Below are 478,233 nucleotides of genomic sequence, written 5' to 3'. Positions count from 1 at the left end.
CCGGTGGGGGTAATCCCGGCCACATGGGGACCGCAGACACAGAGGAGGGAGCTCCCTGTGATGCTTCCCAGCAATTGCAGAGGCTGTTTATGTGGGATCCGCCAGCAGACAGACGCAGGGAACGGCTAGCCCATGCGTGGGGGGACACTCTGCGCCCAACCTTTGACCCGCGGTGGTCGGAGCTGCGGACGGTCTGTCCGGATGGCCTTGGAGCCAATGCCAAGGCCGCTCGACCTCCGGATGAGGTGGGCACCCGGAGGAACTTGTCCCCACCGCTGTGAACCCGACAGGGCTGGGGGGTACGCGCCTCCGGTGGACCAGTGGCTTCGGGGCCGTGCGGCTCTGGCCCAGTAGCAGCGGCCGGCGATGGGAGAGGCACACAGAGCGGACCTTGAACCTGCTGGGGTACTGGAGGTACGGGGGAGGTGCAGGGGACACTGGGCATGTGGACTCTTTGGGTGGAGGGGCCGCAAACGCTCAGGATGCCCCCGAGTGCCCACCGGGCCGCGGTGCGTACGGGGGGAGGCCTGTGCCAGTCTGGGGGGCCGGCCGGGACCGGGCACCCGGAGAGATGGAGGGGCACTGGTTGCATCCTGACCTGTGTGGGTGACCCGGACACGCCACATGACTAGGCATCCCACACAGCCAGCCAGACTTTGCAACACTTCCACCTGCACACAAAGCTTGGATGGAACGGTCAAGCTCCTGATAATGCCACTGGAACTCATTCACTGAATCACAGGATGCTGATAAGGCCCTGGATAATCGTTTTTGTTATTCTGAAGCTCGAACCAGTTTTGCTAAGGCTACTTATGCCATTGTTTCCTTTTGTTATTTAGGCTTAGTTCAAATTATGACCATGCTATTTACATTTCAAAGCCCCCTAGAGCCCCCGCTTAATGCCGTTTATTTTTGTTGACTAGATAGCCAGATGGATGTAAAACATAATGTAGGTTAAAATGCTAACACTTTCCATTAGGAAGACGCACGCTACACATGTAGCTACACGTCACTATTACTGTGGTCACAACAGCTAACCTAAGGATTTTCTTAAACGCCCAGATTACACAACAACGCGCTCTCACAGCGAACCACGCACACTAGGAAAGAGCCCAAGCATACTATAGGCCTATATGGCTTACATACTAGACGCAGCCTTAAGATACGCATGTCGATACGGAAAATAAATGCCTAGTTACCAGCAGAAATTGCACAAATTGTTTTGCTTAGAAAGGCTAAAATGCCTCGACAGGAGCTAAAGTCTACTATTAATAGCTTACACACTAACAGCTAGCGTAACGTACTAGCTAATATATTTGAGTTGATTATAAATACATAAAATAGGTAGATAAGACCCAGACCAGGCGGCTAGGACATAATACTATGTTTATACTCCTTACCAAATGATTACTGGAATCTGTGTACATGCATCATCTAGATGTTGCCTGGGTAATTAACCAGATAAATGATACTAATGGCCTACGTATAGTTATAATGGTTGTTATACAGCGCTAGTATACTGCCTTCTCACGCTTGGTCTGAACCCTAGCCATTTTCGCGAAGTTAATACACGACTAACCTACAACACGGTATGATTGCTGAGAATTATAGGCCTCTGCGCAGGAAACCATAGGATACCTTTATTAATCTATGCAATAAGTGCCTCATACGACTAGGCATGACTAGGAGGAATTCACAGCCAGCATAATGCGTACATATGCCGATTGAATGCGTGTGGCATCTTAACTCTCGCAAAGTTTAGGTACATTACAACTACATTTACTTAACTGCCTGTTTATTGTGATGTCTATGCCTCTGCGCAGGCAACCACATGTTACTTTCATGAATCCACAATGAGCCTGCTCACACTTTATTGCGACTCCAATAAAAATATTCAAAACAAAATATACTTACTATAGGTGGAGCAGACTAACTGCTCTTTGATTTAGGCATGGATGGTATAATCCCCTCCTAGGATTATTTTGTGGGTTAAGTAGAGAGGTAGGATGCCAGGTATAAGGTTAAAACTGATAAAACTAAAAATTATATGGCTTTCAACAAACAGTAGGGTAGCCAAAAATACGTTATTCAACATAAAACCACGAATTGCATTTACACTTATTATCTTTGTATTACTTTGAAAAGACTGCAACGATTTGTCTTGTAATGAAGGAATCGTTAAAGACAGACTATTTATACGCGTGAAACAGATCTTAGAGTACATGCACTTTGATAAAGCCTGTGGAAGAAATCTGTTGGTGTTTTAATGCTATACAGTGTGTTGTTTTGGGGTAATTTAAATTTTGTATTTTGATCTGTTGTGACAAAATGATAAGGGTTTTCGTCTTTTTTTTTGTTTTGCTGCCAGCGTTGTCTTTCTTTCATGCTATATTCTAAAATTTGAATTTACTTTGAATTTCTGACCAATTTCACTTTCGTGATAAATGCTCCGTGTCTGCACGCCACCACAGCTGGTGGTTTTATTGGTTGACTGTTTGGGAGGGATGGTAATCCAATCATGCTATGATTTGCATTGTCCCGTTTCTTTTCAGTACACCCTCCATCATTCCACCTGCCTCCATCATGCCTTCTGATGTTCTATGGATTCTCACTGCAGCCCTGTTTGCCACATCCCTGATTGGGTTAGTAACTAACGGCTTTGTGTTGGGGGTGAACTTTAAGGACTGGGTCCATTCTGGCTCTTTTGCATCCTCTGACCGCTTAATTTGTTATCTGGCCTTATCAAACCTCTTTCTGCAATGCTGGGCAGGGGCAGACTGGATAAGCCACCTCTTTCTGATCAAAGGGTGGCTCTGTAATATAACCTATGCCCTGAAAATGATGTCTCTTTCCTACAGCCTGTTACTGAGTGCATGGTTGTGCGTTTTCTACTGCGTTCGGATTGTGGTTTTCAGAAACTGCCTCTTGCGCAGGATTCAAAGACACACCAAGAGTTCCTATCTGCACATTATCTCGTTTTCCATCCTATTGTGCATGATTATGGGATTGCCACTGGCATGGTATGGTCAGGACAATGCCGTATTTACTAACTCTACAGACAGCGTAAGGGAATACTCTTATATAAATGTGTACCGAGTTTTCCTTCTGATATTTGGGTACACAATGCCGCTCTCTTGGGTGATACTTTCGGCTGCTTTCATATTGAAGTCCCTTGCAATACACGTGAGACGAATGCGCATCACCATTGAAACCGGACGCAAAACATATGTTGAAGCCCATTTGCGTGCCTTTTACACAGTGCTTTGTTTGTTACTACTCTACTTTGTAATATTTGTATCCTCCGTTCTAATCTTAAGTGATATTTTCCCACAGGATGACCCTAAACTAGTTACCTGTCACTTAGTGATAATTATGTATTCACCTTTGCAGAGTATCGTGATGCTTAGAGGGAACAGTAAATTAAGGAAGGCGTCTAATGACACTATAAGAAAACTGCTCCGATTGAAAGTTTAAAATGGCTGCCTGCTAACACAAGGACATCGGATACTCACAGACTAACTAATAGAGACTAGCTACTCCCACCAGAAAGAATAATTACACATAGAAATTAACAGCTAGGGCCTCTCCTTATTATATCTATCTATTTCAGACTCAAACCTCCTATTGTGACCACTCACACATCTGATAATGGCTTCCAGGCTGGGCTTTTGGGTGCCAGAGACTTTACCAAGTACACCATATCGCTCACACCTCAAGCACACTAACAGGTTCATTCACTAAGGTGATAAATGAAAATTAATTTCAAATATGAGCCCAAAGTAGCTGAAGTGATAAGGTAGCGAGTCTTTTGAATTTTTCTAGTTCTGCTTTTCTGAACTTTATTTGAAATAGAGAACGGCTGCTCATATTCTGCAGTGAGTACATCTTGCCTCATTGATTAGCGAGAATGGTAATGGCTGCCAATATTCTGCAGTGAGTACATCTTGCCTCATTGATTAGCGAGAATGGTAATGGCTGCCAATATTCTGCAGTGAGTACATCTTGCCTCATTGATTAGCGAGAATGGTAATGGCTGCCAATATTCTGCAGTGAGTACATCTTGCCTTATCAAAGGGAGGAATCAGCTATGAATTATAATTCTAAGAAAGAGAAACGTTCCCCACATTCTACGGCTCCAGCACTTGCTCACATCCAACAGAGAGAACAGGCAGACCTGCAAGGCCCAACATGTAGTACATTCCAGGGTTCCTATAATCGTTCTCCAGAGATGGAATTGGGCCATACTGAATGGTGTGCACATCCCATAAACGTCTGTACAGCAAGGCGCCATGGGACAATAACATGCCCCTTTGTAGTTGATTTGTTGATTTCTATGTAATGAACTAGACTTTGATATATAGTTTATTTGTCTGTGTTCGTGTTGTAACATTTGCGTGTTTAACATTTTCATCACTGGTTTACTTTCATTGAAAAGAAAAAAAAACAACCTATAAACTTTTTTTTTTTTTTTTTAAATACATATACAGGGAAATTTTTTTTAAACCTGGAAATGTTAGGAATTAGCTGGGGTGGAAAAATATCCGAATTGGGCAAAAGTTTACATTTCTGGTATTTGGGCTTAAAATTGCAAGGTTTTAATTTATAGATTGCTGTTCTTTTATTAAAAAATATTTATATGTATTAAAAATTATATTGATGAAAATGCAAATAATGCTTTATATTTTTTTAACTTTCTCATCCAATGTAGTAAAAAAAAAAAATAAAGAGGGGAGGGGGAGGGAGTGTATCACTTGTATTGGAAAACATCATAAAGCAGAGAGCTGGCCTAAAGGTAGGTCCTCAGCTGATGTAGAACTACAACACCCATGATGCATTGCCAGCTAGGGATCCACCTTTTGTCCATTTTGTACTGGGGATAGTCTGAAATGGAGGCATTATGGATGACATTTATCGGGGTCATTATATGAATTTGGGGTTCAGGGGAGAGGTGGGATTATTTTGGTAGAGGGCATGAAGTGGGCTCCACAAACAGGACGGTACATCACGCGATCAGACGCCATTTCCAACTGAATAGGCGCCGCCCGTTAAATGACGCTAAAACACGCTTCCTGCTGGTCTCCATGGTAACCAAGGACGCGCACCATCACTTCCTGGAGGACTCGTTGCCATAGAAACACACTGCGCTGCACAGTAAGTACAGGCAAATATACTATCTGTCCCAAATACCGAACCCCATCTTTCCATAGCAACCCCCAGACTGATAACACCCCACTGTATAATAACCCCAATACTGATAACACCCCACTATATAATAACCCCCAGACTGATAACACCCCACTGTATAATAACCCTCAGACTGATAACACCCCACTGTATAATAACCCCCCAGACTAACACCCACTATATAATAACCCCCAGACGGATAACACCCCACTATATAATAACCCCAATACTGATAACACCCCACTATATAATAACCCCAATACTGATAACACCCCACTGTATAGTAACCCCCAGACTGATAACACCCCACTATATAATAACCCCAATACTGATAACACCCCACTGTATAATAACCCCCAGACTGATAACACCCCACTATATAGTAACCCCCAGACTGATAATACCCCACTATATAATAACCCCAATACTAATACCACAACACTTTATAATAACCCCCAGACTGATAATACCCCCACTTTGTAATAACCCCAAGACTGATAATACCCCACTATATAATAACCCCAAGACTGATAACACCCCACTATATAATAACTCCTGACCTCTACCAATAACCAATGCTCATGTTCTCTGTCATCGTGGCCTCTGTACTATTTCACAGAGCATTAGCAAAGGCTCTCACTTTCCCTACTGCTCCCCATTATCCTCATTGTATATTCCAACTTTTCCTCCTAGAACATGTCTGATGCTGAGGATGAAGTGCTTGAGGAAGAGGAGCAGGAAACAGAGGAACCGCAGTCGGGGGCCAATCCAGATGTGACACTGGATCCTGACGACAATGAGGAGGAAGAAAAGGAGAAAGAGGAAGAGGGGGCAGAGGAGCCAGAACCAGAGGAGGAGGTGAGAAGAAGGGTTCATTTTGAAAATGATAAGTGCATAGCATTATAAAAGCCATACACTACTTAGATCAAACAAGGAGATCTTAGTGATTCTCTCACCTCTCTATTAAAATATATAGCTGCAGCTACTGAACACAATAACTCCTTGAGTGACCAGAGTAAATTAGAACATCATGGTCTTGTTATAACGTAAGATAGATTTATCTCCATGCAAGAGTCTAATTGAAGCACAGTACACCCAGATCTTCATGTCAGAGATTTCCTCAACCTTATTTCATAGTATCTAGATGCCAATGCTGTGGGGATATTTATGGGATAATATTAGTAAACAGTTGAGAATTGCCCACTATTTCAATTCTCAGATCCCAAAGATCGTTATCGTGTAAGTGAAATGTATTCCATATAAATAAAAATCACAATTTGTTATAAAGATAGGTACAATTTATTGTGACAAATTAAATAATAATAATATGTAACATGCGTGATAATAATCAATGAATATTTAGTATAACATAAGTATGCAATACAAATGGCAATACATTTCGCTGGCTAACACAGTATAGAATCTACAACATTAGCTGTCAAGAGAAGATTTATGACGGTAGTTCACAGAAACGAAAATGAAACTTACACACAGACACAGAGCTTGCAGCTTAAGGCCATAAAACTTAGCTAACAGTTAGAATAACCCTTTCAATGCTGGCTAGACCTCCTATGTAATTAAGACCTATTTTCATGTGATTTTAAATAAAATAACATTTAAACCAGCTCATTAGTCATTTCCTGGAACCATCCAATAAGAGTAATCTACCATGTTCTATAAGCAGAATCTTAACTTGCCTAAACAGATATTTTATCTTATTTTAGAGCAAATCAATACACCTGGATAAATATCACGATATGCTAACATGTGATATATCACATTAATATATATAATTATTCCTTTCTATCTGCAGAATAGATTGCTTAATTATATATTCTTTAGTAACTAAGATTTCTAAATAACAAAATCTGATCGTGATTTATCCAGTCATATATCATGCTATTAATTTTTTTTAATTAAATTAGATTAATTAAATGAAACCAGTATAATTACCAGTTGAGTAGATATTTTTATCAGATTAGTAGGTAGTCTCAGGAACTGAATGGATGTGTGATTGGTGTGTAAGAACTCTGAGTGCCCTGGAGTGGATATCTGTTATGGATTTCTCTGCATTGTCCCGACTGCCCACCTCTTTGCTTCTTTGCTTCCTTTTGCATTTCTCTCTCTTCCCTTTGTCTTAACTTTTAAAGGGAAAATTCACTAGGTGATAGACCAATAGAAAACTGGAAATGTGGTTACCTTCCAGATAGCAATTTAAGTATTTGGTCTATAGAGGGCAGTCTCGTCCCACTAAACATTCCTATCCAGGAAAGAGTTAACTTTTCCTGGTGGCTATTTTGACGTCATTTAGCTTATCTTTATGGATGTCTATAACTTAAGTTTTCTGTCAGTTCAAAGAGTTTCTTTGGTCTTTCTTCAGACTATGTGTCTGGCAAATTCTGCTATAATTTCTAATATGACAGTTATAACTAAATATGACCCCTAAACTTACAATGGGATCTTATACAATATCGAAAGTAAAATTAAATTATTTAATCTTCTCTGTCATAAATGTCTGGGTTTAGAATTAATTATATTCCATTAGCATTTAGACAGTCTGTCCATCCCCCGTTCTCATTTCTTATCAATTTGGTTTGTATATACTAAGCATTCCTTAGCTCTGGCAAAGTGGTTAGTTTTACAGAAGGGATAGAAATCTTGTGTCTTTTGTTAGCTTGAAATCCAAAATGGAGTCTACTCTGTTCAGAGTGATTCAGGCAATATACACTTTTAACTTCTATCATAGCACAAAATGTCTGCCGATATAAATACCCTGACAATGCCTTAATAAACCATTATCTGCATGCCCGGGTCTTGTTGGTGCTTACTACTTCCCACGTCACCATACTTTTGTACAACTTATTTCCATGCTAAAACTTCTTGAAGTGTAGAACACCCTTTACATGCACTTCAAGTACTTAACAAACTTGAACCTTAGTACATAATTATTTCCTCCCAGAGCCTTGATGAAGCTTTGTGCATGCTCATCGCTTTGTCAAGACATGCTTGTCTCCATGCTAGAGCTTCCCTTAACCTAAATACATATGTTATCTCTATACCAGAGGCTCAGGCTGAACCTACACCCCCATATTACCAAACTTACCCTAATCTACTCATAACTCCAATCAGAACCTTGTTGTATGTAAGGATACCCCATACTAATATTGCCAGAAGCTGGTGAACCTTGGTAACCCCATATTTCCAAATCTCCCAGCCAGGAAAGGTGTTCCTCCATACTAGAGGTATATTCTCAGTGTTTAACATTTTATTGGGGGTACATATAAATAAATCCATGTTTCATTAGGTTATGGGGTGTTTATTGCAGTTTAGTGTTTTGTGTTTGACTTGATGTCACTATTTACTTTTGTTTTGGACATAGCCCCCACACGTTCCCATCACAGAGGAAATGCTGAATGAAGGGTTGTCACTACTCTGTAAGACAGGAAATGGATTGGCTCATGCCTTCGTCAAACTGGAAGTTAAAGAAAAGTAAGTATCAGTAAAAGCATCTGAGGGTTATCCATAACAGGCTAGCCCCTTGCCATTATAATTATATTCCATATCTCACTCACCTATAGCCCACTCACTCTGTACTTTACTTAAACTCTACATCTGCTTCACAAACTCTGTACAATACTTAAACTCTACATCTGCTTTACACACTCTGTACTTTACTTAAACTCTACATCTGCTTTACTCACTCTGTACTTTACTTAAACTCTACATCTGCTTTACTCACCCTGTACTTTACTTAAACTCTACATCTGCTTTACACACTCTGTACCTTAGTTAAACTCTACATCTGCTTTACTCACCCTGTACTTACTTAAACTCTACATCTGCTTTACAAACTCTGTACAATACTTAAACTCTACATCTGCTTTACACACTCTGTACTTTACTTAAACTCTACATCTGTTTTATACACTCTGTACCTTAGTTAAACTCTACATCTGCTTTACACACTCTGTACCTTATTTAATCTCTACACCTGCTTTACATACTCTGTGCCTTAGTTAAACATTACACATAATTTACACACTCTGTACCTTAGTTAAACTCTACACATGATTTACACACTCTGTACCTTAGTTAAACATTACACATGATTTACACACTATGTACCTTAGTTAAACTCTACACCTGATTTACACACTCTGTACCTTAGTTAAACATTACACATGATTTACACACTCTATACCTTAGTTAATATCTACACCTGCTTTACACACTCTGTACCTTAGTTAAACACTACACCTGCTTTACACACTCTGTACCTTAGTTAAACTCTACACCTGCTTTACACACTCTGTACCTTAGTTAATCGCTACATCTGCTTTACACACTCTGTACCTTAGTTAAACTCTACACCTGCTTTACACACTCTGTACCTTAGTTAATCTCTACACCTGCTTTACACACTCTGTACCTTAGTTAATCTCTACACCTGCTTTACACACTCTGTACCTTAGTTAATCGCTTCATCTGCTTTACACACTCTGTACCTTAGTTAATCGCTACATCTGCTTTACACACTCTGTACCTTAGTTAATCGCTACATTTGCTTTACACACTCTGTACCTTAGTTAATCGCTACATCTGCTTTACACACTCTGTACCTTAGTTAATCTGTACACCTGCTTTACACACTCTGTACCTTAGTTAATCTCTACACCTGCTTTACACACTCTGTACCTTAGTTAATCGCTACATTTGCTTTACACACTCTGTACCTTAGTTAATCTGTACACCTGCTTTACACACTCTGTACCTTAGTTAATTTGTACACCTGCTTTACACACTCTGTACCTTAGTTAATCTCTACACCTGCTTTACACACTCTGTACCTTAGTTAATCGCTACATCTGCTTTACACACTCTGTACCTTAGTTAATCGCTACATCTGCTTTACACACTCTGTACCTTAGTTAATCTCTACACCTGCTTTACACACTCTGTGCCCTAGTTAAATATTACACGATTTACACACTCTGTACCTTAGTTAAACTCTACACCTGCTTTACACACTCTGTACCTTAGTTAAACATTACACACTATTTACACACTATGTACCTTAGTTAATCGCTACATCTGCTTTACACACTCTGTACCTTAGTTAATCGCTACATTTGCTTTACACACTCTGTACCTTAGTTAATCGCTACATTTGCTTTACACACTCTGTACCTTAGTTAATCGCTACATCTGCTTTACACACTCTGTACCTTAGTTAATCGCTACATCTGCTTTACACACTCTGTACCTTAGTTAATCGCTACATTTGCTTTACACACTCTGTACCTTAGTTAATCGCTACATCTGCTTTACACACTCTGTACCTTAGTTAATCTGTACACCTGCTTTACACACTCTGTACCTTAGTTAATCTCTACACCTGCTTTACACACTCTGTACCTTAGTTAATCTGTACACCTGCTTTACACACTCTGTACCTTAGTTAATCTCTACACCTGCTTTACACACTCTGTACCTTAGTTAATCGCTACATCTGCTTTACACACTCTGTACCTTAGTTAATCGCTACATCTGCTTTACACACTCTGTACCTTAGTTAAATATTACACGATTTACAAACTCTGTACCTTAGTTAAACTCTACACCTGCTTTACACACTCTGTACCTTAGTTAATCGCTACATCTGCTTTACACACTCTGTGCCTTAGTTAAACATTACATGATTTACACACTCTGTACCTTAGTTAATCTCTACACCTGCTTGACACACTCTGTACCTTAGTTAATCTCTACACCTGCTTTACACACTCTGTACCTTAGTTAATCTCTACACCTGCTTTACACACTCTGTACCTTAGTTAATCGCTACATCTGCTTTACACACTCTGTACCTTAGTTAATCTCTACACCTGCTTTACACACTCTGTACCTTAGTTAATCTCTACACCTGCTTTACACACTCTGTACCTTAGTTAATCGCTACATCTGCTTTACACACTCTGTACCTTAGTTAATCTCTACACCTGCTTTACACACTCTGTACCTTAGTTAATCGCTACATCTGCTTTACACACTCTGTACCTTAGTTAATCTCTACACCTGCTTTACACACTCTGTGCCTTAGTTAAATATTACACGATTTACACACTCTGTACCTTAGTTAAACTCTACACCTGCTTTACACACTCTGTACCTTAGTTAAACATTACACACTATTTACACACTATGTACCTTAGTTAATCGCTACATCTGCTTTACACACTCTGTGCCTTAGTTAATCTCTACACCTGCTTTACACACTCTGTACCTTAGTTAATCTGTACACCTGCTTTACACACTCTGTATCTTAGTTAATCTCTACACCTGCTTTACACACTCTGTACCTTAGTTAATCTCTACACCTGCTTTACACACTCTGTACCTTAGTTAATCGCTACATCTGCTTTACACACTCTGTACCTTAGTTAATCGCTACATCTGCTTTACACACTCTGTACCTTAGTTAATCTCTACACCTGCTTTACACACTCTGTACCTTAGTTAATCTCTACACCTGCTTTACACACTCTGTACCTTAGTTAAACTCTACACCTGATTTACACACTCTGTGCCTTAGTTAAACATTACATGATTTACACACTCTGTGCCTTAGTTAATGTCTACACCTGCTTTACACACTCTGTACCTTAGTTAATCTCTACAAATGCTTTACACACTCTGTACCTTAGTTAATCTCTACACCTGCTTTACACACTCTGTACCTTAGTTAAACTCTACACCTGATTTACACACTCTGTGCCTTAGTTAAACATTACATGATTTACACACTCTGTGCCTTAGTTAATGTCTACACCTGCTTTACACACTCTGTACCTTAGTTAAACTCTACACCTGATTTACACACTCTGTGCCTTAGTTAAACATTACATGATTTACACACTCTGTGCCTTAGTTAATGTCTACACCTGCTTTACACACTCTGTACCTTAGTTAATCTCTACACCTGCTTTACACACGCTGTACCTTAGTTAATCGCTACATCTGCTTTAAACACTCTGTACCTTAGTTAAACTCTACACCTGATTTACACACTCTGTGCCTTAGTTAAACATTACATGATTTACACACTCTGTACCTTAGTTAAACTCTACACCTGCTTTACACACTCTGTACCTTAGTTAATCTCTACACCTGCTTTACACACTCTGTACCTTAGTTAATCGCTACATCTGCTTTACACACTCTGTACCTTAGTTAATCGCTACACCTGCTTTACACACTCTGTACCTTAGTTAAACTCTACACCTGCTTTACACACTCTGTACCTTAGTTAATCGCTACACCTGCTTTACACACTCTGTACCTTAGTTAATCGCTACATCTGCTTTACACACTCTGTGCCTTAGTTAATCTCTACACCTGCTTTACACACTCTGTACCTTAGTTAATCGCTACACCTGCTTTACACACTATGTACCTTAGTTAATCTCTACACCTGCTTTACACACTCTGTACCTTAGTTAATCTCTACACCTGCTTTACACACTCTGTGCCTTAGTTAAACATTACACGATTTACACACTCTGTACCTTAGTTAATGATTACACCTGCTTTACACACTTTGTACCTTAGTTAATCGCTACATCTGCTTTACACACTCTGTACCTTAGTTAATCGCTACATCTGCTTTACACACTCTGTACCTTAGTTCATCTCTACACCTGCTTTACACACTCTGTACCTTAGTTAATCGCTACACCTGCTTTACACACTCTGTACCTTAGTTAATCGCTACATCTGCTTTACACACTCTGTGCCTTAGTTAATCTCTACACCTGCTTTACACACTCTGTACCTTAGTTAATCTCTACACCTGCTTTACACACTCTGTGCCTTAGTTAAACATTACACGATTTACACACTCTGTACCTTAGTTAATCGCTACATCTGCTTTACACACTCTGTACCTTAGTTAATGTCTACACCTGCTTTACACACTATGCACATTGTAAACATGCTTTTTCTCTGGAAATTAGTTTCATACACCCTGCAACTTACGTAAACACGCTGCATTTTACCTACTCAGACATTTTACCGTACACTTTCAACCTTATTTAAATACTCTTCATCTTACACTCCCTCTGCACTTTACTTACACACGCTAGATAATTAATTCCATTTTCATATATTTGTAACGCTCATACACGCACATTTTTTACATTACCTATTTCTAAGTCGCTGGATGATGTTGTGAAGCTGCCCATGGCTTAATTTTACCTTATTTTATATGTTATTACCTACTTGTTTTGATTAGTGTCACACTCTGCTACACACTACTTACACATTGTACACCTTATCTGCACGCAGACTGCACCTTATACTATGAGCCTTATTTACACATTCGGTACCTTTTTCTGCACTTTACCACACTCTTCATCTCACTTTCACTCTTCACCTCACTTAGACACACACTCTCTCTACCTTATTGACACACACAACACCTTATTTGCAGACAGTGTGCACCTTATTAAACTTACTTACAAGTATGTTACACCTTATTATCTTCCACATACCACAGAGTCCTGTCCTGCAACCATTATATTATCTCCATATATCACTTGCTCTGCCGTTGTGTTGTACACAGATTGCAGACACTTGCCCTACAGTCTAGAATCACCAATATCTATGTATATGTTGCTGATAGTGTCCCTAGTCCACTACATAATCGTGTCATGCAGCCAGTCTTTCTAATATTGCAGTATATCACTGCCATTTCCATGGTGGTGCATCCAAGTTACACAACTGTGCCCTGCATTCTATACTTCTAATATATCAGTGTATATATGGCAGTTTCCCTGGAGAGTTCTCTCAGCAACTACTCAGGGCTGCAGAGTAACCCTTGTTACTGTTCTCATTATTGCCTCAAACATATGGTCTAGCCCCTTGTTTGGTTTACTTTTAAACAATATCTTCTGTTTTCCATTACAGAGAACTGACTGACATCTCGCCTGTACAATCCTTTATTCACCTACGATATGTGGATTTTTCCCAGAATGCTCTACGGGACATCTCCCCCCTAGCGGCTCTTACTCACCTTTTAAGTCTGCGGTTGGATCAAAATCAACTTCTCAATGTGGCAGGGTTGGGAGAGCTTCCTTACCTGCAAATTGCCAGCCTGGCACAGAATCGCATTCAAACATTGCAAGGACTGGCACTGCCACGCCTGGAATCACTCAACTTAATAGGTTAGTATTGGTCTCAACTGGATCTGCGTTTATATATACAGTATATACATGTGTGTGTATAAACTTGGAGATCATATTATGCTTCACTGTTATGTATCTTTTATTTTACACAATATTTTAGGTTAGGGTTAGTGTTAAAGGGACACTATAGTCACCCAGACCACTTCAGCTCAATGAAGTGGTCTGGGTGCCAGGTCCCTCAGGTTTTAACCCTTCACATGTAAACATAACAGTTTCAGAGAAACTGCTATGTTTACATTTGGGGTTAATCCAGCCTCTAGTGGCTGTCTTCCGGACAGCCACTAGAGGCTCATCTGCAACGCTGGAGGCGAATTGAGAAATGCTTTCCTATGGACACTTTGAATGCGCGCGCGGCATTTGCCGCGCATGTGCATTCGGCTCCAGTGACGTCGGACGGGGAGGAGAGGTCACCAGCGCCCGGCGCTGGATTAAGGTAAGCTGCTGAAGGGGTTTTAACCGCTTTGTTTTCCTGACACTATAGTGATCCTTTAAGGTGGTGTAGAGGTTAATGGTTAGGGTTAAGGTACAGTAGGGGTTAAACTGTAGTGTAGAGTGTAGTGCCCTATTGGACACTATAGGTTTCTGGCCCCCAAATGCAGGGTGTTAAAAAGGCAAATTTACTTATGTTTTCTACATCGCTGCGCCAGTTTCTGTGTCTGGCACCGCCTCCTTGGTGAGATCATCAAAATCAATGATCTTAAATGCTTTCCCAGAGGAAAGCATTGGGAGACTAGTGCCCATGCGCTCCAAAACACTAAAAATCAAATGGTCTGGTGGTTTTGTAGAACAACAATGTTTCTAGCTGCAGGGTGAGGGAGAGGGGATGTGCAATATATATGTCCTAGTGCTACTCCAGATTAGCATAAATTGCTGTCCATGATGGTAGCTGATGTCAGGTATCACTGAAAGTGCAAAACTCACTAACCCTGGCAAGACAGGCTTGTACTTTAGATAAACTCAAACAACCTTCATGCATTAGTACATATTTCAGACCCAAGCTTTTCTCACTCTGTGTAGGGAATGAGTTGCGTACTGTAGACAGCCTGGACTGCAGTAAGCTCTGCAGCTTACACACATTGGAACTGCGAGGGAATCAACTGCAGAGCACAGCTGGACTGAACCTACCCAACTTACGGGAGCTCTATCTGGTGAGGGCACGAATATAGTGCGAGTGAATCAAAATAGTGTGAGAGAATGAAAGTGTATATGCACTAGACGGCTGAGAGTTGTAGGGTTGTTCTTTAAACTGTAAATTGTCAAAACTTATCAGGACATTGCACATTTTAAGACAAATGGCTGATGTGGAATATAGCTGAGATGGAGAATTTAGCCATGTTGGCTATTCTGGTTTAAAACTCGCAATTGGTCATTCCTGGTGTAGAGAATCACCTTGTATGTGTGAATGAATTCTGTATAGAAATCTGTAGTGAACAAACCCTTTATGCATTCAGAATGTGGGTTTGTGTGAATTAAGGCTTTGTGCGTTCAGAATGAAGACTGCATGGGGGGTATGATTGAAAGATGTGCGTTAAGAGTGTTTGTGCGTGGATGTGTGAATGAGAAAGATGTGTGGATGTGAATCAGGATGTGTGAATGAATGTAATATGGGGATTGGGACATTTTTAATGCAATATATGCATTGGAAATGTGTTTCTAATATAACAAAACAGGTCACTGGCTCTGGCAAGAAACAACAGAACACCTAGCTACACGGCAGACTTAAAGTGAAGGAGTCCTTTAATTAAAGAAGCTGGTTCTCTAGTTGTAATCCAACCCCAGGATATAGTACTGAAGCCATGTAGCAGCTGGCAGGAGCAGAGTTCCGAGATGCATTGCTACTTGGATGTATTGAAAACAACTCATATTTTCATTTTTGTTAAAAATATACATTATTTAAATATGTTTAGACAGCATATTAGCTTAGCAAATTTCAGAGACAGAGTGTGTTGACACACATTTTTAACACCTAAATCATCTAACACCTTTCAATCTGGATTCTGCTTAATCATATGGATATGGAAATTGGCTGTGGGTGTGTGACTAAGGCTTTGTGTGAAGTTCAGCATTTGTGTATGGAAAATAAAGCTCTGTGTCTGAAGGCTGTGTGTGCGTTATTAAAAACTTAGTGTGTATGTGTATGAATGCAGGGCATATTTATGTGAATGAAAAGTTTCTGTGTGTGTGTGCATGAATGATAAACTGTGTGTGAATGATACCTGCCTATGTTTATGTGAATGAAGTGTGTGTGTGTGTGTGTGTATGAATGAAGCTCATACACAATGCAAATTTGATTGCATGAAGGTTGCTAGTGTGCTTGCTTGATGAGGATCTTTATCTTCCAGGCTCAAAATAATATTAAAAGTTTGGAGGGTCTGGAGTATCTTGTACATCTAACCAGCCTCCACCTTCGAGACAACCAGCTTGAGACTCTGGATGGGTTCTCAGAGAAGATGCAGGCCTTACAGTACCTTAATATCCGGTAAGTGATTAAATCTTAATAGCTACAAGTTATTTGCTTACGGTGGTAGTCTGTGTAAGAGCTGGTGTAGCACAGAAATAGCCTGGTAACAGGGCCACAAATGGAGTGTATGTATTAATCAAGAAAAGTGTGGTGATACCTTGTATTATTATGAGGCATAGCTTCAGATCATATCAAGTCTGGGATGGAGTGATGCAGGCAATGCAAATATAACAACCTTTCATGGTGGATGTGGAATTAGGCAGAGTGGGAGAGAAGACATGAGATGCCTGCTGGGATCTGGACAGCAGGTGTGAATGGATGAGTAACATAACTTGCACAAACACATGAGGATGAATGGGGGAAAAAAGAAGGATCAAAAACATTGCAGATAATACACAAGACTAAAGTATTTAGTGATACAACTTACACCAATATGAGTACATAAATCATAACAGATAATAGAGCTGGTCAAATATGGCCTCGTAAGTCAGCAAAAAGAGATCATATGATATACGTTTATATTCCAACAGGGTAACTCACTAACCGAAATAGCCAAATTGAAAATAGATTATTTTGTTTCTGATTCAGCTATTTTGCCATAAAATATGAAATTCTTTTTAAATTCCCAGTAAATAAATCTGTTAGTGTGTCTAGCCATACCATGCGTTTGTTCATGTTCAAGTACCATTTTCATCTAATTTGCTTCCGTATATTAACTTTGAAATAAATGAACTTTTCACTAAAATGGAGATCTTGAGAAATGACAATTATCATGGTTCACTAAACCTGAAACTGTGAACTGAAATAGGAATTCCAAATTTTAGGTCAAAAATAGCGAAACTGGGAAAACTGTCCAACTCAGCGATTTATCAAGCTCCCCAATGTATGCTTCGCTCAGTGCGTTTTTTATTCTTCACTCTTTTATTCTTCACTCTCTCCACCTTCAGGGGTAACTTGATTAGCAACCTGCTAGAGATCCCCAAGCTGCAGTGTCTCCCGATGCTGCGGGCACTCGTATTACGTGAGAATCCATGTGATGAAGAAGATGGCTATCGTATGGAGGTCCTCATTGCGCTGCCTAACCTGCAGCGGCTTGATAAGGAATTCTTTGAGGAGGAGGAGAGGATGGAGGCAGCAGAAACATTGAAAACAAGACTGGAGGAGAAGGTAATGAACAGGCAAATTCATGGGGCTGTTTAACTGTTGTACAGCGCTGTGGAATATGTTTGCTTAATATAAACCAGCTACAATTATGTGCATGTAAATTAGTAGGTTATTCTTATGTATATATACAATTTGGGATGAACATTAAAACCGCAGTAGAAAGAGACAGACTGGCTGATTGAGAGTATTAATGTGTGAAAAGGTTCAGCTGCATGTTTGCTGTCACAGAGCACTGGCTATAAGCATAAAGTTAAGAAGGTACGACTGTATGCATATGGGATAGTAGGTGGACTGGTTATCCGTAAAGGTGCTGAGAGCGTGCTGTGTGATAGCAGGTTTGGTAGATGACTAGCTGCGTGCATCCCAGCACAGTGAACTGACTGCATGGTCACAAGTACAGAGCGGATTGGCTACATTTAACAAATGTAAAGGAGAACTGGATATCTCCTAAAAGCTGGATGGACATAATGCTGCGTGTTTACAGGTGCAGAGGAGGGATTGTCTATGTGTGCTCACAGAATGGATACATGTGTGCGTGTGTCATTATATGTACTATATTTATTGCTTACCTCCTCATTATGTCACTATACTGTGATTTGAATTACAGATGGAAGAATCAATGACAGAATAAAGCTGGACTTAGATCTCACAGGAAGGAGTGGTTTATACAACCACGCATTAAACGTCTTGCATAAGTGAGATTCTGACAATCTCTGGCACAAGAAGAGTTAATTCGGAGAAGCTGGTCAGGTCACTGACAGTACAAGGCAGGAGATGTTAAAAGTGAAATTTCTATCCAGTGAACAGTGTGTGTGTGTCTCAGTGGTAAACCATCTTCACCACAAAGTTTACAATCTTAATTATACAATACTCTGTCCCACAGAGCTTATAATCTATTTATAGGAGATCCTATTCCACTGAGCTTACATTCCACTTATAGGAGACTCGTTCCCACTCAGATTACATACTAGAACAAAATGCGAGATTGAATACTACAGAGCTAACACTTCAGCATGCAATGGGAAACCTCAGCCCACAGAGCTTACACCTTAGTGATGGAATAGGTGTCTTTCTCCAAAGAGCTTCATTTCCGAGTTCCAATGCAACAATATATTGGTTTTCCCAAATAATGTCAAATGTCAATGTGCCAAGAAGAATCTGGAAGATTGTGTTAAACACCACCTCGCTGCAGCCACTTCCTGTACTTGTGAGAGCTCAATGAAGAAGCTGCAAATCCTCCATGTGAAAAGATAAATTATCCATAAGGCATATATTATCAACCTATGATTGTTGTATTTAATTGTTACAAAAAGTCCACAACAAGGTTCCTGTGACGTATTAGGTAAGTTTTATGGTCTGTCATATTATCGTGAAAGATATATTATACGATAAATCGGTCGCACGTATTAAACTATGAGTTTCTGTTTTCCACTGTTGTCATTAAGTTTTACCACGTAGCCACTAATTGCTTAAGTGTCTGCGGATAACCATAGCAGCTGTTTCCAAACTCCACAATCACAATGTTAGTACATTGAAAGAAAGAATATCTCAGTACAGACCACCATGAATAAATCAAAGGCAGAGCTACCTCGGTCAAGTTTGTCATTTTTCCAAACCATCACTAGTGGCGGCTTTGAGAAAAAGATCCTCCATAGACATCAGTGTTGTCCTCTCGTGCATGCGTAGATTATATTCTGGGTGAAAGGCCAAAGATTTACTAACAACCAATCAAATTGGAGATCCACAATGTGGGTGGAATATAACCTGGTGGAGACAGTTATAGAGGTGGGCTAGAGTAAGACAAAAGAGGAAATGGTGACTTAAACATTTACTCTGCCAGGAAGCTACACAAACCTGTTTGCAAAGTTTGATTGAAGAAGAGTATTTCAAAACATTTGCGTCTTCCGTTAGCACGCTAATACGGTGATATGCTTAGCTCATAAAGCAGAAAAGAGGGTCTCTTATTATATACGGAGCAGAAATCAAAACATATGTAACGCGTTATGTGGATTGAGACAGTGTAAAACTTTACCAATCTGGCAATTTTGACCAACAACATTTGCAATTCATATAAACATAGAATGTGACGGCAGATAAGAACCATTCGGCCCATCTAGTCTGCCCAGTTTTCTAAATACTTTCATTAGTCCCTGGCCTTATATTATAGTTAGGATAGCCTTATGCCTATCCCACGCATGCTTAAACTTCTTTACTGTGTTAACCTCTACCACTTCAGCTGGAAGGCTATTCCATGCATCCACTACCCTCTCAGTAAAGTAATACTTCCTGATATTATTTTTAAACCTTTGTCCCTCTAATTTAAGACTATGTCCTCTTGTTGTGGTAGTTTCTCTTCTTTTAAATATAGTCTCCTCCTTTACTGTGTTGATTCCCTTTATGTATTTAAAAGTTTCTATCATATCCCCCAATTCCTTGGTTAATTCCGATCGATTCATGTTTAATGAATAAAAACCCAATGAATGTGAGGATTTTTTTTATTTAGTAGTAGGTGAAGATTCCTAAAGGACATTTGCAGAGCAATCTAACAGCTTGAAATAAGTACACTAAAATAATTATTTCAGGTATTTTCACCCCCACAGTCAGCATATTCTATGGAAGACAGTTTCCTTAAATGTAGGTACTTTGACTTTGCTAACTAGCTCTCAGATCAGTAGTAAGGAGAATGGCAGAGCATCAACATATGGTAAAAAGTAACTAACTATTGCAGTATCAAATAATATAATGCACACACATACACCCACACTGGAGTAAAGACACATAACACACATTTACAAGCAGGTTAGTACAGATTTATTATTAAAGGGACACTACAGGCATTAGAACAACTTTAGCTTAAATAAGCAGTTGGTTTTCACTGATTAATTCTTTGCCATTTAGGAGTAGAGTGACTTTTGTTTTTGTTTATGCAGCCCTAGCCACACCTCCTCTGACTTAGACTCACACAGCCTGCATGAAAAAAATAGTTAAATTTTTCAATCAGATGTTAAAGGGAAATTCCAGTGCCAGGAAAGCAATCCGTTTTCCTGGCACTGCAGGTTTCCTCTCCCTCCCACCCCCCAGTTGCTGAAGGGGTGAAAACCCCTTCAGTAACTTACTGTCAGGGTACCTGTAGTCTCTACCTCAGAGGAGGTGAGAGACTTAGACGTTTATCCTCCCAGAGGGGTTGTTTCTTCCGTTCCTCGCGGTTCTCTCGGCCATTTACAAGCCGACCGCGAGGGATCCACTTCCTTATATGACGCGACGCTCAGTAGTCGACGTCATGACGCCAACCCGGGTCGACCTGTCAGTTAAGTCCCGAGCACTAATCAGGACTCGTCGGGGGCGTGATTACCCTCTAGAATCAAGGTATAAAGTAAAACTTTCGGCATCTGCTCATTGCCCTGTCGTGGTTCTAGCCTGTCTAGTCACTCAGTGCTCTTGTATTCTAGTTGTCTCTTTGGTTCTGACCCGGCTTGTTTGTACTACCCTGTTTATCTCTGTTACCCTTTGACTCGGCTTGTCTCTCGCTTACCTGTCCTCTCGTTCCCTCGACCTCGGCTTGTTCCTAGACCATTCTCTACTTACTCCTTACGTTAAGTCCGGCCATTCTAAGGTCCGGTATACGTACCTACCACCTGTTTGTACTCTGCGTGTTGGATCCCTGTCCCGATCCTGACATTACGACAGGGCCAATGGATCCTGCAGGTACAAACACTCAGGTTGGTCCTTCTGACTCTAGGTTCGACGCCATGGATCACAGAATGGACCAGATGGCTCTAGCACTACAGGCGTTACTATCTCGTTCTGGTAATCAACCAGAGGAGATGCGTAATACTTCTATCTCTCCTGTGAGTTCAGGTCTAGAGGTAGCCACTGTAGGTGCTTCTTCCCGTATCACTCCACCTGTACGTTATGGTGGTTCTCCAGAGAAGTGTCGTGGTTTCTTAAACCAAATAGGTATCCATTTCAAATTACAACCCCGCTCCTATCCTACAGATAGGGCGAAGGTTGGATTTATTATCACATTACTTGTTGAGAAAGCTTTGAGATGGGCCAATCCATTGTGGGAAAATGATAATCCGTTAGTATATAATTATAATGCCTTTGTAGCTGCTTTCAGAAGAACTTTTGACCCTCCAGGTAGAAAGGTCAATGCAGCTAGATTACTGTTGCGCCTTAGACAAGAAAACCGAACACTTGTGGATTATGCACTAGAGTTCAGGTCCTTGGCGGCAGAGGTTAAGTGGAATGAACAGGCTTATATAGATGTATTTTTAAACGGGTTATCAGACATAATCCTTGACGAGGTTGCTACTAGAGAGCTTCCTGAAAATTTGGAGGATTTAATTTCTTTTATTTCTCGCATTGACGAACGTTTAAGAGAGAGGCAGAACACTCGAGAGAGAAACCGTAGACCTTCCTTTAAACTAGCTCCTTCATTTCAAAGTTCTGAATCCACAACCTCACTTTTTCCAGAACCTATGCAGATAGGCAATACTCGCCTCTCAGAAGAAGAGAGACAGTACAGGAGAAGGGAGGGGTTGTGTATGTACTGTGGAGTCAGAGGTCATTTACGCCTAAATTGTCCTAATCGCTCGGGAAACGCTCGCACCTAAGTTTCTCTAGAGGACAGGCCTTGGGTGTTTCTATTTTGTCCTCTAATCTTAATTATAAAGATCACAGGCTTCTGCTACCCGTTTCTTTAACTTGGGAGAAGGGAGTACTAGAAACTATGGCATTGATAGATTCCGGAGCTGCTGAGAGCTTTATCGACCAAGTTTTTGTTACCAAACACGCTATCCCATCCCAGTTAAGGGAGACACCCTTGGCCGTTGAGGCCATAGATGGTAGACCTTTAGTTGAGCCTGTTATTTTCCGTGAAACCATACCCGTTAAATTAACTGTTGGTATCTTACACAAGGAAGACATACCTTTATTGCTTATTTCTTCTCCTTCTGTTCCCATAGTCCTGGGGTACCCTTGGTTAAAAAAACATAACCCTATTATTGATTGGGAATTAGGGGAGATAATCTCATGGGGTCAGGGTTGTCAGGACAGGTGCTTACGGACAGTGTCACCGCTTTGCGCAGTTAACACACCGATTAATTCTACCTACTCTACAGAGGTACAAATACCGCCCCTGTACCTGGATTTAAAGGCAGTATTTGACAAAAAGAATGCTGATACTTTACCTCCACACAGGTCTTTTGATTGTAAGATTAATCTACTACCTGAAACTATGCCCCCCAGGGGTAATGTATATCCTTTGTCCACTAAAGAGAACTTAGTCTTAGAGGAGTATATTCGTGAGAACCTTGAAAAAGGATTCATTAGGAGATCCTCCTCTCCTGCCGGGGCTGGGTTTTTTTTTGTTAAAAAGAAGGATGGTACACTAAGACCTTGCATTGATTATCGAGGTTTGAACAAAATAACCATTAGAAATGCCTACCCAATTCCTTTGATTACCGAGCTCTTTGATCGTCTAAAAGGCTCCAAGATTTTCACCAAGTTAGATCTCAGAGGGGCGTATAACTTGGTGAGAATTCACCAGGGACACGAGTGGATGACGGCGTTCAATACCCGTTCTGGGCACTATGAATACACAGTAATGCCTTTTGGCCTCTGTAATGCACCGGCAGTATTTCAGGACCTGATCAATGAAGTTCTTAGGGAATTTCAACATGACTGCGTTATTGTATATCTGGATGATATACTTATACACTCTAGAGAGATTGAGACTCACCACAGACAAGTCAGAAGGGTATTGCGCAAGCTTCTTCAACATGGCCTGTACTGCAAATTGGAGAAATGCAGCTTTGACCAATCCCAGATAAACTTTCTTGGTTATGTGATTTCTGGGGAAGGGTTTAAGATGGACCCGGATAAGCTCCAGTCCATTTTGGATTGGCCTTTACCCAGGGGCCTCAAGGCCATTCAGAGGTTTATTGGATTCTCCAACTATTATAGGCGCTTCATTAAGGGTTACTCTTCAATTATAGCTCCTATTACCAATATGACCAGACAGGGGGCTGACACTAAGAACTGGTCTACTGAAGCCCTTCTTGCCTTCAAAACACTCAAGGAACGGTTTGCTTCTGCACCAATTTTAGTTCACCCTGATACGACTCTGCCTTTCCTACTCGAGGTAGACGCCTCAGAGACAGGTATAGGTGCTATCCTGTCCCAAAGGTTAGGTGTGGATAAGCCCTTACATCCATGTGGTTTTTTTTCCAAGAAACTATCAGGCCCTGAGAGCAGATATGACATTGGTGACAGGCAACTACTAGCAGTTATCATGGCTTTAAAGGAGTGGAGACATTTATTGGAGGGCACCTTACATCCTGTTACTATTTTGACAGACCACAAGAACCTGTCCTATATTGGGGAGGCCAATCGCTTGTCCTCCAGGCAAGCTCGTTGGTCTTTATTCCTCACGCATTTCAATTACGTGCTCACTTATAGACCTGGTTCTAAGAATTCTAAAGCCGATGCTTTGTCTCAACAATATGAACCTTCTGCGATATCTGAGCCGGTTTTGTCTTCTATAGTACCCAGGTGCAATATTATCGCCAACACGAGTCTTACGATTCACTCTCCGTTGCTTGGTCAGATCATGAAGTTGCAGCATCTGGCGCCTAGACAGACTCCTGGGGCAAGGCATTTCGTTCCTCCTGAACTCCAACTGGAACTCTTACAGTGTTTTCACAACAGTAAGGCGGCTGGGCATCCGGGTATTCGCAAGACATGTTCCTTGATCTCTAAAGATTTCTGGTGGCCTTCTTTACGGAAGGATATTAGGGATTTCATCGGAGCATGTGAGGTCTGTATGAAGACTAAGCAACCTCATACGCTTCCATGTGGGTTGTTACATCCCTTGAACATTCCAGAGAGACCATGGTCCTGTTTGGCTATGGACTTCATTGTAGATTTGCCTGTTTCTAAAAAACAGACTGTGATCCTCACGGTGGTTGATAGGTTTACTAAGATGGCTCATTTCGTGCCCTTAACTAAACTCCCGACTTCTCCTGAATTGGCGGAGATATTCGCGAGAGAGATTTTTCGCTTACATGGGATACCTTCCGAAATTGTTTCCGATAGAGGTTCCCAATTTGTTTCACGTTTTTGGAGATCCTTCTGTTCTCAACTAGGCATCAAATTGAATTTTTCTTCTGCCTATCACCCTCAGTCTAACGGAGCTGCTGAACGTACCAATCAAAAGATTGAACAATATTTGCGTTGTTTTGTTTCTGAACACCAGGACGATTGGGTCGGTTTGATTCCTTGGGCGGAGTTTGCACACAATAATCTCGTTTGTGATTCTACTCGTTCCAGTCCCTTCTTCATGAATTATGGCTTTCATCCTTCCATTCTTCCCTCGGTTTCTCCTTCCCAAGGGGTACCGTCGGTTGATGTTCATGTTGCCAATTTGAGGAAGTTGTGGGATCAGACTCGACAAATTCTCCTACATAATTCCATGTTGTTCAAGAAACACGCTGATAAGCACAGAAGGGCGGCTCCGGTTTTTGTTCCAGGTGATAGGGTATGGTTGAGTACTAGAAACATTAGTTTGAAGGTTCCTTCTATGAAATTCGCTCCTCGTTACATTGGCCCTTACAGGGTTCTGACTCGAATTAACCCAGTTGCGTATCGCCTAGCTCTTCCAGCTGCCTTATGCATTCCTAACTCCTTTCATGTTTCTTTACTGAAACCGCTAGTCTGTAACAGATTTTCCTCCACTATATCCTCTCCTCGCTCTGTTCAGGTTGAGGGTCAGGAGGAGTATGAAATCAACTCCATCATCGATTCTCGAATCTCCCGGGGGAAGTTACAATATCTTATTGACTGGAAGGGATATGGTCCTGAGGAGAGGACTTGGGTACCTCAGGAGGATGTACATGCTCCTCGCCTCCGCAGGGCTTTTCACTCCCATTTTCCATCTCGTCCCGGTTCCTTCCGCCTGGTGGGCGTTTCTGAGAGGGGGGGTACTGTCAGGGTACCTGTAGTCTCTACCTCAGAGGAGGTGAGAGACTTAGACGTTTATCCTCCCAGAGGGGTTGTTTCTTCCGTTCCTCGCGGTTCTCTCGGCCATTTACAAGCCGACCGCGAGGGATCCACTTCCTTATATGACGCGACGCTCAGTAGTCGACGTCATGACGCCAACCCGGGTCGACCTGTCAGTCAAGTCCCGAGCACTAATCAGGACTCGTCGGGGGCGTGATTACCCTCTAGAATCAAGGTATAAAGTAAGGCTTTCGGCATCTGCTCATTGCCCTGTCGTGGTTCTAGCCTGTCTAGTCACTCAGTGCTCTTGTATTCTAGTTGTCTCTTTGGTTCTGACCCGGCTTGTTTGTACTACCCTGTTTATCTCTGTTACCCTTTGACTCGGCTTGTCTCTCGCTTACCTGTCCTCTCGTTCCCTCGACCTCGGCTTGTTCCTAGACCATTCTCTACTTACTCCTTACGTTAAGTCCGGCCATTCTAAGGTCCGGTATACGTACCTACCACCTGTTTGTACTCTGCGTGTTGGATCCCTGTCCCGATCCTGACACTTACCTGAGGCAGTGACGATGTCCCTCGTCACTGCTTCCTCCTCTGCGCCGCTCCTCCTTCTGACTCCGTCGGCCGGTGGGCGAGACTGATCCCGCCCACCGGCCGAGGAGACCTAATGCGCATTCGCGGCGCCTTAATGCTCCCCATAGGAAAGCATTGAAAATGCATTTCAATGCTTTCCTATGGGGAAATGAGCGACGCTGGAGGTCCTCACACAGCGTGAGGACGTCCAGCGACGCTCTAGCACTAGCTAGGAACCAGGAAGTGCCCTCTAGTGGCTGTCTAGTAGACAGCCACTAGAGGTGGAATTAACCCTGCAAGGTAATTATTGCAGTTTCTAAAAAAACTGCAATAATTACACTTGCAGGGTTAAGAGTAGTGGGAGTTGGCACCCAGACCACTCCAATGGGCAGAAGTGGTATGGGTGCCTGGAGTGTCCCTTTAACTTGCTTTAGATGTTTTTATCCCCTGCACTGTTACTTGAACTTTAATCACACGTGACCTCAGCTGGGTCAAGAAGGCTATTAACAGAGAAGTAAATCCAAAATTCTAAATTAAACAAACTGCACAATAAAGGAAGTTTAAACAGTAGATGTTTCTTTACAGGAAATGTTTAGGAAAGCAGTGCAAGTCACATACAGGGAGGTGGGACTAGGGCTGCATAAACAAAGTGATTTCACTCCTAAATGGCAGATAATTGAGCAGTGAAATTGCAAGGGTATGATCTGTGCACCAAAACTGCTTCATTAAACTTGTTGTAAAAGTTGTTTTGGTGCCTATAGTGTCCCTTTAACACATTTATACACACAGAAAAACAGCTGTTTAAACACCACCCCACATGGGCAAAGCTATATAAAGCCAAACACAAACACTCCAAATAGTACTGATATATAAAAACAAGCATATAAACAGAAGTGTACATATTTATAAACAATTACACATATACACTCGGACTATATTTATAAACAGAAACACATATAAACTGACAAATATAGTCATTAACATACAGTAATACGGTTATACAAAACATCTCCTGGTCAGGTAGTTACATATAGAGACAAATAAAAATAGTCATTCACAGTGAATTATCTGAAATTCAGAGTGAATTATTTTTTAGATTTTTTTCCCCCAATTTACCTATTTTGGCCTAAAATTTGAAATTGACTTTGTTACACTTGACGAATTTGTAAATAACTGATGATGGAGAAATTCCCCATTATCCTCCCTAGAAAGCCATATTACAGAGCTTCAAAGAGTAATATTGTAACTTCTGGAAGGTATGTGAGTGTGTTTATGAGTGTCTGTCTGTGTTTGTGTGTGTCTCTCTGTCAGTCAGTGAGTGTTTGTGTCTGTCAATGAGTGTGTGTGTCAAATCAGTGTGTGTCTTTCGGTGAGTGTGTGTTTCAAATCAGTGTGTATGTCTTTCTGCCAGTGAGTGTATATGTTTAGTTGGCCTGGGAAAGGTGTTTTACTCACCCCTTTTCCCATGCTGGGCTGTTATCACCACAGCTGGCCTCACCTCCATGGCTGAGATCATCAAACTTGACGATCTCAGCCAATCCAATGCTACCCTATAGAAAAACATTGTGAGACTGTTGCACATGCACGGCAAAGTGCCATGCTGCTCAATCAACTTCTCCTCATAGAGATGCATTGAATTAATGCATCCCTTTGGGGAGCATTAACATAGGTTTATGAAAAATACAAACGTAAAACTCGTAGGTTAAAAAAACCCAGGAAGCACTTCTAGAGGCCGTCTGAGTGACTGTCACTAGATGTGTTACCAGACAGCAATGTAAACACTGCCTGTAGTCTGAAAAGTCAGCGTTTACATTGAAAAGCGTACAGGGACAGTATATAGACTTCAGAACAACTACATTAAGCAGTAGTGATTCTGGTGACTATAGTGTCCCTTTAAGAATTGTAATTTTGACGTTGAAAAATCTGGCTCCAAACTTTTTTAGCTGGCTCCAAAAATTTCAAGCAAATTTGTCAAGCCCTGCATTATATTACATAGCAACTACTGGTGGTATGCACATTATATTACATAGTACCTTCTGGATGGTATACACATTATATTACATAGCACCTTCTGGTGGTATACACATTATATTACATAGTATCGTCTGGTGGTATACACATTATATTACATAGTATCGTCTGGTGGTATAAACATTATACATGTGGTCCTCATTTTACGACCGCTCGCACTTACGACCAGCTCTCTAGCATAAGTGCGAGCCGTCATGGGGATTCCCTGCTCTGCTGCATTTGTCTATATTTTGTGAAATTTCCCCGAACATAAACAAGCGCACCAGAGCAGAGAATCCTTCAACTCCTCACTTACGACCAATCCGTTCTACGACCGGGTCATAAGAACGGAACCAGGTCGGTAAGTGAGGAGTACCTGTATTACATAGTACCTTCCCATGGTATACACTTTATATTACATAGTATCTTCTGGTGGTATACACATTATATTACATAGTAATGCATGCTACTTTACCGACAAGATTGAACAGCTAAGGAAATAATTCTCCCCACCCTGCCTTTCTCTTTCTCACCCACATGTAAATCATGCCTTTCCTACCTTTCAGACTTTTTCCACAGCTACTGCACAAGAGGTGGCTGCGCTTTTCTTTGCTCTCACCCGACCACTTGCCTGCTTGATCCTGTCCCATCTCACCTTATCAGATCTCTCTCTCCTTGTCTTGTGCCTTTCTTAACACACATCTTCAACAACTCTCTCTCTTCTGGCAATGTCACTGCTGCCCTTAAACATGCCACTGTAGTACCTATCCTGAAAAAACATCTCTCAACCCGTCCTCTCCCTCTATCGTCCCATATCCCTGCTCCCTTTTTCCTCAAAGCTTCTGGAAAGACTTGTCTCACTTTATCAATTCCAAATCTCTCCATGACCCTCTTCAATCTGGCTTCTGCCCCCTCCACTCTACTGAGACTGCTGTTATCAAAATTACTATCGCAGCTAAATCCAAAGGCCACTACTCCATACTAATCTTCTTGACCTCTCTGCTGCCTTTGACACCGTTGATCACGCTCTCCTTCTTCTAACTCTTCAATCACTCGGTCTCTGTCCTCTCGTGGTTTTCCTCTCATCTTTACCGACGCTCATTCAGTGTCTACTTTTCTAATGATACCTCCTCCCCTCGTCCTGTCTCGGTTGGAGTCCCCCAAGGCTCTGTCCTTGGTCCCCTTCTATTTTCTCTTTATATTGCCTCTCCTATTTCACTCTCCCTTCAAGTTAGTGGTATCCACATCAGTCCATCCTTGCAAGCGCGCTGTCTTGGTGTAATACTTAATTCTGGCCTCAACTTTGAGCCTCACATCCAGCATGTTACCAAGTCCTGTAGATTCCTTAAAAACATAGTCCACACCCGCACCTTTCTTACACAAGATGCTACTAGGAGCTGGTCCATGCTTTAGTAATTTCCTGCATGGATTATTGTAACCCTCTCCTAATTGGTCTTCCCAGAAGCCGTATTGCCCTGCTACAGCCTTTAATGAATGTTGCCGCCAGACTGATTTTCCTCTCTAGTCGGTCCTCTCGCACCACACTCCTCTGTCAGTCCTTACATTGGCTTCCTGTATCCTATAGGAGTCAATTCAAAGTGCTAACCCATACATTTAAAGCATTGAACAATTCTAGCCCCTCTTATATCTCTTCACCGATCCATAGGTATGCCCCTTCTCTGTCTCTCCGCTCTGCCCATGACCTTCTCCTGTCCGCTGCTCGCACCCGTAAGGCCAACTCACGCTTGCAGGACTTCTCGCGGGCAGCTCCCTTCCTATGGAATAGCCTGCCTTTCGCCAACAGACTCCCCCCTAGTCTTCAATCGTTTAAGAAGTGCCTTTAAACCCCATCTCTGTAGGAAACCTTATGGTCTCCCAGACTAACCTCTACCTCACATACATGTCTCTTGCTCTCTCCTAAAGAGCAGCACTCTACTCTCTCCTCCAGCTCTGCTTCACTCCCACCTTATTTGATTGCTATTTCCTGTCTAATTTGTTTTATAACCCAACTCCTATAGACTGTAAGCTTGTTTGAGCAGGGTCTTCTTCAACCTATAGTTTCTGTAAGTTTTCTTAGCAATAATAATAATAATAATAATAATAATAAGTCCTGGTGGTATACACATTATATTACATAGTATCTTCTGGAAGGTATACACATAATATTACAAATAAACTTCTGGTGGTATACACAATATATTACATAGTACTTTCTGGTGGTATACACAATATATTACATAGTACTTTCTGGTGGTTTACACAATATATTACATAGTACTTTCTGGCGGTATACACAATATATTACATAGTACTTTCTGGCGGTATACACAATATATTACATAGTACTTTCTGGTGGTTTACACAATATATTACATAGTACTTTCTGGTGGTTTACACAATATATTACATAGTACTTTCTGGGGGTATACACAATATATTAAATAGTACTTTCTGGTGGTTTACACAATATATTACATAGTACTTTCTGGTGGTATACACAATATATTGCATAGTACTTTCTGGTGGTATACACAATATATTACATAGTACTTTCTGGCGGTATACACAATATATTACATAGTACTTTCTGGTGGTATACACAATATATTACATAGTACTTTCTGGTGGTATACACAATATATTACATAGTACTTTCTGGTGGTATACACAATATATTACATAGTACTTTCTGGTGGTATACACAATATATTACATAGTACTTTCTGGTGGTATACACAATATATTACATAGTACTTTCTGGTGGTATACACAATATATTACATAGTACTTTCTGGTGGTATACACAATATATTACATAGTACTTTCTGGTGGTTTACACAATATATTACATAGTACTTTCTGGCGGTATACACAATATATTACATTTACATAGTACTTTCTGGTGGTATACACAATATATTACATAGTACTTTCTGGTGGTATACACAATATATTACATAGTACTTTCTGGTGGTATACACAATATATTACATAGTACTTTCTGGTGGTATACACAATATATTACATAGTACTTTCTGGAATCGATGGAACTCAACATGTCAGAGATACTGTGTCCTAGCATAAAGTTTGTTTTTTAAAACTTGCCTTATGATATATATAACATACAGCACCCAAATTATGTAAATGATACCAGGGTGCCAACAGATCCTTCAATAGTAACAATGTATACTAAACAAAACGTCTGCAGAACTCCATCACCTAGACCAGGGCTGCCCAAAAGGTATATCCCAAGATGTGAAACTACAACTCCCACAATGCTTTGCATGACTTTAGAATGGCTTTAGGATGTCAAAGCATCATGGAAGCTGTAGTTTTAAAACATCTGGGGATCTACCTTTTGTGCAGCCCTGACCTATACGTTTCCCAGTATGTAGGGGTCTCCACTGCATTGAGGAAGGGCTGTTGCAATAAAGTTGTTTTTTCTTAGGAGGGCCTGACAAATATAATGGAATTTTCCAACCAATGGGGAAAATGATATAAAGAGCCACTGGTCCATAAAACAGTACAGTACTATGGACTCAGCCGTCTAAACTGAGACGTGATAGATCCGCTTTACGTTATACTTTCAGGGGGAAGAAATCGAAACCAACTTCACCTTAATTAATAGTTTTTAATAAAGAATAATGTTTGTTAAATATTTAGATAGAAACCAATAATAATACATGAAAAGGCACGCACAAACAAATTGATCAAGACAAACACATTCACAAATCGACATACCAGTATGTAAACAAACAGAGGCATACAACCACAGAAGAACACATGCAGACAAACAAATACAAATATATGAATGCAAAAGCAAACACAGATATACCAGTATAGAAATACTCAGTTATGCAAAACACATACAAGTGTTTTTATTTTTATTTATTTATTACTGGCATTTTTAAAGCGCCAACATATTCAGCAGCGCTGTACAATTAGATAAATACAGACAGATTCGTCAAGGTATACAAACATTCACAGATGCCAAGAACTTACAGATGTACAAACATGAAAACACACGCATATGGATATAAATGCATACAGACTACAACATACACAAACATGTAACAAACACACTATTACATAGAAACATAGAATGTGACGGCAGATAAGAACCATTCGTCCCATCTAGTCTGCCCAGTTTTCTAAATACTTTCATTAGTCCCTGGCGTTATCTTATAGTTAGGATAGCCTTATGCCTATCCCACGCATGCTTAAACTCCTTTACTGTGTTAACCTCTACCACTTTAGCTGGAAGGCTATTCCATGCATCCACTACCCTCTCAGTAAAGTAATACTTCCTGATATTATTTTTAAACCTTTGTCCCTCTAATTTTAGACTATGTCCTCTGGTTGTGGTAGTTTTTCTTACAGATCTTACAGATATAAACACGAATGCTGATCCTGCCGATGGAAACCAACACTCCGGGTTTCTGTTTGTGCTTGAAATTACAGAAACAGAGGGGAGATTGAGGGTAAATACAGAGTTAAAGTGAAGTAGACGGAGAGAGGAGATGAAGAGCTAGATAGATTGAGAAAATGGGAGAGAGCGGAGAGGCAGAGAGCGAAAGGCAGGGGAAAATAGAAAGCTAAGAACAGAAAAGGGAGGAGTGAAGGAGAGAGGCTGAGAGGAGGGGAGAGATCATAAAGGAGACACCTCAGTCACTCTGTCTTTTCCCCTCCCTCATGTCTTTCTCCCCCTCACCAGCTCTGCCTCTGAAAGGAGGAGAGAAATAAAGAGAAAGGATCTGCAATACTGAAAATATTGCTGCGAAATACAGCGAAGCAGGAGTCTGTCTGTCTGTCGAACCCCCTCTAACAGCGTCTGCTCCATCTCTCCTCCCTCTGCGCTCTTACAGAGAACGGAAAGAGGATGACAGGGAGGGAGACAGGGGCTCAGCAGCTACATCAAGACAGACACATGCACAGAAAGGGAGGGAGGTGACCAGAGAGGGAGGAACTAGCAGGAGGGGAAGGCGGGAGGGAGCAGGAGAGGGTGGGAGGGGGGGGTGAGAGGAGGTAAAAAAAAAAAAAAAAAACGTCTTTTGTGGGATTTTCACTGCACAGCGGATTAAAAAAAAAAAAGAAAAGGAAAAAAAAAAAAAGAAAGCTTTTTCCGTCTCTTCAGCTTGGTGGCTGGTCCCTCGCCCTCTCTCTCCTGGCCTGAGCCAGCAGCGCAGGAACCCTCACCACAATGCTCTGCTGCGGCTCCGGCGCCGATCTGCCACTTGGCCCTGGACAACGAGCATCACCGGCTGAGTCTGTAATGTTACAAATATAAAAAGAGAGAAGAGGTCAAGCACCACATTTCCAGGATCCTTTGTTAGGTGGGTGACAGGGTTTCTGGATCATTCTACACACTCCAGAGTGGAGCCGGGAATAGACATGTAAAGGCACACGTATGTGCACAGGGAGACACAGCACGCTGCAGCTCACAGCCAGCAGCACCACACACATACACACACACACTACACACAGGACATTAAGCACACACAGACATACAAAGATATACACATGCACACACCCCCTCCTGTGGGATCTCGGAGCACACACCCCCAGCTCAGTTATCTGTCTGGCACCAACATACACAGCTGCGCAGTACAGGCATGGGAGGGGGGGAGGGGGAGAAAGTGTGAAGAGCAAAGATTCCAATATACTCACTGTACTCACAAGAGCTTGCACTCACCATGTATGTGACACTTAAGCAGAAGTCCAAGAACACACACATCTGTGTATCAGGCTATAACTGGTACAGTGTAAATATAAAAAGGCCTTACCCACAGAGCTTGCAATTCATGTAAACTCTCTATAACCTTTATTACTATGCACCCCCATATTTTGGGTCACAATCATCAGGACACATAATGGATAAGGGGAACTTCATATAGCACCCAGTATGTGTGTGTGTATATATATATATATATATATATATATATATATATATATATATATATATATATATATATATATATATATATATATATATATATATATATATATGTATGTATATATATATATATATATAAAAACACACACATTTACACTTTTTTTGTGTGCGTTTATGTGAATTATGAATTTGAGAATGCTGCTCAGAATCTAGGTTACATGATGTGTTTTAGGGTGCTAAGAATGCGGGTTACACAATATGTTTTAGAGTGCAAGAAGTGTGGGGTACACATGCATATTATCGCTTTGTATATGGTGTCTGTGACATCTTATTTTAGGGTACAGCTTAGTATGTGAATTTTGTACAGCCGTCTGGGGTGCTGCTCGCTGTGTTGTGTTTATGCTAGTTTTAGGGTGCTATTCAGTATGTGGGTTTTATGCTATGGTTTTGGGTGCTGCTCAACATGTTGTTTATGTGCTATGTTGGGGTGTTGCTTAATATGTGCATTATGTGCTGTTTTTACATTTTAAGGGGGGGCTGCACAGTTTTTCAAATGTATGAACTGATTGGAGATGTTGCTCAGTATGTTAGTGTTTTGGGGTGCTGCTAAGTATGTGAATTATTTGCGATATTCTGGGGGCTGCTTAGTACGTGGGTTATATGTTATGTTTTAGGGTGTTGCTCAGTATGGGGGTAACATTCTATGCTTTAGGGGTACTGCTCCAAATGTTAATTGTATGCACTGTTTTGGGGTGCTTGTCAACATGTGGCTTATCTTTTGCTAGGTGCTATGTTTTGGGATGCTGCTCAGGATGTAGGTTAGATACTATGATTTAGGGGTGGTGCTCAGTATGTGAATTGCATGCATTGTTTTGGGGTGCTGCTCAGTATGTGGGTTACAGGCTATGTTTTGGAGTGTTGCTCAGTAGGTGGGTAATGTGCTTTTTTTGGGGGTGCTTCTCAGGATGCAGTTTACATGCTATGATTTTGGGGTGCTGCTTGGTATGTGTTTTATCTTATGTTTTGGGTTGCAATTCAGTGGATTATGTGCCATGATTTGGGGTGTTGCACATTATATGGATTATTACAGTGAAGATTTTGGGTGATGCTCCATATATGCTATTTTTTGAGAAGCACATCTGTGTGTATTTAATGTGCAGTGTTTTGTGTTTTTGTTCAATAGGGGAATGTGATATTTCGTATGCTCAGTAAGTGATTTGTTTGTTTATTTTGGGGTGCTGCTTATTTTTTTTAGAGGTGCTGAGTATGTGGTATGCATACCATTTTTGGATTTCAGTACATGAGCTATATTTTGGGGTGCTACTCAAAATGTGGGTTATGTGATACTTTTTGGAGTGCTGTTTAGTATGAGTTACATGACATGTTTTGGGTGCTGTTCAGTATGGAGTGATAGTTATGTGTTATATTTTGGGGTGCAGCTACATTATTTATTTATTTATAACGTATTTTACCAGGAAAGATACATAGAGATTTCTCTCGTTTTCAAGTATGTCCTGGGTCCACAAAACATTGCATTGATACAATAGGGTACAATAAAATACAAAAACAATTAGTGAGGAATGCGCTATGCTTAGGGGTGCAAGTTAGTATAAGGGTTATGTGTTATATTTTGGGGTGCAGCTTCACTTGTGAGTGATGTGCATAGACATGCAGTTCAGGCGTGGGTTATTATGAACTATATTTTGGGATTGTGTTCAGTATGTGGGTTATTGTGTTGTGGTTATGGTTGCTGCTCAGTATTTATAATGTGCTGCTCATGATGCAGGTCATGTGATATAAGTGGTGGGCTGCGCAAGCTATATTTTGGGATTATGATGTCTTGGGGGGCTGCTCAATAATTATACTAAATACTGTTTTCTGTGTTTTGTGGTGCTCAATGCATACATCATCCAGCGGCCAGTGTTTTTGAGATGCTGCTGTGTATGTGGGTTATGTGCTATGGTGTATTACTCAGTACTTGTGGCATGTTTTGGGGTACTATGGGTTATGGATTTTGAGGGGTGCTCAGTATTTTCTTTATATGGTATGTTTTAGGGGATCTGTTCAGTATGTTGCTTGTATCGTATGTTTTAGGAAATTCTCTCAGTATGTTGTAAAGCTTTGGAGGTGATTACCTTATGTGCTTTTGGGTGCTAACTATAGTTTTAAAAAAATGAGTTATACTTTGAAATGCTTCCCAGTATATTTAATATGAGCTAATTTGCAGTGTTACAGTACTTAGTTATATGCTTTATTTTGGGGTGTTACTCAGTATGTGGGTTATGTGCTTGGTTTGGGGGTGTTACTCAGTATGTGGGTTATGTGCTTGGTTTGGGGGTGTTAAGTCAGTATGTGGGTTATGTGCTTTATTTGGGGGTGTTACTCAGTATGCGGGTTATGTGCTTGGTTTGGGGGTGTTACTCAGTATGTGGGTTATGAGTTTGGTTTGGGGGTGTTACTCAGTATGTGGGTTATGTGCTTGGTTTAGGGGTGTTACTCAGTGTGTGGGTTATGTGCTTTATTTGGGGGTGTTACTCAGTATGTGGGTTATGAGTTTGGTTTGGGGGTGTTACTCAGTATGTGGGTTATGAGTTTGGTTTGGGGGTGTTACTCAGTATGTGGGTTATGTGCTTGGTTTGGGGGTGTTACTCAGTGTGTGGGTTATGTGCTTTATTTGGGGGTGTTACTCAGTATGTGGGTTATGAGTTTGGTTTGGGGGTGTTACTCAGTATGTGGGTTATGAGTTTGGTTTGGGGGTGTTACTCAGTATGTGGGTTATGTGCTTGGTTTGGGGGTGTTACTCAGTATGTGGGTTATGAGCTTGGTTTGGGGGTGTTACTCAGTATGTTGGTTATGAGCTTGGTTTGGGGATGTTACTCAGTATGTGGGTTATGTGCTTGGTTTGGGGGTGTTACTCAGTATGTGGGTTATGAGCTTGGTTTGGGGGTGTTACTCAGTATGTGGGTTATGTGCTTGGGTTGGGGGTGTTACTCAGTATGTGGGTTATGAGTTTGGTTTGGGGGTGTTACCCAGTATGTGGGTTATGTGCTTGGATTAGGGGGTGTTACTCAGTATGTGGTTTATGTGCTTTATTTGGGGGTGTTACTCAGTATGTGGGTTATGTGCTTGGGTTGGGGGTGTTACTCAGTATGTGGGTTATGTGCTTGGTTTGGAGGTGTTACTCAGTATGTGGGTTGAGTTTGGTTTGGGGGTGTTACCCAGTATGTGGGTTATATGCTTGGATTAGGGGGTGTTACTCAGTATGTGGGTTATGTGCTTGGTTTGGGGGTGTTACTCAGTATGTGGGTTATGTGCTTGGTTTGGGGGTGTTACTCAGTATGTGGGTTATGAGTTTGGTTTGGGGGTGTTACTCAGTATGCGGGTTATGTGCTTGGTTTGGGGGTGTTACTCAGTATGTGGGTTATGTGCTTGGTTTGGGGGTGTTACTCAGTATGTGGGTTATGAGTTTGGTTTGGGGGGTGTTACTCAGTATGTGGGTTATGTGCTTTATTTGGGGGTGTTACTCAGTATGCGGGTTATGTGCTTGGTTTGGGGGTGTTACTCAGTATGTGGGTTATGAGTTTGGTTTGGGGGTGTTACTCAGTATGTGGGTTATGTGCTTGGTTTAGGGGTGTTACTCAGTATGTGGGTTATGTGCTTTATTTGGGGGTGTTACTCAGTATGTGGGTTATGAGTTTGGTTTGGGGGTGTTACTCAGTATGTGGGTTATGAGTTTGGTTTGGGGGTGTTACTCAGTATGTGGGTTATGTGCTTGGTTTGGGGGTGTTACTCAGTATGTGGGTTATGTGCTTGGATTAGGGGTGTTACTCAGTATGTGGGTTATGTGCTTGGTTTGGGGTGTTACTCAGTATGTGGGTTATGAGTTTGGTTTGGGGGTGTTACTCAGTATGCGGGTTATGTGCTTGGTTTGGGGGTGTTACATAGGATGTGGGTTATGAGCTTGGTTTGGGGGTGTTACACAGTATGTGGGTTATGAGCTTGGTTTGGGGGTGTTACTCAGTATGTGGGTTATGAGTTTGGTTTGGGGGTTTTACTCAGTATGCGGGTTATGTGCTTGGTTTGGGGGTGTTACTTAGGATGTGGGTTATGAGCTTGGTTTGGGGGTGTTACTCAGTATGTGGGTTATGAGCTTGGTTTGGGGGTGTTACTCAGCATGTGGGTTATGAGCTTGGTTTGGGGGTGTTACTCAGTATGTGGGTTATGAGCTTGGTTTGGGGGTGTTACTCAGTATGTGGGTTATGAGCTTGGTTTGGGGGTGTTACTCAGTATGTTGGTTATGAGCTTGGTTTGGGGATGTTACTCAGTATGTGGGTTATGTGCTTGGTTTGGGGGTGTTACTCAGTATGTGGGTTATGAGCTTGGTTTGGGGGTGTTACTCAGTATGTGGGTTATGTGCTTGGGTTGGGGGTGTTACTCAGTATGTGGGTTATGAGTTTGGTTTGGGGGTGTTACCCAGTATGTGGGTTATGTGCTTGGATTAGGGGGTGTTACTCGGTATGTGGTTTATGTGCTTTATTTGGGGGTGTTACTCAGTATGTGGGTTATGTGCTTGGGTTGGGGGTGTTACTCAGTATGCGGGTTATGTGCTTGGTTTGGAGGTGTTACTCAGTATGTGGGTTGAGTTTGGTTTGGGGGTGTTACTCAGTATGCGGGTTATGTGCTTGGATTAGGGGGTGTTACTCAGTATGTGGGTTATGAGTTTGGTTTGGGGGTGTTACCCAGTATGTGGGTTATATGCTTGGATTAGGGGGTGTTACTCAGTATGTGGGTTATGTGCTTGGTTTGGGGGTGTTACTCAGTATGTGGGTTATGTGCTTGGTTTGGGGGTGTTACTCAGTATGTGGGTTATGAGCTTGGTTTGGGGTGTTACTCAGTATGTGGGTTATGAGTTTGGTTTGGGGGTTTTACTCAGTATGCGGGTTATGTGCTTGGTTTGGGGGTGTTACTTAGGATGTGGGTTATGAGCTTGGTTTGGGGGTGTTACTCAGTATGTGGGTTATGAGCTTGGTTTGGGGGTGTTACTCAGTATGTGGGTTATGAGCTTGGTTTGGGGGTGTTACTCAGTATGTGGGTTATGAGCTTGGTTTGGGGGTGTTACTCAGTATGTGGGTTATGAGTTTGGTTTGGGGGTTTTACTCAGTATGCGGGTTATGTGCTTGGTTTGGGGGTGTTACTTAGGATGTGGGTTATGAGCTTGGTTTGGGGGTGTTACTCAGTATGTGGGTTATGAGCTTGGTTTGGGGGTGTTACTCAGTATGTGGGTTATAAGCTTGGTTTGGGGGTGTTACTTAGGATGTGGGTTATGAGCTTGGTTTGGGGGTGTTACTCAGTATGTGGGTTATGAGCTTGGTTTGGGGGTGTTACTCAGTATGTGGGTTATGAGCTTGGTTTGGGGGTGTTACTCAGTATGTGGGTTATGAGCTTGGTTTGGGGGTGTTACTCAGTATGTGGGTTATGAGCTTGGTTTGGGGGTGTTACTCAGTATGTTGGTTATGAGCTTGGTTTGGGGATGTTACTCAGTATGTGGGTTATGTGCTTGGTTTGGGGGTGTTACTCAGTATGTGGGTTATGAGCTTGGTTTGGGGGTGTTACTCAGTATGTGGGTTATGTGCTTGGGTTGGGGGTGTTACTCAGTATGTGGGTTATGAGTTTGGTTTGGGGGTGTTACCCAGTATGTGGGTTATGTGCTTGGATTAGGGGGTGTTACTCGGTATGTGGTTTATGTGCTTTATTTGGGGGTGTTACTCAGTATGTGGGTTATGTGCTTGGGTTGGGGGTGTTACTCAGTATGCGGGTTATGTGCTTGGTTTGGAGGTGTTACTCAGTATGTGGGTTGAGTTTGGTTTTGGGGTGTTACTCAGTATGCGGGTTATGTGCTTGGATTAGGGGGTGTTACTCAGTATGTGGGTTATGAGTTTGGTTTGGGGGTGTTACCCAGTATGTGGGTTATATGCTTGGATTAGGGGGTGTTACTCAGTATGTGGGTTATGTGCTTGGTTTGGGGGTGTTACTCAGTATGTGGGTTATGTGCTTGGTTTGGGGGTGTTACTCAGTATGTGGGTTATGAGCTTGGTTTGGGGTGTTACTCAGTATGTGGGTTATGTGCTTGGGTTGGGGGTGTTACTCAGTATGTGGGTTATGAGTTTGGTTTGGGGGTGTTACTCAGTATGTGGGTTATGAGTTTGGTTTGGGGGTGTTACTCAGTATGCGGGTTATGTGCTTGGATTAGGGGGTGTTACTCAGTATGTGGGTTATGAGTTTGGTTTGGGGGTGTTACCCAGTATGTGGGTTATGTGCTTGGATTAGGGGGTGTTACTCAGTATGTGGGTTATGTGCTTTATTTGGGGGTGTTACTCAGTATGTGGGTTATGTGCTTGGTTTGGGGGTGTTACTCAGTATGTGGGTTATGTGCTTGGATTAGGGGGTGTTACTCAGTATGTGGGTTATGTGCTTTATTTGGGGGTGTTACTCAGTATGTGGGTTATGAGTTTGGTTTGGGGGTGTTACTCAGTATGTGGGTTATGTGCTTGGTTTGGGGGTGTTACTCAGTATGTGGGTTATGTGCTTGGATTAGGGGTGTTACTCAGTATGTGGGTTATGTGCTTGGTTTGGGGGTGTTACTCAGTATGTGGGTTATGAGCTTGGTTTGGGGGTGTTACTCAGTATGTGGGTTATGTGCTTTATTTGGGGGTGTTACTCAGTATGTGGGTTATGAGCTTGGTTTGGGGGTGTTACTCAGTATGTGGGTTATGTGCTTGGTTTAGGGGTGTTACTCAGTATGTGGGTTATGAGTTTGGTTTGGGGGTGTTACTCAGTATGCGGGTTATGTGCTTGGATTAGGGGGTGTTACTCAGTATGTGGGTTATGTGCTTGGTTTGGGGGTGTTACTCAGTATGTGGGTTATGTGCTTGGTTTGGGGGTGTTACTCAGTATGTGGGTTATGAGCTTGGTTTGGGGGTGTTACTCAGTATGTGGGTTATGTGCTTGGGTTGGGGGTGTTACTCAGTATGTGGGTTATGAGTTTGGTTTGGGGGTGTTACTCAGTATGTGGGTTATGAGTTTGGTTTGGGGGTGTTACTCAGTATGCGGGTTATGTGCTTGGATTAGGGGGTGTTACTCAGTATGTGGGTTATGAGTTTGGTTTGGGGGTGTTACCCAGTATGTGGGTTATGTGCTTGGTTAGGGGGTGTTACTCATTATGTGGGTTATGTGCTTTATTTGGGGGTGTTACTCAGTATGTGGGTTATGTGCTTGGTTTGGGGGTGTTACTCAGTATGTGGGTTATGTGCTTGGATTAGGGGGTGTTACTCAGTATGTGGGTTATGTGCTTTATTTGGGGGTGTTACTCAGTATGTGGGTTATGAGTTTGGTTTGGGGGTGTTACTCAGTATGCGGGTTATGTGCTTGGTTTAGGGGTGTTACTCAGTATGTGGGTTATGTGCTTGGTTTGGGGGTGTTACTCAGTATGTGGGTTATGTGCTTGGATTAGGGGTGTTACTCAGTATGCGGGTTATGTGCTTGGATTAGGGGGTGTTACTCAGTATGTGGGTTATGAGTTTGGTTTGGGGGTGTTACCCAGTATGTGGGTTATGTGCTTGGTTAGGGGGTGTTACTCATTATGTGGGTTATGTGCTTTATTTGGGGGTGTTACTCAGTATGTGGGTTATGTGCTTGGTTTGGGGGTGTTACTCAGTATGTGGGTTATGTGCTTGGATTAGGTGGTGTTACTCAGTATGTGGGTTATGAGTTTGGTTTGGGGGTGTTACTCAGTATGTGGGTTATGTGCTTGGTTTGGGGGTGTTACTCAGTATGTGGGTTATGTGCTTGGTTTGGGGGTGTTACTCAGTATGTGGGTTATGTGCTTGGATTAGGGGTGTTACTCAGTATGTGGGTTATGTGCTTTATTTGGGGGTGTTACTTAGTATGTGGGTTATGAGCTTGGTTTGGGGGTGTTACTCAGTATGTGGGTTATGTGCTTGGTTTGGGGGTGTTACTCAGTATGTGGGTTATGTGCTTGGATTAGGGGTGTTACTCAGTATGTGGGTTATGTGCTTGGTTTGGGGGTGTTACTCAGTATGTGGGTTATGAGCTTGGTTTGGGCGTGTTACTCAGTATGTGGGTTATGTGCTTTATTTGGGGGTGTTACTTAGTATGTGGGTTATGTGCTTGGTTTGGGGGTGTTACTCAGTATGTGGGTTATGTGCTTGGTTTGGGGGTGTTACTCAGTATGTGGGTTATGTGCTTGGTTTGGGGGTGTTACTCAGTATGTGGGTTATGTGCTTGGTTTGGGGATGTTACTCAGTATGTGGGTTATGTGCTTGGTTTGGGGGTGTTACTCAGTATGTGGGTTATGTGCTTGGTTTGGGGATGTTACTCAGTATGTGGGTTATGAGTTTGGTTTGGGGTGTTACTCAGTATGTTGGTTATGTGCTTGGTTTGGGGGTGTTACTCAGTATGTGGGTTATGTGCTTGGTTTGGGGTGTTACTCAGTATGTGGGTTATGAGTTTGGTTTAGGGGTGTTACTCACTATGTGGGTTATAAGCTTGGTTTGGGGGTGTTACTCAGCATGTTTGTTATGAGTTTGGTTTGGGGGTGGCACAAGAGTTTTGTCACTTCCCACAGCCACTGCTAGTGAGAGAGCTGTTGGCATAGGGCATTCTCCCACTCATCACTAGACAGTATCTATGGAGGCTTCCATGGTCCTGTGGGATCCTCCATAGACATTACACTGACATGAGCTCATGGCAGACGAAGGCCAGGAACTGAAGATAAAATATGTCGGTGCCCGCAGGGGACAGAATCAGGTAAGTATAATTTACCATTACCTCACCCCTGGGCCATCACAACCCATAAACCGATGCCACCATTGGGAGTTTTTGTAAAATATGCAAAGACCCCTGAAGGTGACAGATCAGCTTAGAGGGTTAGTCCCTGACCACACAGGACAAAGGTCATACTTTTTGAAGTTTTAGTATTAGTATTAAAGAACCACTATAGTGCCAGGAAACCATACTCATTTTCTTGGCACTACAGTGCCCTGAGGGTGCCCCCACCCTCAGGGTCCCCGTCCCGCCGGGCTGGATGGAGAGGTAGGGGTTAAACTTACCTCTTTCTCCAGCGCACGCGCATTCAGCCAGTCTCATAGCAAAGCATTTACAATGCTTTCCTATGGACGCTGGCGTCTTCTCACTGTGATTTTCACAGTGAGAAGCACGCAAGCGCCTCGAGACAGCAACTAGAGGCTGGATTAACCCAAATATAAACATATGGAGGCGTCATTCGTGTTTAGTTGGGATACAGTTTACACTCACAAAGATAATACTAAAATGACAATTCAAAATGTATTTCAAATTCAAGTACAAAGTTGCCAAGATGGAAAAATGTTTTACGGTTGGCTACTCTGGCCTTAAATTTGAGTGCTGCCCAGGATTTGATGTTTACATGATGTGTGTTTGAGGTGTATTTCAATATGTGGATGTATATGTTATATTTTTGGGTGGGTTGGGTAATATGTTTTGGAGTGCAGTTTGGAATATATTTTGAGTGAAATATCCTATTGATGCTAATATGCTGAATATACACTGCTTGGCCAAAAATAAGTCGACGCCCCCACAAAAAGGTCACACACTCTAATATTTAGTTGTACCACCTTTAGCTTTGATTACCGCACGCATTCGCTATGGCATTGTTTCGATAAACTTCTGCAATGTCACAAGATTTATTTCTGTCCAGTGTTGCATTAATTTTTCACCAAGATCTTGTATTGATGATGGGAGAGTCGGACCACTGCGCAAAGCCTTCTCCAGCACATCCCAAAGATTCTCAATGGGGTTAAGGCCTGGACTCTGTGGTGGCCAATCCATGTGTGCAAATGATGTCTCATGCTCCCTGAACCACTCTTTCAAAATTTGAGTCTGATGAATCCTGGCATTGTCATCTTGGAATATGACCGTGCCATCAAGGAAGAAAAAATCCATGTATGGATTAATCTGGTCATTTAATATATTCAGGTAGTCAGCTGAACTCATTCTTTGGGCACATAATGTTGCTGAACCTAGACCTGACCAACTGCAGCAACCCCAGATCATAGCACTTCCCCCACAGGCTTGTATAGTACGTACTAGGCATGATGGGTGCTAGGGATCGACAGATATAGATTTTTTAGAGCCGATACCGATAATCTGTGAACTTTCAGGCCGATAGCCGATAATTTACAGATATTCTGTACATTTACCATTTTAAAAAAAACAAAAAACTATTTCTACACAAATCTACTGTTAACTGAAAATGTTTATTATTTATTTTTTTGCACATTTTTTTTTAATAAAGTAAATGTACAAAATATACATGCCAGTCAGAATTTTTTATGTTTTCAAGAATATATGTGTGAATATATGTGTGCGTAGTGGAAGCAGTGAGAAGCATTAATATCAGCACAGATTCTGTGCTGATATTAATGCCGGTGGAAGTTTGGAAATCTCCAGATATGAAATCAGCAGAGGGTTGGCGACTTTTGGGCGCCATGCACCTCAGCACTCGTAGTCCCCGCTCTGTGACATTACGTGGTCTTCCATTTCATGGATGAGTTGCTGCTGTTCCTAAACGCTTCCAATAATACCACTTGCAGTTGACCGTAGAATATCTAGGAGGGATAAAATTTCACGCACTGACTAATATTTGCTTATTATTGCAAACGTGGCATCTTATCACACAGTATGAATTCACTGATCTCTTTAGAACTACCAATTATCCACCCCACAAATATTTGATAATGCAGACTGCATAGTTAGGTGAATGATTTTATACACCTGTGGCAATGAGTCTTTTTGAAATACCTGAATTCAATAATTAAGAGGTAATTAAAGGGACACTTCAGGCACCCAGACCACTTCTGCTCATTGGAGTGGTCTGGGTGCCAACTCCCACTACCCTTAACCCTGCAAGTGTAATTATTGCAGTTTTTTTTAAACTGCAATAATTACCTTGCAGGGTTAAGTCCTCCCCTAGTGGCTGTCTATTAGACAGCCACTAGAGGGAACTTCCTGCTTCATAGCACAGGTTTTCTGTGCTAGAGCGTCGCTGGACATCCTCACGCTGTGTGAGGACCTCCAGCGTCGCTCTATTCCCCATAGGGAAGCATTGAAATTCATTTTCAATGCTTTCCTATGGGGTGCGCTAATGCGCATGCGCGGCATTGCCGCGCATGCGCATTAGGTCTCCTCGGCCGGCGGGCGAGATCAGTCTCGCCCACCGGCTGACGTAAGCAGAAGGAGGAGCGGCGGGGGAGGAGGAAGCAGCGACGTGGGACCTGTCGCTGCCTCTGGTAAGTCACTGAAGGGGTTTTCACCCCTTCAGCAACTGGGGATTGGGGGGTGGGAGGGAGAGGGACCCTCCAGTGCCAGGAAAACTGATCGTTTTCCTGGCACTGGAGTTTCCCTTTAAGAGGTGTGTCCCAATACTTTTGTCCATATAGTGTATATATGTATTCATTTTTACAAGGCTTACTATTGGGTAGAATAAAGGGCGTTTATGATAATTTATTATGCCCGCTTATCAAAACAAATTAGAAAATGGGTAATAAAATGGGGGTGAAGAACTTTGAGATTATTTTTTTATATTTTGCTTGCAAAGAGATTGAAGGGTTAGGTGTAGGTTCTACCTGGGGATTAATATATGTTTTTATTACTTTATTTAGTGGGAATGGGTTTATTAAAAATTAAATGCCCAAGATGGTATGAAGGGGGTTGGGGTAGGTATATTAACTTGGCATCCCCTTGTTTTGTATACGTGAGGTGGGGTCTTCACAGGTTCGCTGCTAGTAGGCTTAGTTCTCTTTTCCCTAATGTATACAGGTACTGACATAAACAGGGCTCTATGAAAAATCCATATACCTCCCACTCCAGATCACATAGGTAAATGATTTTATTGCTCTCTATCCAGTTCTATTACCTACCACCTCACCGCACTTGATGCAGCCTTGAGCTTGCTATGTGTGGTAGGAATCCATAATTACTGCAGATCTTTGCCATTCTCTACCACCGCACTGACAGAGTTATGCTAGTCCATACACATTCAGGCCCTGGGAACAACCCCATATTTTATCATTTATTTTTTGTAGTACAGTCAGGTCTACCTAGTGGCAACACGAACTAGGATTCTTTTTTCTTAGTCAACAGGCATTTTTGCTGATTATTGCAGCATTTTTAATTTGCATTCCTATGGGGACGTCTGCGTATGGGGACGTCTACTCAGTGAAGTGGAAGTGCCTCCACTGGCTGTCAGTGTCACAGTCACTAGAGGTGTGATAAAACCTTCAAGGCAAACACTGCGGTTAGTGCAGCACTCCCAGACTGCCACATTGGTGGGAGTTTTAGTTCTGGAGAGCATCTGCCACCATTAAAGGACCACTATAGTGCCAGGAAAACACTCGTTTTCCTGGCACTGTAGTGCAATGAGGGTGCCCCCACCCTCAGGGACCCCCTCCCGCCGGGCTGGGTGGAGAGGAAGGGGTTAAACTTACCTCTTTCTCCAGCGCCGGGCGGGGAACTCTCCTCCTCCTCCTCTCCGGCTGAATGCGCATGCGCGGCAAGAGCCGCGCGCGCATTCAGCCAGTCTCATAGGAAAGCATTATCAATGAGACAGCCACTGGAGGCTGGATTAACCCAAATATAAACATAGCAGTTTCTCTGAAACTGCTATGTTTATAGAAAAAAGGGTTAACCCTAGCTGGACCAGGCACCCAGACCACTTCATTAAAGGACCACTCTAGGCACCACAGCTTAATGAAGTGGTCTGGGTGCCAGGTCCAGCTAGGGTTAACTAATTGTTTTATAAACATAGCAGTTTCAGAGAAACTGCTATGTTTATCAATTAGTTAAGCCTTCCCCTATTTCCTCTAGTGGCTGTCTCACTGACAGCCGCTAGAGGCGCTTGCGTGATTCTCACTGTGAAAATCACAGTGAGAGCACGCAAGCGTCCATAGGAAAGCATTATGAATGCTTTCCTATGTGACCGGCTGAATGCGCGCGCAGCTCTTGCTGCGCGTGCGCATTCAGCCGACGGGGAGGAACGGAGGCGGAGAGGAGGAGGAGAGCTCCCCGCCCAGCGCTGGAAAAAGGTAAGTTTTACCCCTTTTCCCCTTTCCAGAGCCGGGCGGGAGGGGGTCCCTGAGGGTGGGGGCACCCTCAGGGCACTCTAGTGCCAGGAAAACGAGTATGCTTTCCTGGCACTAGAGTGGTCCTTTAAGCTGAAGTGGTCTGGGTGCCTATAGTGGTCCTTTAAGCCCAGCAGTAGAAATTCATAAACCACTTGTAAAGCGATATCATAGAATCCCTCAATTAATACCATTATGTATATAATAACAGACACTTTCTCTCTCTCTCATATTATCCTTATTGTAATTTTTTAGGTAATAGAAATAATCATATCACGATATAGGCCTCAATGTAATAATCCTAATGATTCAATACTGTTACAAAGCTTTTGCCAAATTATTCATATTAAAATGTTTTGTTTTTTTTAATTTTCACCTTTTAATTAAATTATCTGAAAATCTTTCAGATGCCTCCATATACAATCTGCTATATACAATGAATGATTGCTGAGTCCTTTATAACGTACTGTACACACACACACACACTCTCTGCTTGGCTGCTCTAGTAAGGAAGGTTTCCTGCTAAATCCAGAGGTCACCCATCCTCCATTACATAGAAAGTATCTACCTTAAAAGCAGGTATGGCAGCCAGGGAGATCTATCACTCACAGTGTGCATGGTCATTGGTCTCTCAGCTCAGGCGCCATCACTCACACTCCAATTCCATGTGCACTCAGCAGAGGATACACTGTACATAGAGAGCATGGGAGGGAGGGGCCACCACACCCTCTCTAACCCTGGGTACTATCACAGTGTAATAATTATATAGGGTGATTATTATTATAAACAGTGTAATATTTATATAGGGCGATTATTATTATTACAGACAGTGTAATATTCATATATAGTGATTATTATTACAAACAGTGTAATATTTATAAATAGTGCCTGTTATTGTTACATCATGTAATATTTATGTAGAGTTATTATTATTATTACAAACAGGGTAATATTTATATGTAGTGATTATTATTACAAACAGTGTAATATTTACATAAAGTGATTATTATTACAAACAGTGTAATATTTATATATATAGTGATTATTATTACAAACAGTGTAATATTTATATAGGGCGATTATTATTATTACAAACAGTGTAATATTCACATATAGTGATTATTATTACAAACAGTGTCATATTTATATATAGTGATTATTATTACAAACAGTGTAATGTTTATAAATAGTGCCTGTTATTGTTACATCATGTAATATTTATGTAGAGTTATTATTATTATTATTATTACAAACAGGGTAATATTTACATAAAGTGATTATTATTATTACAAACAGTGTAATATTTACATATAGTGATTATTATTATTATTATTACAAACAGTGTAATATTTATAATTTGTGATTATTATTATTATTATTATTACAAACAGTGTAATATTTATATATAGTGATTATTATTACAAACAGTGTAATATTTATATAGAGTGATTATTATTATTACAAACAGTGTAATATTTATATATAGTGCCTGTTATTATTACAAACAGTGTAATATTTACAATTTGTGATTATTATTATAAACATGGTAATATTCATATAGAGTTATTATTATTATTACAAACAGTGTAATATTTATATATAGTGCCTGTTATTATTACAAACAGTGTAATATTTATATATAGTGCCTGTTATTATTACAAACAGTGTAATATTTACAATTTGTGATTATTATTATAAACATGGTAATATTTATAGAGTGATTATTATTACAAACAGTGTAATATTCATATATAGTGATTATTATGACAAACAGTGTAATATTTATAAATAGTGCCTGTTATTGTTACATCATGTAATATTTATGTAGAGTTATTATTATTATTATTACAAACAGGGTAATATTTACATAAAGTGATTATTATTATTACAAACAGTGTAATATTCATATATAGTGATTATTATTACAAACAATGTCATATTTATATATAGTGATTATTATTACAAACAGTGTAATATTTATAAATAGTGCCTGTTATTGTTACATCATGTAATATTTATGTAGAGTTATTATTATTATTATTACAAACAGGGTAATATTTACATAAAGTGATTATTATTATTACAAACAGTGTAATATTCACATATAGTGATTATTATTACAAACAATGTCATATTTATATATAGTGATTATTATTACAAACAGTGTAATATTTATAAATAGTGCCTGTTATTGTTACATCATGTAATATTTATGTAGAGTTATTATTATTATTACAAACAGGGTAATATTTACATAAAGTGATTATTATTATTACAAACAGTGTAATATTTACATATAGTGATTATTATTATTATTATTACAAACAGTGTAATATTTATAATTTGTGATTATTATTATTATTACAAACAGTGTAATATTTATATATAGTGCCTGTTATTATTACAAACAGTGTAATATTTACAATTTGGGATTATTATTATAAACATGGTAATATTTATAGAGTGATTATTATTACAAACAGTGTAATATTTATATGTAGTGATTATTATTATTGCAAACAGTGTAATATTCATATAGAGTTATTATTATTATTATTACAAACAGTGTAATATTTATATATAGTGCCTGTTATTATTACAAACAGTGTAATATTTACAATTTGTGATTATTATTACAAACACAGTAATATTTATATAGAGTGATTATTATTACAAACAGTGTAATATTTATTAGGGAAGGACCGATTATCGGTTTTCCTGATATTATCTGCCAATATTCCTTGGCCCGTCTCTCATTTATTCTCTGTCTGCTTGCAGAAATTTCATATACCTGTCTCAGGCACTAACCAGCCACTCTAAGGACCGGTACGTGTACCTTTACTGTTTCCTTTAGGTTTGCCTGTTAGGGTAACTCTATTCCTGACATTTATATAGTATATGATATTACCACCAGTGCTGTCTTATTATTATTATTATTATTATCGCCATTTATATAGCGCCAACAGATTCCGTAGCGCTTTACAATATTATGAGAGGGGGGATTTAACTATAAATATGACGATTACAAGAAAACATACAGGAACGATAGGTTGAAGAGGACCCTGTTCAAACTAACTTACAGTCTACAGGAATTGGGGTATAAAATACATTAGGCAGGAAATAGCAATCAAATAAGGTGGGAGTGAAGCAGAGCTGGAGGAGAGAGTAGAGTGCTGCCCGTTAGGAGAGAGCAAGAGACAGGTATGTATGGTAGAGGTTACTTTTGGAGGCCATAAACTTTCCTAAAGAGATGGTTTTAAGGCTCTTCTTAAACGATTGAAGACATGGGGAGAGTCTGATAGCGGTAGGCAGGCTATCCCATAGGAAGGGAGCCGCCCGCGAGAAGTCCTGCAAGCGTGAGTTGGCCATACGGATGCGAACAACGGGCAGAGCAGAGAGACCGTGAAGGAGCATACCTATGGATCTGTGAAGAGATATAAGAGGGGCTAGAATTGTTCAGTGCTTTATAGGTATGGGTTAGCACTTTGAATTGACTCCTATAGGATACAGGAAGCCAATGTAAGGACTGGCAGAGGGGTGAGGTGTGAGAGGACCGACTAGAGAGGAAAATCAGTCTGGCGGCAGCATTCATTACAGACTGTAGAGGGGCAATACGGCTTTTGGGAAGACCAATTATGAGAGAGTTACAATAATCCATGCAGGAAATTACTAGAGCATGGACAAGCTCCTTGGTAGCATCTTGCGTAAGAAAGGGGCGGATGCGGGCTATGTTTTTAAGATGGAATCTACAGGATTTGGCAACATACTGGATGTGAGGCACAAAGGTGAGGCCAGAGTCAAGAATGACGCCAAGATAGTTTGCAAGGATGGACTTATGTGGATATCACTAACTTGAAGTGATAACGAAAGACGAGGATCAGTATTAGGAGGAGGCAAGACAAGGAGCTCAGTTTTAGAGAGATTTAGTTTCAGAAAGCGGAAGGACAACCAGTCAGAGATGGAAGAAAGGCAAGCAGTGACACGTTGCAGGACAGCAGGGAAGAGGTCCAGCGAGGAGAGCTATATCTGGGTGTCATCAGCGTACAGGTGGTAGTGGAATCCAAAAGAGGTAATAAGTTTGCCAAGAGAGGCAGTATAAAGAGAAAATAGAAAGGGACCAAGGACAGAGCCTTGGGGGTATCCAACTGAGACAGGATGAGGGGAGAAGGTATAATTAGAAAAGAAGACACTGAATGAGCATTGGGAAAGATATGTGCAGTGTGTGAGGGGTGCATTATCTGTGAGGGGTGATGTGTGTGTAAGGAGTGCTATGTGTGAGGCATGCTGTGTGTGTGTGCGGATGTGCATTGAGTGTGTGTCAGACGCGCATTGTATGTCAGGGCCGCATTGTGTGTCAGGGGCGCATTGTGTGTGTGAGTGGTGCTATGTGTGTGTGAGGGATGATTAGTGTGTGTAAGGGTGCATTGTATGTAAATGGTGCATTGTGTGTGAGGGGTGCATTGAGTGTGTGTCAGAGGCGCATTGTGTGTGTGAGTAGTGCTATGTGTGTGTGTGAGGGTTCCTGTGTGTGTAAGGGGTGCATTGTGTGTGAATGGTGCAGTGTGTATGTAAGGGGTGCAGTGTGTGTGTGCGGTGTGCTGTGTGTGTAAGGGATGCTGTGTGTGTAAGGGATGCTGTATGAGTGTGTATGCTCGCGGGAGGAATCTACAGCCTTCTGGGTCAGAGCAACTTTAAATCTGCAGGTCTTTCCTGGGGTATTTCTGATAGACATGTGCAATTTGTATTTAAATTTGGCCGAATTTCGGAAGTGCCGAACCAAACCGCCGAAGTCCTTAACTGCCGAATTTCGGAAGTGTTGAACCGAATTGCCGAAGTGCTTCGGAGTTCTGAAGAGTGGCAAAACAGGAGAGGGAGGGAAAGTTAAGGGAATGATGATAGGAATCTAACCCTAACTCTACCTCTACCCCTAATCCTACCCCTAACCTAGTACATATATATATATATATATATATATATATATATATATATATATATAAACCATCCAAATGAAATAGGCTGCTCTCCGGGCTTAAAAGTTCCAATCTTTATTTAAAGTTGATTAACCCCTTAAGGACCAAACTTCTGGAATAAAAGGGAATTATGACGTGTCACACACGTCATGTGTCCTTAAGGGGTTAAAAAATGCGACCAACGTTTCGGTCCCCGATCGGGACCTTCTTCAGGGTCAAATTCAACAGGACAATACATCAAATTACAAATACTTACAATATATACCATTGATAATTAAGGGAATTACTCACCAGTGTGTTTGCCGCCTAGCCCGCCAACACCAAGTGTACTTCCGGGTATGCGCGCGCAACTCTGAACGTGCCCCACCTCCCGTCACGTTATCGTGCGTGTATAGAGACCTGGGTAACCGGAGACTGCGGTTTCCATGGTGACAGTAAACAATGTGAAATGTGAATGAATCAGGATATGTTCCCATGAAATAATGTAAGGGGAACATGGATCTAAAGTGCTTAATAGTGCATAAGTTATGGAGATAACATTTAAAGTTTTATATTCATCTAGTGTAAAGTGTATAATTATCTAGAAAAATGTATAATTATCTAGAAAAAGGTGCTTTGGATAAAGTGTATACCAGGTAGCCGATGTATATATATATATATATAAAGTGCCCAGTGCCAAAAAACTACAAAATCAGTGCTAAAAGTGAACCACGCTAATTAAAGTGCTACCAAGTACTATATACTTCTAAAGCCCATAATACCTAAAGGTACAAATGTTTAAATACTATACATAAATACATGTAAACTAAAAACATTATAACTAAAAACATTATAGCTGACTGGATATTACTACAAGAAAGAATGGTAAGTAATGTTTTCATTGAGTCCCAGAGGCGACACCGTGTTTAATTGGTTAATCCAAAACGCCTCTCTTTGGAGCAATAGTCTACCTCTGTTACCCCCTCTCCGGGGGGGAGGAATATGGTCTATCCCAATGAACTTTAGGGATGCCAAAGGGTGCTTTTTATCCAAAAAGTGCTGAGCAACAGGTTTATCTGTTTGTCCATCCCTATACGCCAACCTTATACTTGACCGGTGACCCCTAATCCTCTCGCATAGGGGTGTTTCTGTCTTTCCCACGTAGTGTAGGCCACACGGGCATACCAATTTATAAACCACGTAAGGAGTTTTGCAAGTTATGGTGTGTCTTATATCATAGACCTTGTTGGTGTGTGGGTGGTTGAACTTTTTTGCCGCAATCATGTGCCCACAAGTCACACATCCTAAACATCGAATGCATCCCCTAATGTTGTGCTTGTCCACTTTGGAGTAACTTTCCACTGGGTCGGTATGCACCAACATGTCCTTGAGGCTTTTACCCCTCCTGTAGCATAACAGGGGTTTCTCCCTAAAAATCTTCGGTAAGGTTTCATCCAAGACAACCATTCTCCAATTATCTTTAACAATTGCTGTCAATTCACTTGAGGTATTATGAAACGTCATAGGGAATACCATCCTCCGTGTGGGATCCTTAGTGGTAGGTACCGGAGCCATCTTAGCTTTCAACAGTGCCTGTTCCAACTCCCGACGGTCATAGCCTCTATCCAGGAACTTTTCTGTCATGGCCTGCAATTGTAACTCGGCTTTATTTATATCCGAGTTATTACGAATAACTCTTTGGAATAGCGCCTTGGGAATGGATTTTTTCAACGGGGCTGGGTGTGCACTATCCGCATGCAGCAGAGTGTTGCGATCTGTTGGTTTTGAAAATAACGTATGTTGTATTTCCTTAGATTCAAATGTGAGTTCCAGATCCAAATACTGTACACTAACTTCACTGATGTTAGCCGTGAATTTAATAGTTGTTTGCAGTAAGTTGAGCTCCTCTATCATAGAATATGCTTCACTGCAACTACCCCTCCAGATTATCAACAGGTCATCTATGAAGCGGTAGTAACCAATAATCTTATCCCTGTAGGGGGTCAAAATGTATGTTTGCTCGTATACGTACATGTACGCATTAGCGTACATTGGGGCCATGGCTGACCCCATCGATGTCCCCGCAACCTGCAAGTACCACCGATCCTCGAATCTGAAGTAGTTGTTATACAGCACCAAAGATAAAAGTTCCAATGTAAATTCAATCATGGGACCTTGGTAAACCGTAGAGCCACATAACACTTGTCGCATTGCTTCAATGCCATCTGTGTGGGGAATAACCGTGTATAGGCTTTTGACGTCCATAGTAATGAATATAGGAGATTGGTCTCCAAACTCCAATTTCTTGATTTTATGCAAGAGGGTCTGTGTGTCTTTAATACAAGTGTCCAACTCTTCCACAGGTCCTTTAACCCCTTAAGGACACATGACATGTCTGACACGTCGTGATTCCATTTTATTCCAGAAGTTTGGTCCTTAAGGGGTTAAACATATGGTCTAACCACTGTGCTATGGGCTCTAAGATGCCCCCAATAGCAGACACTATGGGGCAGTCCGGGGGTTTATACATACTCTTGTGGATTTTTGTTATACTGTATATGATGGGAGTCCGAGGGTGTTGTTTATTCAAAAATGTATGTAGATCTTGACTGATGTATCCAGCTCTGAGGCCCATGTCAATAACATCAGAGATCTTCCTTTGTATTCCTACAGTGGGATCACCCGATAAAGGGCGATAGGTGTTCAAGTCTTGGAGCTGGTGATTAAGATCCTCCGCGTAATCCGTGTAATTCATAAGGACCACGCCGCCACCTTTGTCCGCTGAGCGGATAACTATAGTGCGGTCTTTAGATAAACTGTCGAGGAGTTTTCGCTCCTTTTTGCTGATGTTGTGTCTCTTATTGTGCCGTTTAGATATTGCCTCTTGTGTCATCTTGGATGTAGTAGCAAGAAATGTCCTAATGGATGGTTTATTAGTTTGTGGATCGAATGTGGACTTGGCTTTAAATTTCTCCAAGCCCCCTGGCGTTGGCATTGGCTTATTTTGGTTAATATTATGAAAAAACTCTTTGAGCCTCATATTCCTACCGAACTGGAATAAGATGGCTCCGGTACCTACCACTAAGGATCCCACACGGAGGATGGTATTCCCTATGACGTTTCATAATACCTCAAGTGAATTGACAGCAATTGTTAAAGATAATTGGAGAATGGTTGCCTTGGATGAAACCTTACCGAAGATTTTTAGGGAGAAACCCCTGTTATGTTACAGGAGGGGTAAAAGCCTCAAGGACATGTTGGTGCATACCGACCCAGTGGAAAGTTACTCCAAAGTGGACAAGCACAACATTAGGGGATGCATTCGATGTTTAGGATGTGTGACTTGTGGGCACATGATTGCGGCAAAAAAGTTCAACCACCCACACACCAACAAGGTCTATGATATAAGACACACCATAACTTGCAAAACTCCTTACGTGGTTTATAAATTGGTATGCCCGTGTGGCCTACACTACGTGGGAAAGACAGAAACACCCCTATGCGAGAGGATTAGGGGTCACCGGTCAAGTATAAGGTTGGCGTATAGGGATGGACAAACAGATAAACCTGTTGCTCAGCACTTTTTGGATAAAAAGCACCCTTTGGCATCCCTAAAGTTCATTGGGATAGACCATATTCCTCCCCCCCGGAGAGGGGGTAACAGAGGTAGACTATTGCTCCAAAGAGAGGCGTTTTGGATTAACCAATTAAACACGGTGTCGCCTCTGGGACTCAATGAAAACATTACTTACCATTCTTTCTTGTAGTAATATCCAGTCAGCTATAATGTTTTTAGTTATAATGTTTTTAGTTTACATGTATTTATGTATAGTATTTAAACATTTGTACCTTTAGGTATTATGGGCTTTAGAAGTATATAGTACTTGGTAGCACTTTAATTAGCGTGGTTCACTTTTAGCACTGATTTTGTAGTTTTTTGGCACTGGGCACTTTATATATATATATATATATACATCGGCTACCTGGTATACACTTTATCTAAAGCACCTTTTTCTAGATAATTATACATTTTTCTAGATAATTATACACTTTACACTAGATGAATATAAAACTTTAAATGTTATCTCCATAACTTATGCACTATTAAGCACTTTAGATCCATGTTCTCCTTACATTATTTCATGGGAACATATCCTGATTCATTCACATTTCACATTGTTTACTGTCACCATGGAAACCGCAGTCTCCGGTTACCCAGGTCTCTATACACGCACGATAACGTGACGGGAGGTGGGGCACGATCAGAGTTGCGCGCGCATACCCGGAAGTACACTTGGTGTTGGCGGGCTAGGCGGCAAACACACTGGTGAGTAATTCCCTTAATTATCAATGGTATATATTGTAAGTATTTGTAATTTGATGTATTGTCCTGTTGAATTTGACCCTGAAGAAGGTCCCGATCGGGGACCGAAACATTGGTCGCATTTTTTAATCAACTTTAAATAAAGATTGGAACTTTTAAGCCCGGAGAGCAGCCTATTTCATTAGGATGGTTTATCTTTTTGGAGCCCAGGTCTGGCGCCCGGCATTGGCTTATGGTACACGTGAGTGCTGGGGATTTCAAGTATTTTTTATATATATATATATATATATATATATATATATAGGTCTACTGGCACTGTATGTTATATGTAGGAGAAAGGTCTACTGGCACAGTATGTTTTATAGAGGAGATAGGTCTACACTGTATGTTATGTATAGTAGATAGATCTACAAGCGCTGTATGCTATATATAGGAGATAGGTCTACTAGCACTGCATGCTATATGTATGAGATTGGTCTAATGGCACCGCATGTTATATATAGGAAATAGATCTTCTAGCACTGTATGTTATATATAGGAGATAGATCTACTAGCGCTGCATTTTATATCTAGGAGATAGGTCTAATAGCACTGTAAGTTATATATAGGAGATGGGTCTACTGGCACAGTATGTTATATATAGGCCTGAGTGTCTGTATGCCAGCCAGAGTGTGTGTGAGCCTGTCAGAGTGAGTGTGTATGTGAGCCTGTCAGAGTGTGTGTGCAAGCCTGTCAGTTTGTGTGTTTGCGAGCATGTTGTCAGAGTGAGTGTGCAAACCTGTCAGTGTGTGTGTGTACGTTTAGGTACCTGCCCCCTCCGATCGCATGATGAAGGTGTTTTTACTCACTCATTCTTTATGATCTCAGCTAAGCCGATGCTTTCCCTTAGGAATGCACTGGGAGGATTCTGTGCATCTCCTCATATAGATGCATTGAATTAATGAATCTCTATGAGGAACATTCAGCGCCTCCATGCAGATCTTGGAGACACTAAACGTGGGTTCTAGACGTGGTGCAGCAGTGACCCAGCACTCTCCAGTGACCGTCTGAGTGACTGTCGCTAGAGGTGTTACTAAACAGCAATGTAAACACTGCATTTTTTACTGAAAAGGCAGTGTTGACACTGAAAAGCCTGCAGGGACAGGCTGTAGACACCAGGACAACTACTTCTAGCAGTAGTGGTTCTGGTGACTATAGTGTCCCTTTAGGAATTGCATTTTTCTTGTTGAAAATGACTGGCATCTAACTTTTTTAGCTGGCTCCTAAATTCCAAATAAATTTGTCAAGCCCTGTTATATACATTAAACAGACGTCTATTGATCTTTCTATGTTAATGTACCTTTACTGTGAGCACATTATACATTGTGCTCATTTTGTACTAAATTTACACAAATTATGTTTTTCTTCATCAGGGATTCGTAAATTTGTTCTCAAATTCCTCTCAACGCAACCAGTGGGATCAATAAGCTATCAGGGGGTTTATGTTTTCAGATACCTGCGGGGGAAATGGGGCCAAGCGACCCTGCAATATGAAAACTCGTCAGAACAAAGACTCAGTGAGTATAAGCATGCATACTATTCACACTCAGTGAAAGACCCAGGTACTGTGTAAGATTAAAGACAGAGCAAGATTTAGACACAAACACCACATCAGAGATAAACCTAGGCTCAAACCCAAACAACACATCATAGATAGAGCGAAGCGTAGACCCAAACACCACATAAGAAACAGAGCTAGGCTCAGACCCAAACACCAAGCCAGAGACAGAGCTAGGCTCAGACCCAAACACCATGTCAGAGACAGAGCTAGGCCCAGACCCAAACACCAAGTCAGAGACGGACCTAGGCTCAGACCCAAACACCAAGTCAGAGACAGAGCTAGGCTCAGACCCAAACACCAAGTCAGAGACAGAGCTAGGCCCAGACCCAAACACCATGTCAGAGACAGAGCTAGGCCCAGACCCTAATACCAAGTCAGAGACAGAGCTAGGCCCAGACCAAAACACCAAGTCAGAGACAGAGCTAGGCCCATATCCAAACGTTAAGTCAGAGACAGAGCTAGGCTCAAACCCAAACACAAAGTCAGAGAAAAGCTAGGCTTAGACCCAAATACCATGTCAGAGACAGAGCTAGGCCCAGACCCAAACACCAAGTCAGAGACAGAGTTTCGCCCAGACCCAAACACCAAGTCAGAGACAGAGCTTCGCCCAGACCCAAACACCAAGTCAGAGACAGAGCTAGGCTCAGACCCAAACACTAAGTCAGAGGCAGAGCTAGGCTCAAACCCAAACACCAAGTCAGAGACAGAGCTAGGCTCAAACCCAAACACCAAGTCAGAGACAGAGCTAGGCCCAGACCCAAACACCATGTCAGAGACAGAGCTAGGCCCAGACCCAAACACCAAGTCAGAGACAGAGCTAGGCCCAGACCAAAACACCAAGTCAGAGACAGAGCTAGGCCCAGACCCAAACACCAAGTCAGAGACAGAGCTAGGCCCAGACCCAAACACCATGTCAGAGACAGAGCTAGGCCCAGACCCAAACACCAAGTCAGAGACAGAGCTAGGCCCAGACCAAAACACCAAGTCAGAGACAGAGCTAGGCTCAGACCCAAACACTAAGTCAGAGGCAGAGCTAGGCCCAGACCCAAACACCATGTCAGAGACAGCGCTAGGCCCAGACCCAAACACCAAGTCAGAGACAGAGCTAGACTCAAACCAAAACACCAAGTCAGAGACAGAGCTAGGCCCAGACCCAAACACCATGTCAGAGACAGAGCTAGGCCCAGACCCAAACACCAAGTCAGAGACAGAGCTAGGCCCAGACCAAAACACCAAGTCAGAGACAGAGCTAGGCCCAGACCCAAACACCAAGTCAGAGACAGAGCTAGGCCCAGACCCAAACACCATGTCAGAGACAGAGCAAGGCCCAGACCCAAACACCAAGTCAGAGACAGAGCTAGGCCCAGACCAAAACACCAAGTCAGAGACAGAGCTAGGCTCAGACCCAAACACTAAGTCAGAGGCAGAGCTAGGCTCAAACCCAAACACCAAGTCAGAGACAGAGCTAGGCTCAGACCCAAACACTAAGTCAGAGGCAGAGCTAGGCTCAAACCCAAACACCAAGTCAGAGACAGAGCTAGGCCCAGACCCAAACACCATGTCAGAGACAGCGCTAGGCCCAGACCCAAACACCAAGTCAGAGACAGAGCTAGGCTCAAACCCAAACACCATGTCAGAGACAGAGCTAGGCCCAGACCCAAACACCATGTCAGAGACAGAGCTAGGCCCAGACCCAAACACCAAGTCAGAGACAGAGCTAGGCCCAGACCAAAACACCAAGTCAGAGACAGAGCTAGGCCCAGACCCAAACACCAAGTCAGAGACAGAGCTAGGCCCAGACCCAAACACCATGTCAGAGACAGAGCTAGGCCCAGACCCAAACACCATGTCAGAGACAGAGCTAGGCCCAGACCCAAACACCAAGTCAGAGACAGAGCTAGGCCCAGACCAAAACACCAAGTCAGAGACAGAGCTAGGCCCAGACCCAAACACTAAGTCAGAGACAGAGCAGCTAGGCCCAGACAAAACACCAAGCCAGAGACAGAGCTAGGCCCAGACCCAAACACCAAGTCAGAGACAGAGCTAGGCCCAGACCCAAACACTAAGTCAGAGACAGAGCTAGGCCCAGACAAAACACCAAGCCAGAAACAGAGCTAGGCCCAGACCCAAACACTAAGTCAGAGACAGAGCCAGGCCCAGACTCAAACACTAAGTCAGAGAAAAGCTAGGCTTAGACCCAAATACCAAGTCAGAGACAGAGCTTCTCCCAGAGCCAAACACCAAGTCAGAGACAGAGCTAGGCTCATACCCAAACACCAAGTCAGAGACAGAGCTAGGCTCAGACCCAAACACTAAGTCAGAGACAGAGCTAGGCTCAAACCCAAACACCAAGTCAGAGACAGAGCTAGGCCCAGACCCAAACACCATGTCAGAGACAGCGCTAGGCCCAGACCCAAACACCAAGTCAGAGACAGAGCTAGGCTCAAACCCAAACACCAAGTCAGAGACAGAGCTAGGCCCAGACCCAAACACCATGTCAGAGACAGAGCTAGGCCCAGACCCAAACACCAAGTCAAAGACAGAGCTAGGCCCAGACCAAAACACCAAGTCAGAGACAGAGCTAGGCCCAGACCCAAACACCAAGTCAGAGACAGAGCTAGGCCCAGACCCAAACACTAAGTCAGAGACAGAGCAGCTAGGCCCAGACAAAACACCAAGCCAGAGACAGAGCTAGGCCCAGACCCAAACACCAAGTCAGAGACAGAGCTAGGCCCAGACCCAAACACTAAGTCAGAGACAGAGCTAGGCCCAGACCCAAACACTAAGCCAGAGACAGAGCTAGGCCCAGACCAAAACACCATGTCAGAGACAGAGCTAGGCCCAGACCCAAACACCAAGTCAGAAACAGAGCTAGGCCACGACCCAAACACCAAGTCAGAGACAGAGCTAGGCTCAGACCCAAACACTAAGTCAGAGACAGAGCAAGGCCCAGACCCAAACACCATGTCAGAGACAGAGCTAGGCCCAGACCAAAACACCAAGTCAGAGACAGAGCTAGGCCCAGACAAAACACCAAGTCAGAGACAGAGCTACGCCCAGACCCAAACACCAAGTCAGAGAGAGAGAACTAGGCCCAGACCCAAACACCAAGTAAGAGAGAGAGAACTAGACCCAGACCCAAACACAAAGTTAGAGAGCCCAGACCCAAACACAAAGTCAGAGAAAAGCTAGGCTTAGACCCAAATACCATGTCAGAGACAGAGCTAGGCCCAGACCCAAACACCAAGTCAGAGACAGAGCTACGCCCATACCCAAACACCAAGTCAGAGACAGAGCTATGCCCAGACCCAAACACCAAGTCAGAGAGAGAGAACTAGGCCCAGACCCAAACACCAAGTAAGAGAGAGAGAACTAGGCCCAGACCCAAACACAAAGTTAGAGAGCCCAGACCCAAACAAAAAGTCAGAGAAAAGCTAGGCTTAGACCCAAATACCATGTCAGAGACAGAGCTAGGCCCAGACCCAAACACCAAGTCAGAGACAGAGCTTCGCCCAGACCCAAACACCAAGTCAGAGACAGAGCTTCGCCCAGACCCAAACACCAAGTCAGAGACAGAGCTAGGCTCAGACCCAAACACTAAGTCAGAGGCAGAGCTAGGCTCAAACCCAAACACCAAGTCAGAGACAGAGCTAGGCCCAGACCCAAACACCATGTCAGAGACAGCGCTAGGCCCAGACCCAAACACCAAGTCAGAGACAGAGCTAGGCTCAAACCCAAACACCAAGTCAGAGACAGAGCTAGGCCCAGACCCAAACACCATGTCAGAGACAGAGCTAGGCCCAGACCCAAACACCAAGTCAGAGACAGAGCTAGGCCCAGACCAAAACACCAAGTCAGAGACAGAGCTAGGCCCAGACCCAAACACCAAGTCAGAGACAGAGCTAGGCCCAGACCCAAACACCATGTCAGAGACAGAGCAAGGCCCAGACCCAAACACCAAGTCAGAGACAGAGCTAGGCCCAGACCAAAACACCAAGTCAGAGACAGAGCTAGGCTCAGACCCAAACACTAAGTCAGAGGCAGAGCTAGGCTCAAACCCAAACACCAAGTCAGAGACAGAGCTAGGCTCAGACCCAAACACTAAGTCAGAGGCAGAGCTAGGCTCAAACCCAAACACCAAGTCAGAGACAGAGCTAGGCCCAGACCCAAACACCATGTCAGAGACAGCGCTAGGCCCAGACCCAAACACCAAGTCAGAGACAGAGCTAGGCTCAAACCCAAACACCATGTCAGAGACAGAGCTAGGCCCAGACCCAAACACCATGTCAGAGACAGAGCTAGGCCCAGACCCAAACACCAAGTCAGAGACAGAGCTAGGCCCAGACCAAAACACCAAGTCAGAGACAGAGCTAGGCCCAGACCCAAACACCAAGTCAGAGACAGAGCTAGGCCCAGACCAAAACACCAAGTCAGAGACAGAGCTAGGCCCAGACCCAAACACCAAGTCAGAGACAGAGCTAGGCCCAGACCCAAACACCATGTCAGAGACAGAGCAAGGCCCAGACCCAAACACCAAGTCAGAGACAGAGCTAGGCCCAGACCAAAACACCAAGTCAGAGACAGAGCTAGGCTCAGACCCAAACACTAAGTCAGAGGCAGAGCTAGGCTCAAACCCAAACACCAAGTCAGAGACAGAGCTAGGCTCAGACCCAAACACTAAGTCAGAGGCAGAGCTAGGCTCAAACCCAAACACCAAGTCAGAGACAGAGCTAGGCCCAGACCCAAACACCATGTCAGAGACAGCGCTAGGCCCAGACCCAAACACCAAGTCAGAGACAGAGCTAGGCTCAAACCCAAACACCATGTCAGAGACAGAGCTAGGCCCAGACCCAAACACCATGTCAGAGACAGAGCTAGGCCCAGACCCAAACACCAAGTCAGAGACAGAGCTAGGCCCAGACCAAAACACCATGTCAGAGACAGAGCTAGGCCCAGACCCAAACACCAAGTCAGAGACAGAGCTAGGCCCAGACCCAAACACCAAGTCAGAGACAGAGCTAGGCCCAGACCAAAACACCAAGTCAGAGACAGAGCTAGGCCCAGACCCAAACACTAAGTCAGAGACAGAGCAGCTAGGCCCAGACAAAACACCAAGCCAGAGACAGAGCTAGGCCCAGACCCAAACACCAAGTCAGAGACAGAGCTAGGCCCAGACCCAAACACTAAGTCAGAGACAGAGCTAGGCCCAGACAAAACACCAAGCCAGAAACAGAGCTAGGCCCAGACCCAAACACTAAGTCAGAGACAGAGCCAGGCCCAGACTCAAACACTAAGTCAGAGAAAAGCTAGGCTTAGACCCAAATACCAAGTCAGAGACAGAGCTTCTCCCAGAGCCAAACACCAAGTCAGAGACAGAGCTAGGCTCATACCCAAACACCAAGTCAGAGACAGAGCTAGGCTCAGACCCAAACACTAAGTCAGAGACAGAGCTAGGCTCAAACCCAAACACCAAGTCAGAGACAGAGCTAGGCCCAGACCCAAACACCATGTCAGAGACAGCGCTAGGCCCAGACCCAAACACCAAGTCAGAGACAGAGCTAGGCTCAAACCCAAACACCAAGTCAGAGACAGAGCTAGGCCCAGACCCAAACACCATGTCAGAGACAGAGCTAGGCCCAGACCCAAACACCAAGTCAAAGACAGAGCTAGGCCCAGACCAAAACACCAAGTCAGAGACAGAGCTAGGCCCAGACCCAAACACCAAGTCAGAGACAGAGCTAGGCCCAGACCAAAACACCATGTCAGAGACAGAGCTAGGCCCAGACCCAAACACCAAGTCAGAAACAGAGCTAGGCCACGACCCAAACACCAAGTCAGAGACAGAGCTAGGCTCAGACCCAAACACTAAGTCAGAGACAGAGCAAGGCCCAGACCCAAACACCATGTCAGAGACAGAGCTAGGCCCAGACCAAAACACCAAGTCAGAGACAGAGCTAGGCCCAGACAAAACACCAAGTCAGAGACAGAGCTACGCCCAGACCCAAACACCAAGTCAGAGAGAGAGAACTAGGCCCAGACCCAAACACCAAGTAAGAGAGAGAGAACTAGACCCAGACCCAAACACAAAGTTAGAGAGCCCAGACCCAAACACAAAGTCAGAGAAAAGCTAGGCTTAGACCCAAATACCATGTCAGAGACAGAGCTAGGCCCAGACCCAAACACCAAGTCAGAGACAGAGCTACGCCCATACCCAAACACCAAGTCAGAGACAGAGCTATGCCCAGACCCAAACACCAAGTCAGAGAGAGAGAACTAGGCCCAGACCCAAACACCAAGTAAGAGAGAGAGAACTAGGCCCAGACCCAAACACAAAGTTAGAGAGCCCAGACCCAAACAAAAAGTCAGAGAAAAGCTAGGCTTAGACCCAAATACCATGTCAGAGACAGAGCTAGGCCCAGACCCAAACACCAAGTCAGAGACAGAGCTTCGCCCAGACCCAAACACCAAGTCAGAGACAGAGCTTCGCCCAGACCCAAACACCAAGTCAGAGACAGAGCTAGGCTCAGACCCAAACACTAAGTCAGAGGCAGAGCTAGGCTCAAACCCAAACACCAAGTCAGAGACAGAGCTAGGCCCAGACCCAAATACCATGTCAGAGACAGCGCTAGGCCCAGACCCAAACACCAAGTCAGAGACAGAGCTAGGCTCAAACCCAAACACCAAGTCAGAGACAGAGCTAGGCCCAGACCCAAACACCATGTCAGAGACAGAGCTAGGCCCAGACCCAAACACCAAGTCAGAGACAGAGCTAGGCCCAGACCAAAACACCAAGTCAGAGACAGAGCTAGGCCCAGACCCAAACACCAAGTCAGAGACAGAGCTAGGCCCAGACCCAAACACCATGTCAGAGACAGAGCAAGGCCCAGACCCAAACACCAAGTCAGAGACAGAGCTAGGCCCAGACCAAAACACCAAGTCAGAGACAGAGCTAGGCTCAGACCCAAACACTAAGTCAGAGGCAGAGCTAGGCTCAAACCCAAACACCAAGTCAGAGACAGAGCTAGGCTCAGACCCAAACACTAAGTCAGAGGCAGAGCTAGGCTCAAACCCAAACACCAAGTCAGAGACAGAGCTAGGCCCAGACCCAAACACCATGTCAGAGACAGCGCTAGGCCCAGACCCAAACACCAAGTCAGAGACAGAGCTAGGCTCAAACCCAAACACCATGTCAGAGACAGAGCTAGGCCCAGACCCAAACACCATGTCAGAGACAGAGCTAGGCCCAGACCCAAACACCAAGTCAGAGACAGAGCTAGGCCCAGACCAAAACACCAAGTCAGAGACAGAGCTAGGCCCAGACCCAAACACCAAGTCAGAGACAGAGCTAGGCCCAGACCAAAACACCAAGTCAGAGACAGAGCTAGGCCCAGACCCAAACACCAAGTCAGAGACAGAGCTAGGCCCAGACCCAAACACCATGTCAGAGACAGAGCAAGGCCCAGACCCAAACACCAAGTCAGAGACAGAGCTAGGCCCAGACCAAAACACCAAGTCAGAGACAGAGCTAGGCTCAGACCCAAACACTAAGTCAGAGGCAGAGCTAGGCTCAAACCCAAACACCAAGTCAGAGACAGAGCTAGGCTCAGACCCAAACACTAAGTCAGAGGCAGAGCTAGGCTCAAACCCAAACACCAAGTCAGAGACAGAGCTAGGCCCAGACCCAAACACCATGTCAGAGACAGCGCTAGGCCCAGACCCAAACACCAAGTCAGAGACAGAGCTAGGCTCAAACCCAAACACCATGTCAGAGACAGAGCTAGGCCCAGACCCAAACACCATGTCAGAGACAGAGCTAGGCCCAGACCCAAACACCAAGTCAGAGACAGAGCTAGGCCCAGACCAAAACACCAAGTCAGAGACAGAGCTAGGCCCAGACCCAAACACCAAGTCAGAGACAGAGCTAGGCCCAGACCCAAACACCATGTCAGAGACAGAGCTAGGCCCAGACCCAAACACCAAGTCAGAGACAGAGCTAGGCCCAGACCAAAACACCAAGTCAGAGACAGAGCTAGGCCCAGACCCAAACACTAAGTCAGAGGCAGAGCTAGGCTCAAACCCAAACACCAAGTCAGAGACAGAGCTAGGCTCAGACCCAAACACTAAGTCAGAGGCAGAGCTAGGCTCAAACCCAAACACCAAGTCAGAGACAGAGCTAGGCCCAGACCCAAACACCATGTCAGAAACAGCGCTAGGCCCAGACCCAAACACCAAGTCAGAGACAGAGCTAGGCTCAAACCCAAACACCAAATCAGAGACAGAGCTAGGCCCAGACCCAAACACCATGTCAGAGACAGAGCTAGGCCCAGACCCAAACACCAAGTCAGAGACAGAGCTAGGCCCAGACCAAAACACCAAGTCAGAGACAGAGCTAGGCCCAGACCCAAACACCAAGTCAGAGACAGAGCTAGGCCCAGACCCAAACACTAAGTCAGAGACAGAGCAGCTAGGCCCAGACAAAACACCAAGCCAGAGACAGAGCTAGGCCCAGACCCAAACACCAAGTCAGAGACAGAGCTAGGCCCAGACCCAAACACTAAGTCAGAGACAGAGCTAGGCCCAGACCCAAACACTAAGCCAGAGACAGAGCTAGGCCCAGACCAAAACACCATGTCAGAGACAGAGCTAGGCCCACACCCAAACACCAAGTCAGAAACAGAGCTAGGCCACGACCCAAACACCAAGTCAGAGACAGAGCTAGGTTCAGACCCAAACACTAAGTCAGAGACAGAGCAAGGCCCAGACCCAAACACCATGTCAGAGACAGAGCTAGGCCCAGACCAAAACACCAAGTCAGAGACAGAGCTAGGCCCAGACAAAACACCAAGTCAGAGACAGAGCTACGCCCATACCCAAACACCAAGTCAGAGACAGAGCTATGCCCAGACCCAAACACCAAGTCAGAGAGAGAGAACTAGGCCCAGACCCAAACACCAAGTAAGAGAGAGAGAACTAGGCCCAGACCCAAACACAAAGTTAGAGAGCCCAGACCCAAACACCAAGTCAGAGACAGAGCTAGGCCCAGACCAAAACACCAAGTCAGAGAGAGAGCTAGGCCCAGACCCAAACACCAAGTCAGAGAGAGAGCTACGCCCAGACCAAAACACCAAGTCAGAGACAGAGAACTAGGCCCAGACCCAAACACAAAGTTAGAGAGCCCAGACCCAAACACAAAGTTAGAGACAGAGCTAGGCCCAGACAAAACACCAAGCCAGAAACAGAGCTAGGCCCAGACCCAAACACTAAGTCAGAGACAGAGTCAGGCCCAGACTCAAACACTAAGTCAGAGAAAAGCTAGGCTTAGACCCAAATACCATGTCAGAGACAGAGCTAGGCCCAGACCCAAACACCAAGTCAGAGACAGAGCTTCTCCCAGAGCCAAACACCAAGTCAGAGACAGAGCTAGGCTCATACCCAAACACCAAGTCAGAGACAGAGCTAGGCTCAGACCCAAACACTAAGTCAGAGGCAGAGCTAGGCTCAAACCCAAACACCAAGTCAGAGACAGAGCTAGGCCCAGACCCAAACACCATGTCAGAGACAGCGCTAGGCCCAGACCCAAACACCAAGTCAGAGACAGAGCTAGGCCCAGACCCAAACACTAAGTCAGAGACAGAGCTAGGCCCAGACAAAACACCAAGCCAGAAACAGAGCTAGGCCCAGACCCAAACACCAAGTCAGAGAGAGAGAGCTAGGCCCAGACCCAAACACAAAGTTAGAGACAGAGTTTGGCACAGACCCAAACACCAAGTCAGAGAGAGAGAGCTAGGCCCAGACCCAAACACCAAGTCAGAGACAGAGCTAGGCCCAGACCCAAACACTAAGTCAGAGACAGAGCTAGGCTCAGACCCAAACACTAAGTCAGAGACAGAGCAAGGCCCAGACCCAAACACCATGTCAGAGACAGAGCTAGGCCCAGACCAAAACACCAAGTCAGAGACAGAGCTAGGCCCAGACAAAACACCAAGTCAGAGACAGAGCTATGCCCATACCCAAACACCAAGTCAGAGACAGAGCTATGCCCAGACCCAAACACCAAGTCAGAGAGAGAGAACTAGGCCCAGACCCAAACACAAAGTTAGAGAGCCCAGACCCAAACACCAAGTCAGAGACAGAGCTAGGCCCAGACCAAAACACCAAGTCAGAGAGAGAGCTAGGCCCAGACCCAAACACCAAGTCAGAGAGAGAGCTACGCCCAGACCAAAACACCAAGTCAGTGACAGAGAGCTACGCCCAGACCAAAACACCAAGTCAGTGACAGAGAACTAGGCCCAGACCCAAACACAAAGTTAGAGAGCCCAGACCCAAACACAAAGTTAGAGACAGAGCTAGGCTCAGACCCAAACACCAAGTCAGAGAGAGAGAGCTAGGCCCAGACCCAAACACAAAGTTAGAGACAGAGTTTGGCACAGACCCAAACACCAAGTCAGAGACAGAGCTAGGCCCAGACCCAAACACTAAGTCAGAGACAGAGCTAGGCCCAGACAAAACACCAAGCCAGAAACAGAGCTAGGCCCAGACCCAAACACTAAGTCAGAGACAGAGCCAGGCCCAGACTCAAACACTAAGTCAGAGAAAAGCTAGGCTTAGACCCAAATACCAAGTCAGAGACAGAGCTTCTCCCAGAGCCAAACACCAAGTCAGAGACAGAGCTAGGCTCATACCCAAACACCAAGTCAGAGACAGAGCTAGGCTCAGACCCAAACACTAAGTCAGAGACAGAGCTAGGCTCAAACCCAAACACCAAGTCAGAGACAGAGCTAGGCCCAGACCCAAACACCATGTCAGAGACAGCGCTAGGCCCAGACCCAAACACCAAGTCAGAGACAGAGCTAGGCTCAAACCCAAACACCAAGTCAGAGACAGAGCTAGGCCCAGACCCAAACACCATGTCAGAGACAGAGCTAGGCCCAGACCCAAACACCAAGTCAAAGACAGAGCTAGGCCCAGACCAAAACACCAAGTCAGAGACAGAGCTAGGCCCAGACCCAAACACCAAGTCAGAGACAGAGCTAGGCCCAGACCAAAACACCATGTCAGAGACAGAGCTAGGCCCAGACCCAAACACCAAGTCAGAAACAGAGCTAGGCCACGACCCAAACACCAAGTCAGAGACAGAGCTAGGCTCAGACCCAAACACTAAGTCAGAGACAGAGCAAGGCCCAGACCCAAACACCATGTCAGAGACAGAGCTAGGCCCAGACCAAAACACCAAGTCAGAGACAGAGCTAGGCCCAGACAAAACACCAAGTCAGAGACAGAGCTACGCCCAGACCCAAACACCAAGTCAGAGAGAGAGAACTAGGCCCAGACCCAAACACCAAGTAAGAGAGAGAGAACTAGACCCAGACCCAAACACAAAGTTAGAGAGCCCAGACCCAAACACAAAGTCAGAGAAAAGCTAGGCTTAGACCCAAATACCATGTCAGAGACAGAGCTAGGCCCAGACCCAAACACCAAGTCAGAGACAGAGCTACGCCCATACCCAAACACCAAGTCAGAGACAGAGCTATGCCCAGACCCAAACACCAAGTCAGAGAGAGAGAACTAGGCCCAGACCCAAACACCAAGTAAGAGAGAGAGAACTAGGCCCAGACCCAAACACAAAGTTAGAGAGCCCAGACCCAAACAAAAAGTCAGAGAAAAGCTAGGCTTAGACCCAAATACCATGTCAGAGACAGAGCTAGGCCCAGACCCAAACACCAAGTCAGAGACAGAGCTTCGCCCAGACCCAAACACCAAGTCAGAGACAGAGCTTCGCCCAGACCCAAACACCAAGTCAGAGACAGAGCTAGGCTCAGACCCAAACACTAAGTCAGAGGCAGAGCTAGGCTCAAACCCAAACACCAAGTCAGAGACAGAGCTAGGCCCAGACCCAAATACCATGTCAGAGACAGCGCTAGGCCCAGACCCAAACACCAAGTCAGAGACAGAGCTAGGCTCAAACCCAAACACCAAGTCAGAGACAGAGCTAGGCCCAGACCCAAACACCATGTCAGAGACAGAGCTAGGCCCAGACCCAAACACCAAGTCAGAGACAGAGCTAGGCCCAGACCAAAACACCAAGTCAGAGACAGAGCTAGGCCCAGACCCAAACACCAAGTCAGAGACAGAGCTAGGCCCAGACCCAAACACCATGTCAGAGACAGAGCAAGGCCCAGACCCAAACACCAAGTCAGAGACAGAGCTAGGCCCAGACCAAAACACCAAGTCAGAGACAGAGCTAGGCTCAGACCCAAACACTAAGTCAGAGGCAGAGCTAGGCTCAAACCCAAACACCAAGTCAGAGACAGAGCTAGGCTCAGACCCAAACACTAAGTCAGAGGCAGAGCTAGGCTCAAACCCAAACACCAAGTCAGAGACAGAGCTAGGCCCAGACCCAAACACCATGTCAGAGACAGCGCTAGGCCCAGACCCAAACACCAAGTCAGAGACAGAGCTAGGCTCAAACCCAAACACCATGTCAGAGACAGAGCTAGGCCCAGACCCAAACACCATGTCAGAGACAGAGCTAGGCCCAGACCCAAACACCAAGTCAGAGACAGAGCTAGGCCCAGACCAAAACACCAAGTCAGAGACAGAGCTAGGCCCAGACCCAAACACCAAGTCAGAGACAGAGCTAGGCCCAGACCAAAACACCAAGTCAGAGACAGAGCTAGGCCCAGACCCAAACACCAAGTCAGAGACAGAGCTAGGCCCAGACCCAAACACCATGTCAGAGACAGAGCAAGGCCCAGACCCAAACACCAAGTCAGAGACAGAGCTAGGCCCAGACCAAAACACCAAGTCAGAGACAGAGCTAGGCTCAGACCCAAACACTAAGTCAGAGGCAGAGCTAGGCTCAAACCCAAACACCAAGTCAGAGACAGAGCTAGGCTCAGACCCAAACACTAAGTCAGAGGCAGAGCTAGGCTCAAACCCAAACACCAAGTCAGAGACAGAGCTAGGCCCAGACCCAAACACCATGTCAGAGACAGCGCTAGGCCCAGACCCAAACACCAAGTCAGAGACAGAGCTAGGCTCAAACCCAAACACCATGTCAGAGACAGAGCTAGGCCCAGACCCAAACACCATGTCAGAGACAGAGCTAGGCCCAGACCCAAACACCAAGTCAGAGACAGAGCTAGGCCCAGACCAAAACACCAAGTCAGAGACAGAGCTAGGCCCAGACCCAAACACCAAGTCAGAGACAGAGCTAGGCCCAGACCCAAACACCATGTCAGAGACAGAGCTAGGCCCAGACCCAAACACCAAGTCAGAGACAGAGCTAGGCCCAGACCAAAACACCAAGTCAGAGACAGAGCTAGGCCCAGACCCAAACACTAAGTCAGAGGCAGAGCTAGGCTCAAACCCAAACACCAAGTCAGAGACAGAGCTAGGCTCAGACCCAAACACTAAGTCAGAGGCAGAGCTAGGCTCAAACCCAAACACCAAGTCAGAGACAGAGCTAGGCCCAGACCCAAACACCATGTCAGAAACAGCGCTAGGCCCAGACCCAAACACCAAGTCAGAGACAGAGCTAGGCTCAAACCCAAACACCAAATCAGAGACAGAGCTAGGCCCAGACCCAAACACCATGTCAGAGACAGAGCTAGGCCCAGACCCAAACACCAAGTCAGAGACAGAGCTAGGCCCAGACCAAAACACCAAGTCAGAGACAGAGCTAGGCCCAGACCCAAACACCAAGTCAGAGACAGAGCTAGGCCCAGACCCAAACACTAAGTCAGAGACAGAGCAGCTAGGCCCAGACAAAACACCAAGCCAGAGACAGAGCTAGGCCCAGACCCAAACACCAAGTCAGAGACAGAGCTAGGCCCAGACCCAAACACTAAGTCAGAGACAGAGCTAGGCCCAGACCCAAACACTAAGCCAGAGACAGAGCTAGGCCCAGACCAAAACACCATGTCAGAGACAGAGCTAGGCCCACACCCAAACACCAAGTCAGAAACAGAGCTAGGCCACGACCCAAACACCAAGTCAGAGACAGAGCTAGGTTCAGACCCAAACACTAAGTCAGAGACAGAGCAAGGCCCAGACCCAAACACCATGTCAGAGACAGAGCTAGGCCCAGACCAAAACACCAAGTCAGAGACAGAGCTAGGCCCAGACAAAACACCAAGTCAGAGACAGAGCTACGCCCATACCCAAACACCAAGTCAGAGACAGAGCTATGCCCAGACCCAAACACCAAGTCAGAGAGAGAGAACTAGGCCCAGACCCAAACACCAAGTAAGAGAGAGAGAACTAGGCCCAGACCCAAACACAAAGTTAGAGAGCCCAGACCCAAACACCAAGTCAGAGACAGAGCTAGGCCCAGACCAAAACACCAAGTCAGAGAGAGAGCTAGGCCCAGACCCAAACACCAAGTCAGAGAGAGAGCTACGCCCAGACCAAAACACCAAGTCAGAGACAGAGAACTAGGCCCAGACCCAAACACAAAGTTAGAGAGCCCAGACCCAAACACAAAGTTAGAGACAGAGCTAGGCCCAGACAAAACACCAAGCCAGAAACAGAGCTAGGCCCAGACCCAAACACTAAGTCAGAGACAGAGTCAGGCCCAGACTCAAACACTAAGTCAGAGAAAAGCTAGGCTTAGACCCAAATACCATGTCAGAGACAGAGCTAGGCCCAGACCCAAACACCAAGTCAGAGACAGAGCTTCTCCCAGAGCCAAACACCAAGTCAGAGACAGAGCTAGGCTCATACCCAAACACCAAGTCAGAGACAGAGCTAGGCTCAGACCCAAACACTAAGTCAGAGGCAGAGCTAGGCTCAAACCCAAACACCAAGTCAGAGACAGAGCTAGGCCCAGACCCAAACACCATGTCAGAGACAGCGCTAGGCCCAGACCCAAACACCAAGTCAGAGACAGAGCTAGGCCCAGACCCAAACACTAAGTCAGAGACAGAGCTAGGCCCAGACAAAACACCAAGCCAGAAACAGAGCTAGGCCCAGACCCAAACACCAAGTCAGAGAGAGAGAGCTAGGCCCAGACCCAAACACAAAGTTAGAGACAGAGTTTGGCACAGACCCAAACACCAAGTCAGAGAGAGAGAGCTAGGCCCAGACCCAAACACCAAGTCAGAGACAGAGCTAGGCCCAGACCCAAACACTAAGTCAGAGACAGAGCTAGGCTCAGACCCAAACACTAAGTCAGAGACAGAGCAAGGCCCAGACCCAAACACCATGTCAGAGACAGAGCTAGGCCCAGACCAAAACACCAAGTCAGAGACAGAGCTAGGCCCAGACAAAACACCAAGTCAGAGACAGAGCTATGCCCATACCCAAACACCAAGTCAGAGACAGAGCTATGCCCAGACCCAAACACCAAGTCAGAGAGAGAGAACTAGGCCCAGACCCAAACACAAAGTTAGAGAGCCCAGACCCAAACACCAAGTCAGAGACAGAGCTAGGCCCAGACCAAAACACCAAGTCAGAGAGAGAGCTAGGCCCAGACCCAAACACCAAGTCAGAGAGAGAGCTACGCCCAGACCAAAACACCAAGTCAGTGACAGAGAGCTACGCCCAGACCAAAACACCAAGTCAGTGACAGAGAACTAGGCCCAGACCCAAACACAAAGTTAGAGAGCCCAGACCCAAACACAAAGTTAGAGACAGAGCTAGGCTCAGACCCAAACACCAAGTCAGAGAGAGAGAGCTAGGCCCAGACCCAAACACAAAGTTAGAGACAGAGTTTGGCACAGACCCAAACACCAAGTCAGAGAGAGAGCTAGGCCCAGACCCAAACACCAAGTCAGAGACAGAGCTAGGCCCAGACCCAAACACTAAGTCAGAGACAGAGCTAGGCCCAGACCCAAACACAAAGTTAGAGACAGAGTTTGGCACAGACCCAAACACCAAGTCAGAAAGAGAGCTAGGCCCAGACCCAAACACCAAGTCAGAGACAGAGCTATGCCCAGACCCAAACACCAAGTCAGAGAGAGAGAGCTAGGCCCAGACCCAAACACAAAGTTAGAGACAGAGTTTGGCACAGACCCAAACACCAAGTCAGAGAGAGAGCTAGGCCCAGACCCAAACACCAAGTCAGAGACAGAGCTATGCCCAGACCCAAACACCAAGTCAGAGAGAGAGAGCTAGGCCCAAACCCAAACACAAAGTTAGAGACAGAGTTTGGCACAGACCCAAAAACCAAGTCAGAGAGAGAGCTAGGCCCAGACCCAAACACCAAGTCAGAGACAGAGCTAGACCCCGACCCAAACACAAAGTTAGAGATAGAGTTTGGCCCAGACCCAAACACAAAGTTAGAGAGAGAGCTAGGCTCAGACCCTAACACAGTTAGGGATCAGGTTTCAGACCCAAATAGTTTGATATACCATTTAGAGTTAAAAACATACCTGACCTGACCTCAGATCCAGACACTGTGAGTCAGTGGCAATCAAAGCTGGACTCAGAACTGTGACATCACTCAAAACCCCAGAGACAGAGCGGGTCATAGACTCAAACATTGTGACATCATCACACAGTGAGTCAGAGGTAGAGCTGTGTAGATACCCAAACTCTGTGACATCACACTGAATGTCAGAGACGGAACTCTTCAGTACAGTCATTAAATCTGGTATAGGAATGAGTTTCACAGCTACAGTCAGTGAGTTGGATATTGGAATACATATGATTTTCTATCTCTAAAACAGGATGTGGTCACAGGCCATGGATAAAAATAAGGAGATGCAGATAAAGAAATTTATTCACTAAAGAGCTGCAATAAATTGACATTTAAAAAAAAATGTAAGCCAACATAAGCATGGAAATATCCATCCATTTAGCAAGATTTCCTATTTGTTTTCCACACCTGTTTTCCAGTTCAGCAAAATTCCATGTGCAGTGAATAAATCCCTTGTTGTCATACTTTGAGTTATCCTAGACTAGATGTAGCTTCTGGAGTACATGACCCCTGTACCAGCAGCTACAGCCCCGTCTCTATGTAGGGAGATCTGCATAGTGGTATGGGTTGGAGAGTCCTGGCCACTTTGGCATTAAGTAGAATAGTTTGAGAGAAATGAATGTAGACAAATGAAATGAAACTAAGGATCCTGGTGGAGTCATGAACCTCACAGTGCTGATGCTGGAAAGTGCAATTTTCAAAAAACAAAGAATAGGAATTTCAAAAATATAAAGTTTCAATAGAGGATTCTCCACTCACCATAGGTTGTTACACATACAATGGTATGAGATTGATCACTTGAATGGAATGAGATTTATAATAACCTGTAGAGCAAATTTCATCTATATATAGTGTGTTAAAGAAGGCCTGGGCACAGTGTGCATGGATAAGCTTACACAGAAGGACATGAAAATTTTCCTCCATGATGTTTGATTTGTCTTCCTGGGAAGATGTCGATGAGGAGCGGTAGGAGAAAGGAGAGTGTGGGCCCCCGGGAGGAACGCAGAGCTAGGCTCAAACCCAAACACCAAGTCAGAGACAGAGCTAGGCCCAGACCCAAACACCATGTCAGAGACAGCGCTAGGCCCAGACCCAAACACCAAGTCAGAGACAGAGCTAGGCTCAAACCCAAACACCATGTCAGAGACAGAGCTAGGCCCAGACCCAAACACCATGTCAGAGACAGAGCTAGGCCCAGACCCAAACACCAAGTCAGAGACAGAGCTAGGCCCAGACCAAAACACCATGTCAGAGACAGAGCTAGGCCCAGACCCAAACACCAAGTCAGAGACAGAGCTAGGCCCAGACCCAAACACCAAGTCAGAGACAGAGCTAGGCCCAGACCAAAACACCAAGTCAGAGACAGAGCTAGGCCCAGACCCAAACACTAAGTCAGAGACAGAGCAGCTAGGCCCAGACAAAACACCAAGCCAGAGACAGAGCTAGGCCCAGACCCAAACACCAAGTCAGAGACAGAGCTAGGCCCAGACCCAAACACTAAGTCAGAGACAGAGCTAGGCCCAGACAAAACACCAAGCCAGAAACAGAGCTAGGCCCAGACCCAAACACTAAGTCAGAGACAGAGCCAGGCCCAGACTCAAACACTAAGTCAGAGAAAAGCTAGGCTTAGACCCAAATACCAAGTCAGAGACAGAGCTTCTCCCAGAGCCAAACACCAAGTCAGAGACAGAGCTAGGCTCATACCCAAACACCAAGTCAGAGACAGAGCTAGGCTCAGACCCAAACACTAAGTCAGAGACAGAGCTAGGCTCAAACCCAAACACCAAGTCAGAGACAGAGCTAGGCCCAGACCCAAACACCATGTCAGAGACAGCGCTAGGCCCAGACCCAAACACCAAGTCAGAGACAGAGCTAGGCTCAAACCCAAACACCAAGTCAGAGACAGAGCTAGGCCCAGACCCAAACACCATGTCAGAGACAGAGCTAGGCCCAGACCCAAACACCAAGTCAAAGACAGAGCTAGGCCCAGACCAAAACACCAAGTCAGAGACAGAGCTAGGCCCAGACCCAAACACCAAGTCAGAGACAGAGCTAGGCCCAGACCAAAACACCATGTCAGAGACAGAGCTAGGCCCAGACCCAAACACCAAGTCAGAAACAGAGCTAGGCCACGACCCAAACACCAAGTCAGAGACAGAGCTAGGCTCAGACCCAAACACTAAGTCAGAGACAGAGCAAGGCCCAGACCCAAACACCATGTCAGAGACAGAGCTAGGCCCAGACCAAAACACCAAGTCAGAGACAGAGCTAGGCCCAGACAAAACACCAAGTCAGAGACAGAGCTACGCCCAGACCCAAACACCAAGTCAGAGAGAGAGAACTAGGCCCAGACCCAAACACCAAGTAAGAGAGAGAGAACTAGACCCAGACCCAAACACAAAGTTAGAGAGCCCAGACCCAAACACAAAGTCAGAGAAAAGCTAGGCTTAGACCCAAATACCATGTCAGAGACAGAGCTAGGCCCAGACCCAAACACCAAGTCAGAGACAGAGCTACGCCCATACCCAAACACCAAGTCAGAGACAGAGCTATGCCCAGACCCAAACACCAAGTCAGAGAGAGAGAACTAGGCCCAGACCCAAACACCAAGTAAGAGAGAGAGAACTAGGCCCAGACCCAAACACAAAGTTAGAGAGCCCAGACCCAAACAAAAAGTCAGAGAAAAGCTAGGCTTAGACCCAAATACCATGTCAGAGACAGAGCTAGGCCCAGACCCAAACACCAAGTCAGAGACAGAGCTTCGCCCAGACCCAAACACCAAGTCAGAGACAGAGCTTCGCCCAGACCCAAACACCAAGTCAGAGACAGAGCTAGGCTCAGACCCAAACACTAAGTCAGAGGCAGAGCTAGGCTCAAACCCAAACACCAAGTCAGAGACAGAGCTAGGCCCAGACCCAAATACCATGTCAGAGACAGCGCTAGGCCCAGACCCAAACACCAAGTCAGAGACAGAGCTAGGCTCAAACCCAAACACCAAGTCAGAGACAGAGCTAGGCCCAGACCCAAACACCATGTCAGAGACAGAGCTAGGCCCAGACCCAAACACCAAGTCAGAGACAGAGCTAGGCCCAGACCAAAACACCAAGTCAGAGACAGAGCTAGGCCCAGACCCAAACACCAAGTCAGAGACAGAGCTAGGCCCAGACCCAAACACCATGTCAGAGACAGAGCAAGGCCCAGACCCAAACACCAAGTCAGAGACAGAGCTAGGCCCAGACCAAAACACCAAGTCAGAGACAGAGCTAGGCTCAGACCCAAACACTAAGTCAGAGGCAGAGCTAGGCTCAAACCCAAACACCAAGTCAGAGACAGAGCTAGGCTCAGACCCAAACACTAAGTCAGAGGCAGAGCTAGGCTCAAACCCAAACACCAAGTCAGAGACAGAGCTAGGCCCAGACCCAAACACCATGTCAGAGACAGCGCTAGGCCCAGACCCAAACACCAAGTCAGAGACAGAGCTAGGCTCAAACCCAAACACCATGTCAGAGACAGAGCTAGGCCCAGACCCAAACACCATGTCAGAGACAGAGCTAGGCCCAGACCCAAACACCAAGTCAGAGACAGAGCTAGGCCCAGACCAAAACACCAAGTCAGAGACAGAGCTAGGCCCAGACCCAAACACCAAGTCAGAGACAGAGCTAGGCCCAGACCAAAACACCAAGTCAGAGACAGAGCTAGGCCCAGACCCAAACACCAAGTCAGAGACAGAGCTAGGCCCAGACCCAAACACCATGTCAGAGACAGAGCAAGGCCCAGACCCAAACACCAAGTCAGAGACAGAGCTAGGCCCAGACCAAAACACCAAGTCAGAGACAGAGCTAGGCTCAGACCCAAACACTAAGTCAGAGGCAGAGCTAGGCTCAAACCCAAACACCAAGTCAGAGACAGAGCTAGGCTCAGACCCAAACACTAAGTCAGAGGCAGAGCTAGGCTCAAACCCAAACACCAAGTCAGAGACAGAGCTAGGCCCAGACCCAAACACCATGTCAGAGACAGCGCTAGGCCCAGACCCAAACACCAAGTCAGAGACAGAGCTAGGCTCAAACCCAAACACCATGTCAGAGACAGAGCTAGGCCCAGACCCAAACACCATGTCAGAGACAGAGCTAGGCCCAGACCCAAACACCAAGTCAGAGACAGAGCTAGGCCCAGACCAAAACACCAAGTCAGAGACAGAGCTAGGCCCAGACCCAAACACCAAGTCAGAGACAGAGCTAGGCCCAGACCCAAACACCATGTCAGAGACAGAGCTAGGCCCAGACCCAAACACCAAGTCAGAGACAGAGCTAGGCCCAGACCAAAACACCAAGTCAGAGACAGAGCTAGGCCCAGACCCAAACACTAAGTCAGAGGCAGAGCTAGGCTCAAACCCAAACACCAAGTCAGAGACAGAGCTAGGCTCAGACCCAAACACTAAGTCAGAGGCAGAGCTAGGCTCAAACCCAAACACCAAGTCAGAGACAGAGCTAGGCCCAGACCCAAACACCATGTCAGAAACAGCGCTAGGCCCAGACCCAAACACCAAGTCAGAGACAGAGCTAGGCTCAAACCCAAACACCAAATCAGAGACAGAGCTAGGCCCAGACCCAAACACCATGTCAGAGACAGAGCTAGGCCCAGACCCAAACACCAAGTCAGAGACAGAGCTAGGCCCAGACCAAAACACCAAGTCAGAGACAGAGCTAGGCCCAGACCCAAACACCAAGTCAGAGACAGAGCTAGGCCCAGACCCAAACACTAAGTCAGAGACAGAGCAGCTAGGCCCAGACAAAACACCAAGCCAGAGACAGAGCTAGGCCCAGACCCAAACACCAAGTCAGAGACAGAGCTAGGCCCAGACCCAAACACTAAGTCAGAGACAGAGCTAGGCCCAGACCCAAACACTAAGCCAGAGACAGAGCTAGGCCCAGACCAAAACACCATGTCAGAGACAGAGCTAGGCCCACACCCAAACACCAAGTCAGAAACAGAGCTAGGCCACGACCCAAACACCAAGTCAGAGACAGAGCTAGGTTCAGACCCAAACACTAAGTCAGAGACAGAGCAAGGCCCAGACCCAAACACCATGTCAGAGACAGAGCTAGGCCCAGACCAAAACACCAAGTCAGAGACAGAGCTAGGCCCAGACAAAACACCAAGTCAGAGACAGAGCTACGCCCATACCCAAACACCAAGTCAGAGACAGAGCTATGCCCAGACCCAAACACCAAGTCAGAGAGAGAGAACTAGGCCCAGACCCAAACACCAAGTAAGAGAGAGAGAACTAGGCCCAGACCCAAACACAAAGTTAGAGAGCCCAGACCCAAACACCAAGTCAGAGACAGAGCTAGGCCCAGACCAAAACACCAAGTCAGAGAGAGAGCTAGGCCCAGACCCAAACACCAAGTCAGAGAGAGAGCTACGCCCAGACCAAAACACCAAGTCAGAGACAGAGAACTAGGCCCAGACCCAAACACAAAGTTAGAGAGCCCAGACCCAAACACAAAGTTAGAGACAGAGCTAGGCCCAGACAAAACACCAAGCCAGAAACAGAGCTAGGCCCAGACCCAAACACTAAGTCAGAGACAGAGTCAGGCCCAGACTCAAACACTAAGTCAGAGAAAAGCTAGGCTTAGACCCAAATACCATGTCAGAGACAGAGCTAGGCCCAGACCCAAACACCAAGTCAGAGACAGAGCTTCTCCCAGAGCCAAACACCAAGTCAGAGACAGAGCTAGGCTCATACCCAAACACCAAGTCAGAGACAGAGCTAGGCTCAGACCCAAACACTAAGTCAGAGGCAGAGCTAGGCTCAAACCCAAACACCAAGTCAGAGACAGAGCTAGGCCCAGACCCAAACACCATGTCAGAGACAGCGCTAGGCCCAGACCCAAACACCAAGTCAGAGACAGAGCTAGGCCCAGACCCAAACACTAAGTCAGAGACAGAGCTAGGCCCAGACAAAACACCAAGCCAGAAACAGAGCTAGGCCCAGACCCAAACACCAAGTCAGAGAGAGAGAGCTAGGCCCAGACCCAAACACAAAGTTAGAGACAGAGTTTGGCACAGACCCAAACACCAAGTCAGAGAGAGAGAGCTAGGCCCAGACCCAAACACCAAGTCAGAGACAGAGCTAGGCCCAGACCCAAACACTAAGTCAGAGACAGAGCTAGGCTCAGACCCAAACACTAAGTCAGAGACAGAGCAAGGCCCAGACCCAAACACCATGTCAGAGACAGAGCTAGGCCCAGACCAAAACACCAAGTCAGAGACAGAGCTAGGCCCAGACAAAACACCAAGTCAGAGACAGAGCTATGCCCATACCCAAACACCAAGTCAGAGACAGAGCTATGCCCAGACCCAAACACCAAGTCAGAGAGAGAGAACTAGGCCCAGACCCAAACACAAAGTTAGAGAGCCCAGACCCAAACACCAAGTCAGAGACAGAGCTAGGCCCAGACCAAAACACCAAGTCAGAGAGAGAGCTAGGCCCAGACCCAAACACCAAGTCAGAGAGAGAGCTACGCCCAGACCAAAACACCAAGTCAGTGACAGAGAGCTACGCCCAGACCAAAACACCAAGTCAGTGACAGAGAACTAGGCCCAGACCCAAACACAAAGTTAGAGAGCCCAGACCCAAACACAAAGTTAGAGACAGAGCTAGGCTCAGACCCAAACACCAAGTCAGAGAGAGAGAGCTAGGCCCAGACCCAAACACAAAGTTAGAGACAGAGTTTGGCACAGACCCAAACACCAAGTCAGAGAGAGAGCTAGGCCCAGACCCAAACACCAAGTCAGAGACAGAGCTAGGCCCAGACCCAAACACTAAGTCAGAGACAGAGCTAGGCCCAGACCCAAACACAAAGTTAGAGACAGAGTTTGGCACAGACCCAAACACCAAGTCAGAAAGAGAGCTAGGCCCAGACCCAAACACCAAGTCAGAGACAGAGCTATGCCCAGACCCAAACACCAAGTCAGAGAGAGAGAGCTAGGCCCAGACCCAAACACAAAGTTAGAGACAGAGTTTGGCACAGACCCAAACACCAAGTCAGAGAGAGAGCTAGGCCCAGACCCAAACACCAAGTCAGAGACAGAGCTATGCCCAGACCCAAACACCAAGTCAGAGAGAGAGAGCTAGGCCCAAACCCAAACACAAAGTTAGAGACAGAGTTTGGCACAGACCCAAAAACCAAGTCAGAGAGAGAGCTAGGCCCAGACCCAAACACCAAGTCAGAGACAGAGCTAGACCCCGACCCAAACACAAAGTTAGAGATAGAGTTTGGCCCAGACCCAAACACAAAGTTAGAGAGAGAGCTAGGCTCAGACCCTAACACAGTTAGGGATCAGGTTTCAGACCCAAATAGTTTGATATACCATTTAGAGTTAAAAACATACCTGACCTGACCTCAGATCCAGACACTGTGAGTCAGTGGCAATCAAAGCTGGACTCAGAACTGTGACATCACTCAAAACCCCAGAGACAGAGCGGGTCATAGACTCAAACATTGTGACATCATCACACAGTGAGTCAGAGGTAGAGCTGTGTAGATACCCAAACTCTGTGACATCACACTGAATGTCAGAGACGGAACTCTTCAGTACAGTCATTAAATCTGGTATAGGAATGAGTTTCACAGCTACAGTCAGTGAGTTGGATATTGGAATACATATGATTTTCTATCTCTAAAACAGGATGTGGTCACAGGCCATGGATAAAAATAAGGAGATGCAGATAAAGAAATTTATTCACTAAAGAGCTGCAATAAATTGACATTTAAAAAAAAATGTAAGCCAACATAAGCATGGAAATATCCATCCATTTAGCAAGATTTCCTATTTGTTTTCCACACCTGTTTTCCAGTTCAGCAAAATTCCATGTGCAGTGAATAAATCCCTTGTTGTCATACTTTGAGTTATCCTAGACTAGATGTAGCTTCTGGAGTACATGACCCCTGTACCAGCAGCTACAGCCCCGTCTCTATGTAGGGAGATCTGCATAGTGGTATGGGTTGGAGAGTCCTGGCCACTTTGGCATTAAGTAGAATAGTTTGAGAGAAATGAATGTAGACAAATGAAATGAAACTAAGGATCCTGGTGGAGTCATGAACCTCACAGTGCTGATGCTGGAAAGTGCAATTTTCAAAAAACAAAGAATAGGAATTTCAAAAATATAAAGTTTCAATAGAGGATTCTCCACTCACCATAGGTTGTTACACATACAATGGTATGAGATTGATCACTTGAATGGAATGAGATTTATAATAACCTGTAGAGCAAATTTCATCTATATATAGTGTGTTAAAGAAGGCCTGGGCACAGTGTGCATGGATAAGCTTACACAGAAGGACATGAAAATTTTCCTCCATGATGTTTGATTTGTCTTCCTGGGAAGATGTCGATGAGGAGCGGTAGGAGAAAGGAGAGTGTGGGCCCCCGGGAGGAACGCAGAGCAAGGGGACGAGCCTCACCTGGAGCAATCAGCACTTCGAGTAGTGACAGCAAAAGTGAGAAAGCAAGGCCAAGTGGAAAGGTGATGGTGAGTATAGGAGAGTAAACTGGGAAGAAAGACTGCAGCTGGGTAGAAGCACGACCATAGAACTAGGAGAGGAAATGGTGAGGGAGAAGGGTGGTGTTTGTACTGACATGATGGTGGTGATTATTTCATTGATAAGGTTAGTCAATGCTGAGGAATGGATGTTGATGGACCTTAGACTGATGAGGTAATTAGGAGAAGGCATTGTGATTGCCAAGGCTATGGTAATGAAGGGATGACAGTACTAGTAAGAAGGTGGAGTTGTACTGAAACTGGAGCAGAAGGTGCTATAGGAGTTGGTAAAGGGGTGTATTGAAGTTAGGTAAGAAATAAAGAGAGCTACCTGGAGCTATGAAATAGGTTGCTAAAAGAACTAGGGATGTAGTAGTGATACAATTTAGGGAGGGGAATGTGATAGAGAAGAGGTGCTAATAGATATAGTGGTGGGGTGTTGGTAATGATTTTGGAGATGGGATGATAATAGAGCTAGGAAGATGGGATGGTGATAGAATTTAGCGAGGGGTTGCTTATAGAGCTAAGGATGAGATGGTGATAAAGCTATGGAGGATATTCCATTTCGATCAAGATGTTTTTTGAGCTACAGTACCAAATTAGCCAGTATCAAATAAGAGGTGGTGATTGAGCCAGGGATGGAATGTTGTTGCCGTTTGACAAGTATGTGGTGATAGAGTTAGAGATAGAATGTTGGTGCAATTTGATAAGGAGGTGGTGATAAAGCCAGGGGTGGAATGTTAGTGCAGTTTCACGAGGAGGTGGTGATAAAGCAAGGGGTGGGGTGTTCATTCAGTTTGATGAGGATTTGGTGATTTAGCTAGGGATGAGATCATGGTGCAGTTTGATGAGGAGGTGGTGATAAAGCTAGGGATCAAGTTGATAGTGATAGAACTTGATGATGATGTGATAATAGAGTTCTTGGTTCAGTTTGGCAATGGGGTGCTGATAGAGCTAGGGAGGTGATGGGTTTTAGGGAAGGAGTTAGGAATATGCTGGTGATGAAATTTGGTAAGTGGGTTGGTAACATAACTAGTGAGCTGGCTGTTATGGAGATGGAAGAGAGAATACAGGTAAAGCCGGGGGTAGGTAGTAATGGTTTTGGGGTGAGGTAGTGGTGATAGAAGATTGGTTGGTGATGAATCTTCAAGCTGACAATTTTAACACTGCTTAAAAACAAAATGGTTGATGGAGCTGCCAGTGTGGAATAAAAGAAAAATGCAATTTTTTTTTTCCCCCTCATAGAAGGGACGGATGGATGATTCTGTATCTAAGAGCAGTAAACGAGACAGAGTAAAAGATTCATCTGAGAGTGAGGGAGAAGCAGGGAAAACCGAAAAGAAAGTAAAGATGGAGGTAAGGTTCTCATTCGTATAAGGAGAAGATTACTAGAATGTAAAAAAGTAATTTACTCCATCAAATGTTTCACATCTTGGACATGAAAATCCATTCAGAATAAGTGCTAGAGTTCCATGTAGGATGAGAAATCAGGATGGTCAGAAATGAAGGCTTAAAGATCGTTATCGTGTAAGTGAAATGTATTCCATATAAATAAAATCACAATTTGTTATAAAAATAGATACAATTTATTGTGACAATTTAAATAATAATAATATGTAACATGCGTGATAATAATCAATGAAAATTCAGTATAACATGAGTATGCAATACAAATGGCAATACATTCCAATGGTTAACACAGCCAATTGTCAAGACAAAGATTTATGATGGGCTTCACAGAGAAACTTTCTTTCACACAGCTTGCAGCATAAGGCCATAAAACTTAGCTAACAGTTAGAATAACCCTTTCAATGCTGGCTAGACCTTCTAGGTAATTAAGATCTATTCTCATGTAATTTTAAATAAAATAACATTTAAACCAGCTCATTAGTCATTTCCTGGAACCATCCAATAAGAGTAATCTACCATGTTCTATAAGCAGAATTTTAACTTGCCTAAACAGATATTTTATCTTATTTTAGAGCAAATCAATACACCTGGATGAATATCACGATATGCTAACATGTGATAAATCACATAAATACATAATTATTCTAATTCCAGCTGCAGAATGGAATGGTTATAACTATATACTTCTTAGTTAACTAAGATTTCTAAATATCGAAATCTGATCATGATTTATCCAGTCATATATCATGCTATTAGAAAAATTTGAATTAATTTAGATTAATTAAATGAAACCAGTATAATTACCAGTTGAGTAGACATTCTCATCAGATGTTCTCAGGTAGCTAAGTGTCAAGGAATGTTTCTTTCTCACTCTGACTCTGCTTTTCTTTCTTAGCCTGCTTCCGACTCTTTGACCTCTTACCCCGACTGCTCACTCCTTTGCTTCCTTCGCTCCTCTCTCTTCCCTTTGTCTTAACTTTTAAAGGGAAAAATTCTCTGTTCGTCACTAGGTGATAGACCAATAGAAAACTGGAGGTGTGGTTACCTTCCAGATAGCAATTTAAGTATTTGGTCTATAGAGGGCAGTCTCGTCCCACTAAACATTCCTATCCAGGAAAGAGTTAACTTTTCCTGGTGGCTATTTTGACGTAATTTAACTTATCTTTATGGTTATCTATAACTTAAGTTTTCTGTCAGTTCAAAGTGTTTCTTTAGGCTTTCTTCAGACTATGTGTCTGACCTCTAAATTACAATGGGATCTTATACAATATCGAAAGTAAAATTAAATTACCGTATTTAATCTTCTCTGTCACAAATGTCTGGGTTTAGAATTTTTTCTATTCCATTAGCATTTAGACAGTCTGCCCATCCCCCATTCTCATTTCTTATCACTTGATTTGTATATACAAACATTCCTAAGCTCCCAGCTCAGTAGTTAGCTTTACAGAAAGGATAGAAATCTTGTGTCTTTTGTTAGCTTGAAAATAACAAAATGGAGTCTGCTCTGTTCAGAGTGACTCTGACAATATACATTTTAATTTCTATCATAGCACAAAATGTCTGCCGATATAAATACCCTGACAACTTAATGAACATGCACAGTATATGGATATATTTAAAGGACAGTTCAACTACAGCTCCCTTGTTTGCTTCCCGGTGACAACAACTATTTTGGAGAAACACTGAAGGTTATGGCCTTAATTTTAATATTTTTCCATAAGCTTTTCAAATGATTTAATATGTTTGGATATATATATACCGTATATACTCGAGTATAAGCCGAGTTTTTCAGCACATTTTTTGTGCTGAAAAACCCCAACTCGGCTTATACTTGAGTCACTGTCTGTATTATGGCAATTTACATTGCCATTATACAGACTGGGGGCTGTGTGCGGTTACTTACCTCTCCTGCAGCTCCTGTCAGCTCCCTCCTCCTCCGCGGTGGTCCGTTCAGCACCTCTGTCAGCTCCCAGTGTAAGTCTCGCGAGAGCCGCGGGGACATAGTGCGGCTCTCGCGAGACTTACAGTGTGAGCTGACAGAAGAGCTGCACGGACCGGCGCGGAGGAGAAGGGAGCTGACAGGAGCTGCAGGAGAGGTAAGTGCTCTCTGCCAGCCCCCTTCCCCTCACTGAACTGCCAATGCCACTGGACCACCAGGGAAGGAGAGCCCCCCTCCCTGCCATGTATCAAGCAGGGAGGGGGGACGAAAAAAAAAATTAATAATAATAATAAAATAATAATAAAAATAAATAAATAAGAATATAACCCCCCCAAAAATTAAAATAATAATAATAAAAAAAATATTAAAAATGCCCACCCCCCACCAAGGCTCTGCATCACACTCTGCATCACACACACACACACACTGCACTCATACACACACTGCATTCACACACACACACTGCACTCATACACACACACTGCATTCATACACACACACTGCACTCATACACACACTGCATTCATACACACTGCATTCATTCACACACACTGCACTCATACACACACTGCACTCATACACACACACTGCATTCATACACACACACACTGCACTCATACATACACACTGCACACACTGCACTCATACACACACTGCACTCATACACACACACTGCATTCATACATACACACTGCACTCATACACACACTGCACTCACACACACACACTGCAGTCATACACTAATACACACTGCACTCATACACACACTGCACTCATACACACACACTGCACTCATACACACACTGCACTCATACACACACTGCACTCATACACACACTGCACTCATACACACACACTGCATTCATTATATACACACACTGTAAATAAATAATCAATTAATATCATTTTTTTAGGATCTAATTTTATTTAGAAATTTACCAGTAGCTGCTGCATTTCCCACCCTAGTCTTATACTCGAGTCAATACATTTTCCCATTTTTTTTGGGTAAAATTAGGGGCCTCGGCTTATATTCAGGTCGGCTTATACTCGAGTATATACGGTATATATTTTATTTTAATTGATTTTCAAAAATGTTCAAATTGCAAAAATTATATTGTACATAAATTATTTCAGTTAATCATAAAATATTTTTTTTAAATATTAAATCATTGGAAGAGCTTGTCCAAAAATATTCAATTTAGGCCTAGGTTTGAGGAGCAAAACTACAACTAATTAGCTAAGCCAAAAGCTAGCATTTGCTTTATGTCTTTTGAAGAACGCTTAATATTAGTGCGTGTAACCTCTATATGTAACCTCTATAATATATTCTTTTGTTTCATATTGCAGTCGCTATAGCTCACCATATTGACCCATTTAATTCCTCTTAAAAAATGCACCCTAATCGTAACTTCCTCTGTTATTTAGTGTTAACCCTTTGTATAACTTATTGGGTTACTCCATGTTGCAGCTCCTCATAACTCCTGCTGTTTCTCAATGTTATACCTCCCTATAACTTCTCCTTACTCCTTGTTATACCTCCCTTTAACTCCTCCTGTTAGTCCATTCTATTCCTTCTTATAACTCCTCCTGTTACTCCATGCTATACCTCCCTATAACTCCGCCTGTTACTCCATGTTATACCTCCCCATAACTCTGCCTTTTACTCCATGTAACACCTCCCTATAACGCCTCCTGTTACTCCATGTTATGTGCCTAATGCTTCTTTATAGCTCTCTACTGTACTCCATATCATTATTTCCTATGAATCCTAATGAATCATGAATCCTAATGAATCACCACTCCCTATAAAACCTCTTCTACTGCCCATTTGTTTAAAGTAAACCTTCTTAATAAAGTAATAGAGTGCATGTGTAGTAATCTATAAACACACACTTTCTTTGCAGTCTCCTGAGGTCCCACGTCCCCCACCAGATGAGGAAAGCCTGGATGGCCAGAGCTGTAATGAGGATGGTGGCAGCGACCCACGTGACATTGACCAGGATAACCGTAGCACATCTCCAAGTCTGCACAGTGGAGATAGCGAGAGTGATGCCTCTTCTGTTCCATCCCCAAAATCCTTCCCATCTTTATACAGGGGGCCTAACTCACCTCAGCCCCCAAGCTCGCCAATTCCTGAGGTTCCTATTCTGCCACCCACCTCTCAAGCCCCACAACCAGTTTCACAAAATGAACTTCCAACTGCCCGAAGCTATCAAGCCCCACACCTTCCACAACTATATCCCAGCAACAGTGGGGTTGTGAAAGCTGGGCCTCAACAACCTGCGCAGGCAAAGCCACCTCCTACCACACCCATAGCAGGTTTGGGCTCTCCTAGACCCCAGCAGGGTTCTCCCACCGCCTCTGCTAGTGTGTCTACCTGCTCTTCGTCCTCTACATCTTATCCTCATGTGTCTCACAACCTTCCACCTCCCCCTGCACTGCGTCCTCTAAATGCCTCCCCTGGACTTTCTCCACAAGTAGGAGAAAAGGCTGGACAACCTCTACCTCCTGCACCATGTACCCTCCGGTACCCACCTTACCCAAGCCAATACCCATCTGGTTATCCCCACCCCTACCCACCACAAGGCAAATATGGACAGCCTCAACCAGGTCCACACCAAACATGGGCTCAAAGTGGCATAAATTACAGTCGAAGTGGCGGTGGTCCCCATTACCCTCAACCGCCTCCCCAGAATGGACAAGTGGGTGGTGGACAAAATATTGCTGGCGGATTCACAGCCTCCCACCATGGTGGCACCAGAACTCAGTCCCCTCTTAATAACCACCCTCCACATCCAATACCTCCTGCTGGGCATATTCAGTCAGCAGGGTCCCAGGGCAGTGTTCTACACACACATGGAGGGGCTACAACAGCCAGGGGGCAGTCCCCTAACCATCCCTCAACAAATCCACATCATCCCCACATCCTGCCAAACAGAGGGCGCTCCCCCACTTCACAGAGTACTCTGCCTCCTAGTGGCACACCTCAAACAGGACACCACCCACCTCAGATTCAGCCAGGGGGGCTTATTTCATCAAATGCACCCCTTCAAAGCAGCGGGCAGCATACAGTTGCAGGAGGAGGAAATGGTGGTGGACAATCACCTGCACCAACTAACTCTTCCCATATTCTACCCCAACCCTCTTCTGGAGGGGGTAATTTAGGGTTCCCATCACAGACAGAGAACCAACAGCCCACACATCCCATTTATCAGCCTCATTCTTCCCCTTCAGTTTGTAACTATCCCAACAATTCTCAAGCGTATAATACTAATTACCCTTTCCAAGGCTATAAGGGGCCACCTCCACCTGCTCCTCCCTACAAAAGTGGGCCTCCACCGCCTTATAAGGCAGGATCTTTTCCAACCTCTACCCCACCCCCTCTCCCTTCCCAAAGTTATAAGGAGACTTCACCTCCATCCTCTGCACCTCCTCCTGCACCTCCTGCACCTCCTCCACCAGCTCCTACAGCGGTACAAATAAAACAGGAACCTCCTGAAGAGTGTGAAGGGGAAGGAGAAAGTCCAGTCCCACCAGTCACCAGCCCCTCTCCACCACCAAAGCTTGTGGACACACCAAGTCATGCCAGCCAGTCTGCCAGGTAAGGATATGAGACCATGACGATGGTTTATAGGCAAGTTGCAGGAGATAAAAAATAAATGAAAACTTGAATGGTAAGGATTACAAGAATTAGGAAATTACACAATAGGCACTACTATTCTTAAAGCTCAAGTTCAGAGGCTTGGAGGTTTCCATAGCTAGGAAGACCCTTTGAGCATACAATGGGAAACCTGGATTAATAATAGATCTTATTGTGCACACGGGATGTCTGCTACAACACATGTGGTCGTTATGCTACTTTAGATAAGTACTTATCTAATTAAGCACAAATATAGTTGTTATAATTAAACTTAACTTATAATTAAGCACAAATGTCTAAGGCAGGGGTTGCCAACGCAGTCCTCAAGTACCCCCTACCAGTCCAGGATTTAGGGATTACCCTGTTGTGTCAAAAGTGTTTGTTTTTTCTTTTTCTAAAAACACCTTAAACACAACTAGGTAATCCCTAAATTCTGGACTGTTAGGGGGTACTTGAGTCACTTGAGGACTGGGTTGGGTTGGGTTGGGTTTTGAACCACTGGTCTAAGGGGTTGTTATATGTAGAGGCTCAGAATAGCGAAATTTTTAACTTGTTTCCCCTTCCTCCAAATCAATATTTCCTCTGATTTGTCTGTTTTGCACAATTTTTGTACCACAAGGTTTAACAAGCACCTGGACCGTGGTTATAACTCCTGTTGCCGGACCGATCTTTATTTTGTGCCCCTTGAAGGCTCCAAGCTGTCCAAAAAACGCTCTGAACAAATAGAAAGAGCACGAAGAGAGAGTGAACAGAGAGCTCGCGAAGAGCGTGACCGCGAGCGTGAGAGGGAGCGTGAGCTGGAGAGGAACGCGGTGAGCGATTCAAGTCTTCATGTCATCCTGGAATCAAGTGTTTTTTTCTTCTTGAATGTAGTGACCATAAGACCTAATTTGGCCCTGTATATTTTTGATAAGCACCTAGTTTATAAAAAGCCCTCACACCACCTGTTCTGTATGACAAGAGTTTTGTGTCTTTCATCCAGTTATATCTGTATGTCCCTTAGGATCCACATTTTATCTAACATGTATACATCTAGCTCTTTGCTTATATCCAGTACAGTATCTATAATTCATCAAAGTGGAAATTTACGGATCACTACCAACGCATTAAAAGATGCCCTTTGTACCTTAGAGGAGTATATGGAGACAGAACTTCTTTCCATGGCCAGCTCCATGCGCTGGAGCCACCTTCCACCATTGTTATACTTCACCCAAATTTAAATATGTTTTTACAAAAAACATGTAACTATATTTATCTTAGCGAATAGCGACCTTTACAGATGCAATCCACCCTTTTCTGGATTGTTTTCACTAGTCCACCACTAGGTTTCATCTGGTTATGGCATCTATACTGGCTTTAAACTGTAATATATATTGTAGAATGTAGATAGATAGACATATCACTTCATTATATGACACCACAAATTGGGGATAACAGGAGTCAGACAAATATTAATAACCTGCTTCCTCCTTTTCATTTTAGAAAATGGAGTCTCGCTCTCATGACTGCCCTCAGCTCTGTCCTCAACAGCCTCCTCATCACCCCTCTTTAACTATGCCATCTCCATCCTCAGCACCCTCACGGCCTCCTCACTTTGAACCTCCTGGAGCTGTGGCTGCTGTTCCTCCTTATCTGGGTCCTGATACTCCTGCCCTTCGCACCCTTAGTGAATATGCTCGTCCCCATGTACTTTCACCAGCTGGACGAGCTCCACAGCCTGGACACCCACCTCACCACCCTTTCTACCTACCCCTAGGAGACCCACTTCTTGCCTATAACCTTCCTGCTGTGTTTGCAAGTGACCCTTCAAGGGCTGAGCGTGAGCTTAGGGAGAGGCTGAAGCCTGGGTATGAAGTTAAACCAGGGGAGCTGGATACCCTTCACCCATCCTCCCTTCCTCTCCCACCTCCTCCAGCATCACACCATCAACCTCCACAACCTCCTCCATCTGCTGCAGGTGTACCTCCTCAAATGGGGTTACATCCTGCTTTCACTTATCATCATGGGCAACACGCACATGCTCATGCCCTAGAAAGAGAGAGATTGACCTTGGGGGCTGCTGGTGGAGGACCTGGTGGAGCACCTGGAGGACCTGGAGCAGCGGGGGGTGGCCGTGGAGAGCTGTCCTATGCAGAGCGTCTGGCTGCAGAGCGGCAGCATGCTGAAAGAGTGGCGGCTCTGAGTGGAGATCCTCTCACAAGACTCCAAATGCTGAATGTGACCCCTCATCATCATCAGCATTCACACATTCACTCCCACTTACACCTACACCAGCAGGATGCTATCCATGCAGGTGAGTGCTGCAGTAGAGTAAAAAGTAGAGATTGGCATGGTCAACCATTTATTTGGATTTTTGAACGTAGGGATAAGGCTCTCTTCATATCATTAGGAGATTTATCAAAGTGTCATGCTCTGAAAAGCAGAGCAAAACTGTAAAGGTGGTTTAATCGTCAATGGAACATTTCTGCTAATTCCATTGTTTTTTTATGGTAATTGGCCCACCTTTCAGAAAATGACAATTTAATAAATCTCCTTGAGAGCATCAGTTTGTTTCTGTCTCTCAAACAAACATTTGCTATTCATCCTGCACTGTAGAAATATCTGGCACTATATAAATAAAATATTATTTTTGACTCTCCTCTCTCTCCGATCTAGCCTCTGCTGCTGTGCACCCCCTTATGGATCCACTAACTTCAGGATCCCATCTCACACGGATCCCATATCCTGCAGCTGGTCTACCAAATCCCCTGATTCCCCACCCCTTGCACGACAGTGATGTGCTACGGCAGCAAATCTTTGGTGAGCGAGAGAATCAGGTCATATATAATGTATTAATTACTATTTCATATAGTATGTAATCTTTATTGAGCTTCAATCAAAATTATTGTATTCCCAAGAGTAAGTGAATTGCTACCCGGTGACTTAAGCAGTGCTGTAAATAATATTATCCAGAATCAGCATAGTGCTCATTCAATAACTCAGTGGTTGTCCTATAAACAGTTTTAGAAACTCAGATGTTGTCCTAGAAAGAATCCAGAAGTTATCAGTAAAACATTTGGGGGATTTTATACTTTGTTGGTGGATTAGGCGGAGGTTAGGTGGATAATCTGAAAAGTTGGCAGTGAAACAGGTGGAGAATCTCAGATCCAGTGGAACATGTGGACAAGTCCAGATGTTTTCGGTGAAATAGGTGGAGAACTCAGAGGTTGTTAAAGGAACAGGAAGAGAAAGTGAGACCTTTTTTGTAGAACAGGTAGAGAATTTTAGAGACTGTCGATAAAACAGGTAGGGAATGTAACACGTTTTTAGTGGAATGGGTGGAGAATATAAGAGGTCGTCAGTGAAGCAGGTGGAGAATCTAAGAGGTAATCTATCAGTGGAACAGGTGGGGAATATTTTATGATGTATGGGGAATTCCCTAGAGAAAATTAGGAAAACAGGTGGAGAATTTCGGAGATAGTCAGGGAGCAGGTGGAGAATCTAAGAGGTGATCTATCAGTGGAACAAGTGAGGAATCTTTTATATTGTATGGGGAATTCCCTAGAGATAATTAGGAAAACAGGTGAAGAATCTCGGAGATGGTCAGGGAGCAGGTGGATAATCTAAAAGGCTGTTCGTGTATATCTCAGAACTTGTTAATTGCATGGGCAGAGGAATTTCTAAGTGGGAAAGATGTAGGACCTGAAACAATTGGACACTGTTTTAGCGAGGAGTATGCTATATCTCCATATTCAAGCTTTAGAACCTGAGCCTGTGGGGTTATTAAAAACCTTTGGTTACAGATATCCAGACAGCAATACACCCCCATTTTTTATTGTATTTCTGTAGTTTTTTTTTTTTACATGGTGTATTTGCAGATTATCAGAAGTAAAATGCATTCTAGGTGCTGCTATATAAGGATTAATTGAGATATCTAGGCAATAAAATGTTTGTTTAGATGCCTTTTCATACAGTGTTCTAACTTTTTTTTTCCACAGATATCCAGACTGTAACACTCTGCCCCCCATTTTATATGACATTTTCTGTATTGTTCTAAACAGTTAATATCTAGTTATACTGTCTGTAAAACATTCCCCTGGAATAGGTGAGATTTTCTGTAATGTTATAAACACTTTATTTACAGGTATCCAGACAGTAAAACACTCCAATTGTTTTATATGTAATTTTTCTGTTGGATTATAAATGGTTTATTTACAGATATCCAGACACTAAAAAAACTCCCCTGGTTTAGATGACAGTTTCTGCAGTGTTATAAATGGTTTATTTATATTGTTCCCTGGGTTCAGCGCATAACAGAATGGAGGGGGCCCGCCATCCGGTCACAAGGCACTGTCAGTCAACTGCAGCGAGAGGTAAATTAAGTGTGGGTGCACGGGCTGGGCGGCCCAGGCCCATGTCATACCCCTGGCCCCTAGGCGACCATTTTACATTTCCTTCTGGTTAATCTGGCTATTATAGAGAGAGAGAGGCTGTATCCAGCTGTAGGAGGGGCTATAATGATGGGCTATACAAAGCAATAGGGGGTTATAATGATAGCTTACATATGGCGTAATAGAAGGGGCTATAAAAAGGGCTATATGTAGCAGAAGGAATGACTAAACTAGTTACATGACCACATAAAATGTCACTATAGCCCTTCCTACTGGGGTACTAGGAAGGGTTTTAGAGACGGGTTATGGGGAACAATAGGAGGGGTTAAAGTGATGTGTAATGTGGGGCAGTAGGAGGGGCTAAATTGTTGCGTTATGTTGAATCGTGGGAACGGGTACAGTAATACATTATACAGAACAGTAAAAGGGGTTATAGTGATACATTATATGGAGCAGTAAGTGGGGTTATAGTGATACATTATATGGAGCAGTAAGTGGGGTTATAGTGATACATTATACAGAACAGTAAAAGGGGTTATAGTGATACATTATACGGAGCAGTAAGTTGGGTTATAGTGATACATTATACGGAGCAGTAAGTGGGGTTATAGTGATACATTATACAGAGCAGTAAGTGGGGTTATAGTGATACATTATACAGAACAGTAAAAGGGGTTATAGTGATACATTATACGGAGCAGTAAGTGGGGTTATAGTGATACATTATACGGAGCAGTAAGTGGGGTTATAGTGATACATTATACGGAGCAGTAAGTGGGGTTATAGTGATACATTATACAGAGCAGTAAGTGGGGTTATAGTGATACATTATACAGAACAGTAAAAGGGGTTATAGTGATACATTATATGGAGCAGTAAGTGGGGTTATAGTGATACATTATATGGAGCAGTAAGTGGGGTTATAGTGATACATTATACAGAACAGTAAAAGGGGTTATAGTGATACATTATACGGAGCAGTAAGTGGGGTTATAGTGATACATTATACGGAGCAGTAAGTGGGGTTATAGTGATACATTATACGGAGCAGTAAGTGGGGTTATAGTGATACATTATACGGAGCAGTAAGTGGGGTTATAGTGATACATTATACGGAGCAGTAAGTGGGGTTATAGTGATACATTATACGGAGCAGTAAGTGGGGTTATAGTGATACATTATACGGAGCAGTAAAAGGGGTTATAGTGATACATTATATGGAGCAGTAAGTGGGGTTATAGTGATACATTATACGGAGCAGTAAGTGGGGTTATAGTGATACATTATACGGAGCAGTAAGTGGGGTTATAGTGATACATTATACAGAACAGTAAAAGGGGTTATAGTGATACATTATACGGAGCAGTAAGTTGGGTTATAGTGATACATTATACGGAGCAGTAAGTGGGGTTATAGTGATACATTATACGGAGCAGTAAGTGGGGTTATAGTGATACATTATACGGAGCAGTAAGTGAGGTTATAGTGATACATTATACGGAGCAGTAAGTGAGGTTATAGTGATACATTATACGGAGCAGTAAGTGGGGTTATAGTGATACATTATATGGAGCAGTAAGTGGGGTTATAGTGATACATTATATGGAGCAGTAAGTGGGGTTATAGTGATACATTATACGGAGCAGTAAGTGGGGTTATAGTGATACATTATACGGAGCAGTAAGTAGGGTTATAGTGATACATTATACGGAGCAGTAAGTGGGGTTATAGTGATACATTATACGGAGCAGTAAGTGGGGTTATAGTGATACATTATACGGAGCAGTAAAAGGGGTTATAGTGATACATTATATGGAGCAGTAAGTGGGGTTATAGTGATACATTATACGGAGCAGTAAGTGGGGTTATAGTGATACATTATACGGAGCAGTAAGTGGGGTTATAGTGATACATTATACGGAGCAGTAAGTGGGGTTATAGTGATACATTATACGGAGCAGTAAGTGGGGTTATAGTGATACATGATACGGAGCAGTAAGTGGGGTTATAGTAATACATTATATGGAGCAGTAAGTGGGGTTATAGTGATACATTATACGGAGCAGTAAGTGGGGTTATAGTAATACATTATATGGAGCAGTAAGTGGGGTTATAGTGATACATTATACGGAGCAGTAAGTGGGGTTATAGTAATACATTATATGGAGCAGTAAGTGGGGTTATAGTGATACATTATACGGAGCAGTAAGTGAGGTTATAGTGATACATTATACGGAGCAGTAAGTGAGGTTATAGTGATACATTATACGGAGCAGTAAGTGGGGTTATAGTAATACATTATATGGAGCAGTAAGTGGGGTTATAGTGATACATTATACGGAGCAGTAAGTGGGGTTATAGTGATACATTATACGGAGCAGTAAGTGAGGTTATAGTGATACATTATACGGAGCAGTAAGTGGGGTTATAGTGATACATTATATGGAGCAGTAAGTGGGGTTATAGTGATACATTATATGGAGCAGTAAGTGGGGTTATAGTGATACATTATACGGAGCAGTAAGTGGGGTTATAGTGATACATTATACGGAGCAGTAAGTGGGGTTATAGTGATACATTATATGGAGCAGTAAGTGGGGTTATAGTGATACATTATATGGAGCAGTAAGTGGGGTTATAGTGATACATTATATGGAGCAGTAAGTGGGGTTATAGTGATACATTATATGGAGCAGTAAGTGGGGTTATAGTGATACATTATACGGAGCAGTAAGTGGGGTTATAGTGATACATTATATGGAGCAGTAAGTGGGGTTATAGGGATACATTATACTGAGCAGTAAGTGGGGTTATAGTGATACATTATATGAAGCAGTAAGTGGGGTTATAGTGATACATTATACGGAGCAGTAAGTGGGGTTATAGTGATACATTATATGGAGCAGTAAGTGGGGTTATAGTGATACATTATATGGAGCAGTAAGTGGGGTTATAGTGATACATTATACGGAGCAGTAAGTGGGGTTATAGTGATACATTATACGGAGCAGTAAGTGGGGTTATAGTGATACATTATACGGAGCAGTAAGTGGGGTTATAGTGATACATTATACGGAGCAGTAAGTGGGGTTATAGTGATACATTATATGGAGCAGTAAGTGGGGTTATAGTGATACATTATATGGAGCAGTAAGTGGGGTTATAGTGATACATTATATGGAGCAGTAAGTGGGGTTATAGTGATACATTATATGGAGCAGTAAGTGGGGTTATAGTGATACATTATATGGAGCAGTAAGTGGGGTTATAGTGATGCATTATACGGAGCAGTAAGTGGGGTTATAGTGATACATTATACGGAGCAGTAAGTGGGGTTATAGTGATACATTATATGGAGCAGTAAGTGGGGTTATAGTGATACATTATATGGAGCAGTAAGTGGGGTTATAGTGATACATTATACGGAGCAGTAAGTGGGGTTATAGTGATACATTATATGGAGCAGTAAGTGGGGTTATAGTGATACATTATATGGAGCAGTAAGTGGGGTTATAGTGATACATTATATGGAGCAGTAAGTGGGGTTATAGTGATGCATTATACGGAGCAGTAAGTGGGGTTATAGTGATACATTATATGGAGCAATAGGAGGGGCTATAGTGACATCTTATGTGGAGCAGAAGGAGGAGTTATAGCGATGCCTTGTGTGAACTAGTAATAAACGTATGTGGATATTAGATGCACTAAGCATTAGAGAGCAACTGAAGGATTGTGTATTCTAAATGATTGTACTTATGAGTGCATCTCTCTCTCAGCCTCTCCCTACAGGGACCTCCCGAGCTCCTTGTCTGCTCCCCTCTCTGCCGCTCACCAGCTGCAAGCGATGCATGCGCAGTCAGCAGAACTACAGCGCCTTGCCCTGGAGCAACAGCACTGGTTACAGACGCACCACCCCTTGCAGGGAGTCCCTCTCCCTGGGCAAGAAGATTACTACAGGTGAGGCTCCTCCTCGGGCCTATCAATGACCTTGTAAGCGGCACTGTCATTATTTTATCTTTCAGATTTCTTTTTATTTTTACATCATTGTATCTTAATGATTGTAATTCCCTTGAAGTCACCTTTATTTTGAACTATTTGTTTTTTGCAATGGATCTCAATGCCTGGGTGACTCTATTCTGTTGTCCTCTATTCATGATATCTGCAGTTTGACCTACTGTGCATATCTCCCCAGTGTCCCAATTTAGCAGGGACAGTCTCTATTGTGAGCCCAAATTCCCTGTCCATCTTTTCTAACATATTATTGGTGTGTCTGAGTGTATTACAGAGCTCCACAGCAATAATACTCCCAGTAATGTGTCTGAGTGTATTACAGAGCTCCACAGCAATAATACTCCCAGTAATGTGTCTGAGTGTATAACAGAGCTCCACAGCAATAATACTACCAGTAATGTGTCTGAGTGTATTACAGAGCTCCACAGCAATAATACTCCCAGTAATGTGTCTGAGTGTATAACAGAGCTCCACAGCAATAATACTACCAGTAATGTGTCTGAGTGTATTACAGAGCTCCACAGCAATAATACTCCCAGTAATGTGTCTGAGTGTATAACAGAGCTCCACAGCAATAATACTCCCAGTAATGTGTCTGAGTGTATTACAGAGCTCCACAGCAATATAACTCCCAATAATGTGTTTTAAAACATACTGATTTCTTTACTCATTTATTTTAGTTGAACGACACATTACTGGGAGTGTTATTGCTGTTTTATGTATGTCCCTATTATAGAAAAAAAATGGACATAGAAGAGAAAAGAGGAATTTGGGGCCAACATATGGAGACTTGGGAGGTATGGGTATGTTTGGTGGGATACATTTGAAAAATGGATTGAAATAATGCTTTACTTAAAGGAAAACTGTCACCTTTCATCAAAGTTTTAAAAATACATAGATTTTGTAAATGAAGTATATGTAAACAAAATGATGAAAACTAATCCATAAGAAAATATTCCCTATTTATCTGAATTATAAATAAAAGCTAAGGTGAATTAAAATAATTATTAATATATAAATAAATCCTGCACAATAACAGATCGTATTTAACCCTGTCATCCCTGTATCTATATAAACCAATTTTTCCATTTTTTTTTATTGCAGTCATTTGAAGAAGGAAACAGATAAAACTCTGTAATGCTGGGTCAGAAGTCATTTCATTGATTAATGGCATCTGAATGGTTAAGAGAGTAAGACCAAGGAAAAGGCTGCAGAGTTGAAGCTGCAATCTTCTAAGGTTTCAGAAGAGACACCCCATGAGAGAGAGAGACACTGCGCAACAGAGAGACAACCCATGACGGAGAGACATGTTACAACAAGGATACCCCATGACAGTGAGACATCCTAAAACAGAGATCCCATGACAAAAATAGAGCTCACGACAGTGATACATCCTAGAACAGAGACAACCTAAAACAGAGACACCTTACGAAAAAGACACCCCACGACAGAGAGAGACCTCGTGACAGCGATAATTCCTCAAACAGAGATTTCCTGAAACAAAACCACCCCACATTACAGATAAACATTCTGTCACACAGAGACACCCTATTAGAGACATTCTAAAGATTAAGAGACACTCCATAAAATCCTGTGATAGAGACATCATGCAAAAAAGAAACACCCACTGATAGAGGCACACTCTGCAACAGACACCCCTGGACAGAGAGACATTTCATGACAGGACAGATTGCCATGATAGAGATACACCCTCCCACTGCACAGACACTTGATGACAGAGTTACATCCTACAAACTGACACTCCAAAACAGAGAGACATGCTGCAACTGAGACAACTTAAGACAAAGAGACACCCCACAAAAGACACATGCTTGGCTGCTGAGAAACATCCCGTGACAGAGAGACATTGTGCAATAAAGAGACGCCCTACAACTGAGATTTGACCTGAAAATGTGAGACAAACCCTGACAGAGAAATGTACTACAACACAGAGAACAACAAACACACACACACACTGACAAAGAAAGACATATATTGATAGGGAGACATCCCATGACAAAGATACACCAACTAAAAGACACCCCATGACAGAGAGGCTCCCTGTAACAGAAAGACACCACAGAGACTCCTGACTGACACGCTGTAGCAGACATTTTGAGACAGACACCTTCTGGCAGACATGCACTGCGTGACTGACACCCTGTGACAGACACCTTGTGACAGATATACACTGTGTGATAGACACTGTGTGACTGACACTGTGTGACTGACACACTGTGACAGTCATGCCCTGTGTGACAGCCATCCTGTAACAGACAGATATTGTGTGACAAACACTCTGTGACCTGTGAAAAAGCTACAGCCTTTTCATCAGCCTCAGATTGAACAGACAAACACCCTATGATAAAAAACATTGTGTGACAGACACCTTGTGACAGACATATATTGTATGACAGACATTGTGTGACAGACATTTTGTTACAAACCCTCCATAACAGAGAACCAAGGATGGTTCAAAAGAGATGCACACTATAAAAGAGAGCAAACCATCCTTTGATTGCAGGTGTAAAAAGCTGCCATCCTGTGGACTTGAGAAGGCTTCACTTCCTTTTAAAAGATGGATCCTAAATGTTGCAGTGTTTTTATTAGAACACATGAGACATATCTGCCTACCGGCTGAACGTGTCACCTCGAGATGTCCTCTAACATCATCAGCTCTACACAGGAATCCATTACCAGGGAGGACATATGATAAGGGGCGTCATATGACACAAATTGGGACATAACGGAAAGAAATGGACAGAGAGACCCCTAATGACACCTCCATTTTACCTTGTGGTCAAGCAAGTCAGCTACTGGCAGAGACATCCAATGACAAAAAAAGTGACAGCTTGTTATATGAAACCAACAGTCTCTTCAACATTATCAAGTTTTTGTATGTAATGTCCACTAAATGCGTGTCTGGGTATGAATGATCTGGCCTCACAACCCCTGGGAACGTATGTCTCGGTCTGAATAATAGCACTCTCACAATCCCTCAATCACATGTCTGGGTGTGAATAATATTGCCCTCTGAACCCCTTAAATGTATGTGTGGGTGTGAATAATATTGTCACCGCTGATTGGACTGTATGTGTGGGTGTGAATAACATTGTCACAACTGATTAGACCGTATGTGTGGGTGTGAATAATATTGACAACGCTGATTGGACTGTATGTGTGGGTGTGAAAAATATTGTCACTGCTGATTGGACTGTATGTGTGGGTGTGAATAATATTGTCACAACTGATTAGACTGTATGTGTGGGTGTGAATAATTTTGTACTCACAAACTCTCTCAATGGAAGTCCGATGTGAATTGTATCATCTTGACAACCCCTTTGGAAAGTATGTGTGGCTGTTTATAAGATTGTCGTAACAACCACATGCAATATATGTCCAGGCGTGAAATGTACGCCCGTGTGTGACTGATATCTGCTTTGTGACATGTGTATCAGGCTGACAATAATGTTGGTGAACTTTATGTGACTCAGCACCAGAACCCATACCAAGCCTATTTGCACTGCTTCACCAGACCTCACTATTCACCCTTATATAGGCCCCTTACTACTTGTCCTCATGGCATACGCCTTCACCCCAGAGCTTACTATCTTTGCACTGGTACCCACACATCGGCCATCACCATTTAACCATTAATATCTGCATTTGAATTTAGTATCCACACTCCTTGTATTGGTATCCATATAGGCCTTACCCACTCACTCTCTTGGTATTGGCTCCTGTACATGGGCACCATACCTCACTATTCATCCAGACACTGCCATCATTATTTACTTGCCTTGATTGGTACACTCACTGGTCCATACTAATCAGCCTCCTGTAACCTACATACACATTGGCCCTCACTAGTCACCTTCCTAGCTCCACCACGCACTGTGGCCTCAATATTCATCCTTCTTGTGTCACCCACCTGGCACTGCCCCCCTGGCCATTTCTATTTACCCTGTGGGTATCAACAACCATACCAGTCTCATCCTCCTGAAAACACCAGTCATGCTGGACCCCACTCTTAACCTTCCAGACACCAACGCGTTATTTTTCCTGCAGCCACGGTCATTTAAACCGGGCATCACTGCTCACGCTTGTGGCTTTGGCACCCATACTATCCACACTATTCGCCGTACTGGTATCAGCACTGACCATAACTATTCACCCTTTTTTTACCTTCATAATATCGGGACCCACTTAGCCCCCGATTATTCACCAATTAATAATTTTGATAGTTTCCCAAATTACGCCTGATTTATTTTATAAATGCATAGCAAACCATGGACAAGAATCACCACATTGTTTCAGAATGAGTAGTTGGACATCATTGGATTCATATGTGTCTTGAGTTTGTACAGATCAGTATAAGTGTGCGTGTCCATTAACCTGTATATATTTGTATGTGTGTGCACTATTGTAACTTGTACATATATATATATGTGCGTGTGTGTGTACCCAAGCATCTTGTACATATATGTGTATGTGTGTGTGTGTGTATATATATATATATATGTGTGTGTGTGTGTGAGTGCACGCATGTAAGTGTGCAAATGTGTTTGTGTGTTTAGGAATGTATCTATGCGTGTGTGTGTGTGTGTGTGCGCGTGTGTAAGAAGCAGGGGATGTGAGTGTCTGTGGAAATATAATTGTATAAATATATATGGATATAATTCCTTTCCATCAGCCAGGATCCTCCCGTTTTGTACGCTTCCCTCCTCCTGCGCCTATGCACAATGACTTGAAACGGACATTTGTGTAATATGCAGAGGGGGCTCAAATAAAGTGAACAAGCACTTAAATCTGTGTGTGTAAATAATAAAATAAAATCTTCCGTAGAGATCAGCCTCCAGTTAGAGGTGCAATATACATTACACCAAGACCAACACACTGTGCATATGTGATGAACCTGAATCTAAAACTAAAACCAGATTAGTAGTATTACTAGTAGAAAGGTAAGGGCTCTGTAACCATCGTACAGCACCATGAACATTAGAGACATTACTATTATTCCCAGTAGGGCTGGGCTCACTGCCAACACTATGGACATTGACATATAAAGCTGTTAGTATAGGCTGCTGCAGAGCAGGACTCTCTAAACTCACTAAACTGGGAAATTTGGGAAAATCATGGATTGTGAATTAAAGGACAAAATGTCAATTTAGTGAGTAACCCAGGGACTGAGCTATTTTGTATCACAGGACTGTAATTATTATTATTATTATTATTATGATCATTAATATGGATTCTGCCATTGATATACAGAAATATCATCATTAGCAATCTGTGTACTGCACTACAGACACTGTTGGCGACACACACACACACACACACACAGAGAATGGCAATGCTGGCTGCATAGCAGGATTTATTAACCCAATATTTGTGTACAAGGACCTCTGAATCATTATACACAGCACGGTGGTGTAATAGTAAACCTTCCCACTGCAGACAATGTGCCTTTAAGAACCTCCCCACCTCCACTCCGGCTACAACGTGAGCAGCTCCGGTCTCCTAGCAACACTTCGTGAGAGGGAGGGGCGGGGTGCCTCGAGAGATAGCCTGATGACGCAACGCTTTTTAGCCAATCGTGCAAGACAAATTTGCATATAACAAAATGTCGAATTCTGAAAGCCTTTTGAGATTTTTATATATTTTACTAAGAAAAAAAAATTATTTTAAGCAGATAATTTTACGTTTAGGTGTCGCAGATTGAAAGATTGACAAAACAGTAATTTACTAATGTCTCTCCGCAATCTTTATACGGGATTGTTGGAGCTGGGTTCTGTGAGCTGACGTCTTTTGGTAGTGATTATAGCTCTTTTGCTTTTTGTCTAGTAGGTTCCTGCGGGTAGCGGGAACCACCCCATCTACTGGTTAAAAAAATAGAATGAGATGTGAATAAGATTTCGTTAAACATTTACTAGAACACAACGTTCTGTAAATATGTTACTGAACATTCTGAGATCGAACCTTTTCGAAAACTTTGTGAGTTTAGATTTACTCGCTAATATATAGTTGGTGAAATTACCATTGTTGTCTAATGAACTAAACATTACGTAGACGAGCATTATTTATATTTACCAGTTCAGCGAGTTATGGCTTCTATTACATTCTCAGTTTTAGAAATATCCCTGCAAGTGATATAATAGTGAATTCGGCAGCCGAAATGAAAAATCTCTGCTAGGCTGCTAGAAATTCTAATTTGTGGGTTTTTTTTTTAATCTAAAACTTGAACTTTACGGTCAGATTTATTCACTAACGTGAGAATTGCTGGGGATTCAAAGTGACTTTAAAATGTTAAGGCCAACATAGCCAAACTAGAAAGCGGATTCATTTCGACAATTTGATTATTTTGGCCTAAATGTTTAGATTCTCTTTGCATTCCCAGCAATTTTCAGTTTAGTGAACAACCCAGTTTGATTCCTGACAATTTACAATGAATTAGGTAAATAATCCTGGGTTTATTCACCAATAACGACAAAAGACACGATATAGCCCAAGATGCGTTAACTGGAAATAAATCTGAATATATAGAATTTGTCCCTCCTCAGACGGTCTGTATTTTACATACACTGATTAAACCATACATTGGAATGGAATCATCCTGAGAGATGATGTTTCTGCAGTTCTCCCAGAATGCCTTGCTGTATATGCAGATGAGCAGACAGGTAGCATGTTTCAGCTAAATTCATGTAGAATCTTTTGCCATTCTCCTGGGTCAATGGATTAAATCCCCTCCTGCACTACATGGAACATACCGCAGGGAACCACTTTTCTTGTGCAGACCATCAGCTGGGCGATACACTGGGTCCAGCATTGGGGTTGCTGTTCTGACCAGACCCCACGTTTAGCTATTGCTCAATCTGTAACTCCCACCAGCCCAAGGCAGCACTTTGACAGCCAACACAAGATCCAAGACCCTGTTTCAATAAAACAAATAGGACTGACACCTTTTTATTTTGTATAAATAATTGTTGCTATAAAATGGTATAAAAAGAAATATATATTCAATCTAGCTATACAAATTATATACAGTAAATGATGTGTGTTTTCCATCTAAACGACGGATGTCATGGGAGAACAAACAGGGGAAAATAGAAAGACAATCTTTGATGTTTTTAGAATAAATCTATCTATAATAATAATAATAATAATAATAATAATAATACCGGCCATTAGAGGGTTAATTACATATTACCCAGACGCCTTTGCTGTGGCTGACGTGCAATATGACCTCCGGCAGGTAGAGGGCGCGCTCATCACCGGTCTCTGGCAGCAAACCGGAACCCGCTGCTCCATGTCCCAAACATACAGGGGTTTAGTATAGAATAGGCACCTATTGTAGAAGGTATGGGGATTAATGGTCAGACGGAGAGACAGACTGACTGCTGTTACTGTATAGAGAGAGAGACAGACTGGTATTACTGTGTATATATATAGAGAGAGAGACAGACTGACTGCTGTTACTCTATAGAGAGAGAGACAGAGACAGGCAGACAGACTGACTGACTGCTGTTACTGTATATATATATATAGAGATAAACTGACTGCTATTACTGTATAGATAGAGACAGACTGACTGCTGTTACTCTATAGAGAGAGAGAGACAGACTGACTGCTGTTACTCTATAGAGAGAGAGAGAGAGACAGACTGACTGCTGTTACTCTATAGAGAGAGAGAGAGAGACTGACTGCTGTTACTGTATATATATCTATATAGAGAGAGAGAGACTGACTGCTGTTACTGTATATATATCTATATAGAGAGAGAGACACTGACTGCTATTACTGTATATATAGAGAGAGAGACACAGACTGACTGCTATTACTGTATATAGAGAGAGAGAAACTGACTGCTATTACTGTATATATAGAGAGAGAAACTGACTGCTATTACTGTATAGAGAGAGAGAGACTGACTGCTATTACTGTATATAGAGAGACAGACTTCTATTACTGTATAGAGAGAGACTGCCATTACTGTATATATAGAGAGAGACAGACTGACTGACTGCTATTACTGTATATATAGAGAGACAGACTGCTATTACTGTATATATAGAGAGAGACAGACAGACTGACTGCCATTACTGTATATATATATAGAGAGAGACTGACTGCTGTTACTGTATATATAGAGAGACAGACTGCTATTACTGTATAGAGAGAGAGACAGACTGACTGCTATTACTGTATATATAGAAAGAGACAGACTGACTGTTATTACTGTATATATATAGAGAGAGACAGACTGACTGCTATTACTGTATAGAGAGAGACAGACTGACTGCTATTACTGTATAGAGAGAGAGAGACTGACTGCCATTACTGTATAGAGAGACAGGCAGACTGCCATTGCTGTAAAGAGAGAGAGACAAACTGATATTACTGTATATTTATTTATAAAACATTATTTATTTATAAAATATTTTTCCAGAAAAGATACATTGAGATTTCTCTTGTTTTCAAGTATGTCCTGGGTATAGAGAGAAAGACAAACTGCTATTACTGTATAGAGAGAGACAGACTGCTATACTGTATAGACAGAGACAGACTGTCTGCCATTACTGTATAAAGAGAGAGACAGACTTGTATTGCTGTATAGACAGAGACAGATTGCTATTACTGTATAGTGAGATTTACTGACTGCTATGGCTGTATAGACAGAGAGAGACAGACTGCTATTACTGTATGGAGTGAGAGACGGACTGCCATTACTGTATAGAGAGAGAGAGAGAGCTACTGATATCACTGTATAGACAGACAGGTTGCTATTACTGTATAGAGAGACTTACTGACTTCTATTACTGTATGGAGAGAGACAGACTGCTATTACTGTATAGAGAGAGACAGACTGGTAATTTTGTAGAGAGTTGGAGACAGGCAGGCAAGCAGACAGACAGCTGCTGTGTTGATAGGGTGTATATTATATACAGTATGGAGATGGATGTTCAGACCGACACACTGACTACTGCAGAGTGAAAGACTGGCAAGCAGAAAGACTGCTGCCATATACAGAGACAATCAAGCAGCCATACTGCTACTGTAAAGAGAGCTACACTATGTTGAAAAACTTGAACTTGAACATTTGTATGTATCTACCTACAGAAACTGTGTACCAATCAACTAATAGTGAAATGTCCAGCCTTCAACGTCCTGCACCACAGTCACAGACAGTGTCACTCACACTGGAGCAGGTGAAAGGTGAGTTAAAGATCGGTGCACCAGGGACCATGTTTATACAGACTGGCTGCCAGTGTTCATGTGTGTAAGCTTCTTGTTTATACAGACTGACTGCCAGTGTGCATGTGTGTAAGCTGCATGTTTATACATACTGACTGCCAGTGTGCATGTGTGTAAGCTGCATCTTTATACATACTGACTGCCAGTGTGCATGTGTGTAAGCTGCATGTTTATACAGACTGACTGCCAGTGTGCATGTGTCTGTAAGCTGCATGGTTGCTATGGGATTTATAGCCTACAGTAGCTGGATCATTATAGGTTACCAATCCATCTCTGTAGGTTAAAGGGACACCATAGTCACCTGAACAACTTCAGCTTAATGAGGTTGTTCAGGTGAGAACTATAGCTCCCTGCAGCCTTCCTCATGTAAACACTGTATTTTCTGAGAAAATACAATGTTTACATTGAAAGCTAGGAAGACCTCCAGTTGCAGTCACTCAGAGTGAACCAGAGGGACTCAGATCTGCTGTGCACGAGCATCCTGTGATTCAGTATCTCCTCCTCATTGATTCAATTAATCTCTATGAGGAGATGCCGATTGGCCAGGGCTGTGTTTGAATCATGCTTGCTCTGCCTCTGATCTGCCTCCTTGTCAGTCTAAGCCAATCCTATGGGGAAGCACTATGATTGGATCAGGCTATCACATGTCAGCAGACTGCTTGGTTTTCCTGAGTCTAACAGCATGCAGATTTACAGCTTCTGGCTTGAATACAGTAAGATTTTGACTATATTTAAGGAGGCATGAGTGGCCCAAGGGGGCTAGATGGCCGTGTTAACACTATAGGGTCAGGAATACATGTAGTTGCACTGGTGACTATAGTGTCCCTTTAATATATAGATTGCCATAGCTGCAGATTTAGCTGGAAAGGATGAGTCAGTCAGTTGCCTTGAAGGTGAAAAGGTGCGGTAATCAACAATTTGTGTGTGTAAGTTTTAATTTTCCAATACTGTTTTCCCTTATTTCTGTGTATTGTCCAGGGAGCTGTTAGCTATTTGACAATTATTGGCAAGAGCTGTTCAAAATATTCGAACATGCATATTTATAATAAAAAAATAGTCATAGTCACAGCAGAACGTGTTCGAGAAGCATAATATTCATAGTGAACTCAATAGAAAGCAGGCAGTGATGGCAGTTTGCTGTTTGTTTATCTACAATAATTTATTTAAAAAAAAAACAGAAACACAAGAAAAAGGGCTGCACCTAAGATATACACTGACAATATTAAACCCCTATTTATAGATATAAAAACAATAAAATAGTCCCTAGTCAAGTGAAAGCTTCTTGTCTTGGAAGAGTATGTAGGCTAGGTTTCAGAGTTCCTTGGTATAACCCATACATAGCATAAAAAAACAAAAAGCGGAAAACTACAATAGTGCAAGTTGTCAACTAAAAACAGAGTGGATGTTGTAAAATTACGATGGGTTACTCACATTTAGTGGAGCTATAGCCTGCTCCATTGTGTAGAGAGTATAATGGTATAATCCCCACTTACATGATATGATGCAAGTAGGTGTTCACAATGGGAAAGTTGCCAGAAACCCAGAAGAGAATAAAAAAGCAACAAATAGTGCTCTCTATAGGATAAAAAATGGCTTAAAATAAAAATAATTTATACTCACAAAGGTAGGGCAGACCAACTGCTCTATGAATTAGACTCTGGTGGTATGATCCCCACCTAGGATACTTTAGAGTGGATAGAAAATAGAAAATGCCAGGAGCTTTTAAATACCTATATACTCGAGTATAAGTCGAGTTTTAAAGCACATTTTTTGTGCTGAAAAACCCCAAGTTGACTTATACTCGAGTCAATTGTCTGTATTATGGCAATTTACATTGCCATAATACAGGCAGGGGGCTGTGTAGGAGGGGGGCTGGCAGGGAGCTCTTACTTACCTCTCCTGCAGCTCCTGTCAGCTCCCTCCTCCTCCACGCCGGTCCGGTCAGCACCTCTTTCAGCTCCCAGTGTAAGTCTCGCGAGAGCCGCGGGGTCATAGCGCGGCCGCGAGACTTACAGTTGGAGCTGACAGAGGTGCTGACCGGACCGGCGCAGAGGAGGAGAGAGCTGACAGGAGCTGCAGGAGAGGTAAGCGCTCTCTGCCAGCCCCCCTCCACTGAACTGCCAATGCCACTGGACCACCAGGGAGTGAGAGCCCCCCTCCCTGCCATGTATCAAGCAGGGAGGGGGGACGAAAAAAATAATAATAAAATAATATTAAAAATAATTACCGTATTTATTCGAGTATAACGCGCATTTTTTTTAACCGAATTTTAATTTAAAATTAAGGGTGCGCGTTATACTCGAATAAATATACCTTCCAGGACCGCCAGGCTCATTACAAGCCCGGCGGTCCTGGGGGGGTGGGCAGCAAGCGTTTACTCACCTCCGTGCAGCTCCTCCAGCTTCCCAGTGTAAATCTCGCGAGACCTGCGGCCAGCTCTGACGCTCTGACGTCGGGTCTCGCGAGATTTACACTGGGAAGCTGGAGGAGCTGCACGGAGGTGAGTAAACGCTTGCTGCCCACCCCCCCAGGACCGCCGGGCTTGTAATTAGCCCTGCGATCGGTTTTTTTTATTCGAGTATAACAAGCACCCTAATTTTAGATTAAAAATCGGTATAAAATTTTATACCGATTTTTAATCGAAAATTAGGGGTGCGCGTTATACACGTGTGCGCGTTATACTCGAATAAATACAGTATATATAAAAAAAAAATAATAATAATATAACAAAAAAATTAACCCCTTAAGGACACGTGACATGTCATAATTCCCTTTTATTCCAGAAGTTTGGTCCTTAAGGGGTTAAAATAATAAAATAAAAAATGCCCACCCCGCCACCAAGGCTCTGCAACACATACACAAACACACACTGCATCACAGACACTCACACTGCATCACAGACACTCACACTGCATCACAGACACTCACACTGCATCACAGACACTCACACTGCATCACAGACACTCACACTGCATCACAGACACTCACACTGCATCACAGACACTCACACTGCACTCATACACACACACTGCACTCATACACACACACACACTGCACTCATACACACTGCACTCATACACACACACACACACACACACTGCACTCATACACACACACACACTGCACTCATACACACACACACACTGCACTCATACACACACACACACTGCACTCATACACACACACACACACACACTGCACTCATACACAAACACACACTGCATTCATACACACACACTGCACTCATATACACACACTGCACTCATACACACACACACACACTGCATTCATACACACACACTGCATTCATTATATACACACTGTAAATAAATATTACATTAATATAATTTTTTTAGGATCTAATTTTATTTAGAAATTTACCAGTAGCTGCTGCATTTCCCACCCTAGTCTTATACTCGAGTCAATAAGTTTTCCCAGGTTTATACTCTAGTATATACGGTAAATAAAATGTAATTGGCACAGTACACAAGTAAAGTCAACAAAAATCCTTCATTAAATAAAATACAAAATAGTAACATCCACAACGCGTTTCACCAACAAAGCTTTATCAAATGGAACTTTTTTTCCCCTAGTATTTAGTTTTTTATCCATTTGCTATCTGTACAATGCATTTTGTATGTTTTTTTGTTCTGTAGTGTTGCCGTATGTTAACGTCCAATCTGTGTAACTTGAAGCTGTTTGGGTCCTGTGTTCAGCCATACTCTTGACTTGTTATCACAGTAAAACGGACAATAATGTTACTTCTTTTTAAGAAGTCAACTTGACGACATATACCTATTCATACTGTCGGGCTTCCCCTCATTGCCCATCTATTTCTTGGACACGCATCACGTCTTCATGCTGATGGGCAGTATTTGAGAAGTACTGCTCTGTGCTATGTATCATTCATAGTTTATGTATGATTAATTAAGTTTTTTGAAGGAGCTACTCTGGTGTACCACCCATCAACATGAAGAAGTGAACATTGTCCAGGAAACAGGGTGGTGGATAAGGCAGCCATATGCCCAGCTCATGTTGAGCAGGCGACAGCAGTGAGAGTTTAGTGGATAAAGAGTTACGGTATGTTTTTAGAACTTTAACTACAGTCATTCTAGGGAAGTGAGGCAACTTTGGGCAAATCATTACTCTGAGAAATGAGTTACTATGTGATGCTCTTCCCCTTTTCCTTCAATAGCATATTTTATCTAATGTTGTAGAAAGTTTTATTTTAAATCCGAGTTTCTCAAACAAGTCCTCAAGACCCACCAACAGTCCAGGTTTTTTAGTATCTCCATTGGTATAAAACAGGGAAATACATAAATCCTGGACTGTTGGTGGGCCATGAGGACTGGTTTGAGAACCACTGTTTTAAAATGCTTTTTTTGTTCTATGTATTCTATTTCCGTTTCTTTGTTATGACTAAAGTTTTGTTTATTGTTTTTATTTATTTATAAGTCTTTTTCAGGTTTATTTTTTATTTTTTCTGTTTAAGATTGTGGCATTTGAAAGTCCAACTCTTGCATTATTAGTGATTTCGACATGTTTCCCAGTATTTCTCCATTTCTTTGTGATTGTGAAACTGACTGCTTCTAGACAGAGAGAATTTGTTCTGGAGTGAAAGCTGCCTTTAGTGTAAAAACTTTTTTTTTTTTTTAGCATTTTGGAAAGATTTTTTTAATTTTATTCAAAAACAATAACTGTCAAATTAGAACACTGTTCGACCCAATGTGTATGTAAATGGATGAAGGAATCTGTCATAGACTAAAGGTAAGGATGAGTTTTTCTATTTTCTTTCTTTATTTCTTGTTTCTTCTTTTTTTTTTTTTAACATATACTTCATTTAAAAAAACGACAATTTCCTTTCAAAACTTGAGAAATGGATTATTATATTAAAATATAGTTATGAGTTATCACCTGTCCTTTAAATAGCGAGGGTTTTTAGTATTTTGGTGGCTTGAGGCTTCCATGTTCTCTCCCATTCTCTTACATGTCTGATCTTATTAATAGAGGCGTTGGGGGAAGTCCTAGATGCTTTACAGTCCCCAGCAGGCAGTGCCCGTCTAGAGGAAGCACGAGAAAGCTCTGGGAATGATCTGGGAAAGGTACTTCAGCTACTTCTGCCAACGGCTGTACAAATTCAACAAGATGTCCTGCAGAACTATGGATTCAGCCCTGATGGGGAGGGTAAGTAAATGAAGTGAATGAGTTAGGGGTCACATGGGCTGAGTGCCTTGCGGGGTAAGGATTAAGTTTAAAGATGAGTGTATGGGAAGAAAAGGTTAAGGGTAATATGTGTAAGAAAGGGTTAATGTAGTGGGCAAATAGGTAAATCCCCATCTGTTGCAGAAAAACCATCCCTAAGAAATCACAAAGCATTGTTGGAGATGTGACTTTTGCCCTCCTCTAGGGTATGGGTGAGAATACACGTGAGTGAGTGTAGGGAATAGGATAGAGAGGATATAGGTTGAAAGGGTAAGATTGGAATACTGGGTAAAATATAGGGTGGCTGGATATCTTAAAATATGTTAGGGGTGTAGTGCAACGTGAGTGAATGGGATAGATTGGATGAAAGGTGACTGAATGTGGAAGACAATTCTAAGATGGGTTGATGGGTAAGTGACTGAGGTAGATTGAGCTAGAGGTAGGTTGAAAGGCAAGTGTATGGAGGTAAATGGGTGTGGAGTGGGTTGAAGAGTGAGTTGATGATGGTGAATGAGAATAGGCTATGGGCGGGTAGAAGAGTGAGTAGATAAGGGAGTCTGTTGGGATGGCATAAAGGGGCCAGAATGTGAATGGCTACAAGGTGTGTTTGAGGGTAATCACTGCAATGTTTTCTCACCATCTGTAGGTGTTCTCAGGTTTGCTCGCCTTGTGAAGTCCTTTGAGTCTCAGGACCCCGAGATTGCAGCCATGTCCAACAAGCTGAAATCCTTCTTTCTACCTCCATTACCCCTTCCTCCACATGCCGGGCATCCAGTCCCATCATCCTGAACTCCGGAATAGCAAAGTATCTTCAAACTAGACTTTTTCTCCATTCCCGAGTCCCCAGCTGTTTCAAACCCTTCCCAGTCGTTTAAGTGTTAATACCTGTCCTATTATTAAATGTTTCTATTTATCTTCTGTACAGAATTGCAATCTCTCCTTATAACCCTGCTTCCAAAACGCCTTTGCAAAATCAAGGTTTGTTTTATACTGGGCAGGTTTGGATTGATATAGTATGGTCCAAAAAAAAAAAAAAAAAGCTGAAGTCTGTATATTGGTCTCACATACGATGCAGGGAAAGTATGTGATTGTTATATTCACTTCAGCAGGGTCCTATATCCTATATCATGTAGCATGGGATTCTATGCTCCAAAAAGTTTAAGAAAGTGGCAGTTCGGAGGTTAATTCCGAATTAGCAAACTCTCCTAGTGGCAGCGTAAGGACTGTGCTACTGAAAATTGTTGAAAGGTATGTTTCATAATCCTATTGATTGTGCAGTGTCTGTTTGAGGCCATCATTACTTTTTTCTTTGGTAATGACAGTGTGTGAGTTAATGGCCCTGTAATGGGGTGGGCTGTAATATTTCACTTGCCTCTAATGGTTGAGCTTAGCTGTACAACATTTCATTTCCAAAAAGTGGAATATTCAATAGCACATTAGTGCGCTTTTATTAACTGCTGGATAGCCACTAGGGGGCTCTATTGGGTTTTTAAATTATATCCTGCATCAAGTAATCAAACTCATTACTCTAACTGGACCCCTTGAGTAGCCCATAGATTTCTTTCCTGCAGCAAGTTCATGATTCTTACAATGAGGGAGCATTCTTCATGCACTGTCCATCAGTATGTAGATGTGATGGCAGCTTTGATAGTCCTAGTTTTTCCTGTGGTTAGGACATTGTTACTTACCATCTATTGCTGCTGTCTACAGAAGGATGTGCTTGTTTTTGGTTTTACTTGTATATGCAAATCACAGTTCCACAACAGTGAAGACTGTTCATTTTCTTAACTTCCTAATACGTGGTTTCCTCAGGATTATCCAAAGAACACGCTGGAATATATCAATGCTGACTTGACTGTTCATAATTTAGAGAGACGTTGGGCAAGAACTACAGAAGTAGCAGTAATAGAATAATTGGGACTGTCACCATGGAAACCAGGCCAATGTTACTCAAATTGTAGAACTTTGCACAATTAGTTTTTCTATTGGAAACACTCCTGTAAATCTCTATTGTATCTTTTCTTATACAGAACTGATTTGTTAAAGGGGCCAGGAGTGCCCAGCAGGCCCCAGGTAAGGTGTCAAACCTTTTACAAACAGTTTTATTACTTACAGTAGGAAGCGCCAAGGCACTACGGACATCATAACCACTACAGCACACTGTAGAGGTTATGGTGCTGGGAATGTTACTTTTACAGATAAAATGTATCGGCGTCTGTTTTCCAGATCACTCAGTTTTTGCAGGTTGTACATTGTGCAGGATCATTAATATTGCTACATGGTATCGTGAACTTCCACTTGCTTATTTTTCATTGTTTATATTCTGGTCTATTTATCACACACACTGCATATTTTACTCACCTGACTACGTTTGTTGTACTGTCTGTATTAAGCATATTGTATATCCCACATTTTACATGCACTGTGCACATTCCACTCTCTGTTCTGTGTGTTGCATTGCATATTGTACTGTACAATTTTTTTTGGCTTTACTCAATGACACATCGCAAACACCCACTAAGATATACACTTTCATTGCATATACACCCAAAACACACACATATTCAATGCAGATAATGTACAGCTGGTGGTGGCAGCATGATTGTTAAATGTTCATTCCATAATAGGTCCCCCCCTTATTGTAATTTAGGGCTCCCACCTGCAGCTCATGGGTGGAGGTCGGCGGAGGACAATAGGTCTCTTCATCCCCCCCCCCCTCATTGTCTTTAGGGCCCACATCCGCTGCTCGGGGGGGCCTTCATCTACCCACACAAAGATGGCGGCGCCCAGGACCTAGGTCCGCGCACAAAATAAAGATTTAAAAAAGGTAATATGGGGGGCCTAGGGCATATGGGTATTACTAGGGGGGAAATTAGATGTAGTGGAGTTGGGGGGGGGGGGGGGGGAGGGGGAGGGCAGGGGGGATGCAGCCATGACAGTGCCACTTTAATTTTAAAAAGTGTCAATTTCTATGAAAATATGCACTTTTTGCAAAATGAAAAGAAGAGGACACACTCTTCACACATAAAGCTGTTCATCAAGCTGAAATGCTTTAGGGGTCTGGAGAGTCCCTTTAACCCTGCATTCTTTGTGAATTAACCTGGTGCTTAGTCAGTATGTTGTTAGACAAGGTGACTCTCGGGTGGCTCAGTTTACCTATAGCATCCCTAATTTGGGGAATTTCCTAGTGGAGGAGGAAGAAGCGTGTCCTTATTAATAACATTTTGCAGCTGCTACACAAGCAGTAACGAAATGCCTGGGAGTAGAATAAAAAAAAAACAAAAAAAATTATTGTGTTTTTTTTCTTGGTGTTTTACACACTAAGCACACGACACACTGCTTATTACTCTCTCTGCTTTTTGCATTACATACTCTAATACTCTTATCTGTCTCTCTGTATTACACACTATCGACATTGTTTATTATTATTTTATTGCTGATATAGCGCCAGCAAATTCCATAGCGCTGTACAATATTTACTAAAGGTGCCACTTTTTCATTAAAGTGAGAATTGTCAAATTCAAAGTGAATTTCTAATTTAAGACACATATAGCCAAATGTGAAGCACTTCTCACTTTATTAAAAAAACCCAGTTTGTGATCAGTGGCCCTCTGGGAAGTGTTACAACTATCAGCAGAAAATAATCACAAGTCAATAAATGTTAAAGGTTTTACTGATCAGTGACCAAAATGATTAAGACAAGCATGGAAATATGCCCTACGTATATCCCAGCCTCCCCTCTGTATATTGCACATTCTGCTATCTGTTTTGCACACTGTATATCCAACTCTCTGCTCTGTGTTTCCCAGCCTCCCCTCTGTATATTGCACATTCTGCTATCTGTTTTGCACACTGTATATCTGTATCCCAGCCTCCCCTCTGTATATTGCACATTCTGTTATCTGCTTTGCACACTGTATATCCGACTCTCTGCTCTGTGTATGCCAGTCTCCGCTCTGTATATTGCACATTCTGCTATCTGTTTTGCACACTGTATATACGACTCTCTGCTCTGTATATCCCAGCCACCCCTCTGTATATTGCACATTCTGCTATGTGTTTTGCACACTGTATATCTGACTCTGCTCTGTGTATACCAGCCTCCCCTCTGTATATTGCACATTCTGCTATCTGTTTTGCACACTGTATATCCAACTCTCTGCTCTGTATATCCCAGCCACCCTCTGTATATTGCACATTCTGCTATCTGTTTTGCACACTGTATATCCAACTCTCTGCTCTGTGTTTCCCAGCCTCCCCTCTGTATATTGCACATTCTGCTATGTGTTTTGCACACTGTATATCCGACTCTCTGCTCTGTGTATGTAAGTCTCCGCTCTGTATATTGCACATTCTGCTATGTGTTTTGCACACTGTATATCCGACTCTCTGCTCTGTGTACCCCAGGCTCCCCTCTGTATATTGCACATTCTGCTATCTGTTTTGCACACTGTATATCCGACTCTCTGCTCTGTATATCCCAGCCTCCCCTCACTGTATTGCACATTCTGCTATCTGTTTTGCACACTGTATATCTGACTCTCTGCTCTGTGTATGCCAGCCCCTTCTCTGTGTCTTTATGGGGGTGGAAGTGCATTCATTTTTTGTATATTGTTCCCCTGGGGGAGTCTGGCAAATTCAGGGTGCGGCCAACAATTCTTGCTAGATTTATGTTTTAAAAAAAATTCTGTACCCTAGATTCACTTTGTTTTTTAATTGCCTTGGGCCCTAATAGACATTTTCCACACTCTGAATGCTTTAAATCTTATATATATAGAGGGATGCTCACTAAATTGTGCAGTCCGGACAAGTGGATGTTTTAGGCTAAAAATTAACATTTTGATTAAATAGCTCAGTTCTGCACTTTGTCTCCCTGCTAAATGTGTGTATTTCCCTGCATTCTGTCTGTGTGCGCGTATATCCCTGCATTCTGTCTGTGTGCGCATATATCCCTTCATTCTGTCTGTGTGAGCGTATATCTCTGCATTCTGTCTGTGTGCGCGTATATTTCTGCATTCTGCCTGTGTGCGCGTATATCCCTGCATTCTGTCTGTGTGCGCGTATATCCCTGCATTCTGTCTGTGTGCGCGTATATCCCTGTATTCTGTCTGTGTGCGCGTATATCCCTGCATTCTGTCTGTGTGCGCGTATATCCCTGCATTCTGTCTGTTTGCGCGTATATCCCTGCATTCTGTCTGTGTGCGCGTATATCCCTGCATTCTGTGTGTGTGCGCGTATATCCCTGCATTCTGTGTGTGTTCGCGTATATCCCTGCATTCTGTCTGTGTGCGCGTATATCCCTGCATTCTGTCTGTGTGCGCGTATATCCCTGCATTCTGTCTGTGTGCGCGTATATCCCTGCATTCTGTCTGTGTGCGCGTATATCCCTGCATTCTGTCTGTGTGCGCGTATATCCCTGCATTCTGTCTGTGTGCGCGTATATCCCTGCATTCTGTCTGTGTGCGCGTATATCCCTGCGCGTTGGGGGAAGTCCTAGATGCTTTACAGTCCCCAGCAGGCAGTGCCCGTCTAGAGGAAGCACGAGAAAGCTCTGGGAATGATCTGGGAAAGGTACTTCAGCTACTTCTGCCAACGGCTGTACAAATTCAACAAGATGTCCTGCAGAACTATGGATTCAGCCCTGATGGGGAGGGTAAGTAAATGAAGTGAATGAGTTAGGGGTCACATGGGCTGAGTGCCTTGCGGGGTAAGGATTAAGTTTAAAGATGAGTGTATGGGAAGAAAAGGTTAAGGGTAATATGTGTAAGAAAGGGTTAATGTAGTGGGCAAATAGGTAAATCCCCATCTGTTGCAGAAAAACCATCCCTAAGAAATCACAAAGCATTGTTGGAGATGTGACTTTTGCCCTCCTCTAGGGTATGGGTGAGAATACACGTGAGTGAGTGTAGGGAATAGGATAGAGAGGATATAGGTTGAAAGGGTAAGATTGGAATACTGGGTAAAATATAGGGTGGCTGGATATCTTAAAATATGTTAGGGGTGTAGTGCAACGTGAGTGAATGGGATAGATTGGATGAAAGGTGACTGAATGTGGAAGACAATTCTAAGATGGGTTGATGGGTAAGTGACTGAGGTAGATTGAGCTAGAGGTAGGTTGAAAGGCAAGTGTATGGAGGTAAATGGGTGTGGAGTGGGTTGAAGAGTGAGTTGATGATGGTGAATGAGAATAGGCTATGGGCGGGTAGAAGAGTGAGTAGATAAGGGAGTCTGTTGGGATGGCATAAAGGGGCCAGAATGTGAATGGCTACAAGGTGTGTTTGAGGGTAATCACTGCAATGTTTTCTCACCATCTGTAGGTGTTCTCAGGTTTGCTCGCCTTGTGAAGTCCTTTGAGTCTCAGGACCCCGAGATTGCAGCCATGTCCAACAAGCTGAAATCCTTCTTTCTACCTCCATTACCCCTTCCTCCACATGCCGGGCATCCAGTCCCATCATCCTGAACTCCGGAATAGCAAAGTATCTTCAAACTAGACTTTTTCTCCATTCCCGAGTCCCCAGCTGTTTCAAACCCTTCCCAGTCGTTTAAGTGTTAATACCTGTCCTATTATTAAATGTTTCTATTTATCTTCTGTACAGAATTGCAATCTCTCCTTATAACCCTGCTTCCAAAACGCCTTTGCAAAATCAAGGTTTGTTTTATACTGGGCAGGTTTGGATTGATATAGTATGGTCCAAAAAAAAAAAAAAAAAGCTGAAGTCTGTATATTGGTCTCACATACGATGCAGGGAAAGTATGTGATTGTTATATTCACTTCAGCAGGGTCCTATATCCTATATCATGTAGCATGGGATTCTATGCTCCAAAAAGTTTAAGAAAGTGGCAGTTCGGAGGTTAATTCCGAATTAGCAAACTCTCCTAGTGGCAGCGTAAGGACTGTGCTACTGAAAATTGTTGAAAGGTATGTTTCATAATCCTATTGATTGTGCAGTGTCTGTTTGAGGCCATCATTACTTTTTTCTTTGGTAATGACAGTGTGTGAGTTAATGGCCCTGTAATGGGGTGGGCTGTAATATTTCACTTGCCTCTAATGGTTGAGCTTAGCTGTACAACATTTCATTTCCAAAAAGTGGAATATTCAATAGCACATTAGTGCGCTTTTATTAACTGCTGGATAGCCACTAGGGGGCTCTATTGGGTTTTTAAATTATATCCTGCATCAAGTAATCAAACTCATTACTCTAACTGGACCCCTTGAGTAGCCCATAGATTTCTTTCCTGCAGCAAGTTCATGATTCTTACAATGAGGGAGCATTCTTCATGCACTGTCCATCAGTATGTAGATGTGATGGCAGCTTTGATAGTCCTAGTTTTTCCTGTGGTTAGGACATTGTTACTTACCATCTATTGCTGCTGTCTACAGAAGGATGTGCTTGTTTTTGGTTTTACTTGTATATGCAAATCACAGTTCCACAACAGTGAAGACTGTTCATTTTCTTAACTTCCTAATACGTGGTTTCCTCAGGATTATCCAAAGAACACGCTGGAATATATCAATGCTGACTTGACTGTTCATAATTTAGAGAGACGTTGGGCAAGAACTACAGAAGTAGCAGTAATAGAATAATTGGGACTGTCACCATGGAAACCAGGCCAATGTTACTCAAATTGTAGAACTTTGCACAATTAGTTTTTCTATTGGAAACACTCCTGTAAATCTCTATTGTATCTTTTCTTATACAGAACTGATTTGTTAAAGGGGCCAGGAGTGCCCAGCAGGCCCCAGGTAAGGTGTCAAACCTTTTACAAACAGTTTTATTACTTACAGTAGGAAGCGCCAAGGCACTACGGACATCATAACCACTACAGCACACTGTAGAGGTTATGGTGCTGGGAATGTTACTTTTACAGATAAAATGTATCGGCGTCTGTTTTCCAGATCACTCAGTTTTTGCAGGTTGTACATTGTGCAGGATCATTAATATTGCTACATGGTATCGTGAACTTCCACTTGCTTATTTTTCATTGTTTATATTCTGGTCTATTTATCACACACACTGCATATTTTACTCACCTGACTACGTTTGTTGTACTGTCTGTATTAAGCATATTGTATATCCCACATTTTACATGCACTGTGCACATTCCACTCTCTGTTCTGTGTGTTGCATTGCATATTGTACTGTACAATTTTTTTTGGCTTTACTCAATGACACATCGCAAACACCCACTAAGATATACACTTTCATTGCATATACACCCAAAACACACACATATTCAATGCAGATAATGTACAGCTGGTGGTGGCAGCATGATTGTTAAATGTTCATTCCATAATAGGTCCCCCCCTTATTGTAATTTAGGGCTCCCACCTGCAGCTCATGGGTGGAGGTCGGCGGAGGACAATAGGTCTCTTCATCCCCCCCCCCCTCATTGTCTTTAGGGCCCACATCCGCTGCTCGGGGGGGCCTTCATCTACCCACACAAAGATGGCGGCGCCCAGGACCTAGGTCCGCGCACAAAATAAAGATTTAAAAAAGGTAATATGGGGGGCCTAGGGCATATGGGTATTACTAGGGGGGAAATTAGATGTAGTGGAGTTGGGGGGGGGGGGGGGGGGAGGGGGAGGGCAGGGGGGATGCAGCCATGACAGTGCCACTTTAATTTTAAAAAGTGTCAATTTCTATGAAAATATGCACTTTTTGCAAAATGAAAAGAAGAGGACACACTCTTCACACATAAAGCTGTTCATCAAGCTGAAATGCTTTAGGGGTCTGGAGAGTCCCTTTAACCCTGCATTCTTTGTGAATTAACCTGGTGCTTAGTCAGTATGTTGTTAGACAAGGTGACTCTCGGGTGGCTCAGTTTACCTATAGCATCCCTAATTTGGGGAATTTCCTAGTGGAGGAGGAAGAAGCGTGTCCTTATTAATAACATTTTGCAGCTGCTACACAAGCAGTAACGAAATGCCTGGGAGTAGAATAAAAAAAAAACAAAAAAAATTATTGTGTTTTTTTTCTTGGTGTTTTACACACTAAGCACACGACACACTGCTTATTACTCTCTCTGCTTTTTGCATTACATACTCTAATACTCTTATCTGTCTCTCTGTATTACACACTATCGACATTGTTTATTATTATTTTATTGCTGATATAGCGCCAGCAAATTCCATAGCGCTGTACAATATTTACTAAAGGTGCCACTTTTTCATTAAAGTGAGAATTGTCAAATTCAAAGTGAATTTCTAATTTAAGACACATATAGCCAAATGTGAAGCACTTCTCACTTTATTAAAAAAACCCAGTTTGTGATCAGTGGCCCTCTGGGAAGTGTTACAACTATCAGCAGAAAATAATCACAAGTCAATAAATGTTAAAGGTTTTACTGATCAGTGACCAAAATGATTAAGACAAGCATGGAAATATGCCCTACGTATATCCCAGCCTCCCCTCTGTATATTGCACATTCTGCTATCTGTTTTGCACACTGTATATCCAACTCTCTGCTCTGTGTTTCCCAGCCTCCCCTCTGTATATTGCACATTCTGCTATCTGTTTTGCACACTGTATATCTGTATCCCAGCCTCCCCTCTGTATATTGCACATTCTGTTATCTGCTTTGCACACTGTATATCCGACTCTCTGCTCTGTGTATGCCAGTCTCCGCTCTGTATATTGCACATTCTGCTATCTGTTTTGCACACTGTATATACGACTCTCTGCTCTGTATATCCCAGCCACCCCTCTGTATATTGCACATTCTGCTATGTGTTTTGCACACTGTATATCTGACTCTGCTCTGTGTATACCAGCCTCCCCTCTGTATATTGCACATTCTGCTATCTGTTTTGCACACTGTATATCCAACTCTCTGCTCTGTATATCCCAGCCACCCTCTGTATATTGCACATTCTGCTATCTGTTTTGCACACTGTATATCCAACTCTCTGCTCTGTGTTTCCCAGCCTCCCCTCTGTATATTGCACATTCTGCTATGTGTTTTGCACACTGTATATCCGACTCTCTGCTCTGTGTATGTAAGTCTCCGCTCTGTATATTGCACATTCTGCTATGTGTTTTGCACACTGTATATCCGACTCTCTGCTCTGTGTACCCCAGGCTCCCCTCTGTATATTGCACATTCTGCTATCTGTTTTGCACACTGTATATCCGACTCTCTGCTCTGTATATCCCAGCCTCCCCTCACTGTATTGCACATTCTGCTATCTGTTTTGCACACTGTATATCTGACTCTCTGCTCTGTGTATGCCAGCCCCTTCTCTGTGTCTTTATGGGGGTGGAAGTGCATTCATTTTTTGTATATTGTTCCCCTGGGGGAGTCTGGCAAATTCAGGGTGCGGCCAACAATTCTTGCTAGATTTATGTTTTAAAAAAAATTCTGTACCCTAGATTCACTTTGTTTTTTAATTGCCTTGGGCCCTAATAGACATTTTCCACACTCTGAATGCTTTAAATCTTATATATATAGAGGGATGCTCACTAAATTGTGCAGTCCGGACAAGTGGATGTTTTAGGCTAAAAATTAACATTTTGATTAAATAGCTCAGTTCTGCACTTTGTCTCCCTGCTAAATGTGTGTATTTCCCTGCATTCTGTCTGTGTGCGCGTATATCCCTGCATTCTGTCTGTGTGCGCATATATCCCTTCATTCTGTCTGTGTGAGCGTATATCTCTGCATTCTGTCTGTGTGCGCGTATATTTCTGCATTCTGCCTGTGTGCGCGTATATCCCTGCATTCTGTCTGTGTGCGCGTATATCCCTGCATTCTGTCTGTGTGCGCGTATATCCCTGTATTCTGTCTGTGTGCGCGTATATCCCTGCATTCTGTCTGTGTGCGCGTATATCCCTGCATTCTGTCTGTTTGCGCGTATATCCCTGCATTCTGTCTGTGTGCGCGTATATCCCTGCATTCTGTGTGTGTGCGCGTATATCCCTGCATTCTGTGTGTGTTCGCGTATATCCCTGCATTCTGTCTGTGTGCGCGTATATCCCTGCATTCTGTGTGTGTTCGTGTATATCCCTGCATTGTGTGTGTGTGTTTTAGGCTAAAAATTAACATGCTGATAAAATAGCTCAGTTCTGCACTTTGTCTCCCTGCTAAATGTGTGTATATCCCTGCATTCTGTCTGTGTGTGCGTATATCCCTGCATTCTGTCTGTGTGCGTGTATATCCCTTCATTCTGTCTGTGTGTGCGTATATCCCTGCATTCTGTCTGTGTGCGCGTATATCCCTTCATTCTGTCTGTGTGCGCGTATATCCCTTCATTCTGTCTGTGTGCGCGTATATCCCTTCATTCTGTCTGTGTGCGCGTATATCCCTTCATTCTGTGTGCGCATATATCACTTCATTCTGTCTGTGTGCGCGTATATCCCTTCATTCTGTCTGTGTGCGCATATATCGCTTCATTCTGTCTGTGTGCGCGTATATCCCTTCATTCTGTCTGTGTGCGCGTATATCGCTTCATTCTGTCTGTGTGCGCGTATATCCCTGCATTCTGTCTGTGTGCGCGTATATCCCTTCATTCTGTCTGTGTGCGCGTATATCCCTTCATTCTGTCTGTGTGCGCGTATATCCCTTCATTCTGTCTGTGTGCGCGTATATCCCTTCATTCTGTCTGTGTGCGCGTATATCCCTTCATTCTGTCTGTGTGCGCGTATATCCCTTCATTCTGTCTGTGTGCGCGTATATCCCTTCATTCTGTCTGTGTGCGCGTATATCCCTCCATTCTGTCTGTGTGCGCGTATATCCCTGCATTCTGTCTGTGTGCGCGTATATCCCTTTATTCTGTCTGTGTGCGCGTATATCCCTTCATTCTGTCTGTGTGCGCGTATATCCCTGCATTCTGTCTGTGTGCGCGTATATCCCTGCATTCTGTCTGTGTGCGCGTATATCCCTGCATTCTGTCTGTGTGCGCGTATATCCCTGCATTCTGTCTGTGTGCGCGTATATCCCTGCATTCTGTCTGTGTGCGCGTATATCCCTGCATTCTGTCTGTGTGCGCGTATATCCCTTCATTCTGTCTGTGTGCGCGTATATCCCTTCATTCTGTCTGTGTGCGCGTATATCCCTTCATTCTGTCTGTGTGCGCGTATATCCCTTCATTCTGTCTGTGTGCGCGTATATCCCTTCATTCTGTCTGTGTGCGCGTATATCCCTTCATTCTGTCTGTGTGCGCGTATATCCCTTCATTCTGTCTGTGTGCGCGTATATCCCTTCATTCTGTCTGTGTGCGCGTATATCCCTTCATTCTGTCTGTGTGCGCGTATATCCCTTCATTCTGTCTGTGTGCGCGTGTATCCCTTCATTCTGTCTGTGTGCGCGTGTATCCCTTCATTCTGTCTGTGTGCGCGTGTATCCCTTCATTCTGTCTGTGTGCGCGTGTATCCCTTCATTCTGTCTGTGTGCGCGTGTATCCCTTCATTCTGTCTGTGTGCGCGTGTATCCCTTCATTCTGTCTGTGTGCGCGTGTATCCCTTCATTCTGTCTGTGTGCGCGTGTATCCCTTCATTCTGTCTGTGTGCGCGTGTATCCCTTCATTCTGTCTGTGTGCGCGTGTATCCCTTCATTCTGTCTGTGTGCGCGTGTATCCCTTCATTCTGTCTGTGTGCGCGTGTATCCCTTCATTCTGTCTGTGTGCGCGTATATCCCTTCATTCTGTCTGTGTGCGCGTATATCCCTTCATTCTGTCTGTGTGCGCGTATATCCCTGCATTCTGTCTGTGTGCGCGTATATCCCTGCATTGTGTGTGTGTGTGCGCACACGCACGCGCATACATCCCTGCGTTTTGTGTGCGTATATCCCAGCAATCTGTGTGTGAATATCCCTGCATTCTGTTTGTGAATGTGTGTATGTATCCCTGCACTATTGGGGGGGTGCATGTATATTCCTACACTCTGCTCTCCAGGGTTCATTCAGTAAATTATGAATTAGAAAGCCGATTTGTAAAATTTGGGTTAAAATAGCTCTCACTGTACCTGAGTAGGTTAGATTCAGATCGGATCATTTTGCCTGAATTTACCAGCTGGTTTTCAGTTATCTACAATGCACTGTTTATTGAACAAATCCTCATTCCCTAGCTATTGTGCGTATGTCTCTGTACTGTGTTCTCCACCCTGCAGTGTCTATACTGTGTGTGTTTTTTTTTTTAATCTTTGCTCTGTGCTCTCTCCAGAGCCCAGCCTATTGTGTGTTTGCCCTGCATTGTATTTTTCAGCCTGCTGGGGTTTATTTGGTAAACACCAAATTTCAGTGAATTAGAAACTGAATCTCAATATTCAGGCAAAAATAGCCAAGCTGCGACTGCAGAAAATTTCAAGATTTTCGAAATGCAGTTTTCAAATTAATATAGTTCGTGGTTTAGTGAATAAATCTGTCAGGGTTATTTACTAAACTGAGAATTCAAAGTGAATTTTTAAATTTTCAAAATAGCTGTACTGCAAAGCTTCTCTGCCCATACATTTGAAATTCACTTTGAATTCTCAGCTTAGTAAATATGCACTGTATATGTGTGCATCCCTGTAATATGTCCCCCCAGACGTCTGTGTATTTAACCCTGTGGGGTATGAATGCTTCACCCCGCATTGTGTTCCACTGCATTCTGCAAGGGTATGGCCTTGCATTGTGTGTTTAACCTGAACTGCGTTTCCCAGATCGTCTGTTGCTACATTGTGTTCCCAACCTATTGCGTGCAACATTGCGCTGTGTTCTACAGCTGGCTGTGTGCATGTGTGGCCATGCAATTAGGGATTTGACAGACAATTGTAGTTCTATAGATTTCTGTTTTAGTTGATTTAAAAAAATGACAAAATGTGTTATGAAAGACAGTATGCAGATAATTGATCTATGTCATTATATTACTATGTTTTACAAATACAATAGGATGTGTTTGTGATTGTGAAATATTTGCTTGGACAGAAACTGATATTTATTTAGTCACGTGTTGGATTACATTTTAAAGGTAGAAACACTCGGTTGTCTACTCTAATAATCCTAGTGTAGAAATCTGAGCATAGACCAGAGATCTAGGGGACTAAATGTATGTATAATGATTTGATTATTTCAGGGGGTGTATACATTTAAGTAGTATACCACTCTAATGTTGGGATACATATTTGTCCCTGTAATATCCTGCTTTGCCTCCTCCTGGATTATCCTTGCAGGATTAAAAAAAGGAAAAAAGGTCAGTGCAGAGCTGTGCTCATTGGCTGTGAGTAAGGCCGTATATCGGGTCTTGCTTAGCTCAGTGAAGACATCTGGTGCCTGGGGGTTTGACAAATTACTCTGAGTGAGTGGCAGTAGGCTGTAGTGGTTATGATGCTTGGAGTGTTAATTTATTGATAAATAATAACTTCTTGGCGTGGCTGACCGTGCATCTGCTTAGACGGATTTCAGTGGAGCTCCACATCTACTCAGCGTTAAAGCCGACTTTATTACAGTCACAAGCTCCGCAGAGACCTCTGCACAATCTCACCCCCCCTGCAGAAGACATTCCCAAATTGTCTGATGTGTCTACACTGCCAGCACCTCCCAAGATGACGAATGCTACGAGGTCTGTGGAGGAGGCCTCAGAGTAGTCCCTGGAGGATAAGGAGTTATTTACCTCTCCCCGGCAGAGTAAAGTTACCAGTAGGGATATCAAAAAAGCTGCCCATGAATCTCCTACCATCTAAACAGACCAAAGCAGTGCGACTGGACGGCATGTTCCAAGTGCTGAAACCGATGACCGCGCCAACTGCAGCACATTCGTACCTAATAATCCGTGCGGCTGCACGGGGGAAGACTCCCCTATCATTTGAGGGTGCCATAGGGTGGCGTAAGACCCTGCAACCGCTCTTACAACTGCTTAGCAATAAGAGCTTCCAATGCAGATGGGGGACCCCAAATCTGATTTCATTCACACATCAGGGAACGACATACCGAGCTCTGGCTTACTAGGAACTGGACCCACACCTATGTGCAGCGGGCCTGATCTCAACTCCACGCGTAGAGGGGACAAACCTCTCCCGACTGAACCCTTCTACAGTGGTCGAGTTCATTCCACGAGCATCCAGGCGATTACCACCTCCATGAGAGGAGACCTGAGGGGCTATAACTTTGATAGGATTATCTGAACTACCAAGGTACTGCCAAGACTGAAACCCCCCAGAAGTAGCTTGAAGCTAATAATGCTCTGCTCTGTTTCTTTACGATTTCTTCATTGTTAACAGATGATCTCTTTTCTGTTTCCCTATTATTATTGCCATTTATATAGCGCCAACAGATTCTGTAGCGCTTTACAATATTATGAGAGAGGGGATTTAACTGTAAATAGGACAATTACAAGAAAACTTACAGAAACGATAGGTTGAAGAGGACCCTGCTCAAACGAGCTTACAGTCTATAGGATTATATATTTTCTGTTCTCTGATGATCGTATGGGTCCCATTGACCTAGTTAACATTTACTCAGTACACGTACACCCTCATGTACCTTGGACTTACCATCCTATTTCTTGGTATACAGTACTCTGTCAGGGGCTTATCTGGCCTTATTTATACCTGTTCATCCCCCTCCCCCCACTGACACCTGACACCAGATGGCATATTACACATGTAGCATCAGGTGCGTGGTGACTCCCTGCTGCGGACTAATATAGCCTACTGAGTACCTAAACCCTATGTTGTACCTTTCATTTCTGGCAAGGGACCTATTAGCTGAACTGTGTACCTTATATCAAACACATTACACAAGCTTTCCTTATATGACTCCTTGACTTAATATCACACTTTACATGTCTATTTCTCATACCAGCTATGGCACACCCTCTAACTTAATCTGCATCTAGACATGACTGGCACACACAATGAAACTACCACTGTATCTTTTAAAATAAAAACTGTGCTTTTGTTACCTTTGCCATACCAATGTTTATATTTGTTTATTAATATGCCTATACCTGAAGTTGTGGCATTGTTTACACAACAAAAATAAGAACAAGAATTATATATAAAAAATAAAATAAGGAAGCTGCTCCTGGATTGGTGCAGAAGGCCGAGCTACAGAAAGCCCAAAAGGAGATGGGAGCTATCCAACAGAAGATCAAAGGATGGAGGAGAGAGAGAAAAGCTCAGGACGACCATCTACAGACCACTAAGACCCACTTACCCCACAGGTCCAACGATTACACTGAGCGGTGGCCTCAATGGAATCCCAGCATAGGTGTAATATCCACCTGCGGGGAATATAAGAGGTGGTAAAAGGAGAAGCATTACTGCCCTGTACTTAAAGGCTTGTCGCTTCTATGGGCCTAAAAGAAGGAGCAGACCCCTCCATGCTACTTATAGCATTCCGTGTACGCAAGGCTGCAACAGCTCCGGCTGAAGCACCCAGTGACACAATTATTGTTACCAGAGACATAGCAGGGTGACCTGCCATTATGGCCCGATCCAGAGCACTGAGTAGTATGAAGTTTGAAGATGAAGATGGTGACATTCTTCAGTGGACGTGCAAAAAAATTTAATAAAATATAAAGTTTAAACAAATAAATAACTTCTCTGGGTTCTGGAGACATTAATATACCACATTCTTGAGATTTATCACAATGGTGGAATTCATTTCACATCATAAATTCGCTCCAATAAATATTTACACAAAAGAGGAGTAGCCATTCATAACATGCAGGTAATGGTATATATCCCTAAAACATTTTTAATGTTGCAGTCTAATGCTACAACTATTTTTTTTTATTATTTTTTTCCCAACATCAATTTACACTCAATACCCCATAATGACAAATCAAGCAATAAAATATTTTTGAAACTTTGCAAATGTATTAAAAATAAGAAAAAAACACACCAAAACATCTCAATTTCTCTGGATCATCTTTGAGATGTGTCTATTCTTTGATTGGATATGATGCACACACCTGTCTCTATAAGGTCTCCCCGTAAATACATATCAGAGCACAAACCAAGCCATGAGGTCAAAGGAACTCTGTGGAAGAAGTTTAGAACAACCAGGACTCAATCAGGGGAGAAGGGCCTTGGTAACAGAGGTGACCAAGAAACCATTGGGGACTCTGAGCTTCAGAGATCGTGTGTAGATGGGAGTAACTTGCAGAAGCTGAGCTATCGCTGACGCACTCCACTGATCTGGCCTTTTCAGCATACTAGCAAGAAAGTAACCTATATGTATATGGGGGTACACTGGCGTTGCGGCAGTTTTATGCTATGTATGACCATGTGCTGTAACTAAATCCCCATTCATTTTATGTCAGGTGTATAAAATTGAAGAAAAAACAAATATTAAACTTTGTGAGCTTTGAAGTTGTCATTTAGTAAGTGAGTGGATCTTGTGTACTATATAAATATATAACAAGTACTATATAAATAAAATATGCTGCACTGTACCTTCCTCTACTGTTAACCTGTAAAGTGCTAAGTACACCTGTTATTGCTTTATAAATAAAATATACATACACTGTATACCTATTGCACTTACCGAACCTTCCTCTACTGTAATGTAACTGGTAGAGCAGTAAGTATACCTATTAGTGCTATATAAACAAAATATACATACACTGTATACCTCTTGCACTTACTGTACCTCCTACTGTAATGTAACTTGTAAAGTGCTGATTACACCTGTTAGTGCTACATTAAAAAACACACTGTATACCTACTGCACTCACTGTACCTCCCTCTACTGTATTGTAACCTGTAGAGTGCTAAGTACATCTGTTAGAGCTACGTCAATAAAATACACAGACTGTATGCCTACTGTACCTCCCTCTAATGTAATGTAACCTGTAGAGTGCTAAGTACACCTGTTAGAGCTACATAAATAAAATACACAGACTGTATGCCTACGGTACCTCCCTCTACTGTAATATAACCTGTAAAGTGCCTGCCTGTGTTTCTGTCACTGCAGTGTGTGTGTGTGTGTAGCTAGTTTGAAGTTACACAATGTCTGAAGTGACCTGTGAAAAAGAGAAGTGGAAACACAGAACAAGAGCTTCCTGTGCTAGGGACAGAAAGAGCGAGAGGGGAGGACAGAGAGAGATACAGAGTGAGGCAGAGTGACACAGGTAGAGAGAGTGAGACGGTTTAGGAGAATGTGAGAATCTGAGAGATCGTTTGTTAATTCTGCAGGGAGTCCTTGTAACAGGAGATCTATTGAGAAGGATAAGGAAATAGATCTGTAGCAGCTTTCTGAACTTGTGAGTGAGAGAAGGAAGAAGAGAAAGAGGAAGAAACTGTAGCAGGAGATACACACTGAACAGAGACGGACAGACTTCAGCTGAAGACACACACACAAGACCTGCAGAATGGTCAGGTGAGAGCTCAGAACGTGTCTCTGACTGTCAGTAACTATAGTCTCATGTTCTCTCCCTGTCTCCTACCTGTTCTACTCGAGAGAAAGTTATTGTTTTTTTTTGTCTAGGTTTGTAAATATTTGTAAGTATTTGACAGTTGCTTGTTTCAAACTGCCAGCAGATCTCTCTTTAGGCTGCTGGGTGATCTCAACAGACTGTTTCTATATTCTGCTTAAACTGCTGGGTGATCTGACAAGAATGTGGGGTGGTCTATTTAGACTCCTGTGTGATAAGTATAAGTTCATAATCCATAGAGACATGGGCTGCAGATAACCCTGTGTTATGCAAGTTGTGCCATGTTCGTGAATGACTCACGTAGAACTAATCCTCGCTACACCAATATCAACACGGGCAGGCCATGTGTAGCTGTTACTCTAGCGTAGACCCACTAGTTAAAGTTCTGTTACTCCGGTGTGGCTTCACAGTATGTGTTCCAGTTACTGCAGGGCAACTCAGATGTTGCCTTCTTACCCAAACGTTGATATATGTCAGATGTAGCCTAGTTACCCCTGTGTGTACATGCTAGATGTAGCCTAGTTACCCCAGAGTGGACAGATTACATTAGCCTAGTTACCCCAGAGTGGACATGTTAGATGTAGCCTAGTTACCCCGGAGTGGACATGTTAGATGTAGCCTAGTTACCCCGAAGTGGACATGTTAGATGTAGCCTAGTTACCCCGGAGTGGACATGTTAGATGTAACCTAGTTACCCCCCCCCCCCCCTGTGGGCAGACTATATGTAGCCTACATAGCGTGGGCTGATCAGATGTACCTTAGTTACTACTGTCTGAGACATTACTTAGCTACCCCAGTGTTGACTGTTCAGGTGTGGCCTAGTTACCTTAGCGTGGACAGATCAGATGTGTCTACTTACTTCCGTGTGGACAGATCAGATGTGTCCTACTTACCTCAGCATGGACAGTTGGGTGGTCCGAAATTTGTCTATGTGGTGTTTCATTTCAGATGAATTTCAGCCATGCAAACGATTTGGAAAAAACTAAAGATAGAGAAAATGGGGCAATCTGTTTACAGAAATATATACATAATATCGGTATTATCTAATTATTTTTGAGTTCACTGGTATACACATATTCCTGCCATTTGGTAATAGATGAAGTGAGAAGTAACCATTCGAGGGGAAAAAAGGAAACACAAAAAAAACATTTACAGCATATATTTTCTATATATATAGATAATTGTTATAACTGCTCCTTCCATTTCCATCTATTGGTCATTTCTATGTAATCTGTGAATACAGTTAATACATTGTGGCTTTCCCCGAACCACCAGTCATCTTTTTTTTGCATTATGGGTGGAACTTCGAATCACAAAACAAATAAAACTGCTCATTCATTGTCGTTTGCTTTGTGATATGTCCATATGCTGTTTTGAAGTTCTGAGAGTTGGGTAATTCGCCGATCTCCCAAAATTCGGTTGAATTGCAAATAGTTGGGAACTAAATAACAAAAAGTCAAGGCCAGACGTAACCTATTTTATATAGTGCGTGCATACCAGTGGTTTCATATTTACCCATGTCTGGACAGGCCAATTCTAGCCTTTGTTTTACTACAGTGGGCAGCCCAGGTGTAATTTAGGTGCCTCAAAGTGGACTTATCTGATGTAAGTTTGGATACATCAGATGAACACTTGTTACCCCTGACTTTATCTGGATGTGCATGATCTTGATGCATTCTAGCTATTTTTTGATTTCTGCAAAACAGAAAAACGTGTTTTGGCCAAAGCACTTCATGCCATAAAATGTACAAAAATCCAGGATGGCAGAATTTTGTGCGTGTGGTAGTTCATCTCAACGGAATTTGGCCGTCTAAAAAAGATTTGTGATAACGAATCAGATGAACCAAAATGTTATGTTTCTATTTTTTTTTCCCCAAGTACATAATTAAGCATATTTTCCCGCCATCTAGTTCACGGATGAAGTGAGTAAAAGTAACCAATAGAGAAAATAAGAAGAGCTGTAATAAATCTATACATTTATTAAATGTATAGAAATATAGATTTTTTTTTTTTTTTTTTTATTCAGATCTGTGGATAAATCAACATTTAGTGAAGGTCCCCATATCATCAACCATAATTTTATTTCCATTCTTTTTGCGCCTAGGGGTGGGCATTGCATTATAACTCAAATGTCCATTGTGCAATTAGTTCATTTTGTTATTAGTGTAAATGGCCGTTCAGAAATTGGCAATTTGTATGATCACCCAGTCAGACCAAACTTAGTCAAATTTCAGTTTGTAACTAAATAAATCTCCAAGTCTAGTTATTTTGAGTTTAACACTTGAACATCAATGTACAAGAGTTATTTCTGGTTTAAAAAAAAAAAAAGGCAAATTGTGCTTTAAGGTAGCATTTCAGGACTCGTGGTCTAGTAAATGCTTCCTCTTTTATTAGCATTGAGGAATTGATCCATTCAAACTATTCGGTTGCATTTAAATGTTGTCAGCTAAAACGAGACCTGTTCGATTCTTTAATTCGGCTCCAAAATACTGTATTGTATCAGTTCAGAATGTGACATTACTTCAAAAATGTTTTTAACAAAAACACTTGTTTACTAATTTCACTGTAATCTCTACAGTTATTTACACCCCTATAATCATTCAACTGTTTTACTTTAAAATCTCACAATCTATATAGCTATGTATTTAGGCTTAAATAGAAAAAATATCTTCTATAATCTCAGCTTGTTTTTGTTCTGCAATTTGTATATTACAAATATAATTACAAAAAGTTGATGTTCAGGAAGTAAACCCCTTTCTATTTCTAAGTTCCAGGTTGTTTTTTTTATGCAATGTATAGGATTATTAAGTAAATTGTTTAAAAAAAATACAGAGAGAAATAAAAGGCCAAATTGCAAGAATCGATGTAAAAAAATAAAAATAAAATTCTAATTCTAGCTTAACTAGAGAATTCAGCTGTTTTAACCCACGCTTTTGCAGCTTAATTTTCAAATCACCACAAATCATCACTGAATGAATAAACACTGAAGTGATTCAAACATGATTAAATCAGATTTAATCACCTAATTTCCTATGGAAAAAAAGACCAAAAAAAAAAAAACCTATTAAAGGACCACTCTAGTGCCAGGAAAACATACTCGTTTTCCTGGCACTAGAGTGCCCTGAGGGTGCCCCCACCCTCAGGGACCCACTCCCGCCGGGCTCTGGGGGGAGGAAGGGGTTAAACTTACCTCTTTCTCCAGCGCCGGGCGGGGAGCTCTACTCCTCCTCCTCTTCTTCCTCGCGACGTCATCGGCTGAATGCGCATGCGCGGCAGGAGCCGCGCTCGCATTCAGCCGGTCGCATAGGAAAGCATTCATAATGCTTTCCTATGGACGCTTGCGTGCTCTCACTGTGATTTTCACAGTGAGAAGCACGCAAGCGCCTCTAGCGGCTGTCAGTGAGACAGCCACTAGAGGCTCTGGAGGCTGGCTTAACCCTCAGAATAAACATAGCAGTTTCTCTGAAACTGCTATGTTTATTAAAAAAAGGGTAAAAGCTAGCTGGACCTGGCACCCAGACCACTTCATTAAGCTGAAGTGGTCTGGGTGCCTAGAGTGGTCCTTTAAGAAAGCACACCATGTTTTGAACCAATGTTTTGAAGGACACTATCGTCACCGGAACACTACAGCTAATGTAGTTGTTCTGGTGTCTATAGCCTGTCCCTGCACACTTTTCAATGTAAACCCTGACCTTACATGCCAGTGTTTACATTGCTGGCTAGTAACACCTCTAGTGGCAGTCACTCAGTCAGCCACTAGAGGTGCTTCCTGTGTCAGTGCTGAACTATGTGCAGCACCTACATTAAGTGTCTCCACACTCTGCATGGAGTCGCTGAACGCTAACCATCGAGATGCGTTGAATTAATGCATCTCTATGAGGAGATGGTTGGCGCAGCACAGCATTTTGCTGCCCATGCATGATAGCCTCCCAATGCTTTCCTATGATGACCTCAGCCCAGGAGGCAGACCCAGCGTAGCATGGGCGAAAACGTGAATTTAATACCTTTTCATGTACACTAAAATGTTAGGAATACATCTTTGTTTGTGTTTTGTAGTGTTCCTTTAAACCTGAAGAATAAAAGGCATTTAGGTGATTGAAGAACACATGTTGGGGATAATGTATAAATAAATTTTTTTTGCAAAATAGGTTTTTGCAAAATACATTTTATGTAAATAAAAATGTTGCGGTTGTGACTCAGTTGGTGCCGTGTTCAATTGCTAGTGTATATACGTTACTCCAAAATTAAAACCAAAAAGTGTGGCAAAAGATATAAATAAATACAATTGGTTCAAACATGTTGGTTAAATGAAAATCGTTATGCAGACGATCCTGGCATTTAAACAAATTAATTGTTCTTTATCATTTTGGCACTCTGTGTTAAAAAAAGAGATGGAAAATTGTGTTGTTTATTTCTGACCACTGTGGCAGGCTTTTCGTGACTGGTGCAAATGTTTAAAACATAGAGTTTCTACAGAGTTTTCCACTAACTTCCTAATTGTAAAAATAACTTGTCTATTTTAGTCTACAATTTGCAACTGGCTCTTCAGTCCACTACAGCTCAGTGTTTAGTGAATAAATATTTTCTATGAAACTTATCAGTAAGAATACATTCTAGTTGCGCCAGAAGCCGATCCAGTCACCATTCATTGGCATTGGAGAGTACAAGCTGACCCCTCTCAGCCAACGAATCACACACGGTGTATGAAAATGTGCCCAGAATTGACATTAGCCAGCCCGACGCTGGCCGAGGTGAAGTTACATTATCTTACAGAGTACAGGGCTGCTGCTCCTGCTTTATGTGCTGGGGATATCCGATCTTACATCATTCTCCCAGTGCCGCCGTGCAGGAGTGAAAAGGGGGCTGCTAGCGTCCTCACATTTGTTCACCTATTTTTATACATCGTTTGTGACAAAATTCCAGAACAGTTCCTAAATGAGTTATTTATTTTGGGCAGGTGACACGCTGCTACTTCTTTACTGAGGGTTACATTTTGTTAATAAGCAGAAATTCTAACAGTAAATTTTAGTACATAGCCCTCTTGTTTCTTTCTGCTTCCTGTATATTCTGCCTGTAATATTGTCTGCACATAAAGAGTTAATGCAAAGTGAGCAAAGCAAGATGCCCAATATGCAAATGTGACCTTTCCCTGTCTTTATATAATTTATTTAATTTTGCTTCATTTTATATAATTAACTTGTGCAAGTTTCAGTGATGATCATTTTCCATGCGTTGTTATGACACTGTCTTATATATTACATGTGTACCGTGTGTTGATCATCTCAATGCATGGACTTTGAGTGGTTGTTAACTTCTGACAGCAATAGGAGATAGGAGGCAGTATATATACATTGTATCCTATTTACCTGTGTGCATAAATACCTCACTGACAGTTACTAGAGGGGACAGGCCAGATGAACAGGCCATAGATTTGTCAGGTGTGGCCTAAATACCCCACTATACACATGGCAACTGTAGTCTATTAACCAGCTCAGAAAAGCTAGTCAAAGCCTAATTGTCTCTCCAAGGACATACCTGTGATGAACGATTAGACGTAGCCTAGTTACCAAATAAGAAGGATTAGACATAGCCTAGAAACCAGTGATGGAAGCTTAGATGTAGACTAGTTACCAGTGATGGAAGACTAGATGTAGCCTAGTTACCAGTAGTGAAAGACTAGACGTAGCCTGGATACCAGTGATGAATGCTTTGACATAGCCTAGTTACCCGTGATGAATTATTAGACGTAGCCTAGTTACCAGTGATGAATGATTTAATGTAGCTTAGCTACCAGTTATTAAAGACTAAATGTAGCCTGGTTACCAGTGATGAAAGATTAGATATAGCCTAGCCTAGTTAGCAGTGATGAAAGACTAGATATAGCCTAGTTAGCAGTAACAAAAGATTAGATATAGCCTAGTTAGCAGTGATGAAAGACTAGATATAGCCTAGTTAGTAGTGAAGAAAGATTAGAAGTAGCTTTGATACCAGTGATGAAATATTACACATAGCCTAGTTGCCTGTGATGAAAGACTAGATATAGCCTACTTAGCAGTGAAGAAAGATTAGTTATAGCCTGGTAAGCAGTGAAGAAAGATTAGATATAGCCTAGTTAGCAGTTAAGAAAGATTAGATATAGCCTAGTTAGCAGTGATGGACGATTAAATGTAGCCTAGTTAGCAGTATTGAAAGATTAGATATAGCCTAGTTAGCAGTGATGAAAGATTAGATGCAGCCTAGTTAGCAGTGATGAAAGATTAGATGCAGCCTAGTTAGCAGTGATCAAAGATTAGATGTAGCCTAGTTAGCAGTGAAAAAAGATTAGATATAGCCTAGTTTGCAGTGATAAAAGATTAAATGTAGCCTAGTTAGTAGTGAAGAAAGATTAGTTATAGCCTGGTAAGCAGTGAAGAAAGATTAGATATAGCCTAGTTTGCAGTGAAGAAAGATTAGTTATAGCCTGGTAAGCAGTGATGCAAGACTAGATGTAGCCTAGTTAGCAGTGATGAAAGACTAGATATAGCCTAGTTAGCAGTGAAGAAAGATTAGATATAGCCTAGTTAGCAGTCATGAAAGATTGGATGTAGCCTAGTTAGCAATGATGAAAGATTAGATATAGCTTAGTTAGCAGTGATGAAAGACTAGATATAGCCTAGTTAGCAGTGATGAAAGATTAGATATAGCCTAGTTACCAGTATGAATAGACCGGATATTTCAATTTGTGCCGTGTTCTGAAAATTAGTGCAAGGATGCGGTCCCCAATGGAATGTGCCTGTCAGTTCCTCTGGTTTCCATAGTGATTTCTCCCTTTTAGCTACCACTTTTTAGAATACCACACTTTGATAAATCTCCTCCTATGACTAGAATCTCTAGTAAAAAGACAGAACTAGGCAGTTCATCGAGTGCAGTGTAAAGGAATAGTGCTGGGAATATTACCCGAGTTTGGAGTAAAGGTACTGTGCAAGGAACATTATTCGTTTGGTGTAAAGGGACAATGCTGGTTCTGCAACCAGGGTCTGATGTAAATAAACATCCGGCATGTATCACCATATTCTACTATGAAAGGACAACGTTGACAATGCTTATATCTGTTGTGAAGCGATGCTGCCATTATTATCCCCAGCATCTGATATCAAAGCACAGGTGTGCGTGCTTTGCTTACTATTATTTACTATCATAATCCCACTAAACCACACATTGCCTCTATTTCATCCAAAACATTCTCCAAACACTTCACTTGTCTCTCCAAGGCTCAGCATTCCTCCCACACTGGCAATCTCTCCAAACCTAGAATTATATCTCCAAAACTCACATTTCCCCTGACATCAAACAATCTCTCAAAATCTCCCCCTAACTTCAAAACCCATAATCTCCCCCCGAGAAATATTTCTCTTAACGCGGCTTTACCAGTTTGCAGGTTTTGCTTTTAAATGAATTCATTTTTGTCCCTCAATTTCTCCTTTGTTTTTTTTTTTTTTTGTTTGTATTTAGTTTTTTTTTTTTTTACATTCGCATTATTTTTTTTTAGTTACTAGGGGCTACTTTTTCTCAATTTTGGAAATAGGCAGAGCTTAATCAAAGTTCCAATTCAGATGCTAAGCTAATTTACCCACAATCCTTAAGTGAAAAGAATCCCGCGGAATGACAAACTGCAGACTTCATGAACAGAGGAGATCAAAATGGTAGCACCTAGGTGTTAAGACTCCTGGCATAAGCTAAAGAATAAATAAAGTGATAAATAGAAATAAAGGCAAATGGCAAAGAGGGTCACTATAGTCACCTGAACAACTTTAGCTTAATGAAGCATTTTTGGTGTATAGAATATGCCCCTGCAGCCTCACTGCTCAATCCTCTGCCATTTAGGAGTTAAATCCATTTGTTTATGAACCCTAGTCACACCTCCCTGCATGTGACTTGCACAGCCTTCCATAAACACTTCCTGTAAAGAGAGCCCTATTTAGGCTTTCTTTATTGCAAGTTCTGTTTAATTAAGATTTTCTTATCCCCTGCTATGTTAATAGCTTGCTAGACCCTGCAAGAGCCTCCTGTATGTGATTAAAGTTCAATTTAGAGATTGAGATACAATTATTTAAGGTAAATCACATCTGTTTGAAAGTGAAACCATTTTTTTTTTTTATCATGCAGGCTTTGTCAATCATAGCCAGGGGAGGTGTGGCTAGGGCTGTATAAACAGAAACAAAGTGATTTAACTCCTAAATGACCGTGAATTGAGCAGTGAAATTGCAGGGGAATTATCTATACACTAAAACTGCTTTATTTAGCTAAATTAATTTGGGTGACTATAGTGTTCCTTTAACCCCTTAAGGACCAAACTTCTGGAATAAAAGGGAATCATGACATGCCACACACGTCATGTGTCCTTAAGGGGTTAAGATACAAGGGACATAAGGAAAGAAAAACTGAAAAAAACAATGACCGAGCAACTTTAAACTCACATTTCTTCCAAACACTACATTATCTCCCCTTTCACATTTTCTCTAGTTTCTACAATTTCTCTAGAACTATATTTCCTGGTTTCTTTAGTCTTAATTAACTCTTGTTTCACTCCGGTTTACTCATTGCTTCTTCCAGATCAATTAGCAATTTACCTTGCATCTGATTAAATTTTTCTGTCCCTTCACTTGGTAGTCATCATCTTTCTTCTCTGCTTAAATCAGGTGGTTCCACAGGGATATTTCTGGATTGGAGGCCGAGGCACGCCTGAAAGCTCGAGGAGTTCATGGAAGTTTTCTAGTCCGACCCAGTAAAAAGAAACCAGAAGACTTCTCATTGTCTGTCAGGTACAAAACCAAAATATTTGGATACAAGGATGGGGTGATTTGCGCACACAATGGTGTATAGTTTTCTTTGGTATTATACCTAGATATTATAAACAAAAAAGACCATTATAGGACAGTATGTATATAGAAAATTATAAGTGAGAAGTAACTTGGAACACTCACAATATTTAAAGCCCATGTAAGTCGGCTCTAAACTATAATGGAATTTTCATCAATCCAATGTAGATGCAGAGAAAGGTACAGGTCCCCAGAAGGTAGAAATATTCCTCTGGCTAGCGATACAGGAACCACATGTAAGGTAGTTTTTTTTGTTTTTTTTAAATTCTTTATTTTTTGCTGTGCAAATTAGGACAAATGGGCCCGTGGTGCCACAACAGCAGTCCCAGGCTAAACAATGAAATACATTTTCAACATTTTCAACATTTTCAATATAGATCCTGCAAATTTTTAAATATAAGTGGTGTGGCTTTGGTCGGAGAGGGTATGCATGGCTTGACAGAGCTTATATTACATACCCATTAAGTTTAGCATACCGATAGTGTAAAGCTGGGTACAACTAGTAGATCTAATAAACTTGACAACGTAAGTAGTTTATTGTAGCTTAGATTGTGGGAGACGGGTTACCCATCTACTGATTCTTTATTACAGGTGTAATTAGTTGTCACCGTGACTATTGCTGAATTTAGGGGTGCAACGCCTGGCTATCGAGTTGCCTATGTAACCGGCTAGTGACTCTATCGCGGGTGGGGGAGATTAGTAGTACGCAGTCGAGTGACCGCTCATAGGAGATATGGGTGAGTTACTGTATCAAGAGTCTTACTGTGTGGGGTAAATGTGAAGAACACATGCGTGTAGCATATTAAACTGGGGAAGGTAAGTATGGCATGTCTCAGTGTGGGGTTCAGGTGGTAACTGCTGCCAACGTCGCCGGAGGGGGCCTCTGCGGGACGAAAGTTGTCACTTTTGCTAATTCCCAGTGATGTGCTGCAGGTTCGGTCATTTGGGGTCTGTCTGGTATCAGTGAGTCTGTCAGAAGTCCCAATGTGGTCAATAGGACCGTTGCTGCTGTCATATCGTGGACTGCATGTCGGTTTTCTCCATGGATGATTAGCAGTGTGCGATTCAGTCGCCAGCGGTACTGGATGCCTTTCTGCCGGAGGAGAGCACCTCCTGAGAGGTCTGGGTAAAAGGTAAGTTGCATTCCTTCAAAGTTATAGGGGTCCTGGTTCTTGAGGGCTGTGAGAATTGCTGCTTTATCTCTGCCATTGTGGAGGTGGACTATCAGGTCTCGCGTAGCTGCTGCAGAGGCCTTTGGTGGTTTAGGGATGCGGAAGACTTGGCCTGCCGCGTGGATAGTAACGCCAACATGAGGCGTCTCAGCATGTGTGGCAGTTCCTCCGTGGGTATGGCCTCTGGGATGCCCCTGATTTTCAGATTGTTCTTTCGTCACGTGTCTTCCATCGTAGCAAATCGGTGGTCGTATAGTTCGTTCTGCTTTTGGAGCCCCCAGTTCGTTTGTTGCATGGAGGCTATTTGTTGCGCGTGTTCCCCAGTTGTAGATTCCACAGTACTGATCTGGCCCGTTAGGCCTTGGAGGTCCGCGCGCAGGTTTGCCACGTCGGCCAGAATATTCTTTTGTAAGTCTGCCAACAGGACTTTAAGCACCACCCTTGTGACTGGAGCTTTGTCCGAGCTGCTATATTTTGAGGTTGATGTCAGTTTAGCTGGCAGTTCTTCATCTTCCTCTCCCAGAGACAGTTCATTTCGACAGGTCTGAGTAGGCCTCAGGGTAGTCGCCCATTTTGGGCCTGCTTGCTCTTTGTGCTTGTCGCAGGAGGTCGCCGATGTCGTGGCCCGGCGAGGTTTGTCGGGTTTCAGCTTCTTGGTTTTTCGACCCATGTTGTGATGCGGGTCTTCCCTGCCCCTGCTGTCATTCCGATCGGGCAGTACTATTGATAATAAGGGTAACTCTTTTGCAATGTCTCGGAGCTCTAAGATAGTTCAGCCATTCACTTCAACCGCTTGGCCACGCCCCAAAAGGTAGTTTTAAAACTTTTATTAGAGTAAAAAGTAATAAAAACAAGCACAACGCTTCCTCAGGTGCATGACCAAAACACACTTCATGTGTAGATGTGTATGGTGATACTTGGCAAATATGAGCCTGTTGTTTGCCGTCATGGCTTGTAAGGGAGCACCAGGTGGATTGAATGTCAGGTTGAGGAGGCCACTGAGCTTCCGCCAGTCACTTTCTTTAGCGTAACCTTGAGGACTACTGTATAAGATCTTCTATTTCCTCTACCTGGCCTGATAGGAGGTTGCAAGTGTAGAGCATTGAGACTGGGTAGAGAATAAAGACACTCACAAGAGCAAAAGGTGGGAGACCAGTCTTCAAAAGGGGAAATTAGAAACTCAAAAGAGGGGAAAATGTGCAAAAGAATAGGTAAGAGGGGAAAAGGGGGGGATTAAGAGACACACAGACGTAGATGTATTTTAGGTGACGGCAAAATGTGTCTTCGTCTGTGTAGATAAAAATCCTTGCACTTGTCCATGTTTGCAGTCATTTCAATTATCGACAAAAATAGTTAAGTACGTACTGCGTTTTCTTCAAAAAGGCAACTGTGCAGTGGAAAACAGATTTGAGGATATTTTTGAAGAATGCTTCGTTATTAGGCTTTATAAATTAGAATCTGGTACCCAGCATGGTTTACATTATGGACAGTAAAGTCTAGGAGTAGTCTGATCAATGGACCATTGTTGCCCAGATAGGCAAAATCCATTGTGTGTTCCAGGTTCAACAAATCTGGTTAGCATCTAATATGAAAAATAACAACTTGACCATCACCTTATTTTACCAGGGTCCACATTACTGTCCGCTATAGCTGGTAATGTGAGGGATTTGTAAGGTTGCATAAACTGAGACAGACAGATGGTAATTTGATAAATGAAGATCGAACTAGAACAGATAGTTGTCTGAATCTTTAGCTCGTGATCTACACTAGAGGAGAAAGTAGAGCAAACATTGAGGGTACTGTATAAACATTGGATGGAATGTGCCTGCTGGGTCCTCTCGTTTCCATGGTGACTGCCCCACTTTTAGTACATTAGACCACTTTTCAGAATACAACACTTTGAATACATAAACCTTATTATTGTACTCTGTCTTATGTTGTGCCAAATGAATTTATACAGGATTATTCAATAAAGTGAGAATTCAAGGTAAATTTAAAGTGAATGTCAAATTTAAGGTTAAAATAGCCAAACTGGAAAAATCCTCTAAATCAGCTATGGTTTCAGTTCGACTGCTCTGGTCTTAAGTTTGAAATTCTCTTTGAATTCACTTGGAATTCTAATTTTGGTGAATGGCCCTGACAGTGCATTGAATTCAGCATTTCAAAAGTATCTGATATTTTATCTTAAACTAGACCTAGTTCATTTCTGGACAGATATTATTTTTCCGTCCTATAAACAGTGTGAAATGGGGTCTTCGCCTCCAAAATCAGAAGACCACAAAACCACCAGGAAGTCCTGCCACAGATGGCATACACAGAGATAAAATAAGAAAATCTTCTTTATTGTTCCGTATAACGAAAGCAACACGTACAGCTATTAATCTGGATGTAGTACTGATATATTATAAAATGTGTGTTATAGGTCTCTAAGATGCTGTCGGGTCCAGTTAGCACAGTTAAGTTGGATTCTTAATATCTGCAACTATTGTAAAAGAGATGGTGATCACGGATTAGAAGTCCTTTAAGGTAGTTGGGCTTAATGACAACAGACACTCTGTATACCTGCCAACAAGTTCTAATAGGTTTAAACAGGAGTGAGTCCAAGTCAGGACACCAGAAATCAGAATAAACAGAATACACCAGTCAAATGTTCAGGCAACAGACAGGTAATTCTAAGAATAAACTGTGGTCAGGAGTACAGAAACCAGAAACTAGCCATGTCAAGTAACAGTAATTCAGAGAATTTCTAAAAATATATACTATACTAAATTCTCAGAGAGGTAAACCACAAACGGTCACTAAGCCTAGTGGTTACTGACTTCATGTAGGCCTTCATCAGGCTTGCCTAGTGATTGGTTTTCATTCGTAAAAAAAAAAAAAAAAAAGGCAAATGTAACTAATCAGGAGACGCACCATCAGAGGGCCTAGCATGGCGCACAGCATCAAGGTATCTGCGTGTATGACTGATACATGGGTAGAGCATCCAGGAACAAACATGCTGGTGGAACGAAGAAATGGAACACTCGCATGTGGTGATGAAGATCGCTGAACAGAACACATGTGAGCATGCTTTAACAATGTGTAAATGTGTGCTTACCATTTAGTTTGGGTGATTAGAGCCAGACGGTAAGGGGATGCATGGATTAAAAAGCTCAGATTGCGATGGAAGGTTCTTTATAGAAATCTGGTGGCTAAGGTGCCAGGTAAGTGGCACATGGCTTGTCTAAGCAGTTGAGGTTTCAGAGAGCATTTCACCTTGGGTAGTCTCTGATGTAGCAAGAATGAATCCTGGCTGCAGGTCCAGGATGGGAGGACAAAAGAGTTATGGGCAGAACCAAGATGGCAGTTGGGAGAACCTTTTTCTGAAGGTAATGATTAACAGATGAATGTACAGTCAGCATTGTTTATTGGCGCTAAATAATGCAAGATTTAACTGGGTCTAATGGTGAAATCCATAATGGATGGAAGACGGGATCAGTAGTGGAGGAGACGGACAACTAAGTTTAAGTTTAGTGAGACAAAACAAAAATAAAGAATGTTTATATTTTATATTTTTTATGTTGCAGCCTTATGCTACAGTTGTTTAAACTTTTTTCCCCTAATCCATGCATTCCCTTACCTTCTATCCCTAACCTACCAACTAAATAGTAAACTCACATTCATACAATGTTAAATCATGTCTGCGTGCGTTTGGTAAGACGATTTTCACCATGCCAGTGCACCATCTCTTCTGTTCGCCAGCATGTTTGTTGCCGAGTGCTCTTCAATGTGAAATAAATTGAAGGATCCGAATATTAGCTTAATCTACATACACATACCATATCTACATACACATACAGCTAGCTCCGCAAAATGGACTAGAAAAGACTTCTAAAAAAGAAATGAAAAAAGTACCATTGTGAGTAAATATTATCTATATCCTTGTAGAGTGGAGGATTCGGTGACACACATTCGTATTCAGAACACGGGCGATTACTATGATCTATATGGCGGGGAGCAGTTTGCCACGCTGCCTGAGCTGGTGGAGTATTACATGGCACAACAGGGGAGCCTGCAGGACACAGATGGAAACCTCATCCAACTCAAATACCCTCTGAACTGTTCTGACCCAACCAACGAAAGGTAAGGAAAGCCAATGTCAAAGGTAAATACAACTACTAGTGCATCAGGTCTGCACCACAAAGATCCAGATACTTTGACCTTCTCACCGCTGCCCCAAGTACGTAACCTGCTGGGTGTATAACGTATTGCCCCAGGAATTTACCTGCGCACCCTAGCAGGCCACTCATTTCCCCCCGGGAGATTGCTTATTTTTGCAGACAGATGACTCATTCTCTCAGGGAGATAGCCTTGTGCCCCAGGAAAGAAACCTCATTGCCCCTGTCAACTAACCTGAAATTCCAGGCAAATATTCTACCAATAGATTTTCCAGGCAGACAGAATCCCCACATTGTGCTGCACACTTTCGTGCCTTTAGATTGTAAGCTTGTTTGGGCAGGACTTTTTCCCCCTACTGTTCCCGTATGTCAAACTTGTTTTGTTAGAATTAAGTGTTTTGTTTTTTTTTTACCTTTTATACAGCGCTGTGGAATTTGTTGGAGCTATATAAGTAATTGTAATTGTGTTACCTGTTTGAACTGCAGTGATACATTTTGGACATACGATTTCCACAGGTCTATATTCTTCTATTTCTTTACTATCTCTAATATAATCTATCATATCCATTTCACTGCACATCAAACAGGGACGGTGTTACTCGTGTAATCAGGAATGTGGAGAACTGGCAATAATCCTGACACTGTGTACACTGTAGTGTGATACTCTTGCAGGGAACGATGCATGCTGGGATGGATTTAGCAATTTTTGTTTTGGCAGAGTTCCCTGCTCACCTGTTGCACTATGTAATACTGTTTAGTAATCACTTTGTACAGCAATCATACTGTAACAGAGCACTTAATAAATAATAGTCTGTGTTGTGACTTTCGCCATTGTGAGTGAGAATTTGATTTTCACAAGTCCATCCTAACCCTACTCCTCAATGCGACGATTTCTGGACTTCAGAGTTGGTTTAATGCCTTGCGTTGATGGTTTAGTGAAACCAAAGACCCAAAGCCTGCACGCAGTCTTTTTATATTCATTGAGCCTTCCCTTTCACATTTATGAAATGTGCCCTGTTTTTCCATGTATAGGACACCCCCATATATAAGACGACCCCTATTTTTGGAGTCCAAAATTAAGAAATCATTATTTTTTTTATTTTTTTTTAATTCTTTATTTTTGTGTGCACAAGTTTAACAGACAATTGTTTTTCCCAATGCCCTAACAGCACTGGCAAGACAGTTAATTGGATAACGCATATTAGTTACAAGGCATTTGAGTATACTGCACATTTTTTTTTGTAAACAATATAAATTACAGGCTAAGCTGAACATGTCTAGATTAACTTTTAGACAAGAGAGACTAGGCTATACAAACTCCTAGGCATGTTGATTGAGGTATTGAGAGTAGTTCACTCGGTGATAGGAAATGCTGTGTCTGGATTGCTTCCCAACCCTGTGCTGCAGAAAGTGGAGAGGTGGAGGTATTAAGAGTAAGCCCATAATGTGTAGCTTGTCAGCATGCGAGTTGCCAGCATGTGCTCTGAAGGTATAGTGTTTGTACTCGTGTTTTAATGGGTTAACATAGAGAACGCAAATGTTGCCTAGTGTCTACGATGAAGTATGACGTGTGTTTTACACATTTTAAACAGGCATATAAGAAATCTGGTATTTTTTTTTTTTTTTCTCTCTGACAGGCTAGGTAGTTTTACCCTGCTAGGAACTGTTATATCTTAGGTTACTCTGGCATGTTAGGCGGACCAATCATGTTGAAAACAATTATATATCAGGCTACTCTGTCAAGGGAAACAGAACCCGCTAAACGTTATATATATATATTACGCTACTCTGACTGGTCAGGCAAGCACACCATGCTAAATAACATTTTATATATTGGGCCTCTCTGGAAAGCCAGGGAGACAGATCATACCAAGAACATCTACATGTTAGGTCACTCTGGCATGCCCAGCATCAGCTGCCTCCAAGTCCTGTAGGTTGCCTCCTTTAATATATCAAGGCAGGCAGGGTTTGGTGGTGGCCTGCAGCGTCCAGACTTTGTGCCTTCTGTGTCGGCTATCAGCCTTCTCCCTTCTGGGGCTGAGTTGGTGAGTCCGTCGCTTCAGGGATGACAGCTGGAAAGGTGGCTGTAGTGTACGGGTGCAGGATGCGCTCTCGGTTCTCCGATGTGCTGGAGCCTTCTGTGGGCTGAGAGGGGCCTCGTCGCCGGTCGGCTGTCAGTATGCCGTGTGGCGTCTTCATCGCTGGTCGGAGTGTGGTGTGGGGCGCGGCATTTTGTATGGGGGATCAGCTCTCCGGTATATCTGAGGTGCTAGTTTCTGTGTAGTTCTTTGTAGTGGGTTCTTCTTTGATGCGGGTGTTGGTTTGCCGTGCCCCCGTTTCTGCCGCTTGATACTGGCCTGTTCTTGTGTCGGAGCTTCAGTCCAGTACTGTGCCCCTTGAGGTAAGCACTGTGCTGGGGCACTCTGAAGGGTGCCTACAAGTGGCTGTTGTGGGAAGTAGGTTGGCTCGCTCCTGGCAGCTGTGCCATGTGTTGTGAGCATCTGTGTGCCGTGTTTTCTCTCCCTGGGTTCGGTGCACGTGGCATCCGCCATCTTAGGTGGGACACCCAGGCCGCCATTCAAGCTGGTAACACTGCTGGGCTTTAGTTGCTTTGTTGCTCTCCGAGACACAGGGTGGGGGCCGGATCACCCCCACCGGCCCAGAGGGGGGGGGGGGGGGGGGGGGACAGGACCAGGTCCTCGCCAGTCTGGGCCTCTGGCCAGGCACTGTCAGGCAGGATAGTGGGGCAGCGGTCATCCGCCTCACTCACTGCCGGAGAAGGCCCAATCTGGAGCGACAGTTTCTCCCCCAGGGGACTGCAACTCGAGGAGTCAGCCTCTCCCTGGATCCAGTGTTCCCAGCACCCTGAGGACTGGTGCTGTTGATCTGCCATCCCGGAATCGTGAATCGTGTTTTAGAAGCTTATAGTGTGGGAAAGTGCAGGAGCTGAGGTTGCTTGCGACCATCCAGCTCGGCGGTCTGGCCCCGCCCCCAAGAAATCATTATTTTAAACATCAAATAGAACAACTTTGATATTTTAGAGGTGACTTCTGAGGAGAACTTCACACTTCTGATTCTCATGCCTCTCCTCTGCTATGGTACTCTGTGAAGTTAATGGATCTATAGTGCATGCTGGGAGACTACAGCTCCCACAATACAGCAGGTGGTGTGAGGTCATGCTGGGACATCACAGTAGTATTCCCTCTTCTCCCTGATCCCCATTTCATCCCACATAAATATAAATCAGAAAGCAAGACCTACCTGAGGTGGAGTAATACCTTTATATGGCTGCTCCTTTTATGGTGTGGCATGTCTCAAGAGCTCCATTGGTGATAATTGCTGATGTCTGCTGCAGCTCCCACACATATAGGTACCTCTTCCCCTTGCATTCAGAAGTGCATCGGAGGGAGGGAGGCCAGGGAGGGAGGCCAGTGACATTCCGTGTACAAGACGACCCCCAATTTTAGACTAAACATAGTATTATACATGGAAAAATACAGAAACTCTATAGATAGAGTTACAGTCAAGCATTTCTAAATGTAGGTGACCATCTGCCCTGGCATAAGATGTGGGTCAACAGATTGGTTCATAAGTCACATAATGTATAAAACAGAGTCTAAAAGACTTACAGGATACTAAAGTTCACAACCAGTAAATATTGTTTATTTAGCAGAATTACTAATACATTTGGAGAGATGGATAAATGTATAGTGTTTAGTCACAATTACGGTAACTTTGAAAACATTTGTCTATATATAAAATAATTACTGCAGATGATTTAATAAGGTCAGTGGCCGCGGTATTTTTAGGAAACTTTCTGTAGACCGTTTTTACGCTCAAACCTCAAAGACCTCAGGAAATAGAAAGCAGTAAAATGAAATGTTGCACGTTTTCAGATGAAGTTTAAATATAGATCATCACATTTGGACTTACAAACATATTTATACTGCGTTAATACCCCCCAAACCATGGCATTTCCTTGCAACATTTGTAGCACTTCTAAGGCACTTTTAATGAATTAATGATCAACGAGACTTCTTTTTACGCCTTCTGAGTAATGCTAGCACACACCATAGCTCTCCAGGTGCCAATTTATTAATCACACCAATTTTTTCCTTCCAACGGTAAACTGACCACACGATCGGAGCCGTGGAATCAAAATTATCACCTGCCTGTCTCCAATGCTTTATTATTGTCTGCCATCTGTTTACCACACAACCTTCCCTCCACCTCTACGAAGGTACCAAACAATCTGAAAAGGAGTATAAGGCTACAATGGCCAATACTATGATTCTATTCTTGCAAACAGTGTCCTTCACTGAAAGAACCTTTTATAGCACGCACGGCACCTAATATTTGGATACACACAGGTTGCAAGGTTTTGCAGCTAGTGATCAGCCTGTGCATACTGGAAGTATCAGTCTATAAAAGGCAGCTTGATAAAGAATTTCTTTAAAGTCAGGTAGATGAAAAAGAGATAAGGAGATGTTGAAATAACTGCGGAGGGACAGATCCAACAGGTGAACCACGTTTATTGACAACGAACTCTCCATATACCACTCTGTCACAATACACTGCGTGTACCGCAACAATGACAAAATATACTGTAATTATCACAATATTCATGGGAAATATAACATGACTTGGAAGTGTTAGTACAAAGGGAATGTAATTTTTATAAAGCGTACATGTACTCTTTGTGTGTGTGGACTATTTCTGCAGTGTATGTGCGCACAAAGCACTCATAATTCCAAAGGTAAATTTATAGGCAGAAAAGTCCCTATTTTGGCTAATCCCTAGTCTCCCTTTATAGAGCCTAACGACTCTCTTTTAGGAGCTCCGTATTGCTGGTGTGTCGGGTTTATAAGAGCCTTACAACAATAAAACCTACAGTAATGTGTCTTACTATAAACGTGTTCAGTAATCAGCCTGTGTAAACTAAAGATACCATGTTCAACTACTTTAAAGGTTATCAGTTGCTCATAAAGTCACATAAACTGTTTCAGAACTTCCTGCGATATTTAACTTTTTAATAAGCTTGAGCATTATTTCTTCATGCTAAGTGTCTGGGCAAATGTTTGGCGTCTGCATTCTGTCTGTGCAGCATATCTGTGCGCTACAGTGTGTGTGTGCATGCAGTGTGTCTGTGCGCCACTGTCTGTGTATGCATAGTGCACCATGAGTGTGCATGCAGTGTGTCTGTGCGCCACTGTCTGTGTATGCATAGTGCACCATGAGTGTGCATGCAATGTGTCTGTACGCCACTGTCTGTGTATGCATAATGCACACTGAGTGTGTATGCAGTGTGTCTGTACGCCACTGAGTGTGTATGCAGTGTGTCTGTGCGCCACTGTCTGTGTATGCATAGTGCAGTCTGAGTGTGCATGCAGTGTGTCTGTGCGCCACTGTCTGTGTATGCATAGTGCACACTGAGTGTGCATGCAGTGTGTCTGTGCGCCACTGTCTGTGTATGCATAGTGCAGTTTGAGTGTGCATGTAGTGTGTCTGTGTATGCATAGTGCAGTCTGAGTGTGCATGCAGTGTGTCTGTGCGCTACTGTCTGTGTATGCATAGTGCACACTGAGTGTGCATGCAGTGTGTCTGTGTATGCATAGTTCAGTCTGAGTGTGCATGTAATGTGTCTGTGAATGCATAGTGCACACTGAGTGTGCATGCAGCATGTCTGTGTATTATTTCTACATTAGAGATTGCAGTCATACTGCCATACCGGGTATAATGTTTATAACTAGATTACCTGAATGTACTTTGCTTTCTTATCCACTGAATCTCTCGACCCTGAGCAGCAAAAGAACAAGGAGAGCAATGTATTACTTCTAACGTCTGTGTAGGGGAAGGAATACCTTCCAGGTGTTGCTGTCACCTACTTTAGATACAGAATTCAGGCCCGAGCTAATGTACAGGGTTTAAAACAACAGGTCCCTGTCATTTCGCAAAAAAGGGAAGAGAGGTATAAATCTGGTATAGCGGAGAGAGATAGAGATCACAGGGGGATAACTGTCTATTACTGGTACATGCAAATAAACTCAGCAATAATACTTTTAATATATAACTCGTATACGAGGAGCTGAAATGTTTCCAACAGCCCGGTATTATCGTGTAGCTGGAATGCCATTTATGGCTGAGCGAATCTTGGATGTATGTCCTGGGAATACTGTGGAGTTAAAGGACAAAAAATGTCACGAATGGGAAATTGTGTTTTGAAACATTACAGGAGTCTGATGTAAGACATCATCGTTCTTAGCTTTTTACCTAGAGTTCCAAGTTAAGAGCTTTACATTGGATTGGTGACCCATTTTTTGACTATAAAAATAGCGCCTTATTTTTTATTTGTTATATAAGGTATACTAAAAAAATTCTGCAAAGCGCATTCAATAGGCAATACTTGTGTCTAGGAGGTCTCCATAACATTGGAAAATGCTGCAACGCTACGTTACAGGGACACTATAGTCACCAGAACAACTACAGCTTATTGAATTTGTTCTGTTGAGTAAAATCATTACCTTCAGGCTTTTTGCTGTGGACAGTCATTTCAGAGAAAATGCAGTGTTTACATTACAGCCTAGTGATAACTTCACTGGCCACTCCTCAGTTGGCTGTTAGAGATCCTTCCTGGGTCATGGCTGCCTAAAATGCATCCAAACATTCAGTATATCCTCCCTCTGCATGCAGACACTGAACTTTCCTCATAGAGATTCATTGATTCAATTCATTTCTATGAGGAGATGCTGATTGGCCAGGGCTGTTTGAATCATGCTGGCTCTGCCCCGATCTGCCTCTTTGTCAGTCTCAGCCAATCCTATGGGGAAGCATTGTGATTGGATCAGGCCACCACTTCTGATGATGTCAGCAGACAGCTTGTTTTTTTTGAGGCAAACAGCATGCAGAGCTCAGCTTCAGGCTTGAAAACAAGTAGGATTTTGCTATATTTAAGGAGGCATGAGGGGCCCAGGGGGGCTAGATGGTGGTTTTAAAACTATAGGGTCAGAAATGCATGTTTGTGTTCCTGACCCTATAGTGTTCCTTTAAGCCATTAATTTGGGCATTTCACCGGGACCTGATGAATATGACATGTCTGATTGAGACAGAAGAGACCCACTAAAATGGTTTGTGTCCTGACCTGGGGGTTTAGATCAAATCCATAGATCAAATCCATATAATCCATATAATCCAAGTACACAGAGAGAATCTAGAGTTTAATGAGTGGCCACATCAAGTGACATCCTAGCCAAAGTGCCAAGGGGAACATTTTGTGAGGTGACATGAATTGGAAGAGTACATAAAGCCCTTCAAAGCTCACGGTGAAGCAGATTGTCCCTAAAGAATGGAACACTCAAATTAACAAAGTATAATATTGGGAATTGAATTCTGCATGACCTACTATTCCGCTGAGTTCTGAGTGCACAGGTGATATTTGTTAAGGAGCCACAGATATAACAAACTCCTACGCCATGCATTTAATTAGTTCCCATGCTCCTTCCGTGGCATCGTGGAAATAAAGGCAGCTGACACTATGGTGTTGCAAGAAACACCCCAACTCACTTATTCATTAAAGTCAGAATTGCCTTGAATTCAGAGTGAATTTAAAAATTTAGGTCAACATAGCTGATTTGGAAAAATTCTGTAGTTGAGTTTTGTGTTGTTTAGCTATTTTGACCTTAAATTTGAATTATCCTGACAGTGTAACGTTAGTGCTGCTTCTAATGCTGAGCATCCGTTCTGCACTGTCCCAATTGTGTTACGGCATGGGGTAAGGTTGTATGCCTCATCTTGCAGGTTTAGGTAGGTACCCAATAACTATAAGCCCCAAAGCCCAAGAACCTAAGCTTAAAATACGACCTTAAAGAAACACTATAGTGACAGGAATACAAACATATCCCTGTCACCATAGCTGTGAAAACCTAGTTTTAGCCACTGGCCTTTTTGTCAGCTAAGGGAAAGGTCAGTTTACTTAACTTTATTCCAGAGTAGCATGGGTCCAGCACAGCTGGCCTCGTCCCTGCAAAATTGATGATCTCCGCTAATCCAATGCTTTCCCCATAGGAAAGCATGGGGAGACTATTAAGCATGCGCATCAAAATGCCACACTGCGTCAATTAGAATATATTCATAGAGATGCATTGAATAAATACATTTCTATGAGTAACGTTAAACGTCTCTATGCAAATCACATTGTGTAGCACTGCCCCAGAAAGCACCTCTGAGTGGTAGCATTTGAGTGACTGCCACTAGAGGTGTTACCAGGCACCAGTGTAAAAAGTGTATTTTCTCTGAAAAGGCAGTGTTTACATAAAAATGCCTGCAGGGACAGGATATACAGACCAAAGCAACCACATGAAGCTGTTCTGGTGACTATGGTGCCCCTTTAACACACAAGCAATTTTCATACAATGCAGTCAAAGGAATGTATCTGCCAAAAGTCACTAGTCACTGATAAAATGCCCATGAAGTTGCCCAAAATGTAAGCTCCCCCTGCTTTCAAACAGTACAGGAAGTTTCAATGCATCATATTATTCCTGCGGTGAATCAACTCTACTATTTCACTGTCAGCGTTACATTAGACTGATCAAGTATGCTGTAGCAGTTATAATTTTTTTTGCATTCTTTTGCCATTCTTTTTTAAATTCTTTATTTTTCTTGTGCATAGTTTAACAACGGGTATGTAGAGCCACGACAGCTTCTACAGGCATTTCCATAACATTACAAAGCGTGGCAGGTTAGACGGCACATTTTTTATATTACATGAAAATATCACTTTCAAAGACATTAGAGACAGTGGGGAGCGATTAACCAACAATTTCTATTATTTTGTATCTATAACTCTGGATTAATATTATAAGTGCTGCAAGTTTTGCTATGTATGCAGTATATTCATTCGTTCTGTACATCCTGTTCAGTGTCGCTGATTTTTAAACCTCTTAAACAGACTATGGGACCCACATATAACATGTGCACAGTGTTACTTATCCAGCAGGCACGTGGTTTATAGCACCTAAGATCAGTACTTGTAATATTTATAAACTAAGGTTGTGGAGTGTCTTTGTGATGTATAACACTGGCAGAAATGTCCATAATTGTGTAGATACCATTCATTTGAGCCTTTGTGGCAGTTATAGGGATAATCGTTATATCCGAACGTCACAGATAGACACTCTCATTTTTTAACTGCTTGTAATTGAACCTAGGAATAATAAACTTAAATTGAATCACCACGTCTTCCTTTTAAAGGACAACTCACGTCATTTTGATCATAATTAAAAAAATATTGGCTCTAATATTCGGTGGAACTGCTAATAAACATATTTATAAGCACATGAATATCTGCATACTGGAAAATAGTATGTGGGCGATTGTAACCATGCCAAAAACTGGAATATTTGGCCAGGCTTACAGCTGTCCAAACCAGGCCCTCAAAGAGCTGCTAGATTGGGTGAGGTCCGGATTTGTACGAGCTGGTCATGTTCTTAGAAAAATTACTGATCTCGGCAAATCGATGGACATTGTCAAACAGTGGTAGGAAAGGGCTTTCTCCAAACTGCTGCACAAATTGAGAAGGACCAACTTGACTAGAATGCCATTGTGTTAGGTAGAGATTTAGATGTTGATGATATTGGGGTAACCACCTTTAGTAGTGCTGGGCAAATGATTTCAAAAGGAAAGGCCTCAGGCAGACCTGGACCCCTATTGCTTGCGTTTTAGAAGTGTGGTCATCTAGCAGTAGGTTTGAAATACAATTAGATTCATATAGGCTTTTTATCTGCAGTGACCTTAGGGTGCTTTGGCCTAAGAAAGAGTTCATAGTACCGAAATTCCCTGGGGAGCGCTACATACAATCTGTAATTGATGCATTAGCTGACATTCACTGAGTTCTACTGCCAGTGTCTGTGTTTGATGGTTTTACAGCTGTGTTTATTATTTTATACACCTGTCAGCAATGGGTGTAGTCACTAATTAGAGCGAGGTATCCACACGTACTGTCTCCGTAACGTGTTTTAAAATGCTCACAGTGTTAAAGAAACACTCCACGCACTTAAAGCTCTTTCCAAAATACTTGATCGCTTAAGTACTTTATTTGTCTGGAGTCTGTCATTTTCTTGACAGTCTAAAAAAGTGTAAATTTCAATAGAAATTTTTATAACTGAAGGGGAAACCACCTGCCTGTCTGTCACTTATAGCTAACTGAAGTGGCATGCAGGCTGTGCCACAGCTCATTGAGAAGCATAGGAAAGCCGCGATCACATGCGCATGCTCATTGCACCAGCAGAGAGGCTCCTCAATTAATTGGAAGCCTATGATTAGCGTAAACTCTGGCGCAGACTGAATGCATCTGTCAGGGAAAGAGGGAGAGAGCTTGGAAAGCCTTCAGACAGCAGATCTGTAGCTTTTGCAAGCTGTTTTTTTTTTCATATACCCACCCCCTAAAAGTACAGTAATAAATACATGTATAGAAGATGGATGAATTAGGCGCTCGCTATATGGTAAAAGTAGGCAGCAGTAACCAATACAAGGAACCCCAACCTTGTAGGAAAGTAACGTGAAAAAAAGAAAGGAGGAAACCGCGCCCTAAATATAAAGAAATATACAAATATACAAAGTGTATACGTACACAATGGTAGAAGTAATGGTCTTTGTTATAATATAACCTCAACGAGAAAAAAACACATACAAAATAATAGTGTAGTATATCAAATATAGTGGATATGTGAATGAGTAATTAAGATATTTTTCACTCACATTTCACAGAGCTGACTAGAAGCTCTGCCGTTAGTGCGCGTGGACGGAATAATCCCCGTCTTAGGATATAGATGGAGCAGTATAAGTCTTGACCGTCTCAGGTGGGGTGATATATGGAAAAACAGAAAATTCCAAATAGTGCAGTATATACTGGTAAGATGAGTGAATAAAAAATGTAAAAATTTGGTACTCACATTTACTAGAGCAGAACTTGCTCTAGTTTTTGTAGCATAGGTGGTATAGTCCCCACCAAGGAGCCGGGTATATGTGAAGAAACAGAAAATAGCATATGGTGCAGTATGTTCTGTCAAAGGCTTCTTCAGAAGTGTCACTTCTGAAGAAGCCTTTGACAGAACATAGGATATAGTGCAGTATGTTCCGGATTATTCCGTCCACGCGCACTAACGGCAGAGCTCCTAGTCAGCTCTGTGAAATGTGAGTGAAAAATATCTTAATTACTCATTCACATATCCACTATATTTGATATACTACACTATTATTTTGTGTTTTTTTCTCTTTGAGGTTATATTATAACAAAGACCATTACTTCTACCATTGTGTACGTATACACTTTGTATATTTGTATATTTCTTTATATTTAGGGCGCGGTTTCCTCCTTTCTTTTTTTCAAGTAATAAATACATGAATACTGTATTTGGGGGCAGATCTACCGAATTGTTAAACAAAAATCCACTGGAGTGTTCCTCTGAACATGTGGAACGATCTTTTAGATACACATTCAGAGTATTATCTTGCAGTGGATCAAGCTCAAATGCTTTAGGTGTTTGCAACACACATAGGAACCATAATATATATGTTTATTAACATTCAACAGGAAGGAAGAAGATATATACAAGATTTATTTCAATCACCTTGGAAAAAACTCAAAAAAGCAACCAAAAGTTTGTTAGTGGAGACTAATAATAAGATTAAAAGGAGTTACGTGTCTGGGTGTCTAAAGCGAGTGGAAGCGCCCTGGTGCTCGCTAGTATAGGATGCTGGATGGTACGCTGCGCAATATGCGAGGTGTAAGTTTATCTATTATAGAATGGTTGATTGAGAGTGGTGCTAGCCACCCTACCAGGTTATCCTTATGGAAGGAGGCGGGATGATTATGCCAAAGCGCTTTTAAGTGTTGAGCGTAGGTAGGGGCTTGTATGGGGCTAAGTGATAGAAAAATTGATCATAAACTTAGGTACATGAGAGCAAGATTATAGCAGGAGTCCAACAGGTTAAATAAGGTCTGTAGTGTCATCTACATAGCTGCATTATACGTGTCATTCCATGAAACCCGCAGAGAGAGATTTTGAAAAATTTAAGTGAAATAAAACAGTGAAGGAAACATAAAATACTTTGAGTCCTGTAATCTGGCATGTGGTTGGCGGAAGGGTGGCATGGTCAGGGAGTCCAGCGTCAGCCTATGCCCCTGATTGTGTAGGGATAACGGCTGTCTATGGATTGTTCAGTGCTGGAGCTGAGCATGGCTGTCTGGTGGAGCTGTAGCTCAGTCTCTGGGGTGTTGTGATCCAGATCCAAGGCAAGGAGCACTGTCATGTGCTGTGAGCCAAGTGCTTTGGTAAGCCTGTGTATGAGTCGCTTGGTGATGTTCAGGGTGGTCTGGTTGCCTGTTGGTCGGCTGTACCTCTGCGTACCTCTCCTCACGTCAGCTTGGGTATAGCAGCAGCTTCGAGCCGGCAAGCACTGGAGTAATGTGTCGTAGGGATCCCTCCTGTCAGGCTGCCTCATGTAGGTATGCAGTATTCGCCTTGCATGTGTCAGGGCCTTAGCCATTGAGTGAAAAAAGATGGCGTTGTTCCCGTTGCGAGCTGGTGGGTTTGCGTTTTCCGCCATTTTGGTCGGGCCCCATGGTTTGATTAGCTTGGTTTCTTGTGCGGTTCGGGCTGCAGGGTGTGGGCTGGGATCACCCCCACTGGCCTGGGGGGGGGGGGGGAGTCCATGGGAGTCTAGCACGATACCGTCGGGCAGGATAGCAGGGCAGCGGCCGTCCATCCCGCTCACCGCCTGAGTAGACCCCATCCTGTGGGGACGACTGTTATTGTTTCAAGGGACTAAAACAGTAAATTGCAAGCCTCTCCTCTGAGCCAGTGCTTCCCTGTGCATCGGACCACGGCTGCTGGTCGTTAATCAAGTATAAATATAGCTTTTTTAAGGCTTAAAGTCTGAAGATTGCAGGAGCTGTTGGTTTATGCGACCGGTCAGGCCCCGCCCCCAGTACTTGAAGAATTTGAAGCCAAAACACAAGAAACACCATCAATAATTTTATTAACAGACTTCTTAATTTGTCTTTAAAGGACAACTATCATCAAATTTTCACTTCTCATTTAAAAAAAATATACATTATTACTTTTAATGAAACCTAATGTTTTGTTTTCTTAAAATATTGTATTTTTTTATTTTTTTTAATCTCACTGTTTTATCTGGCTGAGCTTGTCAGACTCTACCAATATATGTATGTAGTACACTTCAATAAAACAAGAAGAGGAAATTTGATGTCAATTGTCCTTTAAGAATCAAACTATTTTCGAAATGGTTTGTCACTTTCCTGGGTCTCCTAGGCAACATCACAGATATTTTTAAAACTGCATTATTCTGCATTATTATATCAGTTTTGTCCATGTTTGGCAGAATTCATTGACTGAGAGCCTTAATTGATGTTCTCAGCCAATGGATTAAGTTGTATAGGGACACAATTGGTATATGTGATGCAGAGAGGCAAATGGCTCTTCAGGAATATCGGTGAAAAGGGGTCGGTACACGGTTCTCCAACTCAAGTTTATGTCAAATCATTGGAAAATGGCTTGGCACCTAATCATGGCATGGATACAGGGATCTCCTGGTAGCATGACCTCCATAGCAGGTGACAGTGATTATGGTGCCCCTTTATGAGATAAACTGCTTGTAGGCTTATGTCTATTCCTAAATCAAACCCCATGTGTTTTTTATTATACCTAAATTAAATATGTGATCTTTAGACTGCTGGAACAAGTGTTTTTTTGTGTGTTTTGCAAACTGGCTAGCTAGATGAAAGGTAACGCCACTGCCTTAAAATTGAGATGCCCAAATTCAAATCCTGGTCAGACCACCCTACAGTAAGTGTTCTCGGGCACGATATATACCCACCTACCTCAAATGCTCATCGATAGTAAGTTTGTTTGATCAGAGACTTCTTCAACCCTTTCAATAATTGTACAACTCTGCAAAATATGTTGGCAATATAGAAATGCCAATAATAACATTTTTGGTGTTCTGAAGATAATTTATATTATTCTATCATCATCATCATCATCCGTGTGTTTTGTAAAATACTAATTAATACCGGGGTTTTCAGAGTCAAAAAACAATCTGAACTGTTTGTGTGCAGGATGAGGTCAGGCCTCAGTCTACTGTCTTTTTTTGTTGGTATTTTTTTTTTTTTAAACTAAGGAAGTGAAATAAAAATATATTTAGACGGTTTATTTTCGTCTCTTGTTCTCATACGTTCGCTGGTTTAGAACAGAGAGCTTTCATCTTCCAACAAAACCAAAAATGTACTATCCGAGAACACAATTATCCACACACACATTGCAGAACCCCACACCAGAGAATTAAATCCTGCAATGCAATATACTAACCGAAAAAGGACTACTCCTGGTCTATTACAACCAATTAGACTATCCTTCTGTATATCCCATACATCCCATACTGTCCTAAACCGTGATAGCCTTTACTGCTTCATCTGAAACACTGACACTGGTATCGACTACTCTTTTTATACCTAAATATTTTAACTGGAATTCTATTATAAGTATCTGCTGCTCTTTCTATATCACTAAGTTAGCCTTTATGGTTTCTACTGGAAGGCTGTTCCCACCATGGTTGATCTTGCCACAGTGCAGGAACTTGTGAGTCCTTCAGTGTAACATATTCATCTTCACCTTGCGACATTGATAGTGATTGCCTTGCCAACAGGTGCGGTGGTGCCGTTCAGCGGCCATGCGTCAATATGTCTGATCCCTGCAGCCTGTTGATGGACGGCGCCCGCTGCGGATCTACCCCAATTTGTAACCCCATGTCCACCCATGGCATGGACGACGTCAAAATGTGCGTGACGTCACGCAAAGGATGCACACGCACGTTCTGGGGTCAAAGACCGGTTACGGACAATCGGATCCACAAGAGGGGTATTTAAACTCATCTATTTCTTCAGTCATGGTTTTCCTTAGTGGTTGTCCAAGAGTGCGTTCCTGATAGTTTGTTTCTGGTTATTGACTTTGGCTTCATTTGACTTCTCTGTATTCTGGTATCCTTGACTTTTGGCTTTCCCTCATCGTGTTGTCTCTTTCTGTGTCTCCAACCTCGGCAAGTATTCTGACTATTCTTGGGTACATTAAATCTGGCCATTCTAAAGCCTGGTAAGACATTACCTATTAGTCCTAGCTGTGACACAGTTCTACGTGCTAGATCAACTAGTAATCCTGACATTGAGAAGTTTGCACTGAATTCTATAGGGTTTCAGTCCAGAATTCCAATTGGCTGGAGATTTAAACCCAAGCATTTACAAAGTATGGGAAGGTTCCAGGATGTACAGGCTGCTCTTTAGGAAGGCCACATATCAGGGACTAAGATGAACATAACATGATGGGGCTTGTAATACTTCACCAAGAGGAGATTTACTTTTTGCCCATCTCTTGCATTTAGGGATATTTCAAGCATATATTTTTGTGGTGTTTTCTTTTTTTGCTTTCTTTTTGTACTTTACATAGAAATTAGTATGAAATGTATGTAGGATTATTTCAAACAGTGTCTCACAGCTCTCCCCAGGTGAATGAATTCACTATGTTGCTGACATTTACGTTGCAGTGTCAATAGTCAGTGTGGACACAAAGTGAAAAAACATCCTAATAAGACTCATGTATGTGTATGTGGATATACAACTTATCCATAAAAATTGCAATATGGCAAAGGGAACACATCACTTAACTGTGTGATGCCAAGAACGGGCTGAGCAGTTAGAGAAAGGAAGGAGTTAATGGGAACAATGTCTGAAGAAAGCCTGGATGGGAGGTTGATGTGAATGTGGTGCATGGCATTGGCGTGATAAACAATAATTATCTCTCTCTTTCATTCTTCTTAATACTGGCATCTACTTCCAATGCCAGCTAATCCTCAACCTACACTCAACTGCATTGCCATCATTCACACTTCCATCATCATATATGTCTTCCCTGACCTTGCCATCAGTTTACTCCACCATGACATCATTCCCACCTCCATCATCCTATCTCTTCGCTGACCTTGCCATCAGTCTACTCCACCATGACATCATTCCCACCTCCATCATCCTATCTCTTTCCTGACCTTGCCATCAGTCTACTCCACCATGACATCATTCCCACCTCCATCATCCTATCTCTTCCCTGACCTTGTCATCAGTCTACTCCACCATGACATCATTCTCACCTCCATCATCCTATCTCTTCCCTGACCTTGTCATCAGCCTACACCACCGTGACATCATTACCGCCTCTCTCGTCCTATCTCTTCCCTGACCTTGTCATCAGTCTACACCACCGTGACATCATTACCACATCTCTCGTCTCTCTCCTTTCTCGGTACTTCTCAGTATTTCCTTAAATTTCTTCACTTCCTTAATATCTCCTAAACCCACTCAAATCACTCTTTCCCACCTCCCAATCTTTCTCTCTCTGCCCGTCTCACTTCCCTCAGTACCATCTCTCCATTACATCAACTTCTCTCCTTCCCACGCCTCATCACTCTCCCTGTGCTCCTTCTTCCAACTACCTACACAATCTCCCCTCAACCCTCTATTACTCCCCACAAATCTACTTCTCCATAATACCACTCCACCTCACTGCTTCCTAACTCTCTTGCTGTCTTTACCCAACACTATTCAACCATCTTCAAACATCTGCTAGAAAACCATACAACCAACAGTTCTCTTATCCCACTTTTCTTATTTATCCCCAATTCCTCCACCCTACCTCTTTTATCTTCTCATCTGCTAATCTCCCCTGCTCCATTCATCGTCTTCTACTTCTATTCTTACTTCCTCCTTATCACCTCTTTTTTTCATTGATCACACAAATAACCATCTTTCTCTCCTCTTCTCCCCAACTTTCACTTCTCTTTCCCCTCATTCTCTTCTATTTTTCCTTCCAGTCCTTTCCACAACCCTTAAATCCTTTAATCGGCATGTTTCCACCTTTCTCTGTCTATCTCAGTCTCCTCTTCCCTCCTTCACAGCTCACCATATCTCTTGTACCCCAATCCTTCTCCCACTAGTAATCCCCCCTTGCTGATTATCCCCCCCCCCCCCCTTGCTAAGACACCCTACTGCTCTGTATCTCCGGCCCCCACCACACTGCTGAGCTCCCATGCGTCAGTTTCCTTGCTTCTTCCTCCTTGTGGTTGGAAAATTTACTGTTATGAAATAACTTGTCACTGAATTTTCCATCATGTGACTTTTCACAACTCAGCCACAAACACCCATCCCTTTCGACTAAACCTTTTTGGCCATTCGCAGTACCACATCACACACAGTGCAACACGTATTCTATAGAGTGTCACAACATGCAAAATCGTGTACCTTGTCTTAACGCACGCAAAATAGACGCCAGGGATCAGGTTAAGGGCCAGGCTGGAAAATGAGGGTAACTTTTTCCTAAATGCAAAACTTAATCTGAAACTGTAATGCGAATTTATTACAAGGATAAAGAATACTTTATAAAAAAAATATGCATTTTATCAGTCCATATCCATGGGTACATAGATACATGTAGAACAATATGACTATTATAGATGTGTCTACTGTGTCATACATTTACATGATATGACAGCTGCTTCCCCAAACAGTACTGTACAAAAAAAATATGTTTCTAGGTAAATTTATACAGAAATACCATACATAGACTGATATTCGTCACAGATTTCAAAGTTACTGGAAGAGAAAAAATAATATAAGAGGTTAAAAAAAGACTAATAATAATGACCGTTACTACCATTACCATAATTCACATAAAAAAATAAGTGAAAACTGTTTGGTTTTTATTAGTAAGTTAATTTGGAGATGATGTATTTAACCTTTAGCCTACAGAATTAAATACAATGAGATTTATAAGTCACATTTGAGATTTATGACCATTTTAAAAATGTTGTATACCGCTCAATTTTCTACACTTCATTAGTACAACTATCCTCTAGCACCACAGCTAATGCTTAAAAAGACACAGACAAGGTGTGGTGGAATCTCGGTAAAAATAAATTTAGTAGGCCGAGATTACCACGTGGCATGTGTACGTGCATATGCTGACGTATCGATCAGTTAGTTGCACGTGGCAAGATACGATCAGTAGTGTACGGAGCATGTGCAAGAATACAGGATATAGTATTCCCCCTCCTCCATTGTGCTGGACAAGCCATGCGGTCAAACAGGAAGTTAATTCTTATTTGGGTTGATTGGTTAAGAGAATGTGCGGGTGGAGCTTAATATGGGAGGAGTTATATGCCTATATAAGGAGCCTGCACTATTGTCCGGGGCTCAGACTTTGCTGTATTTTGGTGACGCTAGTCCCTCTGAGTCCCGATCGGTGATCCAATAAAGAATCTCTTCCTTCCTGAAGAAACCTGTGTCCATCTCTCTGTGCTTGGCTTCCGTCAGTTTCTCCGGTATCATTTGGTGCGTTGGCCGGGAAGCTCATCGTTCAACGGTAGCTGAGAGGCAGAGGCGTGAGACGGTCTATCTTTGCCCACGTTCTCTACGGCTGCACCCCTGAACTTCTGCGTGGACCTCCCTTCGTCTCGGCGCCACTGGTCTGTTGTCCAGGAGATCATCGGCCTCTACGTGAGAAGTGCTGGGGTGTCCCCGTCGATGAGTGTGAACTCAGGTTCAGGAACGAGGAGGTAAGACAACTGCTGTTTTAGACGTCAGGACCCGCTAGGGGTATACCGATTGTGCGGTAGGCCCAAAGGGGTTTTTGAATCTGTATCTGCCCCCTCTGTCGGAGGGAAGGAGCGAAGGCGCACCGCTCGATCGAACGCTCTTTAGTCAGACCGTTTGATTTGGTTAGTCAGGCGGGGTCCTGGTGTAAATAGCCCTAGCCGGACACCGGTGTCTTGTCTAGACTAGCGTTCTAGGGTGTATATTACGTTCGCTAGGTCGGAGGGACCGGGAGACTAAGCGGCGCCTGTGTAAATTCGGTTCGCTAGTTCTCATCCTATCTGGGCTAAGTGGGAAGGCGTGTAAATTTGGAACCCACTAGACTTTTGATAGTACGACTAAGAGGCGCCTGTGTAAATTCGGTTCTCTAGCTCGTTGTATAGTGCGACTAAGAGGCGCCTGTGTAAATTCGGTTCTCTAGCTCGCTATATATGTGGTGATTGGGCAGTGTGGCTAACCAAAACGGGTGTATATAGTTTTAGGTAGTCCATTCAAGGTACTGGCCAATAGTTTAGTTGGGAGTTGTAAATGTGTTAACGATTGTTTTAGTAAAGTGTATATCTTGTTAGATAGCGCGAGCTCAGCCGTCTAGCGAGAGTGTTAATAGTGTGTTGCTGTATTATAGTGCACGGTACCATAACCCTGTATATTTACTGACATTGTATAATAAGTACTAATCATTGTCGTCCATTGCATGTTTAACACCATAACCACTAATAATTGTATTGTGACCTTAACTTGTGCTTTGACCTATGCTAACCGTACTGTAACCGCTATTTGTAAAAGACGATGTTACTGGGGTGTGTTATAGACGGGTAATTCGTATATAGAGAATTATAGCGTGGGTGACTGTATAGTTACGCCAAAGGGCATAATATTGATTATATAGTGACTGGTGTAACAGCTGTGTGTGTACGGGAATTCCCTGAGTGTTTATTGTTATTGTGTACGTTTCACTTGGTAACCGTACCACGTGGTGCTGTTGCCAGAGGAAACGGGTGTGACTGTTGAATAGTACGCGTGTATAGTAATCGTTGTCGACGACGTTCCATTGTTAAATATGGGTGCGTCGCAGTCAACGATTCCGGATCCCTTAGGATGTATGGTTAAGAATTTTAAAAAGGGATTCAAAGTTTGTGATTTTGGGGTTAAGATGTCTCCTGTTCGTTTGGTCACTTTGTGTACTAGGGAGTGGCCTACTTTGGTTGCGGCATGGCCGCCACGTGGCAGTTTGGATCCAACTCTGGTACAGCGCTTACACGTGGCTGTATCAGGTAGGCCTGAACTTTACGGCCAGTTTCCCTATATTGACTGTTGGAGACAGGCCGTAAATGACTCGCCAAAATGGCTCCAGACATGCCACGAGGAGCAGTGTCGCCTCATGGTAGCTAGGACTTGTTCGTCCACTAGGACTGGTGTTAGGCCCATTTTGGACACGCCCCCTGAGTCCGAGATCCCTTTGCCGCCCCCTTACTTTCCGTTAAGAAGAAGTGACGCAAACGCAGGAAGTCCTGCACCCCTCCCCTCATTACCCTCATCCACTTCCGCTTCCTCCTCCAGTACAGGATCCACCCCCCCTCGTACTAAATCTCCCCTTCCGGAACCAGAACCCACCCCCATTAAAAACGAATATCCTGATTTGGCGCCACTTCAGACTTCCGGTCAAGCTTCATCTAGCTCGGCCCGAAGTGTTTTATTTACGACCTTTTCCCAAAACCAACCTCCCACATCCCCATACCCTATCTCTCCCCGACCGGAACCCATGACTGACGCCTCTCTACGTAGCCCCATCCAAACCCGACAGTTGACTGGTGCCCAACAATTAAAGCACTATCAGATGCCTCTTCGCCTAAATCCCGGGTCAGCTTATATCGATGCCGCAGGTCAAATGGCACACGCTGACCCAGTCTTCGTATATGTCCCATTTACCACTACCGACCTTTTAAACTGGAAGACCCATAATTCCTCGTATACTGAGAAACCACAAGCCATGACTGATCTGTTCACCTCAATAGTACAGACGCATAATCCGACATGGGCTGATTGCCAGCAGTTACTAATGACTTTATTTAACAATGAGGAAAGGACAAGAATAAATCAAGCAGCCATTAAAGCATTAGAAGATAGAGCCCGTGCTTTGAACCAAGCTAATCCAGCAGCATGGGCCGCAACACACTATCCCAACACTGATCCCGATTGGAAAGTAAATGGTGCTGATATGGTTCAACTCAGAGCCTATAGAGACGCTATAATTGCTGGCATGAAAGCCGGAGGAAAGAAAGCCATTAACATGTCGAAGACAGTTGAGGTGATTCAGAAAAGCGATGAAGCGCCCAGTGTCTTTTATGACCGATTATTGGAGGCGTACCGCTTGTACACCCCCTTTAATCCGGAAGACGCAGACAATTCCCGAATGGTTAACTCCGCCTTTGTCAGCCAAGCATACGGAGATATTAAGCGCAAGCTACAAAAGTTAGAAGGGTTTGCAGGTATGTCAATCTCCCAACTAATGGAGGTAGCTAATAAGGTCTATATGAATAGGGAAACAGAAAGCAAGAAAGAGGAGGAGCGCAAGATGCGTAAAAAGGCTGATATGCTAGCGGTAGCGATCGCAGGCGTAGATAAACGGGGCCCAGATAGAGGCAATAATAGATGGAGTAGGGAGCCTTTGAGTAGGGATCAGTGTGCGTATTGCAAGGAAGAAGGGCATTGGAGGAATGAATGTCCGCAAAGAGAGCAGTACGAGAGAGACCAACCCAGGGCAGGCTACGGAAACTTTAGAGGCAGAGCGAGAGGTAGAGGAGGTCCCGGAGGGAGTAATGGTTATAGAGGGAGTAATGGGAACAGAGGAAGTGTTAGGGAAGACAGGTATATTCCAGCAGCGCAAAGGTCCCGCGATAGAGAAGGTAGGGACTTCGTAGGATTGGCTGACACGGTCATGGAGGACTATTGATACCGACCGGGCTCCATCCCCCTTGGTCGAGCGGAGCCTATGGTCGATGTATCAATAGGGGGAAAAAGGAGTGCGTTCATGATCGACACTGGTGCTGAACATTCAGTGGTGACTAATCTAGTTGCTCCTCCATCTGGAAGGACTATTACTGTGATAGGAGCAACTGGAAGAAGTGCTGAAAGACCGGTTCTTAAAAGTCGACTCTGTACATTGGGAGGCCACGTAGTAAAACACCAATTCCTTTATATGCCTGAATGTCCAGTCCAATTGCTGGGACGTGATATGCTATCAAAATTACAAGCGCAGATTACGTTCCTACCAAATGGAACAACATCCTTAAAGTTTAATGGACCTTCAGGTATTATGACTTTATCCGTACCAAAGGAAGAAGAGTGGCGACTTTATACAGTGTTGACTAGCCAAAACCCTAGGAGTGATGAGACATTGTTTAACATACCAGGAGTTTGGGCAGAGAACAACCCACCAGGACTGGCCCGCAATATTCCACCTATAAAAATTGAACTGAAACATGGGGTTTATCCAGTGAGCCTAAGACAATACCACATCCCACAGAAGGCTAAGAAGAACATCCAATCCTATCTGGATAAGTTCATACGGTATGGTATCCTAAAATTCTGTACTTCCCCCTGGAACACCCCATTGCTGCCTGTTCAAAAGCCCGGTACAGATGAGTATCGACCTGTGCAGGACTTAAGAGCAGTCAATGATGCGGTTGTTAGCATACATCCAGTTGTACCCAATCCATATAACCTGCTTGCTTTAATTCCGGGCGGGGCTACTTACTTCACAGTCTTAGATCTCAAAGATGCCTTCTTTTGCCTCCGAATTGCCGCAGAAAGTCAATGTATTTTCGCTTTCCAATGGGAGAACGCTGTAACGGGCTCAAAACGCCAAATGACTTGGACAAGACTGCCCCAAGGGTTTAAAAATTCACCTACCCTATTTGGTTCAGCCCTAAGTCAAGATCTACTGGATTTCGAGTCTATCCCAGGAGAGTGTGTATTGTTACAGTATGTAGATGACTTGTTGATAGCAGCAGTTACAAAAGAAATCTGTCCGCAAGCAACGCACGATCTACTACACATTCTCTGGAAGGCAGGATACAAAGTGTCTAGAAAGAAGGCTCAGTTGTGTTTGCCAACTGTCAAGTATCTGGGATTCCATATCTCTGAAGGTCAAAGAATTATGGGGCCAGAGAGAAAAGAAGCTGTCTGCCAAATACCAATACCCAAGAATAGAAGACAAGTGCGAGAATTCTTGGGGGCAGCAGGCTTCTGTAGGATATGGATTCCCAGCTATGCGATACTGGCAAAACCTCTGTACGCAGCCATCAAAGGTACAGAGCACGACCCCTTCTTATGGACCCAAGAACAGCAAACGGCATTTGAAGATGTAAAGAAGGCTTTGATGAGTGCCCCAGCATTAGGTCTACCTGATCACACACGACCATTCTACTTATATGTACACGAGCAAAGAAGAATGGCTGTGGGAGTATTGACACAGTACTTGGGATCATGGCAAAGACCTGTTGCCTACATGTCTAAGCAACTGGATGCAGTGGCCAGCGGACTTCCACCTTGTCTAAGAGCCGTAGCTGCAGCCGCCCTGCTAGTAGCTGAAGCCGATAAACTCACTCTGGGTCAAGAACTTTATGTACGAGTCCCACATGCAGTACAGACGTTGTTGGATTACAAAGGAAATCATTGGTTTAGTAACAGCCGTATGACCAAGTATCAAGCAATGTTGTGTGAAAACCCAAGAGTGCATTTAGAGACTGTAAACACCTTAAATCCAGCTACCCTTTTGCCACAACCTACTGAAAGTCAACATGATTGTTTGGAAGTAATGGATGAAGTATTCTCAAGTAGACCAGATCTTCGTGATTTTCCCATCCAGAACCCCGATGTTCAATATTACACCGACGGCAGTAGTTATGTGAAAGAAGGGATCCGCTATGCAGGATATGCAGTAACAACAATAGACAAGGTGATAGAAGCTCGGCCACTGGCGAAAGGAACATCAGCACAAAAGGCAGAATTGATAGCACTGACACGAGCGTTACAATTGGCTGAAGGTTTAAGAGTAAACATCTATACGGACTCTAAGTATGCGTTTTTAACCACTCATGCCCACGGAGCTTTGTATAAAGAAAGAGGACTACTGAATTCAGAAGGCAAAGAAATCAAATACGCAGCCGAAATCCTACAACTATTGGAAGCAGTGTGGGAGCCGAAAGAAGTCGGTATCATACATTGTCGAGCGCATCTGAGAGGAGATGGTGATGTAACCAAAGGAAATCGGATGGCAGATAGTGCAGCTAAGCGTGCTGCTGAATCAGGAAGACAGGAGTATGTGGGGCATATAGCTGCTCTTATACCAACTCCACTGTCCCAATGGACTCCAGTTTATACAGCTCAAGAAGAGGAGTGGTTAAAGACTGAACCGGGAAAGTATCTGGAGAACAAGTGGTATCAGCTAGAAGATGGAAGAATAGTTATACCAGCATCGCTAGCGGTAGAAATTGTCCAAAATTATCATAACGGGACACATTCTGGGAGAGACAGTACTGAAGAATCTCTCAGGAAACATTTCTACATACCAAGATTGTCCAACTTGACTCAGGCCATTGTACGCAAATGTGTAACGTGTGCTAAGAATAATGCAAGACAAGGACCAGTAAAGCCACCAGGAGTCCAGTTTATGGGGGGACTCCCCATGTCCGATCTACAAATAGACTTTACAGTGATGCCTAAATCGGGTGGACATCGTTACCTGCTGGTAATTGTGTGCACCTATTCAGGCTGGGTAGAAGCATGTCCTACTCGTACAGAGAAAGCAGGAGAAGTTGTGAGATTCCTGCTACGAGAAATAATACCCCGATATGGACTACCCTGTTCTATAGGATCGGACAATGGTCCAGCTTTTGTTCACCAGTGCCTACAACAACTGACTCATATGCTTGGTATAAAGTGGAGGCTTCATACTGCATATAGACCCCAGAGCTCTGGTAAGGTAGAGAGAATGAATAGAACTATAAAGAACCAGTTGGCTAAAATGTGTCAGGAAACCCAACTTAAGTGGAACGTTCTCTTACTTATAGCTCTATTGCGAATCCGCAGTACCCCTACCAGAAGGATGGGCCTCTCTCCTTTTGAAATTATGTATGGGCGACCACCTCCCGTACTTGGTAACTTAAGGGGGGATTTGAGTCAGTTGGGAGAAGGAATTACCCGGCAGCAGGTTGTAGAGTTGGGTAAGACTATGGAGGAGGTACAGAAATGGGTACAAGATAGATTACCTGTGAATATTTATCCCCCTGTTCATAGTTATCATCCAGGAGACCAAGTGTGGATTAAAGAGTGGAATAATGTACCGTTAGGGCCCAAGTGGAGAGGTCCTTATGTTGTTCTTTTGTCTACCCCTACAGCGATAAAAGTAGCAGAAGTGACTCCGTGGATACATCACTCCAGGGTTAAACCAGCAGCAGTCGATTCTTGGCAAGTTACAGCAGATCCAGAGAATCCCTGCAAGATCCGGTTGAAACGCACTACTCAGTCGGAGTAACGAGGAATTATTGTGGATTACAAATTTTATTGTTACAGGTGTGAGTGAGAAGGCCATAATAAAGCCTGTCCGCTTACCATCACATAGTGTATAAGCCAGGAAAGTCTCGAAGGGACACCTGTGAAGACGAGCAGAACTCCATTCCCTGCAGCCCTCACATCCTGGAAGCTGAGGTTCCATCGCACGGACGAAGACTGAGGATGACGGCGAAAGATGTGCTTTTGATTGTGTTTATTTACATGTGTTTTTATATTCAGGAAGGTAGAGGTACCGACACTCCTAGCTGTGAGGTATGCATTAAGACTACGAGAACAGGTAACCATATTTCCCAAACCCTAATTTGGCATTCACAATACGAGTGTAAAGGAGAGGTATCAAGATGTAGATACTTAAATATAGACTATAGTGTGTGCCATTTAGGAGTAGGAGAACCTAAGTGCTTCAGTCCAGAGTATCAGCCTCGTACAATTTGGTTGACTCTCAGGAATGGAGATCCTCAGGGGACCCTAATTAATAAGACGGTATTAGAATCCGTACATTCTTCGGGTGTTCTGCTATTTGATGCGTGTAAAGCGATATCGAGTGGTAGAAAGCCGTGGAATGTATGTGGGGATCTTAGATGGGAGAGGACGTATGGGTCTAACGATAAATACATTTGTCCCAGTAGCAAAAATAAATATGTGAGTCCTAGATGCCCAAATAAAGACTATAACTTTTGTCCATATTGGTCTTGTGTGGGGTGGGCGACTTGGGGACAGACAGTAGATAAAGACATGATAGTGACTAAGTTGCCGACTAGCCCATATTGTAAGTCTATGGAATGTAACCCAGTCCATATACTTATTAATAACCCCGACAAGTTCTTAGATAAGTATGGAAATTTATTTGGGTTTCAGATATACGGGACGGGTTTAGATCCTGGGACATTATTGTTTATAGGAATAGAGACTGATACGGTATCCTCCCAGACTCATCAAGTATACCATTCCTTTTACGAAGAGATGAGTATAGATAATAAGATCCCCCATAATGCTAAAAACCTGTTCATTGATCTAGCTGAAAGTATTGCCGGTAGTCTTAATGTTACCAACTGCTATGTGTGTGGAGGTACTAACATGGGAGACCAATGGCCTTGGGAAGCAAAGGAGGTAATGTCCGGTTCTGAGGCAGTTGACCAACTAATATCTACACAAGCCGATTATCATATGAGTGTTAGAGGTAAATCTGAGTGGAGATTAAAGACCTCCATCATAGGTTATGTTTGCATAGCAAGGAAAGGAATAATGTATAATACTTCTGTAGGAGAATTAACTTGTCTAGGGCAAAAAGCTCATGATGATGATACAAAGAATACAACTTGGTGGTCGGCTTCAAATGTCTCAGAACCATCTAACCCGTTTGCTAGATATGCCAATTTAAAGGACGTGTGGTTTGATCTATCCATCACATCTACCTGGAGAGCCCCAGCAAATTTGTACTGGATCTGTGGTAAGAAGGCCTATTCGGAGTTGCCACAGGACTGGGAAGGGGCATGTGTGTTGGGTATGCTCAAACCATCCTTCTTCTTGTTACCGATTGAAACAGGTGAGACTTTAGGTGTTAAAGTGTATGATGTGAATCATAGGAAGAAAAGGGGACCCATAGAGATAGGCATCTGGGAAGATAATGAATGGCCTCCCCAGCGTATCATAGACTATTATGGGCCAGCCACGTGGGCTGAGGATGGTACCTTTGGTTATAGAACCCCTATTTATATGCTCAACCGTATTATAAGATTACAGGCGGTGGTTGAGATTATCACAAATGAGACATCACAAGCGCTCAATCTTCTAGCGAAGCATAACACCAGGATGAGGACAGCAGTCTACCAAAATAGATTAGCCTTGGATTACCTTTTGGCAGTAGAGGGAGGTGTATGTGGGAAGTTTAACCTAAGCAATTGCTGTCTTCAAATAGATGACGAAGGGCAAGCAATAGCTGAGCTTACTAGCCATATGGTTAAACTAGCGCATGTGCCTACTCAGGTATGGAAAGGGTACAATCCAAGTAGTTGGTTTGGTAGCTGGTATGAGTGGTTTGGAGGGCTTAAGGCAGTGGTAGGTGGAGTCCTACTGATTTTACTGTTGTGTTTACTCCTACCGTGTCTTATACCCTTAGTAGTTAGGTCTGTGCAAAGCCTGATAGGAAGTATAGCAGAGAGGAAGGCTGCTGCACAGATAATGGCGATTTATAAGTATAAGGCTTTAGATCAAGGAGAATCAATGCAGGAAGATGAGTGTTAAAAGATTCACATCATAAGATAAGTCTGGTCTGGTTCAAGGTAACTTGCGGTGTAAGCAAAACTAAGGTTATGTGATGCCTCAAGTAATTGTAAAATATCAAGAGGCATCAAAGGGGGGAATGTGGTGGAATCTCGGTAAAAATAAATTTAGTAGGCCGAGATTACCACGTGGCATGTGTACGTGCATATGCTGACGTATCGATCAGTTAGTTGCACGTGGCAAGATACGATCAGTAGTGTACGGAGCATGTGCAAGAATACAGGATATAGTATTCCCCCTCCTCCATTGTGCTGGACAAGCCATGCGGTCAAACAGGAAGTTAATTCTTATTTGGGTTGATTGGTTAAGAGAATGTGCGGGTGGAGCTTAATATGGGAGGAGTTATATGCCTATATAAGGAGCCTGCACTATTGTCCGGGGCTCAGACTTTGCTGTATTTTGGTGACGCTAGTCCCTCTGAGTCCCGATCGGTGATCCAATAAAGAATCTCTTCCTTCCTGAAGAAACCTGTGTCCATCTCTCTGTGCTTGGCTTCCGTCAGTTTCTCCGGTATCAAAGGCACTTTATGCAAATGAACTTCCCAACATTCCTTTGTGTTACAAAATATTAGGTTTAGTGCCCATGATTTGCTATCCTCTCTGTAGCAGATACTACAGGTACTACTGCTTCTGAGTGCAAACAAATGACAACCTGGCTGTGAGTCCTCTACTTAAAGGACCACTATAGGCACCCAGACCACTTCAGCTCAATGAAGTGGTCTGGGTGCCAGGTCCATCTAGGGTTAACCCTGCCTGCTGTAAACATAGCAGTTTCAGAGAAACTGCTATGTCTACATATGGGTTAATCCAGCCTCTAGTGGCCGTCTCATTGACAGCCGCTAGAGGCGCTTCTACGCTTCTCACTGTGATTTTCACAGCGAGAAGACGCCAGCGTCCATAGAAAAGCATTGAGAATGCTTTCCTATGGACTGACTGAATGTGCGCATGGCTCTTACCACGCATGCGCATTCAGCCGGTGACGTCAGAAGAGGGAGGAGAGTCCCTAGCGCCGTTGATTTCATAGAAATAAATTATAGGAAAATCTAAAAGAATTAGCACTATCAAAAAAAGCAGAGTTCGTTATTGGGTTCAGTCAGTAGATGGAAGATAATTTTTATTTATACTACTACTGACACTATCTGGAAACTTTGCATAATTTCCAAAGTCCCCTGATGGTGACATCACCGCTGGGGGTTAAGTGGATGGGAAGAAGGGCAAGCAAAGGTGAGTTTTACATACCTGAACCTCTCCCTCATGGGCCCTGCCATCTGGCGGGTCCCCTTCTGCTCCTGGCGTATCAGCTGCCAGGATCCCACGTCACTGCTGTACTCTCGCGCATGCACGTTGGATCTTCCATAATTAAAGCTAATTTTCCTGCAGCCATCACTGCTGTTCAGTAAAATTCCAACACAATCAATATAAGTATTTCATAAAGTTTCTATCTTTATCAAATACCATTTTGCGGGGAATGGGGTGACGGTGCTGCTTTAAACATATGAACAGCAATATAGTAAGCTGAATTAATTATAAAACATGAACATTTGCAGAACCTCTAATATAAATATGACGCCTATTTGTGGTACTAGAATGGGCAGACTCATGTCCAGAGGAGCTAGACTTCCCTCTACTGGCCAGATATGGAACTTTGTTTAACCTTCCTACTTCACTGGAAGTCCATTCCAGGTGTTCACTACTCTTTAAATAACATTGTTGGCTTTTAACGCTTCGTCTGGAATGTTATTCTAGGTATCTACTACTTTATTTAATAACATTGGTAGCTTTTACCACTTTCAATGAAAGGCTGCTACAGACACAGGAGCTAAATAAACTTTCAATGAGGATCGATGAAGCATGTCACATTTTCATATTGTTATCATTATGACCCACTCTCCTCCCTGCATTTCCTGATTAACCCACTTGATGTTACAATAAGACTGCGGTTAATAATTACTGTTTATTGCAGACATCGTTTCTTGCTTTCCTAGCAGATGCCGTTTTCTCGGTGGTTGATAGCGCTGTGGGATGTTGTGTAAACATCTTGTAGTATGAGCATGGAAACAAAATGACTGAATGCAACGCAGTTAGTGATAATGACATTTAGTCCATAAAGCCTCACTCGCCCTATACTCTATGAATAATTGCCAGCCTATGTAGAGGGAAGGAATTCTCTGTCAGAATCTACTGGTCACTGATTTAATGCCTGTAAGTCAGCTTAAAATGTTGTCTCACCCTATGCTTACAAACACTACAGGGAGTTTCAATGGGTCATACAATTCATACAGTCAGGGAGAGTTCAGGATGTTGTAATCAATGTTAGCATTACATTAGCAGTGACTGATAAAGATTTAGATAAGAATTTAAAAATATCTTTATTTAGAAATGTATGATTTCACTGTATTTACTGTATGTGGGCAGTATGCTTAAATGCAGACATTATTTTTGCATCCTGCTGCCATTTTTAGTAAGCTGTGCTGCAAGTAATGCATTTAAGGTGCTTACAAATACCTGTAAGCAAGACATTTAACATTTTTATTTATCTATTTGTGTCACAATTTCTTGAAAACGTGAAAATTGCATTTTTTTCAAAAATAGTTAAAGGGTAAAGAAGAAACAATATGTAGAAAGTGTAATAACACACATAGAATAAATGAAGTTCCAACACCAACCAAAGTGAGCATTAACAGGAATTAGGCCAAAACAGTCAAACTGAAAACAGAATTAAAGGGACTCTCCAGTGCCAGGAAAATAATCAGTTTTCCTGGCACTGCAGGCCCCCTCTGTCAGGGTACCTGAGGTCTCTACCTTTGAGAAGGGTAGAGACTTAGTTGTTTATCCGTCTAGACACGCCATATCTACCGTTCCTCGCGGTTCATCCAGTCATTCTAACGCTGGCCGCAAGGGATCCGCTTCCTTTTCTAACATGACGCTCGATACGTGACGTCTTGACGCTATCCCGAGCGACCTGCCACTCTATTGGCTTTATCCAATCAGCAACCAGCTGAGGCGTGTCTACTCTCCGGACTCAGGGTATTTAAGCTTGCTTATCTCGTCAGCTCATTGCCCTGTCGTGGTTCTAGCTTGTCTAGTCACTCAGTGCTCTTGTATTCTAGTATTCTCTTTGGTTTTGACCCGGCTTGTTGTACTATTCTGCTTATCTCTGTTATCCCTCTGACCCGGCTTGTCTCTCGCTTACCTGTCTTCTCGTTCCCTCGACCTCGGCTTGTCTCTGACTATTCTCTGTTATTCTATGTACGTTAGTCCGGCCATTCTAAGGCCCGGTATACGTACCTTTCTACTGTTTGTACTCTGCGTGTTGGATCCCTGTCCCGATCCTGACATTACGACAGGGCCAATGGATCCTGCAGGTACAAACAGTCAGCTTGGTTCTTCCGACCCCAGGTTTGATGCCATGGAACACAGGATGGATCAGATGGCTCTAGCACTACAGGCGCTATTGTCTCGTGCTAGTAACCCACCAGAGGAGACACGTACTCCTTCGATCTCTCCTGTAAGTTCAGGCCTAGAAGTAGCTACTGTTGGGGCTTCTTCTCGTATTACTCCACCAGTACGTTATGGCGGTTCTCCTGAGAAGTGTCGTGGCTTTTTGAACCAGATCAGCATCCATTTCGAATTACAACCCCGCTCCTATCCTACAGATAGAGCGAAGGTTGGATTTATTGTTACGTTACTCATTGAAAAGGCTCTGCGATGGGCTAATCCTTTATGGGAGAATGATAACCCGTTAGTCTATAACTATAATGCCTTTGTAGCTGCTTTTAAAAGAACTTTTGACCCCCCTGGTAGGAAGGTCAATGCAGCTAGATTACTGTTGCGCCTTAGACAGGAAAATCGAACACTTGTGGATTATGCACTAGAGTTCAGATCCTTGGCGGCAGAGGTTAAGTGGAACGAACAGGCTTATATAGATGTATTTTTAAATGGGTTATCAGATGTAATCCTTGACGAAGTCGCTACTAGAGAGCTCCCTGAGAATTTGGAGGATTTAATTTCTTTTATCTCTCGCATTGATGAACGCTTAAGAGAGAGGCAGAACACTCGAGATAGGACTCATAGACCCTCCTTTAAACTAGCTCCTGCATTTCGAAATTCTGAGATCGAAACCTCACGTTTCCCTGAGCCTATGCAGATAGCTAATACTCACCTCACAGAGGAGGAGAGACAGTACAGGAGAAGGGAGGGTTTATGTATGTACTGTGGAGACAGAGGTCATCTACGCCTAAATTGTCCCAATCGTTCGGGAAACGCTCGCACCTAAGTTTCTCTAGAGGACAGGCCTTGGGTGTATCTATTTTGTCCTCTGTTCACAATTATAAAGATCACAGGCTTCTGCTACCCGTTTCTTTGACTTGGGAGAAGGGAGTAGTAAAAACCATGGCTTTGATTGATTCTGGAGCTGCTGAGAGCTTTATCGATCAAGTTTTTGTTAACAAGCATACTATCCCATCCCAGTTAAGGGAGACACCTCTGGCCGTTGAGGCCATAGATGGTAGACCTTTACTTGAGCCTGTTATTTTCCGTGAGACCATACCTATTAATTTAACTGTTGGTATCTTGCATGAGGAAGACCTACCCCTCTTGATCATTTCCTCTCCTTCTATTCCCATAGTCCTGGGGTACTCCTGGTTAAAGAAACATAACCCTATCATTAATTGGGAGTTAGGGGAGATAATCTCATGGGGTCAGAATTGTCAAGAGAAATGTTTGCGGAAGGTCTCGCCCCTTTGCTTGGCGAACACGTCGGCTAACTCCTCTAATCCTACAGAGACTCAAATACCACCTCAGTACCTGGATTTAAAGGCAGTATTTGATAAAAAGAGAGCCGATACTTTACCTCCACACAGATCCTTTGATTGCAAGATTAACCTACTCCCTGGTACCATGCCTCCCAGGGGTCATGTATACCCGTTATCTACTAAAGAGAATTCAGTTCTAGAGGAGTATATTCACGAGAATTTAGACAAGGGATTCATTAGGAGATCCTCCTCCCCTGCCGGGGCTGGATTTTTTTTTGTTAAAAAGAAGGATGGTTCACTTAGGCCTTGTATTGACTATCGAGGTTTGAACAAGATAACCATTAGGAATGCTTATCCCATTCCTTTGATCACCGAACTCTTTGATCGTTTAAAGGGTTCTACTATTTTCACCAAGTTAGATCTCAGAGGGGCATATAACTTGGTGAGAGTCCAGCAGGGACACGAGTGGATGACGGCGTTCAATACTCGTTACGGTCACTATGAATATACAGTTATGCCTTTTGGGTTATGTAATGCACCGGCTGTATTCCAGGATCTGATAAATGAGGTTCTTAGGGAATTTCAGCAGGAGTGTGTTATTGTATACCTGGACGATATACTCATACATTCTAGAGAGATTGAGACTCACCACGAACAGGTCAGAAGGGTTTTGCACAAACTTCTTCAACATGGTCTGTACTGCAAATTGGAGAAATGTAGTTTCGACCAATCCCAAGTAAATTTCCTCGGTTATGTGATCTCTGGGGAGGGATTTAAGATGGACCCGGATAAGCTCCAGTCCATTCTGGATTGGCCTCTACCCAAGGGTCTCAAGGCCGTTCAGAGATTTATTGGGTTCTCCAATTACTATAGGCGCTTTATTAAGGGTTATTCTTCTATTATTGCGCCCATCACCAATATGACCAAACAGGGGGTTGATACTAAGAATTGGTCTACGGAAGCTCTCCTTGCTTTCAAAACTCTCAAGGAGCTTTTTGCTTCCGCCCCAATTTTAGTTCACCCTAATACCACTCTTCCTTTCCTACTTGAGGTAGACGCCTCGGAGACTGGCGTAGGTGCTATCCTATCCCAAAGGCTAGGTGTGGATAAACCATTACATCCATGTGGATTTTTTTCTAAAAAATTGTCTGGTGCTGAGAGCAGATATGACATTGGTGACAGAGAACTACTAGCTGTTATCAAGGCTTTAAAAGAATGGAGACATTTATTGGAAGGGACATTACATCCTGTTACTATTTTAACGGATCACAAGAACTTGTCCTATATTGGAGAGGCCAAGCGATTGTCTTCCAGGCAAGCTCGTTGGTCGTTATTCCTCACCCATTTCAACTACGTTCTTACTTATAGGCCTGGTTCAAAGAATTCTAAAGCCGATGCTCTATCTCGCCAATATGAACCTTTGGCTTCTTCTGAACCGGTTCTGTCCTCTATAGTACCCCAATGCAACATTATTGCTAACACAAGTCTCAAAATCCAGTCTCCGTTGCTTGCCCAGATCTTGAACTTACAGCATCTGGCACCTGGACAGACTCCTGAGGGAAGAAAATTTGTTCCTCCTGAACTCCAACTGGAGCTCTTACAGTGTTTCCACGAAAGCAAGGTGGCTGGTCATCCTGGCATTCGCAAGACTTATTCCCTGATCTCCAAGGATTTCTGGTGGCCTTCCTTACGAAAGGATATTAAGGAGTTCGTCGGAGCTTGCGAGACTTGTACCAGGACTAAACAGCCTCACGCATCTCCTTGTGGTTTGTTGCTCCCCTTGGACATTCCTGAGAAACCATGGTCCTGTTTGGCCATGGACTTTATTGTGGATTTACCTGCCTCCAAGAGACAGACTGTTATTCTCACGGTGGTGGATAGATTCACTAAGATGGCTCATTTTGTGCCGTTGCCTAAACTCCCCACGTCTCCTGAATTGGCGGAGATTTTTGTAAGAGAAGTTTTTCGCTTACATGGGATACCTTCTGAAATCGTTTCTGATAGAGGCTCTCAATTTGTCTCACGATTCTGGAGATCCTTCTGTTCTCAATTAGGTATCAAATTTAACTTTTCCTCTGCATATCACCCTCAGTCTAACGGAGCCGCTGAGCGTACTAATCAAAAGATTGAACAATATCTGCGCTGCTTTGTTTCCGAACACCAGGATGATTGGGTCGGTTTGATTCCTTGGGCAGAGTTCGCACACAATAATCTCGTTTGTGATTCTACTCGTTCCAGCCCCTTCTTCATGAACTATGGCTTTCATCCCTCCATTTTTCCTTCGGTCTCTTCTTCCCAAGGAGTACCGTCGGTTGATGATCATGTCGCCAATCTGAAGAAGTTGTGGGATCAGACTCGTCAAATTCTTCTGCATAATTCTATGTTGTTCAAAAAACACGCTGATAAACACAGAAGGGCGGTTCCAGTTTTTGTTCCTGGGGATAGAGTATGGTTGAGTACTAAGAACATTCGTTTAAAAGTTCCCTCTATGAAATTTGCGCCTCGGTACATAGGTCCTTACAGGGTTTTGTCTCGTATCAACCCGGTTGCGTATCGCCTAGCTCTGCCGTCGGCCTTACGCATTCCCAACTCCTTTCATGTGTCTTTGCTGAAACCACTGATTTGCAACAGATTCTCCTCTACGGTTTCCTCGCCTCGTTCGGTTCAGGTGGACGGTCAGGAGGAGTACGAGGTCAACTCCATTATCAATTCCCGATTTTCCCGGGGAAGATTACAGTATCTGGTCAACTGGAAGGGATATGGTCCCGAGGAGAGGAGCTGGGTACCTCAGGAGGACGTCCATGCTCCTCGTCTCCGCAGGGCGTTTCACTCCCGCTTCCCATCTCGTCCCGGTTCATTCCGCCCGGTGGGCGTATCTGAGAGGGGGGGTACTGTCAGGGTACCTGAGGTCTCTACCTTTGAGAAGGGTAGAGACTTAGTTGTTTATCCGTCTAGACACGCCATATCTACCGTTCCTCGCGGTTCATCCAGTCATTCTAACGCTGGCCGCAAGGGATCCGCTTCCTTTTCTAACATGACGCTCGATACGTGACGTCTTGACGCTATCCCGAGCGACCTGCCACTCTATTGGCTTTATCCAATCAGCAACCAGCTGAGGCGTGTCTACTCTCCGGACTCAGGGTATTTAAGCTTGCTTATCTCGTCAGCTCATTGCCCTGTCGTGGTTCTAGCTTGTCTAGTCACTCAGTGCTCTTGTATTCTAGTATTCTCTTTGGTTTTGACCCGGCTTGTTGTACTATTCTGCTTATCTCTGTTATCCCTCTGACCCGGCTTGTCTCTCGCTTACCTGTCTTCTCGTTCCCTCGACCTCGGCTTGTCTCTGACTATTCTCTGTTATTCTATGTACGTTAGTCCGGCCATTCTAAGGCCCGGTATACGTACCTTTCTACTGTTTGTACTCTGCGTGTTGGATCCCTGTCCCGATCCTGACACCCTCTCCCTCCCACCTCCCAATCCCCGGTTGCTGAAGGGGTGAAAACCCCTTCAGTGACTTACCAGAGGCAGCGACATGTCCCACGTCGCTGCTTCTTCCTCCGTCGCCGCTCCTCCTTCTGACTGCGTCGGCCTGTGGACGAGACTGATCCCGCCCGCATGCGCATTAGAACTCTCCGTAGGAAAGCATTGAAAATGCTTGTCAATGCTTTCATATGGAGAATTGAGCGATGCTGGAGGTCCTAACACAGCGTGAGGACATCCAGCGACGCTCTAGCACAGGTTTCCTGTGCTATAATCCAGGAAGTGCCCTCTAGTGGCTGTCTCGTAGACAGCCACTAGAGGTGGAGTTAACCCTGAAATGTAATTATTGCAGTTTATAAAAAACGCAACAATTACACTTGCAGGGTTAAGGGTAGTGGGAGTTGGCACCCAGACCACTCCAATGGGCAGAAGTGGTCTGGGTGCCTGGAGTGTCCCTTTAAATTGGAGAATAATTCAAATTTGGCTACTTTGGTCTAAATTTTGAAATCCTCTTTGAATTCCTTGAAATGTTTACTTCATTAACCCCTTAAGGACACATGACATGTGTGACATGTCATGATTCCCTTTTATTCCAGAAGTTTGGTCCTTAAGGGGTTAAATAACACTGCAAAATGTGCAGTCATAATTCAAAATAATTCCTAATAACCCTTATGATGGCATTTTATCTGCGGTCAGTTTTCCATCCCATGTATGCCTCCATCTTTGCATCTAGTATTAGACCCTCTCCGAAATAAGTGCAACTATGTAATTCGCACGCCATTCGGATTTATTTATTGTTTTAATGTAAAATGAGTAATACCTGCAAATGGGTCATTCTCATACTTGTTTAATATCTAGTATCTAGCTTTTTAACCCCTTAAGCACCAAACTTATGGAGTAAAAGGGAATCATGACATGTCACACATGCCATGTGTCCTTAAGGGGTTAAATGTGTTTTTTTTCTTCTTCTAACCGCAACCTTATTGTCGTTATTCCTAAGAATATGATTTAAAATGAAAGAAATCTCAGTGTATTCTATCAAACACTTTCTAAATAAAGAAAACAGCATTAACATGTTCCTATAGCACTAAATACGTTTAAGAGGGGGATAAAATGAGTAGGTTGCTAGGCAACTGTTTGCAGGCATTCTGACTTGTACAATAGAGAGGAATAGGATAGAGAGGTTTACCATAGAGACCTATGCATGTATTAGACACAATGCAAGTTTGGTCTTTTTTTGTTTTGTTTAAACTAAATTGCAGTGAATTTAAATATTTGCCTCCTTTGAGACTTTTATATAACCCTTTACTTTGATGTTTGTTGCCATGGTCTCCTCCCAGAAGAATTTTGTTTTTATTTATTTTGGTATTTAATATTTTTTACATGAAAACAATATCTACATAGAGTTATTCATTAAACTGGCCCTTGTGAAAGTAGTGGAAATCATCTAAATTCTAACAGTGTGCCAATTCTACAACTTTGGCAAATATTTGAAATTTCCGATTAGTTACCAGTTTATTACTTTGTGAGAGTTGTCATGTTCTCAAGATGGTCCAGAGATGCAGAAACACACCTCCCAAGTGTTCCTTTTAAGGAGGAACAGTCCCTATTTTGGGTCCAAAACCCACTTTTTTATCTTAATGTCTCTTAGGAGCTACACGTGGTTGGTGTGTCTGCGCGTATAACAGAGCTCCACAGCAATAATACTCCCAGCTATGTGTCTGAGTGTATAACAGAGCTCCACAGCAATAATACTCCCAGTAATGTGTCTGAGTGTATGACAGAGCTCCACAGCAATGATACTCCCAGTAATGTGTCTGAGTGTATAAAATAGCTCCACAGCAATGATACTCCCAGTAATGTGTCTGAGTGTATAAAATAGCTCCACAGCAATGATACTCCCAGTAATGTGTCTGAGTGTATAAAATAGCTCCACAGCAATGATACTCCCAGTAATGTGTCTGAGTGTATAAAATAGCTCCACAGCAATGATACTCCCAGTAATGTGTCTGAGTGTATAACAGGGCTCCACAGCAATAATACTCCTTAGTAATGTGTCTTTAAACTACAATAAATGTGTTTAGAAATCAGTTTGTGTAAATAAGATACAATGTTCTTGTTCTAAATTACATTTTAGTTGCATAAATAGTTTTTAGTAAGTCACAAAAATATGACCCACACTCACATAGCTAAAATTAAAGTGTCCCTCTTTTAACATTTGAAATGTTGGGGGGAATGCAAAAACAATAAAGTCTTTTTTTTTTTTAAATAACATATACAGAATAATGATTAACAAGTATTACAGGTTTTGTTTAAGAATTGGATCATTCTTTAGAGATTTGAAGGGCTATTCACTAAAGAGAGAAATTGGTGGGAATTCACAAAGAATTTTAAATTTAAGGGTAAAGTAGCCGACCTGCAAGAATTCTCCATGTCAGCTATTCTTCCAGTTCAGCTACTTTGTCCTTAAATCTGAAATCCACTTTTAATTTCCAACAATTCTAACTTTGGTAAATAACCGTGCTGATGTTTTCTGGAAGGATGTGGTGCTCAATATGAGAAAATGCATTGACCGCTTCCTTATTATAGCAGGGAACAGAGAGCAAGGTACTGTAAGCAATCCTTCAAATTAATGGGCTGTGGGGAGTGAGGCTGATATTCAGGGCCGTCTATAATATGAATAGGACCCTGGGCAAAGCATTTTCTTGGGCCCCCTAGGCCCTGACCCTTGCCCCCCCCCCCCAATTACGCCCAACCCCCAATCACACTGACAGACCTTCTGACACATACACACACAGACAGATAAATTAAAACATTCGCAGATACATACTGACACACATACACTGACACACAAATATATACTTATATACATTCAGACATACTGACACACAGACACATTCACTGACAGATATACTGAAACACACACAGACATATACACTGACAGATGTATTGACACACACACAGGGATACTGACACACACAGACATACTGACACACACAGGCATACCAACATACACACCGACAGGCATGCTGACACACACACACACACTGACATACACACAGACATACTGATATACACACACAAACATACTGACACACACACGCACACAGACATACTGACATACACACACACACACACACACACACAGACATACTGACATACACACACAAACATACTGACATACACATACACACACAGACATACTGACACACACACACACAGACATACTGACATACACAGACACTGACATACACACACAGACATGACACACACACACAAAGACATACTGACACACACACACACATGCATACTGACATACACACACAGACATACTGACACACACACACAGACATACTGACATACACACACAAACATACTGACACGCACACAGAGACATACTGACATACACAAACATACTGACACACACAGACAGACATACTGACACACACACACAAACATACTGACACACACACAGACATACTACTGACAAACACACACACACATTTAGCCACCATCCGGGTTCTTACCTTTTCCTGGAGGGTGGTTTCCCTGGGGTCCAGTGGCAGGCTGAGGCAGATGGGAGTTCTCCTCTGGAACTCCCCTCCTCCTGCCTTTCTCCTCCCGCGCGGCTATTATCTCCGGTGGGAGGAAGTGACGCGCGGCACTCACTTCCTCCCAGCCGGTACAGGAAGGGGCCCGGTCGCGCTATTTAAGCGTAACAGCGCCCGACTGGGCCCCTGCTCACACATGCTTACCGGGTGGCCCTTAGTGCATGGGCCACCCGGAGGGCCTCCTTAATTGGCGGGCTGGGTACATGGGGGCAGCGCAAATCGCGGGGCCCACGGGGCAGCTGCTCTGGGGCCCCCCAGGAGCAACTGGGCCCGGGGCAGCTGCCCCGTTTGCCCCGCGCTAAAGACGGCCCTGCTGATATTGCCTGGGTGATATGGGAACTTCCTGGACGTGTGGGTAGGAACCTGGCAAGTCAAAGGTAAACCTACAACTGAGTTTTTGTCTTAGAAACATCGAAACATAGAATGTGATGGCAGATAAAAACCATTCGGCCTATCTAGTCTGCCCAATTTTCTAGATACTTTTATTAGTCCCTAGCCTTATCTTATAGTTAGGATAGCCTTATGCCTATCCCACGCATGCTTAAACTCCTTTACTGTGTTAACCTCTACCACTTCAGCTAGAAGGCTATTCCATGCATCCACTACCTCTCAGTAAAGTAATACTTCCTGATATTATTTTTAAACCTTTGTCCCTCTAATTTAAGACTATGTCCTCTTGTTTTACTAGTTTTTCTTCTTTTAAATATAGTCTCCTCCTTTACTGTGTTGATTCCCTTTATGTATTTAAATGTTTCTATCAGATCCCCCCGTCTTGTCTTTCCTCTAAGCTATACATGTTAAGATCCTTTAAACAAAATTATTTTTTAATTATTTTAATTGTAATACGTCACAATGATGAGTAGTGTAATCACATTTATGGAAAATTATAGAGAATGTTCTGTATACTGAAACTTACAATAACAGCGTTTATAAAGGGTTTGCTTCTGAGTAAAGCACCAGATATTGTATCCAAACGTGTAGACCAAATTAAAGGTTGATGTCTAACCACAGTTTAAGCTATATAGAGGAGCTAGTTTGGTAACAGAGGCTTTTATGCTGCGTATTTTGTGCCGTGGGTTCTGAAATCTTAGTATAATGATCTTATGGATTTATTTCTTCTTCAATTGTAAATTCATCTAATTTTTTAAATTGTATATATTGCGATATGTTCGCAACGACTTGCTGATTTTAGCCAAAAGTGGGTGAGATTGAATAAAATGTCACTTGAACTGGAGACTGGTTTCAAATCAGCTATTGCGGCTTCCGTTTTACAAGTCACGGGTAAATTCGCCATGTCTCCCCCCCCATTATATACATTGTTTAGCTAAGCAGTATTTTATTTTGTGGTCAAACAGAGCCACCTAGTGGAAAATGGGATAATCACTATGAGCACAAATAATGCACAATAAGAAATGCCAGTGATTGTGAGAATTGTTTTTTAAAAGTTCCAGGTTGTGGATCAAAACATTATTAAAGTACATACATTTTATTATTTTCTTTTTTTTTCTTGTATAATAATAATAAAATCGATGTTCAAAATCTTTGACCATTTATTTAATTCTGAGTATTTGATGGGATTCCACCCATGAGAAGTTGTTTTGTTGCACGTTTTCTCCTTCTCGTAGACAGCAAGTCAGACTTTCACTTTCATAAATGTGTCTGTTTCGTATAATTACCCATAATTGCCAAAAATAAAAGTGATATTAGGAACATAGAAACATAGAATGTGACGGCAGATAAGAACCATTCGGCCCATCTAGTCTGCCCAGTTTTCGAAATACTTTCATTAGTCCCTGGACTTATCTTATAGTTAGGATAGCCTTATGCCTATCCCACGCATGCTTAAACTCCTTTACTGTGTTAACCTCTACCACTTCAGCTGGAAGGCTATTCCATGCATCCACTACCTCTCAGTAAAGTAATACTTCCTGATATTATTTTTAAACCTTTGTCCCTCTAATTTAACACTATGTCCTCTTGTTGTGGTAGTTTTTCTTCTTTTAAATATAGTCTCCTCCTTTACTGTGTTGATTCCCTTTATGTATTTAAATGTTTCTATCATATCCCTCCTGTCTCGTCTTTCCTCCAAGCTATACATGTTAAGATCCTTTAAACAGCTGGTTACTCATTAATGGGCTTACCTTTACTCCTTACTCCTATTGTGTACCAGAGCGCTGTTTATACTATAGGCTATTGGATCCTGTACGTGTTAAGGCTTCCTTAGGGATACTGTGCCTCTACCTAAACCCCATTTTGCTAAATATTGTCTCCTCTCTATGGTACCACAACCACTGTGAGACACTATCCCTGTCCATTTGATTGATTCTTTAGTAATCGTGTTATTTATACTGTGCTCCTATGGGCTATATCCAGTGATTTATCTCCAGTTGTACTATTATTGTACTTCACAATATCACGGGCTCCCACTACACTACTTTATCTAAGATTACTATTAGATCCAGCCAAAAGTTTTTTACTAGGTGTTGGTTTTCATTGTTTCACGCATTATTCTGGTGTGTTATTATATATATTTTTTCTAATAAAGGTTTTTCCTATTTATGTGACGTCCCAATTTAGGAGGTATTCCCTAGTGGATCTGTGTTCCCACCTGCTTTATGCAAGTTGGTTTCATATTCCACTTGTCTTTTTCTGTGCCTATTGTATTCGGGGTTAAGCCCCTTATACCTCCTGTAACCCTACTTAGGTATTGGTGGTGGAGTTCTCCACTACCGATTCCTCCTCTTTTTTTCATGTTAAGATCCTTTAACCTTTCCTGGTAAGTTTTATCCTGCAATCCATGAACCAGTTTAGTAGCCCTTCTTTGAACTCTCTCTAAGGTATCAATATCCTTCAGAAGATATGGTCTCCAGTACTGTGTACAGTACTCCAAGTGAGGTTTCACCAGTGTTCTGTACAATGGCATGAGCACTTCCCTCTTTCTACTGCTAATACCTCTCCCTATACAACCAAGCATTCTGCTAGCATTTCCTGCTGCTCTGTTGTCTGCCTACCTTTAAGTCATCAGAAATAATCACCCCTAAATCCCTTTCCTCAGATGTTGAGGTTAGGACTCTATCAAATATTCTGTACTCTGCCCTTGGGTTTTTACGTCCAAGATGCATTATCTTGCACTTATCCACATTAAATGTTGCCACAACTCTGACCATTTTTCTAGTTTACCTAAATCATTTGCCATTTTGCTTTTCCCTCCTGGAACATCAACCCTGTTACATATCTTAGTATCATCCGCAAAAAGACACACCTTGCCATCAAGACCTTCTGCAATATCACTAATATATATATATTATATAATATATAATATAATATATAATATCATATATATAAATATTAAAGAGAATGGGTCCAAGTACAGATCCCTGAGGTACCCCACTGGTGACAAGCCCAAGCTTCGAATATACTCCATTGACTACAACCCTCTGTTGCCTGTCACTCAGCCACTGCCTTACCCATTCAACAATATTGGAATCCAAACTCAAAGATTGCAGTTTATTGATAAGCCTTCTATGTGCAACAGTGTCAAAAGCCTTACTGAAATCTAGGTAAGCAATGTCTACTGCACCACCCTGATCTATAATTTTAGTTACCCAATCAAAAAAATCAAAAAGATTAGTTTGGCATGATCTCCCTGAAGTAAACCCATGTTGTCTCTGATCTTGAAATCCATGTGCTTTTAGATGTTCAACAATCCTATCCTTTAACATGGTTTCCATCACTTTCCATCACAGTAAGGCTCACAGTAAGGCTTACTGGCCTATAGTTGCCCGACTCCTTCCTACTACCTTTCTTGTGAATGGGCACAACATTCGCTAACTTCCAATCTTCTGGGACTACTCCTGTTAACAATGATTGGCTAAATAAATCTGTTAATGGTTTTGCTAGTACACCACTAAGCTCTTTTTTTTTTTTTAATTCTTTATTTTTGTAGTGCAAGGATGAACAGACATGTTGAAGAAGACATGGATTATAATTGCATTAAATTTACATCAATACAATATTGCTTATCCTGTTGTGGTTCGTGGTAGCATTGCACTCTTTTTTTTTTTTAGTTAACTTGTGTGAATACGAATAAGAGTTCACTTTTGCAGTGGGTTGTTTGTCAGGGTTCTCACATGCTGTAGTAGTTTCGAGGGTAGGTCAGGTAAGGTAGGGTGGGCTTTGTGCCGGGTTCGTTGTCTAGTGAGGTGTCTAGGCTTGATCTGTGTGGTAAATACCGTGTTCAAAGGGGCTATGAGGTGTGCCTCGGGTTGTGTCGGGTTAGTCTTTTCGGCCTTGTCGGGTCTAGCCCCGTTTTGCGTGATTGGTCGTGGAGGTGGGTACCTTGCGGGGAAAGGGAGAGTTTGGGGATTGCTTCCTACGTCCGTGTAGACGGAGACTGTATGCTGTCAGCCCTGGAGTGGGGGAAGTCCCTTCTATGTCATTAGAGTAAGCCCGTCCTGTTTTACCTTTCTCTTCCCTCTGGGCCCTCTGCTCTCCGGTGGGTCTATTGGTGGGAGGTCGGTCTTGTGGCCTCCGGGGGGAGGAGGTGGGTTGCACCCGTGTGCGGTGGGGCCCAGGGGTAGGTCTCGGTGGTATGAGGGTTTGTGGGTAGGAGTGCAACCCTCCTCTACCTGTACCTCGGTTTCCTATACTTATGTGGTGGAGAGTGACTGTTACTTGCGTGAGCGATTGAGTGTTGCGGGCGTGGCCGTGTGCGCGTTTCCCCAAAACTCTGGAGTGGGGGGGTGGAGGGGTGGAGGGGTTGTCGGGTGCTTTTTGTGAGTACCGTGGTAGGGTAACAATAAAACAAATATATCAGCGAGAAACGAGAAATAACAAAATAAGCTACACAGAGTAAAATTACGAGCAACTGAAAGTAAGAAAGAAATTGTTATACATAGACTGTTCGTCTATGGCTCAGTCCCTTATTTGTGCATGAGCTGGTTCAGAGTTATCCCCTATTCAGGTCTCCGATGAGGAATTGCTCCACTGTCGCGGTACAAAGGGGGTCACCGTGTCGGGGTTCCATGATCCGTGCGTGGTGGTGCCCGGGGTGTTGTGGACAGGTGCTTCCATCCCTAAGGCCGTGTAGAGTGCCTGCGCCTCCGTGGGTGCCTGGATTACGTGGGTAGCTCCATTTTGGGTGACGAGTAGGGTGCCTTGTGTTCCCCAGCGGTATGGCACTCCCTTGTTCCGGAGGTGAGTGGTAATGGGGCCCATTTGTCTGCGCCACTGCAGTGTTGCTCTTGTTAGGTCTTGAAAGAAGTTTAGTGAGGCGTCTTCAAACTGCAGTGGGGTTTTGCCTCGTATTGCCGCCATAATAAGGCCTTTGTCGTTTGCTGAGACGCATCGGATGATTACATCCCTTGGCTCAGGGGCAGAGGACCTGGTTATGCTGGTGAGTCGGAAAATGCCATCCAGCGTGATTTTCTTGGCTACCGCTGATGGGAGTAGAGCTGCCAGTAGCCTCCTGACATAGTGTGGGAGTTCTTCAGCTCCCACTGCTGCTGGAATGCCTCTTATTTTTATATTGTTCCGTCGCAGTTGGTCTTCGAGGTTTGTCAGCCGTTGTTGCAGTGCCTGGTGGTGGTTGTTGAGCTGTTGTACTGGGGTCTTGAGACGGGATATTTCTGTTTGCACATCCTGGATGTTTCCCTCCATGGCCTGGATGCGATCTGTGTTTGCCTGTATTTCCGTGCGTACACGTGCAAGGTCGGCAGCCATCATTTTGTGGAGGTCTGCGAGGAGTAATTTAAGGTCACCTTTAGTGGTCGGTGCCATGCTATCCTCTTGCTGTAGGCTGAGGGATGTCTCAGGGTGGGGTGATTGCCCGGTATCCTTGTCTCCGCTCCCGGTTCGCGGAAGTGGAGTCGCTGTGGTGTAGGCGGCCTCCATTGTTGGTGTCTTTGGGGCTGCGGGTTTTTGGAGCATAACTCCTATGTCCCTGTCAGGTTTTTGAGTCCGTCGTTTCATTGTGGGGTCGTCTGGCAGCGGGGATGACCAGAGCTGCTCCGGGGAGCCTGTGCTGTGTACTCCAATGAGGGAGTCGAGGAAAGAGTTTAGGCCTTGAGGCGTCTGATTGCGGTAGGCCCCAGATCTGCGCTTCTGCCTGTTTTTCCCCGGGGTGTACTGAAAGGGCATCTGTCGATGCGGGGTGAAGCCCTGAGTTCAGTTTTCGTATTTTTGTAGTTGGATGGCGTGTCGGGTAGGGGATATTTGGTAGATTTTGTTGGGCCTGCAAGGAACTCAAAGAAATGGCGACCGTTCAGTTTCATGCGTTGGCCACGCCCCCCCACTAAGCTCTTTTAATAGCTTTGGGTGTATTCCATCAGGTCCCATTGACTTATTTGTCTATTAAATGCTATAGGGTATGGTTATGGAGTAATAGGAGGAGTTATAGGGAGAGGTTATATGGAGTAAAAGGAGTTATAGGGAGAGGTTATATGGAGTAATAGGAGTTATAGGGAGAGGTTATATGGAGTAATAGGAGGAGTTATAGGGAGAGGTTATATGGAGTAATAGGAGGAGTTATAGGGAGAGGTTATATGGAGTAATATGAGTTATAGGGAGAGGTTATATGGAGTAATAAGAAGGGTTATAGGTAGCAGTTATACAGTGTAATGGGAGGGATTTCAGTTAGTAGTTATATAGGGTAATTCGAGGGGTAATAGGTAGCAGTTATATAGGGTAATGAGAGGGGTTACAGGTAGAGGTTATATAGGGTAATGAGAGGGGTTACAGGTAGAGGTTATATAGGGTAATGAGAGGGGTTACAGGTAGAGGTTATATAGGGTAATGAGAGGGGTTACAGGTAGAGGTTATATAGGTTAATGTGAGGGTTACAGGTAGCAGTTATATAGGGTAATGAGAGGGGTTATAGGTAGCCGTTATATAGGTTAATGTGAGGGTTACAGGTAGCAGTTATATAGGGTAATGAGAGGGGTTACAGGTAGAGGTTATATAGGGTGATGGGAAGGATAAAAGGTAGTAGTTATATGGAATAATGAGGAGTTAAAGCAAGGATTATATGTAGTAATAGGAGTTTAGAAGCCATAGGACAATAGGAGATGTTCTGGCAGAAGGTTTATGATGCAATATGAAGTTTCCTGAAGACCTTACATAGAATTAAAACATTTAATTTTGTCCTGTGCTTCCACAGGTGGTATCATGGCTATGTCTCCGGCTCCGACTCTGAAAGGCTGCTACAGGACCAGGGCGAGCCATGGACATTTCTGGTGAGAGAGAGTCGCAGTAACCCCGGAGACTTTGTGATCTCCGTTCTGACCGAGGAGCAGAGAGATGGACATTACAAAGTAACGCACATCAAAATATACTGCCAGGTATAATCTGTGTATAGCCTGCAATGTACAGTGATCACGAGAGGGAGGGGGAACATGGGTTATTGCTTATCCTGGCCAATAGCATACAGGGGTTGTAGGCTGCTGCCTCTGAGCATATAAAGTGCACCGATCCCAAAATACAAATCTATATACCCCCTATAATATGCACCAATCCTATAATACAAATCTATATACCCTCTATAATGTGCACCGATCCTATAATACAAATCTATATACCCTCTATAATGTGCACTGATCCTATAATACAAATCTATATACCCTCTATAATGTGCACCGATCCTATAATACAAATCTATATACCCTCTATAATGTGCACCAATCCTATAATACAAATCTATATACCCTCTAATGTGCACCAATCCTAGAATACAAATCTATATACCCTCTATAATGTGCACCGATCCTATAATACAAATCTATATACCCTCTATAATGTGCACCGATCCTATAATACAAATCTATATACCCTCTATAATGTGCACCGATCCTATAATACAAATCTATATACCCTCTATAACGTGCACCGATCCTAGAATATAAATCTATATACCCTCTATAATGTGCACCGATCCTATAATACAAATCTATATACCCTCTAATGTGCACCAATCCTAGAATACAAATCTATATACCCTCTATAATGTGCACCGATCCTATAATACAAATCTATATACCCTCTATAATGTGCACCGATCCTATAATACAAATCTATATACCCTCTATAATGTGCACCGATCCTATAATACAAATCTATATACCCTCTATAATGTGCACCGATCCTAGAATATAAATCTATATACCCTCTATAATGTGCACCGATCCTATAATACAAATCTATATACCCTCTATAATGTGCACCGATCCTATAATACAAATCTATATACCCTCTATAATGTGCACCGATCCTATAATACAAATCTATATACCCTCTATAATGTGCACCGATCCTATAATACAAATCTATATACCCTCTATAATGTGCACCGATCCTATAATAAAAATCTATATACCCTCTATAATGTGCACCGATCCTATAATGCAAATCTATATACCCTCTATAATGTGCACCGATCCTATAATACAAATCTATATACCCTCTATAATGTGCACCGATCCTATAATACAAATCTATATACCCTCTATAATGTGCACCGATCCTATAATACAAATCTATATACCCTCTATAATGTGCACCGATCCTATAATACAAATCTATATACCCTCTATAATGTGCACCGATCCTAGAATACAAATCTATATACCCTCTATAATGTGCACCGATCCTAGAATACAAATCTATATACCCTCTATAATGTGCACCGATCCTAGAATACAAATCTATATACCCTCTATAATATGCACCGATCCTATAATACAAATCTATAAACCCTCTATAATGTGCACCGATCCTATAATACAAATCTATATACCCTCTATAATGTGCACCGATCCTATAATACAAATCTATATACCCTCTATAATGTGCACTGATCCTATAATACAAATCTATATACCCTTTATAATGTGCACCGATCCTAGAATATAAATCTATATACCCTCTATAATGTGCACCGATCCTATAATACAAATCTATATACCCTCTATAATGTGCACCGATCCTATAATACAAATCTATATACCCTTTATAATGTGCACCGATCCTATAATACAAATCTATATACCCTCTATAATGTGCACTGATCCTATAATACAAATCTATATACCCTTTATAATGTGCACCGATCCTAGAATACAAATCTATATACCCTCTATAATGTGCACCGATCCTATAATACAAATCTATATACCCTCTATAATGTGCACCGACCCCCGTAATACTAATAATATGATTTCCATACTCTCTGTGTGAGATCACTGGAGTTACTATATTTTTGCTTATGTAAGGACCACACAGCATACAATGTATTGGTGACTCACGCTGTCTCTGCAGGGCGGCAAATACTATCTCGGAGATGTAAAGTTTGATTCCCTTACTGATCTTATAGAGGAATACAGGAAGAAACACATAGAGGAAATGTCTGGAACCCATGTGTTCTTGAAAAAGGTGAGTGTGAGCACTAGCAAGCAGTGTGTGCAGCTCTTTAACATCAAATGCCAAAGATCCCCAGTAATCTCTGTTTTGGGGTTTCCACTGCCCCTAAACCTTTCGCTGCCAGCCTGCCACCGACCTGGGCTACACAATATGCCCCACTCAGCATACACAGGGGAATATTTATTAACAGAATTATCTAGCTGTTACCATTATCAAATTCTGCCTTTCTCCATCTGTTTTTGCTGTTGATCCAAAAAAGACAAAAAAAAACCTGTTTGAAGCCTTTCCAATTGTTCAACAAACTAGGAAAAAAATCCTTCTCAAACCCAGAATGACAGTCAGATCTCTCCATGGATCAAGAAGCTGTAACCCCACTTATTAAAAGTTATATGAATCTTGTATTTTTGCAAGTGTTCATCCCGTTGCTGTTTAAACTTCTGTACAGAGTCTGATAAAATCACCTATTCAGGCAGAGAATTCCACGTCCTTATTGTTCTTATTGTAAAAAATCCTTTCCTTTGCCTTCGCCTAAATCTCCAGTTTAAACGCGTGACCTTGTGTCCTATGTACAGTCCTGTTTATGAATAGATTTCCAAACAATGGTTTTTATTGGCCCCCAAATATATTTGTATAATGCAATCATATCCCCTCGCGTTTTACTGAACTAAACAGATTTAAATTTGTTAACCTTTCTTCATAATTAAAATGTTCCATTCCTTTTAGAATGTTTTTATCCCGTCTCTGCACTCCTTCTAGTTCCATGATATCCTTCTTTAGAACAGTTGCCCAAAATGACACAGCATATTCAAGATGTGGTCTTACCAGTGATTTTTAAAGAGGCAAAATGATATTCTCATCCTGAGAATTTATGCCCTTTTTTATACATGACAAAACCTTACTGGCTTTAACCACTGCTGAATAACATTGCACATTGTTGCCTAGTTTGTTGTTTATAACAATTCTCAAATCCTTCTTGTGTTTTGTTATCCCTAATTCAATACGGTTTAGGGCAGTTATGGCGAACCTTTTTGAGCCCGAGTGCCCAAACTGCAATACATGCCAACTTTTTTTCCCTCAAAGTGCCAACACGACAATTAAACCTGAATACTGAGGTTTACGTTTAGAAAAAAACTACTCGTACAGTTAACAACTTTTGTTTTAAAAGAAGAACACAACATAGAGTTAAATTATACAAATTTTAAATCATGATATAAATTAAGCTTATATTAGTATCTCCAACAAATGCAATACATACACACAGACTGCTGAACACATTCACACACCGAGACATAGACAGACTGCTAAATACACACACAGTCCGCTAAATACACGCACACTGCTGAGTACGCAGTCTGCTGAATACACGCACGCAGTCTGCTGAATACACAAAGACTGCTGAACACACACATATGCTGCATTGAGCGGTGCAGTGTATGTGTCTGTGTGTAATGTTGTGTGTGGGGTGGTGGGGTGCTGTGTGTGGGGGGTTGGGGTGCTGTGTGTGGGGGGTTGGGGTGCTGTGTGTGGGGGGTTGGGGTGCTGTGTGTGGGGGGGTTGGGGTGCTGTGTGTGGGGGGTTGGGGTGCTGTGTGTGGGGGGTTGGGGTGCTGTGTGTGGGGGGTTGGGGTGCTGTGTGTGGGGGGTTGGGGTGCTGTGTGTGTGTGGGGGATTGGGGTGCTGTGTGTGTGTGGGGGATTGGGGTGCTGTGTGTGTGTGGGGGATTGGGGTGCTGTGTGTTGGGGGGAAAGGGTGCTGTGTGGGGGGGGGAAAGGGTGCTGTGTGGGGGGGGGGAAAGGGTGCTGTGTGGGGGGGGGAAAGGGTGCTGTGTGGGGGGGGGAAAGGGTGCTGTGTGGGGGGGGGAAGGGTGCTGTGTGGGGGGGGGAAGGGTGCTGTGGGGGGGGGGGGAGGGTGCTGTGGGGGGGGGGAAAGGGTGCTGTGTGGGGGGGGAAAGGGTGCTGTGTGGGGGGGGGAAAGGGTGCTGTGGGGGGGGGGAAAGGGTGCTGTGTGGGGGGGGAAGGGTGCTGTGTGGGGGGGGAAGGGTGCTGTGTGTGGGGGGGGAAGGGTGCTGTGTGTGGGGGGGGGAAGGGTGCTGTGTGTGGGGGGGGGGAAGGGTGCTGTGTGTGGGGGGGGAAGGGTGCTGTGTGTGGGGGGGGGAAAGGGTGCTGTGTGTGAGGGGGGGAAAGGGTGCTGTGTGTGGGGGGGGGAAGGGTGCTGTGTGTGTGGGGGGGGGGGAAAGGGTGCTGTGTGTGTGGGGGGGAAAGGGTGCTGTGTGTGTGGGGGGGGAAAGGGTGCTGTGTGTGGGGGGGGAAAGGGTGCTGTGTGTGTGGGGGGGAAAGGGTGCTGTGTGTGTGGGGGGGGGAAAGGGTGCTGTGTGTGTGGGGGGGGGAAAGGGTGCTGTGTGTGTGGGGGGGGGAAAGGGTGCTGTGTGTGTGGGGGGGGAAAGGGTGCTGTGTGTGTGGGGGGGAAAGGGTGCTGTGTGTGGGGGGGAAAGGGTGCTGTGTGTGTGGGGGGGGAAAGGGTGCTGTGTGTGGGGGGGGGGGGAAAGGGTGCTGTGTGTGTGGGGGGGGAAAGGGTGCTGTGTGTGTGGGGGGGGAAAGGGTGCTGTGTGTGTGGGGGGGGAAAGGGTGCTGTGTGAGGGGGGGAAAGGGTGCTGTGTGTGGGGGGGGAAAGGGTGCTGTGTGTGGGGGAGGAAAGGGTGCTGTAGGTAGGGGTGCTGTGTGTGGGGGTGCTGTGGATAGGGGTGCTGTGTGTAGGGGGGTAGGGTTGCTGTGGGTGCTGGGGTAGGGGTGCTGGGGGTAAGTGGGGTAGGGGTGCTGGGGGTAAGTGGGGTAGGGGTGCTGGGGGTAAGTGGGGTAGGGGTGCTGGTGCTGTGGGTAAGGGGGTAGGGGTGCTGGGGGTAGTGGGGGTAGGGGTGCTGGGGGTAGGGGTGCTGGGAGTAGTGGGAGTAGGGGTGCTGGGGGTAGGGGTGCTATGGTAGGGGTCTGTTGGTAAGGGGAGTAGGGGGTGCTGGGGGTAAGTGGGGTAGGGGTGCTGGGGGTAGTGGTGCTGTGGGTAAGGGGGTAGGGGTGCTGTGGGTAGTGGAAGTAGGGGTGCTGGGGGTAGTGGGGGTAGGGGTGCTGGGAGTAGTGGGAGTAGGGGTGCTGGGCGTAGGGGTGCTATGGTAGGGGTCTGTTGGTAAGGGGAGTAGGGGGTGCTGTAGGTAAGGGGGGTAGGTAATTAAATCAGTAACCCCCCCTTCCCTTCTTGTTACCTTTGGTGAAGGGGAGGGGGGAACACAGCCATCCCTGGTGGTCCGGTGGTGTTATGCAGGACAGGACAGGTCCTGCAGCTCTCCTGTCCTCCCGCGCGATGCTGTGTGGAGCGTTGCCATGGTAACGCGCGGCAACGCTCCACACAGCTCGAGGGAGGACAGGAGAGCTGCTTCCTCGATCCCTCCCCCCCTGCTTCCGGTCCTGCCGACACGGAAGCAGAGTAGGCGCCTGCCGTTTCGGGCAGGCAGGCGCCTACTCTGCAGTGATGGCAAACCTATGGCCGCGTGCCCACAGAGAGGGCCCGGCGTGCCACCTGTGGCACGCGTGCCATAGGTTCGCCATCACTGGTTTAGGGTATACGTTGCTTGTGCATTCTTTACCAGATGTATGCCCTTTGCCCTGGTGTGTAATAAACATTATGTTACAATTGGTTGACATCCCCTGTTTTCAGATTATACCTAGTGAGCCAACTGGGCTGTTTCAGCGTGTAATGGTTCTGTTGGTTTCTGTACGTAAAAAAAGCAAACGGTATTAAAGAGTTTGCTTTCGGTGAATTTATGTCCCTTTTGATCTAACCTCCTGTAAAGTTCTGTATTTAAATGATAGTAAACTTCATGTAGTGTTAAAAATAATTAAGAATACATTTGGTAAACACCTTAATCAGATCCTTCCCAGTTTCAGAGGTGTTTTTATTGCTTTTTGGAAACTCCATATTGTACGCAATAAGCTTTGCGAGAATACCTGCTAACATGTGGAGATGTCACCAACTTGAAAACTCGTCTCGCTCTGATTTGGGCCGGAAATTACTTTGTAAAAAATGTCTAACCTTTCATTGAAGTATAATGTGTTGCCATGGTCATTCTCTGTTCTTTCAGCCGTACTATTCCACCAGAATTAATGCAGCTGACATAGAAAACCGCATGAAAGAACTGGATAAAAAATTAGACAAACAGGAGACCTCAAAGGCTGGGTTTTGGGAAGAGTTTGATGTAAGTAGCTGACAATGTTATAGCAGAAAGCATCTATCTATCTATCTATCTACCTACCTACCTACCTATCTATATTTGTTATGGGAATTTTTGGCAGTATAGCAGTTGCCGGCAGTATAGCAGTTGCCGGCAGTATAGCAGTTGCTGGCAGTTTAGCAGTTGCTGGCAGTTTAGCAGTTGCCGGCAGTTTAGCAGTTGCCGGCAGTTTAGCAGTTGCCGGCAGTTTAGCAGTTGCCGGCAGTATAGCAGTTGCCGGCAGTTTAGCAGTTGCCGGCAGTTTAGCAGTTGCCGGCAGTTTAGCAGTTGCCGGCAGTTTAGCAGTTGCCGGCAGTTTAGCAGTTGCCGGCAGTTTAGCAGTTGCCGGCAGTTTAGCAGTTGCCGGCAGTTTAGCAGTTGCCGGCAGTTAAGTATTTGCAGGCAGTTTAACAGATGCCATGAGTATTGTACTTGTTTGTTATTTATTATTTATTTATAACTGTTACTGCTTGATTATAACAGTTGCCAGCAGTATATTAATTGGTGTATATTAATTATGTAATTGTTTTTTTAAAGGAATTTACCAGGAGTAATACATTTTCTCATTATGTTGGAGAGTGTTATTACTACAATTGTTGTGTGGATATGCACTTTCTGTTCTTTATTATCGCTACTCAAAGTTGATCTTTCACTTAATTCAGTGGATTCCTGATGTCTGTCTTTCCCAACAGGATTATCTTTTATCGCTATACCATCTCTTTTTGTCTGTTTCCTTCTTTCTTTCCGCTTCCTGTCCCAATATTTCCTTCTTTTCCTGTCCCTTTAAATCTATCCTCCCTCTCTCTTGTGTCTCTGTCTTCCTTTCCTTAATTTATCTATTCCTCTGTGCTGCTCACATTGAATTCTTGGATGCATGGCATTACCAGATTGTCAAAGAATATGGCATCTTTTACTCTATTAATCAAGTTTTTCCTTCTTCTACGGACCTCCTCTCTCCAATCCGAAGCTTATTTCACCTTTTCCAATCTGTCCTCGCGCAGGCTCTTCAGAAGCAGGAATCCAAGTTACTCTATGACAGAAAAGAAGGTCAAAGACCAGAAAACAAGAGCAAAAACCGATACAAGAACATCCTACCCTGTGAGTGATCGCCTGCCCTGCTACTAGACCTTCTCATACCAACTGATCTTTAACCCATCTCTAATTCTGACCCAATCATCAACATCACTCTTTCTTTGACCAATGCTGAAGGTCACATTGATCTTGATCTTACACCAAGTTTTATTCTGACCCCAATTCGGCACGATCTCTACTTCCTTTTCCCCAAATCACCTTTTCTCCTTCACAACCACATCAGTCCATATCACTCCTTCCTCCTTCCTTATTTATTTTCCTTTCACTCAATTATTGCACTTTGTTCCTTCACTTTCATTCGCTATCTTAATCTATTCTCATTTCGTTGAGTTCTTCCATGCACTAATTCCTCACTCTTTCTCCCCCTTCTTCAGTTGACCACACACGAGTTATATTAAGAAGCAGAGACAAGAATATTCCTGGATCAGACTATATCAACGCCAATTATGTGACGGTGAGAGATGTTATTGGACTAGAGAGACAGAGAATAGGAACTTAAAGCTGTCTATAAGTTATACAGGGGATTACGTCACGCATATTATGGTGACACAAGAGTGGACAAAACTGAGAGAGGAATAGTCTCCAAATTGGTTAAATGTCATTAGAATTCACTTTTTGTGAATAGCCCCTAATGACTGGCGCGCTGTGGGGTGTAAATGTTGGGATTCTTAAACGATTCCATAATATGTCAATAGAAGCTGATATTTGCAGATGGCATAAAACTAGGAAAGGTAGCAAAATTTGTGCAGGCGATTGTCTACAGAAAGGTAACTGTTAGGAAAAACGCGAATGAGAAGGACTTGGGAGACGCACTGGACAACAAAGTGCAATGTCATCGGCCCTGATGCATACAGGAAATACATAGTGGAGAAACAGAAGCATTATTTGATTTATCCTCTTATCCCTATACTGTCTGCCAGATGTAAAGGACGGACCTTATAACAATGATTGACACGGAGCTAAAATGGAGGCGCACAGTTGTAGTGCAGACGTGTGGACTTCTGCATTACATTTTATTTTCACATCTCACAAATACAAATCAGTTAAATATAGGGGATGAGTAAATGTAATATTACACATTATTGGACTGCTCTCTTTTAAGGACTAAAAGCATTTTATACTGACGTCACTATCTGATCCTTAAAGGGACACTCCAGACTTTAGCTTGCTGAAAAGCTTTATATGAAATTTATTTCAATTTGGATATAGTGCAGATATCAATAGAAACTGACACTTTTCTGGCTGTTGAAGTGGACAACAGGTCCTTTTACTTCCTGGTTTGGTTAGCTTATTTGCACTGAACTCACGAAGCAGGAATTGCCCAGAGCACCTGCCTTGTAAAGACTTCTCATTGAGCTGCATTGGAAAGTCTGTGATTGGACAGCCACAGAAAGTCTGGACGGGGTTAGAAGGGGAGGGCTTGCAAAGGCTTCAGACCAGAGAAACGCAGGTTTTGTAGGCTGTGTTTAGATATAACTCCAATGATAATATTCTTAATTAAATGCATGGATGTTTTCATTTGAGCTATATCTAGTAAAGAGTGAATTTTATTTATTTTGTCTTTTGGGAAGTGAAGTGTCCCTTTGAAGAACCTGTGCCAGCATTGAATGCCATGTATGTTTACAATGTTCAGCTTTGTACAGATTTGTTGCTGGATATGAGAGGGATTGTGATCAAGCATATTATATTATACATTATATCATACTATGGTTAAAACAGAATTCCATTATCAATTAATTGTTGGGAAGCAGTAGGAATGTAACAATAAAGTCATTTTTATTTCTTGCAGGCTGTGAATTTTTTAAATAATTTTACCCACATGTTTTTATAGTGAATTTGTTGCACTATATAAGGTTCCTAAATAAAATCAGTTCTGATAGTGACCTCTAGTGGTTAAATAGTAGAATTTGCCAAATAACACAACACTTTTTATTATGTTGGTGTAATTTTCTATATTATTATTATTATTTTATTATTTATATAGCGCCAGAAAATTCTGCAGAGCTGTACAATGGGTATATGTAACGTTACTTGTCAGGGTTTTCCAGAGTCCGCGTCCACTCCTGAACCATCTATCCTATCAGTGCCTCGACGTCTTCTGATGCCAAATACTGACCTTCTAAATCTATTTACCAGTCTTGGTCCTTATTTCATTCTAATAATGTTCATATTATATACCCAGCATTAATTCATATGAACAAGTAACACAACTCAAATCCCCTATTTAAATCCTTGCCTACATGGGTACAGTGCCCTTCTATGGCCTTATCTTGACCAAATAGCAGTTTTTTTTGCCCCTGCTTCGTTCTTATATTTGCAATCCTCTGATATTTCTTGACTTGCCTTATCAGTATCATTATGTTCAAGCTCTCATTGACCTGGGCATTTCCTTTGACTACAATGTCCTTTTTTCGTCACAACCTATTGTTTAAATAAAGTCACAGTTCCAGAACGTACTGATGATATTGATTGATCCTGGAAAGCAGGTGATGGGTAGTAGTGTGTGTCCATTAAAGTGAATTTGCCATTCTGAGTAGATTTCAAGTTGGATTAGAGAAGAGCTGAAAATGTACATTGATCTGGTAAAGTGGTTGATATTGTGATATAGACTCATTTTGTGACCTTGACGGTTCTCCTCATTGCAGAATCAGCTTTGGGGTGATGGAGAGCCCCCAAAACGTTTCATCGCATGCCAGGGGTGTCTGGCCGCAACCACAGGCGATTTCTGGGAGATGGTCTGGCAAGAAAACAGCCGTATCATCGTCATGACAACAAAGGAAATTGAGAAAGGCCGGGTGAGATAAAGCCTTTACTTTTGCTCACAGTAACACAGTAACCACTCAACATTCATACTTATAAAAACATATTATACTCCCAATGACCCTAACACATTAACATGGTAATAAATGTCAATTGACTCTCATATACTCAGGATAATAAATGTCCATTCATGCACATATACTCAGGATAATAAATGCCCATTGACTCTCATATACTCAGGATAATAAATGTCCATTCATGCACATATACTCAGGATAATAAATGTCCATTGACTCTCATATACTCAGGATAATAAATGTCCATTGACTCTCATATACTCAGGATAATAAATGCCCATTCATGCACATATACTCAGGATAATAAATGCCCATTGACTCTCATATACTCAGGATAATAAATGTCCATTGACTCTCATATACTCAGGATAATAAATGTGCATTGACTCTCATATACTTAGGATAATAAATACCCATTCAGTCTATTATTCACAATAACAAGCTTCACTCTCCCTTTCTCATAGTAACATATTTATTCTGTTTACGAATATTAATACCTGTAACCAGGGCTGCCATCAGAAATTTTTGGGCCCCTGACACTGCTCAAGATCTGGGCCCCCGGGGACAGCCCCGAGTCCACCCACAAGGATGAAGTGTGTGTGTGCGTGTATAGTGGATGTAGAATGTGTGTCATGGATGCAGTGTGTATAGTGGATGTAGAATGTGTGTAGTGGATGCGGTATGTGTATCATGGATGCAGTGTGTGTAGTGGATGCGGTATGTGTGTCATGAATGCAGTGTGTATAGTGGATGCAGTGTGTATAGTGGATGCAGTGTGTATGTCATGGATGCAGTGTGTATAGTGGATGCAGATTGTATGTTTTGTGTAGTGTATGTAATGTTTGCATGCATGCATTAGATGCAGAGTGTGGGTGTAGTGAATGTAGGTGTGTGTATAGTGAATGCAGAGTGTTTGTTTTTATAGTGTATGTAGTGTGTTTAGTGAATGTAGTGTGCTTGTAGTGAATGTAGTGTGTTTGTAGTGAGTGCAAAGTGTGTTCAGTGAATGTAGTATGATTGTAGTGAATGCAAAGTGTGTATAGTGAATGCAAAATGTGTATAGTGGATGTAGTGTGTTTGCAGTGAGTGCAAAGTGTGTATAGTGAATGTAGTGTGATTGTGGTGAATGCAGAGCGTGTATAGGGAATATAGTGTGTTTGTAGTGAGTGCAAAGTGTGTTTAGTAAATGTAGTGTGCTTGTAGTGAAAGCAACGTGTGTATAGTGAATGTAGTGTGTGTGTGTGTGTGTGTAGTGCAAAGTGTGTTTAGTGAATGTAGTGCAGAGTGTGTTTAGTAAATGTAGTGTGTTTGTAGTGAGTGCAGAGTGTGTATAGTGAATGTAGTGTGATTGTAGTGAATGCAAAGTATGTATAGTGAGTGTAGTGTGTTTGTAGTGAGTGCAAAGTGTGTATAGTGCATGTAGTGTGATTGTAGTGAAAGCAAAATGTGTATAGTGAATGTAGTGTGTGTAGTACAGAGTGTGTTTAGTAAATGTAGTGTGATTGTAGTGAGTGCAACATGTGTATAGTGAATGTAGTGTGTGTGTGTGTGTAGTGCAGAGTGTGTTTAGTGAATGTAGTGTGTGTGTAGTGCAGAGTGTGTTTAGTGAATGTAGTGTGTGTAGTGCAGAGTGTGTTTAGTGAATGTAGTGTGTGTAGTGCAGAGTGTGTTTAGTGAATGTAGTGTGTGTAGTGCAGAGTGTGTTTAGTGAATGTAGTGTGTGTGTGTAGTGCAGAGTGTGTTTAGTGAATGTAGTGTGTGTGTGTAGTGCAGAGTGTGTTTAGTGAATGTAGTGCAGAGTGTTTAGTGAATGTAGTGTGTGTGTAGTGCAGAGTGTTTAGTGAATGTAGTGTGTGTGTGTGTGTGTGTAGTGCAGAGTGTGTGCTTGTAAGGATGCAGTGTGTGTGTAAAATAGGGGGGAGGGGAGTATTTTTTATTTATTTGTGTATATTTAAATTGTATTCCCCCCTCCCTGGTTCTTACCTTGCCAGGGAGGGGGGAGATCGCATTCCCTGGTGGTCCAGTGGCATTGTGGAGGGAGCCAGCTGCGGTAAATTGCAGAGAGGGGGCCCAGCACACACTGTCTTCCTTTCCAGCTCCTCTCTGACTAACTCTCGCGAGACCTGCCTGCGTGCTGTGAATAGTGTTGCCATGGTAACCAGTGGCAACGCTGTTCGGCCGCAGGAAAGTTAGACAGCTGGAAAGGAAGACAGCGTGTGCTGCTGAGCCCCTTCTCTGCAATTTACAGGTAGCGGGGGCCCTCAGTGCACATATATATAGCGAAAATATATATATGCACATAAGGAATGTAGGGCTCGGACTGCCAGAGTAGTCTGGGCCCCGCAAGACCGCCGGGCCCATGACAACTGTTATGGTTGTAATGCCCTGATGGCGGCCCTGCCTGTAACCTACTTCTCCGTCATATTCAAATTAACCCCTCACCTTATTCTTACTCAGACCAAATGTGTACCATACTGGCCAGACTTTGGGGAAGATGGAAAAGATTTTGGAAGATTTTGGGTTCAACTACTTAATGAACATGAAGCACAGGGTTATAAAGTCCGCACTCTGCGACTGTCTCCTCTGGAAAAGGTAAATGTGACCCTTGAATTAAGGGCACAATCTGCCCGGTGTGTCTCCTATTCCTGCTCATACTGTTGCTATTCTGTCAGGATTATTTTTGCATTGCAGTACTGTTAATTTGTTCATTGGTATGTTCCTCAGCGTGATGCTATCCGGGATATCATCCACTACCAGTATCTTACATGGCCTGATCACGGGGTCCCTGCAGACCCTGGCGGTGTCCTCAGTTTCTTGGGAGAAGTTAACCGCATGCAGGAGAGTATTCCCAGGGCGGGCCCTATTGTTGTTCACTGCAGGTATCCGAAACAATTCCTACAGTCTGCTCCATTAAAAATAATTATCCTTCCTGTAGTACCCTGAATGCTGACCATATATAAAAAATTTTTATAAATGTGACCTTTAAATCCTTACTGTTCTCTCTTTCTGCACAGCGCTGGGATTGGACGCACTGGAACCATTATAGTCATCGATATGTTGGTTGATATGATTCAAATGAAAGGTGATAAAGCCTCACTCCTCTCAAATAATTATCCATTTTCCATCTTCATTTCTGTTACACTAATACTTATTCATCACTAACATCTTTTTCAATTTTAAGCTCTTCCCTCAGCATTCCTTTCACACATTATTTCCTCCAGGTGTAGACACTGACATAGATGTACAGAAGACCATCCAGATGGTGCGTAGCCAACGGTCGGGCATGGTACAGACGGATGCCCAGTATAAATTTATCTATTTAGCCATCGCACAATTCATAGACTCACAAAAATACAAGATGAAGGCACTGGAGGTATGAGACGCATTGGGAAATGTGGGGAGTAAATGAGAGAGGCATGCTTTAAGCTTGGGAGACCAGATTTAGAATGTTGGGAACTTGTCTATAGTTCTACGTGTATTACGGATAAAATATGGTAATAGGGATTGATGTTATACTTTCAAACAGGACTCAAAAGTCTCAGAGGCAGAGTACGGGAACCTGAGTCACTCTCTATCCAAGATGAAGGTTGCCCGGACACCAGTAAAGTAAGATGTGGAGATGTGTAATTAAAATAGATCTTTCTGGTCTTTTTGCATACCTGTCCAACTGATATATCTTATTTATTATAGGCCACCGGAAGAGGGTACTGTTTATGAAAATCTAAATGCTAGAAAAGATAAGAAGGAAAAGGTTAATAAGAAAACGTCTTCAGAGAGGGAGAAACCCAGATCATCGCTGAAAAAGAAGTAACCTGAAGGTGAGAGAAGAATAGGAAGGGGACAAAAATGGGTAGAATTGTGGTATGGTAGAAGACATGAGTTTGAAGTAATGGGGAGATGAGGCTGAAGAAAGAGTGAAGCAGGACCCGGGTGGGAGGAGACAACAGGCTGTGAGGTGGATAGGTACACAAATCTAAAGGTTAGAGGAGAAATTGGGAAGGGGCAAGAGGCCATCGTTACAGTGAGATGGGTTCTGCACTAAGTGTTGGTGTAAAGTTTACGTTAAAGGGACACTATAGTTACCAGTACCACTACAGCTTATTGCATTTGTTTTGGGGAGTATAATCATTCCCTTCAGGCTTTTTGCTTTATATACAGTTTTCAGAGAAAAGACAGTGTTAACATTATAGCCTAGGGATACCTCCATTGGCCGCTCCTTAGATGGCTACTAGAGGTGCTTCCTGGGGCAGTGCTGCACAATGTGACTGCCATTCAGTGTCTCCACCCTCTGCATACAGACACTGAACTTTCCTCATAGAGATGCATTGATTTAATTCATCTCTATTAGGAGATGCTGATTCACCAGGGCTGTGTTTGGCTTGTGCTAGCTCTTCCCAGATCTGCCTCCTTGTCATTCTCAGCCAATCCAGTGAATTCCCATAGGAACACCACTTCTGAGGATGTCAGCAAAGCAGGCACCTGCAGCCTGGAATAAATAATATTTTATTATATTAAGGGGGTCAATATGGTTGGTTTAACACTATAGGGTCAGGAACATAAACATGTATTCCTGACCCTATAGTGCTCCTTTAACCATCAAATTCTTAAACAAATTAGGCATTTAACAATCAGGTCTTAAAATGAATACATAACAAATATGACATAGTTGCGATAGGTATACCTTGAACATTAGCACTCGGTAAGTGTTTGGCCATGGACATTAAAAGCGAGTTTTATTCTTACGAGTATATGTGTTTGTACAATGGTAAAGTTGTAAATAACAGAAATTTTTAACAAAAGTGCAGTATGTTGCAGGAAACACCTAACCAAGCTAATTTTATCACCTTGTATTGTTATTTTAGATCCGCCCTATGAGGGTTTTTACTCATTTTTCTTTAGATGCGTAATCCAGTGTGGAGTATTAGTAAAGTAGTGAATGTATATTGAGAGTCCCAGTATAGATACCTAGTAGAAGGGGAGTGAAGTATAGGACAGAAAAGAATCAGAGAAAGTGACAGGATGAGAAGAGTTCCTGGTCGCTGTTGGCAGCGTGTGTCGGGGAGGCAAGTAGGGGCGACAGTGAGCAGCAAGGCATAACCAAACGGGGCCCTAGGGACAAAACACAGCCCGGATGGAGAAGCGTCGGGGCACGATAGGCCCCATATTCCACCACCCACCCTGAGGCCCCACACATTTTTGAGTTCTTTTTATTTTGGTGCACTGCATGTGTACTAATTATTATTATCTGCAAAAATGTGAAATCACATGTTATGTAAGGTAGACATATAGGATTTTAAATGGAAGCCCTAAAAAAAAAAAAAAAAAAAAAAAAAAAAAAAGAAGGATGGGGGACACTTGAAGAGAAACCTTAAATCATGATGGAACAAACCTATAGCCTAAATTCAAGGTTTGGTTTTAAAACGTGGACAATTACCTCCATTCTGCTTGTGAGAGATTAATGGAACAAACCCTTAATGTGCTATACAAAATCAGGGTTAATAGTAATTCCTTATTTTTCCCTTGCAGGTCTACCTGGTGCTAACACACCTGGGTATCAAGACTCCACACAGTATTTGGCATCTCTGCTTTCTGTATAAACCGACTGCTGTTAGTTCTCCCCCCCTCCTCCTCCTCCCTGGATCTAACTGGAAAATGTTTCACAGACTCTGAAGCTAATTGTTATTTAATAAAGTATGAAACAAAGTGTGTGAACAGTGTGTGTTACATGAATTAAACTCTTTGTGCAGCATGTCCGAATGAACCAGGGAAGCTATAATGCCACGATTTGCCTGAGCATTCGGATGGTGCTTTAAAGTGGAAAATGTATTCATACTTACCGTAATTTTCTTTTCCTGGCTATTATTCATGGCAGCATATACATAATGGGTTAGCTCCTCCCCTTACAGCCGATAGGACAGGAATAAAACAAACCTTTAAAAGGAGTACCCATGTAGAGGTCCCTCAGTCAGTAACAAGCTCCTACAGAAGAAGCAAAACCAACAGTGGGTGGGTAGTGTATGCTGCCAGGAAAAAAAAATTACGGTAAGTATGAATTAATCTTCCTGTTTCCTGGCTAATCGTGGCAGCATATACACATGGGAATACCCAAGCTTACCAGGGAGGGACATAAACATACATAACTGGCAAACAAATAATCAGAACAATTCAACATAGATTAGAAGATTGAACTGAGTTAAGGACGTGACGTCCAAATTGTGCCAAATTGACACCATGGAAGCTCCTGCTAGAGGTTTGAATGGCGGTCTAATCAGAACCTGTAAGACCAGAGGTAGGTCACATATGGACTTCAACACCCTCAGTGCAGGCTTGAATCTAATTGCTTCTTACCTGAAGCAAAGCATAAAAGGTTCCAATGCTCAATGGGTACCCATCCATGTGTAAAATGCTAATCTGTGTTCCTCTAGAGCAGGGGTAGGCAACCTTCGGCTCTACAGATGTTGTGGACTACATCTCCCTTGATGCTTTGCCAGCAATATGGCTGTAAAAGCATTATGGGAGATGTAGTCCAAAACATCTGTAGAGCCGAAGGTTGCCTACCCCTGCTCTAGAGTGTTATAATTCAGACCATATCAAAGCCTGATTGAGGAGTAATTCCAACCTCTATTCTTGAGACCAACAGACAAATGCATGCCAAGTTTGTAATCTGTAAAGTATTTATAGGGCTGTAAGAGGATCTTTATGACCGTCTCAGGGATGCCTATACTTCTAGAGACACCAGCCTCAACCCCAGAGCTTAAGGATCTTGGTGTGTCAAGGGACCCTGTAATAGGTCAGGATGTACGGGAATATCCCTTGGAGGTTCCAGATTCATCTTACTCATCATAGGAGTTTAGAGTCTTCGTAGCCTTCCACCGTCTCCTTTGAAATTGGAAGTTCTCTTCTGAGATAATGCTAAAGGTCTAGGCCGATTGGAATGATAGTAAGCATCCTTGAGATAGAGATAAGGAACTTGTCCTTCCAAATTGCTGGGGATATGGATCTGATTTACTCCATCCCGAAGGCTCTGTCATTCAGCCTATTGTTGGCCCTTCTTAGGTCCAGTATAGACTTCCATGTGCCTTTATTTTTAGCATCAGAAGAGAGGCGAACATTGACCCAGGAACCGCTCTTGTTAAAGGACCACTCTAGTGCCAGGAAAGCATACTCGTTTTCCTGGCACTAGAGTGCCCTGAGGGTGCCCCCACCCTCAGGGTCCCACTCCCGCCCGGCTCTGGAAAGGGGAAAAAACGTACATTTTTCCAGCGCTGGGCGGGGAGCTCTCCTCCTCCTCTCCGCCTCCGTTCCTCCCCGTCGGCTGAATGCGCACGCGCGGCAAGAGCTGCGCGCGCATTCAGCCGGTCACATAGGAAAGCATTCATAATGCTTTCCTATGGACGCTTGCGTGCTCTCACTGTGATTTTCACAGTGAGAATCACGCAAGCGCCTCTAGCGGCTGTCAGTGAGACAGCCACTAGAGAATTAGGGGGAAGGCTTAACTAATTGATAAACATAGCAGTTTCTCTGAAACTGCTATGTTTATAAAACAATTAGTTAACCCTAGCTGGACCTGGCACCCAGACCACTTCATTAAGCTGAAGTGGTCTGGGTGCCTAGAGTGGTCCTTTAAGGGACCTAAGAAATCACATCTTGGTCCAGAAGGTTTCATAAATACTCCTTTGGTGTTATACCTTTGAGTCATCTGTCTGAATTCTCTTGTTGGTATAGACTCCCCTGTGTTTGAAGAAAATAATCCAGTCTATATCCATCTGGACTATGGATACCACCCAAGACTCCAGAATGTGATGAGCCCAGGTATGTCTGATCAGAAAAAATAATGCTCCTAGTACTGGAGGACAGACACAAATTCACTGCTGAAGAGCAAAATGACTGCTTCATAGCTCTATTAGAATCTTGAAAGGCAGGTTACCAACTGCCACGAGTTACCTCTGGAGTCTACCCTGCAGGGTCAGTAATTCCATGTATCTCAGAAATACTGGTCACCGGAGGTTTTCCTGTCTAACCCCAAGGAGCTGGATTCTTAGATCTTCAGTCCTGAGGTACAAATACCTTGCAGCCCTCAGCTGCCTTTTAATGAATTCATCAAAAGCTTTCCCAAATGCTGTAGATAAAGCCATTTGTTCAAGAGAATATCCTAGTTACAACTCAGGAAGCTTCTGTGAAGAAGTCACTTGTAACCTGAAGACTCCAGACTGCATTTTCAATCTTGGCTCTTAATATCTCTATCCACAGTAGCATTTAGATCTTTAAACACTATTTTCATGGTTCTAGAAACAGCAGTGAAAACTACAGCTGGATGACAAATTGCATCAGCAGGCGTATAAATTTGGACAGGTCTGCGTCCACTTTTGATCCATAGGCTTGCGTAAAAGCCGAGTTGTCAAGCGGTAGCCTCATCCCACCTGTCATGTGGCTGCACCGGTATAGGTGATGCTGAAGCAGCTACCTTATGGAGACAGTCAGTACATAACGGTTTTCTTACACTGCTTTCTCACCAAAACATGGTGTACATTCAGTATATACCTTGCAACTTTCCTTTGTAAGCTATGCCAGCATGTCCTAGCTATAGGTGAAGCTGAAGAAGTTACCTTCTGAAGACAGGCAATGCCTAACAGTTTTCCTACCACTAAATTTCCATCACCATCAGAACATAGGTGTAGATTCAGACATAAAATGAACCAAAAAAAAATAAATTACATGTGGCGAAGTATAAAAAGTACAAAAGGGCACTGTCAAATTCTATAACCATGAAAACAGTCAAACAGATTAAACTGGCTGAAACAGCTCTTACCCCTGTCTGGAGAACCTGCAAATACTTTCCAAATAGGTTTGGGATGTATACAGTAAATTTCCCTCCATTTTAGGTACTTACTGGCAATTGCCCTCATCCAAGATGGCTGCCGCAATCTGTATTCCCATAATGCAAGTCATCACTATTGGGCCTTTAAGGCACAAACTGCACATGCGCGGGCGTCTTCCAAGTGCATTTATTGGCTAGAGACTGGGGAGAGAGCTCGGTCTGCAGCATACATAGCCCCTGAACACCCAGGGAACCGGGAATAAATCACCGGGACCGAGGGGGGAAGCATAAAGTAAAAGTGCCTCCAAGGTTATAAATAGGCAACAAGGTGCAAAAAATAACCAAAGTTAAAGGCATCACAGCATAAGGCAGTAAAGGCACAGCTGTCTAATGCACCACAGTTTAAATGCATTACAGCATAAGGCACAGCTTATCCAGTTTCCAGTTTAACCCCTTAAGGACCAAACTTCTGGAATAAAAGGAAATCATGACAGGTCACACGTCATGTGTCCTTAAGGGGTTAAAAGAAATCAGAGTGTAAAAGTACTATAGTATAAACACACCACAGTATACAGGCACCATAGCAAAAACAAAAAGTAATGAAGAGAAAAAAAATCTACAAGTCCATGAGTAAAGGGAGCAAAAAGGCTCACATCCTAAGGGCTGTAGGACAGGAAAAAGACTGAGGGACCTATGCAGGGATACGCCTTTTAAAGGTTTGTTTTATTCCTGTCCTATCGGCTGTAAGGGGAGGAGCTAACCCATGTGTATATGCTGCCATGATTAGCCAGGAAATATCTTTTCCCAGTGCCAAAGGGGTAAGGAGTGCAAATCAAACCTCTGGCTCATGCAGAATGCATTAATCAAATTAACCCTTTAAGACCGGAGGGCGTACTATTACGCCCTATTTTAAGTATCTCTAAACGCCGCCGGGCGTAATAGTACGCCCTCCGGTCTTTTGTTACTTACCCGGTCGCCAGCGATCGCGGTTGGGGGGACTCCCAGAGAGCCCCCCGCGGCACGTCCTTCCTCCTGGGGGGCTTCCCGGCCATGTGAGAGTGAGGTCCTTGCGAGGACCTCACAATCACATGGCCGGGATAGCTGGCTCAGGCATTGCCAGCAGGGGGAATGCCTGTAATGACAGGTAGTCCCGCTGCTGGCTGGAAATAAATTGAAATTAAACTAATCAGTGTAAAAAAAAAAACCAATAATAATATACTTAGATCATATATATATATAGTATTTATATATATGATCTAAGTATATTATATATACACACACATACATACACTGTCTATGTGTATTTTACTATTTATATATATATATATATATATATATATATATATATATATATATCTCAAATAAAAAATTATGTAAATACGTTAAAAAATAAAATTACAAAAATAATTAAAAAAAATAATTAAAAAATATATAGATGTGTGTTATTTCGTTCTAACTGTATTGTGATGATTATATATCTATATATATTTATATCAAAATACACATAGAACAAATAATATATATATCTATATACATAAATATATACGTATATATCACTATATATATAAATAAGAATAGTTAAAAAAAATTATATATATACACACACACACACATATATATATATATATATATATAAAAATATATATATATACATACATATATTAATTCTACACATATATTTATGTAATATTTTTACATAATTAGGTATCTTAATTAATTACAATTAGCGGGACCTGCGTGACAACCCATGCCGAAAGTATAGGGAATTTAATTTGCTAGCACTATATTTAACCCTATAACTTTCCAAGACACCATAAAACCTGCACATGGGGGGTACTGTTCTACTCGGGAGACTTCGCTGAACACAAATATTAGTGTTTCAAAACAGTAAAATGTATTACAACGATGATATCGCCAGTAAAAGTGAAGTTTTTTGCATTTTACACGCACAAACAGCGCTTACTCGGACGATATTATTGCTGCAATACTTTTTACTGTTTTGAAACACAAATATTTGTGTTCAGCAAAGTCTCCCGAGTACAACAGTAGCCCTCATGTACAGGTTTTATGGTGTTTTCAAAAGTTACAGCGTCAAATATAAGGCTTGTGTTTCATTTTTTTCACATTAAAATTCGCCAGATTGGTTACGTTGCCTTTGAGACCCTATGGTAGCCCAAGAATGAAAATTACCCCTATGATGGCATACCATTTGCAATAGTAGACAACCAAAGGTATTGCAAATGGGGTATGGCCAGTCTTTCTTAGTAGCCATTCGGTCACAAACACTGGCCAAAATTTGCGTTTTTTGCATTTTTCACACACAAACAAATACTAACGCTAACTTTGGCCAGTGTTTGTGACCAAATGGCTACTAAAAAAGACTGGACATACCCCATTTGCAATACCATGGGTTGTCTACTATTGCAAATGGTATGCCATTATGGGTGTACATTTTATTCCTGGGGTACTATACAGTCCCAAAGGCAACGTAACCAATCTGGCGAATTTCAAATGTAACGTGCTATATTTGACCCTGTAACTTCCCAAAATACCATAAAACCTGTACATAGGGGGTACTGTTTTACACATGAGACTTTGCTGAATACAAATATGTGTATTATTTTATTGCAGTAAAAGCAAACAGTATTATGACATTGACAGTTAAAATGTCATGTAGAACTAAAAAAATAACAAAAACTATATTCGCCCATTTTTTTTTCATATTAAATTATGTTTCATAGCTAAATATTTGATATTAAATGAAAGCCCTGTTTCCCCTGAATAAAATGATATATAATAAGGGGGGGTGCATTTAAAATGAAAGAGGTGAATTACAGTTGGACAGACATATAGCGCAAATGCCAGGTTTTGTTTACGTTTTGTTCACAACGTGTACATTTGGCTCAGTCCTTAAGGGGTTAAATAAACCAAGGTTTAGATGCATTAAAACCAAACACTGACCTCTTCCAGTATTTTGTATAACAGAATTGTAAATATTCATGTTAATGTTGATGCTTGACTATTTTTAACTTTGATTGACAGCAGACAGAAGCTGGCTATTATTTCCCCAACTATACAGGATACTTATGATTGGAGTACAAATTCCAAACTTTATCTTCCTGCATCGCTCCTGCAGAATTGATATCAAATCCATCACTAAACACAATGCCCGAATATTACTCCAGACTACAGGGCGCCACAATCACTAGAATCTATGTAAATGCTAAGTAGGAAAATCCCATAAATGAATAAATAACAATTGGTGGAAATCCAAAAAATCCACTTTAAGAACAATAAAATATAATAATGTGACCTGCGCAGTGCATGCAGGAATATAAAATGTAATGTAAAATATTAAACAGCCAAATGGCCAAGAACCCCTAAGGACAGCAGCTATAAACTCACAGAAGCCTTCAAATATAATAAGGTGCCAAGTGCTAAAGTGCAAAATGCTTGATGTTATAGCTTCAAAAGTGGACACCAATACTGACAAATAAAGTGCTTACAGGAGACAAAAAACTGCTCTGCTGTGCAGATTTAAAAGAAGAAAAGGACCGGTGCGAATCCAGCAAGCTCCTGAGGAAGTCGAGATCGACGAAACGCGTTGAGCACCCACAAGATCCCTGCACTTTCGGCACAGCAGTTTTTTGTCTCCTGTAAGCACTTTATTTGTCAGTATTGGTGTCCACTTTTGAAGCTATAACATCAAGCATTTTGCATTTTTGCACTTTAGCACCTGGCACCTTATTATATTTGAAGGCTTCTGTGAGTTTATAGCTGCTGTCCTTAGGGGTTCTTGGCCATTTGGCTGTTTAATATTTTACATTACATTTTATATTCCTGCATGCACTGCGCAGGTCACATTATTATATTTTATTGTTCTTAAATAAAGTGGATTTTTGGGATTTCCACCAATTGTTATTTATTCATTTATGGGATTTTCCTACTCAGCATTTACATAGATTCTAGTGATTGTGGCGCCCTGTAGTCTGGAGTAATATTCGGGCATTGTGTTTATTGTGTATAGAGGTTGGGAGTGACCTCATGACAGTGGCTTGCCCACACTAGCTTTGTGACTAATCATCACCTTCACCACCCGCCAATTTACTTTTATTCAAATCCATCACTGACCACTATGTGGACCTACAGTGTCTGCTGGAACTCCACTCTCACCCACTCTCCCCTCGTGGAGGCAACAATGGTATAGGGGCTGAATAAACATAGAAAAAATGAGGTCTGCACTTCCAGTTGTAGTGAGCACCAATGTGCTTATGTTCTTCAAATAAATGCTTGGTAGCACATTGGAACATACTACAACTGGAAGCACAGACCTCATTTTTTCTATGTTTATTTAGTTTACTCTGCTGGATCTACAGTGGGAGGAGCTGTAGCTCAGGAGAAACTATTCATATTTTCAAACCTTTTGGTATTGCAATTACCTGTGCCTCTACTCCTTTTCTCTATGCTGGCATAAGGGCTGAATAATAAGCAGCTAGTTTAAGCAGAGCAGGGGGTCACGTTTCCCAGATCATATCTGCAGGTTGAACACATGACGGCAACATTACCACTATGCTGGCTACTTCATTTCTTTTTTTTTTTCTCCAGCGGCCCTTTTGCTTCCTATTTAGGCTTCCTTATAAATACATGGGTGATATTTACCAGAATATTAGTGAGCATATAGGCACGTCCTATACACAGTATCCAAGCTGAATAAGAGTGCTGCTAATCACTATACTTCACGCTACAGCCCTGAGGGCCGAGGGAAATTAATGGCTAACATTCGTGGACGTCTCCCCAATACTACTGGCCAATAACAGGACCAAGATCAAAAACAAATCAGCTATGACTGCAGTGCATCTCTTTACAACAACATTTCCTGACAATTCAGTAACTAACACTGCCAGCGCGTGCAGAAAATATCCCCACTATAGAAGCACAGTGGTCACATAGTAAGATTTTGTATTAACTTTTGCAATTCAAAATAATTTCACAGAAAACAAATCAATTTCAATGAGTTCTTTTATATAAATTTCACACTGATAAACATATCAGGCATAATCCAGATTTCAGTTGGAGGGGTGTAGACCATCGGGCACCTCCTCTTAAATTGGGGGTCTCCCCACTGCATGGGAATGGTAATTGGGGTGAGTGGTCAGATGACGTACTACGTGGCCTGCTCAATCTGCGCTCTTCATTTCTTTGGAGGTTTGATAAGCAAACTGTCACTGCAAAGAGAAGTAAAGGTGTGAACTAGAGACTGGGAAAGAGTCACAAGCAAGGGAAAGGGAGGAGAGGAACCAACTAGCAACAGAGGATCTGTGAATGGGGTACATGCTAGGCAATCAGAGGAGACCGGGATTCAAAGAAAAAGGAGCAGAATAAATTTAATGTCAAGAACGGATAAGATTCTCGAGCAGGGACTGAGGGACAACTGTAGGTTATAAAAGTAAGGTAGGTTTTGAGATAGCAAAGATAAATATTAGGGAAAGGTGAGATCTGAAAGGGTGAAGGGAGATAAAAGGAGGAGGTAGAGTGTTACTTACCTTCCACTGCAATGTAGAGAATTGAAAACAAATGTGGGGAAAAAAAAGGATAAAAACAAATTAACAGAGAACAAAATAGTTTGGTATCCATCTAGATATTTGCATATAATACGAGTAATACAATGGGATGGATTGGTGTCAGACATGTGAAGTCAGAGTGATTTTATTAGTCCAGTGATTCAGATGAAATATATTTGGATATACCAGTATATTTTAATTACATTTTTATTGCAATCTAAGTTTTGGAAATAAACATTTGTCCATTATCTCTCTTACCAACTCTGAATTATTCTTTTTACCATTTCTAGAGCGCCAACTTATTCCGCAGTGCTTAATTAAATCATGTCCGTGTTTAAGTTTGGTCAGAAATGCTTAAGACATGATACAAATTACTGCCACACAACATTATCTTTCAGTCAGGACTATTATAGATACATTATAAAAAATGGGACGTTTTGGGTTCAGTATAGAGATCAAGATACATTACAGTCCAGTGCCCATTACCTGGTAAATCGGTCATCCTGCAGATTTAGCACAAGGTTGTCTGAATTCAGATATACGCGGTTCTGTGAAGCTGCAATCTGCAAGACAATAAGAATGAGACAGGATGGTGAAAGGTTAAAGTGACACTATAGTCACCAGAACAACTACAGCTTATTCAATTTGTTCTGGTGAGTAGAATCATTCCCTTAAGGCTTTTTTCTGTAAACACCGTCTTTTCAGAGAAAATGCAGTGTTTACATTACAGCCTAGTGATAACTTCACTGGTCACTCCTCAGATGGCTATTAGAGGTCCTTCCTGGGTGCTTCCTAAAATGCATCCAAACATTCAATATCTCCTCCCTCTGCATGCAGACACTGAACTTTCCTCAGAGATTTATTGATTCAATTCATCTCTATGAGGAGATGCTGATTGGCCAGGGCTGTGTTTGAATCATGCTGGCTGTGCCCCTGATCTGCCTTCTTGTCAGTCTCAGCCAATCCTATGGGGAAGCATTGTGATTGGATCAGGCTACCACTTCTGATGATGTCAGCAGGCAGGTCTAAAGGAAACCGTGACAAAGCAAGCAGCTCCAGACTTGAATACAAGTAAGATTTTACAATATTTAGGGAGGCATGAGGGGACCAAGGTGGCTAGAGGGTGGTTTTAACCCCATAGGGTCAGGAATACATGTTTGTGTTCCTGACCCTATAGTGCTCCTTTAATAATGTGTCCACTAAGCGGATGTTTGTACACTTGGGGTCTTGGCACATCCAAGTATAGGATGGCATAAAGGAATAAAGACCCAGCACAAGGAGGTGGAAATGGAAGGTAACAGGACTCTGGTATGGTATTTGCACTAACCGTCTTTGAGATGCTCTGTGCTGCTCGTATCCGACGTAGCTTCAGGTATCCAGGATTTTTACTAAGTGCATCACCAATGTATAAAATAATGTCAAGGATAACATGAAATAAAGGAGGCATAACAGGTGCTTCTAATAGAGTATTTCACGTACAAGCCTTTCAGGAAATGTAGTAAAGGAACACTCCAAACACCATAAGTACTGCAGCCTGCTGTAGTGTTTATGGTGCCAGGAGTGCCCTGGTACCTTCCCATAGTAATCAAAATAACTTGTCATAATTAAAATATACAATAGTTGGAACTAGTGAAATATGGTGCTACTATCACCTGTGTGGATGACTCAACGCACACAAAAAAGTGCAACAATGTAAAATAATAAAATGTTCAGAGCACTCAATGGGTATAAAGTTACCAATAGTATATATGAATACAATCCTAAAAAAAAGAAAGAAAGAGACCATAGGGTAATACAGTCTGCACATATATTAAAACCACATATTATTGGTCCAACTTACATGTTTCTGAGCCACTTAGAAAAAGCTGGCTCAGACTAGAAGTCTAAAGCGGAGAAAACCGCAAATGCAGTGGGTTCCTTTTGAAGTCAGGATGTCTCCCGGTCAACTCAACAATGGTTACCTTCAAAAATCCAGGTTGCAGGATCAAGATAAACATGTTTTATTTATATAGCATCAAGATTTAAAATTGTATAAAAAGCAGGATAAGTCTTGAAATATGATTTGAATATAGTTTGAAAAAATTCCACGTGGAGTGCTCCATTCATTAAGTTTGCAATAGATATAGAGATTATATATAGATATATAGTTTTTTTTATTATTATTTTTTTTTTTAACAGCAGTATATTCCTACCATCCCATGCAGACAGTGGCAGTGTATAACTCCACACTTTTCACCTGATGGAGTCCTCTGAATACCATATAATGTGCTGTATTTTGGCCCCTAGCAGGCAAGGTAAGAGGGACGAACATAAACACAGCAAAACAGCTTTAAAAACAAAATAAAACCAACAAGAAAGATAGCAGAGAGCTCACAGACAGCACAACTCCGAGACACCCCCAAACAATTCCACAAAGTCTGGGACCCGTGGTTAGAGGGAGATACAACCATCCCCTGGTAACCTGCCCACATTGACAGGGAATCAGTCGACAGTACGACAAACACCTAAGACGCTAACACACGATTCTTAACAGACACACCACAACCCTAACATTTAACTCCACACACCCTCGGTCCCCTTTCGGCCCGAGCATAAGGGCGCCGCGACCCGGGTGGTCCACGGGTTGCAACCCTAACCTAAACCCCAACCCCCCAAACTCAGGTTACCTACGTTAACGCCAGTCAACCTACTCAGTCCCACTACTCCAGCCATCCACAACACAAACAGACGCAACGCACACCCACGAACCAGGGAGACACACAGACGAACACCTAACCACTACCTGAAATGACGAGCCCGGAACAGGGGGCCCAAAACCGGGGTTCAATGGAAAGATCACCAAGGAGACCACCGTTGGCACCCCCCTACAACAGGAGACCGATGGACCCGACAATAGGACCTGCAACTGGGCCGCCTTCGGGACCCATTCCAGACACTCATAGAGCAAACCACCAAACCCGGTGAACCAACGGGCACAACCCGGAGACACACCTTCGAACAAGCCAGTTCGCCTAGAATAAAGCAATTGATCGAAGATCAATAGCAACTTTGACGGGATAATACACTTTCACCCCACTCGGACACATGACCTGAACAGACTCCCCCCTCCCCACCCCAAAAGTATCCTCACACTGAGGTAATACAGGTATACACGGCCACAGATACATGAATGACAAGGGGACAACGCATCAAACCTGGACTACTACCCATTGTCAAACTGCTAACATATCCAACTGTACTAAAATATATCAAAGCGTACCCTGCGATGGTACAAATTTGAACGGATGGTACTGTTATACCCCACCCCCACCTCTTCTTTTCTGTATCCCCTTCCCTGCATATTGGTATATATATACAAAACCAATAAAGAATTATAAAAAAATAAATAAAACAAAATAAAAAAATTAAACCAGTTAAGGATATCATTTTGGCTGCTGTTGCCTCTCCTTCAGCTTGGACAATCTTCTGTTTCTGATCCTGGTATGCCTTCTCCACCAAGAATTGGGCTCTCTGCGCCTCTTGCTGAGCTGTGAGCATCCAGAGAGGAGGAAAGAGACAAAAGGAAAGAGTCAGTGATATCAAGGAGCTAACAGCATGATCATGGGGGAAGGAGTCTGAAAAGTGAACCGAGATGGGGTGTGATCAAGAGAGAACACCTGGGAAATGAGTTGTGGTTGTGCCAGTGGGACAGATTGGGGAAGGTATCATGGAGATTGTGCAGAATAGGGAGACAGAGTTTGGAATAACCTGGAGAGAAGAAACAGGGATAATAAGGAGACTGGGGACCCTAAAAAGCAGAGTGATACCTACCGACTTGCTTGGACTCCACAGCTGCTGTGTATTCCCGACTGAAGCTCAGTTCAGTGATTGCAACATCGTCCAGGATCAAATTGAAATCTTTTGCTCGATCTGTCAGCTCTCGTCGTATAAGGAGTGAGACCTGTGAAGGGGTAGAACCAAAATATTGAAAGAGCAGAGTTTGGAATTTTAAGTCCTAAACTACTATCCAATCTGAAGTTATTTGCACCATAAATCACACTCATAAAGCATTTTTTATTCATTCCACAAGAGTGTAATTTCATGGCATGTTTAGATATAGGACGTAAGCATCACTTTATATCTTCTTTAAACTGCAATATAGCCAGGAATAGAATCATGTCATCATTAGTCAGGGGATATCCAACCCAATCAGTCAGGGCCTAACAGCTAACAGTAGTACCAGTGTTTAAAATTAACCTGTAATTGAATTTTTCTAGTTTGCATAATTCTCTTTTTTTGTGATACTCACCTCCTGCTAAACCGTTCCAGCGCCGCCGCCACCACCCCTCTGTGGGCTGCAACCTGTCCCAGTTTGGCAAGCCTCATATTGCTTCCCAACAGCACCCTGTTATTACACTAATCCAAGGGAAACTCATTACAATGCTGTACCAACTATTTGAGGGATACAGCTGTAAGCAAAAGAATACAATACAGTTACAATATAGAAAGTGATACTGTGCAACGGTCACACACTCGAGAAATAATGATGTTTCAGACACCTAATCGAGTCAACTGCCCGTCTGAACCACTTATCTCTGCTTCTCATATAGATAGATAGAGTAGTATTGATGGAATCGCTTTAGCATATTACAGGGTACAGAAGTATTGATAATATCACCTTAGCACTTTATGGAATTCAGATTTATGAAAAGGAGTAGCTTAATTATGTTTAAATAATTTTTTACACATAACACTGTAAATCTAGAATTTATTATGCATGAAATAGGGTAGTCCATATGAAATCCATACTTGGCACTACCTACTAAGTAACAAGGCCTGTATGTTTTAACAGGCATACAATACAGGAACCATATAGAAGCACACTAGCCATAAGGGGACAGAGCATGGTACAAGTTATAGAAGTGCCCTTATTTCCATTATAGAACTTCCTTAAGTATATATATATATATATATATATATATATATATATATATAAAAAACCATTGGGACAATTGTAAGGAATTTATAAGCACATTGTAATTGAGGGCTTAGGGGCCTTTACGCACTTTTAGGATGGTACTAGGAAATTCATGGAGATATGGTATAGGGTAGTAGAGAATTTATTTTTGTATTAAGATTCAAACTTTAGATGGACTATATGTTAACCACACATTGAGTTAGTTTAGGTGGTGTTAAGCATAAGGAGGGTTAGAGCATTAGCACTCTAAAGAAATACATCTACTTTTCTATGTATGTGTATTATAGGCAATTCGTATAAATTGATAGGTTTTGTATAAATAGAGCACTGTGGACTTTGAAGCCGAGGGGAATTTTATTCTTTATGTGTGATATATAGATAGTTGTGGTTGCTGCCGAAATGTATATTTTGTAGAAATATCGCTTTATTGGATTAATTTAAATCCTATGTGGTGAAACACAAGCAAATATTTTAAAGCATAAGGTCGCATGATCAGGAACCCTCAATCAACATTGGAACGCATGCCAGATCGCAAACCCGGTCAGTGGAATACACTCAAGTAATACATTTGAATTATATACAGCTGGAAGGAGGCAGGGCAGAGAGTGAGACAGTGATTGGTGCATATTGGAGAGGCAAGGAAATACAACTACAGACAAAACAATAAGGAAGAAAGAAACAGCACTATTCATATGGAATTTGGGGTGGAAGGTGGTATTCTGTATTATTGCGGTTCTTGAGGAAGCCTGCTAGTGGAAAAACGCGTTGGACCAATTGGTTTGATTATACATTTCTTTATATAAATTATTTTGCCATACATCTCGTTGGTGTCCTTGAGAGAAGCAGAGATAAGTGGTATGGATGGGCAGTTGGCTCAAGCCCCCCCATACATCAGGGTAGGCCTTTTAATGAACTGAGACATCATTATTGCTCGTGAGAACAGCTATAGAACAGTGCCACTTTCTATATTGTAGCTATGTTACACTTTGTTGGGTATTTCTATCGCTTACAGGTGTATCCCAAATAGTTGGTATAGCATTGTTGATAGGGAGACTACTGGGATGTCTTCTGGGGAAGCTGCTGACATATTCCCACACATCAAGACAAACTATCAGCTAAGTACAATTCTATTGGTGGTGGGTGAACTATACATATTTTGTTTCTTCAGAAACTAATAACATGATTGTAACAAACCTTACAAACTGCAAGAGAACAGCCAGTGGAGTCTATGCTAATAGCCTGAGTAACAGGAGGTGGGCACAATTTTCAAAGTGTTTTCTTTTAAAATCTACACATTGTTAGCTATTTTGTTAGCAAAATGTGTAGATAGTTAAAAAGAGGAATTCAATTACATTACAGGATCACTATAGGGTCAGGAACACAAACATGTATTCCTGACCCTATAGTGCCAGTGGTGTATCCTGGTTTTGTGCTGCCCTAGGCAGGACAAAACTCAGGCCCCCCCCCCAACCCTTCCCCCCCCCGTCCCGCCTTCTAAATACACACACACACAAATTCACTGACAGATACGCATACACTAGCTAACAGACACACACACACACCCACTAGCAGACACACACTCACTAGCAGACACACACTCACTGTCAGACACACACACTCTCTGATATATAATATAATATATATATATAATATATAATATATATATATATAATTTAATATAATATATAATATATATATATAATTTAATATAATATATATAATATAATATATTTAATATAATATATATATATATATATAATATAATATATATATATAATATAATATATATATATATAATATAATATATATAATATAATATATAAATAATATATATATAATAATATATATAATAAATATATAAAATATATATATATAAAATATATATAATAATATATATATAACAATATATATATAACATATTATATAATATATATATATATAATATAATATTATATATTATATATATATATATAATATATATATAATATAATATTATATATATATAATATTATATATATATAATATAATATAATATAATATATAATATTATATATATATATAATATAATATATTATATATAATATAATATAAATATTATATATATATAATATAATATATAATAATATAATATATATATATAATATAATATAATATATATATATAATATAATATAATATAATAATATAATATATATATAAAATAATATAATATATATAATATATATAATATATTATATATTATAATATATATATAATAATATATATATAAATAATATATAAATAATATATATATAATAATATATAATAATAATATATTAAATAATATATATATAATAATAATATATAAATAATAATAATATATAAATAATATATATATAATAATATATATATATTATATAATATATATATAAATAATATATATATATATATATATATATATATATAATAATATATAAATAATATATATATAATAATAATATATATATATATATATAATATATAAATAATATATATATAATAATAATAATATATATATATATATAATAATATATTATATATATATATATATATATATATATATATATATATAATATAATTAATTTAATCTACCCCCCCCAGCCTCCTTACCTTTGGGAATGCTGGGGGGGGGTTTCTTTACCTCCCTGGGGTCTAGTGGGGCTGCCGGTCGGGCTGCTGGGGTGGTTGCTGGGCGGGCGGCTGGCGAGGGAGCTCTTCCTCTGAGCTGTCTGCTCAGCTCCCTCGCGCGCCGCAGAGTGAGGCTGGGAGCCGGAAGATGACGTCATCTTCCGGCTCCCAGCCTCACTCTGCGGCGCGCGAGGGAGCTGAGCAGAGAGCTCAGAGGAAGAGCTCCCTCGCCAGCCGCCCGCCCAGCAACCACCCCAGCAGCCCGACCGGCAGCCCAGTTAGCCGCAAGGCTAACAAGGCATTTGCCCTGGGCATTTGGGGGCGGCGTTTTTTGCCGCCCCCTGGAAAATGCCGCCCAAGGCAAATGCCTTGTTTGCCTCGCGGCTAATACGCCCCTGTATAGTGCTAAACCCCCCATATAGGTGGCTTGCCCCCACTTAGCCCCCCCCTATAAAAGTTTAAAACTCACCTTATTTCCAGCGTCGCGCGGGTCCTGCCGGCGCTGGCTCTGCCCCCATTGTGACATCAAAACGGACAATTTTTTGCCAGTCCAATACTTTCCCATAGGGAAAGCAATGGATTGGCTAATATCGACATGGGGCGGGGCCAAATGCTGTTTTGGCCAATCAGGACCTCCTCATAGAGGAAAATTCATGGCAGGGCTGCTTACTGTGCATCCCTGAGCCAGGAAGCCCCTCCAGTGGCCATCTAAGGAGTGGGCACTTGGAGGTGTCCCTAGGGGCAATGTTTCTCTCTCCCTCTAAGTTAAAAAGTACAATGAAGGTGCCATTTAAGAACTATTTTATGGATTTATTCTGTTCTGTTTTGAATTTCGTCATACAATTAGTTTTATTGCTTTACTGTCCTTTGGTTATTTACTGTGATTTTTCCTATTGCATGTTTGGTAGCAAGTGGAGAGGGTGCCTACTAGTCATTTTTGCAGATCCATCACCCGGCTTATTTAACACTTACTTGGGCTCTCTGTGTTATAAGCTGCGATGCGTTGAACTTTGCCACAACGCTCTTTAAGACTTCGTTCACAATGGAAGGAAGGACTCGCTCGTCATAATCCAGGCCGAGACGCTGGTATAGAGTGGGCAGCTCAGCTGCCAATGGACGTGACAGGACACGCAGGGTAATGTTCACCATCTGCAAGTCTGACATATGGGAAAAGTCACTACAAAACACTAGATAAAAGATACATGAAACAATAAATTGGAACAATTTCCCCTCCATTCTTTGTGCCAAGATTAGCAGGTCCAAGGTTCAGAATAATCTCCATGTCCAGCAGATAGTGTAACATTGCTCCAAACTATTTACTTCTTTGGTATGAGTCATCTAAATATGAATACAACACAGCCTGCCATACCACAACAACACAGCCTGCCATACCACAACAACACAGACATAGAATATTTACCTTTGGAGCCAGTTGGGGATGAAATTTTCCGTGGTTTTGCTCTGATATCAAAGATAACAGGATACTGGAACCAGGGAATCCTACAAGTCAAAGTACAAGGATAAGTAGGAGGACGTTTCCCAATATACAGGGAATAATATTTCACCAGCAGGTCTCCCATAGACGTAGTCATTAGACCGTAATGGACATTGCTGGCATACAGGTTTAAAGTTCACAATCAATGCACTGTCTCAAAGCAATAACTGGTCTTTTAGTGATTACTGCACCTGAAATGAAGACCCTCAGCGAGGATAATGTCTTTCTGCACACCTCCAATACGGTTAAAGAAAATGGCTCTCTGCCCTCCCTCCACTGAGAAGAAAACAAGGAGTAAGACTTTGGAGCATAATAGGGAGGCAATGCAGTTTAGAAAGGGCAGACAGTGTTACAGTAATAATAGTATAGAATGTACAGGGCAGCAGGCGGTGAATGTACTAGGAGGCAGTTACATAGGGGGGCAGGCATTGTAGGCAGAGATGATATAGGAAAGCAGGAGGTGATGGCAGGGATTATGTAGGAAGAGATTATAAAAGGCTGCAAAGACTTATAGCAATGGGATGCATTACATGGGGGATCATATAGTGTAGAGCAGCAACTGGCAGGGAATACACCGGGCGGCAGGCAGGCTACTATACAGGACGGCAGGCAGTACGCAGGGCAGCACCTGGCGGGGAGTACGCAGGGCGGCAGGCAGCACCTGGCGGGGAGTACGCAGGGCGGCAGGCAGCACCTGGCGGGGAGTACGCAGGGCGGCAGGCAGCACCTGGCGGGGAGTACGCAGGGCGGCAGGCAGCACCTGGCGGGGAGTACGCAGGGCGGCAGGCAGAGGCTTGTGGGGATTATACACGGGGCAGGCAGTGATTACACAAGGCGGCATGCTGGCGGTGATTAAACAGGACGGCAGACGGTGATTATGGAAACCAGACAATGGCTAGAAGAGCTATACAATACTATACAGACCTGTAAAAACAGACTCCTTTACTGCATATGCTGCAGCCCCTGCCCCAAGCAGCAGTTTTAATGCTGTTCCCATCCCACGGGGTCCAGCAGGAAGACGGCCTGCAAAATCTTTTAAGTTCTGTGCCATGGTCTGTGAAAATAAAATGATATAATAAGAGACATTAATTTCACAGCTCTAAATGTACAGTATCTAGGAATGGGTCTGCCTTTACCATCAATGACTTTCCTGTCTAACATGGTCATTAACCCTTATATCACTGTGCTTTGTCCCTCTCTGTAACACCCACTTCTTTGTGGACAATATTACCAAAATCCATCATTGTACTTATTGAAGTAATCTGTGTGACAGCAGGGCGTTGAAGAGTAATAAATTGGTGCAGAGTGGTCGAGTGACCATACCAATATACGAGGGACATGCCCTGTGACACAGTGTGGTTAATAGGTTTAAGGACTAAAACACATTAACTGGAGAGGGTGCAATAAGAAGGCAGAGGGATAGAATTGAAAAGTGGAAAAGAAAAGTGACCTTGGGAGAAGATTAGTGGAACTGTGAAGAGAAAGGGTGACAGAGAAGGTCTAATAGTGAGGGGAGAGGTCTAGTGACAATGTGAATATGTAGTCTAGTGACAGAAAGAGGGCAAGTGACAGAAAGAGGGCAAGTGACATTGGGAACAAGTAAATGTACTGATGACCTTGAAGGGAGCTGATGACATTGAAAGCTCCACTTCTTCACCCTAAGAATATGGCCATCTTCATATTTTAGAGCTAATTTAGAAAATGATTCTTTACTATCAGCCTGTACTTTAGCAGTACAGCTGCCTGAAGACAGGTGAGAATCTCCCTAGCCCATTCCTCCAACATGCTACTGAGATTTAGAAATTTACTTCAGAACAGATTTCAATCAGTTAAAGAGACACCATAGGCACCAAAAAAACTTTAGTTTAATGAAGCAATTTTGGTGTACAAAATCCTGCACCTGCATTTTCACTGCTCAATTCTCTACCATTTATGAGTTAAATCATGTTTCGGTTTAGGCAGCCCAAGGCTCACCTCCCCTGGCTGTGACTCACACAGCCTGCATAAAAAAAATGGTTTCACGTTCAATCAGATGTTACGTTACTTTAGACGTCTTTATAGCCTGCTCTGTAAACTCAACATTACTCACATACAGGAGGCTCCTGCGGTGTCTAGAACAGAGTCACAGGCATGGAGGTGTGGCTAGGGCTGTATAAAGAAAGTGATTTAACTCCTAAATGAATGAGAATTGAGCAGTGAGATTGATGCATGATCTAAACAAAAAAAAATTTATGGTGCCTGTATAGTGCTCCTTTAACCCCTTAAGGACGGCGGGCGTGCTATGGACGGTCACATGGACGGAATAGCAGTCCATAGCAGTGCCAGCAGGGGGAGTGCCTGGAATGACATATACATGATATGTATGATACATATACACACACATACATAACTCTACGGATATATTTATGTAATATTTTTACATAATTATGGTATTTTATTAATTACAATTTGCGGGACCTGCCTGATAACCCAGGCAGAAAGTACAGAGAATTTAATTTGCTAGCACTATATTTAACCCTGTAACTTTGCAAGACACCATTAAACCTGTACATAAGGGGTACTGTTTTACTCGGGAGACTTTGTTGAACACATATATATAATTCAAATACAAAACAGTAAAATGTATTACAACGATGAGATCATCAGTGAAAGTGACGTTTTTTGCATTTTTCACACACAAACGGCACTTAACTGACAATATAATTGTTGTGATATGTTTTATGGTTTTGAAACACTGATATTTGTGTTCAGCGAAGTCTCCTGAGTGTTACAGTACCGCTCATGTACAGGTTTTATGGTGTTTTCAAAAGTTACAGAGTCAAATATAAAAATTGTGTTTCAGTTTTTTCACATTAAAATTTGCCAGATTGGTAGCCCAGGAATGAGAATTACCCCATGACAAGTCACGGTATTGAAAAAGGGGTATGTACAGTCTTTTTTTTAGTAGCCATTTAGTCACAAACACTGGCCAAAATTGGCGTTCAAACTAGTTTTTTGCATTTTTTACACACACACACACACACACACAAATATTAACGCTAACTTTGGCCAATGTCTTTTAACCCCTTTGCTGCCAGAGGCAGCATCATTTGTCAATCCAGAATAAATGAAGCGGGCTGGCTGATGTAATTTCTAGGCATATTGGACATCTGTCGTCAGGACACAGTATGCTGGAGCTAGGTATCCAACGGTGGCACTGCCCCCCTGTCCACGTTACCCATGTCCTCCCTAATATCCCCCTCTCCTTCAGCAAAACGGAATGACAACAGCAGAGGAGGATTGGGGTGAGGGCAGTGAGGGGGGAGGGGGTGGGGGGATATAGAGAGAGATGACCAGGATAGGAAGGGATATTCTAACCAAAGGCATTGTCTCAATACAACATACAGTAAATAAAAAATGAAAAAGACAATTGTGCCATTTGTGAAATCCCTAGAACTGATTTCTATTTAATCTCAAGGTCTTCCAATTGAACTTTGTGTGAAAGAGAGAAATGTTGATTGGCTTAGTTTTACTTTATTTTGCTTTTTTACAATAATGCTGGATCCTTTTGAGTAGGATCCAGTATAGGAGAAGAATATCTATTGAGTAAAGTAAGATGCAGCTAGTTTTCAGTCTTATTTACTATTAACTAGTTTTCCTATGTAAAGATGGGTTACATAGTTGCTATTTCGATGTATGCAATAATGCTGAGCATGTGATGTACTGAACCGGATCAGAGGTGGTCCAGCGTGGCCGGCTGGGAAGAAGCTCTTGCCCTGTTATCTACTATTTTATTCATTTTTATTAATACGTTATTTTTAATGGAGTAAAGGTTTTAAGAGGGGACTTTCACCAAGAGGTGAGTAAATGGTAGATGGCCATGTGAGAGATTAAAGGGCTACTGCAAGTACCATGACCACTTCATTTTTCAGTGGTCATGGTGCAAGTATCCTGTATGTGCAGTATTTCAATATAAAATGCTGCACACACAATTTTATGTTACTGTTGGGGTTGTAACTCCTTCTCTGGCAACTTTTGTTAGCCAGTCTGTAATAAGAGTTGGCTAATGTTAATAATTCTCTGCACAGAGCTGTTCAGCCGGCATTCAAACAGGACGGGCCCAGGAAAAAAGCTAACCATTCCAAGACGGAATGCCCACTTAGTGGGGACAGCGCCAGGCTACTCTCAGCTCTCTGTAATGGTTATGATGCTTTCAGTAATCCTTTGATAGTAAAGTTTGAGATTCCACCTGTATAGAAATGTCACTGGAAAATGAAAGGTGTTAAGATTACCGACAAGACTGACATATACCAACGGACTTTAGAAAGGACACCGATAGACACAAGAAATGGAAGAAATGTGTTACCCAACAGGAAGACAAAGAAAATAATGCAAACCTATACAACAAGTGACTCTAGAACTGAAAGTGGTCTTCAGTCATGAAACATTGAAATTCAGTGAATTAAAAACTGAAATGCAAGATTTAGGCAAAAATTGCATATTTGGAAAAACATATCCTTCCATATATATTCCTATAGTCACACAGCTTCCGCCTGCCAGGGACGGGAGAAACACAGCTTCCGGGAGAAACATGGCTATTCCTGCCAGGGACGGGAGGCACACCGCTACTCCCGCCAGGGACGGGAGAGAAACATGGCTACTCCCGCCAGGGACGGGAGAGAAACATGGCTACTCCCGCCAGGGACGGGAGAGAAACATGGCTACTCCCGCCAGGGACGGGAGAGAAACATGGCTACTCCCGCCAGGGACGGGAGAGAAACATGGCTACTCCCGCCAGGGACGGGAGAGAAACATGGCTACTCCCGCCAGGGACGGGAGAGAAACATGGCTACTCCCGCCAGGGACGGGAGAGAAACATGGCTACTCCCGCCAGGGACGGGAGAGAAACATGGCTACTCCCGCCAGGGACGGGAGAGAAACGGCTACTCCCGCCAGGGACGGGAGAGAAACGGCTACTCCCGCCAGGGACGGGAGAGAAACGGCTACTCCTGCCAGAAATAATAAAAATATCTAATAATATGATGGACATCATAAATACTGACAGGAATTGGGGAAACAATGTTAGTACTTTAGTTAGTACTCCAAGAAAAAAAGAGTGATAATACTAATATTATCAACAACAGGAGTAATAACGTTGCGACATGTAGTGATGAAAATAATTATGCAATTATTAATAACAGCAGCTATGCGATTACAGGTAGGAATAGAAGTAATAATAATAAAACCAGCAATAGGAGTAATACTTCTAATACCACCAGTAATGTTAAAGGATAGGATTGTTGAACATCTAAAAACACATGGATTTCAAGATCAGAGACAACATGGGTTTACTTCAGGGAGATCATGCCAAACTAATCTTATTGATTTTTTTGATTGGGTAACTAAAATTATAGATCAGGGTGGTGCAGTAGACATTGCTTACCTCGATTTCAGTAAGGCTTTTGACACTGTTGCACATAGAAGGCTTATCAACAAACTACAATCTTTGAGTTTGGATTCCAATATTGTTGAATGGGTAAGGCAGTGGCTGAGTGACAGGCAACAGAGGGTTGTAGTCAATGGAGTATATTCGAAGCTTGGGCTTGTCACCAGTGGGGTACCTCAGGGATCTGTACTTGGACCCATTCTCTTTAATATTTTTATTAGTGATATTGCAGAAGGTCTTGATGGTAAGGTGTGTCTTTTTGCGGATGATACTAAGATATGTAACAGGGTTGATGTTCCAGGAGGGATAAGCCAAATGGAAAATGATTTAGGTAGACTAGAAAAATGGTCAGAGTTGTGGCAACTGACATTTAATGTGGATAAGTGCAAGATAATGCATCTTGGACGTAAAAACCCAAGGGCAGAGTACAGAATATTTGATAGAGTCCTAACCTCAACATCTGAGGAAAGGGATTTAGGGGTGATTATTTCTGATGACTTAAAGGTAGGCAGACAATGTAATAGAGCAGCAGGAAATGCTAGCAGAATGCTTGGTTGTATAGGGAGAGGTATTAGCAGTAGAAAGAGGGAAGTGCTCATGCCATTGTACAGAACACTGGTGAGACCTCACTTGGAGTACTGTACACAGTACTGGAGACCCTATCTTCAGAAGGATATTGATACCTTAGAGAGAGTTCAAAGAAGGGCTACTAAACTGGTTCATGGATTGCAGGATAAAACTTACCAGGAAAGGTTAAAGGATCTTAACATGTATAGCTTGGAGGAAAGACGAGACAGGGGGGATATGATAGAAACATTTAAATACATAAAGGGAATCAACACAGTAAAGGAGGAGACTATATTTAAAAGAAGAAAAACTACCACAACAAGAGGACATAGTCTTAAATTAGAGGGACAAAGGTTTAAAAATAATATCAGGAAGTATTACTTTACTGAGAGGGTAGTGGATGCATGGAATAGCCTTCCAGCTGAAGTGGTAGAGGTTAACACAGTAAAGGAGTTTAAGCATGCGTGGGATAGGCATAAGGCTATCCTAACTATAAGATAAGGCCAGGGACTAATGAAAGTATTTAGAAAACTGGGCAGACTAGATGGGCCGAATGGTTCTTATCTGCCGTCACATTCTATGTTTCTATGTTTCTATAAGTAATAGGAGTAACAATGCTAATACTAATACCACCAGTAATAGCAATAATAATAACACCACCAGCAATAGTAGTAATACTAATACCACCAGTAACAGGTAACAATGCTAATACCACTGGTAATAGCAATAATAACACTAATACCACCAGTAACAGGAGTAATAATGCCAATACCACCAGTAACAGGAGTAATAATGCCAATACCACCAGTAACAGGAGTAATAATGCCAATACCACCAGTAACAGGAGTAATAATGCCAATATCACCAGTAACAGGAGTAATAATGCCAATACCACCAGTAACAGGAGTAATAATGCCAATACCACCAGTAACAGGAGTAATAATGCCAATACCACCAGTAATAGGAGTAATAATACTAATACCACCAGTAATAAGAGTAACAATACTAATACCACCAGTAATAGGAGTAATAATACTAATACCACCAGTAATAGCAATATTAATACTAATACCACCAGTAATAGGAGTAAGAATACTAATACCACCAGTAATAGAGGTAATAATACTAATAACACCAGTAATAGGAGTAATAATACTAATACCACCAGTAATAGGAGTAATAATACTAATACCACCAATAACAGGTGTAATAATACCAATACCAACAATAACAGGTGTAATAATACTAAAACCACTAAGAATAGGAGTAACAGTACTGTCACCGCTCACCTCTGCGTCTCACGTGCTGCTCCTGCCAGTAAAGGACACCGGAAGTGCTTCCCCTAATCTCCGGCTCGGCTACCTCCTGTCACCAAGCACAGCAGTTCCGGCCCGGAAGCCAGAGTCTGCCCAGATTCTGTTCCACACGCAAGATGGCGGAACACCGGCGCCGGAAGTAGAATGAATCCTCACTTTCCGGGACAACAAACATGGCGGCGCCCAAGTTGCCCATGAGTGTGAAATCCACAGAAAACGATGGAGAAATCAGTTTACCACCCAGTAAACGGAGGAAAGAAAAGAGGCTTATAGTGTTACTGGAGGGAGCTAGCCTGGAGACCGTGAGGGTAAAAATACTCTGTTAATACCACTAACCTTCCATACCCCCTCCCTGTGTGATCCTCGTGTTACTGGAGGGAGCTAGCCTGGAGACCGTGAGGGTAACAATACTCTGTTAATCCCACTAACCTTCCATACCCCCTCCCTGTGTGATCCTCGTGTTAGTGGAGGGAGCTAGCCTGGAGACCGTGAGGGTAACAATACTCTGTTAATACCAATAACCTTCCATACCCCCTCCCTGTGTGATCCTCGTGTTACTGGAGGGAGCTAGCCTGGAGACAGTGAGGGTAACAATACTCTGTTAATCCCAATAACCTTCCATACCCCCTCCCTGTGTGATCCTCGTGTTACTGGAGGGAGCTAGCCTGGAGACCGTGAGGGTAACAATACTCTGTTAATACCACTAACCTTCCATACCCCCTCCCTGTGTGATCCTCGTGTTACTGGAGGGAGCTAGCCTGGAGACCGTGAGGGTAACAATACTCTGTTAATACCACTAACCTTCCATACCCCCTCCCTGTGTGATCCTCATGTTTCTGGAGGGAGCTAGCCTGGAGACCGTGAGGGTAACAATACTCTGTTAATACCACTAACCTTCCATACGCCCTCCCTGTGTGATCCTCGTGTTACTGGAGGGAGCTAGCCTGGATACCGTGAGGGTAACAATACTCTGTTAATACCACTAACCTTCCATACCCCCTCCCTGTGTGATCCTCGTGTTACTGGAGGGAGCTAGCCTGGAGACCGTGAGGGTAACAATGCTCTGTTAATACCACTAACCTTCCATACTCCCTCCCTGTATGATCCTAGTGTTACTGGAGGGAGCTAGCCTGGAGACCGTGAGGGTAACAATACTCTGTTAATCCCACTAACCTTCCATACCCCCTCCCTGTATGATCCTAGTGTTACTGGAGGGAGCTAGCCTGGAGACCGTGAGGGTAACAATACTCTGTTAATACCACTAACCTTCCATACCCCCTCCCTGTGTGATCCTCATGTTACTGGAGGGAGCTAGCCTGGAGACCGTGAGGGTAACAATACTCTGTTAATACCACTAACCTTCCATACCCCCTCCCTGTGTGATCCTCGTGTTACTGGAGGGAGCTAGCCTGGAGGCCGTGAGGGTAACAATACCCTGTTAATACCACTAACCTTCCATACCCCCTCCCTGTGTGATCCTCGTGTTACTGGAGGGAGCTAGCCTGGAGGCCGTGAGGGTAACAATACTCTGTTAATACCACTAACCTTCCATACCCCCTCCCTGTGTGATCCTCGTGTTACTGGAGGGAGCTAGCCTGGAGGCCGTGAGGGTAACAATACTCTGTTAATACCATTAACCTTCCATACCCCCTTCCTGTGTGATCCTCGTGTTACTGGAGGGAGCTAGCCTGGAGACCGTGAGGGTAACAATACTCTGTTAATACCACTAACCTTCCATACCCCCTCCCTGTGTGATCCTCGTGTTACTGGAGGGAGCTAGCCTGGAGGCCGTGAGGGTAACAATACTCTGTTAATACCACTAACCTTCCATACCCCCTCCCTGTGTGATCCTCATGGTAACAATACTCTGTTAATACCACTAACCTTCCATGCCCCCTCCCTGTATGATCCTAGTGTTAGTGGAGGGGCTGACCTGGAGACAGCATGTTTAATAATACCCCCTTCCAGTACCCTGCTTATCTTTACATATAGCTCTCATAGTATTACTGGGTGGGGATCCTTGATACCATGTGGGTAATTATTGCACATGGTGGAATCCAGAAACATCTGGGATACTATGGTTGCCATCATTGCTTTATACTCCACTATGTGACCATCCATAAAATGTTAGTAGGGAGCTACAACCAGGATACACAACATGCAGATACTACTCCATTATATGCTCCAGTTATTACAACTAACTCCACTCCCTCTTACAGCCCACATTGTGTCACTAGAGGGGTCCTTGCAGTAACAATCATGTAAAACAATTATTACTTTATATAAGGCTCTGATATTCTTTGCATACTTTTAGTAGCTGCACACATTGATTTGGGCTAACTTTACAACAGCACTAGTTGTGACCTCTTGTATTAGGATTAAGGTTTGCTTTAGAGTTAAAGCTATTTAAAGATATAACCTAACTGCATATCTGATTGTAACAATACATGTTATGCTAATACCCTGTTTTGGATCTATAGTAAGATCCATAGCCGTTAGTGTAATCTTAGCAAATGTTGCAGACCCATGCCAGTCAGCCCCATTAAAACATAATTAGCTTGTGCTCCCAAGAGATCAGCTAATTAACTTTTCTGGGTAACCCACTGGAGCATAACATAATTATATTTTTTCTCATGCTCTATATTTATAATCCTTGCTTAAAGTACTGCAACAGAGATTATGTGACAACACTGAAGAAATGACACTCTGCTACAATGTAAAGTAGTAAATGTACAGCCTGTATAACAGTGTAAATGTGCTGTCCCCTCAAAATAACTCAACACACAGCCATTAATGTCTAAACCGTTGGCAACAAAAGTGAGTACACCCCTAAGTGGAAATTTCCAAATTGGGCCCAAAGTGTCAATATTTTGTGTTGCCACCATTCTTTTCCAGCACTGCCTTAACCGTCATGGGCATGGAGTACACCAGAGCTTCACAGGTTGCCACTGGAGTCCTCTTCCACTCCTCCATGATGACATCGCGGAGCTGGTGGATGTTAGAGAACTTGTGCTCCCCCATCTTCTGTTTGAGGATGCCCCACAGATGCTCAATAGGGTTTAGGTCTGAAGACATGTTTGGCCAGTCCATCACCTTTACCTTCAGCTTCTTTAGCAAGGCAGTGGTCATCTTGGAGGGGTGTTTGAGGTCGTTATCATGTTGGATTACTGCCCTGCAGCCCAGTCTCCGAAGGTGATCATGCTCTGCTTCAGTATGTCACAGTACATGTTGGCATTCATGGTTCCCTCAATAAACTGTAGCTCCCCAGTGCCGGCAGCACTCATGTAGAATTGCAGACCCAGACAATGACACTCCCACCACTGTGCTTCACTGTTGGCAGGACACACTTGTCTTTGTACTCCTCACCTGGTTGCCTCCACACACGCTTGACATCATCTCAACCAAATAAGTTTATCTTGGTCTCATCAGACCACAGGACATGGTTCCAGTAATCCATGTCCTTAGTCTGCTTGTCTTTAGCAAAATGTTTGCAGACTTTCTTGTGCAACATCTTAAGAAGAGGCTTCCTTCTGGGACGACAGCCATGCAGACCAGTTTGATGCAGTGTGCAGCGTTTGGCCTGAGCACTGACAGTGAGACCCCCCGCCACTTCAACCTCTGCAGCAATGCTGGCAGCACTCATATGTCTATTTCCCAAAGACAAACTCTGGATATGACTCTGAGCACGTGCACTCAACTTCTTTGGTCGACCATGGAGAGGCCTGTTCTGAGGGGAACCTGTGAAACCACTATGTGGTCTTGCCATCGTGCTGCAGCTCAGTTTCAGAATCTTGGCATTCTTCTTATAACCTAGGCCATCTTTATGTAGAGCAACAATTCTTTTTTTCAGCTCCTCAGAGAGTTCTTTGCCATGAGGTGCCATGTTGAACTTCCAGTGACCAGTATGAGAGCGATAACACCAAATTTAACACACCTGCTCGCCATTCACAACTGAGACCTTGTAACACTAACGAGTCACATGACACCGGAGAGGAAAAATGGCTAATTTGGCTATTTTCACTTAGGGGTATACTCACTTTTGTTGCCAACGGTTTAGACTTTTTTTGCTGTGTGTTGAGTAATTTTGAGGGGACAGCACATTTACACTGTTATACAGGCTGTACACTTACTACTTTACATTGTAGCAGAGTGTCATATCTTCAGTGTTGTCACATGAAAAGATATAATAAAATATTTACAAAAATGTGAGGGGTGTACTCACTTTTGTGAGATACAGTATGTTAGTTTTGTATTTTCAAACGTTTTTGTCACTGAATTGTACTTCTTTGTATCCAGACTCGTATGAGTTATTCTCAAATCATTTTATTTCATTCTCTCATAGTAGCATAGAAAATTTAATTAAACCGCAATTATTTACTGCTAATATTTCCAAATGCAGGTGGGGAAAACATATGAGTTACTGAACTGTGATCAACACAAATCCCTTCTCGTAAAGAATGGAAAAGACCCAGGACAGGTTCGACCAGACATTACACACCAGGTACTGGCTGTTTTGTGTCCCTCTTCACAGAGGTGGGTGGGATGCGGGGAGGTTAGTAATTGCTATTTAGAAAATCAGTGTTTCAGAGTAACAATTTGCTTGTCAAAGAATGTAACGTATGGAATTGGAGTAGGTTAAGTTAAAGGCACATTCCGAGTACTTGGACATCTTGCATACTTAAAGCTAATACCTGTAGAATGCGACTCCTCCAATTTCAGTTCACAGCAGGAAACCAACCTCGGAAGGCCATTGCAATGCATTGGGATTCATACAAGTGAAGCAGACCTTAAAGTTTAGACAACCCAATAGGGATCGACCGATTATCGGTTTTACCGATATAATCGGCCGATATTCGGTATTTTCGGCAATATCGGTATCGGCCAATAGGGATACCGATATTGCCGATAATACCTCCCAGGACCGCCAGGCTCATTACAAGCCCGGCGGTCCTGGGGGGGCGGGCAGCAAGCATTTACTCACCTCCCAGCAGCTCCTCCAGCTCCCCAGTGTAAATCTCGCGAGACCCGCGGCCAGCTCTGACGGCCGCGGGTCTCGCGAGATTTACACTGGGGAGCTGGAGGAGCTGCTGGGAGGTGAGTAAACGCTTGCTGCCCACCCCACCTTCCGCCCTCCCCCAGCTAAGCCAATGCCACTGGACCACCAGGGATTAACATATCCCCCCTCCCTGGCAAGGCAACAAGCAGGGAGGGGGGACAACAAAAAATAAATATTAATTAAATATATATAAAAAAAAAATTTAATAAAAAAATAAAAAAATGTTTTTTAATAAAAAATGCCCCCTCACACATACACTATTATTATACACATACACTACACAAACACACTGTGTATATAATTCAGTGTGTTTGTATAGTGTGTGTGTATATATAATGCAGTGTGTTTGTATAGTGTGTGTGTATATATAATGCAGTGTGTTTGTGTAGTGTGTGTATATAATGCACACTTCACAAACACACTGTATTATATAAACACACACTGCATTATATATACACACACACACACACACTGCATTATATACACACACGCATTATATACACACACACACTATACAAACACACACTGCATTATATACACACACACTATACAAACACACACTGCATTATATACACACACTATACAAACACACTGCATTATATAAACATTACACAAACACACTGCATTATATAAACATTACACAAACACACTGCATTATATAAACACTGCATTATATACACAGTGTGTTTGTGTAGTGTGTTTATATAATTCAGTTTGTGTTTGTGCAGTGTGTTTATATAATTCAGTTTGTGTTTGTGCAGTGTGTTTATATAATTCAGTTTGTGTTTGTGCAGTGTGTTTATATAATGCACACTACACACACACTCTGCATTATATACACACACTATACAAACACACACTCTGCATTATATAAACACACTACATTCACTATACACACACAACACAAATACACACACTCTGCATTCCTTATATGCACATACTACACAAACACACACACTTTGCATTTAGTATATACAGCATTCACTTTACGCACACTACCCACACACTACACAAACACGCTGCTTTCATTATATACACACTAGACAAATACACACTGCATTCACTACACAAACACACACTGCATCCACACCACTCACACTACACAAACACACACTGCATCCACTACACACACACACTGCATCCACTACACGTGGCATGTATATTTTGTGCATTTACCTTTAGAAATAGTTTTTTTTTTTTCAAAATGGTAAATGTACAGAATATCGGCAAATTATATCGGCTATCAGCCTGAAAGTTCACAGAATATCGGTATCGTATCGGCTCTAAAAAATCAATATCGGTCGATCCCTACAACCCAATGACAATGTCCATCTATATACTTTTGTGCATTTAAATACTAGTCTGGTGTTTGATTTTTCTTCTGCAGAGTTTGTTGATGCTCCTGGACAGTCCACTAAACAGGGCTGGCTTGTTGCAAGTTTACATCCACACTCAGCGCAATGTTCTCATCGAGGTCAACCCACAGACACGTATTCCTCGCACCTTCCCCCGATTCTGCGGCTTAATGGGTAAGTAATATCGCCTCTATGAGTCAGGATGCTGTAATCTGGATTCAAAAGACTGAATGTTATAAGAAGTGCCTATTTTATGGTGGGTTTCTTTATATTGGTGCAGACAAAACATGTTCCGTCCCTTATCATATGTTGGTTTTTTTCTCTACAGTTCAGCTACTGCACAAGCTTAGTGTTCGAGCAGCTGATGGACCTCAGAAACTACTTAAGGTGAGAAGATTACTGTTCTCTCAGTTGAAGGTTATCGTTTCCTTCTTTAACAATACTAATTATTTTTATTCACCTCTAGGTCATTAAAAACCCTCTGACCGACCATCTCCCTGCCGGCTGTGTGAAGATCTCCACTTCCTTCACAGGAGAGAGTGTTTCGTGTGTGCGAGACCTGGTTCCCCAGCACGAACCAATGCTATTTGTCATTGGAGCTTTTGCACATGGATCAGTAAGTAACCAGGATCAGATTCTAACAGAGCAGAAATTTGATAACAATGACTTTCTGAAAAGTAGCTAACATTCTGTCAGTGAAAGATGTTTATTCATAAACTCCTCCAAAACCAGATATGAATCTGTGATACTCTGTTCTTCTTAATAATAAGTAACCTGTTCTACCAATGTACAATCTTCAAACTCTGTAATCATCAAATTACAGAGAATTTCCTTGTTTAGAAGAGGCCACGTCTAGGGCAACATTGGTTAAATTGGTGCACACACTAGGACATCTTTGTCACTCATATTTGTCTATCCAACTGTTTACTGCTTCTAAGGTAAACTAGACAATGTCCAGAGCCTGCAGTATGGATTGGCTAACAGCATGAAGAATTAATATATATCATGTATAATTGGAGAATGATCGTGCATCATGTATAAATTAAATGATTTAGGCTTTCCCTAGATCAGAGGTGCCCAAAAGATAGATCCCGAAATTATGTGGAACTACAACTCCCATGATGCTTTGCATGCCTTTAGAATGAGAACGCATCATGGAAGATGTAGTTTCAAAACATCTGGGGATCTACCTTTTGGGCACCCCTGCCCTAGATAGAATTCATTTAAAATCACTAAACAGAGTTTACATACAAGGATTTAATCTAGAAGTCCTGAACTGTAGTGATTTTCAAATTAAAATATTTTTGCAAAAATAGCCATGATTTAAATATCGTTAAGTAGGAAAATCTTGCAGTTTAATTTTCAGCTCATGGCAGTTTGACCTTTTGTAATTAAACCCCTCATTAAATTTCTAAGACAGTGTTTCATGACTACATTCTCTATTGTAGGTTGATGTGGATTACACAGAGCGCTGTGTGTCAATCAGTCAGTACCCCCTCTCTGCTGCTCTAACCTGCGCCAAGATCTGCACTGCTTTTGAAGAGGTTTGGGGGGTGCTCTGAAGGATGTTCAACCCCACAATTTAAACAGAAATTTCCATGTATAAATGTATTTTTTTTTTTTTTTAAATAAATCAAAATATTGTATTTCACCTGAGTGATGACTGGTGTTTGGTTAGTTTGGGGCAGGTTTAGGCATATGGTGAATTTTGTATGAGCCCTTTAATATAGACGCCACACTATGTACAATGCTTCTCATCAGCTTATCGGACTACCTAGTGTACAATGTTTCTCATTTGGTTATCGGCCATTTAATATACAACACTTCCCATTGACTTGTAGGACCACATCATGCACTGTGCTTCTCACACAAAATCTACAGTTTTTTCCCATTTTCCTTTTGGTCCACATGATGTGCACTGCTTTCCATAGGCTTATAAATACATTATTTTGTATTGAGGTATTTATTTAAAACATATGCTGTATTAAAACCTTACGTTCAAGTATGAACCCTGGAATGTGTTGTGGTAGCTTTCCCCACATTTTGCACTGAAAGGATATGGCTTGACAAGTTTTAAATTTGCAATGTAAATTGATTATTTTTTTCCCTTTTACCGAGCCTTTTGGGTTTGTGACATCACTCAAACGCTGATGTACCTATCAATGTTTTATCTAGAATCATTGTCAGGTTGGACATGCGCATATTTTCACATACAAAAGAAATCAAAGGGTCATACTAAGCACCATCACAACTTTGCATGATTGCAATGCTGACAGTGCTGAGAATACCCTGCACCTACTCTTATCCCTGAAAATGTCTTGGAACAGCAGATATGTGTAAACATCACTGCAGTGCCAAGACAGCTCCTCAGACCTGATATAGTCCTGTTCCCCCCACCCAATGGACCACATTCACAACTCAGGACTAATTCTTCCTTCTTCTCCGGGGAGTGAATCAAGCTGTAAAGCATGAACCTGACAATCAAACTGGGACCTGGGCTGTATAATGGCTGCTATCCGTTTAAAGAGCAGTTCTTCTCATCCTATGTAATCACTGGATTTGCAGTTCAGGAATAAACTACCTATGTATCCTATAAACCTCTGTTGGACGGAGGTTAATGGAATTTGAATGGAATCTAGAGAACAGATGAAGCACTCCAGAATTGGGAGTTTCTTATTTAGGGGTGGGTCTGACTGCAGGTGCAAGAGGATCCACTATACGGTGCATTCACAGGGATCATAATGAATGTTTTTCTTAAACATGTTTAACCCCTTAAGGACCAAACTTCTGGAATAAAAGGGAATCATGACGTGTCACACACGTCATGTGTCCTTAAGGGGTTAATCAGGCTATGTTATAATAAGTTAAAACCACTTTGTTAAAATATTATAATATGAGCTTTATGGGATGTTCTCTCCTTGCCATAAAAATATGCAAATCACAGTATGGAGAGGCTCCTTCTCCAAACTGATTGATATCTGTGAGTTAAAGAAGATAATACAATTATTGTCTTACTCTATCATGATAGTTTAGGGAGAGATAGTAAAGCTAGTAAATTCAGGATGGTGAAATGAAATTTTGTCCCTCTCAGTGCTTTGATCTTTAAGGTTCTGTTCAGTTACTGCTCCATTTGAGAGCAGCCATACACTGTATGTGGCTATTATAATGATTATGCTAGACCCGCTGCATGTGCAGTTACTAGGAGAATTATTGTAAAAAGGTTGAATGTGCAGCTACTAGGAGGATTGTGGCAAAGTTGTTGGGACTCTGCTGGATGTGCTCTGACATTGCCCATTTATCTTGGGACCATTTTTAAATTCCAGGACAATCAGTGACAAAATTGTGATTTTCAATTCGTGTCACCTCAATATAAATCATTTTCAAAACAAATGTCATGTAATTAACTTCCTCCCAAAAGACACCCTCACGTACCAGCTTTATCACTGACCGTTCTTAAAAGAAAAGCAATCTTAGTAACTACAGTTCCACATGTACACAAGCAACGGGAGCCTGCACGTTCTATATATATCTCTTTATATAGATTTACCAGAAATCGGTGAGTTATTTCATTCATTGTCGTGACTTTCTTCCAACATTACCCCTCCCCCATTGAGGCAGACACACAAGAGAGAGAGAGAGAGAGAGATGAGTGGGAGACTAACAGAAAAGACAGTACATGTGAGGAGAACAGAAATCACTGTAACTCAGCAGTCTAACAATTCATCAAAATCTTTTTTTTTTTTTTTTTTGGTGAACAGTATTTTTAGCTACTGAGGAGGGTCGAAACACATGGCCTGCTTTGGAGCAGAATTTAGTCTCTGGCGTAAGGGTTCCAAGTAATGAGTAAAAGACAGAACAAGAGGGAGCGTGTTGCAGTCTCTCGGGAAGTGTAGTAACAGTACATGTGAGAGACAGACACACACACACAAACAATGGATGAGACAGGTGTTGTTCCCCTGAGTAATGGGTGGGTGGGAACTTATGTGAAAGACATTCCAGGGCGATAGAGGATGTGGCCTTTGCCCCAGAGATCCTGGACATGGCACACTGCCCATAGAAAAGAGTGCTAGAATGTGCCAAGCACACCAGTGACGGTTGTATGGTGCGCAAGACATATAAGCCCAGTTCTACATGGATGGACAGAGTGAGTGACTTTTTTTTTTCTTTTTTCATCAGCGTGACTCCTCATCCAGATTCTCTCGTTCAGAGACAGGGGTTCTCTTGGCAGAGGCCAAATTGCGAGACTGCACAGACTGAAAAGAAGAGCAGACCAAGAATTAAAAAAATCGCCGTGATATTGTGTCTGGTTAATATGTACACAGTGCTGTTCAAACTCATCATAAAAAAAAACAAAAAAACATGACATTTATTTGAAAACTTAGATGAAGAGATAACACAGTAACTTTTAAATTACAGGAAGGTTGTGCAAAAATATACATTTACACAATTTGAATGTTTTTATAGATTTGTTCATAAATTTAAATTAGATAAAAAGTTTAAATTTTTTCATAGTGTTGGTCTTATAAAACAACTTTCGAATTATAAGTATAAAACCAGGTATACCATTTTTGTCATGTACCTTAGTTGTGGTGTAAAGATGAATCTGGTCAAATGCATGTTTTTGGGAGTATTTATAAAAGGAACCGGGTGGCATTTTTAGGAATGTAGCATCCCAAAATACCAAAAAGGTTGTTAAAACATTTGTCTGTTTGTGGACATAATGTTTGATGGATTCATATTTTTAAACCACAGCGTTAAATCCTCTTTCTACTTACAGAATGGGTTATACCTCCTCCTCCTCCTGACCATGCAGAAAAAATCACTACCATCTCATATGTAAATCCCCTTAACCCTAGAGAAATAATTCTATCCCCTCCTATATAGACCCCTCTTGGGAAGTACAGTCCCATTCTACTACCCATCCTAGATGAATCTTTTCAGACACCTGAGAGCAAAATCTACTTTTTCCTCCTACATAGGTTCATACATGCAGTTCAGTCACAGAGCAGTAAAACTGAACACGCTCCCTGGTGGCAAATGCATATATAGTCAAGACAGGAACCCGAGATGTTGGGAGATAGCTAGAAAGAATATACTCTGAAACTTATATTTCATGCTAGGATACTAATGTATTTTGGTGCTTATATTTAATACCATCACACTGACTGTTAGACTTGTGCATAGATGAAACTCCCATCAATCCATGGATAGGCAAATCAATTATTTTGAATTTGCATAATGAATTGATTTGTTCGCGCATGGATTGACAGGCATTTGTTTTGTTCAACGCAGCTGAAATCAATTTGTGCACTAGTCTCATGACTAATCCTTACTCTGCTATCAGGCGTCCCTGCCTGTTGTGTTTCTGAAACGAGCCTGCATTCACATTGATGTGTTCGATATATATTTATTTAATGATAAATAACATATTAGTTTATGTGTATTTTTTGTTTTATACAGAGTTATAAATTCATTGCTTACTCCTAGATAGACACAGGATTTAGTGGGTTTTCCAGTCTCTGACAGCAGGATCATCCAAGCTTCTAAAAAATGTGTATATATGTGTCTTACCATACCAACTTCAAACATAGCGCTCCTCTTAAAATATTTTCTGATCAGATGAGACAGCATAATAGTAGAAGGGTGTTTGTGTGCTACAAACAAAAGGCGTCTCACACATAAAGGGATACTCTAACCCCTTCTGCTTTTAGAAGTGCTGCATATTCTGAGATATTTGTGCTTGTGTGCTGGGGGTTTGATGCTTAGATACTCTTTTTCAATCAATGATAATCTGATGACTCGTCAGTAGATAAATCTTGATCCCAGACAATTGGTCCAATTGCTCCTCCTGGACAAATCTTTCAAGACCTCACAGTATGAACCCAATTACTTTTTTTCCCCAGAAAGATTATTGAATTCCGAGTGTTGACTATACTGTAGACCTCCCCTGACATGTGCATTTCTGTTTTCTTAAATCACAGTATTGACTGATCCTGTTTGATAGCTAAGAATTAACACAGTGACTCTGGATAGATCCACCCTGATATTACAGACCTATAGACTGCATTAGAAGAGCCCATTTATAGAATAAAGCCAACAAATTTGTTAAGTGCCTATGACGTTATACATCTTCATTTTACTTACTATTTTTCATGTAATTTTAGTTCTAATCAACCTCACCTACAATTAAACATGATCGGCTCATCAGGTGTGTAAACTGCATATTTTGCATTATATAAAACATTATTGTCTTGTATTGGTGTAATGTGAAGCATGCAAGCGCTCACCTCCATAGGGTTTACAGTTATGGTCATTGCAGAGTCCTCCCAGAATGGGTCCCTTTGGTTGGATGCCTCTAGCTCCACACCGTCAATGCCATCCCTCTGCCGTACACTGTGTATCCGTGATAAGCCCAATGTGACAATCAGAGCCAAGAACCCAACACATACAACGATAATGACCATGGCAACTCCGGGAAACACTGCAAACAAACAAGTGTGTGACACACAGGCTGGCTTGTGTTTGCTACTTAGACTAATTCTGACATTGATCCTGTATACGTACCTGAGTTGCGGTTAGCAGTGGTCAATGTGTGGGAGGATAACGCTACCGGAGCCTGGTGGACATTGTGGACAAACTGCTGGCCAGACAGGAGGTGACTGGGTGATACTGCATGAATCCCATGTAATACATCAAGCTGAAAAAGTGGAACATGAAATCAGGCACTATGTAAACATTATGTAATATATGGAATTTAAAGACATGCTTTAGAGTTTATAATTCAGCAGCAGAATAATAGGTCAGGGGTTAAGAATCAATGTTAAAACATTGATGGAAAAGAGGAAAAAGTCAATGTCCTCTTTCTGTATGTAGGATGGAAGACAATTGATGTCCTCTTTCTGCGTTGAGTTTGGAGGACTGCCTGTGTCAACTTTCTGCGGTGAGGTTGGAGGAGAACTGATGTCCTCATTCTTTGGTGATATTGGTGGTCATCTGATCTCTTCTTCCAGTATTAAGGTTGGGGGTAACTTCTACCATGTTTGGGATGGAGGAAAGCCAAAGTTCTCTTTTAACAGTGGGGATGGAGGAAAGCCAAAGTCCTCTTTCCACAGTGGGGATGGAGGAAAGCCATAGTTCTTTTTCCGTGGTCAGTATGAAGGAAAGCTGACATACTCTTTCCATGATAAGGATGGAAGAAATGTAAACTTTCCTTTTCACAGTCCTTTTGCTGTAATGAGGTGCCAAAAAAGCCAATGTCTACAAACTGAATGTTTGTAGATGACCCCATGCCTATTTATTTGTTTAAAGAAACACTATAGTCACCTAAATTACTTTAGCTAAATAAAGCAGTTTTAGTGTATAGATCATTCCCCTGCAATTTCACTGTTCAACTCACTGTCATTTAGGAGTTAAATCACTTTGTTTCTGTTTATGCAGCCCTAGCCACACCTCCCCTGGCTATGATTGACAGAGCCTGCATGAAAAAAAAACTGGTTTCACTTTCAAACAGATGTAATTTACCTTAAATAATTGTATCTCAATCTCTAAATTGAACTTTAATCACATACAGGAGGCTCTTGCAGGGTCTAGCAAGCTATTAACATAGCAGGGGATAAGAAAATCTTAATTAAACAGAACTTGCAATAAAGAGAGCCTAAATAGGGCTCTCTTTACAGGAAGTGTTTATGGAAGGCTGTGCAAGTCACATGCAGGGAGGTGTGACTAGGGTTCATAAACAAAGGGATTTAACTCCAGGCAGAGGATTGAGCAGTGAGGCTGCAGGGGCATGTTCTATACACCAAAACTGCTTCATTAAGCTAAAGTTGTTCAGGTGACTATAGTGTCCCTTTAAGGTTTTGACCATAAATTTTAAATTCACTTAGAATTCTCACTTTGGTGAAGTTGTTTCTGTCTACCTTAAGCTTGTTGTTTTGATTTCCTTTTATTCCTCCACATCTTCCTGTCGTTCAGTATGTATTTTGGGGTGGTCAACTCTGTGTCTTGTGCTGCTGTTTTCATTTGTTGTTACATTGTAATGTATAAAGCTGATTGCAACATGGACACCTGTGAACACTATAGAAAAAAATCTAGCCACACATACCTCTGTATAGAGCTGATTGCTCACATATCTCCCATTCATCTCACTGCAAGACACGTGAAATTTGCGCGCGTATAAAGACGCTCGGACTCCTGTCCGGTATGTCAGACTACGCAAGATGTCCTCATATACTGCTACATTCTGAACACCTGATTGAAGATGGGAAAAAAAGTACATGGAGCAGAGGAACCTCTACATATAGATAAGACAGTACATCGAGAACATGGGGGGGCAAAATGTAGATCTACAACGGCCATAATGCTTTACCAGCCTTTAAAAGGGTAAAGCATCATGGAAGCTGCCACACATGGGGATCTACCATATGTTCACCCCTGATCTAGAAGGATCTTGAATAATCTTTTATGGATGTCCTCCAGTAGTACCTGTAATTCTAAAGCTCCGGGAACTGTTTTCAGTCTCCAGCCCTCTCTGCCATGCAGAAGACACATCTAGAGACAGACTCTCATACTCCAGATTTAAATCTTCCCCTACTACTCCAACCTCACACCTCTCCAAGGCACACTCAATGCCATCCGTAGACTGCAAATCTAGAACAAAGATCAAGACTGAGAGACAGAAAGGGAGATTCACAATTTAAGGCATGAAAGCAGAGACTGGTCCTTACCAGCCCTTGGGGCTCTCTCCAGCTTGTTGGGTGTCAGAGAGTGTGAAACAGAACAGGTGATCCTGAGGTCTGGGAATATGGGGACCCCAAGGGGGCCCTGAAAATCAGAAATGGGATGTGCAGAGCGAGGGGATCCAGACAGCAGAACTTGGGGAGCATCTGGCTGGAGAACCACAAGATATCCCTCTAAATCGGGTACAGAGAGACAGCCCTCATCACTGAGACACCTGTGGAGTTGAAAGAGAGAAGTTGACAGCCTCATCAATGAGTCAGACATCAGTAAGAAAGACGGTCCCCATGAGTGACATCAGACAGAGAGGAAGAGAGAAAGTCACTCACCTGACAATAGTTTGTAGTTTAAGAGGCCTTACTCCTGGGGTTGGAAACTGTAGTGAGTTGAGATATTCTACATGTTGCAAAGCCCGGCTAAAAGACGTAGGATCATCGCCTTCAAGGGTCAACTGGGACTGAGCAGGATTCACATGAACCTGGATAAAAACCCCAGAGAATGATGGTGTTTAGAACTGGATATTGTAAAAACTCCCAGCATATATACTGTGATGCAAACTCACAGGTATATTTGAGTTTCACTTTAATACAAGACAACTGCTGTAACGCAGTGCCATTTGTGACATGAATTACATAATCTCACTACAGCTAAAAGAAAGAAATGGTGGCACAAAGTCTTATACCAACTGCAATACATACCCTCAAATATCACACTGACTATGATACAAACTGTCACACAAATACAATTTAACACAATATGTCCATACCTGGACAGATATAAAAAAAACAAAACTCTATTTACAACACGTGTGTAGAGGTACAGACGGGTCCGAGATGACATACCTTCATACCTTTCCCCAAGCTGTCAAAGTCTGTGTATTGTAATCCCTCTTTGCATGAGTACAGACATTCGATCACCTCCCGCGAATCCACAGGCCCCAACCGCAGAGCGAAACCAGACACATAACCGCGCAGAAAGCGTCCAGTGACAGCACCTACAATATAAATCATTTCATTTTTTTCTAGATACATTTATAAAAATTGGATGGGGAGTGGGGAAGAGAGGAGATGTGACATATTCCTTTGGAAGCTGCGATAGTTATAAATAGTTATTTTGTGATATAGCTCAAGGTGTAAACACACTAATACACTGTACCTGCTGCTCTGGTTGTCTCATTTCCATTTGACTTTCCTGATAGTTTCTCGTCTGTTACAAAACAAAACTAGAAATTATTCCTTTCCTTATTGCTTTTACCCATTTTGTACATAATCACCCCAAAATCTACTTTGCTTTTGTTTCATGTGTCTCCCCACTCTTTTATACTGATTACATCCTCACCTGCCCAGCACCCCCCTATCATTAGCCTGGCCTGGCGTTTAGGAGGGGGGAGAGCCCCATTGTCATGGATTAGTGCAGGGTCGTACGTCACTCCATCCACATAGAGAGAGACAGTAGGGAACGCAAGGCTGAGAGCATAATGATGCCATTCACCATCGCATACCTGAAAAGGAAAGAAGATAATGCAGGGCCGATCAGCTCCAGGCTTTGAATACACCAGCTTTTAAGGATATTGGCGCTTTATAAATAATAATAATATTTGAAAATGTGGCATATTCAGCACACATATAAAGGTTCGATAGCTTATGCTGTTGCTACCCAGCTCATGACTGTTATTCTGTGGGTAAAGCTCCATATAATGCCACTATATTACTATTCCTATTGCTACAAATACATCTTCATTAGCTCCTGATACTGCTTGTAGACTTCTTATATATGCCCCCGTTTGTCCTAATACTGCTTTCTATCACAGTTCATATTGCTCCATGGAGCCCTTTCCAACAATCACACCTATAGCTCCATATAGCCCTTACTATAACAACTCTTATAACGCCATATAGCCCTTACTATCACCACTCTTATAGCTCTACATAGCTCTCCTAACAATAACACCGACAGCTCCATATAGCCCTTACTATAACCAATCTTACAGCGCCATATAGCCCTTACTATCACCACTCTTATAGCTCTACATAGCTCTCCTAACAATAACACCGATAGCTCCATATAGCCTTTACTATAACCACTCTTATAGCTCTACATAGCTCTTCCAACAATAACACCGATAGCTTCATATAGCCCTTACTTTAACAACTCTTATAGCTCTACATAGCTCTTCCAACAATAACACTGATAGCTCCATATAGCCCTTACTTTAACAACTCTTATAATGCCATATAGCCCATACAATCACCAATCTTATAGCTCTACATAGCTCTCCTAACAATAACACCGATAGCTCCATATAGCCCTTCCTATAACCAATCTTATAGCTCTACATAGATATTCCAACAATAGCTCCACATAGCCCTTACTATAACCACACATATAGCTCCACATAGCCCTTCCTATAACCACACCAATAGCTCCACATAGCCCTTCCTATAACCACACCTATAGCTCCACATAGCCCCTTCCAACAATCAAACCTATAGATCCTACTCTTAGAATCACACCTATAGCTCCTTATAGCTCTTCCAACAATAACACCTATAATTCCATATAGCCATTACTATAACCATATTTCTTCAAACCATTACACCTATAGCTCCACATAGCCCTTCCTATAACCACTTCTATAGCCCCATATAGCCCATTCTGTAATCACTCTTATAGCTCCCTATAGCTACTCCAACAATCACACCTATAGCTCCATATAGCTCCTCCAACAATCACACCTATAGCTCCTCCAACAATCACACCTATAGCTCCATATAGCTCCTCCAACAATCACACCTATAGCTCCATATAGCTCCTCCAACAATCACACCTATAGCTCCATATAGCTCCTCCAACAATCACACCTATAGCTCCATATAGCCCTTACTTTAACAACTCTTATAACGCCATATAGCCCATACTATCACCACTCTTATAGCTCTACATAGCTCTCCTAACAATAACACCGATAGCTCCATATAGCCCTTACTATAACCACTCTTATAGCTCTACATAGCTCTTCCAACAATAACACCGATAGCTTCATATAGCCCTTACTTTAACAACTCTTATAGCTCTACATAGCTCTTCCAACAATAACACCGATAGCTCCATATAGCCCTTACTTTAACAACTCTTATAACGCCATATAGCCCATACTATCACCACTCTTATAGCTCTACATAGCTCTCCTAACAATAACACCGATAGCTCCATATAGCCCTTCCTATAACCAATCTTACAGCGCCATATAGCCCTTACTATCACCACTCTTATAGCTCTACATAGCTCTCCTAACAATAACACTGATAGCTCCATATAGCCCTTACTATAACCACTCTTATAGCTCTACATAGCTCTTCCAACAATAACACCGATAGCTCCATATAGCCCTTCCTATAACCAATCTTACAGCGCCATATAGCCCTTACTATAACCAATCTTATAGCTCTACATAGATATTCCAACAATAACACCTATAGCTCCACATAGCCCTTCCTATAACCACACCTATAGCTCCACATAGCCCTTCCTATAACTACACCTATAGCTTCACATAGCCCTTCCTATAACCACACCAATAGCTCCACATAGCCCCTTCCAACAATCAAACCTATAGATCCTACTCTTAGAATCACACCTATAGCTCCTTATAGCTCTTCCAACAATAACACCTATAATTCCATATAGCCATTACTATAACCACTCTTATATTTCTTCAAACCATTACACCTATAGCTCCACATAGCCCTTCCTATAACCACTTCTATAGCCCCATATAGCCCATTCTGTAATCACTCTTATAGCTCCCTATAGCTACTCCAACAATCACACCTATAGCTCCATATAGCTCCTCCAACAATCACACCTATAGCTCCATATAGCTCCTCCAACAATCAGACCTAAAGCTCCACATAGCCACTTCCAACAATCACACCTATAGCTCCATATAGCTCCTCAAACAATCACACCTATAGCTCCACATAGCCCCTTCCAACAATCACACCTATAGCTCCTCCAACAATCAGACCTATAGCTCCATGTAGCTTCTCCAACAATCACACCTATAGCTCCACATAGCCCCTTCCAACAATCACACCTATAGCTCCTCCAACAATCACACCTATAGCTCCACATAGCCCCTTCCAACAATCACACCTATAGCTCCTCCAACAATCACACCTATAGCTCCTACAACAATCACACCTATAACTCCATATAGCTCTTCTAACAATAACACATATAGCTCCTTATAACCATTCACACCTATAATTCCGTTTGGAGCACTTAAAATGAAAGGACCACTGCACCCCGACCATTTCATTAGGACTATAGAGACCCTATAATGATCCAGTTTGAGAAGTGTATGGGACCTTCCTAAAAGGGTCTCATGCAGTCATGTGTACAGGTAAATAATGGTTTACACATTGCTACCAACACAAACCAACAGATTCATGCACATTTTCAGAGGGCTGGTAATGCTCTGTCAGCGTGGGGATTCTGGGGCAGGTCTGGTAAGTTCCTTGTCTGCACATGTGAATAATGCCTCTCAGGCCTCTCAGACCTCCAGGGCTGTTGGTTAGGATTCACCGCTCTGTGATATTTAGTACCTGCTCTAGTTTCCAGAGAAATTTGACAGGTCGAGCACTGTCCAGTAGTGACCAGTACAGGAAGGAGATCCGGCAGCCGTGTACAGCCAGTGTATAATGTGAGAAGCTGCCCTCTAGGAAGAGAAGGAAAGGAAGTGAAAGGAAGAGGAGAGCATTATAATTTAAGGAGAGGAAGTGAAGGGTGGGCTAGGGATAACAAGGTAAGGAGAGGAAGTGAAAGGGTGAGCAGAGCATTATAATATCATAATAAAAGGAGAGGAAGTGAAAGGGTGGGCTGGGAGATTACTGTAAGGGAAGGAAGTGAAAGGGTGGACTGTGGATTATAATATAAGGAAAGGAAGTGAAAGGGTGGACTGTGGATTATAATATAAGGAAAGGAAGTGAAAGTATGGGCTGTGGATTATAGTATGAGAGGAAGTAAAGGGTGGGCTGGGGAATATACTAAAAGGAGAGGAAGTGAAAGGATGAGTAGGGCATTATAATGTAAGGAGAAGGTGGGCTGGCGATGATAATGGCGGTTTATTTCTTTGAAGGGTGTTTTAACATACACAATACCTTACTATTCCTCCCTCACTAGCACACAATACTAACGCTCCACCATCCAATTTAAGTTGTGCTAATTCTCACCATTCTGCACAGTGTTACACAGGAGAACCTCTTCCTCCTTCCCTGACTTCCCTCCACCACCTGCATGCTTCAGCCAGAAGGAAAGGGTGAGGTGGTCCGCAGCGCTGCCCCCTGCTGGGAGACGAGCAGGAGGAATTTCAACAGACTGAGATCCATTAAACCAAAACACTAGACTGCTATCCTGTGTTTCCTGCACAGGAAGTCCTCGTGTCCAGTTATATCCTGTACTAGAAGGTGGAAGGAGGTCGACATCACCTGGTGCTGCCCCTAGAGTGGCAAAAAGAGAAGAAAATAAGGAGATTTTAGTTTGGAGTTAGGATTCTCAGCTTATAACTCATTAGCTTCAAGTATTCTGGGCCCTTAATTCTTTGCTTGTCCAGACGCAGTCACTATGAAAATGCCTGATGGGATACAATTTTTTCTGCTCCTGGGAATGTACTGGGGCAGTGTGACGCTGTACACTCCCAGAGCAGTTTAATGCAGTCAGTATTTACATTACTGCCTAGTAACACCTCTAGGTGCAGTCACTCAAACAGCCATTAGAGTTGCTTCCTACGTTCTGCGTCTCCATGTAGGAGAAGCTGAACGCTACCCATAGAGATGCATTGATTGAATGCATCTCTATGAGGAGATGCTGATTGCCGCAGCCCAGCATTTTGCTGTGTTTGCACAATAGCCTCCAAATTCTTTCCTACGGAAAAGCATCGGATTGGCTGAGATCATCAAGATTGATGATCTCATCCATGGAGGTAAGGACATCCGCGGTAAGACCGGTGCAGCGATGGGGAAAACGTAAATAAATTACCTTTTCACTCCACTCTGAAAGGACCTAATATTTACTCCAGCAATATGTTTGTATTCCTAACACTATAGTGTTCCTTTAAGTGCTGCTGTTCTGTCCATTCCCAGCAGTCACTCAACAGTACTTGCAGTAGCCAGTAACTTAGGCATGGATAGAAGTGTTTGACAAGCCTCCACACATTTATTACTTCATTAAGCTAAAGTTGTTTTGGTGCTTAGAATATCCCTTTAATGCTCCATTACTAAAGGGGTTTCTTGGTGAAAAGCATTCTTCATGTGAATGGGAGCAGTATCTAACTCCCACCTTTTTTTCAGTCCCACCTGTTGTCTCCCAGCTCTGTACAGCAGCAGACTTACACTTGGTCCGTAAATGCGCGCCGATTAATCTGTTTATATAGAAACCTGTTTTTCCAGACACACGATTATCTTGCTCACCTTACAAGTTGCATGGCGATCTTAAGGTTTTTAAATTATTTTATTCGCTGATTTCTATGTGTAGATTACGAAGATTCGAGAGACATGTTAAATAACATTTACAGTTTTCTTTTATTGATACAAATATTATTATTTTTTTTTTTTTTTTGTCAATCTTTCTTTTATTGAGGCATATGGTTATGGTGGTACAGAATAAAGAGAGGGAGACTTGCAGGGGTTACACAGGCTAATATCATCACAACAAATTACAAAATCTCCTAGAGTTATCCGCCTCATTTTATATTTTTTAAACAAGCTTAGAACATTGAGTTATCCAAACAGGTGGGTTATAATATATGTCTTGGTTATCCAGCTTGATTAATGTAACGTTGAAACATCAATATACATTTTGTGTAAAAACATAGAAATATCAGGTTTTATAGCAGTAATAGATTGAACACGCTAAGCTTGGCAGATGTATCATTGGTCTAGTAGACTATTAGAAATGCATCAGGATAACTGTCGCTTTTAGTAGTATCAGGTGAGTGATTATTATGGTAAGGCATGGGTTAAAACAAGCTATTAATTAACGCCAAACTTAAGATCAGGGATTTCTCAGGGATGAGAAATTAGACTAGTATGTAACCTGTTAATTTAACAGAGCTGTGTAAAGCACGTGTTAGGTAGGTTCTACATTATGCAGTTATACATTTATACATTTATACAGGGACAGTTTAGCTGTTTCTATCCAGCAACTAAAACAAGTAAAGTGAACTGCGAACAGGTTAATTCTCGACATGCATGTGTCTATGTGAGCATTTTATACACAGGCTTAAGTTCCCTATCCTGAAGTGTGTGCAAGAGGATTTAAACAAGCATTTACAGCATAAGCTCAGGCCTAAAATTGTTAAACATTTAGGTAGTAGGTATGGCAGTAGGCAGGGTAGACAATATGCCGCAAGAAACACAAAGACATCTCTGTACTATAGTGTCTTAGCGATATGATGCATCAGATTACTAGTAGATGGGAACAAATATAAACGGGTAGGTTCAGTGAAGATAAATTAGCTATGCTTGTACAGGTAAGTTCTTACAGTACGTTACAAGGTCTGTTGCACGGTTTGATCACTGCTGATTTAGCCGTGTAGTGTCCTTGGGGTCGGGGGTCCATTATTAGCCGATGCCCTTGCTTGGCAAGGTAACACCCCCATCCATGGGGAATCCGCGGGGAGGCGGCGGGGCGCCGTTGCCCGATGGCCATCAGCCAGCCCCAGGTCGTTGTGAAGGCCTGCATCTGCTCTCCACTGACTCGTTGTCTCAGTGAGGCCGGGTCTTCCCGTCTTTGGGCGCCGTTATCCGCTTGGGTGTTCTGCCGCTGCCTGCAGCGGCCAAGCCTGCGGCGTTGTGGTCGGTGCTTCGGAGGTTTACTCCGGGTGGTCTTCGGCCTAGGAAGGCGCTTGGGACGGCCATTAGGCGCGGCGGCCATTTTGCGTGTGACATGAGGTGGGCTGTCAGCCTGCCGAGGCTTTGCTCGGTCGCTGACGCAGGGCCAGGTTTCTCCAGAAGTTGTCGAATATCTCATCCAGCTTTGCAGAATAATCTGTTCGCTCGGCGAGGTAGTCAGTGGCTCTCGCTGTGTTCTCCCAAGGCTGCGGTAGTAAAGCTATGATTGTCCCTTGTGTGTGGTTTGTCGGCGCCATTTTAAGTGGGCCATGTGCTTGGAAGCTCTTTAGATTTTCTCCCGTGAGTTGCGATTTCAGGCTCCGTTTGTCTCTCCGGTTGTCCATGCTGAACCGAGATATCCCCCCATCGGTCCAAAGGGGGGGGGGGGGTAGGCGTTGGGAACCCCTGGGAGTCCATACTCAGGTCTGCAGCGTGGTGAGCGGCCGTCTCTCCACTGCCCGATCTCTGGTAGGCCGATCTCTGGTGGCAATGCAGGGTCTCGATGGGCTACAGGCTTTGTTTTTGCACCCAAGTGTCACCCGGGTGTTCCCTACTTAGTGGCACCTCTCCAGCATGTGCTTGTGTCGTTTTTTTGGGGGTAAATTCCCCAATTTGTGCTGTTTTGAGCTGGAGCTGAGGTGCAGCACAACCGTTCCGTTTGGATGCCAGGCTCCGCCCCAATATTATTTTATTTGAGTTAAAGGGACACTATAGTCACCTGAACAACTTTAGATTAATGAAGCAGTTTTGGTGTATAGAATATGCCCCTGCAGCCTCACTGCTAAATCCTCTGCCATTTAGGAGTTAAATCCCTTTGTTTATGAACCCTAGTCACACCTCCCTGCATGTGACTTGCACAGCCTTCCATAAACACTTCCTGTAAAGAGAGCCCTATTTAGGCTTTCTTTATTGCAAGTTCTGATTAATTAAGATTTTCTTATCCCCTGCTATGTTAATAGCTTGCTAGACCCTGCAAGAGCCTCCTGTATGTGATTAAAGTTCAATTTAGAGATTGAGATACAATTATTTAAGGTAAAATACATCTGTTTGAAAGTGAAACCAGTTTTTTTTTTTTTTTCATGCAGGCTATGTCAATCATAGCCAGGGGAGGTGTGGCTAGGGCTGCATAAACAGAAACAACGTGATTTAACTCCTAAATGACAGTGAATTGAGCAGTGAAATTGCAGGGGAATGATCTATACACTAAAACTGCTTTATTTAGCTAAAGTAATTTAGGTGACTATAGTGTTCCTTTAACCCCTTAAGGACACATGACATGTGTGACATGTCATGATTCCCTTTTATTCCAGAAGTTTGGTGTTTAAGGGGTTAAGGAAAAGCTGTGATTTACTAAAAAGCAAGTTGTTGGTTATTGTCACTATTGTAAATTTAAACTATTTTAGCACTTTGGCTATACACAAAAATAATGAATGACGGAGGCTTATCAACGGACAGTGCTAAATAAGGACCAATCACCATGGAAACCAATAGAAAGTCTCACAACATTTCGCACCTTCCATCTCACATAGCACATGTTATGCGATGATAAATAACTTGGAATGTTTTTTTTTTAATGTGCATTCGTTTGCAAGCGATGATTATCGTGTGCATTTTATCACTATTTATCACAGAGGTACAATTATATATGCTATCTTGGCTTTTAACTGATAAAGTGGTCAGTTCATGCTCCTCTTCTCCCAGAGGAATGAATGTTTATTTGAGGAGAGGAATATGTATATTATGATTACACTCTTGCACATACCGCATAGCTTGCGTAATGACTTTTCTGAATAGTTGTCACGGTCACATCCTTTGGCAACGTGACTCGTTTGGATTTCAATAGTGGCTTGTATACTCCAGACTGGTTCCTCACATGTCTCCAAGTGAATGCTGGGAAACAGAGCCAGATTACCTGTCCCAGGCACATATTCAATGCGTTTGTTCCAGCCTACAAGAAACATTTTAACCATTTTAATAGTATTCATGGGACACTGTGTGATGAATTTGTGGTTCACTCTCATGCTATATGTTGTGTGCTCACACTGATACACACTGTGTGATAATAACACATGCTATATGTTGTGTGCTCACACTGATACACACTGTGTGATAATAACACATGCTATATGTTGTGTGCTCACACTGATACACACCATGGGATAATAACACATGCTATATGTTGTGTGCTCACACTGATACACACCGTGTGATAATAACACATGCTATATATGTTGCCTGTTCACACTGATACACACTGTGTGATAATAACACATGCTATATGTTGTGTGCTCACACTGATACACACTGTGTGATAATAACACATGCTATATGTTGTGTGCTCACACTGATACACACCGTGTGATAATAACACATGCTATATGTTGCCTGTTCACACTGATACACACCATGGGATAATAACACATGCTATATGTTGCCTGCTAACTCTGATACACACTGTGTGATAATAACACATGCTATATGTTGTGTGCTCACACTGATACATACTGTGTGATAATAACACATGCTATATGTTGTGTGCTCACACTATTACACACTGTGTGATAATAACATATGCTATATGTTGTGTGCTCACACTGATACACATTGTGTGATAATAACAGATGCTATATGATGCCTGTTCACACTGATACACACCGTGTGATAATAACACATGCTATATGTTGCCTGCTAACTCTGATACACACCGTGTGATAATAACACATGCTATATGTTGCCTGCTAACTCTGATACACACCGTGTGATAATAACACATGCTATATGTTGCCTGCTAACTCTGATACACACTGTGTGATAATAACACATGCTATATGTTGTGTGCTCACATTGATACACACTGTGTGATAATAACAGATGCTATATGTTGTGTGCTCACACTGATACACACTGTGTGATAATAACACATGCTATATGTTGTGTGCTCACACTGATACACACTGTGTGATAATAACACATGCTATATGTTGTGTGCTCACACTGATACACACTGTGTGATAATAACACATGCTATATGTTGTGTGCTCACACTGATAAACACTGTGTGATAATAACACATGCTATATGTTGTGTGCTCACACTGATACACACTGTGTGATAATAACACATGCTATATGTTGTGTGCTCACACTGATACACACTGTGTGATAATAACACATGCTATATGATGCCTGCTCACACTGATACACATGATACAATAACACTTGCTATATGTTGCGTGCTCACACTGAGGTGTTACCTCTCCAGCTGGGTTTGCATGTGGGTTTAACCTGGATTTCCACCTCTGCATCTTCCACAGCCCGTTTCTTCCCACAGTCATACGCAGTAACCGTGAATCTGATCAGGCGTTCACCATTGGCCTGCAAGGGTTGCGTGTTCTTAATGTATCCTATGGAAGTGAATAAACAGACAGGAGAGAGACAGTGGGTGAGAGAGAAGTGAAGAGATGGGCACAGGTGGGAAGGGAGAGAGCAACAGGAGTAGAGGTTCCAGATCAATAGTTGATTTGATAATGCCTATAAAAATACATACTTCAGGACAGTATAACAAATGCCACCCCAAAATATGCATCTTTCATAGGTACCCTCAAATCAAATAGTGATTTGGCAACTCTAAGCAAGGAGAAAAGGGACAGTAGGGTAACAAGAAACAGGGAGGAATAAGATAAGGGAAAAGAGAGTATAATGAGAAAAGCAAGGAAAGAGAATATTGTGTTTGAAAAGGGAAAAGGATAACGGTGAGAGAGAACCAGGTACAGAATAGAGGACAAAGTGACAAGATGAGAAAAAACAGAGGGGGAAAATTCAGGTTGTGGTGGAGTGAGACAGGCAACATCCAGAGAGATGGAGAAAGTGTGAAGGGAGGGATGGATTCAGCACAGAGAGAAGGAGAACGTGTGAAGAGAGGGATGGATTCAGTACAGAAAGATGGAGAAAGAGTGAAGGGAGGGATGGATTCAGCACAGAGAGATGGAGAAAGTGTGAAGGGAGGGATGGATTCAGCACAGAGAGATGGAGAAAGTGTGAAGGGAGGGATGGATTCAGTACAGAAAGATGGAGAAAGAGTGAAGGGAGGGATGGATTCAGCACAGAGAGATGGAGAAAGTGTGAAGGGAGGGATGGATTCAGCACAGAGAGATGGAGAAAGTGTGACGGGAGGGATGGATTCAGTACAGAGAGATAGAGAAAGTGTGAAGGGAGGGATGGATTAAGTACAGAGAGATGGAGAAAGTGTGACGGGAGGGATGGATTCAGCACAGAGAGATGGAGAAAGAGTGAAGGGAGGGATGGATTCAGCACAGAGAGATGGAGAAAGTGTGAAGGGAGGGATGGATTCAGCACAGAGAGATGGAGAAAGTGTGACGGGAGGGATGGATTCAGCACAGAGAGATGGAGAACGTGTGAAGGGAGGGATGGATTCAGCACAGAGAGATGGAGAAAGTGTGAAGGGAGGGATGGATTCCGCACAGAGAGATGGAGAAAGTGTGACGGGAGGGATGGATTCAGCACAGAGAGATGGAGAAAGTGTGAAGGGAGGGATGGATTCAGCACAGAGAGATGGAGAAAGTGTGAAGGGAGGGATGGATTCAGCACAGAGAGATGGAGAAAGTGTGAAGGGAGGGATGGATTCAGCACAGAGAGATGGAGAAAGTGTGAAGGGAGGGATGGATTCAGCACAGAGAGATGGAGAAAGTGTGAAGGGAGGGATGGATTCAGTACAGAGAGATGGAGAAAGTGTGAAGGGAGGGATGGATTCAGTACAGAGAGATAGAGAAAGTGTGAAGGGAGGGATGGATTAAGTACAGAGAGATGGAGAAAGTGTGACGGGAGGGATGGATTCAGCACAGAGAGATGGAGAAAGTGTGAAGGGAGGGATGGATTAAGTACAGAGAGATGGAGAAAGTGTGAAGGGGCGGATGGATTCAGTACAGAGAGATGGAGAACGTGTGAAGGGAGGGATGGATTCAGTACAGAGAGATTGAGAAAGTGTGAAGGGAGGGATGGATTCAGTACAGAGAGATGGAGAAAGTGTGAAGGGAGGGATGGATTCAGTACAGAGAGATGGATAAAGTGTGAAGGGAGGGATGGATTCAGCACAGAAAGATGGATAAAGTGTGACGGGAGGGATGGATTCAGCACAGAGAGATGTAGAAAGTGTGAAGGGAGGGATGGATTCAGTACAGAGAGATGGAGAAAGTGTGAAGGGACGGATGGATTCAGCACAGAAAGATGGATAAAGTGTGACGGGAGGGATGGATTCAGCACAGAGAGATGTAGAAAGTGTGAAGGGAGGGATGGATTCAGCACAGAGAGATGTAGAAAGTGTGAAGGGAGGGATGGATTCAGTGCAGAGAGATGGATAAAGTGTGACGGGAGGGATGGATTCAGCACAGAGAGATGGAGAAAGTGTGAAGGGAGGGATGGATTAAGTACAGAGAGATGGAGAAAGTGTGAAGGGACGGATGGATTCAGTACAGAGAGATGGAGAAAGTGTGAAGGGAGGGATGGATTCAGCACAGAGAGATGGAGAAAGTGTGAAGGGGAGGATGGATTCAGCACAGAGAGATGGAGAAAGTGTGAAGGGAGGGATGGATTCAGCACAGAGAGATGGAGAAAGTGTGAAGGGAGGGATGGATTCAGTACAGAGAGATTGAGAAAGTGTGAAGGGAGGGATGGATTCAGTACAGAGAGATGGAGAAAGTGTGAAGGGAGGGATGGATTCAGTACAGAGAGATGGATAAAGTGTGAAGGGAGGGATGGATTCAGCACAGAAAGATGGATAAAGTGTGACGGGAGGGATGGATTCAGCACAGAGAGATGGAGAAAGTGTGAAGGGAGGGATGGATTAAGTACAGAGAGATGGAGAAAGTGTGAAGGGACGGATGATGGATTCAGTACAGAGAGATGGAGAAAGTGTGAAGGGAGGGATGGATTCAGCACAGAGAGATGGAGAAAGTGTGAAGGGGAGGATGGATTCAGCACAGAGAGATGGAGAAAGTGTGAAGGGAGGGATGGATTCAGCACAGAGAGATGGAGAAAGTGTGAAGGGAGGGATGGATTCAGTACAGAGAGATTGAGAAAGTGTGAAGGGAGGGATGGATTCAGTACAGAGAGATGGAGAAAGTGTGAAGGGAGGGATGGATTCAGTACAGAGAGATGGATAAAGTGTGAAGGGAGGGATGGATTCAGCACAGAAAGATGGATAAAGTGTGACGGGAGGGATGGATTCAGCACAGAGAGATGTAGAAAGTGTGAAGGGAGGGATGGATTCAGTACAGAGAGATGGAGAAAGTGTGAAGGGACGGATGGATTCAGCACAGAAAGATGGATAAAGTGTGACGGGAGGGATGGATTCAGCACAGAGAGATGTAGAAAGTGTGAAGGGAGGGATGGATTCAGCACAGAGAGATGTAGAAAGTGTGAAGGGAGGGATGGATTCAGTGCAGAGAGATGGATAAAGTGTGACGGGAGGGATGGATTCAGCACAGAGAGATGGAGAAAGTGTGAAGGGAGGGATGGATTAAGTACAGAGAGATGGAGAAAGTGTGAAGGGACGGATGGATTCAGTACAGAGAGATGGAGAAAGTGTGAAGGGAGGGATGGATTCAGCACAGAGAGATGGAGAAAGTGTGAAGGGGAGGATGGATTCAGCACAGAGAGATGGAGAAAGTGTGAAGGGAGGGATGGATTCAGCACAGAGAGATGGAGAAAGTGTGAAGGGAGGGATGGATTCAGCACAGAGAGATGGAGAAAGTGTGACGGGAGGGATGGATTCCGCACAGAGAGATGGAGAACGTGTGAAGGGAGGGATGGATTCAGCACAGAGAGATGGAGAAAGTGTGAAGGGAGGGATGGATTCAGCACAGAGAGATGGAGAAAGTGTGAAGGGAGGGATGGATTCAGCACAGAGAGATGGAGAAAGTGTGAAGGGAGGGATGGATTCAGCACAGAGAGATGGAGAAAGTGTGACGGGAGGGATGGATTCAGTACAGAGAGATGTAGAAAGTGTGACGGGAGGGATGGATTCAGCACAGAGAGATAGAGAAAGTGTGACGGGAGGGATGGATTCAGCACAGAGAGATGGAGAAAGTGTGATGGGAGGGATGGATTCAGTACAGAGAGATGGAGAATGTGTGACGGGAGGGATGGATTCAGCACAGAGAGATGGAGAAAGTGTGACGGGAGGGATGGATTCAGTACAGAGAGATGTAGAAAGTGTGAAGGGAGGGAGGGATTCAGCACAGAGAGATGGAGAAAGTGTGACGGGAGGGATGGATTCAGCACAGAGAGATGGAGAAAGTGTGAAGGGAGGGATGGATTCAGTACAGAGAGATGGAGAATGTGTGAGGAGAGATTTGGATGAAGCTGAGAGAAAATGGAGACGGTTGTGGAGAAGTGAGGTGTGGAAAGCACAGAGAGATATAGAGGCAATGAAAGAAGACATTCCAGGGGCTGAATTTTACCCATGGAGGTGACAATTGAGTAGATAGTCATGTTTGACTTGTAGGGAAGAGATAACTTACCATCATTGTCAATGGTGAATGGCACATTGGGAGTGAGTATCTGGTAGAAGCAGACCTGGCTGTATTGGGGGGAGCAGTCCTGATCCCATGCCTGTACCCGTAGTACCCGCTCATACATTCGTCCCTCTGTAACTGATGCTCGGAATACACGCTCCCCAAACACAGGGGCAAACTCGTTGACATCGTTGACACGCACGTGGACTGTGGCCCTAACAGGAGCAGAGAGTGAGTAAGGAGATGATAATTACAAAGATTATTGATGTCAGAGGGAAAGTGGATAAACATATTGAAAGTGTGAGAAGTGATAACATTAGGTCAGAAAGTGAAGTCTGGCGGTACCAATTTGGATATCCTCCTACCTGCACAAATACCAACATAAAAGGTGGATAGGTGAAAAGTATAGCAATATAATAAGAGAAGGGGAGAAGGGAGAGTAGTAATGAACTGACTGTCAGAGAGAAGGAGATGAGCCATTCTATGGGAGTAATGAACTGACTGTCAGAGAGAAGGAAAGGAGCCATTCTATGGGAGTAATGAACTGACTGTCAGAGAGAAGGAGAGGACCCATTCTATGGGAGTAATGAACTGACTGTCAGAGAGAAGGAGAGGAGCCATTCTATGGGAGTAATGAACTGACTGTCAGAGAGAAGGAAAGGAGCCATTCTATGGGAGTAATGAACTGACTGTCAGAGAGAAGGAAAGGAGCCATTCTATGGGAGTAATGAACTGACTGTCAGAGAGAAGGAAAGGAGCCATTCTATGGGAGTAATGAACTGACTGTCAGAGAGAAGGAGAGGAGTCATTCTATGGGAGTAATGAACTGACTGTCAGAGAGAAGGAGAGGAGCCATTCTATGGGAGTAATGAACTGACTGTCAGAGAGAAGGAGAGGAGCCATTCTATGGGAGTAATGAACTGACTGTCAGAGAGAAGGAGAGGAGCCATTCTATGGGAGTAATGAACTGACTGTCAGAGAGAAGGAGAGGATCCATTCTATGGGAGTAATGAACTGACTGTCAGAGAGAAGGAAAGGAGCCATTCTATGGGAGTAATGAACTGACTGTCAGAGAGAAGGAGAGGAGCCATTCTATGGGAGTAATGAACTGACTGTCAGAGAGAAGGAAAGGAGCCATTCTATGGGAGTAATGAACTGACTGTCAGAGAGAAGGAGAGGAGTCATTCTATGGGAGTAATGAACTGTCTGTCAGAGAGAAGGAGAGGAGCCATTCTATGGGAGTAATGAACTGACTGTCAGAGAGAAGGAGAGGACCCATTCTATGGGAGTAATGAACTGACTGTCAGAGAGAAGGAGAGGAGCCATTCTATGGGAGTAATGAACTGACTGTCAGAGAGAAGGAGAGGAGCCATTCTATGGGAGTAATGAACTGACTGTCAGAGAGAAGGAGAGGAGCCATTCTATGGGAGTAATGAACTGTCTGTCAGAGAGAAGGAGAGGAGCCATTCTATGGGAGTAATGAACTGACTGTCAGAGAGAAGGAGAGGAGCCATTCTATGGGAGTAATGAACTGTCTGTCAGAGAGAAGGAGAGGAGCCATTCTATGGGAGTAATGAACTGACTGTCAGAGAGAAGGAGAGGAGCCATTCTATGGGAGTAATGAACTGACTGTCAGAGAGAAGGAGAGGAGCCATACTATGGGAGTAATGAACTGACTGTCAGGGAGAAGGAGAGGAGCCATTCTATGGGAGTAATGAACTGACTGTCAGGGAGAAGGAGAGGAGCCATTCTATGGGAGTAATGAACTGACTGTCAGAGAGAAGGAGAGGAGCCATTCTATGAGAGTAATGAAATGACTGTCAGAGAGAAGGAGAGGAGCCATTCTATGGGAGTAATGAACTGACTGTCAGAGAGAAGGAGAGGAGTCATTCTATGGGAATAATGAACTGACTGTCAGAGAGAAGGAGAGGAGCCATTCTATGGGAGTAATGATCTGACTGTCAGAGAGAAGGAGAGGAGCCATTCTATGAGAGTAATGAAATGACTGTCAGAGAGAAGGAGAGGAGCCATTCTATGGGAGTAATGATCTGACTGACTCCTCTCCTTCTCTCTGACATTCTATGGGAATAATGAACTGACTGTCAGAGAGAAGGAGAGGAGCCATTCTATGAGAGTAATGAAATGACTGTCAGAGAGAAGGAGAGGAGCCATTCTATGGGAGTAATGAAATGACTGTCAGAGAGAAGGAGAGGAGCCATTCTATGGGAGTAATGATCTGACTGTCAGAGAGAAGGAGAGGAGCCATTCTATGGGAGTAATGAACTGACTGTCAGAGAGAAGGAGAGGAGCCATTCTATGGGAGTAATGATCTGACTGACTCCTCTCCTTCTCTCTGACATTCTATGGGAATAATGAACTGACTGTCAGAGAGAAGGAGAGGAGCCATTCTATGAGAGTAATGAAATGACTGTCAGAGAGAAGGAGAGGAGCCATTCTATGAGAGTAATGAAATGACTGTCAGAGAGAAGGAGAGGAGCCATTCTATGAGAGTAATGAACTGACTGTCAGAGAGAAGGAGAGGAGCCATTCTATGGGAGTAATGAACTGACTGTCAGAGAGAAGGAGAGGAGCCATTCTATGGGAGTAATGATCTGACTGTCAGAGAGAAGGAGAGGAGCCATTCTATGAGAGTAATGAAATGACTGTCAGAGAGAAGGAGAGGAGCCATTCTATGGGAATAATGAACTGACTGTCAGAGAGAAGGAGAGGAGCCATTCTATGGGAGTAATGAACTGACTGTCAGAGAGAAGGAGAGGAGCCATTCTATGGGAGTAATGAACTGACTGTCAGAGAGAAGGAAAGGAGCCATTCTATGGGAGTAATGAACTGACTGTCAGAGAGAAGGAGAGGAGCCATTCTATGGGAGTAATGAACTGACTGTCAGAGAGAAGGAGAGGATCCATTCTATGGGAGTAATGAACTGTCTGTCAGAGAGAAGGAGAGGAGCCATTCTATGGGAATAATGAACTGACTGTCAGAGAGAAGGAGAGGAGCCATTCTATGGGAATAATGAACTGACTGTCAGAGAGAAGGAGAGGAGCCATTCTATGGGAGTAATGAAATGACTGTCAGAAAGAAGGAGAGGAGCCATTCTATGCGAGTGATGAACTGACTGCTATAAGAGAAGAGAAAGGGGCTGGACAGGGATTAGAGTGGAATCCTCCCCATTCACAGTCCCTATACCCCGAAGTAATATTTGTTCATAATAAAGTGGCAAAAAAATGCCCGTATAGAACTTGAATGAAATATAAAGAAAATAATAAATTTTTATTAATCCCTCTTAGGGCGAAAATTAAAAAGAAAATAGGTGAGAAAATCCGTGAAAAGTGTATATAAACAGTAAAAAAATAAGCATATATACAGGAATAGTCTATTGTTAGCTAAGTTCTCCGTGCACCTTTAAGTAGTAGTAGTATCAAGCTACTGAAATAGGTTTCTGAGACAGACAGTGTAAATGTGTATTCATATAGTTTGTAACGATGTCTCAGTGACCACAGTAGCTATTTTAGTGTGCAGGAGAGGGAAGGTGAATCACAGTACTGACATCCCCCTCAAGGGTTAAAGCTGATAGATATCACCCCTAAAGGGAGATAGAAGGGTTATTGATTGTCTGCCATATATTCAGGGTATAACCGAAGAACAAAGGAGCTATTCTTTTGCCTTAATCTGTGGCTAAAATTCGTCAAGATAATCACTCCATAATTTAATGATGAACGCGGGTCCCCTCAGAAGATAGATACAGCAGAGAATCAGTAAGTATACTCATAGGTTCACCCTAATTTAGAGAGGGGATGGAGTATATGGTACTGGATTCTAAGAGACTCACTGAAAGAGTCTCTTAAAGTGGAAAAGCTGACAGTAAGAAATCGTCGCTTCCCTGGTGAGCTTAAATGCTTTAATCTGAGCGTAATTGCTACATAAGCTAAAGTAACGACGGTAGGAACTGAATATTAGTCGAAATCCTAAGTCCCAATTTCTAAAGAACGATCAGATAAACCAAAACCTTTCTTCTCCTATTCTAAGCTGCAGTGCACAGGATACCTAGACTACCTGAGCTAAATAGAGACCATGTGGGCGCGGTAAAAACTCAACGCGCGTTTCGGCGCTGCTGATGCGCCTTTCTCAAGAGCTCTAGAGCTCTTGAGAAAGGCGCATCTTTTCTCAAGAGCTCTTGAGAAAGGCGCATCAGCAGCGCCGAAACGCGCGTTGAGTTTTTACCGCGCCCACATGGTCTCTATTTAGCTCAGGTAGTCTAGGTATCCTGTGCACTGCAGCTTAGAATAGGAGAAGAAAGGTTTTGGTTTATCTGATCGTTCTTTAAGTTCACATGCATTTTGTTTATACATGGTAAATATACAATTACATGCTCACTTATGAGATTTCTTGCTGTTGCTTCCATCAGGTCCTTCTCCACAATCATGGGCTTGAATTGTAAACGTGTGTTCCCTCTGAGCCTCACAATCAACGGGACCTTTGGCACGGATCAGCCCTTCCCCTGTTGTTCGGTCAAGGACCACTGCCTCAAATGGAGTCCCAGAACCATGAATTCTGAACCCGCAGATCTCACCTGACAGAAGATATTTAGATATCAAGCATGTACCCCTCAGTACTGTGACTTACACCTAACTAAGGATTATATGTATGGTCTCAGTATGGAGAACACAAACCCCTTAATAATAAAAACCACCACCCAAATAAACAGTGTAATGGACTGATCCGGTTACTTTGATAACTGACGCAGGACTCTAGACTTATCTCTCTCAAAAGGACTAAACTCACTTTCTGCACCCCCCATCCTGTGCCTTTGCTCTGCAGAATACCCAGAACACCTAGTTGTACTGTCCAGCTAGCTCCAGGGACACTGGGAAATTATCTAGGCTCATTCTAGGTACAGAGCGCTTGACCGAGAGGTTCCCCTAATCACCCTGTAATTGTTTTCCAGGTCATAAATATGCCACAGTCCGGTAAAACTTTAATTGCGTATTGCTAGTTATCCTGACCATCAAACAGAGCACTATTTGGAGGAAAAATTGGGGAGGTGATGAGTAATGCAACAATACCCTGGGCCTTTGGAAGCTCCCTTGTATGGAGCCACAGGAAGCTGTTATCAGGGACCGGGACTTACTACTAAAAATTGTGGAAGTTTGCGCCAGATCGGATAATGGTCTAGCCCAGTCAAACTACATCCACTGATTGCTAGGGCTAGATACCTCAGATCTGGACGCTTTATAGACAGTTTGCCCCTCAGAACCAGAGATCTCTGGGGATGTATGACACTTGGAAATATCATGTGTGGAACACTTGTTTTGGTGTTTTGTTTCTTTTATAGGCTTCCTGGTGTCCCGTAGTTAATTAATTTATTTGGCTGTTGACCAAGACACCAAGGCGCCAGGGTGGGATTACATTGTGTGCCTTGGTGACTCTGTGCTGGGAATGTGTGTATATAAACCTGCAACCTGCTAAGTAAAAGTTGTACTTGCTTTACCCTTCATGAAACCTTGGCTGATGTTTGGGATGTTGTTTACTATAATGAATCTACCTGACTTACTCCAGAGGAAGAGAATACTAGGTGGAAATACTCAGTCAAAGTATATGAGCTACATCACAAACAGTAGCAGCTCCAACAGTTTAGGCAGGCAGAAAACTCTAAAATAGGCCCATATCAAGCATGAATAATAACCACAGATGAACACAACACCCTCTACCAACGCATCTTTTGCACAATGCTTTCCCCAACTGTTCAGTTATAATTCCTCCTAGACTACTCTTCCAAAAATTCTTTTCCCAATGCCCTTAATTACACACCCCTCTGCCCAACTCCCTCTTTCATAAAACCCTTCCTCTATACAACTCTACCAAAACTTCCATTTACTAAACAAAATCTAGCTCCTCTCCCATATACATACCCCTCCTGCATGTCCTACACCATGCTCCCTGAACACAATAATTTCCCTCAGCCAGATTTATGTATACATTTCCCCCCATACCTGCATATCTCAGAGGTGAGTCTTTATCCAGAGCAAACAATGGAGGGTTAAGTAGAACCGTGTTGTCATTCTCCATTATAATTCCTTGGTACTGGGCTTCCATCCATGGCTTGTGCTTGTTACCTGCGCAAAAATGCATTGAACATGAACACATATATACTAACCACTAACACATACACACTGAGTAGAAACTCACACATGAACAACACCAAGTGGTGGATAAATAAGCTGTCTGATGCTGTTACATCATATTAAAGTGGATTTATGCCTGGGTGGCAAAGACAACTACTGTAATTTTGTAATGGTCAACGTGACATTGATGAGTTGAGATGTCCATTGTTGTAGGTAGTTATGCCTGTTGTACAGTGCTCTTTATTAATATTAGCACCCTTAGTAAATATGAGCAAAGAAGGCTGTGAAACTGTCTTTTTTGTTTAACCTTTTGTTAAAAAAAAACAAAAAACACAAAAATACTCTTGTGGCTAAAACAACTGCAAACACAACACAGGTTTATCCCTCCAAAACAATCTTTGTTAAAAAATATGTGTGGTTCAATTACTGGCACCCAATGAATTCTTAATAGAAAAATGTATATATGAAGTATATTCCCTATATTGCTATTTTATATTATTTAGTACACCTGGGTGACTAGGAACAGGAAATCGTTCAGCCATGGCTTCCTGTTTTACAGGGGTATAAATATGAGGTAACACATAGTCTAAATTGCTTTAGTCATTCATCACAATGGGTAGGACCAAGGAATATAGCTGTGATGTGCAGTAAAAGGTAGTTGAGCTTCACAAAATAGGAAGTGGCTATAAGAAAATAGCAAAAGCTGGAAATGTTCTGAATCAACCTGGAAGAGAACGACTGTCTATATTGGTCAAAACCAGTGGTCAAAACAATCTCCAATGATCGCAGCTTGGGAATTGCAGAAGTTACTTGCATCTTGGGGTCAGAAAGTCTCAGAAATACAATCTACGGTAATGTCACCTACATAACCACAAGTTGTTTGAAAGGGTTTTTAAAAAGAAGCCTCTGCTCTCATCCAAAAACAAACTCAAGCGTCTTCAGTTTGCCAGACTCTACTGGAACGTCTAAAGGGATAGAGGGTAGAGGTGGGCTTGGTAGACATATGGAAAAGAACCTCATGCCCATGGTTAAATATGGTTTGTCTCTTTAAAGATTTGGGGCTGTTTTTCTACCAGTGGACCTGGACATTTTTTTAGGATGCATGGTATCATGGTCTTCAGTCAGATATCTACAAACCTTAAAAGATATTAAATGAACATGGAACTGCCTCTGCCAGAAAGCTTAAAATGGGCCGGGGGCGGAGTCTAACTGACAAAGTGAGCGGTCGCAAGTTTCTGGAGCTCCGGAGATGTGCTATTGAAAATCAGCCACAATCTTTACGAAAAGCAACCCTGGCACGCGGAAAGGTCCCCCTTGCTAGCCTGACCATTCTAAAATCGAACAAAACAAGACCCAACAAGCCTGGTGCAGGGCTCACGATTGGAGACATGTGGCGGCGAGCACGTGGTGAATCTGGGCCCAAGACGGCCTCTCTGCTTGGAGAAAATATATATAAAAGAGATGAGAGAGGGGGGGCGTGGCCTGGACTCTGGGAGTGATGGCAGCCTAACTCCAGAGCTCCGCACCCGAGGCTCAGTAAACCGCCCGGTAATCAGCTACTTAAGCCGAAAAACACCCCTGCACACATCGCCAGTAATGGCAAGCCCACGGTGTCGCAAAGGAAGGCGGCGGGGAAGAAGCAGAGAGGCGGCAATCCCTCTGTCGAGGACATGCTCGCCGCCATTAAGCCCGCGCCACGTGGTGCACATGGCGCGGAAAGCCCGACTGGCACCTCCACCCCTGGCTCACCGGCCTCACCGACACCCTCGCTATATGGACACACTGAGGACCCCCAGAATGCAATACTTCACTCTCTAGAAGAGGTAAAGGGGTACCTGGCAGGGGAGATAGACAGATTAGCCAGGGAGGTGAAGGCAGAAATACAGGCCATAGGCATACGCACAGAGGCCTTAGAGAGCAGACTAGAAGATGTAGTAGCAGCACATAATGAAAATACCACTGCCACCAACGCACTACTCACTACTAAATGGAGCTGGAGGACAGCTCAAACAGAACACGGTGCAACAATATGCGCATAAGAGGTCTACCAGAGGAGGTCAGGGATGGCAACATTTGAGCAACTAATGGCGGGGATTTTCCGTGCCAGTCTACCACAGATACCAGAACAGCTGTGGCACATCGACAGAGCTCGCAGGGCACTGCGAGCTAAGGGACCGCAAAACAGCCCTCCCAGAGATATCATAATCAGGTGGCATTTTTTTTCCACAAAATAAGCAATTCTCAAGGAAAGCAGGATCCAGCAATACATGTATAAAGGTACGGCGCTGCAGATATATCAAGACATCGCTCCAACTACCCTCGCAAGACGAAGAGAATGGAAACCCATCGCTGACCTCATCAGAGCCAAAGGCCTGCGCTTCTCATGGGGCTTCCCCTTTAAGATGCTCATCTTTAACGGCCCAAGACCTACAGTGCTGACACCATCCATGGACCCCAGAGGAGTCCTCCAAGACCTGGGTATCGAGGTGCCAGGAGACCTGGCCTTACCAACGAGAGGCCCCAGGGCACTAGGCCTGCTCCCCAGGGAATGGCTGGAACACAGAGCAAGACCGACATAGGCAACAAGGATGGCGACCCGCACCAGAGGGACGTGCAAAATGAACGCTGTAACATGCAAGTTGACAAATACAAAGCATCACATAGAAGGGACACTGTGGTTATAGTTAAACACTGAACTGTTATAGGGGAAGTGGGGTCTGACGAAAGGCGGGGGGGGGAGGATGGTGAAGATCACACAAATGGAGAAGGACACGAGGATAGCCACGCCATAAAGGGGCTGACCTCACAAAAAAAAAAAGTAACAGGAAAACTACCCATCCTTAAGAGGGAAGCTCAAATTAGCAACCCTCATGCGGTTAACAGAAAGCTAGCCCACATATACTCTGGGAGGTATCTGGCTAAAGCGGGGGTTCTCGGCCCGGTCCTCGGGGCCCCCTGACGGTCTGGGGTTTGGGGGTTGCCTGGGTGGGTCTGGGGTGTTTGGAGGGGGGAGGGAAGACGCCTTGGACTCTAGGGTGTTTTTTCTTTTATTTTCTGGGCACTTTGAACGCGCCCGGGTGGTCCCTGGGCCCTGGGCTGGTGGGGGGTCCTTGGGGGCGGGGGTGAGGGCCCCTGGGCTAAAGGGTAAAAGGCATAGACCAGACCAAACCACCGGTCATCGTCTCACAGGCAAAAGGCTCCCCATCTTTGTAGATGCACGAGTCGGAGAGGACCTTACTGTTTTCATGTCCTGCTCCCACGTGTTATTCTCTTGCTCCTCTCAAACCAGACAGAATAATCATACACTGTAAGCCCTCACTTCTACTGTACCAGTTGGCACCCAGGACATGCACCTATTGGGACGTATTACCTTCACGCCAGGAGTATTTAAGGCGTACAAATCAATGATCAGAGACCTATAGCTGCGCCGTATTCAATCTTTCCGCTAGGGGATGCATCCGAAACTGGGCAAGGGCTTGGGGGGGGGGGGGAGGGGGGGAGTGACGGGTGGGGGAGGGAAAGCACTCACACACTGACATCCACCCCTCCACAGGGGCAAGGAGCAAGTAGACACAACAGTATACCTAGCACCTCTACATTAAGGGGCACACATGGATGGAAGACAGGTAATTAAAAAAAGGGACCAAGAGAGATAGGGAAGATCAGATGCCTAAGATACGAAGGGAACACCACAGGACACACACCCCCTCCCGCAGGACGTGCATATATAGATCAGCAGACAGGTTTACAGGAGCTGGTGAGCATCACACCCCATGTCGCAGACACCCACGAAAAGCTAGACACAAGTTTAGAGCCTCGCAGGGGTGCTCGGAAGCTGTACACCTGCCCCGTTTGAGACAATATCTCGATACAGCGAGTGGCCACCCCCGAACGACCTGGCGAGAGGTAAGACTGGGATCTCAGATCCGACAGGTATACGGATCACGGAGGGACATCCTCCACCAAGTTGGGTTAATTGTTCTTTTGGTTATGTTTCAAGGATATCATTGTCTGTTTTCATGACCTGTTTTCTTTCCTTCCCCACCCTCGCCCACAAATCCGCTGAGACAAGGCACATTCAGCAACCACCCCGGGGGGACCACCGGGCAGCGCGCGACAACAAGGCGGACACACCGCAAAATGCACCAACTGCGCATAGACGCTCAAGGTACACCAGCACATCACCCACATTGACACATGAAACTTAAAATCACATCATTGAATGTCAACGGCCTTAACGTACCAAACAAACGCAGACTCTTACTCAGGGAATTACATAGACAGAAGGCAGACATAGCATTCATACAAGAAACTCACCTCCCTAGGACCTCGAAGATACAAATTATAGACCACATTTATACGAAAGCATACGCGGCCCGCATGCTCCGTAAAACAAGGGGGGTAGAAATAGTCATCCACAAAAGATGCCCACTGGTAATACAGTCCATACACAGAGACACGGACGGAAGGTATGTAATACTCACGGGGACGATCAACGCCACCACATACCACCTCATAAACGTCTATGCCCCCAAACATCCCTGACGCCCAATTCTGGACAACCCTGGAAAAACTCACAAACTCACTAACGGGGGGCATACTGATCCTAGGGGGGGATTTTAACGCAGCGCCGTGTCCCGCGATCGACCGCAGTGCCAAACCAGGTCAACCCAGATCACAGGGTAGGGGAGGTCAGGATCGCTTACTAAATAGATTTCTACAAAACACGGGGCTTCTGGACCCCTGGCGGTTGCAACACCCAGGCACAATAGATTATACCCACTATTCAGCAGTACACTCCACCTACTCCCGAATAGACGTATTCCTTACGAATCAACAAGGTATGAGATGGGTCAAATCGGACGCCATAAATATGATATCTTGGTCAGACCACGCTGACCTTTCCCTGACCCTGCAAACACCGGGGCCTAGGGCCCCATGGAGGTGGAGGCTTAACAACTCTCTCCTTAGAGACCAAGAAACCCTAGAGCTACTTAAGACAGAAGTGAACAATTACTTTGAATTAAACACCACAAAAGGAATATCCCCCACTATGACATGGGCGGCCCACAAGGCCGTCCTACGGGGAACGCTGATAAAAATAGCGACGTGTAACAAAAAACAAAAAATTGAAAAGTTAACGGAACTACAAAAGGCCCTACGCAAAGCGGAAATGCAACACAAACAGAATCCGACACAGCCCACACGAGACGAGATACAAAACATCAGACACGCTCTAAAGAATCTCCTCTTGGATGAGGTGAGCAGAGATATCACCCGATCGAGAAGACTCTTTTACGGAAAAAACAACAAAATGGACACGTTATTAGCTAGAGCCCTAAGACCCAAACAAAAACACAAACACATCACATCCATAACCAACGAAAGGGGCCAACCCCTCACTTCCTCGCAGGACATAGCCGAGGAATTCACCAATTTCCTACGGAAATTATACTACCACTCCCCGGGGAAAGATGAAACCAGCAGGGAACATGTAGAGGCAGTCGCAAACTTCCTAGACAACATAAACCTACCCAAGCCAACTAGGGAAGATCTAATAGACCTAGAAGCACCAATAACGATAGAAGAAGTAGATAGGGCCATAGGGATGATAAAGGGCAATAAGACACCGGGACCGGATGGGTTCGACGGGGCCTACTATAAAGCACTGCAAACAGAACTAGTACCTCACATGACAGCAATGTACCAGGAATGGATGGAGGGGGGACGTCCCAATGCAGAGCTTGCCACGGCAAACGCAGTACTTATCCCGAAGCCGGGACGGGACGAAACGAAGGTGAACAATTACCGCCCCATCTCCCTGATCAATGTAGACTCCAAAATCTACGCCAAGATCCTAGCCACCAGGCTGGGTCACGTCCTGCCCAGGCTGGTCCACGCAGACCAGGTGGGCTTTGTGCCAACTAGGAAACTATATGAGAATACTAGACGTGCAGTGGACCTGATCTGGTGGGCTGGAAAAACTCGGACGCCTTCTCTCGTCCTATCGCTGGACGCGGAGAAGGCCTTCGACAGGATCCAATGGCACTACCTATTCGCCCTACAACGTCACATAGGCCTACCAGAAAACTACATCACAGCGATCAGAGCACTGTACACGAATCCACAGGCCCAAATAATCATCCCAGGAGCGATCCCAAAACCATTCATGTTAAGTAATGGCTGCCCTCTCTCGCCGCTCCTCTTTATACTAGCCCTAGAACCCCTCCTCTACAAGATTAGGGAACACCCAAACATAAAGGGATTGACAATAGCAACAGAGCAGTATAAAGTATCTGCGTACGTGGATGACGTCCTGCTCACACTCACGGACGTGGAGAACTCCCTCCCGAGCCTAGTCAGGCTGCTAGAAGATTTCGCCCAGGTAGCGGGCTATAAAATAAACATGGAAAAATCAGAAGCCATGCCACTGGGGTTGACGGCGGAGGACGCGGCGCTGATAGGGAGGACGGCACATATAAGACTAAACCACCAACATATAAAATACTTGGGGATCAGACTAAAAAAAGAGGTCTCACGACTATATGCGGAAAATTACACACCAATGATTAAAACACTGATAAAAGACTTAGAAAAATGGCATGAAAAGACGATCTCATGGATAGGTTGCCTTCACGCAATTAAAATGAATGTATTACCGAGGATGTTGTTCCTCTTCCAGGCATTGCCCACGAAAGTCACGAAAGGGGACCTCCAATCCCTACAAACCAACATAGACCAATTTATCTGGGCACACAAAAGACACAGGATAGCCCAACACGTACTATACCGACCAAAGGGACTAGGGGGACTGGGACTTCCCAATCTTCACCTGTATTACCTGTCAGCACAGCTAGCCCAAATAATAGAGTGGCACTCACCCCCAGATAGACGCAGATGGGCAGACCTGGAATCCCTAGTGATGGGAAGGGACCTTCCCCAGTATTGGATCTGGGTACCAAAAGCAGACAGACCACCCTTACTCACAGACTGCCCAGCTATACTCAATTCCATTAAAATATCTACAACAAACATTGGAAGGGGAGGACTGGAGGGATATATGGGAGGCGGCAGCCAAAGTCTCCATATGCGTAACACTTCAGGAACAGGCATATAAAACCCTCCTGAGGTGGTACGCCACCCCGGCCAAACTGTATAGAATGGGAAAAACCACTACAGATACATGCTGGAGGGGCTGCGGGGAGAGAGGATCATATATCCACATGTGGTGGACGTGTCCCAAAGTAGAGAGATTCTGGTCGGAAATAGAGTCATTAATGACAGTAGTCCTTTTTGTCTCCTATTTACAGAAACCATCAGTGCATACTTACAGGTTGCAAGTATATGCACCTGTGTGTTTTTCTATGCATTTTTATTGTGAGTTGACATCAGCTCCACATTTTATATACTTAAAGAGCACTTTAGGATGCATAAGAACACTTGAGGTGTTTTTCTTTGAAATTTTGCGCACTAGCACTTTTGTCATCCAGTACCCACACCTGTAAGTCCTGCAAGAAAATGCTTGATGTTATACTAGCTGTGATATCTGCGACAATGCAAATTAATATTGTGTGCCACGCTTTCTGATCTGTTTTACTGCTTGTCCTGTCTTAGCTGTTGTGGCAACAAAGGAATGTTTTGTAATTCTTTTTTATGACAAAATACAAATATAAAGACTGTGAAAAAATAAAATGGGCTTTGGCTGGATCTTCCAGCAGTACATTCATCTAAAACATACATCAAAATCCACACAAAAATTATTTACAGACTACAAAATCAAGATCCTGCCATGGCCATCCCAGTCTTCTAACTTGAACCCTATAGAAAACCGTTCGGTTGAACTTAAGAGGAGAGTCCACCAGTGTAGACCTTGAAATTTGAAGGATCTGGAGATATTCTGTATGGAGGAATGGCCTCAGATTCCATGCCATGTATTTTCCAACCTCATCAGGCATCTTGGCATAGGAAGGTAGCACAAAGTATTGATTAGAAGGGTGCCAATAATTGCACAACACATATATTTGCATATCAGACTGATCCCACCCAATAGGGCAGAACAGATCCAAAATGAAGACTGCCTCTCTCTTCACTGACATACAGCAACCACAGACAATAGTTTCAACCTTGTAAGGCATCATCAGTGAGGTATGGCCGATATCCCTCTAGGCATCGTGAACGAGGGGTCCACGTCTGGATTTTAGCTTTATTTGACCTTTGGGGTCCATTAAAATAAAGCAGAGTTCTGTAAGAATTACCTAGAACTCTGTCTGGCATTGGAAAGGCCTGCAAATGCGTGTACAATCATGAAACGCACACCAAGCAGCTTTTATTTTACCCTATTCATGTTTTTGATCGTCTACAACAAATTTATATTTGATAGATGATTAAAAAAAAGTCTGTCATCAGAAAAACGTTCTTATGCAGTATTTAAAAAAATGATTATACATTTTAAGATGTTTTTAAAATCAGTTAAGTATTTTTTAATTAACATGGAATAAAGGATTTCTAGATAATCTGGATGCCTTACGGTACAGATGGCGTTCAGCATAATCAGGCATTTCAAACAACCATTTCCTCTTCCTTAGAATCAAGACGTAGTTACAGATATCTTTACTACAAATTGTTAGATGAAAAATAATATGAATCTGTTGGGAATATAAATCTAAATTGGTTTATGGAAAGAAAATTTCAGGAGACCGGTTACCCTTTAAAGGGAGTATCTATGCAACTGTCACGGTAATATACCCCAACACGCAGGAATAGTCCAGATAGTCAAGAGACAAGAAACCAGGATTCGTCTTACCGGACCTTAGAATGGCCGGACTAGACGAGTACAAGAAAAGACAGAGTCCAGAACAAGCTGAGGTCAAGGGAACGGAGAGACAGCGTAAAGTAGAACAAGCCGAGGACTGGTACACAGAAGACAAACCAGCGGATAAACAAGCAAGGATAAAGAGAGAGCGGAGTCAGGAACAAAGCCAAGGTCAAGCACCAAAAAACCAACTGAACGATACAAGCACTAAAGGGAACTGGACAGAAACCACGATAGGGCAAGGTGCAAAGGAACAGGTGAGTATAAATACCCTAATGTTCACTTTGATTGGCCCCTGTCATATCCACGCCCCCAAAACGTGAGTGTATGGGGAACGTGGCATGACAGGGGCCAATGGGAGACTGATTCTAATTTTGTCTCCCACTGTCCCTTTAAGAGCGCGCCCGAGAAGCTCTTAGTGTCAGGCGGGACACGTAACCGCTTCTCGCGGTCACTGCCCGCCCGACTGATCTCGTCATTGGCTGAGCCGCGCGCGGCTCGTGCAGGAGCAGGACCGCGCGCGGCGAGAAGAGAGGACCGCGGCCGGCCCCTGGAGAGGGTAAGTACTGCTACAGCAACATAACCACTGATGTATATTGTAGTTGTTATAGTGCAATAGGCTATTGATGCAGTTTTTAAGTATTTTGATAATAACATATCTCTGACACCCAATGCATACCCACCTAGCTTGGGAAGTGATAATGTAAATGTTTGATTTTCTCATAATTAGTCCAAAACATTTCTCCGCTAATGTGTTTTAACACAACTGAACTGACATAGCTTCATAGCAAGGCAGACAGGGTTAACGGTGATTCAGCTCTGCCAAGAGGGTTAGCGGTGATTCAGTTCGGCCAAATCCTGCTTACCTACCCTATATAAATATCTCTGTCAGATAAAGATGTGTGTGTAGCTAATACCATGACTCTGTATGGTATCTTGCACGTATGTCCTAATCTTTGTTCCCAGAGCACAGAGTACTAACTTCTCCCCTCGGCAGTTATGAAGCAGCACTGTACACACTGAGCAGTACAGGCTCTTATACAGTGTAAGATGGGTTGCAATAATTTGCAGTCCTTCTGCACAGATATCGAGTGGAGTTTTCTATTTCTCTGCCAGGTGAGGACCAGTTACGAAGCAAGAAAAAAGTTAATTGAGTCTTGATTTATTAAATTTAATTTTACACTTCTAGTGGCCACTCCTCAGACGGCCACTAGAGGTGCTTCCTGGGGCTGTGCACAGTGTGCAGCACTGGCTTTCAGCTTCTCCACGCTCTGCATGAAGATGCTAAACTTTTCCCATAGACATGCATTGATTGAGGAGATACTGATTGGCCATGGCAGCATTTGGTTCCTATGGGAAAGCATCATGATTAGTTGAGATAATCAATTCTGATGATGTCAGCCAAGGAGGCAGCTCGAGGCGGAGCCAACACCAGCAGACCTGCGCAGCACTGGGAAGAAGGTGAGTTTTATTATATCTAAGGAGGTAAGGGGGGGGGGGGGAGCAAAATAGTGTTTTGAACACTGTAGAGTAAGGAATATATGATTGTGTTCATGACCCTTTACTGTTCCTTTAACTATAGACATCTGTTAATGCTTCCAGTATTGCCCCATCCCATGGTTCTGCCTCCTGAGATTGCCTCTTAAACAAAACCTTGTTTGTCAACTGAATAATTCAGATATGAAGATGGTGACAAATAAATCAGATATCCCTCATGGCACACCATGTACTCTGGCCAAATAATGAGGTGCTAACCCTACTAATGGGCTGCTCTCTATGTGGCAATGATTAAAAATGCATGAAAAGGCTTCACTCCACAACGAAGATAGCAAAATGTTAAAAAACTATATTATAGATAAATGCACAGCAGAAAAACAGAATAAATTATATCCCTATTCTGTTAGCTCCACAACACTACTCCCTTCCCTAGAAACAGCGAATATATGAAATTAAGTACTTGGTTTCCTAGGCAGCAGTTGAGCAGGCTTCAGTAAGTAGATAATTTAATCAATACGTTTACTAGCATAATCACTCACACAATTTGTATATTAACCTGAAGTGGAGTTCTAGACTCAAAGTTATTTATTAAATCTTAATTGCAAAATTAAAGCCAAACTAGCCGTGCTGCGACTATGGACGAGTGGAGAATTTTTTAAAAATCAGCTATTGCAGCCTTTTTCAAAGTGAATTTCAAATCTAAGCACAAAATAGACAACCAGGAACAAATTAGCTAAGTCGGCTAATCTGCCCTTAAACTTGAAATTACTTTTGAATTCACTTCGAATTCACAGTTTAGTAAATAACCATGAAAATTTTACAAGATTTCAGATCACTACAATTCAATGTTTACAGTAATTGTAGACTCCAAGTCAGAATTCAATGTGAGTTCTAATTTCAAGGTCAAAGTAGCCAAACTGTAAACATTCTTCTCTAAGTTGCTTTCATTTCAGCTACAGTGGCTTTAATTTAAAATTCACTTGGAATTAACACTTGAGTGAGTAACCCTGTTGGTGAATAAACGTATTTGATATGATTTGGTTTTAATTCCTTGAAAGGGATCTTAGTAACATAACATGATCTTAAAGTGAAACCGTTGCTATTTTTTTTCTTTTCTTTTCAAAACAAAATGTTTTCATAGTTGAGGTCAAAACAATATTTTCAAGAGGGGCGGAGCCTGGAGTCTGAACAGAGAGGTCGCCATTTTCCAGAGCTCCGGAGAAAAAACGGCAAAAACGACTAAAATACTCGGAACCCGAGGGGGCGTGGCCTGGCAGCCGACGAAGATGGCAGCCTAACAAGGGAGCTCCCGCGAATCCACACTAAATCCAGCACCGGCAAACAGCATCGCAACCGCTAAAAGGTACTCACATGCCCCACAAAGGTCCCAGAGCCACCCCACGCAAGAAAAAACAGGGGGGACCGCAAGAATCCTCTCCCACAGTGGCCGACATGTTCGCGGCCTCAAGATCCGCACAGGCCGCACAAGATGGCCGCCGGGCAGGCACACGAGGCTCCCACTCCCCATCCTCCAACACGGATAGGGGACAGCCTGAACAGAGTGAGGATACCGCCGCACAAATCTCGAAACAGCTTGCGGAGGTGAGAACCTATCTGGCGGGAGAGATCACCCGTAGCGCCCGAGATATCAAGGCCGAGATTCAGGCCCTAGGCGCCCGCACCGCTGTGCTGGAGCAACGCGTGGAAACCATAGTGCAAGGCCATAACGCAGTGATACAGCACTCCACGTCCCTAAACCTTTACATCAGCGACCTGGAAATGCAAGTGGAGGATTTATCAAACCGCACGAGGCGGAATAACCTCCGAGTCAGAGGATGGCCAGAAGCAACACAAGAGGGCCCCCTGGCACCAATCATGGAGGCATATTTCAGCAACCTCCTACCAGAAATCCCTAAGACCCAATGGACTATGGACCGGGCGCACAGAGCCCTGCGGGCCCGACGCTCGAACACAGATGTGCCACGAGACATCATTATATGCTTCCATTACTTCTCAACCAAAGAGGCCCTACTGCGGTATAATCGGCAACATGAACTCACATACAAAGGCAAATCCATCGCATTATACCAAGATCTGGCCCCAAGCACTTTGCAAAGAAGGAGAGAATGGAGGCCACTGACAGATATATTGCGGCAACATGAAATCCGCTTCACCTGGGGACACCCATTCAAAATAGTGGCCTTCACAGCTGGAAGAACAATAGCCTACACACCGGGAGGAGACCCGCACAAGTTCCTCAGGGACTTAGGAATCACGCCACCGCAAGACTTCGCCCTACCTGGGCCTACCCGACCGGCCCTTACACCCCTCCCGAGAGAGTGGTACACGATCGCAGCACAAGCGGACCGAGAGGACTGAGACCCGCAAACAGCCAGGCGCAAACTCAAAAGAGCGCCCACAAGACTTATTGCAGCAATTTTGACACTCTGGACAGTTAAGTTCTTCTGAGAGCAGACACCTGGACTCACACACCCCTTAAACCCCCGACAACCCTCTCCTCAATTTGATCAAGACCTTTGGATGGAACTGTCTCCAGTAAACCAAGGGGGAGATAGAGGAAGGAGAGAGCAGACGACCTCACTACAAGCTGCACAGCGGCACTGACACCAACAGCACCACAGACCACGAACACAGCCTGAATGGACTTACCGCAAGGGTGCTGTTTGCACTGGGAGTGATGCACTGAGACAGTTCAAATCCCATGTCATCACGACTCAATATATTACACCTTTAATGCATTTCACTACTACGGAGCCGGGATGGTCACCCGAACACAAGAGGGAGGGGGGAGGGGGGGTGACTCTCAGGCAAATATTGCACACAGGTAGGGGGACACTCCTAGACACGCTGAAACACTCCCAACTACACCTCACTCCACCATTCCACTAATACGCCTAACACACAGGGCTGAAATGTTTTCCTCATGCACTAATGAGAAACAAAGCTGGAGGGAGAACGGGAGGTCATACAGCAAGACACGCAACAATCCAGTAAACCTTAATTACACCCTCTATAGACTAACCCAGGAGGGTATGAAAGTTAGAGCAAACACTCACAGGGGAGGTCCCACAGGCCCCAGGGGCGACAACACGAAGATAGTTGTAACTCACACCACAGTGGATTAACGCGGGGCAATCACCGACTCCGAGAGGTGACTTTTTCTACGCCACTCGGAGGGGGTGAACACCCCCAATCTCATCTGGCACAGGTTAAGACCAGATGGTTAACAAATGTTTATGTTAATTGTTTAAGTGAATATATAATGCAAATGTTCTTTATTACTCAAGTTATCTTTCTTTTTCCTACTCTATTCTTTAAGACAAGTACCGATTCCTCAGCCGCTCTCGCTGCCTGGATGCTCCCTGCGACCCCGAGGAGGGGCCCCGTAAGCAACTCAGCGCACACCTCAGCCCATGGTTCCCGGAGGAAGGGGGACCCCGCCACACTCAATGCTCTGAATACATCTCCAAATGGCCCTTAAGGTACTATCATTAAATGTCAAAGGCCTTAACTCCCCCAACAAGCGTAGATTGCTGGTGAGGGACTTAAAAGCCAAAAAAAATCGACATAGCACTAATACAGGAGACACACCTCCCCAGGTCGGCGACCACTAGGTTGACGGACAGAAACTACACGACAGTTCACGAAGCACGAGCACTACGGAAACGGGCAGGAGTAGCAATACTCCTACACAAAAACTGTCCCCTAAACATTACCACCATTCAAGCTGACCCAGAGGGGAGATTTATATACATAGGGGGCACACTCTACACCACTAAAATACACATTATTAATGTTTATGCTCCCAACGAGCCAGACCAACAGTTCTGGGCGAGCCTGGAAATGCTGGTGGCGGGAACAGGGGGAGGGGTCCTCCTGGTAGGGGGTGACTTCAATGCTGTACCCAGCCCAGCAGCTGACAGAAGCGCGAAACCAGGCACCGTCAGATCACAGGGCAGAGGGAGCCAAGACAAGCAACTACACACATTCCTGACACACACAGGCCTCCTTGACGCCTGGCGGCTGCAACACCCAACCACAACAGACTACACGTTCTATTCAGCACCACACAACACCTACTCCAGAATAGACAACATATTTCTCAACGGAACAGGGATGGCCAAAACAATCCACACGGAAATTAATAACATCACATGGTCAGATCACGCAGACATCACACTCACACTCAGCAATTTGTGCTACAAATCCAACTGGTCGTGGAGGCTCAACAATAGCCTATTAAAGGATGACACAACACGAACAACCATCCAACACGCCATCACAGAATACTTTGACATCAACACTACCCCCGAGGTTAGCCCTACCACGGTGTGGGCAGCACATAAAACAGTAATACGTGGACACTTCATAAAACTGTCCACACAGAAAAAGAGGGCCAAAACGAAACAGCTACTTGACTTACAATCTGCCCTACGCAAAAAGGAGCAACAACACAAAACAAACCCAACAGACACACTCCTCAGGGAACTCAATGACATCAGACACTCAATCAGGGACACCACTCTGGAGACGGTCTCACGGTCTATTCTATGGTCAAAACGACTTTTCTATGAAAAGGCCAATAAGACAGATACACTCCTAGCAAGAGTCCTCCGCCCGAGACCGCAAGGCAAAATCATAACAAAAATACGCACAACAACAAACACACTAGTCAAAACTCCTGAAACTATAAACGAAGTGTTTACGTCCTACTTCTCCGACCTTTACAACCACTCCCCCCAACTCCAGACCACCAACACAACATATATGGCAAACGTGCGCCGCTTCCTCTCCGAACTCACTATTTCAAGGGTGAGCGGAGCCGAAGCCGATGATCTGCAGGCACCAATCACACAGATGGAGGTAGAGGCAGCAATAGCATCCCTAAAAGGCAACAAAGCACCAGGACCAGACGGCTATGACATTAGCTACTACAAACAATTCAAAGACGTATTAGCCCCACCCCTCACAACCCTCAGCAACCACTTTCTGCAGGGAGGGACACCCGATGGCGACATGGCAATGGCAAACGTTGTCCTTCTGCCAAAACCAGGGAAAGACGAGACACTGGCCCCGAGCTACAGGCCCATCTCATTAATCAACACCGACCTTAAAATATTCGCTAAAATCTTGGCATCCAGACTGACCCCCCTGCTCCCGCGCCTGATCCACCCGGACCAGGTGGGCTTTATGCCAGGCCGCCAACTATATGAAAACACACGCAGGGGAGTTAGCACGATCTGGCACATGGGGGCTTCCAAGGCGCCTTCTCTGGCACTCTCTTTAGATGCGGAGAAGGCGTTTGACAGAGTGCTATGGCCTTACTTGTTTGAACTACTCCAATTTCAAGGATTCCCAGAGGCCTTTGTCACAGCAATACGAGCACTATATACAGACTTAAAAGTGCAAATACTCATCTCAGGAGCCCGCAAGAGACCCTTCACGCTAGGGAACGGCACCAGACAGGGTTGCCCGCTGTCCCCATTACTCTTTGCTCTGACCCTAGAACCACTATTACAAGCCATTAGACAGCACCCAAACATACAGGGCATCGTAATACGAGACACACCATTCACAGTATCAGCCTATGCTGACGATGTCATGATAACGCTTCAGGAACCCATACAGTCTCTCCGACACCTCACACAAGTACTGGAGCGCTTTGGGACGATTGCGGGGTACAAAATAAACCACTCCAAATCCGTGGCCATGCCCTTCCACTTAGAACCCACGGACGTAGCCCGCATACATGACATGTATCACTTCAAGATAGCCACTGATGAATTCATGTATCTAGGGATACGACTGACAGCAAACACCTCCTCATTGTTTACCCGCAACTATACACCTCTGTTCCGAACTCTCCTTAAGGAACTAGAACAGTGGACAGACAGACCCATCTCATGGATGGGAAGAGTAAACTCTATAAAAATGAACGTATTACCGAGGATCTTGTTCCTCTTTCAGGCCCTCCCGATACAGGTAACCAGAGGGGACCTGATCGGCATCCAAAGAGCGATAGATGCCTTCATCTGGCATAATAAACGACCAAGGATAGCGCGCGCCCTCATGTATAGACCGAAACCTAGGGGGGGACTGGGACTGCCCAACATCTACGCCTACTACCTAGCTGCACAGCTGACACAGATAATACAGTGGCACACACCACCAGGAAAACGAAGATGGGTGGACCTGGAGTCACTGATGACAGGTCAGGACCTCCCACAATTTTTCATATGGGCACCCAAATCCCAAAGAGCCATGCTAAGAACCGCAAACCCAGCCATACTCAACTCCATTCAGATATGGGACCAAACTAAAACAAAATACACCCTCAGTACCCAATTATCCCCCATGACACCGATCCTTAGAAACAGGGCCTTCCCCCCGGGAATGAGGGCAGGTGACTACAAGGGGATAGAAGCCACAGGGCTCCAAAGATATACCCACCTATATATAAACCAACAAGTGGTCACATATGAACACCTAGCCACCAAAGCCACCTTACATACCAGAGACTACTTTAGGTACATGCAAATCAGAGACTTTGCACACAAACCCGACGTACGGAAAGCAGCCCTAACACCATTAACTTTCTACGAAAAACTATGCTACAACGAGACAACACAAACCAAACTCATCACGCTAATGTACAACCATCTCATAGGGGCCCCAGACAGAGAAGACGCACTGCGTTATACCAAACAGTGGGAAACCGACCTGGGGGAGACACTAGAGGGCACGGAATGGCAGGAGATATGGGAAGCATGCACCAAAACCACAATCTGCATAACACTCCAAGAGCAATCCTATAAAACACTACTTAGGTGGTACATGACACCGGTAAAACAGAAACACATGGGATTGAACCCCACAGATGACTGCTGGCATGGATGTGGGGGGAAAGGAACATATATTCATATGTGGTGGGAATGCCCAGAGGTAGCAAACTACTGGCGCAATATAGTAGAACTTAGCTCCCAAATCCTACAACGACGAATGGGAATGGACCCTTGGGCATGCCTACTCTCGAGACCCACTGAAGGCCTCCCCAGGCATGAACAAAGGCTACTCAATATGCTCTACCTAGCGGCCCGCAGAGCCTTGGCACAAAAATGGTCTTGTCCGGACCTCCCGAGTATATCCCTGGTCAAAACTAAAATGCGAGATAACTATATAATGGACAAATTAACTGCCCAGGTACGAAATTCAATGCCTAAATTCCAAAAAGTATGGGACCTATGGGAACAATACGACACCTAGGGGAGCAACCCGGGGAGCAGGGCAGCATCCACGCGGCTCAAAAAGCGGAAACCTAAAAACACGATTATTACCTACTATCACCCCATCACCCGGACGGGTGGCAGCGGCACCACCACCGGACGTGTGAGGGATCAAACTCGAAAAACACAAAGAAAACGCAACCTCAGCAACAACGGATATCTAGGTACTTGTCTCTTACTACTTTACTTTTACTTTCCTCTTAACTTTCTTTTACTGAATGCAAGCTCTAGTAACTCATAAACTGCAAATGAGGGAATAAATCACAACATCTACCAGCAGTAACAACTAAAGGGAAGCGGGTAAACGGTCACACACCCTCCGGGGCCAGAGACCGACATACTATTTCCCAACTCTACCCTCTAACTACATGCTATTGTACATAGTTGATTTTGCTTGCCAACAAAATAGAAAAAAACAGACGACGAAAATGTATACAGGAAAAGAAACGTATATAAAATGTATAATGTAACTCCAACCGCTGACACTCTGTAAAATTATACCAGCAAATGTGATATCATATGCATGAATGTAAAAGCTTATACGGTAAATCTCAAAATCGTCTGCTCAAAAATAAAGAATTTAAAAAAAAAAAAAATACTCGGAACCCGTCAAAAAACTCACCTCACACCGAGGGTACCGGCTTCAGCACAGCGTACTGAGCCCACAGATGCCCTTCTTTTCCACACCGGGCAGGAAAACCCGAAAACGAGGCGCCAAGGCCTACCCCGGGTGCGGACACGCGGCTGGACTTGCGTGGGGATTCAGCCCGCATTACACACCGGACTATCCCGACATAACTGAGGCAAGTGATATGGGGCGCAGGTCGCAAAAGCAGCCCCTACACGACACGAAAACACAGAGGGACATAAGCTTAATGCTGCAGACCCCACCATCCCCAGTGAACCTGACACCGCCGGCCTGTCCGATGGAGGGAGACAACGCAGGCAACCTCCCCTCTAATACTCACCTGGTAAAGGCACTACCAAGACCAGGAGACCGCACAGACCCTCTCCCCTACACTGCTCACCCTCAGGAGGCAACGCCGAAGACAAGTGACCACACTCCTGCCTCCAGAAGCGACATCCGTGAAATGCTTACGAGCTTACAGGACAACCTTAAAAGCATGTGGGAGAAGGATCTGGCAGTACTCACCGCAGAAGTACAATCTGTAACAGCCCGCACACTGGCAACAGAAACAGGCCTGGCGGACTTGAAGCAAGACCTGCAATCCCTTGGGGAAACTGTACTCACTCTGCAAACATCACAGGCCCTGAAAAACCTGCAACTGGAAGAGCTGCCCCACTTCGTCAGGCGCCTGGTGGCAACGATCCTGCCATCCAAGCAAGCCAAGCAATTTCAGTTTGATGGAGTATATAGGATTGCAAAATCGCCCAAGGCCCCCACCTCAGCACCATGAGATGTTATCCTGCGCTGTTGCACTATGACCGACAAACTGGGACTAATGGCAGCATTTCGAGGACAAACCCCCTTTGAGTTTGAAAATAGCCAACTTTCCCTATTCCAGGACTTGAGCAGAGACACTCTCATATGGCGCAAGACCATGAGGCCACTCACTGCAACCCTCCAGGAAGCAGGCATTAACTACCGGTGGGCGACGCCACAGACCTTATGGGTAACCAAAGAGGGAAAACACTACAAAATCTCGGACCCTGCAGAAGGACCGGCACTGCTAAACACATTGGGTCTAAAGAACCAGCGCACTAATGTACCTTCAAGCCACCGGCGAGGGCCAGCGAAGAGCGGAGAAGCTCCTGACAACGGGGAACTACAAGAAGAGACTACCTAACTGGAAACCTACTTCACTCAACCCCAGTTGAAAAACGGGACAATACAAGTTCTACAGGACATTCTCTCACACTGCCCAAACCCCAACCAAAAGAAAGGTTCCACACAATCCGGAGCTCGAACACCCCTCCTACCTCCCCCCCCCCCCGCCCCTGGGTTACAGGGGAATAGCAACCGATGGAGCCCAAATACCTCCCAAGCGGTCCCACACTCACTAATGCCTGACACTAGCAAAGTCACAATCAGACGGAACAGGTAGGCTGCCACCACAGGCTTCGCAATAGACATGTAAGGACCCACTTTAGCTAAACCCTCCTTGGCTCGGACCTAACATACACGACTAGACCACCCACGAATAGACCTCACCTAGCGAGTCACCACACGACGGAAGCCTACTCGACTATCTCATAGGTACACACGCTAAGCCCTGCTCCGCCCACGGAGAAATACCCCAGTATTATCGCCTGGCAGAGGGCACCGACGAACACCAGTCTCAATAGACTCGGTGCTTGAGGCATACCAATACGACCAGGCCAAGTCAGTGGTGACAACGTCTACTGAATGTCTCACACACTACTATTAGGTAGCGACTACACACCGTTAAAACCCAATAGCCCTGCTATAACAAAAACATGTGCCAAAATGTACCTTCAATATGCATCACCTGTAACATGTTATACTGTTGATTTTTTGATATGGCCATTGCGGCAAAAAGTTGTAAAACCAATACATTTTGCACGGAAAATAAAGAATTAAAAAAAAAATAACAACAACAATATTTTCAACAGATATTTTCATATATCGAATAAACATTAAAGACATATTCAATGAGCAGTATTTCAATGTGGAAGTGGCCATCTTTGAATAGCATTACAATTTGTATGTCCTTGGTCACAGTAACTGGCTGATATTAAAAAAAAGCCACAGATAGCATGTAATCTCAGCAGGCAATCAAGATCCGTGATTTCCAGGATGGTCCCATCTTTACGCCAAGGAATTCTGTGCGTTCTTATTCCCACGGATAGCTACAAATAGTTTTTTTCACCTTTCTATAATGATGACCAGCGCAAGGTGTAGGACGCTGTTAAAATATGTACTGTAGCGGCATAGACAATTTCTGGTGACAGAACCCGTGAACATGCATTGTTTGCTAATGGCATCTGTGGTGTATGTCAATCAAAACTTGACCTTCTATGAGTAAGTTAATTGAAAAATTTATTTGGGATTGTAGGCATTGCTGGAGCGGCTTCATATCCTTACCGTTGGTAGTCGGGTAAGAGATTATTATATATCCCTTTGTATAAAGATATTTATATAGCCCCACCATAATGTTAAATAAAGTGCAAGATCTCCCCAATAACATTAAATATATTAGATACATTGCTTGTTTGGTTTAGCTAAAGTTCAGGCTAAAATAATTGATTGTATCCATCATGTTCTCTACTTGTAGAGGATAAATTGATTAATTCTCTCAACAATACTAATTTAATTGTTGAGGTTTCCCACAATACTAAAGCATGCTAAAAGTCCACCATGTGACTGACTAGATTGTTTGTCCTTAGCACTGATTAAAATGCAAGATTTTCACCTGATTTTGGCTACATTGTTATTTTGTTGCCCCTCAATAATACAAGTTAGTTATAGTTGGTTATGTTGCTAGATTTTGCAAAATTACTGTCACATGGTTAACATTTTCTCTTCATAGAAAGATACATTGATAGATTTTCACAATAATAAATATTTATATTAGATGTTCCTGAAAATATCCAATGAAATGATTTTCTCAATAGTATATGATACGTAGTTCAATTTACCCAATATTTATGCACATTTTTTATGCACATAAAATTTTACTCAATACATTTTTATATTTTTATATTTTCCATAAAAAAATTACTTACTACTAGATTCTGTCCATAATAGTATTATGTTTTAAAATGATTTAAATATGTTTAATATACCACATTATAATGGATACAGTGTTAGCTTTTACCAATAATTCTGAGTGAATTTGATTTTCCTCAATAACTGTGGCCCCAATTTGATATTTGGATACATTGATACAATTATTTTTTCTAAATAATAAAATATAAAAAAATATATTATATTTTAAAAATATTAAAATAAACATATTAAAATATTTTTTCTAAATCCTTTAAAAAGTTTATCAAAGTTTAAAGGGACACTATAGTCACCCAGACCACTTCAGCTCAATGAAGTGGTCTGAGTGCCAGGTCCCTCAGGTTTTAACCCTTCAAATGCAAACATAGCAGTTTCAGAGAAACTGCTATGTTTACATTTGGGGTTAATCCAGCCTCTAGTGGATGTCTTCTGGACAGAGGCGCATCTGCGACGCTGGAGGCACATTTCGCTTCCATCACGCAGAGGGGAACTGACATCGGCGGGGGAGGAGAAGTCACCAGCGCCGAGGGAGCCCGGTGCTGGATAAAGGTAAGCTGCTGAAGGGGTTTGTTTTCCTGACACTATAGTGATGCTTTAACAAAAATATAAAATCATTTGAAAAGCTTATGCAAAAATATTAAATCTGGGCCTATGTTTGGTATATTCACATATTCTTTACACACACGAATAAACAACAAGTTTTTAACACAAACAATATAATGCGCAGTAAGACACAATTAAATATATTTAAGGAAAATAAAAACCCATGTCCAGAAATATACACGTACAGGTACTTTGTAAGCGTAGTCTAGTGATAACAAGTAATAACCAATACATTATTTTTAATTATTATTATTATTTTTAAGGAGTGATACAAAGGTGATCAAAATCTCAGGCTAGGATTTATCGATTTTCACCATCCACGTGAAATTATTTGAGTGGTTATTAAGGGATAATATTTAGGCATATCATTTTAAAACAGTGCTTTCAATATGAATAGGAATTAACAGGTTTTTATGCAGGACTGATGATATCAAATGAACAATTCTTTTTTGGGAACAGAAAACAGCATGGGACATAATGTGTAGATCAGGTTGTTCCACTAAATATGATCACTTGGTTTATGTAACAGCAGTTGATATTTCCTCGCAAAGAGGTTCGCTTTAATTTGTAAATCTGCAATCTCTAAATTGTTTTAAAAAATAGTTTAGATAGATAAAACCTCATGTTTTACTGAAATTTAAAACTGGTTTAAAGATAGAGTGAAGTGAGTTTTTATTGAAAAATTCTGAAGTTGTGCCAAATTTGTAATTTGAAATTTACTAAGAATTCAAAACATTCTAACTTTAGTAAATATCCCTTATGGTCTTAACATTGTGCCTAAACCATAATTACATTGTTAACCCCTTAAGGACTGAGCCAAATGTACACGTTGTGAACAAAACAAAACGTAAACAAAACCTGGCATTTGCGCAATATGTCTGTCCAACCGTAATTCACCTCTTTCATATTAAATGCACCCCCCCTTATTATATATAATTTTATTCAGGGGAAACAGGGCTTACATTTAATATCAAAGATTTAGCTATGAAACATAATTTAATATGAAAAAAATGGGAGAAAATAAGAAATGTTGTTATTTTTTTAGTTCTACATGACATTTTAACTGTCAATGTCATAATACTGTTTGCTTTTACTGCAATAAAATACACATATTTGTATTCAGCAAAGTCTCACGTGTAAAACAGTACCCCCTATGTACAGGTTTTATGGTGTTTTTGGAAGTTACAGGGTCAAATATAGCACGTTACATTTGAAATTGAAATTTGCCAGATTGGTTACGTTGCCTTTGGGACTGTATAGTAGCCCAGGAATAAAATTTACACCCATAATGGCATACCATTTGCAATAGTAGACAACCCAAGTTATTGCAAATGGGGTATGTCCAGTCTTTTCTAGTAGCCATTTGGTCACAAACACTGGCCAAAGTTAGCGTTAGTATTTGTTTGTGTGTGAAAAATGCAAAAAACGCCAATTTTGGCCAGTGTTTGTGACTAAGTGGCTACTAAAAAAGACTGGACATACCCTGTTTGCAAATGGTATGCCATCATAGGGGTAATTTTCATTCTTGGGCTACCATAGGGTCTCAAAGGCAATGTAACCAATCTGGCGAATTTTAATGTAAAAAAAATGAAACACAAGCCTTATATTTGACGCTGTAACTTTTTAAAACACCATAAAACCTGTACATGAGGGGTACTGTTGTACTCAGGAGACTTCACTGAACACAAATATTTGTGTTTCAAAACAGTAAAAAGTATCACAGCAATAATATCGTCCGTGTAAGTGCTGTTTGTGTGTGAAAAATGCAAAAAACTTCACTTTTACTGGCGATATTATCGTTGTAATACATTTTACTGTTTTGAAACACTAATATTTGTGTTCAGCGAAGTTTCCCGAGTAGAACAGTACCCCCCATGTGCAGGTTATATGGTGTCTTGGAAAGTTATAGGGTTAAATATAGTGCTAGCAAATTAAATTCCCTTTACTTTCAGCATGGGTTGTCAGGCAGGTCCCGCTAATTGTAATTAATTAAGATACCTAATTATGTAAAAATATTACATAAATATATGTGTAGAATTAATATATGTATATATTTGTGCTCGGAATTTAAATACGTAATGGATAGTAACTGTGAGCAAAGTTGGTTGTGGTGTGCCGAAACCAACGTACGAGTGGGCCTGTAAATAAAAGAGGGCCCACCAAGGAGAATGTAATTATAACAGGGTGTAGGTGGGTGGGAACAATCAGCTGAAAGGCAGAGGTGAGTAGGGGCTGGGAGTTTAAGTAGGGGACTTACTCCTCCCACAAATTCAGGCCTCCACAAGTTCAGGCCTTTTAACTTGTGCTCGGAATTTAAATACGTAATGGATAGTAACTGTGAGCAAAGTTGGTTGTGGTGTGCCGAAACCAACGTACGAGTGGGCCTGTAAATAAAAGAGGGCAAAAAGATAAATTCGAGAAATACACACTTTATTGCATTTTTTACAAAACCAAGTTGCTGAAAGCTTGGCGAAGCTCTTTCTCCGGCTGTGGAATATATGCAGTATATATGGAGGATTTCCACCGCCCCAGTCTCTTGATGATATGGACCGGTGTGTTAGTGCTAGAGGCTGCAGAGGTGGCTCTTATACGGAAGGAGTGCCTAGAGAATGCAATCGGGTTGTGTCCGAGCTTAGATAACAGAATTCTGATATGAACCATCAATTTTGCTGTGGTTAACGGGTGCCCTTGTAGTGTTAAGAGCGGAGAGTCCAGTAGGTGACCGTGCAGAGTTGACCGTAGGTGGTCTAGTACTTTTACCGGACACCAGGCATTATCAGTAGGGAAGAGAGGAATTATAGTAGGGTGTAGTGACCGGTTGGTTTTAGTTGTAGGGATCGAAAGTTGGTAGTGATCCTCTATTTTAGTGAGGTGTGATATTTTAAGTCTTAGCTTCGTATCTCCTTGACAAATTACGGTGAACTCTCTAGGTCTGAGAAAACCGTAGAAAGCGAGATATAAAGCAGATTTGATCACCGTATTTGTGCCGATGTCGAATGGGGCTGTGTCAAGGAGATTGCTAAGTGACCTGAAGATAGGCCCATCTATAGGTAATCTAATGGTAGAGAGTGGAGGTGAAACCTTTGATATTCCTTTCAAAACCTTTTTGACGCGGTATGAAGACAGGAAAGGTGTGTTAGGAAAAAAAAAGGTGAAGCTGTGGTGCTGGACCCCCGTGAGATATAGTTTAATGGTGTTGTGAGATAGTTTAAGGTGTAGGTGGAAAAAAAGAGGCAAAAGCCACCATGGTTTGAATAGAGAAGTCACCTTGTAAACCGAACTCTGCTGTGAATTTATTAAATATATTAAGAGCCCTATTGTAAGTGATAGCCGTGTTTGGTGATAATGCTTGGTGAGTGAGTGCTCTAGCGTGGTTCAAGAGTGTGCTTAATCCAGGATTAGATCGTGGAACCGTGGTGTCCTGGATGGTTGTAGGTGAGCCGTTGGGAGTGCCTGAGAAAATGCCTGAAATTGAGAACGAGAAAGAGTGTCAGCGGCCGTGTTGTGAATACCCGGGATGTGAAAACAAACTAAGTGAAACTGGCCGGATGCTGCCAACCAGGTCAGCTTGCGAATCAGCCGCATGATGGTCAGGGAAGATGATCGCCCTTTGTTCACGATTTCACAAGCTGCCGAGTTATCAGAGTAGCATTTGACTGCCTTGCCAGACCAGAGATGACCCCAGGTGTGTGCGGCCGCCACAATGGGATAAATTTCAAATAGTGCTGAGGTCTCTCTGAATCCTGGCAAGGCATCCGTATCAGTGGGCCAATGGCCCCTGAACCAGTGGTTCCCAAAAATGGCAGCAAAACCGGTATTGGCTGCTGCGTCTGTGTGGATGATGGGTGAAGAGGTGGAGAGAGGGGGAATAAACATGGAGATTCCATTCCAGTCCTTCAAAAACTTCCCCCACATAGCTAAGTCAGCCTTGGCGTGGGGGTCCAAAGAAACTGTGCCAGAGTCCGGAACTCCGTGCAGCAGGCAAAGGAGTCTGGATATGAAAGACCTTCCCTACGGAATGATGCGCATCGCAAAGTTCAGGGATCCGAGAAGGGACTGAAGTTCTTTTCTAGTGCAAACATCATTCCGCAGGAACAAGTCATCTCCCCTCTCAAACGTGACAGTTTGTCGTGGGGGAGGCTAGCTCTGAGGTTAACCGAGTCCAGTTCTATCCCCAGAAAGGTCAATTTAGTTGTGGGGCCTATAGTTTTGGCTGTGGACAAAGGGACTCCAAGTGTGGAAAATAGTGCAGTAGTGCTTCTGATTGCTGTGGGTGAAGGTGACCCTGGCTCTATTAGTAAAAAGTCGTCGAGGTAGTGGATAACGGAGTGACACCTGGTGACGTTCAGAAGCAGCCAGCATAGTGACTCTGCGAAAATGTCGAACAGTTTGGGGCTGCTTCGAGAACCGAAAGTGAGTCGTGTAGAGAAGTAATATTTCCCTCGCCATTTAACACCGTGTAAGTGCCAGAGTGAGGGGTGCATGGGTAGTAATTTAAACGCGTTTGTGATGTCCGTTTTGCTAAGCCAGGCTCGATTACCAGACGATATGATGGACTGTATGGCGTCGTCGATGGTTACGTACTGAAGTGAGAATTTGTCTGCTGGAATGAGTGCGTTTATGCTTGGAACAAAAGAGGAGTGCGGTGCCGATAAATCAATAATTAGACTTTTTTTTTTTTTTTTTATTAGAATATTTGTGAATAGCAATACCAATGGGGTTAGTGTGCCAGGAGGAGAATGGTGAAGAGGTGAAGGGGCCGATCATGAAACCGTTGGTGATTTCAGAGGCAATGAGAGTGTCTATGGAGACTGGGTCTAAACGTGCTGACTGGAGATTAGGGCATTCTAGTGTACCTGGGGGAATGGCTACAATACCCGTGAGAAACCCTTTAGTGAACCCTGTGGTGAGATAATCCACCAGATGATTAAGCCTGGGATCCCTTGTCTTGAGCACCACAGAGATATCACCATAATTGAATGCCTTGTTCTCAAGTACATCCTGTGAGGCTATGAGCAAGGACACCAGACACACATCCTTCCCGTCTAGGATATCTTTCCTGATAGAGTCAGGGACGGAGTGTGCTGGTGACTCAAATGGTGTAATGGCTGTGCCCGGTGCTGGAGGGGGGAGTATAGGAGGGTATGTTGGTATAGTAGGTACAGCCGTGAAAGCGACTGGGACTACCGTGGTAGTACCTGGGGAGGAGATGGCGCTTTCCACCTTAGATAGCCTGCTATTGAGGGTCTGTAGATTGGCCAAGATCTCTGCCAGGGTATCCTGGGTGGCCGTGCTGTTGCTTGGTGGTTGTCCTTGAGAGCTAGTCCCTGGCCTGGGCTCGGGGGCTTGGTGAGTAAGTAGCCTATAAAGTTCAGCCTTCCTAGCTGTGGCCGGAAAGGGGATTCCCCTGAGCCTAAGCTCGGCCGTAATTTTGGGAATAGTCCATGCTCTCAAGGACGTGGGGGTTGAAAGAGTGAGTGATTCGCCTGGAGACCCGGGTCTGGTAGGCGTGAATGGAGTTTCTTCTGTCAATTCTTTGGTTGGAATAGGTTCTTGGGACATTCTAAAAGGAATGATTATGTGAAAGATATATTAGAAGGGGCGTAAGGTAAGTAGGCGGGGTATGTGGGGTGGTGTATATGGAAGAACTGGACTGTAATGCTAGATGCCAAAGCGAAAAACTTAACTGTTGAATGTTTGGATAGGTGAGGCCCTGCTAATGCCAAGTGGCGGTGAGAGGCTCTACCTATGATTTGGCTTATGACGTAGTTGCCACAGACGTGGTGGCGGGATGTTGGCCTCTCGGTGACAGTAGAGAGAAATCAAAACGTGTGGCCGTGACAGGTGAGGCCCTGACTAGCGCCCTGTAGTAGGGCATGCGAGGCTTGTAACTATGATTTGGGCGTGGGGCCGTACCTCCGTGTTGAGGTGGGGGGGGGATGGAAGGCCTCGCTGGGACGAGTTTTCTGATAGGGTGCGCTAAGGCATTAGCCTAGACCCTGTAGCCAGTTCGATTGTATATTTAAGGATAAGGTGAGAGGACTGGAATGTTGTGTAGATACTAACCTTGACTTCTTGCGAATGGTATCTGGAACCTTCTGGTGGTAATAAGTGTGGTAAGTCTCGTCTTATGCGGTCCTTGAGGAAGAGTCCTGAGGCTTTAAGACAGATGTTGACGTATTTATGCGTATCGTGGTGGCGTATGATTTGAATTGGGAGTAGGTTGTTTGTTAGGGGCGCAACGTGAGATCCTGCATTGAGGGATCTGGAAGGTTTAAGTGTGTGACTGGGCTGAAATAGATATTTGTGAGAAGGCTGGATGAGGCCGTGGGGTGACGATTGGACGTATTTGGGTATAGACGTAAGTACCTGAAGGTATGGCTGAGTACCGGGTCAGGTTTTGGTGTTTTCCGGAGCCTGATGGCTGTATGACCGTATGTCTGAGTAGAAATAATAGTAAAGAATTAACGTACCGTGGGCGTAAGCCTGTGGAAAAGTAGTAATGAACTTGAGACCGTGATAGGTTTTATATGAGCTGTATTAACAAACGAGTTGTGAACTATACCTTGGTTTGACATAAAGAAATTACGTTATGCGAAACGGTTTAACTGTGTAGAACCGGGGGAAGCCTAGAATAATACTGGAGCTAAGGGTTAACCGAAGAAAAATTCCATAGTTAACGACAGGTGTGGAGGTAAGTAATAAAACCCAATATGTAAACATTTTAGGCCTATGGCTTTATAATGCAAAGTGATAAAATACAATACCTGTTCCTGTAATAAAAGACCTTGAAATAAACAACTTTAGCGCAGAAAAAGCGAGAAACCGATGCAGTCTGTAAAGCCAAAAATATGTGACAGCGTGATTATATGGAAAATGAATAGTACAGACGTTTATGTGCCGGATATTGTGTTTATAAACAGTATTTATTAGTATATGTGACAAAATTAAGTGTTTAATAGGTAAATATGTGTTGTGGCAAGGTCATAGAGGCTTTCTATGTTAGTAATAGATTGGAGTGCTCTATTCCCAGCATGATGGGGTTAATTGGTGGGAGTCACCCCTTGAATGTTATATACCAGGTGAATGTAATTAACCAGCACTAGGGTTTTAAAAGGTTAGCCTCTGAAGATATCAGAGAGTCTAACAGCTGGGAGAGAGGAGGCAGTTAAGCCTGAGACAAAGGTACTGTGTGAAACCTGCTTAAAGTGCTGTATTTCATTTTGTTTAAAACTGGGAACTAGATTAGCTGGCCAGTTGGATAGTTAGTAACACTGTTGTTTAGTAAGTCTCCAAGTTGGAGTAGGATTTATTTTCTTTTTGTTTTATTTTGTGGGAGAGCACAACCTTGTATATATTGTGGAAAGTGACAATAAACTGCAGTACTATTTTATCCTGACTGTTGCATTTGAAGTTTGTGACGAGCCTGGCCATCCTGCCACAGTGTGTAGAAACCGTACGTTTATGATAGACGTGGATATTTTAAAAAGTAGTAAAACAAATTAACGGGTTAACATAGAAAGAAAATCACAAGGCAGATTTTTAAACAAGCTAATTATATCCCCAAACTGACAAAAAAGGTATCAGTAGCAATATGACCGAACAGGGAATATACGTAAAGAAAAGTAGAATTCGTGAAATAGAACTTAGTGCATACTGTAGCCTATTTGAATAAGAACTAGCCGAATATGGATTTAGAGCAAGGTGTTTTTGTGTTTTAATCGTACGAAATAGATTGGTCCTGGGTGACCAAACGGAAATAAGAGAATGCCCGTAATAATATTACTGTGTATATAAATAATAATAGATTCGGTAGCTTCCGTACGAATATGTAAAAGCAGTGATAAAGTGCCGAGCGTTCGTCTGTTTTGGCGTGAACACTGAAATCTGTTAAAAAAGCGTGTATTTGTACGAATATGATAGAGGGAGCCTACCCCTACGTTTTTAGGCCCGAACGGCGGGAAATAGCGGGGCGCTATTTCCTACGCCTAACTTACGTGAACGTGCCGGTCTCGTGACCGGAAACCGGGTACCTTGACCGGGAACCGAGTGGAAGGCCTCAAACGGGCGGAGGACTGGTCAGGACGTCTGACTGCTGGAAACAGGAAAAAATTCTGGAGGGAAGCTGGACAGGAAGTGCTGGTTGCTATGGGGACAAAACAATCAGCTGAAAGGCAGAGGTGAGTAGGGGCTGGGAGTTTAAGTAGGGGACTTACTCCTCCCACAAATTCAGGCCTCCACAAGTTCAGGCCTTTTAACATATACGTATGTGTACATATATGTATATATTTATAATTTTTTACAAATATTTTTATTTATATATAGGTAAATATATAGTGATATATACGTATATATTTAGGTGTATAGATATATATATATTATTTCGTTCTATGTGTATTTTGATAAATATATATATATTAATATCACAATACAGTTAGAATGAAATAACACACATTGATATATTTTTTAATTATTTATTTTTAATTATTTTTTTTATTTTATTTTATAACGCATTTACATTTTTTTTATTATATATAAATATATATAACAATAATTATATGTATATTAAATCAGTATCAGTCTACATGTAATTTGATATTCATATGTATATATATATAATTAACACACCTAGACAGTGTATGTGTGTGTATGTATATGTGTATATATATATATATATATACTTAGATCATATATATATGATATATATATATGATCTAAGTATATATATATTTTTTTACACTTATTTTAATTAATTAGATTTTATTTCCAGCCAGCAGGGGGACTAACTGTCATTACAGTTAGTCCCCCTGATGGCAATGCCTGAGCCAGCTAACCCGGCCATGTGATTGTGAGGTCCTCGCAAGGACCTCACTCTCACATGGCCGGGGGGGCCCCAGGAGGACGGACGTGCCGCGGGGGGCTCCCTGGGAGTCCCCCCAACCGCGATCGCCGGCGTGGGATAGCCGGCGACCGGGTACGTTAAAAAAAAAACGGAGGGCGTGCTATTACGCCCGGCGGCGTTTAGAGCCGCTTAAAATCGGGCGTAATAGTACGCCCTCCGGTCTTAAAGGGTTAATCTTCTTTCACAGGCTGACATCATGTGATTAGCAATAAAAAACAAGAAGTAATTTTATGTCCTTTTTAATTTTCATTTCATTCATTTCATTGCATATTTCTTTAACCCCTTAAGGACACATGACATGTCTGACACGTCATGATTCCCTTTTATTCCAGAAGTTTGGTCCTTAAGGGGTTAAAGGAACACTATAGTCACCTAAATTACTTTAGCTAAATAAAGCAGTTTTAGTGTATAGATCATTCACCTGCAATTTTACTGCTCAATTCACTGTCATTTAGGAGTTAAATAACTTTCTTTCTGTTTATGCAGCCCTAGCCACACCTCCCCTGGCTATGATTGACAGAGCCTGCATGAAAAAAAAAACTGGTTTCACTTTCAAACAGATGTAATTTACCTTAAATAATTGTATCTCAATCTCTAAATTGAACTTTAATCACATACAGGAGGCTCTTGCAGGGTCTAGCAAGCTATTAACATAGCAGGGGATAAGAAAATCTTAATTAAACAGAACTTGCAATAAAGAAAGCCTAAATAGGGCTCTCTTTACAGGAAGTGTTTATGGAAGGCTGTGCAAGTCACATGCAGGGAGGTGTGACTAGGGTTCATAAACAAAGGGATTTAACTCCTAAATGGCAGAGGATTGAGCAGAGAGGCTGCAGGGGCATGTTCTATACACCAAAACTGCTTCATTAAGCTGAAATCTAAACCAAATGTTTGGGGTCCAACTTACAGAATCTAGACAATGAACAATGTCTGGATTTTACAGTCCGAGTGGACCCGTATAAAGCCTGACGTTTTTGCCCCATTCAGTACTGGGCCATTTGGCCTTTATTGAATAATCTCGATAATATTATAAATCTTGGGAAATGACATTTCGGAATTTTTACAGAGTTAATTACTACAGCGGGAATTCTCAGGATTTCAAAGTGAATTCAATGTGAATTTCAGATTTTAGACTACAATTGCAAACTGGAAGCATAGCTGACGTGGGGATTTATTCCAATTCAGCTATTCTGGCCCTAAATGTGAAAGTCACAATGCATTCACTTTGATTTCCTGATAATTCTCACTTTAGAAAATAACCCTGTTAGTGTTGAATGTAGCATATAGGGCCCACTTTCACTGGTAAAATACAGTAAGAGTAGTATTGGAACGATGGGCTTGTTGACATTGTTAATAACCATTAAACGGCTTTGAGTGCCTATTTCACAGTACATTACAGAGTGCAAGAGGTTATCGTTTCATTTCACCTACAGGAGTGGAAAGAGTTTTCACAGTAAGAACAATGAAATGCAATTGTTGGCCCAGAACGGTTATTTTATCAAATTCAGTAGATGGCTATAAAATAGTTTGCATTTTTTTGGGGTGGGCAAAACAGAATTGGATTGCTTCAGTCGGAAATCGAAACATTCATATTTTGCTCATAAAGCCATAAATCTGTTTGCCAGAATTGTGTTTCCTTTTTGGCAAGCACAATTTAAAATCCATTTAGTTTTTTTAAACATTTTTTTTTTGTACCAGCAGTAAATACTGAACACAATAAGACGTGAGTCTTTTTCAGCATATATTAGTATCACTATTTCACACTGTACGTGTTCTGTACACACCCCCTAGCTCTTTATTCATGCTTTCTATGTTTTTTACATACACACATTCTGCGTTCACATGTGATATATATTAGGTGCATGCATGCAATCTTTGCACATAACATAGATATTGTGCGCATGCACACATATTGCATTAATTAGTCAGTGTCTTTCCCCCATTCCTTATAACATTACTGCTCATTACCGGTAGACGCTGGTTAATTTTGTGATTTTTAAAGACCAATACTGACCTTTGTTGCAGGTAACAGAGTGCAGTAATGCACTGATCAGCAGCACCCCCAGAGAAAGATATCCCCGGATCATTGTTAGCTTCTAAGATGTCTTGCTGTAAAACCAGAACGTCTCGAGGTATCCAAGAACAATCTCGCTTTGTGACTGTATCCAGTGTTTCTGTAAAGAGTAAGGCAGATCTATTTGGATGTCTCTATTATACTGGGGAGTTGCTAGGTGATTAAAAGACCAAGGGTAATTGTTATATAGTCTGTACTGTCACAACACACACTTGTGACCTGGCCATCTATCAGTAATCTCTCTGCATATTATTCTATTCATATCATTCACAGAACTGTCGCTCTGTTACACTCTGCACACTATCGCTCTATGGAGGTTGTGCATAAAAATTGTCACATTTGTGTTTTGCTGTGCATTGGCATTTGCCTCCCAATGTTTTCCTATGGAAAAGCATCCGATTGGCTGAGATAATCAAGACTGATAATCTCAGCCCTGGAGGAGAAAGTATGAGTTAAATACCTTTTAACTTCATTCTGTGAGGGGCTGGACACCTGAATAGGTAGTCCAGCACATAGCGTTAGGGATACTTTTTTTGTATTCCTAACACTATAGTGTTCCTTTAAGTATGAAACTTTTGGTTCACCTTTATAAAATGGTGGCATTTTTATTTCTTAAACTAAAAATAATATAGTGAAAGTTGCTCATTTGTCAAAGAAAACTCTCACGGGGATGGAAAAAGTTGCCAGAAAAATGGCACACTTTGGTAAAATGTTTTTTTTTTTATACATTATACAAATTTCTTTACCAAAATAAAAAGAAAAAAATGGAACATAATAAATGACATAATAGGCGCAGTAAGGATTAAAAAAGGGAGGAATAAATAGACACAAAATAGGAAAAGCACCAGAAATGCACAAAAAGTAAACCCAACCCTTGATGCATAATACCCCCTAGATTTTCTCTCTAATGCTCATGCCCTCACACATGGATTTGTTTCTACACACAATAACAATGTGCTCTCCTTAGAATGTCTCTCACGCTAACCCGCCATACCCACCCTTTCCTCCATATTGTCTCTTGCATTATAAAAATGGCACCCAATGTTGTTGTTTTTTTAGATGGCTAACATTTATTGACTACTAAATAATAAAGAAAAATAATTTTAATTCAGCAAATTGTTTCAAAGTAACAGCTTTAATAAAAAATAAAATAAAAAAATTATAAACCTAAAACTCAGTATAAAACCATGTCTAATGGTAGCCAGCAGTATAAAAAATACACACTAGGTGTTCATTTAAGACAGGGGTACGCAGCCTTTGCCAATATTAATTTTGTGGACTATATCTCCCCTGATGCTTTCCCAACAATATGTCTTTTAAGAGCATTATGGGAGATGTAGTGACTTGATATCTAGAGTGCTGATGATCTAGGATCTATAAGTGCGGTGTCTCAGGGATCTCTGAACTCTCTTTATGTGATTTCTCAGTGTGGCCTATCAGTGGTATTTTAAGTGACTCTCGGGGCTGTCTCTCTGTACAAGGCCCTAAGGATGCCTTGTATGTCTCTCTGGAGTGTCTCTGTGCTGTGTCACTGTCTTTCAGAACATTCTCCTCTCACATCTCTCAATGGTCTCTGTATAATGTATCAAAGCAGTGTTTCTGTATTGTGCAGGAGAGCTCTCTGTCAGCACTCTCTGTGTGCTCTCTATCAGTACTGCCTCTTGTGCTGTCAGTCAATGCTGTCTCTATGTAACTGGCTATCAGAACTGTCTTCTAGTGCAATTGATAAGGCTGTCTCTTAGTAACTGCCTGTCATTGGTGTCTCACAGTGATACCAGCCAGTGCTGTCTCTTATTGATTGGCTGTCAGTACCCTCTCCTATGTATCTTAGTAACTGTCTGACAATACCATATCCCTTGGCTGTCTTTCAATGCTGTCTCTTAGTGCTATCTGTCAGTATCTGTCAGTACTAGTGCAATTGACAATGTTGTCTCCCTGTCACAGGTGTCTCCAAGTGCTACCTGCCAGTGCTGTCTATTAGTGTTCCTTGTGTGAAAGGTATCTTACTGATGATACCTATCAGTGATGTCTCTTAGTAATTGACTGCCGTGCTGTCGCTTAGTAACTGCCAGTCAGTGTTGTCTCTTTTACATTCCTCTCCTGACTGTCTTTCTCAATGATGTCTCTTTACAATGCCTCTCAGGAAAAAAAAAAAAAACATTATGTGTTGCCTTTCAGTGATGTCTTTCTGAGATTATTCTCTTTCTGAGAGGTCTTTTAATTCTCTATAGAATGTCTCTCAATGTGCTGATTTTGGGGGATTTCTAAGTATTATCTTGCTGGGGTCTCTCTCTCTCTCTCTCTCTGGGATGTGTATCTCTATGTGGTGCTTCCTGATGTCTCTCTGTGCTGCCTTTACAGGATGTCTCAGGACTGTCTTTTTGGGATCTCTCTTTCTGTTGTATTTGTGTGCTGTCTTTTGGGTATGTATTTTTCTCTCTGTCAGTGCTGTGATGTCTCTCTCTCTGTGCTGCATTTCTTTGATGTCTCAGTACTGTCTTTCTGGGATGTCTCTGTCTGGGCTGTCTTTCTGGGCTGTCTTTCCGAGATGTCATTCTCTCTCTTTCTGTGCTGTCTCTGGGATGTGCTCTCTGTCTGTGCTGTATCTCTGTGTGCGGTCTTTCTGGGATGTCTCTGTCTGTGCTGTCTTTTTGAGATGTATCATTACTGTCTGACTCTCTGTGCAGTCTCTCTAGAGCTGTCCCAATTACCTCCCAATGGGGATCCCTGTTTCTCTCCGGTGTCTGTCCTGGAAGATGCTCTGCAATAGAATTTGCTCTGCTATGGCTCTGGCGGATGCTCTGCAGTCTGGGACGGTCTGTTCTGGGAAGATATTATCAACATGAAATGCTCTGCAGTGATGCTCTGCTCTGGGAGGATGCTCTGATAAGAAGGATGCTCAGGAGGATGTTTGTTTCAAGGGAAGATGCTCTGCCCTCCAAAAATGCTCTGCACTCTGCTTGGGGTGTCCAGCTTCAAGAGGAGATGCTCTGCTCTTAAAAAAATAGCTCTGCACTCTGATCTCGGTTTCCACCTTTAATGGAAGAAGCTCTGCTCCAGGTGGGGGATGCTCTGCTGTTGAAGTTGCTCTGCTAGTTGTAGGAGGGTCTCTGCATTTATAGGTGATGCTCTGCTGGGGTAGATGGGCTAATGTGTTGTCCTTAATGTTTAGTTTTTTTTCCCAAAGGGATGCTCTGCTCCAGATGGTTGATGAGTATGCTCTGTTGCAGGGGGTCAATGATTAGGATGCTCTGCTTCACAAGGAGAGGCTCTGCTTTTGGATGATGCAGTGTTGCTTGGGATGCTCTGCTCCAGAGGGGTAATGATGAAGATGCTCTCCACCAGAGGGAGAGGCTCTGCTTTTTGGAGGATGCTGTGCTGCTGGGGATGCTCTGCTTCAGGGGAAAAGCTCTGCTCCAGGGGAGGGTCTGTATAATGTCCTTAGGATGGAGCTGATTCTGCTAGCACTGCAGGATGACATCAGCTGAAGAGTGGCAGCTCAGGGCAGCCAATCAGAGAGCTGCTGCAGGAGGGGGCAGGGGGGGTCTTACCTTGTGTTTCTTGTCCTCTCAATAGCTCTCTCCCTCCCTATCCCCCACCCACCATATTACAGTCTGTCTACCTACATTACTGTCTGTGGGTGGGCCCCTCACCCCCCCCTATTCAGTGGCAGATGTGCCAAGGGGTGATGGAGGGCACAGGGACAACACAATCACACTGGTACTCACACACACAAAATACAGACACCACACACACACACACACACACACACACATAACCAAAGCAGGTACACATATGTGCACATCCTGAAATACACAGATACACAAACAGTGATATACAGAGATACACAAACACAAACACACACACACACAGATATTTACACACACACACAGATACTTTTATATATATATATATATACACACATTTACAAATACAAAGATACAGTCACATGAGCTCCAATATACACATATACAGGCAAAAACATACCTGTATATTTACACACGCAGATGCATATATTCAGGCACATACAGAAACACATATATACAGATTTACACACATGCACAGGCATGTATTTACAAATAACACGCAGACAAACACAGATACACATAATTACACAGGCAGAAAATCACATATACACACAGACACATGCACTTGTATACATTTTTATGAATGTCAAGAAATGCATGTAGATGTGTGCGGACACCTACAGTCACATGCAGACAGTTAGCATTTTAATTCAAAATTGACATATTTATATACACAAAACACACCCACACACACAGATGTTGTATGAACAGTTGGATCTATATCTGCTTTGTTTTTTGTTTATGCCAATTCACACAAACTCAATGAAACACAATGGGGTTGATTTGCTAAAACCACGAATTGCATTTGTTTAACAATAAATCTAAAATTTTTAGGGGTAAAATGGTCAAACTGTGAAAATTTTACAGTTTGACTTCTTACCTTGGGTCTGCCAGGCACCGCTCCCCACATCCATTACAGCTAATTCCATCAGTCCTATGCTTAACCTTTAACATCATTAATGTTCTATATCTAATTCTAAACATCATTTATGCACTGTGTCTAACCCTAAGTATTGGTAACGGATCATACGAACCCTAAACACAATTAATGCACCACAGCTAACCTTAAACATCATTAATGCTCTTGTGGAAACTACATAGTTAGGATGGCTTTTCTTTTAAATGAACACAAGAAGGATATTTAGCTTTGGAATGAAGGATCCCCCAGGGCCTGTTCATTATATTTAATGCTAATGATTTCATCATTCCCTGGACATACAGCAAATGCTGCCCTTTGTCACTGTGACGAACTGGACCTCGTCACGGGTCCTTGGATGGGCATACTTGCCAGCCTCCTACCCTGTGACTATGGCCCCTGTGTTAAACCCTAATGGGAAACACTATTTGTGTCTCTTGGGCTGGTAACAGGAACCATTCAAACTTTCAAAGCCACTAGAAACGACATTTGAACACGTGGTGGCGGCCATCTTGTTCACATGGACCAAAACCGCAAATAGACTTCAGGGGGACTTAGCCGCGAATGCCCTGGAACTATTTTCAGCATGAAAACTTTGCAGTTCCTGGTCGGTTCCCCAGCGGCACTTAGCTGCGATTCTGTGGAACTAATTTCGGCTATGGGACCATGCCTGCGGTTGGTAAAAACTATGACTTCCATGACATTTCTGAACCCCTGAACTGATCTGGGTGATTTGTGGATATGTTGGTCACCCAGATAAGGGGTATCAGGGGATGTAACATTTGTGGGGATACTATGTGTTTTGGGGTACCTTTGGGACTTTTTAGAAAAAAGTGTTTTTTGCGTTTGGAGATAATTGAGTTTAGTATATTACTTGACTCAATTATCTCCTAAGTAAAGAAGAAGGCTTATTGTATTGTATGTGGGAGTGTCATACATTGTAAAAGTGTTATCATTGGTTTGTAAGTTTGTGTCCCTGTCCCCAACAAGGTCCATGTGGGCGTACCCCTTGCATGGGGACTGTAATTAAAAGGCCAGTGCGGCTACCATTAAACCATTCCTGCTTAACCCTCAACACGTAGCTTGGTCTCGTGAATGTAGGGAACCTGCTTTACAGCTATACCACTAGCTCTTGTAAGAGCTTCACAGCTATACTCTCTTGGAGGAGAGGCCTTCCCACTGAGTCCCTGGATCCAAGAGTTTGGTCCAGAACGGGAAGGGACGGCGAGACAACAACCAAGCTGCGGCTGTTCGTGGGGTCTACGGTGCTTATGGTGTCCAGTGCGGTGCTTATGGTCCTCAGTGTCAGCTAGGAAGCATCGATTTGCGGAGGTACCCAGTCGGGGTGCCAGGTGGTCCGTAACAGTCACTGTTCCCTATCTCGGCTCAAGACCGATGCATTACTTTCCTGGAAAGTGTTAGATTAGTGTGGTATGGTTTCCAATTAGACCCAGCCAGGCCTATATTACACATCACTAATCTCCTGTGTGAATCAATTACATGCTGACAAAGGCAGGGTTGCTGAGTTTATTGGGATATAGAGTAACAAGTTGGACTTGGGGGTCATTTTAAAAAATATTCTACATATTAATTGATGTAGCAGCGACAAAATTGGTAGTGGCCCATATATAAATAGTTAAGATAAAATATTAAAGTTAAAAGGTGCAATCTAGAATTGTCAATGGTTTATTTCAAGAAATGGTTTGACAATTTACCTGGTGTCCGCTGGGCGCCATTCACTACCTCCTTAAACTCCTGCGTGGAGCTTCCATTAGCTCTCCAGAGCTAAATCCTGCCATGCAGGGACAGCTCATTGGCTGAGAGTTTCAGCTGAACACCAACAGCCATTAGTCGCGTCTGCTGATGGGAACAGGTATCAAGCCACCAGAACCGCAATAAATGCCAATGGCACCTTATTGTGTATGTGCGAGATAATCTATTGAATGTCTAGCGGCCTTGCTGCGTGACTCTTAATACACCCAATAGCGGCAATGGCTCCTGGCTGATGAAATCACAAGAGACAAGAACATGGCAGTGCCGTGGAGGGAGAGGTAAGGTGAGGGTATCTCCCTAACTGCAAACCCAACGACACCTTCCATACGAGCAGGCAAATCACCTTGTGGGGTACTTGCAAAGGTCCCAATAGTGATGCTTTAAGATAATATACATATATATAGAGAGAGATTTTAATCGATTTTTATTTATATAGGAGTAAGAAGATTACATCGCCAAAAGTAAAAAGCACCCTCTCCAAACTAAGCCAACCCATTTATGCTGCCACCACATGTGACAAAAAGTGCATTTCAGCCTACATTCTCTAAAGCACAAATGACATTGATCCAGCAATATTATAAAAGGGCGAAAATTAACAATAAACGAGAGACATTTAAAATTTTTTTACAGGAACAATAGCTTGACGAGGACAAGCTTAAAGACTAGAGTTGTGTTAATGATACAGGAAAGGGCATTGTATGTGTCTCTGTATTTGCAGTCTGTTCACTTGTAACAACCCTCTCAGGTATTTTTATGAAATTTTGCTTTATTTGAGATTTATATTCATACTTTGAATTCAATACTCTGGGTTATTCTCTAAAGTCTCTAGTTTAGGGAAGTCATACAGGGTATTCAATAAAGTGAGAATTCAAAGTGATTTCACATTCAAAGAGTTGTCCAAGGCACCATGACCACTTCCAATTTTTGAAGTGGTCATGGTGGCAAGAGACTGTATGAGCAGCATTTTTACCTAAAATGCTGCACATACGGAGATATTTGCACTTTTGTGCTGGGGGCTAGTTGCTAGTGTCAATTCTGTGCAAAAAATCTGTCTGTCGCTAGTGCGCATCTTTTTATAGATTTTTTAATTTAAAAAAAAAAATCCTCCCTCACTCCTCTTTCCATCCCATCCCTACCCAGTGCAGTTCACGCATGCGCTCTGAGCTGGTAGAACCGTTCAATCAAATGCTTCCCTATAGATTGTAGATTTTTTTTCCAGCTTATCTAACTAATTTGAAATTCACTTTAAATTCCTTACAATTCCCACATTACGGTCACATTGTTCATTTCTAGTCCTCCGTCCTAAACCCTCCTCAAATCTCCCCACTCTGGCCCTCTCAGACTGAGATTCGCTCACATATACTCCCCACATAGGATTATATAAAATACTGAGATGGTTTTAGGGCACTAAGATACAATAAGAGAGAAAAGACCTCCAAGGTAGTGCATTGAGAATTACTACCAGCGCCACACACTAGAGCAGGCAGGCAGCAGGAGCTTAGTGAGATTAATGCATGGATGACAAAGTGCTGTACGAAGGACGGATTAGGGGTTTGGAGAGCTGGGTCTAGAATTAATGCTGTCGTCTCTATAAAGAAGAAAAAAAAATCTCGGAATAAAAGTAATTGGAAGTATTTAAAGGGAGACACCAGCATGCCATTGATTATATATATTATTGTATTTGAATCTCTGGGATTTTTATTTTTCTGTTTATTGTCAATCAGGGTGCTGAGCACACATCCCATAAATTCATGTGAAGCAGCAGAGGTTTATGGGTTATGCAGTTCAGCAGTACAAAATGGGAATTCCAGGTACATACACTGTGCGATTTGCTGAGTCTGTGCACCTGCTTTACCTCCCTCCCATCCCTTGCCGTAAACCAGGCTTCCCCAAACTCCGGCCCTCCAGATGTTGCTGAACTGCAACTCCCATAATTCTCAGCCGATCTATTTCATTCATAGAATCATGGGAATTGTAGTTCAGCAACATCTGGAGGGCCGGAGTTTGGGGAAACCTGCTGTAAACCGTCACTAAGTATTCACAAACTGCCTACTACTGAGTTTGCTAACCCTTGCAGAGAGCAACATTTGCATCACTGATATAAATGCAGAGAAATGCAAATGTTGATATAAAATGCATTGTCCATGAATATGTTTAACCCCTTAAGGACACATGACATGTGTGACATGTCACGATTCCCTTTTATTCTAGAAGTTTGGTCCTTAACCCCTTAAGGACACATGACATGTGTGACACGTCATGATTCCCTTTTATTCCAGAAGTTTGGTCCTTAAGGGGTTAAGGGGTTAAACTGGCTTAGATCTTTTTTTTATATATATATATAAGATATGCGGGTGTATACCGGTTACAAGAACACATTTCATGCTTAAAGTACAACATTAAAAATAGAAACATAGAATGTGATGGCAGATAAGAACCATTCGGCCCATCTAGTCTGCCCAATTTTCTAAATACTTTTAATTAGTCCCTAATTAGTCCCTTATCTTATAGCTAGGATAGCCTTATGCCTATCCCAGGCATGCTTAAACTGCTTTACTGTGTTAACCTCTACCACTTCAGCTGGAAGGATATTCCATGCATCCACTACCTCTCAGTAAAGTAATACTTCCTGATATTATTTTTAAACCTTTGTCCCTCTAATGTAAGACTATGTCCTCTTGTTGTGGTAGTTTTTCTTCTTTTAAATATAGTCTCCTCCTTTACTGTGTTGATTCCCTTTATGTATTTAAATGTTTCTATCATATCCCCCCTGTCTCGTCTTTCCTCCAAGCTATACATGTTAAGATCCTTTAACCTTTCCTGGTAAGTTTTATCCTGCAATCCCTGAACCAGTTTAGTAGGCCTTCTCTGAACTCTCTCTAAAGTATCAGTATCCTTCTGGAGATACGGTCTCCAGTACTGCGTACAATACTCCAAGTGAGGTCTCACCAGTGTTCTGTACAATGGCATGAGCACTTCCCTCTTTCTACTGCTAATACATTATCTCACAAAGAGCATGATAATATCAAAAAGTAACAATCAAAACTAAAAGTTATTAGTTTTTGCATAATGAAAAATGTAAGGAGAATTTGCAGAAACAAAAAATCACTATGTATCACCTTAACTTCACCAAGATGTCTCTTTTCTCTATGATGAAGATGTGGGGTATATTATGGAAAACAAATCTGTAAGTATTATATAAGACCTCAGCCCCTAACATGCATGGTCGACTGGTACTTGCATAGCCATTTGTTTCTATATATGTGAGTAGCTTCATTCATGTTATCATGAATAACAAACCGAGCTCAGAGCTGTACTTAGGGAATATATATCCAGTGGGAAGGCCAGAAATCTATCAAACACTGTAATCATCAATACAGAAGGCATAGAAGCCGGCCAAACAAGGTCTATAGTAAGTAGGTTTATTTGTGAAATTTTTGCACGAAAATTTATCTAGAATATTCTGAAGCTTAAAAGCTCAGTACTCATTCTTAGCTATACTGCTACATTTGTCGTGACCAGATAACCATTGTTATTGGTTATAATTAATAGAGAGAGAGACCACTTGCAATATTTATGTAAAGTGTTAGCACCATCTATCGGTTTCTTTCTGTCATTGTTTCTCTATGCTATGCTGTTTATATGTGATTGGCCCTGCCCTATTTAAACTGTTTTGTTCTAATTAGCTCCACCCTATCATTTCCTCTATATATACATTTTGTTTCGTATGTATAGTCACGGTGGGTTAAATGGACTGCCAAAAGCCACATATATAGATTACATTGGTGGTGTATAGAATTGAACAAAGGCATTAATTCCTGCCCAAACGTACAAAAAAGATCAAGTGAAAGGCGGCGCTACAATATTGTCCAAGTAAAATATTAAAAAAGATGTATCGAATTATTGTGCAAACATGAAAAAGCAGCACCCCATAAGTGCAATAGCCCATAAATACACTCTTCAAATCTAAAATAACGAAGAAGGTGCGCTGTGCGCTGTGTCTGTAAAACTTTACAATTTTTATAAAACAGTGCAAAATGATATTATATTAAAGTGCATATAAATATACAAAATGTCAATGTGCATACATTTTTAGTGACAAAGTGCTTCAAGTGAAAAGGTTTTTATAAAACACTAAAATTGCAGGCAGCTCTGTATCACCCGAGCTAATACACAAAGATAAAAAACAGAAAAAGAACAGGGCAATCTTTAAAAAAAAAAAAAAAAAAAAATTACAAGTGTAAAATATAAAGAAGCACTCACAAATAGAGAGCAGATGAGCCTGCTCTAACTTTCAGCGCGTGTAGACCACAAATAGGGTCAATGATGCAGGAGAGGACACCAGCCAGGGGTACAGTTGTAAATCTTTATTCACATAACACTTTAAAAGAACGTCCCCACTCCACCTTCTTCCTTCGAATATGTGCTGTGTAGAGTCTTTTCACTATTCAGTTCACTACCGACTGTAGAACTTCAGATATTCCAGATCTCTCACACGGCCACTTCAGGGAGGCGGGGTTAGCATCCAGATCACGTGACAACGTGTCGTGGAAGTGCGTGATGATGCGTTTCGCCTATCGGCTTCCTCAGATCACTTCCTCATCTCCTGCCAGTCTGTATTTAAAGTCCGCCCACCTTTCAACATAATCATTGGCCATTGGTAAAGCCTTTCCTTGCATAAATGACTAAATCTGTGTGTTAAAGGGACACTGTAGTCACCAGAACAACTACAGCTTATTGAATTTGTTCTGGTGAGTAGAATCATTACCTTCAGGATTTTGCTGTAAACACTTTTCAGAGAAAATGCAGTGTTTACATTACAGCCTAGTGATAACTTCACTGGACACTCCTTAGATGGCTGTCCGAGATCCTTCTTGGGTCATGGCTGCCTAAAATGCATCCAAACATTCAGTGTCTTCTCCCTCTGCATGCAGACACTGAACTTTCCTCATAGAGATTAATTGATTCAATTAATCTCCATGAGGAGATGCTGATTGGCCAGGGCTGTGGTTGAATTGTGCTGGCTCTGCCCCTGATCTGCCTCCTTGTCAGTCTCAGCCAATCCTATGGAGAAGCACTGTGGTTGGATCAGGCTACCACTTCTGATGATGTCAGCATACTGCTTGCTGGTCTGAGGCAGACAGGGCAGATCCAGCAGCTTCAGGTTTGAATACAAGTACGATTTTGCTATATTTAGGGAGGCATGAGGGGCCCAGGGGGCTAGATGGTGGTTTTACACAATAGGGTCAGGAATACATGTTTGTGTTGCTGACCCTATAGTGTTCATTTAAGCCTCCTCTCAGGTCCATTGGTCAAATACACATTAACACACCTTAATACTAGTAGTGGCATATTGCCTAAATAGCGCATAGGGCAAATTTTCTTTGAAAGCTAAAAAATGTAACAAGCAATATAAATTATATATAAAAAAAATAATACAGGCTTATTGTTATGTATCACCAAAGTTATATATTCTGAAAGAAATCTCTAAAAAAAATCTCAAGCATAAAAAAAGAAATAAGAGAGATTTTTTTTTTTTACCTAAAAGCTCACTAGGGGAAAGAAAGAGAGACATATTATTGCATCTATTTAAAAAAAGGAATATTCTTAAAACGTTAATAAAACATCTAAAAAGAATAAAACACCTAAAAAAAAAAGCCATCACAGTATACAATTGGGAAAAAAGGGGATAAACACTTAAACAAATTAGGTATAACTGCTGCGGCCTGGTCCGGTGGCAGAGGTCCTCAGAGACCCCAGTCAAGCTTCTGCAACTTGGTCTAAAGCGCTCCAGAGTCCCTAGTAGCAGCGAGGAAGCTGACATGGCGGAGGTACTCAGCCAGAGTACAGGAGCTCAAAAACAGGCAGATAGACAGACAGACAAAGACAGACAGACAGAGACAGACAGACATATAGATAGATAGATAGATAGATAGATAGATAATGGGAGAATCTAGATGCATCTACATCTAGATGAATCTACATACAGGTATAGGATGGATCTATGTGTTATATACAGGTATATGGTGGATCTATGTGTTATATACAGTTATAGGGTGGTAATAAATTAGGCAGGTGCATGCGATTACATAACACTGTATAATTCCTGTGTGTTTCTCAGTAACCAGATCCTGGGAGCAGCAAGAGGTTGTAGAGGGATTAGGATCAGACAGAGAAAAAGGAATAATTCACTAATCCCAACTTCTTTTTCACCAAGGAGCACATGAGACGCATGGTTTGAAAGTACGCAAATACACAAGAACACCCCGCCCGCCCAAGTATAAACACATACAGAAACAAATACAAATAAATCTAGGCACACACAGGTACAGTATAGACATCTATCTAGACGCCAGTCACATACATGGTCACATAATTCAAACACACAAACTGGAATACACAGATAAGGAGATACTCCCCACCCAGAGCAGTTAAATGGACATCAATATACAGGAACATACAGGAACACACAGATACAGATAAATGCTTAGGCAAATACACATGCCTCAACTGTCCCAGGTTTGGTAGGACCTGTCTGTTTCATTCTCCTTGTTCCCTTGTTTTCCACACCTGGAAACACCACAACATTATCCGAAGCAAACGGAACACAAGCTCTTTCAGCCCATGGGCAGAACGCGCTAACAGTGCTCTGTGCATGTGATGTCCTGGATCGGGCTGGTTTGTGATCGATGGTCATCTGGCATGCCTTCAATCTAGGCCGTTGTGTCCCTTATTTTTGGGCATTACCATTTACCCCATAGACTTACCCACCCTGTTCCAATTTTATAACTCACTTTGTTGGTTATCATGCATACCTGCACCTTCATAATACAGTCATACTTACAAATCAGACAAATGCATAAACACACAGGGTCATTTACAAAATCCTGGAATTGTCACCACTTGTCAGGAATTCAAAGTGATTTAAAAATTTTAGGCCAAAAAAGTCCAACAGGAAAAGTTCTTCAAGTCAGCAATATATTTCTAGTTTGTCTATTTTGCCCCGACAATTCACATGGACACAAAACACATACATACACAATAAAAAAAAAATAAAAAAAATTACACATAAATCTTCTTAAATCAATATTTTTTTTTTCACAATAAACAATACCAGGTTGTCTCTAATATTAATTCATTCATTTAAATATAAACAATGGGAAATTAAATGGGAAATGACAGCACTAAATAAAACATTAAAGACCACCTATACCTTGTGTACATACCCTTTGAAATCTATTTTTATGAATGGGAAGATACTGATTAGCTTAAAGCATCAGCAGACTGGTCAAAGCCAATCATTGGTGCCCCTGCCAAACCGTTTGCAAAGTGTTTAACCCTTATAGGTAAAAAAGTACCAGGTAACTCCTGGCACCATAACAACTTCATTTTGATGTGGTTCACTGAGTGTTCCTTTAAGATCCCATGTAGCCCCAGCACTAGCAAGTTACCAGTTTGACCCACGCTTCCCCCCCGTCCCCTGCATTCATCACATAAGGATGGTTAATGGGGCCAAGGATATTTATGACTCTGGGTTCCCTGTCCACCCCTGGGACAATGTGGCTGCCTAGGGTTTCTTTATGGTTAATCCTGCAGTTAGCGTGGGATATACTGGCTTGGAGTCAGCACGCAGCACTAGGTCATTATTTATGAAATGCCAGCGTATATTGAGTTAACTCATTAGTTAAACACCAGCAGGTTGTGCTATATTTACTTGCAATATTATGTTAGTCAGTATTAATCTTGTAGGGGCCCCCTCCCGTCCCCCATTGCAGTATCATCCCCTTTCTCCCTATTTCATTAGGTTTTTGATATGAGAATTGAGAAGTAAGGTTCTCCAATGCTATGTTTATGCTAGGATTTATTATCCCGACAGATATTTTATCTTATCAGTAAAACATATCAAATAACTACATAATCACCCGAATTCCTCCCCTCCTATAATGCTTACCCCCTTCACTTACTCTCTCTTCAGTCTAAGTTAACCCTACACTGTCTTCCTACATGTACAAATACTAGCGGAGAGACCTCTGCTTTAAACATTACAATTGATTATTTAATATTATTTTCTAATCTTATTATATCCGCCGAGGAATATATTAACTCTAAAGAAACATTTATTATAAAATTATTATTTTTTATTCAACATGATAGAGAGCTGTTCCACAAAACAGACACAGGTGTGTCTAATTTATTTTTTAATACATCACAATCATTTTTCATTTGAATGCCTTCATTTACTATATTTATATATATTAGAGTTAAGATATTATGTGTACACAGACACAAAAATAGTAAAGTGCTGTCCAGGAAACGCAGGGTTAATGTGGTTATTCCCTTTTAGTATAATCTGAGATTATATTTCAGGCCTGACAGAAGCATAATAGGGATTACCAAACATTAAAGAGAGAGAGATAGCGATTGGGAGAAACAGAGTGACAGACAGAGATGGAGTGATATAGTGAGACAGACAGAGAGTGAGACAAACAGGCAGATATATTTTTAGAGGGTTAGGTGTGTGGAAGAGAATAATTGTCTCCATATAAATAAATACTTTCATAGAAATAAGAGAGACTAATGGTGGGATTTACAAAGGACAGATAGGTCAGATAATGAATTAGAAAGAGTAAAGTGAATGTGAGTGTAAGTGAGACCCACACACATTGGACATTGCCTAAAGTGAGTGAAGAACGAAGGTCAAGGTGCCACAATGACAGATCTGAATGGTCGCTATGCTCTCGTGTCTCAGGAAAATATGGAGGATTATCTCAAAGCAATAAGTAAGTTGCTAACCTAAGGGGGCAGACGAGTCCTTAGAAGGATGTAGTGACCAGCGTAATGCATGCACCCAAGAGGGGCAGACACAGTATTAGACGGTCTAATTTCACAAATGGAGGATCCAGCAACGATGACATAAATGGGGCATGACGGCTACTTAAGATTGACAAACAAGCCTTTACAAAGTCTTTTGGACCATGAGATTGAGTAATGAGGCAATATGACATGTTGGGGACCGTGAGATTGAGTAACGGATCAGCATAAAATGTTAATGTAATGTGTCAATGTATCATATATTACATATATTATATTTTATTATTGTTTTCTATTTTGTGTGTGGATATGAGACTTAAATTAGACTGAAATTAATTTGGAGGAAAATAAATGTTGTTCTGTCCGAAAGGAAATTCGGCCATTAGTCAAATAGCTTCTGACGAAACTCGTCCAATATTTTGGTTTCAAAGTTTTCATTAGGATGAAAGGAAGGCCGTGATTTTTCAGTGGTTTAGATGAGTAGAAAAGTCCCTAATATGGTACTCTTATGTGGGATTGCCATATTTAACAGTACCAAATTAGGGAAGAAATTTGTTTTGTGCGATTTGTTCATTAGTTCATTCTTCCATTGTGCCATTTGGAATTTAGATGAATGAACGAAAGAGACAGCTTTTGTCCGAATTGCGATTCTTCTAAAAACTAATTTTCAACTCTAGTGGATATTGAGGGTTTCCCCTCACATTAAGTGTATGCAGACATCATTTCTACTTCATTACAGAAACATTGAAACCTTGTCCATTTTTCTGTATTTTATCAATCTGATATATTTGGGAACCTGTGTAACGAACTAAAGTGACATTTTGGGGATCCTGAGATTGAGTAATGAAGCGATGTGACATGTTAAAGTCTATGCAATTGAGTAAAGAATGAATGTGGAATATTGGGAACTCTGTGATTCAAGAAAAAGGGAATGTGTTTTTTTTTTTTTTTTATCAATGTGCCTATTTCTTGCTGCCTAGATATAAACATTGCTCTAAGGAAGATAGTCCTCCTTCTACGTCCAGAAAAAGAGTTTGTGGTGGATGGCAATCACATGATCATACGAACACTTAGCACCTTCCGAAATTACATCATGGACTTCACGCTGGGGGAAGAGTTTGAAGAAGATCTGAGTGTCATTGATGGTAGGACTTGCAAGGTAAGTGTACAAAGTGCATTTTTGGCTGATGTAGCTCAGGTTAAGTTGACGAAGAAGTAGGATTTCCACCAGGGACCTAGCATGGTTTTACAGGCACACATGGATGATGGATGTTATTGGACACAAAAAAAGTCCAGACACCGAGATATCTCCTCACTGTCCACTTCTTGAGCATTGAGAGTATGAGATAACTTAACTTCTCATAAGAATGCATATCGTTTTCTGTTTGTCATCTGCTTTTACCCCATCTCATTGTTTTGTATACTGTTTCTCTCCCACAGACAACTGTGTTTTGGGAAAAGGAAAAGCTAGTCTGTGTACAAAAAGGAGAAGTACCAAACCGTGGCTGGAAACAGTGGATAGATGGAGATTTGCTCCATGTGGTGAGAACCATCTCCATGACATCTATTCTCTTTACCCTCTATGAAGGATTGCATAGTTACATAGTAATATAGGTTTAGAAAAGACCTCTAAAACCCATCTTTTGGCAACCACCCCCAATTTGAAGCTATTTCCAATTATATCACAAAGGGAGAATTGAATATTTGTCAACTCCATAATGGCAATCAGATTTCTCCTTGGTAAAAAAAACCTGTTCAAATGCATGTTAATTATATCCTTGAATATTTCATATGTTTTCAAAAAGACACCCAGGATTTTTCTAAAAAATATCTATAGCATCTAATAAGACAACCTCTAGCAGTCTAGTACAATTTGGTTGTATATTTGAATTCATTATTATAGATAATTCATTACAAATAAACATAAAATAGAAAAACAAACCAATGAATACATTAGTACTTTGCTTATTGGACAGGCAGACCCTTCCCACGAGGATGAGATACTTCAATAAGGAACATTTTATTCTGGTCTATGGGGACTGATCGTATCCTATAATCAACAATTCAGCAGAGATTATGGGATAAGTGGTTTATCCAGACATTGCATAAGAAGATCAGAACTGCTCATTAAATGAACATTATAGTGTTAGGAATGCAAGACTCTATAGGTTTTCCCCATAGCAAAGAATTGACTCAATGCTTTCTTGTGGGGATTGTGAAGATATTGGACGCCCTCAAGCAAAGTGTGAGGACATCTAGGGTCGTTTAGAAGAGTCAAACTCTGTGAAACCGCATGACTGGTAGACATCCACTAGAGGCAGTCAGCCCTGCAATGTAAGCTTTGCAGTTTTACTGAAATGACTGTAGTTTACCTTGCAGAGCTATGGAGGGCAGAATCTCTGTACCCAAAACACTTCAATGAGATGGTCTGGGTGCCTCTATTGTCTTTTATGTCTATAAATATGCATTTTTTCATGATTTTTTCATGGATACCGTGGGAGATTACCTATGAGTGCGGGTCAATAAATGTTTTCTGTGCCTCTATTGTCCCTTTAAATTGATACCGTAACACATCTGTTATCAGTTTATACATAGCCTGGTGAGGTGGGTTCTGTTTTTATATTAGGTTAGCCCTGACAACCCAGTACTAGGGGTTTTGTGCTGCCTGATTGACATCCTCGGGGGTTATATTATAGTGGCAGTGTATTTTTCCGGATTGCTCCCATCCTTAACTCAGACTGCACCCTTCCCCCCAACTTAATAAACACTAAGCATATTACCTACATGACACCCTCTCCTAGATCTCATTCTTTAAGACACTTTATACCAGCGTGTGATGGTACAGTGTGCCTCAAGTCTGTTTAGAGGTTTTTAGAACTCCTGCACTAATACCTCACAATCTCCTAATTCCTATTTATCACCTGGTAACACCAACACCAGCCTACATTAGACTGCATTCTAGCCACAGCTCTATATAACACACAATGACACCCCATACCCTCCTACATTAGACTGCATTCTAGCCACAACTCTATATAACACCCAATGACACCCCATACCCTCCTACATTAGACTGCATTCTAGCCACAACTCTATATAACAACGTACTCAAGCTTCCATCAGATTGTCTCCAGTCCCAACTGTGTGTAATCCCCTGCATCCTCCTTGAGCCTCCTACATGAGATTGCTGGTCTATTTATTCCTCTGTTAGGTGCATCAAATAAATATGCAGATTAATTAGAAAGCACAACCTGTTAGAAAATTAACCTTACGTTAAAAGGTGAAAATGGTGCATGAATGGTGCTTTAACGGGAAATATGCCAGGGAATCAGTGATACTTCTCGCCGACTTCCTAACGCTTGGATAAACTGAACGTGTGAAAAGAAAATCCTACCCACAGATAGTCACAGTGCCCATGAGGACCGAACTTGTGCAGATCCATTTTCACAGATTGCCAGCGTGTAAAGTTAGAAGGTCACCAGAAGGATACGTCTCAGGCAGTTTTTCAAGCTTGTACAGAGGACTAGAAAGAAAATCATCAATAAAGCAAAGCAAGAAGCGTTGTGGTTTTCATGCATTTTAAAAGTCTTCCGGGATGCTTAGTGCAGTTAGACTGGTTTCTAGTAATTTGTTTCCCAAGCATGTTCTGTCACTTTAAAGAAATAGGAACCAATAGATACCTGCTATACATAATGGGACATTGAGACTAGGAGATGGTATCTCCTTTCCAGAATAATTGTAGCCTTTGCCAATACAGCAAAAGATAGTGTTGCTGTATAGTTGTTAAAGGGACACTATAGGCACTCAGACTACTTCAGCTCATTGAAGTGGCCTGGGTGCACTATTCATGTCCCACTTATAAATGATTACATTGCAGGACTAAGACTGCCTGTAGTAGCTGTCAATGCTTAATGCAGCATTATCCTATATAGCAACCGCAAACTGTGACTCTAATTGCTGTTTAATAGCTGCCACTAGTCTAAAAACTGAACACCAGCCTCTTACCTGGTGTAAAGAAGTTAACGACAGTGAAAACCCAGTTTAACACATTGTATACATCGTCGCCATCTCCTGTTAAGGCCAATCAAAAGTACGCACTCCGGGTGAGACTTTTTTTTGGCCGGCAAGGTGTGGTTTCTGTGTATGTTTCTGTGTATTATCAACTAGTGTCTAAACTGGAAGTGCTTAGTATCTTTGTGAGCAAACGTTATTGGTGGTCAGCCAGTAAAATATACCAAAAAGCCTGAAAAATGCTCTGTAATTACTGCTGCTTATGCCAGCCGTTTACTGACAAGGGCCTCAGTTTTATGTACTGATTTTGTATAAACTTTTCAAATGGTTAAATATTTTTGGATAAACTTTTAAAATCATTTAATCGTATGAATAATATTTTAATTTTGTAAAGGTTTGATTTTTTTTTTAGATAAATTTATATATTTTTTACATATATATTATTTATTTTTTGATATTTTAATATAAAAAAAAAAAAAAAAAAAAAAAAGCTTCCCCCAAAATATTAAATCGAGGCTGTGATGGACTGCCTAGCACCCCGACTGGATACCTCCATCAATCGCTGCTTCCTAGTAATCCTTGAGTACCATAAGCACTGCACCGGACACTATAATCACCGCAAACCCCACAAACCGCCGCAGCTTTGTTGGGGTCTCGCTGTCCTTCACCCACTCTGGACCCAAGACCAGGATCCAGGTTCCAGTGGCTAGACCTCTCAAAGTCTAGAGAACGAAGCAGGCTGCTCTTACAAGAACAATTGTTGTGATCCAATGGAGTATAGTGATTATAGCAATCCCCAGAGTGAATATTGCTCTCCAATCCCCCAAACATGAGCCTAGACTTCATGAAGGGTAAAACAAATCTCTTGAATGGCAGCCACAACTGGCCTTATATGCAGGTCCCCATGCAAGGGGCACTCCCCCCTAGACCTGAGAGTAGACTACAGTAAAAACATACACATGATTACATTGACTCTCAGGTCCAGGACACTCCCATACAAAATAGGTCAATCCCTCCCCAAGCCTGGGAGATAATTGGGTCAGCACTGTATTAAACTCATAGAATAGAAAACATACATAGAAAACATACATTTTTACAAAACCCCCAAAATGCCTTTAAAACACACAACGTCCCCACAAATGTTACATCCCCTGATAGCCCTTATCTGGGTGGCCAGCATATCAAAAAATCATCCAGATTGGTTCAGGGGTTCAGGAATTTCCTGGAAGTCATAATTTGACCGACCGCACGCATGGTCCCATGCCCAAAACAGTTCCAGAGAATCAGAGCTTGCGGTCGGTCTAGGTCGGTAATTTAAAAATGAACAAACTACAGAACATAGTCAATAGTCTTACCCTGGAGCTTGTTCCCTTTGTTCGTAGGAACGTTTCCACTAAACAGTGTCTTCCTAAGTGTTTTAAAACCGAACACAGGCTATCATGGAAGTCCAGCGGTGTTCGGGAATTTCAGTGTCCGAAAATAGTTCCATGAACTCGACAATGTTTTCATGCTAGCAATATGGCCGCCACCTTGTGGTCATCCACAGGAAATGCGGCCACCCAGATAAACACTTAGAACACTGCGGTGGAAATTGCTACAAAGTAGCAATTAGGCTTAACAAGTTCCAGGGCGGTCTTCGGTTCGTGCGGCTGTTCGGTTCCCGAACCAAATATAAAATCCCACGAACCAAGTCTGTTCACATAGTTTTTTTTTTTTTTAAAGGGCCCATAGTCTTTTGGTAAGAGGCTGACCAGCAGGCCCTCCAAAGAACACGTGACGAGGCTCAGTTCGTCACAGAAGCCAAGGTTGGAAATTAGATAAAATTGGCAAGTATGTTAAATAACTAAGGTAAAAAAAATACCTGTGAAACTATTTTCTATTCTATAGATTTGCTTGGAATTGGTTAAACCAATGTTGCGGTGGAATGTATTCTCTTAATGTAAGCTTGGTGTATTGTAAAGAATACAATTAGAGGTCTTGAAATATATTGAAAAGCACAAGCAGCCAATCAGAATACAGCTTTGATTTTAATTTGTCCACTTAGCTTTCCCTTTTTCTCGTTTTTCCCTGCTGTTCTAATTACAAGCTTCCTCTAAAATGTAGGGTTCTAAAGCAGTAAATGAAAATAAATGCAATTCGTTTGACAAACATAGAAACAATTTAATTCAGGATGAAAATAGTCCTAATACAATCAGGATATCACACATCACTGATTCTGAATTCTTTTTTTTTTTTATTTAAAGAAGACACTACCCATTAAATGGATATTCCAGGATGTAGCATATTAATGCATTACGGAGATAATGCATTAAAAATGCAATAAATAAATAAAAAAAAAAAAAAAAAAAAAACTACAGAAATTCCTTTCTCTGATTTACAGCAAATATGAAGCTTCTGTGTACAACTTCATTACCCTATCTACACGTCAACTCTATCCACTGAGCTACTGAAATGACCCAGTCACTTAAAGGGACGCTGTAGGCACTATAACCATTTATCTCATTGAATTGGTTATAATGCTTTGAGTCCACTGGAACTGTACCCCCAATCAGTTTTAAATCATTTTGAGCAGATTAACACCCACAGCTTGGCCCATTCCTTTAGCCATACCAATTTGTACCTGCAGTGGATGGCTGTGTTAGGCTGAAAATGGTCACCTGGCACTCTCAGCCAATCACAGGCACCCATTGGTGCTCAGGGTAATGCTTCCCCATTAGCCCAAGCAGCAGAGAGGGGATGGACTCCTGGGGACTCTCGTTGTGCATTAGAATATTTAAAAAAAATATTTAATACTGAATGGAAGGATGGAGGCAGGTGATTGCAAAAACTATAACCACTTCAATGAGCTGAAGCTGTTACGGTGAGTAAAGATTCACTTTAACTACTCAATCCAGCCACATACTGAGTCTAACCTGCTGCTATGTCCACCCTGCGATCCATCTATTCTTTCTATTAATGACCTCATCCACCCAGCCTTCAACCCACTCTGCCCATCCAGCTACCCACCTGCTCTGTCCACCCATGTACTTTGTACACCCAGCCACTGTATTGACCCATCTAACTATTCTAGCCACCAAGGTGAGCCTTCCTCCAGCTACTGTATCCACCCATCTACCTATGCTATCCACCAAATTATTTCATCATCAAGCCTCCCATCTACTTTAAAAGCCAAGGCTTTCTATCCATGCAGGGGCACCATCCACAGACTCACTCTATGTACCCAGACAACCCAACTGTAAACAGGGCATAACTAGAAACTGCTGCAGGGCTTTGGTGCAAGAATCAAAGAAGCTCTAAAAAAAAACTTTTCAAACCTCTCCTCTGCTCCCTTCTCATCTTTGCCGCCCCTTGCTCCTCCCCTCCCCCCATGGTAATTGTGTGAGGGGTTAGCCTAGTGACTGTGTGGTGGTTGGCATAGTGTGTGTGAGGTTGACAGATTGTGATTGGCGAATGGCTGAGTGTGATTGTGTTTTATGGTTGGCTGAGTGTGATTGTGTTTTATGGTTGGCTGAGTGTGATTGTGCGTGGGAGTGGGGCTGTGCCTATTATTATTTTTTTTTTAATTCTTTATTTTGAAAAAGAGTCTAAGAAAACATACAGCAGGTATAGCACACAATAGTGGAAACACCGAAACATGAAAACATTGCCCGACAATTATATACAGCTCAAAAACAAGTGCAAAATATAACCCCCCAACAATACAACAAATAGGCGCTGCATAAGAAAGAACAAAACTTGCAGAAATAAATACGGAGTGTGTAAAGTTGCCTGTGTCACACAATACATTGCGAAGCCCTGTTCAGGCAAAAAAAGAAGATAGAGGATAGAGAGAAGAGGAATATGAAAATAGAAGAAAAGAGAGTGAAAATTAAGAATGGCGACTCGGCAGCAGTGCTCTTACTCAGTGAATGAGCTCCAAGACGGCGATGGAGCATTTACCAAGCGCGCACTCACAAACTTTAAAAGGTATTTAACATATTACTAAAATAGCCATATTCTAAATAATGATACTGCAAGGAGTGGTGGAAGATGACAGGCCTGATCCCCTCTCGATTGGTGGAACTCCAGGGCCCGATCGCCATAGAGACTGTTGCGACCCTCTTAGTTACGCCACTGCAACTATTCTTGCTTCATCTTCAACAAATCCCCTCCCGAGTGCCCATCCAGCCTCATCCTAATATCGGTTTTAATTATTTGTTTCTACATCTCCATGGTCTCACATTTTTTCTGTTTTTCTCATTTCTTCTCAGGAGCTAACAGCAAGAAACGTGTTAAGCAAACAGACCTTCCGTAAGGTAGAATGACCGGATGACAACTTACCAGCTCAGCCAAACTCACCATAACCTCTGGTCATCAGCATGTCACTGAGCCTTCTCTGCCTGACCTCTTACTTTACCTGTTTATATCACAGACTCCAACACTGCTAATTACTGTGTCTGGATGGATCTCCAGATCTGTGTGGCATTCTTTACACAAACACCAAGCACAATGATAATGTCATTCTTTAAATTGAACGTGAAACGAATCAGCCAAAGTACAACTGCATTTTTTAACAATAAAATTATCAGACACCGAACACTAATTATAGTTACTTCTCACAGCAGCAAAGTCTTCCTAGGAAAATGTAAACCATGACTTTGGGATTTGGTAATATATATATATATATATATATATATATATATATAGATGGAGGTATATGAAGGTTATAGGTTATACTGGGTCACTGAGATTGAGGTACAGGGAGATGATTTTCAATCATAGATGGTGGAATTCGGACATTATATTGGGCAATAGGAAGACCGTTGATAAAGGTTGCATGGAATCGCATGTTTATAGTGTAACATAGTGATTTATAGACTGGGCTGTACCAGCAATAGAAGGAGTTATCAGGCACAATCGGAGGACTTATGTGGAGGGTTAAAAGGTGGAGTTATAGGGAAAGGATATATATGGAGTAACAGAGGGAGTTATAGGGAGGTTTGCATGAAACATTATCGTGTGTTCTAGAGAGGTTTACGCTAGAGGTGTTATAGGTAGGTTTACAATAGAGGTATTATAGAGAGGTTTACGATACAGGTGTTATAGGTAGGTTTACAATAAGGGTGTTCTAGTGAGGTTTACGATAGAGGTGTTATAGGTAGGTTTACAATAAGGGTGTTCTAGTGAGGTTTACGCTAGAGGTGTTATAGGTAGGTTTACAATAGAGGTGTTATAGAGAGGTTTACGATACAGGTGTTATAGGTAGGTTTACAATAATGGTGTTCTAGTGAGGTTTACGATAGAGGTGTTATAGGTAGGTTTACAATAGAGGTGTTATAGAGAGGTTTACGATACAGGTGTTATAGGTAGGTTTACAATAATGGTGTTCTAGTGAGGTTTACGATAGAGGTGTTATAGGTAGGTTTACAATAGAGGTGTTATAGAGAGGTTTACGATACAGGTGTTATAGGTAGGTTTACAATAAGGGTGTTCTAGTGAGGTTTACGATAGAGGTGTTATAGGTAGGTTTACAATAGAGGTGTTATGGAGAGGTTTACGATACAGGTGTTATAGGTAGGTTTACAATAAGGGTGTTCTAGTGAGGTTTACGATAGAGGTGTTACAGGTAGGTTTACAATAGAGGTGTTATAGAGAGGTTTACGGTATAGGAAGGGTTATGGGGAGGGTTATTTAGAGTTAGAGGAGGAGTTGTTTGGAGGTTTCTTGGAGGAAGAAGAGAAGATACAGAGAGCATTATATGGATTTATATGAGCAGTTATAAGGAGAGATGTAGGAATCAATAGGAGGAATTATAGGGAGGATAAAGTACACTAAAGTAGTTCTAAGGAGCAATGAACAATTACGTATGATTTTATCGAGTAATACTTTTTTTTGTAATAATTAAAATAATTGAAATAAATATAAGAGGAAAAAATCTGTTCTGTCAACTTTCTGATATGTTCATTAGTAGATGGATTGTTGCTTGGCAGCTTGAATTACATGGAACACTATTTGTGTGTGCTTGCCAACAATTACACCAGTTGCACACTTCACTGGGAAACAAACTGTACCTGGATGGAAAGTGTCTGCCCATTGGCATATAAAGATCCCCCTCCTACCAGGACACAGGGGGCCTGTATTACAAAGTGCCCAATCGCCTAGGATACGGACTGCCTAAACCCCTGGGGTACAAATTGCCTCCAATAATAACCGCACCTACTAAGATAATCTGATTGGGGGTACAAAATGCCTACCTACTAAAATACAAAGTCCTTGGATGAGTGGGATATAAAAATCCCACCGATTAGGATACAAAGTGACTGACTGGGATAAAAAGTACCTACCCACAGGCTATACATAATATGCCCCTGTGGTAAAAAAAACCTTTTTGGATTACTGCCTTTTATGTCTCTCTATATCAATGGGCTATTAAATATTTATACATTTTATAACATACAAACTACTCCTTTGCTGGGTTTCCCACTTATGAGCAGATCAGGATTTCTTTTAAGGATTTGTGTTTATTCTAATTGAAGATTATATCACGTTTTTTCATTTTAATTCCCTAACATCTTCACTCTGAATATGACATTATAAGCTAAAATAGCCAAATTTGAAGTATTCTCATATTATTTATGTTTTAAGTTGAGCTATTTTGGCCTCAGATTTAAAATACATTTTTGTATTCTAGACAATTCACACATCAATAAATAAGCCTGTGAAGGGCCAACCGGCACACACACAGACATACTCAGCCCTCAGCACAACACAAAGTCTCGCACACAGCCGATATACACACAACCGTCAGCCACACTCAGACCTCCCCACACACTCACAATTCAGCCACCATACTCAACACTTAACCCGCACACACACAGACACACTCAGTCCTCAGCACAACACAAAGTCTCACACACAACACTCAGCCAATATGCACACAACCTTCAGCCACACATTGAGAACTACACACACACACACACACACACACAAACACAAACACACACACACAATTCAGCCACCACACACAACACTCAACCAGCACACACAAAAACACTCAGCCCTCAGCACTACACAAACTCTCATACACACAACCCACTACTCACAGAAACAGGGCCCAGGTCTCTAGGAGGGTGTCCCAATCTGGCACTCTGACTAGGGCTCTGGGCAACCTGAATCCAGGTTTGCTTGGCAGCTAAACTTCACTTCTCTGGAAATTACATCATTGGATAAAGTATTGCAAACACCCTATAACTTATGTTAGCCTTTTTAATCGGATGTTCTATTTCCTTGTAAACATATATTACAGATTTAGCAATTGATATCGCAATCTAGTTCACTCCTGGCATAGCCAGGGCACTTATCAAATTAAAGGAGGACACGCAGAAACATTGGTGGAGATTTTTTTTTTTTTTTTTATTTGACAAGTGGAGATTTTTTGTTGCAAGTTTGACACGTTGCATTTCCTTGTTTTTCTTGGCACTTTTTGTTTTTGTTTTCAGAGCTATTTACTAAGTCTGTTGGATTTTTTCATTTGATGCTTCTCTTACTCCCATTCCGTCACGTTTTAACGTACGCCATTTTTTTTTATTTTAATTTCTTTATTTTTTGTTTCAGCATCCGTAACGGCAGTAAAAAACAGTAGGTGGCCCACGCAGGGGCTTTTAATAGACATGTTATACCGTGTTTTAACAGAGTGAACATGGTGATGTCACATACAAATATGAAGTAATGTGCCGTTCGGCGCTGATTTTCTGTTATCCGGGCGTTGGAAGCCCAAGTATCGAACTTATACATACACAAAAACATGAATAATGACATGGTCATGGAAATTCAGTACTTCATTTCACAGCATGTGTACCAGTTAACATTATATGGGTCTGGGATTCTGTTGGTGGGCGAGGAGTTTCTGCGCCTACGAGATGGTTCTCGTTACTGTGACACAGTCACCTCTCGCCGCCCATGTCGATGCGTCCTGTTCCACCCAGTCGAGGCTGCTTTGCTAGTCTGGCATGTCAACCAAGCTGAGGTACTGAGTGATCGGACGTACGCCATTTTTTGTGTGACGATACAGATGCGTATATCTTTCTGTCCATTTTTCCTCCAGAAATGTGTTTTGATTTGATTCTCTTGTTTCCACCAGTCTAAATTTGACGATCTTTTCTAAAGTAGGTTTTTGAAAAATTGCAGAATTTAGGCACAAAAAAAGACACTTTTCAGGCCATTTCTAGAAGAGTTTGATACTTTTTAACAGATATGAGACCAAAATAAAGTAACACTATTAGAAATCTATTATGGTTATTTGCTGAAGTGAGAATTCATAGTGAACTAAAATGTAAAACCAGGGTAGTCGAACTGAACGCATTGCTGGCTTAGCATTGCTATTTTAACCTTAAGTCTAAAAATCTGCTTAAATTCTCTCTTCAGTCAGTATCCCTGCTTTTGTTTCTCCTCATATCTCTGTCTCTAGTCTGACTGCTAGGTGCAAATGCTTCTTTTATATCAATAACTGACTGGAAGCTAAGACAGAGGCTCTCATTTCCAGATAAAGAGTGTGAGTTCCTAAGTTTACATTTATTTTTCACACTTCACATACATTTACACCTTCTCATGCTTGATGATAACATGTTAGTAGATGTTTGCAGCTAACAAATACCCAAAATGAAATCTATCCATCTATCTATCTGTCTGTCTGTCTGTCTGTCTGTCTGTCTCTGTCTGTCTTTCTATCTAGAGTTTGCAGTAATCAACTTCTAATTTTCTCTTTACATCTAGATGTGACAGACTACACTGTTTAGTGAGACAGCTACAGGTAGTAAGATTTACTGTCTAGCATAGAAAGTTAGGCATCACATATTAGTCTTGTGGAAGGAAGACCTTTAAATTTTTCGGGAGATATTAAAAAGGTTTTGGAGTGAGTAATTACATTTTGTAGCATAAAAGCTCCAACCGGTATTAACTTATGATAGAACTGGCGTACATATCGCGGTCGCAGGGGACTGCACGTCCCTCCTCGAAGCATATACCGAGCCAGCGCGGGAGGAAGCAGAGGTAGTCAGAGTGGGAACTCTGACTCCCATCCACCTGAGCCACCACTGGACCCAAGGGAAAGTCACCCTCCTGCACCTAAAAGGTAGGAAACAGGAGGGTGACTTAAATATTGTGTGTGTGTGTGTGTGTGTTTGTATGTATGTGTGTATGTGTCAGTCTGTGTGTCTGTCTGTCTGTATGTATGTATGTATGTGTGTGTCTGTCTGTATGTGTATCTGTGTGTGTCTGCCTGTATGTATGTGTGCCTATTTGAATGCATGTGTGTCTGTCTGTGTGTCTGTATGTGTGTGTGTCTGTATGTGTGCCTGTCTGTGCATGTATGTGTGTGTGTGTATCTCTATGTGTGTGTATGTGTGTGTGTCTGTCCGTGTGTGAGTCTGCCTGGATGTATGTGTGTGCGCTTGTCTGTTTGTATGTATGTATGTATGTACGTGCATCTTGTGTGTGTGTCTGTCTGTATGTATGTATGTGTATGTATGTATGTGTCTGTATGTATATATGTATGCCTGTCTGTATGTGTGTGTGTCTGTCTGTCTGTATGCGTCTGTCTGTGTGTATGTGTGCCTGTCTGTTTGTATGTATGTGTCTTTGTATGTGTCAGGGTACCTGTGGTCTCTACCTCTGAAAGAGGCAGAGACTTAGCTGTTCCTCCATCCAGACGGCCTGATGGCTCCCTTTCCCAAGGTCTATCCGGTCATGCAAGGCCGGCCGCGAGGGAGTGACTGCCTTTTACAGCATCTAGGCAGGAAGTTGTCATCAGGACACTCCTCCGGAACGACCTGTCACTCAATTGCTGCAGGACCAATCAGGACGCCTCGGAGGCGTGGTTACTGCTCTGAACAGGGTATTTAACAGAGCTTCTTTCATTAGCTCATTGCCCTGTCGTGGTTCTAGTTTGTTCTAGTCACTCAGTGCTTGTGTATTCTATTATCCCTTTTGGTTTTGACCCGGCTTGTTTACCTTACTCTGCTTATCTCTGTTACCCTTGATTCGGCTTGTCTCTCGCTTACCTGTCTTCTGTTACCCTCGACCTCGGCTTGTCTTTGACCATTCTATACTGTACTTCTTACGTTAGTCCGGCCATTCTAAGGTCCGGTATACGTATCTGGCTACTGTTTGTACTCTGCGTGTTGGATCCCTGTCCCGATCCTGACAGTATGTATGTGTGTCTTGTGTGTGTGTGTCTCTGTGTGTCTGTCTGTCTGTATGTATATATGTGTGCCAGTCTGTTTGTATGTATGTGTGCGTGTATGTGTCTGTATGTGTCTATGTGTGTGTCTCTATGTATGTGTGTGTGTGTCTGTATGCATCTGTCTGTATGTGTCTATGTGTGTGTGTGTCTCTATGTATGTATGTGTGTGTGTATGTGTCTGTATGTATCTTTCTGTATGTGTCTATGTGTGTGTGTGTGTCTCTATGTATGTATGTGTGTGTGTCTGTCACGGGGAGGGGGGCCCATGGATCAGTTTCGCACTGGGGCCCCATGGATTGTGTGTACACCACTGAATGATAGATACAGCCATTTAGCAAATACTGCTTAGTATTACATGATTGCATTAAAGAATGGTAAACACGCCCCACAACTGGAGAATTGTAAGGATTGTACAGATTCTCACAAACATCAGGAGAAATGTATAAAGGTGAATCACTGTAAAAGTATATCAAAGAAAAAAAGTAATTGCCATAAGAATGTCCTGATAGTTCCATTGGAGATTACCCCTCTCGTCTAAATCAAACAGGCTTTATGGTAGCATTTTGCTTGTTTCTTTGTGTATTTCTGTTCTCAATACTGTAGGTTTAGTGGATTCAGAAAAGCACTCAATGAAGTGGTCTTTGTGCCAGGTCCCACTAGTTTTAACCCTGCAGCTAAAAACATATCAGTTTCAGAGAAACGGCTATGTTTACACTGAGGGTTAATCCAGCCTCTAGTGGCTGTCTTCCTGACAGCCACAAGAGGCGTTTCCGCGATTTACACCCAATAAATTGCACTTATTGGATGCTGGACGTCCTCACGGACCTCGAACATAAAAAAAAAAGATCCCCACAGAAAAGCATTGAGTAATGCTTTCCTAGGGGCGGGTCTGAATGTGCTGCCTCTGGCAGCGCATGCGCATTCGGCTCCATTCGGGAGCTGACGTCGATGGAGGAGGAGAGGTCACCAGTGTTGAGGGAGCCTGGCGTTGGATAAAGGTGAGCAAATAAATGGTTAATTAACCATTTATTTGCCGCAGAACGGGGCCCTAGTCCCCTAAATGGTGACTAGGGCTCTATTGCGTTAGGAATACATATTTGTATTCCTCACGATATATTGTTCCTTTAAGTCCCAATTGCTGAGAATTCATAGTGAATTTAAAATTTAAGGCTAAAATAGCCAAAATGAAATAAGAGTTGATTTGGAGAAATTTCCCAATTCGACAATTTTGGCCTATTTTGATTTCCCAATAATAGTATTCGACAATTTTGGCCTATTTTGATTTCCCAATAATAGTATTCGACAATTTTGGCCTATTTTGAATTCCCAATAATAGTCCCAATGAACTATTTAGTTAATAACCATGCATGTAACACTGTACCTGTAATAATGATTTCAGCCAGCAGAGGGAGTTGCCCTCATTGTCTGGATACAATGTAACACACTGCACATGTACTGGTAAATTCAGACAGCAGAGGGAGACACAGACAACAAATCAGAGCTCATTGTATTTCAGGACTTGCCTCCTCTCCTCCCAGTTATAGCCTTTCTTGTAGTGGTCAAACTACACTTTCTTTTTCAGAACCGCTGGCAGCGGTGGGAGACACACTATGTAAGTATTTCATGGAAGCAAGGAATGATCTGCTGGAGGGATTTTATGCTTCCAAGAACTAGACAATGCTCTGCAGCCAGATATAAGTAAAGATGCTCTGGCAGATGAGGGGTTAATTATTTCTTTTTTTTGGTGGAGGTGAGGTGGTGAGATGCTCTGCAGCGAGAGATAGGCTGCTCTGCGCTGCTCAATACTGAAACAAACATTAAATTCCCCAGAAAGGAATGAGATCATGTTTTGTAGACAAAGTGCAATGCTCTGCTGTATGAGTTGAGCTGCAATGATCTGCAGATAAATTTTTACAATAACAATTGTTACTCTGGAATGAGACTTATAAGGTTTTACACTTACTATGGGTAAGCAATATTAATGTTTAGTTTATATGGTAATAAAAAAAACCATAGCAATGAGTAGTATGACCGCAGCGGTATAAATACTTGGGGTGTGTCAGACTGGGTCAAATATAAATACCCACCTGGACATTACTAAGGAATAGGCTAAGGCTTCTAAAATATAAATAATGATGGCTCTACTTTCCTGCAGGTATCGCTGGGTTTTCTTGCTTTTTGGATTTGCAACCTGCTCCACAAACAGGAAACCGCTATACGGGATCATCACATCCCCCAATTACCCCAAGCCGTACCCCAATAACAACAAAACTACCTGGGACATTGCAGTTCCTGATGGATATAAGATCTCACTAAACTTTTTGACATTTGTCATCGAACCTTCAGAGAATTGTCACTATGATTATGTTAAGGTATAAAGAAACATAACTGTGTGACATACAACCATGGACGGTGTGGGTGGCAATAGCACAGACTGCTTGGGTGACCACGAACTACATGTGATGGAAAGCTATGGACTGCATGTTTATATATGTATTAAGCAGGAGCAGTAATAGCTGAGGGACGGTCATACATGATTGATAGATAGTTGAAGATGATGAAGTTATATGGTCTAAGGTAGCAGCCAAGTTCTAGGTGGGTCCGTTGAAGTACCTTCTAGAAAGGACATCGAAATGCCCCATGTAAAAAGCTTACAGGATAGAATTTTCAAGATAGAACTAAGCCACAGTATGATAGCAATGAAACTGTGTGTGATGAGGTAAACTGTGTTGCCTCGGTAATGTTGGTGGAGTTACTCACGTGTCACCATGGTTTTCACGGGTGTTTGCATCACATGTGTGCAGAGGCTAAGTGAAATAAGTGGTTGACACATTTTTACCAGGCAAGCCTGTGGCATCAGTATTACAGATACACTGTTTGACATCTGCTTTTATACTCAGAAGTGGCATCAGGGATAAGAAAGCTCAAAGATGGGGGTAGGTGGCCACCCTTTGCCTCCCTGACAGACGTAATGCTCCAAACTCTGCTTAACATAAACCCATTAACTGTGACTGTATATGGCATAAAAGTTTATTATTGATAAAATGCTTCATACAAGGAGCCATCCCTTTCTAACCCTGCTATTTGTTTATTTCTCTTCCCACTTGTATACTCTGTTTCAGGTGTTTGATGATAAGAGAGAGTTGGGGACCTTCTGTGGTCGTCCGCAGTTCAGATCTCATCCAGGTCAACATCACTTTTTGTCTCAACGGAACCAAATGAGAATTGAGTTTAAGTCCGATTTTTCCAATGATGAGAATGATTCTGATGACCCATACTCAGGCTTTCAGGCATACTATCGTGCAATAGGTAAGTCCCCAGAGCACTAGAATGAGTGGCAGCCAAAATAGCACATCATTTTTGAAGATGTTGCAGTGCTGTCACAAGGTGTGTCTTTTATGAAATATTATGCACTGTCAACTGTTCTAATGTGGTTGGAGAGATAGTCTTGACCTCAGCATCTGCTGTTTGTGAAGCCGATACTATAACAACTCAAATGGGCATGGTTATGGCCATCCAGCAGACATCTTGCCTTATCCAGATTGCTCTAAGACTGTAAGTACACCCAAACCACTTATTTTGAATTAGAATACTAGAGTTATTCACTAAACTCCAAATTGTAGCAAATTGAAGTCTGAGTTGCCAGTTGAGGCTGGAATTGCCAGTTTGTGACTACAGCCAAGTTGGACAATTTCTCCAAATCAGCTATGTTTGCTTAAATTTTGCTATATCAGTTTCGATTTGAAACAGTCGGATTTAATAAAATAACTCTGTCAGTGTACCAGGACCATAAATGGGACACAGAAACATCCTAATACACAAGACATAACTTCCAACAGTGAGAGGTATGTCATCAGGAGTGGATATGTGGAGGCCTAGTGGGGTCAATATTCACCCAGTGATGGTTACTGAATAAAGACTGTCTTTTTCTCCATGACATTCCATATATTGATATTTTCTTAGATTGTTCTCCTGTCTCTGTCACTCCCATTTTGTACTCTCTTTCTCAGACAGAAACGAGTGCTCACAGTCAGACGATAACAGTGTAACATGGACCTCTCCGTGTGAGCATCACTGTCATAACTTCATGGGAGGTTATTTCTGTTCCTGCATGAGAGGATACAAACTGCAAAGTGATCAAAAGAGCTGCAAAGGTGAGAGCTGGCTATTGTCCCTTTGTGTTTTATCCGCCTTGGGACCATGGGAAAATGCCCTCAAATAAATAAAGGAGACCTTGACACAAAGTCTCCTATCATAAGCTACTGTAGTTGCTGCAGTTTCCCAGTTCCCTAGTCAATATAACATGTACAAAAAACATAAAATAAAAAATATTTCACATATACTATACTATCACCCTATTTACTAGGCATGTGCATGGGGAAAATTTTCGGTTCGGTTCGGCATTCCGAAATTCGGGATTTTCGCAATTCAGGACTTCGGCAATTTGTCACTTAAAGACTTCGGAACTTCGGCAACTTCGGAACTTCGGCACTTCGACACTTTGGAAATTCGGCACCTTCGGAACTTCAGCACTTCGGAACTTTGGCATTTTGGAAATTCGTCACTTCGTCACTTCGACACTTCGGAATTTCAGAACTTCGGCATTTCGGAATTTCGGGACTTCGGCACCTCGGGACTTCTCTTGCAGCCGCTTGGTAGATAACTCCCTAATTCCTACGCTATTAGGGAGTTATCTACCAAAAGGCTGAAAGACCTAAATTGGTCTTTCAGCCAAATTTACTAATACTAAGTAAAAATTACTTAGTATTAGTAAATTTTGCCCCTACTCGCTATACTGAGAGTAGGGGCATGTCTAGTAAACAGTGAGCAGCCTGTGACTGCTCACTGTTTAAAAAAAATAAAAAAATAGTGCCCCCCCCGGCCCCCACCCCTGAGCGGTGGGTGGGGGCACTAAAGTAAAATGATGGGGGGGGGACCTATTGTCCTCCCCCCTGGCCCCCACCCCTGAGCGGCGGGTGGGGGCCCTAAACAGGAATAAGGGGGGACGACCTAATGTCCTCCCCCTGGCCCCCACTCCTGAGCGGTGGGTGGGGGCCCTAAACAAGAATAAGGGGGGGGGACCTAGTGTCCTCCCCCCTGGCCCCCACCCCTCAGCGGCGGGTGGGGGCCCTAAATACTAATAAGGGGGGACACCTAATGTCCTACCCCCTGGCCCCCACCCCTGAGCGGCGGGTGGGGGCCCTAAATTGTAATAAGGGGGGACCTAGTGTCCTCCCCTCTGGCCCCCACCCCTCAGCGGCGGGTGGGGGCCCTAAATTGGAATAAGGGGAGACCTAGTGTCCTCCCCCCTGACCCCCACCCCTCAGCGGCGGGTGGGAGCCCTAAATACTAATAAGGAGGGGACACCTAAGGTCCTCCCCCCTGGCCCCCACCCCTGAGCGGCGGGCGGGGGCCCTAAAAAAAATGTCCCCCCAGGTGACTAGGGGTCCCCAAACCCCTAGTCACCTCTCCCCCCCAATAAAAATGATCTCTCTACCTACCCCCCTCACCCTAAAAACTAACGATGGGGGACCTTTAACTAAGTACCTGTAAAAAAAAAAAAACTTACCATTCGATGTTTTCTTTGTTCTAAAATCTTAGTTTTCAGCCCCCAAAAAGGCCAAATAAAAAAACATAATAACCGACGCAATTATAAAAAAAACAAACAAAAAAAAAACGAGCGCCAAAAAAATAATCCTTCTTCACCCATGGAGGGCTCCGCGCAGACTGAGCTCTGCAGGGCGGGGGAAGGCTTACTGACAGGTAAGTCTCTACATTTACCTGTCACAGCACTCTGATTAGTTGGTTTTAAATCCACCAATCAGAGTGCTCTGTGTCATTTTACACGGTGTGGGAATTTTCTTTGGAATTTTCCCACACTGTGTAATTTGACTCATAACTCTCTGATTGGAGCTCTCCATGGGTTTAGAAGGGTTTTTTTTTTTTGCTCTCGTTTTTTTTTTTTTTTTTTATTGCGTCGGTTATTATGGTTTTTTATTTGGCCTTTTTTGTGGCTGAAAAAAGAAGATTTTAGAAGAAAGAAAACATTGAATGGTAAGTTTTATTTTTTTTACAGGTACTTAGTTAAAGGTCCCCCCCTCATTATGTTTAGTGTGAGGGGGGTAGGTAGGGGGATCATTTTTATTGGGGGGGAGAGGTGACTAGGGGTTTGGGGACCCCTAGTCACCTGGGGGGGACACATTGTTTTTAGGGCCCCCACCCGCTGCTCAGGGGTGGTGCCAGGGGGGAGGACCTTAGGTCCCCCCTTATTAGTATTTAGGGCCCCCACCTGCCGCTGAGGGGTGGAGAACAGGGGGGAGGACACTAGGTCCCCCCCTTATTCCAATTTAGGGCCCCCACCCGCCGCTCAGGGGTGGGGGCCAGGGGGGAGGAAATTAGGTCCCCCACCCTTATTCCAATTTAGGGCCCCCACCCGCCGCTCAGGGGTGGGAGCCAGGGGGAGGACATTAGGTCCCCCCCTTATTAGTATTTAGGGCCCCCACCCACTGCTCAGGGGTGGGGGCCAGGGGGAGGACAATAGGCCCCCCCCATTATTTTACATTAGGGCCCCCACCCGCCGCTCAGGGGTGGGGGCCGGGGGAGGCCTTATTTTTAAAAAAAATTTTTTACAGTGAGCAACCACAGGCTGCTCACTGTTTAATAGACATGCTCCTACTCGCGTTATAGCGAGTAGGGGCATAATTTACTAATACTAAGTAATCTTTACTTAGTATTAGTAAATTTGGCTGAAAGACCAATTTAGGTCTTTCAGCCTTTTAGTAGATAGCTCCCTAATACCGTGGGAATTAGGGAGTTATCTACTTATTCATTCCTGTCATTACATTGACTGGCCAAGTAACTTACATTTTATATGAATGTATGTTACTTGATTGTTGTAAGTGTTGCAAATGCTTACAGCTGAATCCTGGCTATGTTTGTATACTTTTTATTTAAAATTGTTTATAATGTAACATTCTTCTTCTTTCACTGGGTAAGTATATTAGTACTTAGGCAATACTGTGCTTCGGAACTTCGGCACTTTGACACTTCGGAACTTCGGCAACTTTGGAACTTCAGCACTTCGGAACTTCGGCACTTCGACACTTCGGCATTTTGGACATTCGGAAGTACCCGAATGTCCGAATTGTCCAAAATTCATCTGAATTCATATTCGGACCGAAACAAATTGCACATGTCTATGTTTACTTTAAATGATGAAAGGGGTTAAAACCTGCCTCAACTGGGGGGCGGAGCCTAGCATCCGAGCTGTGCGGTTGTGCTGAGCCTCGGCTCCCGCTTAACCTGGCGATTATCGGGGTAATCCCACGACAAAACCGGCACAACCTCACCCCGGAGATAAGCCACCGTGACGGGGACATCCGGGGGAACCACCAGATACCTGAACCAAGCCTGTACTCCCTCAGGACCCGACAAAACGACATGAGGCCTACTGGAGATCGAGCAGTGGAGAGGCGGTCGCTCCCCACGCTGTCTGACCTGGACACGGGCCTCACCTCCAACCCCCTCCATGGACCGATGGGGGTTATCTCGGTCCACATCAAGAGAGAAAAGAAGCGACCGCAAGCTGAACACACAGCCCGGCGACCCGCAACATCAGGACAGCCGAGCGCGTGGCCTACTTACAATGGCGGCGGCAAAAGCACCAGATGACACGAAGCCCAGAATCCGTGGGGGAGGCTTGCAAACTGGCGGTCGACCCGCGTTCCAATGCCATGCACTCGATCAAGAGGTAGACTGAGCTCCGATATGAACGCATGTTCCGGGCAGTATGGGAAAAACGGGAGGCTCTTTTGAGGTCCCCACGAGAGGACACCCCACCTGGCGGTACGCTTCTGGGACCGACACGTGAAGGCAAAGAGAGGAATGGGACGACTCCCACTCTCAAAATGGACACTCACAAAACGGGTACCCAGGTTTATGGCATCAGGAGACAGACCCCAGACAGGGCACGGGGCCAAGGGGAAGCCTTACTACCCTCGCAGCTTACCCGCCCTCCAAAGCCCATCCAGGTCCCAGCCGCGGCATTGCCACCACGCCCGACAGAGCAGCCACCGAGTAGCGTAATAACCACTGTAATAACCACCATAAGCATTGCTAACCTGTAAAGATTGTTATGATAGCCAGGCTTTGGAAGTTTTGTTCTTAGCTCAGAGATTTATCACTACGTTATATAAGACTGAATATAGCTATAAACATATACTTTAACGCCAATTACGTATTCACCTTAGACGAGACCAAACTAATCCCACGATTGCCTGGCTTAACATGTCTGAGCTAATATACTAAGGTTATAAAGCAGAATGTTCTTAAGTGTTTCTATATATTTTTTTTTCCTCCTATGTATCACGAGAGACCTGCAATTTTCTCTATAAGCAACAGAGTGCTCAATCAATGTTCATCGAAGTTACATGGATCAGTATTTTAGCATGTCATATTGCAAGTATGAGCAAATTATTCCTAAGCCATGTTCATATCCAACCTGATGTCAAACCATACGTATCTATAAAAAAAAAAGTGCATTGTTTATCTAATCCCCACTGTAACTAATGTCCTGAAACCTGCATGTGGATTGATATATGCACTGCAAAAATAAAGAATTAAAAAAAAAAAAAAACCTGCCTCAACTCCTTTTTTTCTTCTTTGGAACTACACCGTCAGTTTTTTGTCACTTTCTCTAAACACTTAATCTTTTCCATCACCCTGTTGTCACTGTCTGCCACTCATCCACTTCCGTCACATTCTGATTTATATCTGTCCTTCCCCAATCCTTTCTATCACCCTATGGGCATTAGCAAAAACCACACACAATATTGTTTAGAGGTTGGGGGGTGCTGTGAGGTAAGATAGGCAGCTCAAAAACCCAATCCGGAGTCTCTATTTCCAAGCTAAAATAGAAAGTACTTTCACGTAAATGTGAGAGTAGTGCCTTGAGATGTCCTCAGATGGTATGTGGAACGAGAGAAAGGTACAATTGAGGAATATATATTGTGTTTTTAATTCCAAACAAGATATTACACTATATATTCCTCCAGTGTCCCTTTCTCTTGTGCCATATGCCATCTGATGGCATCTCAAGGCGCTACCCTATAGTCACTGTATACCCTCCCTAACATTTTCCAACAACCTCTGATTAATGTCTGCATTCCTAAACTATTTCCATCACTTTCTCATCAATATTTCACCCAACCCTTTCAATTACCCTTTGATCACTGTTTGCTCTCCCAACGATTTTCTCAACCTCTAATCACTGTCCATCCCAATTCTTTATGTCACACTAGGATCAATATTTGTCTTTTAATCTTCATATAGTCACTATTTGTCACCCCCTAAATCTTTTCACCTTGGTCTAGTTATTGTCTGCCCAATATTCTGTTGCCATCTAACCACTGTTTGTCACCCATCAGTTCTTTATTTTGACATCTGTCACTCTCTCCTCTAATCCTTTCCATCAATCGGCAGTCACTAAGTCACTTGTTATTCAAACCGCCACCCCAACACTGTCTGTCACCTCCATGTCTGTTCCAGTTAGTAAAATGATCATGTTCATCAGGTTTCGTTTTTAACTTTCTTAGAAAGACATCAAATACAATACAAAAAAAAAACCAAAAAGCAATTGATGATATCCTCTATGTGTCCACTGCTCATTGTCGAACCATTACTTATTGATGTTGATCTTTTATTCCAGTTGAGTGTAGTAATGAGCTGTACACAGAGGAAAGTGGATTTATCTCTAGCCCAGGATATCCCAAGCCATACCCTGGTGATCTACACTGTAACTACAGCATTCGCCTGGAGAAAGGTCTTGTCATCTCCCTCAAGTTCGATGACATTTTTGAGATTGATTACCACCCTCGGGTCCACTGTCCATATGACACTCTAAAGGTAAAAATTATAAAAAATGCATGAAGAATTATTTTACTTCTGTCTTAATGCGTCACCCTACAGTCAGAAGGATCTAGATTTCTCATAGCTTTCTTCCCCCATAGAGATTGACAGATTCATTCTGACTCTTTCATCTGCAATACTCCAGATCGCATACTTATGCTCTGTTTTTATCACTTTGCTATGCTATAGACTTTATTGGTTACACCAGGGGTGGACAAAGCTAGATCCCCTGATGTAGTAGAACAGAAATCTTTAAGGCTGGCAAAGCATAATAGAGACCATACTTGGGTCGACCCCCATGTAACATTGCCTTCTGTCTCAGATCCTTGCAGATGAGAAGCTCGTGGACAATTACTGTGGTCGTCGCTCCCCTGGGACAGTAAAGACAGGCAGCAACAGTATCAATATCGTGTTTGAAACTGATGATTCTGGAGACAGCAAAGGATGGAAACTGTGGTATTCTGCAGAGCGTAAGACATCATAAATTCTTTCTCTGCTACTGTTTAGAGGGTTCCTTAAGATTTAGTTTTATGACCTTGAAGTCCTAAACTCAGCATTCCACTGCCACTGTTATTCACTAATCAGTTTCACCTAGTTTAGCTTTGTGTTGACACAGAAAACAGGTTAGAGTACACACAAAATACATATAAAAAATGCAAAATACATACAAACAAGTTGCAGAAAGGTAAAACCAATAGCTTTTGGGGAGACAGGTCTACACAGAAAGGAACACTGGAGGAACCCAGATACTTTAAATAATTAAGCGACTATTCTACTATTCCTTTAAACAACCAAATTAGAAATCTGTCCCTTGTTTAGAATGCAACTGGACATTTTAGTGACCCCGTACCAAAACCTCCACTATCATTATCCTTTCACACCCATTAATCTTACTCAGGTAACAGTGATCTCATTCTAACAGTGACACTAACTCTTTAATACTAACAGTACTCAACTAATCCTTATCTCGGTAACACTGGCTCCTTAAATTTAAAACTTCCCCGCTAATCCTAACCAGTTCAACAACACACCTTAATGCTTGCAGTACCCCACTAATTCTAACCTAGTAACAATAACCCGATGATATTAGCACTACCCCACTAATTCTAGCCAGGTAACCATAATTCCTTAATACTAACACTACCTACAATAATACTAAGCAGATAACAATAACCCATTAATTCTAACTCTGTCCTACTAATACTAACCTGGTAACAATAACCACTTTATTCTAACACTACCCCACTAATCTAACCAGTTAGCAATAACTCCTTAATTCTAACAATATACCACTAATCCTAACCAGTTAACAAGAACTCATTAATACTAACACTTCCCCACTAACTGTAACCAGTTAACAATAACCCCTTAATTCTAACACTACCCTACTAATCCTAACCATTTAACAATAACCCCTTAATACTAACAATACCCCACTAATCCTAACCAGGTAACAATAACCCCTTAATACTAACAATACCTCACTAATCCTAACCAATTAACAATAACCCGTTAATACTAACAATACCCCACTAATACTAACCAGTTAACAATGACCCCTTAATACTACCACTACCACACTAATCCTAATCAGTTAACAATAACCCCTTAATACTAACACTACCCCACTAATCCTAACCAGTTAACAATAACCCGTTAATACTAACACTACTCCACTAATCCTAATCAGTTAACAAAAACCCCTTAATACTAACACTACCCCACTAATCCTAATCAGTTAACAATAACCGGTTAATATTAACAATACCCCACTAATCCTAACCAGTTAACAATAACCCCTTAATACTAACAATACCCCACTAATCCTAACCAAGTAACAATAACCCCTTAATACTAACACTGCCACACTAATCATAACCAGCTAACAATAACCCGTTAATACTAACAATACCCCACTAATACTAACCAGTTAACAATAACCCCTTAATACTACCACTACCACACTACTCCTAACCAAGAAACACATACCCATTAAATGGTTACTCCAACCATCATAGCCATTACAACCTACTGTAGTGGTTACATTGCCCAGAGAACCCTGGTATTGTTCACCAGTTTTACAGTGGTGTGCCGCTTAGCTTGGTTTCGCCAGATACCAATCGGCAACGAATGGCGACTGAATGACATCTGCAGAAGCTGGACGCCTGTACTGCTGTTCATTCATTGGCTGGGGTCATAGTTAAGCATTCTCACCCAAAGGGATCCCTATTTCTTCCTCGCATTTTTCACAGATATCTCACGCAACTGTTCTGAATTGATCAGTAAAAGCACAGATGCCCTCCAAAATGTTATGGCCTCCGATTTTATGGGGGGGCATAATAGCGTACAAGTAGTAGGGTAAAGCCCAATTCTACATGTTTATTCCCAGTGCCCTACACTGCGCAGCCTTGCTCTTCATTGCATATTATATCAATGAAACATGTGTCCTGCAAATCTGCCCTAGCAACCACGTTTCATAATGCACAACAACAGTATCACTTTATAACCATATGCAAAGTTTACAAAGAGCAAAACATGCACGGCTCAAGAACATCAACCCTAAATTGCATGACCACTTAACTAACATCTCTAAAGTATCTCACTAATTCTAACATGTAGCATGACTCCTTAATACTAGCTCTACATTCACTAATCCTAACCAGGATACACTAATTCTGTAATCCAAATATTTCCCCACTAATTGTAGGCAGACCCAGTTTATTAATACTTCATTGAAAAGGGTCACCTAGATATCTAGAGACCTTGCGAAGCCACTTTTATTCATAAGTTTTATTCATAAGTTTATTCAAAAGTCTTTGGCTGCCATTTTTTATGTAATTTACAAGTCTCTGGACGTCACTGTTTCTCCTGGAGGCCTCCAGCTGTCACTTGTGATAAGATCATGTCTCCATGTCTTCCTGGGCCTTAAGTTTGTGGTCTCTATAAACTATTCCAATCTCTGTCTCATTGTCTTTTTTCTCAGCCATCCAGTGTCCAAATCCCGTTCCCCTGGACAGCTTCACCATCATCACACCAAAACAGAATGAATACCGAATGAGAGATTACATTGTGGTGTCGTGTCAGACTGGATATAAACTCATGGAGGTGAGTGTAAAACCAGGTATGAGATGTGAAATAGGTGGCATCATTCATGGTATATTCATGGTGGAGAATGTCACTGGAAGTGAAAGCCAACACGTGTTTGGCCCAGCAAAAAAACTGATCTATTTGACTCTTGGGCAAGACGCTAACATGGTTATTTACTAAATAGAGAATTCAAAGTGAATTTCAAATTAAAGGCCAGAATAGCCAAATTGCAAGCAAACTGAGAGAATATCTTCCAGTTCAGCTGTTTCACCTTACATTTGAAATTTACTTTGAATTCACCTTGAATTCTCACTTTAGTGAATATCCACGTAAATACTAAAAACTAAAAAATACAAGACAAGGGGTTGCAAAAAAAATTGCTTGTACGGGTATATTACTAAAAACGAGTGAAGAATTCCTTGATACCCTGAAGTTGTCATTGAAAATGGTGTCAATACAAAGAAATTCACTAATCACAGGTTTCTCCTCAAGAATATATTTGTTAACGCAGGTTTCAATGTGTAAAAGAAAAGGATAAAGTAGAAAATAGATTAATATTTCGGTTTTAGGTTTCATAAATTATATAATTTGATATTATACTCATATTTGTTTAACACAATAAATGCACCCCATTAAGAGCCTGTGTAGGTCTACAATCTTGTCCCTGACATCCTTGGACAGCTCTTTGGTCTTGGCCATGGTGGAGAGTTTGGAATCTGATTGATTGATTACTTCTGTGGACAGGTATCTTTTATACAGGTAACGAGCTGAGAATAAGAGCACTCCCTTTAAGAGAGTGCTGCTAATCTCTGCTCGTTACCTGTAAAAAAAGACACATGGGAGACAGAAATCTTGCTGATTGTAAGGGGATCAAATACTTATTTCACTCATTGACATGCAAATCAATTTATACCTTTTTTGACATGCACTTTTCTGTTTTTTTTTGTTTGTTACTCTGTCTCTCACTCTTAAAATACACTTACCATTAAAATTATATACTGATAATTTCTTTGTCATTGGGCAAACGTTCAAAATCAGCAGGGGATCAAATACTTTTTTCCCTCACTGTATAATTGTTCCTTAATGAGCTGGGATTTTAAATATATGTATGTATGTGTGTATGTGTGTGTGTGTGTGTGTGTATATAACAGTTACTTGACTAATTTTTCTTTTTTTTTTTTTTACCTGCAGAGTCATGTTGAGCACAGGGGATACACAATGCTTTGCCAGAGAGACGGTACCTGGCATCAACCAATGCCACAATGCGAAAGTAAGACCCTAATATACAGTCTGTGTTCTTATACCAGAGAGCAGGGCTGCCATCAGAAACTGTGGGGCCCAATACACAGTTCATGGCCTGGGTTCCTGAATCTGCCCACACATGAGCCCCTGCTCACAAGGATAAGTAGTGGATGCATTGTGGATGCAGTGTGTGTAGAGTAGTGGATGGAGTGTGTGTGTGTGTGTGTGTGTAGTGGATGCAAGGTGTATGTAGTTGGTACAGTGTGTGTGTAGTGTGTGCAGTGTGTGTGTGTGTGTGTGTATATATATATATACATATTGCGGTTATAGGGCCTGTGCTCGCTGGGCCCCCGGGGTCCCTTACAGCTGAATTAACTGTACACACTCTCTTAGACTTACTGTATCTCTTTTAATGGTGCCTGTCTGTCTGTCTGTCATCTGTTTCCCCAGCTCCTCTGCTAGCTTGTCAGTATTATAGCAGCTGAATTAATGCTTGCTAGAAGAGTAACGCCAACATAACTTGGCCAGACGAGAACATGAATGTCCTGGGGCGGATTTAAAATTAAAGGAACCCTAACCCAGGGGTAGGCAACCATCGCACTCCAGATGTTGTGGACTACATCTCCCCTGGTGCCATGTCAGCATTATGGCTGTAAGAGCATTATGGGAGATGTAGTCCACCGAAGGTTGTTTAACCCTGCCCTAATTCTAAAAGTAACCCTAGCTCTAACCTTATTCTAAAAATGAGTTTAACATAAAAAAATGCAGAATGCTAAAGCATGTATGTGAGGAATAATGTTAGGGTCCTTTAATTATTATTATTTTCCGTCTCTCTGTCTATCTATTTATCTGGCACTGCATGGCTGCCTCAATATGCATACATCATTTCCCATTTTTATCCTCTGATTTCTTGCAGTTGTGAGCTGTAAGGAGCCTGAAATTCTGCAAAATGGACAGCTGGTATTCCTGACCTCTCCAAACAAATGGACTTACTTATCTGTGTTTGAATACAGTTGTGACGCCCCATTTTACAGCATGCTGACCGCCACTGGCAGCGGTGTGTAAACCTCTCTCTTTTTTTTTTGTTTAGTTTATTTGCTTTTTAGTGAAGCATAACTGCCTTCAAAAGTTCAACGGAGTGGTCCTCAGTCAGTGTGTTGAATGAAATGAATGGATTTTGCTAAATACGTTTCTGTATATTTTGTTACAATTGAAGAACATGGCTCTAAATTAATTCTATAGTTGTGAATGCAGGCCATGCGGGCTGCCAATCACACAGGCCATCCCACTGAGGGCAGACCATGCAGAGAGTACTGTTTCATCTATCTACATGATCCAAGTGCCTTTGGCGTAGTGCGACTGTGTACAATAATGTGCATGCGCTACACTTTTTGGTTTTATTCTCTAAATAGAGAACTGAAAAACAAATATCAGATTCTAATTTTCCCCATTAGCATTGGGTATCCCTCTGGGCACATTGACACTACGTTTGGCATCTTGCTTGCTTCTCTGACTTGGGCCTTTTCCAAGAAGAATCAAGTTATGCCATATTCTTTTGATCTTTTAATTATGGAGGCCCAGCTTTGTGGAGGGCCTGAGTTGTAGCTGCACCATGGACAGTTTCTCACATCTTTTCATTTCGCAAATACAATCGACATTTTGAACGCTTCTCTAATTTATGCTCTCTTTACCTGGTAATAGAGTTTGGGTGGACAGATTTATCTTTCTGATATATTATTTATTTTTAATGGTTTAATGGTGCTGCTAAGGACGGTCAAATATACAGGGTGTTTTTTAATAAACCATCCCAAATAGTGGAAGGTCAGGTAGGTGAAAGGTTCTTATTTTAGGAGGAAGTAATTCTGGAAAGATTCTTGAGGTCAGGTGAGTTGGACTTCGTGAGACTGAACAGAAGCAGGGCAAAATAGTGGGGGAGAGAGTCATGTGTAAGTTGGGTCCCTCTGTGAACTTGGTTGGGTCTGTATGGGAAATGTAGTCAACTGCATATGTTTTTGAGGGGGATAAAACAAAGATAGTAATAAATCAATGAAGCAGAGAAAAATGATTTTCGTTATAGTGAGACCTTTTCTGTGGGTTTCTCAGTGGACTCTGTATAGACAGCAATAATTAATGCATCTCTTGTGTCTTCAGCATCTATCCAGTAACTGTTGAACATGTCATCATTTTCATGGGTTGCAACATTTTATGTTTTTATTTCTTTCCTGTTTTTGAACTTAAAGAACTTTCTTTGATTCGACCAACTGTCTTATGCAGTTATTTTCTCATTATTAGCTCTTGGCAAGGAACCATAATACAGTTCTCATGTGGCTAATTTCTAACCCAGAAAGTGAACTGTTTTGATATTTATATCTGCAGAAATCTCTGATAATACCGAATTTTAATCTTCCTTCCAGCAAAATTCACATGTTCGGCACAACGCAAATGGACTGATGAGAACGGGGGAGATCAGCCACCACGGTGTATCCCAGGTAACGAATACGTGTGTGTTCAAGCATGGAGTGAGAATCAAATCAACAATAAAGAAAGAATACAAGAAATATCCTTTGCGGTCACAGAGACCGCACTTCGGAATGCGATATATATATCTTTAACAGACTTTTTCAGAAATTGGTTTGGAACAGTTTGTCCAAATTAAATTTGTTTTACTCCATGCCCATATGAATTGATGCATCTGGGATTTACTTGTGGAATCTGGTTCAATGAATAAGACTTCACGGGTAACTTGATTAATTCAGGCATGGGTTAAAAGAAATTTGATTTGGACAACACAAATTTAATTCTTTATTTTCAGAAGGCAAAATTGTACATTTACAATCCCATTCACATATGTTATACTTTATCTTTAAAAGCCTTTTACATTCGATTACATTGTCTAATACTTAACAAGTCTAGTTTTTAAAACACTTTAGTGTGCTTTGGTCCATAAAATAGTGTGAACTACCAGTATAGGATAAAGATCTTGATATACCCTTTAAGTGACACCTTCTTAGAATTGAGGTAGACTATTAAAACATGGTGGATTTCATATTTTAGCTTTAAGTTTGACTTCAACCAAGAGTATTTATTAAACCTCTTATTTTTCTCTCTTTGTTCTCAGTGTGTGGCAAGCAGTGGGTACCTCCTGATAAGCCCTATAGTCGAATCATTGGTGGGGACTCTGCAAAAATCGGAAACTTCCCGTGGCAAGTCCTTCTGAATAGACATGGACGCAGTGGTGGAGCAGTTATTGGGGAACACTGGGTGCTAACAGCAGCTCATGTACTGTGGGATAAAACAGCAAGTTCTTCTTCAAATATTTTAAATAAAGAACCCTCTAGTATCAACCTCTTCTTGGGGGGAGTGAGTGTGGATGAACAAATTAAGCAAGGGAGCTATGCAATCGCCGATTATCATTTTCATCCTGATTATAATCCTGAAAACTTTGACAATGATATTGCTTTAATTAGACTGGAATATCCTCTAGTTATGAACCTGAACGTATCCCCTATCTGCCTTCCTGAAAAAAATGATTTTTCACTATACGAGGACAATAGAAAAGGCTATGCGAGTGGATATGGAGATACTGGAAAAAACAAGATTGCAGATACTTTGCAATATGTGACTCTGCCCGTAGGCAGACGGACAAGTTGTCATGACTTTCTTAAGAAAAAGAAAAAAGAGGTGATGAAAATAGATCAATCCAAGGAAATCTTGTTTTCCGAAAACATGTTCTGTGCTGGATATCAAGAGAGTGGAATGGGAGATTCGTGTCAAGGGGACAGTGGGGGAGCATATGTTACGGACAGAAATGAAACCTGGGTGGCTACAGGATTAGTGTCATGGGGAATCAGCTGTAGCAGAGGCTATGGGTTTTACACTAAAGTCATTAATTATGTAGACTGGATCCTTGGATACACAGGAAGACTAGCAGTCTGAGCAGGGGGCACCATGTCTCCATTCCAGAAGGTCATTATATGCAGGATTGACATCCCCCATATCTGTTTGATCTTTCGTTAAAGTGGGTTTGTCACCAAAAATAAACTTTTTGTAATCTCTTTCTACATAGCTCCCTGTGTCTCGGTCTCTTTCGTTTTTTTTACTAAGCGCTCTAGTTTTAAAAACAATGTACAAAGAAACATAGGGAATTCTTTTCCTTATGTATAGTAGTCACGTTGATAGGTGGGCCTTATACTAGGTTCTGTTTCAATCAATCAAATTTACCCACAATCCATCATTAAACTCAATTCCCCAAAAATGCAAATGGCAGACACCATGGACAGAGGAGAACAAAATGGCGGAATCCAAGTATTGAGATCCTGCTCAAGGAAGAGTTGATTATAAATATAAATTAAGGCAAGTGCAAAAGAGGGGAGTATAATCATTAAGAATCAAGGAAAACTGAAAAAAAAAAAAAATGACGACCACTTTAAATATAAAGTTAATTAATGTGAGGAGTGTTCCAGCGGGATAATTTAATTTAAGATTGTCAGTGTGTGCAGACATCGAGGTATTATGAGTTATAAGTATATCCCACGTCCGTTATATAGTTGCATGTGATAATTACTCCCTTGGAGGACTACTCTGCCCAACTTTTTTCTGTAAAAAGACAACTTGTTATCTTTCTAACTTTTATGGAGTCTCACGTCAGCTACAATCATAGGCGTGCGCACGGGGTGTGCCGGGTGTGCCTGGGCACACCCTAATCCCCGCGGCACGCCTATGGATTGAGTCCTGCAGGAATGGAGTTCCTGCACTTTTTTGTGCAGGAACGCCGTTCCTGCAGGCACTCAGCGCCCCCCTTCCTCCCCCATGTCCCCCCTGTCATGGATGGGGGGGGGGCAAGAGGTTATGCACACACAGTGTGTGTTTGAGTATGCGTGTCAGTGTGTGTATATATATATATATATACATACACACACTGGAGTGTATATTATTTTTTTTGGGGGGTGGGAATCTTGGTTCCCACACTTTATTCCCCAGGACTTTATTCTCCCCTGTCGGCTCACGCAGAACCGGCGCTGAGTGTCGGCTCTGCTCTAAGCCTCCATGGGCCGGCGGGGAGATCAAAGATCTACCTCACCGGCCCACAGCAGCATGAAGGGAGGCAGGAGAGGACCAGGGGAGCTCTAGACAGCAGCTCCGCCAGGTTCCTCTGGCGAGATCTGAGCGTTGCCGCGGCAACGCTCAGATCTCACGGGAGTTAACTCTAGCCCCGCAGGCTAGAGTTCACTCTCCACTGGACCACCAGGGATGGCACATGGCAGCAAGGATCCCCCCTCCCTACATAAGGTAAGAAGGGAGGGGGGATATTTACTAATCTGCCCCATCTCCACAATCTGTCCAAACATACAGCACACACACACACATACAGCACCCACACACAAAAAGCACCTACAGACATACAGCACTCTCACACAAACAGCACACACACACAGCACCCAAACAGCACCCACACACATACAGTACACATACAGCACCCTCACACACACAGTACCTTTACAAACACACAACACCCTCACACACAGCACACTAACAACACCCTCGCAAACTCACACACACAAACAGCACCCTCAGAAATACATGACACCCACACACATCACACAAACAGCACCCTCACACACACAACACCATCACACACACATCACACAAACAGCACCCTCACACACACAGCACCCTCACACAGCACACTAACAGGACCCTAACACACACACACAAACACCCTCACACACACACACACACACACACACAAACACCCTCACCCACATAGCACACTACCAGCACCCTCACACATACACACACAGCAGCACCCTTACACACACCACCCTCACACAGCACACTAACAGCACACACACACACACACACACACACAGCAGTGTACATATATATGTGTGTGTATATATATATATATATATATATATATATATATATACATGCGGCGTGTGTTTGTGCTTTAGGGTGCAATAGGCTGCAATAGTGCAATAGGCTGCGCACGCCTATGGCTACAATGTTGACAGAACGTGGTTTCATTATACCAACATGTAATGCACAAGTCAAAAAAACATACGGTACTATCAAAATTTTGGCTGTGCATACTTTGCAAGGGAAAGGGACACTTAACAAAACGCCCCAAAAATCAGAGATCTAGATGTTCCATAAAATATTAAAAATATTGCCATCAGGGTTTCTTCCAAGCCCTATGTATGTAAAAAATTTCACATTTCAGTTCATCTTGCAGTAACTAATACAGATTTCACAGACGCAAGCAGCAATGTGCGTTTCACTTAGTATTTTAAACAACAGTATTTACTGGTATTAACTACATTGATGAGATTGTATCAATGATCCTAAATGTCTGTTTTATTGTTTCTTATGTTGTTAGATTGTCACGAATATAAAATGGAAAATAAATAAACTACTTTAACACTTTTATGAGAGGCTTTTGTTGAATTTTTATAAACACATTACTTTTGGCATATAAAGCAATCTGCATTGAGCTCAGACAAGATGTGGCCGAGCAGCTTGGCAGTCAAGCCCCACGCTCTATGTTAATTTTTGTTGTAATTCATCAAGTGAACCTATTTTCCAGCTTTGAGAAGGGTGAGCATGGGAAAAGAACAGGATAGGAATAGGGTAGATGTGGATAGTAATAGCATACAGGCATGTAAATAATGCAATTAGCGAAACTGGTCCCATACCTGGCCGTAAGGGTAAGTTCCATAAAGATAATATCAAATATGTAGACATTCTTTTGTGTGTTTTGAGGTGTATGTTTTCCTCAAATATCTGGTGAATCTGTTTTTTGACCTCTGAAGTCTGGATGTTCTGTTCAATGTTCCTGCTAAATTTCACAATACATTCTGTGTACGTCTGATTGAGAACCATGAAAATCTGTCTTTCATTATAGCATTCTTTCTCAACTTTAGCGAACTTCCTGAAATGGGTGATAAGAATGCACAATGCACACAGTCTACTATAGTACTTACAAAATATTATTGAAATTTTATTTCTCCTGAAATCTCCGTGAAAGTGAAGCATTCTCCAGTGCTTGGGAATCAATGATTGGATGTAGAAAGTGCTCTATTATTCAATGATAAAGATAGGGTGAACCATCCAGGACATTATTGCAGAATTTTAAATTAAGTAAATATTTAAATGGAAAGCCGTTCAGAACCCAAGTATGGTTAGGCCCAATGCTACATAGTTACATAGGCGGAAAAAGCTTTCCTTTCTCATGTGTTTCTGCTGTTGATCCAAACAAAGGCAAAAATCTTTGTGAAAAACTATGATAAAAATCCTTATTGACCCCAGAATAGCAGTCAGATTTTTCCTTGGATCAAGAAGCTGTGTTGTTTTCCCTAACACACTACTATTTACGGTACAAGCTGTTTGTACATTGTGCACTACATGTTTAACCCCTTAGTGACCAGACCGTTTTTCAATTTTCTTACCGTTAAGCTGTAATTTTCCTCGTACTCATTTGCTGCATTAAATGGTCTTTCTAAAGATAAAATTATTTTAGTCATATCATATAATTTACTATAAACAAATTATCATATATGATGAAATAATGTAAATAAACACACTTTTTCTAACTTTGACCCCCGAAATCTGTTACGCATCTACAACCACCAAAAAAAACCTCCCATGCTAAATAGTTTCTAAATTTTGTCCTGAGTTTAGAAATGCCCAATGTTAACATTTTCTTAGCTTTTTTTTGGAAAGTTATAGGGCTATAACTAGAAGTAGCACTTTGTTATTTCCAAATCATTTTTCTTTCAACATTCAAAAAGTTACATTGTAACACTGATATATGTCAGGAATCCCTAAATAACCCTTCACATGTATATATTTTTTAAAAGAAGGCAACCTAAGGTATTAAACTTGGGGTATTTTGACTCTTTTCATGCAACCATTTGACCACCAATCTATGCCAAATTAAAAAAATAAAATTATTGGTGATTTGTTGACACACCAGTTATTGGTGATTTTTTGAATACATGTACAAAGAACTTTAAGGGTTACTGCCAAAGAACACCCCATTATGTGTTCAGCAACATCCTGAGTACAGTGATATCCCCTATGTATAGGTGTGTCTGGTTCTCTGCGGGCTAAAATACCTTATTTAGAGAGTGCGCATTCCAGTTTTCCAACTTGGAATTTTCACAGCTGGTCATCATGCACCCATGTCCTATTTGGGGACATTTTTGAATGTATCACAGTGTCAGTGTCCCCATGTCATCCAGTCCCATAGTCTCCCAGTGTCCCCATTTCTCCCTGTGTCCCCATGTCTCCCAGTGTCCCCATGTCTCACTGTGTCCCCTAGTATCCTAGTGACAAAGGGAACACAATGAGACATGGGAACACGGGGAGAAATGGGAACACTGGGAGACTATGGGACTGGGTGACATGGGGACACTGACACTGTGATACATAGGGACACTGAGACACTGGGTGACTTGCGAGACTGAGATACTGGGAGATGGAGACACTGGGAGCAATTCATCTATACAGCAGAATCAAACTGTGAGTAGTTTGTTGGTGATTTTACAGAATTTTCTCTTATGTCACTCCTTGTGATTTACATCATGTGATGTCATGCATAACTAATTAATTATACAAATGGCTGGTATTTTTTTCCAAGAAAGGTGGCAACCCTAACTACTCTTCACATACTCTTGCTTAAAGGAACACTATAGGGTCAGGAACACAATCATATATTTCTGACCCTATTATGTAAAAACCACCATCTAGCCCCCCTGATCCCATCTTGCCTCCCCAAATATAGTAACATCTTACTTGTATTCAAGTCTGCAGATGCTGGCTCTGCCTCTGCACTGACATCATCAGAAGTGGTGGTCTGAGCAAATTACAATGCTTCCCCATAAGATTGTCTGAGACTGTCAACTAGGCAGATCAGGGGCAGAGCAAGCACAAGTCAAACATAGCCCTTGCCAATCAGCATCTCCTTATAAAGATAAATTGAATCAATGCATCTCTAGGAGGAAAGTTCAGTGTCTGCATGCAGAGGGTGGAGACACTGAATGGCAGTGCTGCACACTAGGCAGTACTGCCCCAGTAAGCACCTCTAGCAGCCATCTAATGAGTGGCTAGTGGAGTTATTTTCTTTGAAAAGACAGCATATAATGCAAAAAGACTGAAGGGAATGATTCTACTTACCAGAACAAATACAATAAGCTGTAGTTGTTCTGGTGACTATAGTGTCCCTTTAAGTTTGGAAGCTTAAGAGGGATGTATGGCAACAAAACTTGTGTGGACTGGCTGACAATAAAATGAGTTTAGGTAATGCTGACTTTGGTTTCTCTAACACTGTGGCATGTCCCCTTTCTTCTACACTCACTACATACACCTTTACTCTGTCCCAGACTATATACCAGGAACGTCTGCCTGCTAGTAAGACGATAAGGAGACAAGTGGACATGTGAGTGCTAGGGGACAGTCCTTAGAAAGCGTGGAGTAGGCACATCATTTGATGCATTTATGTCAAGCTCAGAGTGCTGCCTGCATAGTATGACCCTTAGTTGGACAGCCTGCATGATTGGCAGGCAGCCTGACTTGCATTCATGCCAGGCTGGCCTTCCAATTCTTTGGACAAACATGCCCCCTTTGTGGGCATGTTCACTCCTTTTGGCAGGTCTGGTCACGTGATTTGCGTCAGTGGCACATCTTTTTACCCTGCCCATTGGCTTCCTGCTTCACTATACACTACTATTAGGGGGTATGGATTTACTTGAAAGATGAAAGCATAAATTAGAGAGAGATTAGCATAGAGTATGTGTTTTCGTATAGCTGCATCCTTTCCCTCCAACACCATCTCCATCAGATACATGACGCTTGGGAGGTATGGTTGTTTTAGTGTTTTTGGTCAATAAGATTCTGTAATTAGGCCCATCATAATTGTCAGCTCCAGGCCCACTGGGCTCTTAATCTGGCCCTGGGTATGTTCAGTCTTTTGTAGTAGCCACTTCGCCACAAATTTTAGAGTTCATATTTTTTTTTTTGCATTTTTTTTTTGCACAAAAACTGCACTTTTACTGGTGATTTCATCGTCTTGATATATTTTACTGTTTCAACCACTCATATTTGTGTCCAGCAAAGTCTCCCGAGTATAACAGTACCCCCTATGTACAGGTTTTATGGTGTTCTGGAAAGTTACAGGGTCAATATAGGGCTTGACCAATTCAGTTTACCAGATTGGTTTGCTGGGTCTGTGTTGCCTTTTGAGACCATATGGTAGCCCAGGAATGTGAAATAACCCTATCATGGCATACCATTTTCAAATGTAGATATGCCAGGGTATTCCAAATGGGAAATTTCCAGTCTTTTGTTGTAGCCACTTAGTCCCAAACGCTGGCCCAAACCAGCGTTTTTATTTGTTTTTTGCATTTTTTCTTTACATAAAAACTGCACTTTTACTGGTGATTTCATCGTCGTGATAAGTTTTACTGTTTTAAACACTCATATTTCTGTTCAGCGAAGTCTCCCAAGTATAACAATACCCCCGATCAGTAGCATACTAAGGAGGGACCGGGGGGGAGGGGGGGTAAGGGGGCATGATCCTGGTCTGGGGGATGGAGGGGGCTGTGTGAGGTGTACGGCCACACAGTACCCCTTGGTAGTTAGGGTGCCGGGCGGCCGGAACAGCTCACACACGCAAAGACTAGCTGAACTGGCCAGATGGAAGGAAAGTGGGGGCGGAGCTAAGTCAAATCGTGGGTGGAGCCAAACGGCCCTTACCCGCTGCTGTTATTGCTGCAAATGGAGGTGAATCAAGAAAGAATACCTGCTTCTCTAACTAACAGGCCCCAGGGAAGGTCTTCAGCGCACTCAAAACAAATAAAATGTTTCAACATTGAAGTTGCTGTTTAGTGGATAGGTGAGTGCGCTGGATCTTGTGTATTGTATAATTTGCGAGCTGTATAATTCCTGCATACTTCCTCCTTCCATCAATACAGTGTGAACAGCCATCCCAACACAACTATAGTTGCTTTTAATCAGAAGCCCACAACCCTTTGCATGGATGTATTTTGGCCTGGAACAAATTCCCCTCTGCCACTTTTTTCCCTCAGCCCCTCCTTTTATGCTGTTTTATTTGTAGATTTGAAGAAAGGTATCCAATGTGTGTATTTCTCGCTAGTCATTATCTATGTCTTTTCTATAACTAATAATGATATCAAACTATTCAACCAGGAAAAGTTTGCCTGTATGTCCCAGGGTCTAAATTATACTATTACGCAACTTAAAAGAAAATTCCAAACACATAAGTGCTGTAGTGTTTATGGTGCCAGACGTGCTCTGATATGGTGATCTGTGCATGGGCCCGCCCCCTCAGGCTGAACACAGTGATCTGTGTATGGCACCGCCCCCTCAGACTGAACACAGTGATCTGTGGATGGCCCCGCCCCCTCAGACTGAACACAGTGATCTGTGGATGGCCCCGCCCCCTCAGACTGAACACAGTGATCTGTGCATGGCCCCGCCCCCTCAGACTGAACACAGTGATCTGTGGATGGCCCTGCCCCCTCAGACTGAACACAGTGATCTGTGGATGGCCCCGCCCCCTCAGACTGAACACAGTGATCTGTGGATGGCCCCGCCCCCTCAGACTGAACACAGTGATCTGTGGATGGCCCTGCCCCCTCAGACTGAACACAGTGATCTGTGGATGGCCCTGCCCCCTCAGACTGAACACAGTGATCTGTGGATGGCCCCGCCCCCTCAGACTGAACACAGTGATCTGTGGATGGCCCCGCCCCCTCAGACTGAACACAGTGATCTGTGGATGGCCCCGCCCCCTCAGACTGAACACAGTGATCTGTGGATGGCCCCGCCCCCTCAGACTGAACACAGTGATCTGTGGATGGCCCCACCCCCTCAGACTGAACACAGTGATCTGTGGATGGCCCCGCCCCCTCAGACTGAACACAGTGATCTGTGTATGGCACTGCCCCCTCAGACTGAACACAGTGATCTGTGCATGGCCCCGCCCCCTCAGACTGAAAACAGTGATCTGTGGATGGCCCCACCCCCTCAGACTGAACACAGTGATCTGTGGATGGCCCCGCCCCCTCAGACTGAACACAGTGATCTGTGTATGGCACTGCCCCCTCAGACTGAACACAGTGATCTGTGCATGGCCCCGCCCCCTCAGACTGAAAACAGTGATCTGTGTATGGAACCGCAACCTCAGAATGAACGCAGCGATCTGTGTATGGCCCCGCACCCTCAGACTGAACACAGTGATCTGTGCATGGCCCCGCCCCCTCAGAGTGTAGCATACACCGCTACACACACTACTACACTTGCTCCCCCATTGCTGAACACACAGTCTAAACAAACTCACACTGACACACATATTCACAGTAATACACACAGATACATACACTCACGCACACACTATTTAACAAAAAATCTTATTCTTCACATTTAAATGGGTGAATTTTTTTTTATTGGTTTGGAGCCGGAGGGGGTAAATGGGGGGTGCTTGAGAATTCTGCTCCTGCAGGCGCTAGTGATGTAAATCCAGTCCCTGATGTGACCAACAACATGGCAACCTGTGTCATATACATCACAAGGCTACGCATATCACTCAAACTACCAAGAGAACACATCACATACAATGGACTCAAACACAAAACATTGTTTTAATTTCATAGGTTGGCAAATATAAAGGATAGAATATTGTGTAAATAAATCAAATATTATTTTTCCAAATAGGAAAGGAGTTCACCTCCAGGCCAACTCTACATAACATGATATCCTAGCCCTTAAAGAGCATTATACCCATCTTTGCTCGTTTGCTCACTCATGTACCCACACACACGCACACACTCGCTCACACTCTCACTCACATTCTGGGTCTGGACTCCCATCCTCCTCCATTTCCACTCTTTCCATAGTCTCTTTAATCCAGTCCAGGTAATTCTCTACCTTAGTGTAGACGCCACATTTTCCACAGTTGACTCCCCATGAGGTTATGCCTGCTATGTACATCCTTCCATCCTGGAAGACCATGAGAGGTCCGCCACCGTCACCTTTACAACTGTCATGTCCATTGGCATCTCCAGCACACAGCATGTTGGAGGTGTAGATGTATTTTTCTTCCTTGTCTAGTTCTTGGAATTTTTCAATCTTACTGAGAGAAACTGTGGTAAATAACAAGTTTACTGTTCTTTCTTTTTTTCAGTAGCTCCCCAGCCTGCAATATATGCTCTCTGATATAAGGTGGGAGACATTCCATTATCACTTCCTGGGAGACATATTGGGGAGATGAGAGGTCCCAGTTTAACTTTACTACAAAGCAGGATGAGGACTATGTCATGGTTATAGCTTGCCCTATCTTCATTGTCTTGTGTGATCCAGCTTGGATGGACAATTATTTTCTTGGCCTTCAAAAGGTCACTGGCCCTTCAGGGGCTTATAAGAACATGGGATAGCTGAGCATCATGCATATGAATTGGGGCCTGATTTAATTCATTTCAATTAGTTATATATATTCAGTCCTCCGTAAGCCAAATTAATTCTTGTCTATATGAGTGTAGGTCTGGGCAATTTTGCTTAATTTAGTTGCTGAGTCACATACCTGTTGGTGTGATGGGCAACTATGCAATGCATTATTTTAGTGAAATTAATTAGCAAGCCAACTAAAACCTTGGCAGAATCAGAAAATGCACAAAATAGCGAGGGGTAAAATATACAAAACATGATTTGATATGAGTGATTTATGGGAAACTAGTTAGTGCTCTGTGGGTCCCCGGGCTGATTACAACAATGTTGCAGAACGTTTAACGACATCTAATTTTCTGTATGCGCTTTATAAAATTGGCCTACCTCTCCTGTCTTAATAAACTACGTGTAAGGATTTACCTGCACAGGTGTGTTTGTCAGGGAGCAGAAGGTACCCTGGACGACAGGAACAGAAATATCCTCCAATATAATTGCTGCAGAAATGAGAGCAGTTTTTCTGTGCAGGGTCTTCACACTCATTTAGATCTGAGAAATTGGTAAAGGAGGACCATAGGATAGTGAATACATTGAAAGTGTCAATGACCGACACAGAGGTATTAGGAACATCAAAAATTGAAAAGAGTTTAATACTAATTTCTTACTGCTGATGGCAAACTTGACCATCAGCACGGGGGTCTATAAGAAAATCACCTGTCAAAAACCTGAAAAAATACCTCTCTCAGGGTCTGGGATGCAACTGCCCTCAAATATGGCCTGACATCTACCCCATCGCCAATGACCCCGTTCTTGAGAAATAGAGATTTTCTCCCGGGCATGCAAGCTAGGAACTTTAGGGGACTTGAAAACGCAGGACTATTCCAATTGTTTGAAAATGATTCCATTGTCACATTTGAGGTACTGAATAGTAGGACCCCATTGAGACCTTTTGACTACTTTCGCTATATTCAGCTTAGAGATTATGCCCTAGATACCAGGATCAAAAAGGCGGCACAGACACCATTGACGTTTTTCGAAAGAATGTGTTCAAGGGAACAATGCCCGAGCGGCCTAATCTCCTGTTTATACGCCCATCTGAGTACTGACACTCTGGAATGGGGAGACATTAAATACATTGATCAGTGGGAGCAGACTTGAATGAAGTACTGGAGGGTGTTGAATGGCAGGAAATATGGGAGGCAGCAGCAACATCTTCAGTGTGCGTGTCCTTGCAGGAACAATCATATAAGACCTTGTTCCGGTTGTATACCACCCCAGTGACGCTGTGCCGCATGCGTAAAAACCCGACAGACTTGTGCTGGAGGGGCTGCGGACATAAGGGTACGTATATTCATATGTGGTGGGAATGTCCAGTGGTGCAGATATACTGGAAACGGATCGCAGCATTGTTGCGAGAAGTGTTCGGCAGGGAGTTGAAGCTAGACCCGTGGGTGTTCCTATTGTCCAGATCCATGGATGATTGGACAAGGATGGAACAAAACCTCCTTCACAAAATAAACCTAGCCGCAAGACGAGCCCTAGCGCAGGCTTGGCTACAGAGGAACACTCCTACGTTAGCAATAATAAAACATAAAATAAAGGATACCTTTTTAATGGACAAATTGACAGCTCAGGTCAGAGGGACTACGAAGAAATGTAAAAAGATCTGGGACCCTTGGATCAATAGTACAGTAAGTAACTAAAACAGCAGACTGGACCAAATGCATACACCATAAAACCGTATCACTCAGGGCACTGAAAAGACAAGTCACAGACCGCTTCACCCAAACCTATCTCTCTTTGAGGGAAACTTAGGAGATGCCTAGGATAGATGAAGTCAGTAAGGCAATGCAATCCTTGTGACACTTATCGTTGTGTGACTCCCCCTGGACTCCCCCCACCCTCCTTCTCCATCCCTCCCATACCCACCCCTAACTGCATCTCTCTTCTTCCTCGGACCCTCGAGGATGCTTTTTCTTTTTCAATCGTTGAACCATCTTTCATTTTCCTTACAATTGTAAGATCGTGCACACCGGGACTATCAAGGGTATGCAGTACAGCTAGAGAAGCAAATGCGATTATGCATAGTACCCCTAACTGTTCTTAGTGCAAGCTACAGCACGATAGCAATATGTTTTATTTTAACACGAAAACACCAAGTGGGATGTCTTGAGATACTTAAAGGAATTAACCACACCTTGGAAAATGCAGGCAAAACCGCATTGCATGATTACGAATCCCGTAATATGTAAAAATTAGAATGTGCATTCGTGCGGATACTGTTGTAAGTCGAAAACTGCTGCGTATATGCCTATTTTGAAAATGTATTAATATTGTCATGTGTGCTATGTATAAGTTGTCCTGCTTTGGAACAAATAAAGAATTTAAAAAAAATAAAAAAAAAACTGAAAAAATAGTGTGGAGTCTAATTATTGACCCAAACTCTGTGAAGGACACAGCAAACTTGCTTAAATCTTAAGCAAGTTCATCCTCAAATATGACTCACTTTGAGAAACCTGTGTGTGTCTGTCAGTGTGTGTCAGATCCATGAGTGTGTGTGTTAGTGTGTGTCAAATCAGTGAGCGTGTCTGTCAGTGAATGTGTGTGTCAGTAAGTGTGTCTGTCAGTCAGTCAGTGTGTGTCTGTTAGGGAATGTGTGTGTCAATAAGTGTGTCTATCAGTGTGTGCCAAATCAGTGACTGTGTGTCTGTCAGTGAGTGTGTGTGTGTGTCAGTGTTCTCTATGCGTAAATGTGTGTGTGTGCCAATGTTCTTTGTGTGTAAGTGAGTGTGCCAGTGTCCCTTGTGTGTAAATGTGTTTGTGTGTCAATTTCCTTTGTGTGTAAATGTGTGTTGGTCAGTTTCCTGTGTGTAAATGCTGTATTATATATATATATAATGAAAATGCATAACATCCCAGGGCTCGAGTCCTGCAGGAACGCATGGGAACGGCGTTCCTGCACTTTTTCCAATGCAGGAACGCCGTTCCCTAACTCTCGCGAGACCCGCGGCTGTAAGAGCGTTGCCACGGGTTACCATGGCAACGCTCCGCACAGGCGTGTCTCGCGAGAGTTAGTGCTGGAGAGGAACACAGCGTGTGATGGGCCCTGTGTGCAGCGGCTGGCTCCCTCCACCGGACCACCAGGCGATCTCCCCCCCTCCCTGACAAGGTAAGAAGCAGGGAGGGGGGAATAAAAAAAAATATGCACACATAAAGTTTTAAAACAAAAAATGCTCCCCCCCCCCTATCATCCTGCACACACACACACACACATCATCCAGCACACACACACACACACATCATCCAGCACACACACACACACATCATCCAGTACACACACACACATCATCCAGCACACACAAACACACACATCATCCAGCACACACACACACACACACACATCATCCAGCACACACACACACACACACAGCATCCAGCACACACACACACACACACACATCATCCAGCACACACACACACACACACACGATCCAGCACACACACACATCATCCAACACACACATCATCCAACACACACACATCATCCAACACACACACATCATCCAACACACACACACACAAATAATCCAACACACACACACATCATCCAACACACACACACACACACACACCATCCAGCACACGCACACACACCATCCAGCACACGCACACACACATCATCCAGCACACGCACACACACATCATCCAGCACACGCACACACACATCATCCAGCACACATCATCCAGCATTCATTATACACAATCTGCACTAATTACAATCACACTACATTCATTATACACACTCTGCACTCATTAAAAACACACTAGATTCACTATACACACTCTGCATTCCTTATACACACTCTGCACTCACTACAAACACACTACATTCACTATACACACTGCACTCACTACACACACACTACATTCACTATACACACTTTGCACTCACTGCAAACACACTACATTCATTATACACACTGCACTTACTACACACACTACATTCATTATACACATTATGCACTCACTACAAACACACTACATTAATTATACACACTATGCACTCACTACAAACACACTGCATTCATTATACACACTCTGCACTCACTACAAACACACTACATTAATTATACACACTCTGCACTCACTACAAACACACTACATTCATTATACACACTCTGCACTCACTACAAACACACTACATTCACTATACACACTTTGCACTCACTGCAAACACACTACATTCATTATACACACTGCACTCACTACAAACACTACATTCATTATGCACACTCTGCACTCACTACAAACACACTACATTAATTATACACACTATGCACTCACTACAAACACACTGCATTCATTATACACACTCTGCACTCACTACAAACACACTACATTCATTATACACACTCTGCACTCACTACAAACACACTACATTCACTATACACACTTTGCACTCACTGCAAACACACTACATTCATTATACACACTGCACTTACTACACACACTACATTCACTATACACACTCTGCACTCACTACAAACACACTACATTAATTATACACACTATGCACTCACTACAAACACACTGCATTCATTATACACACTCTGCACTCACTACAAACACACTACATTAATTATACACACTATGCACTCACTACAAACACACTGCATTCATTATACACACTCTGCACTCACTACAAACACACTACATTCATTATACACACTCTGCACTCACTACAAACACACTACATTCATTATACACACTCTGCACTCACTACAAACACACTACATTCATTGTACACACTGCACTTACTACACACACTACATTCATTATACACACTCTGCACTCACTACAAACACACTACATTCCTTATACACACTCTGCACTCACTACAAACACACTACATTCATTATACACACTCTGCACTCACTGCAAACACACTACATTCACTATACACACTGCACTCACTACACACACACTACATTCACTATACACACTTTGCACTCACTGCAAACACACTACATTCATAATACACACTGCACTTACTACACACACTACATTCATTATACACATCATGCACTCACTACAAACACACTACATTCATTATACACACACTGCACTATATGCATAGGAGTGTAAAAAATATTTTTTTTTTAAGGGGGAGGGGTGGGAATCTTGGGTGAGTTCCCACACTTTTTTCCCCAGGACTTGACCCCTGATAACATCCCTTAGTTACCTAAAACTGAAAATAAAGTGACTTCTCGTTGTAACTCGCCGCTAGTTGCTGCCGAAAACTTAGAACAGTAATGAAGGGAAATATTTAACATAGTTAAGACAAGTTTGAAGTAATTATACCTTTTACATTTAGCTGTGCATAGTTGATGAAGATTTAAGCCTACAGGGTCTTTGGGCTACACATAAAACGTCATGAAACGTCATTTGTCACTTACCCTCAGCTGAAAAGGTTAGGGAGAATCCAGTATATTGCTCCATGTTCAGTGTGTCAGAAGTGAAATTAATTCTGAGGACGTTGGTTGAGAAGTATTTATTTTGTCGGTGGCTTCCTGAAGACCAGAAAGTGCTAATACCACACAGCTTCTCTTTGACCTCATCCCCGATGATTACCTACAAAGGAGAAATAGATAGGTACAAATATTGGGGTCAATCCAACTATGCGGAAATAAAAAATAACATAGTGTAACTCATAGTGTAACAGGGATTTCCTCAGGGACTTTGTAGCAGTAAGACAGGTACACAAATCAATAAAGAGGGAGGGGGGCATAAATGCTTTTTATACTTTATGCACATCTTTCTACTTTTCATTCTGGATACATTTTATTTTTCATGTAATTGAGATCTGGAAGACCAGACATTGGAAGCAGAGAACTGCCTGAAAGCCACATTTCTGATACAGCCTGTTTAAACAGTGAAAGTGTGAGTGACCCATTAGCACATATCCCTATTATATTACTATTATACAGAGTTGCACTGTGTTATTTTTTATTTCCCTATAGTTGGATTGACCACAATATTTGTATCTATGTATCTGTGGAAGATTTGAGGAAGTCTTCGGGTTTAAATCCATCATCTTGAGGGAAATTCTTTTCCATGTACACCTTTCTTATCAAACACTTGGTGTCTAATTAAACACTACAAAGCATTACATAGTTACATAGTTACATAGCTGAAAAGAGACTTATGTCCATCAAGTTCATCCTTCCGCACATTTGATTTTTGCTGTTGATCCAAAAGAAAGCAGAAAACCCATTTTGCTACAAGCTAGGAAAAAAATTCCTTCTTGACCCCAGAATGGCAGTCAGATTTATCTTTGGATCAAGCAGTTATTACCCTACATTGAAAGATTATATCCTTGAATATTCTGTTTTTGCAAGTATGCATCTAGTAGTTGTTTGAACATCTGTATGGATTCTGATAAAACCACTTCTTCAGGCAGAGAATTCCACATCCTGATTGTTCTTACAGTAAAAAAACCTTTCCTTTGCCTTAGACAAAATCTTCTTCCTTCCAGTCTAAACGCATGACCTCGTGTCTTATGTAAAGTCCGGTTTGTGAATAGATTTCCACACAATGGTTTGAATTGACCCCGAATATATTTGTATAATGTTATCATATCCCCTCTCAGGCGACGTTTTTCTAAACTAAATAGGTTTCAATTTGTTAACCTTTCTTCAAAGCTGATATGTTCCATTCCTTTTATTAATTTTGTAGCCCACCTCTGCACTTTTTCTAGTGCCATAATATCCTTCTTTAGAACAGGTGCCCAAAATTGCACAGCATATTCAATATGTGGTCTTACCAGTGATTTATAAAGAGGCAAAATGATATTCTCGTCCCGAGAATGAATGCCCTTTTTCATGCATGACAATACCTTACTGGCCTTGGCCACTGCTGATTGACATTGCACATTGTTACATAGTTTGTTGTCTATAACAATTCCCAAGTCCTTTTCGTGTGTTGTAATCCCTAATTCGCTTCCATTAAGGGTATACGTTGCTTGTGTATTCTTTACGCCGAAGTGCATAACTTTGCATTTTTCAATGATTAAACGATTAAATTTCATCTGCCATTTGAGTGCCCAGTCCCCCAGTCTATCTAAATCTCTCTGCAGCAAATTAATATCTTGCTCACATTGTATTATTTTACAGAGTTTTGTGTCATCTGCAAACACTGAAACATGACTTTCAATGCTGTCTTCAAGATCATTTATAAACATGTTAAATAGAAGGGGTCCCAGAACAGACCCCTGAGGGACACCACTTGCCAACTCTGTCCAGCTTGAAAATTTACCATTAATGACAACTCTTTGTACTCTGTTTTTAAGCCAATGTTCTACCCAAGAACAAGCATTTTCAGCTAGACCGATTTCCTTGAGTTTGAACACTAATCTATTGTGTGGAACTGTATCAAATGCCTTGGCAAAATCCAAATAGATCACATCCACTGCAACACCCTGATCTATACTTCTACTTACTTCTTCGTAGAACGCAATCAAGTTAGTTTGACATGACCTGTGCTTCATAAAACTGTGCTAATTTTTGCTGATAACCATGTTCTTCTCAAGGAATTCTTGAATATTATCCCTTAATAACCTTTCAAATATTTTCCCAGCCACAGAAGTTAAGCTCACAGGTCTATAATTTCCAGGCAAGGATTTTGAACCCTTTTTGAATATAGGAACCACATCTGCCTTCCTCCAATCCTCCGGAACACTTCCTGAAAGAAAAGAATCTTGAAAGGTTAAAAACAGAGGTTCACTTAAGTTTCTTAAGTACTCGTGGATGGATACCGTGAGGCCCTGGAGCTTTGTTTATATTAACTTTCTTTAATTGCTGCAGCACCTGGTGAAAATTATAATATCACTAAGTGATATAGTGAAAGAGTTTGCACTTTACCCCAAAGGAGAAATAGACCAAGATTCTGAAACAGAAAGGAATCCAGCAGACACACAGACAACTGTTGCATGAAGATAAACATTTCTACTAGGCTGAGTTAGCTATTTATAAGACACTGGGTAAGGGTACATTAAGACTGTAGGTTAGTAGTTGGGGATGAGAAAATAGAATTGATACATTGAAGATTAAGACCTGTAACTGCATCTACAAATTACTGTGCGACAAGCAGCCAGACACACATAAAAGAGAAGAACCTTTGGTACAGGTGCCCAGGGTAGCTGCCCCTTTTGCTTAGCAGTAAAGACAGCTCTCATTACCTGCTCCAAATGTAGGGAAGTTAGTGCACAGTGTTACATGAAAGAAAGACTTAACAAAGATGACTTTGGAGGCCTAGTAGCTGGTGGAGTTCTTAGGGATGTTGATAAAGCAAGGTTGACTTATTATGTTGTTTTTTCTAAGCCTACTGGGGATATTACGCAAGAATTTCAGGATATCGGTGAAGCCTTGTAATTGGCTAAAGCCCTGCTCCAAAGTTGACCAATCACAGTACACAGTACAACCCGAAACTAAAAGGGGTCTATACATGCATGTCACAATATACAATTGCTTTATCCTCTTTAGATTGTAAGCTCTGCTGGGTACTGTGTGATGTCGTAATAATAACCAACTCATTAGAAAATGAAATACAATGATCTCTAAACTTACCTGTCCTCCATCACTCAGATTAATGCTCAGCAAATATTACTCTGTGTCTTTTGCTCACAGAATGAATTAAAATGAGTATTTGTGTGTAAGATAATCAGAGAGAAGGGCATAGTTATACAAAGCTCAGAAAACAAATACATCCCTTGGATTTTGGACTGTGATTACACAACTGCTTTTAAAAAAAAAAAAAACATTTTATTTGAGCATTGAACTAACAGTTGCAAGTATTTGTTTGATGGTCAGTGTGTTCAGAGAGAATACAAGGCTTGCATGGAGAATCAGTTTGAAAGTACTGTGATTTTGTGTACAGGGCCTGTGTGTGTGAGAATGCAGGTGTATACTTGTATCTATTCCTCATATCTCTCCCTTCCTATGCTACTGACCAATGGTTGCCAATTGCCAATTGCCATTTGTCCCTCCCCACGTCATGTCGCTTATTCCCTCAATACTCAATATTCTTCTCTCCATTTTCCTTCATACTTTAGCCAACCCCTCTCATGGCCCATTTTGGTAGCCCTCAAACCTTCCCAAGTCAGTAGTCGGACTGCATTGCTCTCACACCTTGCACATAACTGTGGAAACTGTGATAAATGCCTATATTATAACAGCATTACTGTATTTCTGGACGGAACCAATACCCACTATATTAACAAAAAAAAAAAAAGAACAATTAGGGATGTTGAAAAGGAGTATATGGTAAAATATATCAACCTCATAAGACTACTAGGACCTAAATATTTGCTAAATATATCCCAAAAGTTAACTAAAACTTATCTTTTATTGGTATAGATAAAATAATATATATTTACTTAGTTTTTATCTATAACAATAAAAGTTAAGTTTTATTTAACTCTTGGGTTGTATTTAGCAAATATTTAGGTCCTATTAGTCTTTCTGAGGTTCATATCTTTACCCATATACTTCATTTCCACACATTCCTTTTTGTTCTTTTTTTTTAGTTAGTTCACTATTTAGGGGTTATGCCCCATTTTGAGGGTGTTGGTATAATTGGCTCCAATCCCTATTGAATTAATACCCACTACATGTACCCTCTGGAGGTACATCCTAGATCTCTCTGTATGTCTTTCCGATGTATCAGTTACATAGATCTTTGATTTGACCCACTGGCTCATGAAGGAATTCACTCTGGTTGCGGTGGCTCTGCATGGGCTGGCTTGTAAAATCCTAACATTCATACAATGCCATACCACATCATCCCATTGAGCTGACTGATTTAGCGGGAATGTAACAGACACAGCTCTCTGCTCTCTTGCATTGTATCCTGTGGGGGGCTGGTAAGGTTCAATGTTTTTCGGGGCCGTTAGACATATAGCCGGTAGGTCCATATACCACCTTTTAGTTTTACCACTGAAGGAAGTTCCTCGTGGAGAATCAGAGAAGAAGGTATTGAGAGTTTCTCATAATAGATAATAAAACAGCAGAAAGGAGCTTTTTCCGGATCAGATGGGAGAGGATTCAGAGATCAGTTTGGTATTTGTGCAAAAAAAAGCTCAGATGAAAGTCCATATTTCACAAGAACTCGTAATTGTGTTTTGAAATTCACCTGATTTCCCAAAACTGAGAGGAGGGGTTTAAACGCTTGGCACACATTAAAGATTTGATATAGAGTCCCAGTTCACTGTCCCCCAGGATGCCAGTGGGTGACCTTGTCTAACTATCTATAAAGGGACCTATACAATTGCAGCCCCTAGTGGCCAGGGTAATGGTTGCAATCTCTTCACCATAAATTGTACATAATGTGTCTACAAAACTGAGCCATGCCTGTCTAACAGGGCCAAAATAGCTGAATTGGAAAAAAAATCTCCAAGTCAACTATGCTTCAAGTTTGTTACTTTAGCTTTATATTTAACATTTACTTTGAATTCTCACTCTAGTGAAGACATCTTCGTTAAATACATAGGGCAACTTAGCACTAAAATGTAATTACCACGTTGGTTTCTGGACTTCTGCTCCCAGTTTGGAAATCCTCCGGCACCCACCATTAAAAAAAATCTTGCCAGGATAGGGACTCCTAAAAAAGCATCTGAGCCGTAATCAAAACAGACCAGTGATTTGAACTTGGGCTTGTTTCTATGTCAGCCCCATAAGTGTGTGTGTGATTTAAACTTTTTTTTTTAATGTGATTAATAAAATGGGCTGCTGTATTAGAATTATCCTGAGTCCCGAAGTCTAGTAAACACATGAAGAATATGTTTAGTCTCATGTAAGATATCTAGTTCCACCGATCAGCCACAAGATTAAAACCACTTACATGTGAAGTGAATAACATAGATTATACAGTGCCCATGATGACCCTGTCTCCAGTACTGAAAATACCTTCAATGAGGACATGAGTATCAGAACTAGTGATGTCGCGAACACAAAATTTTTAGTTCGCGAACGGCGAACGCGAACTTCCGCAAATGTTCGCGAACCGGCGAACCTGGCGAACCGCCACAGACTTCAATGGGCAGGCGAATTTTAAAACCCACAGGGACTCTTTCTGGCCACAATAGGGATGGAAAAGTTGTTTCAAGGGGACTAACACCTGGACTGTGGCATGCCGGAGGGGGATCCATGGCAAAACTCCCATGGAAAATTACACAGTTGATGCAGAGTCTGGTTTTAATCCATAAAGGGCATGAATCACCTAAACATTCCTAAATCACAATGGATATGGATTGACACCTGACATATGACATATTGACACCTTGACATATGGATTGACACCTGTCCTCAGAGACCCTGATACACACTGACACAGAGCAGAATAGGGACTGTTCCCCCTACATAGGGTCACTTGGCAGATATGGATTGACATCTGTCCTCAGGGACCCTGATACACACTGACACAGAGCAGAATAGGGACTGGTCCTCCTACATAGGGTCACTTGGCAGATATGGATTTACACCTATCCTAAGGATCCCTGATACACACTGACACATAGCAGAATAGGGACTGTTCCCCCTACATAGATTCACTTGGCAGATATGGAATGGCACCTATCCTAAGGATCCCTGATACACACTGACACAGAGCAGAATATGGACTGTTCCACCTACATAGGGTCACTTGGCAGATATGGATTGACACCTGTCCTCAGGGACCCTGATACACACTGACACAGAGCAGAATAGGAACTGTTCCCCCTACATAGGGTCACTTGGCAGATCTGGATTGACACCTGTCCTCAGGGACCCTGATACACACTGACACAGAGCAGAATAGGACTGTTCCCCCTACATAGGGTCACTTGGCAGATATGGATTGACACCTATCCTAAGGATCCATGATACACACTGACACAGAGCAGAATATGGACTGTTCCCCCTACATAGGGTCACTTGGCAGATATGGATTGACACCTGTCCTCAGAGACCCTGATACACACTGACACAGAGCAGAATAGGGACTGTTCCCCCTACATAGGGTCACTTGGCAGATATGGATTGACACCTATCCTAATGATCCCTGATACACACTGACACAGAGCAGAATAGGGACTGTTCCCCCTACATAGGGTCACTTGGCAGATATGGATTGACACCTGTCCTCAGGGACCCTGATACACACTGACACAGAGCAGAATAGGGACTGTTCCTCCTACATAGGGTCACTTGGCAGATATGGATTGACACCTGTCCTCAGGGACCCTGATACACACTGACACAGAGCAGAATAGGGACTGTTCCCCCTACGCAGGGTCACTTGGCAGATATGGATTGACACCTGTCCTCAGGAACCCTGATACACACTGACACAGAGCAGAATAGAGACTGTTCCTCCTACATAGGGTCACCATTTGTAGCCCAAGGCAGCTCATCTCATCAGGCCTTTTTTAGTAGAATGTATCGCCCACTGTCAGTCCCTTCGGGATCCATCCCTCATTCATCTTAATAAAGGTGAGGTAATCTAGACTTTTTTTGACCTCCTCCTCCTCCTCCTCCTCAAAGCCACATTCCTCCTCTGACTCCTCTTCCTCACAATCCTCTTCCAGCGTTGCCGCAGGTCCAGCAAGCGATGCTGATAAGGCTGTTTCTGGTGGTGATAGTGACCACAACTCTTCCTCTTCACGCTCATCTACGGCCTGATCCAGCACTCTTCGCAGGGCACGCTCCAGGAAGAAAACAAATGGTATGATGTTGCTGATGGTGCCTTCGGTGCGACTGACTAGGTTTGTCACCTCCTCAAAAGGATGCATGAGCCTACAGGCATTGCGCATGAGCGTCCAGTAACGTGGCAAAAAAATTCCCAGCTCCCCAGAGGCTGTCCTAGCACCCCGGTCATACAAATATTCATTAATGGCTTTTTCTTGTTGGAGCAGGCGGTCGAACATTAGGAGTGTTGAATTCCAACGTGTCGGGCTGTCGCAAATCAAGCGCCTCACTGGCATGTTGTTTCGCCGCTGGATATCTGCAAAGTGCGCCATGGCCGTGTAGGAACGCCTGAAATGGCCACACACCTTCCTGGCCCGCTTCAGGACGTCCTGTAAGCCTGTGTACTTATGCACAAAGCGTTGTACGATCAGATTACACACATGTGCCATGCACGGCACACGTGTCAACTTGCCCAACTTCAATGCCGCCAACAAATTTGTTCCGTTGTCACAAACCACTTTGCCGATATCCAGTTGCTGCGGAGTCAGCCACTTTTCCACCTGTGCGTTCGGGGCGGACAGGAGTGCTTGTCCGGTGTGACTCTCTGCTTTCAAGCAAGTACAACCCAAGACGGCGTGACACTGCCGTATCCGGGATGTGGAATAGTACCTGGGGAGCTGGGGTGGTGCCGTTCACGTGGAGAAGATGCATCAGCAGAAGAGGACTCAGCCGAGGAGGTTATGGAAGAGGATGGAGTAGGAGGAGTAGAGGAGGTGGCAGCAGGCCTGCCTGCAACTCGTGGAGGTGTCACCAACTCCTCTGTAGAGCCATGCATTCCATGCTTGGCAGCCGTCAGCAGGTTTACCCAATGCGCAGTGCAGGTGATATACTTGCCCTGACCATGCTTTGCAGACCAGGTATCAGTGGTCAGATGGACCCTTGCCCCAACACTGTGTGCCAGACATGCCATTACTTCCTTTTGCACAATCGAGTACAGGTTGGGGATTGCCTTTTGTGCAAAGAAATTTCGTCCGTGCGGTATCCCAATAGCCACAAATTTTTTGAACAACTCAGACTCCACTAGCTTGTATGGTAAAAGCTGGCGGGCTAATAGTTCAGACAAGCCAGCTGTCAGACGCTGGGCAAGGGGGTGACTTTCTGACATTGGCTTCTTACGCTCAAACATGTCCTTGACAGACACCTGACTGTGGGCAGATGAGCGGGAACTGCTCAAGGCGAGAGACGGAGTGGCGGATGGTTGAGAGGGGGCAAGGAGGACAGCAGTGTTTGATGTGGCTGAAGATGCTGGACCAGGAGGAGGATGGCGGCTTTGAGTTTGTGTGCTGCTTGTACTCATGTGTTGATCCCATAGGCGTTTGTGATGTGCGATCATGTGCCTACGCAAAGCAGTTGTACCTAGGTGGGTGTTGGACTTCCCACGACTCAGTTTCTTTTGGCACAGGTTGCAAATGGCATCGCTGTTGTCAGAGGCAGACACACAAAAAAAATGCCACACTGCTGAGCTCTGCAATGACGGCATTCTGGTGGTGGACACAGCAAGCATTGATTGGCGTGCTGTCGGGCTGACCCCGGGTGCCGATGCATGCTGTCTGACTGTGCCACTAGCTCCTTGCGACGACTTCCCCCTGCTTCCAACTCATCTCCTCCTCCTCTCTGTCTCCCTATCTGAACTTTCGCCCCCTTTTCTTCTTCTTGCCGAGCGGGCACCCACATGACATCCATGGACGCATCGTCATCATCAACCGCTTCACTTGTATCTGACAACTCAGCAAAGGAAGCAGCAGCAGGTACAACATCATCATCATCACACCGTACGTCCATGTGTGTAATGCTGCCTGACTGAGACATATCCCTGTTATCTACATCCTCTGGCAATAATTTTTGTGCATCACTCATTTCTTAAAACGGATGTGTAAATAACTCCTCTGACAGATAAAGTGAAGCGGCTGTGGTGCTAGTGTTGGTGGTGGCGGCAGGCGGGTGAGTGGTATCTTAAGAGGTGCCCGAAGCTAAGCTGGAGGAGGATGGTGCGTCAAGGTTCCGAGCGGAAGCTGTAGAAGATTGGGTGTCCTGTGTTAGCCAGTCAACTATGTCCTCAGAACTTTTCAAGTTCAGGGTACGTGGCCTCTGAGCACTGGGCATTATTCTAGGGCCAAAGGGAATCACTGCACCACGACCACGACTGTCCCTGCGGGGTGGCCTGCCTCTGCCTGTCATTATTTTTTGGATTAGTGGTACTATGCGTGCAAGCTACTGTGAGACCAGATATGAATGGCAATGTGCACTGGCAGAGGTTGGCAGAGTACACGCTGTAGGCCTGACACCCGCTTGAAGACAAGTAACTGCTATTCAATCTATAACAGTGAAAAAAGTTTTTTGGTTTTAAATGCACGCTATAGTGACACCAGATATGAGAGGCAATGTGCACTTGCAGAGGTTGGCAGAGTACACGCTGAAGTCCTGACACCCACTTGAAGGACACTGACTGCTAGTAGCTTACAGTGAAAATTGTTTTTTTCTTTTTAAAGGCACGCTATTGTGACACCAGATATGAGTGGCAAAGTGGACTGGCAGAGGTTGGCAGAGTACACGCTGAAGGCCTGACACCCGCTTGAAGGACACTGACTGCTATTAGCTTACAGTGAAAAACTTTTTTCTTTTTAAAGGCATGCTATTGTGACACCAGATATGAGTGGCAAAGTACACTGGCAGAGGTTGGCAGAGTAGACGCTGAAGTCCTGACACCCACTTGAAGGACACTGACTGCTATTAGCTTACAGTGAAAAACTGTTTTTCTTTTTAAAGGCACGCTATTGTGACACCAGATATGAGTGGCAAAGTACACTGGCAGAGGTTGGCAGAGTAGACGCTGAAGTCCTGACACCCACTTGAAGGACACTGACTGCTATTAGCTTACAGTGAAAAACTGTTTTTCTTTTTAAAGGCACGCTATTGTGACACCAGATATGAGTGGCAAAGTGGACTGGCAGAGGTTGGCAGAGTACACGTTGAAGGCCTGACACCCGCTTGAAGGACACTGACTGCAATTAGCTAACAGTGAAAAAAAAAAAACATTTTTAAAGGCACGTTATTGTGACACCAGATATGAGTGGCAAAGTGGACTGGCAGAAGTTGGCAGAGTACACGCTGAAGGCCTGACACCCGCTTGAAGGACACTGACTGCTATTAGCTTACAGTGAAAAACTTTTTTTTCTTTTTAAAGGCACGCTTTTGTGACACCAGATATGAGTGGCAAAGTGGACTGGCAGAGGTTGGCAGAGTACACGCTGAAGGCCTGACACCCACTTGAAGGACACTGACTGCTATTAGCTTACAGTGAAAAACTTTTTTCTTTTTAAAGGCACGCTATTGTGACACCAGATATGAGTGGCAAAGTACACTGGCAGAGGTTGGCAGAGTACACGCTGAAGGCCTGACACCCGCTTGAAGGACACTGACTGCTATTAGCTTACAGTGAAAAACTTTTTTCTTTTTAAAGGCATGCTATTGTGACACCAGATATGAGTGGCAAAGTACACTGGCAGAGGTTGGCAGAGTACACGCTGAAGTCCTGACACCCACTTGAAGGACACTGACTGCTATTAGCTTACAGTGAAAAACTGTTTTTCTTTTTAAAGGCACGCTATTGTGACACCAGATATGAGTGGCAAAGTGGACTGGCAGAGGTTGGCAGAGTACACGTTGAAGGCCTGACACCCGCTTGAAGGACACTGACTGCAATTAGCTAACAGTGAAAAAAAATATATATTTTTAAAGGCACGTTATTGTGACACCAGATATGAGTGGCAAAGTGGACTGGCAGAAGTTGGCAGAGTACACACTGAAGGCCTGACACCCGCTTGAAGGACACTGACTGCTATTAGCTTACAGTGAAAAACTTTTTTTTCTTTTTAAAGGCACGCTTTTGTGACACCAGATATGAGTGGCAAAGTGGACTGGCAGAGGTTGGCAGAGTACACGCTGAAGGCCTGACACCCGCTTGAAGGACACTGACTGCAATTAGCTTACAGTGAAAAACTTTTTTCTTTTTAAAGGCACGCTATTGTGACACCAGATATGAGTGGCAAAGTACACTGGCAGAGGTTGGCAGAGTACACGCTGAAGGCCTGACACCCGCTTGAAGGACACTGACTGCTATTAGCTTACAGTGAAAAACTTTTTTCTTTTTAAAGGCATGCTATTGTGACACCAGATATGAGTGGCAAAGTACACTGGCAGAGGTTGGCAGAGTACACGCTGAAGGCCTGACACCCGCTTGAAGGACACTGACTGCTATTAGCTTACAGTGAAAAACTGTTTTTCTTTTTAAAGGCACGCTATTGTGACACCAGATATGAGTGGCAAAGTACACTGGCAGAGGTTGGCAGAGTAGACGCTGAAGTCCTGACACCCACTTGAAGGACACTGACTGCTATTAGCTTACAGTGAAAAACTGTTTTTCTTTTTAAAGGCACGCTATTGTGACACCAGATATGAGTGGCAAAGTGGACTGGCAGAGGTTGGCAGAGTACACGTTGAAGGCCTGACACCCGCTTGAAGGACACTGACTGCAATTAGCTAACAGTGAAAAAAAATTATTTTTAAAGGCATGTTATTGTGACACCAGATTTGAGTGGCAAAGTGGACTGGCAGAAGTTGGCAGAGTACACGCTGAAGGCCTGACACCCGCTTGAAGGACACTGACTGCTATTAGCTTACAGTGAAAAACTTTTTTTTCTTTTTAAAGGCACGCTATTGTGACACCAGATATGAGTGGCAAAGTGAACTGGCAGAGGTTGGCAGAGTACACGCTGAAGGCCTGACACCCACTTGAAGGACACTGACTGCTATTAGCTTACAGTGAAAAACTTTTTTCTTTTTAAAGGCACGCTATTGTGACACCAGATATGAGTGGCAAAGTACACTGGCAGAGGTTGGCAGAGTACACGCTGAAGGCCTGACACCCGCTTGAAGGACACTGACTGCTATTAGCTTACAGTGAAAAACTTTTTTTCTTTTTAAAGGCAAGCTATTGTGACACCAGATATGAGTGGCAAAGTACACTGGCAGAAGTTGGCAGAGTACACGCTGAAGGCCTGACACTAGCTTGAAGGACACTGACTGCTATTAGCTTACAGTGAAAAACTTTTTTTCTTTTTAAAGGCACGCTATTGTGACACCAGATATGAGTGGCAAAGTACACTGGCAGAGGTTGGCAGAGTACACGTTGAAGGCCTGACACCCGCTTGAAGGACACTGACTGCTATTAGCTTACAGTGAAAAACGTTTTTCTTTTTAAAGGCACGCTATTGTGACACCAGATATGAGTGGCAAAGTGGAATGGCAGAGGTTGGCAGAGTACACGCTGAAGGCCTGACACCCACTTGAAGGACACTGACTGCTATTAGCTTACAGTGAAAAACTGTTTTCTTTTTAAAGGCACGCTATTGTGACACCAGATATGAGTGGCAAAGTACACTGGCAGAGGTTGGCAGAGTACACGCTGAAGGCCTGACACCCACTTGAAGGACACTGACTGCTATTAGCTTACAGTGAAAAACTGTTTTCTTTTTAAAGGCACGCTATTGTGACACCAGATATGAGTGGCAAAGTACACTGGTAGAAGTTGGCAGAGTACACGCTGAAGGCCTGACACCCGCTTGAAGGACACTGACTGCTATTAGCTTACAGTGAAAAACTGTTTTTCTTTTTAAAGGCATGCTATTGTGACACCAGACATGAGTGGCAAAGTACACTGGCAGAGGTTGGCAGAGTACACGCTGAAGGCCTGACACCCGCTTGAAGGACACTGACTGCTATTAGCTTACAGTGAAAAACTGTTTTTCTTTTTAAAGGCACGCTATTGTGACACCAGATATGAGTGGCAAAGTACACTGGCAGAGGTTGGCAGAGTAGACGCTGAAGTCCTGACACCCGCTTGAAGGACACTGACTGCTATTAGCTTACAGTGAAAAACTTGTTTTCTTTTTAAAGGCATGCTATTGTGACACCAGATATGAGTGGCAAAGTACACTGGCAGAGGTTGGCAGAGTACACGCTGAAGGCCTGACACCCGCTTGAAGGACACTGACTGCTATTAGCTTACAGTGAAAAACTGTTTTTCTTTTTAAAGGCACGCTATTGTGACACCAGATATGAGTGGCAAAGTACACTGGCAGAGGTTGGCAGAGTAGACGCTGAAGTCCTGACACCCACTTGAAGGACACTGACTGCTATTAGCTTACAGTGAAAAACTGTTTTTCTTTTTAAAGGCACGCTATTGTGACACCAGATATGAGTGGCAAAGTGGACTGGCAGAGGTTGGCAGAGTACACGTTGAAGGCCTGACACCCGCTTGAAGGACACTGACTGCTATTAGCTTACAGTGAAAAACTTTTTTCTTTTTAAAGGCACGCTATTGTGACACCAGATATGAGTGGCAAAGTACACTGGCAGAGGTTGGCAGAGTACACGCTGAAGGCCTGACACCTGCTTGAAGGACACTGACTGCTATTAGCTTACAGTGAAAAACTTTTTTTCTTTTTAAAGGCACGCTATTGTGACACCAGATATGAGTGGCAAAGTGGACTGGCAGAGGTTGGCAGAGTACACGTTGAAGGCCTGACACCCGCTTGAAGGACACTGACTGCTATTAGCTTACAGTGAAAAACTTTTTTTCTTTTTAAAGGCACGCTATTGTGACACCAGATATGAGTGGCAATGTGGACTGGCAGAGGTTGGCAGAGTACACGCTGAAGGCCTGACACCCGCTTGAAGGACACTGACTGCTATTAGCTTACAGTGAAAAACTTTTTTTCTTTTTAAAGGCACGCTATTGTGACACCAGATATGAGTGGCAAAGTACACTGGCAGAGGTTGGCAGAGTACACGCTGAAGGCCTGACACCTGCTTGAAGGACACTGACTGCTATTAGCTTACAGTGAAAAACTTTTTTCTTTTTAAAGGCACGCTATTGTGACACCAGATATGAGTGGCAAAGTGGACTGGCAGAGGTTGGCAGAGTACACGTTGAAGGCCTGACACCCGCTTGAAGGACACTGACTGCTATTAGCTTACAGTGAAAAACTTTTTTCTTTTTAAAGGCACGCTATTGTGACACCAGATATGAGTGGCAAAGTGGAATGGCAGAGGTTGGCAGAGTACACGCTGAAGGCCTGACACCCACTTGAAGGACACTGACTGCTATTAGCTTACAGTGAAAAACTTTTTTATTTTTAAAGGCACGCTATTGTGACACCAGATATGAGTGGCAAAGTACACTGGCAGAGGTTGGCAGAGTACACGCTGAAGGCCTGACACCCGCTTGAAGGACACTGACTGCTATTAGCTTACAGTGAAAAACTTTTTTCTTTTTAAAGGCACGCTATTGTGACACCAGATATGAGTGGCAAAGTACACTGGTAGAAGTTGGCAGAGTACACGCTGAAGGCCTGACACCCGCTTGAAGGACACTGACTGCTATTAGCTTACAGTGAAAAACTTTTTTTCTTTTTAAAGGCACACTATTGTGACACCACATATGAGTGGCAAAGTACACTGGCAGAGGTTGGCAGAGTACACGCTGAAGGCCTGACACCCGCTTGAAGGACACTGACTGCTATTAGCTTACAGTGAAAAACTTTTTTTCTTTTTAAAGGCACGCTATTGTGACACCAGATATGAGTGGCAAAGTACACTGGTAGAAGTTGGCAGAGTACACGCTGAAGGCCTGACACCCGCTTGAAGGACACTGACTGCTATTAGCTTACAGTGAAAAACTTTTTTTCTTTTTAAAGGCACACTATTGTGACACCACATATGAGTGGCAAAGTACACTGGCAGAGGTTGGCAGAGTACACGGTGAAGGCCTGACACCCGCTTGAAGGACACTGACTGCTATTAGGCTACAGTGAAAAACTTTTTTTCTTTTTAAAGGCACGCTATTGTGACACCAGATATGAGTGGCAAAGTGGACTGGCAGAGGTTGGCAGAGTACACGCTGAAGGCCTGACACCCGCTTGAAGGACACTGACTGCTATTAGCTTACAGTGAAAAACTTGTTTTCTTTTTAAAGGCACGCTATTGTGACAGCAGATATGAGTGGCAAAGTACACTGGCAGAGGTTGGCAGAGTACACGCTGAAGGCCTGACACGCGCTTGAAGGACACTGACTGCTATTAGCTTACAGTGAAAAACTTTTTTTCTTTTTAAAGGCACGCTATTGTGACACCAGATATGAGTGGCAAAGTGGACTGGCAGAGGTTGGCAGAGTACACGTTGAAGGCCTGACACGCGCTTGAAGGACACTGACTGCTATTAGCTTACAGTGAAAAACGTTTTTTCTTTTTAAAGGCACGCTATTATGACACCAGATATGAGTGGCAAAGTACACTGGCAGAGGTTGGCAGAGTACACGCTGAAGGCCTGACACCCGCTTGAAGGACACTGACTGCTATTAGGCTACAGTGAAATTTTTTTTATTTTTAAAGGCACGCTATTGTGACACCAGATATGAGTGGCAATGTGGACTGGCAGAGGTTGGCAGAGTACACGCTGAAGGCCTGACACCCGCTTGAAGGACACTGACTGCTATTAGCTTACAGTGAAAAACTTTTTTTCTTTTTAAAGGCACGCTATTGTGACACCAGATATGAGTGGCAAAGTACACTGGTAGAAGTTGGCAGAGTACACGCTGAAGGCCTGACACCCGCTTGAAGGACACTGACTGCTATTAGCTTACAGTGAAAAACTTTTTTATTTTTAAAGGCACACTATTGTGACACCACATATGAGTGGCAAAGTACACTGGCAGAGGTTGGCAGAGTACACGCTGAAGGCCTGACACGCGCTTGAAGGACACTGACTGCTATTAGCTTACAGTGAAAAACTTTTTTCTTTTTAAAGGCACGCTATTGTGACACCAGATATGAGTGGCAAAGTACACTGGCAGAGGTTGGCAGAGTACACGCTGAAGGCCTGACACCTGCTTGAAGGACACTGACTGCTATTAGCTTACAGTGAAAAACTTTTTTTCTTTTTAAAGGCACGCTATTGTGACACCAGATATGAGTGGCAAAGTGGACTGGCAGAGGTTGGCAGAGTACACGTTGAAGGCCTGACACCCGCTTGAAGGACACTGACTGCTATTAGCTTACAGTGAAAAACTTTTTTTCTTTTTAAAGGCACGCTATTGTGACACCAGATATGAGTGGCAATGTGGACTGGCAGAGGTTGGCAGAGTACACGCTGAAGGCCTGACACCCGCTTGAAGGACACTGACTGCTATTAGCTTACAGTGAAAAACTTTTTTTCTTTTTAAAGGCACGCTATTGTGACACCAGATATGAGTGGCAAAGTACACTGGCAGAGGTTGGCAGAGTACACGCTGAAGGCCTGACACCTGCTTGAAGGACACTGACTGCTATTAGCTTACAGTGAAAAACTTTTTTTCTTTTTAAAGGCACGCTATTGTGACACCAGATATGAGTGGCAAAGTGGACTGGCAGAGGTTGGCAGAGTACACGTTGAAGGCCTGACACCCGCTTGAAGGACACTGACTGCTATTAGCTTACAGTGAAAAACTTTTTTCTTTTTAAAGGCACGCTATTGTGACACCAGATATGAGTGGCAAAGTGGAATGGCAGAGGTTGGCAGAGTACACGCTGAAGGCCTGACACCCACTTGAAGGACACTGACTGCTATTAGCTTACAGTGAAAAACTTTTTTATTTTTAAAGGCACGCTATTGTGACACCAGATATGAGTGGCAAAGTACACTGGCAGAGGTTGGCAGAGTACACGCTGAAGGCCTGACACCCGCTTGAAGGACACTGACTGCTATTAGCTTACAGTGAAAAACTTTTTTCTTTTTAAAGGCACGCTGTTGTGACACCAGATATGAGTGGCAAAGTACACTGGTAGAAGTTGGCAGAGTACACGCTGAAGGCCTGACACCCGCTTGAAGGACACTGACTGCTATTAGCTTACAGTGAAAAACTTTTTTTCTTTTTAAAGGCACACTATTGTGACACCACATATGAGTGGCAAAGTACACTGGCAGAGGTTGGCAGAGTACACGCTGAAGGCCTGACACCCGCTTGAAGGACACTGACTGCTATTAGCTTACAGTGAAAAACTTTTTTTCTTTTTAAAGGCACGCTATTGTGACACCAGATATGAGTGGCAAAGTACACTGGTAGAAGTTGGCAGAGTACACGCTGAAGGCCTGACACCCGCTTGAAGGACACTGACTGCTATTAGCTTACAGTGAAAAACTTTTTTTCTTTTTAAAGGCACACTATTGTGACACCACATATGAGTGGCAAAGTACACTGGCAGAGGTTGGCAGAGTACACGGTGAAGGCCTGACACCCGCTTGAAGGACACTGACTGCTATTAGCTTACAGTGAAAAACTTTTTTTCTTTTTAAAGGCACGCTATTGTGACACCAGATATGAGTGGCAAAGTGGACTGGCAGAGGTTGGCAGAGTACACGCTGAAGGCCTGACACCCGCTTGAAGGACACTGACTGCTATTAGCTTACAGTGAAAAACTTGTTTTCTTTTTAAAGGCACGCTATTGTGACAGCAGATATGAGTGGCAAAGTACACTGGCAGAGGTTGGCAGAGTACACGCTGAAGGCCTGACACACGCTTGAAGGACACTGACTGCTATTAGCTTACAGTGAAAAACTTTTTTTCTTTTTAAAGGCACGCTATTGTGACACCAGATATGAGTGGCAAAGTGGACTGGCAGAGGTTGGCAGAGTACACGTTGAAGGCCTGACACGCGCTTGAAGGACACTGACTGCTATTAGCTTACAGTGAAAAACGTTTTTTCTTTTTAAAGGCACGCTATTATGACACCAGATATGAGTGGCAAAGTACACTGGCAGAGGTTGGCAGAGTACACGCTGAAGGCCTGACACCCGCTTGAAGGACACTGACTGCTATTAGGCTACAGTGAAATTTTTTTTATTTTTAAAGGCACGCTATTGTGACACCAGATATGAGTGGCAATGTGGACTGGCAGAGGTTGGCAGAGTACACGCTGAAGGCCTGACACCCGCTTGAAGGACACTGACTGCTATTAGCTTACAGTGAAAAACTTTTTTTCTTTTTAAAGGCACGCTATTGTGACACCAGATATGAGTGGCAAAGTACACTGGCAGAGGTTGGCAGAGTACACGCTGAAGGCCTGACACCTGCTTGAAGGACACTGACTGCTATTAGCTTACAGTGAAAAACTTTTTTTCTTTTTAAAGGCACGCTATTGTGACACCAGATATGAGTGGCAAAGTGGACTGGCAGAGGTTGGCAGAGTACACGTTGAAGGCCTGACACCCGCTTGAAGGACACTGACTGCTATTAGCTTACAGTGAAAAACTTTTTTTCTTTTTAAAGGCACGCTATTGTGACACCAGATATGAGTGGCAAAGTGGAATGGCAGAGGTTGGCAGAGTACACGCTGAAGGCCTGACACCCACTTGAAGGACACTGACTGCTATTAGCTTACAGTGAAAAACGTTTTTCTTTTTAAAGGCACGCTATTGTGACACCAGATATGAGTGGCAAAGTACACTGGCAGAGGTTGGCAGAGTACACGCTGAAGGCCTGACACCCGCTTGAAGGACACTGACTGCTATTAGCTTACAGTGAAAAACTTTTTTTCTTTTTAAAGGCACGCTATTGTGACACCAGATATGAGTGGCAAAGTACACTGGTAGAAGTTGGCAGAGTACACGCTGAAGGCCTGACACCCGCTTGAAGGACACTGACTGCTATTAGCTTACAGTGAAAAACTTTTTTTATTTTTAAAGGCACACTATTGTGACACCACATATGAGTGGCAAAGTACACTGGCAGAGGTTGGCAGAGTACACGCTGAAGGCCTGACACGCGCTTGAAGGACACTGACTGCTATTAGCTTACAGTGAAAAACTTTTTTTCTTTTTAAAGGCACGCTATTGTGACACCAGATATGAGTGGCAAAGTGGACTGGCAGAGGTTGGCAGAGTACACGTTGAAGGCCTGACACGCGCTTGAAGGACACTGACTGCTATTAGCTTACAGTGAAAAACGTTTTTTCTTTTTAAAGGCACGCTATTATGACACCAGATATGAGTGGCAAAGTACACTGGCAGAGATTGGCAGAGTACACGCTGAAGGCCTGACACCCGCTTGAAGGACACTGACTGCTATTAGGCTACAGTGAATTTTTTTTTCTTTTTAAAGGCACGCTATTGTGACACCAGATATGAGTGGCAATGTGGACTGGCAGAGGTTGGCAGAGTACACGCTGAAGGCCTGACACCCGCTTGAAGGACACTGACTGCTATTAGGTTACAGTGAAAACATTTTTCTTTTTAAAGGCACGCTATTGTGACACCAGAGATCAAATGAGTCCTTCAGGACTGTAGTGGACACTGAATACCCTAGCCTAGCTATCCATTTCCCTATAAAATGAGCAGCAGCTACACTTTCCCTCCTCTATCTAAGAATGCAGCTTCAGAATGAATCTAAAATGGATGCTGTCACGAACGCACCCTACTTCAAGAGTGTGCGTGACGTAGTTGTGGTGGTGAAAGGGTTAAAGTACACTATTTGTCTGCACTAGACCGGAAATAATGACAAAATCCCCCTTTTAACACCACCCACACTTAAACATAATAATATAACTATTACTATCTTAACGCTGCCACCACCAAGACAATTTATAAATGGGGTGCCTTGGTCCCCCAGGTAAATAAACAATAAAACCCACCAAATATTACTTGTGAATGTTTATTATGAGCAGAAAATGGTCACAGTGCATATAACAATATATAATAAACAAATTATTTACACCAACAGCATTTAAAAACAAAAAGGATACAATAACAGAAGTCCTAATTACTCACTTAGGTTTTCAAAGTACAACTTCTGTCCAGGGGGTCTCTGGCAAGGAAGGATGATGGTGACTCACTCAAAATTAGATCTTGGCCCCAAGCAAGTACACCACCACCCTTCAGGATCACAGGAGATATACCCTGTGGAATTATCACACCCCACCCAGGGGCGTACCTATAGTGATTCTAAGTGACCACCTCCTTTGTTCCAGAAACAACAAGCCAAATATAAACTTTTGGTTTATATCTCCTCTACCGTACTTTCCACAGAAATAACAATTGCCTATATGAATTTGTTATTGTTTTCCCATTCCATAGACATGTTGCACGCCCCACCTGCGGTCCAATAGGACAGACATCACAATTCCTGCCACACGGTTTAAGTTGTGCAACTCATGTTTAGGCTTAATTAAAAGATTGGGCTTGTCCCATTCCAAATATAATAAAAATGAGGCTTTATTATTATTCTGTGGGGTAAATATAAATATGAATGTTTTTGTCCTTCCTTTGGGTATGATACTGGAGCAAAACTAAAATGGCATTTACATTTCAAAGAGTTTTACTCAGCATTTAATGGTACAGGCCAAATGGATGAAGAGACATTCAGACTTTTCCCAAGTGTAGAACCTCACACCTTGCAGAGCCTTGATTACTTCACATCCATATTAGTAAACCCTTTCAACCTTGCTATGCCATCCACACTTCCCCTTCTGTCATCCGACCTCTGTGGGGGTCCCAGCTTCAAAAGATGTAACCCCTGTTGATCTCAGCAATAGCATCCTTTTGTGCCATTTACTACACAAATGACATTAAAGGATAATATTTCATAATGTAATACTAAATTATGCACCCTTGCCGTGACAGATGCTGTACAGGAGGTGGGAAGGGAGGGTCTGCTGCTAATTTGCTGGAATGTGTCTGCTGACCGTGAGGCACAAGGTCATAGTTTACTCAATGATGACGAATATGGGGGGGATCGAACCGCGCATGTGTTCGCCCACCGTGGCGAACGCGAACACGCTATGTTCGCCAGGAACTATTCGCCGGCGAACAGTTCGGTACATCACTAATCAGAACTGGACCACGAACCAAGGGAGAAGGTTGCCTGGTCTGATGGATCACATTTTCTTTTAGATCAAGCAGATGGCAGGTAAGTATGCATCATTTACCTGGAGAAGAGATTACATCAGGATGCATGATGGGAAGAAGGCAGGCCGTCAGAGGCATTGCTATGGGCAATGTTCTGCTTGGAAACCTTGGGTCCTGGCATTCATGTAGATGTTACTTTGACAAGTACCACATACCTAAAGATTGGTGCAGACCACGTACACTCCTTCATGGCAATGGTGTTCCCTGATGGCGGTGGCTGCTTTACACCCTGCAAAAGTTGTTCAGGAATGGTTGAAGGAACATGACAAAGAGTTCAAGGTGTTGCTTTGGCCTCCAAATTCAATCTCAATCCCATTGAGCATATGTGGGATGTGCTGGAACAACAAATCTGATCCATGGAAGCCCCATCTCACAACTTGTAGGACTTAAAAGATGCTAATGTCTTGGTGACAGATACCACAAGACACGTTCACAGGTTTCATGGAGTCCATGCCTCAACACATCAGAGCTGTTTTGGCAGCATGAGGGGGACCTACATAATCATAGGCAGGTGGTTTTAATGCTGATCAGTACATATACTAACTATTGTCTCTTGATTTCCCCCTGGGTGATACATTGTTCACCAATTGAAAATTGTTGCTCTGGATTTATATTTAATTTGTTCTTTAATTAAAAAAACATAACAAAAACAAAAAGTCCATGACATTTTCTTGGAACTGTGGATACTTCTGTAGGCTAAATGTAGGATTTAAATGCTGTTTTAGGTATATTATTATTCTGTTATTATTTATATAGCGCCAACAAATTCCGCAGCGCTTTACAGTGGATTGACGAACAAACATGTCGTTGTTACCAGACAAGTTGGACACGCAGGAGCAGAGGGGCCCTGCTCAATGAGCTTACATGCTAGAGGGAGTGAGGTAAAATGACACAAAAGGTAAGGATAGTATTTGACTAATGACAGCTGCAAGAGAGGAATCAGTCGGGAGCTATTAATAGTTTAATTGATATGCTTTTTTGAAGAAGTGGGTTTTTGAATATTTTTTGAAGGAGTGGAGATTGGGTGAACATTTAACGGAGGAGGGAAGTGAGTTCCACAGGAAAGGTGCAGCCCTCTAGAAGTCCTGAAGGCGAGCATCAGAGGTGGGAGTGCGGACAGAAGATAGACGTAAGTCTTCAGCAGAGCGTAAGGGCCTAGACGGGACATACTTGTGTATTACGGAGGATAGATAGGTGGGAGCAGAATTATGTAGAGATTTGAAAGCAAGAACCAGAATTTTAAATTAAGCCCTATATCTTACAGGAAGCCAATGCCATTCCTTATCTTGCATTAAAGATAATTGTATCACATACTAAAAATAGCCAGACACCCAGCCTGAGGCTTTTAGCAGCAAACCTAGTGGCATATTTGGGAATGTAGTATCCCACACATACCAGAAAACTAAGAATATCTGTATGTTTCCATAATGGTCATATAATAAGGTTTATCACAAAAGGAAAAAAGAAAAACAGCAAGGCCCTAAACTGAGGTACAGTGTAATACAAGGCCAAAAAGGTCTTAAACATTGTATATTATTAAATGATCAGAAAAGAGAATATAAAAGGTTACCTACCACAATAAACCATGAGAATACACACCATGAGAATACACAACAAACACTGCTACTCCTGGGCAACCTCTATAAATTAAAGTAGATAGACCAACTGAGGTTATATAACAAAGGTTAAGTGTAATGGTGTGTACCAACTACCCTTGTTACATTACCTGTATTGAGTGTCAAATCCTAACACTCCCCTGCTGTAGTGAGGTGCTAAACGCCCTCAACTCCAGGACGTGATGCTATGAAACAGTAGGGGTCTGGACACATCATCCAAATGATTATTTAGGGCTCTAAGGACTTCACATTAGATTTTTCACAGTTTGCAGACTAATTTCACAATATGGGGAAGTCTTTCCTGATCAATTGCTCTTTGATGCTATGTCAGATCTAATTTATGTCTAATCCTCAATCAACATGACTTATCTCTGTACTTCCTTCTGTACTGTGTCTAAGTTGAGTTGGTCGAGAGGTTGTAGATGCTAGACTGGATTAAGAGATAACTGCCCCAGACACTCGTGTAGATTTCTGCATGACCTCCACCCCATGGCCAGTCCGAGACATCACCAGGATTTAAAGGACCACTCTAGGCACCCAGACCACTTCAGCTTAATGAAGTGGTCTGGGTGCCAGGTCCAGCTAGGGTTAACTAATAATTTTATAAACATAGCAGTTTCAGAGAAACTGCTATGTTTATCAATTAGTTAAGCCTTCCCCTTTTTCCTCTAGTGGCTGTCTCACTGACAGCCGCTAGAGGCGCTTGCGTGATTCTCACTGTGAAAATCACAGTGAGAGCACGCAAGCGTCCATAGGAAAGCATTATGAATGCTTTCCTATGTGACCGGCTGAATGCGCGCGCAGCTCTTGCCGCGCGTGCGCATTCAGCCGACGGGGAGGATCGGAGGCGGAGAGGAGGAGGAGAGCTCCCCGCCCAGCGCTGGAAAAAGGTAAGTTTTAACCCTTTTCCCCTTTCCAGAGCCGGGCGGGAGGGGGTCCCTGAGGTTGGGGGCACCCTCAGGGCACTATAGTGCCAGGAAAACGAGTATGCTTTCCTGGCACTAGAGTGGTCCTTTAATCTCACAAATAGAATGTTAACGGTTTAACATGCACAATAACACTGATACATTTACAAACACAGAATATTAATATTTTAATACAAAATAATGGTCAATATGTTGATATATGTAATGTGTACATTAGTTGTAATTTTTACAGTAGAATGTATTGAAAATAAATCTCCTGATTTGTTAGCTTTCTTCCACTTCTGGTAAGCCTCAAAGTCAGACTAGAATAGAAGGTGCTGAAATTTGTTTATTGATCTTAATACAGAAATGAAAACCCGCAATCAATACAGAATTGATACATGGTTACATAAAAAAAATGGGTATACATTTCATTGGTTAGAAATTTATGAAATTCAATCTAGCTCCTCAACAGATACACAACTCTAACTGAAGTGATCAGCTGAAACAAACACAACTGTTAAGAGGTAACCACAAGCCACTTTCTCATAACAGTCTCTTAACATACATACTTTTCTAAACCCTTTCATCCACAGTACTTCTAAAAATTCCCCCAGGTAGGTTCCTGCCCTAGCAAATGTTCTTCTATTTGTAGCACATACATCTTCAACATACATCTGGCGTACAACCACGCTGTCACACGCACTTACAGTTGTGTGCCCTCCACCTCCCCTCAGCCAAGTTATTTTCTCTTTCTGAAGGATGCTGACAGTTTATATTTTCAAAAGCATTGTCTTGCACAAATAACACAGTTCTCGATAGTTCAGAAAACAGAATTTTAAAATAGAGAATGGTTAAAACAAAATGATTGACAGGACTGCAAGCTCTGGGTGCTCCTAACTCCAGATGATCACACATTCTACATCACTTCCATGCCCCAATCTTACTCCTGGAATTCTGTTCACTCCAGTGAGGAAATAAGGTCAGATTGGGGCCATATCTTATTTTGATATAGCATCATACCCATCCCTACTTCCATCATCTCTTCTACCCAGGATAGGGAGGGAAATCACACCTGAGTTGACAGCCACTTATATTAATAGAGCACAATACCCATCTTTGCTCGTTCACTCGCTCATTTACTCACACACTCACTCAAACACTCACTCACACTCTCACGCACATTCTGGGTCTGGACTCCCATCCTCCTCCATTTCCACTCTTTCCATAGTCTCTTTAATCCAGTCCAGGTAATTCTCCACCTTAGTGTAGACGCCAAATTTTCCACAGTTGACTCCCCATGAGGTTATGCCGGCTGTGTACATCCTTCCTTCACCAAAGAACATGAGTGGCCCGCCACTGTCACCTTTGCAACTGTCATGTCCAGTGGCATCTCCAGCGCACAGCATGTTGGAGGTGTAAGTGTATTTTTTTTCCTTGTCTAGTTCTTGACATTTTTCATTCTTATTGAGAGCAACTATGGTAAACAACAGGTTTGGTGTTCTTTCTTTTTTTTCAGTAGCTCCCCAGCCTGCAATATATGCTCTCTGATTTAAGATGGGAGACATTCCATTATCACTTCCTGGTAGACATATTGGGGAGATGAGAGGCCCCAGTTTAACTTTACTACAAAGTAGGACGAGGGCTATGTCATGGTTATAGTTTACCCTTTTATCATTGTCTTGTGTGACCCAATTTGGATGGACAATTATTTTCTTGGCCTTCAAAAGGTTCTCTTGTTTCTTGGGGCGTAGATTTATGACTCCTCCGTACATCTCAGGACTATCTTTATCCTGTACTACATGAGCAGCAGTCAGGATCCAGCGGTCAGATATGAGAGCACCACTGCCACGACTTGGTGAAACAAATGCAATCTGCCAAGGAAACTGCCCAGGTCCAGCCGGCTTTCCACCAAATATACGGCCTATTTCATCCTCACATTTACCTGTGCTGCAGACACCACACACTAGGAAGATAATTAAATATTAGAATGGTGAAGGAAGGAGGACACATACAGTAATGTCCATGCAAAGATAATATGATTATGCAGAAAGGACACAACACAAGTAAGAACTAAGACATGGGGTTAAACCCGCATGGACTACATGTTGGATGATATGTATGGAAATGAGTTATATAACTCATGAGGCAGTTTTTTTGTTTGTTTTTTGTTTTTTTTAGAAACAAAACTTTTTGGGGAGAGTTTTCACCTAAGGTTATGAGGAATCTCAGATGATGAAAATCACATCAAATTGCAGCCAGCTTAGATATACTGCAGGAAAAAAAAAAATATTAACAGGAATCCATTGTGTGAACATGCCTGTACTGGGATCAGCTTATTCATGGTCAATTTTTAGCTACTGTACACTAACTATAATCATCATAAGGCAAAGAAAAATACAAATACAACAATAATACAAATAAGATAAAAAAAACATAAAATCAAGCCTACAATACAATGATAATTGGAAACTGGGATTTACATAGTGAGGCCACCTTCAGCTATATCTACCAAAATGGAAAATCCATTGGATAGTGGCCCGAGTCATTCCGGGGGGTTCTTTAAATGATGATGCTGGGTTGCCTCCCCTAAACTACTGATCTAGATTGAAAGTTCTTTTGAGCAGGGTCCTCATTTATATATTGTTCCTATAACATTTTTTATTGTTACATTTCCCCCTTTATAATATTGTTAAGCACTGCGTAATATGTTGTAACTATATAAATGATGATAATAATAACTGACTTGGATTCTATTACAGCCGTCTACTTAAATAATTACAACTTTGGTTTTATGAAGGTTCATATGATTGAAAACAGTATGGTATTTCCTAAGAATTGCAATCAGCAACGGTGGAGCTGAAAGGACTTTTGATCCTTTCTTATATAGTGAACTGGTGGAAATCCTAACTCTGCTCCTGCCCAACGATGTCAGATACAAAAGGAAGATTTAATTTGTGCCACATCTTCTTGTTTGTTATGTGATAAAACGTTGGGCCTCTATCAGATCTGTCCCGTAAGACATAAGTGTTAATCATGCAAAACAATTCCTTTTTTTTATTGGAGTTGGGCTCATTTTGATACACTATCTCTCCCAATGGTCAAACAAGGGGTGCAGTGGACCCCTTCTATCATCTCATATTTACTAATGATACAAATACCAGTGTGCTTATATAAAATGTAGTTCATGTTTTTTTAATGAATATCCTGAATTAGGTAGTATGTGGTACAAGATTTTTCCTGGACCCTGTTTTGGGAAACCTCCTACCCTGTCTCAGATGCATTCTTTAATTAAAGGAACACTATAGTCACCTAAATTAGCAGTTTTAGTGTATGGATCATTCCCCTGCAATTTCACTGCTCAATTCACTGTCATTTTGAGTTAAATCACTTTGTTTCTGTTTATGCAGCCCTATCCACACCTCCCCTGGCTATGATTGACAGAGTCTGCATGAAAAAAAAAACTTTCAAACAGATGTAATTTACCTTAAATAATTGTATCTCAATCTCTAAATTGAACTTTAATCACATACAGGAGGCTCTTGCAGGGTCTAGCAAGCTATTAACATAGCAGGGGATAAGAAAATCTTAATTAAACAGAACTTGCAATAAAGAAAGTCTAAATAGGGCTCTCTTTACAGGAAGTGTTTATGGAAGGCTGTGCAAGTCACATGCAGGGAGGTGTGACTAGGGTTCATAAACAAAGGGATTTAACTCCTAAATGGCAGAGGATTGAGCAGTGAGGCTGCAGGGGCATGTTCTATACACCAATACTGCTTCATTAAGCTAAAGCTGTTCAGGTGACTATAGTGTCCCTTTAAAAACTCACTGGATATCAAACATATTCATTGTTCTATTATAGGGCAAGGACACAAATCAGTGATTCTGAATGGGTGCAAGAGTATTCCCTGAACATGGACCAGTGCTCTGTGACAACTAACAAATATACAAACTTGACATGTTTAGCCCCTTGCATTATGTACTATGCAGTCAAGTTGCAATACAGACTCTGGCCCCACAACACACATTATTTGTATATTACTGGGAAATTTTTTAAGTAAAGTGCTGAGCTTTGGATGAACAATGATGAAAAATTGAGTTAATATTCTCAATTCTGCTTAGGTAACATGATTTATCCACATATATATTATTATAGAAACACACACGTCAGAGTTACTCGCCTCACACCTACTTTCACTGGCCAATGTCCACCCGCATTCCCTCTTCTGTGCTTCTTCCCATCTCCCTCCAACCCTTATGTACCTCTCTATACACTAACTCTAGCAGTGTCCCCTTCCATCATATTTCTCTCCTCATTCCCCCATCCCCAGTGCCTTCTTGATTTTAAATGTAAAACTGTAAGCAGCATATAGTCAAGGTAAAAGACAAAACATTCCCATTTCCATATTTTTTTTGTAAGACATACTGTCATATTCTCACTTCTGTATCTTATGAACAGACACGGAATACCCACAAGATGGGACCTCAATGAGGAGTCCTGGACTTAGGAGACAAGTAGAAGCCTTCTTGTGAGTGAAATAGAATGCGGGAAGTCCTTTGACTGCTTTTAGCATTAGTTAGGATTTAAAGTTAAACAAAAATACCATTTACAAAAGAGACCTCAGTCCTGAAGACAACCTTGAAAACAGTCACAGACAGATGGATAAAGTTGCATACACACATATTAATAACAGAGAAGTAGCAGTACCTGCTTTACATTTGGGGATTTCGTCTCCCCCACTTTTACCCAACCAGACACCTTTTGCCGAGCACACAAAAGTATCTGGGGAAAGAAGACAAAAGATCAGTTAGTTTGCACTCCAATCCATTTCACAGAAAGAATTACAGAGCACCCAAACAGCCAACACAAATCATACACTACTCCTCACTAACGTGCAACTGACAACCCCAAAAGTCATCATGTCCCACAGCTAATCCAGTGATCATCCGTTCTCATACCCAACAGCCATACGTGTGCATGGTGCTATGCTTCTGCTGTACTCTGCAAAGGCAGTGTTTTAACATCGTTCGTCCACTGGAACCAGTCCACACTAACCATCTCCAGAGGGTGGTAAAGTCAGCTTGTAAAAATCCGAGTCACAGATGTATGTGGCTTCTGAGAGGTATGTGGTTTGGGAGAATATCGGTGAACCATTATCAACACTGTTTGGATGTCCGCAATTCACAGCTGTAAAAGGAGAATAGTTAAGTTTACCCCATCAAAGACTTCACGATGCCACCCAATCAAAGAATCTTAATATAGCATCCAATAATTAAATTCTGAAAAGGACCACATTTCTGATTTTAAGTTCAGTATCAGAGGATGTACTAGATTATCCCATAAATGTGCGACCACAAGGAGAAAACATGTTTACTTCGTCCCTATTACGTACTATTACATATTTGCCCTAACATGTCAGAGATGTATGTCCTATGCTGGTTCTATGTTATATGTGCCTTAGTGGCATTTGCTGGCACTAATGCAGGTTGTGTTGTGTGTTTTGGCGTTACATTCACCATACTATCACATGTCTTTTAGTCTGGGCACCTTATATTGACGTAAATGTAGTGTGCCTCTGCACCCTAGTGCTCTACATTGGATGCAATGTAGAATGTTGTAGATTCCACCACCTTAAGTTGGCACTAATGTAGCAAACCTTTCCTGACACTTCACATTGACCCTAAGATAGTGTACTTACGTGCATCTGGGGGAGGTGGTAGGTCATTTTGTATGTTCTAGTACCTAATGATGACTTCAAAAAATATTGTCAATGGATCCTATCTTGGCCCTAATGTAGCATGTCTGTGCCTCCTGGTACCTTAAATTAATTATAGAGTGTCTGTGAGCCTTCCCTGTTGAATTGTGTGACCCTTAATGTAGTGTTTGTGTTATTCTTGGTGCCTTAGGCTGACCGAATGTAATGTGTGTGCGGCGTGCCGATCTTGTGTCATGTTAGCTGTCGTTTAGCGTGTTTGTGCAACCTGGTGCCTTACATTGGCCCTAATGCAGTGTGGGGGTCGTGCTCCTTATGTTAGCCCTAATTTTGAGTGTCTGCGCACCATAGTGCCTTAGGTTTGCTGCAGTGTAGACTATGACACTATCCCTGTATTGTCCATTTGCCAAACAGTGTGTCCATGCCTCCTGTCACCTTATATTGCTAATGATGTTCGGTGTGATCACATTTTTGAGCACTATGTTTTCACTAATGTAGTGTGTACATACATCTTGGCACTTTACGTCAATGTTAATATAGCATTAGAACACATTCTGGCATCTTACGTGTGCATGTTGGCTCTGTCACTGACCAGGTTCCATCATCTTGGCAGGCAGATTGTATGGATTTCATATTAAGCTGTGAATGAGAGATATAGAAATAGATATATGCATTATTTCACTAAATACTGGACACACAGCCGCATATCGGATATACAACAGAAGAAACAAAATGTATAAAGAATTCTATAAATGTAGTGCAGACTTGATCAGTCTAAGTGCACCAGTGGGGTATTACTAATCTGGCAGCAACCTGTTGCAAATTTGGGGCAAATTACTCAAAAGTTACAAGTTTGGAAGGAATTCCAAATGAAAAAATTAAAAGTGGAACACATTAGCAGGACTATAAAACCTGCAGAATACACTGATCTGCAGGCAGTTCACCAACCCGATATTGTACAAGATATTAGTGCAATTCTGTTTGTTCCCTCTCTTGCAACTGTAATAGATTCGGTTTACTATCTGCATTTATTTAAAGCCAAGCATTTGAAATTAATTGTCTGGCACTCGCTGGGTGGACGTTACATCCCCACATTTCAATACATCATATAAATAATTCATTAAAAATATGGTACAAAATATATTGATAGAGGAAGTATCTTTATCGGACTGGTAAATCTGGGTTGTAGTGGTTATTTAGTAGAGTAAACAGGCTGGAGAAAAATAAACCCGTCAAATGACGAGGATAGGACAGTGTTGACAGACATTAGTACATAAATGAGTGAGCAAATTCAGTATAATGAGAAAGAGATTAGTGAATATAAGGTCATTGTCCATTATTTGGGCAGACTGGGTGGGTGAAGACTTGAAAAATTGGATAGGGACAGGAATGTCAAAGAAAAAGTAAATGTTGGAAAACATATGGTGATACAATGGCCACGTGGCAATTTGAAAGTATGATATGATTAAGGGTGCTACCATAAACATATGTACTTCATTCTTTGGAACCAGACTATGTATGATATAGGTGTCCCTTATCTTACAATGTTCTACTGTTCCTGCAACATTCCTTTTTTTTTTTTTTTTTTTAAAGTATACATCTTTACCTTCGTAGTTACAAACTCATATCCTTCTTGGCAGGTCACAGTCACAGTGTCTTTGAAAACATACTTGTTCTTACGTGGATTAAGAAGAGAATGCTGAAATACCAGATGGTCACATGGTATTGCTAGTGAAAATGGAAAAGACAAATTTTTAACGTGTTAAAATATCTATGTGCTTTCATGATGTTTTGAAAAAATACATTACATGTCTGTAGCCTGTGCTAGTATATTTTTTTTTGTTAAAATAAACTACCGTACATTTGAGAAAGTGTATAGAAGGGTAATTGCCTGAATGTTGAACAATGATTAGCTTGCCCATGTTGAGATGACTTCAGTTTCTGAAGGAGCATGCATTGCTTCAAAGAGGAAGAAACAAATCAAGCCAAAATGGCTGCTCCCAGTGAAACATGAGAATTCCTAATTGATAAGTCAAAATTAACAGAGTACATAATATTGCTTGTGTGTTGCTGTACAAAAAAATGCTGCTTCAGGAGCTTAACAATTTTTTTTCAAAACCGATTTCTGCTGATGCTGCTGAGCTCTCTCTTCCCTAAGCAGACTGAGTGGAGGGCCTTGCACCCAGTGTCATACAGGACAAGCCGCCGGGCCCTCGGTTAAACAATAAGAACCCGACAGATCACTCTGCACTAATGTAAATTATGTGGTTGTGAGGTTCCATTCAGTGTGAAGCCTTAGGCGGCTGCCTATCTTGGCTACTTAGAAAGTCGATAAATGCTTTCTGCAGACTAGTTATTATGTATACGGGTGGCAAAATGCCACCACTGTCAAAGTGCTGCCTGGGATCATGGCTCCATCAAGACCCATGCACGGGCTGGCTGTGATGGGTTTACTCTCACCATCCTCTGAGTAGTTGATCCGCCATCCTTTATTGTCACCGCCGCTATCAGTCTGAAATATAATGGTCACTTCATTGCTGCCTGTCTCAATTTGAGGTGGTGGGCTTTTACCACAGTATGGTCCAAAAGTGCGCTGCCCAACTTGTATCTGAAACAATTAAACAAGTATAAACATATGTGTAAAAATAGGGGTCTTGGGGAAGACAATGAATAGAATTTAGGAATAAGCAAAAGATAGGAGAGGTAGCAAGAATGAAGGAGAATACGAGGAAGAAGGGAATCAATTTATTTAGTTTTGAACTGATTGCAAATGGTTTAACATGGAATGGAGGGATATCACCAGAGGACTCAATGCACTAAAACCAATTGAGATGAAATGGTTATAGTGCCTAGAGTGTTCGTTTAAGTTGTTATGGGAACAAGAGTGTCTGGCGCCTTCTCACCTTCTCTCAATGAATGTCCATTGATTGGCTGAGAGCAAAAACGTTCTCAACCTATTACTGGCCGCCCAACTAACCCTTTCTCATACTGCAGTGCACAGAGGAATGGAAGCCGTGAGGCAGAGGGGACGGGTGACTGAACACCAACTTATGAGTGTAAGAAGGCGCCAGAACACTGCTGCCATTTGCGCATGGTCTGAAACATTAGCATCCGAGAAGAAATACCATTTTTGTGGCATACAGTAGTTGTGACAAAAAATACATCTAAAAAATGGTCAAATATCTAGTTTATGAATATTTATAATCTGACTATATTTTATCATTTTAGCTTTCTAAAAGTGCCATAAAAGGTTAAAATGTGTACTCAGTGTGCTAACAATTCTCCCACATTCCCCTACAATGCTAAACATAAAATTTAACCCACAATAATTTCTGAAGGATGGGAAGAAGGAGACTAACTGCTATTTACAGACCTTCTGCAGAAATGCAGGGGGACAGAGTTAAAGGAACCCTCTCAACAGAAATCACTATTTAGTACATATACCTGCAACGAAAACATGCATGCATTTACTTATGCATCTGTGCATTGGGGGCATATCTAAAAACAGCTTGCAAAACCTGTAGTTCTCTTGTCTCAAGCCTTTGCAAGTCCTCACTTTCTAACCCTGCCCAGACTGTCCGATCACAGACTTCCCAATGCAGCTCAATCAGAAGTCTTTGCAAGGCAGGTGCTCTGGGCAATTGCTGACTCTTGAGTTTAGCTCCACTGAGCTAACCAAACCAGGAAGTAATAGAACTGGTTTTCTGATTGCAAGCCACTGGAGTTGTACCAAGGTGTTGGAAAAGAGTGGATTTAATCTTTAGAGAGTGGGACTACCTAGTGTGAGGTCAGTGTAGAAATAAAAAGCACAATAAATGTATCATACTTTGCTTTAAATCAGCAATTCATATTTACCCCCAAAACACATACATGTACATATCTACATGTGTGCACAGACATGGTGGATACATACAGTGAGGGTGTCATATTTGCAGCTCCCATCTTCTCCTGCTTCAATGTCGAAAACCTTTGTTTGGAATGTAAGGATAACCTGGTACCCGGGACTCAGGTGCACTTTGTATTCACATAATGAGTTTTCAGGGTAATTGGACGGATATCCTGGGCTGTTGATCTGTCCCCTGAGGTCTGTGAACAGGTTTCCACTGCATTGCACTGAGAAAGACACACATAGATTGTTTTAGGTGCATTCAATGAGCTTGCGTATGGTTCCATGACTGAGACACCACAATACATATAAAAGTCTCAACAACAATGTATAACAACCAATATTCCGTAGCAAACAAATGAAAAAAGAAGAAAGAAACACAATGCCAAAGAATAGACAAGACACACAAAGCAGTAGGAGGACACTGGAAACTGTCCAGTGCTGACCCCTGTTTCGTTCCTGTTTCATTTTTAACTGAAGAAATAATGATAAATTTGTTTTGTTTTTCATAGTTCTTTGAAGACGATTGTGGTGCCTTTTCTTCTCAAAGTCTGGCTTTTTGTGTTGCGTTGTTTGATGTAGGAACAGAACCTGCGGTTGGCTTTCAGCTGCTAAAGCACAACCCGAAAGTATGCGATACCTCCTTGCTTTATATGAGTTTATATAAATACTTCAAATTAACATACGTAATAGGTGGTTTTCAATGGTTTATTCATTGTGTGCTATGGATTTTAAACTATAGACCATGGGTGTATGGAGCACATTCGATTAGGATGTGCACCTATGGAAAAATGCCATGTTAAATTTATTTACAAAACACTAATTAAAATAATCATGTACAAAATACAAATTTGTTTCATCCCAGATAAATATTACTGGTGATAAAGCAAAAGGAATACTGCAATTCTGTTGCACACATCTGTGTTCTACGCTAGCCCATACAGGCTCACGCTGCTTAATGTGAACACACCACAGAGCTGTGTGTGTGCCAGATATAATTGGGCAGTAACCAGCCGACTATCCTCCGCTAAAGAGAAAAGGGCATCGCGGGGGTTCACAGAGTACGCAAAGGAAAGAACAATGTTCGCAGCAGATAACTAAATGAAAAGAGAACGCAGTTTGCAGAGCTTAGAAAACAGACTTTATTTCTGCATACATAATTATGCGCAGAGGGAACTTGCTGGCATTTCGGATCTGGACTGCCCGTACAGGTGGGCCCAGTCTTATATGCTTCAGATATATTCTCTCTGTAATGGCACAAGTTGAGCTAAAACCAGCTTGAGATCTGAGCGGGGACCCACCAAAGAGCAGGCTAATTGAGCTGCTGTTCGTTCTCACCTCTCTTGCTACTTATTTTTCTCTACATAATTATATTATAAAGCAGCCTCCTCCCTCTGATTACTGAATGGTTTGTTGGATGAAAGATCGTAAATATTCATCAGCTTATGAGGATCAAGGGAGATTATATGAGGATTCAGCGGTTAGCCACAGCTAGCTCACAAAACAAACTTAGATTCGTGTACTGTGACAGCAAATTAAACTAATCGGCCCACACAGACTCCTCACAATGAAATCTCAAGCTGGAAGAATATTCTAGATATTTACATCCCTTTCACTATTGCTGATAACCTTTATTGCTTCCCCCGGAAGTCTGTTCCAGGTAACTACTACACTACTATTTTTCTTTCACTTAGAACTTTTTTACTTCCGCTGTAAGGCTATTCCTGCTATGTATAGGCATTTCCTATGCCTCTTTCAAGTTCAAGATATGCTGTCTTGGTCCTTGTATAATTAAAAATCATATATATATTTTTTAACAAAGTGCCATATGCATTTTTTTTTAAAATCACCTTCGATGGGGTCTTGAAAAAAAAGTTAAGAGAGCGATAAAGCTTGAAGGGAAACTCCAGTGCCAGGAAAACAATCCCTCTCCCTCCCACCCAGGGGCGGACTGACCGGTCGGGCACTTCGGACATGGTCCGAGGGCCCGGCCGGGAGGGGGGCCCGCCATCAGGGGGCCCGGCCGCCCCTTTAAATGCTGCAGCCGCCTGAGCGCTCTCTTAAGAGCGCTCAGGCGGCTGCAGCTTCTCACCTCCCCTCCCCGTAGCGTGGCCGAGCTGCTCTGCGTCCGCGGTGCCGGACGGAGTTATAGGAACAGGAGTTTCTGTTTCCTGTACCCGGCCGGACTGACAGGAAGGTGCACACTCAGTGTGTGTGCACCTTCCTATCAATCCGGCCGGCACCGCGGACGCAGAGCCTCTCGGCCACGCTACGGGGAGGGGGTAAAGAGAGGGAGGGAGGGGGGGGGGGGGAGTTAAGAGAGAGGGGGGGGGGAGTTAAAAGAGAGAGGGGGGGGTTAAAAGAGAAAGGAAGGGGGGGTTAAAAGAGAGAGGGAGGGGGGGGTTAAAAGAGAGAGGGAGGGGGGGGTTAAAAGAGAGAGGGAGGGGGGTTAAAAGAGAGAGGGAGGGGGGTTAAAAGAGAGAGGGAGGGGGGTAAAAAGAGAGAGGGAGGGGGGGTTAAAAGAGAGAGGGGGGTAAAAAGAGAGAGGGAGGGGGGTTAAAAGAGAGAGGGAGGGGGGTTAAAAGGGAGGGGGGGTTCAAAGAGATGGGTTAAAAGAGAGAGGGAGGGGGGTTTAAAAGAGGGAGGGGGTTTAAAAGAGGGAGGGGGGTTAAAAGAGAGAGGGAGGGGGGGTTAAAAGAGGGAGGGGGGGTTAAAAGAGAGAGGAGGGGTTAAAAGAGAGAGGGAGGGGAGGTTAAAAGAGAGAGGGGAGGTTAAAAGAGAGAGGGAGGGGAGGTAAAAAGAGAGAGGGAGGGGGGTAAAAAGAGAGAGGGAGGGGGGTAAAAAGAGAGAGGGGAGTAGGGGGGGTAAAAAGAGAGAGGGAGGGGGGTAAGAAGAGAGAGGGAGGGGGTAAGAAGAGGGAGGGGGGGGTTAGAAGAGGGAGGGGGTAAGAAGAGAGAGAGAGGGTAAGAAGGGAGGGGGGAGTAAGAAGAGGGGGAGGGGGAGTAAAAGAGGAAGGGGGAGTAAGAAGAGGGGGAGGGGAGAGTAAGAAGAGGGGGGAGGGGGTAAGAAGAGGGGAGATTAAGAAGAGAGGGGGGGAGTAAAGGGGGTAAGAAGAGGGGAGGGGGAGTAAAAAGAGGAAGGGGGAGTAAGAAGAGGGGAGAGTAAGAATGGGGGTAAGAAGAGAGTGGGAGTAAGAAGGGGGTAAAAAGAGGGGGAGGGGGGGTAAGAAAAGGGGGAGGGGGGAGTAAGAGGAGGGCAATTGCCCCCTCCCCTGTCCGCAGGCACCGTGCGGGCAGCCGGCAGGGGAGGGAGGAAGAGAGGACCCGGGAGCTCAGACTGCAGCTCCTCTGGGTCCTTCTTGCGCGAGCACAGATCGTTGCCGCGGTTACCACGGCAACGTTACGGCTCTTGCAAGAGTAAACTCTAGCCCTGGAGCTACGGGCTAGAGTTCACTCTCAACACTGTGACCACCAGGTATTCCTGGTGGTCGCAGTGGTGAGAGTGAACTTTAGCCCCATAAACACACTGCCCCCACACCATACACATTCACACACTGCCCCCCATACACACACACTGCCCCCCCACACACCATACACACACACTGCCCCCACACACACCATACACATTTACACACATTGCCTCACACACACACACATACACTGCCCACCCATACACACACAGCCCCCCATACTAACATTGCCACACACATACACAGCCCCCTCGTACACACATTGCCCCACACACCCTACACATTCACACACTACACCCCCTCACACACACTGAACCTTTCACACAGACTGCACCCCTTACACATTGCACCACTGCTCCTATACCCTACTACAGCCTCATATCCCAGCAGACCCCAGGTAAGTTGTCAAACTGTTCTTAAACAGTTTGACTACTTACTCTGGGAGGGGGCCCGGCCCTCCTGGCACCATAACGACTACACAGAGTAGTAGTGGTTATTGTGCATGGATTATTTCTTTAAATAATCTACGAGTGCCCCAGTAGCCAGCAAGCCAGCCAACCCACAGGCCAGCCAGCCCACAGGCTGGCCAGTAGACAGCCAGCCAGCCTACAGGCCACCAGTTAGGCTTAAAGCCAGCAACCCCACAGCCTGCCAACCGCAGCCAGCAAGCCACAGCCTGCCAGCCAGCAAGCCACAGCCTGCCAGCCGCAGCCAGCAAGCCCACAGCCTGCCAGCCGCAGCCAGCAAGCCCACAGCCTGCCGGCAGTAGCCAGTAAGCCCACAGCCTGCCAGCAAGCCCACAGCCTGCCAGCCGCAGCCAGTAAGCCCACAGCCTTCCAGCAAGCCCACAGCCTGCCAGCCGCAGCCAGCAAGCCCACAGCCTGCCGGCAGTAGCCAGCAAGCCCACAGCCTGCCGGCAGTAGCCAGCAAGCCCACAGCCTGCCAGCAAGCCCACAGCCTGCCAGCCGCAGCCAGTAAGCCCACAGCCTTCCAGCAAGCCCACAGACTGCCAGCCAGCAACAGTAATTAAGGTAAGAGGAGCCAACTTGGCCTAGGTATCAGCTATGTTGTGTTGCTATATTGTGAATAGGAACCAGAGTGTTGGAGAGACCCCCCTCCAGGCCCCATTAGACTCCATTGTAGTCTCTAATGGGACCTGGAGGAAATTCTTTCTAACACACTCTCTAAAGGACACTGAGATAGCCTCTGCTAGAATGCTCCCCCCCTCCATGGCCCATTAGCCCTCAATTGTAGTCTCTACTGGGGCCTGGAGGCGACTGTTTCCAGCAGGGACACTGAGATGGCCTCTGTTAGAAATACCCCCTTCCAAGCCTGTTAGACTCCATTGTAGTCTCTAATAGGGCCTGGAGGGGATTCTTTCTAACACACTCTCTAAAGGACACTGAGATAGCCTCTGCTAGAATGCTCCCCCCCTCCATGGCCCATTAGCCCTCAATTGTAGTCTCTACTGGGGCCTGGAGGCGACTGTTTCCAGCAGGGACACTGAGATGGCCTCTGTTAGAAAGACCCCCTTCCAAGCCTGTTAGACTCCATTGTAGTCTCTAATGGGGCCTGGAGGGGATTCTTTCTAACACACTCTCTAAAGGACACTGAGATAGCCTCTGCTAGAAAGACCCCCCTCCATGGCCCATTAGCCCTCAATTGTAGTCTCTACTGGGGCCTTGAAGGGATTATTGCACTTTTGTTCCTTGTGTCTAAAGATTGTGTAGGGTGTGGCTGGAGGCGGTGCATGGAGGCGGGACATGGGTGGCGCTTGCTGGGGAGTATGGGTGGGGCCTGTAAGGGGGCCCTTGATTTATTTTGCCCGGGGGCCCTGAGGGTTCTCAGTCCGCCCCTGCTCCCACCCCCCAATACCCGGTTGCTGAAGGGGTAAAAACCCCTTCAGTCACTTACCTGAGGCAGCGACGATGTCCCTCGTCGCTGTCTCCTCCTCCGCGCCGCTCCTCCCTCTGATTCCGTCGGCCGGTGGCAAGACTGATCCCGCCCACCGGCCGAGGAGACCTAATGCGCATGCGTGGCAATGCCGCGCATGCGCATTAGGTCTCCCCATAGGAAAGCATTGAAAATTAATTTCAATGCTTTCCTATGGGAAAATGAGCGACGCTGGAGGTCCTCACACACCGTGAGGACATCCAGCGACGCTCTAGCAAGGAAAATCCTTGCTATAATCCAGGAAGTGACCTCTAGTGGCTGTCTAGAGTTAACCCTATAAAAAACTGCAATAATTACAGTTGCAGGGTTAGGAGTAGTGGGAGTTGGCACCCAGACCACTCCAATGGGCAGAAGTGGTCTGGGTGCCTGGAGTGTCCCTTTAATACTTCATGGAGGACATAAACATACTTGCACTATCTGTTGGGGTGAAGTATACATAATCTGCCAACATATATGCCACAGTACACTAAACACGTCGTATAATGTCTGCCCTGTCTCAATTTGAGAAGATTTCACTGAAGTATGTGAACTACACTGGGAATTTGTAAATCAGAAATGCTTCCCAAAATTATTACGGCAATGTTGTAGAATGCTTACCAACATTCAGTTTGGCCAAATTTCCAAACAGTACCTATGGAAGTAATCTGACTCCCTGTCCAAAAACACTCCACACAGGAGATAACCTACCTCCACAAGTGTGGTTGTTTGGGTGCAGGAAATACCCTGGGTGGCAGGAACAGAAATAGCCCCCAATATAATTGTTGCAGAAGTGAGAGCACTCTATTTCGGAGGATTCTTCACACTCATCCACATCTGAGAAAAACAAAAGTGGGTGAGAGAGGTGAATAGAGAGACATGTTGAGGGAGGGAGGAAGAAGACAAATATACATTATTATTATTAAACCTTATTGAAAAAGCACCTACACATTCTGTAGCGCTGTACACGGAGACACTGGTAAACTTTAAATAGTATGGGGAAAGAAAGCAAGAGCCATTGGAGGGCCAAGGTTGACATTAGAGATTAGAGGCAGAGGGAGAGTAAATGCTAGGGATGACAGTAAAACAAAAGAAAAGAAAAGAGTGTAATGGCCAATTGAAAAGAGATCTTTTAGCAAATATTGTATAAGGCATTGGAAGGAGACGTAGTTGCTGAGAGGGGGTAGTAATTAGGGGCAGATGGAAAAGAGCGGCTATTAACAATGAGAAATAATTTATGATGGGATAGGAAGTTTTCTTTTCTATTGCAATGGGGATGTTAATAAAGCCTCTTGATGGTGCCCGAGGACTGTTTCAGGACAAGCTACTATAAATCACATGAACATATATAAGATACAAGTTAAATACTACACACCCATGGCAATGTAGTATGCTGAGAAGCCAGTGTATCTCTCTTCATTGGAGAAGTCAGATGTAAATTGAAGTGTCAGGTTGTTGGTTGGGAAATAAAGCTCATGTACAGGGGTGGATGGCAGAGATGGATCAGTTTTACGACCACAGAACTTCCCTTCTACCTGATCACCAACAATGATCTACAGAGGAGAAATAAACAGAAAAAAAAACGTATATCTCACATATAACATATTCCGTCAAGTTTTTTGATTACTCTCTCCCACAACAAATATACAATCTCCCTTATTTTATAAACGACCTCCAATGTCATGTACAAACTCTCTTACTGTGTAAACGCCGCCCATACCATGTACACACACTGCTTTACTGTGTAAACTCTGCCCATATCATATACACAAATTTCCTTACTGTTTAAACTAATCCCATACCATGAACATTCACTGCCTTACTTTGTAAACTAATCCCAAAACATGTACACACACTGCCTTACTGTGTAAACTAATCCCACAACATGTACACACACTGCCTTACTGTGTAAACTAATCCCATACAATGTACATACACTGCCTTACGGTATAAACTAACCCAATACCATATACACACATTTCCTTACTGAGTAAAATAATCCCATAACATGTACACACACTGCCTTACTGTGTAAACTAATCCCACAACATGTACACACACTGCCTTACTGTGTAAACTAATCCCATAACATGTACACACACTGCCTTACTGTGTAAACTAATCCCACAACATGTACACACACTGCCTTACTGTGTAAACTAATCCCACAACATGTACACACACTGCCTTACTGTGTAAACTAATCCCACAACATGTACACACACTGCCTTACTGTGTAAACTAATCCCATAACATGTACACACACTGCCTTACTGTGTAAACTAATCCCACAACATGTACACACACTGCCTTACTGTGTAAACTAATCCCATAACATGTACACACACTGCCTTACTGTGTAAACTAATCCCACAACATGTACACACACTGCCTTACTGTGTAAACTAATCCCATAACATGTACACACACTGCCTTACTGTGTAAACTAATCCCACAACATGTACACACACTGCCTTACTGTGTAAGCTAATCTCATACCATGTACACACACTGCCTTACTGTGTAAGCTAATCTCATACCATGTACACACACTGCCTTACTGTGTAAACTAATCTCATACCATGTACACACACTGCCTTACTATGTATACTAGTCTAATACCATGTATACTCTCTCCTTTATAACAAACTGATTTTTTATAACCCCCCTGCCATACTATGTATATCAGCTCCACACCAGGTATGTTCTTTTCCAGGTCATGTATACGTCCTATTATACTAAATCACTTCCACACCTAATATACTCTATCTCATACTAAGCATCCTTCCTTCCATTCAGTGTTTACTGACTAGCTACAATTAATAGTCTCTCCCGTACTATATATAATTCCTTGGTTACTATGTATTTCTATTCATATTCTTTTAATTGAAGCATAACATATCCCATTTCATATCACCTCCCTCTTTTACCAAAGAGATAACATCCAACCACCATACTATATATACTCCCATCCATACTATGCATACTCCCACCCATGCTATGCATACTCTTATCAATACTATGTATACTCCCATCCATACTATGTATACTCCCATCCTCCATACTATGCATACTCCCACCCATGCTATGCATACTCCCACCCATGCTATGCATACTCCCACCCATACTATGCATACTCTTACCCATGCTATGCATACTCTTAGCAATACTATGTACACTCCCACCCATGCTATGTATACTCCCATCCATACTATGTATACTCCCATCCATACTATGTATACTCCCATCCATACTATGTATACTCCCACCCATACTATGTATACTCCCACCCATACTATGTACACTCCCACCCATGCTATGTATACTTCCATCCATGCTATGTATACTCCCATCCATACTATGTATACTCCCATCCATACTATGTACACTCCCATCCATACTATGTATACTCCCATCCATACTATGTATACTCCCATCCATACTATGTATACTCCCATCAATACTATGTATACTCCCATCCATACTATGTATACTCCCATCCTCCATACTAATCATACTCCCACCCATGCTATGCATACTCTTATCAATACTATGTGTACTCCCATCCATACTATGTACACTCCCATCAATACTATGTATACTCCCAGCCATACTATGTACACTCCCATCCATACTATGTATACTCCCATCCATACTATGTATACTCCCATCCATACTATGTATACTCCCATCCTATTTCCTGAAGTGATATTACCTGTACAAAGTCATACTCGCAGTTTTCCGATGGCTCAATGTCCAAGTGCAGGAAGTAGATTTTGATTCCGAACCCTTTTGGAACAGTGATCTCCCAGGAATTCTGGGCATTGTTGGGATAGCCCTGAGGATAATTGGGTGAAGTGATCTCTCCATACATAGTGGGGGCCTCTGAAAAAACACCCCCCAGGAGGATGAGCAAGAGCCAGACTCTGTGAAAAGAGATAGGACTTTAGAGACAACGAAGTTTCTGGTCAACCGTCAAAGACATTCTAAATTGATATTTCTTACCTGAGGAAAACTTATAAATATGTGCAGAGTAATCCTGAAAAGTGTACTACATTCACAATCTGTGAACTAAACTTATTACTGACACATTTATGCAGTCTTAGAAACCAAATCATTTTATTTTTTATTCTAAACTATCGCTGTGACTTGTGTGTGTCAAATTTCTCCCCCCCCCCCCACCAAAAAAACCCCAAAACCTACACATCTTACACATCGTTTATCCAATCAGAAGAAGAATGATGTCTAACGGAAGCACAGAGGAATCAGTATCTCTGGGACTTCGATCTGACCCTCCCCTGCTTAGTGATCCTTCCAATCACAATTTAGCCATTCAGCACTTCGCAAACCACATGGGACATCTTTGATTTAAAGGTGTGAGAAAATGTTGCATCTTAATTACAAAGAATAAGGGCAGGCTACACCCCATATGGCATAAATCACATTAAAAGTTCTGTCTGGAAAAACCTCCAGTTTTTATAACCAAGGTTTAAAAATACACAAAATAAGTACTTACTTGAGATGGAATAGCTCAGTATTTGCAAGGAAGCATTATGGGATGAAAAAAGCGTAAACAAAACAACATTAAAAGACACAAGATTATCCCAATGGCTGTGTTTGTGTGCTTACCAAATTTGCCAAGCTGGGATAGGTTGGTGTGGGCCAGTGATGCGCTGTGTCTAGCTGGTGAGGCATGTGGCTATGAAATCGGTGTGTTATGCACATGAGGATACAAGTCAGGAAGCAGGACAAACAATCGGTATTCTTCATGCAGAAAGTGACGGTGACGTTTTCTGCTATGAATACAAGGCCCTTGTTCAGGGTGATCTTTTTGAAGAATACACTGACACTACATCTTATAGGCACTATCTCTACTGTCCCCAGATGTAGGACACCAGAGAAAATACTTAAGAGGACATGTCAAGGGTCCAAAATTGGGACAGTTAGTTAGATTTGGGACATTGTCCATGCTGCACACTGAATTGCTGATCGCAAATTCTTCCATCTATCAGACCCTTTTTATGTGACAGACCCACTGTAAAATGAATATATGTCCAATATGCGGATATGGTTATTCCTCACCCCTCCATACACAAGTTCAGATTGCTCCCTATGCACAAACTCTGAAGCACAGAACATATCAGACTCAAAACGGAACATGATTAAAAACTCACCTGTGGCCCATCGCTCAGGTGGATTCTCTGTCCTAAGCAGACTCTGTATGTGAGACGCTGAGAGAAAAGAGACATAGATTAACCCTTACTCAAAGGAGGGGGAGTATGAGAGCGACAGAGGTTACATAAATCGGACCTTACACACAGAAGAGTGACTGTAATATTTAGGGAATACACAGATCAGATTACTCACAGAAAAAAAACAGATACACAGATCAGTTCTTACTCACAAAAGAGTGAGAATCTGAGCAACAGAGACAGAGAGAGGATACACAGATCAGTCAGCACTCAGAGGAAAGTGTGTGTTTGAGAGAAAGAGGGAGAAAGAGAAAGAGAGCGAGAGAGAGAGATATAGAGGGGGAGTAACACACAAGGCAGACATTTAACAAGTAAATAAACCATCCCTTGGATTTTGGACTATGATATAGATCTACAACAAAAACACGTTTTATTTGTGTATAAAACCTTCCTATGAACCCCCACAGGATTCAGCAAGATAGAGGGGAGCTGGAGGAAGGGAAGCAGCTTGTTTGGCTATTAGAACGGGTGGGGCTCCCCTGATATTTGGTTTGACGATGGTCAGGACCCTTCTCAAGGCTATGGTCTCAGATGAGACTTGTTTAGTATTTGGGCAGACTGCCCAGGAAAAGTCCAGGATTTCATAAGAGTCTGGAACTGTGATATGTTTCATGAAAATCAGCTGATTTCCCATAAATGAGAGGAGGGAGAAGGGGAGTTAAAAACCTGGTACCGATTATCAATCTGTTTCTCTCTCTTTATATATATATACACAAGTAACACCTTCTAACAGCTAGCAACATTAGTCACAATGACTATCTTGATACATATTTTGTATGTTACAGCCAATAATAACATTCTGCTAATTCACCCAAAATTATTATTATTTTTATTAATATTTATATAGCGCCAACGTGTTCCGCAGCGCGTTACAATATTATGAAAGCTTGAAAACATAAATGAGACAAATAAAACAAGTTACAGAAACAATAGGTAGATGAGGACCCTGTTCAGACGGGTTTACGCCAGAGGAACATACGTTGTTACCTTAGACAGTTGTCCATCACACCCATTCATCCCTGAGTAAATATTAAAGTAAGCTATGCTCAAATACTCGTAATACTCACATCCCACTGCTGATAATCTCATCCCAATGATATTTATCACCTCATCACTCATCCATACCCACAGCCCAGCGATACTCGCAGCCCAATGATCATCATCACCCAGCCATACCCACAGCCCAGCGATACTCGCAGCCCAATGATCATCATCACCCAGCCATACCTACAGCCCAGCGATACTTGCAGCCCAATGACACTCATTGCCCAGCGATACTCGCAGCCCAATAATACTTATCACCCAGCAATACTTGCAGCCCAATAATACTCATCACCCAGCAATACCTACAGCCCAGCGATACTCGCAGCCCAATAATACTCATCACTCAGCAATACTCGCAGCCCAATGATACTTATTGCCCAGCCATACTCACGGCCCAGCAATACTCGCAGCCAAATGATACTCATCACCCAGCCATACTCACAGACCAGCAATACTCGCAGCCCAATGATACTAGTCGCCCAGCGATACTCACAGCCCAATGATACTCATCACCCAGCCATACCCACAGCCCAGCGATACTTGCAGTCCAATAATACTCATCACCCAGCAATACTCGCAGCCCAATGATACTTATTGCCCAGCCATACTCGCAGCCAAATGATACTCATCACCCAGCCATACTCACAGCCCAGCGATACTCGCAGCCCAATGATACTCATCGCCCAGCGATACTCACAGCCCAGCGATACACACAGCCCAGCGATACTCATCGCCCAGCGATACTCACAGCCCAGCGATACTCACAGCCCAACGATACTCAATACCCAGCAATACTCACAGCCGAGCCATACTCGCAGCCCAATAATACTCATCACCCAGCCATACTTACAGCCCAGCAATACTCGCAGCCCAATGATACTGATCGCCCAGCCATACTCACGGCCCAGCGATACTCGCAGCCCAATAATACGCATCGTCCAGCCATACTCACTGTGCAGCGATACTCACAGACCTATGATACTCATCGCCCAACGTTACTCGCAGCCAAATGATACTCATCATCGCCCAGCCATACTCACAGCCCAGCGATACTCACAGCCCAATGATACTCACAGCCCAGCCATACTCACTGTGCAGCGATACTCACCGCCCAATGATACTCATCGACCAGCCATACTCACAGCCCAGCGATACTCGCAGCCCAATGATATTCATCGCCCAGCCATACACGCGGCTCATTTATACTCGCAAATCTACAATACTCACCACAGTATTTCTATGAACTGTAAACACACATTCCACATCTGTCTCGCTTCCACTTTCTCTGAAACGTGATTCTCTGTCACTCATATTTGCGTGATCCACCTGTCTCATAGTGAGCCACATCATTACCATTAGCTGACAAACATAAAGCCATTGCCAACAGATCTCACACAGCTGTACAAAGCACAAACAAAACATACAGGTATCTAGAGACATAACAAGTGCAACTGAGCTCACTCACACTCACAATGGTGAGTCTGATGCACACATCTCACTGTGATCTACTGTATATTCCTGTCTCATTAAGACATCTCACCTACTGCCTACTGATAGAACTGATTTGTTCTTTTCTTTGTTCTGTCGTTTAGAGAGACCCATCTAACAATTCTTAGCAATTTCGTAATTGCTACACAGGAAAATAAAAGTATATTTTTGCTCCTTTTTTTTTTTAAATGATCCGTGAATGAATTAATGATGCAATGGCTCCTCCTAGAGTTCATTCAGGCAACTGCCACTACAATTAAATTATGATTTGAAAGTTCAAGTCACATTAAAAAACAAATTCAAAGAGTTTAACATGATAGCAGGCATAATTGCCAATATCAAACAACTATTACTGTACTGTCAACAGCAGAGAAACCAATTAATAAGCTGGTTTAAAGGCAAACCGTGTCTCCAGAAATTACACCACCAAATAAAACATTTAAAATCACCTGAAGCAGGTGTGGGGAACTTTCGGCCCTCCAGATGTTTTGGACTACATCTCCCATAATACTCTTAGAGCCATAATGCTAGCAAAGCATCATGGGAGATGTAGTCCATAACATCTGGAGGGCCAAAGGTCCCCCCCACCCCCAACCTAAAGCTTGTTTTAAACTTTTTTTTTTTTTCATGTAATGCTACATTTAAAAAACAAAACAATTTAATTATGGCTTTAAAAAAAAAAAATCTTTATTTGTAGCATTCCACATGAGAATAACACAGCCAGTAGTTAACAGCATCAAGCACTGGATCCATGGTTAGTACGCTGGGATGTTAGTAAAGGGATTCTCCAGTAGCAGTTTTCCTGGCACTAGAGAATCCGGGAGTGCCCCCCTCCCGCCACTAAAGGACCTTAGCAGGAAAACACCCCCAAAGCATAATGTTTCCACCTCCATGTTTGACGGTTGGGATGGTATTCTTGGAGTCATAAGCAGCATTCCTCCTCCTCCAAACACGGTGAGTTGAGCTTGATTTTGGTCTCATCTGACCACAACACTTTCACCCAGTTCTCCTCTGAATCATTCAGATGTTGGCAAATTTTAGACGGGCCTGTACATGTGCTTTCTTGAGCAGGGGGACCTTTGGGCGCTGCAGGATTTCAGTCCTTCATGGCGTAGTGTGTTACCAATTGGTTTCTTGGTGACTATAGTCCCAGCTGCCTTGAGATCATTAACAAGATCCTCCTGTGAAGTTCTGGGCTGATTCTTCACTGTTCTCATGATCATTGAAACTCCATGAGGTGAGATCTTGCATGGAGCATCAGACCGACGTAAACTGACAGTTATTTTGTGTTTCTTCCATTTGCGAATTATCGCACCAACTGTTGTCACCTTCTCACCAAGCTGCTTGGCGATGTTCTTGTAGCCCATTCCAGCCTTGTGTAGTTGTACAACCCTGTCCCTGAAATCCTTGGACAGATCTTTGGTCTTGGCCATGGTGGAGAGTTCTGAATCTGATTGATTGCTTCTGTGGACAGGTGTCTTTTATACAGGTAAGGAGTGGAGATTAGGAGCACTCCCTTTAAGAAAGTGCTCCTAATCTCAGCTTGTTACCTGTATAAAAGACACCCGGGAGCCAGAAATCTTGCTGATTGATAGGGGATCAAATACATATTTCACTCATTGACATGCACATCAATATTTTGTTTTGTGATTCTGTCGCTCGCTGTTAAAATACACCTATCACTAAAATTATAGACTGATTATTTCTTTGTCAGTGGACAAACGTTAAAAAATCAGCAGGGGTTCAAATACTTGAGCGCATGAGCGCTGTTTTTAACCCCATGATGTACACAATTGTTTTGTGGAATTTGGGTACTCACTGTTTTGTAAAACCTTGTCCCGACATTGGAAGTACTGATGGGTAAGAAAGGAAAAAAACTCAGGGCTGATAAGGGAGAAGAGCTCCTCTTACACATCTAAAGGCGCATCCTTTGATCCCGGAGAAGAGGCATCCCTGGGTCCACCACCTGGGCACAAGGCTAAAGCAGCAGCGGCTGGAGAACTGGTTACGGTGGACCTGCTGAAACACATGTTGGCCGAACCACGTCAGAATATTAATGCTGACATGGCCTACTTCAAAGATGCTATTGAAGTTGCTGCCACGAGGCTCACGCTATTAAAGGCCTCAGCAAGTGCACAAGACACCTGACTTACCTCTGTAGAACAGAAGGTTGCAGACCTCCAGCAGCAGCAGCAGCTTAACATAGTCGAGAAGATTGAAGCAATAGAGGATCAGAGACGGAGATATAATTCTACAATTCTGGGGTCCCGGAGACTGTAGGCCTCTCTGACCTTCCGCACTTTATCAGGTGCCTAGTCGCTATTCTGTTCTCACAATTACAGGCGAAAATGGTGAGGATTGATGGAATGTTTCGGCTGAAACCAGCGAATGCGCCTCTCACCACCATCACGGACATTATTATTCGTTTTCAAACTCTGTTCACATTTGAAGATGTGAATTTGCTACTGTTCCCTGACCTGACAAGGAATGTTCTCGTCTGGTGGAAAACATTGCAAAAACGATTACAACAATTCCATTCCAAGAATATTCTCAACCACTGGGGTACACCTAGAATTCTACTATTCACACACCAAGGGCTACCTATTGGGCTTGCAGCCCGCAAGAGCTAGACTCCCTCCTACGCGAGCTGGACCTGCTGAAGCCACAAACAGCGAACAGGACACTATAGTCACCAGAACAACTACAGTTTATTATATTTGTTCTGGTGAGTAGAATCATTCCCTTCTGGCTTTTTGTAGTAAACACTGTCTTTTTAGCCTAGGGATACCTCCACTGGCCACTCCTCAGATGGCTACTAGAGGTGCTTCCTGGGGCTGTGCTGCACAGTGAACAGTACTGCCATTCAGTGTCTCCACCCTCTGCATGCAGACACTGAACTTTCCTCATAGAGATACATTAATTTAATTCATCTTCATGAGGAGATGCTGATTGGCCAGGGCTGTGTTTGACATGTGCTGCCTCTGCCCCTGATTTTGACAGTCTCAGCCAATCCTATGGGAAAGCATTGTGATAGCTCAGAGAATCACTTCTGGTGATGTCAGCCAAGCAGGCAGATCAGGGGCAGAGTCAGCAGCTGCAGACTTGAACCAAAGTAATAGTTTACTATATTTAGGGGGAAGGTGTGGGGGCAGACAGGGCTAGACCTTGGTTTTAACACTTTAGAGTCAGCAATACATGTCTGGGTTCCTGACCCTATAGTGTTCCGTTAAATAATACAGACTGAAAACTGTAACTGCTGGGCAAATTTTGAAACCTGGGACAGGTATCAAGACTTGCATTTTCCAGGGCAGGGGTCAAAAAAGTGGGACAGTCCTGGCAAAATGGGACAGTTGGTAACTATGCTTTCATAAAAGCATGCACTATTACTAATTCCACAGCAGCCACGCCATTCTACATATCGAATAAACTCCGGTTAAAATAAATTGACAAGAACGTCACGGCTATATAGTAGCTTTCCAATTGAGTTTTAGGATAAATGTAGAAACTTTAATTGAAAACAGCACCTTACAACCAGTTAAAAACACTTGTATACTACTAGAAATAATGAACTGAAAAGTTATCAATTTATTAATTAAATATACTGTGAGAAATGTAATATATAAACTTCCTATAGATGCTCTGCTTTCCTATAATCTTTGTTAAACAAATCTAAACTCCTAACGCCCATAAAAATCTGTCTAAGCCCTAAACCCTCACTAAGCATGAGCAATCTGACTAGTCCTGACTCAATAAACCCTTTCAGTGCTCCAGAAGAGATAGCAAAGTGTAACTTTACAAGGATAGCCAAAATATTAATATAACAAGGTCGAGGAACAGAGAAGGGGGTAACCCAAAATAGAAATATACTTAGAAAGAGAGGAGAAGGGAAAGGGAAAAAGGGTCTGTTCCTAGTGTTGAATATAACAAACAATTAAAAGTCCTTTATTGGTGAATAATGGGACGTCAAAAAAGAGCTATCCCAGCAATGACTAACTGACAATGAAATAGGGTCAGTAATAACAGTCAAAACTGAGAATACACAAAGTCAGAACACAAAATAAGAGAAGAAAATTAATATAATGATAATAATAATAATAATGCGAACATGTAAGCTTGAACACTCAAAAAAGTTGCCTAAGTCCGTAGTTAGATCAATAAGTATCAATTTGTTACGATAAACAAGTTGTGCATCAGATACCAGAAGAGATCCTGGTGGACAAAGTCAAATATATTGTGTATATGAACGAAAAGTTCTTGAGGTGCCTAAGTCTGTAATTAGATGCTAAAGTATCAATTTTGTACCGATAAATATATCGTGCATTAGCTGCCTAAAGAGATCCCAATAGACAAATTCAAGTTTACTGTGTATATGAACGAAAAGTAGGAAAGATGCCTTCAAGGGCATCTAGTACAGGAAAGGTAGATAAGAATAGTAAAAACTTAAAGACAAGTCCTGCTAGTAAAGAGAGAATGATAGTGAACCAACCCAGTGATAAGTTGATAATACTATAGAAACCCTGATCGGTATAAAAGTTTCATCAAATGTGCCCCTGACGGCAAGCCACCGTCAAAATCCCAGGACTGACTATATACATTGATCGTGGTGTATATCCACCGGTATGTTAACCATAGTGGAGGGACCGGTGAGGCAAATCTGTCCATAATACGAGATGGTGCTGCCTAAGGCGGCTGGCTGCCGTCGCAGGTTTTAAGAATTAACCACTTAAGGACATATGACGGATATATTCCGTCATGATTCCCTTTTGTTCCAGAAGTTGTGTCCTTAAGGGGTTAAATGTCAGCTTGGCAAGTGTTTAGCAAGTTCTGTCAAGGAGCACACGAGAGGATATCGCGCCCCGACGCACGTTTCGCCTAACTCTGAGGCTCATCAGGGGGACTGATGAGCCCCCTGATGAGCCTCAGAGTTAGGCGAAACGCGCGTCGGGGCGCGATATCCTCTCGTGTGCTCCTTGACAGAACTTGCTAAACACTTGCCAAGTTGACATTTAATTCTTAAAACTTGCGACGGCAGCCAGCCGCCTTAGGCAGCACCATCTCGTATTATGGACTAAGGCAAATGATAGCATTTCAGATTTGCCTCACCGGTCCCTCCACTATGGTTACCATACCGACGGATATACACCACGATCAATGTATATAGTCAGTCCTGGGATTTTGACGGCGGCTTGCCGTCAGGGGCACATTTGACAAAACTTTTATACCGATCAGGGTTTCTATAGTATTATCAACTTATCACTGGGTTGGTTTACTATCATTCTTTCTTTACTAGCAGGACTTGTCTTTAAGCTTTTACTATTCTTATCTACCTTTCCTGTACTAGATGCCCTTGAAGGCATCTTTCCTACTTTTCGTTCATATACACAGTAAACTTGAAGCCCATGGAACAGCGCAGTCAGGGGAGTGGGCCTTGACAGAGCCAGGAGTAGGCAGGGGAGTAACCAGTTAAAGGGGCGTGGTTATTTGTAAATGGGGGTTGGAAGATAGGAGTATATTAAGCAGCCATTTTATGAGTAAGGGACATTTTAACTAAACTGACACTTACCTGGTAATTGTTTTGGCAGGTCTGTGTTGGTTTTTCTTTTGTCTTTCAGATCATGGCATCAATGGAAGAAATCCTGGAGGGAGTGAGAGCTGCTGTGCGGGATAGAGGACTGGCCTGGCTTCATGAGCAACTGGGGGCTCAGGGCCCCCCCCTACAACCCCTGCGGCGGCTGCACGGCGTTCCATGAGGAGGGCGAGACCGCCCCAGCGGCTGAGCCCAGGCGTGGAGCCCGAAGTCGGCAGACGGAGGAGCCCGTCAGCGGAGTCTGTTGGGGCCCTGGATGAGGTAGCGGGCCCCAGCGGAGTGCTGACGCGGTGCTGGCCGGGCGCGGGCATCAGCTAGGCCACGGCCTGCCACGCGGTGCGTGCCCCGCCAGGAGGCGGCAGGCGGGACGGTTGCGGCTGGAGCCAGGACCCAGAGCGGATCGGATGGAGGGAGCAGTGAGCAGATGCGGCCCGGTGAGTCAGGGAATGGCGCTGGGGCCGGGCAGCTGGCGGGGGACAGAGCGGAGGCCTCTAGAGACCAGGCGGTCCCCCTGATGGCAGGGGGAGCCCCTGTACAAGGGGACACAGCGGGGGCGGCCTATAGTGGGGCCAGGTGCAACACTGGGGACACAGACGGCGGGTCCGCCCAGCCAGGTTCCTTGGGGCAGGCAGGGCCCACGGCTTTGGGGGACCGGGGACGCCAGGAAAGGCAGGTGGAATCCCCATTTCACAAGGCGGCCCAAAGGGGGCCAGGTACAGCGTGTCGGGATAGCTCCCAAGAATCAGCCCAAGGCATGGAGGCAGGACGGGCTGGGAGAGAGCGGGAGGGCCACAGGGGCGGCTCCCAGGGGCGGCGGGGTCTCACACACAGCCCTAGGCCGCATCGCAGCAGGGAACAGCGCGGCGTCAGTGCCAGGCGCGACAGGAGGCGGGCGGACGGGTGGAGGGGCAGAGAGAGGAGCAGGTCAACAAGCAGGCATAGTAGGATGAGATCAGTTTCAGGGGAACGGAGGAGGAGGCAGCGGCGCAGTGCGTCTGGGTCATCAGGCAGGAGCTCGCCAGGTCAGCGGCGCAGCGCTTACGGCTGGGAGGGCCAGGCAGGGGGACGGGACAAGGTGCGGAACTACAGGCAGGAGCGTAAGGAGGTTGGGCGGGTAGGTGATCATGTGGACACACTACCCAGGTGTCGTTCTCCTTGCAGGTCACGCAGCCCTACACCCGCGGTCCTGAGGCAGGGCCAGGCTGACAGGAGTCGGCGCCAATTGGATGCTCCGGAGCCAAGCATGGCGGACGGAAGGGAAACGAACCCACGGCCTTCTGCGGCTTCGGGCTCAGGCGGTGAGTCAACTGTTGCACCACACGCAGGAACACTGTTGAATTGCTTAAAATCTTTCTTAGACTCATGGGCGGGTGGGGAAGTAGCTTCACCTCAGTTTGGGAGAGTGTGGACGTGTGAGAAGGGCCAAGGGTCGTCGGGTAGGGCCGAGGGTCCGGCACAGGATAGCGAGGTGGGTTTATCTGTGTCTGAAGCTAGTAAGGAGTCAGGGGAGAAGGTTGGTATAGGGGGCGAAATTACCGACGCTGCGCGGCAAAACGTGCACGTGTCTTTCTCGGGCCCATTAGGATGTCATCTGAAATTGGAGGTAATGGAAAAGATTTGGAAGGGTGAGTTGTGGAGGTTTTTTTCCCTCCTCCCGTTGGAGGAGTTTTTGGACATGAAGGAGGAGGACAAGAAGGACGCGAAGAAGGAAGAGGAGGAGAAAAAGCGTAGGTATCGGAAGATTCCCAAAACATTTGGGAACTGGCTAAGGGCCTTTTGTATCCTGGCCAGTGTAATAAGGGAAAAGTCCCCGGATAAATGCTCCCAACTGTTTTGCTATCTAGACGGGATTGGGGAAGCGTACCGGACTTACGGTGGGGTCGCCTGGTGGCGGTACGACGAACAATTTCGCCAGAGGTTAGCGGCGAATTCCAGCATGCGGTGGGATCAAATAGACCTCCCCCTCTGGATGCGGCTCATGATGGCGCAGAAGGCTGCGCCCTTTCACGGGACGGCCGGTGCGGCCCCTGGGGGACCTGCATCGGCCGGGCAAAAGAAAGGCTTCTGTTGGCTCTTTAATGAGGGCCAATGCAAGTGGGGAACGTCGTGCAGGTTTAAGCACGAGTGCTCCGGTTGTGGGGGGGCCCATGGAGCCAGTCGGTGTTTTAAGCGAGGTAAGTCTGCACCAGGAGTGGGAGCCAATGGAGCGTCGGCCCCCTCCGCTGCCGCGGGGGGCAACCCCGGTGAAAATAGGCGAGATGCTACCGTGGCTAAAACAGTACGGTAACCACCAGGACGCCGAATTCTTATGGCAGGGTTTTACGGAGGGTTTTACAATACCGTTTCAGAGTAGGGATGTGGGGAGGTTATGCAGTAACCTCAAGTCGGTGGGGGAACACCCGGGTGTTGTGCTGGACAAGTTGCTGAGGGAGGTGCAGCTGGGTAGGATGGCAGGGCCGTACGCGGTTTCGCCGTTGCCTGACTTGAGAGTGTCCCCGCTGGGGGTAGTCCCCAAGAAGGAGGCGGGCAAGTTTAGGTTGATCCATCATTTATCATACCCGAAAGGGGCGTCAGTAAATGATACATTGATGAGGCCCTGTGCTCCGTATCGTATGCATCATTCGACCATGCTGTCGAGTTGGTTCGGAGAGCAGGACGAGGGGCTTTGATGGCGAAAGTGGATGTGGAAGCAGCATTCCGGCTCCTTCCTATCCACCCAGACTGTCACCATTTGTTGGGGTGTTTTTTTTCGAGGGTAAATTTTTCGTGGACCTATGCCTACCCATGGGTTGCTCCATTTCATGTGCGTATTTCGAAAAGTTTAGCACATTCTTGGAGTGGGTAGTGCGTAAGGAAACGGGCGGGGGTACAGTGGTCCATTACCTGGACGACTTCCTGTGTGTGGGCCCGGCGGGGTCCGACAGATGCGCCCAGATACTACGGGTTTTTCAGAGGGTAGCGCAACAGTTTGGGATTCCTCTGGCTGAGGACAAGACAGTGGGCCCGACCGAGTGCCTGAGTTTTCTAGGGCTGGAAATTGACTCGGTCATGGGGGAATGTAGGCTGCCGGAGGAGAAGTTGAGGGTGCTCCGCCAGCAAGTGAACGCGGTAAAGGGCGCTAAGAAAGTTACGCTCCGGGGACTGCAGTCCTTGCTCGGAAGCCTTAACTTCGCTTGTAAGGTGATCCCTATGGGTAGGGTTTTTTGTAGATTGCTGGCTAGGGCTACCTGTGGTGTTCGGCTGCCGAGTCACTACATCAGGGTGTCTGTGGGCATGAGAGAGGACTTGGACATCTGGGACCGTTTCCTCACTAAATTTAACGGGCGGGTGTTTTTCAGGGATGCGACAACGGCATCTGGTGACGCCGGGCTGTTTACGGACGCCTCGGGGAGCGTTGGCTTCGGGGCTTACCTTGGGGGCAAGTGGTGTGCCGAGGTTTGGCCTAAGGCTTGGTTCGAGAGCCCCTTGATTAGGAACCTTGCCTTCTTAGAGCTTTTTCCAGTAGTGGTAGCGGTATCGCTCTGGGGCAGGGAGCTCAAGGACAAGAAAGTTATCTTCCACTCTGATAATATGGCAGTGGTACAAGTAATTAATAGTCTATCGGCGTCGTCCCTTCCTGTGGTAAGGTTGTTGCGGCAGCTAGTGCTTTTGTGTATGTCTTGGAACATTGTCTTCAGGGTGCGGCACGTGCCGGGTCTGCTGAATGTGGTCGCTGACGCTCTGTCTCGTTCGCAGTGGGAGCGGTTTCGGGAAGCGGCGCCGGACGCGCAAGCGAAAGGGCAGGCGTGCCCAGAGGAGATGTGGCGGCTCGGGACGTCGTGCTTGGGCGATACATAAGGAGCTCGCTGGCACCGGGAACTTGGGCCGCTTATACAAAGGTTTGGAGTGAATGGGAGGAGATGATGGCGCAGGCTGGAGCGGGCGATTCTGCAGCCGGTAGGTTGGATACGCTGTTGTGGCTTCTTTGCAGGTTGGTGGCAGGTGGGTCGTCCCCTTCTAGGGTGGAGCGCTACATGTCTGCTCTGGCTTTCCTGTTCAAGTTTAACGGGTGGGAGGACTTGACAAAACATTTTTTGGTGAAACAAACATTGAGGGGATTCAAGAAAGGCAGGAGGTCGGTGGATGCGAGGAGGCCCGTGTCCTTTGCCACCCTTCAAGGGTTGGTGGGGTTGTTGAACGACGTGTGCATATCGGCATTTGAGATAACTTTGTTTTCTGTGGCTTTCGTATGGGCTTTCTTTGGGGCTTTTCGAATTGGGGAATTGGTGAGCGCCAATAGGTCGGGGACAACGGGTCTCCGGTTCGAGGATGTGGTGGTCGAACAGGACAAGGTCGTGATCTGGCTCCGGCGCTCGAAGACGGACGTCTTCGGTAAGGGTAAGAAAATTGTCCTGTCCTCGCTACCAGGGTCTACGGTGTGCCCGGTGGTATGTGGGGACATGTTTTTGCAGATTCGCCCGAAGGTTGGTGGTTGCTTCTTGATCCACGAGGATGGGAGAGCGCTGTCGCGCTTTCAGTTCTTGCGGGTCTTTCGCATGGGTTTAACGAAATTGGGCTTGCAGCCCGGGCAATTTGGTACACACTCCTTCCGTATCGGGGCTGCGACTGTGGCGGCGCGTCTCGGGCTAGGGGAGGAGCGGATAAAGCGGATTGGGAGATGGGAATCCATCAGGTTCCGCGCATATGTAAGGCCGGATAGGTTGGTGTGAATGGAATGTTGTGGCTGTGGGAAACGGGTGCTCTGCCGGATAACTGAATTTGTTTCTTTTCAGGCTTGGTCACTTGGCTGGTGGGTCACTCGTTTGTCTACTGGGCGGAGAAGAGGGCCGCAGTTCGGAGACAAGGCACACAACTGGGTTTTCTTCTGGACACAGTGGACCTTCGGTGGTTTGGTTTTCGGGGTTTCAGCTGGCAGAGCATAAGTGGGGAGATTTTTGGGATGTTATCAAGGGGGTTTGCCCCGGATGTACTTTTAATTCACGGTGGGGGCAATGATTTGGGTTTGGTCCCCCAAAAGGTGTTGGTCAGGAGAATGAAGAGGGACCTGGATAGGGTACGGGAACTGGTCCCTGGCGTGGTAATAGTGTGGTCTGAGATGGTGCCGCGGTTGAACTGGAGGCATGCCAGGGACCCGGCGGCTGTGGCACGTTGCCGAGGTAAAGTGAATAAGGCCATGTCTGTCTTTATTAGGAGGATAGGGGGGGTCCCGGTGAGGCACTTAGAACTGGAGGGTATGTTGCCCGGTTATTTTAGGCGGGATGGTGTGCACCTGTCTGAGGTTGGGTGTGATCTCTTAAATTTAGGTTTCCAAGAAGGTATCGCTAAAGCCCTATTTATGTGCGGTGGGGGTCGCTCGAGACATTAAAGGGACACTATAGTCACCAGAACAACTTTAGCTTAATGAAGCAGTTTTGGTGTATAGAACATGCCCCTGCAGCCTCACTGCTCAATCCTCTGCCATTTAGGAGTTAAATCCCTTTGTTTATGAACCCTAGTCACACCTCCCTGCATGTGACTTGCACAGCCTTCCATAAACTCTTCCTGTAAAGAGAGCCCTATTTAGGCTTTCTTTATTGCAAGTTATGTTTAATTAAAATTTTCTTATCCCCTGCTATGTTAATAGTTTGCTAGACCCTGCAAGAGCCTCCTGTATGTGATTAAAGTTCAATTTAGAGATTGAGATACAATTATTTAAGGTAAATTACATCTGTTTGAAAGTGAAACCAGTTTTTTTTTCATGCAGGCTCTGTCAATCATAGCCAGGGGAGGTGTGGCTAGGGCTGCATAAACAGAAACAAAGTGATTTAACTCCTAAATGACAGTGAATTGAGCAGTGAAATTGCAGGGGAATGATCTATACACTAAAACTGCTTTATTTAGCTAAAGTAATTTAGGTGACTATAGTGTTCCTTTAAGGGATCAAGTCTCTTGCTATGGCGGGATAGGGCTTGGGTAATTGGAAGGTAGGAGGAGTATCAAGTGGTTAGGCTAAAGTTAGGTTGGATTAGACCGGAGTGTTAAATGGTTTGTGGGTTCGAGCTCATCGGTGGCTCCGAACCAGGTGGTGTAGGGGGGTCTCGGTAAAAAAGTTATGGATATGGGGCCTCTTTGGTAGGCCATGTGTTATGTGTTATTTGTTATTTATAATGTTATTTATTGTTATTGGTCGGGGTCATTGCCGGGGGTAATTTATGTACGGTGGGGGATGGGGGTAAATTTATATTATGTGGCAATGACCCCAATTTGTTACCTTGTTTATAATAATAAATAAAGCTGTGGACTTTTATATTCCAACAGAAATACGGTGTCTGTAAGTTATTGGGGGTTGGGGTAAACAGCGCACCTGCCGAATAATCGACTGTGCGCATGTCATGAAGCCCATGGAACAGCGCAGTCAGGGGAGTGGGCCTTGACAGAGCCAGGAGTAGGCAGGGGAGTAACCAGTTAAAGGGGCGTGGTTATTTGTAAATGGGGGTTGGAAGATAGGAGTATATTAAGCAGCCATTTTATGAGTAAGGGACATTTTAACTAAACTGACACTTACCTGGTAATTGTCCCTCCCACCCTCCCTGTAGTTTTGGAGTTCCCGTTTGGTCACAGCGGCGGGATAGGGCTTGGGTAATTGGAAGGTAGGAGGAGTATCAAGTGGTTAGGCTAAAGTTAGGTTGGATTAGACCGGAGTGTTAAATGGTTTGTGGGTTCGAGCTCATCGGTGGCTCCGAACCAGGTGGTGTAGGGGGGTCTCGGTACACCCCTACAGTTAAAAAAGTTATGGATATGGGGCCTCTTTGGTAGGCCATGTGTTATGTGTTATTTATAATGTTATTTATTGTTATTGGTCGGGGTCATTGCCGGGGGTAATTTATGTACGATGGGGGATGGGGGTAAATTTATATTATGTGGCAATGACCCCAATTTGTTACCTTGCTTATAATAATAAATAAAGCTGTGGACTTTTATATTCCAACAGAAATACGGTGTCTGTAAGTTATTGGGGGTTGGGGTAAACAGCGCACCTGCCGAATAATCGACTGTGCGCATGTCATGAATTTGTCTATTAGGATCTCTTTAGGGAGCTGATGCACGATATATTTAACTTTTTTGAGTGTTCAAGCTACTCTGTATCAAATCTGGGAATATCCCGGCCGACTTGGGCGTTCAGTTATTCCATATGAGATCCTCCTCTTTGAATATCTGACATAACATTGCATCACAGTATACTGTATACAGAAATGATTTTCATCAGCAGTATCGCGCTAGGGAAGTAGACTAGGGCACATCACTGTACAGTTAGAGTCTAAGCTTTTTTCTGCTTACAGGAACACTTTGTTCCGTTTACCTTTGTGTATACATTGTCAACGGTATTATCTCTACACTTACACACCCTAGTTACGTTATCCCAGTATATCATACTGCCAATTTGACTTCTTTTTGACAAGCCTTCTTGGAGTATTACTGATGCGTTTACTCCTGTTAATTACGATCTTTTAGAACATCATTACGGCGATGTCTAACCTACCCGGTCAAACATTGTCTTACATGTTCGCATTATTATTATTATTATCATTATATTAATTTTCTTCTCTTATTTTGTGTTCTGACTTTGTGTATTCTCGGTTTTGAATGTTATTACTGACCCTATTTCATTGTCAGTTAGTCATTGCTGGGATAGCTCTTTTTTGACGTCCCATTATTCACCAATAAAGGACTTTTAATTGTTTGTTATATTCAACACTAGGAACAGACCCTTTTTTCCCTTTCCCTTCTCCTCTCTTTCTGAGATAGCAAAGTGTATCTACTCGCTAAAGCATTGAAATACACACATAGAATGCAGAAATATACTGTGTTAGGCTTTCCCGGAATCCCATATTTACAATGAGGAAGTTAAATTAGTTCCCTCATTGAAGAATTTTTTTTTTTTTTTACATACTATCTAAAGATGTTGGTGTAAGTGTCCGCCAGTGAATTTAAATTGTTCTTCCGCACTGATGTCACCAGAGTCGTTGCCCTGGAACTTGGACAAACAAGTAGTCCCTCCTTCCCCTAGATCTGGCGGCAAAAGCTCTCCGTGACACAGCGTTTAGTTGCCAAGAAAGGCAGCAGTACCTCGTGGGAAGGCGATCGATGTTAATATTCTAAAGTTTCAAGTTGCACCCCTTGGCAAGCGGAGCGAGGCACGCTGTAAAAGTATATGTTATCAGTATTAATTGCGTTCATGTCGTTAACTTAAAGATATGTTGTATCTTATTCAATGTTTGTATATGAAGCACTGTAGTTCGTAACTCTGTACATATGAGTTGTATTCCATTAAGGTGATTTGATGTAATTTCGCTGTGTGTATGCAAGTAACTGAACTCCACTGCATACCTATGTTTATAATGCTTTCGGTGAAACTCTGCAAGTAAATGTATTTTGTATTCCATGTCGTCTATAGTTTTCACGGTGCTAAAAATATTAACGTTGGTGGTGTTCAGAGCATTCCTTCACACTTCTATGCAATGAATAAAATACTGCACCCGTCAGACGCTCTCTTCTCCTTTCTTTATTGATACCAAGGGGCTGCTACAGTTGGCCTGCGTGTGCAAATTAGCAAATGCTATGCAGATGCAGTTCAAAGAAATAATTTCTATAGATAAATTTTGCAATATGTTTCATAACACATTGTCTGCTAGCACAACTGCTCACAGAAGGGCTGCATTTATTGAAATGATATTGGTCAATGGCCTAACACAATAGCATTTGTTTAGAGTCAATCCCTAAATCACCTACCTTCAGATCATTAAGAGCCGCTTCTATTTGGAATGCATTGGATTCTTCACTAAAAGGTCAATCATCTCGAATTCAAGGTAAATTTCAAATTTTTGGACTGTTAACTAGTAGCTAATATTCCTTTTTAACCACCCATTACATGAAATCCCAGACCCAGAGTATACCCCCTACCGACCAAGTTTTGGGTGGGACAGTCAAAATTTCAGTCTCACTGCCCTGCTTTGGGTCCCTTGTGCCCCACTTTTTAGGACACCAGAAGCCAAGTCCCCAGAAAGCCCTGTGCTACGCATTTTTAGACGTACATTCAGCTCAACAGGTTTAACGATACACTGCGTACGTGCAGTCCTGTGTTGTGGATGGCCAGTCAGCCTGGAACATTCATATATGGGTGATAAGCCCCCTTTTCAGGCAGGACTTTTTCTGAGCAAGCCCACCACATAAGCAGCATACCTAACAGTCACCATATCCAGATATCATCCCTCATGTTATGTTTAAACACATCAGTAGAAGCTGTCCATGGATGACTTTTTATCACAGGCCCTATAATCTTATAGTACAAATGTCTACAGGCAGAATTTTGGAGAAATGACAATTGCAATTCTTAGAACAAAATAGCTAAATATGTCTAGGTGTATTATTTCTGCAAAACGTAAATCCCCTGTAAACCATAAAGAATCTAGGCCCCAGGGAGAGTGCGCAGCTTAGTGGACAGGGGCACATGTATGAGTGTGGGATGGATGATGCATGATTGGCTATATTCTACATGTATGAGTGTGGGATGGATGATGCATGATTGGCTATATTCTACATGTATGAGTGTGGGATGGATGATGCATGATTGGCTATATTCTACATGTATGAGTGTGGGATGGATGGTGCATGATTGGCTATATTCTACATGTATGAGTGTGGGATGGATGGTGCATGATTGGCTATGTGCTACGTGTGGGAGTGTGAGATGTGAGGAAGTGGGAGGTGACAAAGCAGACTGACCTCAGTGCCACTTAGGAGCCGGGCCAGCAACAAGATTCCCACCCACCCTCCCTTTGCTGCTTTGGGCCCGGGTGGTTGTCACAGCGAGGCGGGGCATGTCCTTGCCAAATAAGGGATGGTAGATTAGATGAAAAGGGGGATAATGGCCGGGTCTCATCCTCCCCCTGTCTCTTATGGTGAACCTGGAGGAGGTACCAGGTTGGATGTGTCCCCACTGGGTTGTGAGTCGACCGGTGGGGAGCATTATGATTGGGCCCCACCGAGCGGAAAAACGGCTGGTAGGGAGCCCTGAAAAGGAAGATGTTTTTTATTATGCTGAGGGGGGGGAGGTGAGAGCCTTGGGGAAGTTAGATTGGCAAGGACGGTTTCTTGATTACTGTATGACTGTATAAAAAGTGTTTATGTTAATTTATTATGTTATATGTTTAAGGAGTTATACAGTATTTGGTGATGTTAATAAATTATTTGAAGGGGTAAGTTATGGTTTTTATGGGGGGATGAGGGGAATGCTATCCAATGCCCACTACGTACATACATGTTCATGACATATTTGAAAAGAAGCGGAAGCAATTTAAAAAAAAAAAAACATTTAGTAGCTCTTTAATTCCCTTCAAGCGAGGCCATGTAGCTTTACAGCTCATCGCCCAATGCAGCTCATGACATACAGAGCATCTCTGCAAGGAACGGAGTGGTGTGAATACCTTTCATAGCTTTCCAAATCCAGTACGATAGCCTGCTCTTCCTTTCACAGCCAAATCAGGCAGTAACTTCACTGGCCGAAGCTGTCATCCTGAAATACACGGATATTCAAATTGATATATTTTTCAGCATACAAAAAAATGTAATAACATTACAACAGGCCAAAATTTTTGAAAATAAACACTCTCCATCATTATTTATAATTATTTCTTTATTAATTAATTAATAAGCAGGGGTAATTTTCCAGGGCTGACGGAATTAGAGACATTATATTAAAATTAATAATGTGTTGTTCTAGAAGGTTTGGGGTTTTACAAGGACACAGCCCAGGCTCCCTGGGGCGATACGGGAGGATTAGGCACATTAATCATGATTTGGAGTTCATAGCTTACTTGCATTTGGAAGAGACTGATATGCTGTGAGTTTGAGAAGTGCTTGATCACCTTTGATCATCATGGGCATTAAAATGAAACTGAGGAAGGACAAGGGTGTGCCACGGTGACATGTGTGTCAGTGGTGTCACCAGCATTCGTATTTAGAGGGGCACATGGGTGGTCAGGGACAAAAGTTGTACATGTATACACATATCCATATTGCATTTACCCCCTCCTGCTTACCTTCTGAGGGACAATAATTCATCACTTGGTGGTCCAGTGGCTCCCTGGTGGTCTGGTGATGGAGTCCCTGGTGTTCCAGTGTGCATTCCGGCTCTCTGTGATGATGTCAGAGCACAGGCTGGGAAATGAGGCATCAGCGTTCCGACTCTCTCACAGAGCGGTGGAACCGTGCGGTTGTGTGGCCGCTCCAGGGGACTCAATTTCAAAGGAAGATCTTTTGAACTCCCTATTGGCTGGAGTAGGGAGGCCCGATCAGAGACGGAGATTATGGGCATCTTGCTTACAGCCACCCCCCCCCCCTCACCTCCAAGTTTCAGCACAGCTCGCGGTGTCTATTCATTCAGGGTAGAAAAGACCACAACGCGAGGAACAGTAACTTAAAAAAGGCCATAACAGAGATTAACGCCTGATGCAAAACTAAAGTTACCAAGAAGCGAATGGATGGCAAAGCATTAAGAGAGGTAACAGGGAGGGGGTGTAGTTACACACATTTGAGCTGTGAGGGGCTTCGACCACCTGACAACCTGAGTTAATCTAAACAGACATGTTTGAACATTGGTGTTAGAAGTACATTATATGGGGTAATTTACCAAAGTGAGAATTATCAGGAATTCAGAGAGAATTCCAAATTGAAAGTTTGGCTATTTTGGCCTTAAAGGGATCCTATAGTGCCTGGAAAACAAACCCATTTTCCTGGCACTATAGGCTGCTGGAGTGCCCTCCTCCCGCAGGGCTGAAGGGTTTACAACCCCTTTAGCCACTTATCTGAATCCACGCCCACGCTTACGCCCACGCTCCTCCCCCGCCGACGTCAGCTGACGGGGGAGACCTAATGCACATGCGCGGCAATGGCCGCGTGCGCATTAGATCTCCCCATAGGAAAGCATTGTTCAATGCTTTCCTTTGGGGAAAATATGACAATGGAGGTCCGTGAGGACAAAAAGTCTGTTTGGATTCCCGGAAGCCCTTTAGTGGCTGTCTGTTAGACATTCCGGAAGCCCTCAAGTGGCTGTCTGTTAAACAGCCACAGAGAGCAGACTTAGAGCTGCAATGTAAACATTGCAGTTCTCTGGAACTGCAATGTTTGACATTGCAGCACTAAGTGCAAAAGGTTCACAGCACCCAGACCACTTCAATGAGCTGAAGTGGTCTGGGTGCCTACAGTGTCCCTTTAATTTTGAAATCCTGACACTTCTCATTTTGCTGAACCCTGCATAGACACACAGGTACATATGTAAAACACGGCAGAGAAGATCATCAGTTCACTCTATGGCACAGTGCCACGTGACCTTCCATCACCACAACAACCGAGCAGCTGCCGTAGAGCACAAATACTATGGGGAGGATTAGCTCAAATCTCCTTCTTGGCTTTGTGTCATCCAGGGAATGTCTGCCAGGCAGAACCTAGTCTTTATCACAATGTCTCATACGCACTTCCCAAGAATCCCGATCTGGGGACAGTGCAGACCTGGATCCTGTGCCAAGCCACCTGAGTTTATTCTCTGGTGTCTCGAGTCTGGGGAGATCTATAGCAGGAAGTGCACTGAGCAAACATTCACTGCAGAGGGACTTTTAAAGAACTAATCTAAAATTACACCACACCAACTCTATATTAGAAAGCATCCAAAGTTTAACCTTTACCGAACAGCTATGAAGACCTTTGTGTGTTGATATAAATTATTTATTTACATAATAATGCTGGAAAAAAAACAATTATCTATTTTATCTGATGTTATTAGAACATTAAAGGGACACACTAGGCACTATAATCATTTAATCTAATTGAAGTGGTTTGTGGTTATAGTACCTGGAACTCCTGCCTCCACTCTTCATTTAGTGCTTAACCGTTTTTAATGGTTTAACACTAAATAAGGGTCCCTGGTCACCGAATGTCTGACCTACACTCTTACTTAGCCATGTTTTTATTACCAGCTACAGGCAGCTGTGATAGGCTGAGAATGATCAGCACAGAGGAGACAGACTGCCAGGCGCTCAGGTTTAGTGTTAAAGGGTTACTCCAACCACCATGACACCTTCTGCTTTTAGAAGGGGTGTTGGTAGTAGAGCTCTATATGTGCAGAGTTTCTGCTTGAAAGGCTGAACATATAGAGGTATATTAACCAGTTACACAACTGGCCACATGACTTAGTCAGCCTGGATATCTGTTCCTGGCTGTTTAATGTGAATTCTGTGCATATTTTACGTCTGTCGCCAGCGCACACAGCTCGCTGGCATCAGACATATTCAGCTTCTCCCTTCCTGGCAGAGCCCACAAAGAGAAGCATTTGTTTCTCCGTCTCGTTTTTTTTTTATTATTATTATCCAATCTCTCTCCCACTCCCTCCCCAGCGTGCTCTGAGACAGAGAAATGGTCCAAACAGTGGCTTCTCTGATGCAGAATCATGACATGCTCAAGTGCACCATGGTATACTTAGTATAAGAGAGGAGATTCTAGGTCAGGGATTGGCAACCTTTTGCACTCCAGATGTTGTGGCAAAGCATCATGGGAGGTGTAGTACAAAACATCTGGAGTGCCGAAGGTTGCCTATCCCTGTTCTAGGTGTACCATAGAACATAGAAGGCAGCCCGGTATACAAAGTATCCAGAACTCTAGCAAAATAGACTCAGGGCACTTTGACATGGAGTCTCCTCAGAAAGGCAATGCACTTAGCGGATACACTTGATACTGAGTAAATGAGTGCACAGGCTGCTGTATAAAGGTGAGAGAGTTAAGGTTAGAGAGGCAGGGTTAAGAATTAGTTTGTTTTAGGGCTGGGATTATATAGAATGCAGGATATGACTCTGAATTGAAACGTCATAACATACACATAAAATAAACACAATTTCCTCTGTGTCTGTATTCTTGACGTGGGTGACGATTTATTTCGGATTTTTGGCGCTTGAAATTTTCTCGGTGAAATTTGACGATTAAACCAACAGAACCTAGACTGCAGAACGCTATATTCAATATATTGGTAGTGAGTCTAGGATACCGAAGAACCTGGAGGGATTTTTTTTTTTTTTTTTACCTTTGTGACGACATGTAGTTTCTGCAGAGGTGCAGAAGCAAAACCTACCGGACATGCATTGACTGAGAGCACCAGACATGCATTGACTGAGAGCGTTAATTGACCGTCCTGTGCCAATGAGTGCAATTCTATGTGTAGAAATATGCACAGAATTGATATTAGACATTCTGGACCTAATTATACTTATTGGCTAGTGACGCCTCTATGACGCAGACACAGGGGGAGTGACACCTCTGACAGCAAAGGGATTTTATGGTTTCAAAGCGAAAAGCTGCGTATACAGACTCCAGGCACCATGACCACTACAAATCATTGAAATGGTTGCGGTGCTCGTAGTAACTCGTTCACACAGATCCAGGGGAGTTCTGCCTGTAGTCTATTATCACCAGAATCACAAATAGGGCTGTAGTGGTTATGGTGCTCTTTAATGTTAATTCTGTAGTACTGGAATGGGCCCCTGGGTTAACGTGATAGTTAATAACCATGAATGATACTTTATTTGGTTCCCTGTCAAACAATATGTAAAGAGGGTCACTGGGCCAGTCACCAGCAATGCAGGGGATTGCTGTAACCTTTGACCCACATTTGGAGCACGTGACACTTGCCTTGTCCTGACACACCACGTATCGACCGCCAGTAACCTCAGAAGTGGACACGCCCCTTCTCTTACAACGGCTCACACATAGCCACGCCCCCATGTGACATTGACAGTAACGGGCTCCATGGCCCCGCCCACTCATCCTCCTCATGTGTTTTGGGCCTATCGGGTGGCTTGGGGCGGAGAGACTCCCCCCCTGGGCGTGGCCTCGGTGTGTTTGCTGTGAGTCCTGTGGGGCCCGGAGGGAACGTGAAGATGGCGGCGGCCGGGGGGTCCCTGTTACACGGGGTGGCAGAGGCCCTGGGGGCTTCGGAAGCGGCGCTTAGGCTCATCCTTTCCATCTTCATCGGTGAGTGGAGACAGGCTCTGAGTGTGAGTGAGAGATCTATGGGGAGAGTACAGGGGCTGTCTGAGTGTGACAGTGGGAGTATGAGGTGATTTGAGTGTGAGTAGGGGGGGGGATCTGAGTGTGAGTATGAGAGGGTCTGAGTGTGAGTGGATCTGAGTGTGAGTATGGGGGGATCTGAGTGTGAGTATGAGAGGGTCTGAGTGTGACAGTGTGAGTATGAGAGGGTCTGAGTGTGACAGTGGGAGTATGAGAGGGTCTGAGTGTGACAGTGGGAGTATGAGAGGATCTGAGGGAGAGTATGGGGGGATCTGAGTATGGGGGGGTCTGAGTGTGAGTATGGGGGGGTCTGAGTGTGAGTATGGGGGGGTCTGAGTGTGAGTATGGGGGGGTCTGAGTGTGAGTATGGGGGGGTCTGAGTGTGAGTATGGGCTGTCTGAGTGTGAGTATGGGCTGTCTGAGTGTGAGTATGGGCTGTCTGAGTGTGAGTATGGGCTGTCTGAGTGTGAGTATGGGCTGTCTGAGTGTGAGTATGGGCTGTCTGAGTGTGAGTATGGGCTGTCTGAGTGTGAGTATGGGCTGTCTGAGTGTGAGTATGGGCTGTCTGAGTGTGAGTATGGGCTGTCTGAGTGTGAGTATGGGCTGTCTGAGTGTGAGTATGGGCTGTCTGAGTGTGAGTATGGGCTGTCTGAGTGTGAGTATGGGCTGTCTGAGTGTGAGTATGGGCTGTCTGAGTGTGAGTATGGGCTGTCTGAGTGTGAGTATGGGCTGTCTGAGTGTGAGTATGGGCTGTCTGAGTGTGAGTATGGGCTGTCTGAGTGTGAGTATGGGCTGTCTGAGTGTGAGTATGGGCTGTCTGAGTGTGAGTATGGGCTGTCTGAGTGTGAGTATGGGCTGTCTGAGTGTGAGTATGGGCTGTCTGAGTGTGAGTATGGGCTGTCTGAGTGAGTGTGAGAGGATCTGAGTGAGTGTGAGAGGATCTGAGTGTGAGAGAATGTGAATATGAGAGGATCTGAGTGTACCAGTGGGAGTATGGGGGGGTCTGGGTGTGAGTATGGGGGGGTCTGGGTGTGAGTATGGGGGGGGGATCTGGGTGTGAGTATGGGGGGGGGATCTGGGTGTGAGTATGGGGGGGATCTGGGTGTGAGTATGGGGGGGAGATCTGGGTGTGAGTATGGGGGGGAGATCTGGGTGTGAGTATGGGGGGGAGATCTGGGTGTGAGTATGGGGGGGAGATCTGGGTGTGAGTATGGGGGGGGGATCTGGGTGTGAGTATGGGGGGGGATCTGGGTGTGAGTATGGGGGGGATCTGGGTGTGAGTATGGGGGGGGGATCTGGGTGTGAGTATGGGGGGGGGGATCTGGGTGTGAGTATGGGGGGGATCTGGGTGTGAGTATGGGGGGGGGATCTGGGTGTGAGTATGGGGGGGGGTCTGGGTGTGAGTATGGGGGGGGGTCTGGGTGTGAGTATGGGGGGGGGGTCTGGGTGTGAGTATGGGGGGGGGGGTCTGGGTGTGAGTATGGGGGGGGATCTGGGTGTGAGTATGGGGGGGATCTGGGTGTGAGTATGGGGGGGGTCTGGGTGTGAGTATGGGGGGGGTATCTGTGTGGGAGTATGGGGGTATCTGTGTGGGAGTATGGAGGGATCTGTGTGGGAGTATGGAGGGATCTGTGTGGGAGCATGGAGGGATCTGTGTGGGAGCATGGAGGGATCTGTGTGGGAGCATGGAGGGATCTGTGTGGGAGCATGGGGGGATCTGTGTGGGAGCATGGGGGGATCTGTGTGGGAGCATGGGGGGATCTGTGTGGGAGCATGGTGGGATCTGTGTGGGAGCATGGTGGGATCTGTGTGGGAGCATGGTGGGATCTGTGTGGGAGCATGGGGGGATCTGAGTGGGAGAGCGTGAGTATGGGGGGATCTGAGTGGGAGAGCGTGAGTATGGGGGGTTCTCAGTGGGACAGTGGGTATCTTGAGGGGTCTGAGTGGGAGAGTGAGTATGAGGGGATCTGATTGGGAGAATGTGGGTATTGTGAAATGAGTGTGAGTATGGATGAATCTGAGGAAATGTAAAATTTAAGTATGAGGGCTCTCATTGGGAGTCTGAAGGGTTTTGACTGGGACAGTGAGTATGGAGTGATCAGAGTTGGAGTATTGTGAAATGAGTGTGGAGGTGGGAAGATCTTTAGTGGAAATACCTGCTGTACATATTTAACCTAGGATGTACACTCAAATATTGCTTTCTTAAAATGTACATACACTGTATAACTACTACATATACTCAGACATATGTGCTAAGTACACCTGTCATTGCTTAATAAATACATACAGTGTGTACCTGTTGCAATCACTGTTCCTCCTTCTACTGTATTGTAACCTGCACAATGTTTAGTACACCTGTGTGTATCTGGGTCTACTGTATGTCTGCTATACTAACCACCCCTCTCTCTACTTTAATGTAATCTTTAAATTACTAAGAACACCTGTTACTTCTACATCAATAAACTTTAGAACCACTGTCTAACTACTGTACTTACTGTAGATCCCCTGCAATGTAATTCAAGGTGTAAAGAGCTAATGGTGACACTGTTTGATTTAAATGTACATATATTAAGGGAACACTCTGGGTACCATAACAACTTTGAGGTCCTTTGTGTTTTCTTACCATTATGGGTTATGATTAACCCTAAAGGTTGTGCTTTAGCCCTGGATCGCTTTGCCCCCCCCCCCCCCCCAACCTTCTGCTTTCCCATAATTCTCCATAATGAAAGGCTCGGGCACACCATGCAATTAATATAGTTTATTTCTTGGTTTGTAGAAAGTTTTTTCTGAAATATTCAATTCCTGCACTGATTTCATCATTTTCATTAACGTGTGGAATTTCTATCTAATACAATGTACAGGACAGAGGAGGGTTTAGTCTGTTCAGAGGGGAATGGGATGGACTAGAGGGGAGGCTGTTGGCCCCTTGGGATGTTTACAGTCAAGTTAATGTGTGATCTAACTATCTTAATGTTTCTCCATATCTCCCCAGGATACCCTTTAGCCTTATTCCAGCGATACTTTCTCTTTAAGAAGGAGCCGTCTCATAACCACCTGTTTAATACGCTGACTGGACTATGTATCGCATACTTCAATTTCGGTAGGTCTTTCGGTTGCTATGAAAGAGGTGTTACTGGGGCAGGTAAATTACACCCCCAGAGTTATTCACTAAAGTGTGAACTTCCTGAAATATTATTCCAAAATAGTCCAATTGAACACATGGCTCACTTGGAGAATTTTCCTAGTTTGGCTATTTTGTCCTAACATTCGAAATTCACTTTGAATATCCGTAATATTTACTTTAGCAAAGCAGAAATGTGGAATCCTCTTTGAGGTCTGTTCAGGTGTCCGTGAACAAAAGGTCTCTGGCAGAGCAGTTGGCCACAAGGCAAATACCTTGTGAATTGGACAGGCAGCCTGAGGGGCGTGGCGAGCAAGGTGTTGCTGGTGACTGGTGCGTATCCGATACACAGCTTCAGGCAGTGACAGATGACAAGGCTTTCAGCTCATGTGTGGCCAATAAACATGCTGGGTAATAACTCAATTCTTTGTATGTGTGACGTAATCTGAGAAAACGAGTCCGATTTGTTAGGTTGTCTAGGTTGATTGCATTTTGTAAATGGTAAAAATGCTCGTCTAATGGGTTCAATCCCTCATTCAGCGATCACACTTTCAGGTCAGACTGTGAGAGATTAATCACCAAGACAATTAAATTCTTCCCTTAGGGCACACATACTTTCTAAAACAAACTGGTATGTGTGCCAACTGTACCCTGAGTCACTGGCACACAGCTACTGGCACTTCTCCCATTGTAACACCTGACTCTGGAAAAAGAGCGAAGCACAAGTACTTGGTTCAAAGTGTGTGCAGCTGCTGGCAGTCACCCTCTTGTGGCCACTTAAAGAACGGCTACAAATAGCCCATAACACACATACTTTAATTAGCCCTGTCCATTTGCAGAGGGTAGGTGAAGTGAAAATCGTATGCATTTTATTTAGATCTATCCGGGCTTGGCTAATATTTTTAGAACGGTGGTAAAGAGGCGTGAGAGCCCGCAGTGTACTTTATTTGAGTAATACTGTAGTTATAGAGCTGAACCCAACTTCAACGTTGCTTGATCTTTGCCCGGCAGGGCCACATTCATCTTTGCTTCTCATTTAAGTTGAAGAAGAAAGACCTACTCGCACAGCATGTACAACTCTCTTATCAGTAGTGACAACTACTGTAGAAAACCAGAATGTGCACCAGCACTTCATTTTTTACACAATATGCACTTTTGAGAAATATGCACTTTTGTGCCGGGGCTCATTACAGAGTTTCGGGCTGTCTAATATCAATTCTGTGCAAAAAGTACTTTTGTTGTCAGTGTGCACTGCTCGTTGGCTACAGTTATCCGCTTCTAGCCTTGCAGACAGAACTGGGAAAGCGTCTGCAAGGGTTAGCCTGGATCTCCCCTTCCTCCCTCTCGCAATTATTTTTTAAACCAGCAAGCGAACACTGTTAAACAAACATACAAACCAAGATAAAGCAACAAAAACTTTGAAAAGTATGTTATGCTTTTAAACCTATTGCATTGTTTTCCGAAGCTAGAAGAGTTTCTTCAACCCTCCCCCAGTCCCCTTTTTCCACCCAGCTCAGTTTCAGACCAGTCCACTAATGACAGAAATTAGGCATAATTGTGCAGCAGCAGGAGTGAGAAACCGGACACCGTAGCCAGCTCTGCATGATTACACTGAACAGACTTCATCCACCTGTCAGTGTGTTGCAAGCTGAAGCAATCTTCCTACTGTAAATCTGTCAGACATGCCCAATGTGCTTTTTCAGCATTCCTAGGGATAGGACTCGAATTGGTTAGGTCAGTGCTCCCCCTGGACTGGGTGTGGAAAGCACAAGAAAGGAAAAGCAGATAACCATAAATAAATCGCATTTACCTGTTTTTTTTTTTTTTCAGACTGCTGAGTTCGGCAACTCTCATTCAAAGCTAACGCTTTTGAATGAGACTGTTGTCTCAAAGTGATTCATGTCGTGGTCTGAGCTGGTGAGAATTGTCCAATCAGATGCTCCTCTATGAGGAGTGTGCGTGCATGTCAGATGGTGCGTGAAGACCAGTGAGGGGAGTTTTGCTTGGAACAGTATTCCAGGAAAAGTTAATTCTTTAGAAATTTTATTTTTTTTAAATTGGGAGGGAAGCAAGTAAATAATGCAGGACATTGTACATTTTAAAAAAAAAAATACGTTTAGGCACAAAGAGTTGGAGTAACTCTTTAACCTCTTAAGGACCAAACTTCTGGAATAAAAGGGAATCATGACATGTCACACATGTCATGTGTCCTTAAGGGGTTAAAGGAACAATATAGGGTCAGGACCCTATAGTGTTAAAAAACACTATTTATTGTCAAATTCAAAAACAAAAAAAACAAACTATTTAGGTATCTGGCTCCCCTTATCGCCCTTAAATAAGTTAAAACTTCCCTTTATTCCAATGCAGCACGACATTTCCTACAGGAAAGCATTGGATTGGCTGAGATCGTCGATTCTGATGATCTCAGCCAAGGATGTGGGGTGGGGGCAGAGCCAAACGCTGCCCTGTCCAGTCAGCATCTCTATGGGAATGCTCAGCTTCTACATGCAGAGCGTGGAGACGCTGAATGTCTGTGTCAGGGCACTGAAAAAGGCAGTGTGTACATTAGAAACCCTGCCGGGACATACTATACCCACCAGAACAACTAAATTAAGCTGTAGATATTTGGGTGACTATAGTGTCCCTTTAAGCAGATGTTCTTAGTGAAGTAATAGGAATCCTTGAATTCCATGAAAAATAGACTTTCCAAGTTTCTTCCACATGTCATTTGAGTTTTGGCTGAACACACACAATGCAATGCTTGAGATCCATTGTGCATGTTATGAGTATTTATCGTGTTACTCAATGAGTGCAAAAACCTTCTATTCAAATATGTTTTGATCTGTACAATTGTAAGCAGCTTCCCCACAATGTGCAGATCTGTCACAAAAGGCAAGAACTGCACCATTTTGTTTTACCTGAAGAACAAAAGGCGCTGTGTAAATGCAAATCTGCTTATGCAAAATATTACTGAGCTGTTTAAATGGCCTAACTATTCTTGCTAAGTGTGTTTTTTTTTTTTTTTTTTTTTCCTCTTTGCCCTCTTTCAAATTTTGCATAGCACTTCGTGTTTAACCCTCTCTACTCTGACTGGCACAGAGATTATTTTGGAATGTGTCTGGTTATTCACTAAAGGGTGAATTGCAAGGAGTTCAAGTTGAATTAAAAAAATTAAGGCCAAAATAACCAAACTGTAAGCATTGTTTAAGTCCGATAAGGATTTAATATGGCTATTATGGCCTTGCCTTAATTATCTGCTTTGAATTCCTGACATTTCACATTTGGTCCAACCATAGACACCAATGTTTGTTATAAATTCGCCGTGTCCCTTGGCATAAGGAAATTATAAATTCCTAGCTGTGAATCTAAAAAGGCATGAAGGCTACTCTCTTCATATGGGCAAGCACACACTGGGAAGAGTGTGTGTGTGTGTGTGTGTGTGTGTGTATATATATATTCTAGCATGATGTCTGGAAACCCTGACTGGGACAATATATATTGGGACAGGGGCACTAATGCTGGTTTAAAATATATATGCAGGCGCGGACATGAAGTATAGTGTATGTCTCGACAAATCCCAGGCGCCATGACGACTAGAAATTTTGTCCTGGCACCTGAGATTTGAAGCCCTTTAGCTAAAGGCAGGATGGGGGAATAATGGAGCCAGCCAGTCACCTTAGGGAGCGTGGAGGCGGACGTCTGGGGATCTTGGAGGCGGCCATCCTGGGGATACGGTTGCCACCTTTTGTTGAAAAAATACTGCCCATTCTAATTTGCATAATTATATATGCGTGACATCACAGGGCCAGACATACACAAAAGAATGAGAACATTTGGAAGTAGAAAATTCCCACATTTAGTAATAAACTACTTACAATGTTTGTACTTTGTCTGACTGTGTGTATAGCATTGTAAATGTGCGGCAGTGTGTGTATGTACTGTCTGTATGAGTGTGTGTCTGTGTCTGTCTGTGTGTGTGTGTGTGGTGTATAACGTATATAACAATGTGTGTACATACCATTTATATCTTGGAAGCGGTCGCCCTGGGCTGCATGGAGGCGGCAGGCTGGGGCAGCGTGCAAGGAAGCAGTGATCTTCCTGCAGCTCCTTTTTGCTCCCTCGCGATGTGATATGAAGTCATTCCTGCCCCGGCATCACTACAGACAGTGCGAGGGAGTAGAGAGGAGCTGCAGGAAGATCACTGCTCCCTCGCACACAGGAATAGCAGCCCCACTGGACCCCAGGGAAAGTCCACTCGGCTCTCCCAAAGGTAGGGAGGCCGGGTGGAGTAAAATGGAAAATGTCAATTTGTGTGTGTGTGTGTAAGTGTGTCAGTGTGTGTGTGTATAGGTACATGCATCCCTCCGATCATGAGATAGGTGTTTTCTTTCCCACGCCGTGCCAGTTTTCCATGGCCTGTCCTGCCTTCATGGCTAAGAATCAATCTTTAAGATCTCAGCTAAATCAAAGCTTTGGGAAGATCTTGTGCATGTTCTCTATGGGTAACATTCAGCACCTTAATGCAGAGTGTGGAGACGCTGACCAAAGGTGCTGCACACTGTGCAGCACTAACACAGGACTCTAGTGGCCGTCTGAGTGACTGTCACTAGAGGTGTTACTAGGCAGCAATGTAAACACAGCCTTTTCTCTGAAAAGGCAGCATTTACATTGAAAAGGCTACAGGGACAGGCTATAGGCACCAGAACAACTACATTAAGCTGTAGTGGATCTGGTGACTATAGTGTCCCTATAAGAATTGTATATTTATGGTAAATTAAACTTCGCTCTTTTTTTTTTTTTTTTTTTTTTTTTTAACTGGCTCCTAACGTTTTTAGCTGGCTCCTAGATTCCAAACAATTGTCTCAAGTACTGGTGTATATGATACAAAACATTATTAAAATCTACTTAATATGAAATATATACTCTATTTCTATTGTCTCCTTACGTAGGGTCTCAGATGTACCATTCCGTACTTTGCGTCGTCCTGCACTTTCTTATGCTGAGGCTCATGGGAAGGACCATAACTGCGGTATTGACTAGCTTCTGCTTTCAGATGGTGAGTAAAATTTATGGGTAAGGATCCTAGCTTAATTAAATCCTGTCTCAACAAGTGATAATATATAATACAGTACATAATATAATGGTCATAATCTGTGCTATCAATGCCTATCATTCTGCTATCAGGCATTTTTTTTGTATTATAATTTTTTATAATACCGTCCGTTTGTAATTTTTAGGTGTTATTTGCCTGCTAGAGCTGACTTTACAGTTTTGCCTGTGATAAACGTTTTAGGTTTTGTGATTTCCTGTTCCTTTAACCACATGGGACCTGGGCACAGTGAAGGCTGTAATTGGAGTGGGAGGAGTTCTCTCTTCTTATACTCTTAGGAAGAGAGCTTCCGACTGTCCGTTAAATATAGATGCAGCGTTGTGGCTGCACTGTATGGTTACAAAGTGTATGAGGTCTCTGTAGAAAACTCTACGTGAATATCACCTGTTGCATCAAATCCAGTCACATAAAACACAGCAAACACCAGTGTCAGGTTTAACATTAAATGATTGTCTCGCCAGAGGCAAGTGTTGCTCCAATTACTGCTAATCATAAACCAAACCAGAACTAATGTGGAATATTCTTAATAAAATAAAAAGACGTTGGTTAGCTGTTTCTCATACAGGTGAGCCATCATAGTCCTGTTTTCTAATTGGCTACACAGGAAGTGACATCATATCCGCATGATCATATCAAAACGAGAAGGTCGCAGATTAGACCAGATGTCTCCGTATAGGGTCACTCATAGGGTTATTCACCGACTCCGTGGGGAATTTACAAAGGATTTTCAGATTGTAGCCAATCTGGCAGGGCCAGATTAAGAGCCCAGTGGGCCTGGTGCTGACAATTATGACGGGCCTAATTACAGAATCATATCGACCAAAATCACTAAAACACTCCCAAGCATCATGTATCTGATGGAGATGGTGCTGGAGAGAAAGAAAACAGCAGCTATAAGAAAATACATACCGTATATACTCGAGTATAAGCCGACCCGAATATAAGCCGAGGCCCCTAATTTTATCCCAAAAAACTGGGAAAACTTATTGACTCGAGTATAAGACTAGGGTGGGAAATGCAGCAGCTACTGGTAAATTTCTAAATAAAATTAGATCCTAAAAAAAATATATTAATTGAATATTTATTTACAGTGTGTGTATAATGAATGCAGTGTGTGCGTGTGTGTGTGTATGAGTGCAGTGTGTGTGTGCATGAATGCAGTGTGTGTGTGCATGAATGCAGTGTGTGTGTGCATGAATGCAGTGTGTGTGTGCATGAATGCAGTGTGTGTGTGCATGAATGCAGTGTGTGTGTGTGCATGAATGCAGTGTGTGTGCATGAATGCAGTGTGTGTGTGTGTGTATGAATGCAGTGTGTGAATGCAGTGTGTGTGCAGGGCCGGTGCAAGGATATTTGCCGCCGTAGGCAAAACATTTTTTGCCGCCCCCTCCCCCCCCCCCATATGTCCTGACTTCCCCTCCTCCTCCCTCAGTGGTCCTTACCTCCCCACCCCCGTGTTCCTTCACCCCCCCCCCCAGTGGTCCTGACTCACCCCTCCCCTAGTGGTCCTTACCCTCCCCTCCCCTAGTGGTCCTTACCCTCCCCTCCCCTAGTGGTCCTTACTTCACCCTCCCCTCCCATAGTGGTCCTTATCCCACCCCCTCCCTCTCATAGTGGTCCTTATCCCCCTTCTCCCTCCCATAGTGTTCCTTATCCCCCCCCATCCCTCCCATAGTGGTCCATATACCCCCCCCCCTCCCTCCCCTAGTGGTCCTTACCCTCCCCTCCCCTAGTGGTCCTTACTTTCCCCCTCCCCTCCCATAGTGGTCCTTATCCCACCCCCTCCCTCTCATAGTGGTCCTTATCCCCCTTCTCCCTCCCATAGTGTTCCTTATCCCCCCCCATCCCTCCCATAGTGGTCCATATACCCCCCCCCTCCCTCCCATAGTGGTCCTTATACCCCCCCTCCCTCCCATAGTGGTCCTTATCCCACCCCCTCCCATAGTGGTCCTTATACCCCCCTCCCTCCCATAGTGGTCCTTATCCCCCCCCCCTCCCTCCCATAGTGGCACTTATACCCCCCCTCCCTCCCATAGTGGTCCTTATCCCCCCTCCCTCCCATAGTGGTCCTTATCCCCCCCCTCCCTCCCATAGTGGTCCTTATACCCCCCTCCCTCCCATAGTGGTCCTTATACCCCCCTCCCTCCCATAGTGGTCCTTATACCCCCCTCCCTCCCATAGTGGTCCTTATACCCCCCCTCCCTCCCATAGTGGTCCTTATCCCCCCCTCCCTCCCATAGTGGTCCTTATCCCCCCCCTCCCTCCCATAGTGGTCCTTATCCCCCCCCTCCCTCCCATAGTGGTCCTTATCCCCCCCCTCCCTCCCATAGTGGTCCTTATACCCCCCCTCCCTCCCATAGCGGTCCTTATACCCCCCTCCCTCCCATAGTGGTCCTTATACCCCCCCCCCCTCCCATAGTGGTCCTTATCCCCCCCTCCCTCCCATAGTGGTCCTTATCCCCCCCCCTCCCTCCCATAGTGGTCCTTATACCCCCCTCCCTCCCATAGTGGTCCTTATACCCCCCTCCCTCCCATAGTGGTCCTTATACCCCCCTCCCTCCCATAGTGGTCCTTATACCCCCCTCCCTCCCATAGTGGTCCTTAACCCACCCCATCCCTCCCATAGTGGTCCTTATACCCCCCCCCCCCCCCTCCCATAGTGGTCCTTATACCCCTTTTTTTTGTTATTATTAATTTTTTTTATTATTATTATTATTTTTTATTATTATTTCTTATTTTATTTATATATTTTTTTTTCGTCCCCCCTCCCTGCTTGATATATGGCAGGGAGGGGGGCTCTCCTTCCCTGATGGTCCAGTGGCAGTTCAGTGGGGGGGAGAGGGGTGCTGGCAGAGCTGTACTTACCTTTCCTGCAGCTCCTGTCAGCTCTCTCCTCCTCTGCGCCGTCCGTTCTGCTCTTCTGTCAGCTTACACTGTAAGTCTCGCGAGAGCCGCGGCTCTCGCGAGATTTACACTGGGAGCTGACCGAGGTGCTGAACGGACGGCGCAGAGGAGGAGAGAGCTGACAGGAGCTGCAGGAAAGGTAAGTACAGCTCTGCCAGCACCCCTCTCCCCCCAGTCTGTATTATGGCAATGCAAATTGCCATAATACAGACCTTGACTTGAGTATAAGCCGAGTTGGGGTTTTTCAGCCCAAAAAATGGGCTGAAAAACTCGGCTTATACTCGAGTATATACGGTACCCTAGGCTAATCTCTCACTAATTTATGTTTTCATCTTTCAAGTAAATCCATAACCCCTAACAGCAGTGTCCAGTGAAGCAGGAAGTCAATGGGCACGGTAAAAGGGTGGGCCACTGACACAAATCACGTAACCTGCCAAAAGGGGCGAACATGCCCAAAAAGAGGATATGTCTGCCCATATCAGGCTGCCTGCCAATCATGCAGCTGGCCAACTAAGGGCATACTATGCAGACAGCACCCTGAGCTTGGCATAAATGCATCTAATGATGCGCTCACTCAACGCTTTCTAAGGACTGTCCCCTAGCACTCGCTGGTCCACTTGTCTCCTTACCTTCTTACTAGCAGGTAGAAGCTCCTGGTATATAGTCTGGGACAGAGAAAAGCTGTATGTAGTGAGTGTAGAAGAAAGGGGACATGCCACAGTGTTAGAGAGACCAAAGTCAGCATTACCTTAAAGGATCACTATAGGGTTAGGAACACAAACATGAATTCATGACCCTATAGTGTTAACACCACCATCTGGCCCACCTGTGCCCCTCATGCCTCCATAAATATAGCAAAATCTTACTGTTTTCAAGCCTGAAGCTGTAACTCTGCATGCTGTTAGACTCAGAAAAACAAGCAGTCTGCTGACATCATTAGAAGTGGTGGCCTGATCCAATCACAGTGCTTCCCCATAGGATTGGCTGAGACTGACAAAGAGGCAGATCAGGGGCAGAGCCAGCATGATTCAAACACAGCCCTGGCCAATCAGCATCTCATCATAGAGATGAATTGAATAAATGAATCTCTATAAGGAAAGTTCAGTGTCTGCATGCAGAGGGAGGAGACACTGAATGTTTGGATGCATTTTAGGCAGCCATGACCCAGGAAGGATCTCTAACAGCCATCTAAGGAGTGGCCAGTGAAGTTATCACTAGGCTGTAATGTAAAGACTGCCATTTCTCTGAAAAGACAGTGTTTACAGCAAAAAGCCTGACGTTAATGATTCTACTCACCAGAACAAATTCAATAAGATGTAGTTGTTCTGGTGACTATAGTGTCCCTTTAACTATATTCATTGTCAGCCAGTCCACACAAGTTTTGTTCCCATCCATCCCTCTTAAGTTTCCATACTTAAGTAAGAGTATGTGAAAAGTAGTTAGGGTTGCCACTTTTCTTGGAAAAACATACCGGCCTTGCTAATTTGCATAATTAAATATGTATGGGAGACATCACATGATGTAAATCACAAGGAGTGACATAAGAGAAAATGCTGTAAAATCACCAAAAAAACTACTTGGTTTGATTCTGCTGTATAGATGGATTCCTCCCAGTGCCCCATGTGTCGATTACTCCAAGTCTCAGTGTGTCAGTGCCCCATGTCTCCCAGGGTCCCCTAGGAGACATGTCCCCAGGTCTCCCAGTTATCCTATGTATCACAGTGTCTCAATGCCCCATGTGTCCCTGTGTCCCCATGTATCCCAGGGTCCCCATGTCACTAGGACACTAGGAAGATGGGGAGACCTGGGGACACGGGGAGACCTAGGGACATGGAGACACCAGTGACATTGGGAGACTAGGGGACTCTGGCTGGGACACATGGGGACACTGGGAAAATAGGGGAAACTTGAAGACATGGGGACAAAGACACCAGGGACACACACACTAGAGACACTGGCTGGGGGGCATGGGGACATTGAGACATAGGGGCACTGGGAGACATGGGGACACTGAGACACCAGGGACAATGGCTGGGAGACATGGGTACACTGAGAGACATGGGGACACTGTGTGCCCATGTGTCTGTGTCATAATGTCTCCCAATGCCCCTTAGTGTCACAGTGTATGTCCCCTTGCAGTCTTTTCCCCCATCCCTTACTACCCTGAGCTGTAGGCTGTCTCTGCAGGGTGGGAGTTGCTGTCTGGACTCTCTGTAGCTGCACCCCTGCAGATCAGTGAGTATAGATAGGCAGGGAGGGATATGCTGGAACTTCCTATCCCTGCCTGTTTCCACACACAGTGACCCCTACTGGCCAGTGCTGGTATTGCATAGTAATCTCTTGTTTATACTGAGAAAAATACCAGCATTTGTATTGCCAGTATCACTGTAATATTGGCAGCAGCCAGGCAGCCTCAAATACTGGCTGTGCCAATAAAATAAAAGACAGGTGGAATCCATAAGAGTAGTGTGTGGGGTAAAAAAAATTTTTTTTATTTTTTTTTAAATCAATGGGCCTATTCCATGGGCCTGGGCCTGGAGCTGCAGCTCCATCAGCCCCTATGTTAATCCGGCCCTGCAATCTGGGAATATAACGGAATTAGAATGTTTGTTTTTTCTCAGTGCCACCATTTTGAATTACAGTTTGCAGCTCACCACAGTTTTTGTTTAGTAAATAAACCGTTATGAAGCGTTTATTAACAAAAACACAGACTTTTTGGAAACTACAAAATTTTAATTTTTAAGGCAAAATCGCACATCTGGAAACACTGTAATTCCCTACAGGTTTTCCATAATTCTAGACCATAAGCCTTGCTGTTCTCTTGTGCGTTTATTCACTGAATGTCACATTTCGTCAATAGATTGTCTATTTTAGCCTTCATTTTGCCTGCAGGTCATTCTAAAAATGTTATGTTTGCATTGTTGTACCTTCATTTTTCAGAGATTCACACCTTACAAATGCTTGTACCGCTTTTGCCAGTGTTTGACTGAAGTTGGTTACTTTTTCATAGCCAGCCTATGTGACATTGTCATTGAAATATGTTCTGTATTTTATCTTTGAAATCACTGTGAAAGTTTTGACTTAAAATGAAAATGATTTATATAGTGCCAACATATTCTGCAGCGCTGTATAATAGGTAAACAAGACAAACACTAAAACCTTGACATACTGGAACATAAGGCGAATAGGGCCCTCTTCAAACAAGTTAACAATCTGTAAAATTCATCTAAATGTAAAGTGAACTAAACGCAAATTAAAGATTAGAGCATTTAAAATGTGTCTGCATTTTGTATTCACAGACATATCTACTTTGTGGTTACTACTACACAGCCACGGATAATTATGATATCAAGTGGACAATGCCACACTGTGTACTCACACTCAAGCTTATAGGTAGGAATGCTCCTTTTGAATGCAGTGGATGGGAGGAGGGAGATGTTGGTGGAAGCAGTGCATATGGATCGGTGAAGGTATGAGTGAAGGGCTTGTGTTGAAGAGAAGTTGGGTGAATGAATGTGGCTGGAGAGGATTTGTTTAGGGAAAATGGGGGTTTGAAGCAAGGGTAAGGAGAGGAGGTGGTTGGGAGGAAATACTGGAGAGATTGAGATATGGGACAGTGGTGACAGTAGAGGGTTTGAATGAGAGGAGGGGGGGGGGAGATCAGCTGGGCAGGAGGAAGATGGTGGGATAAGTTTTGGTGCGAAGGGGTTTGGCTGGAGTACAAATAGATAGGTTTATATAGCAGCAATAAGTGATGGATGGGTAGGGGAACTTTATTTGGATTTATGGGGATCATAGTTCTGTGTGGTTGATCAGAATTAAAAATGTTAAGGTTTACAGGCTGCGTAATACATATTGTGCCATTCCCTGTTCCTCTAGGTCTTGCTTTTGATTACTATGATGGAGGAAAAGACAAGGTGAGTGGCATGTTTAAGCCTGTGGGTTTGTAGCGGCATATCTTTGTCACTGTTCCAAGTTCGGCTTCACCTGCATTTACTTTGAGATAAAGTGAAGCTCCGTAATCATCGTGTTTAACAGATCTTGTCCTGGCTCTGTACCAGTTTAACATTTTCCGCCCTGAGGCAAAAAGATCTCCTTCTGTTACAGCCCAAGTTCTGCCTAATCTCTGGGAAGCAGCCAGTTACTGCTTCTGTAATGTTACCTATAACTTGTGAGTCTCATGACATGTAATTTGTCTGTTTGGCACAGTGACCCCTGACCCATTAATTCCTGTTTATCAAATATTGATATGTGACAGCAGGTAATGCTGGTGATAAAATAGAGATTGGACACCAAAGGGCAATGATCACAAATGTTTTTCAGCTCGAGAGCCAAATCAGCAAAACTCAAGTAACTGAACTAAAGGTGCCAAGAAACATTTATTTTTTACTTTTATTTTCTTAGATCCCTCTTCCCTTTCTGCATCTTCATCTTCCCTGATTTCATTCTCTCATATCTTCATGCTTGGACTTTTTTTCACCCCCTTGGTGCCAAACCACTTTTTATTTTTTTATTTTTTATTTATACAGGTTTCTCTACTTTCTCCATCAGTATTCACAGTCCAGGCGGCATCTCTTTTAACTTGCTCCTTCTCCGTTCCTAGTCGTTCCATTTTAGTATTCACTCTTTACCCCTATTTCTGATCTTTAATATCAGTCTTTTTGGTGAGCTATCCCTTCCCAAGTGTGGTTCTTTCCTTCTCATTGCTTCTGTATTGGTATGTGTGTTTTTGTTTGCATTATGTGCAAGGGTAAATCCGGATGAGGTCATGAGAAATTATGGGTCCCCAGGATTAATGCCTGTCTTGTAAGCAACACAGAGTGGCACCTCTAAAGCCACTAAGTTGACTATCACTGCTATTACAGTGCCCTCAACATCCATCTGTCAATATCTCACTTCATGCAGGGAACAGCAGCTTAGTTACGCACTCCCCCAATATATTTCAAAGTATGTGAACGTGCAGAGGATGCCAGTGACAGCGGTTACTTTCACGTACTGTGACTGGTTTTCTGGTCAGTGTCAATGAACCTCGATCTCTCTTGTTGGCAGAGTTCTCTTACACCTGAGCAGCAGCGTCACATTGTACCCAGAGCCCCTACATTACTCGAGGTTTGCGGGTTCTCCTATTATTATGGAGGATTCTTAGTGGGACCGCAATTCTCCATGTGCAGTTACCTGAAGCTAGTGAATGGAGAGCTGACTGATGTCGAAGGACAAAGGCCGAACAGGTAAAATTGGCAGTTATTAGGGGGCTTAATTGATGTCCTGTTGACTTTGCCTGACTCCTGTCCTCTTTCTTTGTAGTATCAGACCAGCTATGGAGCGGCTTTGCCTTGGACTCTGTACCTTGACTATATACACAGTGTTTGGGCCATACCTTCCAGATAGCTATTTCCTGAGTGAAGAATATGCGGTGAGCATCACTGTAATTGGTAGGAGTAAGAATGATCTTGAATGATATTCTACAATAAAGAGTCTGTAGAGGCTGACCTTATCCTATAGTTGCTGGGAATTGGGAGCAGACATAGTCTGTCATTATCTTTGGGAAATAAATGCAGTCATGTCTACTGAGAAATAGGCATGGTATTCAATACATTAAAAATTAATACATTTTAATAATTAATAAAATGAAAGGAAATCATCCACTCCTTCCATCTATTATGTTTTTAACCAGTTTAAAAAACTGTACACGGGACAGTGGGAGGAGACATTATCTTGTGGTGTAATAATCTGTAGTGGGAGAAGCCACACCTTTTTATTTAACTTTTGATTTTTGAATGCTTGGAAACTGTAAATGCCTCAGTATATTTCCTTTCTAACTTCCCATTTCTTTCTCCCCCCACCCCCATTATGTCTTTCAGAACCAGCCTTTCTGGTACCGCTGTGTGTACATGACAATCTGGGGTAAAGTAATGCTGTATAAATATGTGACCTGCTGGCTGGTGACGGTAAGTAACCAATGAGAGTGATGGTACTTACCTTGTGTGGTAGTGCTTTAAACATGTTGCTGCATTTTGACCATGTCACTGCCATTTATATTGCTTCTCTCTTCCTTTTCTGCACATCAGGAAGGGGTCTGCATTCTGTGTGGTCTGGGGTATAATGGGAAAGATGAACAGGGTCGGCATCACTGGAATGCATGCGCCAACATGAAGGTGTGGCTTTTTGAGACCACGCCCTTATTCACCGGAACCATTGCCAGCTTCAACATCAACACCAATGACTGGGTTGCTAGGTGAGACGTTAGGAGACTTGTCTGAGGGATAGAGTGCTGCTCTTTAGTGACATTTGATACTTTTTCTGGGAATCTATGTTTAAACTTTTTTTTTTTTTTTTTTATAGATATGTTTTTAAACGTCTCCGCTTCCTTGGCAACAAAGCAATCTCTCAGGGATCTGCCTTGTTTTTCCTGGCAATATGGCACGGTTTGCACTCCGGATACCTAGTGTGCTTTGCACTTGAGTTTCTCATTGTCATAGTGGAAAGAAAGGTCAGAGAGCTTGGCATGATTTGCCGAATTACCCCTCAGTGTTGGATAATATAGCGAGAGGCCTGTGATAGAGACCTGAGATAATTGTTACCTTACATAGTGAATAAGCATGTCTCATGATGTCCGTTTCCCCATCCTTGCCTTTTTGTAGATTCCTTAGTTCCATGTAATCCCCATTCTTTTCTCCTTAGGCGATGGATCTGGTGAGGGACAGTCCGCTACTTACCAGTATATGCTCCAATCCTGTCTTGTATCCGTTCCTGTACATTGCACAACAAATCTTCCACTGGCTCTTCATGGGGTATCCATTGGTGCCATTCTGCCTTTTCACCTGGGACAAATGGCTCAAGGTAAACTGGGCAACTGCTATCCAACAATTTGCGTAACTTTCACCTTCTATACCCCACATGTCATTCGTTCCTTGTCTTTAGGAGCTGGCACTTATGACTTTGTTCTTGGGTTCTCGCATCCTTCTCAAACACCATTACATTTCTCGATTCCTTGTTAGCTTTGTATGAAAAGATAACCTTTGAGTTTATTAGTGAAATGTAGTGTGGAAAATAGGGCCGGTTTCCTCGATCCTCGATCCTCGATCATTAATTTCCTTGTAGCTGCCGAAATAAAAAATAATTTGTGGGCATCCTTGGGTTAACTGCTGCTGGTGAGCTCGATCATTTTTGTTGATAAGTGGACACACTTGTGGTCTACATTGAGTTAATTTACTCTTGTAACCTTTCTAAACCCATAGCCTCTATGTTAATTGAACTCCTTTTTTTTCTATCTTCCAGGTGTACACATCGGTCTATTTCATAGGCCATGTAACATTCATATTGCTGCTCATTGTGCTGCCTTATCTGCGCACTGTCCTGGTGCAAAAGAAAGACAAGCTGCAGAAATCCCACTGATAGTACTCTATGGTGAGTGTCTTCTCACGAGAAGGTGGTGTTCTCCTCCAGTTCTGGCTCTACTGTCTCTTCATCCTCCTCTTGTTCTTCATTGACACTAATTTATTTAAGTTCTTATTTGATCTGTCCCCCCTCCCCCCCTCTTTATTTTTTTTAATTAACTGTCTTCACTACTTTGTTTGTGGTTTCTCTGCTTAAAGTGGAATTTTCACTGTTCTAAAGGTGACAGTTCCTTCTTCCTTTACCCTGAAAATGCTGTTAATGTGTTTTTAAGTTGGGCGAGTAGTGCTGAGCAGACAAGTAAACAAAATAAAATGGAAACCGCATTTTCCTCCACAGCATTTTCATGTTGGAGGTGAAATACAATGGTAACTACAGTGAAAACATACACGTTTTGACATAGTAATAGCACCATACATGTACGTGTACCAGCACGTCCCAAGTTAAATACATGGTATACGATGGCTGTCCCCGGGCAACCAGGAATACAATGTAAACCTTACTTTTAATTAGATAATGGTTTGTGTAAAAATCTCCGTAGTGTCAGTTCCACCTTATCCCCCTTTGTCATCGCAAATTGTTACCGGTTTGTTTCCACCATTTTCTCTCCTTTCGATCTAATTTTTGTTTAAGCCGTCTTTCTTTAATAGTCTTTCCTTTTATTTAACCATTTGTCCACTGGCTGTTTTCTGCCAAAAAAGGCAGGTACATTTATTTAGTAAACTTGCCTGTTAGTGGATTATGCAGAGTGAAACTGGCTGACATTCGGTGTTTGATAAATAGGCAAATCTCTTGAGATGAAAGATTCACAATAAAAATGACTGATTTTAAAGCAGACACCAGATGGTACTGAACGACATATACTCATTTGGTTGAAATGACAGAGTATCAACAGAATTTGCCTTCACTGAAAGTGATTGATGGAAATCTACTAATATTCGGTCATTTTGATGCAACTTTGCTAACCTAGATTCAATATACAAAATAATCTGTGCTTTATAGGCGCTTTTAAACAAAATTAAAACAAGTGCTCTTTGATACAGCTGCTCACACACAAAAAGTGGGATCTCTCCAATCCCTCCAAATTCAATGAATACAGAATACACTATTTCCACAACCCGTGTGTAATAGTGAAAGTGCGTAGCGCTAAAGAATATTTACTTACTCCCCGAATTTCTTTAGGGGTGCAAATAGTCTCCTGATAGCTAGAAGAAATAAAAATACATAGTGTGTTCCAATTTTTTCAAATGATTATACCCCTTATAACTAAGAAGCACTCACGTGGTTTAGAGCCTATTTGGATTGGCTCTAATCACTTTCGCTTTTGTGTCATTCAGGTGACACACACCTCAACGTCCAGATGGAGTGTACTCCTCAGAAAGGGAAACAAAAGCAGGGGAGGGGAGGACAGGAAGAGCTCGCCCTGGTGTTGAAATCCTTATGGACACAATATAATAATAAGCTAAACACAAGAGTAAAGGTTACTCCTCACCTGGTTCAGAGCCTGTGACCTGGCTCCCAGTATAACAGTGTATGAGCTCGTTTTAGGGACAGCTCTCTCCCTTCTTTTAACAGGATTGATAGAACTTCAGATGCATGCACTCCAGCTTTTCAGAGCATTTATTGCTTAAAATTTAAAAATCAATCTGATACATACAATAAAAATTTGTTTTTATTGTATGTATCAGATTGATTTTTAAATTTTAAGCAATAAATGCTCTGAAAAGCTGGAGTGCATGCATCTGAAGTTCTATCAATCCTGTTAAAAGAAGGGAGAGAGCTGTCCCTAAAACGAGCTCATACACTGTTATACTGGGAGCCAGGTCACAGGCTCTGAACCAGGTGAGGAGTAACCTTTACTCTTGTGTTTAGCTTATTATTATATTGTGTCCATAAGGATTTCAACACCAGGGCGAGCTCTTCCTGTCCTCCCCTCCCCTGCTTTTGTTTCCCTTTCTGAGGAGTACACTCCATCTGGACGTTGAGGTGTGTGTCACCTGAATGACACAAAAGCGAAAGTGATTAGAGCCAATCCAAATAGGCTCTAAACCACGTGAGTGCTTCTTAGTTATAAGGGGTATAATCATTTGAAAAAATTGGAACACACTATGTATTTTTATTTCTTCTAGCTATCAGGAGACTATTTGCACCCCTAAAGAAATTCGGGGAGTAAGTAAATATTCTTTAGCGCTACGCACTTTCACTATTACACACGGGTTGTGGAAATAGTGTATTCTGTATTCTTTGCTAACCTAGACTTCATTCGACCCACCACGAATAAACCGTTATATGTTTCTTATTTTTATGTTTTATGCACACATTTATATACTAAACTATAACTTGCGGGGAATTAACAAACTTTAATCCCCTGCAAATTTTAAGGCCAGAAGGATGAGCTGGAAACATTTTTTCGCAAATATTTCTGTAGGCTGAGACTTCCTTAATTTTATTGTTGTGTTTGTCCTCTCTCCTTAGATTGTATGCTGCTCCTCGCCAGTACTCCAGAAAGCTCCTTCCATGCTTGTTTGGAGGATGAAGATGAAGGATGGGAGACCAGGGAGTTTACACTGCCAGGAAATAAAATTGCAGATTTTTTGTTTTTTTAATTAAAAACTATTTGCAGATGCTGATAACCCTGAGGGAAAAGGGGTGTTGGGGGTCACCCTGTTTTTTTAGACTTTTCTACTGTCTGGGGTGTTTCCCAGACGATCTACTTGAACTTTTTACGTTTCTGAAACCTTCTTTCTCACAGCACAGTTCAAGTCTGAAAGTGGCCGGCGACTAGTTTCACAGGGCAGCTAATAACACGGATTAGTGACTATGGTCTTGATAACATGGCAACCGAGCTCTGGGACTGTGTCAGCCATCAAGCCTGTCAAAACACAGGGAAGTGATATTAACTCTAACATAGAATCGAGTTGGTCAGAATGTGCATTGTGGTCACTAGTGGCCTTTGGTGGTGGATCTCCGTAATGTGGTTCACCCACATGCTTTGGCAAATTGAATCTTCTGTGGAATGTTGGCCTGTCTCCACGGCAATAGCCTTATCCAGTCATGGTTTCCAAATGATGTCGAGTGGTAGGTGCTGCCATGTGATGACACATCCAGGAAGCAGCCAAGCACTGCCTTTTAAAAGTGGCATTACAACCACACCACGTTTTCCTAGAGATGCAATAAAGCTCTCTACCATGTTTCCGCATATGTGCCACGTCTAGTTCATTCCCAAAACAATGGAAATCTGAGCCTGGTATTGAGTGCCTGCTGGGTATATCCTGCACATAATCTGTACATACGGATTAGATATGAATTAATATCTATGTTTGTAATCTGCACTAATATCAAATATAAATTATGACATGGCTGGGGCCACATGCAGTTTGAAGTGTTTTGTGTGGTGCTCTGACACGTGTCTGAATAGTGAATGATGCAGGTTATACATAAATACATAACATTACTGGTTTTTAAAGTAGGCACCGGATGGTGCAGAATGAGAGTAAGTAATGATGTGTGCTTGGCCGAAGGTCACATTTGCCTTCTGTAAGATGCCTTCTGCAGTGGTCGGGCGAGGGGATGTGCAGCATGCTAACTGCCGTATTTGTAGCTTTTACCTCTGTGCCAATAACGCCAAAGGCTAATAACAAGGAAATCTAGAACGTAAATGTTTTTGTACATTGCTGTCAATATGACCGTGCACTGTATTGGTGACTTATTATTTTTTATTATAAGGTGATACCATATAATTTTTTGACATGTACACTTGCAAATCAGAAGGAACCGGTTCCAAGGTAAGTGTTTAAGAGATCTAATCCGCTGTGTTTAACTCTCAATGGAGGTAGAGGACCAGGGATACTTCAGTCACCATAACCACTTTAATGAGATGAAGTGGTTGTAGAAACATAGTGTGACGGCAGGTAAGAACCATTCGGCCCATCTAGTATGCCGAATTTTCTAAATACTTTCTTTTTTTTTTTTGGTCAATCTTTCTTTTATTGAGGCAGGAATTAAATGGGGTACAGAATAGAGAAGAGGGGATGCACAGTAGTTGTACAGAGTGGGGACACGTTAACACAACAGTACATCTCCTACGAATGGCAGCCTCATTTTATATTAAGCAAGCTTTTCAAAAAGGTACTAACTCGCATAAAATAACATTTGTGAGAGTGGCTGTGAACTATACGAATGTATCGTCAGCGTTAAGTCAAGTAAACAAGTGTAGAACAAATGAAAAACAAGACCAATCTATGCTTGTCGTTGCTAGACTGGTTATGGTAAATAGTTAGATCTAGATGTTTAGGTACATGCTAGCTTGTGCACGGCTGTAGTCGCTTCATTAGCTGTCATGTGTGTACTCAGTAAGCCTATCCTTATAACAAGGCATATAACGGTTGCTCATAACGTTTGTTTATATCAACTGCAATAGAGTTGGTGAGAATTTATGTAGGTGCATTTGGTAACTGCTGTATGAAATATCGATGTTGGTAGTATAACTAGCAGTGTGAGCATGTGAGTAGTGAGAGTAGCTAGACATAACAATAAAATAGAACAATAGAAACAATACAGGTTTTTTCATACAGCTTGGGGTAACGTCAATACAGTACATCATCACTCACGAGGAACTGCCTCATTTTATATTTTGTAAAGCAGTAGAGGTCCCTAAGCAGATCACTAAAGCCTCTCTATATGGTCAAAATAAAGGACATAAACTCAACTTGGATGGGTCCTGTATATATGCTAAACATTGTTCAAACAAGGTAGCTTAGGTGATAGTTAGGAATAGGTTACACGCTGGGCAGGGTTCAACTGCGATGAGAGCAATGGTTAATAAACCTAGCTGGTTATCTGAGCATAAATATAACGAGGACATTGGTCTGCCATATTGATGCCCACAGGCATAACCCTCGGTGCGCTGCATAGTCTTGCGCTGCATAGGCCTGCTCCCCCCTTCAGCAAACACAGAAGGAGAGGTCAGTTGCTAAGAAAAATATAGAACATAAAGGTTGCAGCGGCAGTTTTATATTTACGGCTGGCAGGTTGAGTAGTCTCAGATTCAGCGTAGGCCTGTCACTGCACTCCGATGCTCGGGAATTTTCTAAATACTTTCATTAGTCCCTGGCCTTATCTTATATCTAGGATAGTCGCATGCCTATCCCACGCATGCTTAAAACTCCTTTACTGTGTTAACCTCTACCACTTCAGCTGTTAGGCCATTCCATGCATCCACTATCTTCTTAGTAAAGTAATACATCTGATATTATTTTTAAAACTTTGCCCCTCTAATTTAAGACTGTCCTCTTGTTGTGGTAGTTTTTTTCGTTTCAATATAGTCTCCTCCTTTACTGTGTTGATTCTCTTTATGTATTTACATGTTTCTATCATATCCCCCCGTGTCTCGTCTTTCCTCCAAGCTATACATGTTAAGATCCTTTAACCTTTCCTGGTAAGTTTTATCCTGCAATCCATGAACCAGTTTAGTAGCCCTTCTTTGAACTCTCTCTAAGGTATCTATATCCTTCTGAAGATATGGTCTCCAAGTGAGGTCTCACCAGTGTTCTGTACAATGGCATGAGCACTTCCCTCTTTCTCCTGCCAATACCACTCTCTATTCAACCAAGCATTCTGCTAGCATTTCCTGCTGCTCTATTACATTATCTGCCTACGTTTAAGTCATCAGACATAATCACCCCTAAATCCCGTTCCTCAGATGTTGAGGTTAGAACTCTATTAAATATTCTGTACTCTGACCTTGGGTTTTTATGTCCAAGATGCATTATCTTGCACTTATCCATATTAAATGTCAGCTGGCACAACTCTGACCATTTTTCTAGTTTACCCAAATCATTTGCTATTTGGCTTATCCCTCCTGGGACATCAACCCTGTTACATATCTTAGTATCATCAGCAAAAATACATACCTTACCATCAAGACCTGCAGTATCACTAATAAAAATATTGAAGAGAATGGGTCCAAGTACAGATCCCTGAGTGCCACCAATAGTATCCCATTAACTCTTGAGAAACGACACAGCATCTTAAATCCCTGCTGGGTTTACAGTTAAGTAGAGCAATGCTTTATTAACTAACACAGCTCACTGCATCACAGAATGACAAATACCTTCTCATTAACATTTACTGCAGAATTAACACCATGCCATTACAAGAGGATTCTCAGAACTCAGACTGCCAGAATAACTCCTCATTAACCTTTTGCTGTATCACAGACTGGCAGAACATGTCTTTGCAACCTGCTTTGTCAAAGAATGGCAAGGCATGGCCTCATTAATGCTTATTGTGTCACAGAATGGCAGGGCGGCTTTTCATTAACCCTTAATATATCTCAGACTGGCAAAGGAGTTCATCAACTCCCACAGAGATAGGCAGGGCATGGATTCATTTACCTTTATTGTGTCGACGGGCAAGGCATGGCTTCATTAACCCTTACTGGGGAAATATTTGCAGAGTACCCCTTCATTAACTGTTACTGTGTCACAAATTGGCAGAGCATTGCTGTATCAACCCATACTGTGCCACACAAGTAGAGTATTGCTGCTCAATTCTCTTCCATTTAGGAGTTCAATCACTTTGTTTATACACACCTCCCTGCATGTGACTTGCACAGCCTACCTAAACACTTCCTGAAAAGGAACCTAGATATTTTAGGTTCCTTTATTGCACAGTGTGGTTATCTCCTGCTCGGTTAATAGCCTCCTGTGTGTGAGTAACGTCAAACTTACAGTTTTTTATTGTGGAAGGGATAACAAAACTTCTTACGATGCCACAACAGCATTTGTAAGCACATTAATATCACAATAATTCACAGATATGGCATTGACGTTATAGCACGTTTTAAGGTATAGATAATATAAACAAGCGTAGGTAGCTATGTCAGTGGATATCAACATTAAGCATGAAAATGAAATTAAACAGGCTATAGTAGCTAACATTGCTGGCTTAGATAGAATTATATGTTTAACGAGTGGACTAAGGTTCAACATGTATTTTCTGTCTTATTGACATTTATAGCTGGTCTAGCATAGGCAGAAATTATGTAGTGTAGTTCAGGCTAAAATTGATACACATTAGGTCGTCTGGGGTTTAAGGTAAGGTGGTAGCTATAGAGGAGAGGATATACAATGTGTATATATGCACTAATAGATTAACAATGGGCTTCCTCTACAACTGGCCGTGGGAGTGGAAGTCCTGCAGGGAGTTCTGTGCCTGGGTTAGTGTCCGCAGCTCAGTGTCGAGGTCAGCCAATGCCCTGTTGGGGCAGTATGGAGCCCTTACTTGAGTCTCTTGTTTTGGTCTGGTCGGACACTCACATGGAGATGTGCTGTGAAGCTGATGTTGGTCCTGCCTGGAGTGGTTTGCCAGATGCTCCTTATAGGTGCAAGGTAACTCCTCAGGAAGGATTGCAAGTTCTTCTGAAACCTCGCTTCGGGCAGAGGTGGGTGGTTTGGCTTGGTCAGAGTCTGCAAATGCTTGTGTTTTGAGGTAGCTGCTGCCGGGTGCGGGTGTGCCGCTTTGCAAGCTATAAGTAGAAGACACCGTCTGCGGCGCCATTTCCGAGCTAGTTTTATGCGATGTGTTGTGCCTCTTGGGCGGTAGCGTGTGTGTAGTGCCAGGAGTGAGTGCTTCTCTAGGGGGTAGGCAAGCGCTTTTCATCCAGAAGGCTGCGAATATGGCATCCAGCCGTACCAGCGTGTCCGACCCTGTTGCTATGTCGGGTGGCCCAGTGTTGGTTGCCACCATTTGGGGGTTAGCTAGTTGCGTCTAGGGATGCCGTCCTACAGCATGCAGGTGCCCTGGGACCGGGATAACCCCCACTGGTCCATAGGGGAGAGGGGGGGGGAAGACAAGGGCCCTTTCATGAGATTTCTGCTGTTGATGGCGGCAGGGGTGCAGCCATCTCCCCCGCGCCGACCATGCTTGTAGGCCGCGACAGTTTCCTCGGTGAGACCTGCAGGTTCTGCTGCTTGTTTGGTGTCAACTTGTGCTCCATGGTGTCACCTCTCAGTTGGTGGCCCATAGAAATCGATTGGAGGCTGTTTATGCCCATTATTCAGCAGTGTTTGCCTGGAAGATCAGGAGCAGCTCTACCCTGCATCCTCTCAGCTCAGCGGTCAGCCCCCGAACCGGGAATTAATATTTTTTTTTTTAAAGCACGTTAATGTCTGTTTGAAAATTAAACTTTTTTCCATGCAGGCTGTGTGAGTCAAAACCAGGGAAGGTGTGGCTAGGGCTGCATAAACAGAAACAAAAGTGATTTAACTCCTAAAATGGTAGAAAATTGAGCAGTGAGACTCCTTCATTAAGCTAACGTTTTGATGCCTATAGTACTCCTTTAACTATCTCTACATGAAATACTTGCTGATGCTTGGCATAAGGAACCTTGAAAGGGACACTATAGTCAAGAGAACCACTACAGCTTAATCAATGTAGTAGTTCTGGAGTCTATAGCCTGTACCTGCAGGCTTTTCAGAGAAAAGTTAGCTTTTACATTGCTGTGTAGGAACACCTCTATTAGCAGTCACTCAGACGGCCACTAGAGACGCTGCCCTTATCTGTGCTGCACTGTGTGTGGCACCTACGTTTAGCGTTTCCACGCATTACATGGACATGCTGAACGTTCCCCTTACAGATGCATTGATTTAATGCATCTCTAGGAGGAGATGCTGATTGGTGCAGGCAGGGACATATTTGCCTTGGGCTGCACTTTTCAGGGGTCGGCATAAAACGCCGCCCCCAAATGCCCAGGCAAATACCTTGTTAGCCTGGTGGCAGGTGGCTAGCTGAGTTCCAAGGCGGGCGGCGAGGGAGCGCTGATTTGTGAGCTCTCTCCGCTCAGCTCCCTCATGCACCGCAGAGTGATGCCGGGAGCCGGAATATGACGTCAACTGCCTGCACGCCTGCCCAAGCAGCCAGGCCAGCAGCCCCACTGGACCCCAGGTCCCAAAGGTAGGGAGGCTGGGTGGATTTAAATTAATAAATAATCTGCCAGTGTTGGTGGGCAGGGGTGTGTGTTAGTCTTTAACAGGAAGAGATTGTCAAGATTGGGGCCGGAGTACTCCAGCATGATAGTGTTAAGAATACATGTTTGTATTCCTAACACTGTAGTGTTCCTGTAATGTGTCACAGACAAGCAGAGCATCACTTCATTAGCACTGCATTAGTGTTACACATACCAACAGATCATCACTTCAGTTACCATTACAGTGTCACAGACCTACAGCACATCACTTCATTAGCACTGCATTAGTGTTACACATACCAACAGATCATCACTTCAGTTACCATTACAGTGTCACACACCTACATCACTTCATTAGCACTGCATTAGTGTTACACATACCAACAGATCATCACTTAAGTTACCATTACAGTGTCACAGACCTACATCACTTCATTAGCACTGCATTAGTGTTACACATACCAACAGATCATCACTTCAGTTAACATTACAGTGTCAGACCTACAGCTCATCGCTTCATTAACCCTTACCGTGTCAGATCTACAGTGCATCACTTCATTAACCCTTACAGTGTCACAGATCTACAGCGCAATCCCTTAATTAACAAGACCCAACATTCATGATAAGGATGACCAATGTTTCCTAGGTGTCTTCATTCCCCTAATTCCCTGGCATTTTGTGGTTCTAAATGACATTTTGTTATAGTTAATTTGGGCTGTATAAACCCTCTGTATCTTACTCAGTAAAGGGGTTTATTTTGGTTCCTGATTTTAGTATTTCATCATATAAGGCCTAACAGCTGTTTCAAACACTGATAGAACATTGCTTAAGTATTGTGTCATGGCTCCATTAACCCTTACTGTGCTACCAACCAGTAGTAGTATTGTTTTATTAACCCTTAACAGACCGGCACAGCATCACTTTATAAACTCTTACTGCGCCAAGGTGACAAAACTCTGAATAAACTCAGACTATCACAACCCGGCAGATTATTGCTCATTTAACCTTTTGCCATCATTTACTGGCTATACGTCGCTAGGTTTGCCTTGTCATAGACTAGCCGAGCGTTGCTCAATTAACCACTAACCACCGTAACTGTTAGCACAATTACGCTCTGCAGAGTATCTCTCTTTTTTTACCAGTAGTGCCACAGACCAACAGAGCATCACTCCAATAATTCTAACTCACAGAATGGCTGAACAGCTATTTCAATTAAAATGTAACCTGTCAAAGGCAGGCAGAGCATTGCTCCATTAACCCTCTACCTTCCCGAAACTGATCATTAACCCTAATGTCTCACGCTTAGCGAATATTGCTTGCTCACACTTTAAATGATTGTCGCTCCATTAACTCTAACTGTAAAGGGCAGGCATGGTGCTGCTTCATTGATCATATGGCAAATTGTCCGCCATGACCCCTTTTATTGCAATCATAGTTAGGGTTGCGTTTAAATTTTAAAGAATCTTTAATCTGTTCCCTTAACACAGTGTGCTGTACATATAGAGAGATGAAGAATGTGTTGTGGAGGAATTTATAACACTGTATCTGTGATTGTAGCATTCACAAACCAAGCACAATGCCATATTATAAATAGAGTGGCCATGAAATCTCTAGATATCATCAGATGGGAAACAGAACAGGAGGAACATAACATAAGTTGGCACGGCTGACCGTGTCTTGTAAACCAGTGCTTGTCTGTGTCAGTGTATTCCAAGTACAGATGGAGTTTGAATTATACGCTGACCACACCTGGCAGAACCAGGCAGAACGCAGGAATACCCTGGATGACGCACATTTCTCCAGCGAGAATGAGTGAGTAATAATTCCAGAACAAAATCCCTGCATGCAGAGCTCCACAGAAATCAAACTCACAGTAATGTGCAGTGTGTGTGAGTGTATCAGAGAGCTCCACAGAAATAAAACTCACAGTAATGTGCAGTGTGTGTGAGTGTATCACAGAGAGCTCCACAGAAATAAAACTCACAGTAATGTGCATAGTGTATGAGTGTATCAGAGAGCTCCACAGAAATAAAACTCACAGTAATGTGCAGAGTGTATGAGTGTTTTAGAGAGCTCCACAGAAATAAAACTCACAGTAATGTGCAGAGTTTATGAGTGTATCATAGAGCTCCACAGAAATAAAACTCACAGTAATGTGCAGTGTGTGTGAGTGTATCATAGAGCTCCACAGCAATAAAACTCACAGTAATGTACAGAGTGTATGAGTGTATTAGAGAGCTCCACAGAAATAAAACTCACAGTAATGTGCAGAGTTTATGAGTGTATCAGAGAGCTCCACAGAAATAAAACTCACAGTAATGTGCGGTGTGTGTGAGTGTATCACAGAGAGCTCCACAGCAATAAAACGCACAGTAATGTGCAGTGTGTTTGAGTGTATCAGAGAGCTCCACAGAAATAAAACTCACACTAATGTGCAGTGTGTGAGTGTATCAAAAGCTCAGAAGAAATAAAACTCGCTGTAATGTGCAGTGTGTATGTAAACATACATCAATGTGTAGCTTGTATGAGGGTAGAATAGACAAAAAACATGGACAAAAAACAACAATTAAATGCACAGTAAAGTGCAATTTGTATGAATATATCACAGAGCTCCACAGCAATAAAACAGTAATGTGCAGTGTGTATGAGTGTATCACAGAGTTCCACAGCAATAAAACTCATAGTAATGTGCAGTGTGTATGAGTATCAGAGCTCCAGTTATGGATTAATGGATGGGATTGTGCCTTGCAGGATGTATTTGGGGTATAGAGCGATTTTTGGTGGGGGTTCTGCCTGTATTTACAGGGAACGCTGGGCCCTGCAGATCCGTTCTCTTTTACAGGTTGAAGACTAAGAAGCATCTTGTCGTATGGCGCTGGGCTCTGGCTGGGATGATGTGTCTGCTCTTCCTGTTACTAGTTGTGGCCTTGTCTCTGATGTCACTATGTGAGTGCAGCTACAACGTCACAATGTATACACTGCTCTTACATTAATTCAAAGAATACAGTTTAATATTGACCCTTTGACGACTAGAAAGAAGATAGTTGCAATGATAAACCATTAGACTCTTGTGGAAATCATTATCTATAGAGGTTGTGCGCTCCTGGAGACGCCATGCTCTGATGATGTGGAGGCTCACGTAGGTATTCAATAAATTCTGGGTTAGGTTCAGATGGACCAAATGTGGCTAAAATAAAAATTTTAACTGGATTTGCAATCCTCGTATTTACTAATGGCGAATATTGGTAGAAAGTCAATCAAAAATGATCCGATGTCTGCTTTAACAGAACATTCAAAAGTTAAAACATGATGATCGGTTTCAAAAGGTTACATCAATAAAAAAACAAACAACAAACTTAAACAACCAGCAGGTAAAGTGTTAAGTATAAAAAAATAAAATAAAAAAAACTATTCATTAAAAATACATGTTTATATAATAATCATAAAATGCATTTTACAACCTAAATTAATACTCATTAAAGTATGACGTACCATTCTAAGGAGTTAACCCTTTCTCCCCAGAAGGGAATAGTAATCTGGAACTGTCCGGGGCGTGATGGCTAAATCCCCACACTGTTTCCAATATTTATCAATGTGCAGGTTTTACAAAACAACTTCAAAATTACCTTAAACATAGATTTCTAACCTGACCAGATGCATCCAAATGGCAGAAAAATTTAACCAAATTATGGAAATATACAATCACATGCTCAGATTCAACAGAATTGGCCATTGTTCAACCAAGTTTGCCGACAGGCAGTTGCCAATTCTAATGCAACCTACTACACTGAAAATATCTTTCATTATTTTTGCTAATCCAGAATAGGGTATTTGAACTTTAAAGGGACACTATAGTCACCAAAACAACTTCAGCTTAATGAAGCAGTTTTGGTGTATAGATCATGCCTCTGCAGTCTCCCTGCTATATTCTCTGCCATTTAGGAGCTAAATCGCTTTGTTTATGCAGCCACAGTCACACCTCCCTGCATGTAACTTGCACAGTCTTCCTAACACTTCCTGTAAAGACCCATCTCCCGTTCTTGCAAATTTTGTTTAACCCCTTAAGGACCAAACTTCTGGAATAAAAGGGAATCACGACATGTCACACATGTCATGTGTCCTTAAGGGGTTAAAGGAACACTATAGTCACCTAAATTACTTTAGCTAAATAAAGCAGTTTTAGTTTATAGATCATTCCCCTGCAATTTCACTGCTCAATTCACTGTCATTTAGGAGTTAAATCACTTTGTTTCTGTTTATGCAGCCCTAGCCACACCTCCCCTGGCTATGATTGACAGAGCCTGCATGAAAAAAAAAACTGGTTTCACTTTCAAACAGATGTAATTTACCTTAAATAATTGTATCTCAATCTCTAAATTGAACTTTAATCACATACAGGAGGCTCTTGCAGGGTCTAGCAAGCTATTAACATAGCAGGGGATAAGAAAATCTTAATTAAACAGAACTTGCAATAAAGAAAGCCTAAATAGGGCTCTCTTTACAGGAAGTGTTTATGGAAGGCTGTGCAAGTCACATGCAGGGAGGTGTGACTAGGGTTCATAAACAAAGGGATTTAACTCCTAAATGGCAGAGGATTGAGCAGTGAGGCTGCAGGGGCATGTTCTTTACACCAAAACTGCTTCATTTAGCTAAAGTTATTCAGGTGACTATAGTGTCCCTTTAAGTTAGACTTTCTTATCTACTGCTCAGTTAATTGCTTGCTAGACCCTGCAGGAGCTTCCTGTATGTAATTAAAGTTTATTTAGATAGCGGGAGATAAAATCTTTTGTTTCCATGTGCGTCACAGCCAGGGTAGGTGTGGCTATGGCTGCATAAACAAATAAAAGTGATATAACAACTAAATGGCAGAGAATTGAACAGTGATACTTAAAGGGACACTATAGTCACCCAGACCACTTCCGCTCAATGAAGTGGTCTGGGTGCTAGGTCCCTCAGGTTTTAACCCTTCAGATGCAAACATAGCAGTTTCAGAGAAACTGCTATGTTTACATTTGGGGTTAATCCAGCCTCTAGTGGCTGTCTTCCGGACAGCCACTAGAGGCACATCTGAGATGCTGGAGGCATATTATGCCTCCATCGCGAAGAGCGTCCATAGGAAAGCATTGAGAAATGTTTTCCTATGGACACTTTGAATGCGCGCGCGGCACTTGCCGCGAATGCACATTCTGCTCCAGTGACGTCTGACGGGGGAGCTGACGTCGGATGGGGAGGAGAGGTCACCAGCGCCGAGGGAGCCCGGCGCTGGAATAAGGTAAGTGGCTGAAGGGGCTTTAACCCCTTCAGAGCCACGGGAGGGGGACCCTGAGGGTGGGGGCACCCTCAGGGCACTATAGTGTCAGGAAAACCTCTTTGTTTTCCTGACACTATAGTGATCCTTTAAGAGGCATGATCTATACACAAAAACAGATTCATTAAGCTAAAGTTGTTTTTGTGAATATAGGAACCCTGTTAATTAAAGGACAACTGTCACCTCAAAACCATTTTCATAGAATAATTATTTTATCAAGTATTGAATGGATTTTTTTTAAAATGAAGTATATGTAAACAATTTTTTAAAAACACATCCCTCTCTTTAGTATATGAAAGGATCCTTCAGCGATATACGTGCACCTTGGGTTGCATAGTGTTTGAAAACTGACTGTCTCTATGGTCTCCCTGGCTACACTCCGTGTATAGATCAGGGAAAACCACAGAGACTAACTGTTGGTTTTCAAACACTGTCCAATAACTTGTATGTATATGGCTGAAGGATCCTGTCGTATACTAATGGAAGAGGTTTCAAAAAAAATAGTTTTGAGGTGACAGTTGTCCTTTAAAGGGACATTATAGTCACCAGATCAACTACAGCTTATTGTATTTGTTCTCGTGAATATAATCGTCCCTTCAGTCCCTTCAGGCCTTTTGCAGTAAACACAGGGCCGACCTTAGGGGTTCAAGCGCCCTGTGCGAGCCAATCTCTTGCTCTTTCCACAATAATCTTGCTCTCCCTACTACAAGACTTTTGCCCCCTTCTACAAAATCCATGCCCTCTTTTTACAAAACTCCTGCCCCCTTTTTACAAAACTCCTGCCCCCTCTGCAAAACTCCTACTTCCCCTTTAACAAAACACATGCCTGTCCTTCACCAAAACCCATGCTATCTTCTACAAAACCCCTGCCCCTTTTCACCAAATCCTCTGCCCACTTCAATAAAAGCCCTTCTTCCAATTCTATAAAACCCCTGACCCCCCTTACAGACCCCCTGCTCCACCTTCAACAAAACACCTGACACTTTCCACAAACCCCTGCCCCCAATTCACCAAAACACTGCCCCTCTTCTACAAAACCTCTGGCCCCTCTTATATAAAAGCTCTGCCCCCTTCTACAAAACCCCAACCTCCCTCCTACAAAACTTCTGCCCCCCCATTATACAAGAGGCCTGCCCCCAATTGCTCACCCCTCTACAAGCCCCCTGCTCCCCTTCAACAAAACCCTTGATACTTTCCATAAAACCCCTGCCCATCTTCAACAAACCTTTTACAAAAAACCCTGCTTCACCTTCTACAAAAACCTTTCCCCCCTTCCCTTGCCACTTCACCAAGACCACTGCCCCCTTCTACAACTCCACCCAAACCAAAACCCCTGCCACCCTTAATCACAACATAATCGGTTTAATAAAAATAAACAAAAAGCAATAATAACATCAAGAATAATCACCTGCTGCTCCCTGGTCCCACCTGACAGTGTCCCAGTCCGAATCCAAATACAAAAGCACTGGCCCTGGCCGCCTCTCTCAAATTACTGTGAGGTACGTGGTGTCGCTCCCCCATGCTCCCCTTGCGTGCTCCAGACTTCCTCTTCCTGCACCACAATAAACGTGATTCATGGCCCCGGCTTGCCTCAAAATTCGCAAGACAAGTCACTTAACCTGTTCTGCACTGCAGTCTTCAGACAGATAACTCAGGCCGGCCTGTGAGTGACCGAGTGCCAACTGTGTCGGCCGCTCGGCGTCCCTTTCGCAATGGCACCCTGTGCGGCCGCACAGCTCGCACACCCCTAAGGCCGGCCCTGAGTAAACACTGTATTTTTAGAGAAGATGCAGTGTTTACATTACAGCCTAGGGATACCTCCACTGGCCACTCCTCATATGGCTACTAGAGGTACATCCTGGGGCAGTGCAGCACTGCCATTCAGTGTCTCCATCCTCTGCATGGAGGCACTGAACTTTACTCATAGAGATGCATTGATTCAATTAATCTCCATGAGGAGATGCTGATTGGCCAGGGCTGTGTTTAGCTTGTGCTGGCTCTACCCTTGATTTGCCTCTTTGACAGTCTTAGCCAATCCAATGCTTTTCTATGAGAAAGCATTGTGATATGCATTAAGCAACACTTTTGATGATGTCAGCCAAACAGGCAGATCAGGGGCAGAGCTGGAATAAAAATAGGATTTTACTATATGTAGGAAGGGTAAGGGAGGCTAGATTGTGTTTTTACCACTAGAGGTGCGGGAATACATAGATCTTTAGATTGTAATGCTATGGGAGAAGTGATGATAGTTGTAACACTGTAGGTGAAGTGTTGATAATGGAAAAACTGTAGGAGCAGTGATGATGGTTGTAAATCAGTGGGAGAAGTGATGGTGTCAGAGTTATATTTTTTCGAGAGAAGTGATGATGTCAGTTGAAATATTCTGGCAGGAGTGATGAACTGTGCTGTCTCAGATTTGCAGGTCAATTACCATCTGTTCAGGATCCAAAAGGAAATGGAAGATCTGCGTCAGAACCAGAGCCGCGGGCTCATGGAGTTGGACGAGGAACGAGCATGCAGCATCTATCTTAGCGGCAACCTTTCTGCCATGCAGCAAGCACATCAGTCATTGCAAAACACCATGCTTTTTCATCTAACCCAGAACCTAACACATTACCAGAGGCAGATCCAGGATATAAAGCTTCAGCGACAAGCAGTGCACCAAAATTACAGTGCCCTGCGCAAAGAGTACAATGTTTTCATGGAGAGGAACATTCTCATTCCCAGGAGCAGTGCATTTCTTAATACCTGCCAAAGGAATGACTCTGATAACGACAGTGAGTGACAGTAATTACTAGTAGATGATGCCTTCTAGGAATACCGCTGGTATACACAGTAACCTCACAGTGTCACCCATACGCATGGACTGTACCTGCTATACGCAGAGTGACCTCACAGTGTTACCGATACACACAGACTGTACCTGCTGCACACAGAGGGACCTCACAGCATTACCAATACACACAGACTGTACCTGCTACACACAGAGCGACTGCACAGCATCACCGATACACACAGACTGAATCTGCTACACACAGAGTGACCTCACAGTGTCACTGATACACACAGACTGTACCTGCTACACACAGAGCGACAGCACAGTGTCACTGATACACAACCTGCTACACACAGAGTGACCTTACAGTGTCACTCATACACACAGACTGTACCTGCTACACACAGAGCGACTGCACAGCATCACCGATACACACAGACTGAATCTTCTACACACAGAGCGACAGCACAGTATCACTGATACACAACCTGCTACACACAGAGTGACCTTACAGTGTCACCCATACACACGAACTGTACCTGCTACACACAGAGTGACTGTACAGCATCACAGATACACACAGACTGTATCTGCTACACACAGAGCGACTGCACAGCATCACCGATACACACAGACTCAATCTGCTACACACAGAGTGACCTCACAGTGTCACTGATACACACAGACTGTACCTGCTACACACAGAGCGACAGCACAGTGTCACTGATACACAACCTGCTACACACAGAGTGACCTTACAGTGTCACCCATGCGCACGGACTGTACCTGCTATACACAGAGTGACCTCACAGTGTTAACGATACACACAGACTGTACCTGCTACACACAGAGCGACCTCACAGTGTCACTGATACACAACCTGCTACACACAGAGTGACCTTACAGTGTCACCCATGCGCACGGACTGTACCTGCTATACACAGAGTGACCTCACAGCGTCACTGATACGCATGGACTGTACCTTCTACATACAGAGTGACCTCACAGTGTAACCGATACACACAGACTGTACCTGCTACACACAGAGTGACCTCACAGCATCACCGATAGTCACAGACTGTATCAGCTACACACCGAGCGACTGCACAGCATCACCGATACACACAGACTGAATCTGCTACACACAGAGCGACAGCACAGTGTTACTGATATACAACCTGCTACACACAGAGTGACCTAACAGTGTCACCCATACACACGGACTATACCTGCTATACACAGAGTGACCTCAAAGCGTCACTGATACGCACGGACTGTACCTGCTACACACAGGGTGACCTCACAGTGTTACCGATACACACAGAGTGACCTCACAGTGTCACCGATACACACAGACTGTACCTGCTACACACAGAGTGACCTCGTAGTGTCACCAATACACACAGACTGTACCTGCTACACGCAGAGTGACCTCACAGTGTCACCGATACACACACTGTTACACACAGAGTGACCTCAGAGCGTCACCAATATACACAGACTGTACCTGCTACACACACAGTGACCTCACAGCGACCTCACAGAGTCACTGATACGCACAGATTGTACCTGCTACACACAGAGTGACCTCACAGTGTCACCAATACACACAGACTGTACCTACTACACACACAGTGACCTCACAGCAACCTCACAGCATCACTGATACACACAGACTGTACCTGCTACGCACAGAATGACCTCATAGTGTCATCGATATAAGCAGACTGTACCTGCTACACACAGTGGCCTCACAGCGTTGTTATTATTATCCCTTACAGTTCTTGTGTGCCATTTTTGCCCCTCTAAATGGCAGCTGTTTGGCTTGTCCTGCTATCTGCGATCTTCAGGTACTAGAAACTGGATGCAGGGTGGTCACTGGTGCAGGACTCAAGGCGGGTATCTGGCTGTAATTAACAGTGAGAAGGAGCAGGTAAAGCCCAATATTTGTACTTTAACTCATATTGATGAAAAAAGTCATGCATATTCTTTAATTGTTACTTTCCACAAATATTTGTAATAATGTAATGTCTGTAGCATTCATTGTGATGAGGCCATTTTGCCTGGGGCACAGCTTATTATGATTCAATCTATGCATCCCATACCTAGTGGTAATGCGGGCCTACATGATCTGGACATTAAGTATGTGTGAAGGAATTTGCCCAATACTTATTCTCTGTACAGAGCAGTATGACCTAGCGCAGAGAGTATTAGTGAATGAATGTGTCCATTATTTATTGGGATAGAGCATATGAGTGAATGAACGTGTCCATTTTTATTGGGGCAGCAAGTATGAGAGAAGGAATGAGTTCAGTATTTATTGGTATGATGGGACCGTTTGACCTTCGGAAGAGAGTATGAGTGAAAGTGTTCAGTATTTACTGGCGTGATGGGGCAGCCGTATAGCCTGGGACAATGAGAGTATAAGTGAATACATGTACCTGGTATATATTGTTGTGATAGGACAGTATGGTCTGCGGCAGAGAGTATGAATGAATCAATGTGCTCTGCGTCTATCTCCTACACATGTTCTCATGCTTATTTTGCATATATTCCTGTCACCGATTCAGGTATTTCTCAAAAGTATTGTGGGAATGAAGTCTTGGATTGGCCTGTCAGATCATGAGAGAGAGGGATATTGGCGCTGGATTGATGGAACGCCGTATGACAAAACTCCTAGGTAACGATCTACACCATCAGAGCTTAGCTGACTATGTCTGCAGTTATGCTGAATATTTGCACAATTCTGCACAATTCCTGACAATAAATTAATTGATTTTATTAAAGGGACAATGTAGGCTCATTGAAGTGGTCTGGGTGCTATGTCCCTTCTGCACCTAGTGTTGCAATGTAAAACCAGTGGCGTACTAAGGGGCGGGCGGTCTGCCCTGGGTGCCACAAGGTAGGAGGGTGCTACCAGGGCTGGTCAGGCTTGGGGTTCTGTAAGCTGTGTGGCTGCACAGGGTGCCTTGGCAGCAGGGGCGTCGGGCAGCCGACAGCTCACACACGCAGGGGCCGGGAGCAGGAGAACTTCTCGGCGAGTTGGGGGCAGAGCCAGATTGGATGTGGAGGCGGGGTCAAATTGGCAGCAGGGGCGGAGCTAAAGATTGGCTCCACTCGCTGCAGCTACTGCTGAACACAGAGAGGAAGCAGGAAGGAGTCCCTGCTTTTCCAACAACTACTATACACCAGGAACTTCAGTGACTCCACTCCTCCAGTGAGAGAGAGTGTGTGCTATGTGTGTGTGTAACTGTGATTGTGTCTGTCTGCCTGTGAGTGTGTGTGACTGCCTGTGACTGTATGTGTGACTGTGTGTGTGTATGACTGTCTGACTGTGTGTGAGTGTGTGACTGTGTGACTGTCTGCCTGTGACTGTGTGTGTGTGTGTGTGTGACTGTCTTCCTGTAACTGTCTGTGACTGTATGTGTAACTATATGCCTGTGACTGTGTGTGTGACTGTCTGCCTGTGACTGTGTGTGTGACTGTCTGCCTGTCTGCCTGGGATTGTGTGTGTGATTGTCTGCCTGTGACTATGACAGTGTGTTTGACTGGCTGCCTTTGACTGCGTGTGACTGCATTTGACTGTGTGTGTAACTGTCTACCTGTGACTGTGTGTGTGTGTGACTGTGTGTTTGTAACTGTGTGTGCGAATGTCTGGCTGTGACTGTGTGTGTGACTGGCTGCCTATGACTGCGTGTATGATCGCCTGCATGTGTGGCTGTCTGCCTGCGACTGTGTGTGACTGTCTAAGACTTTGTCTGTGACTGTCTGCCTGTGACTGTGTGTGTGACTGTCTGCCTGTAACTGTGTGTGTGACTGTGTGTGAGTGTCTGTATCTCACTGAGTGTGTGTGTGACTGTCTGCCTGTGACTGTGTGATGCTGCCTGTAACTGTGTTACAGTCTGCCTGTAGCTGTGTGTGTGTAACTGTGTTACTGAATGTCTGTAACTGTGTGTTTGACTGTGTGCGAGTGACTATGTGCCTGGGACTGTGTGCGAGTGACTATGTGCCTGGGACTGTGTGCATGTGGCTATATTTGACAGTATATGTGTATCACTTTGTGCATCTGACTGTGTCTGACTGTCTTCGCCCTGCAGTGAGCCAGCAGCTGGGATATGACGTAATTCTGGCATCGGCGTCATTACAGTGCATGCGAAGGACCTGTGCAGGAAGAGCACAGAGATCCCAGCAGCAACTACTGACCACCAGCCCTTCACTCCAGCCCTCCCAAAGCAAGGGAGGAAGGTTGGGTGGACCTCTTATTAAATGTGTGTATATATGTGAGGATTGTGATTATGTGTCTGTAATTGTGTGTGGGTCTGTGATTGTGTTTGTGTATGTGTGTGATTGTGTGTGTGCATCTCTGTGGTTAAGTGTGTGTGTTGTGATTATGTGTGTTTATGTATGTGATTGTAAGTGTGGGTCTGTGATTGTGTGTGTGTGTCTGTGGTTATGTGGGTGTATGTCTCAAATTGTGTGTGTATATATATAAATATATATATACACACACACAACCACAGATGTTTCTACACGTGTATGTGTTTAGTAGATAGTTCCCTTTTTTGGTGTCCTTAAATATTGCTGTCTCACAAAAGGATAACAAATAAGTGAAAGATTAAAATTAAGAAAAGGGCTTTTGGGATTTTGATCTTTTAGCTGTTTAGTAGATAATTCCCTAAACTGGTGCCCTTATGTGAGATTTCCATATTTAAAGATACCTTAATTAGGGTGCTGTTTAGCAGATAGCTCCCTTATTTGGTGTACTTAAATATGACAATCCCACGTAAGGATAGCAAATAGGGGAGTTATCTGATAAAAGTTAAAAGGTGGCAGCCAGCCCACAACAAGAAATCTGGGTGGGAAATGTGAATTCTATGCAAATTTGTTGCCGGATGCCAATGGCAAAAGTAATATACAAACAAAAACAAAAACGGTTTGTTTTCCTGGCACTGGAGAGTCCCTTTAATTTAAAAAAAAAAAAAAAAAAAAAATCTTCCTACAACCTTCACCCTAATAATGACCTAATACCTCTAAAACAAAATTAAATTATTATTATTATTGCCTGCAGAACTGTGAATACATTATGTCTATACTTACCTGAAGGTGACTCTATCATCTACAAGTTACAGATTCAATTTAAAAAGAGAATACAAATTCATGTATGTAACATCCAAAAATGATAAAAGCAGTTCCCACTGCATCCTATCATTTCTATAAACCCAAAATAAAAACCCAATAGATTTATACTTCTGCATAATCTCTAAAGATTAAGAATTGTGATTGTGGAGGATTGCCTTTAACCCCTTAAGGACACATGACATGTGTGACATGTCATGATTCCCTTTTATTCCAGAAGTTTGGTCCTTAAGGGGTTAAAGAAATGCAATGGATCGAGCATGGTTTGAATTATATGCACACACTGACACCTAGTGGTTCAGATATAGATTAAGTATAGGTGCTAATTTCTTTAGCACATTCAAACAATTCTTATACAAATTATGTCACACCCCCCGGGGAATAATTTTTCCGTAACTGTGTGCGGAATTCCATGAGAATTTTTAATGCAATCCAAAAAAATGTTGCTACCTTTTTCTGCTATAAACACAGCCAAAGTTAGAAAACGGTGATTGACCTAAAATTGGGTTTACCGTCTGTTGTCATAACAAAAAAAATCCAATGATCCTGAGACTGATATACCCAGGACTGTAAAATTAAACCACAAACAAAGTGGCGATATTGTGGGATTTTCAAATAGATCACAGAACGGTGGTTCTAGAGAACCAATCCGATCAAGTGCATCTTGGGGGCTGCTGAGGTCACTATAAAAATCCCGAAAATACAAAGTCATTTTAGATAAGTGTGACTGTTGCTCCAACTGGACTACTTGGAGTAAGGCATAGGACTGTTTTTTTTATTAAACGGGCAATTGCAAAAGTGTTGTTGAAAAGGTTGAAAAGCCGTTTTGCTTGCATCAGTATTGTTAACAACTTATCTGCAATGTCAAGATGTCGCTAGTTATGAAATGCTAGATTGTATATAGGGTTATTCGATGGAGAGCCACTTGTTGATGTGGATTATTTGCAAAGGTCCACCTATGTAAGATAGTGGGTGTTGAAGCCTTGGCAGAGGAAAGAGTGGGAGATATATTTAACTCCAGTTCTACTTTCTTCATTGCTGTAATCTTCTTTATTCAACTTGTGGCAAAAAAAGGTTGCCAGACCCGAAAGCTTGCATCGTCATTTTAATTTTGCGCATGAACGTGCATACAAAACAGTGTGGAAGATTCTACAAGATCGAAAGACCCTCTGTAAGATGTCCGACGGTAGAGATGCCATCTGTTGCACCTTGCCTGTACCATCAACTTTTACTTATTATTTCTCCCACAAAGTGTTTCATTACAAATTATACAAAATTGTATCCAATGTTTGTTTGAATTTCACACATAAAGGATAATTGCATAAGTCGACAATGTGAGTTTTATTTTTTTTTAGCTTTTATTTTAGAATTGTTCTCACTAGTATAACACAGTTACTGGATTTGAGCTATTTCTTTATCCCTAGTAATTGGAGTCATTTTCTGACATAAACAATTATTAGCTAAAGGAATCCAGTCCAATTCCAAGTTCTGTTCATGTTTTGTATTTAAAACGTTACTACTCCTCTTTTTAGATTCTGGTCGAGGAATCCACCAAAATCCAATGAAGCTGAAGATTGTGTCACACTCTCTGCCTTTTCCATGTGGGACGATGAAGACTGTAACAGGACCTATCTGAGTGTGTGTGAGCGGCAAGCTGCCCAGATTATCCTGAAAGGTCATATACTTAGTAACTAGGCTAATGTCCTCATTATTACAGCTTCCAGGAAAACATGTCCGAAGCAATCGTTGCCAGCTAATGTTTTAAACAGTTACGTTATGTCCCTGTAGGCTCTTAATCCTTCACCAATGTATCTCTCTCATTTACTTCATGATTGTGAACTAATAGAACAAAGGTGGGCAACCATCAGCACACCAGATGTTGCAGATGTTGTAGACTACATCACCCATGATGCTTTGCATGTTGTTAGAGCATTATGGTAGGTATAATCCACAACATCTGGAGTGCCAAAGGTTGCCTACCCCTGTAATAGAATATTCTTGTCTGTGTTTTAGAATGCATTCGTTATTTAACAAACTCACAATGCTTTTGAGGGTGGTAGCTCAGCTCAAATTTGAATCAGCCCTGTCTGTCATTCTAAAAGGTTCTACGTGGCTATGTGACTCTGATCTGATCAGGATATCTACGTATTGTACACTACTGACCCAACCTACTAATATCAGAATCTCGAGGCGCTGGCTGTGGTGATGGTATTTCACTTACACTCGGCTTACAAGTTTATAACCAGTCAGTCACCATCCCCATCTATCACATGGCTTGGCATTTTATTTTATGACTGACCAATTAGAGAAACTGTTGAGCAGAGAAATTAAAGTAAAATGGGAAGTGTTTACGCTTGAAAAATACCTTAAGGATAAAATAACCCCTAGGGGGCTGAGGTTCACCAAATTCCCCACTTTTGATCTAGAGAATTCCAAATTTATGAATATTTGGACATCTGCTCTGGAATCCTTTTCGGTAACAATGATAAACATAATCATAACACAAAGAAAAGAAGATCTCAAAGAAATTGATGAAAACATCAATAAACTACGTGCCAAATTAGAACCTTTTGTTGGCACTAGAGACTTTGACATGCTATCCGAAAGGATAAAAATAAATCTTGAAAAATTAGAAAACTCTATAATCTTGAATAAAAAGAAAAAATTTAAAAGAGACACAGAAGATTATGCAAACAATAGGGTGAGGAAAATTCCTAAAAGCAATAATAAAAGAGATCAAAACCGCCCTAGAATTCCTTCAAATAACCTGAGATATGAAAAGAGAAATTATAAAACTCAAGTCCACCAAAACAATTATCCTAAACCATATAATCAGTATGACCAACAGAAAAATAAAACCCCAGTTAGGACCGAAAGAACGTATTCGAGTGTAGTACAGAGAGGACCAAAAAGCCCCCAAATGTTCAGACCTACCAGACCTAGAACATTTGAAAGATTTTCTCCTAAGTACGACCCAAAACCAAGACGTGAGCAACGAGGGAATAGAAATTTTATAACAGAGGAAGAAAAATCGTTTCGTATTCCAACCAGAAACAGATTCGAAAAATTAAGAGACGATCACAATGAAGACATTTTTTTAGATCAGGGGTGGAGGGGAAAAGAAACCCTCAAAACACTAAAAAGGCAAAGACTACTAGAAGAGGAAATAGAGGAGGGAGAGATAAGTCAGAGAAAGAAAAAGACATTAATGAGATAAAGGTTTTTAACTTATCTAATGTTAATCTATCCCCGACACAAACAAAAATTTTAAGTAAGGGTTTTAAGTATGCACCGAGCTGCCCAATAAACAAATTCGAAGCTTTTATCGATATTAATCGTTTTACCAGAAAGTTATGTCTTAAAAAATTTTTTAATCAAAAAGAAGAAGTAGCGGAAATATGTAACAGAGAAGAGTCTATAACAAAACATACTGATTTTAAGAAAAAATCCACTTTTTATCCCCAATTTTTAAAGACACAGAGTATGAGGGTGTTTGAAAAAGCATGTTTGGAGGATTTATACAAAATAAAACCCCTGAACAAATTTAACCAGAATTTAACCGCTAAAGAAAGACAGGCCATTAAAGATCTAAAACAAAACAACTCTATTGTGATAAAACCGGCCGATAAAGGCGGAGGTGTGGTTATTATGAATAAGGATATGTACTTAAACGAAATTATAAGACAATTGAACGATGTAAATACGTACAGGAAATTGAATAAAAACCCTACTATGGAGATAATAGCCAAATTTGAGAAATTTCTCCAAGAAGGAATCGACAACAATGTGTTAAATAAAAACGAATATTCTTTCCTGAAAGTAGAACACCCACGAATTCCGGTAATCTATGTTCTACCCAAAATTCACAAAAGCCTGGAAAACCCACCTGGAAGACCCATAGTCTCAGGGATAGACTCGGTTCTAACCCAATTATCCCAATACATAGATTATTTTTTGCAACCATTGGTTAAGTCTTGTCCAGCTTATTTAAAGGACTCTATGAGTCTTTTGGGAATTCTAAACGATTTTGAGTGGAAAGAGGAATACTTTTTAGTCACATGCGACGTAACAAGCTTATATACGATCATTGAGCACCAAAAAGGACTGGAAGCGGTAGAATTTTATCTTAGAAAATCAAAAGAATTCTCAGAAACACAAATTGCCTTTTTAACTCAGGGGATATTTATGATTTTAACCAATAACTACTTCTGGTTTCAAAATGATTTTTTTCTTCAAACACGTGGCACAGCTATGGGGACCAAGTTTGCCCCAAGTTACGCCAATTTATTCATGTCCTTTTGGGAGAATACGTTTGTGTACCAGGGACATGAATTTGGGGCAAACTTGGTCCTCTACAAGAGATATATAGATGATGTTTTTATGATATGGAAGGGTACAGAGAGGGATTTTACTATTTTTTTTGACTACCTCAATCTAAACAATTGGGGGATC

General features: G+C 42.9%; 13 protein-coding genes, 1 long non-coding RNA gene and 1 other non-coding gene across 27 annotated transcripts; 12 read left to right on the top strand and 3 right to left on the bottom strand.

Moving 5' to 3' along the window:
* The first annotated feature begins 5,001 nt into the window (after positions 1 to 5,001).
* LRRC23 (leucine rich repeat containing 23) lies at positions 5,002 to 19,480 on the top strand. The gene is made up of 8 exons (XM_063434165.1): positions 5,002 to 5,151; positions 5,878 to 6,042; positions 8,564 to 8,673; positions 14,149 to 14,405; positions 15,444 to 15,574; positions 16,769 to 16,905; positions 17,835 to 18,054; positions 18,659 to 19,480. The coding sequence occupies exons 2-8, from the start codon at positions 5,881 to 5,883 to the stop codon at positions 18,680 to 18,682; spliced, it is 1,041 nt and encodes a 346-aa protein (XP_063290235.1). The 5' UTR covers positions 5,002 to 5,151; positions 5,878 to 5,880; the 3' UTR covers positions 18,683 to 19,480.
* Positions 19,481 to 33,670: 14,190 nt separating this feature from the next.
* LOC134575795 (uncharacterized) lies at positions 33,671 to 76,006 on the top strand. The gene is made up of 4 exons (XR_010085750.1): positions 33,671 to 33,965; positions 50,479 to 50,526; positions 58,386 to 58,529; positions 75,944 to 76,006. It is a non-coding gene; the product is annotated as an uncharacterized LOC134575795 (long non-coding RNA).
* A 6,327-nt stretch (positions 76,007 to 82,333) lies between these two features.
* ATN1 (atrophin 1) lies at positions 82,334 to 103,716 on the top strand. Of its 3 annotated transcripts, XM_063435189.1 has the most exons (10): positions 82,334 to 82,527; positions 82,579 to 83,529; positions 84,784 to 84,894; positions 88,792 to 90,488; positions 91,147 to 91,339; positions 92,010 to 92,820; positions 93,183 to 93,326; positions 94,814 to 94,879; positions 98,674 to 98,854; positions 100,013 to 103,716. In XM_063435189.1, exons 2-10 carry the CDS (start codon positions 83,386 to 83,388, stop codon positions 100,044 to 100,046), a joined length of 3,381 nt encoding a protein of 1,126 aa, XP_063291259.1. In that variant the 5' UTR covers positions 82,334 to 82,527; positions 82,579 to 83,385; the 3' UTR covers positions 100,047 to 103,716. The 3 variants fall into 3 exon arrangements, with proteins under 3 accessions (XP_063291259.1, XP_063291260.1, XP_063291261.1); XM_063435190.1 differs by having other exon boundaries at positions 82,334 to 83,529; positions 98,674 to 98,887; XM_063435191.1 differs by lacking the exon at positions 94,814 to 94,879 and having other exon boundaries at positions 82,335 to 83,529.
* Positions 103,717 to 104,720: 1,004 nt separating this feature from the next.
* On the top strand, positions 104,721 to 104,780 carry LOC134575941 (U7 small nuclear RNA). The gene has a single exon (XR_010085784.1). It is a non-coding gene; the product is annotated as a U7 small nuclear RNA (small nuclear RNA).
* Positions 104,781 to 106,169: 1,389 nt separating this feature from the next.
* LOC134575813 (protein C10-like) lies at positions 106,170 to 114,280 on the top strand. The gene is made up of 4 exons (XM_063435235.1): positions 106,170 to 106,265; positions 108,026 to 108,121; positions 113,168 to 113,344; positions 114,009 to 114,280. The coding sequence occupies exons 2-4, from the start codon at positions 108,055 to 108,057 to the stop codon at positions 114,149 to 114,151; spliced, it is 387 nt and encodes a 128-aa protein (XP_063291305.1). The 5' UTR covers positions 106,170 to 106,265; positions 108,026 to 108,054; the 3' UTR covers positions 114,152 to 114,280.
* Positions 114,281 to 118,846: 4,566 nt separating this feature from the next.
* C10H12orf57 (chromosome 10 C12orf57 homolog) lies at positions 118,847 to 119,951 on the top strand (the record flags this gene model as incomplete). The annotated part of the gene is made up of 2 exons (XM_063435338.1): positions 118,847 to 119,015; positions 119,680 to 119,951. Coding segments are annotated over 2 exons (312 nt in total), but the record flags the coding sequence as incomplete, so codon positions are not given.
* Positions 119,952 to 130,713: 10,762 nt separating this feature from the next.
* PTPN6 (protein tyrosine phosphatase non-receptor type 6) lies at positions 130,714 to 208,709 on the top strand. The gene is made up of 16 exons (XM_063435197.1): positions 130,714 to 131,656; positions 140,390 to 140,512; positions 145,669 to 145,863; positions 192,464 to 192,644; positions 194,617 to 194,730; positions 198,844 to 198,957; positions 199,974 to 200,070; positions 200,439 to 200,518; positions 202,710 to 202,859; positions 205,359 to 205,493; positions 205,626 to 205,780; positions 205,916 to 205,983; positions 206,123 to 206,274; positions 206,428 to 206,507; positions 206,592 to 206,719; positions 208,428 to 208,709. The coding sequence occupies exons 1-15, from the start codon at positions 131,649 to 131,651 to the stop codon at positions 206,710 to 206,712; spliced, it is 1,773 nt and encodes a 590-aa protein (XP_063291267.1). The 5' UTR covers positions 130,714 to 131,648; the 3' UTR covers positions 206,713 to 206,719; positions 208,428 to 208,709.
* Positions 208,710 to 216,861: 8,152 nt separating this feature from the next.
* Positions 216,862 to 233,767, bottom strand: PHB2 (prohibitin 2). 2 transcript variants are annotated; one of them, XM_063435202.1, is made up of 10 exons: positions 233,659 to 233,767; positions 227,302 to 227,431; positions 226,569 to 226,653; positions 226,303 to 226,382; positions 225,855 to 226,039; positions 221,091 to 221,220; positions 220,704 to 220,807; positions 218,608 to 218,685; positions 217,757 to 217,843; positions 216,862 to 216,940 (listed from the first exon to the last, which is right to left on the bottom strand). In XM_063435202.1, exons 2-9 carry the CDS (start codon positions 227,426 to 227,428, stop codon positions 217,763 to 217,765), a joined length of 870 nt encoding a protein of 289 aa, XP_063291272.1. In that variant the 5' UTR covers positions 227,429 to 227,431; positions 233,659 to 233,767; the 3' UTR covers positions 216,862 to 216,940; positions 217,757 to 217,762. The 2 variants fall into 2 exon arrangements, with proteins under 2 accessions (XP_063291272.1, XP_063291271.1); XM_063435201.1 differs by lacking the exon at positions 216,862 to 216,940 and adding an exon at positions 217,232 to 217,268 and having other exon boundaries at positions 217,767 to 217,843.
* Positions 233,768 to 233,808: 41 nt separating this feature from the next.
* EMG1 (EMG1 N1-specific pseudouridine methyltransferase) lies at positions 233,809 to 241,747 on the top strand. The gene is made up of 6 exons (XM_063435204.1): positions 233,809 to 233,993; positions 238,085 to 238,186; positions 240,129 to 240,270; positions 240,425 to 240,483; positions 240,563 to 240,712; positions 241,545 to 241,747. The coding sequence occupies exons 1-6, from the start codon at positions 233,859 to 233,861 to the stop codon at positions 241,656 to 241,658; spliced, it is 702 nt and encodes a 233-aa protein (XP_063291274.1). The 5' UTR covers positions 233,809 to 233,858; the 3' UTR covers positions 241,659 to 241,747.
* Positions 241,748 to 243,611: 1,864 nt separating this feature from the next.
* Positions 243,612 to 306,802, bottom strand: CLSTN3 (calsyntenin 3). Its single transcript, XM_063435192.1, has 19 exons — positions 306,005 to 306,802; positions 303,234 to 303,393; positions 270,261 to 270,383; positions 268,645 to 268,840; positions 264,259 to 264,467; positions 259,975 to 260,124; positions 258,484 to 258,669; positions 254,064 to 254,330; positions 253,437 to 253,549; positions 250,168 to 250,330; positions 249,985 to 250,035; positions 249,672 to 249,823; positions 249,159 to 249,307; positions 248,820 to 249,046; positions 248,578 to 248,742; positions 248,198 to 248,343; positions 246,661 to 246,793; positions 246,384 to 246,577; positions 243,612 to 244,349 (listed from the first exon to the last, which is right to left on the bottom strand). The coding sequence occupies exons 2-19, from the start codon at positions 303,304 to 303,306 to the stop codon at positions 244,269 to 244,271; spliced, it is 2,778 nt and encodes a 925-aa protein (XP_063291262.1). The 5' UTR covers positions 303,307 to 303,393; positions 306,005 to 306,802; the 3' UTR covers positions 243,612 to 244,268.
* Positions 291,044 to 328,240, top strand: RBP5 (retinol binding protein 5). 8 transcript variants are annotated; one of them, XR_010085749.1, is made up of 6 exons: positions 317,992 to 318,349; positions 319,361 to 319,539; positions 319,821 to 319,922; positions 326,642 to 327,402; positions 327,507 to 327,545; positions 327,598 to 328,240. XR_010085749.1 is itself a non-coding variant. In XM_063435206.1 (4 exons), the coding sequence occupies exons 2-4, from the start codon at positions 319,435 to 319,437 to the stop codon at positions 326,693 to 326,695; spliced, it is 261 nt and encodes an 86-aa protein (XP_063291276.1). In that variant the 5' UTR covers positions 291,044 to 291,085; positions 319,361 to 319,434; the 3' UTR covers positions 326,696 to 328,240. The 8 variants fall into 8 exon arrangements, 2 of the variants coding, with proteins under 2 accessions (XP_063291276.1, XP_063291275.1); XR_010085744.1 differs by having other exon boundaries at positions 327,507 to 328,240; XR_010085745.1 differs by having other exon boundaries at positions 326,642 to 327,545.
* Positions 328,241 to 334,724: 6,484 nt separating this feature from the next.
* C1R (complement C1r) lies at positions 334,725 to 351,482 on the top strand. Its single transcript, XM_063435014.1, has 10 exons — positions 334,725 to 334,982; positions 335,733 to 335,919; positions 336,621 to 336,764; positions 342,317 to 342,513; positions 342,839 to 342,986; positions 345,500 to 345,621; positions 346,795 to 346,873; positions 347,762 to 347,902; positions 349,260 to 349,334; positions 349,964 to 351,482. The coding sequence occupies exons 1-10, from the start codon at positions 334,743 to 334,745 to the stop codon at positions 350,779 to 350,781; spliced, it is 2,151 nt and encodes a 716-aa protein (XP_063291084.1). The 5' UTR covers positions 334,725 to 334,742; the 3' UTR covers positions 350,782 to 351,482.
* A 38,944-nt stretch (positions 351,483 to 390,426) lies between these two features.
* Positions 390,427 to 410,121, bottom strand: C1S (complement C1s). 2 transcript variants are annotated; one of them, XM_063435196.1, is made up of 12 exons: positions 409,970 to 410,121; positions 409,777 to 409,833; positions 408,318 to 408,528; positions 405,978 to 406,155; positions 405,314 to 405,439; positions 399,232 to 399,431; positions 397,779 to 397,926; positions 396,925 to 397,046; positions 395,885 to 395,957; positions 394,661 to 394,792; positions 394,313 to 394,387; positions 390,427 to 391,570 (listed from the first exon to the last, which is right to left on the bottom strand). In XM_063435196.1, the coding sequence occupies exons 2-12, from the start codon at positions 409,785 to 409,787 to the stop codon at positions 390,780 to 390,782; spliced, it is 2,067 nt and encodes a 688-aa protein (XP_063291266.1). In that variant the 5' UTR covers positions 409,788 to 409,833; positions 409,970 to 410,121; the 3' UTR covers positions 390,427 to 390,779. The 2 variants fall into 2 exon arrangements, with proteins under 2 accessions (XP_063291266.1, XP_063291265.1); XM_063435195.1 differs by having other exon boundaries at positions 410,007 to 410,105.
* Positions 410,122 to 432,875: 22,754 nt separating this feature from the next.
* Positions 432,876 to 454,962, top strand: LPCAT3 (lysophosphatidylcholine acyltransferase 3). Of its 2 annotated transcripts, XM_063435253.1 has the most exons (14): positions 432,876 to 433,027; positions 436,056 to 436,163; positions 441,134 to 441,240; positions 447,498 to 447,591; positions 448,078 to 448,115; positions 448,522 to 448,563; positions 449,248 to 449,426; positions 449,503 to 449,611; positions 450,060 to 450,146; positions 450,267 to 450,433; positions 450,541 to 450,688; positions 450,880 to 451,038; positions 451,477 to 451,605; positions 454,069 to 454,962. In XM_063435253.1, the coding sequence occupies exons 1-13, from the start codon at positions 432,934 to 432,936 to the stop codon at positions 451,591 to 451,593; spliced, it is 1,449 nt and encodes a 482-aa protein (XP_063291323.1). In that variant the 5' UTR covers positions 432,876 to 432,933; the 3' UTR covers positions 451,594 to 451,605; positions 454,069 to 454,962. The 2 variants fall into 2 exon arrangements, with proteins under 2 accessions (XP_063291323.1, XP_063291324.1); XM_063435254.1 differs by lacking the exon at positions 448,522 to 448,563.
* A 7,131-nt stretch (positions 454,963 to 462,093) lies between these two features.
* LOC134575029 (C-type lectin domain family 10 member A-like) lies at positions 462,094 to 476,027 on the top strand. Its single transcript, XM_063434161.1, has 6 exons — positions 462,094 to 462,373; positions 463,404 to 463,507; positions 468,284 to 468,646; positions 470,427 to 470,578; positions 471,216 to 471,325; positions 475,314 to 476,027. Exons 1-6 carry the CDS (start codon positions 462,282 to 462,284, stop codon positions 475,474 to 475,476), a joined length of 984 nt encoding a protein of 327 aa, XP_063290231.1. The 5' UTR covers positions 462,094 to 462,281; the 3' UTR covers positions 475,477 to 476,027.
* Positions 476,028 to 478,233: the final 2,206 nt, after the last annotated feature.

This window comes from Pelobates fuscus, chromosome 10 (assembly GCF_036172605.1).
Source record: "Pelobates fuscus isolate aPelFus1 chromosome 10, aPelFus1.pri, whole genome shotgun sequence".
NCBI classification, from domain to species: domain Eukaryota; kingdom Metazoa; phylum Chordata; class Amphibia; order Anura; family Pelobatidae; genus Pelobates; species Pelobates fuscus.
This window is presented reverse-complemented; position numbering and strand designations above follow the sequence as displayed.

Bases quoted from the DNA above. Each gene is read 5' to 3' on its own strand.
- LRRC23 (XM_063434165.1), top strand. From the start codon at position 5,881: ATGTCTGATGCTGAGGATGAAGTGCTTGAGGAAGAGGAGCAGGAAACA. The intron at 8,674-14,148 runs GTAAGTATCAGT...TTTCCATTACAG, and splicing joins AAACTGGAAGTTAAAGAAAA to AGAACTGACTGACATCTCGC. The intron at 14,406-15,443 runs GTTAGTATTGGT...CACTCTGTGTAG, and splicing joins GGAATCACTCAACTTAATAG to GGAATGAGTTGCGTACTGTA.
- ATN1 (XM_063435189.1), top strand. From the start codon at position 83,386: ATGTCGATGAGGAGCGGTAGGAGAAAGGAGAGTGTGGGCCCCCGGGAG. The intron at 92,821-93,182 runs GTGAGTGCTGCA...TCTCCGATCTAG, and splicing joins GCAGGATGCTATCCATGCAG to CCTCTGCTGCTGTGCACCCC. The intron at 98,855-100,012 runs GTGAGGCTCCTC...TTTTTATTGCAG, and splicing joins GGGCAAGAAGATTACTACAG to TCATTTGAAGAAGGAAACAG.
- LOC134575813 (XM_063435235.1), top strand. From the start codon at position 108,055: ATGTCCAGCCTTCAACGTCCTGCACCACAGTCACAGACAGTGTCACTC. The intron at 108,122-113,167 runs GTGAGTTAAAGA...TCTTATTAATAG, and splicing joins CACACTGGAGCAGGTGAAAG to AGGCGTTGGGGGAAGTCCTA. The intron at 113,345-114,008 runs GTAAGTAAATGA...CACCATCTGTAG, and splicing joins ATTCAGCCCTGATGGGGAGG to GTGTTCTCAGGTTTGCTCGC.
- PTPN6 (XM_063435197.1), top strand. The intron at 192,645-194,616 runs GTATAATCTGTG...CTGTCTCTGCAG, and splicing joins ACATCAAAATATACTGCCAG to GGCGGCAAATACTATCTCGG. The intron at 205,494-205,625 runs GTAAATGTGACC...TATGTTCCTCAG, and splicing joins GACTGTCTCCTCTGGAAAAG to CGTGATGCTATCCGGGATAT.
- PHB2 (XM_063435201.1), bottom strand. From the start codon at position 227,428: ATGGCACAGAACTTAAAAGATTTTGCAGGCCGTCTTCCTGCTGGACCC. The intron at 226,654-227,301 runs GTCTGTATAGTA...TTTTCTTCTCAG, and splicing joins AAAGGAGTCTGTTTTTACAG to TGGAGGGAGGGCAGAGAGCC. The intron at 226,040-226,302 runs GTAAATATTCTA...CCCATATGTCAG, and splicing joins ATCCCCAACTGGCTCCAAAG to ACTTGCAGATGGTGAACATT.
- EMG1 (XM_063435204.1), top strand. From the start codon at position 233,859: ATGGCGGCGCCCAAGTTGCCCATGAGTGTGAAATCCACAGAAAACGAT. The intron at 240,484-240,562 runs GTGAGAAGATTA...ATTCACCTCTAG, and splicing joins GACCTCAGAAACTACTTAAG to GTCATTAAAAACCCTCTGAC. The intron at 240,713-241,544 runs GTAAGTAACCAG...TCTCTATTGTAG, and splicing joins GAGCTTTTGCACATGGATCA to GTTGATGTGGATTACACAGA.
- CLSTN3 (XM_063435192.1), bottom strand. From the start codon at position 303,306: ATGATCCGGGGATATCTTTCTCTGGGGGTGCTGCTGATCAGTGCATTA. The intron at 268,841-270,260 runs GTATGGGGGGAA...ATCTTCTGTCAG, and splicing joins CTCACCTCTGAGATATGCAG to GTGAGATCTGCGGGTTCAGA. The intron at 253,550-254,063 runs GTGAGAATTAGC...TTCTCTTCCTAG, and splicing joins GTGTAACACTGTGCAGAATG to AGGGCAGCTTCTCACATTAT.
- RBP5 (XM_063435205.1), top strand. From the start codon at position 318,280: ATGACAGATCTGAATGGTCGCTATGCTCTCGTGTCTCAGGAAAATATG. The intron at 318,350-319,360 runs GTAAGTTGCTAA...CTTGCTGCCTAG, and splicing joins GGATTATCTCAAAGCAATAA to ATATAAACATTGCTCTAAGG. The intron at 319,923-326,641 runs GTGAGAACCATC...ATTTCTTCTCAG, and splicing joins ATGGAGATTTGCTCCATGTG to GAGCTAACAGCAAGAAACGT.
- C1R (XM_063435014.1), top strand. From the start codon at position 334,743: ATGATGGCTCTACTTTCCTGCAGGTATCGCTGGGTTTTCTTGCTTTTT. The intron at 342,987-345,499 runs GTAAGACATCAT...CTTTTTTCTCAG, and splicing joins ACTGTGGTATTCTGCAGAGC to CCATCCAGTGTCCAAATCCC. The intron at 347,903-349,259 runs GTGTGTAAACCT...TCTTCCTTCCAG, and splicing joins GCTGACCGCCACTGGCAGCG to CAAAATTCACATGTTCGGCA.
- C1S (XM_063435196.1), bottom strand. The intron at 406,156-408,317 runs GTAATATCACTT...TCTCCTCTGTAG, and splicing joins GCGAGTATGACTTTGTACAG to ATCATTGTTGGTGATCAGGT. The intron at 397,047-397,778 runs GTGAGAGTAAAC...CATTTTCACTAG, and splicing joins GATCAACTACTCAGAGGATG to CAATACCATGTGACCATCTG.
- LPCAT3 (XM_063435253.1), top strand. From the start codon at position 432,934: ATGGCGGCGGCCGGGGGGTCCCTGTTACACGGGGTGGCAGAGGCCCTG. The intron at 433,028-436,055 runs GTGAGTGGAGAC...ATATCTCCCCAG, and splicing joins CATCCTTTCCATCTTCATCG to GATACCCTTTAGCCTTATTC. The intron at 450,689-450,879 runs GTCAGAGAGCTT...TTTTCTCCTTAG, and splicing joins TTGTCATAGTGGAAAGAAAG to GCGATGGATCTGGTGAGGGA.
- LOC134575029 (XM_063434161.1), top strand. From the start codon at position 462,282: ATGGAGTTTGAATTATACGCTGACCACACCTGGCAGAACCAGGCAGAA. The intron at 468,647-470,426 runs GTGAGTGACAGT...TATCCCTTACAG, and splicing joins GAATGACTCTGATAACGACA to TTCTTGTGTGCCATTTTTGC. The intron at 471,326-475,313 runs GTAACGATCTAC...TCCTCTTTTTAG, and splicing joins CCGTATGACAAAACTCCTAG to ATTCTGGTCGAGGAATCCAC.